General features: G+C 32.8%; 25 protein-coding genes and 2 long non-coding RNA genes across 43 annotated transcripts; 16 read left to right on the forward strand and 11 right to left on the reverse strand.

Moving 5' to 3' along the window:
* The first annotated feature begins 506 nt into the window (after positions 1 to 506).
* Positions 507 to 19894, forward strand: LOC130894389 (circadian clock-controlled protein daywake-like). Its single transcript, XM_057801208.1, has 5 exons — positions 507 to 657; positions 10014 to 10245; positions 10905 to 11038; positions 18170 to 18322; positions 19638 to 19894. The coding sequence occupies exons 1-5, from the start codon at positions 582 to 584 to the stop codon at positions 19787 to 19789; spliced, it is 747 nt and encodes a 248-aa protein (XP_057657191.1). The 5' UTR covers positions 507 to 581; the 3' UTR covers positions 19790 to 19894.
* Positions 19895 to 19983: 89 nt separating this feature from the next.
* On the forward strand, positions 19984 to 30088 carry LOC130894384 (synaptic vesicle glycoprotein 2B-like). 2 transcript variants are annotated; one of them, XM_057801200.1, is made up of 11 exons: positions 19984 to 20256; positions 22191 to 22394; positions 23164 to 23326; positions 23382 to 23557; positions 24570 to 24754; positions 24811 to 24995; positions 26604 to 26757; positions 26815 to 26929; positions 27375 to 27534; positions 28187 to 28314; positions 29257 to 30088. In XM_057801200.1, exons 1-11 carry the CDS (start codon positions 20199 to 20201, stop codon positions 29310 to 29312), a joined length of 1584 nt encoding a protein of 527 aa, XP_057657183.1. In that variant the 5' UTR covers positions 19984 to 20198; the 3' UTR covers positions 29313 to 30088. The 2 variants fall into 2 exon arrangements, with proteins under 2 accessions (XP_057657183.1, XP_057657182.1); XM_057801199.1 differs by having other exon boundaries at positions 20029 to 20256; positions 28267 to 28314.
* Positions 30089 to 30717: 629 nt separating this feature from the next.
* LOC130894383 (cilia- and flagella-associated protein 44) lies at positions 30718 to 69468 on the forward strand. 4 transcript variants are annotated; one of them, XM_057801195.1, is made up of 28 exons: positions 37622 to 37681; positions 39687 to 40601; positions 40784 to 41561; positions 41747 to 41909; positions 42472 to 42617; positions 46772 to 46935; positions 47196 to 47326; positions 49203 to 49517; positions 50330 to 50572; positions 50680 to 50787; positions 52003 to 52583; positions 53836 to 53949; positions 54026 to 54213; positions 54713 to 54897; positions 54987 to 55375; positions 55646 to 55832; positions 57381 to 57569; positions 58272 to 58532; positions 58597 to 58802; positions 59425 to 59846; positions 61923 to 62088; positions 62329 to 62467; positions 62544 to 62734; positions 67122 to 67398; positions 67594 to 67861; positions 68104 to 68293; positions 68740 to 68992; positions 69079 to 69468. In XM_057801195.1, the coding sequence occupies exons 2-28, from the start codon at positions 40328 to 40330 to the stop codon at positions 69424 to 69426; spliced, it is 6876 nt and encodes a 2291-aa protein (XP_057657178.1). In that variant the 5' UTR covers positions 37622 to 37681; positions 39687 to 40327; the 3' UTR covers positions 69427 to 69468. The 4 variants fall into 4 exon arrangements, with proteins under 4 accessions (XP_057657179.1, XP_057657181.1, XP_057657180.1 ...); XM_057801196.1 differs by lacking the exons at positions 37622 to 37681; positions 39687 to 40601 and adding an exon at positions 30718 to 30904; XM_057801198.1 differs by lacking the exons at positions 39687 to 40601; positions 40784 to 41561 and having other exon boundaries at positions 37270 to 37681; positions 41771 to 41909.
* On the reverse strand, positions 31791 to 34344 carry LOC130894386 (probable mitochondrial glutathione transporter SLC25A40). 2 transcript variants are annotated; one of them, XM_057801204.1, is made up of 7 exons: positions 34104 to 34344; positions 33854 to 34026; positions 33493 to 33793; positions 33234 to 33436; positions 32696 to 32777; positions 32090 to 32330; positions 31791 to 31998 (listed from the first exon to the last, which is right to left on the reverse strand). In XM_057801204.1, exons 1-7 carry the CDS (start codon positions 34228 to 34230, stop codon positions 31980 to 31982), a joined length of 1146 nt encoding a protein of 381 aa, XP_057657187.1. In that variant the 5' UTR covers positions 34231 to 34344; the 3' UTR covers positions 31791 to 31979. The 2 variants fall into 2 exon arrangements, with proteins under 2 accessions (XP_057657187.1, XP_057657188.1); XM_057801205.1 differs by having other exon boundaries at positions 32078 to 32330.
* Positions 36404 to 38826, reverse strand: LOC130894390 (glutathione S-transferase D7-like). Its single transcript, XM_057801210.1, has 6 exons — positions 38723 to 38826; positions 37822 to 37987; positions 37640 to 37698; positions 37043 to 37184; positions 36823 to 36984; positions 36404 to 36611 (listed from the first exon to the last, which is right to left on the reverse strand). The coding sequence occupies exons 2-6, from the start codon at positions 37969 to 37971 to the stop codon at positions 36459 to 36461; spliced, it is 666 nt and encodes a 221-aa protein (XP_057657193.1). The 5' UTR covers positions 37972 to 37987; positions 38723 to 38826; the 3' UTR covers positions 36404 to 36458.
* LOC130894388 (proteasome inhibitor PI31 subunit) lies at positions 56247 to 57342 on the forward strand. Its single transcript, XM_057801207.1, has one exon. It carries the CDS (start codon positions 56352 to 56354, stop codon positions 57216 to 57218), a length of 867 nt encoding a protein of 288 aa, XP_057657190.1. The 5' UTR covers positions 56247 to 56351; the 3' UTR covers positions 57219 to 57342.
* Positions 63598 to 66499, forward strand: LOC130894387 (connectin-like). Its single transcript, XM_057801206.1, has one exon. It carries the CDS (start codon positions 64254 to 64256, stop codon positions 65376 to 65378), a length of 1125 nt encoding a protein of 374 aa, XP_057657189.1. The 5' UTR covers positions 63598 to 64253; the 3' UTR covers positions 65379 to 66499.
* A 906-nt stretch (positions 69469 to 70374) lies between the features above and the next one.
* LOC130894047 (NEDD8 ultimate buster 1-like) lies at positions 70375 to 82851 on the reverse strand. 3 transcript variants are annotated; one of them, XR_009059278.1, is made up of 11 exons: positions 82199 to 82789; positions 76891 to 77073; positions 76578 to 76837; positions 76319 to 76520; positions 75160 to 75317; positions 74905 to 75101; positions 74683 to 74844; positions 73185 to 73323; positions 72896 to 73127; positions 71115 to 71240; positions 70375 to 70612 (listed from the first exon to the last, which is right to left on the reverse strand). XR_009059278.1 is itself a non-coding variant. In XM_057800584.1 (11 exons), the coding sequence occupies exons 2-11, from the start codon at positions 77014 to 77016 to the stop codon at positions 70437 to 70439; spliced, it is 1782 nt and encodes a 593-aa protein (XP_057656567.1). In that variant the 5' UTR covers positions 77017 to 77073; positions 82628 to 82851; the 3' UTR covers positions 70375 to 70436. The 3 variants fall into 3 exon arrangements, 2 of the variants coding, with proteins under 2 accessions (XP_057656567.1, XP_057656566.1); XM_057800584.1 differs by having other exon boundaries at positions 71115 to 71244; positions 82628 to 82851; XM_057800583.1 differs by having other exon boundaries at positions 71115 to 71244.
* LOC130894049 (something about silencing protein 10) lies at positions 77111 to 81395 on the forward strand. Of its 2 annotated transcripts, none has more exons than XM_057800585.1 (9): positions 77111 to 77391; positions 77445 to 77556; positions 78619 to 78915; positions 78999 to 79131; positions 79198 to 79315; positions 79373 to 79538; positions 80338 to 80587; positions 80702 to 80841; positions 81262 to 81395. In XM_057800585.1, exons 1-9 carry the CDS (start codon positions 77387 to 77389, stop codon positions 81352 to 81354), a joined length of 1314 nt encoding a protein of 437 aa, XP_057656568.1. In that variant the 5' UTR covers positions 77111 to 77386; the 3' UTR covers positions 81355 to 81395. The 2 variants fall into 2 exon arrangements, with proteins under 2 accessions (XP_057656568.1, XP_057656569.1); XM_057800586.1 differs by having other exon boundaries at positions 77119 to 77391; positions 80705 to 80841.
* An 849-nt stretch (positions 82852 to 83700) lies between the features above and the next one.
* On the forward strand, positions 83701 to 106743 carry LOC130894292 (uncharacterized). Of its 3 annotated transcripts, none has more exons than XM_057801013.1 (7): positions 83701 to 83950; positions 87038 to 87123; positions 100108 to 100365; positions 102227 to 102398; positions 103455 to 103972; positions 105424 to 105770; positions 106159 to 106743. In XM_057801013.1, exons 3-7 carry the CDS (start codon positions 100228 to 100230, stop codon positions 106355 to 106357), a joined length of 1374 nt encoding a protein of 457 aa, XP_057656996.1. In that variant the 5' UTR covers positions 83701 to 83950; positions 87038 to 87123; positions 100108 to 100227; the 3' UTR covers positions 106358 to 106743. The 3 variants fall into 3 exon arrangements, with proteins under 3 accessions (XP_057656996.1, XP_057656995.1, XP_057656994.1); XM_057801012.1 differs by lacking the exon at positions 83701 to 83950 and adding an exon at positions 85108 to 85209; XM_057801011.1 differs by lacking the exon at positions 83701 to 83950 and adding an exon at positions 85906 to 86282.
* An 8581-nt stretch (positions 106744 to 115324) lies between these two features.
* LOC130894505 (uncharacterized) lies at positions 115325 to 115789 on the forward strand. The gene has a single exon (XM_057801387.1). It carries the CDS (start codon positions 115325 to 115327, stop codon positions 115787 to 115789), a length of 465 nt encoding a protein of 154 aa, XP_057657370.1.
* Positions 115790 to 118325: 2536 nt separating this feature from the next.
* LOC130894293 (tigger transposable element-derived protein 4-like) lies at positions 118326 to 120420 on the forward strand. The gene has a single exon (XM_057801014.1). It carries the CDS (start codon positions 118411 to 118413, stop codon positions 119638 to 119640), a length of 1230 nt encoding a protein of 409 aa, XP_057656997.1. The 5' UTR covers positions 118326 to 118410; the 3' UTR covers positions 119641 to 120420.
* Positions 120179 to 121047, forward strand: LOC130894506 (jerky protein homolog-like). Its single transcript, XM_057801388.1, has 2 exons — positions 120179 to 120535; positions 120604 to 121047. The coding sequence occupies exons 1-2, from the start codon at positions 120179 to 120181 to the stop codon at positions 121045 to 121047; spliced, it is 801 nt and encodes a 266-aa protein (XP_057657371.1).
* Positions 121048 to 121576: 529 nt separating this feature from the next.
* On the reverse strand, positions 121577 to 137916 carry LOC130894289 (neurogenic protein mastermind-like). 7 transcript variants are annotated; one of them, XM_057801008.1, is made up of 12 exons: positions 137146 to 137916; positions 136393 to 136600; positions 130628 to 130916; positions 128593 to 128879; positions 128230 to 128538; positions 126116 to 126397; positions 125741 to 126062; positions 124410 to 124640; positions 124039 to 124350; positions 123765 to 123977; positions 122243 to 122490; positions 121577 to 122185 (listed from the first exon to the last, which is right to left on the reverse strand). In XM_057801008.1, exons 2-12 carry the CDS (start codon positions 136585 to 136587, stop codon positions 121901 to 121903), a joined length of 2973 nt encoding a protein of 990 aa, XP_057656991.1. In that variant the 5' UTR covers positions 136588 to 136600; positions 137146 to 137916; the 3' UTR covers positions 121577 to 121900. The 7 variants fall into 7 exon arrangements, with proteins under 7 accessions (XP_057656991.1, XP_057656988.1, XP_057656990.1 ...); XM_057801005.1 differs by having other exon boundaries at positions 124410 to 124667; positions 137146 to 137915; XM_057801007.1 differs by having other exon boundaries at positions 126116 to 126400; positions 137146 to 137914.
* Positions 137917 to 138180: 264 nt separating this feature from the next.
* On the forward strand, positions 138181 to 138639 carry LOC130894294 (DNA-binding transcriptional regulator BolA). The gene has a single exon (XM_057801015.1). It carries the CDS (start codon positions 138217 to 138219, stop codon positions 138562 to 138564), a length of 348 nt encoding a protein of 115 aa, XP_057656998.1. The 5' UTR covers positions 138181 to 138216; the 3' UTR covers positions 138565 to 138639.
* A 523-nt stretch (positions 138640 to 139162) lies between these two features.
* Positions 139163 to 143864, reverse strand: LOC130894291 (probable cytochrome P450 6a13). Its single transcript, XM_057801010.1, has 5 exons — positions 143307 to 143864; positions 141055 to 141468; positions 140730 to 141002; positions 140267 to 140518; positions 139163 to 139391 (listed from the first exon to the last, which is right to left on the reverse strand). The coding sequence occupies exons 1-5, from the start codon at positions 143722 to 143724 to the stop codon at positions 139231 to 139233; spliced, it is 1518 nt and encodes a 505-aa protein (XP_057656993.1). The 5' UTR covers positions 143725 to 143864; the 3' UTR covers positions 139163 to 139230.
* A 3446-nt stretch (positions 143865 to 147310) lies between these two features.
* LOC130894000 (dynein axonemal heavy chain 8) lies at positions 147311 to 220348 on the forward strand. The gene is made up of 68 exons (XM_057800479.1): positions 147311 to 147386; positions 147578 to 147761; positions 148428 to 148665; positions 148986 to 149137; positions 149220 to 149418; positions 149502 to 149662; positions 149727 to 149906; positions 151709 to 152032; positions 152738 to 152964; positions 154721 to 154912; positions 154970 to 155195; positions 155465 to 155705; positions 162242 to 162516; positions 162933 to 163062; positions 164664 to 164843; positions 166766 to 166919; positions 168073 to 168263; positions 168348 to 168484; positions 168693 to 168873; positions 168974 to 169136; positions 169402 to 169576; positions 170371 to 170789; positions 170949 to 171060; positions 172019 to 172347; positions 172881 to 173052; positions 174193 to 174346; positions 174408 to 174538; positions 175503 to 175733; positions 175786 to 175991; positions 177142 to 177362; positions 177454 to 177602; positions 178993 to 179129; positions 179246 to 179492; positions 181338 to 181450; positions 181516 to 181742; positions 182946 to 183043; positions 183264 to 183382; positions 184251 to 184666; positions 184726 to 185073; positions 186534 to 186652; positions 189046 to 189208; positions 190275 to 190448; positions 190502 to 190772; positions 190833 to 191062; positions 192122 to 192338; positions 195087 to 195405; positions 195471 to 195697; positions 195755 to 195977; positions 196911 to 197087; positions 198801 to 198968; positions 199745 to 199960; positions 201070 to 201207; positions 202573 to 202869; positions 202926 to 203110; positions 204701 to 204963; positions 206377 to 206646; positions 208187 to 208349; positions 208420 to 208705; positions 211561 to 211676; positions 211756 to 212033; positions 212087 to 212546; positions 215201 to 215440; positions 215505 to 215672; positions 217531 to 217672; positions 217735 to 217924; positions 217986 to 218107; positions 219629 to 219790; positions 220158 to 220348. The coding sequence occupies exons 2-68, from the start codon at positions 147618 to 147620 to the stop codon at positions 220281 to 220283; spliced, it is 13809 nt and encodes a 4602-aa protein (XP_057656462.1). The 5' UTR covers positions 147311 to 147386; positions 147578 to 147617; the 3' UTR covers positions 220284 to 220348.
* A 1464-nt stretch (positions 220349 to 221812) lies between these two features.
* On the reverse strand, positions 221813 to 226610 carry LOC130893891 (protein Aster-C-like). Its single transcript, XM_057800330.1, has 6 exons — positions 226512 to 226610; positions 224757 to 224944; positions 223840 to 224043; positions 222951 to 223050; positions 222108 to 222355; positions 221813 to 221937 (listed from the first exon to the last, which is right to left on the reverse strand). The coding sequence occupies exons 2-6, from the start codon at positions 224925 to 224927 to the stop codon at positions 221851 to 221853; spliced, it is 810 nt and encodes a 269-aa protein (XP_057656313.1). The 5' UTR covers positions 224928 to 224944; positions 226512 to 226610; the 3' UTR covers positions 221813 to 221850.
* Positions 226611 to 228222: 1612 nt separating this feature from the next.
* On the reverse strand, positions 228223 to 236528 carry LOC130894129 (uncharacterized). Its single transcript, XM_057800726.1, has 6 exons — positions 236230 to 236528; positions 235875 to 236165; positions 235555 to 235735; positions 234087 to 234312; positions 233524 to 234030; positions 228223 to 232107 (listed from the first exon to the last, which is right to left on the reverse strand). The coding sequence occupies exons 1-6, from the start codon at positions 236320 to 236322 to the stop codon at positions 232053 to 232055; spliced, it is 1353 nt and encodes a 450-aa protein (XP_057656709.1). The 5' UTR covers positions 236323 to 236528; the 3' UTR covers positions 228223 to 232052.
* Positions 236529 to 237029: 501 nt separating this feature from the next.
* Positions 237030 to 308134, reverse strand: LOC130894059 (pyrokinin-1 receptor-like). The gene is made up of 7 exons (XM_057800604.1): positions 308011 to 308134; positions 277637 to 277988; positions 275787 to 276000; positions 274621 to 274980; positions 241729 to 241940; positions 241342 to 241672; positions 237030 to 239741 (listed from the first exon to the last, which is right to left on the reverse strand). The coding sequence occupies exons 2-7, from the start codon at positions 277934 to 277936 to the stop codon at positions 239470 to 239472; spliced, it is 1689 nt and encodes a 562-aa protein (XP_057656587.1). The 5' UTR covers positions 277937 to 277988; positions 308011 to 308134; the 3' UTR covers positions 237030 to 239469.
* Positions 308135 to 336145: 28011 nt separating this feature from the next.
* LOC130894060 (uncharacterized) lies at positions 336146 to 349124 on the reverse strand. The gene is made up of 3 exons (XR_009059279.1): positions 348979 to 349124; positions 346768 to 346934; positions 336146 to 336446 (listed from the first exon to the last, which is right to left on the reverse strand). It is a non-coding gene; the product is annotated as an uncharacterized LOC130894060 (long non-coding RNA).
* Positions 349125 to 372096: 22972 nt separating this feature from the next.
* LOC130894061 (prefoldin subunit 5) lies at positions 372097 to 372961 on the reverse strand. The gene is made up of 4 exons (XM_057800606.1): positions 372758 to 372961; positions 372571 to 372705; positions 372414 to 372488; positions 372097 to 372364 (listed from the first exon to the last, which is right to left on the reverse strand). Exons 1-4 carry the CDS (start codon positions 372857 to 372859, stop codon positions 372203 to 372205), a joined length of 474 nt encoding a protein of 157 aa, XP_057656589.1. The 5' UTR covers positions 372860 to 372961; the 3' UTR covers positions 372097 to 372202.
* Positions 372962 to 373135: 174 nt separating this feature from the next.
* On the forward strand, positions 373136 to 373713 carry LOC130894062 (NADH dehydrogenase [ubiquinone] 1 beta subcomplex subunit 2, mitochondrial-like). The gene is made up of 3 exons (XM_057800607.1): positions 373136 to 373333; positions 373419 to 373542; positions 373599 to 373713. Exons 1-3 carry the CDS (start codon positions 373242 to 373244, stop codon positions 373662 to 373664), a joined length of 282 nt encoding a protein of 93 aa, XP_057656590.1. The 5' UTR covers positions 373136 to 373241; the 3' UTR covers positions 373665 to 373713.
* Positions 373714 to 375414: 1701 nt separating this feature from the next.
* LOC130894084 (3-oxoacyl-[acyl-carrier-protein] reductase FabG-like) lies at positions 375415 to 376604 on the reverse strand. Its single transcript, XM_057800660.1, has 3 exons — positions 376081 to 376604; positions 375712 to 376005; positions 375415 to 375661 (listed from the first exon to the last, which is right to left on the reverse strand). Exons 1-3 carry the CDS (start codon positions 376361 to 376363, stop codon positions 375474 to 375476), a joined length of 765 nt encoding a protein of 254 aa, XP_057656643.1. The 5' UTR covers positions 376364 to 376604; the 3' UTR covers positions 375415 to 375473.
* Positions 376605 to 377526: 922 nt separating this feature from the next.
* Positions 377527 to 379073, forward strand: LOC130894085 (GATA zinc finger domain-containing protein 1). Its single transcript, XM_057800661.1, has 3 exons — positions 377527 to 377988; positions 378040 to 378226; positions 378308 to 379073. The coding sequence occupies exons 1-3, from the start codon at positions 377650 to 377652 to the stop codon at positions 378469 to 378471; spliced, it is 690 nt and encodes a 229-aa protein (XP_057656644.1). The 5' UTR covers positions 377527 to 377649; the 3' UTR covers positions 378472 to 379073.
* A 3718-nt stretch (positions 379074 to 382791) lies between these two features.
* Positions 382792 to 384844, forward strand: LOC130894086 (uncharacterized). The gene is made up of 4 exons (XR_009059285.1): positions 382792 to 383038; positions 383202 to 383369; positions 383863 to 383988; positions 384115 to 384844. It is a non-coding gene; the product is annotated as an uncharacterized LOC130894086 (long non-coding RNA).
* Positions 384845 to 391896: 7052 nt separating this feature from the next.
* Positions 391897 to 417965, forward strand: LOC130894472 (cartilage oligomeric matrix protein). Its single transcript, XM_057801335.1, has 15 exons — positions 391897 to 392162; positions 403150 to 403320; positions 403380 to 403603; positions 403691 to 403964; positions 405257 to 405505; positions 406266 to 406436; positions 409957 to 410057; positions 410967 to 411182; positions 411251 to 411505; positions 411591 to 411695; positions 414779 to 415125; positions 415798 to 415973; positions 416045 to 416360; positions 416418 to 416839; positions 417773 to 417965. Exons 1-15 carry the CDS (start codon positions 392084 to 392086, stop codon positions 417874 to 417876), a joined length of 3210 nt encoding a protein of 1069 aa, XP_057657318.1. The 5' UTR covers positions 391897 to 392083; the 3' UTR covers positions 417877 to 417965.
* Positions 417966 to 418988: the final 1023 nt, after the last annotated feature.

Raw genomic sequence — 418988 nt, forward strand, 5'->3', positions numbered from 1 at the left:
TTGGGATGGGATCCACAAATTGCCAGAAAGATGGGACAAAGTCATAGCTTAAGATGGGTAATACTTTGAATAATACCATTGTACATGTTTTTCTTAAATAAACCATCAAATTTTGAAAAAAAAACGCTCTAATTAAGTTATAGAGCACAATAGGAAGATTAGTTTATTTTGGGATGTCTCCTCCGTAGAAGTCCGCTCCGGCTGCACCATTCTTCCTGGAGCCGTCTGAGCTCTTCGCGGGCTCAATGATGTGTACCTTCAAAGCCTTATTGTCAACAATTTGTTTTGTTACATTTTCTTTTTCCTTGACGATGAAATATAATTTGTTCTTTAATATGAAAATCATTCAAAAGGTAGACTATAAACTCGTAGATTTTCAAGTAATTTTCCTTCATTAGCATGAGAGTTCGTTATGATAATTTTCCTGGTTCGAAACCTGCATGAAATTTTTATTAGAATTAAATGAAACAATAGACTGACTCACGATGTTTTTTGCGTTCACATATCCCCGATACTCCATGTATAAAAAGAATATTATTTAATGTGATTCTTATTGGGTGTCGAGTGGTTTTACGTGCAAGATGTCGCGGAAGATTTTGGGTTTTTATGTTTTGTGTTTTTTCCATATTTATGTGACCTCTAAAAAAATCAGAACACGTAAGTTTCTCGAATTTTTATTTAATTTTCCATCATTATATGAAAATAATTGTTAAAATAAATAATTAACATTAACATTTCAACGAATTGATTTATCTTTTTTTGTGTTTTGTTTGGTAAGAAAACTTGTGTAGTCAAATGACAGTTTTCATCGTTTTCATATTTTCGAAGAATTTTTCTTTTTTGATAACTATCAGAATATTATTTTTACGAAATCAAAATTATTATAGTTCTAAAAATTTTTCCGAGAAATCTTGAAATGTTAGAGTATTGTTTCTATACGAGGACGGTCCCAGAAGTACCTGGCCCAACTAAAAAAATTTTTTAATCAAAAGGTAATTTTACGTTTTCGCTCTAGAAAATCGAAAAATCATCCGATTTCGATGAATTTTTTTTAAATCTTCGTTTTTATGGCGGATTTACGAAAATAATTATGGGAAATATCTCACCTGGAGTTTTCATATAGTTTTATGATTTTAAATGGGATCGCATTTAATCGTTCATAACTTTTTTACTAAGTATCACACGCAGGCCGTATTTTTTTGTTATTCTACACAAAAACATTTTGGAAAAAAAGGGTCTGAACCTCCGAAAAACGCCAATGAAATTCTACAGTTGACTTCAATATTTTTGAAATACCCGCGACCTCGCAAGGTCGAAATTCGCGGTCATTTCGTGCGCAGGTAAGTAGGATCAGAAATATCCGCCATTTTGCTCGTTTATTGAATTAGTGGTAAATGAAACATTGCAAGTTTAAAACATTTTTTGTGGTTTTTTGAGTTAAAATTAAAAGGAATACTTTCAAAAATGTAAGTAGTTATTAAATAATTCAATGTTTCGTCAATGATGATTAATTCTTTATTTTTAGACTCATATTATTCACAAATAACTAGCTATTATCCGCGGCTTCGCTCGCATCGAATCCATTAAATAAGTATCAGAAATCATTATAATAGAAAAGAACGAGCTATATTAGAACCTGAGATATAGATCTTTGAATGTAGAAAAATTGCCAAAAACCTACAAAAATCCATAACTCCACATTGAATGGCTGCGACTAGCTCCTCTTCAACTCAACCGATTTAAGTGTTCAAAAACTCAAAAGAAAGAAGGTGTTTCAGCGAGTGTTCTTAAACTAAAACGAACTCTGTAGCTACATTAGAACCTGAGATACAGATCTTTGAATGTAGAAAAATTGCCAAAAAACCTACAAAAATCCATAACTCCACATTGAATGGCTGCGACTAGCTCCTCTCCAACTCAACCGATTCAAATGTTCAAAAACTCAAAAGAAAGAAGGTGTTTCAGCGAGTGTTCTTAAACCAAAACGAACTCTGTAGCTATATTAGAACCTGAGATATGGGTGATTCCGTTCTAACTGTGATATTCAATGTCCTGTATTGTTTTTTTGTACTAGTCATTAATTAATAATCAATTAATAAAAATTTTGTGTTAATTGAATAATTCTTAAGATATTTAAACATTATTTTTATACAATATAACTTGCCACTTAAAGAAAACTTATACTACATCACTTGAATGTCAGTACCGTGTCATGTCCATTCCTAGAATTTACCGATAAATTATTAATTTTTTTTGTCGTAACAAATGATTTAAACTAATTACCTTATAAATTCTAATGTTTATGATCAAACTGAGGAAAATTGATGCACTTGTTGTTTAATATCTTAAGTTACCATGTCAGTACCGTGGATAAATGAGTCAGTACCGTGGAACTCAAAATCCGACATTTGTGTCTTGCTCGTGATACTTTGAAGTTGTAGTAAATTCCTCTTAGAGTTTTATTTTTACAGTAAAATAGATGAATAATATGCATAAAAAAGTTAGAAAAGTTAAATTTTAAAATCTTGAAATTTTGAATACAAAAAATCACAGTTAGAACGGAATCACCCATATAGATCTTTGAATGTAGAAAAATTGCCAAAAACCTACAAAAATCCATAACTCCACATTGAACGTCCGCGCCTAGCTCCTCTCCAACTCAACCGATTCAAGTGTTCAAAAACTCAAAAGAAAGAAGGTGTTTCAGCGAGTGTTCTTAAACCAAAACGAACTCTGTAGCTACATTAGAACCTGAGGTATAGATCTTTGAATGTAGAAAAATTGCCAAAAACCTACAACAATCTATAACTCCACATTGAACGTCCGCGCCTAGCTCCTCTCCAACTCAACCGATTTAAGTGTTCAAAAACTCAAAAGAAAGAAGGTGTTTCAGCGAGTGTTCTTAAACCAAAACGAACTCTGTAGCTACATTAGAACCTGAGGTATAGATCTTTGAATGTAGAAAAATTGCCAAAAACCTACAACAATCTATAACTCCACATTGAATGTCCGCGCCTAGCTCCTCTCCAACTCAACCGATTCAAGTGTTCAAAAACTCAAAAGAAAGAAGGTGTTTCAGCGAGTGTTCTTAAACTAAAACGAACTCTGTAGCTACATTAGAACCTGAGGTATAGATCTTTGAATGTAGAAAAATTGCCAAAAACCTACAACAATCTATAACTCCACATTGAATGTCCGCGCCTAGCTCCTCTCCAACTCAACCGATTCAAGTGTTCAAAAACTCAAAAGAAAGAAGATCTTTCAGCGAGTGTTCTTAAACAAAAACGAACTCTGTAGCTATATTAGAACCTGAGGTATAGATCTTTGAATGTAGAAAAATTGCCAAAAACCTACAACAATCTATAACTCCACATTGAACGTCCGCGCCTAGCTCCTCTCCAACTCAACCGATTCAAGTGTTCAAAAACTCAAAAGAAAGAAGGTGTTTCAGCGAGTGTTCTTAAACCAAAACGAACTCTGTAGCTACATTAGAACCTGAGGTATAGATCTTTGAATGTAGAAAAATTGCCAAAAACCTACAACAATCTATAACTCCACATTGAACGTCCGCGCCTAGCTCCTCTCCAACTCAACCGATTCAAGTGTTCAAAAACTCAAAAGAAAGAAGGTGTTTCAGCGAGTGTTCTTAAACCAAAACGAACTCTGTAGCTACATTAGAACCTGAGGTATAGATCTTTGAATGTAGAAAAATTGCCAAAAACCTACAACAATCTATAACTCCACATTGAACGTCCGCGCCTAGCTCCTCTCCAACTCAACCGATTCAAGTGTTCAAAAACTCAAAAGAAAGAAGGTGTTTCAGCGAGTGTTCTTAAACCAAAACGAACTCTGTAGCTACATTAGAACCTGAGGTATAGATCTTTGAATGTAGAAAAATTGCCAAAAACCTACAACAATCTATAACTCCACATTGAACGTCCGCGCCTAGCTCCTCTCCAACTCAACCGATTCAAGTGTTCAAAAACTCAAAAGAAAGAAGGTGTTTCAGCGAGTGTTCTTAAACCAAAACGAACTCTGTAGCTACATTAGAACCTGAGGTATAGATCTTTGAATGTAGAAAAATTGCCAAAAACCTACAACAATCTATAACTCCACATTGAACGTCCGCGCCTAGCTCCTCTCCAACTCAACCGATTCAAGTGTTCAAAAACTCAAAAGAAAGAAGGTGTTTCAGCGAGTGTTCTTAAACCAAAACGAACTCTGTAGCTACATTAGAACCTGAGGTATAGATCTTTGAATGTAGAAAAATTGCCAAAAACCTACAACAATCTATAACTCCACATTGAACGTCCGCGCCTAGCTCCTCTCCAACTCAACCGATTCAAGTGTTCAAAAACTCAAAAGAAAGAAGGTGTTTCAGCGAGTGTTCTTAAACCAAAACGAACTCTGTAGCTACATTAGAACCTGAGGTATAGATCTTTGAATGTAGAAAAATTGCCAAAAACCTACAACAATCTATAACTCCACATTGAATGTCCGCGCCTAGCTCCTCTCCAACTCAACCGATTTAAGTGTTCAAAAACTCAAAAGAAAGAAGGTGTTTCAGCGAGTGTTCTTAAACTAAAACGAACTCTGTAGCTACATTAGAACCTGAGGTATAGATCTTTGAATGTAGAAAAATTGCCAAAAACCTACAACAATCTATAACTCCACATTGAATGTCCGCGCCTAGCTCCTCTCCAACTCAACCGATTCAAGTGTTCAAAAACTCAAAAGAAAGAAGATCTTTCAGCGAGTGTTCTTAAACAAAAACGAACTCTGTAGCTATATTAGAACCTGAGGTATAGATCTTTGAATGTAGAAAAATTGCCAAAAACCTACAACAATCTATAACTCCACATTGAATGTCCGCGCCTAGCTCCTCTCCAACTCAACCGATTCAAGTGTTCAAAAACTCAAAAGAAAGAAGATCTTTCAGCGAGTGTTCTTAAACTAAAACGAACTCTGTAGCTATATTAGAACCTGAGGTATAGATCTTTGAATGTAGAAAAATTTCCAAAAAACCTACAAAAATCCATAACTCCACATTGAACGTCCGCGCCTAGCTCCTCTCCAACTCAACCGATTCAAGTGTTCAAAAACTCAAAAGAAAGAAGATCTTTCAGCGAGTGTTCTTAAACCAAAACGAACTCTGTAGCTACATTAGAACCTGAGGTATAGATCTTTGAATGTAGAAAAATTGCCAAAAACCTACAGAAATCCATAACTCCACATTGAATGTCCGCGCCTAGCTCCTCTCCAACTCAACCGATTTAAGTGTTCAAAAACTCAAAAGAAAGAAGGTGTTTCAGCGAGTGTTCTTAAACCAAAACGAACTCTGTAGCTACATTAGAACCTGAGGTATAGATCTTTGAATGTAGAAAAATTGCCAAAAACCTACAGAAATCCATAACTCCACATTGAACGTCCGCGCCTAGCTCCTCTCCAACTCAACCGATTCAAGTGTTCAAAAACTCAAAAGAAAGAAGATCTTTCAGCGAGTGTTCTTAAACTAAAACGAACTCTGTAGCTATATTAGAACCTGAGGTATAGATCTTTGAATGTAGAAAAATTGCCAAAAACCTACAACAATCTATAACTCCACATTGAATGTCCGCGCCTAGCTCCTCTCCAACTCAACCGATTCAAGTGTTCAAAAACTCAAAAGAAAGAAGATCTTTCAGCGAGTGTTCTTAAACTAAAACGAACTCTGTAGCTATATTAGAACCTGAGGTATAGATCTTTGAATGTAGAAAAATTTCCAAAAAACCTACAAAAATCCATAACTCCACATTGAACGTCCGCGCCTAGCTCCTCTCCAACTCAACCGATTTAAGTGTTCAAAAACTCAAAAGAAAGAAGGTGTTTCAGCGAGTGTTCTTAAACTAAAACGAACTCTGTAGCTACATTAGAACCTGAGATACAGATCTTTGAATGTAGAAAAATTGCCAAAAAACCTACAAAAATCCATAACTCCACATTGAATGGCTGCGACTAGCTCCTCTTCAACTCAACCGATTTAAGTGTTCAAAAACTCAAAAGAAAGAAGGTGTTTCAGCGAGTGTTCTTAAACTAAAACGAACTCTGTAGCTACATTAGAACCTGAGATACAGATCTTTGAATGTAGAAAAATTGCCAAAAAACCTACAAAAATCCATAACTCCACATTGAATGGCTGCGACTAGCTCCTCTCCAACTCAACCGATTCAAATGTTCAAAAACTCAAAAGAAAGAAGGTGTTTCAGCGAGTGTTCTTAAACCAAAACGAACTCTGTAGCTATATTAGAACCTGAGATATGGGTGATTCCGTTCTAACTGTGATATTCAATGTCCTGTATTGTTTTTTTGTACTAGTCATTAATTAATAATCAATTAATAAAAATTTTGTGTTAATTGAATAATTCTTAAGATATTTAAACATTATTTTTATACAATATAACTTGCCACTTAAAGAAAACTTATACTACATCACTTGAATGTCAGTACCGTGTCATGTCCATTCCTAGAATTTACCGATAAATTATTAATTTTTTTTGTCGTAACAAATGATTTAAACTAATTACCTTATAAATTCTAATGTTTATGATCAAACTGAGGAAAATTGATGCACTTGTTGTTTAATATCTAAAGTTACAATGTCAGTACCGTGGATAAATGAGTCAGTACCGTGGAACTCAAAATCCGACATTTGTGTCTTGCTCGTGATACTTTGAAGTTGTAGTAAATTCCTCTTAGAGTTTTATTTTTACAGTAAAATAGATGAATAATATGCATAAAAAAGTTAGAAAAGTTAAATTTTAAAATCTTGAAATTTTGAATACAAAAAATCACAGTTAGAACGGAATCACCCATATAGATCTTTGAATGTAGAAAAATTGCCAAAAACCTACAAAAATCCATAACTCCACATTGAATGGCTGCGACTAGCTCCTCTTCAACTCAACCGATTTAAGTGTTCAAAAACTCAAAAGAAAGAAGGTGTTTCAGCGAGTGTTCTTAAACCAAAACGAACTCTGTAGCTACATTAGAACCTGAGGTATAGATCTTTGAATGTAGAAAAATTGCCAAAAACCTACAACAATCTATAACTCCACATTGAATGGCTGCGACTAGCTCCTCTCCAACTCAACCGATTTAAGTGTTCAAAAACTCAAAAGAAAGAAGGTGTTTCAGCGAGTGTTCTTAAACTAAAACGAACTCTGTAGCTACATTAGAACCTGAGATACAGATCTTTGAATGTAGAAAAATTGCCAAAAAACCTACAAAAATCCATAACTCCACATTGAATGGCTGCGACTAGCTCCTCTCCAACTCAACCGATTCAAATGTTCAAAAACTCAAAAGAAAGAAGGTGTTTCAGCGAGTGTTCTTAAACCAAAACGAACTCTGTAGCTATATTAGAACCTGAGATATGGGTGATTCCGTTCTAACTGTGATATTCAATGTCCTGTATTGTTTTTTTGTACTAGTCATTAATTAATAATCAATTAATAAAAATTTTGTGTTAATTGAATAATTCTTAAGATATTTAAACATTATTTTTATACAATATAACTTGCCACTTAAAGAAAACTTATACTACATCACTTGAATGTCAGTACCGTGTCATGTCCATTCCTAGAATTTACCGATAAATTATTAATTTTTTTTGTCGTAACAAATGATTTAAACTAATTACCTTATAAATTCTAATGTTTATGATCAAACTGAGGAAAATTGATGCACTTGTTGTTTAATATCTTAAGTTACCATGTCAGTACCGTGGATAAATGAGTCAGTACCGTGGAACTCAAAATCCGACATTTGTGTCTTGCTCGTGATACTTTGAAGTTGTAGTAAATTCCTCTTAGAGTTTTATTTTTACAGTAAAATAGATGAATAATATGCATAAAAAAGTTAGAAAAGTTAAATTTTAAAATCTTGAAATTTTGAATACAAAAAATCATAGTTAGAACGGAATCACCCATATAGATCTTTGAATGTAGAAAAATTGCCAAAAACCTACAAAAATCCATAACTCCACATTGAATGTCCGCGCCTAGCTCCTCTCCAACTCAACCGATTTAAGTGTTCAAAAACTCAAAAGAAAGAAGGTGTTTCAGCGAGTGTTCTTAAACCAAAACGAACTCTGTAGCTACATTAGAACCTGAGGTATAGATCTTTGAATGTAGAAAAATTGCCAAAAACCTACAACAATCCATAACTCCACATTGAATGGCTGCGACTAGCTCCTCTCCAACTCAACCGATTCAAATGTTCAAAAACTCAAAAGAAAGAAGGTGTTTTAGCGAGTGTTCATAAACCTAAACGAAGTCTCTATCTTGAATAGAACCTGAGATATTGAGGATAGAACATGTGTATGTGAAAAACTCCCATAAGTAATATACAGGGGGAAATCGCATTTGAGTATAACGTGAGAATGGTGGAAATTAGATGAAATCCGATGGTTTATGGCTGATCTGTACATCAATACCTTTCATTGACAAAGAAAATTAAGCAAATCCGTTGGATAGAACGCCTGAACGGACTCGGAATGGAAATCATCAGTTTTTTGAATATATAAGACGAGGCTCAAGCAAAAATTTCTCTGGAGACGGCGAGTCCGGCGAAAAAATGTGGATCCATTCGATGCAATCATTGTAGATATAAAATTTTTATATCCTGAAAAGAATGATCGACTTCCAACGGAAGAGGATGAGGAAAGTGACTAAATTTTTGCGGAATAAAATCACTTTTCATTTATTTCTATTGTTTTTATTGCTGTTTCGCGATCGTATTTCGATTTTTCTTTTCGTGGCCTTTTTTGACTGAATTTTTAATTCACTTTTCCGCGCATGCGCACTATCCCAGGTATCTTTTCTTAGTTCATATTCGATTGTGACCATTCCTTATCATTTTTACCTTCCAATTCTTCTTGGCGTTTTTCGGAAGTTTATCCAAAAAAGGTAATTAAGCAGTTTAACCTCCTCACCTCCGAAATTTTAATAGTTTTAATACAGTTTTTCACGTCGCGGCTTCAGCAACTAAATGGCAACAAAAAAGCTACAAATTTTGTATGCATTTTTTTATTTTTGTTAATTTGACGCTACTACCTTGATAGAGATCGAAAACGTTCACTATCCATAGCTGTCAAACAAATACCAAACAACGTGGCGTCTTCAAACTTTGAAACTTTCTGTACTTTTCTAATGCAACCGTATTTTTCAAGCAAATACCGCCATCTCTAGGTCAGGTATTTCTGGAACCATCTTGTTCAATCAAATCCGGTCGAAGTACGAAGCACAGTAAATTACGATTACAATTTAATTTCATAGTGCAGGGTGATACCGTATGGAATCGAACGCAATTTGCCCTAATAATCGCTCAGAGAGAGTATTGAAGGTCTGAGCATAAACCTCTCAAAGCCCGCAAAGGAAAATCAAGTGTGTTCCAAAACCCCTCCGTGGTTGAACTAGCCCTCAACTTAGTTATTAAATATTTCGAGACATGTTCGATCTGGATACGGCTCAGTATTGTAAATACGCAACTCGTACTTACGCACTCGATTCTTAAATTGCGTTAAAGCTAGTACGGGAACGCACACAGGTTCTGAAATCACTGGAAACGAACTCTAATGTGCAACCTGGTGACACCAAGCTGATCGCCTGGTGGAAATCCATTCAGTCATCACAAAACAATGGGAAAATACGACGAAATTGGAAACATGGAGTGAGCCAACTGGTCCTAAAACGCCCTTTCATTAAAACAAAGATGAGTTAATGATCTCTAGGACTGGACACCTGAAGAACATCGGAGAAACTCCAGACAGCTCTAGTTTCTGCAAGGAAGCAACACTTGAGGTGGGTCGTACAGCTTCAAGACAGGTACATAATCAACTAAGAGGTGTTAACTTCCCCCTAACCCAAAGACAAATGGTATTAGCTTAGATTGTATCCCGATTGGTTAGATTGTTTAATATTTTACATAAATATATATATTTGAGTATGTAAATTGAGACTTCCTGTGTATTTCAGCTTCATACATCAAACCATGTTCGATCAGCGCTCCGGATTTCGAGGATTGTTGTTTATCACATGGAAAAGAAGCTTTACCTTATATTTTAAAGGGAGATAGAAGATTTGGTATACCAAACATGATACCTTTAACGATCCCACAAATCGATGTGGATGCCGGAAATAATTTGAAAATATTATTGAAGAATATCGAAGTATTCGGTTTAGATAAAACAATTTTAAACAAAGTTAAGTAAGTTTAACGTTATGATGTGGTGGTGTCACAATTCTATTAGATAATCTGAAAAAATATCTACTATAAAATGGCTGCCGTAGGGAAAACAATGGATTTGCTCGTATGTACCCGTGATTAGCTTTTCTTTGTTGATTTCGGTAGTGAGTCAGTCCTCAAATAAGCTGAATGCGTAATTGAGTTTGCTTATAATCCAACTGAGAGGTATAAGGACAAACTTGAAGCTTCCGGGTGGTGTTATCCCCTTTCCAATTGCCACCAGTTTCCAAATTGCCTGCTTTTCAGACACTGAAGTCGAAAAAACACAACAAAACCACAAATAACTGAGGACCTTACGTATTTAACCGTTGGGAGGCGTCCACGTGAAGCAATTTGTGGACAATTGAAGGATTTTTCACCTCGATAATGAGTCGTTTACACTCCAGTACGGTTGTGACTGATTTTTTGACCAAATACGAAACTAGAGTCATCATTAAACAAGATTTAACTCTTGGTGACTTTTTCCTCTTTTCTAAATCCAAAAACTCGTTTCGGGGATGCTTGTATTGGCTCGAAAGGAGACCGTTTTGAAGGTGGTTGTAAACATTTGTATTAAAATACGTAAAATTTTTTTTTGGTCACTCCGTTGCTCTTGAAACTGTCAAAATCTTTTATTGTAGGTTTGATACCGATGCAAAAAAATTAATGATCAATATATCGATACCGCAATTAAGTTTAAGAGGAAATTATGAAATCGACGGAAGGATATTGATTTTACCCATAAGGGGAAACGGAGATTTAGACATATTGGCTAGTAAGTGAAATACTAAATATTTTAAAATGAAATTTGATCCCTATAAAATATTTTTTTATCCATTTTAAAGCATTAATTTTAAGAAAAATAGTTAATTGAAGTTTGGTATGAATTTCAACTCGATTGGGAGGTATAAGGTCTCATAAAGTTTTTTTTTGAATGGGAGTGTATATTCTCATCAGAAAAATAGCTGCCAGGGAAATGTCTATAGCCTTTCTGTATAAAAATAGGTTTATCAAAGTTTTTCTTGAAAAAATTCATTTTTTATGAAATTTTCATGGGATAAAACTCATTTTTCAAATCTCAAATGATTATTTCACAAATCTTGGTTTTAATAATCGCATTTTCGTTAGGAAAACTCCTGCTAGAACAATTTCTATCGCCTATCTGTACGAAAGTACGTCCAGAATAGAATTATCAAAGTTTTTCTTTAAAAAACTTATTTTTTATGGAATTTCTAATGGAGAAAACTCATTTTTCAAATCTCAAATGATTATTTCACAAATCTTGTGTTTAATAATCGCATTTTCGTTAGGAAAACTCCTGCTAGATCAATTTCTATCGCCTATCTGTACGAAAGTACGTCCAGAATAAAATCATCAAAGTTTTTCTTCAGAAAACTTATTTTTTATGGAATTTCTAATGGAGAAAACTCATTTTTCGAATCTCAAATGATTATTTCACAAATCTCGTGTTTAATAATCGCATTTTCGTTAGGAAAACTCCTGCTAGATCAATTTCTATCGCCTATCTGTACGAAAGTACGTCCACAATAGAATTATCAAAGTTTTTCTTTAAAAAACTTATTTTTTATGGAATTTCTAATGGAGAAAACTCATTTTTCAAATCTCAAATGATTATTTCACAAATCTTGGTTTTAATAATCGCATTTTCGTTAGGAAAACTCCTGCTAGAACAATTTCTATCGCCTATCTGTACGAAAGTACGTCCAGAATAGAATTATCAAAGTTTTTCTTTAAAAAACTTATTTTTTATGGAATTTCTAATGGAGAAAACTCATTTTTCAAATCTCAAATGATTATTTCACAAATCTTGTGTTTAATAATCGCATTTTCGTTAGGAAAACTCCTGCTAGATCAATTTCTATCGCCTATCTGTACGAAAGTACGTCCAGAATAAAATCATCAAAGTTTTTCTTCAGAAAACTTATTTTTTATGGAATTTCTAATGGAGAAAACTCATTTTTCGAATCTCAAATGATTATTTCACAAATCTCGTGTTTAATAATCGCATTTTCGTTAGGAAAACTCCTGCTAGAACAATTTCTATCGCCTATCTGTACTAAAGTACGTCCACAATAGAATTATCAAAGTTTTTCTTTAAAAAACTTATTTTTTATGGAATTTTCAATGAAGAAAACTCATTTCTCGAATCTCAAATGATTATTTCACAAATCTTGGTTTTAATAATCGCATTTTCGTTAGGAAAACTCCTGCCAGAACAATTTCTATCGCCTATCTGTACGAAAGTACGTCCAGAATAAAATCATCAAAGTTTTTCTTCAGATAACTTATTTTTTATGGAATTTCTAATGGAGAAAACTCATTTTTCAAATCTCAAATGATTATTTCACAAATCTTGGTTTTAATAATCGCATTTTCGTTAGGAAAACTCCTGCTAGAACAATTTCTATCGCCTATCTGTACGAAAGTACGTCCAGAATAGAATTATCAAAGTTTTTCTTTAAAAAACTTATTTTTTATGGAATTTCTAATGGAGAAAACTCATTTTTCAAATCTCAAATGATTATTTCACAAATCTTGTGTTTAATAATCGCATTTTCGTTAGGAAAACTCCTGCTAGAACAATTTCTATCGCCTATCTGTACGAAAGTACGTCCAGAATAAAATCATCAAAGTTTTTCTTCAGATAACTTATTTTTTATGGAATTTCTAATGGAGAAAACTCATTTTTCGAATCTCAAATGATTATTTCACAAATCTCGTGTTTAATAATCGCATTTTCGTTAGGAAAACTCCTGCTAGAACAATTTCTATCGCCTATCTGTACTAAAGTACGTCCACAATAGAATTATCAAAGTTTTTCTTTAAAAAACTTATTTTTTATGGAATTTTCAATGGAGAAAACTCATTTCTCGAATCTCAAATGATTATTTCACAAATCTTGGTTTTAATAATCGCATTTTCGTTAGGAAAACTCCTGCCAGAACAATTTCTATCGCCTATCTGTACGAAAGTACGTCCAGAATAAAATCATCAAAGTTTTTCTTCAGATAACTTATTTTTTATGGAATTTCTAATGGAGAAAACTCATTTTTCAAATCTCAAATGATTATTTCACAAATCTTGGTTTTAATAATCGCATTTTCGTTAGGAAAACTCCTGCTAGAACAATTTCTATCGCCTATCTGTACTAAAGTACGTCCACAATAGAATTATCAAAGTTTTTCTTTAAAAAACTTATTTTTTATGGAATTTTCAATGGAGAAAACTCATTTCTCGAATCTCAAATGATTATTTCACAAATCTTGGTTTTAATAATCGCATTTTCGTTAGGAAAACTCCTGCCAGAACAATTTCTATCGCCTATCTGTACGAAAGTACGTCCAGAATAAAATCATCAAAGTTTTTCTTCAGATAACTTATTTTTTATGGAATTTCTAATGGAGAAAACTCATTTTTCAAATCTCAAATGATTATTTCACAAATCTTGGTTTTAATAATCGCATTTTCGTTAGGAAAACTCCTGCTAGAACAATTTCTATCGCCTATCTGTACGAAAGTACGTCCAGAATAAAATCATCAAAGTTTTTGTTCAAAAAACTTATTTTTTATGTAATTTTCAATGGAGAAAACTCATTTTTCGAATCTCAAATGATTTTTTCACAAATCTTGTGTTTAATAATCGCATTTTCGTTTGAAAAACTCCTGCTAGATCAATTTCTATCGCCTATCTGTACGAAAGTACGTCCAGAATAGAATTATCAAAGTTTTTCTTTAAAAAACTTATTTTTTATGGAATTTCTAATGGAGAAAACTCATTTTTCAAATCTCAAATGATTATTTCACAAATCTTGTGTTTAATAATCGCATTTTCGTTAGGAAAACTCCTGCTAGATCAATTTCTATCGCCTATCTGTACGAAAGTACGTCCAGAATAGAATTATCAAAGTTTTTCTTTAAAAAACTTATTTTTTATGGAATTTCTAATGGAGAAAACTCATTTTTCAAATCTCAAATGATTATTTCACAAATCTTGTGTTTAATAATCGCATTTTCGTTAGGAAAACTCCTGCTAGAACAATTTCTATCGCCTATCTGTACGAAAGTACGTCCAGAATAAAATCATCAAAGTTTTTGTTCAAAAAACTTATTTTTTATGTAATTTTCAATGGAGAAAACTCATTTTTCGAATCTCAAATGATTTTTTCACAAATCTTGTGTTTAATAATCGCATTTTCGTTTGAAAAACTCCTGCCAGAACAATTTCTATCGCCTATCTGTACGAAAGTACGTCCAGAATAAAATCATCAAAGTTTTTCTTCAGAAAACTTATTTTTTATGGAATTTCTAATGGAGAAAACTCATTTTTCGAATCTCAAATGATTTTTTCACAAATCTTGTGTTTAATAATCGCATTTTCGTTTGAAAAACTCCTGCCAGAACAATTTCTATCGCCTATCTGTACGAAAGTACGTCCAGAATAAAATCATCAAAGTTTTTCTTCAGAAAACTTATTTTTTATGGAATTTCTAATGGAGAAAACTCATTTTTCAAATCTCAAATGATTATTTCACAAATCTTGGTTTTAATAATCGCATTTTCGTTAGGAAAACTCCTGCTAGAACAATTTCTATCGCCTATCTGTACTAAAGTACGTCCACAATAGAATTATCAAAGTTTTTCTTTAAAAAACTTATTTTTTATGGAATTTTCAATGGAGAAAACTCATTTCTCGAATCTCAAATGATTATTTCACAAATCTTGGTTTTAATAATCGCATTTTCGTTAGGAAAACTCCTGCCAGAACAATTTCTATCGCCTATCTGTACGAAAGTACGTCCAGAATAAAATCATCAAAGTTTTTCTTCAGATAACTTATTTTTTATGGAATTTCTAATGGAGAAAACTCATTTTTCAAATCTCAAATGATTATTTCACAAATCTTGGTTTTAATAATCGCATTTTCGTTAGGAAAACTCCTGCTAGAACAATTTCTATCGCCTATCTGTACGAAAGTACGTCCAGAATAGAATTATCAAAGTTTTTCTTTAAAAAACTTATTTTTTATGGAATTTCTAATGGAGAAAACTCATTTTTCAAATCTCAAATGATTATTTCACAAATCTTGTGTTTAATAATCGCATTTTCGTTAGGAAAACTCCTGCTAGAACAATTTCTATCGCCTATCTGTACGAAAGTACGTCCAGAATAAAATCATCAAAGTTTTTGTTCAAAAAACTTATTTTTTATGTAATTTTCAATGGAGAAAACTCATTTTTCGAATCTCAAATGATTATTTCACAAATCTCGTGTTTAATAATCGCATTTTCGTTAGGAAAACTCCTGCTAGAACAATTTCTATCACCTATCTGTACGAAAGTACGTCCACAATAGAATCATCAAAGTTTTTCTTTAAAAAACTTATTTTTTATGTAATTTTCAATGGAGAAAACTCATTTTTCGAATCTCAAATGATTTTTTCACAAATCTTGGTTTTAATAATCGCATTTTCGTTAGGAAAACTCCTGCTAGAACAATTTCTATCGCCTATCTGTACGAAAGTACGTCCAGAATAGAATTATCAAAGTTTTTCTTTAAAAAACTTATTTTTTATGGAATTTCTAATGGAGAAAACTCATTTTTCAAATCTCAAATGATTATTTCACAAATCTTGTGTTTAATAATCGCATTTTCGTTTGAAAAACTCCTGCCAGAACAATTTCTATCGCCTATCTGTACGAAAGTACGTCCAGAATAAAATCATCAAAGTTTTTCTTCAGAAAACTTATTTTTTATGGAATTTCTAATGGAGAAAACTCATTTTTCGAATCTCAAATGATTATTTCACAAATCTTGGTTTTAATAATCGCATTTTCGTTTGAAAAACTCCTGCCAGAACAATTTCTATCGCCTATCTGTACGAAAGTACGTCCAGAATAAAATCATCAAAGTTTTTCTTCAGAAAACTTATTTTTTATGGAATTTCTAATGGAGAAAACTCATTTTTCAAATCTCAAATGATTATTTCACAAATCTTGGTTTTAATAATCGCATTTTCGTTAGGAAAACTCCTGCTAGAACAATTTCTATCGCCTATCTGTACTAAAGTACGTCCACAATAGAATTATCAAAGTTTTTCTTTAAAAAACTTATTTTTTATGGAATTTTCAATGGAGAAAACTCATTTCTCGAATCTCAAATGATTATTTCACAAATCTTGGTTTTAATAATCGCATTTTCGTTAGGAAAACTCCTGCCAGAACAATTTCTATCGCCTATCTGTACGAAAGTACGTCCAGAATAAAATCATCAAAGTTTTTCTTCAGAAAACTTATTTTTTATGGAATTTCTAATGGAGAAAACTCATTTTTCGAATCTCAAATGATTTTTTCACAAATCTTGTGTTTAATAATCGCATTTTCGTTTGAAAAACTCCTGCCAGAACAATTTCTATCGCCTATCTGTACGAAAGTACGTCCAGAATAAAATCATCAAAGTTTTTCTTCAGAAAACTTATTTTTTATGGAATTTCTAATGGAGAAAACTCATTTTTCAAATCTCAAATGATTATTTCACAAATCTTGGTTTTAATAATCGCATTTTCGTTAGGAAAACTCCTGCTAGAACAATTTCTATCGCCTATCTGTACTAAAGTACGTCCACAATAGAATTATCAAAGTTTTTCTTTAAAAAACTTATTTTTTATGGAATTTTCAATGGAGAAAACTCATTTCTCGAATCTCAAATGATTATTTCACAAATCTTGGTTTTAATAATCGCATTTTCGTTAGGAAAACTCCTGCCAGAACAATTTCTATCGCCTATCTGTACGAAAGTACGTCCAGAATAAAATCATCAAAGTTTTTCTTCAGATAACTTATTTTTTATGGAATTTCTAATGGAGAAAACTCATTTTTCAAATCTCAAATGATTATTTCACAAATCTTGGTTTTAATAATCGCATTTTCGTTAGGAAAACTCCTGCTAGAACAATTTCTATCGCCTATCTGTACGAAAGTACGTCCAGAATAGAATTATCAAAGTTTTTCTTTAAAAAACTTATTTTTTATGGAATTTTCAATGGAGAAAACTCATTTTTCGAATCTCAAATGATTATTTCACAAATCTCGTGTTTAATAATCGCATTTTCGTTAGGAAAACTCCTGCTAGAACAATTTCTATCACCTATCTGTACGAAAGTACGTCCACAATAGAATCATCAAAGTTTTTCTTTAAAAAACTTATTTTTTATGTAATTTTCAATGGAGAAAACTCATTTTTCGAATCTCAAATGATTTTTTCACAAATCTTGTGTTTAATAATCGCATTTTCGTTTGAAAAACTCCTGCCAGAACAATTTCTATCGCCTATCTGTACGAAAGTACGTCCAAAATAGAATCATCAAAGTTTTTCTTCAAAAAACTTATTTTTTATGGAATTTCTATTGGAGAAAACTCATTTTTCGAAGGTGAAATGGATATTTCACAGATTATAATGTTAAAAATGACATTTTCGTTAGTAAAACTTGTGCTCGATCAAATTTAGGCGGAACGTAACAGAAATTGAAACAAAACTTTACGAGGCCTATGGAGAGGGTGCTTAGTCATGATCTCAGGTGTTTAGGTAGTTTAAAGTATTTTGAAAAGGACGGCAACACTGGTAGCACGCGAATTTATATAAATAAAATATTCTTAAAAGAAAAGTCGAAACGTCAAATTTGATCTTTCTTTTAAAAATCATCAAAAAAAAAAAAACTAATTTTAAAACAGAAGAGTCCTAAACTCAAGAACATTTAGATGCTTAAAGATTTTTCTTTGTGTATTCATTTGTCTTAAACTGAAATAAATTAGTAGGATTTTTTCATACTGCGATGAAATCTCGTATTTTTTGTTGGACAGTGTAATTGTTGACTTCTAAATATTTGTAGTTGATGGAATATATCAGTATAACGCCGAATATATAATCAGCAAATATAAAGGCGACGATTATTTTGATTTAACTGAAAAGGACACTTTGGACTTCGATCTAAAAAATATGAAAATTAAACTCAATAATTTATTTGACGGTGATAAAAAATTGGGTAAGTTAGTTATTTTATGATAATATACGTTTCTACTTAATGGCTCACGCTGTATGTATACATAATAAAAATTCATCGAATATAATGGAAGATTTTCCATTCTGTACATATATTTGTATCGATATAATCGATTTATTTACTCGATCATTTTCTTTCACAAAATTAGGTCGATCGATTTTGTTATTACTGTCAAATCGAAATATACAACTTGGATTCGTGAAATTTTGACAGTTGAAAGTCCCTGTGATTTCATTCAAAAAGTAATAAACGATTTTTGATTCTATACATATATTTGTATCGATATAATCGATCAATTTCTTTTTCAAAAGTAGGTCGATCGATTTTGTTACTACTGTCAAATCGAAATATAAAACATTGATTCGTGAAATTTTGAGTCCTAAAGTGACATTTAATTTGACGTATGTAATCCGAGAAAACTTACGGACTAAATGGCAAAAATATATTTCAGTTTTTATAATTTATAAAATTCAAAATTTACAATTTTCAATACAGGGTTTCTCAAACTTTCGATAACAATTTTTTTTCATTGCTACAATCCCTATAAAGGGTGAAGCCCAAATTCAGAAAGCCCCCACTTCGAACTATCGAATCTGGCAACAATTTTATCAAAAACACCCTCGTCACCCTTTCCCTCCACTGAACCTGATAGGGTGGAAGTTATATAACGCAATTGCAGCTTCACCAGCCTACCGGATTTAGGATCATAATAAAGACGCGTTAATTTAGCGTTTTCGAATCCATTTATCGAAATACCGGATACGTTTCCTCTCTCTCTATGTGCTTAACAACATAAAAAAATATGAACAGTTACTTTCTTTTGATTTTCTTCCTACTTTACGACTTTCTTCTTTCGGAGAAAGCCCTAATCTTCTAAAAATAGGCCCCCTAAAATGAAAATCTTCCGTTTAATTCAGAAAGCCAAACAGGACATCAATCAATCCAATATTGGACATTTGGAACCTCGATAAGTGGATTATAAGACCTCGAAAACGCTAAACTAATATGTTTTATTATAATCCTAAACCAAGCAGTCAAAATTTGTTCGAAAGCGCAGCAATTATACTGCGGACATTAAAAGATCCGTCTTAATTTCTCAATACACTTAAATATTTTATTATTAATCAACATTTATTTATTCTGTATTATAGTCGTTTATAAATATCTTATTTTTATTGCTTTCGCTCAAGTAAAATTGCTTGGTACGCTAAATGAATGGACTATAATTGGGAGAGTATTGAATTCTTGGACATCCTGTATAATTGGGTGTTTAAATGATCGCCGTGTTTGATTATAGGTGATCAAATGAACAAATTCTTGAACGAAAATTGGAAGGAAGTTTTGAGCGAATTCGGACCGGCCATTAGTGGTACTGTACGATCTATAGGGCGTTCGATAGCTTCAGCAATATTTAAAAAAATCCCCTATCACGAATTAGTATTAGATTAAATTCATATTGTTGCTTCGTAGTATTTTAATAAATAGATAATCGAAATTAATCAGTATTTCGGGACAACCTGTATAATAAAATAAAAAAATATAACACGAAAACAATATTTTTTATTTATTTACCAAAACATTTCCCCTGTATAAAACCGACGTTGCGGGAAGTTCTTGGTAATTTTCCACTGGCCGATATTTTTGATTTGACATGCGCGGCGTTCACCGAGACCGAACCAGCTGCTGATATCGATTCCATTGAGAGCGAGATCAGTAACTGCACGGCGAGTTTGCAGAATTTTAATTTTTGCTAAACTTAGAGCAAATTATTTATTTCAAAAACCGCTAAAAGTGTTTTCGCTTCCACGCCATCCCTGCATAGAAGGGATGGATTTAGTTATCCATATTTTTTCGAATAATGCCCGGAAGAACCAAGGTCCACTCATTTTCGAAACTAGAGCCAGTTGTCATACGCGGTAAGTATTTAGAAAATAAAATTTTTAGCTCGACAGAATTCAACAGATTATTTGAAAATAAAAAAAAAATCATTTAATCGTAATAATTTTCAACTGTTTTCTATTAAAAATTGAAAAAAAAATAGTTTTAGTAGGAATTAATATCTATCTTTCAGTGAAATAATGTTTACTTGGCAACGTTGTAAATTATTCGACTTTAATGAACATGACTTTATTTGAAAGTTAATTTCAATAGATTTGCAGAAATTACGAAATTCATTAATGATTGGTTAATTTTAACCAAATTTTGAAACATAATCACTAAATTTTGAAATTCTTTTAAATAAATTCGTTGTTTATATAATAAATGTCATAAACTAACGGAAATCTATAAACCAGAAATGCACAATACTTTTGACATTTCAAGGTTACGTGGTTATGTTTTTGATAACTTTTGTGTTTTATCCTAAAATAGAGCTTCTAACTTATTTTTCACATTTGTATACAATATCGTTTTCTTCATAATAAACAAATAAAAATACTTTATGTTCAGTACATAAACAAAACAATTTTATTTAAAAACAATTATGTTTGAGAGATAATTACGCCATCTATGCTTTAAAGTGACAACTCTAATGGTTTACTACTTGATCATATCGTAGAAAACTGTAAAATATCGAATAATAGAGGTTGGAATTTAAACTTCTATAGATTAAAAATAACTACTATTTATTGCGGATAACCAAAAAATTCTATACCTGTCATTTTAATTTAATCAGATTCCTTAACTTTGACAGGCTGCTACAACAACCGAAATTTTTACTGATTGATCTTATCGTAGAAAATTAAGAATATTTCGATTGATAGAGGTGGGAATTTATACTTCTACAGTTTCAAAATAACAAGCATAACTTTGACAGATTGCTATGACAACTAAAAATTATTCGGTCGCGTGACCTAACCGCATTTCCCCGTCTAGACAGCTGTCACGTGCATTGATAGTTAGCTAAAGTAAAATGAATTAAATGTTACAGACCCGCATCGGGCGTTCACTATATAGTGACGTCACTCAAAGCTGATTGGTGTACTGTTTTTATGATTGAAAAAATGTTTGGACTAATTTTTTTTAACATAGAATGAAAAAAAGTTTGTTTTAATAACTTTTGAGACTTTAACTGAATAAAAATCATCATAAATTTATTTCGTACCTTTGTCAAATATCCTATTGTAATCATACAGAGGTCGGCATACATAAGTCATGCAACGCTCTCGTAAAATCGGCATAAGTCCGGCAACTCTCATAAGTCTGACAACACTGACGAAAAAGATGAAAACGAAGCATGTTCTTGCTTCAGACAGTCGTGTCTGTGCCATAATAATACGTGCTCGTCGAGTAGAATGAATAATCGATACAATTTCACGCTTCAAGAAAAAGTTACGTCGTAGGTATCTGCGTAAGAACGCGGATTACGAAACAATGTTTACCGAATTTCAACAGTATCGAAGACGTAACAGAAATTCTTTAAAACGGGCTCTGTTGCCGACGCGCCGCGTTCTGAACAATCGGTGTCCATAACAACTAACGAAAATATGGAAACAGTAGCGCTGGTGTTAGTTGAGATGACGAATCAATCTGCAGTGCGGCTACGTGCCAAATTTATCTGGAAGTGCACAAAGATTTACGTGGGCAACGTTATTGTAAATGCATTGATCAAAATGGGTATCAATTTGAACACTTACAGTAACCCTTTACGAATCCCTTCCGTAATTTATTTTAATAAATTCATTTTGAAGCTGCATCTTTTCTTCTTAATGCAAATTTTTTGTCTGACTTATCCCGATCTCTCCCCCATAAATCAAACTTCATCGTATTCATCATGTTTTTTATCAATTATTATAATTACAAAATTCACATTCAAAGTAGGCATTTTCTTGGGTTATCGATATTTAAACAGATGCAGAACCGGCAGATTTTGAAAGAGCCGTTTGTGCTTCTGGCTATGGAAAATTCAACATAATTTTATACTGCATCTCCACGGCGGCGGGATGGTCATCTGTTTTCGAAACAACTGCCATGTCATACGTCTTCCCAGCAGCAGAATGCGACCTCCAGCTCACACTTAATCACAAGGGACTATTGAACGCCGTTACATATGCAGGTAAGCGTCAAATTTTCCATATTTTCCTATATAATTTTATATAAATTCGGTTTAGTCCTTTCAATATCAATTGCAGGTTATGAAAACCCTTCCCGACAATTTTGTTTGATTATGCAGTTGCACTTAATTGTGATCTTACTTGGACGAGTAAAATGTAAGGGCGTTTGGTTTAAACAAGGTACCAGACGTGTACTGAGCTCTTTTTGTACTCTATTCGTCTATTAGAACTCCGGAAACTCTATTATCAGGCATTAATAATCTTGTCGCCATCGAACTATCCTTGATGATTCGGTTATTGCCATCCGTTTATTCAGTTTGTTGTGTTTAAAACCACATGATGACAAAACTTGATGCAATATTTCTCATTAAACTGTGCAATTTCATTGTCTTCATTCGCCCACGGTCTAATGAACGTCATATTTGTATTTATTAATTAAATAAATCTCACCAAGCCACGTCACTGCTTATTACAGATTATCTGTCAGCTTCGATTCGATGTTTTCATTGGTAAACAGTGGAGATAATGAGTCCACATGGACTGACGGTTTTTTAGATGTAACATTATTTTTTATTTCTTAATTTGGTATGGGCGCCGAGCGTATTTATGAAATATTGATTGTTCCTCGCATAAATGTCTTCTGCAATTGACATTGGAAGAGCTCTACACGTTTTCGGTGTTAATAAAACTAATTAATTACCAATTAAAATGATTTTGTTGGTAAAAAGTGTCTATCTAAACTTATGGTAGTTTTAGAGTAATTATTTCCAGGAATGATATCGAGTGCTTTTATTTGGGGCTTCTTGTGTGACACATTAGGAAGAAAAAAACTTCTAACCATCGGTTTATTGCTCGATGGTTTGTTTTTAATGATGGCAGCACTTTCCCAAAACTTCCAACTACTAATGATCGCTAAATTTCTAGGCGGATTTATGTAAGCTAAATATAAAATGGAAACAAATTTTTTTCTATATTATAGAATTTTGTAGTATCAACGGACCATTCGCAGCTTTGACGGCGTATCTATCGGAATTCCACTGTGCCAAACAACGAGCTAGAGTTCAGATGATTTTGGGAGCAATATTCAGCTTGGGAAATTTAATTTTACCTTTACTAGCGTTAATAATATTACCGTTCAATATTAAATTGAAATTGGGGAGTTTAGGTAGGATAATTTTAATACCATACCCCTTTGTACCATAGCAAAAGCGTATCTTACCTTCAAAATTCATTTTCTCGATTCACTGACATAAATATAATAATAAGTCGTGTGTCTAATTAAGAAAAACACATTTTTTGCCAAACAATGCCGTGCTTGTAGAAGGATTCATGCTTTGCCCCAAAATAGGCTTCAGTTCCATCAATTGCTTCTTCATTTGAGCTGAATTACTTACCGGCGAGCATTTTTTTGACATCATCGAATAGCCAGTATTCACTGTGTGCCAGATCTGGACTATACGCTGGATAAAGTAGCAGCTCGAAGTGTAATTTGTTCAATTTAACCATCGTTGCCATCGACTTGTGAATCGGTGCATTGTCTTGGTGAAACAGTGGATTTTTCTTCGACATATGAGGCCGTTTTTCCACTAACTCTATGTAGTATTCCCTTTTGGTTGGTTCTCCCTTTTGGAGAGAGAGTCGATGAACAATGTTTCATGTACATCCCAAAATACTGAAGCCATAAAATTCCCAGCTGACTCAGATGATAATCGTTTTGATTCCGGAGTGAGGTGACGGATCCATGTTTCATCCATTATCACATATCGATGCAAAAAATCTGATGCATCACGTGTAAACATGGCCAAACACTGCTCTGAATCAATTGTTTTGAAAATAACCAAAGTAGCTTCACCCAAATGGATGTCACTTCCTTCTTATCAATTAAAATGTCATGAAATTTGACACTTAGTCTTTTGAAAGTTGGTACTTCATAAACGTCGTATGTGACAATTGACAATGATAGTGTCATCTGTGTCTTTAATAGTCTCAATTTTGAGGTTAATCGTGACAATTCTCTCTTCTTATTTTGAATAAATGGTCTGTACCTAACTAGTGTCAAGTCATTTTCAATTTGTTTCATAATCTTTTAACGAAATATTTTCTTTTAGTTTGTTTATTTTATTATACGTAACATTTTTATGTTTCATATTATTACAATCCGATTTTCCAATTTTCAGAATTTCATTCTTGGAATATTTATCTAATGGTGAGTTCTCTGCCGGCTATTGCCAGTGGCGTGGCTTTTATTTTCTTGCCGGAGAGTCCGAAATTTTTGATGACAATAGGTGATAACAAAAAAGCGTTGCAAGTTTTCAAAAAAGTTTATCACGTCAATACAGGATATCCGGAAGAAACTTACCCAGTATGTGATAATAACTAAATGTTTTCGTAAATAAATGTTAATCTAAACACTTTTAGATTAAATATTTGGTTGACGAAGTGAATAATTTCGATATAAATCTTACCCCTAACGACGTTACAACAATAAAAACCAATAAACAAATGTTAAAAGAAGGATTCCATCAAATTAAACCGATATTTCTACCACCACATGTCACTAAAATCGTATTAGTATTTTTACTACAATTTATGATTATGATGGGGTGAGTTTATAAACTTTTCACAGTGCGATACATAACTGTTAGATGGCGCAATCTATCATTTACAATTCATCTGCAATCAAACTCTCCAACGAACTGTCAAAAGTTTCCCAATATGGCGCCTGGTATTAGAATGTATTTTAAGGTTATTAAAATTAATTCTTGATTTTTTTTGTGATTGAACTCAAGTTATTTAAACATCTCATCGACTTTATATGTAAAATTAATTGAAAAACGAGTTGGATGATGAATTACCGTAGTCATACATCAAGAGGTTACTGACCTAAATTTACATTTAATACGCGCCATATTGAATCACGTGATTTTGAGAACCCAATTAGCAGAGGTAAAGCGAAATGATATTTGACGTCATTATAAACATATTGATATTTCATTTTCAATGTTGACAACTATTAAACAATATTTTAGTCATAAATAATTAAAAAAAAAATAATATTAACAAAAATCAACGCCTGGAACGGATGTTACGTTACAGTTATCGTTCAAAGGAAGACGTAGTGTTACGCCCGCAACGGAAGAGTGTGACGTCTTCGCGAGAAATTGTTTCTACACTGATAAAAATGTTTGAACATCCAAAAATGAGTTAATTATATCATTACGTGCAGTTTGACCCGTTTAAAGGACTGAATATATTATTTTCAACGCCATTAAAAGCGAACAACGCTATTATATCTTGCAAATGATAGATTGTGCCATTTTGCACAATTTTTTTTTATTTAACTTACAGGGTATAATAGTAACAATGAGATTCAACTAACAAATTTTATTTCTAGGTTATGTGTATAACGCTGGTCTCATTCTTTTGTTTATATTTCGATTTTTAAAAATTTTCAAAAGATACATTGTTTAATACGAGGATGATCAGATTTTGATGATTTAATATTTTTTCTATGGTTCTCTACCTCTTTCCCAGAATTTTGAACTAAATAAAACAAATTACTTGATAGGTGGTACCATTTTTAACGAACATGTTAACACATAAAGTATAATTTGAATTAAAATATTATTACAATGAAAATATAAAATATATTCGTTAAATACTTAGTGATTTGATAAAAAAATTGATAAGTATTTTAAAACTTCGCTATTGGCAACGTTGTGCTCCATTATATTTCGTGACCGTAGTTGTTTAATATCTAGACGGACGCGACTATCTCGATAGAGATGGGAGGAATCGACAACTGGAACTGTTATTCACAATACTAACGTAACAAGTCGTGCCATTTTATACAATTTTTTTACTTACAGGGTTAATGTAAAATACAGTGTAATATCAACAATGAGAATCAATTAACAACTAATTTTTAGGGGTTTTTATTAATAGAAAGTTGACATAGAATGATATTAAAAACTTCTAAAAGTGTTAAAACAATTATAACAGTTTCCGTTTTTATCTATTTTTTGTGCTTTTGCACAATTTTAATTACCTGATATTGATATCTACTTTTTAAATTCTAAAACTTTCTGTTTAGTTTGTTGTTTTGACATTTTCGAACTTAAAATATTCAAAAAAACCAAAACTGGAGTGAATAAAATAATTAGAAATACAATTAACTGAACCTCTCGACTAAAAGAAACTAATTCTTTTAGTTTAAACACTTTGAGGTTATGGTTACCCCAAATTTACCAAGCCATGAACGATTATCAGTATTATAACAACAAAAGTGCCACATTATGCGAAACTTTGGAAATATTTCAACCAAAGACTGAAATTTTTAATACAACAGTATCGACATGTCAAATAGTGAGTAGAAAAACGTCCAATAAAAATTTCTTTCCTCTTCTTTTCTATTAATTTTAGAACTCTAATAATACCGAAGTGTACACGAATTCTATGATAGTGGCTACTACGAGTATAATTGGTTACATAACCGCAGGAACTTTGATTAATTCTCTAGGAAAGAAGACATTACTAGGTTAGTTTTATGTATATGCAATCTAGCAATGGCAGCCGTGGGGTAAACAATCAACTTCCTCTTATATACTCGAGTTAGATTCTCAATGTTTTTTTCAATAGTGAGATTTGTTTTGTATTATTTTGAAGAGTTTTAATCAGAACCCATTTTCCACAAATTTCCAATATACTTGTTTACCGCTTTCCTACTCTAAGCACAGGACTAACATAATTGAAAAGAAACCCACAAAACCACGTTTCCCTTAGAAAATTTCGCCTTCTTCAAGTAGAAACTTTCAAAGAGGCCCTTTCGGAATAAAACTGGATATAAAACCAAGCAAAAACTACTGACAAAAGCTTTTGTTTAACCCACAGCGACCATTTTGAGAATGGGCATCAGTTGATTTCAACAATTCGTTAGATTGCTAAATTATTAGATTAGATTTACGTAACCAATGTCGTTTTAGGTATTTTAGGGTTTATTTCCGGTTCTATGGCGATGATGTTATATTTTTCTGAAAACGTAGCTTCCACCATAGCATTTTCTGCGATGTTCGTAACTTTCGGTAGTATTGGAATAAATGTTATTTTGGCTGTTGTTGTAGATCTTACTCCTACGTCATTACGGTCAGTATACAATTTATTTATACTCTATTTTATAAATTTTCTACAATATTGTTCAAAACATATATTAAAAATATTTTTAATGAACATTTAAGACTTTAAACCACACGTGGCAACGTGGTTTCTTCACATTTTAATTATTATTGGAAGAATCCGTGAAGTACACTACACACTTTTATGGTGTTTCGTTTCTAATTTTAAAAATTTAAAGTATATAAAATAAATAATTTAAAAAAATACCATTAATTTTTGATGTATTTGTAATAATTATACTGGGCATAACATGAACAATAATATGTAACGAAAAAATTTTGAGGTTAAGTGTTATTAATACACCATATTTTAAATGATTGATTAATCACCTTAACCGTTAGTCTGTGTTTCGTAGATTACCTTGTTGCCTAATTTCCATTTCAAATATAATAAATACATTATCGAATTGATGAAAATACATAAACGTCAATGGTCATACGTCATATTGAAATTGACATAACAGTTTCCAAGTTGAATAAAATGGAATAAAATTTAATAAATATCAGGATCTCTAGCAATTATGGCGTAACTTTAATTATATTTTTACTACAATCTATTAAAAATAATATTAATAGACGTTATTAATATTTTGAAACAAAAAAATAGTGAATGACGCTTTTAGTGCCATGGCAGTTTCTCTAACGATGATGTTTGGCAGATTTGGTGCCGCCATTGGGAATTTGATTTTTCCTTACCTTTTAGAATCGGGATGTGCACCACCGTTTTTCTCCGTCGGATCTGTGATGATTGGTAAGTTTCTCATTATAAGAACGTCGAAAATTCAGGAATTATCTTGATTTATACACAATTTATTTCACCAACGTTAACACACATACTTCGCTGACAGACACATTTGACTGAGATCTATATCTTATACTGATCACAGACGAATACTTTAAACCCCAACGGTCATAATTTGACAATGGATTATGCTTAAAATGCATCGTTGTCTAATTGACTCCGATGAAAGCAATTTATTTGCCCAAAACGAAGCTTTGTGATCTATGTTGTTTATTAAAAAAAATAAAATTTTCAAAACTATTTTAAATATTTTATTACAATAAATTCACCGATTTATAAAAACTTTTTTTCTATTTCACTAAATGGTATTTACTTAGGATTAAATGGATACTACGACCTCAAAAAAGCTAAGCTAACATGTTTTTATTATGACCGACAACCGATCACACTTTGGATACGGTTTTTATTGTAATATAAAATAAAATTTTTGAGAAATAAAGTTTTTTTAACTCTCTCATGATTAATAACTTTCAATTTTATGCGCTATCCTATCCTAACTATTATTTAATATTCAAAGCATATATAATAAACATATTTATTATATTAATTAACTTTTAACTAAAAAAACTTGAATAAAAATATTAATATAATAAATATGTTTATTACATAAGCTTTGAATATTAAATAATAGTTAGGATAGGATAGCGCATAAGATTGAAATAAACCAACAACATTTGGCAACGTTGTGCTTTGTTATATTTCGTGGGTGTTTAATATCTAGACGGACGCAACTAACTCGTTAGAGATGGGAGGAATCGATAACTGGAACTATTATTCAGAATACTTAAACTTAACCTATATTTCCACTTTTATAAGCATTGCTTATGTATTATATTTACAGTACTATTTGAGCATAAAATATATTTTCAAAATACGTATTTTACGTTTCAGGCTGTGCTTTCTTGGCATACTTCCTTCCAAATACGGATATGAAAGCATTGCTATAAGAAATTTGTATTTAAATAAGATAAATTTGAATCAAAAATTCTATATGGTTATAATTTCAAACATAACTTATTGGTTAATTTGCAAATCTCTATAAAAAGATTTCTTATGTATTGGTTAAGCTTTCCGTTTTTTTATGATTTTCAATAAATTAATAAAATTTGAATCAAATTTATAAACTTTTAGGATCGTTTTTCATGTGAAAAAAAATGTACTTATACAATGTTCGTTTCAGAAAAACAAATATACTCCATCTTCTTTTTATACGTCATGTTTGAGTTACTGTTTTATTGGTAGCACACTACGATTACTACATATTGACATTTCAATCACTCGATTATAATCTAATTTGAAAATTGATTATTTTTTCATTTCGTTTTGAATACTGTTTCTAATTTATGTAATATTAAAATTAAAACCACCATTTCATAATTTTGAATTAACTTAATGGCGAAAAAAACTTTATGGAACATCGATAGAATTCGAATACTTAAGAATCGAATGATGGTTTCGAATTCAATAAAATGTCAATGTCAACAATCAATCAACTAACTTAAATTTGTATCAAAATGCACGTCTAAAAATAGATTTTTTCATTCAGAAACGGTCTTAAAAGAGATGATACATGTAAGTAAATTCTATATATCACTCATCGTAAAATAATATTAATTATATTTATTTTTTAATGTAAACAATATGTATTTTCATTACATTTATTTATTTACCTTACACGTAAATGTCTTTCTGTATAACGTGAAATAAAGGATCCTTATAATAATTTATTTTTATCACAATCCCCAAATATCACCTTTTTAACCAGTGGTGTAGTAATAAAATTACATAAAGATTTACCCATCGTGCTGTGTTAACTTCCAGTTCAAATTGTTCTAATATTATCAGTTCACAAAAGTGAATTGAAAATACGCCGTCTTAGCCACGAGTCTAACCTCAAATTTCTCAGTTATCTGTCATATATACTGAACTGAGTTATTTCCCTAAAACAAAAGTTGATGCCGAACCGGTAATGACGTAGGTAAATAACTAATTCATCTGATTTCAGTAGAATTAAATGGCACATAGAATTTAAAGGGCTACACTTAAATATATTCAAATTACTTGAGATTTCATGCAAAAGGAACGTTACTTATTGCAACCTAATTGATTTACTGTCACTCATTGTTTTAGCTCCCACCTCTATCTTATATAACTGCCACTGTTGCAAAACATATACATGAGAATATTCTGTGCTGTTATTCATTGTTGTAGTTCTTGTATACATAATTTATGACAAATTGGTATTGACGTTTAGATCTCTAGATGGCGATGATTTTGTCAGATCAAAAAACATAGTGAACTATTTAAATATTGGTAATCCATGTTATATAAAACCTATTCCTGCGCTTGCTTAGTATGTAGATGTTACCAAATTTAAACGGACGCCATTTTTTAGAAGCCATTATTTTTATTGTGGCGCGTGTTTTCGTGATTATTAATTTAAATAGAACATAATGTGTTTGTATAGAATAGTGAAGTGTGTTATTTGTGATTGTGAAAATAGGAATGATAAAAAAGTGCAAGGATTATCGTTTTACAGGTAAGAATAGATTAGTATTAGATTGGTTTCATTACAAACTAAAGGAAATGTTATTCATCAAATTTATGATACTTTTAGTATTTATTTCTGAAAACAATAAATTATACAAAAAAAATTTAATCGGTTTTATTCTAATTTAGTAGTAAAATTTCCAAAAATAGTCTGAATATACACTCTTAAAAAGTGTAAATACCATTGGCGTAGTTAATTAAAGTGATATTTCCGTTGGCAATATATTAAAAACTCTTTCTTACTCTTATGATATTATAAGTACAATGATTCAATTTAATATATTCTATATCATTTTCAAGTTTTTCTCAAATCTAAAATGTTCCCTTCCTTTACAAAGTATACCCATAACGTTAATAATATTACATCTTTCATTCGTTCTTGACTCCTAAATAATGGAAATTAAGCTAGTTTTAAACATTACAATTATTGGAAAAAGTTGAGAGTCTGTCTCAAATTTACCCTGTACTCCACCGCTGGTAGTAGATAATTGAAACCAGTTTATAACAGGATATGATATTTAGTACGCGTCCATTTCTCTTTCCAGTCTAAGGTTAATTTGAACTACTAATGTCAAATTTGTCATAAAATACTGTCAAATTCAAATTGTATTAATGGCGCGAAATTCAAATGCTCTTTTGCGATACCTTTGCATCATAACACTTAGTCTCTGAAGATGATAATTTAGTAGTCAAAACGCGCGTTAAACAGTATAAATGTGATGAATATGTAAACATTGTGGTCAGAAAGTAATATTGTATAAAATAGGTTCCCATTTCCATCAATATTTTTCAAATTGTAACATTGAATTTTTCTATTTCTATTTTTGTTAATTTTTTTTAAAGAATCTTTTAAAGATTGAAAAATAAAACAAACGTTAAGATGGATAATATATCATTTTATTTTTGACTTTTTTAGAATAAGATATGTATTATCTTAAAAACTATCTGTACGATTACAACAAATTCCAAAAAGTCGTTTAATGATTCATTAATAAAGAATCTAATATCACAGATTTTGTAAGAATTCTTTGCATTCTTTGGTACATGCTTCAGATATACCATTTTCACGATGAAACTGATTTTCTGTAAGATAAAATGAAATAAGACATATTACGAATGATAAATCCATCACAAACTCGAATTAAACATAAATTTTACTAACCTATAATTTTACCTTTCGTCACTAGAAACATAACTGGGTGTATGTGTAACATCTGACCCTTCATCATGTTGGTGACCTAATTTATTGAAAAAAACTTTTCCGTATTCGAATGTCGATATCATTATGGCACAAGCAGGTGCTACTTTTATAAGTCTCGGTGCTAATCCCGTGAAAAGTCCTTTGACGCCATGTTTGGCCTTTATCTGACGTATAACGTCGATGGTTGAACGATTCTTTTTTGTTTTATCACCAGCTAATAATAGAAAAAAAATTAAAATTGATTATTTGAAATTGAAATTTTCGGAATCGTTTGTACTGAACAGTTTAACTACAACAGCACCAATACCGTCGTCTTTCGAGCCGGTTTTGAACCATAATAGGTGAACATACATGTAATTGGAGATGTCAAATCTGTAGACCGTAACGGGTATTGTTTACTGAAAGCATTATATTGTTTATAAAAATGTTTTTAATTTTGTGAATATTTGATTAAATCCAAGCAAATATTGAAATGATGCATAAGGATGCAGCAGAACTTTTCAGACACCTATAACTACAGATGTTTCTTCAAGAAATACCTCCTCGGACAAACCAAATATATTTTAAAACTAAACTTACCGTTGTACAAATTTGTTTCACCAAATTCAATTTGTTGATGTGTTTTAACGACATCGAAAGGGGTAGTTACAGATGCTGCAACCTAAGAAATGATAATAGGTTTGGTAATTTAATTTAATGGTGATGTAATTTATGTAATTAGTTGTTGTACTTGAATGAATGATATGAAATCTAATAAATATTTATAGATAAAAATTATGAATACCATTGAAAATATTTAAAAGAAAATTGGTTTTTATAAAAAATGTTCAAGTATATATATATATATATATAGAACAATAATAATGAATAAACATAATTTAGAATAAATAGTTCCAATGAATTGCTCATGAGAAGTATAAAACAAAAATTTGACATATCAATAATCAATTAATAATACCAACATAGAGAAGCTATGAATATAAGTTGACCAATAATGTACCATAATTTTGTTTATTTTAATTTCCCACTCGAAAAACTTGTTCCTCATAATTTTTTTAATCAAAATATATGAAAAAAAAATTACTATAAAACTTGAAAGTGTATGTAGATTACTTACCGTACCGGCAAAAGCACCAGCACAAAAACTGACCCAAAATGAAGGTTTACTGTCCGTAACACCCATAATTGATTTAATTGTTTCGTAATTCATCCAATAAATAGCAGAAAATGGAACATCCCTATATAAAGTTGGAAATATTCCTCTCCACAAACCAATCAATCCATCTTGTTTCACTAGGGTTTTTAAAGCCTGATTCAATTCTAAAATCCAGTACCAACAAAATTATAACATCACCTACGAATATTCATAAACTTACCTAAATAGCTCAGTTTCTGAGACTGCATTTTAGTACGGAATAATTCCAATGGGCTAACTAGAGATACGGATATTATCCTAGCCGCACCTCCAGAAACTAAAGGTATCCATAATGGCGTTTGAATTTGATAGACGTTAACGTTTTTAATTTTTTCTCTATATTTATCTTTAAAATGATTCTTTAATTGTTCGTATACTACAAAATAAACTATAGTTGCCGGCAAAGCTAATACTAAAGTTGGACTGAGGCCACTCCATAACGATAAAATTCCTTCATTTCGACTAATTTTAATAAAAGCATCCTTAAATTTAAAAACAAAATCGAATATTTTCATATTTAATAAGATATAATAAAAACTCACAATTGTGCCGTTGAAATGACTAGGTCGCTGCAACCATCTACTATTGGGGTCATCAGGACTGCAGCTACAAAAGTGATCCATTAATCCGTTACAGTACAAAAAGCATTTCGTCTGGCCTGGTGATATTTTTTGTTGAGCTTGCAACCGGATTTTAACCACATCTAATGGTGTAACTGTAACAATAAAAAGTTATAAATCGTTATTTATTACCAAAAAATTATTTTATCGGTAAGGAACGATGTGTACTTACCAAATAATGATGTAATAATTGCTCCTGTACATGAGGCAGCGGCTTGCTGTAAAGGAGTTATTCTATGTGCACGATCATCGTAATCTATCGGCACTTCTAAATCTTGCGTAGAATCATTTGTAGACATTTCTTTATCATTTGCTAAAGACTGCTATTTCAAAAAAGTCAATTTTTATATAAAAAACATTTTCAAATTTAAGATACACATGCTGACCGACCCTCAAATGTCAAGTGTGTCAAGTATTAATTGAAAATGTTAACGTTCGAATGATAATCGATTATTTTATCGATAGTTTAATTCACTACTAAAAAAGTTTAGAAAATATGAAAGAAATAGACTATCAGATGATGGTAGGATGCTTTATTTTCAATTATAAATATACCAAATCATTATAATTCCAATTTGGAATATACTGTCGTTTTAATAACTTATGTGGATTAGGTAATTTTAATCTAACTATTTGTAGTGTCATTTTTTCTTCTTCGGGAAACGAATCGTTTATCTGAAAAGCTTGTAGCGAGAAATTTTCTGGACTAGTAGCGTTGATAACATCTGATTTAAAACGAATGGGAAACGTAGCTATGGTGTCTCTCTGATATTCGTGCTTTATCACTATCCCTATTCTATCTGTTTCATCAAAACTGTGTATAACGTAGTTAATCACGTCATGTAAGCTAACCTGAAAAATAAAACAACAATTTTTCATTAAAAAAATCGTTTCACGAGTATTGAAATAGTTCGTTGTATATTTTAATAGAGATGTGAGTCCATGGAACAGTTTATAGACTTACTTGTAACCAAGTTATAAACGGTACATAATCTTTACGGCGCTTGAATGCGAATATTATTCTTCTTTCTACTATATTTAATTGATCTACTTCCCTCTCGTTCTCACCGAATTTCATAAAATGTTCGTATTCTACTAGTAAAGTAGAAAAATGTCTGAAATATTAATAATTTCAATAAATTTAATCTTAAGTCATTGCAATGATGTTGATTTGGTTGCCTATCTTGTGGGACTACTTACAATGTAAAAAATTTTAAAAATTCTATACATTACCTAAATATTTCTTCTCTATTCACCATAGTACTAAATTCGTCGTTTTCGTATTCTATTCTAACGGCATCGATGACTCGTTGTAATAATTTATACAACTGTAGATCTTCGTTTGTTATATGCTCATTTTCGAAAACTATTTTACAATTTATCGCATAATCCGCCATTTTGATTTCGTCCGAAGATCTAAAAGAACCTTCGGCGAACATATGTAAAAGTGCGGACGTGCCAAAATTGTTCAGAAATTTAATAAAAAATCTCATTCTTAAACTTTAACAACAAAAAATTGAAATAATGTCATTTGAATACGAAAAAATTGATGGATATTTAATTACTATTAGATTTAAATTAGGAAAAGTTCCAAAAATTCTTTAAATTGATATTTAATGGCATCTTTAAACAGCTCGGTTTGTTCATTAGGAAAATTTCGTAGTTAAACAATTAACTGATAATTTTTGTATTTCTTATAACTCTTTCTTTCAATTTTACTTTATAGAAAAATAAAAAACTTCATGGCAATGCTAGTAGTACGTAAATAGTTAGAGATGAGAAATTCTATTTGCAATCTTATAAGTTTTAAAATAACAGTTCTTTAACGCAGATTTTAAATAAGTTATTTTCAAAATAACTCGAATGCAAGTAGAAATTCCCATCTCTACACACGTAATACAGTTTCTGTCTCTTAACCTGCATATTAATAAAATTATTTTCAAACTATCTCCGGTACAACTGGGAGCTCCCATCTCTTTACATATCCACGTAATAATACAGTTTCCTACGATTCTACCAGGCTTACCGTTGTAAAATCCAAACGCTCTTTCACCACAGATTTTATCTAAATTATTTTCAATCTATCTCAGGTGCAAGTAGAAATTCCCATCTCTATTCATCTCCAAGTAAATACCTATTACAGGTTCCTAGGGTTCTATCAGTGTTGCCACGAGTTGGAAAAACAAAGTAGACTCATAAAAAAGAGCGTCATATTAAATGAGAGGTGAATAATAAAAATAATTCAGAACTAATTTTCTTAAGCCAATATCTTGTATTATTTATTTGCCCCCAACCCTCGACTACGTTATTTACATTCGAATAGAATCTGATACATTAGACTTAAGATATGGCAACGTTTGATTAGTGAGCCAGCACTCATTTGTCTTCAAGTGAATTTCACATTGCCTTTCCATAGCTGTCATCTATTAAATCTTTGTCGAATCTTATGATTGGGAAAAATAAGACGAAAAATATTTGTGATAATATATTTCTAAACTAACATAATTGACGTGGCTTACGTCACATTCTAAGCGTTTACTTTAGTTTTAAACACATGTCCGAAAGCATCAGAACCTGCTTGCATAATTTCCTCGTAACCGAATTGAGAAAGAGCATTTTTTGTCCTTTCAAACCATTGCCATAAATTGGGGTAGTTTTGCAAATCGTAAATACCAGCAGCCTAAACAATTGTTAATAATAATTAATATAAATTGTTAGCGTTTTGAATAGAAAATAAACAGACATTTCTAGTGAGAAACCTAACCGCATTTTATAGATAGTGTATTACGAGAAATGTTTTTTAAGTGAATTACTCGTTCATAAAATTAATTTAGATATTTTTTTTGGTAGTTTTTTTTGTGTGGATATAATTTTGCAATACAAAAACATACCACAATGTTGCCTAAAATACTATGAATAGCGATATCGGCAACTGTCATATTTTCTCCTGCCAACCATTTAGATTCTTTTAAGAAATTATTTAAATAATCGAAAGCCTCCTTCAATTTTTCTTTATCCTGTTCATCTACTGTTCCACCCATCATAAGAGCGAACTATAAATAAAAAAAAATGTCTAGAGGTGGGATTTTTAAGTAATCAGAAAACACGTACGTGCGTTGCAGCGAATCTAGGTAACAGCGTAGACGACCCAAAATTCAACATTTGATTTACGATTGCTCCTTTTTTGTTATCCTTCGGAAACAACTTGTCATCTTTTCCGTACTGATCAACTAAATATTTCAAAATCGCGTTACTACAAAAAAATATTTATTTGTATTATTGTTGTATAGGCAACCACACATACATGTGTAATAGGAGTTGCATATACTATTTCATAAGGACTTTTCGCAAACTATGATCGTGATATGAATGCATCACGTTCAAAGTTGTACGGAAATTGACAGAGTTGATCGTGTCGTACGATATGGTTTTTTCTATCTGTCTATGGTTTCTTGAATATTACAAAAAATTAATAATAATGCATCGTAGAATTAAATAAATATGGAAGAATTCTTGTAGATCATGTTTTTAATTTGAATATATGTACGGAAATTATGATTTAAAGATCTCGTTCTGTGTTAGAATCTGCAATCAGTTGATAGGTGATCTTTTGAACCGGGGTTATAGTTTTCGAAAAGTGGTGTTGTTAATTATAAAGGAGTGAAAAAACACGATTGTAAATTAATTATGAAAAATTTTGAAATTTACCTTTCGCTCAAGACAAATCCGTCGTCATTAATAGTTGGGATGGTATGTAAGGGATTTACCTTAATCAAAACAAATATAATGAGTTTATTAATTATAAATTAATGCTATTTATTATCTTAATATGTTATTTCGATACCGAAAGAGAAGTAATTAAGAAAAAGTGAAGCTTTATATTTATTCACCTTTATAAATTCTGGCTTAAATTGCTCTCCGTTTAGTATATTTATAGTTTTTATATTGGTTCTAAGTCCCAAGGTTTTCATTAGTAATAAAACGCTCCTCGAAGGGGGACTCATAGTGAAGAAATAAATATCAATAGCATGATTTGACATTTTCCCATCGAATATCCTGAAAATTATATTTTCAATAAGTATAAAAGCTTATTTCGATGTAATATGCATAATTAATTAATTTCTAAATAACAAACATTATGTATTATAGGCTAATATATGCGGATTTGAAATTGCATTATTCTGACAATAAAATTAATAGTTATATTATTTCAAAAAAGTTCCTAAAAGTTAATTTCTCACACAACAAATCGTTTATTTCAGTTTTTTGTAGCAAATATCTGGAAAAATGTGAAAAACTCTTGCAAAGTTGTGTAGTTTGACAGTATGACTGTTTATTCATGTTTAATCCGATGAATTGACTGTATTTAACTGGGATTTTGTCTTTTCTTAACGTTTGATATTCGTTTTCAAATCAAACAAAACACAAACAAAAAACTATTGAACGGGAGTTTTAAGAAAAGTTTCCAAACCAAATTAAGAAACAACAACAGATAATCAAGATAAAGCAAAAGCTAAAATCACTTATGTTGTCAAACGTTTTGTATTTAATTATATAAGAAGGATTTTAAGGAATAAACGTTGTGTTATTTCTAAGAATAAAAATTTTCATTTCTAATCATTCAAATTTAAAGAGATTGTTTTCATCTATCTATTTAATAACTAGTTTCTTAAAAATACAATATTTTAGAAAAATTAAACGTGCTGTCGAATTATTATGAAAGCAATTTGTTTTTAGAGTTAGTGTTCGAATAATACTAATTTTGTTCTATTTACTATACCATTCAAATACCTGTTATTTAGGGGAATAACACCCTCATTCTCAATGCAATTCCCCAGCGTGGAAACTAATAAACTCTTCTGATACCCCACCGAACTAAGAAAGAGTTGAAGTTGAAAAAATCATATTATGAATGCATCGGTATCTATGGAGATGTGTTACCACAACATTAATAATTGAAAAAAAAAGGAATCGATTACGCCTGCAATAATCATTGCAATAACAATAAATACAAAGCGCATACATAATACATTAATTAATCAATAATTTGTGTTCTTGACGTATCGGATTACTCAATTTTTGTCTTATATTGATGTGACTGTGAAGAATCATTATTTTATTGTATTTGTATTTATATTGTACCGCTCCTAATGGGAACCAACGTCATAGTTAAGCGATTCCAAGTGTCCCTTAAACACTTGAAGCTCCATTAACTTATCAATTTTATTTTATATTGATGTCACTCTAAGGACAGTAAATATAATTTTGTGTACACTAGGATTTTGGTATTTAAAGGTATACAGATACGAGGGTTCTTAATAGTTTTGGAATACTTCGAGCACCACACATTCACAGACCAGCGAACCTGATGTTGGATTTTCTGTATCCAACGTCTCAAATTTTGATGCCTTTGGAAATTGAGTAGAAGAAAAAGGTTCCAATAAATTTGTAAAAGATATAAGACATTTCACCCACGATTGTTGCCCAATCGGTACTTTCACGAATTTTGTGGACATAATAATGGTAGAGTAAATTGCCATAATAATCCGAAACGAACCCCCGTTGGATACAGAAGATCCAACATCATGGTCGTTGGTCTGTAAATGTGTGGTGCCTGATTCTAGGCAGACAACTAATTGGGCCATTTTTTTCCACGAAACAGAACACTTTGACGCCCAAGCTGTTTCTGTTAATATTTCGCCGTGGGCCAAACATTTTTTTGAAGATATACCCTGATAGCACGTATTTATTTAAGCACCCGGATCTGCAGACCTAACTTGCTCTGATTTTGATTTGTGGCGCTGAATAAAAGATCCCGTTTACAACAATAGAGATACAAGAGATGGTATGATTGAAATATTTCAGGCAATATGACAGAAATTGAAACTGCTATCCTATATACCCGTCAACGACTGATTACATGTACCAGAATGGTCGCAGAAGTACCTGGCCTGACCTAGAGATCGCGCTAGTTGCTCGAACAACATATGTTTCAAGTTTGAAGACGCCATCTTGTTTGGTATTTGTTTGACAGCTATGGATAGTGAACGTTTTCAGTAAATTTGTAAATTGGTCATTGTTATGTTTTATTTGAAAGACCTTAGCCCATCTAGGTACTTCTGAGACCATATTCTTATCTAAATTGTTAATAGTTAGATATGTTACATGGTTTATACACGCTTGAGCTGAAACTGAATATCCATACCTACCTGAGATATGATAGACGGCCGTTTTTAGTTGCTCACCAGGTACATTATTTCCCTAAAATATCTGTTTCCATGAAAACATCTATATTGATCAAATAAGAATACCCAGAATGATGAATATTATGTCATTTATGATACTCAATTGTCAGATGTTAAGTTAATAACATCAAAAAGAAATATTAAAAAAAATATGACCGATTCCGATAAGGAAAAAGTAGTACCAGTAGAAGAAAAAGAAGAAGTCGTTACAAATTTGGAAGATACGCAAACAGCAAACGAAACTAATGAAGTTTCAAACGAACAAACGAGTAATAAAGACGAAGAAAAGCGCGAAAACGAAGATTCTGGAGACAAAAACGACGAAAACGAAGAAAAACCAGTACATATAGACGATGAAACAGTAACGGGTGGCGCAGAAGATCAGCAAAAAGAGGATCTTACAACGGAAGATAAGAAAGAGATAGGTACTTCATCTTCTAAAGTCTATTTTCATCATAGCTTTTAACAAATGACCGAATTTCATGCCTAATAACTTATTTATAGTCTTATGTGAATAATTTGAGTTAAAGTAGGTTGACGTTATTGTGAACGGCTCTATACCATCGATATCTTCTAATAACAAACCTCTTTTTTTTTGAAAAATTAGCAGAAGACCAAAGTCCAAGTGAACAAGAAGCTAAAACAGACGCAGAAGTCGAAAAAGAAAACATAGAACAAAGTCCAGTAGAACAAGAAATCGAGACAGACACAGAAGCGAACAAAGAAGACTTGGAGCAAAGTCCAGTAGAACAACAAGCCGAAGCAGACGCTGAAGTAAACAAAGAAAACATAGAGCAAAGTCCAGTAGAACAAGAAATCGAGACAGACGCAGAAGTAAACAAAGAAGACTTAGAGCAAAGTCCAGTAGAACAACAAGCCGAAGCGGACGCTGAAGTAAACAAAGAAGACTTAGAGCAAAGTCCAGTAGAACAAGAAGCGGAGATAGACAAAGAAAACATAGAGCAAAGTCGAGTAGAAACCGAAAAAGATGCAGAAGTAGACAGAGAAAGCATAACCGAGGAAGCAGAAGAAGAAATTCTAACGAAAGATGTAAGAAAGGATGTAGATGAAATTGAGGAATTAGAAGAGATCGAAGAAACCAAAGAAGATGAAACGATAACAGATAGTGCAAGTAAAGGAAACGTGGTTGAAGGAATTACAATAGAAACGAAAAGATTTAGCAGAGCTGCTAGAAAATCCATCTTAACCGAAATATCCGCAACGGATTCTATAGAAGAAGAGGAAGTTAGCGACGAAGAAAACGTCGAGGAGGAAGAAGAAATAGAAGAAGAAGAAGAGCCTGAATACTACAATCCTGATGATTTTCTTTCTGGCCCTACAATATGCGAAGGGGGTAGTTTACCTCTGAATATAATTCAATTCTAGTATCCTTTACAATTTGAATATATTTATCTATTATTAGGTGCGTTGGTTTTAGGATACGATTTGCTAACCAGACTAACTCGCTACGTGGCGGTTGCTTTTATTTGTTTCTTGTATCGCCACCTATCGGGGAAGTTTTATAGCTTAAATTTCATACGAAACGTTTCCTTAATATCATTTTACTCAGTCATTCATTCGGTTACAATTGCAGAAAGAGATTTAATCTTGAAGTTCTCGATGACGATACAGTTGTTTTTGCTTCGGGCAACTTCTTGCATTTTTTCAATCTACAATCACGAGAAATTTGGTTCAGAAGAAGTGCTTTGGGTCAAGGTATAGGTCATATCAAGGTGAGTCCGGACATTGATATATTAACATAAATTTTGGACCACCTGTATAGATGTTGACCTTTGAGGAGTGAGACAAAGAGGTTCGATGGGTTGATTGCGATTTGGATGAGGATATTATTCGCGTGGAGGAAGGGATTTGTTAGGTTTGGAGCTGATATAGGAAAGATTCCTCTCCAGTTGTGGTGGATTTGTAATAAAATGGAAAAGCGAAAGAAATAAGGAAAAGAAAAAGACAAAAAGGAAAGGCTTGACAAACAAACATCCTTTGCAAAATGCGTCTACACCATGCGGCTAGATTATAGAAAAATCGCATGAATCTTGCCACACCGATGTTCGACGTGGTGGGATTTTCTTGGGGGTTTTACCTATTCGCTATAGGAGAAGTGTCCAAGATAATGGACAATTTTCCATCGAAAAAATGTTCCGGAAACTAAGAGGTATTATATGAGCTCCTTAGAGGTTAATATATAGGTGGCGCTCTGGGTTTAGAAGTTACGTAAAAGCTGAACCAAATATTCAAGAGTGAAATGTGTATAGTTTGGATTTTTTGTTTTTTTTTTAGAAAAATCCCAATAAAGAATATCCCCATTTCGCCGTTGCCGAATGCGGTCAAAAGCCAATCATAATATTATATAATTGGCCGGAAATGACGATATTATGTGTATTGAAAGGAGGCGCTAAAAGATTATACTCCCATATGGATTACAGGTAAACAATTATCAAAATTTGATATTGGTAAATTGTTATAAAAAGCACCCAACAATTTTATAATGGTGACAAAAATTATTTCTTTTTGCTTCTTAGTTCACTTTGCTATCTTAATATGTATAGATGTGTTGATTGTTGCATTTCGATTTTGTATGTCCGAGACTGCGCGCTTAAATAATTCAATCATCAACTATATCTTTCTCATTCTAATGCTAAGGATACAAAGAGAAATCATGGCGAAAATAATCAGAATAATCAAATATTTTGATCGTTTAAATGCTTCGTTGTCAGTGTTTGACAAACGTACAGATGAAACGTGTCAAAAACCCGACGAGAATAGTGAAGAATTCTCAAAAATGATAATTAAAGTCAATTCATTAGAATTAATATTTATCATAATCATCAATCAATTGGCAATAATTTCTGTTAACCATCTCTTTACGAGAGTTCTACTTAAGTTTTGAGATATGGCAACGCTGATGTGATTATATCAAATTTGTGATGAATAATCGATTTTTTCGAAGTTTTCTGAGATAATTTTTGCTTATTTTTTTCACGACAAAAGATATTTCACTTTTCACCAATTGGTTTTGTAATTTGTGGCCATCGTGCAAATACGATTTCACTTCGAATCGAAAGGATTTTATGAAAGTTGCTATTTCAGTTTTGAGATATGGCAACGCTGATGTGATTATATCAAATTTGTGATGAATAATCGATTTTTTCGAAGTTTTCTGAGATAATTTTTGCTTATTTTTTTCACGACAAAAGATATTTCACTTTTCACCAATTGGTTTGTAATTTGTGGCCATCGTGCAAATACGATTTCACTTCGAATCGAAAGGATTTTATGAAAGTTGCTATTTCAGTTTTGAGATATGGCAACGCTGATGTGATTATATCAAATTTGTGATGAATAATCGATTTTTTCGAAGTTTTCTGAGATAATTTTTGCTTATTTTTTTCACGACAAAAGATATTTCACTTTTCACCAATTGGTTTGTAATTTGTGGCCATCGTGCAAATACGATTTCACTTCGAATCGAAAGGATTTTATGAAAGTTGCTATTTCAGTTTTGAGATATGGCAACGCTGATGTGATTATATCAAATTTGTGATGAATAATCGATTTTTTCGAAGTTTTCTGAGATAATTTTTGCTTATTTTTTTCACGACAAAAGATATTTCACTTTTCACCAATTGGTTTTGTAATTTGTGGCCATCGTGCAAATACGATTTCACTTCGAATCGAAAGGATTTTATGAAAGTTGCTATTTCAGTTTTGAGATATGGCAACGCTGATGTGATTATATCAAATTTGTGATGAATAATCGATTTTTTCGAAGTTTTCTGAGATAATTTTTGCTTATTTTTTTCACGACAAAAGATATTTCACTTTTCACCAATTGGTTTTGTTATTTGTGGCCATCGTGCCAAATATGATTTCACGGAAAGAAAGGACGAAAGTTGCTACTTAAGTTAGGTTAGGTTTTGAGATATGGCAACACTGATGTGAATGTCAAAGCTGACGTTGTCATCAGTTTGACATTTTTCACGGTGAACGTAAGTACTCAGAACGTGTTGTCACACTATTTGGGTTGTTTGCAGATATTCGAAACATTCTTTTTGGAATTAAATCATGAACATTTTCGTGTGATGATTTTCTATGACTTTCGGCGTGGATTGAACCTACAGCAGTGCGCTTATCAACTCGCTTGGACTTTTGGTGATGAAGCACTATTTCGAGCTGGTTTTCCAAAATCGGCTGTTGTACCAGAAAACATCGATTCTGTGCGTAAACTCATATTGCAAGATCGTCAGGTCACATCTCGTGAGATTGAGTTATTTTTACTTGGACATTGGCTCCACTACCATTCAATATTGAGTAGCAGAAAGATTTTTTCGCACATAATTTGACAGTCGCTCAAAAAAGCTTGGTGCAGAGAACTGGAGTTTTAAGGAAAGTCCAATATCCCCATCTGATCAAAATCTCTCGGCTGCTAATGGAGCTTTAAGGTTAGGGAACAGGATAAAATCGCTGCGGTACAGATCTAGAAAAAAAGGTGGGTTGTTAACCACTTCGAAGTGCAGTTCATGAGTTTTAGCCATGATAACCACTGACGTGTGAGGAGTGCATTGTCTTGAAGAAAAATAACTTTCTTCATCTTCAGTTTATCAAAAAAAATTATACGTAATAATCCCTTGTTATGGTTTTTGAAAAAGTCGATGGATACAATCCCATAGCTATCCCAAAAATTGTCACCATCAAACGATTTGCAGGTACCTCAATCGGAATGAATAAAGCGATATCCAATTATAAATATTTGTTTTTATTTGTCAATCTCAGAACTTGATTTGGTTTGATAGTTTGGTTCAAAAGTTGATGATTCGATTGAAAGAAAAAATTGATGGAAAAACGACAAAAATTTTTATATAGTTTCCGAAATAATCAACTTTACTTTCATTTACATATTGCAAAAAAATATTTTCAATATGTAACGTGTTCTACTTATTTTTCTTTGTATTATTCATAGTTTTACAATCGATATGACCTTCATTAATATGTTCACAATATCATAGCGAAATCGATTTTGAAAATTTTATTCTAAAACTCAAACGCTAATTATAAAATTTCAGTTAACTCACCACGTTTTTCTATTAAATTTTAATGTGATTCTAATGGTAATACAATTTCAATAAACAAGATGGTCGATGCCACAAGATGGCGGATGTTATATTAGTAAAATAGAGTACGTCATATCCAAATCCAATATGGAATCGTTCGCAAAATGGCGTTAAAGGCAAGGTAAATGACACCAAGTGTCATTTACCGACGAAAATAATGAATTCTTGGTGGAGATTTTAATCGTATGATAATGTACTCTAAAAATCATACAAATCACGTGTAATATTCTTCATTCTCGTTAAAATATTATCCTAGAGTCAAATCTATTACGTAGGCAGACATTCTTTCAACTGCGTTCAATAGTCCCCCTCGAAACTATCCATTCAAACCAAACAAATCCGACCGACCGCAAAAGAAATGGTGTTGGCAAAATTTGGTGTTTTCAGTTACAAACGACGGAAACAAGGAATTCTGGGTGTGTTTGGGTTATTAGTTGAGAATCCGAGCACAAGCTCCGGATAAACTGCCAGACATACAGGTATAAGTCAATGCAGTGTTTCTGGGATTGTTAGAGAGCTCAAACACCATGTCTTATCGTATTCAGTTACGTTAGTAGATCTAATCGCAAAGGAAGAAGATTTTTTTTCAATATCGTGGACCGTAAAAATCTATGAAGCTAAGTGTGTTTAGTGGGAACATAATTATTTATCGTCATTGTTAAATCTTTTATCCCTTAAATCGGTTCTAGACGAGGGCTATTTCGTAGGTGTTCATTCTCTGTGAATCCACATTCATGTTCGGTAGCCTTAGAAATCGAATCAGTATGGATTGGAACAGTGTCTTGAAGCAAGAAGCCCTCGGCTAATTTTTTGATGGAAATTCCTCAGTAAGTCAATTTGATAATGATGCCTTAAAGTCAATCATGATCCCAAAATAATGTAGCCATCACTTTTTTTGAGCTTTTCCTGACCTTTGTCACCATTTTTTGTTTCCGATGTCATTCCATGGAATCTGATTTGTATGTTGGACCATAGTTTCCTCATCCTTCACAACATTCTATTCGACGTTGGTTTTAAACTGCTTCGAGAATTGGAAGGAACCACCTAGCTCTAGTTTTTAATGTCCACGTAGGATCATTAGAGCACTGGAATAATCACCGTATCAGGACCTCCCGCACCAGGATCATCTTTGAATGATTCTCGTCTCCAACGCAAAAATTTAGACCAATTTTAAATTACCGGAAATGATGGTTTTTGATTTGTGTTGATGTTAATGATCGTTCGAGCTCAACTATATTAAAATGGATCGAAGTAACAAGTTGAAACTTGTTGAGACTGACGCGTGTCTGTAGGTTTTTGCGAACGCACTCTTAATTGGAATTTGGGCGTTCATTATTTGTCGGTGTGGTTTTCAAATGGATTTCTCTGAGTTTAAATTCTACGCCAACATCAAATTGCCGTGAAAAAATAAAAACGGTGTTATGCCATTTCTTCGATTATGGGGCGATTTATTGATTTGATTTTTCCAGCCCCGATGGAGAATTTCTTGTTTCACAAAGCGGGGAACCGGATTATATAATAACAGTATGGAATTGGCACGAACATAAAATTTTATTGAGGAATAAGTCTTATGTTAATGATGTTTATCAAATTAAATTCTCGCCCTATATACCAGGACAAATAACGACATGCGGTAAGTATTTAAAATAGAATATACCGGGTGGGCAACTTAGAAAGATCGTCGGTCATATCTCAGCTCAACTGATTATATTTCGGCTCCGGGAAATAAAAAAATTGTAATTAGCGTTGTGACTAAATCCGTTCCTGAGATATGGCTGACGGCCGTTATTAATTGAATTGAAACTTTGCCAAAAATTACAAAAAACAAATTTTTCAACTTAAATTGAAAATTACATGTGAAAAAATGACAATTGTGGCTATGAATTTTTACAGGTGTTGCTCATATAAAATTTTGGAAAATGGCTCGTACGTTTACTGGTTTGAAATTGCAAGGTGAAGTAGGTAGATTTGGTAAAACTGAATATTCCGATATAATAGGCATATTACCAATGCCAGACGAAAAGGTGAGTTATATATATTCTATAAATACACTTGGCAACGTGTTTGGGTCCAAAAATGCGTGTTCCGATCGTTGAAACCGCTCGAGCAATCGATAGTAATCGATTATTTTTCATTTTTAACTCGAGTTATAATCTCATTACGACGAATAACACTCTAATAATCGATTAGTTTTTACTTGTAATTCAATTCGAGTTATGATCTCATTACGACGAATACCACTCGAGCAATCGATAGTAATCGATTATTTTTCATTTTTAACTCGAGTTATGATCTCATTACAACGAACAACACTCAAATAATCGATAATAATCGATTATTTTCATTTTTAACTCTAGTTATAATCTCATTACAACGAATAACACTCGAATAATCGCTAATAATCGATTAGTTTTTACTTGTAACTCAATTCGAGTTATGATCTCATTACCACGAATATCACTCGAGCAATCGATAGTAATCGATTATTTTTCATTTTTAACTCGAGCTATGATCTCATTACAACGAATAACACTCGAATAATCGCAAATAATTGATTAGTTTTTACTTGTAACTCAATTCGAGTTATGATCTCATTACCACGAATATCACTCGAGCAATCGATAGTAATCGATTATTTTTCATTTTTAACTCGAGTTATAATCTCATTACAACGAATAACACTCGAATAATCGCTAATAATCGATTAGTTTTTACTTGTAACTCAATTCGAGTTATGATCTCATTACCACGAATATCACTCGAGCAATCGATAGTAATCGATTATTTTTCATTTTTAACTCGAGCTATGATCTCATTACAACGAATAACACTCGAATAATCGCAAATAATTGATTAGTTTTTACTTGTAACTCAATTCGAGTTATGATCTCATTACCACGAATATCACTCGAGCAATCGATAGTAATCGATTATTTTTCATTTTTAACTCGAGTTATAATCTCATTACAACGAATAACACTCGAATAATCGCTAATAATCGATTAGTTTTTACTTGTAACTCAATTCGAGTTATGATCTCATTACCACGAATATCACTCGAGCAATCGATAGTAATCGATTATTTTTCATTTTTAACTCGAGCTATGATCTCATTACAACGAATAACACTCGAATAATCGCTAATAATCGATTAGTTTTTACTTGTAACTCAATTCGAGTTATGATCTCATTACCACGAATATCACTCGAGCAATCGATAGTAATCGATTATTTTTCATTTTTAACTCGAGCTATGATCTCATTACAACGAACAACACTGAAATAATCGATAATAATCGATTATTTTTTACTTGTAATTCAATTCGAGTTATGATCTCATTACCACGAATAACACTCGAGCAATCGATAGTAATCGATTATTTTTCATTTTTAACTCGAGCTATGATCTCATTACAACGAATAACACTCGAATAATCGCTAATAATCGATTATTTTCATTTTTAACTCTAGTTATAATCTCATTACAACGAATAACACTCGAATAATCGCTAATAATCGATTAGTTTTTACTTGTAACTCAATTCGAGTTATGATCTCATTACCACGAATATAACTCGAGCAATCGATAGTAATCGATTATTTTTTATTTTTAACTCAAGTTATGATCTCATTACGACGAATAATCGATAATAATCGATTATTTTTTATTTGTTATTCGTCTCGAGCTATAAACTCAGTGCGACGAAAGCCACCAAGCAATCGATTATGTTTTGCTCGTAACTCAATTCGAGTTATGCTTACATCTTAACGAATACCATTGGAACAATCGATAATAATCGATTATTTTTCACTCGATCAATGTTTTCGTGATTTTTTATGAAAATTGGGCATAAATCGATTAGAAGTATACATGACGTATTGTTATTATAATATTTACAGGTTGTATCGGGTTGCGATTGGGGAAATATCCTCATTTGGGACGGAGGTTTGATATCTTTAGAAGTATACAGGACGTTGCGAAAACGTTGTCACAACGGTCCGATAGTGCAAATTTTTTACGAAGAAGGTGAATTGTGGACTGTTTCCCTAGACGGTCACGTCAGAATTTGGTGGTACGAGAAAATAGATCAAGCGGATCCGCCAGATAGCGATAGGGTTATCCTTTTGGATCCTTCTTACGATTTTTACACTGAAGGGATGTCTTTGTATCAAGTTATCAAGAGAAGAGAGGAAGGGAGTATGTTTATTGCACAGGTAATTTATTTATGTTGTAATTTTTTGTGTCTGTATCTCACATTTTCAATTTATTTAAATACTATACACTACACTTAACTAACTTATAAATATAATGATTCACTTAACACTAACACTTAACTAACTTAAATAATTTATTCAAATACTTCGATTACTCATTATTTCGGTATGTTCACTATGACGACTTATTATAAAATAAACTGCTCTTTACAAACTCCTTTATATATATATATATATATATATATATATATATATATATATATATATATATATATATATATATAAAGTTCTCGAGAATAAAGAAACAAAAAAATGAGTAAATAGATTTTTCTAGAAATGGGTTCAAAAGAAACAATGTAAATAAACCGCCTGCTGCATAAAAACAAACATCGAACGAATTCTGGGTATTTCCAGTCAAAGGCGCAGAATTTTAAAATTCCACTACACCAGACAGGATTGGCTCCGAGGGGGAGACGAGTTTGTAATAATATCGTATTGTTACCCTTACGTCTTATTATATAAATGGAGACTTACCCCAATCGGGAATACAGGATGGAAAACGAACAACATTTTCTGAACGCTATTTTGATTTATATCAACCTTGTCCTCGCGTCGGTTCAACTTGGTTCATATTGACGCTTTGAACGGCTGATTTTGTGTAACGCTGATAATATTTACGTGAATTTTACTTTGTTTCGATATTCACCCAAAACCCCAGTTTTCTCTATAAAAATATTAAAACTAATCTATTTGTCAGATGTATGTGAAACGTTGACGGATGATGATAGAAGTGTCAATTTTTCCATTTTCAGGACGGTAATGGTGGAATTTGGCAAATCGATTTGAATACCTTGATTGAACCGGAGCCTTCGACTCAGTTTTATAAATGCCATGCGGGTAAAGTGGTGGATATCGGTGCTTATAGCTACGGACCTTATTTGGCTAGTTTGGGAAAAGACGGAAGAATTTACGTGTACAATTATTTAGATAAAAAAATGGTGTTTCATTATGAATTTCCGGCAAAAGGTTCTCGAATGATTTGGCCAACAACCGATGTAAGTGTAATTTAGAATTTAAAACAAAAAAATGATGAAAGTTCTTAGCGCCTTCACCAATTTTTTTTAAAAATTTATTGAAACGTACTTAGAATAACTATTTTCAGCAAATTTCCTCGGGGGATGTAATTTTAGCTGGTTTTTGCGATGGGCAAATAAGGGTTTGCGTGTTGAATTTGAAGAACGAAAAAAACATTACACTTACAGTTACCCAGGTAAGATTTCAAATTGAATGAATCTGAGTGAAATGTAATTTATTATTTATATCATCGTAATAATTGTCAGTGCCACAGCTTGACCCCCGCCTTTATTTTAATATCTTTGAAACTGTTGGAAACTAAACAATTAATTGTTAACATACTAATTTATTTAAATACACTATGACATCGGATTATATACTGACTTTGGCTGCCAAACTTGCCAAATTCTATTTATACACAACGGATTCTTCAAGAATTCCGATTCTAAAATGTAAAATATACACAAATGCCTAAAAAAAGAGGTCACATTATGATGTAAACAACTTATAAAAACAATACGAAGATTTATATTGCAATTTGTATCCGGCGCGTTCACCAAACTTAAGATTCTATTAACCTTATCAAACAGGACCGGTTTCACGGGGTCTACGTCAGTAGACGAGTTCGTTAAGATATAAATTGGTTACTAATCGTAAGTAGAAGGCGATAGAACTATTTGGGGGGGAGGTGGTTAATTAACGGTAACCTAACCATAAAATCTCAAGTTTATCGTTTTCGAAGGAAAGTCGAAAATGTCATTGTCAGTTTATACATCAAATTTGACAGTTTTCAATTCATTCTTCGTCGTAGTTTTTTCTCCCAGACACAAAATTATTTTTAGCCGAAAAGTAAAGTCTATTTTGGCCAGTATATGATAATCATTTTTCTTACATTGCATTTGCCTTCATCTACAATTTTTCTCGGGAATCGACTGAAGAAAAATAAACAGACAAACCGACGTCAAATAGCGTGGAGTGGCGTTGCGTGGTTCTAATGAGTTTCGGCCGTCTAGATAAAGCTCTATCGTTTTTCAAGGCCGTCTTTCAACGTTAGAAAATGATTCTATATGAAAAACCACACGATTAGAAAACGATATCCTTCCTATTAAATTATCCGCAGATCTAATTTTTTTTTTTTCGAGATTTTGAGGTTGTCACTCTCAATTAATCCCTCAGAATAATTCGATTGCTTCCTACTTACCTTCACTTAATTCCCTTAACAATCAAATTTGATATTTAGTTCAAGATATTGATTAAATTAGTTAAAGGTTTGCGAAGAAATTGATTTTTTTCGAAATTTTAAAGCCCCTCACCTGTACGCTTTTGTCCTGTGTAGGTTCTTACGCGGATCACCCTGTACATAACTGCATACACCATCGAAATCCTGTACTAAATGCTTCACATATTTTAGGTTATAAAACCGCACAATAAAACGATTACTAGTCTAGTAATGAATTCCAAATCGAATGTGGTAGTTAGCGGAGGCGAAGACATGACTATATTCGTATTTTCCGTAAACACCATAAACGAAATGTCAAATTTTTTGGTACCCATCGGGTTCGTAGCGGCTCCCGATTCGGTAACTTATCTCGCGTGGAAACCTCAGACGGATTACGTGATATTAGTCGGTTGTTTACACGGTCAATTAATGGAAGTGGAAGTGCCTCACCAACCCCAAGATTATACCGAAGTTTCTTTCTTACTCAAAACGCAACCGAAATACAAAAATTTCCAATCGTACAAATCCCAGATAAGAAGAAATATTCATTTGAAGAAAGTGGCCAAGAAGAAAGCCAAGAAAGTCGAATTGAAGAGGGTAGAGATGCAAAGGATACTTAAGGAGAATCCGGGATTGGAAATTGACGAAGAAGTATTTTTAGCCGATTCCGAACCAGAAGAAGAACTCGAACCGTTGTATTTCCCCGAAGAAAGAAGTCGAATTTTATGGATGCGGTATACGCCGGAAAAAACTATCTGGTTATCGATGTCGGGGTGAGAAAAATTATTTTATATACAAAATTTATTAATTTCGGTATTTTTTTTTTATTCATAATTGCGTAAAAAATTAATCTTTTAATTTAGAACCGCACCGTATATACGAATCAATTATTTAATTGAGAAAACATATCGGAGTATAGTAATTTTTCGAATTATTTTCGTTATAAAAATAAAATAATGAAACATTGATAATTTTTTCAAAATTCAATTTTTTTTTTATAAAAACAATCTATTCCAACAAAAATAAAATAATTTTCATTGATATGTGTGTCAAACGATTATTAACCAACTTATTTATCACTGATTATCGATTTTTAAATAATTCACTACGATTTTATTAATTTCCTATCACTTTGGCGCCATCTACGAGTGTAATTCTAATTTAAAATCACATACTTCATCACATATCATCTATACTTAGATAGTTCACCGCAATATTGTTTGTTACGATCGATCTAGAAGTGTAAATTTAAATAAACAATCCTTTTAATGACAAATAATTCAATTTTTTTCAATAAAATCTTCATTCCAACAAAAATTGAATAATTTTCTTTTATTTGTGTGTCAAACAATTATTAGGGAACTTATTTATCATAGATTATCGATATTAAAATTCGGCACGATTTTATTAATTTCCATCACTTTGGCGCCATCTGTTACGCTCGATCTAGAAGTGTAAACGTCCATTACTAATTTCCCATAGTCATAAAATACTGTCAAATTTGAATTTCATTAATGGCGGGAAATTTTAATCTCATTTTATTACAGTAAAACTTGATTCGGTATTAATTATAATTAGTAACCTAGTAAAATTTTTAATTAAGTCTTTGAATCAAATAATGTAATTAAAAAAAAACATAATAGTCTTAAAACATTACGTTTATTAATTAATAACCAGAACTGGAAGTAACAATGCACACTACAACCATAGAATTATTTAGTATTATGTCATTTCTATTAATGCCCAACGACTCATCCACAACTTTAGAAACTTTCAACATTATTTTTTCACCTTAATTAATTTTAAATTAAATAAATCCCAATTTTTATTTTTACGTTATTTATTTACATAAAGTGAGGTAATGTCTTGTAATTGGTGACGTCATAACACAGTCTGGCAGATTCGATGGTAGAGTTTGTGTGAGCAGAGCCGTCTAGTGCTCTAAAGTGTAAACAAAAAAAATTAATTCGTCCTTGAGTTATCTAGGTGAATATTTTAAGTGCGTTTCATAAGAATTTTTTTCAGATATGATGCCGGTTACATTTACGAATACAAAATGGATCAATCGGACAATATACCATTTAGATACAAAATGGTGTACGAGGCCGATGACGTCGAAATCAGTTCCTACGTTTACGAGTAATTATTTTTCCTTTAATCGATTATTAAATCGATTCTATCGATTCAAACGAAAGTAATTTGTTGAATATTACAGCGAACAAAGGAAGTATCTCATTTTCGCTATGCAAGACGGAAGTATACGTATAAATAGAGTGAATCCGAGAAATTTTCGAGATCTCAAAGATTATTATACGTATTCGTTACACGATAACCAATACGGTTTCATACCGAGGATGTGTTTTAGTTGGGACGAAAAATTTTTCTTTACGTGCGGTCACGACGGTAAGAAATTTTTTTTTAATGGAATATTTTTATTTACCAAAAATATCATATAAACGAGTTAAGTAGGAATTTCTGAATACACTGTTTACACTACACCCAGAATTACACCGTCTGTCGCGCGTTTCGACGATCAAACTATCATCATCAGAGACTAATGACTTAACTAACTTGTTTTATACTAAATTTTCCCGCCAATAAAACTTCTCCCGTGCAAATTAATTCCAGCACCAAGGAGGTTTTCCCGCGCAAATATTTTCAAGGTTATAGACGTCATAGAGAATAGAACACCTAATACGGACAATAACATTTACATTGTTGTCAAATCTTCACTAAATTCATTTAAAATCGCAATTTTTCGTGTAACATCGTTGTCAGATGACTGTTTTCTTGGAACTAATTCCAGTAAAACTTAAGATCTGACAACAATGTAACTACTAACAAAAATGAAAATAAAAACGTGTTTCGACGACTGAAATCTCCAAAAAACTATCAATTGCAGGCAATGTTTTCGTAATGCAATTCAATCACGAACATTACATGCCTCCTTTGGTGCTTAAACCGTTGATGAGGATGGCCCCCATTATCCCTACAAAGGATCTAGATCCTTACGTAAAATTGAGTCTAGAAGATACGAAAATACACGCCGAAGACGAAAGGATTATGAAAGCTGCTAACGAACATAAAGTAAGATTTAATCTAGTAAACAAGACTATATTTTTTCCGATGTACTCGTTTTACATTCAACAATAAAAAAATAACAAATCGACTTTCAGGCGCACGTAAGAGAAACGCTTAAAGGACTGAAAGAACGTTACGCTAAAATATTAGCACGAAACCACAAGCTTTTACCGAGTCAACAAATCCCCAGGGAAAAATTGGAACTCGACGAACGTGTATTGAATTACATAGAAGACGATTTTCAGAGTAAACTAGATTTGATACATCGAAAATTTGCGTACGATGTCGAAAAATCTAAATTACAAATGAAAAAACTCTTGAAATATTTCACCGACCCGTGCGATATGCATCCGGTTAAAATTTATGGTATAAATTCCCCTTCGACTTATTTATTGACCGTTAGACAGAGAATTATGTCTTCGATGTTTCCTATAGTCATGAAGATGTGCGAAGATAAAATTGAAGAAGAGAAGAACAAAGGCAGGTCGTTACAAATTTTATTATATCACTCATTAATTCGTATCTCATCGATCGAATCGATTTTATCGATTTTACTAGCGATACATTCGATTATATCAATAGATTATTTTCCATTTTTATTCTAATATCTAATAAAATGAAAAATTTAATTTTAATCACTGCTTACATTCAGAAAAGGACAAAAACCGTACAATCAGGTAAAGTACTAAAAGAGAATTTCCTAAATGATAATTCAATAAAACGTTTGTACCTACTGTTTTTTTTTTAATATTAGAGTACCCGAAAGAACTCAACCTGTAGTAAAATTTCAAGCTCAAAAACAAACGAAATCCATGGCATTAGAATATTTTCTATTGAGTTTAACGCCATCTCAAATCGAACAAAAACTGGGGCCTAAACTTACTAGACTACTACATAAATACCGACAACGAAGACATAAATGGGATCAACGCGCCCAACAGGTTAGTATCGCAGTTCGTGATTTATATATATATATATATATATATATATATATATATATATATATATATATATATATATATCGTATCATCACATATAAAATATTCGAATATCTTGTCACTCAAATTATTCTATGTTATTTAATTCGATTCAAATCGATCAATCGAGATTGTGTCAAACCGTACATAACCATAACATCTCAAATTGGACATAAACTGGATTCTAATCTTACGAGATTACTACATAAATATCAACAACGAAGACACAAATAGGATTTACTTACCTCAATAGGTTAGTAGTATCGTTCGTGATTTAAATAATCTTATAATCACATATAAAATATTCGAATGTCTTGTCTATTCAAATTATTCTGTGTAACCTAGTTCGATTCGAATCGATTAATCGAAGTTGTGTCATATCTGTCAAATCGTACATAACCATAACCTTATAGTTTTGTTAATTAAGATGACGAGCAATTTCAATTTTAAAATTCGTCAATAAATATCAATATCTATTTCGAAATGGCCGAATCTGTTTTCGGTTGGGATTTACTTTACAACAGCGTCGAAAAAGATATAAAAAATAATCAAGATATTTTGATCTGTCTTACGCATTTGGTTTTGGTTTCGAATGGGTTTAGATGCATTGGTTTGGGAGAATCCAAGATTTTAGACGGCGATGAACCGAAATCTGAATCTCTTCCGAAAAATTGGAATGAAAATTATTCTATTAGATATGTTTATCAAGGGAAATTGTACATTTTGAAAGCTACTCATTTAGACGACGCAGTAATGATAAACCTGATAAGAATCGATGAACGTACTGTATCTTTCGTACAATTGAATACGAGAAGTGTCGCTTCCAGATCGGGACCTTTAAGCGAAATGATACCTAATCATAAAGATATAGTGGAACAAATTAGAACGCAGCTTATTAGTAAAGTGATTGTTTCTTCGAAAACAAAAGAAAACGCTAGTCAAACTGAAAATCCGGGTCGAAGTAGAAGTGACGCTAGACAACAAGATGATCATTTAAGACGTTTTCCACCGACGCAACCCATAGTTCCAGTGATACCTGTAATACCGAACATCAATCCTGGTAATTATGGACGTAGTGATCTAGATCCTCTGGGAGGTATAGGACCGTTAGGATATCCCGCGGCAGGTGGAGGTGGGATGTTGTTCAGACCACCAGGGCCGTCTTTTGGTGGTGGATTTGGCGGAGTAGTCCCAGGCGGGAATGTAGGGCTTCCACCCGGTGCTGTTCCACCTGGTGCTAGATTTGATCCATTTAGACCTCCAGATCCTGATCGTTTTCCACCAAGAAGACCTAATAGACCTGATAACGACGAATTCCCGCCTCCAGGTTATGATGATATGTTTATGTAGTCAGTGTTTTTGATAGTTTTTTTAATAACCTATGGAAAAAACGTTTTTTTTTTTATTATAATTTTTTAAAAATATGTAAAATGGATTCTGTATTTTATTTATTCAATAAAATAGTTTTTGAGTATGTTTTGTTTGTGTATTAGTTTTTTAATTTGATTGTAGTGGGAAGAATTTAATGCAAAAAAACCGGATCCGGCTAAAAATCATCCGGATGATGAAAAATTCTTACAAGAAGCAATGCAGAATATAGGAGACTATAAACTGAAAGAGGCTGATAATTATAAGCCGTCACCAGAAGAAAGAGAAACTACTATAAAGAAATATAAGCAAGTACTCGATACTAGATTGAAAGTAAGTATAAATTTTGAAGCAGCTCAATACAAAGTAAAAATGCTTAAAAGTCTAGATACATTATCCTAGAATTTAATTTTTTAATAAATAAAGATAAATTACTTCAACTAAAAAATATTTCTAAATTAGTTACTGTTTTTTCACCAAATTCAACATTTATATACATTTGTGATAAAAAAAAACGACTCGGGCAACTACCCTGCAATCGCAAGTCATTGGCAGAAATTTTTTCTTTTAAAGCTAATTGTATTTAGTAATTAGGGGTAACTGCCCCTTATAACAGTTTATTTTTCTGATCAATCACTTATCAGTTAGATTGATAAGTGAAAACTTCATCTTAATTCAGGACCACTTACCGCACTTTTCGTACGGTAATATTTACAGGATATAGAAATTGCCGCTATGGATAGACCAGCGCCTAGGCGGGATTTAAATCCTATTGAGTATTTATGGGATACACCAGTCACACAGATGGCGCTGCCATTGTCAAATCCATCTTTCCTTAATTTTGTGAGGGTATGAACACAGAAGGCGTCGGGTTAGTCTTTATTGGTTAGGTTAGGTATTGTTTTGTTTAGAACATTTTTGTGACAAAAATGACCAATCCAGGGAATTTCTATTGGTTTACGAGTAATTTATAATTATTTTGATTGTATTACCCAAGCTTTAAAAACATTAAAAATATGTTTAAAAAACTTTCAGCAATACAACATAAGACATAACTTTATAAAAAGAGTTTACGATTTACGAGACCTGAAATATAAAACATTAGAACAATTAAAAGTGTATAGGGAAGAATTGCTAGACATACATCTCGAACTACCACATAACCTCCACCATTTCGGTCCGGATATACCCGAAAAAAATCCCGACGAATTTCCCGAAGAGAAATTAACACCGAAAATTATTATCGAAGAAACTGAAGAATCGATTACTACTACTAATACAATCGATTACGTGCCCGTAAGTTTTATATCGATTAAACGCCAAATACACCGTAATTATTTGTTTTTTTTTATAATTTTAGCAACCTACAGTGAAAGCTAGAGAACGTTATATACTACCCAACAGAAATATTTATCCAAAAATGAATAATAACATTTTCGTACCGTCCCGTCCTTTATCCGATATCGAATATGTAATTACAGCTGATTTCAACGAATTACTTAATAATTATCCCGTCGACATTGACACTCCTTTCGAGTCCGAATTGAGAGCAAAAAGACTCACAAGGTATTTTCGCATAATACGTAGGTCGGCATAAGTCTGGCAACGCTGTCGAAACTTTAGCATAAGTCCGGCTACGCTCATAAGTCTCGCAACGTTATCGAACAAATCGGTATAAGTTTAGTTACGCTCTAAAGTTTGACAACGTTGCCGAAAAATCGGCATAAGTCCGGCGACGCTCGGAAGTCTGGCAACGATCTCGAAAAATCGGCATGAGTATCATGAAAACGAATTATGTTCGTGCTTCAGACAGTTGTAACTACGTCGGGATGAATAACCGATACAAGTTCACAATTCAAAAAAGAGTTTCACGTCGTATCTGAGTAGGAAACTATGTTTACCGAATTTCAACAACGATTTCCGAACTCACCGCTACCAAATCATTCAACAGTGTAGAAGACGTATCAGAAATTCTTAAAAACGGGCTCTGTTGCGACGCGCCGCGCTCCGAACAATCGGTATCTGTAACAACTAACGAAAATATGGAAACAGTAGCGCTGGAGTTAATTTCCTTTGAGAAATTCATTTCGACGTTGCATTTTTTTTGTTGTTGCAAATTTGTTGTCCGACTTATGTCGCCTTCTGTAGTAGAGGACGAGAACCAATTTATTTTATTTATTTATTGTAGAGTGCTTTTTAATCAATCACTTATAATTTCCAAAATGAATAAAGCAATCGCGGATTTCAATTACGAAATCGAAGAAGGTAAAAAAGCGCGTTTGCCGGTTCACCCTCAAGGTAATTTCGTCGATATCTTCATTCTAACGTTGAATCAAGAATTGAATATTTTAAAAAAATTCGAAGACGGTGAAGATTATCTTCAAAATAAGGTTAACAAATGTTTATTGCACGTTCATAACATGGAGGATGAAATCGATGAGGAAAAAAGTAAAAAAATCGATATAGAAAACGAAATCGAGTTGAATCATCAGGAAGAACAGAAAATACAAGAAAAATTTAAACACGTTACCGAGACTAGTAAATATTATGATTTTCTGAGGAAAGTTTTTCGTAAAAAATATAGACCGCCAAAGCAAACAACCGATTCTGGTAAGTCGATTTTTTTCCTGCGGAAACCGTTATTTTAGTTTAGTCCACCTCTATACTATATAACGTTAATTAATACATAAAAAAATATAAGTCATTTGTTAGCGCGGTATTCGTTTATTCAGCCATCTTGTTAATCTAACCTAACTTTTCTTCCTCTTTTCCCAAACTTCAACTGTCACATATCATTTTTTATGGTTACCCAGTGTAAATACTGCATTTGATACTATGAATAAACTTAATATTGAGATTAATTTTGAAACTTTTCTCTAATCTCCAATAGGACGACATTAATATTGACTCGAAACTAAAAATTAGTGGCTTGATTGAGACACATGGGAGTGGCCGCCATTTTCAACCTAAACTCGGCCGATTCAACATTGACGTACATTAATTTTCTAATAATAACGCTTATAAAATCGTAATTTATATTCTCAAAAACTTTTCAAGGGATCAATATTATGAATATAAATTACGATTTTTTAAGCGTTATTATAAGAAAAACAAATTTAAGTCAATGCTAAATGAGCCGAGCTCGACTTATAACATAGCGGCCACTCTCATGTCACCACACTGTCTGGATCAAGCCACCGTACTAAAAATATGATTACAACGCCATCTCTTTTTTGAATTCATAAGAATTATCGAATACTCTCAAGCGGTATAGAGATGGAGATTTCTATTTGTATCTTTGTGTCAATTAAAATAACTGTTAGTTCCAAACGGAGGTTCAAGTAGAAATTCCCACCTCTATACAACAAAAATATTTATTTAACATACCACATACCTAATAATACAGGTATTTTGCAGTTTTTTTGTAACTTTGTGAAACGGTCCGTCTGTTCAGCTATACACGCCCGCCCCCCATTTAAATAAATAAAATAAACCAAGAATTTTCAAAATACAAATAGAAAAAACATGCGAAATATATTCCCAAACCGTTTTTTACTTAAACTAAGACTGTCTTATCGTCTTCTTCTGGCCATTGGTCGTTTTTCCTAAATTTCAGCTAGGACAGCACAACCACACGCAACCACCACAATCCCAGCCCTCCTATATCAGGGCTAACTTCAAAAAACTTTATTTCTATAAAGATTTTCCCTTAAACAACCTAAAAATTATCCAACGAATCTCTTATAAGAGACCAAATTGTTTACATTTACATTTCTAGAGTTGATATTAAAATTGAACTGCTCTTAAAAAAAAATAATTTTATTTCATAAATTATTCCTATGAGATTTCTATACCAAGATAAAAAAGAAACATGACAACACCGTTTATGCTAGGTGTTGGCTGGGTACGCGATAACGAATTATTTACTTGCGGCCTTGCCTCTCTCAAACAGTACATAAACAATTATTTGGTTATTTTGGTATATTATATATGTGATTTTTCTTGAAAAAAACTTTCAATTATCAAACAATTATGATTCGTGGTTGTGTAGTTTGTGGAAAAGTTGTAAGTGTGGTTATGTTTTATGTCAGGTAAAAAATTTGTCTATCGCCAGTGGCGGGCTCTTTTCTACGTTACTATTATTGAAATATTTACATTTCTATTTAACTATTAATAACAGACTTTTGGATATTTTTGTTTACCAAAAAAATAATACGTATACTTATTGTTTATATTTTCTATTATTTCTAATCAAGCAATTATTCTTGTGATTTTATTAAATAAATCTCGTTAGTTTAATATTTTGAAATCACCGTTTTGAGATAAAATGGATATTAAAGGATAAAATTAACCAAGTTTTCAAATTTAGTCAATTAGCCTATTTACGTCATAATATTATTTCCGTAGCTGAATCAAAATATTTAAAAAAAAAACGAAATAATTTATAAAATAACTGCAAAATTTTTTATTTATGGTAAATTTTGTCAGTACAGCAAATGTGTTATATGAAGGTACGCATTTTGCAGCGTTGCCGGATAGCAACTCTAAGCTAACAAGGATAACGTTTTCCTTTTGGCACTTATTAGTTGTTCACTATGTTGGAACGAGTTTAAGATGCATTTTATCTCTCTTGTGTTATTAGATCTGTGTAATATACGAAGTATTTTTTTCGCTATTTTTATTTAGATAGCGATTCAGAATCGTCGTCGTCGAGTTCGGAAGAATCAGAAGATGACGACGGCGCCAGTATAGATTCGCGCGATTTTGGCTTCATTAAACAAGATTTGAACGTCTGCCCGAAAGGATGCGAGCAGGCCATATTCAATTTGACCGTAGAATTGAGAGGGAAGCGGTAAGTTTATGTTTTATTTTAAAATTATAATCAATATATTATATATACGAACATAACCTCATATTTTTATTCGATTTGTTGGTATATTTAGTTAAAAAGTGACTAATAGTGAGAGAGATCGATAGAAGGTGTGATAGATGAGAGGAAGAGAGATGTAGAAGGTGGTTGAGAAATGAACGGGAAAATCGGACGATGACGTGTGATAGAAACAGTATCGAATGATCGATTTTTGTTTTGTAGACACGTAATCGAACAAAATATCAAAGAATTACAAAGAGTTATTGAAACTATTAATAAAAATGTCGAATTGAGTAATAGGAAAATGAGAATTCTTCAAAATCAATATAAACAGAGCGTTGATGAATTAGAAGCTTATCAGGTTAGTGAATATCCCCTGTTATCTCGAATAGAAATAATCGATTTTCGATGTGTAGTATTCGGTTAATCGATTTTAGAGAGAGAAGCAAAGATTATTGAATCAAGTGAGGTGTACGGTCGTTTTGAATTTGGACCAAATTCATGATTATAATCCGGAAACTGACGAAATTTCGGATTATTTAGTATTTTCGAAATCTACGTTGACGGATCTATATAAAAGAGTTGGAGGCTTGGAAGCAGAAAATTTGGAACAAAAAGCGAAATATGAGTAAGTACAACATTAATTTTTCTAATTATAAAAATCGTGTAAAATAAATAATAATTATAAAAAATTTACTAAATAATACCAATGACAAAGATAGAAATACTCTTATAAAATTCTTTAACAATTCACAAAAATACAACAATTTTATTCGTTTGGCAACGCTGCGTATGTAAAGTAATAAAATGTCCAGGGGCGTACTGCTTTAATAATTTTGTTTGTCTTTAGACATTTCTAGCTTGAGATGACGTGTATTAATATTTTTTTATATAATTCAATATTTGAAAAAAGAATCAAACAAGAAAGTGAAAGGTAATCCAATCGTCAGAAAAAATTTATTCATTACGAAAATAATGGAATGAAAATTAAAAAAAATTAATTAATTTATCGCTTTCATCCACAATCATCATTGAAAATATTTTTCTTGTTCTTTCTTGGTGGTAAAACTGAGATAAAGTTCCAAAAATATTAACCCCCCAATTTATCTGAAATTTTACTCAAAGCCTTTCCTTAATTAGAGAAGAGAACCCCCGTAACAATTTTTAGTAAATATCTCCTAAAATATCCATTTCAGAGAAAAAAGTTTTTAACAAAAAGTGAAATTCATAAAAAGCTGTACAAAAAAGATTATATACATTTTTCATGTAAACCTATTTTTTTGGATGTTATGACCCAACATATCTCGACAAAAATCAAATCGATTAACCCAACGTACTCATCTGCAAATGTCCAAGTGAGAGCCCCCCATAACCGGCGCTATAACAGCTAAAAAACAGGTTTGCATAAAAATTGCATATAAATTTTTTTGTAGAGTTTTTTATGAGCTTAATTTTTTGTTTGAAACTTTTTTCTCTAAAATCAATATTTTCTGAGATATTTACAACTTACTTACAAATTTTAATTCGAATAATCAATTTTTTGTTAAATAAAACACTATCGAATCATATTTTCTAGTTATAATTCACTATTGAAGTGCAATTTTTGCTAAAATATTCAAAAATCTCTAATAAATAAACAAAACTAAATCGGCGATGTATTGTAGTGACAACTACGCGATGAAATTTGTCGTAATGGTGCGATCTGAATCATGTTTTCAACGTTGTCACGTAGTGGACAATAAATTTATCATTTAAAACACGTATATGAATAATATCAGTGGAAAAATATTTTTTTCTATTTATTTTTTAATTTCATCCTTTAATAATATCATATGTCTTTCAACTATTATTTTTTATATAAATCAATTCATTTTTTTTTTCAATTTTCCTTCGAGTATCATTCTACTTTATAAAACTGTTTACATAAATAAAACACATTTAGACAACAGCGCGCGGTGATGGGTAATTTATAGCTGCTCATCTTGTTATTGCTTTTGTATTTTGTACTTCAGTATGACTGTATTGCTTGATCCGCTATATTTAAACTTGACAGTCTACAGATCACTTTTGATGTTGAGCATAGAATCTCGTCACAGATTTATGAAGTTCAGCTTAAGTTCTGCAAGTGATTAGAAGGGAACGATAATATGTGGTTACAAATATTATTTTTCGTGCTACTTCACGGTAAAATTTCGTGCGATTGTATAAAAAAAATAAACAAAATATTTTGTAACGAAACGACGTTTGTATCCGGCGATATTTTTAATGGAACATTGGATAATATAAATTATATAGAAATAATTAACCGATCGAGAAAACCTTTAACAATAACCAAAGATTCATTTAAAAATGGTACAGACTTAAAAACTATTTTGATGAAAGAAAATAAGATACGTAAGTTATACGCTTATACATTCAGAGATCTACGAAACTTGGAATCACTTTATTTGTACCTTAACGATATAAGTGACATGTATCCTCCGACTTTTGTTAATTTGTCTTCATTAAAAACTATTTATTTGAACGAAAATAAGTTGAGTTTCATAAGAGAAGGAACGTTTGAGGATTTACCTAACCTATCTCAGCTGGATTTATCTCATAACCAATTAACCGAATTGGGTGATAAAGCTTTAAATAATTTACCAAATCTAACGAAACTAAAGTTGAATAATAATAAAATACGTGCTATATTCGTTCATAAGATACTCAGCCATCCCAAGAAATTGAAAATACTTTGGTTGCACAATAACACTTTAACAGTGTTGTCAAACTTCGCGCTAGAAAATTTGAGTAATTTAAAAATTCTCAATTTGGGATTCAATAATATTTCGACTATTGAAGAAGGCACTTTTAATCAAACGCCTCAATTGAATGTATTAGTTTTGACGCATAATAAATTGAAGGAAATAAGCGGGAACGAATTTCCGCGAAGAGGAATGGACTTTTTGGAAAGACTCTATATAGATCACAATTATTTGATGTATCTACAATCGAAGTTCTTCATTAGATTGAGTAGTTTGAAAAGTGTAACTCTGATGGGGAATCCTTGGTTTTGTCCTTGTTTGGAAGACATTTACAAGACTTTACGCGACAATGATATAAAAGAAAAATGCCAGCAGCGATACATGACCGGAGAAAGACCTATTTGTGTTAATGATAATGTCGAAAATAAAGTGTGTACTTTTCATTACGATCCTATATTGAGTAGAAAATATATAAATTATTTTATACACTTCCCTATAGTTATTCCTATAAGTGAATGTTTAATATAAAGTGAACATATGACGTAGTATTTTTTATATCCACGTGGAAAATCAAACTTTTTGAGTGAAAAAGAAGAAAATCTTCCACGAACGGTAAGGAAAATTAAAAATATAAACTTTGTGAGCCGGTAAAATTAATTAAATTACTAATATTAATAGACATTTTTTAATTGGATATTTTTCAAAATTCTATATAATGTGTATTATTATTTACCAATAAAAATAAAAAATTCTAATATTTACTTTCAATAATCTCGAAAGTTAAATTCAATTTGGCAACATGTTGTTATGTCATGTTCATGAACGGACGTAAGCGAGTTCTTACCCGAACTATGTCTACTCATTGTTGCCAGACTTTTTTAACAACTTTCCTTGAATTTCGGAATAATAAATCGTTTCGTTTAAAATAATAATGACGTATTCTCCATATTGAAGAAAATATTTTAATTCTGGCAACACTGTATTCGTTCAACGCGAATGGTAACTTTTCAAGGTTAATAGAGGATAGGTCGGCCGATATATAACAATGACAGACGAAAGAATGTAGCTGTTACGTCAATTATTGAAAACGACTCGAAGGATAAGTAATGTACTTAATTTTTTTGTTTTAGAAATATGTGACTAAGTTTTCATTACAGTAGTTTAATAACCATAGAAAAGCACTTATATGTATTTTTCTTCTTCGGTCTCTATCAAAATACGTACATTTTTAAATTTGAAATTACTTCCGACCGAAGTAGGTCGAAAAATCAAATTTCTACCTGTTATTCTAAACTGATTTTCATAGAAAAGAAAACCTAAATTGAAGGTAAATCATCACGAAAATTTTCAGAATATAATTTACAGCGTTGCCAAGCGTTATTATTTAAATTTTATTTATGTCTAATTTGAATTAGTAGGTATCTGATTTCTGTCGAATTTAAGATCACCAAAACAATAAAAAGTCACTAACAGAAGTATTTTTGTATAAAAATAAGGAATAATACGATGAAAGTCATTTATGATAATAAATATTTTAAATCCACATTACTTTCTATTTATCACTGATGTATATATAAATAATGACGAGGTCGTCAGAAACAAAAACATAGATAATCTTCAGGTTATCTTGTACTAAAGAAAGAGAAAAATATCATCATGATATATTTTCGATTGATTCTATTTAGATCAAATTATATCTTGGAATGTTAATGACTTTTAGACATCCCTCAATAGTAGTTACTTGAACTTCTATTTAAAATTGATTTTAATCCCTATTTTTATGTACAGTACTACAAAGAGACTCAAAAATAGTCAGAATCAATCTTATAATATCGATTAGGTCCGATTAACAATTTCGAAAAAGTAATTGATGTGACCAATTTTATTCAACAATTTGAATCGAGAAGTTTCTAGTACATTTGGTATCTAAAAAATATTTTAATTCAATTGAGACAACATATTTTTAAAAAAGGTCAAATTTACTTAAGTATTTTGAATGAAAATAGTTCTTAATACATGTATGTCTATAGATAGTGGGTCATAATATAATGTATGTACGTTGTTGTCAGATCTTCCCTATATTCTGTAAATATATATTTTTTGTTGGCTTGTGCTGAACATACGTAATATTTCGTTCTTATTCAAATATATACATTATTGTCAGATGTTTCTTCTATGCTGAAAATATAATTACTTGTTGTTTCCTTACGCTTACATAATATTTATATTGACTTAAAACCGATTAACTAAGTATAAACTTTTATTCTTTAGAACTTATTTGAAACATCTAACGAGAATGAAAAAAGATCTGAGATATATGAGGCTCAAGATCAAAAATCTCTTACAAACAATACAACAAATGATGTGTGAAAAATTCGGAAAAATAGTCGATATAAATGAATTAGAATTAGCCATAATAAGAAAAACTTTTAATAAATCTCACATAAATGAATTAGAAGAAGTCGTTTTGAAAAAACTCGTATTCGACGTTCGTTTAAAAAATACTAACATCAAAGAAATATACGCGGAGCAGCTTCGAGAAATGACGGTAAGATGATAGTTGACGTACCCGATCATATTTTTGTCTCTCGTATTATCTAGTAAACCGTGAATTCGATTTGGCAGTGACAGATGTCATTGTGACGCAATAACTTATTTTGAGGTTAAGTATCGATTCAAATAAATATTTATCGGTACGTTATATTTATATACGAATTTATTTGAACGAAATATAAATTTGTAGTTAAAAATTCGAAACCGTCAAGAAGATTTGATGAGAGAAATTAAGGAAAATACGAATCGGTTGGAATTGTTGCAAATAATGAATAAGGAAAAAAAAGATCTCGTGAAATTGATTGCGTCGCAGCCATTGCGTCGAATGAGACTTGAAAAAACGATGCAAACTTCATCGGAATACGACAAAGATATCAAAAAATTACAAGCGATTGTCGATAATCAAAACAGAACTATATTTGAACTTAAAGCTGATATTAAAATGTTAAAAACTAAAGGTGAGTGGCTTTAAGTACTATATTTTGCTTTTTTCTAAATATAATCACTAAGTAGGCTTGTACAGTTTGACGTTTCTAACCTAATTATTTGGTCAACGTTTGATGGTGTAGTAGGTAGAGTGTTGAACTATAGACCTGAAAGTCGGGAGTTCGATTCCCACGAAAAACATTTTTTAATTTATTTTTTTCTTCATTTTATTTGTTTGATTGACTGAAATTGAAGAATTTGACGATATTTTAAGGTATGCCTCCTAAAGAACAATATATAGAACCTCAAATCCTCGAAGATGTCGAAAAATCCGTGGAATCCATTAAGGAATGGCCAGAAATTGAAAAATATCTGGAAACCACTCAAGAAGATGAAGAAGGAGAAGAGGAAACAGAAGAAGAAGTCGAAGAAAAATTGTTAGAAGAAGAAGAACAGCCGGGTTTGTAAGTATTTAATGCAAAATTTGCTAAAAAAATTCAACATCGATGAAAAACTTGGTTTTTTTTGGAAACTATAAAAAATGAGAACATATACATAAAATTAACAGACATGCTATACTGTCTTGAATAAAAAAGAAGATTCTCGTTTGACATCTCACGTTAGTGTTCCATGGAGCATTAGTATAAATTCAGTTTTAATACCATAGATATACCATCAATTCCGAATATTTCCAGTGTATTATTACAAATTGACAAGCTATGCTATACTCTCCTTTGACATTTCAGGTTTATGTTCCATGGAGCATAGGTATAAATACATCCAATACTAATACCATAGAAATAAATCAATTACGAATAGTTCCAGTGCATCTCTTATTGAAAATTGTTCATTCTATTTAATATCGTAGTTGTCAGATTGTTGGATTCAATTATCATTGTTTTATTCTTAGCTTTTTGACTGAAAGTGAAGATATCGTTAATCATCTTCTAAACGAAATTTTGAGAACGATGAAAATGAGATCAAGGTCCGCTATAGACGCAGAATTAATTTCGAAAAATATTTTAAGTCATATACTAAATTGCACTTCTGTTCAGGATATAATAAAAGAAATTATTAACAGCATACCGTTCGAATTGTCTCCGAAACAAAGAAGTCTCGTCGAAACGTCCGCGGAAAAATTGTATTTGATTCAAGAACCTGACGTAAGATATCCAACATAACCTTAGATATCTAGCAATAGTACAAAATTTTCGATTAATCGAACGATTATTAATCGTTATTTTTGTAGATGAGTGAAGATAGCATAATAAAATACGCTAACGAACTGTTGGAAGATACTATAGATGAAGTACTTCAAAAGGAGAACGAACCCTACGACGTCGTAGGCGAACTTCTCGAAAGATTGATAGAATCGATACCGAAAGAATTCTTGTTTCACGAATCCTCCGTCGAATCGATTGTCGATAAAATCGGGGGGTACATAAGCGGTCATGAACTCGATAAAGAACGACTGACGAACAAAATCGAAAGTTTAACGAGCGTACACAAAAACGAAATACTCGCTATACTAGACGCGATTCTTAAAAAAGTTTTCGGTACTGGAATTGACTATATGTATGTCATTAAGAATAAGTAATTTGTTTTATTTATATAATATTAAATACTTTTTCAATTATTAGTCTCTTTTTCATTTCCCCTACCACTTTTAAGTACATGCGATTAATAATATGACCTCTAAATCAATTCTCCTTCAGCAATAGCAAAATTAAAAGTATAGAGGTTCTCTTTACAAACGCATTTTCAGGATCATAGAATAAACTATAAGTTATAGAATCACGTTTTATGTATTTATTGACTTTGGAAATAATACTGAATTTTGAAAAAACATTTTTCATTATTAATTTACAATGAAAGTTTAATTATAGATATAAGGAATTTTTACTGACAGATAGAGCTGCCAAATACGCAACAATTAAGCGATATCTGTGGTGAAAGTAGTGATTTGACAAATAAAGCTTTGCTCGCGCAATTTAGAATCTTTTCAGAGTTAGTTGGTGACCAATTAACGATCGCTATTTGATAATGAACTGTCAATTTAGCACGCTTTGTTGGCTGGTATGATTCCGAATAAGTTAAGGAACGTATACCGATATTGTTATTCATTGATAGACTATTTCAATAACGTGATTCGAAATTTCGGCCATATTGTCCGATTATCATCGATACTATCGATATATTACCGATCATTCTCGACGACTAGACCATAGATCAACTTAACTATCAACGTGTAAACAAATCGAAATTTTTTCATTTATCGTATTTTTACTTTCATTTCATTACCGTTATTGCCAAATTGGCTAAAGCTGCTGGGAACGTGTTGAATTTATCAAATAACTTCGTTATTTGAAGTTTTTTATGAAATCGATAATTTGGTTTTTTGGTAATTATTATCAAGGTACAGTATATTTTATTTTCTGTTGCCACCTTATATGCAGCATTATAAACCACGAAAGAAAATAATTGAGACTATCATATTTTTTAAAAAAATAACCTGATCGGAAAGGAAAAAAATGAAACAAGAACACAGACATAATTTTTTTAATTCGTACAAAAATACAATATGTTCACATTACGTCTTATATTCAATTATTGGTTTAAAAGAGATAAATATTGTCGTAGAAACATTTCTTCTTTAACAAGATTTATGTCGAGGTGATCGTCGTCTACAGTTTCCATATCTTCTTTCAATCTCTGTAATGCTTCGTTTTTCTCTTTATTCTCATTCATTCGTTTCTTTATATTCTCAAGACTCTCCACACCAACTGGTGAAAACATCAAATAATAGTGTAAAAATACAATCCAAAAACTACAAAAGTTTTTTTTCCTTATTTGACAATTATCTTGGAGATTTTTGCTACAATCACTTTTATTTTCATTGTCATGCATTTTTATATTTCAAATTTATCAAATTATATCAAAATTGTCAATAAATGTATATTTTTCAACCTTCCTGCTTCTTAGTTCTTTTTAAGTTTTTTTTTATGATTTATTTTGATTATGGGTCTTAAAATCAAGACAATATATTAAGATAAACATATATTTTCATATAAATATGTGTTTGTAGTAATAAGTTTCATATTTTAATTTGAAAAAAACATTTTCTATATTCATTAGAAAATTTAATTAATCAAATAACTTTAGAAATACTATAGAATATAAACTAGTGGGTTATATAAATATTACAATTGAATATTTCAACTAGATATAGGAAAAAAGTAAAATTAACAAAAAACTTTTGTTGAATAATGACATAGGTGTACTTACCTATGTCTGATAAATCCCCAAGAACGATACCGTCATTTTCAATAAGTTCTTCAGCAGCTTTCATGATATCTCCAGAATGTTTAGATAAAGCCAGTCGTGCCATTCTGGGATCAAAACCGGCTGATTCTAACTAGTGAAATACATAAAAAAAGTATCGGAAAACTATTGAAAATCGCTAGAAAAATGTGATTATACACCTACTGATAACTCCAAAGAAAGGTAATGAGAAAATTATGAATCCAATCCAAAAGTAGAGGAAAGGAAATTAGTGAATAAAAACTTATATAAAAATAAAAAATTACAAAAGAAAAATGAATTGGTGGAGATAATCAAAATTTAATGCTTTTTGGAAATAGGGGACGTACCAGGAAAATTAGAAAATGAAACATGAAAGAAGATTTCTAATGGAGGGAAGAAAATTAGTGGAAAAACTAGCTAGATATGAAAATAGAAAAATACATATAAGACATAGGTATTGCTGAAAATAATCAAAGTAACAGCGGATTTGATTGCGTGTTGGAAATAGGGGATGAGCAAGGAAGGTTACAAGGAGATAGGAAAAAATCTGCTAAAGAAATGGAGATAAAAATTGAGGAAGCATGAAGAGGCTTATTTAATTTAACTAATAGAAGTACCAGGTACCAAAAATAACTTCTAAGATAAAGAAAAGAAAAATTAATGACACAAAAGATATTAAAATAGAAAAGCTATGTGAATAATCACCTGCTGATAAAATAAAAGAAATAATTATAAAAACAAGGAATTTTTCTATATTCAGCACAAGAATTAACAGGTACCAAGAATTGTTTGCAAATTATCAGATTTGACACAAGAAGAAAGAAACTGGAAAAGATAATTAGTGAAATTTCTTGAGGAAACATGATATGAAAATAAAATAGTACATAGGTTTAATTTATATAATTATTAAGGGGTATATAGGATAAAAATTTAATACAGGAAATCATTAGAATGAAAACAAAATTGAAAGCATTTGGAAATTGGAAACATGTAAAGGAAAAAATATGTAAATATTCACCTGCTGGTGAAATCAGAGAAATCATGAAGAAACTCTTCTAAATTAGCACTAGAAGTAACAAGTACCAAAAATGGGCGGTAGATTATCGAGTACAGAAGATTTGATATACAAAGAAAGAACATAGAAAAAAATAGTAAAACTAATATGAGCATACGTTCATAATTTGTGACATTTTTATCCACAATTTTGATCCTATTATTATAGCAAAAATATGAGAAAAGAATATACCTGTTACCTATAGGGTGTAGGGTAGTAAAGAAAAGATTAAGTTTCAAATAATGATATAAAAAAATAATAACAATGCAGTAGCAGAATCCTACTACATTCAGGGGTTATCGATGTAGCTAATTAAGTATAATTTGTTCCAATTTCGTTCACAAGTTAGACAGTGTAGTGGTGGGAAACAAGTTGAACAATGTAATTATGTCTGCTTAGCGAAATAATTATCAAAAGTTTCAGTAAATCAATCCCCCAAAACCAGTTAACAATCCAATAGACTATAAAACTGGTATTCTTCTGCTTGAGTCATAAACTGTCGAAAGCTTTATTAATATCAAAGAATACTGCAGTAGTTCGGAGTTATAAAAGATAAAAAATAATTTTAAACAACATAAAAATTACTAGATTAAATCGGGGTGGAACTACTGCAGTATTCTTTGACATTAATAAAGCTTTCGACAGTTTATGACTCAAGCAGAAGGACAGCAATTGATAGCCTATTGGATTCTCAATTATTCAGATTTACCTCATGGGTTAATTCGTCGAGAAACGATAGCAATTGAGTACTTTTGGAACCGCTGGGACCGGGTAATGGATTTTCTTGAATGTATTGAACGCTATCAGTTATAATGTTGTTACAATTTTTAAGCGCGATCCGAGACGCTTCCATCGAATATCCCATGTTCACTAAAATTTTTACGAATTTAGGATCGACGTATTGTTTACCATCTACGCAGAAACCCAATTTTTTTCTTTCTCTATAATATAAAAAAAATATAAATATTATTTAAAAAAGGTAATCGATGAATAGTTACTTTTCTAAAATAGCTTCTGCTTTTGCTTTTTTCCTGGCTTCCTCTCTTTTTTCTCTATTTTCGTTGATATAATTAGCTGCCCGGTTAACATCACCTCTGGTAGCCCGTAAACCTAAAGTAGCTTCTGTGGTGGTGTAACCTAAAATGGAATTTTTATTTTGGTTACATAATAACAGAATAGGTGAAAATTATTTTATTTTTAAACCAATCCCAAAGAAAATAAACATTATAAGGAGATTTATATGAAATAAAGTATTCTGAAGAACCTCATAGTGTTTTTCATGGTCATTTTTAATGGAAACTAATTGTAATTATTTCCCAATATCACAGTTATATAGAAAGATGAAAAAGTTTAAATAAATCGTTTTTAAATTAATTATTTGGGAATATTAACAGTGCAAAGTGATATTTTTGTTAAACGTAGATGTTATAATAACTATAATATATCAAAAATTAATTTTAACCCAATTAATTAACTATTAAATTGAATAAATGTGTTATAGGAAATAGGGATCAAATTATGAACCTTAAAAATGCAAAAAAAAATTTAGAGGTTAGATTAAATATCAGGAGGGGATCAAAGAAATGATAGGAATTCACTATATACATAGTAAATATTACACACAGTTGATCCAATTTGACCTTATTTCAAAAATAGTTTTGAAAAAATATGAAATAGCTAACTAGGCATGAGAAAACCAGTTAGTTAACATTTTCCGAATAAATTTGGTGATTACAACCATGAGAAAAACAAAATTGGAAGGTTATTCACCAAAATCAACCAAAATTTTTGATAAAAACATAATTTAAAGCAGAAATAACAAAGTAGTAGTTAGAAGAATGGATCAAATGAACTACTAAGGTTATTATATACAATCACAGATGATATTAGAAGCAAATAGTTCACTTTAAACACATTTTACAAATATTTGAGAGAAAAATCTCAACATCTCAACTCAGAGAAAAGAAAACTAGTTAGTTTCCATCATCTAAACAGATTTGGAACTAGCAATATATATATATATATATATATATATATATATATATATATATATATATATATATATAATAACATGATACTTTTGAATGTGCAAGGCTTTTCACTAAAATCAACCAAAAATTTTTGTTAAAAACAGAATTTAGAGCAGAAATACCAAAATAGTAGTTAGAAGAATGGTTCAAATTGAACACAATTTAATGACAAAAATTCTAAAATATCAACCCAGAGATGAGAAAATCATCTTCCAATCAGTTTTCAACTTCAAGAACCTTACTAAGTTGAAATTTCTGGAACTGTTAATGGTATTCATACTGAACACACTGTTTATACTACCACTACACCAACACTCACAATTACACAATGTACCGTCACATGGTACCTTGAAAATTAAAAGGTTGTTCACTAAAATCATATTTTTCACCACTAAAATGCAAATTTTCTGTTAATAATAAAATTCAGAGCAACTATTCAACTTTATGTATAGATTAATCAACCTACCTAGTTCTATTAGAGTTACTAAACTCTGTTCGTCCACTTTCAATGATTCCAATTCTTGTTCAGCTTTACGTAAAAGATTCAGTGCTTCAAGTCTTTTATTTTGATGATAAAAAACTATAGCTTGAAGTAAATGAAGTCTCATAAATAAAGCTTCCTCGTTTCCTATAATATTTAGAATATTAAAAACTTTCAAGAAGTTCAATTGAAACGACTAATATTCACCTGGAGTTCCTTTTACAGCGACTAGTCTTTCTAAATTAGGACCGTAAGTTGAATGAAACTTTTGTTCGCATCTTTTCAGTCTTTCTTCGGCCTCTGGTAACTGAACAAAACTTTCCAGACATAAATAACACCAAGCTATATCCAAATCCAAAAGTGCGTAATTATCTACTGTTTTTAATAATTGGGAATTGCATTGGCTGTAAAATAATTTTATTTATCATATATTTTGATATGAGTAATTGGGTAAAAACTAACCTGAATTCTTGATCTGCTTCAAGGAAAAATACTAAGGCCCTTGAATAATCATCTCGTTTCAAAGCATATTTTCCCTTTTCGTGTAATGCCATAGCCACAACAAGAGCTTTTCTTTCTTCCGGAGGGATTTTTAATGAATTTCCAAATTGATCTTCCACCTAGAAGAAAATCTGATCCTTATAAACATATTCCCAATTTACAAATATATAATCGGTTGAGAGCTTTCTGATTTTCCAAAATTGACTATAATCTCCAAGATTATCCACCTTTGTATAATCAGTTGTATATTCCAGGAACAGTAACCCTCTCCATCAATTTGACTTATTTCTTGTGGTGAGCCAATCCACGTTTTAACCATTTTTCTTTTTTAAACTAAAGTTCATTGCCTTTTTTTAGATTCTTCCACTATTTTCTTCACTTTTTCTTGTAGTGGTATTACTCCACCATCCGTGGACTCTCCGTTGGTTTTTTTTTATTGCACTATGATTTTTCAGTATTAATATAATGTTCATGACACAACTTCTATGGCCCATATAATTTTCTTTCAAAAGTGATAATATTTTGCTTTTGTTAGAATCATAATTTCTTCTCCATAAGTTACTGTTGACCTTACAGTTACTCATAAATTTTCATTTTAATAAATCTGCTGATTTTCTTGCATAACATTAGAAGCTTGGATCCTTTGAATAATTTCCTCACCTTGTTCTTATGCTTGTTAACTGTTACTCCAAGTATTTAAAATTGTAAACCCCCTCAAATATATATTTTCCTATTGGTATTTTCTTCTATTTAGTGGCATTATGTTTTCTTTTCAACTGCATATACTTAGTTATTATCTTAGTTTACTTAATTAAGCTCTAGTCATCTTTTACTAGCTTCCTGCTTGATCTTTAAGAATGTTTGGGATTCTTACACTACTCATTATTATCACCAGATCATCTGTGTACGGCAATATTTGGATGTCTTTGTTAATAATTGTACCTATTAGCTGTCTGACTCCACTATTTATATCAAAATCTTGAATTTTTCCGTCCCTCTTCATTACATATGATTTACACTGTCATCATCATTTTGATGAGCTTATTAATGTTTTTCCAATTTATATAACCGTTAAAAAGTTTTTTTATCAATAAAAATTGCATTCCACTTCAAATTTTACCTGCATGTACTCGTTGTCTAAAGCCAATAACTTTGAATCAGTTTTAATGCTTTCCAATTCCTTAATTTGATTTTCTGTTTGAAGAAAGTGAGATGATGTTTCTGTTAAAATAATAGCAAGTATTTGAGAACCATTTTTAACGCCCTGGCTGCCAAGAGAATCGGGATCTTTTAATATTCTTCCTGAATTTATCAACTTTAATCTACAAATGATATATTTCTTCAAATGATAAATATATATGTATAAAACAGTTATTTACCCTTCTAAAGAAATATCCGCGTCGTTTTTAATTATTTCCTTTAATTCAATAGTTGTCATAGATAATAATAGTTCTTTTTGAATCACTCTTTTGGGTGAAGATTGTTGCAAAATTTTTATTTTTATGGTAGCCAAACCAGATTCCTGATACAAATTTTTTTGTTTTAAATTTTCCAGCGCCTTAGCTTGTAAAGTTTTAAGAATATCTTGACAAATATCAACTGGAATATTTAAATTTTGGCCGATGTCGTTTGAAAGGTTCTGTAATTTATAAATTTGCTATAATTAAATATCAAATTAAATATAATAAATACCTTAATATCATCGTCGGATATCTTCGTACCTTGACAATAAGGTGGTTGCCATAATTTAATTCCATCATTTCTAAGTTTTGCCCTAATCCGAATCAAATAATCTTCTTTAAGTAAGGAGTTACTCATCTTTTGTATTTGAATTTTTGTTTACTTTGTGTGAATACCATTGATAAATTAGTTTATCTAAGATAAACACAAAATACAAGTCATCTGTTAGTGACAGTGACTGAATATACAATAATTCTAGTGAAAAACCATTTTTCCAGTTAAATAAAATTAGTAAAATATGTACATGAGGAATGATTAATGATTGTTAAATTAATACAATCAGACTACAAACAACTGATCTGTAAATCATTGTTCATCCCATTTTTCTCACACCATTTCAATAAAAAAGAATATTTTGTGAGGTTACTTTAATTTTTGTAAACATTTGGTAACAAGAAAAACGTGTTCTCGATTGGTTTTTAAAATTTGAAAGGCTTATAATATAAAAATGGGGTGAGTATTTCTAATAGATAAATATCTAACATAATAATAATAATTTGCTTTAGATTCCAGGACGATGATGATTATAGCGTCTCAGATTCTGATGATGAATATACAGAAAATGAAAAAATATTACTAAATAAAGTGAGACATAAAGATATCGATTCAGAAAATGAAGTTAGTAATTTTTATTTAAAATTCACTGTAATAAATTGAGAAATAATTTTTTATATATTTCAAGTTGAAAAACTACATTCGTGAGGTAAAAAGTCATACGTTTGCGGTCTGAGGTCTCTAGCAAAACATCTGTAGCTTCCATTAATTTTCCGAACTTAGTACCTCAAAGCTATTAGTCTCAGCTTCATAATGAGTGATCTATGTTGTTTTTTTGGTAAAAAAAATCAATTAAAAAGGAAATTTAAACAATGAAAAAGGGTTATAATTAACAGCAAAGAAAATTTCATGGATCAAATAAGCTTATTTATTTGATCTGGTTCAATGCTGTCCCATTCTTCAGTAAGTAAGTTTTGAGGTACAATTTCATGGCTGGTGCAGGATTTCTAGCCGAAACTTTTGTTCATCCTAAATGCTCGATAGGATTTCAGTCTAGGTATTCTCTAGCCATATCAGTAATTTTGTCATCCTGTAAATACTGCTGTAAAAAAACAACGGTTTGTGGACGGCCATTGTACTGTATTAAGATGAAGTTTTCACCAATGAAATTGAAATGATCCCCTAAAATTTCTCTTATGTATCAGTTCGCTGTTAACCCCCACTCCATCGCCAGTTTCAATAGAATCCAACTTGGTTTTTGTTTCCATTGAAATGACCTCCCAAACCATCTAGGAACCTCCTCTAAAAGCCAGGTCTTCTGTAGACTTAAGCTTTATCACTTGTGTTCATTTGGAGGTAGAATTCTTACTTATCGTTGACATAATGTTCTGTTGACGTTTGATTGTTAATTGATAAGTGATGGATTAGGTAGATAATGTTTTATAAGGGTCAGTTACCACTAATTAGCACTATTGTAAACAAGCATAAAAAGGGTGGTTACTAATCATATTGTTAGACTGTAAGAACAATAAACATTACAATATTCTATATAATTTTAAAGCTAGTACCATAAGCTTTAAAGTTGCGATTGCAGGGATGTCCACTGAGTCCATTTTTTGCTCACGATTGTAGTAATTTTAATAATCAAATCCATTAACAAACATATCTTCATATTTCATTATTTAGCAAGAAGTTTTTGGTGTTACATCAGATCATTCAGATGATGATGATGATAGTGATAATAATGAATTAGCCTTGAGTGATGTTGAAGGCCAAGATGATGACGATTTACCAGATATTAGAGCTTGGGGCAAAGATAAACGGAAATACTACAAAACTGATTATGTTGATGATGATTATGGTGGTTTTCAAGGCAAAGATGCCCAATTGGCAGAGTTAGAAGAAGAAGAAGCAATAACATTACAAAAACAATTAGTCCAGCAGTTAGATGACGATGATTTCAATTTGGATATATTCAGGAAAGTATGTATATTATAAATATTTATAAAAAAAAATAATTATTTCGAGAAGATTCTAAATTAAAAAATTATCATTTTGATTTGAAGGAAATTGAAGAACGTGATAAACAACATGAAGAAATCATTAAGAGAGATATTTCAAAATTATCTAAAAGACAACAATTAGAAATAATGCAAAAGGAATCTCCAGAATTTTTCAATCTCGTTTCTGATTTTGAAAGTGAGTTTTTCAAAAAAATTACAGTTTGTAATAATTTCTATTATTTTTTTTTTATTGAATTTATAGACAAAATGACGGTAGCAAAAACTTTTTTACTTCCGTTATTAAAAAAAGTAGAAAATGGAGAAATACCATCTTGCAAAGCCACAGATTTTGTTCAAAAGATGTATGAATTAATATTGAAGTAAGTAAATGTGATTAAATATTAAACAAACTGTATAAAAATGAAATATTCTTTCAGCTATTGTACAAACATTTACATGTATCTATTATTAAAATCGTCCAAAGTGAACGTTCAAAACCATCCACTGATAAAACGACTTTATCAATACCGCCAATTTCTTTTGCAACTGGAACCTATTTATGAAGAAGTTATTCAACCACAGATTGAATTATTACTGAAAACTGTAAGTATTTCACATTATATCTCCTCTAATAACTGGCTATAATTTGTATTTTATATTTAATAGCTTTTTTTAGATTACAGCAAAATTATAAAAATTATCAATGTTTTTAATTGTAGAATTATTTAACGAAGGGCTGCAGCTTGAATTTCTACTGTGGCCCCTCTGTTTTTGATATCTCCTTTCAATTTCACAGTATGTGTATTGGTTTCATGGTTAATATTTGCTCCTAAAGGAATGAATTGGAATTTCATCGTTCTTCCTACAGAAACTACCCTTGTTACTTTCTACAGTGCTCTGTAAGGAAACCAGTATAGTAACCTGTTTTTGGTTTGATCTAAATACCTTTTGGATCAAACAGCATTTCGGAGCAACTTTTTAGAGTGATCTAGGACATGATAACACCATCAGAGCTCTTCTTTTCTTGGTTACCTCTTTTACAGAATGTAAATTCTTTCTTTTCTACTAGAACTAATTTCAACAGTTGCTTCTTAAGGTGGCTAGTAAGGTAGTGCTTCTGTTTGAATCTAGTGGTTTTAAGATCATTCTCTTGATTTGGATTGGGTTTTTACTACTAGTAGTTCTTGTATCATATTTGTCATCAAATATGGGTCTCTTCTCACTTTTACCTCTCCCAATATCATCAATGGTTTGCAATTGTCATTTGACAGGTATTTTTCATGTTCACATGCTTTCCAATTCTAGGTTTGCACTTAAGTTAGCACCATTTCACTATTATTCTTCAACTTAATATTTATGTACTTTATGACTTTGAATTTTGCATAAATGGATTGATCTGTAGGATAACCAAGAATCTGGTGATACTGAACTAAAGAAGAAAAAGAAAATGTTGAAACTTCTCCAAGAAATTAAGGATAAGTCTTTAGAAACAAGTGCCGTTAAAAGAAAACAATCTAAAACGAACGTTCCTGGAAACGTTAAGAAAGTTAAATTTGATGATACTAGTCTAGTTAAAGATGATATCAGTTCTTCAGAAGGAGAGGAAGATGAGGATATCGAAGAAAATAGTGAAACTGTAGAAAATGCGACAGGTGGGGAAATTTTTTATTTGATTATTTAGAGTTTTATATAAAGGCAAACAAACAGTCTTTAAATGTGCTATGAACAATTAATTTAAAAGATTAAACATGATTTGTTATGTTTAGAAGAACCTTCCAAAAGGGCTATTACTTATGAAATGGCCAAGAACAAAGGTCTTACACCTCACAGGAAGAAGGAGCAACGGAATCCCAGGGTTAAACACAAACTCAAGTATAGAAAAGCGATTATTCGCCGTAAAGGAGCTGTAAGTATTATTTTCACATTTAGTTATTTTTTTATTTCACAATTTTAAATGTTACGATGAAGGTTTTGATCCTTTTCTTTTCCTGTCTTCTCTATCTTCCTCAGTTTTCCACTTCTTCCTTTGTCTTTGATTCTTACTACAATTATTGTTATATATGATAAATCCATACAAATTCAGCTTTATTTTTCTCTTATTGCTTCTTGTTTACTTAACTTTTCTTATATCTTTATCTGGGTATTTGAGTCCCTTTTTGAGGGTTTCGGTCCCTTTTGTATCTATTTCTTTCACTGTCTTTCTCCATATTCTTCAGTTTCTCTAAAATTCAGTCTATCCATTGATTTTTTGATCATTGTTCACAATATAAATGACAGATCGTGAATATGAACAAGCTTTACATAAAAATACATTGTTGTTGTTTAGGTCCGTGAGCCTAGGAAGGAGCTATCTCGATATGGTGGTGAAATATCTGGTATCAAAGCTAGTGTTTCGAGGAGTATTAAGATCAAAACTTAATGTATTTTTATTGACATTAATAAATATATTATGTTAACCAATTATGTTGTTATTTATACCACTATAAAGTTTACTACACACACAAAACTAGCATGGGAATTGAGGAAATGTAAAATGAGGTTATGTTGGTGGTAATTTTTTAGAGAATTTTTCAGTAGATTACAAAAATTGAAAGAGTTTCAATTGTTTCACGCCAATTTTACTAAAATTCCACCTTATTAATTGTTTCCAGAAAATGAATTTTTCCAAGAGATTTATTTGTCAAAATAACAAAACTAGAATCTTTAATGGTATTTCCTATTAAGTTATATTGAAATACATCAAAAATTACATAAAAACCAGTAATTTCATATAAAGATAATTTGGGATCTACTTATGATATAACTGGAAGCCATACACGATTGAAAATATTTCAATTGAAACCAGCACATCCGAAAACTTCTGTATGCAAATTCTCAGAGAAATACTAACAGTAATTTCCCATGTAAATGTCTATTTATCATGCTGTACCGACCGTGTATATTTGTCACGCAAACTGTGAAAACAAAATGTAGATAATTAAAAATATTTCTACTAAAACGAACACCTACAAAAACACGTGTATACAAATTTTCAGGGAAATATTATCCGTAGTTTCCCATCTACATGTTTATCGCGTTATATCTACCTGTATATATATATTTGTTACAAAATTCGTCCAAATTAAACTTTCTCTGTGACGTCGTACACGATTGAAAATATTTTAACTAAAACGAGAACATCCGACAACTTCTGCACACAAATTTTCAGAAAAATTTTATCCATAGTTTCCCATATACATGTCTATTTATGGTGCTATACCTACCTGTATATTTGTTACACAAATCGTCAGAACAAAACGCTTTCTGTGACGTATCTTTGAATATATACAATCGATAATTGTTGTATTATTTAAGAAATATATAATCGTCTAATAAGAATTACTACTTATAATAAAATCGAACTTAATTGGAAAAAGCTACGGATGCAATGAAACTTGAAAGTATTAACTTTCTTCTTTTTTTTTCTAACCGTTCCTCGTACATGATAAACTATGAAGTAATATGGGAGTGAACAAATATCTATAGACAACTAAGCATACATTTGTGTATTGCGGCTAGAATAATATTGTGTTATCAACTTGTGGAACAAATAACAAATTCTTAACCAATTATAAAATTACCGTATGCAAATTTTTAGTAAAATATTACCGGTAGTTTCCTTTTTACATGTTATTCATTGCATTAAAACCTACCATGTATATTTGTTACCCAAACCTTTAAAATAAAACTTTTTCTGCGACTTTCAGAAAAACAAATACACCCGATAATTTTTATATCACCGTAATAATGCACAATCGTCTAGAAGAGTGACCACTTTTAATGAAATACCTCGAACTTTATCGAAAAAAAAACTAGATAAAACTTAACACTTCAAAATATAAACAAAAAATGTACATTCTTCTTTTTATTTCTAACCGTTCCTTGTACATGATAAGCTATGAATTAAAATGAAATTGAAGAAATAACCATAGACAACTAAGCATACATTTGTGTATGGCGGGTAGAATAAATATTATGTTACCACTAGTGTGGTGCCAAATGGTAATTTTTTAAAATACTTATAATAATATATAATTATATATATATTATTTGAATAGCTACACATACACACAACATGTCTGCAAATATTATCTTTTAGAGAAAATAGAATTAATATAGGTCATTCACATAACAAAAATAGTTTTGTTTCAAATGCTTTATTATTATCAGCAAAAAATATTTCATTTGCTACCGTATATATATGCAGTAGGAATATTGTTAAATCCGTTAGATTACAATTTCACTAGTGATATTATACTTGGCAATCGACTTTTTTCAAACAATTTAACGGCCTCGTCATTGTACGATCACAGGGACACATTATGACAGTGGGAGACATCGAGCGTTCTGATTGGTCAAAATTATGATTACAAATTGACATTTGAAACGGACCAATCGGAGAGAACCTCATAATCTAACAACTTGTTAAATTGTCAAAATATAATTACATTATAACTTCACAATAGGTTCTCTGTGATATTTTAATGATACTAAAAGACCATTAAATTGTAAGAAATGACGTATATTGACAATAATTCACTAGTGAAATAGTGATATCACGACTTATATAGAATAATTCACAAGCAAAAAAATTTTATTCGTTTCAATTGACTTGAATAATACTCTAAAAACACGTTTCCGATGTATCCCGAATATTGATGATTCTCGTTTTAACGTCTGGCAACGTTGGGTACATCAAATTACTTCGAAAACAAGAAATTCAATTAGTTTTATTATCTATATTTCGCGCGAGACATTTTTGCAAGTATAACTATTCTGTAGTTGAATTAAAGTGATTCTATTATCATTATAATCGTCGTGGGGAAAATTTATAATATACAGAATAAATTTTTAAATTTTTTTCACAAGTTGCTAAATATATTGCATCATAAAAATAAATATCAAAAAATTAATCAATTTATAGAAATTAATTAGTTAAATACTAATAACAAAAAGTGTAAAATCCACAGGAAAATGTAAGTTTTTTGTCGTTTTTATTTAAAGAGTTCGTCTCATATTCTCAAAAAGTAGGTGACCTACATTGTTTAAAGAGTTTCTACTGAAACATAATTATCATGTACGCCAATCAAGTGATAATTTTTTTACGTCACTTAATTTAAGATAATTTTAATATCAAGAAATCAACAATACAAACTCAAAACATTACATTTTAATTATATTAATATGGCTTTGCCGCAAATGGCACATATTTCCTATTTCAATTCATATATTATGACTTCTTCAATTTTCATGTATCTACACTAAATAATTTCATATTTAACAAATAATTTAATTGAATAGTTTAATTTATGAAGACAAATTTAGTAATTGCCTTTGGTATTTGAGATTTGTAAGTACAGGTCATTGTCCATCATTGAGATAAAATACAAATAATAGTTATACAAATACGATAGTAGCACCATCTATTGGCAATACGGCAAAACTAGTATAGAAAACCGTAATTGGAGAAATAATTTTCTAGCGAATGACATCTGTAAGTGTAATATATTTTAAATTGTTTTTATAAAACTCAAGAGTTGTCTAATATTTATATATTCATAAATAATTATAAAGCGAACAGTCCAAATTATTCAAAATTAGAGACAAGCCTAGTGTAAAAGAAGATTCCATCTTTGCAATGTTGCCTGATTTATAAGATGTTATTAGTCGCTTTGTTTTCAAATTGTATGCCTTTGTAGGCTGTAATTATTTGAATGTTTTCATATCATCGACGTTGACATACTTGAAATATAATGTTCTTTAGCAATATTAATCAATTTTGTTCTTTCACTTTGTATAGTTAAAAATCTTTGTATCAGTCTAGAAGACTCTCATCAAACAATATTTAGACAACTTAATTATAGATAATTAATATTTACTTAAAAATAAATATAATTGACTTATTTTCAAATAAAGAGTTAAAGTTAAACTAAATCTTTATAATCATCAGATTAATATTTTCAGGATTTGGCAACCTGTTTCAATTATGACAGGAAATATACAAAACATCCGGTCGCGAAATGGTTTTTTATTTTATTATATTATGTTATCTTATAAAGATAACTATTAATGTTTGTCCAAGATACGGTCCTGTAATAAATGTTTCATCATCATTTATTTCAAGTTCCAAAATATTTTTAATCAGAGTGTACTGCAAAAAACATGTTGAAATTAGAAATCTGTTCAAAATTAGCATTTTTTCACAAGCTTATAATTAACAGTTTGAATTTAATAGGTAGGTATTTCCATTCCGTTGACCTGTGTTTTAATCTAACCTTGAAATGATCATTTTTTAATGATCACGTATATCTACTAACGAGTACTATTACATAAAAACGTTTTTTGAACACTTGTGGGTAGTAAGTTATTAACACTTTTTGACTTCAATTTTGCCCTACTTTGAGCGATCAAAATTAATTTAAACTTTCCACATTTGTCAAAGACTGACGATAATGCAATAATTCAATCAAATTATCCTATTATCCCGAATAGATCCGCCAAGATTAATAAATTTCTAATCTAATCTAATGGCGAGACGAGTTCGTGGAAGGTGAAGGTGAAGAGAGAAAAGAATGGAAGAAAATTATTACCATGCTATGGGCCTAGATGGCCTATGTGTAGCACGATAAAATAGTGACAATAACTTTCTCATCAGTAATTTTATTCTATGTCAAAAATTATTTTTTACTTTTTAATTTAATTATTGCTAAAAGCGTGTCAGTTTTTTAAACTATAATTTATTTTTAATATAATTCCTACCAATATAACGCCACAATTTCTCAAAATATGTTAATAAACTATGTTAATTCGATTATAATTTTTGCGAAATCAACTTTCTTTTCCTCGCCACTGGAGCTACAACTTTTGTAATGGAATGTACTAGAAGAGCAGAATTCGGAGAATTATTCCCCCCAAAAGTGACTCACAGTCACGATACCATCTACTCGTGACATTAATTCGCGATTGGTTAACAATGACCTCAGCTTAAACGTCGGGCATATCTTCGCTGTGAGTAAAACAGTGACAGAATGAAATTTTCATCTTTGTCTTTAGGATCGAAGGTTCACGAAAGTCGTTCGACACATTATATCGTAATTCCTTCAGTTTTAGATTGTCATTCGTGCACCAAGGTTACTAGAGGGAAGCTTGGACATTCTAAACGTTCGTTTCACTGTGAATATTGTTTAAAATCTAGTTAAATTGTTGTTACTTGTGTTATTTTTCTGTTCCAACTTGTAATATTTGTTTAACAAGTTGTTTAATTTCTAAATACTTTATAAGGAGGAGCACCTATAACCGCTTTTTCGAGTAAGTAACCTAGACGATTTTAATGTTTTAATATCACGGATTTACGTTACAATTGAACTAAATACTGATTGCGAATGTAACATATGGAAATAATTTCAAGGATAAAGTAATTGAGTATTGCGTCATATGTACTAATATTATTTGGTTAATATTATGTCGAATAATGTTGATTATTTCATCTAAAAGTTTTTTTATACAATATTTTAGTTAATTATTAAGAAAATTTTAAGTATTGAATTGCGATAAGTAATTTTTTTTATAAAACATAATCAAGATATTATCATAACCTTGTATATTTGCTACGTAATCGAACATTCTCGATGTAGTACGAACATATTGGGGTAACAACAAATCTATAAATAACATTTTTAGATTTATATCACTAAATTTACTATTTACAATTTATAATTGAATAGGTTTTATTAACTTTTTTTGTATATTTAAAATTTTAAACACTAAATTTCGAAAAGTATTGTTGTCAAGTTTCCAATATGTTTAACATGAAACAGCAGAATTAATGGTGTAGCAGGGTTGTCAAATTTCCGGTATGAATTTATATTTGAAATCCAGTGGCGTATTAAAAATATTTTCTAAACGATAAAAAAATTTTCAATTAAAATTCATTGTATAGCTTTAATTATGAATTGTACATATTAGGAATATGAAATTAATAATGAAAACAGGACCGTATTTGCATTCAAATAAATTGTTTAATTAAAAAGCAAGTTTTGGTAACGTATACATTTTATAATCAGGTTGAGGGGTACACACACTCAACTCAATTCCTGCTAAGGATTCTTTAGAAGTCAACATTTTTAGAAGAGGACAAGGCGAATTTATTGTAAGTATTATACTATATGTGAATATTTCATTTAATTCATTGTTTTCTTTTTATGCTGTTTAGTTAATATGTCTTAATTTATTTTTTTTCCTCACCAGTGTTTTTGAAATAATCGGAAGTAACGGGATTAGTAGGTTATTAACATCGCAGCGTATTTTTATTCGCGTATTTGTTTCAATTTAAAAAATATGCTCGAATTAAATAGTTTTCATTTATGCGGAATAGAAAATATTCTGCGATGTATGGTAGTGCCATTGGTTTATTTGATAAGATGTCGTTCTTTTCAAACGAATCCAATGCCGAGTATGTTTCAGATTGTTAATCACATAACGATTCAAAAGTGTGAAAGGTAAGTTGAAATTTTTTCAGGAAAATTAGTGTCGTTCTGTGAAAATAACTCTCGAAATAATTTCGAATATTTTTGAACCGATATGTGGAGGTTAAGTTTTCGATTTAACGTTTTATTCAAGTAATTTGAAATTGCGTCAATTATTTTTTTTTTGGTCGTACGACTGCACTAGGTTAATAGGAATTGTACTTTGATCTAGAGAATTGGTATAATTTTTTCCTTAGTATATACAGTTGTTGCTAAGGAATATTAAGCCTGATAATATAATCTTAATTACCAGTTTTATCATTATTCAAGGTCAAAAACCGTTCGATAAGGGAGATTTTCGTCAAGCGATATTTTGATAATTAAATTTTAATGCTGAGGTACCGTTTGGGTAAAAATATTTTTCCCTATTTTTCATTACAAAATCGATTTTCAATTTTTGTTTAAAACAAAAATAATTTATTTTTTGTTCCGATTGGAAACTAAAACTTTTCGTCTCGTAGATAAATTTTAGTTCATATAAAGGGCGTCTCAGTAAGATTGCACTATTTTATTTTTAAATAGGGGTAATATTTTGAATTAAACATGCTTGTGATTATGTATCTGTTTTTTATGCAATTTTCATTATCGTTGACCTTGATGCACAAGACCCTATGCACAATTTTTAACTAATTCGCAGACAAACGCGACACCGCCGTACTTTACCCGCACTGCTGGCGTGCGTTTGTAACGTTTTAATAAAATTTTGGCCGAATTTTGAACGCGCTTCACGAGCGCGTTTAAATCGCTTTATTCACTCTTCAAAATTTGTACAAGCGATAGAAACGCGGTATAGTCGCGCGTATGAATCGCAATACTGCAATTTCAGCGTTTTCGTCAGGTTCTTAGATGTTGGTCAAATCGAGTGAGTTGATTCAAGAGTGTTTACACTGTTATGGATAAAAACTTCTCATATGGAATTTGTTTGCGCGTTGGAAGTTGTTAAATGACACAATTGATTCAAATAAACGCACTTATACAGCGATAATGACGCGCCCTGGTCGCGCGTATGTATTCCACTGCTATAGCGATATAGACGCGTACGTAGTCGTCATTTCAAGAACTCATTTTGCGTCTGTAAACGGAGTTTATTACATTCGCAAGCGAGAGCAACAACGAAGGCGTTTTGCGTGCGTTCAAATCGCTTTGTAAACGTGCTTGAATCGGTCTAAACGCACTAATGAGACGATAAAAACGCGCTTGAAGGAACGTTCCGTAGTCGTCAGTCCTAAAACTTCACAAACAAATGCGACATTTTGTTCGCGCATTGAAATCGGATTAAACGTGCTGAACGTTCGCTGTAGTTGCGCGTCTGTATTACAGAAAACTTTGCGATTTAAATCGCTTTGTTCGTACGTTGAATTCGCTTTATTCGCGAAAGGAAACAGCTTTGTTTGCACGTTAAAATATGTCGATACAGACGCGCATATAAATTCTCTGCGGTTTCGATTCAATTCAAAGACAAACTGTGAACACGTGCGCGGCTTAGTCCCTTTGTACGCGCGCTCAAATCCTCACAAACGATATAGACGCTTTGTAATCGCGTGTATGTCATCCGTATCTTCAATTGTAAAAATGTAGTTGCTCACGCTGAAATGGATTATAAAAATGACGAAGCGAACTATGCAAAGGGGGAAAAGTTTTGAGTAATCGTTTTAACTTGATTTGCGTCAAATTCAAAAGATTTATGAATTGCTTCTGGACTAACTTTGAACGCGCTTCACGCGCGCGGTTTAGTCGCTTTATTCGCGCATTCAAATAGTTAAAAACTCGCTAAGGTAAGACGCAAATTGAGGATTATACCAGGTGGCAGAAAAAATACGTACGGACAATGAAACATTGAAATAACGCTATTAGTTAATGTGACACGAGAGACACGACACGTACGTGAGCTGATGCGCGTATGGCGCAGTATTTAAATTAGTTTGAAGTTCTGAATTAGAAGGAGACGATTAATATCACTGGATATCCTTTTGGAAAATTGTAAAGTTTCTTGTGATCCCTTACTACCAACTTTTCATCTGCCAACTGTGTAACGTCTACAACGCTAAGCGTCTGTCGTATCACGCGAATCGCCTTGTCTTAATTTCGTATGTCCCAAAAAGTCGCAGCGTGTCACGTTATCCCACACGAGTCATACGCGTTTCGATTTGCGTCTTTCCTAATACACCAACGTTGGTCAAATTTTCTGATTTCTATTTGATACTATGTCATTTCAAGGACGTCGTTTGATTCTAGAAGCGGAGTCAATTCATAAGTGAAAATACGCGGTAACAGCGAAATTAAACGCGCGTTTTTATCGCTTATCGTGAACGTCCAATCAATACAAAGTTGCGTAAAAGAGCCTTAAGAAATGAAACGACCACAACTCACGATTTAGCGTGCAGTTGATACCTGAATATCGATTATTGAGTGAGTGCGGCAGGTGGTGTCGTCCTGAGGAAACCGCATACTCTTGGGGGTTCCTTTCTCGATTTTTTCGTTTTTCATTTAAGTGGTTTAATAACAAAAAAAATAGTTAAATTGAAGATTTGACAATGTATTGTCATATCGATCAAGAATATTCGAAATATACGAAAAAGTTGAGTATAACGCATTAATTTAAAAAGTGCCATGTGAGGAATAATTTGAAACCAACAAATCTATCTACTAATTCGTGAATATCGCGAGACATCGTCAACCATATTGTGAGCGTACCTTACAATGGTGACTATTTGGTTACTACCATTTTATAAAAATTTTTAGTGAGAAGATACGTGCATTACGATGCAGTCAAATAGAGACCGTTCCTCACAGTTTGACTACCGATGGAGGGGAATCACATGGAACTTTTGACATTTATGATTTCCTTGAAACAGTATTGACAAAAAAATGTCTTATTATTTCGCTATGGTAACATATGACACCTGTTGAATCTAATTTATTTCTCTATTAGAAAAAATCGAGTGTTTTATTACGAGAGTAGGAGAATAAGTCACCGAAACTATTTTATAATGTAGATCTGTAGAGCAACAGATGGCTCTGTAATAGCGTCCTTCATAGTGAGACGTTTTTAAAATGACAACTAAAGGTATCCCTTAGAACTTGACCAACGTCCACTCCTAGATGGCGGACTACTTTTGAACCGAACTGATCGCGCGAACGAAGCGACTCGGCACGTGTAACGTCGGTCCGCCCAATTAATACTAGTCTCGAAGAATTCCTCGTCCAACTCGGACAAACTCTTAACTCGACGTCGGTGTTGAGTTTTTGTCCTTCGAGGGCTTCTAAGACGCTGTGTGTTAAGTCCAGACTTCAGTATCTCTTACCTAATTCTGATATTATATCGAGCGGTATTAGGGCGCGCGTTATCCTGGAGAAGAATCGCACTTCGCGCTGTGATTCTTCTCCGTTTTCGAGCGGGTTTCACGCATAGAGTTAATATTAAAAATAGAGAGAGCGCCGTGTACTATTAAAATCTTGCCGGTCCCACCTCTCGAAACTTCCACGTCATGGCTATCTAATCAGAATATATATATAGAGAGAGAGAGATGGAGAGTGGTAAACCGACGCTCTTTTTCTTTTTATTAGCCGTTCGGGCCCACTTGAACAAGCTCCCATACCTCGCTCAATCTATCTTTAGCATTAGTGTGTGTTAGCGTAAGATGCAACATTTATGGCACGTTATGTAAGAGATTGAGACATTTGTCATATCTGTGAACAACCTTTTCAATTCCCCCTTTTTAAAGAATGCTGCCTCCTATGTAGCCTAAACGTTCAGTAACAAAACAGACCTTGAACATTCTGGAAATTCCGTAGACAAAGCATTAATGGTGAATCTGCGTTTTTCTTTAACCATTCTGTCAACTCGTTGAACCAGGTCATCTGAAACGACATATTTGCGTTCTTGGCCCCCTTCATCTTAAAACTTTCGACACCATTCACGCACAACACCATCACTCATGAAGTTTTCCCCACGCACACTACTCATTCTCCGATGCATTTTTGAAGCACTATTGCCTATTTACGTAGCTGTAGCACAACGCCGACTGACGCCTTATGTCAACAATAGAGAAGTGTGTAGGGCGAGAGCTTCGCAGTCGCCTACAGCGCATGTCCGCTTTCTTCTGCTCGCGTGGCGTCTGCACGGAGCGATCGGAGGTTGAAAAAAAACGGCCCTCGTGTAATGTTAACCATGGATCTGGTTGTTTTCGCTTTGGCTGGGGACCCTTCCTTCTCTTCATTCACTTTTTAGATATCCTGTTTTCGGGAATTTACTCATGTTTCGTCAGTAGACTAGCGTTAAGAAACCGCCTCGTAGCGCGCCGAGTTCAGCCGAAATTTATCGAACATTCATCCTACGGTCTTCCAAAATGAGTAGATTAACGCGGTCATCGATTATAGTATGAACGCTTTGGACTATTTAAATACAGTAGACCTACTCAGGCATTTACTACTGAATTCATCACGTAAACGTCGAAGAATGTTCCTGTTTTTAATGCCTTTCCACATCAAAAAATGAATGAAAATACGTTGCGCGACGGCGGTCGTAGCACGAGCGTTAAACGTGCCTACGTTATGCCACACATAATCAAGCTGCGATCTTGTAAAACAATTTACTGAGAGATTGATTTCTGGTTATTACAGAGCCATCTGTGGCTCTGGATTCACACTATACCTACAAAATTTCCATAGACGTATATGAAAAGTAAAATAGTTCGCCTGACTTATGCATCAACCCTCGTATTACGCTTCAAGTCGAAATTAATAGTGTTTGTATTTATTTTTTTGGTGTTTTCGATTGCTATTAGAATTCAACAGCTCGGGTTTTTTCTAAAATTAATTTTAGTCGGATTGAAATCGATATTTGAAATGAATATATTTTTTTTCATAGTTAAAACTTTCTTTAGAACTACTTTTATATATACATATATATATATATATATATATATATATATATATATATATAAATGTTACTAATGCGTATTTTTGTTTTCGATATGTTTTAGGTTAGAAGATTATGCCGCAGGTATATTTTCTAAAAATTTCCATTTTTATTACCATATTGAATTTCATTCTAATTTTTTTTTTCAAATTTTAATTATCCCGTTACTTCGTTTTACCCTATTTTTCGTAATTACGACAGAGTAATGAATATTCGCGTTGTAAAACCATTCGTGTTATAGCGGGTATTAATGTATTTTTTTCTATTTCTGTACCGGACATGTATTTTATCCCGTATCAGGACGAGTTTAGGGTAGTTTCTATTATCTTTTTGTAAAAAATTGAGTCCCAGGACAATCTTTATGTTAAACAGATCAAGGTGCGCCTCAATATCAAGGAATTCTCCCAGCAACTAGCTTGATTAGCCCTAAATTCTCTATATTTAGGCATCCAGAGAAGCTCTATATGTCTAGGCATCCAGAGGAACTCTGGGTGGCTCTCAGAATCTGCTGTTGTTATTTTTTGCTATGCCTGAAGATAATACCTGACTTGTTAGAAGACTTTTTTTAGAAGACCACCATTTTAATGTCGTTTCTGGACATCAAGAGAAGGTTCTAAGACTTTAACTTGGACAGTTTCTTTAGTAATTTGATTCATTGGACATCTGTTCAATTTGTTATTCATTTGGTATCTCGTTACGTTAAACAGCTCAAGGTGTTCCTCAATCTGAAGGAATTTTCGCAACAACTACCTTGATTAGCACTCGAGTCTCTATGTCCAGGCATCCAGAGGAGCTTTGGGTGGCTCTCATACTCTGCAGTTGTTGTTTTTTGTTATGCCTTTAAGTAATATTTGACTTGTTAGATCTTCTTAGAAGACCACCAGTTTAATGTCGTTTCTGGACATCAAGAGAAGGTTCTTAGACTTATAACCTGGACAGTTCATTCAGTAATTGGATTCCTCGGCGATTTGTTCATATTGTTATTCATTTGGTATCTCGTTACGTTAAACAGCTCAAGGTGTTCCTCAATCTGAAGGAATTCCCGCAACAACTACCTTGATTAGCACTCGAGTCTCTATGTCCAGGCATCCAGAGGAGCTTTGGGTGGCTCTCATACTCTGCAGTTGTTGTTTTTTGCTATGCCTTTAAGTAATATTTGACTTGTTAGATCTTCTTAGAAGACCACCAGTTTAATGTCGTTTCTGGACATCAAGAGAAGGTTCTTAGACTTATAACCTGGACAGTTCATTCAGTAATTGGATTCCTCGGCGATTTGTTCATATTGTTATTCATTTGGTATCTCGTTACGTTAAACAGCTCAAGGTGTTCCTCAATCTGAAGGAATTCCCGCAACAACTACCTTGATTAGCACTCGAGTCTCTATGTCCAGGCATCCAGAGGAGCTTTGGGTGGCTCTCATACTCTGCAGTTGTTGTTTTTTGTTATGCCTTTAAGTAATATTTGACTTGTTAGATCTTCTTAGAAGACCACCAGTTTAATGTCGTTTCTGGACATCAAGAGAAGGTTCTTAGACTTATAACCTGGACAGTTCATTCAGTAATTGGATTCCTCGACGATTTGTTCATATTGTTATTCATTTGGTATCTCGTTACGTTAAACAGCTCAAGGTGTTCCTCAATCTGAAGGAATTCCCGCAACAACTACCTTGATTAGCACTCGAGTCTCTATGTCCAGGCATCCAGAGGAGCTTTGGGTGGCTCTCATACTCTGCAGTTGTTGTTTTTTGCTATGCCTTTAAGTAATATTTGACTTGTTAGATCTTCTTAGAAGACCACCAGTTTAATGTCGTTTCTGGACATCAAGAGAAGGTTCTTAGACTTATAACCTGGACAGTTCATTCAGTAATTGGATTCCTCGGCGATTTGTTCATATTGTTATTCATTTGGTATCTCGTTACGTTAAACAGCTCAAGGTGTTCCTCAATCTGAAGGAATTCCCGCAACAACTACCTTGATTAGCACTCGAGTCTCTATGTCCAGGCATCCAGAGGAGCTTTGGGTGGCTCTCATACTCTGCAGTTGTTGTTTTTTGCTATGCCTTTAAGTAATATTTGACTTGTTAGATCTTCTTAGAAGACCACCAGTTTAATGTCGTTTCTGGACATCAAGAGAAGGTTCTTAGACTTATAACCTGGACAGTTCATTCAGTAATTGGATTCCTCGGCGATTTGTTCATATTGTTATTCATTTGGTATCTCGTTACGTTAAACAGCTCAAGGTGTTCCTCAATCTGAAGGAATTCCCGCAACAACTACCTTGATTAGCACTCGAGTCTCTATGTCCAGGCATCCAGAGGAGCTTTGGGTGGCTCTCATACTCTGCAGTTGTTGTTTTTTGCTATGCCTTTAAGTAATATTTGACTTGTTAGATCTTCTTAGAAGACCACCAGTTTAATGTCGTTTCTGGACATCAAGAGAAGGTTCTTAGACTTATAACCTGGACAGTTTCTTTAGTAATTTGATTCCTCGGCCATCTGTTCAATTTGTTATTCATTTGGTATCTCGTTATGTTAAACAGATCAAGGTGCTCCTCAATATCAAGGAATTCTCCCAGCAACTAGCTTGATTAGCCATAAATTCTCTATGTTTAGGCATCCAGAAAAGCTCTCTATGTCCAGGCATCCAGAGGAACACTGGGTGGCTCTCAGAATCTGCTATTGTTATTTTTTGCTATGCCTGAAGATAATACTTGACTTGTTAGAAGACTTTTTTTAGAAGACCACCAGTTTAATGTCGTTTCTGGACATCAAGAGAAGGTTCTAAGACTTTAACTTGGACAGTTTCTTTAGTAATTTGATTCATTGGACATCTGTTCAATTTGTTATTCATTTGGTATCTCGTTACGTTAAACAGCTCAAGGTGTTCCTCAATCTGAAGGAATTTTCGCAACAACTACCTTGATTAGCACTCGAGTCTCTATGTCCAGGCATCCAGAGGAGCTTTGGGTGGCTCTCATACTCTGCAGTTGTTGTTTTTTGCTATGCCTTTAAGTAATATTTGACTTGTTAGATTTTCTTAGAAGACCACCAGTTTAATGTCGTTTCTGGACATCAAGAGAAGGTTCTTAGACTTATAACCTGGACAGTTTCTTTAGTAATTTGATTCCTCGGCCATCTGTTCAATTTGTTATTCATTTGGTATCTCGTTATGTTAAACAGATCAAGGTGCTCCTCAATATCAAGGAATTCTCCCAGCAACTAGCTTGATTAGCCATAAATTCTCTATGTTTAGGCATCCAGAAAAGCTCTCTATGTCCAGGCATCCAGAGGAACACTGGGTGGCTCTCAGAATCTGCTGTTGTTATTTTTTGCTATGCCTGAAGATAATACTTGACTTGTTAGAAGACTTTTTTTAGAAGACCACCAGTTTAATGTCGTTTCTGGACATCAAGAGAAGGTTCTAAGACTTTAACTTGGACAGTTTCTTTAGTAATTTGATTCATTGGACATCTGTTCAATTTGTTATTCATTTGGTATCTCGTTACGTTAAACAGCTCAAGGTGTTCCTCAATCTGAAGGAATTTTCGCAACAACTACCTTGATTAGCACTCGAGTCTCTATGTCCAGGCATCCAGAGGAGCTTTGGGTAGCTCTCAGAATCTGCTGTTGTTATTTTTTGCTATGCCTGAAGATAATACTTGACTTGTTAGAAGACTTTTTTTAGAAGACCACCAGTTTAATGTCGTTTCTGGACATCAAGAGAAGGTTCTAAGACTTTAACTTGGACAGTTTCTTTAGTAATTTGATTCATTGGACATCTGTTCAATTTGTTATTCATTTGGTATCTCGTTACGTTAAACAGCTCAAGGTGTTCCTCAATCTGAAGGAATTTTCGCAACAACTACCTTGATTAGCACTCGAGTCTCTATGTCCAGGCATCCAGAGGAGCTTTGGGTGGCTCTCATACTCTGCAGTTGTTGTTTTTTGTTATGCCTTTAAGTAATATTTGACTTGTTAGATCTTCTTAGAAGACCACCAGTTTAATGTCGTTTCTGGACATCAAGAGAAGGTTCTTAGACTTTAACTTGGACAGTTTCTTTAGTAATTTGATTCCTCGGCCATCTGTTCAATTTGTTATTCATTTGGTATCTCGTTATGTTAAACAGATCAAGGTGCTCCTCAATATCAAGGAATTCTTCCAGCAACTAGCTTGATTAGCCATAAATTCTCTATGTTTAGGCATCCAGAGGAACACTGGGTGGCTCTCAGAATCTGCTGTTGTTATTTTTTGCTATGCCTGAAGATAATACTTGACTTGTTAGAAGACTTTTTTTAGAAGACCACCAGTTTAATGTCGTTTCTGGACATCAAGAGAAGGTTCTAAGACTTTAACTTGGACAGTTTCTTTAGTAATTTGATTCATTGGACATCTGTTCAATTTGTTATTCATTTGGTATCTCGTTACGTTAAACAGCTCAAGGTGTTCCTCAATCTGAAGGAATTTTCGCAACAACTACCTTGATTAGCACTCGAGTCTCTATGTCCAGGCATCCAGAGGAGCTTTGGGTAGCTCTCAGAATCTGCAGTTGTTGTTTTTTGCTATGCCTGAAGATAATACTTGACTTGTTAGAAGACTTTTTTTAGAAGACCACCAGTTTAATGTCGTTTCTGGACATCAAGAGAAGGTTCTTAGACTTATAACCTGGACAGTTTCTTTAGTAATTTGATTCATTGGACATCTGTTCAATTTGTTATTCATTTGGTATCTCGTTACGTTAAACAGCTCAAGGTGTTCCTCAATCTGAAGGAATTTTCGCAACAACTACCTTGATTAGCACTCGAGTCTCTATGTCCAGGCATCCAGAGGAGCTTTGGGTAGCTCTCAGAATCTGCAGTTGTTGTTTTTTGCTATGCCTTTAAGTAATATTTGACTCGTTAGATCTTCTTAGAAGACCACCAGTTTAATGTCGTTTCTGGACATCAAGAGAAGGTTCTTAGACTTTAACTTGGACAGTTTCTTCAGTAATTGGATTCCTTGGCCATCTGTTCAATTCGTTATTCATTTGGTAACTCGTTATGTTAAACAGATCAAGGTGCGCCTCATTATCAAGGAATTCTCCCAGCAACTAGCTTGATTAGCCCTAAATTATCTATATTTAGGCATCCAGAGAAGCTCTATATGTCTAGGCATCCAGAGGAACTCTGGGTGGCTCTCAGAATCTGCTGTTGTTATTTTTTGCTATGCCTGAAGATAATACCTGACTTGTTAGAAGACTTTTTTTAGAAGACCACCAGTTTAATGTCGTTTCTGGACATCAAGAGAAGGTTCTAAGACTTTAACTTGGACAGTTTCTTTAGTAATTTGATTCATTGGACATCTGTTCAATTTGTTATTCATTTGGTATCTCGTTACGTTAAACAGCTCAAGGTGTTCCTCAATCTGAAGGAATTTTCGCAACAACTACCTTGATTAGCACTCGAGTCTCTATGTCCAGGCATCCAGAGGAGCTTTGGGTGGCTCTCATACTCTGCAGTTGTTGTTTTTTGTTATGCCTTTAAGTAATATTTGACTTGTTAGATCTTCTTAGAAGACCACCAGTTTAATGTCGTTTCTGGACATCAAGAGAAGGTTCTTAGACTTATAACCTGGACAGTTCATTCAGTAATTGGATTCCTCGGTGATTTGTTCATATTGTTATTCATTTGGTATCTCGTTACGTTAAAAAGCTCAAGGTGCTCAAGGAGTTCCCGCCGCAACTAGCTTGATTAACTCTCGGGTCTGTATGCCCAGGCATCCACTCTACCACTTTTTCACTAGCTAACTATGTGGATTATAGTATTATCTACCCTATTGTCTCAAAAATCATTCCACCTTATCAGAAGAAAATGTGGAAACAGCCTAACTTCTCAACATCTTCTGGTATGCTGGTTGTTTTGGATATTCCATCTGAATATTCGCCTGTACACCAGATTTAGACTTATTTATTCCCTTCTTTATGATACTGCAAATTCCACGATTGTATACACAAGATTTTTGTTAATTGACGTTGTGGTCAACTCTCTTAAACGTATTTAATCACCTCGCGGAGATCGATACGATCTAATTTAATACCGAAATGTGTCCCTTAAAAATTCGGGTTTCTATTATAAGATTTGTCAGTTTCTAACGGTTGCCTATACATAATAGGTTATCATGTGATGGGATGATTGATGATTTTTTTTTATTTTTAAATGAAACAGTAGTTAAATAATGAATAAATTCATTCCGGTAATTCTTTTAACTTAATCATGAAAATTTATAAATTTCTTGCATTGTTTTGGAAAATTAGTACAAATACAGAGTGAAATTCGATTTATATATATCCTTAAAGGAAGTGTATTCACTTGTAAATTATTTGGGGTGCCACTTCGGCCAATCTGCACCTATACCTCGAAGATTTTGTACAAGTCACCGCATCTCGTTGTTCTTCCTCCAAAGTACGTAGAGTTCTCTCAAAAACGGTTATTTTTCTGTGGTTTTTATGTCTTCGCAAGGTATTAGTAGGTATTACACAAGCTCTTCGATGAAATGTACTGGTGGACAGATGTTCTGGGTGACTCGTAGAAGCTGCAGTTGTCGTTTTTGCCTTAATGTCACATCCGGACATCAAGAGAAGGTTCTCAGACTTATAACTTGCAGTTTCTTCAATAATCTGATTAATTGGCCATTTATTCAAATTGTTATTGATATGTTATCTTATGACGCCAAACTAGGGATCTGCTTCAAAATATGGAACCGTTGCTCTTATTTGGAAAGGCTGGCTGCTTCTTCATTGCCCGGTATACCCTGGTGGACTGGTAGCCACATACGAGTGATTTACCCAGTGGTTTGGAGAGATTACATTTTCCAGTTCCTTCCACTAGCTTTGAACCATCTTTATATTACCGATATGCATTTTGAGCTTGCTTGACCCATGATTACCGGTCATTGATTACCACTTCGACTGGGATGTCATGCCCATTATTCTATGAATTTGGTTAATTAGTTTGTCAATGTCTTCATCATTCTAGAATGACTTGTCAGATTCTCTGGCTCCGATTTTTCGGTCTGTATTATCCTTTAGGCGCCATTGAATGGTTTTTTTACTATATTTTGAAATCTGCCTCTTATAATTTCAAAAAATCTTCGATATACAGCGACGGATATGTTGTCAAATGTTCTCTTTTGAAAGAAACAATTACAGCTAGATCCGGACTACGGGGAGGTTATATGTCCTTTGCGCTTATGCACTAGCCGCCCCCGAATACTCATCTATTGTTTTTTGGTTTACTTTTCACTATCCACTTTGACATCAAATTGTTTACTAGCTCTGTACGGCTGTTAGAGACTCGATTTTATATACTATCAATACTTTCCACTTAATAACCTCGGTCTGTGGACTATGCTTATATATAATCAACCGCATTCTATATAATTCGATTTCTTGAAATCTCTAGATTGCCGTAACCCAACAAAAAGGCCTCTATAGCGTCGATTAACATTAGAACAGGACCTGCATCACGGTCTATGTCAGTAGGCGTGTTTGTAACAATATTCCGGTTATAAAAACTTTTTTTAAGGATTCTGCGAAATATCGAATTTGATTCTATACAATTTCATTTCAAATATTGTTATTTTTCAGACGAACCGGCGTTAATTTTTCTACACTAACATATACCGCATACTATTTATGTTTATTTATATTTTTAGTCCCTGTCAGCATGGCCGCTGCCAACAAAACTACCCACTTATGTGGATCCTACCGAGAAAGTGTTTCCCACAAATCGGCAAGAAATAAACATTTGTGGTACGATAACGACAGGCCCTATAATGGACAAAGAGGAATTTCTTGGAAACGAAATTGCGGATTTGGATTCGTACGTTTGTGTAAATCCGTACGACGTGAATCCGCTATTAGACAGTACAGATTTGCGCTCTCTAACGCTACGAACCGATATTCCGCTCAAGGTAAGATCGCCGCGAGAAACGGGACGCACCGAACAGATTTGTACCAGTACCTGCTCCATTTTATATTTATATATCTATATACATAATCTTATCATTTTAGATCTTCAGTGCACAAAAATCATTAGTATATTATCATAAACCGTTTTGTTTCAAGTGTTTCTTATTCTAAATTATTTTCAATTCACATTTTGGCTAGGCTTAACCAGATAATGAGAAGATTCAACTTAACACTTTGTATCATCCCTCTTGAAACTATGGAAAGCCTAATTGGAAGGGTAGTCATCTTATTTTCTCTACATCTTGCTCCTAAAGGCTCTTCAAAACTGGAGTAACCTTTAGACGTCGACGGCTTTAATGCAAGACTCTTCAACTAAGTCAAATTCCAAGATTTTCCTTCTGGAGTTGATGAGAAGATGTTCAATCTGAGGGTCGTATCCATATGAGTGGAGGCATGCCTCTTACCCTTCCTCCATAGCTTAATCTGTAATGGATTCCTAAAGCAAGTTCGTGTCCTGTCAGTGGTTAACTGGTTATTAGCTAGGTTAGCTTCTGAGTCCTCTAGTTCAGGGTTTCAGTTGCCAGCGCTGTGAGGTACAATAGTCAACCTGATTCTAAGGAAATGAAAAATGGATTATCTGGATAAGACTATAACTTTGTTAGTACGAAAAAGAAAATTCAAAGATCTATTTTCAAAATAGAAATACCATATTCTATTTTTTTAAGGATCAGGAGTCTTTCTGTGGCGTAGAAAGATTCTCCTCTTATAAAAGTTTTGGAAGAAGCAGCAAACAGGAAGTGATTGTGGCTTTCTGGATCTTAATACCACTATATCCAGAAAATATTTAGATCTCAGTAAAGCAAAAGCAAAAATTTCCTTACAAATATGCTCTGCTGCATCAGGAAATACCAAATAACATTGAATGTATGAATGTGGATTGTGTGGATAGAAGGATCTAACCTCAATTTATCTAGTTTTTGAATCCCTTTTCATTGCAATTTTGCCTAAAAAACTGGAGGATTCAAATTTCAACATTTTTGACGCCCGGTCTTGTACCAGCACAGATACAACACTCCAGAAACTTGGCTCGATACCAAACTTTATCAGAACTCTAGTGGATGGAGACGCTATTGTGGACGAAAACAAATTTCATGAGGAGGAGGAGGAGGATATTTCTGTTCACGTGGTCACAGTAGACCTAAAGAACATTTCTGTTCACATGATCTTGTTGGAACAAAGATACAATCATCTTTAAACCAGCATAGATACCAAATTTTATCAGAACTCTAGTGGATGGAGACGCTATTGTGGACGAAAACAAATTTGATGTGGATCATGGTAGACCTAAAGGAAATTTCTGTTCACCTGGTCTTGTTGGAACTAGTGATTGGGAAGCTGTTGTTGACAAAAAAAGATTTTATAAGGACCCCAATAGACCTAAAGGAAATTTCTGTTCCCCTAGTCTTGTGACAAAGACTTTTTGAGGCTAGTACAGATAAAGAACTACATTAGAACGTTGGGATTGGCACAACAAACTTTTTTAAGTTGAAGAGCAATCTGAATCCATAATTTATGTCAAAATGATTGACATATTGAAATTATTTTTCTTCTCTTAAAACCGTCTTGTATGACCCGTTGTTAGCTTCTTGGAAAATTATCTTTAAATTTAGGTCAAACATCATAGAAAATTTTTCGAAGATTTATTCCCCGTCTTGTAGCTTTTATTTTAATAATTAAGACGTTTAAAACAAAACAAATAAGTTTTAAATATATAAATTTTTGTGCTTTGACGAATAAAATGATTTAATATTTATTAAAAAATTGTCATTTTTTGTTTATAATTTTAAATTTTTGTTGGTATAGGTCGAATCCAGTGCCACTCCACCAAGCCAATCCGCAATAAACGGAGGCATGTTTTACGAGACCCAAAAGAGAATCAAATTGGAAATGGAGGAATTTGGAGATCTCTCCCCATTCGTTTCACAAAGACAAATAATCTCAAATTCCGTACATGAACTTCAAACACCGATTTTTGGTAAGTATTTTTTCTAGAATCTTTTATTACTTTTTTCCTTTATTATTTTTTCAGATCATTTGTGAATGTATCAAAACTACTTTTCCTTTTGTATTTTTCCTCCTTTCACTTGATTTTTTGTCTTCCCTTATCACCCAACCTCAAAATAAAGTCATAAGCTTGTATAAAGTCGATAAACAGTAAGTGAAGTCTAACATTTTGCCTGGTTTTGTGTTTCTCCCTCTTGTCCAATACCACCTTGATATTTCTTCCAACTTTGGCATAATTTTTTTGGTGAATAACTTAATCTGACATTCCTCTGTCTTGTCTTAAACATTGTAAATGTCTTGACCAAAATCCTATTGATATTCCTCCCTAAATTTTACATCATTTTTATGGTGATTATCTGGTCTGAAGTTCCTCCTTTTTGTCTAAAACCGTCTTGACATTTCCCCTGAATTTTCTACCATTTTTGTGGTGAATATATGGTCCGATGTTCCTCCGTCTTGAGTCAATCCCCCTTGATGCTCTCCCCAAATTTTGCACCATTTTTATAGACAATATTTGTACTGATGTTCCCTCTTCTTGTTCGAAACCCCCCTCAAAATTCTCCAACTTTTTGTAATACATTTCCATAAGCTTATTTTTAATAATTAACCTAAAGAAACACTAATTAGTCTCCATTATGCTCCACGTTTTTTTCAGTTGTTTTTTCTCCATATTTTTTTTTTATTAATTCACAGATCTTTTGTGGTACTTTCTCCCTTTTTTAGACTTCAGCCACCTCCTCTACATCTATTTCTATAAAAATTCAATCATCTGTAAGTCCTCTATTTCTTTAAGGTCCTCGTATTCTAATTCTTCATTTTCTAGCTCAGTTTCTATCATCACACCCTTCATCAACTCTTCTAAATGTTCTAATTATCCTTGCGGATCCAGTATCAATTGTTCCTATTCATTCCTATAGAAATCCTTGGAATTATATAATTTTTCGAATCCTTTTTTTTACCTCTTGGTAGAAATTTCTGTTTGTGTATGTTTTTTTTTCATTTTTTTTAAGACAATTTTTTTTTCCAGATAAGTCTGCTTTCGATTACAATTCAAGCATCTATCAGAAAAACGCCCAGGCAGATTTACACGTCAAGTTGAAATACGATGCACTCTACCTCGGCAATAATCGCCAAGGCGATATGTCACATAATTCGGAGATTACGCATCGAAATATTCCAACTTCAATTAATAATCAACAATATTATGATACAACTATATATTCACCTACATCAGAAAACGGTACATACATCGAAAGGAAATCGTCTAGTGCTACTTTGTTCGATTTCGATATGAACGATAGTGTTAGTGTTAATTCTAATGGACATTCTTCTTATCCGTCGCCTACGATGGACACTAATAATTTAATGACGGTTGAAACGCCCAACAAAATCGAAGAATCGACTTCAACGTCGAAACCTCGACTATTTTTGGATATTGGATTGAAACAACAATCTAATGTTTATGATATTAACACGCCCAGTATAATAGCCGAAGTAGTCAGTTTGGAATCGACCGGTTTCAATATCTTAGATCTTGTTAACGACGTAAGTTCGTTTTGTTTCCATATATTTCAACCAATATATATATATATATATATATATATATATATATATATATATATATATATATATATATATATATATATATATATAAGAACTTAACCTAATTTTTACACAGCTATAAATGTCATTACGTACAAGAAATTTAAGGTCTCGAACGTACCTCGTATTAATCAATTTGTTGATCCTTATATGTGGCAGAAAAAGATGAAGAACTTTTACACAACTATAAATTTCATCAAGAAATACAAGATCTTCTACTTTGCCGAACGCTCCTGATATTATCTGATCATCCAGGAATTCTTTTTCTACTCGTTGCCAATTTCAATCTAATTTTTACAAAGCTATAAATGTCATTATGTACAAGAAATTTAAGGTCTCGAATGTACCTCATATTAATCAATTAGTTTATTCTTATATGTGGCAGAAAAAGATGAAGAACTTAACCTAATTTTTACACAGCTATAAATGTCATTATGTACAAGAAATTAAAGGTCTTGAAGTTTCTCGGACGTACCTCGTATTAATCAATCTGTTGATCCTTATATGTGACAGAAAAATTGAATAACTTTTACACAGCTATGAATCAAGCTATGTCATCAAAAAATACAAATCTTCTACTTTGCCGAACGTACCTGTTATTATCTGATCAAAATCTGGAATTCTTTTTCAATCTGTTGCCAACTTTAAGTGTTAGAAAAAAATGAATAACTTAACCTAACTTTCACACAGTTATAAATGTCATGGTCCGTCTACAAGATATTTAGATCTTGAACTTTCTCGAATGTACCCGATATTATCTGATCAAAATCTGGAATTCTTTTTTATTCTATTGATCTTTATATGTAACAGGAAAAGATGAATAACTTGACCTCACTTTTACACAATTATAAATGTCAATGTTTACAGTAAATTTAAGGTCTTGTACTTTCCTGATCGTACCTGATATTTACCTGATCAATATGGAATTCTTTTTCGATACGTTGCCAACAAGTAACAGAAAAAAAAATAACCTAACTCAACTTTTACACAGATCAATTCGACAACTTCATGTGAGAAAAAAAGACTAACAACTCAAACACATTTTTACACAACTAGACGTTGCCGTGTCATGATTTGTAAAGGAGATGTAACAAGTTTTCTTTGGTCAAAATAATTGAACCAAAATCAAATACCCCCATAATTCACTAGAAAGAACCTTCCAAAAGAGTAAAATAAAGATGTTCAATGAGAAAGAATTTATTTCCAAGTATTACCAATTCTCACAATTACATTGACTGGTCCTGCCGGAGCCAGACACGAATCAGCGACCTATGGAAGGCTCGAGGACCAGATAAAGTAATTGTTTGAATCGTGGTGTAGTATATAAAGTAAAGCCTATTAACATCGATAGTAACTTTTGACCGACTGATATGAGTATTCTTTATCTATTACAGGATCAGCTCGATTTGGTAAACAATGACATCTTTACGACGACTACGACAACACCTTCCCCGACGCCTATGTTTATTACGAACCAATCTGAGTGTTTACCAACTTTAAATAGATCGACAGACAAACGACCGAAAAAACGACGGCAGCTAAGCGACGATGACGAAGATTACGTTCCACCTATGAAGAAAACTTCGAAGAATGTAGTTCGAAGACGTAAAACGTCGTATTGTACAGATGTCGATAGTGACGAGGAGGAAGAAGACAAACCGAAAAGGAAAGCGAGGGGAAGGCCGCCTAAAAGAGCTGAATCTGTTTCATCGGAAAGTTCCAAAGATACAGATATTTCAAAGTGAGTATTGGGCAGATATTTTAGGCGTTATTTTCTTCTTTTCCTTCAACATTTATTCCGATCCCTTTAGATCGACCTTCAGTCTTCCGTTCTTCTTATGTTTCTTTATTTTCTTCCGTATCGTATTAAGTATTAAATCTAGTAATGATAAGTTTGAAGAAGACCCTGTATGCACTAGAAAATGATGGTAGAGAGAAATTAAGAGATAAAGATGGATATAATGGAAAAATATAGGGAAAATATAAGAAGGACCGATAATTAAGTATTGAAGCCACTGAAAACAAACGATGACATTTGACATTACTATTCGTACACCTCATTCTATACTAGCTTCTCTAGTGGCTAACTTGCAGCATCCCTCATTATAAACGTTTTTATTTTGTTGCAGATACAGAGAATTGAGGGATAAAAATAATGAAGCTTCTAGAAAATCTCGACTAAAAAGAAAAATGAAAGAAACTGAATTGGAAACCGAAGCGAATGAACTTCACAACCGGAATATTAAATTGAAAGCACAAGTTGAAGAACTAGAAAAAATGGTTACTAACTTTAGGGATAATCTTTTTAAAATAATGATTAACAAGTAGTTGTAATAAGTATTTTAACATAACATATCTAATAGAAACTATATTTCTTTGCAAACTATGAAGATTTGTTATGTTTTTTTTAATCTAATATATAGTCATACAGTGTGTTCATAGATTTCAAATTTCTATAAGAAACTTATTTTGGTACACACTATATGATAATTTTTTACTAGTTCGTTTACTATATCGATTTGGGTATTTTTTTGGGTGGACCTGGCTATTTGTTTCATTTGGGTTCACCCTGAGATCTTATAGTAAGATCGACTTGTGTGTTGATATATATTTTTTTTATTATATTAATGAAGATGAACACTAACCGCACGAAACTGTTAAAATGTATGTACCTGCATATACTGTTATTAAAGATATATTTTGTAGAATCTTAAGAGTTGTTTTATTTTTTAGATTCGATAAAAATGAGGTCACCTCAAATATATTAATTAATGTAAAATCACCCCCTACAATAATTATGGATAGCTTTTGGTTTTATAATTAGTTACATATTTTTGGTAAGTTTCCATGGGGGTTATACCTGTCCTCTCATAATAAGACGAGAATATTTACATATGGAAAAAGTCAATTTTTGATTGAAATTTGTTTTTCTGTATTTTTTGTAGATTGTTTAAAATAATGAGATGATTTCTTTTAGTTTTCCTACACTATATGATTTGTACTGTTTTGTGAATTATATCATTAAGATAATATGTAAAATGTTTTTGTGAAAGACAGTCAGTTCAAGACTAAGAGTATTTAACGACATATCTAGTGACATCTATTGGCAATTTTTCTAAAATAGGAAAATTTGAACTTCGTATATTATGACAGTTTATATGTACCACTCACCTTTAACTGAGACTTGATTAAGTATTCAATACTCAGGTATATTTATCTAAACGGCGATCTAGCGACATCTATCGGTTATTTTCATGAATTTTCGTAAAAATAGAAAAATTAAGAACTTGGTTTCTGTAAAAGGCAGTCTAATGACTCGTGAAAGACAATTTCTAGAGACCAAATAGTTTGCTTTTGTACCACATATCTATTAAAGAGACTCCGTTAAGTATTAAGAACTCAAGTATTTATGTAAACGGCGTTTCTAGCGACATCTATCGGTATTTTCATGCATTTTCTTAAAAATAAGTAAATTAAGACCTTGGCTTCTGTAAGACAGTCTATAATGAGAAATGACAGGTTATTTTCTGTAAAAGACAGTCTCTAATGACACATGACAGGTGATTTTCTATTAAAGACAGTCTCTAATGACGAATGACAGGTTCTTTTCTGTAAAAGATAGTCTCTAAAGACAAAACAGTTTGTCATTGCAACAATTCGGGTTAAATAATTCAATTGATTTTTTTATACATTTATTATATATAATCACTTGTATCTTATGATAAATCTACAAAACGTGGAATATATTTTTTATTATAAACTTTGTATGTCTGTAAAAATTGGAGTTTAACAATTTTTATCTTCTAAGTACACAAAAAACAAAAAAAATAAATATTACTTGAAATAAAATAGAATATAATATAGATGGAAGAAACAACATATACTCGTTTAATATTTGAATACTGGAGCCAGTTATACAGTGGTTGTCGATAATTTTGATCAATTTGTAAAGATTTAGAGGTTATGTCGGTTGATGTAACATCTGCTTGTCTAATATGATTTACATATGATCCATCATGTAGAGAAGAATTAATTTCTCAATCTCACAACAATTTTTGTCTTTTATAAACAGCTCGATATGTGAAAACTGTTGAGTTGTGACAAAACGAACTGGCTTCGAAAAGGATTTTGACACTTTATATATGAAATAATACCAAATTAGTGATATACAAAATTAAAATTGATAAGAATTATGTTAGTAACATACCCCTTTACACACAAATGAAGATTGTGAATCTGTGATATGGAAATTTGGACATTTTGCAGGATTGGTTACAGTATAATGATGCGAAGTGGTAACCAAAAACGAGTTTCAAAGTATTGGAATCGCTTCAAAGACTATGAGTTGGAACCCAACATAAAGGAACTGGCTAAGAACATGGTAGAGGTAATTTCCAAGATACCGGTGTCCACATTGTAAATGGAGCTATCCTCTTATTATCAGTAACCAATGAGGACGGTGCCCTGTTATTTTAATAAGACATGAAAGTGCAGTAAATCCACGAGGAAGCTGGCCATATTCGAATATGTTAATCGAAGCTAAAGTTTGGCGAATAAATATTTTTTGTAACATATTCATTTTTTCCTCCTCTTCTCTAGAACTCTTTATACCCTTTCGATCGTCAGAGTATAAGGATTTTAGTTTTCATTCTTCTTTCGTCTACTTTTTCCTCTCTTTCCGATCCTCTGATACTTCAATAATCTGCTACATTGTTTTTCCTTATCTTCCCACTTTCTATGCTACTTGTTGTAAGCATGAGTCTTCCTTTTCTTCTTTTCTTATATCTTTTTGTTTCTGTTACTTCCCTTATTATGTTTTGTGGCGTTCCTCTCTTTAACTGTCCGTACTAGTTTAAAATATTTTGTTTCCTATTGGTTTTTATAGAAACAGTTTTTAAGAAGGTCTTTCTGTTTCGATTACGACAAAATAGAGAGTTCCAGGAAACCGAAGATTCCAGAAAGTAATGAGTATATAGAAAGTCTCTAGCAGCAGGGTGATCAGTAAATAATTTGATGTCATAGTGAGTACACCGGGATAATGAACCAAACGGTGTATTTAAATAAATTAGTGCTAGTCTACAAGAATTAACGTACAGAATTTATACTGCACACAATCCCATATATCGAAAACAAAATATAAATAAATTTGGTCCTTCGAAACAGTGAGAAGAGATTTTTTATTAAATTAGTAGAGTATTAATTTGAAAAATATTGATCAAAAGATATATGTACCCAAAATATTACTGATGGTAGTAAATAATTTAAATTTTAAGTTGCGGAAGGGAGAGATAGAATGTCTTATTGTACTAACCACTTAGGGGCACGAGTATTAGACATGTTTTGAAATAATCATCCAAAAATTCAGCTGTTACTTTAATGGCAGTGTTTTTATTAATTTTGGAATAAAATAGGCGAATTTTTGAATGTTATACATAACATTAACGAAATCATGAAAAGCATGCCTGTTTGATTCTACAGGGTAATTTTTATTGTCATAATCTATTATTTGTTATGATAAACGAAATTTAGTTTTTACTAAAATAGTTTCTACGAGCAAAAGTCGATGTTTCAAACCAGATGATACACGAAGACCTTCTAATTGCCACAGTATAAGCAAAAATACACCAGAGAAGCTAAACTTGTTACCAAAAGCTAGAATAACATATTAATTCCATACTCCAACTATTAAAGATTAAAGAGAAACTGACCAACAGACCTAAAATGAAGTATGGAGGAAATTTTTTCACTGGAGAAGTTTTCTCAGGACATTTTATAGGTTTTGTTTGTTCATTATAGCATCCAAGTCCATAGATATAATAACCCATAGAATTGTCAAATTGAGTAAAAAATAATTTGTAAATAAAAAAATATAGAACAGGTTAATAAAGAATTGTAAAATTGAGTCATAGAGACTCCTGGTAATGAAACGTTTCGATATCCAAGTTACCATCTTCAGAAATAAAATTCATAATTTTTTACACATCTTTTAAAAATAAAACAAATTTTCATTTATTTCGTGAATGTTATGTCTGTTTGTTCCAGTAAATTATATTAATATAAAAAAATACAATGACTTTACGATGATTTTTTTTAATTTAATGAATTTTTCTCATTTAAAATTTTATATAAATTTGAGTAGAAACAATTTTGCCCTCAAATCGATACAATTTTTTTTACTAATTAAAAATATCACTTTTAGTTTGAAAAAAATTTAAATGACTGCGAATAACCCTGTGAAAATCAGATAAATTAAAAAAATGAATAGGCAATGTAAAAAGATAAGAAACTTTTAAAAAATCATGATAACTATTAGAAAAATGATCGAAATGAGTAAAAAAATTAAATACATGTTACGTTATTGTTTTAAAGCCCTATAATTAATTTTAATCATCCAAAAAGTGATATTTGTAAGTGAAATTAAAATTCTAATAGATATATAACGATCTACTTTACATAATTGTGATATATATATATTGAAAAGTTTTAAATTTTCTAAAATCTACAACTTCATCAAAAATTTGTTTCTATAATATTCCCTAAGTTATATCCATATATTAGAATATGCACATGGTGTACCTATTGAACCCATTTCAACATTGCTCGTACTTAATAAATGTATATTTACAATTTTTTATTATTATTATTAACTACAAATTGATTCCCGAATTTTCAAAAAATTTGGACCACAATATCAATAAGATGAAACTGGATTGGAAAGAAATAGTGGGAACACAGAATAATTCATAGCTAGAACAAATTTACTTTTACTGAAGATTTAGATCTGAACTGTACCATTTATGATTATTTATAACTTTTATTATATATAGTATATAGAGCACAAAAAAGGTATTGAAATTTTTTCTAAAAAAAAAAAAGAGAAATTTGAGATATGATGTCATAAGTACAATTTTTTTGTTTTTAAATCTCAACTATATTGATTTTGATATAAGAACAATAATAAACAAGTTTTTTTGAATAATATCTATTCAAAATAAACGAATTAACACCAAAACAAAGTTCAAGTCATAACCTACATTTTTTTACCGATTAAAAAATTTTTTAAAATATATTACCAAAAAATGTAATGATATAAAATAATTGATGCAGTCCAAATTTCGAATATATCGATATAAAAAAATGAAAAAATTTACTAGATTGGTGAGTTAAGAATCAGTCTTGCTTATAATTTTTAATCCGGTATGGTAATGTAAAATTTACACAAGAAATTTCAACTAGTGATAAAGAAATAAAATAATAAAAATATGAAAAATATAAAATATTATGAATAAATGTTTAATATAATTTTAAAACAATAATTCTTAACTAAAATACACGTTTATGGATATAAAGGTTCAAACAAGGTGAAATTTTCTTGTATAAACAGAATTTTGATTTTCTTTTCGGAAACTACACATTTTTACCTAAAAAACCATTTAGCAATCTAGAAAATTCTTTATTTTGGTGCTTAACAACATAAATCTTTTGGTGTCTCGAGATTGTTATTCCTAGACTCTGGAGATTCATAATTTTCATAACCAATCAGCAAAATTCACAACAAACCAATCAAAAGTAGTAAATATTTCTCATGTTTACTTAAATTGATCCATACAGACCAGAATTTACAACCAATGAGTCCCAAAATGGTCCAGGTGAAACCTCAGAAGACATGATACAAATTTCCACCCTAAGATCTCTGATTTTTTCTCATTTATTGACTTGTTTTGGGAATATGGGAGAAGTTATTTTCTGGAAACCACTGTACCAAAGTATATTACTGTTCTAAAATAGACTTTGGTGAAGCACGAAAGCAAAATGTGTCAGCCTGAAGTTCAATGCAACTGTAGTATCAAATAGAAAGCTGTAGATGTCGAATCAGATGTGACGAGGAGGCACTGTAAACCTTGAAGATACCCCATGTCGTCTATTCTCGTAGAAACGAAGATCTGAGCTCCCCAAAGTGTAAAAAGTACTTTAGATGTCCAATACATCTCTGATAGGGGGCACAGTAGACCTTAATGAGACCTCAGGTCACCTAGTCTTGTAGAAACGAAGATCTAAGCTCCGTAAACACCACTCCTGAGAGCTATAAGACCTTGACGTTGGTGGAGTGGCCAAGTAACTTACTCTCTTCTCGGGTCGTTTCGACGGACGGCTCAAAAAATCCGTAATCCTACGTTGTTAGCCACCGTGGCTGAATGGCTACGCGAAGCCAGTCTTGAACGGTGCCTCTGAGATACCAGGCGACCTCCCAGAGTACCTAGCCTTAGCGAGGTAATGGCGCACTGCCTCGCCGGGCAGTTATTTCGGCCCCACTCGTGGGATTCTTATGGATACCTTACTTACAAAAAAACATCGAAGAAGGAGAAATCTTTCGTCGGAGACGGAGTCATCTCTGTCTCATGACAGAAAGAGGAAAGTTATTGATGATGAGAAATGCACGTCGTCTTCTGGTGAAGACGACAAAAAAATAATTGATGAGGATGGGAAAACCGTCGAAGATGACCTCGCCCGGAAGCTCTTCGAACAGGAGCTGATACTTAAGCATAAACAAATGGTTAACAAATCTTTCTCAACGGTCAAACAGTCGACCATGGTGGAGGAAGACATAGTTGAAGAGGAGTAGGAGTCAAGCGAAGAGTTTGACTTCAGAAAGTCCGACCTATTCTCGATCCTACTCGGGATCGAGAAAAAGGTCACCAACCTTTACTGGTGCCAAAGCACCAGGACCAGGGAAAAAAAATAAAAAAAAAATCCTGGAGGGAAGAAAACTCTAGAAATGATGAGACGGCCTCATAGGCCATAATACGAATGCTCAACGAGGTCGAAGAGATCAACGCGAGCTTAAACATAAATAATGTAGAAATCAAAAGGAGGATGGGGGAAATGAGAACCCTAACAAAAAAAATTAAGACTACGGATAAAAAAAAACACATCCGAGACTAATTTAAGCGGCATAAAATGCCAAGAGTACCGTAAAGAAGCTGAAAAGCTTAAAAAAGCGGAGATTACCAAAGCAATTAAGGCAGTGCTGGAAAATGGAGGTTCCTTCAAGGAATTCAAGATAAATTTTGGGAGGACCAAGTGTTCTCCAAAACTAAGATACTCCCTATGAAGCAACAGGAGGCGGAATCCGTGAAACACGGGGACTTCGAGGTTATCGAGAATTCAGTAACCTCTCTAAGAACAAAAAAAGCCTGGAGGCATTATGTCGCCAGACTTAAAGGGGAACCAATACGATCAGCGCCATGGTCGGTGAGAACCCGGGCGAGGACACAAATGTCCTCATTCTCTGTGGGGAGGTAGCTCCCACGAGAAAAATACTAGAGTTTACCACCAAAAGCGGTGGTAATTACAACATGGTGGTACACCCAAGACCGCCAGAGACAGGAGGTAAGAGGAGGGCGAATCTGACCTGGTCAGGGCAGGAGACAGCCCCTTCGCCGAAGTACTCAAAATAATAAAGCAGAAAGTTGACGTTGAGAGCCTCAACGTCAACATCAATAAAGTTAAAAAAAAACAAACGGCGGAGACATTGTCATCCGCCTCAAAGGCAAGGGTCAGGCACAGACCCTAAAAAATGCCATAAATGATAAAATGGAGGAAGTCACTGACCTCGACCCGGCGGTCACCTCAGAGGAGGTCAAAGCTGCGGTCGAAAAACAGACCGGCCCAGCAGACCTCGTAGAGATTAAACTGTTAAGAAAGACGAAATTCGGAGGGCAGAGAGGGCTCAGAGAGCTTGTAACAATTAAAATAGGATGGTCGGCGTGTAGGGTGAGGGAGCGAATAGTCCCTCTAAGATGTTACAGATGTCTGGAATACGGACATAGTCTGGGCTCCTGTAAGGGGGAGGACAGAAGTAAACAATGTCTTAATTGTGGTGGGCTCAACCATAGAGCCCATGAATGTAATGCCGTGTCGAAGTGCATGGCCTGTAAAGTAGAAGGACATAGGATGGACACCAAGAGGTGTCCAGAATACAGAAAACTAGTCCTCGAGAAAAAGGACTAAATAAATAAAGTCTAAATCAATTAAAATGGACAATAGGTCTCTCTACAACCTCTTTGTCCAGGACCTAGTCCTTATAAGAAGGAAATTGCTAGTTTTTAATGTGTCTGTAATTGTTGTTGTTTCTAGGTTCTGGCAATATACACTGGAGGCCTATTTTAGGAAGTTTTCGTTGGTTAATCCCTATACATTCAACACGATCACCAAGTGCACCATTATGACGGCCTCGTATATCTCACCGAATATAGGTGTTAGAGAATACCAAAAGGTCATAGATAAAACATTCGAAACGGCTACCAGAAACAACGGAAGACGACCATCCATAATGGCCGGAGATATAAACGCGAAATCCGTAATATGAGGATCTCCTATATCTGATACAAAAGGACAAATGGTAGAGGAGTGGTTGACCCAAAACGATAAACAATGATGACGACGAACTCGCATTAGAAGGAGAAACCTAAGAGTTTCACCAGCGATGAGCTCGAAATAGCCATTAAGGACATAAACAAACGGTAAGGCACCAGGACCAGACGGCCTGCCAAACGAAGCTCTAAAAATCGCGGTGAAAACTAAACCGTTGCAAATGCTGAACTACCTAAACGAATTACTGGAACAACAACGGTTTCCCGACTGCTGGAAAACAGCTAAAGTTATTCTACTTCCGAAAGAGGGTAAAGACCCAAACGAGGCAGGCAGCTACCGCCACATATGCCTGATCAACTCTTTCGGAAAATTACTAGAACGCATGATTACAAATAGATTGGCTGAGAAGATCGAGAATAAAAACCTCCTATCTCCACATCAGCATGGCTTCCGACCCAAAAGATCAACGGTGTCGGCAATAAAGGAAGTTGTATACAAAACTAGCCACAAATTAGGGTGTATTTGTGGCGGTAGACATAAAGAATGCTTTCAATATCGCTAAATGGCATAGAATAGTCATGGCATTCAAGGATAATGGAATCAGCCCATACTTAACAAGATACATAAAGAACAATCTGAGCAGCAGGAGAGTGACTTCCGGCATCATTTCACACAAGTGTACGATGGGTGTTCCGTAGGGCTCGGTCCTTGGACCAGTTCTGTGGAATATTATGTATAACGGTATCCTAGATTTGGACTACGGCTCAAAGGTTTCCACTATCGCATACTTCGAAGGCAACAAAGAAAATGAGGTCAGGAACAGAGCAGAGAATACTGTAGCTCTAGCGGTCCGTTGGATAACAGCAAAAAACAGAGATACTGGTGGTGAAGGGACCCCGGAAAACAAATGGCCCCTTCAAAATGGTAGTCGAAAGACAAAGAGTCGAGGCCAAGAAGAAAATAAAATATTTGGGAGTTATCATAACTAAAAACCTCAACCTTTTGGAACACATTAAATATACGGTCGAAAAAGCCAACAAAAAGGCAACGCAATTACGGAGGCTGATGCCGAATGTAGGAGGGCCTGGCTATTGCAAGCGCAGGGTTTTGTGCCTAGTAATACACAGTGTCCTCCTGTATGCGGCGCCAGCCTGGCGCGAAGCCATGAAGATACAATCGTACAAGGAGAGATTAATGGCTGCGCAAAGAAAAGGCTTATTGATGGTCGCCGCTGCCTATAGGACCGTATCGGCCGAGGCAGTCCAGGTTATAGCAGGATTCCCACCAATTGATCTCATGATAGCTGAGAGATGCTTTCTATATAAAATAGGAGGCAGGTTAGCCGGTAATAGACGAATGGCAAGAGAAAGAACATACAAAAAGTGACAGGAGAGGTAGGATAGTCTGGAGACAAAGGCCCAGTGGACAAAAACCTTGATAAGAGATATAAGAAGCTGGGTCATGTGCAAACATAGTACCACTTCTTATTACATCACACAGGTTCTAACGGGATATGGTTCGTTCGGCACATTTACGAAAAGAATCCGTAAGACCGAGGATGACACATGTAAAACATGTAGACAAAAGGACGACCCGGCCCATGTCCTCTACGAATGTGTGAGATGGAGTGAGGAGAGAACCAGACTAAAGGAACAACTAGGACGTCTGATAGGGGGCACAGTAGACTTTAATGTGACACCAGTTCATCTAGTCTTCTAGGATTGAAAATCTAAGTTTTTTCAAGAAGTATTCAGACTGGAGTCCAACAAAAATGTGGTATTGGAAGGAAAAAAGTACTTTAGATGGTCCAAAACCTCCATGATAGGGGCACAGTAGACCTCAATGAAGCACCAGTCCTCCTAGTCTTGTAGGAGCGGCAATTGAACCTCACTGAAAGTGGTAGAGGTATTGGGGTTCATTACAACTGTCGTATTGGAAGGCGAAATGTAAAATAAATGTCCAGAACCTCTCTGATAGGGTACAGTGGAACTAAATAATACTCTAGTTTACAAGGTCTCATACGAGTGAAGATCTAACCGTTACAATTGTGGTATTGGAATACAAAGTGTAATTTGAAACTCCAAAACATCTTTGATAGGGGATATAGTGCACCTTAACGAAACAATAATTCACCTAGTCTTCTATAAGTCAAGATTCAACCTCAATGAAGCCAATATAGGTAATCGAGTCCATCAGAACTTTGGCATTGGAAAGTGAGTTGTAGATATTGATAACAGCACTGATAGGATTAAAGATCTATCCTCCTTGAAGCCGATAAAGATACTGGAATTAATCAGAATGCTGATAATACAAAATAGACCTTAAGGTTGTGGTACAATGTAACCTCTAGTTATATATCCTCTTATACCGAATTATAATTGATGTTACAGGAAATAGGAACCACCAGAATATGTACTATAAAGCAGATTGCTTATTTTAAATGTTAATTTATCAGTTTTTTTGGATTTAGTAAGATATTTTGAAAAATTCTAACATGAATTTTGCCAATTGGTTATTGTAATATTGCGATAAAATATTTACTATATTTTTCATATATTAAAAAGGACATTAAAATAGTAATTTTGAGTAAGAGTTTGAATTTAAAAAATCAAAAAATAAACAAAAAGTACAAAAAACCACTTTTAAATATAAATTATGTACAAAAATATATATATATATATATCTTTATATAATATAAAAAACTTTCAACAATTCAATTTTTATTATTTTATAAAACGGACAAGCCACAAATGAAAATACATTTTAATTAAAAGAAAAAAAATTAAATTGAGATGCGTTCCATACCGTTTGAATGAATTTCGCGGCGAGGTAAACGAAAACCTTGAAAATACTGTTTGCATACAGGAGGAAATTTAATCTTTTTTTGCTAATTCTTTAAGGACTGTTCTCGTCATTTGCCAGGTTCAACCTTTAAGACAGGAAGGAATTGATTTGATTCCTATCAAAATCAAATCAAAAATTATTACAATTATGACCAATTGTTATACTGTTACACAATGATGACAAAATTTGTTTCATCGAGTTCGAAACCCATCCATTACAGTACCAGAAGATCGTCTTCTGTAGTAATAAGCAAAACTGCTCTTGGTCTTAATTTTTTCAACACCAAGACCAGTCTCTTTACTACAGAACAAGCTTATGGTACCCATATCTTCTAGATCTAGTTGTGCAAAACCAAAACCATCCCAGTTTTGGTCTTGTTTAGATTTGAAATGATCGAAACAGAAAGTATAAACAAAAGAGATATGAACGAAGAATAGGAAGTAGGAGAGAAAAATAAATAGCAAGGTATTAGTACCAGAAGATCGTTTTCTTAAGTGAAAAATAAAACTAGCCTTGGTCTTGATTTTTTTCAACACCAGAACCAGTCTAGTTACAGTAGAACTCCAATTATCCGAACTCCGACTATCCGAATCACTTTCAGAAAAAAATTTGTCCAAAAAAAGTCTAAGTGCGCTATTATTCTTCCCTCCGCGAAGTCAGTGAAGGCACAACACGTGGTATGAGTCCCCACTCCAGTTCCGGCGCACCTGTCATTGTTTGTTTTGATTGTACATAGTCAGTGTGCTATTGACCTTGCTCGAGGACGCTACTCTTTCTACTACAATATGTATGTACAGTATAAACTTTATATAACGACGTCGGTTATAGCGACGTACCGGCTATAATGACGTGATTCTTGGAAAAAGTTTGGTTCAGTATGCTTTCTTAAAGGAAATATATCGCTTATAGCGACAGTGGATATAACGACGACATCGGTTATAATAACGTAATTTTGGGAAATTTCCCGAAGTTAAATCGGCTATAGTGACCTACAGAATGTAAACAACGTAGGCATTTCGTTGAAAGGAAGAACGCAGTCACTACTCAGTTCATTCCACGAAATTTGGAAGACCGGGTGGGGTGTTTTCTGTTGTTATTTTGTTTACTTTTCCCATCAGTTGTTCTTGTGCTTCAAAGGGCGAGCTCAGTGTCAAGTGTTCAAGATGTCCAAAAGAAAATCGTTGACAATTGAAGAAAAAGCAAACATTATTTGGAGACTGCAAGAAGGTGAGTCTAATACGATGTTATCTAAAGAGTTCGGCGTTTCCCACTCAACGATATCCACTGTGTGGGCAAACAAAGAAAAAATAAGACGTTGTTTTGAAGAGAAATCTTTTTTGGTTAAGAAAGTTAGAAGGACTCAGCACACCGATCTAGACAAAGCATTACTTCAATGGTTTAAACAGCATAGGGAGAAAAACGTTCCTATTAACGGCCCGATTTTACTTACAAAAGCACGAGAATTTTCCGTAATGCCGAACAAAGATTTCCAACCCGACCCATCGTGGGTTCAGAGATTTCGTAATCGCCATAATATCGTCTTCGCAAAAATGTCAGGTGAATCGGCAGCTGTTCCTGCAGGGGTGAAGGATCGTTGGCTTGGTAACGTTTGGCCGAAAATTCGCGAAGGCTACGTGGATGAAGAAATCTTCAACTGCGACGAAACCGGGCTATTTTACAAACTCACTCCTGACAAAACTTTCAAGTTTTTGGGCGAAAAATGCTCTGGTGGAAAACACTCGAAAGACCGTGTCACCGTTCTAGTTGCGGCTAATTTGACAGGGAGTGTTAAAAAAAAGTTAGTGGTCATCGGAAAATCAAAAAACCCGCGGTGTTTCAAAAACGTTAAGAACCTACCAGTGCAATATGAACACAACACAAGGTCATGGATGACATCCCAGTTGTTTGAAAAACTTTTGCGCGAGTGGGATGGAGAGCTAAGAAGGGAAAACAAGAAAATTTTACTCTTAGTTGATAATTGCCCAGCACATCCTCATGTGGCATCTCTAAAATGCATAAAATTAGTTTTCCTGCCAGCAAACACTACATCTGTGCTTCAACCAATGGACCAAGGGGTCATAAAGGCACTAAAAGTTAATTTCAGGAAGCTATTGGTATTGAAAATGATCGACAATATTGAACATAACGTTAATTTGCTACAAGCAATAATAATGGTCTCAAAAGCTTGGGATAGAGTGGACGGTGACACAATAAGAAATTGTTTCCGTCATGGAGGATTTCTTAGCTCTGATAACTCAGAATCCAATTCAACGTCGAATACCGAAAATCTGGCGGATTGGGCAGAAAATATTAATTTACCTCCCGAAATGGGGGTAAATATCGATTTTAATCAATATGCTGCTGTCGATGAAAACCTCGTCAGAGCTAACTGACGTCGAGATAATAGCATCAGCTTCTCACTCAAATGAAAATCATTCCTCAGAAGAAGATGAAGCGGAAGATTCAACGTCATCAGCGGAATTTCTTCCTCCTTCGGCCAGCTCTGCAATGAAGGCGATGTCAACGGTGAGAAATTTTTTTTATTTTGAGGAAGAGCCAAAGCCACACGTCAAAGATGCTCTGATGGTCGTGGAAAGAGAAATCGAAAAAATTTACTACGAAAAACACAGCGTCAAGCAAAAACTTATCACAGATTTCTTTTAGATACATAGTTTCCTTTATTTTATTCATCTATGTATATTGTTTACTTAATATCATTACACTAAATATTATATATGTATGTATATTTAATTTTAATACATGTAATGCTAAGTTTACACTTGTATTTTATTCCCTTTTTTTTATTTTATTCTCTCTTCTAAAATTTATCAATGGGGTGGTTATAACGACCACCGGTTATAACGACCAGGTTTCTCTGACCCCTTGGCGGTCGTTATAAACAATTTCTACAGTACTGTATTGTTTTTTACCATGGCTTCGAAAAGAAAACGTGTTGTGCTATCGTTAACGGACAAACTGAAAATTATAGAGCAACTCGATAAAGGTGTAACGGGTAAGAAGTTGTCTGAGATTTATGGTGTTGGAGAAGCAACAATATGTGACATTAAAAACAGTAAGTCAACACTTTTAAACTTTGTTTGGGTGTTTGAAAATGAAGATGGAAGTTCCTCCAGGAAAACAATGAAGACAGCAACCAACAAAAATTTGGAAGATGCCGTGTTTAAATGGTTTTTGCAGCAACGTTCTATGGGAAATCCGATTTCAGGTCCAATCCTTTGTGAAAAAGCCAAAATCTTAGCAGAAAAGCTTGGTTATTCATCTTTTAAGGCTAGTAACGGCTGGCTAAGGAACTTTAAATTCAGCTATGGTGTACGCGAGATTTGGCTGGTGAGAAGCTTTCAGCAGACTCTGCAGCTGCTGAAAATTTTATTGAAAAATTTAAAACTGCAGCAGAATCCTATGATCCGGAGTTTGTTTATAATGCTGATGAAACTGGCCTTGTTTGGAAAGCATTACCAAAAACCACTTTGGCTTCTAAAAGGGAATCTAGTGCCCCTGGACATAAGGTCAGTAAAGAACGTGTTACAGTGCTTAACTGTGCCAACTCCACTGGAAATCATAAACTACCACTTCTTTTGATAGGAAAATCAAAAAATCCAAGAGCATTTAAAAACGTAAAAAAACTTCCACTCTTCTACAAAAGTCAACCCAAGGCCTGGATGACTGCAGCTTTGTTTACCGAATGGTATGATGAAGTGTTTATTCCTGAAGTGAAAAAGCACCAAAAATCGGTGAGAAAAGAAGAACGCAAAACAGCTTACATTGACGGAGATGTTTGAAAAACAATGATTTTTATTTCTAAACTTGTACATAAGTACATTTTATTTATATTTAAAACATGTGAAAATATCATGTTTCTTTCATTTAATTCAATAAAAAAATAGTGCAATATCAAAACGTAGTTTTCTCTCCAATGGCAATTTTTTTAAAAAAAACTCCGATTATCCGAATATTTGATTATCCGAATGGGTCCCGGTCCCCATTAATTCGGATAATTGGAGTTCTACTGTACTAGAGAAGAAGTTCCTGTTACCCATATCTTCTAGATCTAGTTGTGCAAGACCAAAACCATCTCAGTTTTGGTCTTGTTTATCTTCGAAATGATTGAAACAGAAGGTATGAATAAAAGAGATATCAGGGGGAGAGATAGGAAATAGGATGGAAGGTATAAATAGCAAGATATTAGTACCAGAATATCCTTTTCTTTAGGGAAAAACAAAACTGGTCTTTTTTTCAACATCAGATCAGTCTAGTTACTATAGTAGAGGCTTCTGGTACCCATATCTTGTAGAACTAACCGTGCAAGACCAAAACCATCCTAGTTTTTGTCTTGTTTTGTTTCCTGTCTATTAGGCAACAAACTGAGTAAATTTCCATTTGGGTCTGTCATCTTTGACTTTCCTTCCATTGGAGAACTCATTATTTTTGAATAGTGAAAGTGTGATTGGAAATCACTAGTTATGAAGGTTTTATCGTAATGAAGGAAATTTTTAAATTTTGACAGTATTTAAAATTATTTAAATTAAATTATGGTATATGACAATAAAAATTGCCAATTTAGATGTAATATGAATATGGTTTGTCACGTTTTATAAATAAATATAGAAAATGGTTCTAACCTAAAGTAAATATTTAAAAATCTAAATTAAAGCCTGGATCGCTGTCGAATGAACTCAACAGTTCCTGGTCGGTGAACGTCGTACCGTCCGACGTTGCCAAGTTATCCAAAAATTCAAAATTGAAATCTGCTTGTGGATTAAATGCCGAACTGATGGAATTTTGGGTTATATTCGATGACGGTACGACGTTGTTCATTTGATTGCCAAGTGACATGTTCGGCTGTTGTTGAGATTGTAAAGATTGATTAGATACTGAGATCGATTGGGATTGTTGCATGTGGATGTTCGACATTGACATCTAAACAAAAAATCAATTAATAAAACAATCAATAATATTGAAAAAAAAACTACTCACGTGTTGATTTTGTTGTTGCATCATGGACTGCTGCTGTTGCATGTGTAACATGGCTTGATTCATGTTGTTCATTTGGGCCATGGGGTTGTTATTTTGGCCTATAATTTGACCTTGACCCATTCCGGGAACAAGTCCTTGTTGATTTGACACAGGTCCTCCGCCGGTAACCATTGCTTGTTGATTTCTGAGCTGTTGTTGGTGTTGCAACGCCGACATTTGTTGCATGTTATTCGAATTCATGTTAAAACCTAAAACAAGTTAATCAAAATAAGATTAACAAACAAAATAAAGAAAGCTGTTTACTTGACAATATAGAGAATATAAACGATTTTGGCCAAAAGATTTCATAATAACCTCATCTTAACCACTTTTGAGGTTACATTACTGTGCAACCTTTTAATCTACTGTGTATCCCTACCAGAGCTTCTTACAGCTACAGCTCACCTAATATTTTAACAACTTCTGTCTTTTGACTGGATTGGAGAAGATTAGGTCTCCACTCTTACAAGGTTACATTCCGAAGCATTTTTTGTATCCTTCTCCTCCTCACAGAATCTATGATGCTTAATCTCATCAAGTGCTTTCTGAACACCACAGAGGAAGCCATTAAGGAGACGCAGCTGTGATCCAAATACTGTTTAAGTCCATATGTATCAGAATAGCTTTTCCTCTTTCTTCAGAAACTCTTGAAGCACTAGGTGATCCAGAAGTCTATCCTTCCAACAGATCCAGTATTGGTCAATTTCTGTGAGTACTAATCTTCTTTGATGAATTCCAAGGCGGTAGTATCCTATGAAGAAGCTACTAGGATTGTTTAATTCTGCCAATTACTGTATTGGAATAAGCTTTGTGAAGTAGTTCCGGTTCAGTCCGAGAAGGCAGTTCCTGAGAGCTTCTTCTTCACGTTTTTCCGTCTTCTGAGACAATATAGGACTTCTTACTCGTGAAGAAACTTGGCATATCACCTCCGGAAAATGTGCTAGCTTCTAGGAGGTTGTACCTATAAGTTTCTTGTTCAAAATGTTGGGGTATCCTAGAGGTAGATGATCCAGAAGTTTATTATTCCTCACAACAGATTCAGTATTCGTTAGTTTCTGCTGGAACTAATCTTTTTGTGTCTGGAGGTATCAGAGTACAAAAGGAACTTTTTGTGAAGATCCAGTCCAGGAGGTTACATGTCTTTCAGTTTTCTCCACTTCAAAAGACCTCCAGGTCTATAAAGGGCTATTTACTGGCGAGCTAATTGATTCTTGTGAGACTAAAAGCCACAACTGAAGACACATTAATAGTATTTCTAATTTTATCTCAAGTAGATAGATTTTATTTCAACCCTTGAGAAAAAAAATTCAATTTAACTGCAAGTATTATTGAAATAGTGAAAGGTTTTGAAGCAGTTCAATTTTTTCGATGATATACAACGAAGCAAACTGCAGTTTTTTGATACCATCGAGTTCTATATCCTGATCACTATGATCCTAAAAGATCTCGAAAAATAAAAATCTGGTTATTTAATTGAACTAACCTTGTTGGAATTGGGGTCTCATAGAAGTATAGCTGGAATTTTGCTGTTGGGACATCAGCAGATGCCTCCATTCCGTATTGTGCTGCATTGATTCCATTCCAGCTAATGGTCCCTGTTGCCTGGTATATATAGCTCCCCTTTGGGGTATCTGTTGGGGTGGAATTTGTTGCTGTTGCTGTTGCATCATGTACATATTTGAACGCATCATCGGTCCTAAAATTAAAATTAAAAAAAAAAATAAATAAACGATATAAAGTTTATATAAAAAAATTACCTGACGGAGGCATAGGTTGCATAGGCATTCTTCTCATATTCGGCGGCGGTGCGGGCGTAGCGTATCTAGATTGCATTCCTTGCATTATTCCGGCGGTGGTTTTGTAATCGGGCGGCGGCGGTCGCACCATGTGTTGTTGCATCGCCGCTTGCTGTTGTTGCGCCCTCAACATTTGTTGTTGGTGCAATAACTTTTGTTGTTCTAACGATTGGGAAGTCATTAAACGAGGACCCATTCCGGTACCGGGTTGATTGTTCACGTTGGGACCGGATGATCCGGACATTGAAGAAGGTCCCATCGAATTGGGTACACCTTAAAATAAGACTTCAATTAAACACGAATCCAACCGCGAGGGTTAACAGAAAATGTACCTTGATTTCCAGCCCTCCTCAAGCTTTGTTGAGTGAAATTGATGGTCTGTGTCTGCGACATGGAATAGGAATCCGTGTGGCTTCCCATTCCGCCTACAGAATGCATAGAAGGATGTTGCATGCCTCCCATTTGTCCAGGCATACCGCCAGAGCTGCTCATATTGGAACCCATTCCGCTCATACCAGTTCCTGGTCCGATATTGCTGTTGGGCATACCCATGTTACCTGGACCTGTCATATTATTACTCATATCATTTCCTAGAGGAAAAAATTATACTATATACTCTACAAGGTGAGATATTAAAAGTTGAATTTAACTTTCCTTCTTTTCTAATCTATAAATTCTCCATTAAATAGAATTTGATTAACCGGCTAAAGTGTGTACTAGATTTTGTTACGAAAAAAACTGTTCTCGAGTGGTTCAGGCCAAAAAGTCACCTTTAAGGTGCTTCCCCAGTTTGCTCCTCCTAAGAACAGTTCCAATTCATTTTCTATATCTTGAAACTCCCTCTAATGTATCAATTTAAGTATTTAGTTGGATTGTGTATCATTTAAATACCTGATTTCGTTCTAAAATCTTCCTTTTTAGTGATTTTGCTCAGTAGAATACCTCTATATTGGTCTTCCAGTTTTCTCCTTTCAATTAAGGCTTCTACATTCTACATTCTTTTCTACTTAAAAGGATCTCTAATCGATCAACTTGGTATTTAATTGGAATGGGTACATTTCATTCCAAAGTCATAATTTGGAGTGATTCAGTTCAGAGAAACATCTATAGAGTGGTTTTACAGTTTGCTATTCTCAATAAAGGCTCCTTAACATTTTCTTCTCCTTAAAAGCTTCTCTAATCGATCAACTTAAGTATTTAATTGGAATGGGTACCATTTAAGTACCACATTTCGTATCAAATACATAATTTGGACTGATTCAGCTCAGAAGAACACTCCCATAGTACTTCTCCAGTTTTCTCTTTTTAGAAAAGGTTCCAATCTATTTTCTTTACTTTAAAAGTGCTTCTAATCGATCAATTGAGTATTCAATTGGAATGTGTACTATATAAGTACCAGATTTCGTTCTGTGCGATTTAGTAGCAAAATTACTTACAATAAAAATTAAAGGGACATGTAAAATGGCAACTAGTAACTATTTACTAGTTAAAATCTTGAATTTTTAATTGCAAACAATTAAAAATCACTAGTAATTAAATCAGGAGTAGTAGCTAGCTGTTGGATTAAGGGAATATCATCAAATCAAGCTAAGTTGACAGCTTTTTCGAGAAGGATTTCAATGTTTAAATCAAAAAATCAAAATTTTTCAAATAACTTTCATACCGGTCATATTTCCTTGTTGAGTCATACCATTTGGTCCTTGCATATTTGGTCCCATTTGATTACCAGACATTTGCATATTATTTCCAGGCATTTGATTATTGTGACTCATTGGACTATGAGAATTGACACCGTTGGACATAGGTGAGTTCTGGTGTTGCGGCGTAGACATTGGACTTTGTTGATTGGCACTACTGGTATTCGGCTGGGACTGATTGGAATTATTTTGACTCGATTGCTGAGTAAAATGCATACCTTGTTGGGCGGCTATATTAACGGTGCCTTTAATATCACCAGAAAGATGTACGTGTTGACCGGCTGATACCTAAAATTTCAAAAAAATAAAAAAAAAATAAATAAATTATGATGATAACCTACCTGTATGGTATGACCGTGGCTTTGCTGACTAATATTCATTTGTTGGGCTTGATTAATTTGAACGTTTGTCGATCCGGGGTTGTTATTATTATTATTTCCCGGACCTGAGGGAGGTCTAGGTGGCGTACCGCCACCGAAAGCGCCGGTATTGGCATTGGTACCTGTGTTACCTCGAGGTAAATAACCGGGACTACCGTGATTACTAGCACTAGGGCTACTGTAAGGAGAATATTGTTGTTTATAGATGCCTGGATTTTTACGTTTCATGTCAAATTCGTTGCCCTGCTAAAATAAAAAATAATCAATAAAAACAAATTTGGATACCGCTGATGTTCATTTGTTATATTTGGATAAAAGTATAGAGGTATAAACGAAGGAGAAGCTAAATAACAGGATATTGTAGAAAATTAATGTGAAAGAGAAATAAATAGTGAAATTGTATAATGTAGTATTAGATTATTGTGCATCTCATTGTTCTGCCTCCAAAATAAATAAATTCCTTCCAAAGTAGGCTATTTTTCTTAGGTCTTTTTGTCTCATTTTCCTATTCCTTTGAGTTCCCTAAGCTTATTGATAAAATTGGCAGGACATTCATAATTTAGATGCAATGCTGTCTCTCTTTGGATTGCTCGTAGAATCCACAGTTATCCTTCTCCTTCATACCTATCATCTTAAGGTGGCATTTTACCAGGAAAGTCACCGATCACCAGTTTAATATCATTTTTGGATATCTCGACAAGTTCCTCAGCTGATTGTCTTAATCCTGGAATTTTTCTCTAGCAAGATTCCATTGGACACTTCAACTAACTGTTCAGGTATGCTCTGATGTAAAATATGGAATCTTTTTACCTTGTACAAGACCGCTTAACTTTCTAACGAGGTTTCCATTAAAACACTTCTGACCAGATACGTTAAGGTAGTAACTGCGAAAAATAGTGGTGCGTAGAGAGTTTGAGATTGATCCAATAATACACAATCTCTATCTATATATCATAGAAACGCGTTTGAACTTGCGCAAGATCTTTATTGACCCATTATTGGCAGTCACTTTGAATTAAATGTCTCTGTTTATCATGATATGTATTTGATACATTTATTTGTCACTGTTTTCTAGGTTTATCGATTCTAGTTAACTTGTCACATTCCCGTAGCAAATTATTTTAATATATTTAACATATCAGGGTAGATAGTATATGCCGAGTGTTTTGGTATCCTTTTTTGAATTATAAATTGTTTTTCGTTTAGTTTTTTTGTCTTCGGGTTAATCCATAACCCAGCAAACGCTTTTTTTTAATTTAGTCTCTTATTATTATTATAGATTTTATCACTTTTTGGAGTTTTTAATATTCAAGGTCGATTCTGCATTACCCCTAAGCAGATATAACCGGTCTCAGGCGGTTGCAACAATTGCAACCTAGAAAAATATATTTATCCCAATTAATTCGATATAATTAGAGTTTTCATATATTATTGGGAATCAATCATCAAAGTAGCAGTCAGATTTATTGTTTTTTTTTAGATCACTGTCTATCTATGTTCTGTTCTTATATTTTTTTCCTTTAGGAGTTTTAAAAAATCGATATTCTCAATGTCTGCATTATCTTCACCTTCGACTGCTTCGTCTTCTTCTGCTTTGCCAAAAAATCGCTATTGTTAATGACAGTATTATATTCACCTTCTTCAGTATTGTTAAAAAATTGTTATTATCAATGTCTGCATTATCTAAACCTTCAACTGCTTCATCTTCTTCTGTATTGTCAAAAAATCGCTATTCTCAATGTCAGCACTATCTTCAACTTCTTCGGCATTGTCATAAAATCGCTATTCTCAATGTCTGCATTATCTTCACCTTTAACTGCTTCGTCTTCTTCAGTTTTGTCAACGTCTTCAATAGCAAACAAGCTGGGGTAGCTAACGTCCACTGATCCATCTTTGTTTTGTTGATTTTATCATTATACTCATATCGAATACCAAATTTGTTGACCGTTTAATGACATAATTCCTACTTGGTCAGTTCAAGAAAGTCCTAGAATTTTTTTGACATAATCCTCGACGTTTAAACCTATTTTTATTAAAAATAAATCAATTTATAATATGAAACCGTATATATTTACTTGGAAAATCATTTCCTGTTTGATCATATCAGGTTGCGGGAACGTGGGACTATTTTTATGGATAGAATTTGGACTTCCGTAATCGCTCCCTTGGAATTGAAATTCCCCGTAAGGCGATCTGGCCGCGGTAAACGATAATCCCATTTGATTTTTATGTTGATGTTGTTCGGCCATTTGTTTTAGAGTTTGCGCCGCCGGACTCAACTCGGTTTTAACAAAGTCCATATTGGAGTAGGAGGGAATGCGGGGATTATTTTGTTGCAACAACGGACTCGACGTCGTCTTGGAATCCTGAGAAATCGGAATGTTCTAAAAATAAAATATTTTGTTAAGAAAAAAATAGTAAAAAAAATAATTAATTACCTTAATATCTTCGGTTTTAGTATCTAATTTGTTATCTTCGAAATCGAAGTGTTTCATTAATTCGTAATCGGGGTAATTCGAGATATCGGTGATAAGTTCGTTGAAGGTTGCCGATGAAATTATATCGTCGTTAGTATCATCGCCGATGAGATCGGGGAATCCCCCGAAACCCGCGCCGCCGTTAGCGGCAGCGTCTTTTTCCAAAGCCGCCGCGCATTGATCGAGATCGGCGAAATCGTTGTCAGGTTCTTGTTTCACACATTCGACTAATGTACCTACATCGAGGCCTGAAATATTTCAAAAATAATTCAAGCAATTGAACCTTTTATTTTCGTATTTTATCAAATTACCAAACTAGAAAGAATTTAATAATATAATTACCAACAAAACCCATTATCAAACGGTATTATCCCTTCCAGATCAATCAATATTTATCATTATGGATCAATCATACCATACTAGGAAAAGCAGACCCAATCCCATTGATACAAGAAGATGGATTGAACATTTTTGGACCAAAATGCAAGCTCCCCATACCATACTAGGAAAAGCAGACGATATCCCATTGGTGCAAGAAGCTAGATTGGACATTTTTTAACCAAAATGCAAGCTTCCCATGCCATACTAGGAAAAGCAGACTCTATTTTTCATGGACAAAAACATGTAATCGAGAGTTTTGTACAGAAATCTCTCCAGACAACATATTTACATTTTCCTTCCAAAAAGCAGCACCGATTCCATATTTTGGACCATAGCCCTACTGTAACTCAATTAAATGTCAAACAACATAAAACTGATTGGATGGCTAAAGGATTCTTACTGGGAGACAGTCCAGGTCTAAGACAATCTAATAGATTTATAACCAAAACAGTTAAAAAACTTCTTGAAATGCCCAGAAACGATATTGAGCTTGCGACAGGTCAATGTCTAGTAAAATACAACTTTAAGACGATAGGCATGATGAGAATAACAAGAAAGTCATAAAACAGCGTGAATTTACTGCCCATTTTGGCCAAAGACTTAGATAGATCGAAGAAGTAGTGCTTGGAAAATGGGACAAAAAAATCACCAGAAAAATTGCTTCCTTTGAAAGGAGTTTACGTATTTTGGAGGCAGAACGATGTGATACACATTATATATGAGGGAGGGAGCGGCCAAAATGACTTCTCAAACAATATACACCTTCTATGTTCTTCATCGGAGTCTTCTTTTTCGCCCAGGCTAGGATCTACTTTCCTTCATCATTTACAACGGATGTTTTCTCATTATATGACCTGTTATGGTGATCTTTACGATTTTATAAATCATTCATATCTTTATTACTTTTACTACTTCTTCTAGCATCCAGTTTTTGTAACATCGTTCCATTATGAACACATGTTCTTTTCCCAAATGAAATTTTCCGTTTTCATCCAATATTTATCAAAAAAATTCATTATTTTGTATACTCTAGGTGTACTTATGGGACAATCCTCGTAGTATATTAAATCTACTTATTATTTTAAAAGCGGCAACGCCTCAACTTATCATTTCTCCATACGTTAAAGCGAATAGCGGCAGTTCGAGTTTTGAACACGAATAACAGCATACTTAGTCAAATCATGTTTAAAATAAAATTAAATTTGACAACATAGCAAATTTATTTATCGACAGTTGGTGATGTAATACCTTTCGATTCGTCGTTCCTAACAACAATTCATTAAGCAGCACTGTATATATTTAATACATTGAGCGGATAAATGATAATTTAATTATTGATTATTTATATTTATTTCGAAAATATTTTCCCAAATTTGATGATTATATATATATATATATATATATAATGAACAAATTTAAAATTTTAATTCCCGCCAATATGTTAAATTATAACGAGCAGCCATGATATTTATTGGTAAAATAAACAGCGTTGCCATGTTTAATGAAGTAAATTTTAATTATGTGACTATTTTTTAGTTATAACGAAAATAAATAAGAATTAATGTTTAGTTAAAATTTTTCTAAGAAAAAAAATAATTTTTATATTATATCTTACCTATATTCGAGGTCGATGTTGATTTTTGAAGATCTGGATTTGATTTTGGAGAAGATACATCACTTTTTACGGAAGCGTTCGCATGTGTTTTTACAGTGACGTTCGTCGATATCTGTTGGGGTTGGGAATTGGCGGCAGATGTCGTAAATTCCAATTGTTGAACGATCTCAACGGAAAATTTGGTGAGACCTTCATTGGAACACTGAAGTTTCACTGGAGGTTCGAAATTTTCGCTTGGTCCGCCGCCGCCGGGATCTAATTCTTCGGAGGAACGTTTCAAAAACTTTTGCTGCTGAAACGTGAAAAATTATTTGGGGGACTGGATTTTTTTGTAGTATTTATTTTCTCGTTTAATCGGCGAAGAGCTACGGGATGATTAGTATTGTTGCGAACTCGTCCATGACATCGACCGTAAAGTCGGCCCTGTTCGGTTTTAATAGAAGTCTAAAGTGTGGGGAAGACGTATGTATAAGAAGTATGTATAAATCCCACCACTGTTAGTAATATTTTAAATAAATAAGAAAAATATTACAATACTAAAAATGTTCTCAATTTGAAATGCAAATACCAATAAAACGGGTCTTAAATGCCGCTAAAAAATATGGTGGGATGAAACCCATTCTAAGAAAATGTAATAAAAATGGAAGGAAAAATAATTTACGGAGGATCTGAGGTACCGGAGTGGAAGGGGGTGAATTTTTAAGGGTAAAAAACGATTTCAGGCGAAACTACGGTTCTTATGGAAACAAGTTGAATTGCAAAGTTGTAGGCAATAAAAAGATCTACAACTTTTATATCCACACTTTTTTCACATAACCTCAAAATTTATGGGAAAAATTTAAATAACCAATTTTTGAAATTTTATTTTAATCTCTTACAAAAATTTTTTTTCACGAAATTTCGTTGAAACTTATCTTTCATGTTCTAAACACAGTTGTATTTATTTCATTTGAAATATTTATTATTTTACCTAATATTCACTATATCGCCTTAATTTTCAATCAAAAATTCTCATAGCAAAATTTCAACTTTTTTTTGGAGAGTTTTGTTTTGTGTTCGCTGAAATTTTCACTTTCTAATGGTGTCAAAAATATTACCGTCACCATCGTATATTTTCTCAAAAAAGGCTAAAAAAAAAACGAAAAAATCTCGCTAACCGTCTTTATTTCAAAAATTCATAAATGTTGAGGTTATGTGGAAAAAATTGTAAATCTTAACTACAACTTTGCCATTCAACTTTTTTATATAGGCCTTGTATTTTTCCCGGAAATCGAGATAAACCGTTTTTTAACCTGAAAAACACACCCCTTACAATTTTCCTCTCATTTTTATTATATTCTCTTCCTTTTTCAAAACATTTCATCCTACTATTATTTTTTTTTTCAAAGATTATCGACCCTGGTCTAGATAAGCTTTCCTCTTTTTATAATTATTATTATATTTTCTCAATGTCAAATATTCCAAACAGACTAATCCTCTTAAAATGATATAGGCGCGTCTATGTAAATCGATATGTAACAATGAATAGCGGTAGGCGGCAATGCACTTAAACCGTTCGACGATATTGGCACAAATTCTACACTGTTGCCGTGATTACTGATATTCTATTTTGGTCTTTGATTAGAAAATGATTAGATTCGTTTCTAGAAAGTATTCGTATGCGGAAAGAAAAGCAATAAAATGTTTGTTAAGTATATATTGGATGATTTCACATAATAGACAATTTATTGTGGGTTCTAGATAACATTTTTAAGGAAAGAAAAAATCGTAGTTGACCTTGGAAAACTGAGACTTGTTTTTTAAGAATAATTTTATATGCAAATTCGAATCCGATTTGCTTAATAACGTCAAATTTTACATTAATATTAACGCAAAAACGTAAAAAACTCCAAATTACGATTTCTCAAAGTATCGTTTTTATATTTTAAGTTTTTATACATTTAGAAATTTTTTTTGGTGAAAATTTCAAATTAAAAATTTCAAAAGTACAAAACGAGCCAATTTCAAAGTATATAACCTCGAATTTATTCAAAAAAATCAAAATTTGTCGAATTAGTATTATTTGTACAACCAAGACAATCTATATTGAAAAATTATCAATGATTTTAATTCAATACTATAATGAGAATAGATAAAATAAAGTGTATAATATCAATTATAACTATATTTAATATCAAAATATTTAGATGAAAATAGATCAACTTTCGTAATAATTACAAGTAATACGATAAATAGAGTATACGGCAACGCTGTTGTGGCCAATGGCTCCGCATCGGCATGTCCGATGGCACTTGCACAGGCCAACAAGTGGGGTGGAGCGGGAAGAGAGTTGGGCAACCGGCAACTACGAACCGCCCGATGATGAGAAATATCTCCTAGAGAATGAAAAGTGTCTATGTACGACACCGATAAACTGCACCGTCCAAAAAAATTATAATCACTATTAAATTGAAAAACTAATTTTACAACAAAAATACACCTAAAATTGCCGTATGCCATTCTTTATTTTAAGAGCAAGTCCGGGTTTGGTATGTAGGATGGGTTGGGGATGAGGACCCCAAAAAGCATTGAAACGAGAAAATGGCATATAATTTGAAGAAAAAAAATTGCTTGAAATAACTCCTAGAATGAGCCTAACCTAACCTGACTCAAACTAACCCAAACAATTGTTTTTATTTTTGGATTCGAACCCAGAACCTCTCGAAAATTCGACATAAGTCTGGCAAAGTTATCGAAAAAAATTAAAACGAAGCATGTGATTCACACAGATGTCTGTATGTATCATGAAAACAAGTTCACGCTTTAAGAAATGAGTTTTTTTGATCCGTCGCGGATTACGAAACATTGTTTACCGAATTTCAAAAACCATTTCCGAACTCGCCACAGACATTCTTAAAAACGGGCTCTGTTGCCGACGCGCCGTGCTCCAAACAATCTGTATCTGTAACAACTTATATTGTTTGCTTCCACTCCACACAATTCGCGAAGAATTTTGCGAATGGTACCTACCTCGGATGCAGCATTATGCAGATTATGGGCACTAGTCGTAGTGTAGAATTTCGTTAGTTGAACTTCTACTCTATATACAACGAAAGATTAAACTACGTCGCGCAAGTCAAGTCTCTGGTAACGGCGCAATTTTGCTAAGATCTGATCGCTTGGCGGTCTCGAGACAGAATGAATTTCTCCACGATTCCAAACGCCTCGCCTTGGACATTAAGAAGGTTACTTGGAATTTTCTGGATTAGGTATGGACCGATTATCATTTTATTGAGGGAGTTTTTCGAAGAATTGTTTGCTTGTATCAAGTGCAAGGTCATATGGTGTGATCCGTAGTTCCAGCATTCCATTTTGTGATCTGATGAAGGAACCTTCAAGCTGAATGGTACGGCCATCGGCGTAACTGCGTTTACTGGAACGAACAGAATCCTCACGTCTTCATTAAAGAATAATTAAATCTGTCTGGGGTGTGTGCGTGGGCAGTGGTATTCATGCGGGAGGTCGCGCCTGGAAATACTCGGAGATTTACAGGAGATGCCTCTCCGTTGCAAAACGTTGCCGGAAATGCATAGATTAATGGAATAACTACTTAGGAATATTTGTTTAAAATGATAAAATTTAGATGTTTGTGCAATTGAACCGACACCGCCAAGTGTACTGTAAACTTGTTTGGTTTCAATTTAACCAGAACGTTCCGTCGAAATAAATTTTGCATCTTGCACTTTCCAAGTTTCTATTTGTTACAATACTTTTGTATATAAAGTAGCAGGTATAGCGGATATATGGTAATAATAGGAGACACGTTGACCATTTTCACATTGTTAACCTTTTAATTTTTTTATTTCACGTCTTACAAACAAGTTCCAAGGTCTACGTTTTAAAACACGATATTTATAAAAATGTTCGAAATGAATTCAAGTCTAAATTGATAATTATTCAATCAAAATTAGAATAATCACAATTATTTTTATAATAAAAAAAAATAAAATCGGTTGAAACGATTTTTTTTCATTGGTAGAAAATGAAAATATACTTATTAGGTTAGAAACGTTTAAAGAGGGCTTTTGTTGAATTTGAATGGCCCTGATATAGGATTTTATAACCTCAAAAACTTCCATATATTAACTTTATCACATATACAATGCTCCACTTTACTATCTTAAAGATAGATATATTCCTATTATCCCTGCTCTAAAAATTATATTCGATAGGAGTGACATTAGAATTTGATTAAACTTTTCAGTTGTGGACACAATTTCCTCTTCTTCTTTCTAAATCGATTCCAACACTTCCACAAGTAATCTTGAGCTTAGAGCTCCCCAGTGTCTCACATTTTCGAGCTATGAAGATTTTTTTTCGTTTTTCCTACACTCAATCTAATGAAGGCATTAAAATGTGTCTTCAGTTTCATAGTTTATAATAGAATAGTCACTTAGATTCGTCAAGCTTCTGTTAGGCCCGTAGTACCCTACTTGACATAACCAAAGGCAATGTCCTTTGTAAAACTGATTAGGCACTTTGCTTTAAACCTTTTGATATCATTAGGTAAGTTGTGAGCTTTGCCAAAGTGTCTGAACCGTGCCCATGTGAGTGTTGGGTAGTTTCTTCCTTCTATATATAGCAGCGGCACTCTGAGTCGTTTGTGATGCCAATAGTGTGAAGGTTAAGTCTGAGATGACCGTGTTAGATTAAAAGTCCAGTTAGCAGTCGAATTTCACGCAGATTTGAATAGAGCAGTTGTTTGAGACGAACGGTAGGTGTCTTTCTCATTACTGTTCTTAATATTTAGTACATTCTAAGTACTTCATCGGATGGATTCCCAGTATCCATACTTCAGTTCAATATAAAAGAGTTGTATATACATAGGTTTTAACTGATAAGTAACGTAAGTATAGTATTAACATTAATAGGCTTTTCATTCTAACAAATTCATTGTCTACATATAGACAAGTTTGCTGTTAATATATAAATTTGTCCAAATGTGTTCTTCATTTGCTAATTTTGGTAATTTTGCTTAAGTTTTTGGGTAGAAACTATGTTTGTATGTGATAATTTTGAGGCTGAAAGTAACATTAATAAGATCCTAGAGTAATTATTCTCCATTCCCAACTCAAACCGTAGCATTTCCTCTGAATTGGGCAGTACCTTTTCATTTTATTCCAGAGGTCCTTTGTATGGACCTCTTCTCTTCTGACCATACTGGTACTTTTGAAAGAAAAATTCAATGTTAACTATTGACTTCAAGTTTTTCTAGTATCCTTGTATATACATATTAGCAATATTAAATAAAGAATAGTGAGTTTTAAGATAATGGATTTTAGAAATACAATGTGTTAATATTAAAATTATGTTGATAAAATATTTCAAGGTTTTTAAACAATTTTATCTAAATGACAACAGCAATTTGTGTTACTACCAATTACTTTTTATATTGTTATCATTATCATTAAATTGCCCCCAAAAAAATGATGGTATGAGGCACAGAGACTGTTGTTATAATTAATTTACCATATTTTTATTACCCCCCATAAATCTGCTCCATAGCATTCTCCATCATCCAGTTGTCTTTCTGACCAGCCTTCCGTTCCTAGGGCTTCTCTTTTTTTATTTTTTAATAGGTAACTGTAATGGTTTATCCATTTTCACCTGAATCACCATGTCAGATATTTACATTACAAAAAAAGCTTTACAGACTATCAATTAAAAATATATCATAATATAAAAACAAACTGTTTCAGAATAACAATTAATATGGTTAAACTCACCACGTGTACACTACTTTGTATCGAGGAATCTTGATGCTTCTTTTCAGCTTTCGTCTTAGGTACTCTTTTTGCTTTGGCATCGAGGTAGCGTTGCTTCAGCTGCAGAGTATCCTGCAAATTTTGTTCGCAGAGGCCGCTAAAAGATTGGTCAAAACGCGGCATGCAGTCACTTTGTCTTCTTCGGTACCCCTCCATACGACGACGTAATCTTTCAAAACATGCATAAATTGTAAATAAAAACTTGGTGAGTGATAGTTCTGAGATGTTTTGGTAACATTAAACTCAGAAATATATTAAGAACACTTAAAAAACTTGAAGATATTTTGAAATTATTCAAAATCGTATCAAACTCAATGGACTGAATTTATGAAGCAATAGATGTCCTCAAACAGTGGTCTAAATAGCGACTATAAGAAAGCAACTTGAATAGGTAATATAAAGAAGAAAGTAAAGAGTTCAATGAAGCAAAAGTTTGGTTTCAATTAATACAAATCCAAGCAAGTAGAAATGTTTTATATAATAAAAGTCTAAACAATTGTTAATTTATCAGTAAAAACATATTAAAACTACTGATAAATAACTGTTTCACTAGTTGAGAATTGTACAGGTTTTCCTCTCTAATTTCAATATTATAGATATTCTTAGATAGAACTGTAACAAACCAAAGTTCATATATTTACAAAGTATTTAAGACAAATTACTGGTTTTAGTGGAGAAGAAACTATATTAAATAGTATATAAATATGTACTTACCTTTCTACTATGGCCTGTTTAGGTGTAACTTCACTATTATGAAGGCCAGACAGTCCTGGGGGCTGGGGGACGACGGGGGGGCCTGTAGGAATATTCCCACCGCCGTCTAAGCAACCCCCTGGACCAGGTATCCCTCGATCCAGCGTGTTGCTGCCAACCGGTCACTGCCCCATCACATCGCACAATCCACGAATATTCACAGCACTCCGTATAATAACATAACCTCAAACTTAAATATTTTCATATAAATTTAAAATAGGAAACGTATTAAATTTATTCGATCATTGAGCGTTATCTAAATGCATGATTATGGTCTGCATCTCTATACATTTTATTTATTTTGATAAAGAGCTGACACGTTATTTTGAGAAAAAAATTAGTAAACAAAAAGTTCACTGCACTATTTAACAGGTTGTTTCACGCATGCCAAAAATTAATTCGTGCTTCATCGACGTATAGTCCTGCTATCACTTCCTTTTATTAAACTAGAAACTGATAGTAGTTGAATACATTATTATTTTTTACAAAAACAGGTTGTAAACACTGTTAAATCGACGGTACACTTTTTCCTCAGAGGTGGAAGTTGGTAAATGGAACTTCGATCTGTAACACCCGATTCACTAACGTTCACTCGCTAACAATAGTTTCAGATTGCAACAAAATTTCTCAATAACTAATCACAATCACTTTACTGCTATTGCAAAAGAAGCACAGCTTTCGTCTCTAATAGCAGATTGCGGCCATCTTCTTAGCGTGCCAGGGTGACCACCTAATTAATGTCAAATGAAAACGATCTTAATATATAGGCAACCAGTTTTATATGGAAAGATCGATTTTATTTGAGTTTATTAGGTGATAGTAACTCAAACCCTTAATCACATTTACGGGGTAGATATTTTTGTTGTCTTTCTTTTATTTTGTAATCGTTCATTATGATTGCCCCGTTTTCGGCAAACCTTCTCATTTCAACATTTCACTAACCCCCGGGTGTTATGTGACCTGTTATTTTTGATGTTGGTACCGTTTTTAAGTTATGTCAAAAAATAATACCTTCAAGGTTATAAACAAATAATGTCGAAAGTGACCCCAAATATTATCACTATGACCAAAATTGCGACGAGAATCCAGCAAAAACTTCAAACTCATTTAGAAGCACAACATTTACAAGTGATAAATGAATCTTACATGCACAATGTTCCCAAAGGATCGGAGACTCACTTTAAAGTAGTAGTTGTTTCAAATAAATTTACAAATTTACCATTAATAAAAAGACATAGAGCGGTAACTGATGTGTTGAAAGAAGAATTAAACAATGGAGTTCACGCTCTTTCTGTGGAAGCTAGAACACCTGAAGAATGGGAGAAAAGCACAAAAAATGTACAACCTAGTCCGTCATGTTTAGGAGGATTTGGCAAATAGATTTATTAATTTCGTTTTTTTTGTATATATTTATGTAAATTTACAGCGATAGTAAAATAAAAGTATATTTATTTTTGGGTTTGTTTTATTTAAAACTGCCTTATACAAAATCAAAAGCAGCTGAAAAACAGGGTTTAAACCAAAACTGTATTCATATCTAAAATTTGAGTTGTGACTGCTCTTTTAACTAGATACAGTCATATATGTCAAGGTACCTTATTAGCTTTTCAATGGACATCAGCTTTTGATAGTTTTGAAAGAGCATGACGGGCCTATAGAAAGCCTATATGTACAATAAGTCTCAGGTCCACTAACCTAACCCCAAACATACATCAGTTTTATTATAATTTAAAATATACATGTTGTCTTAGAAATTTTATCATTCCGTTGAAATCCACTCGTTTTCCTTGGAATTTATTTATATTGTAAGTATCAAGCTTTTTATAGTATCTGTTTATTTTCTGTAATTTTAAATAAATACTTGACATATTATAAACACGATATTTGGGGTGGCGAATCGCGATCATTATCTCAAGACAACTTTATGTTGTTAAAGAAGGTGTAAACTATGACAAAAAGTAAATAAATTTATATCAAATTTTGCTTATTTTTTATTATTTTTAGAAAGTTTATTTGTTAAAACAAAATAAAGTAAATTTTATCGAATTACAAACTTTCCATGTTTAACCAAACACCACCTTTCACTGAAGTGATGAAAGAAGGATTTAACTGTACAGGTAATTGGGTTTTTTCATTAAGACTGACTTTATAATCCCTTAAAATTGTTATTATTCCACATTTAGCTTGAAGTTTGCCGAATCTCATTCCTAAAAAGACATTCCCTAATAATAAGTACTCTACATACATTAACTAGCAAAATTAAAAATAGATATTTTTGTAACAAGTGTGTAAAGTAACCTTTTTTCGACGAATGTGAATGTGATAATCACATGAGTCGAGAAAAGGCCTTTACACACAAATTGCTCACAATATTTTTTCTACTAATGAAAATTTTATACAATGTGTACAGTAATTTTTTTTCAAGATAAATAACAAAAGTTTTAGAAATATTTTATAATTTATCCGAGGTAAAGATTTTGGTTAAGTTTTTAATTTGACATAACATTGTAGCCAATAAATAAAATGTACAAATCCAAAGTGTAAACGAAATTATGGCTCTTGTATTAGTGGAAATTACATTATGAACGTTGGTAGTCGTGCGGTATTTTGGTTTTCATGTTGTAAGATTTGTTGTTGAATATTGTATGTGAATATTTGTATTTTTTTTTGTATTATTACAGTCAATATTACTGACTGTGTACGATATAATTAATTATTTTCATTTCTGTTTAAACGAATTTATCAAAAAATAAACCAAAAGTTGTAATTAAAGTTTCAAACTTAGCATCTTAAAATGAATACCATGGAAACGACAGGAAAAAAATTACAACGTGGCAATGATGTAAAACAGTTGATGTTCTATGTAAATAATTGAAGTTTTGAACAAAGTTAGGTTAGAAACATGAATAATTTTCTATAGCGGACCAACTGCACTGGTCTTATTGTTCCATAATATAATCCTAGCAATATTAATAAGTTATTCTCGGTTTAAATTGTTTTAATTGTTTGTTGTACTTTAATTTTGCTTATATACTAATAAAAATATATATATATGAAATTCTATTGTGCTATTTATGTTTACCTATACATAACCTAGGTCCTTCACCAAATGACAAAAACGCAAAATTCGATCTATCTGCAGAATTTTCAGGACTCCATCTATCCGGATCGAATTTTTCCGGGCTGGGATATATTTCCGGATCGTTTTGTAAAGCTTCCACAGTCAGTTTTACTATGGTACCTTTTTCGATTAGTACATTCGAATTTGGGATCTTGTACGTTTTCGTACATATTCTTGGTAAAAGTGGAATCGGAGGGTATTTTCTCAACGTTTCTGAAAAAAAATCGATTCGCCAAAATTCTATTAACGAATCTCAAATTCAGAAAGAAAAAAAATGCCCACAAGAACTTAGTAATGTTTCTATGATTTAAATTCGATTATATCTTTTCAGATTGTGCTATCAACAAATTATAATTATTCATCAAATAATAAACATTATAATAAAAATATTTTTAATACAATTTTAGATTATATACAATCTCACCCTGCAAAGCTTGTTCCAAATATTGCATTTCTTGTACACCCTCGTAGGTTATATCACCATCATATTTTTTTAAAACTTCAAGTATTTCTTTTCTAAGTTTTTCTTGAATATCCTGATTCATTGCTAACTCTAAAAGAGCGAACGACATTGTTGTGGAAGAAGTTTCAAATCCTGCTAAAAAGAAACTGAAAGAATGAGCTGTTACTTCATTTAAAGTGAGGAAAGAGGTTCCGTGGGTAGATGTTTTCATCGTTTCCTCATCAGTTATGGTTCCTGAAACAATTAAAACGATAAGAATATGCAAATAAAGGTGTGTAAAACTCACCTGTATTTTTCAGTTCGATCAACATCTGTAAAAAATCTTTCCTATACACGTTATTTTTCTCTCTGTATTCGATGGTACTTTTAACAAGATCGAAAAAGAATTTTTCGACATTCTCATCAGTTTGTTTGAAACTGATCGCCTTTAAGAACCATTTCGGTGAGTAATGATGCAGCATCCGCTTAAATTTTCCTGTAATGCCGAAAGCTTTGCTGCACTGCGTTCTGAATTCATTGTTCGGTTCTTTCATACAATTACACTCAATTCCGAAAGCTACTGATCCTATTATATCCGTAGTAAATCTAGCTAATAATTCTTTTATAAATACTGCTTCGTTTTTCTTCACTTCTTCTTTTAACAATTCCTGAAAGCCCTTAGAACAAGCGGCAAGAGTATGGAACATCATCTTCATCTTCCCTGTAAATTGGTAATTCCGCGAACAAAAATTTGGTTTTATTAAAATACGAGGTCTGGGTATTAAATAACGAGACTGGTTACGAAAACTGGTTTAATTATAAAGTGAGTGCCTTTAGGAGCTCTGCCGTTTCTTGCTTTACCGCTTCCCATCGACTCAAATCGGGTCCCTTTCAAAGCAGATCTTTTTCTAATCTTTCTAGGTTAGGAGCAGACCCGTCGATGGAAAAGATTTTCGTCAGGAGTCGGATTTTTGGCACCAACTTCGCACAAACTTTTGTCATGTGTAATTCATCGTGTTAAATATTTCTAACCGTTTCTTTATCGGCGTTTACAGCCTCGGCAATAATACGGATGCTCATTCGACATTCTGCACGCACAATTTGGTTGATTTTGGTCACTGTTTCCGGAGTTGAAACAGTCACAGGGCAACCTGGGCTCTGGTTATCTTCAGTGCTCTCTCGGCTCTCACTAAACCAAAACATGCACACAAAAACATGCGCACGAGATAGAGAATTGTCCCCAAATGCCTCTTGCAACAATTAATAGCACTCAGTCTCGTTATTTAATAGCTAGACCCCGTATAGATGTCAGGGACATACGAGGGCTGCTACTTAAGTAAGTAAGAGATATGGCAACTCTGATGTGAATATGTCAAATATGACGTTGTCATCATAAAGTTTGACATTTTTAATGGTGCACGTAGGTAGAACGTGAAAGTTGTTCAAAATCGGCTGTTGTGCCAGAAAACAACGATGCAGTGCGAAAACCGATATTGCAAGATTGTCATGTGACATACCGTGAGAATGAGGCATACTTGGGCACTAGTTCCACTAATTATACATTAAAAATTGCATGAATATTTGGATGCCAAAAAGATTGGATGTCATATAATTTGGCAATCGCTCAAAAAGCAGCTTGTGCCGATTGGTGCAAAGAAATGCTGAAAATTCTCAATCCCCGTGCTTCAAATGATTGTTTTCCAGAATCAGGGAAACCAATCACCGAAAATGATTCATTCTCCTTCACGACAATGCAAGTTTTCACACTTAAGTATAAATCAAAACGTTTTTGAACAGTCAAAATAATGATTTCTTCTTATTCCCGCAGATCAAAAAAAAATGGCAGGGTCAACGTTTTTTTACACCCGAAGAAGCGGTCGATGCGTATTGATCTTAATAGAGAATATTTTGAAAAAAAAAGTAAAGCCATATCCATTATAAATATTAATTGAAATATATTAAGTAGCAACCCTCGTATTATTGAATTAAATTTTAATCTAAAATCTGAAACAATAAAAAAAACAATAAATTGTGAAGAAGTTGTATAAATATCCAATAGAATGAAGGTCCTTGAACCTGATAATTTATATTTTCGGTGAAGGATAAATTATTAACAAAAAAATAAAAGCAAATACAATATTTAATCATCATCATTAACATTGGGCTAGATTTAAAGTAATTACATGAGATATATTATATCAAGAGAGATTCTAATCTCAAAATCAAATGAATTTTTAGAAATTCTCTACTTAATAATCACATTCATGTGTAATTCCGATTGTAAAACACGGTGAAGGCTAGGTGATGGTTTGGGGATGTTTTGGAGGAAGCGCGACTTGAGACCTGGTAAAAATTGACACATTCGCCCGACCTCAACCCGATTGAGTTGTTGTGGGACAAATTGGAATGGAAAGTCAAAAAGCAGTTTCCTATTCCCACTTCACATCTTAATATCCTAAAAAACGAATGGAACCAAATAGACGACGACTATTTGTCTAAATTGTTACCGAAAATGTAACTGGAGTAATAAAAGCAAAATAGACATATTATATAACGCACCTGTTGTAAATGTGGGAGTGAGTTTTGCTCTGTGATTCCTCCATTTCTCCCCTTCCAAAAGAAACAAGCTCCCCGTTAGTGGATCCACTTTTTCATTCACATATAAACCGTGGTCGCTGAAATGACTGAAATCTTTCAGCATGATATTTTTGATTAATTCTAAATCAACCGGCACCAGCACTGGAGACATCATCTCATATAACCCTCCATAGCTCAATCCTCTCTTTTTCAATTCGAGATAAAATTTTTTATAAAAATCGAAATATAATATTTTTCCTTCTTTAACATCCTTCAAACTGCCAGCTGGGAAGACGGGTTCGATCGTGAATACACCTTTATTTTGCCAATATGAGTACCTCCATTTTATGTATAAATACAAAATTATTGGCAAACTTACAACTAAATATATTAGAAACATTTCACAATTAATTAATTTTGGAAGTAACACTTTTTATTTATCTATACTATTATCCAAATATTACCTTGATACTGTTATCTATTTTATCTTTCTTAAAAAATACATAATTTAATGGGCTCTTCGCAAACAATGTCTAATTATATAAAAGATTATACTCAAGGATCAATCGGCCACTCTGTATAAATATTTAACCATACCGTTGAAGCGACATCTATATATTCGTTTCAGTACTAGTCGATTGAAGGTTAAGATAAGATATTCAAAAAAATATCGTCGATTTTCTATCGAAATTCTATATTTATTTGCGAGTATCAAATTCGAACGAGTACTCTTGATGTATATGTTACGTCCCAAGCCCGATCTTGTACGGAGTCGAGCTTCGTACAATGAATTTGTACGAGGTCCGATCTGTACAAGCCATTTTGTACGAAGCCGAGATTGGCGGACTTCAGACAGAGATGATTGTACGAAGTCGACTCTGTACAACGCTGGTTGTACGGAGTCGGAGCATCGATACTCACTCGGTAATGAGCGCGCTATTAAGATTTTAGTAAACACAAACGTAGTTATTGTGATTGAAAGTATGTTCTCCGGCTAGTTGGCTACCATCTATTGTTAGGTTAGGTTAGATTAGGTTAGGTTGCGTGTACTACTTCGGAATAACGAAGTCCGCCAATCTCGGCTTCGTACAAAATGGCTTGTACAGATCGGACTTCGTACAAATTCATTGTACAAGATCGGGCTTGGGACGTAACATATATACCACTAGTTTTGATAAAATTCAGATTACTATCATTTCTTTTTCTGCTAAAATCATTAATAATATGTAACTAATTTATAAATAAAATTGAAAAAACTAAATGTGTGTTCGTATATTTTAAGTTCGATAAATTGAAAATTAGTTTCTTTCATAATTTTTTAAAGACAGATGAAAATTTTACGTTTCGACTTTTCTTTAACTTCTTCTTCTTTTTCCTACTCCATTTTAGGCAGATTGTCTGTTCCTTTTCTTTAAGTCTTCATTAAAATATGATATTGACACTGACAATTTTCGTATATTAATTAAAATATCGATATTTTTTGTTCTGTATAAATCGATATTGTTTAAGACGTTTAAATATTTAACTGCTTTCTGACTTCCCTCTCCAATTTGTCCCACAACAACTCAATCGGGTTGAGGTCGGGCGAATGTGTCAATTTTTACCAGGTCTCAAGTCGCGCTTCCTCCAAAACATCCCCAAACCATCACCTAGCCTTCACCGTGTTTTACAATCGGAATTACACATGAATGTGATTATTAAGTAGAGAATTTCTAAAAATTCATTTGATTTTGAGATTAGAATCTCTCATGAGATAATATATCTCATCTAATTACTTTAAATCTAGCCCAATGTTAATGATGATGATTAAATATTGTATTTGCTTTTATTTTTTTGTTAATAATTTATCCTTAATCGAAAATATAAATTATCAGGTTCAAGGACCTTCATTCTATTGGATATTTATACAACTTCTTCACAATTTATTGTTTTTTTTATTGTTTCAGATTTTAGATTAAAATTTAATTCAATAATACGAGGGTTGCTACTTAATATATTTCAATTAATATTTATAGTGGATATGGCTTTACTTTTTTTTTCAAAATATTCTCTATTAAGATCAATACGCATCGACCGCTTCTTCGGGTGTAAAAAAACGTTGACCCTGCGATTTATTTTTGATCTGCGGGAATAAGAAGAAATCATTATTTTGACTGTTCAAAAACGTTTTGATTTATACTTAAGTGTGAAAACTTGCATTGTCGTGATGGAGAATGAATCATTTTCGGTGATTGGTTTCCCTGATTCTGGAAAACAATCATTTGAAGCACGGGGATTGAGAATTTTCAGCATTTCTTTGCACCAATCGGCACAAGCTGCTTTTTGAGCGATTGCCAAATTATATGACATCCAATCTTTTTGGCATCCAAATATTCATGCAATTTTTAATGTATAATTAGTGGAACTAGTGCCCAAGTATGCCTCATTCTCACGGTATGTCACATGACAATCTTGCAATATCGGTTTTCGCACTGCATCGTTGTTTTCTGGCACAACAGCCGATTTTGGACGATTTTCACGTTCTACCTACGTGCACCACCAAAAATGTCAAACTTTATGATGACAACTCGAGATTTGACATATTCACATCAGTGTTGCCATATCTCTTACTTACTTAAGTAGCCACCCTCGTATGTCCTTTACATCTATACGAGGTCTGGCTATTAAATAACGAGACTGCGCGCCTAGAGGGCGCCCTAGACGGGTGGGGTAAAATACGAGTAGTGCGTTTCCGTCACTATTATAGTATTTGTGCAGTAGCGTTTTGAAACGAACGTTTTTTTTTTTCACCATGTGAGACGAAAAACAGGAGCAACGTATCAATCTCAAATTTCTCGTTAAATTGGAAAAATCGATTTATTTTTTGATTTACCCATCCCTATTTACAAGTTAAGATATTGACACAAACCATCCATTTTCAAACAGACGACACATGCTTGAATGAATTTTACTTCCGACCCCTAGATGTATCTGTCAGCATAAAAAGTTTACAGTGGCTTTATGACGACCTCATGAGAGTGGTCGCCATGTTTAACTCAAACTACGACATAAAATAAACTAGTTTTGTTCTTTTTTTTTAGTTAAAAATACTATTGAGCCCATGAAAATTTTTCGAACGTTTTAATTGTGCATTCCAATAAGCGTTCACAACGTCTGAAATACTTTTTTGGGCGTCCCACAAAGCGACTACGTAAAAATCAGTTTCCACTAAAAAATTCAATGACTTACAAATTATAACATAACCTCTTTAAGCTTTCACTTTATTTTTTCTGTTTTTACGTTTTTTATTATTTACCCCAGCGCTCAAAACGTTTCATAATCCATTCCAGTTTAATTTACGATTATAACGCTCTGGACTGTGCGGAAGAGGAACGGGAAAGACCTTTTCTTAGAGCAAATAACAATGTCGTGATCCATCTCAATATAGGCGGGTAGGTAACCCCACAGGAAAACGTCCATAGGAACTTCGTGGAGGCCAACTATGTTTTCTAGAGACTAATTTGCCAGGAAAAATTTCAGTAGCTCGTGCCAGAGATCTATTGGACTTATGTAAAATTGCTCCGTCTTGCTGGAACCATATTATTTGGTTAAAAACATTAAAGTTTTGCAGTTTAGGCACGGATAAGTCGTTTAACATGTGTTCATAACGCTCTGAATCAAGTAAGTGCCAATATAGAGGTTTCTGAGGTTTGTATTTTGGATTGGTTGCACTCCAATAGCGGCCATTTTGTTTGTTGATGTGTTTATTAAGATGAAAATCAGCTTCATCCGAAAACAAGATGTTGTGAACGAGCTACAGTCGTTGAATTACCGTTTTTGTAAAAGTTACACACGTATAACGTACGATCCGCTCCCGATAAAATCTCCAAGAGCTGCTTTCACGCAATAAACTATCCAAAGTTGCACTTTCTTTTGAGACACCCTGTATAATAACCATCTAGTAACAAAGTAGGTATTTATCTTGACAGTGAAATTGAATTAATTAAAAAAACTGTCAAATAAATGATAATGAGTAATGTCATAATGTAATAAAGATTTTAACTTGTGATATATTTTTAAAAGGTAATTTTTTTAACTTACTATGAATAAAATCTAGTAAAACATTCAAGTATTCACGCTTATGAGATTGTACAACGTTTTTAAATTATCTTATATTAACTTTATTGCAAATGAAATTGCTCTTAATACTTTATAGTAAATAATCAGGCCTACGAAATGAATTTTTAAAGCTTAATTAAAATTATTATTTTTAGATACTTTCTCTTTTGAAAATAAATTTTTAAATATTTAATTATGGAAGGATTTCAAAGTCAAGAGTCTGACTTGCAAATGGTCATCGGTTTAGCAAGACATATGAATGATGGACGTGCTAAAAGGACAAAATCAAAATCTAGTGCGACATATTTGGCTATACAAGAAAGTTACAAAGAAAAACTGGTTGGTTATTATTAATTAGTACCCTCTTTGAAACCCTTTTCGTTATCACATTTAACAATTCTAAAATGTTGCTTTATGTTTTAATTAAATTGAAGAATGAATACAATATTTATAAAGTTCAATAATCGCGATTGACATAACCTATTTTAAGAATAAAAGAAAAGATGCGTTTAATAGGAAAAAAAGAATTTTGTATACTCTAATTTTTAAAACTTATTTTTCAAATAAATGTGGAATGTTTTATTGTTAATTTATGAAATAGAAATATTTTTTTTAATTAATGAAAGAAGTTTACTACACGCCATCTAACTTCTAATATCTCAAGCACACCTCAATCCTTTATAGTTAACTGCTAACTAATATGGTGAAATATATTTAATCTTTTGGTTTACAATTAAGAGATGGCATTGCAATTATATATACGTCAAATTTATTAACAATCTTACAATTCATTATTATTTTGTACATTACTTAAGACTTTTGCCTGAAAGATGACGTATTATAGTTAACTGCTTTTTAATGTAATACTTCAGATCTTTTATTGACCATTATATAGTTATAGTTAACTGCTGTACGATTAGTTACCTTCCCATTCACAATTAATAGATGGCGTTGTAGGTGGTCGTGTTTATTAAATATGCTTTAAGGGATACTTATTTTTTTTAGCAAAAATATAAAGATTCAAGAATGCTAAGATATCAAGAAATGCAACTACCTCACAGGCAGGTTTGCGACATGATCGCTATGTACCTCGGCCTGGAACCCAATGAAGTATTAGAATTTGTAATTGATCACGCTAGACAAGTAGACTTTTTAAATAGTTTTCTCACCAAAGGTGGCATTAAATGTATTCTATACTATTATCAAAAGGGCACAATATATGATATGAACAATTATTTTTTAAGTAAGTTATCAATAAATATAGACAGATACATGATACGTCGATATGAAACCGCCATTTTGTATCCATTTATTAATTTTGTAAACAAATTAGATAAGTGGTTTCTCATCTTCTTCTTTATATCGAAAATCATTCATTTTTGCTAGAAATAATAAAGCTAAATTAGCTTCAGTTAATTTTTTTTTTAATTTATAATGTTTAACACAGAAATGATAAAGAATATTTAACAGTGAGAAATAGACGAAATCTTTATCGATAAAATTCGATGTCGAATCGATTATATTGTGAACTTGAAACAAAACTAATATCTCGATACTTTTTAGAAAGTGGACGAGGAGCGCCACCTGCAGGTGTTAGCTCTATAGATTTCTATCGCTTGTTCGTAACAGATGGCGAATTTGTAGGCGCCAAAGGAAAAGTATTTGCCGTATATAAAATAAAAGATATCAATATTGATTTAAAAAATATATACGATGTGAGTAATCTAATAAATAGGATAAGCATAAGCAAATTGGACGTCATTTTTATTAATTTCATAGTTTTTTATTTATTTATAGGAAGTATTTTACGTTCAATTTGATACGAATTTTGGAGAGATTAGTTTTGCCGCATTGGCATATGACGTATTGGCGGAATTAATAAAACCGTTATTATTATTGTGGAAAGATTGGGGTGATTTACCTAAAACTGAAATAGGTCGAATGCAGAAACTTAATTTTAATGGTGATTTCGAGGCTTTCATCACGTACCTCGATAGTAAGTATTCTGATCCAGAGGAACAGGGAGAGTGAGAGCTGTTGAATATTCGATACAAATATCGAATTTATGAATAATTTTAGGGATAAAAGAAGATTTGAGTGGAATCGTAACTTTCAATTATGATCCCGAAGTGTTGGAATCGATCGATTGTGAAGAAAAACGGGAGAGGGCGTATTTCGATAAACAACTTACCGCCCAAACGGAACTTACGGTCAGAATTTGGTCGAAGTTGATAGAAAAAGTGAGATAACAAAACGGATCAATGTCGATTTTTGGAACGTGAAATTTTTAATTGAAATTTTTAGTGCCTCGTTCAGTTTAGACAATTAAGAAGAGAAAACGAATTTGTTGGTCCCGTTGTTGAAATCGAGTACTGGAGAAGGCAATTGACGCGATTTACTTCCGTGACGGAATTTTTGGAAACCGAAGAGTGTCAAACTTTTATAGAGTTTATTGAATTCATCAACAACGTACAAGTGCTGAAGGTGAGAAGATTCATACACAGAAATGTCATTTTTTTTCTTACCTTTGAGATATACAGAGCACTATTTCAACAGAATTGTCATTTTTAATAGGTTATATTTCCTCTAAACGCATCGACAAAATTCCGTATCTGTTCGGTTTATTTTTAGTTTTCGAGGTAGTAAAATCCATTTATCGATATCCTAGATGTCGAAAATGTGTACTTCGGGTTTTACCAATTATTGAATTGGTTTTTTGGCTGGATGTATGACTTACACGTTAAGGTTTTACTTTGAAGGAAGTTTAATTTTAGAAGATGGAGGCTTTAGATGCGTCGAAACATAGACAGCAAGAAAAAAAGTCAAATATAATTGTTGTTCACGTTTTCGTTCATTCGACTTTTATTTATAATCGAATTGTGAGCTGTCTCTTGATTTTTTTAAGCAGACCGACGATCGGAATCGTTTTTTGATTAGGTTCGGTTTACTTTAGCTTCGTTTGGGTCGAATGTACATCTATTTTAGCTTCGATAAGGTTCGTTTTATTTTTCCTTCGTTTAGGTGAAGTTTACTTTAGCTTAGATTAAATTAGTTTTACTTTAGCTACGTTTAGGTTAAGTTTACTTTAGCTTTGGTAAAATTATGTATACTTTAGCTTCGACTACGTGAGGTTTACTTTAGTTTCGTTTAGGTTAGTTTTACTTTAGCTTCATATAGATTATTTTTACTTTATCTTCGATTAGATTAAGTTTACTTTAGCTTCGATTAGGTTATGTTTATTTTGGCTCCGATTAGGTTAGTTTTACTTTAGCTTTATCCCTTTATCTTCGATTAGATTAGTTTTACTTTACCTTCGATTAAGTTAAGTTTACTTTAGCTCTGATTAGGTTAGTTTTACTTTAGCTTTATCCCTTTATCTTCGATTAGATTAGTTTTACTTTACCTTCGATTAGGTTATGTTTATTTTGGCTCTGATTAGGTTAGTTTTACTTTAGCTTTATCCCTTTATCTTCGATTAGATTAGTTTTACTTTACCTTCGATTAAGTTAAGTTTACTTTAGCTCTGATTAGGTTAGTTTTACTTTAGCTTTATCCCTTTATCTTCGATTAGATTAGTTTTACTTTACCTTCGATTAAGTTAAGTTTACTTTAGCTCTGATTAGGTTAGTTTTACTTTAGCTTTATCCCTTTATCTTCGATTAGATTAGTTTTACTTTACCTTCGATTAAGTTAAGTTTACTTTAGCTCTGATTAGGTTAGTTTTACTCTAGCATTCTCCCTTTATCTTCGATTAGATTAGTTTTACTTTACCTTCGATTAGGTTATGTTTATTTTGGCTCTGATTAGGTTAGTTTTACTTTAGCTTTATCCCTTTATCTTCGATTAGATTAGTTTTACTTTACCTTCGATTAAGTTAAGTTTACTTTAGCTCTGATTAGGTTAGTTTTACTTTAGCTTTATCCCTTTATCTTCGATTAGATTAGTTTTACTTTACCTTCGATTAAGTTAAGTTTACTTTAGCTCTGATTAGGTTAGTTTTACTCTAGCATTCTCCCTTTATCTTCGATTAGATTAGTTCAACTTTAGCTTCGTTTAGGTTGAGTTTACTTTATGTTTGATTAAATTATGTATATTTTAGCTTCGATTACGTTAGTTTTTACTTTAGCTTCGATTAGGTCAGTTTTACTGCAGCTTCGATTTGGTTATTTTTAATTTAGCTTCGATAAGATCAGCTATTTATCCATGAATTTTGATGCTTTATCATTAATTTCGTTTTCAATACGAATCTAGTGAGGTTGTACCCACGAACGTACTTGTTTTCGCAGATTTGGAGAAAACACGTAGCGGCTGTATACGAAACCCGAAACGAAGGTTCGGATAATGTAAAATACCTTTATTCGATGGAAAAATATTGGGAGCCTCTATATAGATTAGATCCGGATGATTTACAACAATACATACCGCCGCTTTTGAACGCCATCAGAATGGTATTTACTACATCAAAATTTTATAACAGCACCGGAAACGTCACCGCGATTCTAGTGAAAATATCCAATCAGTTGATCAAAAGGTGTCGGCTTTATTTGAATTGCAACGAAACGAAAACGGTGTGGAACCAACCGAAGGAAGTGGTTTTGAATAAAATTAAGGTAAGTGCGGTTCCGGGAGGTGGTGAGGGTCGATACGATATTCAACTAGGTCAAAAATAACTGTGGATACAGAATACAGGATATGTAGTTGCTGGACGGACCTTTGTGGTCGTTTATGATTCTCCAGTTGATAATAACATCCAGAAGGTATCATCAGTTTGAGGATGACATACTGCGGATCAAGAGTTACTGAAGTAGGCTTCGAGCGAGTGCAAAAGTTGATCAGCAGGAGTTTAAAAGAGAAGATTAAAATGATCTTCTACCTCAGTAGATATGTGACAATCATGAGTTGCGAAATTGGCTCTTGAGACAAAATGGTCGACTGTTTACAGTGTACAACAGCATTTCTTTGCCACAACTGTTCGAAAAATTCAGGGAAACATCATTCTCCACGAAGACAATGCGAGCAATCACGCATCAGTCCAAATAAAAACGTTTTTGATCAGTCAAAATATCGAATTGATGCGTCATCTGCCTTAAAGTCTTTGTTTGGCACCCAATCATTTCTTCTTATTGCCGCAGATCAAAAATGAATTGCGAGGTCAACGTTTTTCTACACCTGAAGAAACTGTTGATACGAGTTTTGGACGTACTTCAATCGGAATAGAACCCTCCGAACCCTTTTATCTATTCTGTCTGTTTTTACATGTTTATTGCTGTTTTTCTTCTGATTTAATTGTCAATTTATATTTTATGACGTTATAGATATGCTTGGATTTATATTTGCGATATTTCCAATGTTTCAAACACACCGAAAAAGTAATGGAAGAGAACAATGAAAAACCGTTCGAATGTTCGGAAATGTACATTTTCGGAAAATTCGAGTCTTTCAAAAAACGTATGGAACAAATTGTGTTCGTATTGAAAACAACTATCAAATATTCAATTTTGCAAAGTAGCACCATCGAAGGTATCAATGAATTTGCAAATAGGTGAGAACGACTAACCATTAATTAACAAAGGATTTTTTTCTCTAAGTATTTGATAATAATTGTAGCTCTTTTTGAATTTATTAACTAAAGTTTTAACGAGTCAAAAAAATCATATTTAACTTTGTGACCCTGTATTTCAGAAACCCGATGGGTTAAAAACTTGAGAATAGGTGAATTTGTAGAGTGGATTTTTCTCAATTGGATGATTTTGTTCATGATGCAATTTTGTGAAGGGCTCGAGAGATAAATCCAAATATATAACACCTTGACATATTTAGGAATCTTCTTTGAGTAAAAAAAGATACTTAACTTTGAATCCCTGTATCTCAGAAACCCGATGGGTTGAAAATTTGAGAATAGGTGAATTTGTAGAGTGGATTTTTCTCAATTGGATGATTTTGTTCATGATGCAATTTTGTGAAGGGCTCGAGAGATAAATCCAAATATATAACACCATGACATATTTAGGAATCTTCTTTGAGTAAAAAAAGATACTTAACTTTGAATCCCTGTATCTCAGAAACCCGATGGGTTAAAAACTTGAGAATAGGTGAATTTGTAGAGTGGATTTTTCTCAATTGGATGATTTTGTTCATGATGCAATTTTGTGAAGGACTCGAGAGATAAATCCAAATATATAACACCTTGACATATTTAGGAATCTTCTTTGAGTAAAAAAAGATACTTAACTTTGAATCCCTGTATCTCAGAAACCCGATGGGCTAAAAATTTGAGAATAGGTGAATTTGTAGAGTGGATTTTTCTCAATTGGATGATTTTGTTCATGATGCAATTTTGTGAAGGGTTCGAGAGATAAATCCAAATATATAACACCTTGACATATTTAGGAATCTTCTTTGAGTAAAAAAAGATACTTAACTTTGAATCCCTGTATCTCAGAAACCCGATGGGTTAAAAACTTGAGAATAGGTGAATTTGTAGAGTGGATTTTTCTCAATTGGATGATTTTGTTCATGATGCAATTTTGTGAAGGACTCGAGAGATAAATCCAAATATATAACACCTTGACATATTTAGGAATCTTCTTTGAGTAAAAAAAGATACTTAACTTTGAATCCCTGTATCTCAGAAACCCGATGGGTTAAAAATTTGAGAATAGGTGAATTTGTAGAGTGGATTTTTCTCAATCTAATGATTGTATTCTTGATGCACTTTTATCAAGTATTCGAGAGATAAATTCTAAGATATAACACCATGAAATATTTGGTAATTTTCATTGAATCAAAAAAATAATAATTTGATTCGAGCCCCTGTATTTTGAAAAGCGAGTTTAGCAAAAATTTCAAAATTTGATTAGTTGTAGAGTGAGCTTTTTTAAGTTCAAGAGATATAATCAAAGTTAGAGTACCAAGACGTAATCTGGTCAAAACATGATAGCCCAGCACTATATATTTAAAACAAATTAATTATTGAAACTGTGGATGCTTGTGAAGTAACTATTTCTCAATTTATGGTCTTATTTTATTTAGCTCTATTACAGACAGTACCAATAGAAGATGTACTTTGAAAATAAAAGTGCTTTCTCAATTAATCGTTTCTAAATATGAAGTTCTAGAGGTACAATCAGTTAGACTACCATGAGAAATTTGATTATTTTCAAATTTGATATCAATAAAATAATTACTTTAGGAGCTTTATTACTAAGGTTTCTAAAGATATGATCAAATTTATAGTACCGTGATTTGATAGTTTTCCTTTTGGATTATGAGTTTTTTTTTTTAATTTTCATTCGTAGATTCATAGATTTTCATCGGAAAATATCAACTCAAAAATACGATGCGCTCAATCATCGCCTACCGTATTTCGAAAACGATTATAAAGAATTCAGACAGAACGTTGTCGATACAGAATGGGACATGGAAGAATTCGTTGGAGCTTCTTTAGCTAAAATGACTGACGTCGATAATGTCCTCAGATTATTGAATAGGTACTGATCCTGAGCTTTTTTTTCACCGGGGGCAGATTTATATTTAAACATTCGTAGATTCGAGAAATTAAATTTGGAGTGTCTACATTTGGAGGAACGTTATTTGGAAGCGATGGTGATGTTTCATTCGGAATTGGAAGTACTTAGAGACAGATACAACGAGGAGAGACAGACGCCACAGCTACCGAGAAATATGCCGCCAGTTACTGGTAGGATCATGTGGATCAGGCAATTTTATAGCAGAATCGAAGAGCCTATGAATATATTTAGGACCAAAGAGAGAGTGAGTTACATTTGAGTTTATAAGACTAGTTTTTGTGAGTTTTTTCAATATGAAATTTTTATTTTATCATTCTTAAATGTGTTGGGATGATTATAAAGGCGAGCAATGATTGAAAATTGGAAAAAAAATGTTTTTTTCCTCACGTTATAGATATTATATTGTTTCCTCGTTCCTGTACGTATATTTTCGAAACGTTCGGTTCCTTTTGACACATTTTGGGGTGGTTTTTTTTCCAGAATTAAAAATATAGGAATAATTTGATATTTCAGGTAATGCGTCACAGGAAAGTCCAAAAATGCATCCAATTGTTCAACGCCATGTCGATGGTGTTCGTTCATTATGAAAATATTTACCATAAGGCGTGGTTTACTTTTGCCGGACAAGTTCGTAACTGTTTGTTGGTTCCTATTTTGACGAAACATCCCAAAACTAAAAGATATCAAGTCAATTTCGATAATTATATCATTGAAGTTATTAGAGAAACGGAATATACTTACAAACTTGGATTACGTAAGTTATTTTCGGTATAATTGGAAAATATTTATTGATTTATTTTAAGAAAACGGATAAAGGTTCTAAAGTTCAATCCTCAATGTGAAAAATCTATAAAAATAACAATAATGAATGAAATAACAACTTTATTGCATTTTTGCTGAATGAAATTTTGAAATCTCTCACTTTCTTAACTATTTTGGAAGCTTCTATCAATTTGGAAAAATATATCTGCAAAGAAGTTAAGAAATTTCGAAAAGTTTTTTGTTGATACCTTTATTTTTATAATATTTCTAGAGAATTTATTGTTGAAAAATGAGGATTTATGATTTTGTCGATTATATAAATATATATAGTGCCATAGTAACAGAAAGGAAGTTGAAAATTTTTCAAATTTGAAGAGTTTTGTCTTTTTATATTACCTGTATATTTTTTTACTAAAGTTATTGTTGAAATATGAAAATTTATCATTTTAGAAACTAATTTTATCAATTTTATTTATTTGGAAATATATGTAACATTACAGCAGCACAATGAAGGTGGTGAAATTTTCAAAATTGGTATTTTTTGGTTTTTACTACTCCTTTTATAGCATTTCGCGACATTTATAAATACTCTAGTCATTATAGGGGGTTGATCACGGAAAATCCACATACTCAGTATATTATCACGTAAAAACTTGTATTTTGGCATCCTAAAACTATTCTCAATATTCACATTTAATTGGATTGTCGCAATTTTTTAAGTCGAAGGTCACAAAAATCGAGTCTTTTTACATTATTTGCAAATAACTAGTTTTCTATTGGCTATACGCCATTTGTATCCATTATCAATATTGTAGACCATTAAATTTTCTACAACTTTTATATTGAACATTTTCTTATACCTTGAACTGTTTTCGAGATAGAGGGCGTATAGCGCGCTGTCAAAGAATTGTATGATGTCAACTGGTAGTTTTGATCAAAAACTCTTATATATACATATAGCAGCACACCAGCAAAAGGGAAGTTGATGAATTTTCAAAATTTCAAAATATTTTTGGTTTTTACTATGTCCTATATCGTTTCTGTAGTAAATGTATTGGATATTTTCCCACTTCATCGAACTATCCGACGAAATTTTATTTATGAATAAATAAATAGCAATAAAAAAGTTTTTGAAGTCTAAAGTTTTTGATTTTTTGGAAGACTTCATTCTATTTCTCCTAGATTTATTCATGAAATATCATAATTTATCACTTTCCGAATTATTTTTGAAGATTTTATTAATTTGGAAAGATATATAGCCTCCACCTCTCATGTGGTGGAAATTTTTCAAAATGGGGTGTTTTTTATTTATTTTTAAATTCCCATACCTCGATTGAATATGAGAATTTATTACTTTTCAACCATTTTCGGATTTGTATAAATAATTGAATATATATGGCAACAGAGCAGGGTAAAAAATTAAATTTCAAAATTGTCTTGATCTCTTCGAAATTTCTATATCATTTTTCACAAAATATTTTTGATGAAATATGAAAATTGGACACTTTTTATAAAACTTATTTATTAAAACTTTAAATTCACCATTGTGGTAACTATTTTGAAAAATATTATCTTTATTTAAGCATATTTTTAAAATGGAAAGTTTTTGCTTTTTTTCTAGTTAATATATCGCCTTTATTATTAAATTTAAAAATCACTTTTCCACCATTTTAAAAACATTTTTTAAAACCATGATTTTTTGAATTCTATTTCACCTAGATTTATTCATGAAATATTATAATTTATCACTTTCCGAATTATTTTTGAAGATTTTTTCAATTTGGAAAGATATATAGCCTCTCATGAGGTGGAAATTTAACAAAATGGGTTGTTTTTTATTTATTTTAAATTCCCATACCTCGATTGAATATGAGAATTTATTACTTTTCAACCATTTTCGGATTTGTAAAAATAATTAAATATATATGGCAACAGAGCAGGGTAAAAAATTAAATTTCAAAATTGTCTTCATCTCTTCGAAATTTCTATATCATTTTTTCACAAAATATTTTTGATGAAATATGAAAATTGGACTCTTTTTATAAAACTTATTTATGAAAACTTTAAATTCACCATTGTGGTAACTATTTTGAAAAATATTATCTTTATTTAAGCATATTTTTAAAATGGAAAGTTTTTGCTTTTTTTCTAGTTAATATATCGCCTTTATTATTAAATTTGAAAATCACTTTTCCACCATTTTAAAAACATTTTTTAAAACCATGATTTTTTGAATTCTATTTCACCTAGATTTATTCATGAAATATTATAATTTATCACTTTCCGAATTATTTTTGAAGATTTTTTCAATTTGGAAAGATATATAGCCTCTCATGAGGTGGAAATTTAACAAAATGGGTTGTTTTTTATTTATTTTAAATTCCCATACCTCGATTGAATATGAGAATTTATTACTTTTCAACCATTTTCGGATTTGTATAAATAATTGAATATATATGGCAACAGAGCAGGGTAAAAAATTAAATTTCAAAATTGTCTTGATCTCTTCGAAATTTCTATATCATTTTTCACAAAATATTTTTGATGAAATATGAAAATTGGACACTTTTTATAAAACTTATTTATTAAAACTTTAAATTCACCATTTTGGTAACTATTTTGAAAAATATTATCTTTATTTAAGCATATTTTTAAAATGGAAAGTTTTTGCTTTCTTTCTACTTAATATATCGCCTTTATTATTAAATTTGAAAATCACTTTTCCACCATTTTAAAAACATTTTTTAAAACCATGATTTTTTGAATTCTATTTCACCTAGATTTATTCATGAAATATTATAATTTATCACTTTCCGAATTATTTTTGAAGATTTTTTCAATTTGGAAAGATATATAGCCTCTCATGAGGTGGAAATTTAACAAAATGGGTTGTTTTTTATTTATTTTAAATTCCCATACCTCGATTGAATATGAGAATTTATTACTTTTCAACCATTTTCGGATTTGTATAAATAATTGAATATATATGGCAACAGAGCAGGGTAAAAAATTAAATTTCAAAATTGTCTTGATCTCTTCGAAATTTCTATATCATTTTTTCACAAAATATTTTTGATGAAATATGAAAATTGGACTCTTTTTATAAAACTTATTTATGAAAACTTTAAATTCACCATTTTGGTAACTATTTTGAAAAATATTATCTTTATTTAAGCATATTTTTAAAATGGAAAGTTTTTGCTTTCTTTCTACTTAATATATCGCCTTTATTATTAAATTTGAAAATCACTTTTCCACCATTTTAAAAACATTTTTTAAAACCATGATTTTTTGAATTCTATTTCACCTAGATTTATTCATGAAATATTATAATTTATCACTTTCCGAATTATTTTTGAAGATTTTTTCAATTTGGAAAGATATATAGCCTCTCATGAGGTGGAAATTTAACAAAATGGGTTGTTTTTTATTTATTTTAAATTCCCATACCTCGATTGAATATGAGAATTTATTACTTTTCAACCATTTTCGGATTTGTATAAATAATTGAATATATATGGCAACAGAGCAGGGTAAAAAATTAAATTTCAAAATTGTCTTGATCTCTTCGAAATTTCTATATCATTTTTCACAAAATATTTTTGATGAAATATGAAAATTGGACACTTTTTATAAAACTTATTTATTAAAACTTTAAATTCACCATTGTGGTAACTATTTTGAAAAATATTATCTTTATTTAAGCATATTTTTAAAATGGAAAGTTTTTGCTTTTTTTCTAGTTAATATATCGCCTTTATTATTAAATTTGAAAATCACTTTTCCACCATTTTAAAAACATTTTTTAAAACCATGATTTTTTGAATTCTATTTCACCTAGATTTATTCATGAAATATTATAATTTATCACTTTCCGAATTATTTTTGAAGATTTTTTCAATTTGGAAAGATATATAGCCTCTCATGAGGTGGAAATTTAACAAAATGGGTTGTTTTTTATTTATTTTAAATTCCCATACCTCGATTGAATATGAGAATTTATTACTTTTCAACCATTTTCGGATTTGTAAAAATAATTAAATATATATGGCAACAGAGCAGGGTAAAAAATTAAATTTCAAAATTGTCTTCATCTCTTCGAAATTTCTATATCGTTTTTCACAAAATATTTTTGATGAAATATGAAAATTGGACACTTTTTATAAAACTTATTTATTAAAACTTTAAATTCACCATTTTGGTAACTATTTTGAAAAATATTATCTTTATTTAAGCATATTTTTAAAATGGAAAGTTTTTGCTTTCTTTCTACTTAATATATCGCCTTTATTATTAAATTTGGAAATCACTTTTCCACCATTTTAAAAACATTTTTTAAAACCATGATTTTTTGAATTCTATTTCACCTAGATTTATTCATGAAATATTATAATTTATCACTTTCCGAATTATTTTTGAAGATTTTTTCAATTTGGAAAGATATATAGCCTCTCATGAGGTGGAAATTTAACAAAATGGGTTGTTTTTTATTTATTTTAAATTCCCATACCTCGATTGAATATGAGAATTTATTACTTTTCAACCATTTTCGGATTTGTATAAATAATTAAATATATATGGCAACAGAGCAGGGTAAAAAATTAAATTTCAAAATTGTCTTGATCTCTTCGAAATTTCTATATCATTTTTCACAAAATATTTTTGATGAAATATGAAAATTGGACACTTTTTATAAAACTTATTTATTAAAACTTTAAATTCACCATTGTGGTAACTATTTTGAAAAATATTATCTTTATTTAAGCATATTTTTAAAATGGAAAGTTTTTGCTTTTTTTCTAGTTAATATATCGCCTTTATTATTAAATTTGAAAATCACTTTTCCACCATTTTAAAAACATTTTTTAAAACCATGATTTTTTGAATTCTATTTCACCTAGATTTATTCATGAAATATTATAATTTATCACTTTCCGAATTATTTTTGAAGATTTTTTCAATTTGGAAAGATATATAGCCTCTCATGAGGTGGAAATTTAACAAAATGGGTTGTTTTTTATTTATTTTAAATTCCCATACCTCGATTGAATATGAGAATTTATTACTTTTCAACCATTTTCGGATTTGTAAAAATAATTAAATATATATGGCAACAGAGCAGGGTAAAAAATTAAATTTCAAAATTGTCTTCATCTCTTCGAAATTTCTATATCATTTTTCACAAAATATTTTTGATGAAATATGAAACTTTGGACACTTTTTCCTTTATTTTCGAAATGTGAAAAATAATTTGATACTTTTCCAAAAGGGACTTTTTTCATAATCTGTATCGTTTTTCCATAAAATTTTTGAGAAATATGACAATGTATTAATTATTAATGAACATATGGCAACACAGCTGTAAAAAATTAGTTGACAAATTTATAAAATGGGAGCATTTGACTTTTTTTAATTCCTTTATGGGTTTATCACAAAACTTATTTATTAAAACTTTAAATTCACCATTTTGGTAACTATTTTGAAAAATATTATCTTTATTTAAGCATATTTTTAAAATGGAAAGTTTTTGCTTTCTTTCTACTTAATATATCGCCTTTATTATTAAATTTGAAAATCACTTTTCCACCATTTTAAAAACATTTTTTAAAACCATGATTTTTTGAATTCTTGTAGCATCTCGCTATTCCATCGAATTTAATAATAATATATGGAGATTTATCAATGTATAATTTCGAAATATGTTTGTTTACTTTCCTTCAACGTTAATTTCCTGGAAGCACACTATACAGGATGTCCCACGACGAGTTAAATCTGTATACTGGCAAAATACGTTTGGGTTTTCGGATACGATCTTTTTAACTAAAGTGTTTTCAAAGATGGCCGACTTCCTATTCTACCGGAAGTCGACGGTAACTTTGTTATTATAAATAAAACACCCCGTATATTAATACATTTTTGAAATTTACGTAAAATTTTACTACACTTTTGTATCAAAACTTTTTTCGAAAAATGTATATTTTTTGAGTTGGTAATTTTTTTGTAAAAAAATTTGACCATTGCATTTGACCGTTAAAAATTATTTTTTTACGAGGATACTCCTAAATACATGAAAATGATTTCTGTTCGGTTGCTTTTAGCAAGGTCAGACGTATTTGAATTTATGTTGAAAAATTTTTCTTATTATACAGGGCATGTATAAAAAGTGATCAAAATTTAACTTCATAAATATCAAATTTCTTTATTTTTTTAAATAGAACCACCCGGTTTTTCTATTTTAATGCATTCAAGGGTAAGAAATAAGGCAAATTCACAACTCGTTTTGTTAAATTTATTGCTTTAATATGAAAATTCATCATTATATTAACCATTTCAGAGAAATTTAACATTCCAAAATGAGTAAATTTAACCAATCGTTAACCGTTTTATCGTATCGATAGATATCATAGATATCCGCCACTTTCTCAAATCATATTTCATTAAAATATATTTATTTTTTTTCAAAAATTTCTTTGTATTAGTAAAAATAAGTGTCTTCTATGATTTTATTGATTTTTTTCACATTTGAAGCGGTACCAGACGTAGGACAGGTATTGGTATTTTGCAAAGAAAAAATTCTCAATTCTTACGAAATCGTGAAAGCTCTCATCTTACGAAATGATGAAATCAGAATGAACATACCCCTTTTGTTTTTACCTATGATGCGGCCGCACCTTTTGAAAATGGAAGACGCTTTCATGCCGGGATTTTCGACAATTACTTGGACTTCTATGGGAATCCCAGAATTTTGCGACAAGGTTACAAGCATTTTGGACTACGTTGAAATATTCGTCAAAGAAGTAAAGGTAAGCAAAAAAAACTTCTACAGTCATGTTATTCCAAATGTGTTTAAACAACTAATAGACGAGATTTAAAGTACAAGCTTTAGCATATCAAATTTTACTAATGCATTAAACCAGACAACGTTTCGAGATTTAACGACATCTACTACCTATCCTATCTTTTAAATGTGTCAAAATTCAGTACATTTTGAGGAAATTTTGGTGGAGTGACCCATCATGAAATAACCTTTACATAAGATGAAAATTTCAGCGAAAATCATCTAGTTTTGGGAGCTGACAAGTTTTATTAGTGAATCTTTTGTCAAAATATCTTTTGTATCTACTGGTCTTTGAGAGTCGGCTTCTTTTTTTTCAACTCAGAGAAAACTACCTGGAAATCATTTCATAAGTTTACACAATGAACATTGTGATTATTTTAGGATATGAAAGAGGCCCGAATCGATGAAGTTCTTGAAACTATAACTAGAACAAATTTGGCGTATCTTCCACCCGATGCTATCAGTCCCGCTGATTATTTGCAAGAAAATATTAACCATAGGAAACAAATAAGTTAGTATGATTTTTATTCGAAACAAATTTATCATCACTGTTTTCCCTATTTTAAAATTGTATCAATAATTTAGATTAAACGACAACACAACAGTAAAAAATAGATTGACACACTTCAACATGTTAGTTTCTTCTTCTTCTCTATCGGCCTTTTGCTTAATGACATACAGCCAAGATCTGTGTTCACTTGTTACCAGTTTATTTGAAGAGTGTACGTCTGAAGACTTGCTTCATGTCATTCAAAAGTAGGACTACAAAGGAAACAAATATAGATTCTTCACGTCCTATACTGTATCCCGATGGGTTGCACCAAGAGAGTTGGACAAAAAAAGTGTCTACTTAATTGAGTCATTTCGTGTTAGGTATTCGATTAGAAGCTCCACTGACTTCAACACTAGAACCATAAGCAACGAATAAATATTATTGGTTGACTTAAGCAGTTCTTTGTGTACGAGGTCTGGCTATTAAATAACGAGTCTGCGCGCACAGAGGGCGCCCTAGATGAGTGGGGTAAAAAAAACAGCGTATCAATCTCAAATTTCTCGTTAAAATTGAAAAAAACTCCGACTGAGTGTTAGAAATTGTTGGAAGAGGCCTATGGGGATAATTCTCCATATTGTGAGCGTGTTTTTGAGTGGTGTAAGCGCTTTAGTGAGGGCCGAAAGAGCACTGAAGATGACCAGCGCCCAGGTCCCCCTGTGACTATTCCAACTCCGGAAACAGTGACCAAAATCAACTAAAATGTGCGTACAGATCATCGAATGAACATCCGGATAATTGCAGAGGAGGTAAACGTCGATAAAGAAACGGTTGGAAAACTTGGACTCCTGATCACAAGCTTTTGCGTCAACGGGTCTGCTCAGATTTTCTTGAAGGGTGAGAAAGTTTAGAAAAAGATCTGCTTTGAAACGGACTCGATTTGAGTCGATGGAAGCGGTAAAGCATTTAAATACTTTATACTACACTTTATACTATAATGGATCTGAACTTAGAAAACAATCTTTGGCAAACATCTAATAATCCTGATATATTTTTTGGTATTTGACACTTTATACTACACTAACTTATAATATGATTCACTCATCACAATCAGTCAACTAATTTGAATAATTTATTCAAATACAAAAACTGAAAAGCGATAAAAAAACTTTTTTTTATATATACCAAAAGAATTAACAAAAGTTTTGGAAATTGAAGAAACAAAACAAATAAATAAATAAATCTTCCTAGAAATTATTCAAGAGAAACAATGTAAATTAACCGCCTGATCTAATAAAAACTTCAAACGGATTCCGGGTATTTACTACGTACACCAAAGGCACCGCGCTTCCGCCGAAATTTAAAATTCCACAATTTAGACAGTATCGGCTCCAGGTCTCCTAATTGTCCACAGTCACAGTAAAGATTCTCCTTAGCATTTATTTTATTTATTTTATATATCTGACGGCGGCGTAATCGAGATTGTTCTCGAACACAATCAAAACAGTTTCGAAACATTCGATAACTGCATACTTATATATAGATAAAGTTACAGGGAAAAGAAGAATAATCTAACCGAGCGAACAACGTAACCTAACCTCGTTTTAATATTTTACTTTTAGTAAAAGAATTGCAATTGAAATCGTATTCCGTGGAACGTTGTGTGATCGAATTGATCAACAAGTTTTTGAGTGTTATCGACGAACCGAGATTCCAGAAAAATAAATATAATTGGTTGGACGCAGAAAAGGTTTTGAAAGCTAGCGGATCAGCAACTAATTTATTAATGAACGAGGATGCAGGTAAATTCCCGAATCTATAATATTATAGGGGGATCGGAAAGTAATGTTGGTTTGTTGAATTAACTCCAAAAACAAGTTTTTATTTTTAATCATTAATAGTTATCAATAACTGTTTGTCATCTAGTGGGAGAATTTTCAACATTCATGAAACATGTTCGATCAACAGCGACATCAAAGAAAGGAAATTTGGGCTCAAAAGCTCCAGGAAATGATTCGCATTAACTACCACAGAATTATTCCGGTTAGCAGCCAACAAAGTTGGAAAAAATTTTCCTCTTGGAAGCTTTCGAGTAGAGATTGGTTAACTGGATCAACTTGTTCACTATAAAGATAGGAATCGAGAGTTTGCCCATGTTTTTTTCTTGTAAAAAGCAAGTACAAGAGGGTAAACTCTATTACATTTTAGTAGCTCCAGTTTTGCCTGCCGCATGAAGATATATGTGGATATTCATCTTGATCTTCCTGATTTAACAGGCTTGCACTTCTCCAATGAAAGGTGTCCCTATAAATTGACGTTCTGGGCGCCTGAAAGCGAATTCGTCTATCTGTCGATTACGTCTTGTAGATACTATTTAAGGGAGAAATTGTGTTAATCAGCTTGGAAGAGTATTTGCCTTTCTTCTATGCTCCAAGCTGACCAATTTTCTGGTCAACTATAGGTGGAATTGCACTCTTCCGTATTGAGTCGAGCATCCTCATGGTATTCTTCGGAACCGAGCTCCAAAATGTGCGAACAATACTCTAAAGATGGACGAATCGTAGAGAATTAGAAAGCTGTTGCGAAATATATAGCTTTTTGGTCTTAAAGAAGGCACGAAGGTTTTGTGAGGCTGCCTTAGCTAATTCAGTCACCTGACTATACCAGGACATACTAATTTGCGGTGATGGTGATATTTCATTTCCAGACAGTACCAAATTCCAGGCTACAGTGTCATTCGTCTTTGTAAAAACAGCAGCCTGGGTTTGTGCTACATTAAATCGATCAGTTTACTTCCAGAATGTTTTCAAGATAGGTATTGATGGTGGTGATCTCAAGCGTTGACCTACAACCTGGTGTTACCATCGATAGTGACCTGGATGGATTTTTTATGAGAAAGCTACGAAGCCAGGCAATAAGTGAGGATGATAAACCGTACGATCCCAAACGTTGACATGCGAAACCCTGTCAAAAGCGTTCGATGTGCTCCGAATACCCCATATTTCAAAACTACTTAAGTAAAAAATCCTTTTTGGGATGCGAATCTCGCTTTGTAGTATTTTGTGGTGACTCATTTGAAAAGAGCCACTGCTTTTTGCGTATTGGATTGTCATATTTGACCCATTTGGTATCTCCAGTGATAAAGCGACCAAAAAATGATTCTGTATGGTATCTTTGAAGCAATACGTTGCATGTAATTCTTCTCGTCTGCAAATATTCTTGGATGGTGGAACAAGGTTAATTGAAGGTGTTTGGATATTTATTGATTATCTAAAATGTCGTTATATAATATTGTTGATTTCCCTGATGGATAGGAGTCACAGTTCGTATGAAAATTGTCCGTCGAAATGCGTAAAATTGTAGTGGCGCCACATTAGCATCAGTGTTAATTTCTTTTGGTTTATTTTCTCTACATTATTTTGTACAATGAAAGTCGATATTAAAATTTTGCACTGACATTTCTCGTATATAACTAGATACTTTTACTTCATATATTGACACGCGCAGAAACTTAATTACTTTCTGGTCCCCATTTATAATTTGTAGATTTATTCACATGAAGATATCAAAATATTTTGCACTGCGAACAGTCGGGGTAAAATCATGGGAGGTAGATGCAAACATGGGATTTAATGTCTCATATAAATAATTGATATAGAATCAATTTAGGAATGTATATGGCAGTAAAATGAATTTTTTCATATTAATTTATGTACTTTCGTAGCTTTTAAAGAAATTGACCGAACTTATACCAAAGAATTGAGCGCAATTCACGACGATTGCATGGAAATGTTCATGTTCTTTAATATGAGACTTGTCGATGCTTTTATAAAAGCTACTAAATGGTCTTTGGAACAAGTCAAATTGAGAGCTACGAGGTAAATAAAACATATCTACATATTTACGTTGTTTCAACTCGATAAGATGCTATAAAATACTATTATTTTGGCAGTAGAATAGTAATTGATTCATTTTTTTTTGTACCAGTACGTGCCACGTAATTTTTGAATACATCTGATGGTTTTTTCCCTATTTTGAACTCTCTAGATAAGCCTGTAGGCCTCTGTGTTTGAATGAACCACTTGGTCTAGTGATGCGTTAAACTAATTTCTTGTTGCAACATGTAATCTACGAGAATGATTGTTGATCTTGTCTAGTATGGAAAATTGGTAAATCAATCTTCCCTCATCTTCTTTTATCCATCCACGTGTTAAACCGAATTTGTGGTAAATCACATCTTGAATATTTACTCAAGGCAATGCATCCATCATGTCTGTAAGAACTTTTATTGCAAAACATGGCATCAACTTGATTGAACAAGCACTATATGCGCTCGATCTTGTTGAGGTGACTTTTTCACAAGGTCGAATCAATGCTGAAGGAGACGATTTTTAATTGTGGATGCGGTCAAAGCTGAAGCGACCAAGATCTCAGCCAACTGATAGTAGATACTTTCTGTAATGGAATAGTCGTATCCTTCTGTTGTAATTGACGACGAAGCGACAGATTTTATTATACGAAAGCTGCTACTTAGGTTTTGAGATATGGCAACGCTGATGTGAATACGTCAAATCTGAACGTACTCAGAGTGTGTGCTATTTGAGTTGTTTATAGATACTTGAAAAGCATCATCTCGAGCCGTTTCGCTGGTTTTCCAAATTAAATCGTGGTCGCAATTGGTTGTAGGATGAATTTCGTAAAGGTCGCGTGCCAAAAAGCATCGATGTCGTGCTGAATGTGCCAAATCCAATAAAAGTTGTTCGCGCAAGAAGCACACAAAAAGCCAATCATTTTCCACCCCGACAATGCGAACTCTCAAACATCAGTTTATACAAAAAAGTTTTTGAACAGTCAAAACACATCGAATTGATGGGTCGTCCACCGTACAGTCCTTGTTTAGCACTCAATGATTTCTTCAGGGTCAACGTTTTTCTACATTCGAAGTCCTCGTACTTTATTTCGAAGCGATGTAAACAAACTTCATACAAATTTTAATTTGAAGACTTGATATAATTTACGATGTTTTTACAGTTTAGGAGAGCTCAGACCTTTGATGTTTACAAGTATGATACTTCAAATACCGTTTAACATGATCAATCCTTCTCTAGATCAAATTCAGAACTTTTTTTCGCAAGTTTTAACCGTCGTCTTGGATACTCATAAATATATTCAGATGTGGGGTCAAGAATTCAAAAAGAAATCAGCTATGAAATCTGTCAGAGGTGCGTAATTTCATTTTTTATTATTTTTTTGACGGCATTTTATAGAAAATTTAAAAAATGTGTCGTTCTAATATTCATTTGAAGACAAAGAAGAAGTTGAATTACCGAAAAACAAGAATTACTATAAGTTAGTAAACGAGCACAAAGAAGTCGTTAGAGTTTATATGAGTTTACAGGGTGTTATGTTTTTATTGCAACCGGACGTTGAAAATATATTGCAGGTGAGTTTTGAATGAGTTCGATGAATAGATTATTTCTTGCAGTATCGAAATCGATTTTCAAAAACTAATGAAGCTATTTGAAGCTTCATTTAGCGATAGGGTCATAAATTATATTTTTTTTTTGGAAGGGTTTCGTAGAAGCTCTAGTTAAATGAAAAATATGTTCAAATGAGTAGACATATTTTTGATATACAGTTTTGTAATTTAGCAATATTTGGAGTACAATTATCTTTGGGCCGAAGACAGAGATGAACAAGTACAAATTTTCTGCGATAAAGGACCTTTGATTGTTGAAATTTCGGAAAAATTCAAGGAATACGACGCTAGAGCTGAATCTATCAGGCAGTTACCGGAAAAACATGATATTGGTGCCTTGCAAATTTTAATGGGTATAATTTTCAATTAATACTGCTTTGAATTTTACAATTCATTAACCATTTTCTTGTTTCGTACAACGAAATTTATATTTATTTAACCATTTATCAACAGATCAGTATAAAATGGCACTTTTGGTGGAATCTGACGCATGGAAACATATTATGGGTAAAAAATTATGCGACAATTATAGGGAAAAATTGAATAAAATGGTCGATTTCATAAAAGCGCAAGAAAAGATTCTGAATAAACCCATTACTGATTTGGACGATTGCAGGTAAAATTTTATAACCTTTGAGTACGAATTTTCTAAATTCTTTTCTTATTACCGAAACAGCGTGATAATATTTTCAAAAAACACTTATCAATAATTTCTCAAAATAGCTGATTACGCCTAAAATATATTTTTCTTGACAAATTTTCAATCTTACTAATTAATTTTGGCGCAGTCAATAGGATTGGTGTGCTAGAGATTAAAAAAAAAAAAACGTAATTTTCCTTAAGATATTTTCAAGTTTAATAATACCTATCGAACTTTTTAGAGTTGCTATGTTATGTCTGGAAGTGATAAGAGAGAATTTCATCGAAATGGACATGGATCTGGGTCTTATAGAAGACGCATTTGCTACATTCAACCGGTTCCACATTGACGTATCCAAAGATGATACCGAACGTGTCGAATCTTTAAGATTCAATTTTCAAAATATGGTTAATCATGTGCGTATACATTTGTTTTTATTAAATTAATTCGGTCTTACAGATTTTTCTAGGTTTTCCTGTAACCTGATAAACTCGTTTATCAGCGAATTGGCCGGCGATATCTTGATCGTCACCACGACTCAATAACACGTTAATATCGGCAACCATTTCGTTTTTTTTTTGTTTTGTATTATTTTATTTCCCCATTTCCCAAATTTTATTCCTGGATTGATGGCGTACACACACACACACACACAAACACGCTGCACCGATGTAAAATTAATACCAAAGAAAATCACCTTAGCTAAATAATTTCAACGATTTAGGTTAAAAATGGTGAACATTTGGAACATATAGTTTCAAGTTTTATTTAATTTGCTCTCTACAAGGTGAAAACAAAAGATTCGGCGAATAATTTTACTGAAAACAATGTAAATTTTGTATTAACCTCCTCCAAAGTACTGCCCTTGCTTAGTGACAAAATTATCTCAATGTAGAATCGACTGAATACATTACTGGCTGGGTGTTATCTCTGTTATTACGTCATTGGTGTCAAAACGTTTCCGTTATAACACAAAATCACGCGATGTTAAATCTGGTGGTTGAGAGAGATGTAGTTAGGTTAGGTTAGAGTTTGTAGCAAAGTGAGTTTCTGTAATGGATAAGAAAGACTTTGGTTCAATTTTTAGAACTCCTTTTCTCATTTCTCAGCAGATATTGTTTTTTCTTATCCACGGGTAACACAATTTGTACAAAGATGTTGTTTGCACCTCGTGAATGAATGTCATTTTTTAAAAATTAATACGTTTTAGTCAAAAGCCGTTCAAGAAGATATTTGCAACGTCCAAGGTCCTTTATTGGAAGAATTAACCGCGGGAGTCGCTAAATTCAAAGACGAAGTCGAACAATTTGATATCGACTTCGAAGAAAGAGGTCCGATGATACCGGGTCTGGCGGCTAGAGAGGCTAGCGATAGGGTCTTAGCTTTCCAAGATAGATTCGATGAATTATGGAGGAAATTTGAAATGTATAGCAGCGGCGAAAGGTTATTTGGACTAGAAGTAAACGATTATCCCATATTACACAAGAGAAAGAAGGAATTTAACTTGTTGAATAAATTGTACGGGCTATATTTGGCGGTTAATCATAGTATCGATGGTTATTTCGATATACCTTGGAGTGACGTCGATATTGAAGTCATATTTGCGGAGCTACAGGACTTTCAGAATAGGTACTGTGTATTGGTTATTATTATTGATAATTTTAAAAAAATTTCCGATTTTTGCCGTAACGTTCAATCACTTCTATAGACAACTAAACCAACGAAAACCCCCGAAGTACAATTCACGTAGATTTTTATATCAAACGCTTCCGTTTATTTCAATTACAGGTGCAGAAAATTGCCCAAGGGTATGAAAGATTGGCCCGCCTTTATCGAACTCAAAAATAAAATAGACGATTTCAACGAAACTTGTCCTTTATTGGAATTAATGGCTAACAAGGTAAGTAACTTCCAAGGCTTTCGCAAATTCACTAAAGCTCCCTAGTTGACTTAGTCTTTAGATGTAGGAATTCCAAATACTCTAGGCAACACTGTTTAAACCAAAATTCTGGATTCTATTCGAAATGTGCGGATACAAGTTTGTTCTTAGAGTGCATACCAGAAATTAGCATAACGGTTCTGAACGTACACGACACAAAGATCACACAGCCGGCGATGGTAACATGAAGACTCCAGGAAATCATGGATCTAATCGACGAGTAGCATACAACGTGGAAGATCAGCATCGACGTAGAGAAGAAATATCTGAGCCATCGATGCAAAATGGCTAAGAGTCATTCTAGATATTCTAGAATCCACTTCGACTTCTCAGGAGACAAGATGAAAACGATTTAAGTTGGAACTCATCATCAGGGTGATGCACATGAAGATACAGTGTCAAGAGCCATCGAAAGGAGACAAGCAGTAGACGCTGCTTAGTATATAGATCCCAAGTTGGACCAGAATAAGAATCAAGAGATTGTGGAAGAAATCGCCGGAAGAAGATTGGAAAAACTGAGTTTGGGTCAACAGATACTAGCAATGAAGACACCAAAATGAAAAGGAATGTGAACAACAAAGAAGGCAACCTCAACAGATGAGATGTGGGCGAGAGGAAGTACTTTTTTAAGCGACGTACTCTTCTGATTTGGTCAAACGTCTATAATGAGATTCTTCGTTGAAAAAGTCAAAGAGCTTCGTAAACTGATGTTTTCTACAACATCCTCTCTAGTTGAATTGTATTATCTGCACTTCTACATCAAAATATAAATACAGGAATCTTCGTGCATCCACCTTGTAAAAGGTCTTCCTTTAAAATTGGACTTTTACCATTCTATTTTATTTTCTGCTTTTTCATAAATCTATTTCACTCCGTTTTGATGCAGACGAAGTTGTGCGATTAATTTATTATATTCAAGGCAATGAAAGAAAGACATTGGAAACGTCTGACAAACTTGACTGGCTATCATTTCGATATAGATTCACCGTCGTTCACGTTGAAGAACGTTATGGAAGCACCCCTATTGAAATATAAAGACGACGTGGAAGATATCTGCATAAGTGCCGTCAAAGAAAAAGACATAGAAGCTAAATTGAAACAAGTTATAGCCGATTGGGCTATAGTGGAACTTTCTTTCGCGAACTTCAAGACCAGGGGAGAGTTGTTGCTGAAAGGTCAAGAAACCGGTGAGATTATCACGGTTCTTGAAGATAGTTTGATGATTATGAATTCGCTATTGAGCAACAGGTGAATATTTAATTTTTTTTTTATCATGTAAATCAAAAAGTTGTCTTTTAATACAAAGTTGAAGGTTTGATGCATTAATGTTCTACACGGAAAATTCTAACCTTAAATTATGAAGACTTGAACCAAATTTAATTGATGTATCGCATTTTTTAATATACAGGGTGTTTAAGTCATAGGAAAGGTTCAAACGGGTATCTTTCCTTTCTTATATTCTACGCCACTGGTTGAATAAATTTATAAATCCTTCATTTTTTCATAGTTTTCTGTGCAAAATGTTTACATTTATCAATAAATCTCCCTGTATACACTCTGATTTTAAATTATATGCGTTTCGAAGGGTGGTATTTAAAATATTATCAGTTTTTTCTTTTTTCTATAAATATGGAAAATGTATATATCTTTTTGTTTTCGTAATTCTCCGATATAAAGAACGAAATCATTACCTATACTTTCAGAAAAATCAAAGATCTGACAACAACGTAAATACCACCGTAATAAAAACGTGGAAATGATAATTTCTGCATTATTTCCAGATACAACGCACCTTTTAAAAAAGATATAGCGCTCTGGGTTCACAAATTGGTAGATACTTCGGAGATTTTGGAAAAATGGTTGATTGTACAAAACTTATGGGTGTACTTGGAGGCGGTGTTTGTGGGTGGTGATATAGCAAGGCAATTACCGGCAGAAGCTAAACGATTTAGCGTACGTATTTTTGAGTTTGTTGATTATTCTGCTATTATCAGTTTATAGAATTTAGAATGGAGCGGTATTTGTTTATGATTGGGTACATGGATCATTAGGAAGGTATCCCCCTACCACACGAACCAGCAGTACTTAAGTTAACAATTAGTAAGACGAGGAACCAGCTAAAATTCATCTAAGGTTCTTTTCCTAGCTCAAGGAAGCTGTTGATGACTTTATTGACGCTTCATAATGCTTTAAATTTTGAAAGAACTTGATGTGAACTATAAAAGTGTCCAATCAATCAATTGGAGAGCAATTGGATGTCAAAAACAGATCAGCACATTGGGTTCCAAGGTTTTTGAATGATTATCATCAATGCACACGTTTCCATTGCTTCTAACTCTTTTTGAAAAAGAAAGGAAAAGCTTCCAGCATAAAATTGTTATTTGTAACGAGACATTGTGATTTCCTAGCATCCCCAAGTATGGAGTGAAGAAAGAAAGGCGAATAAAATCCCGTGTCCAAGTCAAAACTCGATTGTACGTGGGGAAAGGGTTGGCCATAGTTTTTTGGGATTGGAAGCATATTTTTCCGGTAGATTTTTTGCACAGATACGAGACCAGCAACGTAAACTACTACTGCGATTATATGGATCAAATTAAGCGTGCAGAAGTGAAGATTGTTCCATCCGCTAGGTTTTGCTTCTCCACAATAGCGCCGAGCTTCACACAGAAGCTGCAACGCAGTAGAACTGGTTGAAATCAATTGAACCTTACAGCACAGATTTATTACCATCTGGTTTTGACGTAAAGAATCAATTGGAAATTAATTTTATTATAGTATAGCTTGAACGACCACTCAGTCAAATTATTTTGAAACATATGCCAAATCGAGCTTAGCGATTTTTGATCAAAGAAAGTTGCGTCAAAAAATTGTCGAAAAAAGACGCGGCAAAATCAAACCGAGCGCTTGCTTCATGACAATGAAGCAACACCCACCGTATGGCTCTGATCTGGCTCCGTGTGACTATTTGACATGTTTGGAAACTGAAAAAAAAACAAGATGAAATAGGAGCTAGTTTATGATGGCATGGATACTTTGAGTTTATTCCATTTTTTTCGGACACACCGTATAAACGAAATTTTGTATTTATTTTAGAACATCGATAAATCGTGGATGAAGATAATGGCGAGGGCTCACGAAACTCCCAACGCCGTTGAGTGTTGTACCGGCGACGAAACGATGGGTCAACTCCTACCGCATTTATTAGAACAATTAGAAACATGTCAAAAAAGTTTGACTGGATATTTGGGTGAATATAACGAAAAAATCTATTGGAAAAATGTGTTACTTATATATGAATATCGTTTCAGAATCGAAAAGATTATGTTTTCCCCGATTCTTTTTTATATCAGATCCAGTTTTGTTGGAAATATTGGGTCAGAGCTCGGATCCGTCTTCCATTCAACCGCATTTGCTCAGTCTTTTCGATGCAGTTTGTAAGGTAAATTTTTTCCAATTCTTTCCGTCTTTCATATCTCTATTTTTTCTGTCGTCTTCTTTCTTTTCCTGTCTTCCCGTTTCTCCGTCTATGTATTTCATTTTTTTTCGGCCTTTCGTTAAGTTTTTATTTGTCCTTTTTCTTGTCTTTAATGAAACATTTCTTTAGGTTCTTTCTGTACGATTTTTTCTCATTCTTTACGTCTCGTTTCTTTTTTTTCTGTCGTCTTCCCTCTCCTTATTTTGTCTTCCTGTTTCTCTGTCTATGTACTTCATTTCTTGTTTGCTTTTGGTTAAGTTTTTATTCCTCTTCTTTTCCTAGTCTTCATTTCTAATACGCCTATCTATATTTATTTATCTCTCTTTACGGCTTGAAATATTTCTTTAGGGTTCTTCAGTCCGACTTGTCATTTTTTTCCTGTCGTTTTCTCTCTTTTGATTCTGTCTTTCTGTGTATGTTTTTCATTTTTTTCTGCCTTTATTTAAGTTTTTATTTGTATTTCTATTTCTCGTTTCTTTCTCTGATACGCCTATTTACATCTATGTTTTTGTCTTCTTAAAACATTTCTTTGGGTGTTTACTTTTCGTCTTTTTTCATTCTTTCCGTCTTGTCTCTCTTTTTTATGTCTTCTTCACTTTCCTTCTTTTGTCTTTTTGTCTGTTTTTTTGACTATGTATTTCATGTTTTGTCTGCTTTTAGTTAAGTCTCTATTTCTTTTTTTCCTCGTCTACATATAATTATTTTTATGTCTTTACAGCTAGAAACATTTCTTTAGATTTCTTTCTGTACGATTTTCTCTAATTTTTTTCTTCTATCGACTTTTCCCTGTTGATTCTGCCTTTCTGTGTGTACTTTTCATTTTTTCTCTTATTTAAGTTTGTCATTCTTTTTTTTTGTTTTTTTTCTCTTCCTGCCTATCTACATCTACATTCCAACTTTTTCTGCTAACTACCAATCGAATTTTCAGGTTGATTTCGACGAAAAAAAATCCGACGTCATTGTAGCGATGAATTCGGATCTGGGTGAGAAAATAATGCTTGAAAAAAGTGTGGTATGTCAAGGAGGAGTGGAATTATGGTTGAACGCGTTGTTGAACGGCGTTAGGGAAACTGTTAAAAATGTATTAGCAGTACAATGTCAATGTTTCAACGATCCCGATTACGATTTTATCGCTGGTTTCGTAAATTTTTGCGGACAGGTAAGTTTCGATTACGACAAGATGGAAACCATTCGATCGTCAAGTTTTTTAGGCTGGTCTAGTTGGTGTACAAGTATTGTGGACCAGCGAATCGGAAGTGGCTATAAAGAAAGCCAAAGTAGATAGAATGGCGATGAAAATAACAAATCAAAGATTTCTCGATCTTTTGAATTCCCTTATAGATTTGACGTCCAAAGATTTAACGAAAATGCAGAGAATTCGTTTTGAAACTATGGTTACCATACACGTACATCAAAGGTGAGTTGGTATAAACCTAGAATGTTTTACAACAGGTGCTGGTTATAAGACACAAGCTTCAGATACTGAATAGCTTCTTCATGGGTCAACATTACACTAGGACCTCAAGATTTATTCTGTCCTCTCATCGAAATTGCTTTTTTTGAGGAAGATTCTGAAGATTTACAGTTCGGTCCCAGTTCCATCATCATCGTCGTCGTTATATGAATCCCAGTGAGCGTTTTTCGATGATTTAACAGTTAAAGCAAAATAAGGTCGCTTGCCTCATTAGTCGTTTCGTGGGTTTTGCCCAATTTTTTTAACGAAGGCAATCAAATTTTTTCTGTTTTTGGCTATTTATGTAGAATTTTTCCATATTAAGTTTATCTGTTATACTTCTTTTTCCATGGTTCTTCTCCATGTCCGTTTAAGTCTGCTTCGGTCTCTTTTGCCTGTTGTATTATCTGTAGCTTCTTTCCATGTTAAGTTCCTCTGCTATAGTTCTTTTACCATGGTTCTTTATGTCCGTTTAGGTCTGCTTCGGTCTCTTTTGCCTGTTCTATTTTCTGTTGGTTCTTTTTTAGTTATAGTTCCTTCTCAATAGTTTTTCTTTATGCCGCTTTCTCTTTCGCTTGTTGTCTTATAATTTACTTCTTGTTGTTGGTTTCCGTAGTGAAAAATCTATCCATCTCCATTTTCGCTTCTTAATCTTTACGTCTATTTTCTCTTTTTTGGTTATGTTGTGTTCATTATTTATCTTACAAAAGTCCTGTCCAAAGTATTTTCTGCGAATTACATAACTCAATTCACAATTTTGTAAATATAAAAACAATTTAATAAGCGAAAAAATAAATAATTAAATTTGATTTTAATAATCTGTCTAACGTACTCGGCGAATATCAAACTATAAAGAAACTACTATCAATGTACAAACTGCTTTAAATACTAAATCGTATCCTATACAATAATAACTCTAAATAATTATAAAATCAGTAGGTAAGAATATTTATGGTCGTTTACGGTCTCATTAATATAAGATAAAAATAAATAATTGAAAATGATGCGTTAACAGGGTTTGAGTGCGTAGTCATAGATAAGGGACACTTTGAATTACTCAACTATATCGTAAATGATTTCTTTTAAAAAAGGAATATGATTTTTATCATTTCAGGGATATTTTCGATAACATTTGCAAATTGAAAGTGAAAAATATATTGGATTTCGAGTGGCAAGCACAAACTCGATTCTATTATTACGATGAAACTGATGATATCGATGTTAAAATTACAGATGTAATTTTCCTATATCAAAATGAGTATCTTGGAATCACGGAACGATTAGCTATTACTCCTTTAACTGATAGGTGTTATATAACTTTGGCGCAAGCGATTTGTAAGTTATCCTATTGAAATATAATGTAATGCTCAAAAATAGACGGGGAGTTTTTCGAGGGGAATTGGTGAGTAAATGAAAATATTTACAGGGATCAATATGGGAGGCGCTCCAGCGGGTCCAGCGGGAACTGGAAAAACGGAAACTACCAAAGATATGGGAAGAACCTTAGGAAAATTTGTTGTTGTTTTTAACTGTTCGGATCAAATGGATTTCCGAGGACTTGGAAGAATTTTTAAGGTAGATTCACATTTAGGGTTCAAACATTTCTCTATATATCTATTTTCTCTTTTATATCTTTTTTCGATCTTCCTTCCGTTCATACCGTTTTATCCACGTTTCGTCTTTTCCAAATTTATTTATTAATGCTCTTTTGCAGCTTTTTGCTGCCATTATTTCTGATTATCTTTCTGTACTTACTTCTCCACGATTTTCTTTCATTCCGTGTTTGTTTTTTCTGCATTCTTATCAGTTTTGACTTCTAGTCTAGTTGGCCTTTTTTTCTCTACACCTCTTTCTTTCTTCGGCCTGTATGTATTTCTCTCTTTGTATGCCTTTTTTTTCTTTTTACTGTCTTTCTTAAAACGTTATTTCTCTCTTCAGTTTTTTCCTACCGTTTTTCTATGTTTATGTTTTCTCTCTTCTTTCTGTCCTTCTTTCTATTCTCTTTATTTCCCTTCTGTCCTTTTTTATAGACTTTATTTCTCCAAATTTTTCTCGATCCTTTTTCTCTTTTTTTCTATTGTTTTGTTTCTCTATCTTCCTGTCTGTCCTTATTACTTCCTAAAGAATGAATTTCATATTTCCGTTTATTCTCTTGGTTTTTCTTGATTTCAACTTCTTTCTTTTTGGTTTCTCCTTTGTCCTTTTTTCTGTCTTTTTATCTTCCTATCTCTCTGTAGATCTTTTTTCTACTTTGCTCTCTTTCATCAATTCATTCTTTTTTCTGTCTTTCTTTTTTAGGCTTTTTTAGGTTTTTTGTGTCCCTCTATCTTTATTTCAGTTTTACTCTCCTTCTTTATATCCACATTACTATTACTATCTATCCTTTTTTCACTTTTCCTTAAGTTTTTATTTTTCTAATTTTGTCTGTCTTTGCCCATCTGTTTAAGTGATATACTGTCGTCTTTTTTTATTTATCTTTTCAATTTTATGTTTTTCAAAGCTTTGTTATGTGTTTTTGTCCCACTATCTTCTCGTATTTTCGTCTTTCTGTCTATTTTTCTTTCTTTCTTTTTGCGTTCTGTCCTATTTGAACTATTTATATTCATATCTATCTTTTTACCATATTTCTAGTTTCCTTTCTTGTCTGTTCCCTTCATACTTTATGTTTTTCTTTTTTCTGTCTCTCTATTCATTTCTTTCTGTTATTCTATCTTCATCTTTTTTTCTGTCTACACTTTTTTCTATTTCGTCATTTTTGTATCTGTAACTGTTTCCCTTTGCTTTTCTGCATTCTCTCGGCATTTTTTATACCCCGTGTTACTGTAATCTTTATATATTAATATTATCTCTGATTGCTTGTTTATCTTTTTCACGCTGTGTCTTGCAATTATGTTTTTCAACTGTCTCGAATTAGGAGCAACCGAATCAAGTACAGGAAGGGAAAAGAGTAAAATTTTGTTTGTAGGGTCTCGCCCAATCCGGCACATGGGGATGTTTCGACGAGTTCAATAGAATTGAATTACCAGTACTGTCTGTAGCTGCTCAACAAATCTACATTGTATTAGAAGCACGAAAAGCGAGAAAACCGATATTCGTTTTCATGTAAGTTTGTACACTACAGTCCATCAAATTTTATTAATATAAAAACAAAATACTAACATTAAAAACGAAAGTTAATTCTTTTTGTTCGAACTCCAAAGTTTTTATTTGTTATCAAGGGATGGAGACAACGTCAGTATGAACATCGAATTCGGTATATTTTTGACAATGAATCCCGGTTACGCTGGTAGACAAGAACTTCCGGAAAATTTGAAAATAATGTTTAGAAGTGTTGCTATGATGGTACCCGATAGACAGATAATTATACGAGTCAAATTAGCCTCGTGCGGTTTCAAGGACAACGTTTATCTTTCGAAGAAATTTTATACGTTATATCAATTGTGCGAAGAGCAATTGTCCAAGCAAGTAAGGTTTATATAGTACATGGTTGTTCAATAAATTCTAGTCGTTCGATAAAAAAAAACGCGTTTTTTGAGTTTGAAACGGCTGGTTCTATGGAAATCTTTCTTCAAGCATGAATTTTTCAAGAAAACAAGTCAACTCATAAAATTAGGGTGGATAAATTTTTAAGCTGTGTAAGAAAGGAAGAAATGCCTTAAGAAGAAAAACAGATAGAAGAAATGAAAACATATAAAAACAGACAGATAAATAGGAATTCAAAAGAGTCACAAAGAAGGCAAAGAAGAAGAGAAAAGAAAGCCTTGAAAAGGTAAAAAGATATACCGAAAGAAACATGGGAAGAGAGACAGAAAAAGTACAAAAAACATACAAGAAGGTACAGAAGAATGGTAAGTGACATAGAAAGCCACAGAGAAAACAGGATAAACAAATAGAAGCAGGGAAAAAGAGAGAAATCATTAAAGACAGCGAGGAAGAAAGAAAGACAAACGGAAAGATAAAAATATATGAAGACAGAAGAGCAGAGAGACAGGAAGTAAAGAATAAAGGCTATAAAGGCTAAAGGTCAGATCAAAAAAGGCTTTAAGAACGAAAAAGAAAGAAAGATTGAGATGCAAGAAAGTATAAAAACAGAAAAAACAAGTTGAACCAGAAAACAGGCAGAAAAATAGGAAAAGGGAAAAACATAAAAGACAGAAAGTTAGAAAGAAGACAAAGAAAAAAAGCAAAGAAACATGTAAAAAGAAGCAGTTAAAAGTGTTGACGTTAAAAAGGCAGAAAAAGAGAAGCTTGATGAAAAAAGACAGATAAAACGACACAGAAAAACAGAATAAACAAATAAAGTCAGAAGAAAAGAAAAAAACTATAAAAGAATGCAAAATAGAAAACATACAGACAGAAAGATACAAATTGTGAAGACAGAAGAAAAGGCAGACAAAAAGTCAGAAAGAGAGACGAGAATGGAGAAGAAGGAAAGCTTGGAGAGAAAAAAACAGATAAAAAGACAGATAAAACAGGACAAACAAATAAAGTCAGAAGAAAAGAAAAAAACTATAAAAGAATGCAAAATAGAAAACATACAGACAGAAAGATACAAATTGTGAAGACAGAAGAGCAGAGGGACAGGAAGTTAAGAATAAAGGCTATAAAGAGGAAGAAAAAGTGAAGTTTAATAAAAAAAAGACAGATAAAAATAATAATAATACAGGACAAATGAATAAAGTAAGAAGAAAAGAGAGAAACTCTAAAAAAACTGCAAAATGGAAAAAAGACAGACAGAAAGATACAAATTGTGAAGACAGAAGAAAAGGCAGACAATAAGTCAGAAAGAGAGACGAGAATGGAGAAGAAGGAAAGCTTGGAGAAAAACAAAACAGATAAAAAGACAAAGATAAAACAGGACAAATAAGTAAAGTCAGATGAAAAGAGAGAAACTAAAGAAGATTGCAAAGTAGAAGAAAGACAGGCAGAAGAATAGAATTGAAGAAATTCGGAAAGAAAAGCGAGAAATAGGCATAAAAAGATAAGTTTGGACAAAAAAACAGATGAAAAAAGACAGATAATACAGGACAAAGAAATAAAGTCAGAAGAAAAGAGATAAACTATAAAAGATTGTAAAAAAGTGAAAAGACAGACAAAGATGGTAGTATATACAGACAGAAGAAAAGGGAGAAAGGAATTCATAGAAGAAGGCGGAAATAAGGTCATTAAGTTTCATACGTGCCCATAAAAACTTCTTTTCGAACGACGGAGCTTATTGAACACTCGGTATGCGTGCTTAAGATTGTAATTGGGAGAATCTGAATATTCGAGATAAGAGAAATTAATTTCTATAATTTTTTTCGTTGTTAGGTTCATTACGATTTTGGGCTTCGTAATATTTTATCCGTTTTAAGAACTTTGGGTGCACAAAAGCGCGCGAATCCCGCCGAAACTGAGGAAGTTGTAGTTATGAGAGTTTTAAGGTAAATCTACCGTTCCCAAATCTGTAATTATTCGTGTTAATAAATTTCGAATAATATTTATACAGAGATATGAATCTAAGTAAACTAATCGATGAAGACGAACCGTTATTTTTATCTTTAATCGAAGACATGTTTCCCGGTATAAAATTGACGACGAAATCGTGGAAAGACTTGCAGAAAGCGGTCACTCATATTTGCGACGAATTAGGTTTGGTCAACTATCCTTCGTGGAACTTGAAAGTGGTGCAATTGTACGAAACGTCGCTCGTACGGCACGGACTCATGGTATTAGGTAAGAGATTGATTATATCATAAGCATAAATATTTTATATATTTCTATTTTTTTTTTTCGTTAATTAGCATCAACTACTATCGTTTTTCTTCCTCTTTTTTTTATATCGTTTTTTTCTGTTTCTTTTGTATTCCTGTCTTTTATTTTGAATTTATTCCTCTTTTGTCTATCTTTCTTCCTTTTCTCAATTTCTCTGTTTCTTTTTTCTTCTTTCTTCTCCCAAGCCTTCCTTTAAGTTTTTCTTCCCCTCTTTTCTTTGTTCCTTCTCTTTCTCTCTCTATCGCAATTGTTTTGTTGCCCTTTCTATTCGTCTTTTTGTCTTTATATCTTCTTCAATCCTTTTCTGCCTCTCTTTTCAAGTCTTATCATATTTCTGTTTGTCTTTTTTCTTGTTTTTGTCTCTTTTTTTCTAACATTATTTCTTTTTTATGTCCTTTATCTATGTCTTTTCCTGTTTTATCTGAGTGCTTTATCTCCCTTTTTCCCCCAAGCTTCTCTTCTTCTGCTCTTTTCTCGCCTCTCTTTCCGACTTCCTGTCTCCCTTTTCTTCTGCATTCATAGATTCCTATCTTTGTGTCTGTCTTTTTCCCATTTTGCAGTCTTTTATAGTTTCTCTCTTTTCTTCTGACTTTATTTATTTGTCCTGTATTATCTGTATATTTTTATCTGTCTTTTTTTCTCCAAATTTCACTTCTTCCTTTGCTTTTTTTCTTTGTCTTCTTTCTAACTTTCTGTCTTTTGTGTTTTCCGTCTTCCTATTTTTCTGCCTGTTTTCTGGTTTAACTCGTTTTTTCTGTTTATATACCTTTTTGCATCTCAATCTTTCTTTCTTTTTCTTTCTTGAAGCATTTTTTTATTTAGTGATTCCCTCTTATTCTTCCCAACTTTCTTTTTTTCTGCCTCATTTCAAGTCTCTAGTTGCTCTCCATCTCTGTCTTTTTTTTTGTATTTTTTACTAACCAACTGTCATTCTCTGTACATCTGTCTTTATCTTTGCTGTATTCTCTTATTCCTTTCTTTTTTATGTCCTTTCTCTACGACGTTTTATCTGTCTAACTTTCCTTCTGTATTTCTTCCTTCCGGTCTACTTGTCGTTTTTTCTTTTAAATTCTTTTTTCTTTTGAATAACTGTTAGATCAAGTTATGAAAGATTCAGAGGACTTGATTAAGATGAATTATTCCATGGAAATATATTCGTTTCAGGTCCTACAGGTGCTGGAAAGACAAAATGTATGTTGACGTTGATGAAATCTTTGACAGAAATGGGACAGCCACACAGAGAATTACGTATGAATCCCAAAGTAAGTATGACTGCGTTAATGCTGTAATTTCTTGATATACTTGTATATATATATATATATATATATATATATATATATATATATATATATATATATATATATATGTTGTATAATATAGTATGGCCGGCGCCGTAAGATGGCGAGCGGCTGTCTACCCGTCACAAGTTAAAGCCTTATCGTCAATTCAAATATTATCACGGATAAATTTATTTCTTTTAAGGCTATAACAGCGCCACAAATGTTCGGAAGATTGGATGTCGCTACCAACGATTGGACCGATGGAATATTCTCAACTTTATGGAGGAGAACTTTGAAATTTAAGAAAACTGATTTCTGTTGGTGAGTATTTGGGAACAGCGTCATCTTCAAAGAAAACTGGCTCTCGCAAACCGATGATTAAAGACTAATACCCTCTATAAAAACTAATTTCCAAGTGGGATTCTCCACGACGTGAGTTATAGCTGGATATACCTAAAATGTAGCTGATTATATTTTTTCTTTGTGACTTTCCAACATATGAAGTTTATCTTTAGAAGGCGACCTTTTTTATATCAAATTGTGTATGTGACTGGAACTAATTGAGTTGGATAACTAAATTTTGGAACGTCTGGCGTTTTTGGGAAAGTAGAAAATAGTTTTTGGAGTACGTGTATTTGATAATGCTCAAAAAGGGGGTCAAAACGAATATATAATGAAGCAACTCTTCTTTATTAACCATGTTTTTGCTAATCATCTTCGTTTTTCTTCTTCAACTTTCCTCATTATAATTCTATTTGAGTACGTCGAGGATCAGATATTTTCCATGGTTTTTTATAAAGTTGACGAAATAAATGATTGTTGTTTTGCTAGGTTTACATTCAACCAAATTAGTTCTTGTTCCTCTTGTATAGTCTACAAAAAGTTAATTTTGTCAACATGAATAGCACAACGTTATCGATACCTTTCATTGGATGGTACTCTTTGGTAAGATTAAGCTCTATCTCTAAATCGATACGCATCTTAGCCTGCAGGAAATTCTGTTAATCTTCTTTGAAAGATACAGATAGTTGTGATCTGTAATTGTCTCCACTCTTAAGTGGACTGCACATTCTCGTCGTGAACCTTATCATGGACAGTCTCGCACTCGAGCTACATTCAATTCAATCGAGATATTGAGGTGATTGTAGAAGGTCAACCGGTCGTCGTCTTATGATATAATTATTTTCAGGCTAATTCTGGACGGTCCAGTCGACGCGGTTTGGATTGAAAATCTAAATTCCGTCTTGGACGATAACAAAACCTTGACTTTAGCTAACGGCGATCGCATAGTAATGGCGAACAATTGTAAATTAGTATTCGAACCGGATAACGTTGATAACGCCAGTCCTGCTACCGTTTCTCGCATGGGAATGGTCTTTATGAGTTCGTCTGTTCTTCCTTGGTCACCTATATTGGAAGCTTGGTTGAAAACCAGATCTACGCAAGAAGCCGATTCGATAAGGAATCACTTTAACAGATGCTACGACGATCTACACACTTATGTCCAAGCTAGATTGAAAGCTAAGATGTTCGTTAGGGAGGCGCTCTATATAAGACAGAGCTGCGATGTTCTGCAAGGAATTTTGGATATATCCGAGGAATCGAGTAAATTCTTTTATAATATCCAATTGTTATATAAAAATTGTTCGATTTTTAAATTACAGAAGTTTGGAATGACAAACAAATCGAACGCATGGTATTATTTTCGATAATGTGGTCGTTGGGTTCGTTGTTGGAATTGGAAGATAGACAAAAATTGGAAGAGTTCGCCGTTTCGCATCCGTCTAAAATGGATTGGCCTAAAGTGCAAGAAAACGAAACTATATTCGAGTTCGTCGTGAATCCGGACAATGGAAGGTGGGAGCATTGGAGTGTCAGAGTGGAACCGTTTATATATCCTCCGGATACTGTCTTGGAATTCACGAGCATTCTTGTACCTAACGTAGATAATGTGAGAACAGCGTTTCTTATACATACCATAGCGAAACAATCGAAGGCTGTATTGTTGATTGGTACGTAATCGATTTTTTTGGTTCATTATACTACAGGTGAAAGTTTTCATTCATTAAATTTTAAACGTTATCTCCAAAAACCAATGTTTATATTTAATCGTTGACGATAATTTCTTCGGTGTTTATGATTGTAGTGCTGTGATTTATACTTTTTGGTCCAAGACATTTTTTTTGAATACGAATTGTTTTCGTTCTCGCAAATTCAGACTTGGAACTTTTGAAATGGTTAAAACCATCGGTTGAAACTCGTAAATTAATCGCAAGTCTTCATAGTCTAGGCAAAATTAACCGTACCATTAACCACCGAATTGAAAATGTCTCGGTACTACAACGTGAAAAATTACGTATCCACCAGGAGCTTTGACGATAGAAAACGGCCTCGAAATACCTCAACAGCTGAAGATTAACGTATTATATTGATCAGTAAACGTGATCGGGGTCTCACGGGCTCAGATTTGGCAGCTCAGATTCCTAATGAGGACTTCTAAAGTGAAGAGGAGATTGAGAGAAGCTGACCTTTTTGGAGAATTACATAGCCTTACTTGGAGATCGTATTAGTTGCTTGAAAAATCTCACTGTAGCCCAACCAATACAAAAGCTGAATTAGATTTTATTCTTGGTGAGAATGCTCTTTCATTATCAACAGTAAAATATTGGGTAGCAGAGTTTAAACGAGTGGTACGACCAAATGAGGTCACGACTATTGAACTGTTTAAGAAATTCCACAAAGCGGTACTGGGTGATCGTGGACTGAGAGTGTGCAAGCTAGCAGACATAGTAGGCTTTTCAAAAAGTGCAGTACATCGCCTATTAACTGAAAATTAGGATATGAGACAGCTGTGTGAAAAGATGGGTGCCGCGTTTGATCACGATGGAACAAAATCATGAAGATGTTTCCATCGAGTGTTTCATAACCATGGATGAAATGTGGGTCCATTGCCTCACCCTCAAAACAAAAGAACAATCAAAACTATGGATTGAAAAGAGGGAACCGGCTCCAAAAAGGCAAAGTCCGTCCTATCTGCAGGTGCTTCTGGAACCATCTATGTATACTATTGTTTGGTTACATTTATAAGAGATCTAAGTTCTGCTGAGTCTATTTTTGTTCTTGTTCTCGTGGATCTGAAGCTGGCCCCGTTCTTGCTTTTTCTGCAAAACCAACACCAGGGCTGCAAGATCAAGAGCAGTCTCGCTCATTACTATTTTTATTCTTTCTCACAACTAGTTAGTTTGTACAGTTTTGTAGTCCGGTTTGAATTATGTGATCTGCCACCATATGGTAGAATCTAAGGTTATGTTTTTTTAACAAATTATTTCTAATCTTTTTTTGGTGATATCTATTTTTAAATCTACTCCTCAATTAGGAACGTATTGATTGCTTTCGATGGATAAGCATTATTTAGAGTCAAGAGACTTCATTTGAATAGTACTGTCATTTTTTTGCATGAATCTTCTTATAGGCGAACCAGGAACCGCGAAAACTGTAATGATAAAAGGATATTGTTCAACATTCGATCCAGAATTCAAGTTGAACAAATGCTTCAATTTTTCTTCTGCGACAACACCTAATATGGTTCAGGTAAGTATGCAACACCATAGAAAAACCTTTGGATTAGTATTATATTCTATATTTCTTCTAATCTTTTATCTCTTCTTTCTCGGTTCATAGTTAATCTGTCTGACATCATTCTCCTTTCCTGGTATTTATTTTATATTTTCTGTCTTTATCTTATCACTTTTATCATTTCATATACTTCGTCTTTCCAACTGATGTCCGTTTGTACGAACTTCTCTTACTAAGTATATACGGTGTTTCAATGAAAACAAGAATCCCTCTCAGAAAATTGACAAATTGATACTAAAAATTGTGACCACTTCAAGCCCCAATGGTAGGAATTACGACATATAATATTGGACGTCCAAGTTTTTTGGTTTCTTTGATGTTTAATGAAAAATTCAACACCTTTATACTGAAATCTATGCAATTGAAAAATGTGTTTAGTGCAATCTAGATCGCAAACAGAAGATCATTATCCTAACCAATAATCAATAAGCCATTAAAGCTCTAAGATCCTAACTAGAAAAATTAAGCGAGCTAGGCAAGAAAAATAAAGTCCTTCATGGGATCCGAACACTTCTGTGGTATCAGCTACAGAATACAATGGAAAAAGCATTTAAAGAGAAGGCAGATAGGATCAAAACCCATTATTGAGACCACCTACAGAGGCTGAGACAGGTAAAGATTCTTCTGGGCAACTATAACCAGAGTAGGTTTGCCGAATGTATCAATCTAAGAAAGAACAATCTACGAATACTTATAGGAATTCTATCGGGGCACTGTGCACTGTCGCCTCAACAAACACTTGAAGACGCTAGAGCTAGCAGATAATGCGACGTGCAGCGTTGGTTGCACAGATGACGAAATCCAGAGCACCACACCTGGAAGAGCAAATAAATGCGTTTGTGAAAGGAATGATCAAATTAGCCTGCTCGAGAAATATTGATAGTTATATAGGTTTGATTCCCTAATAGAGAAGTTTGAAGAAGATTGATGGCGACGTTGACGTGCAATGATGCAGTGAATGGTGTTCTACTCGACAGGTTCGGTGCCCAAATAGAATTTTAATCCTCACCAACTCTCAACTAACTTTCGAACAGTACATAATCCCCCCACATTATGCTACACTCGTGAAATTTTGACTCAGAATTTCCGAAGACTTTGTACAAGTTATAGAAAAGGTTCTAGTTACCGTATCCTTAGCCTGTGGATTTATTTTTGTGGAGTAATATAAAATCTAAAATATTCGTATTTCTTGCCTGCAGATGCTGCACACCGAACGTATTTGAAAATTTAAAAAAATCTTTGAAATAGGTTGTTGGAAGGAGGAATACTCTCGACGGACGTTACTATTTCGTTGAAACACTGTGTATATTCCAGGACGTAAAAATATCAAGAATGTTAGTTATTTCATTTAAATCGATAAATATTTTTTCCTAGCTTACTTTAAATTAGAGGAGGCCAAAAATCGAGATGATTTACAAACGTGAACAAATCAAAAGGCTATTAATTTTCATTGGTTAGGTTATGAATGACAATGAATTTTTATAGGTTAGATAAGGTTACGTTGTTGTGAATGATTTTTGATATTGATTGGTTAATTCATAAAAGACATTAAATTTTTATAGGCTAGCTCGTTATTAATGAAGATATGCATCGATCGCACTGAGGTGATTTAAATGTTTCTAAAAATAGACGCTTTTTGTAGTTTTTTCTCAGCTGTTGAGACTTGACGGTAGACAACGTCGCTAATGACACCTGTCAGGATATAATTTGTTATCGCTTTTATGGGAGGTTGTCCAATTGGTGAGTGACGTCTCCGACTGACCAATTTACTACTTGTCACAATTTAAACAAGGGATTTTATATACTACGCTAGGCAATTTATTGGTCGGTATTTAGTAAAAAAGATTCAATATTAAGGTTTTGACTGTACGCTTGACTGACTATCTCAATATTGTGTTGTTTAAAGATTCCAGAATATTTGGGAGTAACCGACTTGATATTTGCAGGGGATATCGGTTCAATGTTAAAGTCAGTGTCAGATGTATTATAGTTTAACACACAAAACTGAAATATATCTCAACACAACATCCATGTTGTTGTAAATCAGAGAATATTTTATTCCCGTTATTTACAAATTTACATAACAAAAGTAGGAATAAAAGGAATTAAATGGGACTGATTATATGATATTACAAAAACAAATTGTCACAAATATAATAAAAATAAATCAATTGCTTTGCACTAAATCAGACATAGAATGAAAGACACCTCAAATATATCATCTCAAGATAAAAATTATGAAAAATTCACAAGCAAGGAATTGATTTATTCTTATTAAATAGAATAAATTATCACTTAATGATAAACAAGGTATAAAAGAACTCATTTAATTAATTAATTATTATTAGAGAATTATCGAATCCTACGTCGACAAAAGAGTTGGTACAACATATGGACCGCCAGCTGGTAAAACTTTGACCGTTTTTATTGACGACATTAATATGCCTGTAATTAATGATTGGGGCGATCAAATAACGAACGAAATCGTTAGGCAGTGTATGGAAACAGGAGGTAAAATAATCAACATTATTATCTACGCTTACTAGTATAACGGAGTTAAACAAATTGTTTTTTTTCCCTATAACATTGTAACTTGAGGCTATTCCTCGAGGAGTGGTTTAGGTTCAGCAAAGTTCAAATATCTCAGGTGTTATTTTGGCTGGCGCAATTTGGTAGATACAGAGCTGGAAAAAAAGGAGGGGAAGCGACTGATGTCAGTATCCGTATTCGATACGAAGTTTTGATAATCAAGATGAGAGTAAACGGTTATTTTAGAACACTGAAGAAGCTTCTGCGTAACTACCTCAATAACACAAGATTCCTGGTCAAGCTCTACAAGACGGGATTCGAAATTGAATAGTTGGACGTAGAAGTACCATCAGACAAGCAACCTGACAATCTTCTACGCAGACGACACTTCCATAACTATAAAGAAACGCGAAGACTTCAGGAAGCGGTCGTGTACTGAAACGAAGATTGTTGTTGAACTTCAAAAAGAAAAATTACGGGAGAAAAAATCATCTTAAATTGACATTTGAGGACCGCTAGTCTACCTAATAGACAAGACGAGAAAAGCGATTATCAGGACTCATCGGAATACGTAACTGAAGACCAATGACCATCCTTATTACCATTATGATTTATGCATCTGCAGTGTGGGGATACGCTGCTGTAGGTCATAGAAATCACCCTGGAGATATACCGACCAAAGGAAGATGGGAAAAATCACGGAGGATACCACTAAAAGAATATATAAATATCTGAGGACTAATCCGATATCTATATGGAGGAGCTGACAGATTACACCAGGTATACAGTGAACTGTTAGATGCTTATGGCTAGTGTCATTATCGTAAAATTTCAATACCTGTAAATGGAAAAACGGCTTTTCCAGAGACGCTTCTTCAAATTGTGTTGTCACTGCCCGTCGATAGAGCGATTTTTATGGGATGTCAAAGATGAGGCTCATCATAACAGAATGAAGAGACATTTGTCCAGCCACTCGAAGATATTTCTGGGAAATAGTCTCGGGCCGTGGCCGCCATACACCAGTATGATGGATCTTTTTATTGTTTAGGTTTCTATAGTTTGGATAAACCCGGCGATTTCTCTGTGATAGCCGATGTGATGTTCCTGGCGGCAATGATTCATCCCGGAGGCGGAAGAAACGACATACCTCATAGACTCAAGAGGCAATTTTGCATTTTCAATTGTACTTTACCCAGCACATCAGCTATGGACGTCATTTTCAGTAAGTACATTTCGATAAATTGACCAATATTCGTTCAAAAATTCGTTTTCAAGGTCAAATAGCTTGCGGATATTTCTGTTTGGAACGATTCAATGAAGAAATATCCGAATTTATACCGAAACTTGTACCGCTCACAAGACACTTGTGGCAAAACACCAAGAAAAAGATGCTACCGACACCCGCTAAATTCCATTACGTATTTAATCTTCGAGACCTTTCGAGAATATGGCAGGGAATATTGACGGTGCAAGTTCTAGAATGTCCTGATAAAGCTAAAATGCTTAAATTGTGGAGACATGAATGCACGAGGGTTATATCCGATCGGTATGACGATAAATTCGCCTATATATTTCTTCTTTTCGCTTATATTTCTCGTTTTTGAAGTTTTACTGAAGATTCTGATCGCGAATGGTTCACGAAAGCGTTGAGAAAGCAAGCGGAAGAAGAACTCGGCGATGATCTTGAATTTTATCCGGAAGAAGAAACTTTTTGGGTAGATTTTCTCAGGGAACCACCCGAAGCGACTGGGGACGAACCGGAAGATTTTTGCTTCGACGCTCCTAAAATATACGAGGAGATACCGAGTTGGGAATTTCTCAAAGAAAAATTATTAAGTGAGTTGTTTTTCACCACAAGTTTATATTGCCACGACTTATTTTTCTCTCCTAATAGGTCTTCAACTAATTCCACAATTCTTCTCCAAAGGTTTCGATTCTGTACTTTGCACTCCAATTCGGCTCTACCTCTCTAATATCCTTAAAAACTGCACGCAACTATTATTTCTTTGGCCTTCTCTTTCTTCTTGTACATCCTTTCCCTTCTTCAACGGTTCTTTTTGCAAATTTTTTTCCCGGCATCCTTTTAGTATGCCCCAACCATTTTACTCCTTGGACTTTTCTGAATCTTCTTCAATTCTTTGCTAGTTCCTCTTCATAGTCCTTCATTTGTTTTTATTCCTCCAAAAATTTTCCGCAGCATTTTCCTTTACTATATAACCAGTTTTGTTTCTTCAGCCTAATTTTTCACTTCCGTATTCTATTCTAAATAAAACTCCTTCGATTTTACTTCTTTCGGCTATTATCTTATTTATTTCTGTCTGATCTTCATTTTTATTTGACAGTGTTGATCCCAGGTATACGATTTCACAAACTTTTTTTACCTTATATCTTGTTTTCTCTTAGTTTCTTCTTAATACATAATTTTTTGCAGCCTCTTCTAGTTTACAGAATGATCTTTCCATTCCGTTAAATCATCTGCATATGCAATTATTCGCTGTTTTGTTTGTTGTTTTGCCGACACCAGATTAAAAGCCATCGTCGATATTGGATCTTCTTGTTTTAATCCGATTTCAATCCTAAATTTGTTTGATACAATTCCATCAATCGTTAACTTCTATGTGAGATATCTTATGTCATGATCCAACTTTAGCCAAATCCTTGTACACCACATCAAAAAGTGATCTCAGGCATTTGTTGTTCATTCCAAATTTTCTCTATTATTCTGCATATATTCCTTTTTCTTTATCTTCCTCGCCGTACATGATAATCCCATTTCCTCCTGCACCCTTATGGTGTTTCAAATTTTCTATCTGTTCCAAGATTTCTCCATCATTTGGTTCCTCCACGAGATCCTCATTTTCTTTCGTTTATATTGTATACTGTTTGTTATTCTAGCTTTTATGGCTTCGTATAACGACGCTATTCGAGGCAGTCCAATGGATATGGTGTTTTTCCATGACGCCATGGTGCACTTGATGATCATTTCTAGAATAATCAGAACGCCACGCGGTAACGCTTTTCTTGTCGGTGTTGGTGGTTCGGGAAAACAGAGTTTGACACGTCTATCTACTTTTATGGCTAATTACGAAAGTTTCCAGATACAACTCACAAGGTAATGTATATAAAAAACGTGGAGTTTTCTTCAACTCTTTATTTTCTTTGATTAATTAACGTTGTGGGAGTCTGTCGGCGAAAAACTGTTCTAGGTGAGATTATGTTGGACAGCTCGGAATAGCCTCTGCGTAATAGTGTCGATAAAACAGAGTCTGGTCAGCGTCTTTCTTCTATGCTCTAATCTGTTTCTGATCAACTCTGGATCTCCTATAAGTCGAATTGTTCTCTTTTGTTTTGATTCGACCATCCTCAGGATATACTTGGGAGCCGAGTTCCAAATGTACGAGCAATGCTCTGAAGATGGATGAATCTTAAACTTGTAGGGGATTAGAAGCTATTGCGAAGCTTGGTCTTAAAGAGGACTCCAAGTTTGTGTGAAGCTGCCTTAGCTAATTCAGTCACCTGACTATGAAAGGACATATTGCTTCCAACCTTAACACCTAACAAGCGAATTTGCGGTGATGATGATCTTTCATGTCCAGTCAGGACCAAATATTCAGTTTCAGTGCCAGCGGTCTTTATAAAACACAGTCTGAGATTTTTCTACAGTAAACTCAATTAGATTGCTTCCATTTCACTCCAGAATGCTCTCAAGATCGGTATTCATGATGGGGATCTTAGGATCTTACATCTTAGGCGAGTTTATTGGGCGGCTTACTTGAACGACGACACCATGTGCTATAGATCGAGTTTGCAGTTTTGTCGAGTAGATCGTTGATGTACCGGAGAAAGAGAGTAGGTGACAGGATGTTATTCTGAGGAACAACAGCGATGACCTTGAGCCTTTCCGAGGTGTCCATAGACAACGATACGGATAAGGTCGCGTTGTACAGATCAGGGTTTATTGTCAGAAACTAGCAAAGTCATCATTTTGTTTGGGGTCTCTGCTTGGTTCATTGATAAATTGGGTCAGTTCTCGAATGAATCTTCAGCTTCCTAGCCTTCATCGTCAGTTGTGTTGAAAAAATTCCACCAGCTGACGTGGTGAACATTAAAGTCAACAGCGGTGACAATATCTGCGTTTGGATGGTTTGATTGTATGTGTTCTTTCAGTTTTGCTCTAAAGCACATAAAAACTGGAAACCGGAGACATCTGAAACCGGACAAACTTGAAACCCATTCACGTCGCCTAGATCCGATGCGGTGGTATCTCACCGGGCGATGCGACTGGGCTACATCTACCCCAGTAAAACTATATTTACAAATCAACAAGATATAGATTGCTTCACTTTATACAATCCAATTATCTGGAAAACTAAAATTTATCTTATCTAAACACAGTATCGATGTATATCATAAATTGGAAAGTCGCAATCCCCGTTATTTATAAATTTAACAAATATTAACAAATTTTTATGTTATTTACTCCATACCGTGTTTAAATTGTCCAAAAAAGTACATGGGAATAACTACGCAATATCTAGAAAATAGAATGAATGATCACAAATATCCTAAACATGCATCAACTAAATAAACAAAATAATATTTGTCCTAGGTGAAATTTGATTTAGATTTAACTTTCCATAACTAGGTGTGATCCCAATGCAGCGCTATCAGAAGCAAGATCAAGGCATCAATTGACTTGTCTCGAAAACTTCTTGAAATTGGTCATAAATTTCTCCATTGACTGTATTTTTAACGATTTCTGATATATTGGGACATAGAACGTTCCGAAGCAAGACTGATCCCTTGCTAGACATATTTACGTTGTCATTTCGAGAGTTATCCTATACAGGAAATCCCAGAGTTGACAAAGGGGCCAAGCCTGTGCCAGTCCTTGGAAGCCTGGCTTAGCCGTACCTGTATTGGCCCATGCATGGGACAGGCTACTTAACTCAGCTTTGGCCATACCAATGATTACCCAAGCTCGGACCAAGGCAGGGAAACACAGCCTTGGTCATTCATTGGCCACCCAAGCTTGTAAAAGCCTGGGTATCCCATTTATTGTCAACACAGGCTCGGGCCTAGGTTGGTTGACCCAGACTTTGCCATATCAATGATTATCCAAGTTTGGGTTCAAGTATTTTCGACCAGCACTCCGTCGGCAGCCATACTTTTTTTTAACGTGGCTCTGATCAATTCGATCTCTATTTAATTCAGTGTGTGTGTTTCTTATTATTATTTACTAATACTAAAAGTGGCCATGTCTGATGCGTATCTTCGAGTTCAAAGATGGCGTGCATTGAATAGAAAAAAAAACTAACTCAGTGTGAACGGGCGAAGCTTAAATTATTTAAGTGTGAACATCAGCTCTGTGAGTGAGGTTAACGATAGTGGTACAGACTTGGGCAATCTACAAGCGTTTAATAATCATAATTTGGATAATGATTCTATAAATTCTAGCGAGTGCGATTTTGACAGCAGTAGTAATAATAATTTAGAAAGTAATAGAATAGAATAAAAAATAAATAAAGAAATGAAATAAAGATAAAGAAGGAAAAGTTATGTAATGAATAAGTCTTGGTATTTAACCTTGGCCCAGTCCTGGCAGTTAAGCACGGCCCAGTCTTGGAGACCAAGCTTGGCCCATCGTTATCACTCTAGAGTTTTACCAATATTGGGCCAAGCCTGGCTTACAAGCTTCGCGCAGAGTCCTAGATAGTTGGGACAAGCCAGGGCCAACCTTGGGCACTTGGAACTTTCCTCTATGGGATTTCCCAGATATTGATTCCCAAATCTTCATTTCTTATTTATTCTTTTTCTGTATCAGTAAATTTCTTCTCATACTGTTATATTATCTCATCAGATCTTACAACGTGGGTAATTTAATGGACGATATGAGAATTTTGTACCGAGCCGCCGGTTTAGACGGCAAAGGAATGACTTTCATATTCACCGACAACGAAATTAAAGAAGAAACCTTCTTGGAGAGCGTCAATAATATCCTAAGTTCCGGCGAAATTGCCAATCTCTTCGCCAAAGATGAATTAGACGAGATACAATCTGAACTGATTCCTATTATGAAGAAAATTTTACCGAAAAAACCGCCTACCGTAGAGAATCTCTATGATTTCTTCATAACTAGAGCTAGAAGTAATTTGCATGTCACTTTATGTTTTTCACCAGTGAGTTTAACGTTGTTTCTTTCTTCTTACGAATATTTTTGTCGTTGTTTGTATTACTTTTAAAGGTCGGAGAAAAATTTAGGAGCCGCGCACTGAAATTCCCCGGATTAATATCAGGCTGCACCATAGATTGGTTCAGCAAATGGCCGGAAGATGCTCTGATAGAAGTATCGTCGCATTTTCTTCAAAAGTATAACGTCGTCTCAACTCCGGAAGTGAAACTAGAACTCATAGAAATAATGGCAGAAATTCACGACGGCGTCAGCAATTTTTGCGAAGATTATTACGACAGGTAGAAAATATCGAAAAAAAAAAAATTGTGTTTTTGACGCGTTTATTTCCAATTCAGGTTCCGACGAAGGACTTACGTGACCCCGAAAACGTTCATATCTTTCTTGGCGGCGTATAAAGTTTTATATAAGATAAAACTTGATGAAATCGGAGTGTTGGCCCAAAGGATGAAAACGGGATTGAAAAAATTGGTTGAAGCTGCCGCTAGCGTCGACGAATTGCGCAAAGAATTGGCGGTAAAAGAAATTGAAATGGAAGCTGCGACCGAAAAAGCCGAAGGGGTAAGTTTAGTGAAGCATTACATCAACACTCATAATTACATTATATGACGGGCGTTTCGTGAACCAAGTTATCATCTTCAGAGACGGCAATCCTTTATCAGTACGTGATTGTTGTTTAAGTAACTTTTAGCACAACTTCTTCAAGAAACTATTATTTATAAGGGTTGTATACCGTAGCTAGTGCGGCCCCACCTTCGGTATCGGCGTCGGTAGAGAGAGAGATACGCTAAAATCAATAAAGAGGATGGTACCGAGTCGAGAAGGGAAATCGTACCGCCAGGTCCACCGGATTGTTAGAAGAGAAATATTGGTAGCGTTTTAGTATTTGGAAGAGAAGATTAAGTTCTAGAAGAACCAGCAGTTCGTCCACCACGTATTCTACGGCTGGAGCAGAGTTTTTAGTTTTTATTAAAGAAAATTGTCGTCGATGTAATTCGACATCTGAACTTTGGAGTCAAACCGACATATAATCACGAAATGACGTTACAAAGTTTTGATAACTTCTTCCTTTGCAGCTTTAATTAGCTTCGATATTGCTCATTAAATTACAATAAATACAAAGTGATGGAACATAATTAATATTCAGACGTCGGCGAGGACTTCTCTTTGTCACTCGAGTTTTATTAGGAAGTAGTAGATTATTCAGCGTACAACCTCGATTTACCACCACTAGACATTCATTAGTTTCCATAACTTTGATGTTGGAAAACGCTTGGAAACGCAAACGTTGATGACGGGACTCGAAAATGTTCAAATGTTGATGGTGACTATTATGAAAAATGAATATTCAATATAAGTAGTTGAGTTTGTATGTGCAAGTGTTTGTATTTTTCTGAGCACTTCATCATTTTTCCAAAGTTGGAAAGGAAAACGTCATAATTGAAATAAACACGTAACTGCTCAATTATAACGTTTCCTTTATTTGTTTTTTAGGTATTGGAGGAAGTGATGGCAGCTTCAGAAATCGCCAATAAAATTAAAGAAGAAGCATTGGTAGTAAAAGATAGAGCAGAAAATCTAGTGGCTCTCATAAGCGTCGATCAAAAAGAAGCCGAAAGTAAATTGATGGCTGCTAAACCGGCACTCGACGCAGCCGAGGCTGCTTTACTAGTAAGCTCTATTCTCTATTCTCATAACGGGGTTTTATTATATTGTATACATCAATTTGAAACAGATCATCATAATATTGATTTGTCAGATTATATCATCAATTTAGTTTGGTTTTCTATGGCGTCGATTGATTAACTAATTTAGTTTTTGGCGTGTTAGAGTGTATCCACGGAACAGAGTGAGAATAATGTTTCCTTTGAATAAAAACCGAGATATTAGGCGAAAGAATTAGGAAAAATTGAGTGACGCAGTTAGAAACGAATGTTATAGCAACAATTAACAACACCAAGTCGATCAGCTCTATCACTTTCCGTACAATCTCTACGACTTTTGGCACTTTCCCAGATTCAATCTATGTTCCAAAGGATATCGAACTGATGCACTGAAATTATTACGAAAATTGATCTAGGAGTAACTTGACAACAACATCAAAAGAACCCATTTGGTGCAAATTAGAAGCAGTAGGTCAAATAATACAACAGAGAATGAAATTGACATAAGCAGTGGAGGAGACGTAGAAGACAAGGAATTTAACTATAGATCAAATAAGGCCGCGGACGAAGTACGGCGAAGCAAACATGTAAGACAAGAAATTTGAATTTACAAAGCAGCAATCAAACCTATAATGACCTGAACATCAGAAATAAAGAAATTTAAAAAACGAAAAAACTATCCGAGACTACAAATAAGAAAATTTTCCGGCGGCTTTAGAGAAAGATACATAAATCTTCAATTTTGTAGACTGTCGACCACGAAAGAGGTGGAATATCAATTTAGAAGATGAGGAGCAGCTCCCATAATCATTCTACGTAAACGCTAAAGCCTTTAACATGCGAGTATTCACCGCAAAAACTTGTCATCTCTAAAGAACCAATGAGGTATCAACGCAGACCAGAACGGAATAAATGAAGCAAAAGGACAAGCAAACAAAGTCAACCGAATATCAGGCGCACTCCTGGACATTATCTGGAATAATACCAGCATCAATAAGAGGGCAAAAGTTCAAATATACAAAGCCTGCGTTAGACCCATATTGACATATGATATAGAAACAAGAGCGGACAACAAAAGAGACACACTAAGAGGCAGAAATAGAAACACATACATAAGACACAAATGTAAAGTAGAAGACATAGTCTTAGTGGGGACGTAAACGTAGAAGAGCTTGGAACGAACACGTGGACAGGATGACCACAGAAAGATTAGCAAAGATTGCACGAGACGGTAAACCAAGTATACGACGACCTTTCGGAATACCTCCAAAAAAGATGGATGGATTCATGGATATCAACATCTCAAGGATGAAACGTTGGAAACTAAAGGTCCAAGGTCTATAATACGTTAAAGAAAAAGAAGGAAAGATGTGGCAGAAAGAACAAGATGGATCTATTATAGTGATGTGCTTTTCACTTAAATGGAAATTACACGAATAGGGAGATGTAGAAGTAGGCTTGATGTTTTTGAACCGAACCTTTATTTGAGGCAGTCAACTGTTTATTGCTATCGAACACAATCTGAATGACGTAGCTTATTCAAATGTAAGCAGAAGTCAATTGATCGATGCCATTTTATTGAATCGAAAGAGATGTTCATTAGTTATATAATTTTCTTTAATTTTTCATTTGCTACCTAGATCTTTTTATATGTTTTTCTTGAAGATCCGAAAAGACGTAAAATCAAAACGATTCATCACGAAAAATAATCCATTTTCAGACTATAAAAGCGGCAGATATAGCAACCGTACGAAAATTGGGTAAACCTCCTTATTTGATTTTACTTATTATGGACTGCGTTTTGATTTATTTCAAGAGAAAATTGGAACCCGTTAAACCGGATCCAGAAAAAACTTTTTTGCTTCCATCTTGGGCCGAATCTTTAAAAGTAAGTTGTTTATAGTTATTTCTTTCATTCTGACTTTTCTTTTAAGATAACCTGGAAGATCTCCCTATCAATCTAAGCGTCTTACTCAGTCAAAACTTCTTCATTTATTATAACTACAATTAGTATTGTCTGGACTAACACTAATATGTGAAATTCGACGCTTCGCTTTTACACTAAGCACTTAGATAACTAACTCAAAAGGCTTCGTCCTCTTCAGTCTTCTCTCCAAGTTCGTGTTGTCGAGGAGCTGGATTGCTTCGATGTTCACATGTTTCAAGAGCTGCTGTTCGTGACACCATGCGAATTTAGTGGATATCTGACTTGAAGAAGCGAATGATATAGATACAAAATTGATGCTAACAACTCGTTTTGGTCATAAAGGGATAGAATGATTTAGAGAGTTTTTATAGAACAACTCATCATCCACATAACAACTTTTCGATTGTGATCGACGAGGACGTCTCTGGGCCTTCCATTCAAAGATCCGAGATAGTTTCGTGAATTGTTGAGACATTACTGGAAACAAGAGTTTAAAGCAGCCGCGGGAGCAAGCGAAGGAATTACGAAGAATCGTTTCAATAGTGGATATTTGACGCTTAAAGATCATTCGCGCTCAACTCCTCCGCCTTGTGAATTTCTTAGGATAAGTGCTCCTATTGTCGTGGACCATTGGGGTGGACAAAGGATCATTTGAATTTTATGTTACGTTCTTAGCTTGTTTCTGATAAAATGATTCTTCATATTTTTTCAAAGTACCTCGTATAATCGTGTTTTAGGTGATGGCCGAATCAGCTTTCTTAAAAAAGTTACAAGACTATCCGAAAGATACCATAAATGCCGAAATAATAGATTTACTCATACCGTACTTCAATTATCCCATTTATACTTACGAAGCTGCTAAAACGGCTTGTGGTAATGTAGCAGGTCTAATTTCCTGGACTTTGGCTATGGCATCCTTTTTTGACGTAAACAGAGAGGTTTTACCTTTGAAGGTAAGTCTTATCTCTTGTTTCTAAACGAAACATTATTATTCTGATCTGAATAGGTTTGTTACACACTCACTCACACACAAACACACACACAAGCACATGGCGATTATCGAGCTGCAAATTGGAGAATACGCGGTCAAATCCTAACTGTCTATACGTTACTTGGAAATGACGAACGATGCCAGACTGATCTTCAAGCAGAGTTCGCAGGTATAAAGACTTTTGGAGTAAGGAATATCTTATCTCTACATATGCCGAACGTAGGAAGTCCAAGAGAGCTATGTTGTCACGAGTTGTCACATCGGTGATCACACATGACATTGCCGACGTATTGCAGAAGCAGGAATCACGACGGAAAGCAGCAACAATGCTCTCCATTGGTGAAAGAAAGAAGATCTAAAGAGAAATTAGCGGAGAAACCGCTGGCAAATGTTATAGGACGCTTAGACCAAGAGAAGCTGGATTCACCAACTTATATCTGGCTTAACCCGCCTCATGGACAGGTTAATCATTATCAACCCAAATAATCTCCGGACATGGATGCTTTAAGGAATACCTTTATAAGTGAAAACATAACGCCTGGAAATATATTGGAAGCTGTGCAGTTATCATAAATTGCATGGACAGCGACGAGGATGTTCGCTGTTGAAGTGTTGAAAGAATTCCGCGCTGAAGAGACAAAAATAAGAAGTATTAAAATTGGGATCGTGGAAGTAGTTGAAGGAAGAGCTAGATTCCCCCTTGCGAAGTAGTGCCTAACGGCGGTTCCGCGGGGGAAACCAGAACCAAAGATAGAAGAGGTTTTTAGTCGGTATGCTAGACATACCAGTCCTGACGATACATAAAAGTATTTTCCTACCTCCAATAAAAACACCTTCTGCCATTACTTTTCCTCTTCCTACTTTTGTGGGAAGTTACCTTTCGTTCATGTTAAGGGAGGCTACACAGCCTCGACTAATGTGCTTACTGTACAATGATACATTTTGATATACTCTTTTCAAATTTTGGAAGACATGGAAGCACCAGAAATTCCAATTTCTGTTGTTTCTTTTCCAAAATAATTAAAGCCATTCACATGTTTTTCTACAAGTGTTTTTTCTGTTAAAACATAGGCGAATCTAGCAATTCAACAGGCGAAACTTACTAGAGCTCAAGACGAACTTGAAAGCGCTATGGAGCTATTGCGGACAAAAGAAGAAGAAGTAAGACAATGTCAGGAACAATACGAAGAAGCAATGACTTTTAAACAGGTATCGTTATTTGATAGTTGACACTTTTAATAGATTTTTTATAAATATTTAGGCACTTCAGTTACCCAGAAGCTACCTCGAAGAAGACCCCAGTCAAGTAGCCCCCCTTTTGGAGGCAGAACAATTACATGCACAAAATATTTTACGGTAACTTGCCAAAGAGTCTAAAATCTTCCCAGAAGCTGATGTAAAAGGGAAACTAGAGGGGACTATCATAGTTACACTGATGAGGTCGCTAGAGAAGTTTGGAGTGAAAATACTGGATGAAACAGTTAAACAAAGATTTTAAAATGGGCTATAATATGATACAACTAGGAAACTATTACCAAAAGTGATGGAAAGAAAAGCAATAAACAGATGAAGACTTTTTTAATAGTTTGAACAAAGAAAAAAAAAATATTGTCGCCTAAACGGATATAAACTTCTCAAGAAGACATCTGCGGTTTCTGTGGGAGAAGAATACATTTAGGAGCTAGTTGAATGAAGGACACTACGTAATGCCTTGGATCGACATTTGGGAACAGGAAGATTTGATCTATAGCTGGTAGATGATCTAAAATTAAAGGATCAGAAAAAACTAGTGAAACAAAGATTGAAAAATTGATATGATGTAGTAGAGCGATGGAAATTACGACCAGAGGATAAGAAAATAATAAATTAACAACATGAAGTGATCCCTGAGACTGTCAACAAAGATTCATACAATATATTATTGTCTAAATGGACACTATCATCTCGATAATGTAATGGAAGAAGACGACTGGGCTCTGTGAGAAAATGATACATTCAAATACTGGACACTACTGAATCTTAGGATCTCGGACATTTAGGAACAGAAAGATTCGATTTGTAGCCTGCGGATGATCTAAAAAAGTATCGAGAATGAAAAAGGAAAGCGATCGTTAAATGTAGCGATCATCTTATTTGGTAACTATGATCAGAAGAGAAGAATAGAATGTATTAACTATAGGAAGTTTTCTGTAAGAGTTTCAACAAAGATTTAAACAAGATATTGTTTCCTAAATGGACAGGACATTATAGAATTTCTGGGCTCGACATTTCGGGAAGAGAAAGATTCAATTTGTAGCCAGCGAATGTCTTAAAATTAAAGAATCGATCAAATGTCAAACACACAGACAAGAGGAATTGAAAGAAGAAGAAGTTTTCAAAATAATTTGAAAAAAACACGTATTGACTACGACTCTATTAAGAGTAGTACCTGGTTATGATAGTAGGTGGTTATTAATCGTTGCGAACCATAAACCTTCTGTCCCATTTTGAGCTACCAAAGATTAATTAGAGCCTATGCGCCAAATGCATAACATGGACATGGCGTCTATCCGTGTAATAATAATTTGTTTTCAGAAAATCTTTGATGAAGCTATGAAGGTGAAAAATAAAATGGACGCCGCCACAGCGCTTATAGACGGATTGGCGGGCGAGAGAGTGAGATGGACTGATCAACTGGCTCAATTCAAAGCTGAAACCGAGCGACTTGTCGGCGATGTGATTCTCCTAACTGGTTTCTTGGGATACACCGGTCCCTTTAATCAAGAATTCAGACAGTTGATGCAACAATCGTGGATCGATTCATTGGTTAGACGTAAAATGCCGGTTACTTTGAGTCTCAATATTATCGATAGTTTAACCGATTCGGCTACGGTAAGTTACACGTTTGACAAATGAATTCGTAGTCGTTTAGAAAGGGGATGTTGTAGATCGGCGAATGGAATCTTCAAGGTTTGCCTAACGATGATTTGTCCGTCGAAAATGGCATTATCGTAACTTCGGCATCGAGGTATCCGCTTTTGATCGACCCACAGAGTCAAGGGAAATTTTGGATCAAAGAGAAAGAGAAGGATAACCATTTGATTGTTACCACTTTGGGTCACAAATACTTTAGGTACGACAGTATGAGTTAGATTGCACATTCTTATTGTTAGATAATTTTGACATATTTTGAAAACAAATATTGAGTTTGAGGATTTGATTTTTGATATAGGGGTTGTTTCTTGAGCCCAAAAGAAATTTTTCTCTTCTTCTTCAATGTATTGTAGGCTTTAGGCCTGTAGTTTCCAACTTTTCATCCTTGAGATGTTGATGTCCATCCATCTTTTTGGAGGTCTTCCTAGAGGTCGTCGTGTCCTTGGTTTACCGTCTCGCACGAGACGGAAATATTTCCATCGTTAATTATTATAAAACGAAATTTTTATTTCTATTTTGCAAAAAGTATTTGCTTGTACTAGAATTGAGCCATTTATATCCAATTTCAAAAGTTAATTTTAATAATTTGGGAGCTTCTTCGAGTGTCATTCAATTGGAGATGATTTGTCAAAATACATATCAAAAGATTAAGATTAGTACCGTTGAAATCGTACGGTTTGTGACCTTCACTTATCAACTGGTTCAGAAGCTTCAATTTGAGGTCAACGCCGATATTCCTCAGGGATGCATCTTGAATGAGTTTAATACAATAAAGATCCAAGTACATGTCCATAGTCATGTGGCCGAATTAGCTGAGGCTGCTTCACAAAAATTTGGAACCCTCTTCAAGACCGAGAGGCTATATATTCCACAACATCTTCTAATCATCTATAAGGCCCAGTTTCGTCTTTTGTCGCAGTCATGTCGTTGACCTGATTCTGTGTTACAGCAGCTGCTCTTCCGAGCTCTCCAACATCATCCACCTAGAGCAATATACGGCTCGCTTTTTACATAAGAAAGTACTAGCTAGAGGAAGCTCGAATGATTTTAATAAAGCACACGATTTTTTTCAAAAAATATACGTTTGTGCTCGGTGCTTCATCAATTTAATTGGAAGATTTGGTAACGAAGGTATTGCTACGAAGCTGTTGTAATCTGACAGACAATAAGAAAGAAGATAAAATTGAAAAATGTTTTGCTTTGAAATAACAGTTTAAAACTGATGTTCTGTTAAACGTTATGACCCAAAATCGATGCAACAGCTTCACGGTTAGAGTTTCCATTAAACCTTTTGTTTGAACGTTTTAAGAAGATTACATAAAAGTGCTTATTAAAAAAAAAAAAATCTTTAGTCGGGCAAACAAACGTAGAATTTCCTATCGTTACACCGAGAAATACAATTGCATTGTCTCTGAAGACGATAAAGCGCGTCATATAGCTTAATTTTGTAATTGTGTATGGTACCAGAAATTCCAAATCATCTAGAGAACTGTTCATTACGTCTTCTTCATTTCTGACTGCCGAACTGAAAATATTCTACGAGAAAGTACGGCGGATACGGTGTTGGTAATTTCTTCATACACCTCTAGCTAGCTAGCTAATTTGAAATTAATACTTACTCGAAACGGATCAAAGATATTCAATATTTGCCGATAGTGAAACTGAAAAATCTGGTTTAAAAAACGACAGGTTGTTGGAGATTTTGATAACTAAAAAATAAAGAATATCCCATGTACTGACATCTATTGATTGTGCCAAAATGTTTTTGTTTATCGATTAAATTGTTTAGAAATCAATTGGAAGACGCCGTTTCATTGGGATATCCGATGATAATAGAAGATATCGCCGAAGATCTGGATCCAGTATTAGACAATGTAATGGAGAAAAATCACATTAAAGTTGGTACGACGTTAAAAGTTAAATTGGGCGATAAAGAAGTCGATTATAATCATAATTTCAAATTGTACATTACAACTCGTTTGGCTAATCCCAGATATACACCAGAAATATTTGCCCGAGCTTCTATAATCGATTTTACTGTAACAATGAAAGGTAAGTTAGTTTTTGTTGATAGTAACTCTACGTCTTCTTATACTTTCGAATAGAAACCATACGCGTTTTTCTGCCATTAAATCTGTTGTTGTTGTTGTTGACCGTCTTCTTTTGCATCATTTGTTGTGATTTTCATCCACTTGTTTATATTTTGTACGCTGCTATTATTGTTCTTGATATTTTCATTTCTCTCTTCTATTATTTTTTTGTTTTGTTCATTTTATTTATATTGCACATGCCCCTGTACATGTCTCATCTCGTTTTATTTCAACATGGATTTGTATTCCATATCGCAACATATTCCAATCAACTATTCGTTCTTCTTCTAGTTGCTTTATTTGTTCTTGACATGAAATAATGCCAGAAAGTAAAATATTTAATCGAAAGTTTAAAAATAATATCTAAATATTTGTTTGAAAATCGCAAATATTTCAAATTTTCAACTACACAAGAAAACTATTCTCATTGGTTTTCAGTTGTGACGTTGAAAGCTTCATAAAAACATTGAGCAGTTGTCTGCTTGGATGATCAAGAGGTTATCGTTGCCAGAAACGTAGCGTGCTCTGTTATAATACAGTTTTTATTTATTACTTACGTATAAATATAAAATGTCTCAATATATAGAGATAAAGTGAATAAACCTCTTATGGGTTAAGTTCTTACAATATTACATAATAGCATAATAAACTTAATGACTATAAAATATTATATTGAGTTAAATTTGCATCTTACTTATATTAAAATGATCCTGACAAGAAAAATTAATTACATCTCACAGGATCGTCAAAACGACCAACACTTTCAAACTATTTTTATTGTGGTTAATTAGAATTTCTTGGTATCATAAAAAAACTTTATCAGGTGTTTTAGTCGTGGTATTTTCACATCCTGGCACAAAACTGTCGTATTCACTTTGTAACACTTGTTCAGTGTTCATTTTATACTTATGACGTCACGCAATATGTCGGCCTTACTGAAATGTTTAAATTACCTACAAAATTTTTGAATTTTCAATAATTTTTTCTCAATAAATATTGATGAAGGAATTAAAAATATATATATATAATAAAAGTTGTATAGAAACTATCCAAAACTATTTTTTTCTCAAACCATGCAAGTACACTATTCTTTTAATAGTTATACTAATCTCTACACATACAGTATGTGTCGTTTTTTTCTTTGACATCATATTTTACCAGGTTGTTCTTTCAACTGTCACGTTGAAAGGATTCAAATTATTTGAAAAACCCTCAACTTACATTCCAAACTTTTAATTTGTACTTGGAGAATGTTTTTCCTTCAAATTCCTTCAAAGCTAACATTTTTGACGTTTGGAAATATTCGTTGAACGTTCCAAATTTTAAAACTACTTTACGATTATTTCGAGTTGCTCGACTGATTCCTCGGTTTCAGGTTTGGAAGATCAATTATTAGGTCGGGTGATTTTGACGGAAAAGAAAGAATTGGAACAAGAACGAACGAATTTGATAAAAGACGTAACCGCAAACAAAAGAAAAATGTTGGAGCTCGAACAAAATCTGTTATATAAATTGACCACGACGCAAGGGTCTCTCTTAGACGACGAATCAGTGATAACGGTATTGAACGTTACTAAAACTACAGCTAACGAAGTGAAAGAAAAATTATCTATCGCCAAGGAAACTGAAATTAAAATAAATTTAGCTAGGTACTTTCTTTTTTTATAGATTTTACATTTGGTGATTCATTGATAACACACATACTTACTTCTCGAAGAAGTATGCATTACAGCAAATACTCATCAGGATCTCATCCTTTCAATTACTTATAGATTCCATGGAACAGTTCGGTCATCTTCTTCTCTTCAGGATAGCTCCATACGATTGAAAACCGTCCACTTTAAAGCGCGATCTTCAATATTTATCAATATACCCTCTAATAGATTGTCCTCCTTTTGTTTCTCCTTAGTTTCTTTATTTTTGTTAGCACTCCTTCATTAACCGATGAAATCCGTCAGCTGCCTGTCGTTCATAATTGCTTGTATTCCCTTCAGGTCCAACTTTCGGTAAATCTGCTATAAAAAGGAATGTTTTCGGCTTGCTTCATATCCTTTCGGACCGGTAGCTTCTTTCTTTCTTTTCATCCGTCAATTCCCTCGTCTGGATCTTAGGGTGAGACTCCACTTAATCGATTCCTGGTGGTGTCATTCTAAATATCTTGTATTTTCTTCTAATTCAACTTTTAGTAGCACAAAGTTTTGATGTACCAAGCAATGTTCAATGCTCGTTTCTTTTGAACTAGCAACATTAGATAGTGAATCCCGATCTTGTAGATGTATATAGTAACAAATTGGACTTGATAAGATGGAGCTCGTCATTCAGGGATACCTTCTAATCGTCGTCCTGTCAATTAGGTCTTTGAACGTTAGTTCATTATCCAAAAATGATTCTGCAGCTCTTGCGTTAGTATAGTTCCTTCTTGGATATCCTTCGTGTTTAACTCTTGGTAGATCTGCTGTATTGTTGTCCGCTTGCTTCAGGGTGATATTATTTTGGGCTTGGATAACTTTAGGTAGTTGTGTACAGTAAGAAAACGGCATTGTTGATATGAAGCTCGTCACTCGGAGAACTCTTCTAATAGTCGTCTAGTTCACTAGGTAGTCAACGTGATCTTTAAGCGTCAGCTAATGGTTCAAAAAGGAATCTGCAGCTTTTAGGATCCTGTAGTATAGTTCAACATTTCTCTAATTTTCTTCTGGTCTAACTCTCGTTAGATCTGCTGTACTGAGGAGTCTTTTCTGCTTGTTTCATAGTAATATTATTTTGGGATTGCAATTTCTTTAGATAACTTTTGGTAGTGAAGGTGCATTCCAGGAAAACTATTAATCCTAGATTTGCTTCCCTGGTCTTAGAACGTGAGTCCTTGGTCTTGGTTCTCTGCTTGAATTTTCTTGGCACTGATTCTAATCTTGTACACCAGTCAACAGTTCTGTTTATAATTGATTATGACTACGCATGAAACGTTGTCGGTGTGTTTGTATGACATTAACCATTAATACTTGATGCTGAATGACTTTTACTTATATTGCTTTGATTTTTCCACCCACTACATCCAGTTATCTACTCAAACAACACTGCTTGAGTATTATCTGCGCTGATGTTTATCTTCCACGTTGTACACCAGACGATTCGGCGTCTAGTTGTAAAGTTCAAGCATAGATAGTTAACAGTCGATTTGTTTTTACCTAGAGAAGAATTTAGACCAATTGCAGCCAGAGGAAGCGTTCTGTACTTTTTGGTAGTATCAATGTCTATGGTGAATTACATGTACCAAACCTCATTGGTGCAATTTTTGGAGCGATTTGACTTGTCTATGTACCGATCTGAAAAATCTCCAATAATATCCAGGTGAGTGTGAGCACTTTCAAACTATGTTTGCGTGAATGGGAAATTGAAATATTTTTCCAATTTTTTACAGACGAATCGTAAATATAATCGAGTATCTTACATTCGAAATATTCAAATATAAAAGTAGGGGCTTATACGAGGAGCACAAATATATGTTCGTATTATTGATGTGCTTGAGAATCGATCTCGATAGAGAAACTATAACCCACGACGAATTTCAAAATTTCATCAAAGGTGGCGCCGCTCTCGACCTGAACGCCTGTCCGCCGAAACCGGCTAAATGGATAACGGATATGACTTGGTTGAATTTGGTGGCGTTATCGAAACTGAGACATTTCCAATATATCGTTCAACAGGTAAAACTTCTAAGTTAAACAGTAAACGTGAAAATATGTGAAAATGTGGTATTTATATTCAATATTTGTATGAAGATGCCGTTAAGCTTAGTCGCTTGGTAGTAAAGCCACATTTAAAGAGAATTCGATCGATTTATCACGTCAAACTGTTTACCCAAATGAATTAGATCTTCTCCGGATTCGTTAATTGATATAAATGACTCCATCTCTTCAAGTTTAGTTTCATTAGGTTAGGTTAGGTTAGGTTAAGTTAAGTTAGGTTAGGTTAAGTTAGGTTAGGTTCATTAGTACAAAAAGTCACGATTTATGGTATACTGTATATTATGAGGTGCCAAAAGACGAGTTGAAGTTAGAGTTGGTAGCACTGCATTTTAAATACCACCAATATCCGATTGTAGTTGAATCATAGAGTGGAAGACAAAAATTTTCCTAAAAAGACTGTGATGAAACCCCGATCGTTTTAATCGCATTTTAATTTATTACTTTTTATTTTTTCTAAATATTACCATATTTACTTGAAAATCAATAATTTTGGAAAAGAAAAACATGAAAAAAGTAGTTGGAAGTGGATGGAAACTCATACCATCACCTGGATTTAAGCTCAAAATGTTGTCAAGCCTCCGAATAATTTAATGCAGCTCCGATTTTCCTGAAAATTTAGATTTAAGCTCATCTTAACCTCCATATCAAGATCTACATGGTCGCAATGTGCGCAATTTGTTTTTAAGGGGTGAAACTCACCTCTTCGAGGTGAAATCGAAAAATACCAACATTATAGTTTTTCCTACTTTTTTTCAATTCAAATATTATTCGTTTATACAGCATAAATATCTTAACATATTGTGAAATAGAAAATTTATATATTTATGAAGTATCAACCCTTAACAATCTTTAAAAACTACCCTTCTGATGATAATAATATAGGAAAAAATCTTTTAACGGTTCAATTTAACATTGCAATTTCATTTTCACTGTGAAAAATTCTTAGAATTTTAATAAAATTTAATTGGTTATAAATTTTTATTATTCAACCCCTAAAAACTACCCCTTTGCAGAGAATGAAATGCAAATAAATCTAATAACATCTTTTAGATTTTGCATTCTTTTTGGTTTCTAAAGTTTCTTGTCTCTACTTGTAAGTAATTTTTAATTATCTCTACCCTGTCAACCCTTAAGAACCACCCCTTTGATAAAAAATAAAAAAAAATTAATTTAATGACTGTTAATGTTTTGATTTTGAATTATTTCGGTATCCAAGTGTATTTGCCAAACACAAAGTGATTTTTCATTCTCTACACCCTGACACCTCTTAAGAACCACCCCTTTACCAAGATTATAAGTATATCATCTTTTGGTACTCTCAAATATACCTACTGGCAACTTAGCATCAACAGGGAAAATCCATGCGCCAAAATATGAAACTTTTTCATATCCTATAATTAACAAAAAAAATTTCAAATTTTTATTTTTCATGTAACTACATTAATTTTGAAGCTATCACATCCAACAAAAAACCATTTTAAAGGTAATTTTCAGGGCTACAAGCCTGTGTATGTTAGATGGGCTTGAGACCCTCCACATTTTATTAATAAAGGGTCGAAGTGCTGTGGATAAGCGATCCTCGCACTATAGTGACAGATTAATTTTATTATAACTACGTCAATTTTTATGCTACAAAAAAAAATTGAAAAGGAAAATAATTATCATAAAAAATGCTTTGATTTGACTTTTTATTTGTTTTCGTATCTCTTCTATACTAATAGAGACAAATGAGCAAACAAATTTGTTTTAAAAATCAAAAAAAAAGTATTATTTAATGCTCATTTTTTCCAAAATTATGCATTTCTAATCAACCAAACTATCAGGTATCGTGAATAACATCTAAATAGAGTATTTCGTAAAAGGAATAAGTTTAATTCTGATTTTAAATGAAATGGCATTAGTTTTAGTGCAATTTTTTTAGCTTCAACTATTTTACATCATATTTTACTGAAATTTCAGTCGAAACGACTTTTATCAGTATTTATTTGAAAGATCTTTTTAAGCTCTTGAAAAGGTATTCTATGACTTTTTGTTAAAAAATGTACCATTCTCCCATTATTTGAGGTTAAATACTCAATTACGTAAAACAAAAGCTACTCAAGTATCTATAACTTGATAACATGATTACAGAGTTATACGAATAAAACTATTAAAAAATGCGGTTTTTTTGAAAAAAATATTGTACTTTTCAATTGCTCAAACTCGAATTATATTGATCTGACGGACAAACTTTATATGACATTTTTACTTTAAATTTTCTGATCTATCGATTTCTGGGGTTATTTTGGGTGAGAAATTTTCCACCCGCTAAAAAGAGCACCATGTAGATCTCGCAGTGACCTGAACTGTCTTGGGAGAGGTCAGCGTTGATAATGCGTTTGTAGAAAAACGCTGGTCTCTCCTTGTCCCAGACCTCTTCCTCCCGGCAACTTCACGCAACATTGGTGCGACCCCAGCAACTTCCTCAAGCTGTTTAGATCAACATGTCCTCTCTTAAGAAGCCCAACTTTTTGGAGTGGAACCTGCGGACTTTTCTTTGACGCAAAGAATGCCCTTCTAACTTGTGCTTTCCCTTCTAGGCCTATTTGGGTATCAAAAAACTGTTTTCCCGTATCGATTTAGATACCCCCACTATATATTTCGCTTCCTGCCAATAACCCATCCTCTAGATCTGACGTTAAACATATATACAGGGTTGAAGGATAAAAGTAATTCGAGAATAAATGTAGGAGACAAACTGAACAAAACGATATGACTTTAAGTTGTTTCATTCTCACATCGGTCCAACATTTGACGATACCGAATTTTTGTAGGTAACTGCAAATGATAGACAGTGGAAATTGTGGTTTGACAAAGACGCTCCAGAAGAAAGTATAATACCAGACGGTTACAACAGTTTAGATACATTTAGAAAATTATTAATGATAAGGTAAAAAAAATCGATCATTTTTCGCCTCTAACATGTTTTCAATTTACGAAACAACCTTTGTAATAAAATGCGTGGTTAGGTCGTGGTGTCCAGATAGAACAATCACCCAAAGTAGAAAATATATAGCGAGTTCTCTTGGTCAAAGATTCGCCGAACCGGTTATATTGAACATGGAAATACTTTTCAACGAATCTAGACCGTTGACGCCGATCATATGCTTCCTAAGTATTGGATCTGATCCTACGCCGTACATTGAACAATTAGCTAAAAAATTGGAATTAAAATGCAAATCTATATCGATGGGTCAAGGACAAGAAATCCACGCGAGGAAGCTCATGGCCGCCGCACAAACCGAAGGTAAATAAGGTATAGTAGTGGTTCGAAAAGTGTATTAATTTGAATGCTAATAGGATTTTGGGCGTTACTTCAAAACTGCCACCTGTCACTGGACTACATGAACGAAGTTTTACTCCAATTTTTGGATTTGGAGAAAGGTATAGGATCCGTACACCCGGATTTCCGTTTGTGGATTACGACTGAAGTGAACGATCACTTCCCCATAAGTTTATTACAAATTTGCATCAAATTTACCAACGAACCTCCATCGGGAATAAGAGCCGGTTTACTCAGAACGTACACTTCGATGAATCAAGATTTGTTGGATTATTCAGACGCTTGGCAGTATATTCCTTTGGTGTACGCCATTTCTTTTTTACATACCGTCGTACAAGAAAGAAGAAAGTTCGGACCTTTAGGCTGGAATATACCGTACGAGTTCAATTCGGCCGACTGGTTATCTAGCGTACTATTCCTACAAAATCACTTGGACGATTTGGATCCGAAAAGGGGGATCAGTTGGCAGACTTTAAGGTAAGGATCCTTCTATATTTAGTTCAAACTGTCCTTTGTTTATGTTTAGTAACTTGTAAATTTCAACACATATACCACACCAAATCATCAGTAACCCTACATCAGTAAATTTTATTGATGATAACGTTCCCCATAAATTTCCACATTATTTTTTTTTCCATCCACGTAGAAACTCAAGTTATCTCGAGTGACAGTGACTATTTCAGAAAAAATTCAATTAGTTGTCTGACCGGCGCCTTAAGACAGATTCGCCTCTCCAAAAAAAGTCTTTTAAGGATTCTACATGAGCATTTAAATATGACAAAAGTTGTACAAATTTTCAGCGCAGTGCGAAGGCAGCGTCGAATAGAATGTTGTGATCGATTTTTAGATCTTTGCGGCGAGGTCCAAGAAAGGTTACGAGACTGTGATCCGACGTCCAATGGAGATTCCATGGAGTGGCATTGGAAAGGAGAACCCGTGCCACAAAAGTCACAAGTGACAAATCAGCTGAGTCGGCTCTTGCTTCATGAAAATACTTTTGTATCATTTTCCTCCAAGGCTATGTAAACGATTATGATTTCACATATGCGACACCCATCATTTAGCCCTGATCTTGCCCCGTGTATCATACTTTTATAGTAGCGTAGAAGCTTTAGTCAGACGTTCTGAAAAGTGTGTGGAAATTAGACTTTTCTTTCTATGCTAGACTAAATTGTTGCACGTATTGTGACATATCGACGCAAAATTTCGGGCTAATTACGATTGAATAGCTCCAAACACTGCTCAGAATCATTAATTCGTTGATTGAACCAATACTCATTCACGCTATGTCGAATAAACTGAGCGCATAAGCACTTAGATGTTTCGAGAAAAACCGAGGCTCATGCGCTCGTGCGCACGAATATTTGTCATTGTACTCACTTGAGCAATTTTACCGGCACAGCTTTCGTACTCATATCAGTTCGCAGCTTTAGCTGCTTCAATTTATAGTTGTTCTAAATTGTTCCATGCGCTTTTTTGATGTTTTCTTTGTCGAAGTTTGGGTTGATTCACAACAATTGAGTTGAGTCAATAATGAAATTAAATATAGAGTTAATTAATATTCACAATAAACATCACAAAGTTCGTGAGTTTCGTCAATGTTTGAAGCTGAACTACTATATTGAATGACGAAATGTAAAAATCTTTTTGAATATATAGAATACCAGCTACCTATTTATGTTTTAAAAGAAACTCTTGAAGAATATCTTCCGCATAACTAACCCTTGTTAATAAAAAGAGTGTTTTCACTAGGTTTTCACTATAATAAACATCACAAAGTTCGTGAGTTTCGTCAATGTTTGAAGCTGAACTACTATATTGAATGACGAAATGTAAAAATCTTTTTGAATATATAGAATACCAGCTACCTATTTATGTTTTAAAAGAAACTCATGAAGAATATCTTCCGCATAACTAACCCTTGTTAACAAAAAGAGTGTTTTCACTAGGTTTTCACTATAATAAACATCACAAAGCTCGTGAGTTTCATCAATGTTTGAAGCTGAACTACTATATTGAATGACGAAATGTAAAAATCTTTTTGAATATATAGAATACCAGCTACCTATTTATGTTTTAAAAGAAACTCTTGAAGAATATCTTCCGCATAACTAACCCTTGTTAATAAAAAGAGTGTTTTCACTAGGTTTTCACTATAATAAACATCACAAAGTTCGTGAGTTTCGTCAATGTTTGAAGCTGAACGAATATATTGAATGACGAAATGTAAAAATCTTTTTGAATATATAGAATACCAGCTACCTATTTATGTTTTAAAAGAAACTCATGAAGAATATCTTCCGCATAACTAACCCTTGTTAACAAAAAGAGTGTTTTCACTAGGTTTTCACTATAATAAACATCACAAAGCTCGTGAGTTTCATCAATGTTTGAAGCTGAACTACTATATTGAATGACGAAATGTAAAAATCTTTTTGAATATATAAAATACCAGCTACCTATTTATGTTTTAAAAGAAACTCATGAAGAATATCTTCCGCATAACTAACCCTTGTTAACAAAAAGAGTGTTTTCACTAGGTTTTCACTATAATAAACATCACAAAGTTCGTGAGTTTCGTCAATGTTTGAAGCTGAACTAATATATTGAATGACGAAATGTAAAAATCTTTTTGAATATATAGAATACCAGCTACCTATTTATGTTTTAAAAGAAACTCATGAAGAATATCTTCCGCATAACTAACCCTTGTTAACAAAAAGAGTGTTTTCATTAGGTTTTCACTATAATAAACATCACAAAGCTCGTGAGTTTCATCAATGATTGAAGCTGAACTACTATATTGAATGACGAAATGTAAAAATCTTTTTGAATATATAAAATACCAGCTACCTATTTATGTTTTAAAAGAAACTCATGAAGAATATCTTCCGCATAACTAACCCTTGTTAACAAAAAGAGTGTTTTCACTAGGTTTTCACTATAATAAACATCACAAAGCTCGTGAGTTTCATCAATGTTTGAAGCTGAACTACTATATTGAATGACGAAATGTAAAAATCTTTTTGAATATATAAAATACCAGCTACCTATTTATGTTTTAAAAGAAACTCATGAAGAATATCTTCCGCATAACTAACCCTTGTTAACAAAAAGAGTGTTTTCCCCAGGTACATGCTGGGCGAGGTCCATTATGGAGGTAGAGTGACCGATGATTTTGACAAAAAACTGCTAAATACGTTTTGCAAAGTTTGGTTTAGTGATAGCGTATTTAATGACGATTTTATGTTCTACAAAGGTTACAAAATCGTTAAATTTAAATCTGTTGCCGATTATGTAGCTCATATAGATGGATTCGCGCCTACGGATCCCCCTCAAGCTTACGGATTGCATTCTAACGCCGATATTACGTAAGAAAATTATTTTTGTTTAATTCAAATTCCAACCACTTAAATTACTTTCTGATTTTTTCAGGTATCAAACGAACACTACGATAGCTATGTTCGATTATATGTTGGCAATTCAACCGAAAGAATCTGGAGGTAGTGGTGGAGAATCACGAGAAGCCGTAGTGCAACGGCAAGCGAAAGATATGCTTAGTAAGCTACCTGATAACTACGATCCATTTGAAGTACGGGAAAGGTAGTACAATTTTATAATATGTATTTTTGTTTTGCATTGAAATTAAAAAAAAAAAATCGTCTACGTGGAATAGCAAGCAACTTAAGAAGATGCTAACAACTTGAGATAGCCCAAGAAAAATTCAAACAATGGACGACGATTGCAAAAGCCTATACAATGGGGGGACATATCAACTTTAAACCAACAATTTGAACAAGAAGAATTTTTGGTTTCACCAGCGTTCCTGTTCTTATGTAGAGATGAAGCAGTAACAACCAGAATTATCAAGAATATAATAAGATTAACCCAAGCCAAGCCAAAAGAATTTGTTTGGCGAAACGTCTGGCTTTTTTCGGCGGTTTGATAAGCCAAGAAACATTCAAACAATGAACGAAGACCGCGAAAGTCTCACACAATTAATTCGACGACTTTATGAGGAGGACACTAGACCAAACAACTTAGGAAGAAGAAAGCGCAATCTTTGGCTTTACTAGCTTTTTTGTGTCGATGTGGAGACGAGGAAGTTACCCGGAAGCTTCTCCAGGCCATAATAAGGTCAGCCTAGACCAGAAGAATTTACCATCGCGCGGAAAAAGCACTCTTATGGAAGAAGTTCCATACCATTTAGCAAGATTAATTTGTGTTTGTTTTAAATATGTGTATTTTCGTTTCGATGATTGTTTCAACTCTATTCATTGCAATTGGAGCTCGAGATCTTTCCTTATAGAACCATGTGCTTCATCTATTGAACTACCTATCTTTTTTTTGAACTGTACTTCATCATCCATTTCTTGCAGGTCTAGAAGGGAATATATTTCCTCGTAATGCAAAATATGCAATAGATATTGCTAAGAAAACAATATTTAGATTTAACTGCATCTCTTAAACTATAGGTGTCAAATATGTGTGAAATTCTTCATCATCTTGCCTTAATCCACAGTATCATCACTATTATTTTCCAAAACAGAGGCAATAATTTAGTCGTTACTAAGTTACTTATTGGTTTCAGTCATTATCGCTTTGGCTTGGCAACCCGCAGTTCTCCAATTTCACTGGTATGGATATCCACTTGTATAGTTTGTGGAAACATTGCTTCATTCATCTGCTATATAGTCACTATTCAGTATAACCTGCCAAAACTTGTGACTCTCGAGTTTTGATTCTACTTATGATTGAAGACCTTGTCAGTGCTAATTGCAAGATTTGCAGTCCCATTGGTCGCCCTAGCCTATATTCCAGAACTGGAGAATCCTTTGGGCGTCGCTAGCTTTTAAAGAAAGCTCTTCCATTGGGGTTTGTCCCACTTAGAAAGGATTTGGCTTGTCTACAGCCGCACGACTGGAGCCATGTCTCTTTTTTCACCTTCAGGTCTTGATATTTTGACAGACGAAAGAGTAGAGAAATGGAAGACTAGCCTGCTTCCAATGGCTCACCGTAATAGCCACATGGTTTTAGTTAGACTACTGCACCTCCTTTCCAGATAGAAGTTCCAGGAATTTGCAGTCCAAAATGACTCATAAAAATTACAATTTTAGTCCTTTTAGTATTGAATGGTTGTGAGGGTCTGTCGTTTTGAACCAGTTGATGATTACTTTCAGAGCTTTCCAACCATTAGCTAGGGTATATTCAGCGACTTTGATTGCTTTAAATATATTAGGGATAGTCTGAGCAATGAGATGCGGCTCGTGAATGGCGAGAAGTTACAGACCTGTTTCTCTAATCGCCCGTGGTCGAATTTACAAAAATGACGGACTAGAGATGGTGAACTGTATTTCTAATGATTCTGGAACTGAGTACCACTGGCAGGAAAATCTATACATTCACCTGAAATTCGATTTGGGGGAAAGATATCCATTTGATTTTATATTTTATATTCCAGATTGAGAATAATGGGTCATTTGAATCCTCTCAACATCTTTTTGAGACAAGAAATAGATAGAATGCAAAAAGTTATCTCAATAGTAAGAGCTACATTACGAGATTTACTTTTAGCTATCGAAGGTACAATAATTATGAGTGAGGTAAATAATTTTCACGATAAAATTGTTGTTGATGAAATTATTCCGGAAATTGAATATTTTAGGCGCTCGGAGACGCGCTCGATATGATTTACGACGCTAAAGTTCCTAACATTTGGTTACGACCATCGTGGATCGCCAGTACTTTGGGTTTCTGGTTTACGGAATTGATCGAAAGGGATAACCAATTTAGAACTTGGTGTTTCACAGGAAGACCTACCAGTTTTTGGATGGCGGGCTTCTTTAATCCACAAGGTAACTTTAATTGTTTAAAACAAAACTGGAAAGAAATCATATAAAACGAAATTAATTTTAGGTTTTTTGACGGCGATGAAACAGGAAGTCGCCAGAGCGCATAAAGGCTGGGCTTTAGACAACGTCAAACTATTTAACGAAGTTACGAAACTTATTCGTGAAGAAGTGACAGCTGGACCACCGGTAATTGACTTTTAAATGATTTAAAACACATTGTAGCTGCGATGCTATTAGGAACTATGGACATAACCCGAAAACTTCATTTGGAGATAAATCTGGTGATATGGAAGGCTACTAGATCGCACTACGAGTTGTTAATAGGCTTGTCACAAAGTGAGCAAGAAGCGAAAGCAAATTAGCTAATGTTTGTCTCGCGAAGTAATGCCTGAGGGTGGTTTCCGCGGAATAATACAGACTCACAGTGGACGTCAAGCAAGCTGCAGACTTCTGGCAGTGTATGATGGTACAGAGTTTTCCTCCACTTCGAAATAAGATCATTCTTACTACATTTCAGCAAAGTAGAGCGGCATTCCACTGGAATTCAAGTGAATAATTGCGTTTATATGATTTCATAATTTAAACTCACACTGGAAATGTCGCTTAATAATTTGACATGTTTCGTGAATTCTGTCTTGGCAATGCGGCAACGTTGTGAAGCGAAAACGAAGTATGCCGCATCAATTATTAAATTTCTTAGTTCGAAGTACAACAAACTTTATTTGATTTACGGGTGTACCAGTGTCTGTTAGGTAACGCATCGTTTTTGTGTGTGTAAAATCGCCGAAAAGTTTTCATAAATTACTAGAGCAATTCAAAGGAGAGTGCCTCTTCAAGACTCAAGAGTATAAATAGCGTTTTGATTTCCGAAAAGGCCGAAAAGTGGTGGCAAATCTGCCACACGCGCGGTGCCACAGAACGTTGTCTACAGATAAAAAAGACAAGACTATGTCAGACCGCTTATGATGGAAATTAGGTGGTAAAACACTCGAACCATCCTCCTTATAGTCCCGATTTGTAGCCATGCGACTATTTGGTAAGGTGTCAAGCCGAGAGATTTTTACGAAAAAACATCCGAAAGTTTTCGTCGAGATGGCAAAAGTGTGACAGAAAACTGTAAAAAATTTCACCCCAGTAACTTACTAATTTTTTTTATAGCAAAATTTCAGTTTATATATGAACCACCCTCGTAATAGGAAAATTTATCTATTGTTGTTACATCGTTAAAAATTTGTAAATATGTTCTCTTACATGCTCATTATTATTGAAAATAGATCAACTTGTTATACATGGACAGTTCGGTAAATACTACAACTACAAAGTTGTAGAGTTCTTTTGGAATTGTAGTTTTGTGTTTGACCACGTCATAGCAGTGTTTGACGCTATTCAAACTCAATCCGGAGGAGTTTCTGCAGAATATTGGGTCAGTCAATTTGATCCCTGCCGATATATTTTGGGTCATAACTGTCAAAATAATGGGTTTACGTGAAAAATCAATATTTTCAGTGATATGGATAAAAATCCTTTTAGGGATTATCGTCTTTAATCAAAAACAAGCTTTGGCACAAATTTCAACAAAATCGAGGGATTAATCGCTACATTAATGTTACAGGGGAACTGTCAAAAGTAGCCATGAGTTATTCATAATTATAGTAGTGGAGATATGAGAAAATTTGGATAATATTAACAGGATTTTCGATTTTTTAGGAAGGAGTTTATGTATATGGGTTGTTTTTGGACGGGGCCGGTTGGGATAGGAAACATTCCCGTCTTGCCGAATCGATAAATAAAGTTTTGTACACGATGATACCAGTAGTACATATATACGCTTTATACAACGTAGAAATTAAAACAACTACTCTCTACGTGGTAAGATACTTGAATTTCATGTGAAATGAAATAAAATATATTCTGTCAAGTAGGATAGATCCAAACACACATTTAGTAATTCTTAATATATTTACACTACTTAACTTAACTGCACTATTCACTAATTTATATTCGCGATTCTAGTTGTAGTTTGAAGCACCAGATTGAACTAAAATGACTCTCCATTCGTTTCATATTCATAACTTAAAGCCTATTTTTAGAAAAAAATCAACTTTGCACAACAAAAAGTGAGAAAAAAAACTAGCTTCAAATACCTCAGTTGCCATCAGTTAATTTTTTTAAATGGTTTCTGTCTTTAGTCGTTTGTATTTTACATAAAATAATAAACAAAAAAAAAATGTTGTAGTGTCCTGTTTATAAGAAATCGAGAAGAACTGGATTGAATTACATCACAATTTTATATTTGAACACGGCTAAACCTCCCGAACATTGGTGTCTAAGAGGAGCTGCATTGCTTTGCGACATTCAATAATTTTGAAAATGTATATTTAATTATCGATGTATTTTATTATAAAAATAAACTTTATAATTACACAATATCACTTTTTTTTCAAAAATTTACGCGTATAGTTTGCTTTATTATTCACATAACCTCAAAAAAAGTATGATAACCTATTACTTTGACGTTCTTCTGAAATTACCACGTGCCAATCTATGTTCTGCTCTACTGGCCTCTATACAATATTCTTATAAATTTTTTTATTTAGTCAGAACAATTCAAAATATACAAATTATCGAATTCCGTTTCGAACTCATTAATTTTCTGAGAATTCCTCCCGGATACACGTTAATCTATCTGCATGTCTTACTGCAATTACAAAAATGGTTCCAGAAGTACCTGACCTGACCTAGAGATGGCGGTAGCTGCTTGAAAAATACCACTACACAATCTATACAACAAATGTTTTAACTTTGAGGACGCCATATTTTCAGTGAATTTGCAAACATCGTTATTTTATTCAATAATTTTATTTGAAAGACATTAGCCCAACCAATATGAAAGTTGAACTAGATTCTACTTTGGGCGAGACCGCGCTTTTGTTATAAACAGTAAAATATTGGGTGGCAGAGTTTAAAGGAGGCTGTATGACCTGGGAAGACCAGCATCCCAGTGGTCGACCAAATGAGGTAACGACTCCAGAAATGCTGAAGAAAATCTATAAAGCGGTACTGGATAATCGTCGAGCTAGCAGGCATTCCAAAAAGCGCGGTACATCGCATATCAACTGAAAATTTGGACATGAGAAAGCTGTGAGCCAAAATGGGTGACGCGTTCGCTGACACTGGTTCAAAAATAGCCTCGCGAAGATGTTTCCATCGGTTTGGCGATTTTTCATAGAAATTCAACCGAAGTTTTGCGTCTTTTCATAACCATAGATAAAACGTGGGTCCATCACTTCACACCCGAACCAAAAAAACAAAACAATGGACTGAAAGGGAAGAATCGACTCCAAATAAGGCAAAGATGTTTCCATCTGCAGACAAGATGGCGTCGGTTTTTTGGTATGCGTGTGGGATAATTTTCGCATTTTCGAGGTCGTAGAATCGATTATTGGATTCATTAAGTTTCGATTCAGCTTTTTTAACTGAATTTATGAATGAGGCGGAAAGTTTATTGCCCTTGCACTTTTCGTTCTAAATTTTCAAGATTTGATTTTGTATATTGTTTATGCCAAACATATAATCCTAAAACTGTCATAATTTGTTGCCTTCAAGGGTCTAAAACACCTTCGGATTCAGTATAAGAGCGAAATATTCTAGGAAATCGTTGCTGCTAACTACAAAAGAATATTTTCACTTTTGCTAGCTTCTCATATTCAAAATAATGACCATAGAATTATTTTCCTATTTTTTTTTCTGAAAGTATTGGAATGGATATGAATTCAATTGACGAACCTTTCAGTGTTCTACCTAGATCAGCCTCCAAATGTAGATATATCCAGATTCGTCATTAAGCTATAGGTCCTAATAAGCTTTCAGTATTACTTCAAAAATTATAAATTTTCATTTAGACATATTCATTTATTAAAAAGAAAGGATTACACTTTTTGGTGCGTAAAATATTTGGTATAGACGTCTTGTTTCTTGTCTAATAAAGTATAAAATGTCTCCAAGGATTCCCGCACCTGAAAATAACTTTTGATTCAAAATATATTTTGATAAAGACTTGAAGAAAAGTGGAAACGTCAAAATTTATCTTTCTTTTAAAAATTATCAAAAAAAAAAAAAATAATTTTAAAACAGAAGAGACCTAAAATCAAGATTTAGATTTAGATACATTAAATTATATACTTACTGTAGAAACTAGAGATAACTTATCATCTAAGAAACCGCTTATGGAACCAAATGATTTCTGCTGCCCTGTTTTTACCACCTTCTCCATTACAACGCCTTTTGAATATTTACTATGTATCTTAAATATTCGTTGTAACAATATTCCGGATGATATAAAAAGGCAAACAATGAGGATTATTGCCGTATAATATATGAAGTGGTAGATTTTTGAATGTTTCCATTGAAAGTTGAGCGAATCTTGTAACGAAACTACAAAATATTCGTTATTAATAAAGGAGAGTAACTAAATGTGGGCTGGGGCTTTAATATGGGCTAGGAACAATTCATTCGCTTTAACATCCTCGGTTTGTGTTGTCTAACTATCTAACTACTATAACTTTGTGTTTTATTGCAGAAAATACGTTTTATTTTTTATTTATTTTATGATTCTGGGTCGATTTGTTGCTCGCTTAAGGAGGACAGTTATCTCTGTATTAGAAAGTACGCAGGTTTAAAGACGCTACGTTGTTTGGTGTTTGTTTGGCAGCCATCAATAGTGAACGTTGATTTGTAAGCATGGAAAAATTTGGTTATCGTTTAGTTTTATTTGAAATAAGTTAGCCCAACCGCGTTTGACTAAAAAGAAATTGTTTTATCAAGACAATGCACCAGCTTGAACTGGCTGCTTGAAATCGAAACCAACAATAAAACAATTATAAAACATTACCGCCGACTTAGAGATTTTTTATTTTCGGCTGCAGTGATCCTAGGACGCGATTTAGTTGAAGAATTTAGTTAGCTATTTCAAATTTAATATATATTCGTTTAAATAAAGTTAATGACTATATAAATTAATAATACTCACTTTCTTTTATATTTCTGGAAGAAGTATAATCATTAACTTCTTCTTTTTTCACTTCTTCTTCTTCTTCTTCTTCTTCAGATGTATAAACAGTTGAACCTGACTGGTTAACAAATGAAATTTGTTAATAAATTTATATATCTCGAATTAAATGAAATAATAATTCTCTTTACAATTTCGGTACTAAAATTTGATTCATAGAGTTAATATTGCAGCGTTGTTATGTTCTTTTTTTGTCCATCGCTTAAATTTTAAAAGCTTTGTGCATGACAGCTGTTGTTTTCATTACTTAACATAATTTTAATGCTCACGGTAGCGACAGATCTAATGAATAGTAAAAAAAAATATCTATTTCATAATTAATATTATTGTTTTTCATAAATTTAAAAAAAAAATAATAAGAAACCATCAAATAAAACTAGAACGATTTAACGAGAAGAATAACGATAAATAAATGTAAACAATGGCAAGTATTTTGATAAAGTTGATTTGACAACATCGCGATGCGTTATCAACTTTCTAGATGTAATTTCTCTACTTATTAAGTTTTAATCGTACTTACGCCTAGTTTTTTATTTGTTATCTTCATAAATACCTGAATACTATACATAGAAAAGTTAAATGCCGCAACTTACGTCTGAGTCTGACAAAACATGAACCTAACCTAAACAACATTATGAGGTATTACCAACTTCCTAGACTTAATGTCCCTGTCATTTATGTATAAAAATGGTTCATTGTTGTCGCTGAAGTGATATTATGTCAGGATTAATTTGTTAGGCTGGTCCTTCAAATCCAGGAATAAATTTAGGATTCAAATTGGTTTAGAAGTGTAGATATTGTTGAATAAGTTAACACAGTAAAATATATATAAAAAAGATTAATTACTTACACCTGAACACGAAAAATCGATATTAGAAACTTCACTTTTAACCTGCGTCCAAACTTTTGTCATATAATTAAATGTTTTATCTCTTGATATAAGACTTGAAAAAATATATTTTCCTTCCGGAGTGGTTATCCCTATAGCATTTGGAATTATCTTAGCCGTTTTTTCCTTTGTAATAGCTTCTATACCACATAACGGAATCAAGAGCTACAGACATAAATTTTTGGTAATTATCTAGATTAAGTTACACCACTCCGATTTCGTTAAAAATTAATATGTTATAGAGAAAAGTATGCCATAAAATTTGATCTATATATGTAGGGCGTGGAAATCATCCCTTCACATAGTTTTTCAACTTTGAAGTTCCAGAAAAAGAAAAATAATTTATACATCATAGTTTGGCTTCGCATGTCTTTATTACCTAATGATGACGTCATGTATCATGAAATTTGCAGACAATTTAATGTAGTTTGTTTACATACGACTATCGTTTGTAAATCTATCAATATTTGTATTTTTTATTCGTGTTTGACCACGAAAAAGATAAAATTCTATGAATTTTTGTGTATTGCTGTTTATTGATTGATAATGAATCAATATTCTCAGTTAAAATTAGCGGTTAGGTTAGGTTAGGTTGGGTTAGGTTAGATTAGATTAGACATGCGAAGCTAAACTATGATGTATAAATTATTTTTCTTTTTCTGGAACTTCAAAGTTGAAAAACTATGCGAAGGGATGATTTCCGCGCCCTACATATATAAATCAGATTTTTCGGCATAATTTTCTTTATAACATATTAAAATTTTAACGAAATCGGAGGGGTGTAACTTAATCTAGATAATTACCAATTTTTTTAAATTATAATAACCCCTCTTTTATTGATTCTAGACGCCACCAATTATGCATTTTGTTATTCTTACCTTGGTAACGTAACCAAATATATTAGAGTGGAATGCTAGATAATTTTCGGTAACACACAGTTGCCCGTGACGTAAAAAATCGCTCACTAAAGCACACGTGTACCTTTTTAATATTTGCTCATTTTCAATATTTGGGAAATGTCTTAAATATTGCGTTTTTCTTAATTCCATTTCGATACAAATCAAATCTGTAAAATATACGCAACTTTTAGAAATAGTTTTTTTAGATTTTTTTCGCTTATAATATATGAAATATAACTTGCACTATAGACGCAAATGTACTTAAAAAAACCGGTCTACAATATTAATTAAAGTTTCATGGACAAGTTTATCGCAAACAGTTCGTTTTAAATGGACGTATTATACAGGGTACATAAGAACTGATTCAAAACAGAGGTGTATAGGGAAGCCCAAAATATGATAATCCACCTGATAAATTATAGGACATAAAATTAGAGCTAAAAATTACATAAATTATAAATTTATTCGCAACTCTTTTACTTAAAAATACCAAATTTAGAACACTGGATGAGATTTTTACCTTAGACTAAGTTTCACAACAGAGAACAGGGCCTTCAGCTAGAGATGGAAAGTCTACTGAATTCAAGGTATTTTCGAATTATTTTACCTGGCTGAGATACTAAGTGTGATCGGCAATTCGTCTAGTTATTAATTATTAGAGAATCAAATTTCTTGTAATAAGTACTTGATTTGATAATATTATACCAGAAATCCAATCATTTGTAGATAAATAGATAAAATTTTTCCCATTATGTAGATCTGGCAATGCCGTAAATATCGCTCGTCAAACTAAAGAAATAAGGACCAATACATCTTTCCCTAACGATTCCTATCTAAACATGGGGCTTTTTCCAAGTCCAGTAGCTAGAATTGTATCGATTACTGTACCGAACAAAAGGTTGACTCGTCTAAAAATACTATTTCTTTTCTAAAATTTCGCGAATAAGTTGAACTATGTGTGGGTGTAGTTGTTCTTTCTTTAAAAAATTTACTACAAACGACTGACTAACATTTTGTTGTTAGCCAATTTCTGTTGTAGTTGCGTCTTCTAATTACAGCAGAATATTTAACTTTTCATCGTCGCTTAGTCCTGGTCTACCAGATTTTGGAACTTTAAATTAATCATGTACATTTTTATGACTTCTAAGTCGAATTTACACACTTTCTCTTTCAGATAAGATAATAATAAATGTACTTGATCTCTCAGATGAATTATGTCCAGGTTACGAATCATAATGCGTCTGTTAGAGGGTTGAGGAGATTAAGAAATGTAAGTATACAACCATTCTGGTGGGTTTTACTGTCTGGATTTAACAGGACGTTTCTCCCAGTCTTTCAAAAAACGTTAGGTCACCCCTAATTAACTCCCCAGACTTTCAACAATCTCGTACAGTGTTCATAATTTGATATTTTTAAGCTGCAAAGAAATGAATTTTTTTCGAAATTTTGTCCCCTTTAATTTTTCAGGTGTGCAACTTGATATGGAAGTAAATTGTCCCCAATCGTCATATTTTGGACTCCCCTGTGTTCATTCTTATGCGGGACCCCCTGTATATAAATTGTGGCTAAAATAAGTTTTTGAATTTAGAATTTAATCTAAATAGAAGACTTTCGTTCACAACATTGAAACATCCTGTAAGATTTAAAATTTGTTTTGCATTATACATATATCCAATTCATTCCAATTTGAGAAAACTTGAACTAAATTTGATAAATATTAATGAAAATACTTACTTCGAAAATCATCACTCCCGTTTTGTTTCTCTCTTATTTTTTTCAAGCATTATTGATAAATATATTGTACAAAAAAATTGAACAGCGTGTATCTTCTCAAGTATTGATAAATATACTTTGATAAGCTTTTATCTTTCTATAAATAGATATATTTACAACTGGTGTCTAAATAGAAATACCTATACAATTGTTTGATAATATGAACAAGGGAGGTGAAAATCTCTTGAAACTCTCAAAATCCAATTTAAAATATATTAATATCAATCCATAAATCTAAAGCAACTCAAATACAGAAACCATTTGTATAAATGAATAATGAGCTTTTATATCAAAGTAAGTAAATTATATTTTAAAACCATTGATATTTAATTAAACGAGTATTAACTTGATATTATGTCCCTGAGATATTTCCAACATTAAGTATATTCCCTTTTTAGACGACCCTTTATAATTGAGGTCATGTTTATTTTTTTCAATGCAGTAAAAGAACGTCGTTATCTTTTTTCAGAATGTTTATGGATTATTATCGACGTTATTGTTTTTCTTAAGGTACTACTTTCAACTATCTATAAGATATACGGAGATTAATGCGAAAATTTCTATTTGAAAACATATTTTAACCTAACGTTTCTAAGTTTAACCTTCGATTTCACTAGAGCTTTCTAAAAGCTTATTTTAACATGTACAAAATATTATATGTGTATAAAGTTTGATTGTTTAAATAAAAGTATGTTAAAGAATGAATATTATTTATTTCCAAGAAATTAAGAAAATTGAAAATATTGTTACTCTTCTTTTTTATTATTAGAAAGGTCTCGGCTGCAAAGTGTATTCGGCATAAACGGCTTTTGTGATGTCGATGACTTCTAAAATATAACTAAATACATCTACTATTAAGGCAACGCTAAGCCGACTAGTTAGGCAAAACATAATACTTTTGCATTGTATGTGCTGCGTATTGTTATTTTAAAAAAGTTGTAAACCTTATATAATTTAAATTTGTTTCATTTAGACTATTATAAATTAAACAAGGCATATCTAGTACAGTAATTAATCACTGATTTATGCACATAAGGAGAAATTATAAACAATTGCCTGATTTTAACAACAATAAATCTGACAACACCGATGTCGCGGTGCTACTAACTTTGGGTATATATTTTTCCCTTATGTACGAGTGATGATTTCAGTTATACTTTAGTTATCTAAATTTTATTGGCTGCAATTGTTACTATGTAAGTGTCAAAATTACAAATTGTGAGAAATTAACAAATACGTTGTTATGTATCCAGTTTTGGCAGGGCGGGAGTATGAGGAATACGAGTAAGTAAGGGTCTAAAAAGTGTACGTACTAGTACTACTTGAGTAGTTTCACAATAAACTTCCAGCATATTTGGGATATTCATTAATTTTCAACTAATAAATCACGTTTCCAAGTTGATTGCGAGTAGAAAGTTATTTCTCACTTTTGATGGATACATTTGAGAGTTGAACCCCATAGAAGAAAGTTTTTACAACCCTTCAAAGGCAGGAATGAGAGTCACTACACTTTTTTTTTAAATTCGGTTTCAATGGGAGTAAATTTAAATATTCCGACAGCGTTATTGCCGGATCGATAAAAATTTATTATTATTAACCAACAGATTATATAGTAATGTAAATATTATATATGGGGATTAATAGTTGAACAAATAAAAAAAACTCATTAATAAAAAACAAGTTTCAAAATATAGATTTTATTGAAAAGTACAAAAATGAACAGTATTGATACCAGTCAAAATCATTTCCCTAAATATCTCCAATAAAAAATAAAAAGTACACGCTTAATATACAAAAAAGCATTTTAAAAAATATATTCTTTCCTTTATCATACGAACTACCTTAATTATATAGGGCGAGACAAAGTTTTAACAAGAAAAACCAAAATTATAATTTATCACGTCTTCATACTCACGGATCTTCAGTCTTATATGGGTCCTAACCTTTCTAAACCAAACTTACAAATGCTGGAGTAAACACGGTGCTATATACCAAGCCTTTCCAGTTTGGTGTATTTTTCTCACTCACTAGCCTTTCATCTCCGTAAATCTTACAAAATACTTTCGGTCTTTTTCTAATTACTATTCCAGGGCTTTGTTGTTCTTCTCCTACCTCTCACATAAATAAATTGGATGATAATCGCTTTGGTCTCTCACAAACAACATACAAAGTATACAGAGAAAATAAAACAAATGTATTGAGAAGAAAAGTTGATAAGCATGGAGAAAAATGGCAAAAGATTATATTTCTTAAGAAATATAGCGTGGAATAAGAAAGAGCTCATAACTAAATACCTCTGGACCGAACGTTCTCAATCTTCTCATACAGTTCATAATCATGACACTTAGAGCTGACAAGCACAAATATATTTATTCATTCGAAATGTGGTGCTACGGGTGGATATTCAGAATTCCCTGGACTTGGATGAAAACTAATCAGTCCACAATGAAAGATTTGAGTATAAGAAGAACAAAGTGTTGCAATTTTTTTAACACGTCCCTAGAAGACAAGATGGCAATATAGACAGGATTATAGTGATTGTAAAAGTACAGGAGAAAAAGATGTAGAGGTCGATCACCTATGAGATGGTCTGATCTAGTCAAACAAGTCACAAACCAACGGTTAGAAGTTTTGAGATAAGAAAAATCGAAGGAGACGATAAAAAACAATTTTGGAGGAAATGGGAGACAAAGAAATTGATAATAGAGTATAGTAGTGAGAGGAGGAATCTAAAAAAAAATGAATAAATTATTCATATGGGAATTAAATTTGTCACGCTCTATACAAATGATTTTCTATTCCCAAAAAATCGTTAGAAACATATTTACAGCTACCAAATTTTTTTTTGAAAATATATTTCTCAGTTATCAGTATACGTTTACCTAGTCTACAATAAAGTTTTTAAAACGTCATATTTACAAACAATAACCGATATAGGATCACAGGGTACAATAAATCGTTTTGATCGGGACATAATTTATACATTTATCACAACATATAGGAAAATATTTTTTAATTCATACAATTGTATATCTACTGAGGTTCGTTTTATTCATTCTCTTATGGTAAATCAGTAACATTATGAACCAGCTAAGTTACCAGATTTAATCCAGCTACACTTTTCGAAAAGGAAAGTTGGACGGTTTTCGTTGAAATACATCTTATGGTATGGTAGAAGGAATTATTTTTTAATTATATTTGAATTTATATAATCTATGGTTGAAAATAGGGATGATTCAACTAACTGCTTTTTAAATGCTTCCAAATATAACTTGATAAATCTATATGAGGTTTATGGTAATTGAAAATTCACTATATCACCCCAAATATATTCTTAGTATTTTCAAAGCAATTGAAAACAAGGCTATACCTCGTAAGTCATGAAAAAATTGGGGTAACTACGTTTTAAAATACTGTCTCATTCAATTAAGGGATTTTTATGTATTTCGAAATAAACATTTAAAATAAAATGCAGTATTGCTAAAAATGTTTTGGTGACATTGGTTAGGTCTAGTATTATTAAATGCTTACAAATGAGCTATTATCAAAAACAAATGCAAAATTAAGTAAATTTCGCTTCCTCGTTTATTTGATACATCCCATCTACCCTTTAGAGACTTATATTTATTTTGAAATAAAATGGTCAATTTTGTTTATATTGCAGGTAGATTTCTTTTGCTAATAATACTTTTTTTATTTAAAACTACAAAATGGTTATAGAAATGATATCAAATTATTAAAAGTCACTTCAATCTATTTCGAAAACCAAAAAAATAGTCCAAAATTTCTTAAACTGGGCATTTTTTGTCCTAATACCATTAGGAGCTTACAAATGATGTTTGGATAAGTAAAAATAAAACTTTAACTTGAAAATTATTACAAATAAATGCAGAATCACACCTCATATCTATCTTCTAGTGTCTATTCGAAAACAGAAAAAATGGTATAAATTTCTTAAAATGCAGTATTGCTAGACAATTACGCTTCACCATTTAATTTTTACACCAGATCTACCTTCTAATAAATTCAATTCATTTGAAAAATAAAAAAATGGTCAAAACTTTTGAAAATGTAGTATTGTTGGTCTTTTTTTGATCTAATACTATCAGAAACTTACAAATGATGTTTAGATTGGCAAAAATGACACTTTAACTTAAAAATTATTACAAATAAATGCAGAATCAAACGAATCACACTTCAACATCTATTCTTTACACCTGATCTATCTTCTAGTGACTTTAATATATTTCGAAAAACAAAAAAAGTCAAAATTTTTCAAGATGCAGTATTGTCCAACAACTAAGCTTCATCATCATATTTCTATAGCAGTTTTAGCTTGTAGTAACTTTAATTTATTTAGAAAATCGAAAAAAAAATAGTCAAAATTTCTTAAAATGTAGTATTGCTGGACATTTTTCTGATCTAATACCATCAGAAACTTACAAATGTTTAGATTAGCAAAAATAAAACTTCAACTTGAAAATTTTTACAAATAAATGCAACTTTGATCAAACTACGCTTCATTATCTAATTTATAGATCTGATCTACCTCCTATTGAGATCCTACATCAAATATACAAAATTTCTGATAGACAGATATCTACAGAGTGTTAATTTTTTTGAAATGTATAGCATCGAAATTTTAAAATCTATACACTACATCGATATCACCTTCTATTTGTTTTCAGTTTTTTTTTCGTAAATATTTTCCTAAATGATTTCAAAAAACGTTCAAGATTTTCATGAAAATTTTAAATAGAAAAGCTGCCAATTATTTACTTCGGAGTAAGACAATTTCAAAACAATTTCGTAATATTTTTAATGTTATCGTAGGACACATTCCAATACTTGATTAGAATTAGTTCCCAATTAAAAAATTATAATATCTTATATATAATATATAACAAAATAATGTGAACCGAATTTAATTTTAAAAAAAATATCAATGAGGAATCTGTTGCCAAAGACATAAACTAAATTGTCTCTATTCGATAAATATTAATAAAACAGAAGTTAAAGTATTTCTAAAGACAATTAAAAAGTGATTTTAAGCATTTTTGGCACTTAAAGAAACGAAAATTCAAAATTAAAAAAGTTTTCAGTTAACAATCATCACAAGATTTAGTGCAAATGGAAAATTGTAAGAAGTTAATGACTTACCAGAGTGTTTATACTGTTTTTACAAAAGTATAGGTGAAATTAGTCAAAAAAAAGACAATAATAAAATTAAATACAATTGACAAAACATTTTTCGCAATAAATTGATATTTTCAACTTGTCTTTATACCAACATCAATTGAACGGATCTATGGGTAAGATCAACATTACTTACCGGATTAATATAAAAATTGTACTTTTTTTATATATAGATATAAACGGCTAAACCCTGTTTTCCAAATTAAAATAGAAAATTATAAAATTTGAGTTAGTACAAAAACTGTTTTTTCTTCTCACAAAAATCACAGGTAATAAATCTCTTTAAGAAGATTCTTCTTGTAGCTCTTATCGTCTATTCACAGCCTTTGTATTACCAAAACGTGTACAAGCCTTCTTCCACCTAAAACGAATCATCAGACCAAATTAATCACATTGTTTATTACCATCAATCACACAAAAATATTATCTTCAAAAGATCAACTGTTTCTGAAGAAGAAAACTTTATCATCGAAACGTGGATAAGACTATAATTTTTGTGATTTCATAACCAAACGTGAGTTTAGTTCAATGGGCAATGCAGATTCTTGCTATGGATCTATTAAGTATCCCTTCAGATGCTGTTTTCACTGATACCACTCTAACAACACTGTTTAGTCCTTGATGAAGCTCGATTACACGAACCATGGACCAATATAAAGGTACTGTATTACTTCCTTCAATATCATCAACGAATCTATATTAACAATGTTGATGACAGCATTTTTTCGAGACCAGCTACAATCTCACCTTCACATTGACCCATGACTCATATAACAAAGCTACAGGACTAGACGGTGTCCTTAGAGTGAAAATAGCGTCTGGAAGGATACTCAAGAACCCATAGCAAGAATCTGCAATATATAATAATTTTGGGAACATAAAATATACAAAACATAAATAAAAAATAAAAATTTTGAATAGACAATTGAATAAAAGAGCTATGTCAAAAACAAGTAAGAAAGACAAAACGATATAAGAATTTAGAATGAATAAGCTTTGAAAAAAGGGACAGAGCCCTACTGGGGCCTCATGATTTGTAACATCAACTATAAACTGAACAGATGGCTAAATACCCCAAATCTGAGACAATCTAAAAGATTCATAACCATATCATCTAAGAAGTCGGGGGAACTCTCAAAATGTACAGGAACGACAATAAAATGGTGATTGATCTCCTAATAGATTACTGCTCTGTTAGTAACCATCTTTAGAGGATGAATATCCTACCCATTTCCGTAAAAGGGTTAGATACCTTGAAGGAGTAGTGCACCTTGGAAAATGGAACAAAAACCACCAGAAGAATAGTCTCCTTAGGGAGGTGTCAATGTATTTTGGATGCAGGACTATGAGGTGCACTTATGAACAAATATATTTTTAGGTACAGGTGCAGAGTAGCTGGAGAACCAAAACAACTTCCAGAACAAATTAAATATACTGAAGAAAATGTTTTTTGGAGTGATTTCTATTTCTAGTCAAATTTTTCTGATCAAATACCAAATGATGCGTAATACTGGAAAGAAAGGAACAAAAAGCTTCATCTCAAAATTATTGGTATAAGATTTCCCTCTCGTTGACTTTTATGAATAAATGAAAAAATCAACTGTGATTTTCGAAATTGTATTTTGAAAGGGATGATTTCTATTTCTAATCACATTTTTTTGCATACAGAACTAATATGTTGAAAAAATTACAGAGAAAGCAAAAAAACAATAAATACTCTTTTTCAATCCTTTTGGTGGTAATAAAAACCATTTTCATTAAATTTTAAGTAACTTACCTGCACTGCGTACACCATAACTCCTTGAATTCGATTCCATAAGCTTTTCTACATTTCTTTTTTCCATCTCTTTTAGATTTTTTCATATTCAGATCATCATCTTCATCATCCATACTATCTCTATTCGTACTTGATATTTCACTGTTAAATCCAAGAACTTTTTTCCATTTACATTTGTCGCATAATTTCCGTTTCGCTTTTTTCTGAGCAGTCGATGCGTCTTTGCAAGTACATGTAGTTGAATTTTGTGCAAAATCGTTGAAAAATATGAAGGGATTAGGACTTGTTGTCTCCCTCTCTTCTTTTTTCAAATCATCCTGTCCTTCTTCACATTCGTAAAAATTTCTATCGCTCAAAGCTCCCGGGGATAGAGAAGACTCCTCAGTCTCAAACGAGTGTCTTAAAGACGCACTTTCCACTGATCTAACATTATTTTTATATTGGGTATCATCGTCGAGGTCGGTAAGCAAAGGGCTTTGAATATTGAAAAAAATGTTTCTTTGGTTACTAAAATATTTAGGATAAATATGAAATTAATATGATGATTTGAATATTGAACTTACTTGTCTATTTCGTTTTCATTGGAAAATTGTTCGTCAAGATCGAAATGTGGTTTTTCTTTGTAAAACAGATCAACATCTTCCTCTATAATTTTTTTTATTATTCTTTTTTTTGAATCTTCCATTATACCCGAGTTGATATCAGTTAAAAGTAATTCGTTTTCTAAATCGAAAAAATGATCTCCATCCAACAACTTCATATTATTAGCATCATTAGATACTTTTGCATCTGGAAATCGATCAGGATAAAAAAAATTTTATCCAGAAATTTCCATTTAACAGATACTATACATTGAACATTCAAATACACTGTATGCTTATTTGGCATCCAGAATTTTAACCAGCTGCTGCCAAATAATCAATAATGATCAATATCAAAAATTAATAATTATCAATGAAAAACTTTTGATTTACCTCATCCTTGGAAGGTCCATGATTCAAAATCGAAAATCAAAGTTATGGTTATTTTTTTTCTGATCAGAGTTTATTCCAAAGGGAATAACTGCAAATTTTACATCACAAGGGAGTATTAGGACATTTGAGATAAGATATGCAAAGAAACAGACTTGACAAATGGGCCAACAGCTCTCTTATTCATCACATTGTGATGCAATACCACAAATTGCTTTCAATTTAAAAAGTTTAGAGTACCAAAAATTTCCTATTTGTCCCCATCTGCCTGATTCACTAGATTTATCACCACATGAGTTCTGGCTTTTCCCAAATGCTTCTAGTCTTGGATTCAACATTGGAATAGTGCATTGCTAGCCAAGGGCAGAACTTTTAAATTTTCTAATATTTTTACTTTTTTTTTTTAATAAAATAATTCACCATATTTTTGAGCATACCCCATATTAGATATATAAATGTGTGATCATCTCACATGACATCAATTGTAACAGTTTTCAGAGATTTTTTATTCAAAAATACAATGTTCTCTGATAGTTACCAGATATACTGCATATAAAAATACCAATTTTTCATTATTTTCAATATTAAATTCATAAATTGAGGCTTAAATTCTACAACTTTGATTTTATTTCATGTGTTTTTGCTTTATTTTTTGGTAATTTCATTAAGGGGATGGACCAATTGAGTTAAAAGATGAAATTTATAAAAAGTATGGATATAATTATAAAAGTTTTTGAAGTGTAATTAGATAGGCAATATTAGACTATATAGGAGATAAACAAACCTACAAATAAACAACAAACTAATTGAAAACTGAATAATTGTCATTACAAATGATAAAAACATCTGTGGATTTTTTACTAGATAATATAATCCCCATAACTGTGTACAAAAGACAATTGGACTAACCTATGGTAAAAAAGGAGTGTATCACCATGGAAGAGAGTCATAATTTAGATCTAGGATGAATACATAATATAAGAACAAACACTTATTTTACCAAAATAAAAGAAATTGAAGAAAAACGTTTATAGAAATTAAAATTGTTAGTTTTACTCACTATTTATTGCTGCAACTAAATAATCCAAAGTAAGTTGTTCAGTATTGTTTATACCTTTTTCATTACAGTAAGTTGTTATCATGTTTTCTGTATTATTTACCATATTGATAATTTCGGAAAATATCCTAAATCTATCTAGGCATTTATAGCACAATAATGATGGTTCTCTTTCATGTATAATCTAAAATATCATAGAAACTTTAAAACAAACACCTATTTCACAAAATAACAGGGAAATAAGATTACAAATAAAAAACTTCAAATATAAAATCAAATATGTTTATAAAAATGTGAATATCAGATTAAACAGTAGAACTTACCACTTCTGGAATATATATTTTCAAGATATCAATAATCTCATAAGTTCCTATTAAATTTACACATAAATTATGTTCGATAAGTGTCAAACAGGTTTTACATAATTTAATAGTGTTATCATTTTTGGAAGTGATACAAAGTTTATTATCACGAATGTAAACAACTTTTGTATCAGAACCACCATATAGTGACACTATTTTTTGTGCCCGAACAGTAGTAGTCTTAAAATCAAATGCATCTTTCAATTTCTTTACACATCCATTACAAATAACGGAGTCACCTATTTGTTTGTACTACAAATAAAATACATTTATGTAATATAAAATGAGTTATTATTTATTAAATTCTGTATCTTACTTTTTTCCGCAATACAGCCCTTAGCATATCACATATAGCACCTTCTAACTTTTGGTAATTATTATCACCCAACAAACATAACCTACACAACATTTTTCCGGATAAGTTTTATAGTATAATTATTGTTAGTATTACTGTCGGTTTTTACTCTAATTAAATATTGAATCAAAACATTATAGAATATATTATTATTTTCTGAAAATTGTTTTTAATTTCTTCCAGATAATAAATTCGATAAACCGATATTTAAGACGCTTATAAATGTCAAATTTTTAGGAATTGGGGTTATATTATCTGACAGTTGGTTTGGCATCTCTTCTCTTCCAAAAGGTGTGAAATAGTTATAAGATTTAGTGTAGTATCAAAATATTTTTAAAAATATATTGTTAAAAAATAGCAACAAATTAAAAAAGCTAAAGTACTATTCTAGATTTTTTTTAAATTCATTATCGAAGAAGAATAAATTTTACATTAAGATTACTGGATGGAAATTAAATTGGAACTTTAGGTGAAGCCTATTGAAGCAGAAAGACGAAATTTCTTTTCGAAACATATTGAAGGTACAATTCATCACTAATATATGACTAAAAGAGAACTGATTATTTGATTAAGCAATCGTACTCGTAAAAATTTTTTAGTACTTCACTGTAATGGGGTCTACTGAGTGACAAGTAGCCATTTTCAACAGCTGTTTCACACTTCTTTTATTATCAGTTCAAACTGATTTATAATAAAAATGAACAAATGTGTAAAAAACTTTTATTATCTAAGGACAAAGGGAGGGTAAATAAAAACATATGAACCATCAACAATTTTTATTTAAAAAAATACAAAGTATTCAACAATATCAATAATCACAAAAAGAAAACCACAACAAATAATCGTTATTTGACATAATAATTTCAAAAAAAAATCAAATTGACTATCTTTGGAATTGTTAAGTCTTTAATATCATTCAGAACTTGTCCATCGTGATACCTTACAGAAGTTCTTGCGAGAAATATTAGTCTATTTCCGTTGAAAGGTTTTTGGTAACTTCTTTAAATTTAGGAATTTAAAAATTTTGATATCATTAACGTATATAAAAGTTTTGAAAAACACTTTGCCGTAATATATCGATGGACAGTTTAAAACACTACACCTAAGCATATTTAATAAAATTTGAAAACATCAACAATCAAGATTAATTAAGTATTGTGTTTTAGACAGCATTTTATGTATTCAATATAAAATAAGCAAGTGATGCAACGTTTTATTCTTAATCACACTGTTTATAATTAGGACTTCAAAAGATTCATCTCTCGTAAATAAATTGACATTTCACTTTGACTGAAGCTGTCTGTATGATTAAATATTTTTATTAATTGTTATTTTGTGATTATTTCTTTCATTATCAGTCGGCATTCCAGGTTTTAATTTACTTTAACAATATTGTCTACTTCTTTTAATATAGGTAAACGACGTTTTGTTGTGACGGGGCCTTCGGTTGATGTACAAGAGGCCCTTAAGTATATAGATCCGCCCCTGTATCTAATACACAGCATTGAGGCACAATGTACTATGTTGTCACACATCAAAAGAGGCACAACAAATTCATGAAATATCGGAGAAAATGTCAGTCTTCAAAAAACAGAACCACTGTGCTGGTACCTTATGATAATAGCAACAAAATTAAAAAGCTAAACCACTGTGCTCGTACCTTATGATAATATTGGTCAATAGAAAAGAGCAGTATTGAAAATGTAAATTTGTGAACGAGTTGCGCAAGAAAAAGAATGAGACTGAAAAAGCGATTTGGCAACGTTCTCTCCGGACTTTGCTTAACCTCTCCAATTTCAGAGTACGAGATTCAATTTCGTACAACTACATGTGGTATAATTCATGAGATGATGGAAAAAAATAAAATTATGATTCAACATCCTGTGTTTTTGTTACTACTCTCGACTACTTTCATGAACAGCGCTTATTATAATTCACTCTTCACTTATAGAAGAATACCAAAAGCTGAGAATTAATAATTCATGTACCTCCTCCTTATGCTAGAAAATTTCTAGTGAAAATTATCTTTCGAAAACATATTAATTATTAAGGAGTAAGTACACAAAAAGTTTCTTTAAGCAAACAACGGTGAGGTGTGGATAACGGATCACACTGTATATAGCTACGTTCAATTTATCGTTCTATGGAATGATAGTTGTCTCAAACTACACTTATTAATCAAATGTCTAAACTGCTCCTTATGCGTAGGCCACAATTCTTACAACAATTCAAACAGTGAAATCATTGAAAAATATGAGCCGAAAAACGGTAATTAAGTAACTGTAACTAATTTATAAACAACATCCAATCAGTTTTTTATTTTGGTATTGAATAATACTAACAAAATTTCAATTCTTTTATATGTAATTCAAACGGAATGCGTATGCTGGGTTGCCAGGATAGTAGTGTTACGATAAGCATAAAAAATTGAGAGAGCGGTGATGCCAACTTAATATTGTTTCTCTAAATATAAGGTACTTGAAAGAAGAAAATCAGTTTTATCTTCACTTAAATGAACTTAAAAAAATAACAATTTTTATCTTTTGTTGTGCACATATTATTTTGAATTTAGGAATAAAAATTACTTTTATTTATAGTTAAATCATTTGAGCCTATAATTCTTAACACGACTATTTCATCTTATTATTGTACAAGACAAATACAGGGTTAATAAAAAGTTTGGAGGTAGGTATTACATATTTTTGTGTAAATTATAGCAATTTAGGGGGATTTTAATTTAAACAATAAATTTTAATCACTTAGCATCTTTGGTAATGTAAACAAAAAGCAGAGGCGGACTAACTTAAACGTTTCACATGATATTAGACAAAAATGACATTTTAGTTTTTTATTATAAAGCATAAAGGATTTAATAAAAAATGTATTATTCTTTGATACTATTTTGTAATGTTACTAATAATTTAGACATTTCTGAACATTTAAGACTTAAAAATTGGTAAAGAGCACACCGACAAGCATTAAAAAGAAACGTGCTTTTTGTCGCTGCGACTTTATTATTATTTTTCTTTGTATTTATTTTTATTAGCATCCTTTACTATGCGGGCAACTGTAATCCTTCTCAGGGATGTACAATTCTGAAGATATGAATATTATTTTAATCAAGCTATACAAATTTATTTGTACGTTTTATCAAAAATAAAATGTACAATTATATCAATGATAAATACAAAGCCAGTTTTTTTACACCGACATTTTACGCTGTTTATTCCTATTTTTAATAAAAGCCGTTATTGTACTACTCGGACAATGATGTGTAGGCGTTAAATTTTCAGCTTCATTGGAACGACAGTTTTTGGGCGATTGTCTTGCATTAGGGCAGCTTGAAATCGATTTAACGGAATTTTCATCGTTTGTAACCGTATTTTCTGAAACGTTATTTTCTTTAGCAGTTGTTTTCGTGATGAATTTGCTCAAGATGGTAGGACTAGAGAAAGAGTTTTTGATATTCGTAACTAGCGAAGAGAAAAAATTTGTTAATATACAAAAATAAGTATAAGTAAATATTTATATACCAATTTTATTTTCTTTACATGGTTATACACATTCTCATCTGATCACATTGTTGCCAGATTTTCCTGTGTGTGTATTAATGTGATAGAACTTAAAATAAATATGGAAGTGAAGTTGTAAACGCTGAAAAGTTGATCTAGATAATTAAAAGTTTTTCTTTTTAATACTTCCTGTAATAATTAAATACAGGTTGTAACAATTTTAGGTTTGTGAACTTAACAGAAATTAAAATAATAGGTTATATTACTTTATGAACATAATTGAAAAAAAAAAACGTGATAATTGTTATTAAATTCACTTTAACTGAAGAAGTTAATATTCTAACTCTAGTAAAATAGATTTTAAACAGTCGTTTATCTATAAATTACTGAAAATATTACTGGCAGTTGCTATTGGAATAATTTGGAAAGTAAATATAAAATTCGAAAAGTTTTTGCACCCGTTAACGCATTGAAAGCTAGATAACTTTTTATTCATATTCATAGTGGTGGATCTAGGGGTGAGTAGGGCTAAATAAGTGGGCTCGTAATATTAATCTTGGGTAGTGAGCTCGATATGTTATTTTAGAAAATAGGTTTAAAGAAATTAGTTGTTATGGTTTTGTATTGTGTGCATTTCTGACAGTTTTTTTTTACTTTTTTCTAGAAAACAACTTTATAATCTTTGCATCGCGAGGTTCTTTTTGATCCTGAGCCTCAGGGAGGCGCGATGAAGAATAACATCTATAGTAAAACCGGTGGGGGTCATCCATCATGTGACTCATCTCTACGATATATCAAACACATATTTTCTACATGCTACCTTCTTCTATCAATAATAGAACGTTACAACATGAAATCGATTGTCTTTTTCACAAGACTAACTACAAGAAATATATACTGTATAGATTATATTATATTTTCAAGTAACTACCGCCATGTCTAGGTCAAGACAGGTATTTCTGGGAACATCGTCGTTATTTTGGATTTTGTAACTTATTCACCCAGTGTATCGACATTTTTATCAAAAGAATTTTGCTAAATACGTTGATGTTAAACATATAAGTGATAGCGCTGATTGAAATTTCCTAAAGTGGAATATTTTTACTCCGCTCTCTTTTCTTCTTGCAACGCGTCAATCGCTTGCTTACGTCACCAGCGCCGATTAAGTTTCGCACGTCAAGCTACAGCAGCATCCTTAATACTTTGTTTTGTTTCACCATTCTATCGCGTCGTGTCTTATTAGTCGTATTTTAGGTCAAGATGTCGAAACCTGGGTCTACAAAGATCCGTTATAAATGTTGTATTGTACCAAAATGTACTGCTTCTAATGAAGTCTTTCTAAGTAACTCCAAGGGAGAAAAATTACGGAGAAAACGATGTAAAGGGACATTAAAATGCATACTGTTTTATTTATTAATCGATTTAGTTGTGAATATTATTTCGAGGTCAGTAGATACTTTCATTTATTAAATACCACGATAGAGGGTAGCTTGGCGTATTATTTTGATAATAATATAGTACGTTAAGAAGTATTTAGAGTAATAGTGATAATAATGCATACCTTTTTCGTTATGTAATTGTTCTTGTTGTTCTCTTAATAAAATTTGAGAAAATTCCGATAGTCGTCTCTCCACCATCGATGATTCATTCGTGATTGTATTAAATAACTCGATGCTATGATTTTTCGGTATTTTATGATGTTTTTTATACGAAATAACCAATGGGCGTAGATTGTGGTCGCATAAACGCCCCGCCAACGAATCTTCAAGAAAACGTAGAGACCCACTACAAGAATCGCTATTCGAAAGAGGAGGAATAGATAACGTCGAATATCCTTTACATCCTGGTATTTTTTCGCTTTCGCTTTTTTGGAAAATTTGTTGATACGTTCTCTGTAATATAAAACTTTTTATTTCGACACACGTCGAAAAATTCCTAAAGCACTAACCTTGAAAGCCATTCGAAATTTGTTGGACATAATGTGGTAAAGTAACGGATTGATTGTTGTTGATAAGTAATAAAAAATACCACTGATGTACGTTAAAACTTGGAAAGTTGTTACTACGTCTTCCGAAGATCTTGCACCAGCTCCATAAATTGCTAACAAACGTTGGGCGTGGAATGGCGCCCAACATATGAAGAAAGCAGCAACCACAGCAACTGCGCAAATAAAAATTAGATTCATAATAACAGAAGTTAATGGGATAGTTTTTAGAATTTTGATAAAATAATTGATGTTATAAAATGGTTCTAATCGCTTCCGCACGTTCCAAACGAATAATCTCTCAGGCAGTATACAGATCACCGACAGTCATCTGTCACTATTGCAGTTATTCCAAGAGTAGCTGGTTTAAAACTAAGACGCAATTGGAGTAGGAAATCCAGCAACATTGTTGATTGTTATATCGATAAATTTATGGCCTCTTATGCCATTAGAACCCAGATGAAACATTGCTGTTGAAGCGGAATAATTTACGTGTTAATGTACAACGACACACGTAGCGCAGCCCATGAGATATTAGCCTCATAAAGTAAATTGAGTACGGTTGCAAAAATCTTCATGCACTTCTTTTCCTTATTCCTTATTTTCTTTAAATGCCTGAAATTCATCTCGCGCAAAGAAATTGGGAAAGTGAATTCCAGTTGTTTAATTTGAACCTCTAAAACTCAAAAAAAAACCTGTTTTGTAGATAGATTTAATCATTTAAATCACTTTGTGTCAATGAATGCGATTGTTTTAAAGTTAAAGTTTCATAGTTTGGGTTACTATCTTCAGATACCTTATCTTGTTTGACGTGAAGAAGCCTAGTTTCTGATCGATTTGGAGGCATTGGCACAGGTATTTTAGCAGTATGTAGGATAGATGTGTTTGGACTGAAGAAAAACTGTAGGGGCTGCTAGAACAATCAGAAAGGAAAGAAAGCTGCCGCGGATCACAAAAAAATATGTGAAGTTTATGATGCTGATTGCTTAACAGAACCTACGTGTCAAAATTGTTATCAAAAATTCCGTTCTGGAGATTTTTTTCCTCAAAGATGATGATGACCAAATTAAAGTAATAATTGAAGAAGATCGTCATCTAACTGTTCGAAAGGTTGCGAGGAGGCTACATGTATCGTATACAACAATTGAAAAACACTTAAAATGTTTTGAGCTAGTTAAGAAGCTTGATATTTGGGTACCTCACGTATTAAAAGAAACTCATTTAATACAAAGAATCAAAATTTACGATATGCACCTTGAACGAAATGAAACTGACCTTTTCTTAAAAAGAATCATCACTAGTGATGAAAAATGGGTCCTGTACAGTAACATAATTCGAAAACGATCATGGAGCTAACAAGATGAACTAGCACAAACCACATCGAAAGCTAAAGAACAACAAAAAAAGCTCGTGCTTTCAGTTTGGTGAGATTACAGAGATGTTGTGTTTTTTGAGCTGTTTCCAAAGAACCAAACGATCAATTCTGATGTACAAGGTCAACAATTAATGAAACTGGATAAAACAATCAAAGAAAAACGACCAGAATTGTCAAATCGGAAAGGTTTTGTGACCCACCGTGATAATGCAATGCCTCACACATCTTTGACAACTCGTGGGAAACTATTGCAGCTTGGATGGAGAGTGATGGTACAACCGCCATACAACCATGATCTAGCACCATCTGATTACCATTTATTTCGAACTTTGCAGAGCTCTTTGAATGATGAAACTTTCACAAATGAATATGTAGTTGTCACAAAAAGCTGGACTAAATTATTAGTTATTATTAATGATGGTGACAATAACAGTGTTTACCATCCGTTCCATTGAAGAAACGTTTTTGGTATACTGATGATTCTGCGCCATATAGATTACGTGTTCCATCAGTGTAGTTACTGCCACCGAACATACCAAGGTTATGTTCTGTGGTTACAGCTATACGAACGATTCTGTTTTGTGTTCCAAGGGACGTTTCTTTCGATACTTCTGTATGACAACAAGTATTATTACATGTGCACAGCAGGAAATTGCGCGAAAATATCGCTTTCAATAACCGTTCTTAGATCGAATTTTTTTTGACATTTACCAAGATTGGATAAAGTGATATATGTCTGTTCCTCGTATAGTAAAACGTTTTCCCTCCATTATGTTATATTTATGAATGAGAAATGAGCGTAAAAAGGTCCTGTATATCATGTGGAACAATTTTCAACTTAACCCGATATTAAATCAACTTAATGTTTGGTTTTCCCTTTATATTTATGTCTTGCGCTTTTCAAATATATAGGTGGGAGTATTCGATTTTCTCGCTACGTTATTTCTGAAAACCAATCACTTAGTTATCATGATTGGTATCAGTTATCACATGGTTCAGTTGATACGTTCTACGAAATTTATTGACTCGAGAACTAAAATTTTTCTTCATAATCTTAATAAAGATTGACTAGTTGAATTTTTGTGTCGAGGGATATTTATATACTAAATAAATTATTTGGAATAAGTAGAAAGGGGGAAAGCAGTATATTTTCAATCATTCTTTTGTTATCATTAAAATGAAACTAACTGCAAGCAGGAGCGGTTTCAACTTCTCAATTTGAGGTTATCACGAATTAGAATTAAAAAAAATAAAGAAAAAGTAAAACTATGATCAGAAGGTAAATTTTTCTGAATAACAACCAACACATATTCTAATTCATATAAAGAAATAAAACAAACATTTCTTAAATAGGCTTTTTCGACATTTTAATAAAATTTCAATCTTCCCTTTGAATATTTTGAAATATGTCTGTTATTACTTCAATAACAACATAAATATCTTTGTGAATATGGGCGAGTTCTATGAGGCGATATTTTTTTTAGACGACGCCATCTGAAAATTGTTCGTTCTGTATTTACATACCAAAAGTTGCGTTTTGAGTGCTCCATGTAGTGAAAGTGACAGTTCCATACTGCCAAACACTTTCGGGACGCTCTAGAGTAAACAACTTTAACTTCCTTAAATGTGACTCTAGCCACTTCAATATTGACAGTTGACAGTTTCACTTCGGTTATTTTGCATAACCTTAAATTTTAATATTTTAATAATTGTCCTGGAGGTACAATCAACATTACTTTTTGCAAATAATTAATAAACTAATATTGACATTGCAAATATCATTAAGTACATTATATTGTTCAATAAATAAAATGTTTATAATTTTCTATTATTTATTTTCTTTCCTCAATGTAATTGAAAAAGTTTTGGATCTAAAAAATGTTGTGTACGCCGCGGCTGAAATACTACTTTGCATTTTTAGTCCTTGGCATAGAAATAACTATTTCATGTTTTTCACTGACTTTTCTTTGCTTTGATAATTTTCTGCAACTTCACGTAGAATTTTTATGTCCACATCTGATTTTCGAGGCAACAACAGTTTTAAAATAAAAAAGAGTCATTATAACTGACGAAAATCGGTCTTTTATGCCAGATATTATATTTGAATTGCGATGTAACACACCATTCCAAAATATTACTCAGGAGTTTCTGCAGGTATATTAGCTCACTGCGATTCTATAATGATCCTGTTAAAACTTCCATATGCAAACATTGTATATGTTGACATTTTCACTGACTTGGAAAGTTGCTTCATTGTTAAAAATGGTACTTTGTACAAGTAAGTCATCCCTAATCATCTCTAGTACATTACCGCATAATTCGAGACGCTCTTCTTTGTCATTAGGGTTGAGAGCCTGCACGAGATCTTAACGGTAGTGCTTGTACAGCAAACACCATCTCAGAACTTTCCATACACTTGGTTAGGGTATTCCAAGTTCTCTACTTGCTCTATTGGTACTTGGGCTGCGAACAAAACTGTCTTCTATCTGTCTGACATCATCCTCTGACACATGCGGTCGGCCTGTGCTTTTCCCTTTACACACACTTCTAGTCTCTTTAAATTGATTAAACCAACGAGTGATGCTTTTTCTAGTTGGAATACCAAATTCTGTACGAAATGTCCGCTATACTATAACTTGCAAACTCAATAACACAGAACACTTTGTGAATCACAGTCGCCATCTCACTCACAACTGACAGTGACAGAAAATGGCGGCCTATTGCCGCGAGAACTCTAGCGGCCGCTTCTGGAATCATCACCGCCTGCCTACACTTGTAATTCATAAAAAAAAAACTTTGAAGCCTCCCCTTTTCATTGGTATGAAAATTATTCATGTAGGGTTTGTACTTTAATAATTTAGAATAACTCTGTAGGCTGTTATAATATCAAAATGGCTTTATAAACAAAAATTGTTCATTTTCTTAATATTAGTTGGACAAGTCTTTTTTTATGTCAGTTTCATTGAAATGTCTTGTAAGTTGGAAATTAGAAAAAGCGTTTATAATTTGGTTGAACATATTCAAAGGTATTTTTCAAAACCCTAATATTCCACGCATAAGCGTGTACGTCAACACAACGTTAAAGACGATTGAAGATTTTTGCTCCGGACTCTTCTCATATTTCTATTAATCTGCTGCAAGTATTCTTGGATGGCCTACCAATGTTGTTTGAGATATTTCTTGATTGTCTAGCAAACAAAGTATTTTAGTTATTATCGGCGAAGGAAATGTAAAGTCCATGTGGTTAACGCGTTCGAATACTATTTCTAGATCTCTAAAACATATATTTATCGATTGTTTATAATCGATTTTTGTTTTATCTATCGAATGATAAACACTGCATCAGGAGTTAGTCTGAAAGTTTAATAAAGCCATGTAATAATTCAATTTCTGATGATGCTTTTATTATCTTTAATATTCACGATAATCGTGAAAGAGATGTCAATTAACCTCAACACAAATTGCCATTATTTTGTTGGAATATGTAAAGGAGATGCTGGTATCTGCAAACTATTTATTATAATATTCTTGGCACGCTTTGTACATTCAAAATATTTCCTGGCAAAGCTTCTTATCATGAAAACCGTTAAAACGGTTACAGCTACCTTCAAGAACATGTTCGATAACGTTAATGTTAATTTCAATAGAAATCGAGTTTGAATTTGTAATTTACTATTAAGATAACCAGAACTGTGCCTTCAAAATTATACTGCTCAACGCTCATTATAGTTTTTCGAGACTGATATAATTTTTATACACATATACACTATAATTCAGAGATATTGGTCTTGCCAATCTAAAGCACTTTTATCTATATATATAAAAATTAATTGCTGTTCGTTAGTCAGAGCTAAAACTCCGGGTTTAAAGGTGAATGAATAAGAAAATGCTTGGAATTGAATAAAAACAATTTGCGTTTTGACATTGACGTTTTGTCAGAAATTAAATTTCTGAACGCAACCATAATATTTGACATTTGACAATCAACTAATATGTCGATCCATCCTCTATGTCGATCGATACCACATACAAAGACGTGGTGACGATTAGCGCTGCGTGGGCGAGAACTTTTTTTACTTCTGTGATCTTTTCTGATCATTTACGAGTTGAAACTACAAATGTGTTTGTTACACATTGGAAGTGATAAAGTCGAAGTGGACCCACAGATTTCTGTCACATCACAAATTCAAAAGAGGATCTTATTGAGCGCGTTTTTCCGGATATAGCGCAACAGTTCAATAACCATACATGGCTGGGTGAACGAGCAATATCGGCGGCGAAAAATAAAGATGTCGAGGATAGTACATTCAGAATTTTCCTCCTTCAAATCAGTCGACTCCGTTATAAACCAGGATGACGTAGTCAACTATCTCACGGAATTTTTAAATTGCCTGGATGACCAACTCACAAAGTAGGATCATGCTGCGTAACATTCAACCTCGACTGTGCCATGGAACAAGACTGGTGATGGATAACGTCATTGAGGCAACAATCATAAAAGGAAAATATAAAGGAGAGGATGATTCCAACGGATTTATCATTCTATTTAAAACTTTTACAATTTCCGGTACGTCTGGCCTTTACGATGATCATAAATAAATCGCAAGGCGCATGGACAATTATACGTCGCGCGTTCGCGCGTCGGAAACCGTCATCTTTGTTTATTTCCGCACGATAAAAGAAAACAAAAAATAAAAGTTTATCAGAAAGCTTTAAATTGATTATCAGACTGTATCATAACTGTGTGTGATAGTCAGTATTTCAGAAAATCGTTTTAATACAAAAAGAATTCCTTTTGTTTATTTAAGTTTATTTTATACAAAAGTTTAGATCTTTTATTTAACGATTGAGGCAGTACATTATTTTTATTTTCTTCTGTATTTATATTGCTTCTAGATATATAATTAAATGCATTGTTTTTGACTGGATTCAATCCTCCAAGAAACTGGTAAAAGTCCTTCACTATCTTCACGATCAACTATTGAAGGTGTGATGTATTGTTTATTATTTTCATCTCTGATATTTGTCCAAATGTGTAAACACGCAGATGCTCGAGCAATGAACATAGTATTTTTAACAGTTTTCTGAAAATTTTTCACTCAGAAATCTGATCAAAGAAGAGTCAATACTGCAGCAACGAATCCACTTGTTTTACTTTGTCTAAAAATTGGGGCATAGCATATCTTCTTTTCTTTTTCTACATAATTCATAACAATCAGGGACAATTGTTTGGACTAATAAACTTTTATGATCAGAAACATGGTAGCTAGATTCTTTGGATTTACGACTCTAGAGGTACGCAAAATTGCATATGAAATGGCGGTCGAGAACAATATTAAACATTTGTTTAATTCTAAGGAGAAGATGGACTGGGATTGGTTAAAGGGATTTACGAACCAGAGTTCACCTGTTCTGGCAGAGCACTGGCGTTTAATAGACTATAAATAGATATTTTGATCAGTTGGAAAGAGCTCTGGATCAAGTTAACTATAACCCTACAAAAATTTGGAACATGGATGAAGGTAGAGCGGAACGTGAGCAGCACTTAACAGCAATGAGTGCTTCTGTGTTTTATATTCCCGCGCAAAATCATGAAAAATGAATTAATGGACGATTCTCCTCCTAATTCAGTTTTTATAAAGCTTCAAACGCAGTTCATATATTTTTTTTGTTAATCTACACATAAAAACGAACATTTTGGTAGAAAAAAATTGGAAAAATGTTTGTTTATTCATTTTTTATCGCACTTTAAAGATTTCATATGATTTCCTGACTTTAAATGTTATCATAAACGCTCTAGAAAATCGAAAAGTCGTCCGATTTTGATGAATTTTTTTTTAAATGTTCGTTTTTGTGGTAAATATCTCACCTGGATATTTTATATAATTTTCAATTTAATCGAAGTTAACTTTCAATATTGTCCACTTGATTACAATGAGTGATTTTAAGAATGAATTTAATTATTATTTTCAATTGTAAAAACATGGTAAATCAATATTTTTGTATAATTTTATTCCCAATTTTTTTCTGTAGATTATGAAAATAAAACAACTTCATTTGATTATTTGGAAAAAAGTTATAAGTGAATGAGTGCATTTTCATGAACATTTAAAGCCTTGAAACTATTAAAGGTTTTTATTTTTTTTATTCCCATAATTTTTTCGTAAATTCGATGTAAAAACGAAAATTTAAAAAAAAATTGTGTGTGTCAGCTCCGACGCACGACTGGAGTTTAGTCCTTAGATTCGATAGTCTAACCAGACGCAAAAAGAGTTTATTTAACTGAAAAAAGATTGGTTAATTGTCAGAATATTTTGGGCTTCCTTCATTAATTTTTTTTTAATCTGTAAGCTCGCTGTCTCTCATCTGGAGTTTTTGGAGGTTTAGATTTTTTCCTAGTCAAAAAATATAAAAAAAAATTAGGAAATTTATAAATGCATAATTATAAAAATTTTAACCGACTTTAAGAAAATTGATAAAAAAGGTTTTTATAAACATTTTTTTTTAAATTATTATAATTAATTTTTTATTTAAAATATAATATTATCTTAATAATTAACAAAAATGGTTATAAAAAGATAATTATGTCACTAAATCTTTTACATACAATAATAAATAGTACATGAAAATTATTTAAATAAACTAAAAAATAACTTTTCGAAATTATATAAAAACATTATTATAATGAAAAAATATTGTCGATTTTTCTGATAATATTATCGAATTATTGACTACAGTTGTTAATATTTAAAAATTATTTATAAAATAAATCATAATAACGTTGAAGAATTTATAGACATCGACAAAAAAAATTAATTTTTGGTTAGGTTAGAAATTTTCTATTTTATGTGGATGCGCTCGATAATTCATATTGAGTTGATTATCTAATTTTATGTTTTGTTTTCAAATATATATTTATATGAACTACATCGATAATTATTAAAATATTTAATAAATACAAATTGCACATGCTCATACATATAATACATGAATTATAACGCAATTTGCAACCACGTGTTTGTTAGATGTTCCGGCAATATCATCTACACCTTTTTCTGCCATAGTTATTTGAAAATACTTTCAGTTCACTTTAGCGGAACACAATGAGAATAAAACTTCACAATGACAGCAATATAAGTATGTCGACACTGACAAATTAGAAAGTTGCGCATCATAGGGTGCGCACCAAAAACGTAACGAGGTCATTCATCGATAGATTTTATTCCTCACATTTTTCTCATACCGGGCCCCTTATATATGCAAATCGATTTTTAAGGAGTAAACTCCAAAAACTCATCGAAATCGGATGATTTTTCGATATTCTAGAGGGCCCGCGAAAGTATAAAATTACCAAAATTACCATTAAGAAGTTCAGTAAAATCAAAAGTAAAAAATTTCTGTCTTTTTAATTATTCCTTTTTTTCCCATTTTTGTTTAAAGTTCCAAAGAAGTATAAGTAAAATTTAGGTTTTTTTCTTAATGAATAAAAAAGTATTTGATTTCATGTAATTTTTTATTTTATATTCACATTAAATTTAGGTCTTGCGCCGCCACTGTCTCCCCTATGTAACATATAAAAATTGTTTTCATTAAACAACACGTATTCTTAAATTTATGTCAAATATTTACACAATACGAATGAGTTACATAATTTGTTGCATGCTACAACATAAAAATATTTCAGAAATACGAAATTTACCAAAAATTACGTAGATTAGGTATCTACTCGTTAAAACGCAATATAAACAAACAGGCCGTACACGCAAAGTTATTTTCTGAAATTCGCTGTTGTTGGTTCTTTTAAAAAGTAATTATATACTGTCTCGATAAAATAAAACAGATCTGTCCTTTTCTGTTTCAACGACGAATGTAAAGTTCAAATTTACTAATGCCATAAATGTTCGCAACGGACTGTTTTGCATCTTATATAGTACGGAAAATTTGCATGGGAAACGTATCTCGCTAAAGACCTCTTTCACTTAATTTTATCCGCGTTATATGAAATTTAAAATAATGGAAGTTTTTACACTAAGAGAAAAATTAGTGATTTATTTAACGATAACTTTCGGTTTGAATTTAAATAATTGGAGAGCTTAGTGATTGTTCTTTGAAAAAATACACGGTGTTCATTCAAATCACTTTCGGGTTACCAAGTTTTTACTCTATCCAATATGAAACAAATAATTACTCAAGATTAAAAATAGATTGTTTAAATTAATAGGAAACCCAAAATGTTATCAGAGATTAACCTCAAATATTAATGCAAGACATTTAATTCCAAGAGAAGATATTGAAACAAATCCTTGTCCAGAATTAAAAATAGATTTAAATTCATATATTTTGAACATATTACAACAATTTTCACTCCCAAATATTATCAGAGAGTAAACTCAACTATAAATGCAAGAAATTTAATTCCAAGAGGAGGTTATGAAACGAATCCTTTTTCAGGATTAAAAATAGATTTAAATTCATATATTTTGAACATATTACAACAATTTTCACTTCCAAATATTATCAGATACTGAACTCAACTATAAATGCAAGAAATTTAATTCCAAGAGGAGGTTATGAAACGAATCCTTTTTCAGGATTAAAAATAGATTTAAATTCATATATTTTGAACATATTACAACAATTTTCACTCCCAAATATTATCAGAGAGTAAACTCAACTATAAATGCAAGAAATTTAATTCCAAGAGGAGGTTATGAAACGAATCCTTTTTCAGGATTAAAAATAGATTTAAATTCATATATTTTGAACATATTACAACAATTTTCACTTCCAAATATTATCAGATACTGAACTCAACTATAAATGCAAGAAATTTAATTCCAAGAGGAGATATTGAAACAAATCCTTTTCCAGGATTAAAAATAGATTTAAATTCATATATTTTGAACATATTACAACAATTTTCACTTCCAAATATTATCAGATACTGAACTCAACTATAAATGCAAGAAATTTAATTCCAAGAGGAGATATTGAAACAAATCCTTTTCCAGGATTAAAAATAGATTTAAATTCATATATTTTGAACATATTACAACAATTTTCACTCCCAAATATTATCAGAGAGTAAACTCAACTATAAATGCAAGAAATTTAATTCCAAGAGGAGGTTATGAAACGAATCCTTTTTCAGGATTAAAAATAGATTTAAATTCATATATTTTGAACATATTACAACAATTTTCACTCCCAAATATTATCAGAGAGTAAACTCAACTATAAATGCAAGAAATTTAATTCCAAGAGGAGGTTATGAAACGAATCCTTTTTCAGGATTAAAAATAGATTTAAATTCATATATTTTGAACATATTACAACAATTTTCACTTCCAAATATTATCAGATACTGAACTCAACTATAAATGCAAGAAATTTAATTCCAAGAGGAGGTATTGAAACAAATCCTTTTCCAGGATTAAAAATAGATTTAAATTCATATATTTTGAACATATTACAACAATTTTCACTCCCAAATATTATCAGAGAGTAAACTCAACTATAAATGCAAGAAATTTAATTCCAAGAGGAGGTTATGAAACGAATCCTTTTCCAGGGTTAAAAATAGATTTAAATTCATATATTTTGAACATATTACAACAATTTTCACTCCCAAATATTATCAGAGAGTAAACTCAACTATAAATGCAAGAAATTTAATTCTAAGAGGAGGTATTGAAACAAATCCTTTTCCAGGATTAAAAATAGATTTAAATTCATATATTTTGAACATATTACAACAATTTTCACTCCCAAATATTATCAGAGAGTAAACTCAACTATAAATGCAAGAAATTTAATTCCAAGAGGAGGTTATGAAACGAATCCTTTTCCAGGATTAAAAATAGATTTAAATTCATATATTTTGAACATATTACAACAATTTTCACTCCCAAATATTATCAGATAGTAAACTCAACTAGAAATGCAAGAAATTTAATTCCAAGAGGAGGTATTGAAACAAATCCTTTTCCAGGATTAAAAATAGATTTAAATTCATATATTTTGAACATATTACAACAATTTTCACTTTCAAATATTATCAGATACTGAACTCAACTATAAATGCAAGAAATTTAATTCCAAGAGGAGGTATTGAAACAAATCCTTTTCCAGGATTAAAAATAGATTTAAATTCATATATTTTGAACATATTACAACAATTTTCACTCCCAAATATTATCAGAGAGTAAACTCAACTATAAATGCAAGAAATTTAATTCCAAGAGGAGGTATTGAAACAAATCCTTTTCCAGGATTAAAAATAGATTTAAATTCATATATTTTGAACATATTACAACAATTTTCACTCCCAAATATTATCAGAGAGTAAACTCAACTATAAATGCAAGAAATTTAATTCCAAGAGGAGGTATTGAAACAAATCCTTTTCCAGGATTAAAAATAGATTTAAATTCATATATTTTGAACATATTACAACAATTTTCACTCCCAAATATTATCAGAGAGTAAACTCAACTATAAATGCAAGAAATTTAATTCCAAGAGGAGGTATTGAAACAAATCCTTTTTCAGGATTAAAAATAGATTTAAATTCATATATTTTGAACATATTACAACAATTTTCACTCCCAAATATTATCAGAGAGTAAACTCAACTATAAATGCAAGAAATTTAATTCCAAGAGGAGGTATTGAAACAAATCCTTTTCCAGGATTAAAAATAGATTTAAATTCATATATTTTGAACATATTACAACAATTTTCACTCCCAAATATTATCAGAGAGTAAACTCAACTATAAATGCAAGAAATTTAATTCCAAGAGGAGGTATTGAAACAAATCCTTTTCCAGGATTAAAAATAGATTTAAATTCATATATTTTGAACATATTACAACAATTTTCACTCCCAAATATTATCAGAGAGCAAACTCAACTATAAATGCAAGAAATTTAATTCCAAGAGGAGGTATTGAAACAAATCCTTTTCCAGGATTAAAAATAGATTTAAATTCATATATTTTGAACATATTACAACAATTTTCACTCCCAAATATTATCACAGAGTAAACTCAACTATAAATGCAAGAAATTTAATTCCAAGAGGAGGTTATGAAACGAATCCTTTTCCAGGGTTAAAAATAGATTTAAATTCATATATTTTGAACATATTACAACAATTTTCACTCCCAAATATTATCAGAGAGTAAACTCAACTATAAATGCAAGAAATTTAATTCCAAGAGGAGGTTATGAAACGAATCCTTTTCCAGGGTTAAAAATAGATTTAAATTCATATATTTTGAACATATTACAACAATTTTCACTCCCAAATATTATCAGAGAGTAAACTCAACTATAAATGCAAGAAATTTAATTCCAAGAGGAGGTATTGAAACAAATCCTTTTTCAGGATTAAAAATAGATTTAAATTCATATATTTTGAACATATTACAACAATTTTCACTCCCAAATATTATCAGAGAGTAAACTCAACTATAAATGCAAGAAATTTAATTCCAAGAGGAGGTATTGAAACAAATCCTTTTCCAGGATTAAAAATAGATTTAAATTCATATATTTTGAACATATTACAACAATTTTCACTCCCAAATATTATCAGAGAGTAAACTCAACTATAAATGCAAGAAATTTAATTCCAAGAGGAGGTATTGAAACAAATCCTTTTCCAGGATTAAAAATAGATTTAAATTCATATATTTTGAACATATTACAACAATTTTCACTCCCAAATATTATCAGAGAGCAAACTCAACTATAAATGCAAGAAATTTAATTCCAAGAGGAGGTATTGAAACAAATCCTTTTCCAGGATTAAAAATAGATTTAAATTCATATATTTTGAACATATTACAACAATTTTCACTCCCAAATATTATCACAGAGTAAACTCAACTATAAATGCAAGAAATTTAATTCCAAGAGGAGGTTATGAAACGAATCCTTTTCCAGGGTTAAAAATAGATTTAAATTCATATATTTTGAACATATTACAACAATTTTCACTCCCAAATATTATCAGAGAGTAAACTCAACTATAAATGCAAGAAATTTAATTCCAAGAGGAGGTTATGAAACGAATCCTTTTCCAGGATTAAAAATAGATTTAAATTCATATATTTTGAACATATTACAACAATTTTCACTCCCAAATATTATCAGAGAGTAAACTCAACTATAAATGCAAGAAATTTAATTCCAAGAGGAGGTATTGAAACAAATCCTTTTTCAGGATTAAAAATAGATTTAAATTCATATATTTTGAACATATTACAACAATTTTCACTCCCAAATATTATCAGAGAGTAAACTCAACTATAAATGCAAGAAATTTAATTCCAAGAGGAGGTATTGAAACAAATCCTTTTCCAGGATTAAAAATAGATTTAAATTCATATATTTTGAACATATTACAACAATTTTCACTCCCAAATATTATCAGAGAGTAAACTCAACTATAAATGCAAGAAATTTAATTCCAAGAGGAGGTATTGAAACAAATCCTTTTCCAGGATTAAAAATAGATTTAAATTCATATATTTTGAACATATTACAACAATTTTCACTCCCAAATATTATCAGAGAGCAAACTCAACTATAAATGCAAGAAATTTAATTCCAAGAGGAGGTATTGAAACAAATCCTTTTCCAGGATTAAAAATAGATTTAAATTCATATATTTTGAACATATTACAACAATTTTCACTCCCAAATATTATCACAGAGTAAACTCAACTATAAATGCAAGAAATTTAATTCCAAGAGGAGGTTATGAAACGAATCCTTTTCCAGGGTTAAAAATAGATTTAAATTCATATATTTTGAACATATTACAACAATTTTCACTCCCAAATATTATCAGAGAGTAAACTCAACTATAAATGCAAGAAATTTAATTCCAAGAGGAGGTTATGAAACGAATCCTTTTCCAGGATTAAAAATAGATTTAAATTCATATATTTTGAACATATTACAACAATTTTCACTCCCAAATATTATCAGAGAGTAAACTCAACTATAAATGCAAGAAATTTAATTCCAAGAGGAGGTATTGAAACAAATCCTTTTCCAGGATTAAAAATAGATTTAAATTCATATATTTTGAACATATTACAACAATTTTCACTCCCAAATATTATCACAGAGTAAACTCAACTAGAAATGCAAGAAATTTAATTACAAGAGAAGATATTGAAACAAATCCTTTTCCAGGATTAAAAATAGATTTAAATTCATATATTTTGAACATATTACAACAATTTTCACTCCCAAATATTATCAGAGAGTAAACTCAACTATAAATGCAAGAAATTTAATTCCAAGAGGAGGTATTGAAACAAATCCTTTTCCAGGATTAAAAATAGATTTAAATTCATATATTTTGAACATATTACAACAATTTTCACTCCCAAATATTATCAGAGAGTAAACTCAACTATAAATGCAAGAAATTTAATTCCAAGAGGAGGTATTGAAACAAATCCTTTTCCAGGATTAAAAATAGATTTAAATTCATATATTTTGAACATATTACAACAATTTTCACTCCCAAATATTATCACAGAGTAAACTCAACTAGAAATGCAAGAAATTTAATTACAAGAGAAGATATTGAAACAAATCCTTTTCCAGGATTAAAAATAGATTTAAATTCATATATTTTGAACATATTACAACAATTTTCACTCCCAAATATTATCAGAGAGTAAACTCAACTATAAATGCAAGAAATTTAATTCCAAGTGGAGGTATTGAAACAAATCCTTTTCCAGGATTAAAAATAGATTTAAATTCATATATTTTGAACATATTACAACAATTTTCACTCCCAAATATTATCAGAGAGTAAACTCAACTATAAATGCAAGAAATTTAATTCCAAGAGGAGGTATTGAAACAAATCCTTTTCCAGGATTCTAATTTAACGTGCTATAGAAATATCAAAGTGAGTGATGCTTTATATACCATCTTGCTGAAAGTCTTGTTAGAGATATTAAAAAAGAAACTACGAAAAACATATACCTGAGATTGAGTCGGTATGAAAATATTAATGCTAAAGAATTGGTGTCCCATAACTTCATCGAAATATGTCATGATTCCCATGTTGTTCTCTCAGTACAACTTTATTAATTTAGAACTTAGAAAAATATCAGAACAAGATGGTTCTCATTAGATTTCCTTATTTACTTTGCTTTTTTGTTTGCTTGCGATCAGTGTCCTTTTTTATTGTATGGAAGCGACGAAAAACATTTTATAACATCCGGGGAAAAAACTATTTCGTCCTTCATAATTCTTCATTATACTACGATATATTTTCTCTATTTCTATAGAAAAACTAATTTACGAAAAGTTCTAGAGATTTTTTAATTATGTCGGAATTGATTCACATAATGTATTTCCGGGGTAGCGAAACTAAAATGACATGTCACAATATTTTAGTTTGGGGTCAACCAAAATCATCAATTTTCTGGTATATAAGGAAAGCGTTCCGCATGATTTTCCTCGGGAAAAGCGATTTTCTTGGTTATGATTATAAAGAGTCGGTCTTGGTTAAATGTAGTAGAATAGAGTAGAATAAAGTATTTAAGGGTCAAAGATATTGTTTAAATCTCTTTAATTTCTTAGAGCTTTTGATATGATTATGTTTCTAAATCTTTTTGATTTTAGGTCTCTTCTATTTCAAAATTAGTTTTTTTAAAATAATTTTCAAAAGATAGATAAAATTTGACGTTTCGACTTCTCTTTAAGTCTTTTAGTTTTATCAGAATTGACAAAATAGAACTATAAATTTCACTTAAATTATTTAGGTCTTTTTTATTATTGATTTTTATCGTATTGATGATCTCTTAGTCTATTTTCTAAATACTGAGATGTCTGCCCTAAATAATTTAAGTTAAATTTGTTGCTCTATTTTGTAAATTCTAATCAAACTACAAATAATTTAATTTACTATTGCTATATATATATATATATATATATATATATATATATATATATATATATATATATATATATATATATATATATATATATATGAGATGTGAGGACTAGGGAAAAATTAATTTCCCTTATTAGAACGAAGTTCTAGTTTCATTTTATTCTTTTTTTGATATTCATGATGAAGGTGATAAAGACAAAGAAAAGTTGAAACGTCAATTTTGAAACAGAAGAGACCTAAAATCAAGAAGATTTAGAAATATAAAGAAATTGTTTATTGGTATTTACTTTGTTATTTTTTCATAAACTGCAGAAATGTACGGCAACGTAAATTAAACTCTTTGTAAATTAACTTTATTTATTCAACCATGTAGTAATTTCGTAAAATAAATTAGTTGGCGAGGGTATTATCATTCAAGCTCCAACGAATTTCCAAACACAAAATTTCATGTTCAGAGCAAACTTTTTTATAATAAAACATCAAAAACATGTTTATTTTTTTTAATAACACATTTAAACAATAACCACAAAGATATATAATAAGACAAATAGCAATGACAGAAAATCAGAGAGGCCTAAGAGAAAACAAGAATAGGAAGGTGTGAGGAGACTTCATCCTTGTAAAAGAAACAAGACAGTCGCAATAAACATCGAAAAATCAAAGAGATAAAATCAGTCATTGGAAAGCGTACCTTAAAAAACTATTTGAAGACCAAAGAAACAACTTTGAAATAGAAATGGAAGGAGCAGAAGTCTAAGTAACAGTGTAGTATTTAGAAGATAGCAATCTATTAAAGATGAATGCTTAATTAACGCAATCCACAAAAGAATTTACAAATTATGCTAGAGCCCCATATTCCCTAACCAGATTTGTGTTGAAAATGCTTTAAGTACGTTAAAAGCATTATTTTTAGTATAGTCCTGATACAAAGATGCAGAGACGTAAATTACGATGTGTATGCATGTTTAATATACTATGAAAAGACATTCGATCGCATGGAACAAGGAAAAATGATGGAGATAATTGAAGAAATTAACACTAAGGACCTGAAAATCATTGAACAAGGTGAAAATAATGAGAAGAGTGCGTTAAGTTTGCATATTATGTCCATTCAGAGCGGATATTCAGCGAAACCTTATTAAATGGATACAGGCTAAACATTATGATTATATTTGCTGGCAATATAGAGGATTTACAAAGCCTGTGGAATAGTTCCAGCCGTGACAATTAACAATACCAATATTAAAAAGAGAAAACTCATAAAGGGTATGCGAAGCTCTTATTTAGGAATGCAAGTACAACTCTGAGTAAAATTTTTTTGCTGCGTCTGTTTCTTCATTTTCGTCAACTTCGTTGGTAGAATAATTTTCAATATTTGTACATTTAATTTTTTTCAGCGACACTGGAGTGTTAACCATGTTATCTACTTCCACATGCATTGCCACAATCGCAAATATCATAAATTCTTGATGCTCGATGTGCACAGCAATTGTGTCATTTTTATGGGGACTAAATGCTCTTATTTTAGCTCACATCCCCAATCAGCGAGATCTGTGGTCCATTGATTTTCGTAAAGCCACATTTGTATTTGTAAATAAACTCTTTTCAAGCTTATTGAATCGATATCAGTTTCTCGTAGGTTATCGCCTGTTGTCATATTGAGTTTTCGATGTAATTTTCATTTCTTTATCGATAAGTTTTGACACAAAGGTTCCTGAGGCTTTCCCGAATCGGATACACTTGCTGTTTGATCTGTCTCATTGCTAGGTTTCATCCTTTTTTGTGATAATCTAAATGACAAGCACAAAAAAGGTAATTTTATACTTTCGCGGTTCTCGTTTTTTGGCTCTAGAAGATCGAAAAATCATTCGATTTCGATGAATTTTTTTTTAAATCTTCGTTTTTACGACGGATTTACAAAAAAAATTATAGACACAAAAAAATGAAAATTTTTATTGGTTTCAGGGCTTTAAATGTTCATGAAAATGCACTCATTTACGTATAATTGTTGATAACTTTATTCCAAATAATCAAATGAAGTTGTTATATTTTTTTTCATAATCTACACAAAAAAACTAACAAATTGGGAGAAAATTATACAAAAATATTGATTTATCTTGTTTTTACAATTAAAATTAATAACAATTTCTCTTAAAATTGACCTTTTTTCATATATAATCGTTTGTACCTTTTCATTAAGTAATCATTAAATTCATATGAACAAAAATATTCTTAAAATCACTTATTGCAATCAAGTATACAATATTAGAAGTTAACCTCTAAGAATTGAAAATTTTCACTATTAAAAAAATAGGTATGTTACTAAGGTTGACTGAGACTGAGAATTTAAAGTCTTAAAACCATATAAAATCTTCAAGTGAGATATTTCCTATACTTTTTTACATAAATTCACCGTAAAAACGAAGATTCTAAAGAAAATTCATCAAAATCGGATGATTTTTCGATTTTCTAGAGCGTTTATGATAACATTTAAAGTCAGAAAATCATATGAAATCTTCAAGTGAGATAAAAAATGAATAAACAAACATTTTTCCAATTTTTTTCTACCAAAATGTTCGTTTTTATGTGTAGATTAACAAGAAAAATATATGAACTGCGTTTGATGCTTTGTAAAAAAGTTATGAACGATTATATGAGAAGAAGTGCGTTTATGATAACACTTGAAGTCAAAAAACTATGAAATCTTCAGGTGAGATTCATTCCCATATTTTTTTTCCATAAATCTTCCGTAAAAACGAAGATTCTAAAGAAAATTCATCAAAATCGGATGATTTTTCGATTTTCTAGAGCGTTTATGATAACATTTAAAGTCAGAAAATCATATGAAATCTTCAAGTGAGATAAAAAATGAATAAACAAACATTTTTCCAATTTTTTTCTACCAAAATGTTCGTTTTTATGTGTAGATTAACAAGAAAAATATATGAACTGCGTTTGATGCTTTGTAAAAAAGTTATGAACGATTATATGAGAAGAAGTGCGTTTATGATAACACTTGAAGTCAAAAAACTATGAAATCTTCAGGTGAGATTCATTCCCATATTTTTTTTCCATAAATCTTCCGTAAAAACGAAGATTCTAAAGAAAATTCATCAAAATCGGATGATTTTTCGATTTTCTAGAGCGTTTATGATAACATTTAAAGTCAGGAAATCATATGAAATCTTCAAGTGAGATAAAATATGAATAAACAAACATTTTTCCAATTTTTTTCTACCAAAATGTTCGTTTTTATGTGTAGATTAACAAGAAAAATATATGAACTGCGTTTGATGCTTTGTAAAAAAGTTATGAACGATTATATGAGAAGAAGTGCGTTTATGATAACACTTGAAGTCAAAAAACTATGAAATCTTCAGGTGAGATTCATTCCCATATTTTTTTTCCATAAATCTTCCGTAAAAACGAAGATTCTAAAGAAAATTCATCAAAATCGGATGATTTTTCGATTTTCTAGAGCGTTTATGATAACATTTAAAGTCAGAAAATCATATGAAATCTTCAAGTGAGATAAAAAATGAATAAACAAACATTTTTCCAATTTTTTTCTACCAAAATGTTCGTTTTTATGTGTAGATTAACAAGAAAAATATATGAACTGCGTTTGATGCTTTGTAAAAAAGTTATGAACGATTATATGAGAAGAAGTGCGTTTATGATAACACTTGAAGTCAAAAAACTATGAAATCTTCAGGTGAGATTCATTCCCATATTTTTTTTCCATAAATCTTCCGTAAAAACGAAGATTCTAAAGAAAATTCATCAAAATCGGATGATTTTTCGATTTTCTAGAGCGTTTATGATAACATTTAAAGTCAGGAAATCATATGAAATCTTCAAGTGAGATAAAATATGAATAAACAAACATTTTTCCAATTTTTTTCTACCAAAATGTTCGTTTTTATGTGTAGATTAACAAGAAAAATATATGAACTGCGTTTGATGCTTTGTAAAAAAGTTATGAACGATTATATGAGAAGAAGTGCGTTTATGATAACACTTGAAGTCAAAAAACTATGAAATCTTCAGGTGAGATTCATTCCCATATTTTTTTTCCATAAATCTTCCGTAAAAACGAAGATTCTAAAGAAAATTCATCGAAATCGGATGATTTTTCGATTTTCTAGAGCGTTTATGATAACATTTAAAGTCAGGAAATCATATGAAATCTTCAAGTGAGATAAAAAATGAATAAACAAATATTTTTCCAATTTTTTTCTACCAAAATGTTCGTTTTTATGTGTAGATTAACAAGAAAAATATATGAACTGCGATTGATGCTTTGTAAAAAAGTTATGAACGATTATATGAGAAGAAGTGCGTTAATGATAACACTTGAAGTCAAAAAACTATGAAATCTTCAGGTGAGATTCATTCCCATATTTTTTTTCCATAAATCTTCCGTAAAAACGAAGATTCTAAAAAAAATTCATCAGAATCGGATGATTTTTCGATTTTCTAGAGCGTTTATGATAACATTTAAAGTCAGGAAATCATATGAAATCTTCAAGTGAGATAAAAAATGAATAAACAAATATTTTTCCAATTTTTTTCTACCAAAATGTTCGTTTTTATGTGTAGATTAACAAGAAAAATATATGAACTGCGTTTGATGCTTTGTAAAAAAGTTATGAACGATTATATGAGAAGAAGTGCGTTTATGATAACACTTGAAGTCAAAAAACTATGAAATCTTCAGGTGAGATTCATTCCCATATTTTTTTTCCATAAATCTTCTGTAAAAACGAAGATTCTAAAGAAAATTCATCGAAATCGGATGATTTTTCGATTTTCTAGAGCCAAAAAACGAGGGAACCGCGAAAGTTTTCAAATAACAGCTTAAAACTGATCCAAACGATCGATCAATTCTCACGTAAAGTTATTAACACCAAAGAAATATTATTAGAAATACCAAACAAATTTACGGAATAATTTGTGTTACGAAATTTTAAACATTAAACTATTTATTAATTAATTGGAAGTTGCTGATTTACAAGTTATAAAATTCGATGTGGTATACTATGCATGAACTTTTAGTTTTAATTTAATTCAAAAAAATATCTCGAAAGTTGAAGATTTTACTTTGAAAAATTACAATCTATAATTTTACAAGCGAACGATCTTTCACGATTAAATTAACAAGATTCATCATCTTATTATTGTTGTTTATGTAAGTTATGAGCTTTAATTTTCAAAAAATTCTGGAATTTTCTTTCACGTAACTCGAACAATCGTTTCATTACTTTTAAGATCGATCCTCGAAAGTCATTACTGGAGATGAATCATGATGTTATGATTATTTACCATTTCAGTTCAAATGATCCAAGTCAGATTCCACAACATTAAAAAGAGAGATACTTTTATTTGGTTCAAATAGTATTAATTTTTTAAAAAGTATTTCCAGTTTTTCTAATCTAATTTTATAAATATTGTTCACCGCTTAATAACAATTATATGTACTTCAACTAATGCCGAATACTGCTTCTCGAGAAATTATCAGCAGCATGGGTTACAGTACGGTCCAAAAAAACTTAATTAACAACCGTAACAAATTATTTCAATGATTATGTTGTTTACGAGATATTTTTTGGTACAACTGGTATGTCCAGTTTAGTTATATGGACATTCCTTTGACCGTAGATCAATAACTACATATCCCATATGCCGCATGACTATTAACCGTAAACTTCCAATTGTATTACAGCTTTTCTACACGTATTTCAACATTGTTGGCAGAATTGTTGACATTCAAGCAACATTTGGATGAACTAGTCACTATAAATTCAACGTGAAAAGCCATTTACTGAAATGAAACCCTTTCGCTAACTTCCTACCACTCGCTTAAATTTTCCAATATAGCCGCTTTATACACTATATTAGGAACGATATTATCTCTATAGCCACCTTTGGTGGAATATACCGATTATGCAGTTTATTTCGTTTTTAGTTTTATCATTAATTATATTACGATATAACTAAAACGAGTACGAGGATGGTCCTAGAAGTACCTGCCCCAACAAAATATACGTTTCCATTTCCAAACGATGTTCAAGTCTGGGAACAGAAACTAATCCGAGGAAGATAAATCTGGCAAATAGGGTAGCAAATCTAACTTTCATTTATTTATTTTGGTCATTGTTATAACGGATGTGTGAACTGGTGCATTGTCTTGATGAAATAGAACGTTTTTGTTTGATTTCTTTGCTTAAACGTTGCAATAAGTTCGCATGATACTCGCCGTTGATAGCTTCTCCTTTTTGAAAATAATAAGTGGAAATTATCCCAAAAAACCGTCGTCATGACCTTGCCAGCACATGGAACGATCTTTGCCTTCTTTGGAGCCGGCACTTCCTTTTCAGTCCTTTGTTTTGGTTGTTCTTTTGTTTCGGATGTGAAGTGATAGACCCACGTGGTTAAGGAATGGCGCAAAAATTCGGCTTTATTTATGTGAAACATCACCAAACACTTAAAGGAAACATCTTCACGAGCAATCGCGGTAACCATCTTGCCCACAGCTTCCCCATGTCCAAATTTTCAGATGATATGCGATGTACCGCACTTTTTGAAACGCCTACTATGTCTGCTAGCTCACACACTTTCAATCGACGATCTTCCAGTATCTTTTTGTGGATTTTTTCCAACATTTCTGGAGTCGTCACCTCATTTGGTCTTCACAGGTCGTACGATCTCGTTTAATATTTTACTGTTTATTACGAAGGAGTAGTCTAACCCAAAGTAGAATTTAGTTCAGCTTTTATATTTGGTTGGGCTAAGGCTTTCCAAATAAAAGTATTATATTACAAAACGAAAACTAATTTTCTCTATGTTTACAAACTCACTGAAAACGTTCACTATTGATGGCTACCAAACAAATACTAAACAACGTAGCCTCTTCAAATTTGAAACAAATGTTGTATAAATGACATTCATCACAATAGCGTGTTAATCGCTTTCTACCGCGTTATGTACAATATTTATTCCACGATTTCCACAACACAATAGTTTTTTTTAAATTCATATATTTTCAAATTAACAATTTTGGTTTATACTTTTCACATGCTCACTGTAATACATTTTATTTGTGATGGTTACAATAATTTATTTATATTATTGTTCGAACAATTTGTAAAATGCGAGGGGGTGTTTGGTGATTTATAATTTCTTGAACAGACTGCAGATTTCCTTGTTTGTCCTATATACTTCTGATTCCACCGAAACTCTTGATGATGTCGACGACGGTTCACTTAGTGTTCGCAAAATCTTATTCGAAGCTTCCATTTAGTTCGCTAATGATTCATCTATATAACCTACAGCCATTGTAGTTTACTCCCGACTCGTATGTCTCTTGAGGTTTGTAATATTGCTATCTGCATCCACCAGAATTGTCGCGGAAGACCTTCGGAAACAGTGACCCGTATTTAACCACGAAATGCAGATAACTAGTAATTACTTTTGGTCCATTACTAACCTACTGGTTGTCTTCTACATTTTTCTCATTGATAATTAACATCGGCGTTCATCAACGTTTGAAACTTTTTAATTACAAACAATCTGCGAAGCCTCTCATAATTCCAGAGAATGTAGATAGAGATTTAGCCCTCTACGTAGCAGAATTTGCACTTAAGCTAGCGTCGTTGAGTCTCCTTTGAAGCTCCAATGGGCCATTAAGATTCCTATTAATATTCGTAAAAGTTCTCACTTAGATTGATACGTTTGCTTCAGTCCCTGTAGATTTTTACAGTAATCTATTCATGTCTTATCTAACTTCTTTTCTCGTATTGTTTTATAGATGATTCCACAGAAGGGTTCAAGTTCTACAAAGGATCTATCTGCTCCTACTTGAGCGAGTCTGTTTGGATTTCATTTCTCACAGTTCCAGTGTCTTCCGAAACCCATTGGAGGGTAACTTTATACTTTTTGCCTAGCTTATTTAAGTTATCCAAGCATTCCCAAGTCAACTTGGAACTCAGAAAACAATATAGCACTTATAATGTTACTCAGAGTTCTTGTTTTGTTGAAGATCTGATTCTGTGTAGCAGAACAGAGTAAGCATAACATCTTACCAATCTCATTCTGTGTGATATTTAGTAGCTGCTTATATTTTACAGCTTCTGTCTTCAATTGTTTCAATCTGACCTTTTATATAATTTTTAATTTCTTTAAACCAACTCAGGGTTTGATACATCGATTTGGTTGCTTCATATTAACTAGGTTTTATCTGACACCTTATCTAAATACTTTGAAGCTTCAATTAATTCACTTTCTGCTTCCAAAGCTGACAACTCTTCTTCAGGAATACATTTAAAAAATTGATAGAATGCTTCATCTACCACATTCTGCGCGGTGAAACTGTGACTACGTTGAAGAATAATTAGAAAGCACACATGGCCAAATCAGGCGATTAACGTGGATGTTCAATGATTATTTTCTCTGCAGTTAAACATTTTGTGGTGTACCAGTTTGTTAAAACTGTAGATATTGAATATTTATTGCTGCGCAACGAAAGAAAGCTGGATGGGTTCCGAAATTTATATGGTATTTTATGGTGAGAGCTTGAAATCTTTGTAACACTTTCCAAACTGACCTTGTTTTTATGATTGCTTTATTGGGAAATGTTGAATATTTTGCATTTGATTGAATAAAAGTTGTGTGTTTATTTATCTTTCCGTGTAAATGTAAATAACCAATTGATATACCCAATATCCAATACGTTCCATTCCAAAAGAACAGCATGTAATCCGTATAAAAAAACTTGATTAGAACATGAATATGAAAAGAAATATAAAAGCTGTTCGTAGTAGAATCACGTATTTGAGCACATCTTCTTTTTCCATTTTTCCATAAAAACAATCGTTATTTTTTCGTTCATAAATTTGAGTTCTGATAAAGCTCCTAAAAGTATACGAAAAAAAAAAGATCAAAAAAGGCTTTTATTATGGAAAATCGAATTGTTCCAAGTAGATTTGATTTTAAATATACAAGTGTAGTACGAGAGTTGTTGAAAACTATAAATATACGTAAATTTTGATGCCACAAATTGCTTGTTTGCCTATTTTGCCCGACCCTGTATAGCGTATTAATCTCAAGTCTAATTATCACAGAAAAATAGTAAGCCAAAACAATGATCAGTGCGTGATCAGCACGCGAACATCCCGGGCATCAGTAGCACCATAATATAACACAAATAAAAAGCCGCGTGGAAGGAGAGAGCGCCACAATGAGTGACCTACAGTGGATAAAGTTCTGAGAGTAGTTAACGAAGATAAGAAAGTGCCGGTTTGTGAAAGATCAATATAATTTATCAAAAGAAATGGGATTTCAATACAAAAAACGAATAAGTGTAAGCATTTTTATATTTTAATTTGAATTTCGCGCTCTAGAAAGAGAATTTTGAAAGGCTAGGTTGGTAACACTGATCGAGACTTGCGTCAAACAGATGTAAACACAATAAAAATAGAGATCATTTTGAAAAAGTTTTTTTTTGTATTTATTCTGGCCATGTCAGAAAGAAGTTTACAGAAGGAACCGTTTATTATTAGAAAAAGTAGAAATAATTGAGTGAAGGCGGGAATACTTTGGAAAAATTAAGAAATTTCGTGGAGAAAATAGAAAAATTCAATGCTGGACATACTAAGGATCGAGAAACCTCGATTTTTAAATGAAAATCCTTCACGTACTTGTTGTATATTTTTGTTATAATATTTATGCATAATTTTTTTCAATTTATATTATTAATCTGCTGCATAAAATCGCAAATTATATTTTAAGTGCGGAGTGCGGTCCTGTTACATGCTCGGCTTTGTCGTGTTCAACCCTGATTACGTGCATTATGCGTGAATATACTTTGGTTTACTATTTTCCTTCAATAAACAGACTTTAAAAAACCAATAAAAAATTACTGTGCAATAAATATCGATAAAATTGTAGCGAAGTTCGTATTGAACTAATCGAAACCTTATCCCAGTTAGAGAGAGAGAGAGAGAGATTCGTTGGGAAGAATTTGGGAGGAAGGTTTTTTTTTTGGTAATTTAGGTATGATTTGCTTCGGCCCTGATATAGGAATTTTTTCCTCTGCAGGGCGGGGTTTGTGGATATTTAGTTGGGAAGTGCTTGCTCGGCTGCTTCTAGCGGTGTAGTTATTTTTTTTTGAAGATTTTTTTTTATTTATTTTTTTGGGTTTATTTTATATATATTTTTTTGTTTATTTTTTGTTTTTTCTTAATCTAATTGGGGGGTGGGCGGGTACAGCTGCGGCTGTATTATTCCCTATCGTCGGACATTTGTCTGGAGAATCGGTTCTCCAGGTTGCAGGGAAACCGCAGAAAACCTGCAACTTCGACGATCGAATGACAGTGAGGGTGGGTGTTGGGGGTCGGAATTTATCTCACTGATATGGGGGAACTATCGAGGAAATTAAGGTAAGTTTCCGGGAGATCCTCGTATGCTGTTGCAAGCAGTCGGAGAGGCGGATAAGGGAGCTTTTTTTTGGGTTTTGAGCCTAGTGGCCGCATATTGTTGGTCCAGGGGATGAGGAGGGTCTCTTTAGCAGCGGAATTATTTGATTCGATGGTTCGAATCACATATCGGGCTTGGAGGTCATTTAGGCGGCTTGGAATGGGGGTTATGTCAGTATTGACATAAATGGTGTTGCTAGGGCTAAACCTACACTTGTATTGGCAGTACCTAAGAATGGACTGCTCGCAGGTCAGGAGTCTTTTGATCAGATATTCGGGCAAGGTGCTAAAGACGTTTGCTCTATATTCGATAATGGGGCGGATGTATGTTTTATACCTATGAAGTAGGGTCAGGGGGTGGGTTCGTCCGAAATTTCCACCAAGAGCTTTGATGAGCCTGACTCGTTTCCGTACTCTATCCCAGTTATAATTTATATATAATATAATTTGATTCGTGGAAATAGGGAAAAATAAAACTAAAGTAGTATTCATCTGTATAGATATATGTTTTTCAAAATTAAAGCATCTAACAATTCCAAGAAACCGATCCCATTGGTCCATATTGCCTTGAAAGCGATCATTTAAACTAGGAAGTTTACTTTGAGTCGATAATTTTAATTGGTGTCCTGTTTAGTATGGATATGTGAGTCCTCTACATATTGTCCTTCATTAATTTTGATTCCTCGGATAGATCCTTAGAACCAGCAGTAAACACTAAGTATAGAATAGGTCAAAGTACACAAAGGGGCACTCAAAATTTTCTTGGTAAAAGTTAACTTGTTTCTCGATCATAGAATATAAGGTATATTGTGCATGGAAACTGTTTCTTAAGTTTAAGAAGTGAATCTTGCCGCCAAGCCGCTGCTTCAGATGCTCGATTTATAGTGTCCACTACTCTAAGCACTTGCTCGATGGTACTAAGCCCGAATTAATGGTTTGGTAAAATGTTATTTGCTTCGATTATTGACTTGGCCAACTGGAAGGGGGAAGTATCCTAGACGCAGGGTTGCATTAAAGAAAATGGTTAGCAAGACTTCACCCTTCCTAGAAAGTTTTTTGGCTAGCTCTCCAGTGATAACGGCTGCTTCTTCATCATTGTTTTTACTTCTTTTACCGTGAAGAGGTTAGGTAGTGGAGACATCTGATATGGGGCTTCTGTTCCTTGCTTTATATGGAAAACTTCCTCAAAATGTTTTACGAATTCATCTGCTCTTTCCGGGCTCATGTTCTGTCTGCTTTTCGGATTGGGTGATTGGTTCTTTTAGTTATTTCATGTTTCTGGTGTATATTCTCGAAGTATTTGCTTCTTATATGACTGAAAAGTTTTTTTTTTAGATCACAGTAAGAAGTTTCATATCGTGTTTAGTCACGTTGGTATCCAGCTGGTTATAATTTTCTTTTTTCAGCAAATTTTTGTTGGATTATTATTGGGCAGCTTCGTTGACAGAAAAAAATAATTACAGACCAAAATGGTTTTGTTTTCTTCGGTAGTATAATAGGCCAGGCATTTACGAAATGACAAAAGTGACAAAATTAATAGTAGAAAAAAACAACACCATCGTGTTCTAGGGGTTAAATAAAAGTTATGTGCATAAAATTCAACATTTTGTGTCTATGCGTTATTTTTTTAAACAATAAAAACACCAAAAAATCGATACAAATTTTGTTTTTTGCGTTTTGCGGTGAACCTAAGCAAGTCTATTGTAGAGAATTGAAAAATCTTGAAAATAAGCTTTTATAAATTGAATTTCGATAATTTGTTGTGAAAATTTTTTAAATTGTTTATGGTTTTTTAATTTTAAATATAAAGGTTTCTTAATCACTGAAAACCGAAATCTCGATAAATTTAATCAATGCTCTAAAGATGGACCCCGTGGCCCTAAAAGTTTTTGCAAAATGACAATTGAACCATAGGAGGCCCTTTTTTTCAAAGGGCCATTCTTGCTCACTGGATGGTCCTATAATAATTTGGAAAGTCGCGTTGGAAAGAAGAAGAGTTGAACTAAAAATCCCTCATCTCAGTTTTTTGAAAAGTTAGACATTTTTTTTTAATTTCCTTTGCGTTCAAAAATGCTCCGACAGACCTCAAATCTGCGGAGCGCTGAAAAATATTAATTATCTCAGTAACTATTGGGTCGATTTCGATCTTTTTTTTAACTGGGCTAAATCGTTCAGCTAAAATTAGCTATAATTAATAATTTTCCCAGAATTTTCCCCTTATTTTTAACTAAATAAACAGTTATTCATACTGGCATAAAATATTTTGCATTCTAGGTGAAAATACTTATTTTTATGGGGAAATATTTCGTATTTGCTGCTTCACTTGAATTGTCATTTTGGAAAAACTATTGGGGCCACAGGGCCCATATTTAGATCATTAATTAAATACATCGAGATCTCGGTTTTCAGTGAATAGGAAACCTTTATATTCAAAATTAAGCAAATTATAAACAATTAAAAAAATTAAAAATATTCTCCTTTCGGTTAAATTATCTAAGCAACAAATTATGGAAATTTAATTTATAAAAACTTATTTTTAAGATTTTTCAATGCATAGACAAAACATGTTTAATTTTATACTTCATTTTATATTTTTATATTGTCGCCAAAAGCCTTTTTTTCCGTATGTGCCCTGGCCTATTAATACTACTTAGAATTATTAGGAATATTCAGTCCTCGTACACGTAGCTTTAATTTAAATGAATCTTATGTGTTAATAGATAATTTGGGTCATCAGTTATAAGAAACTATGATATAAATAATGAAATATATGGGTTGTCCTACATAAAACTACAGATTTCGTTCGTAAATCTATTTTTCATATTAAGTTAAACGCCTAGCAATATCAGAATCGTAAGTGGCATTAGTCAAACTGCTTTTATGGGAAATCAAATTGCCTTGTTCTCGAGAGTGAATTATACACACGACATTTATTCCGTAGGATCATCTGCAATCAACTGCCTAAGCGAAGAGGCATTTAGAACCATAAAAAACTTCGGTAGTACAGATAACATAACATAAACAATAAAATAAAAAGGGGCAATCAAATCCTGTCGTGTACAGAAGTTTCGAGATGAATTTTGTCGAAGCAAAAAATATTTTTCTAACCCGATTGGTATTTTTAATATCACGTGACTTAATTTATATGTCAAGTCAGTTTGATTAAACCTTTGTCTTTATACACATTATGCTAACTAATATTAATAATATTCTGTGTGAAATTGTAAAGCTGTGAGGTTTATGCTGAACCTTTCAGGTAGGTTGAGATTCGACAGCGAAATTAAATCCCAGAGAATACGCTAGATGAGTACTAATACAAGGGTGAGGCTCTACGAGTGTTAGATGAAAAGTTTTTGACCTAAAAAGAAACAATACATGTTTGTCTATAATCACCAAGCGATTTTTACGTTCTATTTTAATTTCGAGCTACAACTTTGAAAACAAACTTATCAGCTAAAAAAAGGAATATTTTGTAAACGTTTCTAGACCTATAATTGGGTCCGGGAATAAAATGGGGTCCAGGATTGCTAGCAGATTATTGTTGGAACTGCAAAAATTCATGAAAACCATTAATATTTATTCTATATTGAGCAATAATAGCTCTAAATGTATCTGATGTTTGTACTTTTTACGAAAATATTCATAGGCCCTTGCACAATCAAAATTTGATATGATTTCATGTAAAATAAATTTTGTAAACCAGTGTTGTCAAGGAAAGCATTATTGTATTCCAAAATTGGATCTTCTGAAATCGATTTCATACGAAAAATGTATTTATAAGTATCCTCTAAGTAAATCAGGAAAAATCTCAATTTAAATGTTTTTGAAATTAAATCTAGAGCATATCATATTTTGGGTAGGAGTGCAAGATTGTTTGTAAATGGGGTAGGGAGAGGAATTGGGCCTGATGTAGGAAAAATTTTCCTCTAGAGGACCGGATTTGGAGAAAACCTGCTACACCGATGATCAACGAGATCTCCAAAGGCCGTCGATAGTAATCGAAGGAAAGTATCATCTTGGTACGTGTAGTAGTGATTCCGTTGTAAAGAAGGGTATTTTTGGTAAGGTAATTCGATGACGCGAATCACGTATTGAGCTTGTAGTTCATTTAGATGTCTCGGAATAGAGATTATGTAAATGTCGATATGTAACTGGGTTGAATCGATACTTTTATTGGTAGTACCTGAGGATGGACACTTTTGAGGAAATGCCAATTCCTCGGTAAGACAGACTCACCTCCATACTTTGGACAAGGTATTGTTCAGATCCGTCCAGCTAAGAGTGTATTTTGTACCATGTAAATGACAACACTGCCTTTTTCTTTCGAATGTGTTATATTTGGTTTGTTGGTGATATTTATGAAGAATGACGGTAATTAGACAATATATGAATTTAAATACGATAAAAAAATGTTAATTATTATCCTTCGAGTTGAGGTAGTCGTTTTTTTTGAAATACTTTTTTTGTCTAGCTCGTTATATCGATTTTCAATTGGTACAAGTTTTATATTTGAACATTGTTATCAGAATGTGTATTTATATCATTTTGCAGCCGCCTATGTTTAATGTCCGCTTCAGACTTTTGCGAGGCGCCTTCTAGAGGTTCTCGATTCAATTGTTGTGAAGTTGAGGCGAAAGAAGTGCTAACCATCCTCACTCACGATTCATTCAGTTGCTCACTACGTCTACTACAAAATTGACATGATTTAAGTGACGTTTATATAGGAAACTGATGTAATTAAAGCTATTATCTTCTAGAGGATCTTTTCTATATTATTTTTTGAGCTCCACAACAATTTATATCTGAATTTATAGGTGTACCGACTATTTAATTCTAGCAAGGAGAGATCAAAGCTTGATTGAGCTTTAGATATCTTAAGAAAGACATATAGAGAAAATTGGGAGTGTTAAAAATTGAAAAATAGCTAGTTAGACATCAATATAGCGCTTATAAGTGCTTGCAAATACATCATTACTGGTGATTGCATTCATGTGCATGCGCTATAGTTCGAAAAGTTAACGTTTCCGTCCAAAATATAGATTTGTGGTTTCTCTTCCTTTGCCACTAGATTCTATAGTATACTAACCTACTAGGAGTGTTATTTCTATGGATTTTTTACGTGAATCGACCTGGAAATATCACGATTGGCCCTCGTATTCTCACTTTCCATAATGAACTAAATAGAACTCGTCAAGTGTGTAATAGTGTAAATTTTTGGTGTAATAAAAGAGAACGGAATATGTTTCCTAATCATCGAAACGAATTAAGCAATTACTTCTTCTCTTTTTCCTTCCGAATTAAATAATTTGTACCATTTTAATAAAGATAAAAGCTTTTCGGCATTCGGTACGGTTGAAAATATACAAATCCGAATTAATTAAAATTGCTCTAACCAAGTGATTAACTTTTCCGTCAAACGCAACATTGAAAAGGCAACCTTTACAAGATAAAATTCTATTATGTTATATATAAGCGTTTTCGTCAAGGTATAGTGGTAAAATTAAGCATAGAAATGTACTATTTCTAATATACTTCCGAGTTTTCGAATACTTATGTATTCATCATTGGGGATTGGATTAAATAAGGATTGCGGTGTCTTGAATTTTGTTATATATTCCAATTGACGTTTGATAGAAATATTAAGCGTATTGAATTAATATTAAATTTTGAAGTTGATGAATTCAATGTTTTTTAAAAGATATAAGACACCACAATTCACAACTAATCCAATCCTTGATGATGAATACATAAATATTTGAAAGCTTGGAAATGTATAAGAAATAGTACTGTTTGGTATCAAATTTTGCCACAATTTCTTCTTCAAATTTATATAAGTAATAACGATAAGTAGCTCAGTACCTCAAGGTTCATATCTTGTACTAACAGTGTGGAACGTTCTATACGATGTAGTGATGGATATCTTAATGTATAAAGTCAATCTAGGTCCTGGACATGGAAAAACAAAAATAAGGAATATTGATCTGATTCGATTCGACATTCTAAAAGCTCCAATCAATTCAGATTCAGTCATTAAACACCTGGATAATATAATAGAACTTTTTTACATACCCAACATTTTGATGACATGTTTAGTTGATTGGTAATTATTACCAAAGTTTCTCCTACCCTCATCTTCCACTTGGATGGCTTGTATACCGCCGGTGCCGTTTTTGTTGATAACTACGACTTGAGCTGTTTGAGTTACGTAGCCTACGACAGGCGAACGATAACGATAACAGTGATTCATTTTAACGCTATCACCTCTAGAAGCGTTTACGTTGGACATGCGGAGCTGCATCGCAATCAAAATGTACAAGACTGTTAATAGTGACATGGGACCGACGAAAAAGACGAAGAAGGAAATTTCGAACGCGTGCGGAATGATTTGTGTTTTTACAGTACACACGCAGAATTCTTCGGGCGGAAATCCTAGAAAGGAAAATTTTTTAATGAAATTAACTGGAATTATCTTAAAGAAAATTCGTTGATATGATTTATAAGTGGAATCATTACGTTTCAAGCTGATTTCTTCTCCAGAAATTTGCCTCGCTATTTTGTATATAGCACAATAAAAATCTTTAAAATAGATCTGAAAAGGACAAAGAAATTTGGTAACAAGTTTCATTCTGTTTACTTTCTCCGTTTTGGATGTGAAAGAAGGTCATTTCTACATTTCTACAATAGTTAAAAACCATCATTTCCCAAGGAGTGATCTAGGATAACCGTTGAATTCAAAAAGAATTCGTTTTCCTAAATGTCTAGATGAAAAATATATCGTACCACCGTCTGAATGTCTTCTTATTATAAAAAGAAATGTTTCAATGGAAAATTACGTTACAGAGAACAAAATATCTTGTAAATTGTTAAGTAGAGTACTTAAAAAGCAGAAAAGTCAGCAACAACAGCTCAGTGGTGACATCTGGCTTGAGAATGGAAAAAATTGACTCTAAATTGACCGCGCAACTTTAGGTGCCATTTTTTTGGAAAGTAATCGCAATCAACACTTAATTCGATGTCTCGAAACGATCGGAGCTGGATTAGAGGTTATGGTTTTTAATTTGTCACATTCCCACTACGAAAACATTCATAAACTAGTTGGCAACGACGTGTTTTTTGATTCTATATAAATTTTAATTTACTTCATTGTTGTTGTTGTTGTTGTTTTAGGAATGAGTTTGCTTGGACATTAATTAGTCTACAATTTTATTAATTAGTAATTCCATGAACGTACTTACCTTCTATTTTCTCACAAACTATTCCCATGGCTAGTACTTGTGGTACAGCCAGAAACATCGCAATGAACCATGTTAAGAAAATGTATTTAATTGCTCGTGTTAATTTCGAATGGGTGTGTGAAAGAAACGGATGGCATATAGCTACGTAACGTTCGACAGTAAAAGCTGTTATAGTTAAGACAGTTGCGTTAGCTGAAGTTTCCGATATAAACCCCTAAAACAAACATTAAATTTTCTATGAATCGTATGAAATGTCACGTCAAAAATCGTAAGTAACTCAGAGTTATCGTTAATTATTTTCGCGAAGTCACCTTTGGCTGTTGACAGATGACAGATGAATCGTATGAAATGTCACGTCAAAAATCGTAAGTAACTCAGAGTTATCGTTAATTATTTTCGCGAAGTCACCTTTGGCTGTTGACAGATGACAGATGAATCGTATGAAATGTCACGTCAAAAATCGTAAGTAACTCAGAGTTATCGTTAATTATTTTCGCGAAGTCACCTTTGGCTGTTGACAGATGAATCGTGTGAAATGTCACGCAAATGTGTTAATTCTCTGGACTTATTTTGTTATACATGCAGTAAGTATACATCTTTAAGCCAGGATAAATATTGGGTGCCACACATCTGCTGTAGATATACCTAGAATAGTAGATAATAGAAAATATTCAGCAATGCCTTTTGGTAAACCAGTGATACGGCGCAAATCTACCAATCACATAAGCTACAGTTATTTTTGATGGACCTATATCGAAATATTTGCTAGGAAATTGAGGCATACGGCAAAATACGCGGAGGTATCATAACAAAAACAATCTCTCATTCGGAAGAAGTTCCTGTGTCTTCTGCAGTTTATGGTGTAGAAAAAAGTTCTGAAAACGAAGAAATTTACAGCTCCTGTCAGTCCTCAAGAACAGCATTTGATTGAAAAATTTGAGTATAATGATCTCATTAGAGATTTGGAATTATCCAAAGAAAAAATTCAAGACTGGAACAGTGGAATCTGCTTAAGACGGGAGTTGAACTTAGATCAGGGGAATTATACCTCAAAGTCGAGTCTAAAGGATGTGCTGCTCCGTAATAAAAATAAATTTTCCATCTCCCCCTTACCAATATACAACATTATAAAACTAGTGTTAGAAAAGATGGCAAACATCAATGGTTCATCTGAGCAGATTTGAAAGTTGTTGCTTTAGTTTTGGGACCACAAACTGGGACAAAAAATGTGGAAAATGAACCTTTAGTTAACCCCGAAAACATAATAGGTGTTTTTGTTGGACCCGACATCGAAAAACTAATTAAAGATCCGGCGTTAATTGCTGAGTTACTAAAGTTACTGAAAATTTTTTGGGTAACTAGATATCTCCTCAATACTCTGACCTCATCCAACAAATTTCCTATGTATATGATAAACTGGGATGTAGGATATCCTTGATAATCCACTTTTTACATTAAAGCTTTTTCCGGAAAATATAGGAGAGCGCTTACATCAAGTTATCTCCACAATTGAAAAGCACTACCAGCCAGCAGTTCTTGCAAACTACTGTCAATTAGAGGCACTCCGGACTCCGAATATAAGAAAATGGTCGAAGAAATATATTTTTACGTGATAATGAAAAAACATTTGAGATTTTTCGAATTAATAAATTTATTTCTCAAAAAAATGTGACGTGACTTTTTTCACTTTTATGAATCACATAATCTTGCCATCTAGGAAAGGATTAATAATTTTTCTGTTGCCTAGTGTTATGGCTCTTATAGTGATTAATAGAAATATAAAAAACAAAAACCGAAATTAATAATCTACATCATCAACACAAACATATCCAATTTTTAGAAGTACTCACCTGCAGCATACAAAAATATTCGCCAAATATATAAGGATATTTCGACCAAATGAAGTATATCTCCTGAGGCAGACCAGATATTAGTAATACCAAATCGCTGATAGCTAAACTGAACAGATAATAATTGGTTGCAGTATGCATACATTTATTTCCATAAATAACGATACAGGTACTGATGTTTCCTAGTATACCGACTAAGAAAATGATGACGTAAATGATGGTGATGGGGATCACGGTAAATAAGGGATCTCGTTTAGGACCCCAATCATGGTTTTCGGTGAACAACGAAAGATTTTGCATGTTTTCGTTCAAGGAACGTTGAATGGTTCCGTTGTCGACACCATGCTAATATCTGAAACAAAGCGTCCATTTTTAATGGTACCTACTTTTATCTTTTACAAAAAGTGAAATAAAAAGAAACAAGTTCGAATAAATATTCTCCCTTAAGATTTATACATTTTTGCCAACCAATTCCTGAATCATTTTTCAACTCTAAAGCTGATATCGTGGATGTATGGTTTTGAAAGTCTTCAACAGCTTCTTTCACAGTGGGGCACAAAAAAGTCAAACATATTTTCCTCAAACATAAATATATATGTAAAATCGATTGTACTGCAATTTGAAATTGAAAAAATTCAAAATGCATCCCTACTATATATTAATTATGGTAGAAAAACACATCTAGTACTAAAAAAATCTTCTTCCCACGATTATGAAGGTATTAAGAAGATAATTACGTCTTTCGGTAAGAGTTTTTTGCAAATATTTTCAAAATGACACACACGAGCACATTTAGTCGATTGAGTTCGCTTCGAGTAATCCAATAGTCCGAAAAAGCTCTATGGTTGGTTTTACCACTCTGTTGAGAAGTAACAACGTCGAAACTAGTCAGTGGTTACACATATCTCCTCGAGGAGGAGATTTAATTCAATATTCGTCTAGGCATTAGACAGGGAAGTGGTTGTTTTTTTTCAAAATTATTTCAGGGGTCTATAGTAGATATCATTTATTGAGACGCTTAAATGCTAGAAGAAAATATGCGAGTTTATATAGAGCAACGATAATTTGCTGATTATTTTCTAAAGTTAGGCAACGGCAAACTGACCCTTACAAACATCAATCCTGTTGATTAAGTATTTGGTAACTGTTTAGCCAATGGAAATTATGAGGGCATGAAAGATAGAGCAATACTCGCGGCTCTCTGATATAGTTGCCAAACTTCACGGAGAGCACTGAAAGATCTACTTGAAGGAACATCAATTTACAACAGAAATTCTCAATAGATTTCTCAAATTTCAGATTTGCCATTACAGATTAGATATATTAGAGCTCCTGGTTTGTGTATCCATCAATTTCCCGTTATATCTGCATTTGCCACGACTGTCCACAAATCCCAAGGGCAAACTTTCGAATCTGTCGAAGTCAAGTCTGGTTTTTATGCATGGCATGTTATATGTGGCATTTTCTACGTTCTACGTTAAAAGTTAATCTTCTAAATGAAAATCCTCGACATACCCGCAATATAGTATGGAAGATTAAGACCTGATATAAAAATTGAAACTGTGATAACAAAAATATTAAACTAATTTCACTCGTGATTTTTTATCTAAATAACCAGTACATATTTTTTTTATTATTGTGTCGGAAAGATCAAAAAATATTTATATCTCATCAGTATGTAATTTGTATTTAAATATAAGTTGCATAATTTAGTTCCACATATTCAGTTTATGAATAATTGAAACTTTACGATGATTGATTAAAGCCACCGTTAAATATTATACAATTTCCAATATTTAATATTTAAATTAACAGCAATGAATTTAGATGTAGTTAATTAGTGAATTATTGATGTTATGTAAATTAGTTTTCATGTAATTACTTTCGTAACATTCTAATATGCCGCGAAAAAACAACATCTAATTTTTTTCATAAATCTGGAATATTTTCCTTACGTTTTTCGGTAGGTTTATTCATCATTTTTTTTTTCTGAAAGCAATAAATTCATTGTTGATTCAATATTTCGAAAATTTAGTAATGACTTTTATTAAAAACATTTTGTGCCCGTGAAAATTTATGGAAACTTTAGATTAAAGAGAAATTGTATAAGTAAATTTACAGCTGCTTTCCAAGTATTTTCATTAGAATCTAACTAAAATAAATTCAATTTATTACTGCGCTTTATCAAGTGGCAAAAGTAACTTCCTAGTTAAAGTTTGTGAAGCGGTTCAAAAAGAATTCGCTAAACACATCAAAGAGAAATTTCACGTCAATTATGATTTTGAGTAAGCATTAAAGCATTTAGATCAATGAAATAGCTTAATATAATATCACGTGTACTGCTGTAAGGCTTAGAAGTTGAAATATTTGAAGACTGAATAGAGAAAGTGAAAGTATTTGTTTCCATTATTTTAAGAGACCAAATAAGCGTCATTCAGAGGGGTTCACATGTATAAATGGTTGCCTACCCAATAGGTAGAATTGTAACTCAACTATTAAAACTCAACTCAACTAGACGACATATCTGGTGTTGGTATAAACAAGGGCAGTGTGGATACTACCTTATATATTCGACAAAAGCAAAATACTCCTTCTCTCTCCATTATCCTCCAAACAATGAAGTTGTTTCCATGCTTGTACAATATATTCGTCATGATGCAGTCTCATATTTATCAAGGGTTTTGTTTGGTTTACCAATCTAGCTGGAGATCTGCCTCTTGGACGTTTTCCTTCTACTTGTTTCTGATCTTCTAGCCATACGTCCCAGGTACTGCAGATACCTGGTTAGCAGCCTTGTACGTGGACCAATTTCTTGTAATACGGATAAGTTGGTACGGAAAATGAATGTTATACATAGATGAACCTTGCTAAATTAAGGTCACACATACAAAAGCAATCAATAAAGAGCACATTTAAGTATTAAGAAAGCTTCTTCTCAACTCCATATGATAACAAAAACTGCTTGTCGTTGTTTGCTACTCTATTTGGTGTTGCAAACGAATGTCTTCTTCGAAAGAAGATCAGAAAAATGAGTATCGAAGACATGGAAGATGTGAATTTAATCTTAATTACAACCTTTCAGTTACCAGAGTATGTCAAAGGTGAGGTATACTTCTTTTGTGTCTATCATACTGCAGATATCGCAGTAGATATACCAAAACTGTGAAACAAATATTCCAAACTGGAGAAATGATCACATGATATACAATAATTACAGTTGTTATCTTCTTTCCTACGGAAATACTACTATAATCTTTCTTCATCTTCTTTATAGTTCTTCTTGTTGTCTGCGAGGGAGTTTTTTTGGATTTTTGGACATGAAAAGAAGAAAGCTTTAAACTTACCGGAAAAAATATTCTAAATAACTTTGATTCTTTAGTAAAAATCTTTTCAAAGGAAGTTCCGTATTCTGTACTCAACATCACGTGAATTTTTTGGGCAAATAACCATTTTTCATGACATGAAATGTAGAAGAAGATTGTGAAAACGATGAACAGTTTAACGGACGACGAAAATGATCTTGTTCTTAAAGACCTTCAACTACCAATAGCAAACGAAGTTTTTATCCGGAGAGCTTTAAAGCATGAATGTGCAACAAAAAAAGACAACGAAACTTCTTATGATTTAAAAAAAGTCATTAAACGATTACTAATCTGTTATTTTGATGGATTGCTTGTATTTTTTATGTATCTATGTTTATTTCTTATCTTTCTTAGATTTTTCATATTTATTCACATTCTTTTTATTCGTGGGATGAACTAATAAACACTTACGTTATTAATTTATTCACACACTATACAATACACTTAACTTATAATAATTTACTTAAATAATTTCTTACATTACCTCTACTAATTGGTTCTTTTCACTACGGCTATCTATTTAAAACTAATTAACTGCTTTTACACAAATCATTTATATACCCAAATATAATTCTACAGAGTTCTAGAACAAAAAGATAGCAAAGGAATAAATAAATAGACTTTCCTAGAAATTATTTAGAAAAAATACTGTCAATAAACCGCCTAAAGCCATTTATTTTTGCTTTAGCCGCTAAACTAAATAATTTTTTGAGAAAAGTTGATACCATGTACTAAAAATTGTTTATTTTCGCGTTTTCTACTGCTCGCTATACAAAATAAGGAATATTTTCACCAGGATTAACAATTGTAGAACTAAATAAGTGTATATTTTCGAGCGTCAAGTTAAATTTGACTTTATAGTTAGCAAATCTCGTAAATTTCATTCCCTCGGTTTGGTAAACAAGATTTTACACATAAAATTAGTCTCCTCATAACCGGTGGTTACGTAAATAACTATGAAAACGTTAGTAAAACTGAAGCTTCGTGAAATTAATTTAATTTACTAACTACATAACGAAAGGGGAATCGAAATAAAGATCTGTAATAGGCGTTCAAGAAACCTTTTAAGTAGAAGTACAACAATAAGAATTAAGAAAACGTTTCTCTCATTTTATTGTTCATCTTTAGACATTTTATTAAGAATTGAACCAATTTGAATAAACAATCTGCAGTAAAATCACTTTGACAGCTGTTATCTCCTTCATACTCTGCAAAAGTTTGTAAATCTGCTAAAAGTAAACAAAGTATCAGCCTCCACAGTCTTTTATACTCAACATCCTAGAAAACTTCTGGATAAGTGTTTAGAATACAACTGTTAATATGCTGACAAGTCTTGTAGATCTGTTTTCCTGGATTTGAGGTATTCAACAAATTATTTATTAATGCAATTAGTGAACTGGAAACACCTGATATAATTTACAGACAGACAGAGACTGACCTAGCAAAAGGGATAGTAGAATCCACACTTGGTTAAGTCACCATCAAAGCAGATTGCTCTACTTTGAACCTCCTTATGTATAGGCTATGATGACATTTAGAACCGAAAGATCTATGAGTATTATATTCCTTTATTGCTGTAGTACTGTGGATGCTCCTCTACTTTCAGAAAGTTCCAGATGCTGAAGCTACCAAAAATCACACACTTTGAGAAAATGCGGTTAGAGTCTTCCTTCTTTACGTTGCAGAGTCTCCAGGATGCATTTTTTACTAAACTTAGTGAACCTGGTGTAATTTTCAGACAGATAGAGGCTGATCTATATGACCAGTTGCGAAGGCTACCAAAGATCTTAATTTTCTATTTCGTACGTTTCCAAGTATAATACTCTGGAGTTTTGTAGTCTCACACTTTGAGAAAATGCGGTTAGAGTCTTCCTTCTTCACGTTGCAGAGTCTCCAGTTGCATTTTTTACTAAACCTAGTGAGCCTGGTGTAATTTTCAGACAGATAGAGGCTGACCTAGATGACCAGCTGCGAAGGCTACCAAAGATCTTAATTTTCTATTTTGTACACTTCCAGGTATAATACTCTGGAGTTTTGTAGTTTCACATACTTCGAGAAAATGCGGTTAGAGTCTTCCTTCTTCACGTTGCAGAGTCTCCAGTTGCATTTTTTACTAAACCTAGTGAACCTGGTTTAATTTTCAGACAGATAGAAATTGACCTAGATGACCAGATGTGAAGACTACCAAAGATCTTAATTTTCTATTTCCTACGCTTCCAAGTATAATACTCTGGAGTTTTGTAGTCTCACACTTTGAGAAAATGCGGTTAGAGGTTTCCTTCTTCACGTTGCAGAGTCTCCAGTTGCATTTTTTACTAAACCTAGTGAACCTGGTTTAATTTTCAGACAGATAGAAATTGACCTAGATGACCAGATGTGAAGACTACCAAAGATCTTAATTTTCTATTTCGTACGCTTCCAAGTATAATACTCTGGAGTTTTGTAGTCTCACACTTTGAGAAAATGCGGTTAGAGGTTTCCTTCTTCACGTTGCAGAGTCTCCAGTTGCATTTTTTACTTAACCTAGTGAACCTGGTTTAATTTTCAGACAGATAGAAATTGACCTAGATGACCAGATGTGAAGACTACCAAAGATCTTAATTTTCTATTTCGTACGCTTCCAAGTATAATACTCTGGAGTTTTGTAGTCTCACACACTTCGAGAAAATGCGGTTAGAGGTTTCCTTCTCTACGTTGCACAGTCTCCAGGTTGCATTTTTTACTAAACCTAGTGAACCTGGTTTAATTTTCAGACAGATAGAAATTGACCTAGATGACCAGATGTGAAGACTACCAGAGATCTTAATTTTCTATTTCGTACGCTTCCAAGTATAATACTCTGAAGTTTTGTAGTCTCACACTTTGAGAAAATGCGGTTAGAGTCTTCCTTCTTCACGTTGCAGAGTCTCCTGTTGCATTTTTTACTAAACCTAGTGAGCCTGGTGTAATTTTCAGACAGATAGAAATTGACCTAGATGACCAGATGTGAAGACTACCAAAGATCTTAATTTTCTATTTCGTACGCTTCCAAGTATAATACTCTGGAGTTTTGTAGTCTCACACTTTGAGAAAATGCGGTTAGAGTCTTCCTTCTTCACGTTGCAGAGTCTCCAGTTGCATTTTTTACTAAACCTAGTGAACCTGGTTTAATTTTCAGACAGATAGAAATTGACCTAGATGACCAGATGTGAAGACTACCAGAGATCTTAATTTTCTATTTCGTACGCTTCCAAGTATAATACTCTGGAGTTTTGTAGTCTCACACTTTGAGAAAATGCGGTTAGAGTCTTCCTTCTTCACGTTGCAGAGTCTCCAGTTGCATTTTTTACTAAACCTAGTAAACCTGGTTTAATTTTCAGACAGATAGAAATTGACCTAGATGACCAGATGTGAAGACTACCAAAGATCTTAATTTTCTATTTCGTACGCTTCCAAGTATAATACTCTGGAGTTTTGTAGTCTCACACTTTGAGAAAATGCGGTTAGAGTCTTCCTTCTTCACGTTGCAGAGTCTCCAGTTGCATTTTTTACTAAACCTAGTAAACCTGGTTTAATTTTCAGACAGATAGAAATTGACCTAGATGACCAGATGTGAAGACTACCAAAGATCTTAATTTTCTATTTCGTACGCTTCCAAGTATAATACTCTGGAGTTTTGTAGTCTCACACACTTCGAGAAAATGCGGTTAGAGGTTTCCTTCTCTACGTTGCAAAGTCTCCAGGTTGCATTTTTTACTAAACCTAGTGAACCTGGTTTAATTTTCAGACAGATAGAAATTGACCTAGATGACCAGATGTGAAGACTACCAAAGATCTTAATTTTCTATTTCGTACGCTTCCAAGTATAATACTCTGGAGTTTTGTAGTTTCACATACTTCGAGAAAATGCGGTTAGAGTCTTCCTTCTTCACGTTGCAGAGTCTCCAGTTGCATTTTTTACTAAACCTAGTGAACCTGGTTTAATTTTCAGACAGATAGAAATTGACCTAGATGACCAGATGTGAAGACTACCAAAGATCTTAATTTTCTATTTCGTACGCTTCCAAGTATAATACTCTGGAGTTTTGTAGTCTCACACTTTGAGAAAATGCGGTTAGAGGTTTCCTTCCCTACGTTGCAAAGTCTCCAGGTTGCATTTTTTACTAAACCTAGTGAACCTGGTGTAATTTTCAGACAGATAGAAGCTGACCTAGATGACCAGCTGCGGAGGCTACCAAAGATCTTAATTTTCTATTTTGTACGCTTCCAGGTATAATACTCCGGAGTTTTGTAGTCTCACACACTTCGAGAAAATGCGGTTAGAGGTTTCCTTCTTCACGTTGCAGAGTCTCCAGTTGCATTTTTTACTAAACCTAGTAAACCTGGTTTAATTTTCAGACAGATAGAAGCTGACCTAGATGACCAGCTGCGGAGGCTACCAAAGATCTTAATTTTCTATTTCGTACGCTTCCAAGTATAATACTCTGGAGTTTTGTAGTCTCACACACTTCGAGAAAATGCGGTTAGAGGTTTCCTTCTTCACGTTGCAGAGTCTCCAGTTGCATTTTTTACTAAACCTAGTGAACCTGGTTTAATTTTCAGACAGATAGAAATTGACCTAGATGACCAGATGTGAAGACTACCAAAGATCTTAATTTTCTATTTCGTACGCTTCCAAGTATAATACTCTGGAGTTTTGTAGTCTCACACTTTGAGAAAATGCGGTTAGAGGTTCCCTTCTCTACGTTGCAAAGTCTCCAGGTTGCATTTTTTACTAAACCTAGTGAACCTGGTTTAATTTTCAGACAGATAGAAATTGACCTAGATGACCAGATGTGAAGACTACCAAAGATCTTAATTTTCTATTTCGTACGCTTCCAAGTATAATACTCTGGAGTTTTGTAGTCTCACACACTTCGAGAAAATGCGGTTAGAGGTTTCCTTCTTCACGTTGCAGAGTCTCCAGTTGCATTTTTTACTAAACCTAGTAAACCTGGTTCAATTTTCAGACAGATAGAAATTGACCTAGATGACCAGATGTGAAGACTACCAAAGATCTTAATTTTCTATTTCGTACGCTTCCAAGTATAATACTCTGGAGTTTTGTAGTCTCACACTTTGAGAAAATGCGGTTAGAGGTTTCCTTCTCTACGTTGCAGAGTCTCCAGGTTGCATTTTTTACTAAACCTAGTGAACCTGGTGTAATTTTCAGACAGATAGAAGCTGACCTAGATGACCAGCTGCGGAGGCTACCAAAGATCTTAATTTTCTATTTTGTACGCTTCCAGGTATAATCCTCCGGAGTTTTGTAGTTTCACACCCTTCGAGAAAATGCGGTTAGAGGTTTCCTTCTCTACGTTGCAGAGTCTCCAGGTTGCATTTTTTACTAAACCTAGTGAACCTGGTGTAATTTTCAGACATATAGAGGCTGATTTCTTAATATTTGTGGGATACTCAATAGATTTTTTTAATTAAAGGCTTCCAAAGGTTTTTTTGCCTGTAGATTATCCCAGTTTCTCTACTGACTTGAAACTGATTCCACATAAGTGGTCAGGCTGAATGGACGATTTCTTGAGATGCGATAAATCAGATAGCTACAAATTGAAATTAAAAACTAAATAAAAACAAACATTTTTTCAATAGATCTGACGTATTGTATCTATAATTCTATTTGAATAACGGAAAATAGAAAAATAACTAAATTCTGCAATCTTTCAAGCCTCACAGCTCGGAAAACTTTCCCGGGAAACAAATTAAGCTGAAAATAGATAAGCCGTGATTTATAGGACCCTTGATGTTGGCACAAAGCAAAAGCTCCTTATTGATATGATCATAAAATCTCGTGGGACCCTATATTTTCACTTTTCAGCTGTGTCCCTGAAACTGACAAGACAGTTTGTTATGTCTAATATTTCTTCTTCTCCTTTTTGCAATAAAATTGATACAATATGAAGTGTTTTTGGAAAAGAATAATGGTATATCAACGAATTTATTCTCGACAAGCTTTTAACATATTTTCACTGTTGTCTTCAATTTATATTTAGGAAATTGATGATTCTCACTATATGGCAATGAAAAAACATAAACCAAAAGTATCAGTGCAGTTATCGTAAATGAAAATGAAACATTTTATATTATTATTTATATTTAAATGGTGACTCATGAGTTCTGATGAGTAAGTTTGTTGTTAAAGGTAGATCTGTCAAATTGGCTTTCATTTATTTAGTATAATCTTCTTAATCACCATGGACGAATAAAGCTTCCAACAACATCCAGGAAATCTTGCACGAGCTTCGCCTATATTGATGCCATCATAATCTTTCTGAGAGGTATTACCCACACCAGGGCTTTATTATACTTCCGTGAGAGGGACTGTGCAGCACCCTAAGTTACGCCGCGCCGGTTGCAGCAGCTGGTCCGATCAATTTCGTGAGGTTTAATAAATATGTAAGATCCTCAGGTACTTTTGAGCTATCCCCAATTGAGCCTTTTATGAGGAAATTCAATTTTTTCCTCACCAAACAATACCGATTTTCCAGCTAGCCACTGATCAGGTTCTAGGACTTTTATGTCTGACAAAAGTGAGTCATATTCTACTTTATTGACTGAAATACCATTCGCTCTGGTTGATCCTTTTCTAGATGTGATGGAATGCATTCTGATATTCAGATTTATTACAACGTTTATAAGTTGGCTATTGTTGATAACTTTCATTTTTTTAGAACGTAAACTTCAAGAGACTTGAAGAATCGACTCATTTTTTGAGTATATTTTTCTTCTCAGTTGGATCGCATAAGCCCGCTAGGTCTTTATCAGATCGACAGCTAAATTCTAGGTGACAAGGAATCTCTGACCCCAATCTCTGTGATGGCTGGAATTTACTTTGGACAGATATCTTCCAATGGTCATGTTCATTCTCTCCATCATTTCATCCGATTGTGGATGTTATGCGGTCGTCCCAACTTGTCACCACTTTCCTGGAACAGATGGCTCTCGAAGTTTCTTCTTTGATCGCTGTGGATTTCCGAGAGCACAACATATCGGCTGATGAAAAAATGCAGCAGAACTAGGATATATTTACCACCACTGTCGTCGTCGTCGGAAATGGTCCAGCGATATCTGAAGCAATCCTTTCGAAAGGACCAACATTATACTGTTTCATGGGTGCCTTTCTCTTGCGATGTGGCCCATTACTCGTAGCATAAGTTGTACATTTTTTACACCAGTCACATCATCGGAGCTGTTCATAAACTTTCACAAACACGCTAAAGGATTTTCTTCATTTCCAGATGACCTTTCGATGACAACTTCAGTACATTGGCTACTCTCCTTTTCGAAATGACTTGATAATATTCGTTGTGTAAAATTTACTAAAAAAGTTCAAATGGATCATTCCTATATTTTCAATAAACGCAATTTCCAACTCTTCAAGAGCTCCCAGAACTTGCTTTGTATATTGAGCAGTTACCATATCTGGCCAAAGCAAGTCAGGATGTTTGTTATTTATGAACTGCATTTATCTAGATCTAATACAGTCTTTTCCATATATTTTGGCAGTTACAGAATTTCCATATGGACAAATTTATGCTTAACAACGACAACCATACCCACACTTTCGAGTTTAACTTTTTGTATGTTTTGAAATAATCTTCTGAATTTACTTCCTCGTCTTTCTGGCCATAATAAGCCGTGAAATGTAAAGTATGACTCGTCGTTGATAATGATCTTTAGCGCGGAAGAAAATTCGTTGTCATTGAAACTTGTAAGTTTTGATTTTTGATCCATTTGTTGCTTTGGGTGACAATTTTCTTTATTTTTGAACTACGTTCCTTTAGAATGTTTCTTGCATTTTTCTTATCGATTTTGAATTTTCTGCCTAATTGTCGCATACCAGTTTTTCGCGAGCCACTTTATAACCAAAATTTCTCTCGTCTATTTTGGAAATTTTTTCGCTTTTCTGCCCGATCCTAAGACGAGATGCGGTTATTGTAATCGGTTGAATTTAAAAAAAAACTCTTGTTTAGGTCTCGATACTTTTTATGAACGCCCATCGCCCATAATCTTATCAATATTAAAGCATAGGGCTGTTAAAAATTGCTCTTTCACCCTCTGAACTCTTTTTGAGACACGGTGGTCCAGTTCACTACCATCTTTTTGTTGATCTGTTCAGCGGTCTTCGCTTGTTTGATTTCTGGTTTTTTGTTCATGTAGTCTATGGCATGATGCATACTCAATATAAAAATGTGATAGAAAGCCCTCCATGCTTTTATAATTTTCTCATTAAGCCTACAATTATTTATTACTTTTCAGTTGGATTATTGCTAAAAGCGTGTTTTTTAGATTTTTTTGGAGTTTACTCCTTAAGAATCGATTTGTATATATAAGCGGCCCGGTATGAGAAAAATGTAAGGAGTAAAATCTATCGATGTATAACCTCGTTACGTTTTTGGTGCGCACCCTATGATGCACAACTTTCTAATTTGTTAGTGTCGACATACTTATATTGCTGTCATTGTGAAGTTTTATTATCATTGTGTTCCGCTAAAGTGAACTGAAAGTATTTTCAAATAACTATGGCAGAAAGAGGTGTAGATGATATTGCCGGAACATCTAACAAACACGTGGTTGCAAGGTGCGTTATAATTCATGTATTATATGTATGAGCATGTGCAATTTGTATTTATTAAATATTTTAATAATTATCGATGTAGTTCATATAAATATATATTTGAAAACAACACATAAAATTAGATAATCAACCCAATATGGATTATCGAGCGAATCCACATAAAATAGAAAATTTCTAACCCAACCAAAAATTAATTTTTTTGTCGACGTCTATAAATTCTTCCACGTTATTATGATTTATTTTATAAATAATTTTCAAATTTTAACAACTGTAGTCAATAATTCGATAATATTATCAGAAAAATCGACAATATTTTTTCATTATAATGTTTTTATATAATTTTCTTTCGAAAAGTTATTTTTTAGCTTATTTAAATAATTTTCATGTACTATTTATTATTGTATATAAAAGATTTAGTGACACAATTATCTTTTTATAACCATTTTTGTTAATTATTAAGATAATATTATATTTTAAATAAAAAATTAATTATAATAATTTTAAAAAAATGTTTATAAAAACCTTTTTTAATCAATTTTCTTAAAGTCGGTTAAAATTTTTATAATTATGCTTTTATAAATTTCCTAATTTTTTTTTATATTTTTTGACTAGGAAAAAATCTAAACCTCCAAAAACTCCAGCCGAGAGACAGCGAGCTTACAGATTAAAAAAAAAATTAATGAAGGAAGCCCAAAATATTCTGGCAATCAACCAATCTTTTTTAAGTTAAATAAACTCTTTTTGCGTCTGGTTAGACTATCGAACTCGGAGCTGACACACACACAATTTTTTATTTTTCAATTTTAATTTATTTTTGTAACCTATGCCGTAATTGACTGGACTATTATAACACGATTAGGAATATATGCAAAATTGGAGCTAAATTGAAATTAACTTTAAACTAAATTTTCTTGGTGTTAATTTTTCAGTTTATGCAGCAAATTAAGGATAATTATAAATTATTAGTAAACGAATAGACATTCCCTTTATGGTCCTTTTTGTCATACAAATATGGAAAGCTCTTGACAGTGTTTATCAGTGTTCCATCGTTTAAATGACATGCTAACTTTTAGACGTTGATTTTTCATATTTTCTTGAAATCAGATTTTAAAAGACGCGGTTAATATTTCCACAACCACAGAACAAGGATGTTGTTAACAAAATAATATCAACAATATTGACTAAGGGCTCTTTCACTCCAAACGAATCCGAATCAATCAGAATCACTCCGAATCAAGTTGAATCTGATTGACCAAGATTCTTTTCCCGCCTTCAGACCGGACGAATCTGGTTCAATCAGGTTTGATTCGAGGTCGCACTTGATTCAACCTGTTAGATTCCCCGTCCGATCAGTCTTGAATCAACAACCATACGAGATGGACGCGGAGTTTTTAATTTTAAAAGTTGAAGAAAATAGTGCGATTTATGACGCCAGTGATAAAAATCACAGCAACAGAAATCTCATATCTTATGTGTGGAGGAAAATTGGCGAAGAATTAAACATTCCAGGTAAGAATTATTCAGGTTGATTCAGCTGGTGTGAAAGAGTGGAGATGACGAATCAAATTCAACTTAATTCGGAGTGATCGAGATTGATTCGGATTCGTTTGGTGTGAAAGGGGCCTAACCAAACGTATTCTGAGCTTATAACCTCACAAAACTAAGAAATCAAAAGTTGGCGAACTCTTAGTTTAATTTTTAAGTTAGTGTTCTGTATGAACTACAAATACCATTTCAGTGTCTTTTAATTAGTAATTTAATTCGTTAATTTAATGTTAATTCTTAATTTTGGTTACGTAAACCAAGCTTTAAGATAATGAGAAATGAGAAAATAACGTTTCAGCCATTTTCCAAAACATCTTCAATCGTTAGTGTATTTTACTTTCAATAAAGATCAAAACGGAGATGAAATAAATGAAAACAAGCACTATAATTGTTAGGCTTGGTATTAACACCTTTTAAATTTGAAATTTGATACTGATAGGTTTAAAATTTATCTCATTTAGAGGGAATTAAATTTATTTTCAAAGAAAAAAATATCCATTTTTAATTAGCCTTATTTTATCTACTAAACAAAAACTATATGTGCTTAAAATGTTTCTCGATAAAGTGGAAAGTCAACATTTTGATTTTTAGGAAAGTTATTTGTACAAACAATCTACTGAAAATAACCTTAAGCACATTTAAAATTGATATTTGCTATAAACGATTTCTAGAAGAATCACATTTAAAAATGCTGTTTATTCACGAAGGTTTTTTTTTTCAACCAAATGTTATTACCAAAAGTAAGGTACAATAGAACTTATTTCTTTACAAAATCTCAATGACGATTAGGGAACTTTTCATACCTGTGAACAAGCTGTGCTATGATTTTTTTCGTAAAATGAATCCGTCGATAATTGAAAATGAACTCTGACGGTTTTCTTTAGCTCCTCTTTGTTTATTCACGAATCAACTTTTCTACAGAATAATATCAAGCAAATTTACAGACCAACAACAGTTATTTTCTTAATACGAGGGTTTCAACCATTCAAAAACGTTTTTGTTTCTTCGAAGACTGAAGGTGAACTAAAACCTAATGACTTCATTATTGGATACATTTTTTAACAATTTTACATTATTAATATCAATGTCCTGATTATGACTAGCAGCGTCATCAACAAATATTTGATTTTCAAATCCGTCCATATTTTAAATGAACTTTGTGCTCTTTAAACCTGACATTAACGGATCTCTTAGTCTGCCCGATATACTTGCCGTCATTTCATTCATATATATATATATATATATATATATATATATATATATATATATATATATATATATTTCATATATACCAACGCGGTGCCCAGTTATTCCGAAAAAACAGGATAGTATTTATTTGACAACTTTTGTTGCATTTGGCTCATCTTGACATACAGTCGATTGTTGCTTAGGTTCGGTTCTATATGACTATTCGAAGCACCATTATTGAATTTTTTCATCATTTCTTTGCACCAATCGACACGAGATTTTTTTAAAGATTGTAAAAGATTACAAACAGTAAAATGTTCATGCGACATGTGGGGTGGAATTGAAGCCCAAATATGCTTCAATCTTCTTACGCATAGCATGGATGTTGGACGACTATTAAAAAATTCATCGTGTAGCGAAATGGACGTAAAACCAGCGAAATACGGTGACTCAAGATGGTGCTTCATCACCAAAAGTCGAAGCGTGTTGATCGGCACACTGCTGTTGGTCGTCAAAAATCATGAAAATCATCGTATTTCCATTTTTCGATCAACTTGAATATTTCAAGTATCCGTAAACAACTCAAATAGCACTCGTATGATAACTCGGTCTGAGTACGTCCACCGTTAAAAACGTCAAACTTCATGAGGGCAATGTCACATTTGACATATTCACATCAATGCTGCCATATCTCAAAACTTAAGTAGCAACTCTTGTACTAACTGTGTCTCTTTTGGAAAGCTGTCACATGATTAAATGAAATTTAATGAGGTGTATCTAATTAAAAGAAGATTTTTTTTTCTAAATTGTTTCCAGTTTTTCAATATAGGCAATTTAGAGAAAATACTTTGTTAGGAAAATGAATAGCACTCATATGACAACTTGTTCTGAGTACGTCCACCATTAAAAACGTCAAACTTCATGATGGCAATGTCACATTTGACATATTCACATCAATGCTGCCATATCTCAAAACTCAAGTAGCAACTCTTGTACTAACTGTGTCTCTTTTGGAAATCTGTCACATGATTAAATGAAATTTAATGGGGTGTATCTAATTAAAAGAAGATTTTTTTTCTAAATTGTTTCCAATTTTTCATTATAGGCAATTTAGAGAAAATACTTTGTTAGGAAAATGAATAGCACTTATATGACAACTTGTTCTGGGTACGTCCACCATTAAAAACGTCAAACTTCATGATGGCAATGTCACATTTGACATATCTCAAAACCTAAGTAGCAACTCTTGTACTAACTGTGTCTCTTTTGGAAATCTGTCACATGATTAAATGAAATTTAATGGGGTGTATCTAATTAAAAGAAGATTTTTTTTCTAAATTGTTTCCAGTTTTTCAATATAGGCAATTTAGAGAAAATACTTTGTTAGGAAAATGAATAGCACTCATATGATAACTTGTTCTGAGTACGTCCACCATTAAAAACGTCAAACTTCATTAGGGCAATGTCACATTTGACATATTCACATCAATGCTGCCATATCTCAAAACTTAAGTAGCAACTCTTGTACTAACTGTGTCTCTTTTGGAAAGCTGTCACATGATTAAATGAAATTTAATGGAGTGTATCTAATTAGAAGAAGATTTTTTTTTCTAAATTGTTTCCAGTTTTTCAATATAGGCAATTTAGAGAAAATACTTTGTTAGGAAAATGAATAGCACTCATATGACAACTTGTTCTGAGTACGTCCACCATTAAAAATGTCAAACTTCATTAGGGCAATGTCACATTTGACATATTCACATCAATGCTGCCATATCTCAAAACTTAAGTAGCAACTCTTGTACTAACTGTGTCTTTTGGAAATCTATCACATAATGAAGTAAAATTTAAATCACATTTGAGGTGCTTCTAATTCAAAAAAAAAGATTTTCTTCCTATATTGTTGTTGTTATAGAAATAATTATTTTTTTTTTCATGTGTACAACCCAAATATCAATTCCTTTTATTCTAAAAAATTCATTCAGGGTTGTACATGTTGTGAATTAAACATGAAAATGTATTTTCAAAATATCTAGAATCAATATGAAACTGGATAAAAAGCAAAAACGTTTCTAATAATCACAACCTCGGAATCCCAAATAACAAAACTTTCCAGTTCAACCTCCATTACTCCAACAATATATTGGAAAATTTTTTTTTTTATTAATACCATAATCATTTTTTAATAGTTTTTTTTTTATAAACAAAAGAGGGTATTTGAAGTAGGTCAAAGTTACTTTTCCCTAATGATATAACAGAGAGACTTTGCTGTATACACTCTGCTCCATATCAGTAGCCATTGCTCTATCGGAAAATGTAAAGCTTACACAATTTATTATCAATTACGGTTCCGTTCCGTATCGTCTTATTCAGTAAACATCAAACGTCTCGGGCAATAATTGCCTCCCTATTGTAGCAGAGATTTTTTCCGAATACATCGCTATGATTGGTGCTTGATTAAAAAAAAAAACGAATCTATCTTGAAAGAGGAACTACGTGGGTAATAATGTAAATTGAGAGAGTTCAATACGCTTTACATCTAATTGATTACGAAACGGAAATATTATTAAAGAACGACAGATGTACGAAGGGGAGATGATACTTTTTTGTAATAAAAATTGATAAATGATTCCGAAGCGTCGTATAAAAACATAAACCTCCGCCTATTATAATCCAAGAACTCCATATTTTAACCAGTTTCAACTGTATATAATAGTATTTTACAAGGGTGGCCACTAATCTTCGCGAGCCTCAAACTTCAAAATACCTTTCAAGGTGAGCCTAATATGACGTATTTTTCCACTTACAACGGTTCAAATGCCTTTAATTCACTATATCCGTCATAAATTACCTCATCAAATACATTTTACATAAATAATCTGCTGGGAAGATTATCGAAGATGTCTTCAGAGATTCGACATAAGATGAACTAATCAAAGTTTATAAGTGATGAACAGTATGTATAAACAAATATAAATCTAACACCTCTTGTGGGGCATCAAGATAAGGATAGTTGAGGACATCCCTTTTTGCACCAAAAACTTGGTTCTAGCGGTTGGGAAGATTTTCAAGAAACGTTAAACATCTTACTAAACAATGCAAAGATACACCATCAGTAAAGCTCGTTTATATCCATTTGGTCTAATGTTGTATGCACTTAAACGATTTTAAATCAATATCCTCAATCGCTACATCGCTCCATACGAATCTTCTATTAATCGAAATAGTGCGGGAAATCTTTTTCAGTCAGTACACGTGCCCGAAGCTAATTAATATCCATTTGGTATACGAATGACTTAATCTACTGTTGTATGCACTTGAACGAATTCAAATGAATATCCTCAATCGCTACATCGCTCCATACGAATCTTCTATTAATCGAAATAGTGCGGGAAATCTTTTTCAGTCAGTACACGTGCCCGAAGCTAATTAATATCCATTTGGTATACGAATGACTTAATCTACTGTTGTATGCAGTTGAACGATTTTAAATGAATATCCTCAATCGCTACATCGCTCCATACGAATCTTCTATTAATCGAAATAGTGCGGGAAATCTTTTTCAGTCAGTACACGTGCCCGAAGCTAATTAATATCCATTTGGTCTACGAATGACTTAAACTACTGTTGTATGCACTTGAACGATTTTAAATGAATATCCTCAATCGCTACATCGCTCCATACGAATCTTCTATTAATCGAAATAGTGCGGGAAATCTTTTTCAGTCAGTACACGTGCCCGAAGTTAATTAATATCCATTTGGTCTACGAATGACTTAAACTACTGTTGTATGCACTTGAACGATTTTAAATGAATATCCTCAATCGCTACATCGCTCCATACGAATCTTCTATTAATCGAAATAGTGCGGGAAATCTTTTTCAGTCAGTACACGTGCCCGAAGCTAATTAATATCCATTTGGTCTACGAATGACTTAATCTACTGTTGTATGCACTTGAACGAATTCAAATGAATATCCTCAATCGCTACATCGCTGCATACGAATCTTCTATTAATCGAAATAGTGCGGGAAATCTTTTTCAGTCAGTACACGTGCCCGAAGCTAATTAATATCCATTTGGTATACGAATGACTTAATCTACTGTTGTATGCACTTGAACGAATTCAAATGAATATCCTCAATCGCTACATCGCTCCATACGAATCTTCCATTAATCGAAATAGTGCGGGAAATCTTTTTCAGTCAGTACACGTGCCCGAAGTTAATTAATATCCATTTGGTCTACGAATGACTTAAACTAATGTTGTATGCACTTGAACAATTTTAAATGAATATCCTCAATCGCTACATCGCTCCATACGAATCTTCTATTAATCGAAATAGTGCGGGAAATCTTTTTCAGTCAGTACACGTGCCCGAAGCTAATTAATATCCATTTGGTCTACGAATGACTTAAACTACTGTTGTATGCACTTGAACGATTTTAAATAAATATCCTCAATCGCTACATCGCTCCATACGAATCTTCTATTAATCGAAATAGTGCGGGAAATCTTTTTCAGTCAGTACACGTGCCCGAAGCTAATTAATATCCATTTGGTATACGAATGACTTAATCTACTGTTGTATGCACTTGAACGAATTCAAATGAATATCCTCAATCGCTACATCGCTCCATACGAATCTTCCATTAATCGAAATAGTGCGGGAAATCTTTTTCAGTCAGTACACGTGCCCGAAGTTAATTAATATCCATTTGGTCTACGAATGACTTAAACTACTGTTGTATGCACTTGAACAATTTTAAATGAATATCCTCAATCGCTACATCGCTCCATACGAATCTTCTATTAATCGAAATAGTGCGGGAAATCTTTTTCAGTCAGTACACGTGCCCGAAGCTAATTAATATCCATTTGGTATACGAATGACTTAATCTACTGTTGTATGCAGTTGAACGATTTTAAATGAATATCCTCAATCGCTACATCGCTGCATACGAATCTTCCATTAATCGAAATAGTGCGGGAAATCTTTTTCAGTCAGTACACGTGCCCGAAGTTAATTAATATCCATTTGGTCTACGAATGACTTAAACTAATGTTGTATGCACTTGAACAATTTTAAATGAATATCCTCAATCGCTACATCGCTCCATACGAATCTTCTATTAATCGAAATAGTGCGGGAAATCTTTTTCAGTCAGTACACGTGCCCGAAGCTAATTAATATCCATTTGGTCTACGAATGACTTAAACTACTGTTGTATGCACTTGAACGATTTTAAATGAATATCCTCAATCGCTACATCGCTCCATACGAATCTTCTATTAATCGAAATAGTGCGGGAAATCTTTTTCAGTCAGTACACGTGCCCGAAGCTAATTAATATCCATTTGGTATACGAATGACTTAATCTACTGTTGTATGCACTTGAACGAATTCAAATGAATATCCTCAATCGCTACATCGCTCCATACGAATCTTCCATTAATCGAAATAGTGCGGGAAATCTTTTTCAGTCAGTACACGTGCCCGAAGTTAATTAATATCCATTTGGTCTACGAATGACTTAAACTACTGTTGTATGCACTTGAACAATTTTAAATGAATATCCTCAATCGCTACATCGCTCCATACGAATCTTCTATTAATCGAAATAGTGCGGGAAATCTTTTTCAGTCAGTACACGTGCCCGAAGCTAATTAATATCCATTTGGTCTACGAATGACTTAAACTACTGTTGTATGCACTTGAACGATTTTAAATGAATATCCTCAATCGCTACATCGCTCCATACGAATCTTCTATTAATCGAAATAGTGCGGGAAATCTTTTTCAGTCAGTACACGTGCCCGAAGCTAATTAATATCCATTTGGTATACGAATGACTTAATCTACTGTTGTATGCAGTTGAACGATTTTAAATGAATATCCTCAATCGCTACATCGCTGCATACGAATCTTCCATTAATCGAAATAGTGCGGGAAATCTTTTTCAGTCAGTACACGTGCCCGAAGCTAATTAATATCCATTTGGTCTACGAATGACTTAAACTACTGTTGTATGCACTTGAACAATTTTAAATGAATATCCTCAATCGCTACATCGCTCCATACGAATCTTCTATTAATCGAAATAGTGCGGGAAATCTTTTTCAGTCAGTACACGTGCCCGAAGCTAATTAATATCCATTTGGTATACGAATGACTTAAACTAATGTTGTATGCACTTGAACGATTTTAAATGAATATCCTCAATCGCTACATCGCTGCATACGAATCTTCCATTAATCGAAATAGTGCGGGAAATCTTTTTCAGTCAGTACACGTGCCCGAAGTTAATTAATATCCATTTGGTCTACGAATGACTTAAACTACTGTTCTATGCACTTGAACAATTTTAAATGAATATCCTCAATCGCTACATCGCTCCATACGAATCTTCTATTAATCGAAATAGTGCGGGAAATCTTTTTCAGTCAGTACACGTGCCCGAAGCTAATTAATATCCATTTGGTATACGAATGACTTAAACTAATGTTGTATGCACTTGAACGATTTTAAATGAATATCCTCAATCGCTACATCGCTCCATACGAATCTTCTATTAATCGAAATAGTGCGGGAAATCTTTTTCAGTCAGTACACGTGCCCGAAGCTAATTAATATCCATTTGGTATACGAATGACTTAATCTACTGTTGTATGCAGTTGAACGATTTTAAATGAATATCCTCAATCGCTACATCGCTGCATACGAATCTTCCATTAATCGAAATAGTGCGGGAAATCTTTTTCAGTCAGTACACGTGCCCGAAGTTAATTAATATCCATTTGGTCTACGAATGACTTAAACTACTGTTGTATGCACTTGAACAATTTTAAATGAATATCCTCAATCGCTACATCGCTCCATACGAATCTTCTATTAATCGAAATAGTGCGGGAAATCTTTTTCAGTCAGTACACGTGCCCGAAGCTAATTAATATCCATTTGGTATACGAATGACTTAAACTAATGTTGTATGCACTTGAACGATTTTAAATGAATATCCTCAATCGCTACATCGCTCCATACGAATCTTCTATTAATCGAAATAGTGCGGGAAATCTTTTTCAGTCAGTACACGTGCCCGAAGCTAATTAATATCCATTTGGTATACGAATGACTTAATCTACTGTTGTATGCAGTTGAACGATTTTAAATGAATATCCTCAATCGCTACATCGCTCCATACGAATCTTCTATTAATCGAAATAGTGCGGGAAATCTTTTTCAGTCAGTACACGTGCCCGAAGCTAATTAATATCCATTTGGTATACGAATGACTTAATCTACTGTTGTATGCAGTTGAACGATTTTAAATGAATATCCTCAATCGCTACATCGCTCCATACGAATCTTCTATTAATCGAAATAGTGCGGGAAATCTTTTTCAGTCAGTACACGTGCCCGAAGCTGATTAATATCCATTTGGTATACGAATGACTTAATCTACTGTTGTATGCACTTGAACGAATTCAAATGAATATCCTCAATCGCTACATCGCTCCATACGAATCTTCCATTAATCGAAATAGTGCGGGAAATCTTTTTCAGTCAGTACACGTGCCCGAAGTTAATTAATATCCATTTGGTCTACGAATGACTTAAACTACTGTTGTATGCACTTGAACAATTTTAAATGAATATCCTCAATCGCTACATCGCTCCATACGAATCTTCTATTAATCGAAATAGTGCGGGAAATCTTTTTCAGTCAGTACACGTGCCCGAAGCTAATTAATATCCATTTGGTATACGAATGACTTAATCTACTGTTGTATGCAGTTGAACGATTTTAAATGAATATCCTCAATCGCTACATCGCTGCATACGAATCTTCCATTAATCGAAATAGTGCGGGAAATCTTTTTCAGTCAGTACACGTACCCGAAGTTAATTAATATCCATTTGGTCTACGAATGACTTAAACTACTGTTGTATGCACTTGAACAATTTTAAATGAATATCCTCAATCGCTACATCGCTCCATACGAATCTTCTATTAATCGAAATAGTGCGGGAAATCTTTTTCAGTCAGTACACGTGCCCGAAGCTAATTAATATCCATTTGGTCTACGAATGACTTAAACTACTGTTGTATGCACTTGAACGATTTTAAATGAATATCCTCAATCGCTACATCGCTCCATACGAATCTTCTATTAATCGAAATAGTGCGGGAAATCTTTTTCAGTCAGTACACGTGCCCGAAGCTAATTAATATCCATTTGGTATACGAATGACTTAATCTACTGTTGTATGCACTTGAACGAATTCAAATGAATATCCTCAATCGCTACATCGCTCCATACGAATCTTCCATTAATCGAAATAGTGCGGGAAATCTTTTTCAGTCAGTACACGTGCCCGAAGTTAATTAATATCCATTTGGTCTACGAATGACTTAAACTACTGTTGTATGCACTTGAACGATTTTAAATGAATATCCTCAATCGCTACATCGCTCCATACGAATCTTCTATTAATCGAAATAGTGCGGGAAATCTTTTTCAGTCAGTACACGTGCCCGAAGCTAATTAATATCCATTTGGTATACGAATGACTTAATCTACTGTTGTATGCACTTGAACGAATTCAAATGAATATCCTCAATCGCTACATCGCTCCATACGAATCTTCTATTAATCGAAATAGTGCGGGAAATCTTTTTCAGTCAGTACACGTGCCCGAAGCTAATTAATATCCATTTGGTATACGAATGACTTAATCTACTGTTGTATGCACTTGAACGAATTCAAATGAATATCCTCAATCGCTACATCGCTCCATACGAATCTTCCATTAATCGAAATAGTGCGGGAAATCTTTTTCAGTCAGTACACGTGCCCGAAGTTAATTAATATCCATTTGGTATACGAATGACTTAATCTACTGTTGTATGCAGTTGAACGATTTTAAATGAATATCCTCAATCGCTACATCGCTCCATACGAATCTTCTATTAATCGAAATAGTGCGGGAAATCTTTTTCAGTCAGTACACGTGCCCGAAGCTAATTAATATCCATTTGGTATACGAATGACTTAATCTACTGTTGTATGCAGTTGAACGATTTTAAATGAATATCCTCAATCGCTACATCGCTGCATACGAATCTTCCATTAATCGAAATAGTGCGGGAAATCTTTTTCAGTCAGTACACGTGCCCGAAGTTAATTAATATCCATTTGGTCTACGAATGACTTAAACTACTGTTGTATGCACTTGAACAATTTTAAATGAATATCCTCAATCGCTACATCGCTCCATACGAATCTTCTATTAATCGAAATAGTGCGGGAAATCTTTTTCAGTCAGTACACGTGCCCGAAGCTAATTAATATCCATTTGGTCTACGAATGACTTAAACTACTGTTGTATGCACTTGAACGATTTTAAATGAATATCCTCAATCGCTACATCGCTCCATACGAATCTTCTATTAATCGAAATAGTGCGGGAAATCTTTTTCAGTCAGTACACGTGCCCGAAGTTAATTAATATCCATTTGGTCTACGAATGACTTAAACTACTGTTGTATGCACTTGAACAATTTTAAATGAATATCCTCAATCGCTACATCGCTCCATACGAATCTTCTATTAATCGAAATAGTGCGGGAAATCTTTTTCAGTCAGTACACGTGCCCGAAGCTAATTAATATCCATTTGGTCTACGAATGACTTAAACTACTGTTGTATGCACTTGAACGATTTTAAATGAATATCCTCAATCGCTACATCGCTCCATACGAATCTTCTATTAATCGAAATAGTGCGGGAAATCTTTTTCAGTCAGTACACGTGCCCGAAGCTAATTAATATCCATTTGGTATACGAATGACTTAATCTACTGTTGTATGCACTTGAACGAATTCAAATGAATATCCTCAATCGCTACATCGCTCCATACGAATCTTCCATTAATCGAAATAGTGCGGGAAATCTTTTTCAGTCAGTACACGTGCCCGAAGTTTATTAATATCCATTTGGTCTACGAATGACTTAAACTACTGTTGTATGCACTTGAACGATTTTAAATGAATATCCTCAATCGCTACATCGCTCCATACGAATCTTCTATTAATCGAAATAGTGCGGGAAATCTTTTTCAGTCAGTACACGTGCCCGAAGTTTATTAATATCCATTTGGTATACGAATGACTTAATCTACTGTTGTATGCACTTGAACGAATTCAAATGAATATCCTCAATCGCTACATCGCTCCATACGAATCTTCCATTAATCGAAATAGTGCGGGAAATCTTTTTCAGTCAGTACACGTGCCCGAAGTTTATTAATATCCATTTGGTATACGAATGACTTAATCTACTGTTGTATGCACTTGAACGAATTCAAATGAATATCCTCAATCGCTACATCGCTCCATACGAATCTTCCATTATTCGAAATAGTGCGGGAAATCTTTTTCAGTCAGTACACGTGCCCGAAGTTTATTAATATCCATTTGGTCTACGAATGACTTAAACTACTGTTGTATGCACTTGAACGATTTTAAATGAATATCCTCAATCGCTACATCGCTCCATACGAATCTTCTATTAATCGAAATAGTGCGGGAAATCTTTTTCAGTCAGTACACGTGCCCGAAGCTAATTAATATCCATTTGGTATACGAATGACTTAATCTACTGTTGTATGCAGTTGAACGATTTTAAATGAATATCCTCAATCGCTACATCGCTCCATACGAATCTTCCATTAATCGAAATAGTGCGGGAAATCTTTTTCAGTCAGTACACGTGCCCGAAGTTAATTAATATCCATTTGGTCTACGAATGACCTAATCTACTGTTGTATGCACTTGAACGATTTTAAATGAATATCCTCTATCGCTACATAGTACAGGAAATTCAATTCGTCACACGTTATTTCCTTTTTTAATATAATTGCTGCACACATTCCTATAGATTCAGCAATCGCGTGGAAACCCAGGATCCCAGGTCCATGTGATTGGTGTAACACCATGGAGCTAACCAATTTGAAGGGATAATCTCAATTCCACACATTCACACTTTGGAATTTATCTGTAGGTTAGATAAGAGTTCAGAAGTACAAGTATTTGGAAGATTTTCTTCGATGTTGTATGGCACTCCTTGGTATCTTTCTTCATAAAATGTATGTTCGATATCGAGGATGACAACAGCAGAGAAGTATTATTTGTTTTACAGGGATTAGTTTACTTACCTAAAAATAACGCAATCCACATATTTTTGCATTGAAAAATGTGTTTGAAGAATGTACAAGAGAAATGAATAGATCCAAAAAAAAACTGCTGAAGAAATATAAAAATATTATAAGAAGAGAGTATAGAGCTGAAAAACAGAACAGAAAAATGAAGAAGCAAATTAAGCTGGAAAGATGAATATATTATTACGTTTTTATTAATTTCATCTATAGAATTCTATGTTTGATACTTTTTAGTCTCGATTTTACCCTACTTGGAACGACCAGATTCAATTTGTACTAGACATTTGCCTTTTGATATACCAAACCAAAAAATCATGTAAATGATTCTTATTTTTATTTGATTCAAAAAAAAGGTGTCACACCAAGCCCAAACATACTGTCCAGTACCGAAACTTGTCATCGGCCAACAGACGAAACCTACATACTGCCGAACTGCCAGTGCCCAAAGTCTCTAAATCAAACAGAAAGTCGGGATTCTGTTTCTAAACTGGAATTTGTTCTTAGTCAAAATGATAAGGTATTTCAAGAGAATGACCCAAGTTATGAACCGCTTTCATTGATACAAAGTGATTTAAACGATTTAGTAGGTAATTTGAAATTGTCTAAAAAACTTTTGGGGTCTAGATTAATTAATTATCTCCTGGTACGAAAATTTCTTATTTCCGGTATCTTGACGATAAAATGCAACCTTACTTTTTTAAAGTATATTCTTGTAGGGGTGAATTTATTGAATTTTGAATATGATCCAAGTCACTGATCTACCAGAAGCCAAGCATTCACGAATATTATTTTTTTCTAAGTGACTTTTTATAAAAATTTATGTCATGATGTCATAAAGAAACCGGATGTGTCATTTTTTTCCATTGACATATTGTTTGGTGGCTGTAGTATATTCAAAATTCAGTTTTTCGAGGATGCCATCTGAAAGTTGTTCGTTCTGTAAACCGAAAGTTGCGTTTTGAGTGTTCCATGTAATAAAAGTGACAGTTCCATACTGCAAAACACATTCGGGACGCTCTAGAGTAGACAACTTCAACTTCTTTAAATGTGAAATAATTAATAAATTAAGATTGACATTGCAAATATCATTAAGCACATTATATTGTTCAATAAATAAAATGTTTATAATTCTCTATTATTTATTTTCTTTCCTCAATGTAATTGAAAAAGTTTTGGATTTTATGCGCCGTTTAAAAAATGTTGTGTGCGCCGCGGCTGAAATACTACATTGCATTTGTAGTCCTTGGCATACAAATAACTATTTCATGTTTTTCTATCTCTATCCACTTCAATGTTGACAGTTGACAGCTTCACTTTGATGATTTTACATAACCTTAAATTTATAATTTTCTGAAGTTTTGTCCTAGCATTGAGACGCCATGCCAGTCGTTGTAACAGAGATTAGATCTTTAACAATGATAATCCGTAAAGTTTAAAGTACATATATTTGTCGAAGTTGTTTCAAACTACATAAATGCAGCCTCTTCTTTCCCAGATCATCATATTAAATACTATCAATTATGTGATAAAGTTTATTTGAATAAGAAGCGGAATAATATTGGATTGAATATTTTGAATCGATCTTTGTTTGAATTATACTAGAATAACAAAACTTCAATTCAAAATCTCTCTATTCTATTGAATTTAGTCTGAATTTCATCTCCATACTTGATTTTCTCAATAGTGGAATAATATTTATCCTGGCATACATAATCAAAACAATATATAATTTTTGAAAAACGTAGAACTAAAATTTTTTAATAGCAAAACTAAATAAAGTGTTAAAATCGTCAGAAACACGTGAAAAATTTTTTATTATTGATATCACGAAATAGTACATTTCAGTAATAGTCTGGAAATAAGGATTTTTCCATGCACGCGAATTATAACACGGAAAATCATGCAAGCACGAAAAAATCCTTCTCTGGACGAGTCATGAACTATACTTTTTATAATACTTATGTAAAAACGGTACAAAAAAAAGTAAGAATGAAATTAGGAATATTCTAATTTCATCATAATAGTACCAAACTTAGGTAGCCGATATTTATTATCGGAAATATTTTAACGACAACCAAATAGCAGCAAGGCGACACTTCGTCAGAAGTCTTTAAGACTTCTTATATATCGCCTAGGCACTCGACAAGGTTTGGTATAATTAGACTGGCTATACGTCCTGTTTTGAACGGGACAGTCCCATTATTTTGGGGTTGTCCCGTTGGCTTAAGAAATCATTCATTTAAGCTTTATAAAATAAGTAAAATCTATTACTTAGTACTTACTATTTCTTATTACACATTTAGATTCACTTTTAGAATATTAGCAGTTCCCAGAAGTACTTTTGAAATAAATAAAAAGAAAATACGAGGTCGCTTGACGGATGGAGATAAAAAAACAGCGTATTAATCTCAAATTTCTCGTTAAAAATCCGAGTTGTTGAAAGAGGCTTATGGGGACAATACTCTATCTCGTGCGAATGTTTTTGAGCACATATTTTGGTACAGTAAAGGTCGAGAAAGCACTGAAGATGACCAGCGCCCAGGTCTCCTTGTGACTGTTTCAAGTCCGGAAACAGTAACCAAAATCAACTAAATCGTGCTTGAAGATCGTCGAATGAGCATCCGAATGATTGCCGAGGGTGTAAACGTCGATAAAGAAACGGTTAGAAAAATTTTACATGACACATGACAAAAGTCTGTGACACATGATAAAAGTCTGACTCCCGACCAAAAGCTTTTGCGTCAACAGGTCTGCTCAGATTTCCTTGAAAGGTTAGAAAAATATATGCCTTGAAACGGACCCGATTTGAGTATGAAAAAGTGTATGGAATCAAGTTACTCTTAGATATTTAATGTTATATTTACAGAAAAACGGAACATTTTGAACTTTTTATGCATTATCAAAATTATGAGAATAAGGATAAGAGAATGTCGATTGTCACTTTATGTCAATTCTTATATATTTTGGTGTATTGGCGTCTACTTTTGTCAGATATATTCGATTTACATTATGTTAATCTGTGATTCTAGGCTTCAAAATGAGTATCCACATTTTTGTGGAAGAGAAACTATTAAGAAGTCTGTTAATATCGAAATATTAATCAACCGAGAACGAAGAGTGTTCATGATCGCGCTTTTGAAAAGTTAGTTTATTTGAAACCAAGAAGTAGTTCATGTGTGTTACATATACATGAAAATATTGATAATAACACTAACGACAAATCTTTCGTTGGATTTGCTTGTTTTTATGGCGAGTGATGGAATATATCCATTGAAACATCAAGTGCTTAGGTGGTCTGCCTTGAAACGGACCCGATTTGAGTCGATGGAAGCGGTAAAACAAAAAACGGCAGAGCTCCAAAAGGTACTCACCATAAAATACTTCCAGCTCTGCTTCGATCAATGGAAAAAACGTATGGAAAAGTGTGTGGCGAGTGATGGGGAGTATTTTAAAGTGAAGCATTAATTGAACTGTCACTGGTATACATGTTGATAAAACAGATTATTTAAATAAAGTGAATTTGTTTTATTTTAGGAAAAAAAATTGTAAGAGGACGTTTTCAAGTTTTGTAAAAATACCCTGTATTGTATTTTGTTTCTATAATTTCACTTTTTGATGTTTTAAAGGCTTTGAAATTGTAATGCAAAATAAATCTCGGAATTTCCGGTACATTTGAGTTATTTCTTGTACCCTACATCTCGTTTTTGAACGAATTAAAAGAAAAAATTAAGAGAAACTCCTTCAATATCTCACTCCCAATCCTAAAATCCTACCTACGAGACAAAATCCAAGATCACCTCACAACTCTGCATTCAATAATGTCACGGGCTCCACTGGGGAAAGCACCAGGCCCGATTTTCTATCTTAGGAACAGAGATGATATTACAATAACGCAACATGTAGATGAGATTATTATTGCTCTCTAAATATTACAGACAATCTTGGTCGCTATTACCTCGTGACTAAGAACTTGGAGGATCGAAGGGAATGGAAATGAATACGTTCCCCAACGAAAAGGGAAAGTTTGATGGTAGATTTAACAAAAGCCAGTAATAAATGAACATTATCAACAACAACTTCGTAGCAATAGACAGAAGTTTGTAAGCAAGTTTTTCCATAACGATGAATTCCAAATAAAAGAGGTGTTGTATCATCTTCGAACCAAAACGGTCGAAATTTATGAACTCGCATTTTATTTGTAAGAAATTAATGCATTTAGCTTCTGTACTTTTGCCCACGTGGTAAAATTTATTTCAGATCAAATTTTTTCATCTTTTTTTTTATAAAATATACTGCTTTAGACGTTGACGTAAATTGCTTTCGGAACGTAAATATCCTCGCATTATTTACATTGTTATTAGCAGGTAAAAATCAAATTTATTCCCCAAGCTTTTCTTTGGTTGAATTAATATTAATATATTCTATGTAAAAAACTTTTTTCCACTTACAGCTCAAATTCACACAAGAGAATCACGAATATTTTCGAAAACACGTCAATCAAAATGTTGAAACGAACAACTTTTCCGCTCGATTTATGCCCCAACCGAATCTCCCAAAGCGCCCATATATACTGGTGAATTTTCCCTTGTAGGAAATACGTAGCGCACACTCCCCCTTACCACGCAGCAAAACTTACATAATATTTGTTGTAAATATAATAAAACAAAAACTTAACCGATTCTTCTTGGTGAAATATTTATTTTGCATCCTGAATATAGGAAACACGGAAATTTAGAATGAATTTTGAATAGATGAAAAGTTCCTCGACAGCTTGCTACAATAAAATATTGAAAAAAAAGACGATTGAAGATATAACCAATGAATTTTCATTTTTATTTTCTTTGTTTTCTTTTCTTCTCCATCAAAATAAAATAGTTATTATAATTGTTAAATTTTATATTTTTGATTTCACCAAAGCTAGAATAATGTGCTGGGCAAGCTTCATGTTGAAAGCACATGGTTATACCTTTAAAGTGGCAAACCATTTCTTGAAAAGAATAAATATCTTTCTCCATTAACTGTCTTATTAAAAAATGGCTTAACGACCCTAATGTTGGATCTCCTACCATGAAACATACCCTCATCTGTCCACAAGATTCGTGAATTTCAGGATCGTCGTGTATCATATTTAATAACCTATTGCAATAATCCAGCCTCGAACATTCAAACTCTGATGTGGATCATATGATATGAGTACAATAGGGCAATCCAAAGCCATGACCTGCACCTGTTTATTTTTAAAAGACATCATTTATTGTTTCGGCAAAACGTGTTATAATTTTTTGTGTTGATATTCCTGGTAATCCAGATTTAGAGATTGGTTACTGCTTAGTTATTTAAACTTTTATAATATTTAGTCTTCTTCTCTTAATTTCTTAGGGTTTGGTTAGAAAAATGACTTACTAACTTAGTAAAAGCATCAGATATGTTTCCTGATAATAAATCTGTCTGCACTTCTTGAGTACATCCACATAGAAACTCTTCTGGAACATTTTCTGTACATATTCATGGAGTTTCAATATCTTTTAGAAAAATCTAGAGAAATTTTAGAAAATAATATCAAATTAGATTCTGTCCAATTAGAGTGGAGACTACGGACTGAAGTAATCTTCATCAAGGATCTTTTGTATATTTAACCTCTTTCGTATCTTGTTTGTTTTGCAGAGATAAAGGTTTCATCTGGCTTACGTTTGGACTGGGGAGCCAATTTGATGTATCCTTCAGATCCTTCGGTTGCTCAAAAAAGTATCATTGTTGATTCCAAATTAGTGTGCTGATAATTTCTTACACAGTACATCTGGACTGCTGTATATAGCTAACATATATTTTAGAGAATACTTTTCCTAAGCTGGTATGGAGCACTTAAAAGTCTATTAATAATACGCACGTAACAGAAACAGGGAGGTTTATGGTTACTGAAAAAGTCTAGAAGCTCTTAACAAAATTACGGGCACGGATTTACGGAATTTTGGGACTTGAAGAAATTTTTGAAACTGGAAAACCATCAGATATTCGAAAAAAACAAAAAATTTGGGGTATAAAATTCTCTACAAAAAAGTATTGTAAGTATTTGTTCCTAACCTTAAAATTTTCACCTCAAAATGGGCTTATACACTCAAAAATGTTAAAAAAATGTTAAAATCGGTTCAGTCAATCCGGAGAAATTTATGTTTAAAGGAAAATGATTAAAATTTACACATTTCCTAGGATATCTCGTAATACGAAAAAGATATCTACATGCGGTTTCCGCTATTCTGTTGCTAATTTGGTCTACTTTTATATTCATTAATTAAAACTGCATGTTTCCATTCAACATTTGTTAAGGATAGCTAGATTTAAAAAAATAAATAAATAGCTCCCTCTAGCGTATACGTTACTCATTAGGTTGTTTCGAAATTATAACTCTAACATTGGTAGAAAGGAGCTCTCTTCAAAAAGACTAAGTTTGCATAGATAGGTTAAGTAGAACTGGACTTACAAGCGTTTTTTCATAATAAAGTTCTCGCTTATTTGAAGAGATAGACCAAAACTTGTAAAATCAAATATATGCTGAATTTCTTAAAGAATACGATAATTACGCCCTCTAGCTGTGGACCTACAACTCTGTAAATAATTTTCAGGTTTTTCTCGAGGTCACTTTTGTTATAAATTTTTTTTTCCGAAGCTGTACTATAAACTGTTCCCGAGTTATGACCGAGAGCCATTCTTATTGGGACACCCGGTACAGCACGTAATTCTGTACAGATTGTTCTGTAAGCATTTTTCCTAACCTCAAAAGTTTCCCCGTAAAATGGGTTCGCGTACTCGAAAACATTTTGAATTGTGGATAACTCGAAAACTACGAGGATTTCGACACAAACTGCCGAGACAAAAAATATGAAGTACAAAAGAGGTTCCAATTTTTTCCTAACCTCAAAATTTCCATTATAAAATGGGTTTGAACGCTCAAAAATATTTTGAATAGCGAATAACTCGAAAACTACGTAGAATTCGAAGAAAGGAGCCGGTGCCAAAACTGCAGCATTTTCGTTCTCTTAAACCAAATATCTGAATACAATGACACGACTTGCAATCGATTCTGTGTAACGTGCTTTCACAAATACATCTGAAAATTTTCGAATCAATTTACTCTTAGATATTTAATGATATATTTACGGAAAAACGGAACATTTTGAACTTTTTATGCATTATCAAAATTATAAGAATAAGGATAAGAGAATGTCGATTGTCACTTTATGTCAATTCTTATATATTTTGGTGTATTGGCATCTACTTTTGTCAGATATATTCGATTTACATATTGTGAAGCTGAGATTCTAGGCTTCAAAATGAGTATCCACATTTTTGTGAGAGAGAAACTACTATTAAGAAGTTTGTTAATATCGAAATAATAATCAACCGAGAACGAAGAGTGTTCATGATCGCGCTTTCAAAAAGTTAATTTATTTGAAACCAAGAAATAGTTTATGTGTGTTATATATACATAAAAATATTGATAATAACACTAACGACAAATCTCTCGTTGGATTTGCTTGTTTATATGGCGAGTGATGAAATATATCCATTGAAACATCAAGTGCTTAGGTGGTCAATATACCTCTTTATCTCGCAAGATTTTCGCAAATTTCCTAAGACAAAAATTATGCTAACTTACCCGAGTAGAAACTAGAGATCTTAACCATCATGATGCATTTTGATTTTTTGAAAACGAAGTAGTTTTCCAATACTTAAAGCAGTTTGCATTGGCTTGAATTCGCATTGGCGGGAATTCGCAAGCAGATGCTCCGGCTTTCGGGGCGTTGTAGGAGATTTACTCAAAAAGTCTAGCTCCAACGAAAAATGACTCTAGACCTTTTTTGTAGAAAATTTTATGCTCTACATTTTTTGATTGGTCAGTTTTTTTCGAATTCCTCTTAGTTTTCGAATTATTAGCGTTTTAGAATTTTTTTTCAGTTGCTAGGCTTATTCAGTAACCGAAAACCTCTAAGAATCTAAAAAATCAGAATTTCGGATTTAATCCTATTTTACCTGTAATAGATGACTTTTTATAGCATGTAGCTATCGTTTTCTATGTTTCTTGGGCAGCTGGTTAAGATGTTGTATACACTAAATCACCGTGCAAAATGTAGACATAGAAAAGAAACGGGCAAATTAAGCAGAAGTAAAATATGTGTGTCATCCATTAGCCATATTTGTTTTCAAGTGTCCAAATAGGCCTATCTAAAATAGTATAGAATAAGTAGTAACGGCACTTAAAAGTCCTTCGTGGTTAGTAAACGAATGAAGCCTTCAAATGTTTAACCCTCGTGGTGTTTTAAAGAATATTTGGAAAAATTTTGCTCTCCCCATTACATAATTTGATCAGACTATAAAAAATTGATCACTGCTGCGGTTCTCTACGAAAACTTCATGATTTATTTTAAAAAGTCTATAACGAATCCACAAGAGATTTGGTTGAAATAAAATTAAAAAAAAAACAGTGTCAGTTGATGGAAAAATGTTGTTCTAGAAACTGTTATTACAACTAAAAGCAACAGAAATTCGACGATATTATCTGACTAATAGTATAGTATTGAATTTTAATCGTTAAATGTTTTTCAAATACTTCAAGCTCCGCTTTTGAGGCTTTCGAAGAAAGTAGCGAATAATTGAGATCTCTTTACAGAAAGCGAATGAGTTTTCCACGAAATTAGGTAATTTATAATGTTTGATAAAAGTGTAGCAATATCTTGAAAGGATCTGAACGTTTTTTTTGCGCCTAAATTGATCTTTTTTCCGTATCTAAATTACATACGTTTCTAACTTCGTCTTCATTGTGAATCCATTCGAAAAACCACCAAAAATTGTCGAACGTAGTTAGATGTAAATCTGTAAATTTATCGAAGGTCATTTATAAAAAAAATAAAGAATATAATAATGATACGAGGGCCGTTTTTAAACATTCAGGCGTCAGTCGGCGTTGTGCTACAGCTACGTAAATATGTCCGCCATTATTGAAGCTCCCGCCAAGTGTAAATTGCGAAGTATGAATCGTTTTCTACAGGCTACAGTTTGCAGAAATCCATCGGAGATTGAGTCGTGTGTATGGGGAAAGCTTCATGAGTGATGGTGTTGTGCGTGAATGGTGTTTAAAGTTTAACGATAGCTGTAATGATGTGCACGATGAAGGGTGCCAAGGACGTAAGTTAGTCGTTTCAGATGACCTGGTTCAACAAGTTGACAGAATGGTTGAAGAAAACCGCGGATTCACTATTACTGCTTTGTCTACGGAATTTCCAAAAGTTTCAAGGTCTGTTTTGTTACTGAACGGTTAATCTACATTGGAGGCAACTTTCTTTGAAGAGGGCTTGTCCACAAAATTCTCAATCTCTTCGGTGAAGTAACCTTAAGTGTACCAATCTTTTGGTAATGAAATTATTGTTTGATATGAACTTTATTTATAGCCTTATAGGGAAAAAACGGCCCCCTATATAACCAGGTTTGAAAGCTACATCGGTTTGGAATAGAGTTGTAAAAGGTTTTTAATCTGGTTAAATTTAAAAAACAAGAATACCTACTAGTGTAAGCATTTTTATATTTTAATTCGAATTTCGCGCTCTAGAAAGGGAATTATAAGAGGTTAGGTTTTTTTTGAATATATTCTGGGTATCCAAGAAAGAAGTTTATACTAGTTACATTAGAATTTTTTGAAAGTATTCCACATAAGGTGATTTTGGATAGTATACTGATTTAAAAATCGACCTAAACTGGTTCGGATGCTAAAGTAGCTGAGTTCTAAAATGCCCCATAGTTAACGATCTTTTATAGATACTGAAAAGGAGAGTCCAAACAAAAAAAAACAGTCAAACTGCACCCTCAAAGATAAGAACGAGCCACCGACCAAACATAAAAACGACGATTTCATCTAGTGGATAAACAAGATCAAATAACTGAGGTGATAATTGACCAAGGAGTTACATTCAATATGATAAGAAGTAAGACAAGACTCTGCGGATTGGTAGGATTGAAAGTATTGATTATAGTTAACGATATGTTAAGTAAGACTAATAAAAAAAAAGACATAGAACTTTAGTTAACATACAAAAGAACTACTATTTCCTGTCAAGGTAATGCCATACATCACAAGCAAGTGCCACATCGTGGACAACAGAAATCTCATTATTTTATTGCTTTTTCGATTTTTCTTATGGCTCGTCATTCATTTGTAAACAGCATTTTATTGAATCTTTCTTCAATTTTTCAGTTTATCTTCTAAGAATTTCAGTTTTGTTGTTAGTGTTCTCGATAGTATTAATTTGAAAACATATCAGCTATTCTGTTTTTTTCTTTGGATGGATATGTAAAAAAACTGATCATTTCACAACATATTCTTCATTTATTTCCATAAACTTTTCAGACTAAAGTCAATTAAAATGATACCCTCGTAAAGCTTTTTATGACTTTCGTTTTTGACACGGGCTATCCTTTCCGATTCCACTCCATGAAATATCTTTTGGATGTCGCATCATAGTAAAAGAAAATGGATACATCACCTTTTATAATTATACATCACCGTCATATTTGAGCACGTTGAGCTCCGGTGCGGTCCATAGGCCCGCAAATGCACTTTCCCCACGGCCCAGAACTATATTTAAATATGTTTTACAGTTTGGTTAGGACTTTGACCTTCTCCCTTCACTAGGTAATAGTACTCTTAATCAACGACAGTTTCTTTGCTATACTGATTTGAGAATCAGTAATTGCTGTATTCGTGTTGTAACTTGCTAATTGACCAGACAGATCTATAGAAGATTTGCCTTTGTTATGTCAGTGCATATTGTCCCATCAGCATACTTTGTAAAAAGCATCATTAATCATCCATTTTAGTATTGTTATTCCTTTATCGTTTTATTTTCTTGTTTAATTTCTTCAGCTTCTTTTGAACAATGTCTATTTTTTCGCAATGTCCCCAATAAATGTGTTTGGTTTCCTTGCAGCTTTTCGGCTAACTCCAAACTTGTATAACACACAAAAAATATCATATTTTGCACTTTTTATTCGATATAAATCATTTTACTATTTTTCCTTGGATCCGCATTAGGGTGTTTCAAATTTCCAAAAGTTTGAATTTCAAATGACTTTGCTCTTGCCCTGCGTGCAAGTGATGCAAACGTTAACTGTCTCGAGTTTCAGGACGATCGGACAACATTTAGAGGTTGCACACTTTGAACATGAACCTGGTTTGCGTATTTCTAATTTTGAGTTATATCGGAAACACTAAGTTCTAATGGACTTTGTTTTCTTGTGTTTCAGGTAATTAATATATAAAATGGCAACTAAAAGAGGAATTTGGCTGTTAGAAAAAGTGCCTAAAACTGAACGAAACACTTTCTGAAGCAGCTAAATTCACCAGTACTAAACTTCAAGTAGTTTGGAAGAAAGCAAATATACCTGTTAAAACTGAAGAAAACATTCGTATTAGCATACAGAAACTGTACAAAAAATATTAAAATCTCGGCAAAGAAAAATCAAAAAACACGGATAAGGTGATCTGGTCGAATTATTTGACATTTCCCGCCAAAATGTAATGGATATGACTGAAGTATCACAAGAAGATGAAGACTTTCTCATGTCTCAAAGAGAAGATCGTTTGAGTTCATCAATGAGTGGTGTTGATAAGGTTTTTTCCGCTAAAACTAAAACGAAAACTTAAAAAGAAGATAAACAAGAGTTATACAAAAGCAAAAACTTCCAATCTATAGCTGAGATTAATGAGACAATAGCAGTTGAAATCTCATCTGCGTCATCATCCGAAGATGAAAAAGACAGTGAGTTTTTGGCTCCGGTAACAAAAAAACAACGAGCGATTCCTAAATTAAAACCTCTAGATCAAACACTCACGTCTACTTGGGATCGGGAACAGCTTTCAGTTCGGCAAGCAAGTACTTCATTCATAGCAACAGCAAAGAGTCTTGGTCATGACATTTCTAATATTTCTGTGTCCTCATCTACTGTGTATCGAGCTCGGACAATTAACAGAACCAAAATGGCAGAGAAAATTGAAGAGTCACTTTTTGAAAATCCTCCACCTTATTACATTGGGATAGTAAACTGCTACCCTCAGTAGCCCACGGAAGTGTCAAGACTCTGGAAGATGGATTAGCAGTTCTAGTGACTGGAAAAAACTTTGAGCATTTGCTTGGTGTACCGGTTGCTCCAAACGGAACGGGGGAGCAGTTAGCTGAAACAGTCATCCATGAAGTAGACTGATTTGGACTACGTGACAAGATCATTGGTATATCTTTCGATACAACCGCATCAAATAAAAGGTTAATCCAAGGGGCATGTACAAGAATTGAAAAAGAGTTAAATCACACACTGTTATGGTTAGCTTGACGTCACCACACTCATGAATTTATATTAAAAGGAGTGTTTGAGAAGTGTTATCGCACGCCTTCAAGTGGTCCAGACGTGCAGATTTTCAAGAAGTTCCAAAGTCAATGGAATTCACTTGATAAGATGTCATACACAACAAAATTGGATGAGAAGAGTTACTTAGAAGGCCTTCTAGAAGAACAAAGACAGAAGATGATAAGTTACATAGAAAAGGTCCTAAAAACGGGCCGTCATCCTAGAGAAGACTACAAGGAATTGTTAGAGTTATCACTTCTCTACTTAGGGGGTTAGTGTAAGAAAGAGCTCAGTTTTAGAATCCCAGGAGCTTCGCACCAAGCAAGGTGGATGGTAAAAGCAATGTATGCCTTAAAATTGCCCAACAGTTGAATTTTCCTCAACGAGAATTGAACGGAATGACAAGAGTCAAGTGCCTTATATATGTGCGCTTTTGGCATGAGGCGATTGTAAGTAGGTATGCTCCAAAGAATGATTTGGATATGATTCAGCTTCTCACAGCTTATCCTAATGAAGGCGTCCAAAAAAGTGCACTCACTGACGCTAAGAGGCATCTGCGGTATTTATCCGAAACTAACGAGGGACTTTTGTGGCTTTTGTGGATGAACGTATTCCTAAGACTGTAAAGGAAAAAATGTTCTTGAATTTAGACCAAAAACCTGCAAAAAAAGAAACAAAAAGATTAGAAAGCAAAACCTTTGATTTTGAAGGGAAGGACATCAGTGACTTTGTTACTAAAAAAGCAAAACTTTTCTTTGAAATGTTTGGAATTACCGATATCACAGAATCCTGTATGGAACCTCTACGAAGTCATGTTGATGCCCTTAAGGTTGTTAATGATACTGCAGAGAGAGGTATTGCATTAATAAAACAGTTCAATGAATCAGCAAGAGACGAACAACAAAAACAATTCTTATTGAGGATCGTCGAAAATCACAGAAAAGCCGTCACTAAACGAACTAAAAAGGCTATTGCATCGTACATAGTTGAATAATTGATACAATATGTGATTTTTTCACTAAAAGACTATCTTATTGTTTATATCAATCATTATCTTAAGCTTTTGAATTATAATTTCACACAGATAACTTATACATCGCCTAGACTCAGGGCAAAAGCAAAGTCAGCAAGAATTTTACATTTTATTTTTTACCATTAAAAATGAATCACCCTAATCCGCACCCCATGTGGAGTGTAAAAACACAAAAAAAATTTGGACCCTAGGGAAAGTTTATTAGTTTTAGTTGGGGCTCAAGGTGATAAATGATCAGGTACGCTCCTTAGAAGACTTGGTTTGGTCTGTGCTGTCTTTTGTTTTTAGACAGGACTTTCCGCACGTGGATCATCTTCTAGTTCTCGACCTACCTAAACAGCTTGACCAATTTTTAATTGTTGAAAATGATGGACACGTCTGTTTTTAATTTGTGTTGGTGTTAATCAATTTTATAACTCAAGCTGAGACTTTTCTCAAAACGGAATTAAATTAAGGCCGAATTAATTGTGAATGTTTCTAAATTGTCTTAGAATTTAGACAGGTAAAAATTCGACTACTTTATCAAAATATTTTGATAAAGCCTGAAAGTAGTGGAAAATATAAAGAAAACTAATTTTAAATCAAAAAGAGACCTGAGATCAAGATTATTTAGAAACTTATCAAAAGGTCTGAGAAATAAGAAATTGAAGAAATTAATTTTGAATATATTTTAATCACTCGAGAAAGAAGTTTTCAGATTTTTTAATGGTCTGAAATAAGTGCGTTAAGATCGATTTTTCAGTTCACGTTTTTCTTCCGAATTTTTATTTCTATTTAAAGGTCCCGAAACAAGGAGATCACGTGGAGCAGCTTCTACAGACAATAAAGCTTTTTAATTGACCATCTCTCAGTAATTTATCAAAGAAAATTATTATGAGCTTATATAACAAGTTAAGTATGTACCGTTTTAGAGTGAATTACACACATAAAAATTTTCAATTAAGAGATTGTTTTGTTTTCTAAAAGTTCAATCAAACGCCAACGTCTTATTTGATCAGGTATGTTTGTACTATCTACTCTTTATCTTTCAATCCCTCGAGTAAAAAAATACACCTAACGCCGACTCTTCAAGATCAATATCACCACTAATTTCAACCCCTCATTTAGCTCCACGAACATTTTAACTTGATAAAGAAAAATCTAAAACCAAGAACAATACGTCAAAATAAGGGTTATCATTGATTGAAAAACGCATTAGAATAAATTTACAGCAGTATAAATAAGATGCTATTACATTTACTGTACTTTAAGATCATTTTTTTTAGTACAGATCAAAAATTTGTATCAAACAAGATTCAAAATGGGATCTAAAAAATTAACTTTCCCACAACAATATTATAGACTTTATTTCTATTTATAATCATTCGAAATATAAATAAAGTGAAAGCTAGTACACGTTTCCTTAATAAGTCTGAAGAGCACGTGTGTATTCTGATAAAAAATCCGGCTGGTTATTACAAATAGACACCTCATTATTTACGAGGGTTGCTACTGTTTATAAATGGCAATACTGATGTAATTATGTCAAATCTGTCATTGTCATCAAGTTTTACGGTGAACGTACTCAAAACGTGTTGTCAAACGAGTGCTTTTTATTTAAGTTGTTTATAGTTACATGAAACATTCATCTTGGGCAAGCATTTTCGTGCGATGCTGGAAAAATTCATCCTCGGTGCTTCAGAAACCGTCAATAAGATCGTGACAGGCAATTCCAACAAAAGTTGTTCGCGCGCGAAACATCACGAAGAAAATAGTCGCTTATTTGTTCGGGATAACTATCACCGTTCCATTAGAGCAACGTAGAATAATCAAATCTAAATAGTACACCACCATTTGTTTGCCAGAAGGGAAACTAAAAGCAGAAGATGATTCATTATCTCCACCATGACAATGCAATAATCAAAACATCGAATTAATGGACCATCCGCCGTCCAGTTCTTGTTTAGAACCCAATGATTTCTTCTTATTTTGGATGTGCATAGTCAGAATGGAAAAAAGCCTTCAATAATTGGATCAAACTCATGCTAAAGCTCATTGAATAAAATATTGTTTTTGGTCTCGATTGTGGACAGTGTCGGGTTGTAGTTATTGCACTGAAACGTACTTTCATAAATATATTATTCAATTAAATTATTGTCATCATTCGTTGACAAGTATATTTGAATTATATTCACAAAGTTTAGTTCCTTGACAAAATGTGTACAGATACAGAAAAAATATTTATTATACTAAAATCTAAAAACTGTCTAAAACTAATTTTCTACAAAGCTCTCGAAATTTTGTGTGCACGTGTCTTCTTCATAGAAGGTTCCTGCCAGTGTTTTCAACCATGTTCTTTCAGCTCGTCATCTTCCACCAAGTCTACTTTATTTTTACAGCATATGGATGTTCTTGGATTACTATACATATGAACTTTGAAATATTTTGAAATTTTTGAAATAACTATCCAGAGAATTATTTTCACACAAGCGATAATTTGATTTAGAATAGAATTTTTCAAAATTCTTCCCATTTAGAACACACATCAGGATAGCGTTCGGGAAAAAATGTTTATTCATCTTGATAATTGACATTGACAGTAATGACATTTTTATTACAGTAGCGCTACGATTGGTAAGTGACAGAACTAAATTTATGTTGCCGAAATTTACATGAAATTGAGCTTCTCATTGAGTATGTTTTGTGGCTCTGCAGCTGATAAAAATAGAAACGTAGCTTATATTGTTGATATACCTAACATATTCTAGCTGAAATATGTCTGTTTTAAAAAAAACTGATGAATAATATTTTCATTTTGTAATATTATCCAATCACGAAAACATAGCAAGTCTAAAGCTGAGTATGAAAATATATAAAAATAAGCTGATAGTCTAGAAAACGTAATCTTGTTGCTCAGCTTCATACTGAGGTCCCTCATCAATTTTCATCTGATCTTTTATCTCTCGTCACGCACGTCAAGTTGTTATTTCTCTTGGGTCTGTTGTGTTTTGAACTTTGTAGTTAATTTCCTCGATTCTTTTTTCGAAACTCAAAATAAAATAAAACACTTTGCAGACTACACTCTGTATTTATTAAATAATTAAAAGTTTTCTCGTTTCCTGGTCTATATAAAAACAAATAAAAGATTTAAGAATTTATATTAACGGTAAATTTCGTCGCCGGCTGCGAAATAACCAGCCTGACCAAAGTTTGCTTTTATTCTAGTGGAAGTGATACTTATTGGGAAATATTATACCAATTATGGTTCGGAAATTAACGATCTATAAATAAAAATTTAACTAGTGCGAATATACAAGGTTATTCATGATACAAGTTCTTCTTAATCATGGAAATAATCTAACTATTGAAGAAAATATTCTCATATTTTTTATAAATAGAAAACATTTTTTAGTCTTATCAATTTATTCATCGTTGAAAAGCCTACAGTGTTGTCTGCTTTACAACATAATCTACATTTTTTTCGATACTCTTGTGAAGACGATGCTGCAGTTTTGGAGGAAGCGTGTGACATCTGCTCGGACTTCGTCGCTTTTGAAACGTTTATCACTTAAGTTTTCCATTAGCTTATCTAAAAATCTACCCAAATTCTTTCAAAAGCTACTGTGTTTGACCCAGCGACTTTGGGGGAGCTTTGTCGTGAAGGGGCACTACACCCTCGGCCAGGGGTCTTCTACGGCGATTCCTGGAGTGTTCACTCGAGTTTCAGATTATCTGTCTGAGTTTATTGTCATTCCAAGTCACACGAAATTGATGAGGAGTAACCTCTTCACATGCGTCAGACTTAAAGAGCTTTAACCTTGCGATAATTCTCCATTTCGGTTAAAGTTCCTCCAATTGTGGCATGGAAAGCTTCAGGAATGTGTTCAACAAGTACACGGATAGTAAACAGCACACTGTTGATCTCACACTCCACGAAAAACGAATATACAAATTTCCGAGTTGAAAAAGTCTCCTAATAGCAATATGGGAAGTAAATAATATAATTTCTATCTTGCAAAAGGTTAAGAAGACGAGGTTATACCCTGACTTCTAGAGGGTATCCATGAATTTAAATTGTAGGTTTCCTCAGATGATGATGAAGCTAGAAATGTTTCTAGTACCAGAGTTGTCGATTAATCTCCACCAGCGGTAACTTTTTTGCATGCAGAAAACAATAGCTTATTAGGAACCCCAATTTCCAAACGTCGTAGAAGACGTTCTCCACAACGACAATGCGACCTCTCACAAATCAGTTCAAACAAGAACGTTTTAGAAACAGTCAAAACATTGAATTGATGGATTACCTTTGTTTTATACCCAATGATTTCTTATTATTCCCGCAGACCAAAAATAATTGCGTGATCAACGTTTTTTTAGACCTGAGAGAGCGGTTGATGCATTCATATCACATGGAGAGTTGGAGGTGGAGGTACTTCAATCGGAATGGACAAAATGCTTCGAAGATTGGTTCAAACGCATGCGAAAATGTATCGATCTTAATGAAGAATATTTTGGAAAAGAATAAAACCATATCCAATTATAAAATTAACTTTTATTAAGTAATCCTCGTGGAACTGTGATCAGAACTTTCTACATGCCATTGCTTAGTTGTCTTTTTTTGATTTAGGCATTTCGTTCAAACTGTACCGAAGCGTGGATGTTTCCCTAAAATTTATCCTGAAAGTGGGACATTTTGGGGGGCTCATCACACCCGTGACCTCCCTTTAAACCGTACTTGCTAATCACTCATTTTATTAGTTTCAAATCACAATTTATATCTGTTAAAAAGCATGTTTTGTGAAGCATACTTCAAACAAATATGGTAAAAAAATGTTTTTTATCTAATATTCAAATAATATTTTTAAGAGTGTACAAATACGACTTGTAATTACTTCCTAGAACACTTTTTCCAATATTTACTCGAGATTCTCAACTTCGTTCGGATGTATTGCCTCGTTAAGAAGTTACAAACAAGTTCTACACTATTAACTAGATTAGATGTAATGCTACAATTTACTAGAGTTCACTTTGTAAATAATAATTTGTCAATCAAGTAGTTGATATATTTCTTTTTAGACAGTCAACTGGATTATTTTATTGAATTATTTGTGAAATATGATGTTTTATAGCATAAACAACAATTTGTAAACATTTGCATTTTATACTGAAACCTAATTTTATTTAAAACTTATTCTTTTGGATTTCTTTTCAGTATAATTTCTTGAGGAACATCCTTGGACTTTTGTCTCGAATTTGGAATTCCATATTTCTTTCGGGCCTAACGTGTGCAAAATTTTCCTTATAATGTGCCGTTTCATGAATGAATTTGTCATAAATACAAATTTACAGACTCGTTTCAAGGATATAGCTTCAATTTATTCTGGTTCGAGAATTCACAAACACATTTAAAAATACTTTTTTCCAAACGGTATAATCTACATCTCTCGATATGAAAATGTATCTACCACGAAATCCGTATAATATAAAAAACATTGAAAACGTATAAATGAGAAAGAAATATCCATGAAAATACAGATTTTAATGGAAAATGCCTTTTTTCAAATAATAAAACACGTAAAGTCTTCATTATAATATAATTGTAGGCAGGAACGATTTATATTGTCGGTCGTCCGCGTGCAAAGATCTAATATTTCATTTTTTACTATTAACGTCTAAGAACAAAGATAAAAATGTAGATGAAATTAGATAATAATAGTGAAGAAATACTGAAAAATATTTATTTTATAATTAAAAATAGGAAATAATAGTATTTACTCACTAAATTTAATTTTATATAATAAAAAAATTGATGATTGCCATTCCGAGTCCGTTCGGGCGTTCTACAAAACCCATTTGCTTAATTTTTTTTTCAATGAAAGGTATGGATGTACAGATCAGCCATCAACCATCGGATTTCATCTAATTTTCACCATTCTCAAGTTATACTCAAATGTGCTTTTCCCCTGTACATTACTTATGGGAGTTTTTCACATACAGACGTTCTATCCTCAATATCTCAGGTTCTATTAAAGATAAAGACTTCGTTTTGGTTTAAAAACACTCGCTGAAACATTTTCTTTCTTTTGAGTTTTTGAACACTTAAATCGGTTGAGTTGGAGAGGAGCTAGGCGCGGACATTCACTGTGGAGTTATGGATTTTTGTAGGTTTTTGGCAATTTTTCTAAATTCTATATCTCGGGTTCTAATATAGCTACAGACTTCGTTTTGGTTTAAAACACTCGCTGAAACACTTTCTTTCTTTTGAGTTTTTGAACACTTGAATCGGTTGAGTTGAAGAGGAGCTAGGCGCGGACATTCAATGTGGAGTTATGGATTTTTGTAGGTTTTTGGCAATTTTTTTACATTCAAAGATCTATATCTCAGGTTCTAATATAGCTACAGACTTCGTTTTGGTTTAAGAACACTCGCTGAAACACTTTCTTTCTTTTGAGTTTTTGAACACTTAAATCGGTTGAGTTGGAGAGGAGCTAGGCGCGGACATTCAATGTGGAGTTATGGATTTTTGTAGGTTTTTGGCAATTTTTTTACATTCAAAGATCTATATCTCAGGTTCTAATATAGCTACAGACTTCGTTTTGGTTTAAGAACACTCGCTGAAACACTTTCTTTCTTTTGAGTTTTTGAACACTTAAATCGGTTGAGTTGGAGAGGAGCTAGGCGCGGACATTCAATGTGGAGTTATGGATTTTTGTAGGTTTTTGGCAATTTTTCTACATTCAAAGATCTATATCTCAGGTTCTAATATAGCTACAGACTTCGTTTTGGTTTAAAACACTTGCTGAAACACTTTCTTTCCTTTGAGTTTTTGAACACTTAAATCGGTTGAGTTGAAGAGGAGCTAGGCGCGGACATTCAATGTGGAGTTATGGATTTTTGTAGGTTTTTGGCAATTTTTTTACATTCAAAGATCTATATCTCAGGTTCTAATATAGCTACAGACTTCGTTTTGGTTTAAGAACACTCGCTGAAACACTTTCTTTCTTTTGAGTTTTTGAACACTTAAATCGGTTGAGTTGGAGAGGAGCTAGGCGCGGACATTCAATGTGGAGTTATGGATTTTTGTAGGTTTTTGGCAATTTTTCTACATTCAAAGATCTATATCTCAGGTTCTAATATAGCTACAGACTTCGTTTTGGTTTAAAACACTTGCTGAAACACTTTCTTTCCTTTGAGTTTTTGAACACTTAAATCGGTTGAGTTGGAGAGGAGCTAGGCGCGGACATTCACTGTGGAGTTATGGATTTTTGTAGGTTTTTGGCAATTTTTCTAAATTCTATATCTCGGGTTCTAATATAGCTACAGACTTCGTTTTGGTTTAAAACACTTGCTGAAACACTTTCTTTCCTTTGAGTTTTTGAACACTTAAATCGGTTGAGTTGGAGAGGAGCTAGGCGCGGACATTCAATGTGGAGTTATGGATTTTTGTAGGTTTTTGGCAATTTTTCTAAATTCTATATCTCGGGTTCTAATATAGCTACAGACTTCGTTTTGGTTTAAAACACTCGCTGAAACACTTTCTTTCTTTTGAGTTTTTGAACACTTGAATCGGTTGAGTTGAAGAGGAGCTAGGCGCGGACATTCAATGTGGAGTTATGGATTTTTGTAGGTTTTTGGCAATTTTTTTACATTCAAAGATCTATATCTCAGGTTCTAATATAGCTACAGACTTCGTTTTGGTTTAAGAACACTCGCTGAAACACTTTCTTTCTTTTGAGTTTTTGAACACTTAAATCGGTTGAGTTGGAGAGGAGCTAGGCGCGGACATTCAATGTGGAGTTATGGATTTTTGTAGGTTTTTGGCAATTTTTCTACATTCAAAGATCTATATCTCAGGTTCTAATATAGCTACAGACTTCGTTTTAGTTTAAAACACTTGCTGAAACACTTTCTTTCCTTTGAGTTTTTGAACACTTAAATCGGTTGAGTTGGAGAGGAGCTAGGCGCGGACATTCACTGTGGAGTTATGGATTTTTGTAGGTTTTTGGCAATTTTTCTAAATTCTATATCTCGGGTTCTAATATAGCTACAGACTTCGTTTTGGTTTAAAACACTTGCTGAAACACTTTCTTTCCTTTGAGTTTTTGAACACTTAAATCGGTTGAGTTGGAGAGGAGCTAGGCGCGGACATTCAATGTGGAGTTATGGATTTTTGTAGGTTTTTGGCAATTTTTCTAAATTCTATATCTCGGGTTCTAATATAGCTACAGACTTCGTTTTGGTTTAAAACACTCGCTGAAACACTTTCTTTCTTTTGAGTTTTTGAACACTTGAATCGGTTGAGTTGAAGAGGAGCTAGGCGCGGACATTCAATGTGGAGTTATGGATTTTTGTAGGTTTTTGGCAATTTTTTTACATTCAAAGATCTATATCTCAGGTTCTAATATAGCTACAGACTTCGTTTTGGTTTAAGAACACTCGCTGAAACACTTTCTTTCTTTTGAGTTTTTGAACACTTAAATCGGTTGAGTTGGAGAGGAGCTAGGCGCGGACATTCAATGTGGAGTTATGGATTTTTGTAGGTTTTTGGCAATTTTTCTACATTCAAAGATCTATATCTCAGGTTCTAATATAGCTACAGACTTCGTTTTGGTTTAAAACACTTGCTGAAACACTTTCTTTCCTTTGAGTTTTTGAACACTTAAATCGGTTGAGTTGGAGAGGAGCTAGGCGCGGACATTCAATGTGGAGTTATGGATTTTTGTAGGTTTTTGGCAATTTTTCTAAATTCTATATCTCGGGTTCTAATATAGCTACAGACTTCGTTTTGGTTTAAAACACTTGCTGAAACACTTTCTTTCCTTTGAGTTTTTGAACACTTAAATCGGTTGAGTTGGAGAGGAGCTAGGCGCGGACATTCAATGTGGAGTTATGGATTTTTGTAGGTTTTTGGCAATTTTTCTACATTCAAAGATCTATATCTCAGGTTCTAATATAGCTACAGACTTCGTTTTGGTTTAAGAACACTCGCTGAAACACTTTCTTTCTTTTGAGTTTTTGAACACTTAAATCGGTTGAGTTGAAGAGGAGCTAGGCGCGGACATTCAATGTGGAGTTATGGATTTTTGTAGGTTTTTGGCAATTTTTCTAAATTCTATATCTCGGGTTCTAATATAGCTACAGACTTCGTTTTGGTTTAAAACACTTGCTGAAACACTTTCTTTCCTTTGAGTTTTTGAACACTTAAATCGGTTGAGTTGGAGAGGAGCTAGGCGCGGACATTCAATGTGGAGTTATGGATTTTTGTAGGTTTTTGGCAATTTTTCTAAATTCTATATCTCGGGTTCTAATATAGCTACAGACTTCGTTTTGGTTTAAAACACTTGCTGAAACACTTTCTTTCCTTTGAGTTTTTGAACACTTAAATCGGTTGAGTTGGAGAGGAGCTAGGCGCGGACATTCAATGTGGAGTTATGGATTTTTGTAGGTTTTTGGCAATTTTTCTACATTCAAAGATCTATATCTCAGGTTCTAATATAGCTACAGACTTCGTTTTGGTTTAAAACACTTGCTGAAACACTTTCTTTCCTTTGAGTTTTTGAACACTTAAATCGGTTGAGTTGGAGAGGAGCTAGGCGCGGACATTCAATGTGGAGTTATGGATTTTTGTAGGTTCTTGGCAATTTTTCTAAATTCTATATCTCGGGTTCTAATATAGCTACAGACTTCGTTTTGGTTTAAAACACTTGCTGAAACACTTTCTTTCCTTTGAGTTTTTGAACACTTAAATCGGTTGAGTTGGAGAGGAGCTAGGCGCGGACATTCAATGTGGAGTTATGGATTTTTGTAGGTTTTTGGCAATTTTTCTACATTCAAAGATCTATATCTCAGGTTCTAATATAGCTACAGACTTCGTTTTGGTTTAAGAACACTCGCTGAAACACTTTCTTTCTTTTGAGTTTTTGAACACTTAAATCGGTTGAGTTGAAGAGGAGCTAGGCGCGGACATTCAATGTGGAGTTATGGATTTTTGTAGGTTTTTGGCAATTTTTCTACATTCAAAGATCTATATCTCAGGTTCTAATATAGCTACAGACTTCGTTTTGGTTTAAGAACACTCGCTGAAACACTTTCTTTCTTTTGAGTTTTTGAACACTTAAATCGGTTGAGTTGGAGAGGAGCTAGGCGCGGACATTCAATGTGGAGTTATGGATTTTTGTAGGTTTTTGGCAATTTTTCTAAATTCAAAGATCTATATCTCAGGTTTTAATATAGCTACAGAGATCGTTTTGGTTTAAGAACACTCGCTGAAACACTTTCTTTCCTTTGAGTTTTTGAACACTTAAATCGGTTGAGTTGAAGAGGAGCTAGGCGCGGACATTCAATGTGGAGTTATGGATTTTTGTAGGTTTTTGGCAATTTTTTTACATTCAAAGATCTATATCTCAGGTTCTAATATAGCTACAGACTTCGTTTTGGTTTAAGAACACTCGCTGAAACACTTTCTTTCTTTTGAGTTTTTGAACACTTAAATCGGTTGAGTTGAAGAGGAGCTAGGCGCGGACATTCAATGTGGAGTTATGGATTTTTGTAGGTTTTTGGCAATTTTTTTACATTCAAAGATCTATATCTCAGGTTCTAATATAGCTACAGACTTCGTTTTGGTTTAAGAACACTCGCTGAAACACTTTCTTTCTTTTGAGTTTTTGAACACTTAAATCGGTTGAGTTGAAGAGGAGCTAGGCGCGGACATTCAATGTGGAGTTATGGATTTTTGTAGGTTTTTGGCAATTTTTTTACATTCAAAGATCTATATCTCAGGTTCTAATATAGCTACAGACTTCGTTTTGGTTTAAGAACACTCGCTGAAACACTTTCTTTCTTTTGAGTTTTTGAACACTTAAATCGGTTGAGTTGAAGAGGAGCTAGGCGCGGACATTCAATGTGGAGTTATGGATTTTTGTAGGTTTTTGGCAATTTTTTTACATTCAAAGATCTATATCTCAGGTTCTAATATAGCTACAGACTTCGTTTTGGTTTAAGAACACTCGCTGAAACACTTTCTTTCTTTTGAGTTTTTGAACACTTAAATCGGTTGAGTTGAAGAGGAGCTAGGCGCGGACATTCAATGTGGAGTTATGGATTTTTGTAGGTTTTTGGCAATTTTTCTACATTCAAAGATCTATATCTCAGGTTCTAATATAGCTACAGACTTCGTTTTGGTTTAAGAACACTCGCTGAAACACTTTCTCTTTCTTTTGAGTTTTTGAACACTTAAATCGGTTGAGTTGAAGAGGAGCTAGGCGCGGACATTCAATGTGGAGTTATGGATTTTTGTAGGTTTTTGGCAATTTTTTTACATTCAAAGATCTAGGTTCTAATATAGCTACAGAGTTCGTTCTTTTCTATTATAATGATTTCTGATACTTATTTAATAGATTCGATGCGAGCGAAGCCGCGGGTAAAAGCTAGTTTAATAATAACTTAAACATGAAAGTTAACACTGTATAATTTAAGAATTATACAGAGCTGTTCTTAATATGATAAGCGAATATAATTTCAGTAAAATTAAATGCAAAGATGAACTTGTTCCTTCAAAGTTTTTCTTTGTAATTTAAAAATTAGAGTAAAAGTTTTTTTGAAAATAAAGCTGAAAATATTTGTCAGGATAAGTTGTTAAGACTATTTTTTGTTTTTGTTGCCATAATATAAAAGCAATAAAGTAAAAACAGGAAAATCATGCTGGGAAATAACTTTTTAACTTCATATTTATGACATTTTCTTAGAAAATTTTAACTTACCAAGTTTTTTCTGTAAAAATTTTTTGTCAACGTACCATTGTTTTGCAGAACATAAGATGGCTGAAATTAATGTAGTAATTTTTGAGTAATTTGAGTAATTTTCTTATGCATTTGAGGAAATTTACTAAGATGAAGTGTATTTTTAAAATATTTAAGTATAAATCTTAGTTGAATAGTAATTATACGAAACTGTTAATTATTTTTAAACATCAATCTGAAAATTCACAAAATTCTTAGTATTTTAATTTACTATGTTTTATTTTAAAATTACGATAAAATTTTGTGTCACTATAGAAACACTGAATAGATGGCGCTTGCTATGCCGTTTGCATTTATGTTTCATTGAAGTAAATCATAACAAAATCATTCTGCCTAAAACATTATCTTATGCGAGACAGAAGAGAAGTACAATTCGCATATGAATCCGGTATTATAAAAAAAACATTGTACTGAATATTCAAAGTGAAAGTATGATGTTAATATCATCTCTGACAGGTATTTCTAATTAAGATATACATATAATCTTGTTAAGAATGTTTTGATGTAACTTTATCTTTCTAATGGTTACTATTGGCAACAACGCTAATGACCAGGTGATTCCTTTGTTAGTTATTATCGTCAAAGTCAAAGGAAATTAATAGGCGCGCTTATAGGAATATCGTTAACGCCACAACAACCGCGTGAATCATTTAGACTAAAGAAAATAATCCTTTGGCATATAAAGATAAAATGTTGGAAGTATTGAATACGAGGGGTGTTTAAGAGCTTTCCAACTTAACAAAGACAAAGGAACACGATATTTTCTTCATCGTTTCTATTTTTCAAACCTATACACTCAGTTCAGTCGTGCTCTAACCTTTTTAACCCTTTAAGCGCATGTGGAAATATATTTTTTCAAACTTATAGCGCTGAAGTCTTCAGCAATTTGTCGTGGAGGAAATTTAGTGAAGGATTCGTGGTAACTTTAATCACCATTTAGCTCATAGTGTTTGCCGTTTGGATAATTTCCTAATATTCTATCAGCTACCTTGCTAGCTTTTAACTGAACAAAGTAAAGAGAAATCTGTATCTAGTTTCTTTTGAAGTGGTGTGTGATAATTTTCAAGTTTGACTGTTGATGAAGTTCATCTGAAATTTGATTGAAAAATAATATCGATATATCCAAAAACTATTGAAACTCCTCATCGGCATCTCTGAATTTTAATAATTTCGGAAATTATTTTTTATTAGAACTACGAGGATATATTGGAAAATTCTTAGCCTACTATAGAACTAAACAAAATTTCAATGTTAAAATATTTTATTACTCAACATATTTTCCTCTTAATTGGATATATTTATTACAGCGAACTTGCAAAAAAAATGTTTCTTCTTGCTCTGCAAAACCAGACCTCCACAGGTTCTATTACCTTCTCGTTGGAAGGAAATTTACGACCTTTTCAACTTATTTTCAGTTGAAGAAAAAGATGATAGTCGGACGGAGTCAAATCAGGTGAATAAGGGGGGTGTTCTAGTAATTCAAACCCAAAATCACGAATTTTTTGTATGTCAATATGAGATTTGTGTACAGGGGCGTTGTCCTGCAAAAACAAAACGCCTTTAGATAGCTTTCCCTTAAATTTTTTCCCGAAGAGTGGTCAATAATGTCGAATAGTAATCAGCGGTTATTGCTCTACCCTTATCCAAAAAATCAATCATAATTACTCCATGCCAATCTCAAAAAACTCAAGCAAGAACTTTTCCAGCAGATTTTTGAACACGAAACTTCTGAGGTCTTGGGGAACCAGAGTGTAGCCATTCCATCGATTGTTGCTTTGTTTCTGGATCGTAGAAATGTATCCAAGTCTCATTCATAGCAACAATTTGGTTTAAGAAGTCTACATCGTTTTCAAATCGAGCACAGATCAAACGCGATGCTTGTACCTTTCCACGCTTTTGGTCAACATTCAAACATTTGGATATCTAGTTTACAGCAATTTTTCTCATGTCGGAATTGACTTGAACTATATGATAAACGCGTTCGTATGAAATATTCAGTGCTTCGAATATCCGTTTTAGCCCAATTCGACGATCTGATAAAATCATGTCATGAACTGCATCGATATTTTCAGGGACTGACACAGAAACTGGCCTTCCCGATCGGTCATCATCTTCAATGGAAAATTTACCTCTTTTGAAGCTTGCCGTCCAATTTTTCACGGTCGCATACGAAGGACATTGATCACCAAGGGTATTAAGCATATCTTCGTAAATCTGCTTACCTCTTAACTCTTTTAAAACAGCACCAACTTGATGATGGCTCGATACTCCAATTTCACAATTTCGGTGGACATCTTTTCTCTTTTAATTTATTGCTTAACTCCAGTTTACTTTTTTGACGTCAAACTTTACACTTACACTTCTAATAAGTTATTGTTCGTTGCTATGGTAACGCAATATTTAGTTTATCCATGGAACTGGTCTAGGCTAACTAGATATCTAACTAATACATCCTCATACATGATAAGCACTGTATATTGATATTTCAACTGAGTAGACTATTCACATAAACATTTTTTTTTTTTTTTAATTCCACAGAAACGACAGAAAACTTATGAAACAGTGTTTTGGCATTGTTGAGTCGTTAATTTTTAAATTTGTTCCACAAGCAAACAAAGGAACAGAATAATGTGTAGATTAGTTTTAGTAGTATTATTAATTACTCAGTAAAAAACAGTTTTTATGTTTTCTAGTCTTATAAAATTTTAAATCATGGTGAAATCGCCACAATTTTAAACTCATCCTCAGTTTTACGTGACGCATGGGTTCCGATCAAATTCGTGCTAAGCGAAATACAAAGCCAATGAAATAACAAGCAAAATTCATTACAAATTACTTTTATTGCCTAAAAACTTGTGGATTTTTTCTTGTGCTCAAATAATAATTTTCTTTTCGTAGCAGTTAACACCGTTTTCTATGGATTGCTGCAGATATAAAACACGGTTGATATCTCTGTCCAAACTTTCCAACATCTCTAGACCAGAATATATTATTGAAAGAGCCTCGTGGATTACACTTGATGATACTTTCTTTCTTCTGGCGGTTCTTCTTCGTTTATTTGGAGTGCCATTAATTCTTCATCGCTCAAAGGCGCGCTATCGGTTGCTACGGATTCTTCGAGCTCTTCGACCGCAATACTTCAAAGCTCAGACCTTTCCATCATAACGGCGATATCCTCAATCACCTGTCTTATAGTATCTTGAACTCGCAATTGTCTGCTCGGTGAATCTACCACATCAGGCCAGAGGTTTTTTCAAACTCCGTTCATACAGCTCAGCTTCACTTCATTCCAAACTGCAACAATTTTTTGTGCAGCATTCATAATCTTCCAACAATCACGAATAGATTGTTAAAAGTAAACCTTGAAATTTTTTGTAGACCCCTGGTATGAAGGCTGTAGAATTGAGGTGGTATTGGGTGGCAAAAACATCATCTCTACTTCAAAACCTCGCGGTGACATCAATATTGGTGGATAACTAGGTGCCTTGTTAAGAACTAATAAAACTTTTGAAGGCAGTCCATTACGATTGCAGTTCTCTTTGACATCTGGACAAACGCTGTTTGTATACCAGTCGGAAAAACCTCTATTGTTACCCAGGCTTTTCGATTGGATCGCCAAATAACTGGTGAGCTATCTGTATCAGCGTATACCGCGAGGTGTTTCCGACTGATATACCATCCAAAGTTTCAATTTGAAGTTTCTAGTCGCATTTCCACTAGAAAGAAGATCTAATCGATTTTTGGCTGCTTTATAACCACTTGCCTGCTTTTCTTCTTTGGAAATAAAAGTTCAGGATGACATCTTTTTCCAATAAAGACCGATTTCATCTACATTGAAGACAAGGGGAAAATTTTTTTTCGCAGTATATAATTGTATAGCTGGGTAGGCAATTGGAACGCAGCTGCTGTATCTGTGCTTGCTGTTTCGCCAGCTACACAAATGTTAAGCAAATTTAATGGACTCATTTTCCAATCCAGCCTTTGCTTGCAACGAAAGATGGAGCATCACCTTGCTGGTTGAGGTTGCCATATAAAGAAATCGCTTTAGCACATGTGATAACTTACGTAATCAGTCGCTTGAAGTGAATAACTGTGATATACATTAAATTTTAGATCAAGATTTCTCTTCAAATTGTCTCCAAAGTTTTCTCGCACAATTTTTTCTCGAGCTCTAGTGACCATTAAACCACGTAACAGAAATAATAATAATCTTCTGCACATATATAATTAGCAACAGTTTGTATTGTTCAAATATCTTCATTCCCAATATGGAGTAAGCAAATTTTTGTCACTGAACGTTCAAAATTCCATTGAAAGTATTTACATTCACAACCCTAATGTTTTCGTAGTTACAGGGGTGTATTATTCCCATTGGCCAGCTGAGACGTGAATATTGTTGCTTTAAATCACTACCTCCTTTTATTATGGATAGATGAACTTCAATTCTGTTCTAGCTTGTAAAGTCTGGTTTCCAACGGTTCCAAAAATGTTAGATTATCTGTTGAAGTCGTTGATAATGAGACAATCTTCCTGTTCGTATTTGAATCATGTCTTGTTGAGGTTTGCTGTTCAGAACGTCTCCATTTAAATGTTTGAATGTAAGGTACGCGTTGCCAACGATTCTTTTCATATATTTGACAAGCTTGACAGCTGCCTCCATCTACCTTAGGCTCTTTGACATTTCGAATCAACAAATTTTTTTTAGTTCATTATCAGTTCCCAAAAAGTAACTACAGATATTGAGTAAGATTGTGTTACAAATTCCACGCCTATAAACTCACATACAGGTATGCAAATGGACAAACTAAAATATGCAAATCATTTACTTAAAATACGCACAAAAATGTTAAAAATATGTAAAATACGCGCTTATTTGGGTTTCCCTAATTATAATAATATCCGCACGCCTATGGATCGTCGATTTCCTTTTCCCTCAGACCCGAAACGATCGATGTTGATGAGTCGCATTCTGAACTTTGTTGTCAAGAGATCTGGATTAACTATTTCAATTTGATGTAATTTTCTTTCATATTATCACATGCATATTTTGAATAGCAATCGTAATTGCAATCTCAATTGAAAATAAATTATTTCCAGTGCATTTTCCACACATAAAAATAGCTAATAACTCTACAGAGCGCAGCTAAAATACACTGGTAGACAAAAAAATCTTCTAGTTTTAACATAAAGCGTACGAGGATGGTTCTAGAAGTACTTGGTCTAACCTAGGGATGGCGGTAGTTGTTTGAAAAAATCACTGTATTAGAGAGTTGCAAGTTTGAAGATGCCACGTTGTTTAGTATTTGTTTGGTAGCCATCAATAGTGAATGTCTTCAATGAATTTGTTTACATGGAAAAATTGGTCAAGAACAATCAAAAAAATGGACGGAAAAGGGAGAACCGGTTCCAAAGAAGGCAAAGACCTTTCCATCTTTAGGTAAGGTCAGAGCGTCGGTTTTTTTGGATGCGTGTGAGATCATTTCTATTGATTATCTTGAAAAAGGAAAAGCTATCGACGGCGAGTATTATGCGAACTTATTGCAACGTTTGAGAAAAGAAATCAAACAAAAACGTTCTATTTCATCAAGACAATGCACCAGCTCACCAAATTACCCTACTAAGATGCTCAGAAATCTATTAGTTAGTACATTAAATATTAGGAAAACAAAATTTTTTATCTCTATCTCATTTTATATTATTATTATGGGTTAAATCTTCCCTATCAAAAACCAAAAGTAATTACCCATCATACCTATATCCTATCATCTTTGGTACTGAATTTCCAGTGTTCTGATGTCTTGAAGACACCTTCCATCTTGTTCGCCATTGACAGCTCCCAAATTCACACTTACGAACGAGTTCCAGATTCTCATGTTGGGTGAGCTTTTCGATAAAATTAGTCCAGCAACTTTTTATTTGTTAGTATAATCAACTAGGCGTTACTTAACTAAGGAAAAACTTGTACTTTTTACCTAAATCCTTCACAAAATCTTTCATAGTACAACTTTGAAAGGAAGCGGAGGCAAAAGGTCATTTTTTAGTCGAATTTTTCGAAGAAAAATTAGACTATTACGGTAGGCATGAAGAAAATGGGAGGCACATCATTTTTCCCATGTTTTGAGACCTCCTGAACACGATTATGATGATTTTTCGAATGTCTGTAGTTTATAAATATATATATATATATATATATATATATATATATATATATATATATATATATATATATATATATATATATATATATATATCTGTTTAAGCTACAATTCTTATTTTCGTCTCTCGAGCAATTGCTATGGGTCCGATTTGGTTCAAAATTAGCATACATGGCATTTTTGGCGGCGGATTGATGTTATTAGAGTTTGGTTGAAAACAAATGAATATTTCGAGGGGTCGCAGTGCAAAAAAAGTGGTTTTTGACCTTTGCTCACCTCTGCAGGTGAAGCGAAAAGCGACTGAAAAATGAAATTTCACATGTAGGTTCAATTAGTTGCGAGATGATTTCCTGTCTAAGGTCGAAACTTTCCATCTCCACCCCTCTTCATTTTATGGTCATTTTTGTTATATTTATTTATTTTTTGTCCGAAAAAGTTTAACTAGAGGGTTCGAACTTCACATGCAAGTAGGGGTGATGTTGAAGATTTGTCTTTCTCAAGTTCAAAGTTTTCTTCTTCGGTTCTTCTAGCACAAAACGCCCGAAATCATTTTGATCGTTGTAATTGTTGAACTGGACCGCCTCCTATTTAATGAATAATACGAGTATGATCGTTGCTAGGGTGATTTTTTTTACTTCCCATTTTCGAAATTTCTTGTCATTATGATGAATTTTTTCTTTGTTGTCAATTGGAATTGAACAAGAGGGTTCGAGACCACCGGGTCTATTGAAATTATGAATTTTCATTCGAGAGAGAGAGAGTTAACTTGTGAAATGAAAAGTTATTGAGGAATAGCAAATTTTCCATATAAAGAAATAATATTGAGAATTGATATCATTTCCAAGAAATTCATTTTATGGAAAGATTTGTTTGTGTATTAGTTAAATTCTTCATCCGACGAAATATTCGATTTTCGTGATGGAGCTCTGCTGCTCACGGCTTTTTTTTGTATTTACATTTTGATATCAAAGTTGAAATTCTGATATTTTCGACCAAATTTGCTTCACTGCAAAAGAAACAAAGCAAACTGATGTTTGGTAAACCCTCCCGAAAATACCTCTCAAATGTTCTAGGTTAGGATCTGCGATCAGGTGATTGATGATCTACCTCATCCTAGTTGATAGTTCCCGAAAAACTTAAAAATTTTTAATTTATTAATACCTGTTTTTTTTAAATATCCAATTGTAAATAAAATCTATGTATCTGATTGAGAAAAAGTACTACAAAGTATAATTCATATCACATTTATTGATCAAAATATCGAGTCTACTATAACATAAAATAAATTACAGCTGCCAGTCTTCAGAACAAATAAAATTAGAATACAGATGAAAAACATTGAGTTTTAGGTTAATACACAATAATACATTTTATATTTTTTCATATCTAAATCAGTATTCTCTACCACGTGTCTTATTATCATCACAAATATAATAATAGCGAAGCAAAAATTCAGTCCCATTGTTACCACGTTATCTTTAAAAATTCTTGCGGTTTTTTGACAGCAGATCAATTTTCCATCCATTGTTCTGAAACAAAAAGTTTCACTTTAATAATGATCAAAAAGAATTTAGTAAACACCATGTTTTAACCGAAGCTTTTCCCTGTTTTAAGGTTATGTTTCTTATAAGTTATAAAAACTCAACGAATCAAAATTTACTTTACTTCAAACGACGTTTAAAATCAGTAAACACCATGTTTCAACCGAAACTTTTCCCTGTTTTAAAGTTATGTTTCTTATAAGTTATAAAAACTCAACGAATCAAAATTTACTTTACTTCAAACGACGTTCAAAATCAGTAAACACCATGTTTTAACCGAAACTTTTCCCTGTTTTAAGGTTATGTTTCTTATAAGTTATAAAAACTCAACGAATCAAAATTTACTTTACTTCAAACGACGTTTAAAATCAGTAAACACCATGTTATAACCGAAACTTTTCCCTGTTTTAAGGTTATGTTTCTTATAAGTTATAAAAACTCAACGAATCAAAATTTACTTTACTTCAAACGACGTTTAAAATCAGTAAACACCATGTTTTAACCGAAACTTTTCCCTCTTTTAAAGTTATGTTTCTTATAAGTTATAAAAACTCAACGAATCAAAATTTACTTTACTTCAAACGACGTTCAAAATCAGTAAACACCATGTTTTAACCGAAACTTTTCCTTGTTTTAAGGTTATGTTTCTTATAAGTTATAAAAACTCAACGAATCAAAATTTACTTTACTTCAAACGACGTTTAAAATCAGTAAACACCATGTTATAACCGAAACTTTTCCCTGTTTTAAGGTTATGTTTCTTATAAGTTATAAAAACTCAACGAATCAAAATTTACTTTACTTCAAACGACGTTTAAAATCAGTAAACACCATGTTATAACCGAAACTTTTCCCTGTTTTAAGGTTATGTTTCTTATAAGTTATAAAAACTCAACGAATCAAAATTTACTTTACTTCAAACGACGTTTAAAATCAGTAAACACCATGTTATAACCGAAACTTTTCCCTGTTTTAAGGTTATGTTTCTTATAAGTTATAAAAACTCAACGAATCAAAATTTACTTTACTTCAAACGACGTTTAAAATCAGTAAACACCATGTTTTAACCGAAACTTTTCCCTCTTTTAAAGTTATGTTTCTTATAAGTTATAAAAACTCAACGAATCAAAATTTACTTTACTTCAAACGACGTTTAAAATCAGTAAACACCATGTTATAACCGAAACTTTTCCCTGTTTTAAGGTTATGTTTCTTATAAGTTATAAAAACTCAACGAATCAAAATTTACTTCACTTCAAACGACGTTTAAAATCAGTAAACACCATGTTTTAACCGAAACTTTTCCCTGTTTTAAAGTTATGTTTCTTATAAGTTATAAAAACTCAACGAATCAAAATTTACTTCACTTCAAACGACGTTTAAAATCAGTAAACACCATGTTATAACCGAAACTTTTCCCTGTTTTAAGGTTATGTTTCTTATAAGTTATAAAAACTCAACGAATCAAAATTTACTTTACTTCAAACGACGTTTAAAATCACCTTTTTCAACGTTATGAAGATGTAAGAAGAAGACTTCTCGTATATTATCAAGTTTCAAGTATTTATAGATGATATTCTGACAGTTACGATGACAATACTAACCTATATCTCAAAAAAAGAAACTAGAAAATAATAATAGTATAAAGTTTTTTTTTTATTTTTAGTTGGTGACTATGGCTGATCAAAACGATCTTGCACGACTAAGCACGATTGTATTCTATTTCTAGAAGAATCTAGAAGCATTTACAATGATCTAATAATTCGAACTATTTTAATTATTATAGTAAAATTGGAAGTGGCTATTTGAATCTATATTTATTATTATTTCCTAAAAAAGAAGCAGAAAGTAATGGTTCTAACTTCGTTTACAATGCAAAAAGAATATGAATGCATAGATTAGAATCGATTTGAATTCTGGATTTCGAGGAAGCGACTCGATAAACCCCACTGATTAACGTTTCTCATGATGTTAGGTTAGGTTCATAGTCATATTAATTTGATTTAATTGTTTCAACTTCGGGAATATAAATTCTTAAACAATCTTTATTCATAACTTTCATAAAGATGATTTTCTATTCAGTTATTAAAGCTCTAGCCTTGATAATCCTTAAATTATTTATATATTAATTAGTTTCTCTTGATTATTCTTCATTATCGTTGTGCTGTACTCAAGTGAGATTTTATCGAATGTCATACCTAGAATTATTGCATAAAAAGCTGCATCATTCTGCAATTATTTGTCCCTGATTCTTTGATAAAAATGGTTTCATTGAATGAGAGTAGATGAGATAGATTTAGAAGACATTTAGTTTCAACAAGATAATGCAACGGCAAACACTCCAAGAGCAATGATAGCTGTTTGGAGGAAACACTTCTCAGAACGTTTCATCTCAATTAACTCGATCGCCCGATTTGTCCCCTTGAGTTTATTTTTCTATGGGATTTTTTGAAATCCCGTGCTTATGTGAATCGTCCAAAGGCCCTTTAATATTTGAAGAACAGCATCCAGGAAGAAATCAACAACATAACCGCCTGATATTCTCAAAAGAATCATTACAAATTGTGTCTTGATTTTGGGACGTCACCTTTGTTGTTTTTACTTTCAAAACTATATAAAACTAAACTTTAGATGTGTACCTACATCGCGAAAACAGAATTAAAACTTTCTGATTCATACGAGGATTATTCTAGAAGTACCTGGGCTCACCTAAAGATTGCGTTAGTTGTTTGAAAGGCTCCAAAGAAGACAAAGACCGTTCCATCTGCAGGCAAAGTCATGGCCTTTGATTTTTTTGGATACGCGTGAGATAATTTTCATTGGCTTTCAACGACGAGTAGGTACTATGAAGCAAAAACGGCAGCATTTGGCTAATAAGAAAATGTTTCATCAATACGATTGACCAGTTCACACATCCGTTATTGAAATGGTCAAAATTAATTAATTAAAATTTGAATTTCTACCTCATGCACCCTATTCGCCAGATTTAGCCCCCTAGGATTATTTTCTGTTCCCAGAAAATGACACGGTGGTCAAAGATTTTCCAACAATGAAAAGGTGATGACGGTAGTTAATAGCTATTTTGAGAAGCTTAACTATTCTTATTATAAAAATGGATAACGTTGATATATAAATATATTTTTTTCCAAAATTCTTGCGTTTTCTTTGTTGGGCAAGGTACTAGAATAGGAAGTGCCTAGGATCGGCTAATAAACTCAAAATATTTTGAGTAACGATATTAATAAACAAATTCTCACATTTTCTAATAATTTTTTCAAATTAAACAGTTTTTTAGTACGATTTTTGTTTCTATTTTTGAAAATTCATTTATCTCGGTAAATATATCAAAGTGATAATCTAAAATAGCAAAATGAAAATATAGAAATCATTGACTGAGTATCTGTATTGTATTTTTTTATGGCTCAGTTCCTTTTTCCTGTGATAAATCAAACAGTAATTTTCCTTATTCAGTACATCAACCCCACCCAGTATGCCAAGCTGTAAAATATTTTTACTGAATAAAATTTTTTCCCTCATTATTATGAATTAAATTGAATAGAATACAAAAAAAGAAATTTTTCAAGAAAGCTTCTTCAATATTTAAAACAAAATAGAGTTTTTCTTATTTTTATTGTTTCATAGAAATCGTTATATTAGTAACGTTTTTTTTTTATGTACACACTGTATCTATCAGTAGTTTGTTTGGGGTAATATCTTGCATAATTGAAATGAGTATTACTTTAAATGTCGTAATGCAATAAATAATGCCATTAATTTTATTTTTCATGATTATGTATGGTACACAAACTACTTTATGTATATAATTAAGATAAAAAATATAATTGTTAATGTAAATGTTATTAAACCTTCAAACACTTTTTACTATGTAAATGCCACGTTATAAATAAATATAGTGAATTAAAAAAAGTATAGAATGAATATATAAACATTTGAAATATCTACACACGATGTGACTTAACAGAAAACTTGAATAAAAAAAATTAAGTACACAAAACTTTTTTTCAAGAAGACGCTTACTTTGAATTAAAAGAAACTAATGCAGGGGTACCACAAGGAAGTATACTGGGACCTGTCCAATACCTTTTGCTGTTGACACTGCATGTCACTGAGTTCCTAATGATTAACCATGATAATTAGTAAATAAAAAAACAACTTCTCTGCAAAAATAATAAAATATTAATAATATTTTTTTCCGTTGAAATCGACCTATTCGTAAGAATAAAAAGTAGCAAACTGAAAAGTTATTTTTTTGCAATTTGAGGTTATACAAAAATAAATTTTGAAAAACTTTTTCTCACTTACTTTCAACCCTTATACCCGAAAGGGTTGAGTTGATTTGATTATCAACAAAACTTGGTTTATACTCATTCAAACCCCTGAATAAGCTTCACTGGTAGAATTTCAATTTAAAATTTTTTTTTATTACTGATTCTAGTAAATCATAAAGTTTTATTTTATCATATATTTCAAGCACTCTGTATTTAAATATCATTGTATCTGAGATTACTTGGTAAATGCTCTACAAAAAACTTTTCTTTATTAAACTGATTCCAGTAATAATTTAAAAAGCTTCATTACTTTTTTTGGCAACAAAATTTGGGGTTTGAATAAATGTTTTTAACATATTAATCTTTTTTAATCACCACTACATATAAAAAAGTTTTAATGAGGAGTTTATTAATAAATCAATCTGCTTTAACAATATTTTATATTTATTTTCACTTCTCTGCATGGAATTGTACAAATTGTAAATTGGTAAAATTCTATTGGTAAATTTAAAAATATAGGACCATAAAAAACATATGTGTTTGAATTATTTTGAAAAAAAACCTGCAACTACTATAAATTCATTGATAATTGATCTTGAAAATGGGGTAGTGGAAATCGCAAACATTATTACTTCGAAATACAGGGCGTTTCAATAATAGGACTCAATAAAAATATCCGAATTAAATATTTGAAAAATACAGATATGTTTAACAATGTCAATATTTGTTTGAATAAACTATAATTATAATATAACCATGTAAGTCAAATTTTACTATTGGAAGAAAAAGAAAGAACATCGATTTACCACTCTCTATTTCAGTCTACTCGCCAATAAAATCAAACTTATTATTCTCCTTCTTTTCCGTTCATATCACTGCACTGGAAACTTCATTTTGATCCAATTAAAATAGATTAGAGTGAAATATAAAATGGTATACCGATGATTTTTCTGTCTCTATTTAGCCAATTCGGGGTCAGCTCATCAACATCAAGTTGTGAGTGAGATTATTGAGTGTTTCAAACAAGTTTACAAAGAAAATTCTCTGAAGGAACCAACTGTGAACAAATGGTTTCAAAACTTCCGAGAAGAAGTTAAATAAAAACGCCCGTCGACATCGAGTTCTAATGAAAATGTTGTGGGTTGCGGGCTTGTGTTTTTGAGACTGTAGTCAGAATGATAGCTGACGAACTGTCAATCTACTTAACTCATCTTAATTCTGATACAAACAATTGAATTAAAAAAATTATGTACGAAAATCGTACCGTAGCTCTTGACTCAAGAACAGAAAGGTTGTGTGCTGTGAGTATTAGCTGGATTAGCTGGAAGCAGAAGAAAGAGGGGACTTTTTTAACCGAGTCATCACTGAAGATAAATCCTGGTTTTACAAATTCAATGTGGAGCACAAAAGACAGTGAACGGAAATGTTTACGTTAAAGTTTTATTACGTTTCAGAGGTCGAGACGAATGGATTCTTCGCCCGCCTTATTCGCCATATTTAGCCCCTTGTGACTTCTTCTTTTTCCCGAAATGTAAATTTGTTTTTTGGAGATGTGAAAGTCATCAAGACAGAAACGACACGGAACTCAACAGCTTCGCAACTAAAGACTTTCAACAATTTTATCAACAGTGAAAACGGCGTCGACAGAAGTGCATCTTCCTTAGGAAAACATATTGTAATACCTGAATAATTGTAAAAATAAAGTTGTTATTCAGCTTTTAGACGTATTTTCCAGATAAACCTCAATATTAGTCAAAAGTATCAGCAGAAACTGGAATTCTCATAATAAACATTTTAATATAAAAAAGAGGGCGATTAAGGAAAATAAAATTGAAAGCAACAAGGTAGATAGTGGTGGAATACCAATAAAAAGAAGATTTCTGAAAATTATCTGTGCGCTTGATGAACATTACCGTGCTCTTTCACGAGTTTCAAGAAAAGGAACCAAGAGAAACCTTGGTTATGTAACCATTTGCTATACCAGACTTAACGATCATCATGAACGTAATTGTTTTTTTTTTACTCGAACAAAGAGCATTAAAACAAAGTCTAAACACACTATCCAATATCCAAACTAGTCTTTGATCAACAGATCAATCCTACCTGAGCCAAAACCTTCAAATCGATTAGAAAATTGGGATTCTAAAACGGAACTTGTTCTAAGTCAGTACGATGAGGTATCTGAAGAAAGTGGTGCAAGTTATGAACCATCAATATCAAAATTGACATAATTTACATGATGACTTTGATTTAAACGATTTAGTAGGTGATTTGAATATGTTTGAAAAAACATGCTGAGCTTCGGGGTCTAGATTTAACGAATGGGTTTAACTTGCATAAATAAAAAGATCTTATAAATGAACTTCAAATATCATATGAAGCTTTAGGGTATAATATGTCTTCAAGAATACATATCCTAGACATCTGGACTTCCTTTGGTGCTAAGAGTGACGAACAATACGAGGTTCCATCAGGACATGTAATGGAGAAGCGCTATCGAGGGAAATTGAGTCCAGGAATTCTAGCAAATTATTATTTTTCTGAAGTCAGGTATTCACGAAAACTATGAGTATTTTCATTCCCATGTTATTGTTTGATGGTCCTAGTACATTCAAAATTTAATATAGGTTTTCCTGTGACAAAAAAGATAACCAGTGTGGTTGTCGTATTTTTAATTTTCAATTGAGCTTTTTTGAAACATCGTTCAGTATTTATTTTATACCAATATTATTCTTATGTTATTGAGGGTAGAAGGTCAATAATAGATTTCTCATAAACATCTATAAATTTCTTAGTGTTTTATGACTAGCTATATCCTATAGGTTCCGGAAGCATTATGACAGGAGGATGTTTTCGTTTTATGTTAATCTTTTTTTTTTTATTCCGAAAAAATACTCGTCCTTTTTTCGTTTACTGATTCATTTCCGCGCAGTTAAATACGACGTTACGAGGAAAAAATAACTAGAAAAACTCAATTTTTGATGATGATTCGTTACTTTGAAAGTCATGTAAACATAACAACGTTTCGAGCAAAAAACAAATTTTGATGCGTAGGATGATGGTGAATTCGTACTATTATTTGGAACAAATATAAAACAAAATAAAAGCTCAAATAACCGACATCTAAATTGATCTTTTAATTCTACCAGAACGTTTTTGACTTGTAAGTTCATAGTACAGATAAAAACTATTTCGAGATAAATATGTTGAATTCGTAAATCACCAAAGTTTATCAGTATACGCCATCTATGATTCGTGTAACGAAATCTGTAGTTAAAACCGGCGTTTGACGTTTAAACTAAAGTTTATGAGTACACGCCATCTATGAATCGTCAAACGAAATCTGTAGTTAAAACCGGCGTTTGACGTTTAAACTAAAGTATATGAGTACACGCCATCTACGAATCGTAAAACGAAATCTGTAGCTTAAACCGACGTTTGACGTTTAAACTAAAGTTTTTCATTACACGCCATCTATGAATCGTGAAACTAAATCTGTAGCTTAAGCCGACGTTTGACGCTTAAACTAAAGTTTATGAGTACACGCCATCTACGAATCGTAAAACGAAATCTGTAGCTTAAACCGACGTTTGACGTTTATACTAAAGTTTGTCAGTACACGCCATCTATAAATCGAGAAACTAAATCTGTAGCTTAAACCGACGTTTGACGTCTAAACTAAAGTTTTTCAGTACACGCCATCTATGAATCGTGAAACTAAATCTGTAGTTAAAACCGGCGTTTGACGTTTAAACTAAAGTTTTTCAGTTTACACCATCTATGAATCGTGAAACGAAATCTGTAATTAAAACCGGCGTTTGACGTTTAAACTAATGTTTTTCAGTTTACGCCATCTATGAATCGTAAAACGAAATCTGTAGATAAACCGACGTTTGACGTCTAAACTAAAGTTTTTCAGTACACGCCATCTATGAATCGTGAAACTAAATCTGTAGTTAAAACCGGCGTTTGACGTTTAAACTAAAGTTTTTCAGTTTACACCATCTATGAATCGTGAAACGAAATCTGTAATTAAAACCGGCGTTTGACGTTTAAACTAATGTTTTTCAGTTTACGCCATCTATGAATCGTAAAACGAAATCTGTAGATAAACCGGCGTTTGACGTTTAAACTAAAGTTTTTCGGTTCACGCCATCTATGAATCGTCAAACGAAATCTGTAGATAAACCGGCGTTTGACGTTTAAACTAAAGTTTTTCAGTTTACGCCATCTATGAATCGTGAAACTAAATCTGTAGCTTAAACCGACGTTTGACGATTAAACCAAAGTTAAGTACACGCCATCTATGAATCGAAAAACGAAATCTGTAACTTAAACCGACGTATGACGTTTAAACTAAAGTTTTTTAGTACACGCCATCTATGAATTGTAAAACGAAATCTGTAGCTTTAGCCGACGTTTGACGTTTAAACTAAAGTTTATGAGTACACGCCATCTACGAATCGTAAAACGAAATTTGTAGCTTAAACCGACGTTTGACGTTTAAACTAAAGTTTTTCAGTTCACGCCATCTATGAATCGTAAAACGAAATCTGTAGATAAACCGGCGTTTGACGTTTAAACTCTACTTCAAATTGATTTTTGCAATCCCGGAGCTGCAGTGCATCTTTTATGAATAGTGAAATTATTGTTGTGAATGAATAATATGTTTGAATCTATGAACATTACAGAAAACGAATCACTTGAAAATTGCAAGGCCTTGCACAAAACTAAATGCATTTAAGCTTTGAATACAAAATAAAATATATAAAATTACAACTTACCTCAGAAGCATTATTGTTAATTTAACGTTATTCTATAAATAAATTTATGTGGAAATGTAATTGTACAATGTTTTTCCGGTACTAAGTAAAATTCAGTTTCAATGTTAATAACCTTGGGTCACTCAAAGGAAGTCGTGCGGCTACTAACAGTATAAACGGAATAGAACGCGTGTGTAAATATTAATATGAAATTGCATACTTTCACCGATTCCATAATCTATTACTCAACTTATGATAAATAAGAAAGTATGATGTTCATTATATTGTGCTACTTAAATATTTATTGTTTACTAAATTTGAACAAAACAATACTAATACACTATTATTTATTGGTATTAATTACAATATCTACATTTTTATCAGAAATAATGAATATTTCAAATGGATCATCAAAATATATATTTTGTGCTTTTAAAAATCTGTAGTTACAGTAAAAAGTTTAACGAAACTAGTGCAGAAAAATATTTATCCCAATCATGGTGTAGAAAACTCAATATAACTGAAACCAAATCTTTATATTCACTTCAATACAACAAGCCAAGCGATTTTTGAAACTTTGCAATCCATTTTGCAACATTCCTGACTGCTCAGCTCTGTGGTAAGTGACCTCATAGAAAATAGTCGAAACGAATCATGTCGGGTGATCGTGGGGGCCATTCGATAAAACCACGCCTTCCAATCCATCATCTAGGAATCTGTTGAGAATTGATCAATTGACAGCTGACCCGAACCCAACCTAACCTTGACCCTATCCAACTTCACACAATACTTTTGTTTTATATAGAGTCAAAGTTGGTAATTATGTATTCTAATGTATTCTGATTTTATTAAAAATTAGTAGGCGATAAGCACCTTTTGACAGTTTCATGTAATAGTGACACAAGCGAAAAGAAAGGCGAAAGAAAAACGTGCTCCGAAATTGTTATTCCGTTATTATTGTTATTTGAACGTACTTTTGAAATCCTGTTCAATAAATCGAACATTGATCAAGATTGGACTCAATTTATTTGCAACTACAAACCCAAAACCCACTGTAAATTAACAACAGAATAACATTATTGCCTCACCACATACGCTTAGTGAGGTGGGGCACCATCTTGATGTAATAGCAAAGTTCATCATTTTTCCGGAAAAGGAAAGGTCTGACAACAATGTAGATACCACCATAATACCAGTATTTTAAATTTATAAAAATCGTTCAAGCCGTTTCCGAGATAATTGAGGCGTAAAACTTACTCTGTATAAAGCATTCGATTTCAAGCGCCAGCAGCTGCAAGGTTTTGAATTATGGTGTCACGAAGATTGCGTACAATTGGAATTTAGCATGGGTACAGCCCACCAAGTTCGTATTTGACGAGGGTGAGACCCATTACGTTGCGGAGTTTGAAAGACCAAACTGTTAACTAGAAATATTTGAATCAATCAATAAATCAGTTACATAAAAATTACTAACTATGTAAAGTAGTGTTTTCACTAACAACTAGTACTTTCAGCAGTTACAACATTTGAATAATATATAACCCACATATGTTTTTAATTAGGTTTTCTTCGCCCGTCACATTTTACTGCCTGTGCTGTACGCAATCTTAGCTAAATTCTAGCTGTAACAAATCTTTACTGTACGAAATTTTCGTTTTTTAATTATATCTATAATTGCACGGTATTTGACCGTTCTTTTGAGTTTTGCAAAGCCCTTTTTAGAGGAGGCCAAGTCCCTAAAGTGGCTCGTGATTTTAACGTGCTACCAAACATTTAATATGATGCAAAAAAAATTTTCTTGTAATTTCTAGAAGCCATTTTAACAACCAAACAAAATTTTTAATCCAACAACATAATATATAAATAGTCATACCAAAAGAAAGCTTTAATATTCGAATTATAGCCCTTCGTATTCTATGGATCTACCCCAATGATTGGCAAGGTCTTACAGACCTTGGTAGAACCATTATTCGAACTGTTATCTCATGATGCAAGCTCCGGAATAAATATTGGATACAAAAGGAGTTCATTACCAAGTTCTTTGATCTTTTTCCACCTAAATTTCGTAGTATGCTGTTAAGCAATAACTTGTTGTAAGAGAATCCGCTTTCGAGTAACTGAACCTAGATATTTCCCATATAAGATATTATATATTCCCATCAATTGTCCACTATATACCTCGGCATTGATAGCTCGACCATCTGGAATTATTTCGAAGACACACAATAAGAATTGAAGCTTGATAACTATGTAGTGTACCTTTAGAAACATATCGACGACTTATAAATGATTATGAGTCATTGAAAAGCATTTTTTTTTATATTTTACAACCTTCAAATTAGTTTATACGTCATAGATTCTTGAATAGTCGTTAACCCGTTCGAACGAAATTGTTTTTCTACTTTCTTTATTACGATTTTTCATTATCATTCTCGACTGATTCATTTCTTCCGTTAAATCCTTCACATCGCTCGTGAATAATCTTCAAAGTTACAAATTCTCAACTAGATTATTGCGTTTTTAAAGATACTAGAGAATATTACAAAGATCCTACTCAATCCTACTCTATTCGCAAAGTACGTAAATATCGTTAATTGATTATACGAAAGTTGCCTTTAAGTTACTTCAATCCAACAATAGGTGGCGTTAATTACTATTTACGAATATTAATGTTTGTTATTTTTTCTTCAAAACCAGTGGCAATTGAAAAATGTTGTTGAAGTTTGTTCTAAAATGGAAATCACAATCGCTTCGGGCAACTTTTAGTGATGAAGCACCATCAGAAAAGACCGTTTACAATTGGTTTGCAGTTAAATGTCGAGAAGATCAAGTTGTCATCCCAAAACACATCGATGCAGCGCCCAACATGATTAGAGAAGATCGAAACGTAACTTACAGGCATTTCTTAGGATATAGCAGACTGCAATTCAATCGATTTTGGATGTGAGAAAAATTATAGATGGATTCCGCATAAAACGAATCAAACAATTAAATATTTCAATGGGTAAAACATCGAGTTAATGTCTCGTTGCCCGTATTTACCCAATTTATCGCCTAATGACTTTTTCTTTGTACGCCACTGTCAAACAAAAGATACACGATCATCGAGTTCCATCACGTCAGGAAGCAGATTTTCAAAACCATTTTTCAACGATTTTAGTTTCAGAGTTGGAAAAATGTCTTTAGGATTGGTTTGAGCGTATGCAAAAATTTATATTTCGAATATTTCGAAAAGCAATTTGTTTCGAACTTGTTATTTTCATGATTTATTACTTCACGTGCTTTCCAAACGATCTTTAAGTAAGTCCACCGCTTTTGTAATAGCTTGCTCATAATCAAATCATCACCCTGTATTAAAAAATAATTGAAAAATCCAAATGATTATAGCATGAGAAATAAAATTATCAATAAAATAATAATACCAAGTACGATCCTTATATTATTTCAAGAATTGCCTAATTGCCTTACCGATTTGTATTGCCACCATAAAAACCGAAAAAGGAACAGTTTCGAACTGAAACGAAACACTTCAGCTTTTCAGGAGGTAAACTACTGTAACTCGACCGCGGTTTTATCGCTATCTCTACATCTCTATCTAGATCTAAATGTGTAACAACGATCGGCGTCGGATATTGAGGTTAGTATACATTTTATTAAAGGATACACAGTGACGTTCCTTTTTTTTATTTACAATTTATAACCTAGCGAAGTTTGGTTTCCAAAAATAATTCTACATAATGTTCTCCGTGCTCTATTTTGATGAATGAGATAGTGATAGAATGATGAATAATTCGTACTCCATAGGCGTATCATTCCTTTCAGCAGACAGTCAAAATATTTTAGTTAGTTAAATAAATTAATTCACAACTTTGTAAAAACTATTTATTAACAGTGGTTTCCATAGCTGAGAAAAATTTGATGAGTTAATGGAACTTCAAGTACCTAAGGGACATGTGGAATCGCTTAAGTAAGACATTGAGGAGTGGTGAGATAATTAGTTGAAGGTGAAAAAGCAAATAATAGAAAAGACAGACAAACATAGTTTTTATCGACTTCAGGAGTGCTTTCGATTCAATAAAAAGAGAGAAAATAACAGAAGAACTAGAAAAACAAGGAATTCTAGAGAAAAAATTGAGAAAAATAGTAGAAATAATACTAAATAAGAGTGAGATTACAAGACATAACATCAGAAAAGACACACACAAATAAAGGCATCAAAGGCGTTGTGAGGAACGTAGGATTAGAGAATAAGAACAGACGTAACACAACAGATGATGTAACTATCATTAATAAAGGAGATCAATAAATTATAATAGGAAGTAAGGGAAATAAATGCAGAAAAAACAAAATGTATAAAAATTAAACAATTAAAATATGACACAGTATCGACGTTTGACTATTTAGGAATAACGTTGTGACAAGCAGCCAGAAACAGGATAAGGGAAAAGATACAAGAAGAATATCAAGCCTATGGAAGGAACAAAAAAATAATAAAAAACATAACCAAACAAAACAAAATAAAAATGTCCTTAATAAGACTAATAATCAATTATGCGATGGAAACAACATTAATCAACAAAAGGGATGAATAAGAACTTAAAAGAACCGAGAGAAAAATAATGAGAACTATAACAGGTCCGAACACAACACATGGGGGAGAGAAAAAAAACGAAGAATTAGAGAAAGAACCGAAGGTACAAAAACTTAACTGGGTTGAGCATATAATGAGGAGAAAACCAACTGAAATTATCAAAAGAATAACGCAATGGACCCCATTGTGGCCAAGGAGAAGAGGCAGGCCGAGAAAGACTTAAAGAATCGAAATAAAGGAGAACATAAGAACACTCAATATAGAGAACTGGTGGGCAAAATTCCGGAACCGAAGGGAATTGAAATTAATAACAAAAGCAGCCAAGAAAAACTGTAAACTATAATGAAAACAAATATAGAAAACGTGGGATAATCCACGTCAAAAAAGGATTTTAAAGCGCTATAAGCGATAGGATTGAAAGGCTTGATGATGATGATGATGATGATGAGTGTAAGTAAAGGTAGTTACGTCAAATCCAAATCAGAAAAGATGTTACCTTCAGTCCCTGAAGACGATAACTTTGTTATTGAAACGCAGGTCAGACAGTGTAATTGTGAAGATTGTGAGGAATATTTATGTCAAGTTTTCTTGGAACCCAATTATCAATTTGTTTTGATATTCCATTCGAAATTTGAAGTACGTTATCATTATACCGAATCTAATATTGTGACTTATAATGACATGATCATGTTTTGACATATTTTCAAAAATTTTCTACAGTTATAGTGACATTTTCCATTGATACTCAATGACGTTCGGCGCTAGCCATCACTAGTTGGATTAAAACACTTGATATGGATGTTTTCACAATTTTTTTCACTATATAGTGTTACAAAATTTTGTATACTGAACACACTGTTTACATTACCACTACACCAACTTTCACAATTACACAGTTTGACGTCGTTTCGATCACCAAGTAAACAGTGTGTTCACTATGAATATCAACAACGGTTACAGAAATTCCAAATTGATACAAAATGAATGTCTTGCATAAGAACATTTAATTCAATATCAAACTGAAAAAGCCCAGTAAATAAGCGTATAATAGAATTTCCTCGTACCTCCCGAACTTCTTATAGCTCATAAAACAGTGACAAAGTTCATAAAAAATCCATCTTATCTTATATCCTTAACATTGTTACGATTTGAATAGAAATTTATAGTCAAGAAAAAAGCTATTCACTTGTTATATCATAATTCGAAAGATTGAAGGTTTATTTATCAAAAGTGCAACGATCACGTAGAGAATTTCGAGACGCTCAGAAGTGAAAGTTTGAAAGATAATTTCATCTATTTAATAAGATATTTCAGCCTTAACAAAGAAACTAATGACTAATATAGAAGATACTTAATGACTTTTATATTTACGCACATAGTGAATAATAATTTAGGGTAATTATACACTTTCATGGTCACCTGGTTTTTTGGCTCTAGAAAATCGAAAAATGGATGGATTTTAATGATCTTGGTCTCAAAATGTTCCATTTTACGGCGGATTTATAAAAAAAATACGAAAATTAAAGAAAATAAATATTTTTTGCAGTTTCATGACTTTAAATGGAAAAAAAATGAGGAAAAAAAAAGGAAAAGGAATTGGTTGGTACCTTGAAGTTCTATTTTTGGATTTTAGCACGAAATAACTGGGCGTTACTGGAGTGGGCGCTTAGAAATTATGTAGAAAAGTAGATTAAGGTTCAGGTTTTCTTTAAATTAAAGATGCTGAATTTATAGATGAAAGATAGGAACTCCAAGAAGCTCAAGAAAAAATGCTGCTCAGATCGAGATAATTGAAAAGGTAGTGGCATTGAGACTTGTTACCTTTAAATGAGTGATAAGATTGATAATTAATATAATTGACAAGAAAAGCAACTGATAAACTTGCACCAATAAGATAAATCTCTATTCTAGCCTATTCCTATCCCTATTTCTAGCAAATTTCCAAAACAACTTTATTGCCAGCGAATATCTTAGAGATCGTTGATCGTTCCGACAGTACATTCCCAGGAAACAAGTTAAGTACGTTCTAAAGATATTCGCGCTGGTTGACGCAGACTCGTTCAGCCAGTCCAAATCACCAACTGAAACATTACAACGGACAATTCGTTTACAAGTATCCCACTGATTGAAACTTTGCAAAAGGAAAAGAAATTGGTTGGTACCTTGAAGAAAATTTCTATTTTTGGATTTTAGCACGAAATAACTTTAGAGTCATATTGTGTTAATTGCATAAGTATGCACCACGACGATGCAATTGATCCAGAAACGGTAGAAAGGGTAAAACCGGAAATGATAATCTCCTACAATTAAACTAAAATAGGTGTAGACTTAGTAGATCAAATGTTTTGAAGTTATCATGTTGCAAGGAGCTCCAGACGATGGCCTATGGTAATTTTCTACGATTTGTTGAACATCTCTGATAAATGCCTTATGTGTTTACAATTCAAATGAAAAAATAAGACGAGAATTTATCCAATCTTTTGCTAATACGCCCACAAATACAATTTAGATAAACATTGAAAGAACTGGCTGTAGAATATAGGAAACGTGCAACTATCCTTTGAGGTCTTGAAGAAGCTCAATAACCTAACCTAACCTAACCTAACCTTACCTAACCTAACCTACCTACTTCTCTACAAAATGAAATCCAATCACAAGCAGGGGTTGCTGTTATCTTCCATTATTTTTTCTTGATGAGATGGTCGACAATAAATAAAATAAGCGATGATTCTACATACAGTTTGTATATCTATTCGAATTTTATTAAACCAAGTTCCATTTAATGCCCTTATTGCCCAATTGCACTTAGTTTGAATTAGGTTACAACGATTAATTTTAATATTACAATCACTAAAAAATCATTTGATTCTTTGGTAATTATACACTTTCACGGTCACCTGGTTTTTTGGCTCTAGAAAATCGAAAAATGGATGGATTTTAATGATCTTGGTCTCAAAATGTTCAGTTTTACGGCGAATTTATAAAAAAAATTAGTAGAAATAGCTGGAATGAAAATTTCTCATAGTTTTACTGTTTTAAATTGTTGAAAAATAGGGTTTTGCAAAATAATCCTTTACAAAAAATTATCTCATTATCAGATGAAGTTCTTAAATTTTTTTTGGATTCTACATAAATTAATAAACAATTTAAAAAAAAAATCCAAAAAGAATGATTTTTTCAGTTTTTATAGCTTAAAATGAAAACGATGAAAAACAATCAATTTTCGTGAATAGTTTCGTACTATATTCTTCAATGTTAATAGTTTTTGGACCATTAAAAATCGAAAAATAGATAAATTTTATAATTTTGGTCTCAAAATGTTCCATTTTACGACGAATTTATGAAAAACACGGGCGTAGTGGCTGAATTTGCGGTTTTTAATAGTTGTAAACCTTAAATAGTAGAAAAACTTTTTTTTCAAAATATTCATTTTTTTATGTAAATTGCGAAAAAAAATATACGAACTTGATTCCACGTTGTCAGAAACAGTTACGAAGGATTATATGTAGAAAGTTATTTTTTTTTGCGATTAAAGTCATGAAACTGTAAAAAATATTTATTTTTTTCAATTTTCGTATTTTTTTTTTATAAATCCGCCATAAAACGGAACATTTTGAGACCAAGATCATTAAAATCCATCCATTTTTCGATTTTCTAGAGCCAAAAAACCAGGTGACCGTGAAAGTGTATAATTACTTAATTTAGATATAATTAATAATTATTTACCACGTCGTAGAATAAACTTTCATGCAAATCTATGCAGGTTCATGGACCATACCTCATTTCCTTGCTACCCTGGACTATATGTAGCACCCAATGGTAATAATTATTTTTACATGAAGTTGATCACGTAAAATGGAATTTATTGTTGCGGAGCCAACACCAAGTATCAATTGATAAATTGCATTCATCTGGGATATTCTCAAATAAAACATCTCACTTTCATCAATGTTACCAGCAATTACTTAAGAGCAAAGTCTACCAACACCCAGCTATATCCGTTCTTAATACCAGGTGCTCGTGAATGAGCCTTGTAACCGTTCAAGACTGTCCTAGACATAACTGAAAGTACAGTTTAGTTCATAGGGTCAGCATAGCACCGAAGAATATATATTTTGAAAATGTTTCAGATTTTTCCGTATTATTTCTATCCCATCTTCCTGCTGGGTCCTTAACAGGCTCGAAGTGGTTCGTGCGCGGACTATTTTTGTTGGATGTGGCTTGTTTAGTTTCGAATTCATATGCATAAATCCATGATTCGTTGCTTGTTACGATCTTAAGACTACATGACATGATGCAAGACAACGCTCAAGAAATTGCATGCAATTGACATTATGCAAGCTTCTTTGCCATCGCGACATAATTGCCACCAATCAAAATCCCATAGTAAACAATTTCCTAACCTCATATTTTATTTAATATTATGTGATCGGAGTAAAATGAAGAAAACAAAGCTAGGAAAAGTAAACAAAAAGAGCACTCAGACGATGGTGAGACAGGCCCTGGAATTAAATGAGAAAAACAAAAATTATTTGATAGAAACATTCCAAAAGAAAATAAAACATAAGATAACAAACCGATATTGGATTACATTACACGATGTCTTACATCATGTCAAGCAGCCTTTACAGACGTCTTTTGAAGTATCGCACTTGAATTTGTTCAGCATATCTTTGCACCAATCGACACGAGATTTTTTTGAGCTATTGACCAATTATGCTGTATCCAACGCAATCAGATCTTTTTGACAGTCGAATGTTCAATCTCACGGTATGTCACATGACGATCTTGCAATATCAGTTTACACACAGCATCGATGTTTTCTGGCACAACAGTCGATTTTGGACGAATTTCACGGAATTCATCCTGTAGCGAAGTACGACCACGTTCAAATTCGGACAACCAGCCAAGCACTGTAGCTCGATATGGAGCTTCATCACCAAAAGTTGAAGGGAGTCGATCGGCACAATATTGGCGGTTTAATCCATGTCGAAAGTCATAGAAAATCATCGCACGAAAATGTTCGAGACTTAATTCCATTTTTTGACCAAAATAAACGTTTCAAGTCAACAACTCAAATAACAATCAGAATTGATGCGTAAAAAAGACGTTGTCTGCAACAACACTAAACTTCATATATCTTGTCATAAATTGTATTAGTTTGGGTGAGATATTTTGATACATCCACCGTATATCCCTGGTGTCGCTTCGTCGGATTACCATTCCTTCCAGTCGCTACAAAATACTCTAAAGCTGAGGATTGAAAAAATCACTGAAATTCAGGATGAGCAAATTGCTCTGTCATCCAACATAAAGTAGTTGTAATTAAATTCTTTCCATTCGACTTATAAATGTTCATTGTTGAATTGTGTAATTTAATTTTATTTGAAGCTAAGCTACAAAAAAATATTGAATTTAAAAGAAAAGTGTATAAAGTATTGTGGTTTTTAATTTTGGGCGAATCAAGCTTTTACATTTTCTTTAACCACTTATCTATTTGCTTTTTGTCGTTCAAAGCGTCGATTTTTGGAAACTACTGTTGATCAGAAGCTGTATGGCATATGCAATTCCTCTGTTTCTTGCACATTTCCATCTTGAAATGAAGCTTAATGGCATAACATCTAAGAGATATGGCTATTAAGTAACTACAGAAAAAGCACGCATGCTCCAAAGGCTAGCGACTGTCAGCTGTTTAGCTTAAAATCCATTCTTTCTACGCGATGTCTACCGTGTCTGTAGACAAACCAGTATAACCGTTTTTTCGTAGTAAAAATATTTTGGTTCATATTTGGTCTAAGGTCCACCCATATCCATCCAAAAACGTCTAATAATTCATAAGATATTTGTAAAAATCTGCATCTATTCAGTATTTCCCACCTTGTATTCGTTTGTCTGGTTATCTCTGATACAAATTGAATATTATGATAACAAAAGCTTCGTAAGCCTTCAAACCATATTGTGAATAAATGTAACCAATACAAACTGTTATTCTTTTAATGATTGGTAAACATATATACAATACATGTTATTTGAAAAATCATTATTCATGAACAAACGTAGTGAATGGAAAATTTTACGGGATAGATTATGGATTTATTACACGTGTTATGAATACATAGATATGTTCTCGTGATACAATTGATCCCGAGATGAAATTTGTATCATTAATTTTATGTAATTCTATCAAGTTGCGAATACAATCACACTTGATTACATAATGTAGAAACCGAGAAAAAAAAATAAATTAGATACCATTTAAATATATAGCAATAAAGTGCATGGAACTTCTTGTAAGATCAAAATAATTGTATCTGATAATTCATGTCTCCGTTTTTTTACTTAATGCAGTATATTACAACTATCAATACGCATAATTAACCTACAAAATATGTTATCCATTCTTGGTTTCGATAGAATACGTTGGGAAAAGAAATAATAAACAGTTTTGTGGTCTTGAGCGACGTCCTCTTAATGTTACTGATACTGCTACTTAAGTTTTCAGATATGGCAACACTGATATACATATGTCAAATCTGACGTTGTCAATTTTAACAGTGTCATCTGTCAGAGATCTTTGAGTTGTTTATAGTTAGCTGAAACATTCATCTTGATAATAAAATGGAATTGAATCATGAACTTTTTCGTACAATGATTTTTTATTCTTTTCGACGTGGATAGAACAGCAGTGTGTCGATGAACCAGAGATACCAAATGGTTAGAAGCTAAAATCGTGAGAAACCGCGAAATTCCAAAGAAAATCTCCTGAAGTGGAAAGAAAGTAGATAATACAAACATGAGCATAGCCCAAGTGAAAAAAAACTCAAAATAAAATCGAAATACCTGATAAAGAAATTGTATATGAATATTGTAGGAAAGAGACCCATATAGGACTTTACGTTGGACCTAGTATAGGCGCAGACATGGGCCGAGTGTGTACAACTCTAGCCCTAGCTTGGAAGCCATGATTGACCCAAGTTCGCAAGCCTGGACTAGGCCTGGTTGCTTGTGAAAATAGATTTTCAATATATGGTCAAGGTCGCGTTACCCAGAGTTCAGCCAGGCTTGGATGAATATGGGATGGCCGAGGTAAGGTTACATAGAGTTCTGCCAGGCCTGGCTGACTATAGAATGGCCCGGGCTAAGTTACCTAGACTTCAACCAGGCTTAGGCCATAATTGGTTTGCCAATACCGGGTTTTCTAGAGCTGGCCCAAGCTAAGCCTCGTCGTTAAAGTCTAGGGGCTCCTACATCTCATAAAATAAATTTATTCAGTCCGAATCTGAATCAAACTTCGAAATACATGAAATAAATGACCTTGAGATTTGTTGAGAGGAACCCTTCAAACGTTGTGGTTTTAAGGCGATTTCTCAACTAAGCTGTGAAAACATTCTTTCGGTATTAGCACTGGACTACGTTAAAGTTCAACTTCAAAATATTATGATGTTATTTGTATTATTCCTATGGTTGAATCTAGGAACGGCATTTCCTACGTGATCCGTAGTATTCGTTTTCTGTTAGACAATGTAACGATAGTTCGCTTCATCTCTCGTAGTTCACCGATCATCCTCGACCCATGAATAGGCCCTATGGACTCTTGGATACTGAATTTGCCTGGCATTCCTGCAATAAATTCACTGGTTTTCCGAATTAAATCGTGGTCGCACTTCACGACAGGATGAATTTCGTGAAGATCGTTCTAAATCGGCAGTTGTGCCAGAAAACATCGATGCTGTGCGTCATGTGACATACCGAGAGATTGAGACATACTTGGGCATTAGTTCCACTCGCTTACATTAAATATAGCATGAAAATTTGCTCGTATTGGATACCGCATAACTTGACAATCGCTTAAAAAAAGCTCGTTTTGATTGGTGCAAATAAATGCTGAGCAGATTCAATTGCGGTACTTCAAAAGACGTCTATGAGATTGTGGCAGGCAACGAACTCGATGCTAAGCAACAATGTAAAAATTTATGGAGCTGCTTGGCATAATGAACTGTTTTCATTACCTATTCCCAATTTGCCTAATGAGACTTTATCAATTTCTCGCATGGCATGGCCGGGAGTAACTTTTGGAGTCAGTAGCGAGAAAACCAAATCTGCTAGGACGGATCAGAGTTGGCTTACGCAACTCAAATATATTCAAGAACAGAAGGAAAATTACATGAGCCCAGGAAGTTATGAATACTACGTCCACGAGTGTTTTCAGAATAAGAGAAACTTGGAAGAATGTGACAAGAATATGAAAATGGCTTAGGTGCCAGATGAAGTATTGGCTCTCTTTGTTGATGACAAATTGACAACAAGAGTTAGTAGCAAAAAATAAGAATAGAAGCTAAGTTAAAAAACACAGATATATAATCCAGCTATAACACAATTCGTATGGCAAAAGAGAAATGATAGCTGAATGAAAATCTAATTGTTTTTGAAGATATACCAGAAGTTAGATTCAAATCCCTTCCCGATCATACTACTAAAAAAATTATGGATGCTTTCGACGTTACTCCCCTTGATATGTCTCCCTATTTAGTATGGGGTTGCGGTGGAAGTAACAGACATAGCGTGTACCAACCCTGCTGTCCGCCTTGGGCACACAAACAATAAACTTTTGACATGAATTGACTGAATTTTTGTATACTTTTTAAAATCCCTCAAATGAGAATGAATAGAGTATACTACAATCTATCCCCAACTGCATTCATTTTCGTACATTTTGGGACATTTTTTTCCCATTCGTTAGTCTATAGTACCTCTGTAACATAAATGAACTAGAGACTCTTCCTCGCGAAGTGGTATTAGGCTTCATTTGAAGGTTAAACTGATATTCAGCACCAAAAAAATAAAGACCAATAATTATATTTCGGGAGTTTCAGTTTTTATTCAAAATGAATTCGTGTCAAATCAAGAATTAACCTTTGAAAAGAATCATACTGTATAATAATAGTTTATCATCCCTTTTATATATTAAAATAACAAAAACATCGTTATTAATGTGTGTTGATTTAAGAACATCACAGAATTGATTTTCTATTTTATATGTTTAGGTAATTCAACAGTTCTTATTAAACGTTGTTGAGTTATAGATCGATTCAAAATGTCGAGAATCTATCCTATTAAGTTTTTGAATAATAAAAACTTCAACAACGCTGATGTTCAATTCATACGTAAGCTTCATTAATATCTATTACTCTATTAACTCAACTAGATAAATATTTATAGCTCAACAACCAATCGTTTATCTTTTACTTGTTCACCTTCTAAGACTCATCGTAATTTCCTCCTAAGCTGTTTACATTCGCGTCTTTGTCTCTTGTTTATTCCATAATATCGATTCAAACCCTTCTCACCTTTTGGACCAGTAGATGACCTCTTTTCATCTTCGGCTACTGACAACAACTAACTCCCGAACTAACTTCTCTTTCTCAATGGTTCCAGTATTACCATAAGGTAACATCTGGTGTATGAACAAAACAGGGAACTCAAGGTGTGAGCTGCTACAGAATCAAATAGGAAGTCATCTTCCCTGATAAGTGGAATTGGGAAGAGGAATCTTCTAATTTCCTAAACCTAAAGGACCAGTTTGGTACATAGATGGGTACAAGACACAATTGGGAGCAGAAAGATTTTTTTGTAACATTTCTGAAGCTCAGTAACCTAACCGCAATGCTTTTAGTAGAGATTCATGCAATAACAAATTCTCGATTCAATCGAGACGTGGTACAAAACTATATCAAGAAGCTGTATATATTCTGGTGTCCAAGGAAATTGAAGTACGCTATCCGGTTTCCCTAATTCTCAAAATTTAATGGAGTTTTCCGAATTGGTGACTGGAGCCCATCGGCATGCCAGACACCGAAACGTTCTTCGGAGGTTCATGACGAACATTCTCTTCCAACTCGAAAGAAAGCCTGATTATTGAGTCGATTACTGAGCATTGGTGCTCTAGTATACGTCAAAGCACCTCTAGACCATAAACAACACGCAAAATGCTCGATATCCAATATGCAACGACGATAAGGAAGCGCAAATATAAGCAGCCAAAGAGTCGGATGTTCAGTAGTTTTACATAGCAACATATTCTAATTTGTTTCAGATTTGTTGTATAAAATCGGGAACGTTCTAGGCCTCACACCAATAGTAACTAAAAGAAAAACTAAGTCAATCGTATTTAAATATATTTATACAGCTATACTGATGACAACGTTGCAAGTGCTGCTCATATATACTTTCTACAGAAAGGCCAAAAGATATGACAATTTTTCACTACATAGGATCATCATCAATGGTAACGTATGTTTTCGTTATTAGAATTTGCTACTCGCGTAAGTTTTTCAACAGTTTTAAGTTATGAACATGAAAAACAGATTATCCAAATAAAATAAAGCGATTTTCTCTTCACTTACAATCCTGAAGCCAGCGTCAGTCATCTGTTGAAATCTGTATTATCTAAAAATAGTTGTGTATCTTGGTAACCGTCAGTTTTTAAGAACCAAGTCAATTGCATTAGAAGAAACAAAAATTCGAGTAACCTGGTGCACCGAGTAGTAACTCTGGAGCCAGAGCTACTACACAGATAGAATCTTCACCAAGACAACGAACTAACCCATTTGTCGTTAAAGGGACTAGACGTTTTTGACCAGTAGACATACTGGAACCTCGATACCACCCAGATATAGCTCTGGCGGACTTCTTCTGGCTAAATATAAATTTTCTTGCAAGGTTAGTAGCAATGGATAAATCATGGATCCATCACTTGACCAAAATACAGAGTAGACACATCGAGTTTTTCCATTGACAAAGAAACTCAAGGTGTATCTTGGTAACCGTCAGTTTTTAAGAACCAAGTCAATTGCATCAGAAGAAACAAAAATTCGAGTAACCTGGTGCACCGAGTAGTAACTCTGGAGCCAGAACTACTACACAGATAGAATCTTCACCAAGACAACGAACTAACCCATTTGTCGTTAAAGGGACTAGACGTTTTTGACCAGTAGACATACTGGAACCTCGATACCACCCAGATATAGCTCTGGCGGACTTCTTCTGGCTAAATATAAATTTTCTTGCAAGGTTAGTAGCAATGGATAAGTCATGGATCCATCACTTGTCCAAAATACAGAGTAGAAACATCGAGTTTCTCTATTGCCAAAGAAACTGAAGGTGTATCTTGGTAACCGTCAGTTTTTAAGAACCAAGTCAATTGCATTACAAGAAACAAAAATTCGAGTTAGCTAGTGCACGGAGCACATAAATCCGTTCGACTGCCTGCTAGAATTTCGCGTTTGCAGCCAGAGCTACTACACAGATAGATTCTTCACCACGATAACGAACTAACGCATTTGTCGTTGAAGAAATCAGAAGTTTTTGACCAGAAGATACACTGGAACCTCGATACTACCCAGATCTAGCTCTGGCGGACTTCTGGCTATATATATGAATTTTCTTACAAGGTTAGTAGCAATGGATCCATCACTTGACCAAAATACAGAGTAGAGCTGCTGCGACGAAAGATTCTTCACCACAAAAACGCGCCATCTCATTTATCGTTAAAGAGTCCAACGTTTTTTGACCAGTAGAAACACTGCAACGCTGCCGATTTCTCCGTACAACCAATATCAACCTCCGGTGGACTTCTGTCTATTCTTTTCTATCCTGGTAGAACAATGGGTGAATACGATCTCCTGAGGTTTGGAGTTTTCAAGATAAAAATAATTTACTGGTATTAAACTTTAGTGCAGTGGGTAAATCGTTGATAACTGCTCTGTCTACAAGAATTATTAAACATCTAGAATCTATGAAACAACTAAATAAATATCATGGAAGAATTGGCAGACGAGAAAGTTCTTGTAAATCATGTTTTAAATTTGAAATTTCCACCGCAAATTGAATGAGACGTTCGGAAACTTCGTAATCTTAATCTGGTTCTGGGTTAGGATCCGCAATCAGCTGATAGGTGATCTGCCTGAACTCGGGATATAGTGTCCTAAGAGCACTAAAATCGTAAATGCTAGACAATCGATGGGGAAAATGTGTTAACTATAATAGAAACTACATCGAAAAATCACATGAATTTCTGTGTTAATTTGTTATTATAAACCAGTCAACGTTGAAGTGAATCATTCTTTAGTCTTCTTCTTATGTTCAATTTAATATAAATGTTTTGTTTGTATTTTCAGGAGCTTTATCCGTTTCAGAGGTTTGCTTCGTTTTTAGAAGTATACTCGGAAGCGTCAAACTTCACCCGGATCATTGGAAAAACTTCTTCAATTCATTAAGAAAAATAGACGAAATCATTCCTTCTGACATATATCCAATAAAACCTAACAGATTTCTAATATTATCGATAAAAGTTACCTTTTACCACGTGATATTTTTACTAACCATAACTTACGAAGTATACACCACAAAATCGTCCGTTGTTTGCTTCGTTGCTTACAGAACGATACTTTATCTGGAATTCTTCGAACTTATCTTTATAAATAACATATGCGTCATATTGAAAACCAGATACGTCGCGTTAACTAAAATTGTTGAAGATATATTGGATGTTAATACACGAAGAAGCGAAGAAACGCGCAAAATAGCTCTAAAAAAAGTTTTTTCCGCTTACCAATATTTATACAGAGTATCCGAAGAGTTCGAAACAATATTCGGCTGGCAGATATTTTTGATATTATTATACACAGTCATTGCCCTTCTTAATCACGCGAACAGAATATTAATTTTAATAAAAGAAACGAACCAAGTGGAAAATCTACAATATAAATATATAACACATGGATTCATTCATCCCGTTATATCTATAGTGAGTATTATACAGTGTGGGAATAAAATGTAATTTTCTTCGAGACGTTTTATATCGATTTCACTCCATTTTGTTTTTCTATCTCAATAATTATATTATTTAGATCCTACTAGGTAATTAGAAGTCATTAGGACAATATACGCAGTTAATATCTTCAGTGTGTAAACAGTGTCTTAATCATTATATAGGACAGACATCTCAATATTTACAAAATAGATTAAAAAGTCATCAAAAAAACAAAATATCAAAATAACATATCCAATTGAGTCAATCAATCTCTTTTATGCTAAGTACGACATGCAGAAGTCGGTATAAGTCAAAAGAAAAAAATGCAGCCTCATAATGAATTTGTTAAACGTAATTACAAAAGAGATTCGAAAAGCGGTTACTGTAAGTTCTAATTGATGCCTTTGCGCGAAAAATTTAGTATTGTAATTGTCTGTCTATATTTGAAATAAAGAGGGGCGCACCTACCACTATATTGCGATATTAGAGAGATATTTGACTCCAGAGAATCAAGAATAGCGAATACGAGAACTTGGTTCTCGCAAAACGGAGCGACCTAACACACATCAAATGACTCTATGGCGGCTGTGTGACAGATGTTTCCTGCAAGACTAATTTCCAAAAGAGGTAATAATATCCCTTGACCTCTACGTAGCCCTGACTTGACGCCTCTTGATTTTTTCTATGGGGACACATCACACATAAAATCTACATGAACAATCCGAGGGAAATCAGTCAGCTAAAAGAAAATATCCGCCAGGAGTTTTCACAAATTTGCGTTCGCGTTAAGAGGAGTGCCGTCTTCAATAGGGCCGTCATTTAGACCAGGTATGGGCAACCTTTAATATGCTGAGGGCCAAACTTTAGCGTGCAAAACGTTCGCGGACCGCGTTCAAAAGTACTTAGTGCATTTTAAAGTAGTGATAATATTTTTTTGCGATAGATATTAGACATGAAATAATACGACAATGTTATTATTGTATTTATTAAAATAACAAAATGAAATTTTAAAAAATGGTACAACATTATAATTAAATAGTTACATTTGCAATTGTTACAAACTACAAAAGTTAAATACACTGAAATCAATGAGACACTTGAGCTTGAATTTGGGAAACTAATCCATCGATATTTGGATGAATTCCACTGATACAAAGACGTAAAGAATTTTCCAAATTATCGTCAGTCAGTCTTGTACGATGTGTTGATTTATTAACTTTCATCAATGAAAAGAACTGTTCGCATTTATAAGTACTGCCAAACGCAGAAATCAATCTTCTTGCGAATTTTCTAAGCTGCGGAAAATTGTCTTCTTCTAGGTATTTTTTGTAGAAATCGCACAACTCTACGTCTTCAAATTTGGATTTTAGGAGTGAGTTTTCTTGAATCTCGATTAACTCCATTTGTAAGTGTATTGGAGCATTTTGTACATTACATTTTGTAGGAGTAGCAAATAAATTGAAACATTCTTCCATGTTTTTGAAGTCGCTAAATCTGTTCGAAAATTGTTCCGACAGTAACTTGAGTTCTTCAGCATATTGAGCATAAGCAATATTTTCATACGCAGAGAGCGTGTTGAAATGGTAACTGTTACCAGACTGCATCTGTGACTCCCACAAGCGTAGTTTGATCTGAAACGCTTTCAAATGGCTGTACAAATAATTCACTAACTGTCCTTGTTTTTGAAGTTTCAAATTTAAATCATTCAAATAGCCTGTAAGATCGACCAGAAATGCTAAATCACATATCCATTTTGGGTCACTTAATTCAGATAGTGGCTTATCTTCTATTTTCATAAAGTCTGCTATCTCATTTCTAAGCTCGTAAAACCGTTTCAACATTTTTCCTTTGCTCATCCATCTGACTTCACAATAATATGTTACGTCGTTATATTCAGCTGATATTTCATCCAAAAACGTCTTGAACTGACGATGGTTAAGGCCTCGGGATCGAATAAAAGTGATGGTTTTTACTACCACATTCATAACATTGTGGAGTCGAATGGACTTAGAACACAAGTTCTGTTGGTGGATAATGCAATGAAGGACTATCAAATCATCTTTTTGCACATTTAATTCTGTTGCTTTTTCATTCAAAATTCCGATGAAACCTTTTCGTAAGCCGACCATAGAAGGTGCATGCACCATCAGTGCATACTCCAATTAATTTTGACCATGGCAGGCCAAAACTTGTGAATACCTTTTGAACTTCATTAAAAATATCCTCTCCTGTAGTGGTTGCTTTTAGCGGCTGTAAAGCTAGCAATTCCTCAGTAACAGTGAACTCCTTATCAATACCTCGAATAAATTTAGCCAGTTGAGCTGTGTCATACAAATCGGTGCTCTCGTCTAATGCTATGGAAAATGATTAAAAACCAGCCATACGGTCAGTCAATGTTGTTTTTATTTCATTAGCCATCATTTCTATACGTCAAACAACAGTTCGTCTTGACAATTTTTTCAAATTCATTTTTCTTTTCAAGACACAAAACACCGCAAACTTCTAACATACACTCCTTGATAAATTCTCCTTCGGCAAATGGTTTTAATGCCTTTGCCAACCAATTTTAAGCTAACTATAAAACTAGCTTTCACAACATTATCAAGTTGTGTTCTTTGTTTATGAAACATTTGTTGCCGTTTTTCAATATTTGCTCTAAGCTTCTGGATTTTGACTGTTCTTAATTGTCCTGTCAGTGAGTGCTGTGTAGCATGCTTAGTTGAGTAATACCTCTTTATATTGAATTCTTTCATTACTGAAATGGATTCATTACAAAGCAAACAAATAGGCTTACCATTGTGCAAGATAAAAAAGAATTCTTCAGTCCATTTTTCTTGAAACTGGCGACCCTCTGTATCTATCTACTTTTCGTTTCTTTCCACCAGACATCATTTTTTTTTTAATTTTCGTTCAATAAACTTAATAACAAACTATAGTTAGTAACCACTCAAGATGCACACAAATTCACAAAGCAAGTTGATGGCTCTAGCCGTTCGCTAGGATATCGCTTGTCTGAGTTATCACCTCGGTAGCTCAAATAGAACTGAACTAACTTTCGTCCATCTACCCGCTTATATAGAAAAAATGAAGGAATAATCTGGAATAAACTAGTTTAGAATAATCGAAAAGCAATAAATAAAATCTTTTGATGTGTAGCCCGTGAGGCGGCAAACTTCAAAGAATTTGATCGAGCAAGCCGAGTGGCGGTGATTATCAAAGAGTGAGGCGGCAAGCATCGAAGGTTTTGATGTTTGCCGCCTCACCGTCACTCCCGTGAGTAAACTAAGGAAACACAAGGAAACTTGTGTAGGCTATGGGATTCATTAATCTATTGATTACTCCGCATTTTTATAGTCTATTCATATCATATCCGGTGCCGGATAAGATAAAAAGCACAAACAAGTGTTTTCTTTTAAAGATATGTACTAGTACTAAGTATAAGTACTTAGTTTAGTGTAATATTTTTTTAATTGGGTTTTTCCAAAATGTCTCGCGGGCCGGATCATATCTTACACGGGGCCGGATCCGGCCCGCGGGCCGGTGGTTGCCCATATGTGATTTAGACCATATCTTTTATTTCAACAATACTTTATGTATTTATTTTTCTAAACTATACTTAATAACTGCACGTTCTATTGCATCACCAGTAGCCTCGTATATCTGTTTTAAAATTTCTGCGTTCATCCATCAATTGAGATAGGCAACCCTATCGACCACAACATTTCTAAAAAAATATCAAACCAAATTTTTTCCAAACGTTCGTTTGTATCAATTATATACAACATAAAAGATTAGTTAGGTGTATAGATGTAGTAAAACCTAAACAAAATATTCCTCATCTAGTTGGCGCTTGCTGTACTACTACTGGATTACTTTGTTTTGTTCCCGAATGACAATGGAAGTGATCCGGATTACTTTCCGAACTTTGAGATCATGATCGGGTTAACCTTCAAGAAGAAGTATCCTATCATTTGTCAAATATATTTTGTACATATTCTATCCTATTCAAAAACTCATATCTCAAACTCATTCTTTATCAACTATTGGAGACAACCACATAATGATTTGCCACCATTTTACTTCTAACCTCTTCGTTTAAAGATGTTTGTTTTTAGGTGACAACGCTGGTTTTAGTCATGTCATGCGATATGGTAGAAAAAAGCTCTGCTAGTGTTATAATCACGTGCCATAGGCAATTGATGCACTTAGAGAAATCCCCACTGCGACACGACCTTCAATTAATAACGAAATACATGGAAAAACTTAAACCTTCGTTCACGGCTGCTGGATTTTTCGAAATAAATCAAATGATACTAGCGAGCGTATTCACATCTGTAACAACTTACTTGATCATCATGATTCAATTCCAATAGATACGAATTTAATAATTGATATCACTTTTCCTCAATGTCCATAATACTCTAGAAATCTGGCAACATACAATTTTTATAGTGTACCAAAGACTTATAAGTAATAAAATTTGAGAATACTGCAAAATAAATTCAAACTAAAATGCATTGATAATTTCAATTTCAAATACACTGAAACAACCATGTTGCCAATCTTATTATACTGACAAGTCCGAGAACAACAAAAAAGAAGAAGAGGAAGACCAAAAAAAACAAAGAACGACGTGATAAGAGAAGTTTTGACGAAGAAAAAGTTGACGTGTACGAAAATTGTATACAATTAATTTATCAAATTTGGTAAATGTAAATTTTTGTTTCTCTATACCCTACAGGTTGTAAAATAAAATGATTTTTACCAGATGGGTTTTTCAAACCAGGTGGGAGGACATCTAAAAATATTTGCCTTGAAGAATTTATGGATTCATCAACCCAAATAGCAACTCAGATCATTGGATCTAGGAATCTGCCTTTGAGTACTTCTACAGTGAAAAGGAAATTGGAAGAAGTTGGCAGTGAAGACGTCAAAATAAAATTAAGAGGCTGCAGCGGTGATGAATCAAAATTTGAGGTTTTTGCGTCTAAGAGAAGGGCGTTTGTTAGTGAGTCAAAAAAAGAACGGATGTTAAATCCATGCGTAGTCCCGACTGTAAAACACGTCGGAGGCTTGGTGATGGTTTTTGGAGGGCGACTGGATACCTGGTAAACATTGAAGGAATTTTGAACAAAGAAGACTATAAAAAATATTAAAGAAAAATGTAGTACCTACGTTCTGGCCAGCTCTTGATCGACAAAAAATGTGTCCTACTTCCACTTCTTATCTTTGGAATATCCTAAGAAACGAATGGAACCAAATAAACGACGATTATTTGTCCAAATTATTACTGAGAATGTCAAAAATTTATAATTTCATTATTGCTTATCTGAATATGTTACTATAATGATAATCGATCGTTTTTTTTTATTTGTTGTGTGTCATGCAAACTATAGGGCGGACAAAAACTTTTGACTAGTAGTGTATATAAAATAAGTACAATATTCAACCTTTTGTGTTTATATGACAACGTTGCTTTAATCGTAATTGTTAAGATCAGTGAAAGAGAACAGTAGATTACAGTTACCATCAGTGTAATTTCCAGTAGCGTATCGTTATGGTAAACAAGAAAAAGTTAATACGAACTTTTAAATAAAATGAAAATATATAATAATATATTTAATTAATATTCTACATAACAAAGAAAAGCAATTGAATCCTATTTGGTTATTAAAAATATTCCCATAGTTTCGGTTTATATTACTGTCAAATACTTGATTGAAAGTATAGTTCTGTGGTGATAAATTATTTGAATGACTAGAATGTAATTTCTTCTTTCTTATACAAGGTCTGGCTATTAAAAACGAAACCTCTATCCACATTATCTCGAAGTGTTACACTAAGGAGCTCCAGAGCACTAAACGCTTGAAATAGAAGAAGATATAAAAATATAATTTTGCTTCAAAATTCAATTGGTGCTCAAATTCGTATAAATCGATAGATTTTTTTCTCTACTCGATTTACATTTTGTTTGCGTAGAAAAGGAAACGAACAAAGTAATATAACTTGCATCAACGAAATACAATCTTATGTATCCATCTCATACATATAAATTACATTTTTAGTGTCAATACATAATGAAACAATATAAGTAATCAAACTTTATAATTTCGGTTTGATGGTGGGATAAAATTGTTTTAAACCATTTCCAAATATAGGTTCGTATCGGTTTTACAGGTTATTTCAATATAATAATACAGTCTAGATTGATAAATTTGTATAAATAATTATAAAAATAATATTATAATCAGTTTACATACCTTCAAAATATCTGAGGTTGACGTTAAGTTAGATAAGTTAAATAAGAAAAAGAATTACATGTACCAAATTTGAGTTAAGTTTCACTTTTAAACTCCAAATGTAAATGATGTGATGAATGAAGTTTGTTGCCACGAGTGAATAATAACTCTTTATACGCGAGTAATAAGTCGTGTGACTGACATATAGGTAGCGCCTATGTCAAATCCATATGACGTTTAGGAAGTACCAACTTCCAAAAGACTATGTGTAAAATTTCATGACATTCCGATTAGTCATAAAAAAGTGACAGCCAATTGTTATTGGTTTGCTGAATTTAAACGTAGGCCTACAGACTCCGATGATAGTGAACGTTCTGGTCGCGACAGAAAACGAGGTGGCATGCGAAAAAATCAAAAATTCCCACAAGAAAACAAATAAATTTATAAAGCTCCAGATACCGATTATGTATTTGATGATGAAAGTGACGATAATTGTAATAACGCAGTTTGAAGTTATTATGAATTAGGAGATTCGTTGCTAATACATATTTCGCAAACGAAAACCAACGTCTAGTGTAGTTTTTGTATCAAACTACATCAGTTATTTCTGCAAATCTGCTGCATTACGCTCTCACAGCACTTCTCGTCGCCTATTTTTGTAAAGAACGTGCACTATCCAGCCAGTTGGAATAAACACGTTTGGTAAAATGCCGGTCGACATTGCTTCGTATTTAAAATCATCCGAAGCTCTTTACTGGTCACTGCTTTCGAAGATAGCGTCTTTACTTGTGAATTCAGGAGTGGATATGACGAAGGTCAAACGACATGCAGGATGGAGGTCATCAGCGTTCGATGACAAAATTTTTTCCAATCTATGTGATGAGTTTCCTGTTGCATCAGCAGTTGTACATCTTCAAATAGCGATAAACAACTCTGAACTGGTATCATGTTCAACAAGTAGCAATAACACATGTCAAGATGCTTTCAAAAATTCGTTATCTTTGCAAGAAATCTGCATAAGCAACTGTTCTAGTTTTTAATCATGTCAGCTTAAATTATAAACGTCATTCTCAAGATCGGTTTTATAAAAAGTATATTTTTTCTTATGTTATCTGTGCTATTTGCCTTTTTGTCACAATTTGACTTGTTAACATTTTGAATTAAATAAAATAAAAAGAACAGAACCTAATAATTTTCAATTTAATCTTAATAATACAATTTTCTTGGACTTTGCGATGCAATTCCACTGAAAATATAATTACTTTAAATCATCACTCGGTTGATAATGTCGTTAACAAAGCCAGTTCATATATGCTGGTGGGTTTTTTGATCTTCAAATAAACCTGCTTCGCAATATCGCAGGCAATCCGGCCAAATTGAAATGAAACTCACGTAGTTGCACTTGCTCCACATACTTATTAAAGATCAATGCAACGCTAGCACTGAAATGATAATGTAATATACCAAAATCACATTTAATTAAGTCAGTAATGAAACAAATCAAACACTTAATCTGTATATTCAAATATTTTTAAAACACAAACATGTAAAACTAAAAAAAAAATGCTAGTGCTGTAAGATATATTTAAATAAACCGCCAAAATCTAAAATCACAAGTCATTATTGTCAATGACTACAGAATAAACTTACAAGCTACATTACACTACAATACACTATAGAGCGCGTATCATAGATAACATATATTATACAATAAAAAGTGTTTATCTCCTTATTACAATTTTTGTAACTACCCAAAAAAACAGTTTGGCATTTGTGTTGCTTTTCTAGGTTATTCTTACTCCCTAGAATATTTAATTATTGCGTAATTATATAGGCGAAGGCTAGGAAAGAAGAAGAACCTAGCCTTACTAAAACAAAATACAAACCGGATGACTTCTAGCTTTATCTATATCCAGTAGAGTAGCTACCGCCCTCTAACTACAAAGGGGCCCATGTAAAGAAAAGTTCTTAAAATAGTACCCACAATATCACAAAAACTCGGTCACTTCTTCTCTTGATACAGAAAAGTTTTCGATACGGAAGCAAAGATATTTTTTTCATGAATTAGGGGTTGGACGAGGTATAATTTTAAAGTGATATTACGCATAAACCCCTTTATTTTACAACAAACCAAACAAAGAAAGAAAAAACATGGTAAAATTCCGATATTCGGGAATTCCATTACTTTAAAAAAATATTACTCATAAAATTCAAAGTTTTCCGGATGTAGTAACAACATGCTTTCTATTTCTGACGCTTCCGGTTATAACTGTAAAAGTTAAAAGAAGTTCTTTTAAATTGAAACCTCTGTTGGTCAAGAAAGGCTTCTAGATTTGTCCCTATCATCTCTTAGATGAGCTAGTGCGTGAAAACCGTGAGTCTGCCTCGTTAACAATTTGACCATTTGATCAATTGTCAACCCCGGATTTGCAATATGAGCTCTCTGTCTCGGGGCTATATAGCTTACCTCACGACAAGGGGATATTTTAGAGCTAATATCTTACTAACGTTCACGAAATAATAGTCTCAAATTATTGATAATAAATAAATAGATCTTCCTAGAAATTATTCAAAAGAAACAATGTAAATAAACCGCTTGCTATAAAAACAGATGTAAAAAAACTAAACATCAAACTAATTCCACGATTTATAAAAAGTCGAAGAGCCTTCGCCAAATTTTAGAATTTCAATTTATCTAGGCAGGACCAGCTCTAGAGTGTAGACACATTCGTGAAAATATAGTCCTAGGGCAAGCTACACCCCCTTGTCTGTATCCTACATTGTAAAGTCGTAGAATTGTTTTATACAGTTACATTTATTTTTAATTTGTTACTTATTGCACATTTTATATGTTTGAATAGAAAAATAATCAAAACACTAAGTGGATAAAACTATATTGCAATGATTTTCAGCATTCAAACATCACAATAAATAAAATAAGCACAAACATTTTCAAAATTTTATGTTAATACAATTATTATAATGTTAATATCGAAACTGAAAAGAAATAATAAATATGTATAATCAAATGCACATTTTTATTTTCAAGACTCAACTCTGTTGCTGTTGTTGCTGGGCAACTTTCATTTCAGCAATTTCTACTACAGCATCTCTGATCTTGCTTTTTTCCAAACCTAACCACTGAATTTTTTCCATCTGCTCTGTAACAAATTTCACTTTCCTTTGGAAATAATCTTTAGCACCTTCAACATCCTGTAACAATTTTGTGTAAATTTTTAGAAAAATAAATCAATACCCTTACCTTTTCTACATAATACCTTGTTCCTATATCAATAATAACATTATTAGTATCATGAAGTTTACCGGGTACATACATCTAAGAATACTAAATTAAGAAAAATATTTTTATTAAAAAAAATATTGGTAACTAAACGTATAAATTTTACATAAAAGGATACAGATCCAGTTAATGGAACTAAAATTTCTTGTCCCTCAGATTGTGGTGTAATTTTCTCCAAAGCTTCCCCGGAATTTTGATATTTCCCTTGTGCCATTTTTAATGATGCCAAAGATTCTTGAAACAAATTCAATTCCTGAAAATTAAATTGATATATAAAACCATACTTAACATAATTATATTCTTACTTGATCCAATTGTTGTTTCAGTTGATACAATTGTTGTATATTTAATGTTGTAAGATCGATCTGTTGCATTCCTTTTTGTTCTGTTGCCGATATTTGGGCCATATTTATGTTTATAAATTAGTAACAAATCTGTTAGAATTATATTTGAAAGAATAGAAATTTAGTATAACCTAAAATTCAACAAAGCGCAATATTCTTCTTCTCTTCATCATAGATAGAACTACTCATAAGTATTACTACTAGTCAAATACAAAAAAATGAAAAATTGAAAAAGCTCCATAATTCAAACTATTTTTAAAAAGAATTAAGTAGATAATTTATTAAAATCAAACCATGTAAATACTGAATATATATAAATTAAAAGTTAGTGGTTGAAAACGAAAGTCGAAGGTTTTTGTATCTATGATTGTCATTTGGGGATAAAAGAAGAAGTAATTGTCGATATTATATTTCTACAAATCATAATTAATAAAAATATTTGAAAATGTTAATTTCTCGTGGTCTAACGACTATAAGAACTCTTAAAAATTTGAGAACAAATCCAGTTAATCAAATAGTACGTCATGGAGGTCATAGGTATTTTACACACTATACTTACTATTCATATACATTTAAGAACGTTATGTAATTTTGTTTTACTACTACATTAAAATATTTTTAGTGTAAACTACCGATCGGGTGCTCCACCAGCTTCTAAAAATTTAATTTATGCAGCAGAAGGTGTTCAAGGTTTTATGTGGTGGTGGATATTGTGGCATTTATGGACTGAACCTGATCATATTTTGGTAAGTATAGTATAAATTTAAAATCAGTAATCATAATTAGGGAATATCGATTTTAGGGCGAATTCCCTTATCCGGATCCCACCAAGTGGACTAATGAAGAATTAGGAATTCCTAGCGAATGAAAAATATTTTATTATAGTTTGATTTAGTAAAAATATAATTTTATTACCATTCGTTGATTTTTATGGGTTACTTACCTTTGCTATACAAAAAGTATTTTGGGAATCATACCAACTAATATTGATAAACTCCTCCTGGACATAAAATTTTATTTTTACACTTCATATGGTGTGTGGATCCAAAGAAATGTAAAGAAAAATTTATTTGAAATAAAAAGTACGAAAAAATGTTTTGTGTGCGATCCAAGAAAAGTTTTTCGCTAAATGCTTCCACAGGGTCCAGAGCATGATGTGTTAATGATTTATACAAAGTATGATGATAATGACAGTCAGCATTGGGTGGTTGCACAGCCTCAAGTTGTCGACTATAACAAAGGTAAACCCTCTATAGATCCATCTCATCAAATGGCAAGTTACAACACTTCTATGAGAAGGACGTTGAAGTAGTAAATTGCTATTGAGCTATTATTTGGTATAGCAGTGATGAATGTCCAGATTCTTTATAAAAGAATAACAAAAATTTTCAATTTAAAAACAAAATTTACCAAAGACAGGTACAGGTATTGTGGAAGTAGCAAAAATTAAAAATTATACTCAAATATTACTTGAATTATGTTGAAAAAAATATATATAAAGGTTTTTTTATTTTACAATGGATTTGAAGATGAAAAAAAATCAAATTGGCCAAGTGTAAGATAATTTTTCAAGGACCCAGAACGGTCCAACAAAACTGGAAAACACCCTTAAATATGGTCTCTGGGGCGGTGTGGAAGGTTTAAAATAAAATACGTTGTGCGGTCCATAATTGTCGAGAAAGTTCATTTACGGGCCTATGGACCGCACCGGGGCTCAACGTGTTAAACATGTGAGTAAACAGATCAAATTGTTGGTTTAAGTGAAAAAAAAAAATCGGTAAATATGAATTCTAAGTACATTATACTTTTCTAATGTTTCAAACAAAGTTATTACTTTTTATTTTATGTAGCATTTGAAAGTGTCCATTATGATACAGAATTTTTAGAAATTTGAGAATCAGATGTTTCTTTCATACTATGATTAAAGGCTGTTAAAACCTTGTATCCACCTGATGATGTTTGGTTTCTTCATGTATATGTTGATATACATTCAAATCACCTGCACATCGAGAATTTACTAAATTTGAACCGGAGTTATATATTGTTGATACAGATATTAAACAATAACAGTGTTCAAGTAAGTAATGCCTAATATAACCTTCATAAGTTTTGAACAAAATTGTCGGACAGTAACATAACGATTAATTAACAGTATTGAAACATAATAGGTTAACAGGTAAAATAAATATATTTTTATTATGTTTAGAATTATCAAAATATGACAAAACAACTAAAATCCAGTACAAATTTAAACTTTTGCCAGCTTGATACCTTTTTATGTCAACTTTTACGTTGACATTTGTAATAAAAGTAGGTGTATAATAGTGTTAGTGGAATCATTATTTGTGTATCAGGGGAAATTAGATTCTAAGCGTTGGTAACCATGTGGAATTGATGTTGTAAGGTGTACAAAATAAAACAGAACACATTCTTTAGAACCACGCTAGTGCACGTTATTAATCACAGAACTCATAAAACAAACAAAAAAGGTAATTCGAATATATTAACTAAATGTTGTAATACAAGGAAAAACAAGGTTAGAAGAAGAAGAATGTAGAAGAGCAGCCTAAAGGGATGGTACAGCTGCAAATCAAAGATAAAAATATGAAAAAGAAAACACCAAATAACCAACTTTATTACATAATTTTACAAGAATTACTACAATGTTAGGCATGTTCTATCTAGGGCACATAGCGTGTCTACCACCATCAACAGGAACAGTAGCTCCAGTGATAAAACTAGAATCCTCGCTAGCCAAAAAAATTATTGTTCTAGCAACTTCCTCAGGCTTACCGGGTCTACCTAAAGCATGAGTTTCTTGAGTTTTTTTCAAGAAAGCCTCATACTGTTCTTGATTCATTCCTCCTGCAAAATCAAATGAGACATGCCAATTAAAAATTGGAAGATTCACTTACCTCGTTTATGAAGATTAGTTACAGTAACACCTGGATTTACACAATTCACCCGAACTTGCTTTGGCGCTAGTTCTAAAGCAACACATCTAGTAAACTGATCCACTGCAGCTTTAGACATACAGTACGCTAATACTCCTGGAAATGCTCTTAGACCATTAACACTACTGACGTTAACGATACTGCCTTTTGATTTAATAAGGTGTGGTACAGCAAGCATAGAAAGGTGATACATTGATCTTACGTTGGTGTTCATCAATCTATCATACTGATCGAGAGTGGTGGTTTCAATGGTACCTACAAGTTTTTCTTTTGATGATTTCCTTATCATAATTTGGTTTACGAATATATTTATTTATTACAAACATTCACCTGTTTCAAGAATACCAGCGTTGTTGATTAGAACATCTAGTTTTCCAAAATGTTCAATAGTTTTATCTACGATTGCTTTTGTATCTTTTTCATTGGTTAATTCCCCAGTTAGTAATAACGGAATAGATTTTGTAGAACAATCGGAAGCAACTTGTTTCAAGTTATCCATGTTCCTACCGGCTAGTGCAAGTGTCGCACCTAGACCAGCAAATTGCTTAGCGGTAGCGGCGCCGATTCCTGAACTAGCACCTGTTATTAAAATTACTTTTCCTGCGAATGCCATTTTGAACCGATAGTAGTAATAATTTGATATATGATCAAATGTTATTAACAAATATTGGTTATATTGGCGAGTTCAATAAGTTTATCTTGTCACACTTGTTGATTAACTGTTCGTTTGTGATTTCACAAAAAAATATAAAAGCTGGCTTTGAAAAGTATTTGATTTCAGATTAATTAAAAAATCTGTGAATTTGTTTTTGTTTATTCGTAGTGTACTAAAGTGATAAAGGTTATCAGATTACGAAATGCCTAAATCTCCGTTAACGGGTTTCTAATAAGATATGGTTAGAATCAAATATTGTTTATTAAGTAATGTAAAATTGAACATATGCAGGAATAGTTATGGACAAGAAAAAAATTTGAATCAATTTTATAACATTTTCATTTGCGCATATCAATATATAACGTGAGCAAAAAAACCGACACCCTTATAATCGCAAGTCACCGGCATAAAAAGTGAACTCGAAATTGTATTTTTCTTAGTAAAAGTAGTAAGACCACCCTTTTTATGCTAATTAGGGGTAACTGACCCTTATAAAAGCTTATCTACCTGATCCATCACTTATCAGTTAACCATCAAACGTCAACATGTTTAAATTTCCGTTAAAAACAAACAAGAACTCTACCTGAAAATGGACACAACAGTGATAAAGCTACTCAAACGGTCACACAAGGCCAGAGTTTACCATCGTTATCAAGAAACTGGTTACATCCATTGAAGATGCGATTCCGGAAGACAAAGGTGAACACCCGAGAAATATGGCCGATTAATTGTCATTGCTAAGAAATCGTGCCGTCACTGTTATTTAAGTTGAACAGGAGCTCAGAGAAACCCGAATAGTGGCTGTGAGTGGCTAGATAATCAGAAGGTGACTTAAAGCAGCTAACATTGAGCCAAAAAAAGCCAGTTACTGGCCCCAAATTAACCCCAGCCCACTGAGCAGTCCGTCTACGATTTGCAAGAGAACACGTTAATTGGACTGACGAACAACATAGAAGAAAATCCAATAGCGAGCTATATATATTCAATTTAGCATTTTAAACCAAATAAACGTATTTTTGTATCTACAATCCATAAATTAGAGATTGGAAATCTTTGATAAGTCGTTCTATACATTTAGAATTTTCACGGTAGCGGCAATGTTGATACTGATATGTATTATGGGCTGTCTATAATCAACCTCAAAGTATACTAACCTATGAAAGTGAACATAATTTTCAAAATTTCTTATTTTGTGGTTATATTCTAGTGTATTTTAAAATATTGTGCTAAATGAACGTTTTAATATGCCTTCCAAAGGGCCATTGGTTTGTTTAAAATGTGAAACAAATGAATCACCTCTCTGGAAGAACGCCGAAAATCTAGGAGCTATTTGTTTAGATTGTATTAACGAAGCAAAAGACAATTTAAAAACTGAATTAGAAAACGATGACGAACCGGACACGAAAATAAGTAAACGGAAATTGAGAGCTACAAGATCTTATAGGACGAGATTAAATCCTTTCGCTGTTCCAAAAATATCTGCGCCCAAAACAAGAGGTCGAAGAGCATTGTTAAAAAAAACACCTGTTAAAGCACCAACGGCAGTAGCAACGACCGTTACAAGTGAATGGGTCTTTTATAAAGTGAGTGTTTATATTTTTAAGTTATTGTTGCAAAATTTCAACTGTTTGTAGGGTCATTACATTCAAGTTGGAGATATTGTTTCTCTTAAAGATTCAGAAGGCGATAAATATTATGCTCAAATAAAAGCTTTGATGACTGATCAGTATTGTAATAAAAGTGCCGTTATAACGTGGTTACTTCCAACTCAAGAAAGTCCTCCACCAAATGAAACATTTGATGCTGCTACTTATATCATAGGTAATTGAAACATTATTGAAATAATTGTATTATTCAAGAAACATCGTCTGTAAAGCCGTAAAATCTCTATTTTCTCAATAGGCCCTGAAGAAGATATATCAAGAAAATTAGAGTCTATGGAATTTGTTATGCATGCTCCCTCGGATTATTATAAATCAAGAAACACTCCGTATCCTTCTCCGTATGCAACAGCTGAACCTGGGTATATTTGGGCTTCAATTGACTCTTTAAAATCAATTGGATGAGTTTTATGGTGGCTTATATCATTTTTGTGATTCTTTATACTATTAATTTTTCTTACAAGGGGTATCAAATATGAAAATATTTTTATTGTATATTAATTTTATTAATAATTGGTATGAAGCTTTAATGTTTATTTATTTCCACTAAAACTGACTTGAAAAATTAATAATAATTCAATTTTAAATATTTTAATTTGTTTTAAAATAAATAGAAATATAATAATTTACTATTTATTAATTAGGCGAAAATAAAATTTAAATCATTGAAAAATATATTTTCAAGCTTAAGATATCATGCAAAAACAATTAAAATACTTTATGTTTATTTAATATTGTTTATATACAGCAGCCATGTTTTAAAACTCTTCAAATATTTATGAAGAAAACATGCTTTATTAAATTAATGGGTATGTATTATGAAAAACAATTAATATTCAAATTTCACCAAACAAATAAAATCATTTATAACTATAATGGGTAGAATATCAAAATATCACTAACAAAACAACTAAAATGCAGTACAAATTTAAACTTTTATCACATTCGAGAATTATGGCACTCATTTTCAAGAACCCAATAGAAAAAAAGGTTACGACACTATAAAATTTCGCTTATCATAACATTCACATTATGTATAAATAAAAAGAACATGTTAGTTAGTCAGTCAGTTAGTTGTCATATAATTAAACGTAAATTTTATTGTAGGGAATTTTCTACTCTAAGTGTAAAGTAGGAAATAAAGTTTTTAAAAGTGATTTTCCACCTTCGGTGATTTATTTGGCGCAGTCAGTAGGATATTTCGGGCCGAACATATCGTATGTGCGATTTTGTTTCAACAATTTACCGAAATAAATCAAACACTTAGCTACATTGTTGAATTATTGTGGAGAATATTTGTGCAGTGAATTACCATATCTTTGGTCTCCCCCGTCCACTGAGGACCTGTTCGAGCTGCTACCAACTATTCAATGAGATCTGGGACCCATATTGCAGTTGTGAGTTCTCATAGCGAATTAGCATGTTTAAAATCATCCTTTATGTTCTGTAAGTACAATTTATGAATTCTGAAGTAAATCGAGCATGCAATAATTTATTATTAGAAACCACTACTGATAGTTAGTAGGTTCCATCAAATCGAGATGGAAGAAAAGGATATTGAAAAAATAGCATTCAACACTGGAAATGGCCATTGGGAGTTTTTACGCATAACTTTTTTGGATTGAAAAATGCGCCAGCAACATTCCAACGTGTTGCCTATAATATACTAAGAGGTATACAAAACGAGATGTGCCTTGTATACCTAGACGACATTATTGTGTATTCAGCCTCCTTACAAGAACATTTATAAATCTTAAAGACGGTTTTCCAGAGACTCCGAGAAGCAAACTTTAAAGTTCAACTGGATAAATCGGAGTTTCTAAGGAAAGAAGTCGCTTATTTAGGCCACTTGGTTACACCAGACGGAGTTAAGCCGAACCCTGAAAATATTCAAGCAATACTTGACTATACAATTCCTAAAACACCCAAGCAACTCAAAGGATTCTTAGGATTGCTTGGATACTACAGACTAACCAAACCTTTCACGAAATGTTTAAAAAATGGTGCAAAAATTGAACTTAACAACGGAATACTTGACGTGTTTTGAGACTTGTAAAACTCTATTGACTAACGAACCAATATTACAATATCCAGACTTCAATAAAACCTTTAATCTTACTACCGACGCTTCTAATGTAGCACTAGGTGCTATCTTATCACAAGGTCCTATCGGACAATATCCTTAAATACCCCTTCACCAACTACCAATAAACTAATGAACGACACCACGATCGACAATACCCTACAAGACAATGACGATTTTTCATAAGTAAGTTTGAAACATTTTTGATAGATGGCGGCGGGTACGCTGTTTGCAATAATACTTGAGTCAACACCAGTTGAGGTTCTTATTTTTCAAACAAACATCAATAATATCATGATGTAATAGAGACAAGGTGTGTTCTCTCCGTAGACCAATTTTCGACCTGTTCTGCGCACTTCCAAAACCCCGCCATATTGCCATGCAATCATAATATTGTTGTTCTGAAAATAATAACCTAGACAAGCAAACAATAAATGAATGGAATTGCGTCATCATAGCATCCAGCATTTAAATTCGCGCAGTCTTGTGATTGGCTGAATTTCCAATATGGCGGCGTTTTGGAAGTTTTTTTCATTGGTCGTGCGCAAGAACACACCTTATCTCTATTACACCATGAATAATATATCGACATAATGGGGAGAGATTTATACAATTGAAATTGAAATATTAATTGTAAATCATAATATCCTCAAACTTAAAGAATTTCATCTTGTTGGCAAGGAATAGTTTGTAATACAAACGATCGTTTGACCTAAATACGTTTTTATTTGTTATAAAAATCTTACTCATACACCGTTTACTATCAATTGTTCGAATTGGCGTGTAATTTGGACCTCCTGTACAGATAATAGCAATGAAAAAATTTCTGTGACGGATTTTTAAATCGGTAATTAAAAAACAGTTGTTTAAAGTATTATTTGTTCTCGACACCCGTTTTTAAAGTTAATTCGTTCCTATAGCAATAACGATTATCAAGTAATGTTTTATTCATATTAATTTCACAAACAGATAATAAGGCCAAGTTATAAATCTTTAACACATATGGTTTTCGAAAGGTTTAGAATCAGTTGTTTTATAGTTTTTTAGTAATGTATATGAAATTTTCTTGAAATATAATTGTATTGAACAAAAAATTGATTTTATATTATTATGTGACCTTGAAAATCCCATTAAGCCAGTGGCGTTACAAGGACATGTGCCCATTGCAAACAACCGAACAAACAGAAAATTCATTTGTAGGTAATTTATTATACAGGGTTGTTGAAAATTTAAAAACAGCGTTTTCATAATTTATATGGATTTATTTTAAAATCACTTTTATAATTAAATTATAATATGTATATAAGATACATATGGGCTTGACCACTACTAGGAGTGCCAGTTTGTAGTATTTGCATACTATTTACGTTATGAAATATTCATTACAATATATGATATGGTATTAACATAATTTTTTCTTTACGTATCGTAATATTATACTTGAGGAATTACTTTACTAATATTACACAAAATCACATTTTTCTTTTTAAATTTTTATGTACACAATTATATAGGGTGTTGTCAGCATTGAATTATGAGTGAAAAATGTTTAACTACCTTCTGTAAACACGGACAGCAAGCAAAAGGAAAGAAGTCATCTTAAACATCCAAGTATGAGTCGTTCTATTTTGGTTGTTGTATTCTTTAGAGCGCACGTGTTCGTTTTTAGAAATTTCATATCAATTTTACAGTGATTTTGTTTATTAGAACCTATTGGGTCGTACGTACCTCTCATAGCCAATTCCTGATAACCACATAATTTATATTCTATATACTTCTTTATTAACAGCATTTAAAGCGTTTAAAAAATGGTAGAAAGGATTTTGAACGTCATTTTATAAATTTAGGTGAGACTTTGGTCTACTACCACGAACCTGATTGAAAGAAAGAGGTTATGTGTGCTCCAAAGCTAGCTAAGGTTAAGGAATCGGGCAAAAAGTGTTTTCATCCATTTTTGGTAATACAAAAGTAATTTTGCTTGTGGATTACCCCTCACACTGGTAAAAAAATAAAAGCATATTATTATTTTAATATGTTGAATCAACTGAATGTGAAGATTGTTCCAAAAAAGACGTGGTTTGAAAAAAAATTTCAACAAATTTGATTCTCTCTGATTTCTAGATGTATGCATATAAAACAAATTATCAAAAGAAAGGTTATAGCAAGCGTCTCTTTCAAATTGTTACTTTCTGAGATGGAATTCTCAAAGTGGATCATTCGAATAATTATAAAATAATTCAGTGGAAGTAAATTGAACTATAATATATCTTTCAAGTCATAAAATCTCCTTTTTTTATCAGATGACAAAGATTATCGCATAACTCATGTGGTTTTCTTCGATTCTTTGTTTCTAACCCTTATTTTTAATAGAATCTTGTACATTTTTATTATTTAACAGATCTACTGCTTGTATTGGTTTCTTAAAGAGTTTATGTGGAAAGGTGTGGTGGAAAAAACCAGTTTTCGCCATTCCAAAGAAGCTTTTATTAATAACTATAGAGGGTAGAGGTAAGGAGAACCAGGGTCAGTGCACTGGAATAGGAGAAGCTCAGGGCGATTTTCAACGCCATCTATGTTGCCGGTTTATATCTAAAAGCTTAGTTTTTGGTGTTTTATTTTTGAATGTTTGTCAATCTGGATTCTGAATCTAAGTTGCAATCATGCATCGAGAAACAACCAAGTTTATTGAATGAACAATGTCTATCTTGCATAGGTGTATAAAATCTTTGCAAAGGTGTTTGATATTGTTTGTTTATTAGCGATTTGCATTTTTGTGCATTTGAAAGTTATCATTTGGTGCGAATTGTGCTGTCGTGTTTACTTAGTCAATATGAGTAAACAAGTAAAGGCCTGTTGTGTACTAGGATGCACGAATAAGCAAGCGATAAGGTGAGAGTAATATTTACTATTTATCAACACAAAAATATTTAAATTGAAATCTAAACGAGAATAACTCTTTTCTTCCTAACTTCATTAATTTGTATTTAGGAAATCATTTTGTTCAATGGTTAAATATGTTGAATGATTTTATCCTTATTTTACTTTTTTATAGACATTCATTCCTACGAATGAAGACGTTTGCAGAATTTGGTTGCAAAGAATAAATAACCCCAAGTTATACAGCAGATATAGTATTATCATCACATAGAATATGTGTTATTCATTTTGAACCCCAATGGCAGGTTAAAAAAACTTTCACTGCCAACTCTACATTTACCTGGTAAGTACTTATATTTACTGTGACAATAAACCTCTTATGAATCCCAGTGAAAAGTTATGCAGAGGAAAAGAATTGCCATTTCTGCTTATAGGTTACGAAAAAGGTGAAATTGATATTTCTTGGGTACATTTCAAACTCCAAAAACGCTGTTATGAATTGTAGTATATTATTTCCACAAAAATCTGCCTGTTAATTCTTCTAGTCATGCTAAATTGTTTGAATCATTGTACATTTTGGGTATATGCGTGACTCAACCATTTATGGCAGTTATAATCAGGAAGTTATTTGAAAACAAAGAGAAATGAATTGTGTTAAACATCTGGGGAACAGGGTTCATGTTTTATTTCATATTAATAACCAAAAGGATTATTCAATAATAATTTAGGTGAAAGATAAATGTCATTGAATATTTTCTATAATGTAGTTGCCCAATTGTTTATTTCTATTTACTGATTTCCTTTTTCTAATGAGATTAATTTGAGACATTTTTTAGAATCAATTGCCAGGACTAGTTCCTCTAACAGCATCTTTACTGGTAACAGTCCAATAGAGGGAACAAAAAAACCTGTTGAGGTGTAAACAAGGAAGAGATTATTTCAAGCCCTTGTTGAAGAACCTTGTAAGTATGAATTCAAAATGGCAAGATTTTTATAAATGATTGTGATAGTTGTAGACACAACTATTGACACTGTCCACATAATAAATTTGAATTGAACCTGAAGTCATGAATTTAAATAATTTGTAGGTAGCTCCTTGAGTATCTTGTATGAACCATCAATATCGACTAATATGGAAACAAATAAACTTGAAGGGCACTCGACTGCGATAGGTGAGTATAGTCATATCCTTTCAGATCAAAATCAACCGAGGAAACTTAATAAAAGACATAGCCCCTATCCCGGGAACATTATTATTTTGCGATGCAAAGTCAGTCAGTGGAAGTCAGCTGTTTGATGTGCGCCTTCAGCAAAATTCTGTGATATTTTTAAAAGTTTTTCTGATAAAATTTTCGAAAGATTGCCCCAGTTAATCAATTCGCTAGGCATAAAAAAACAAATATTTCGTTTGGAGGATTCAACAGACATTTTGTCAATATTTTATTCAGATCACAAGGATTATGTAAATATGTTTGTAAATATTAGTTTTCACATATGCATTTTCCATTACATAGGTATTATTAATAAAATTTTTAAAGGCAAATATCAACAATATAAAGACTATGATGTTGTGATGAATATGGCATATGTTAAATATAGGGAAAGCTGCAAGAAAGAACGGTAATCATTAATTAACCACGGTTATAAAATCAGTTTTTTATATACCATTATATGTACCATGTACAAACAGAAACATTTTTTAAACACGCCAACATCTCACTGTTGACAGGCCTAAACCTGCTGAAGTGTGAAGGAAAATTTTTTGTTTGTGGATATAGTTATAAAATGTCAAAAACAAAATAAAAATTATAATAATCATCCTGTGTTTGAATATTCCATTTACCTATATCTTATATAAACCATTTAATTGTGAAAATTTAGATTGTCATACCTGGTTGTCACATAAATTGTAAATGAAACCAAAATATTTTACAAAATACTTCATTTAAACAGCATTTTAATTTCAGGTATTTATATTTTCTTGTAAACAACAATATTTGAATTTGAAATGTTAGCAAAATGAAAGTATTTTGTATAATACTTTTGTTTCATTCTCAATTTGATGCGACAACTAGCTTCGAGCATTTAAAATTACTTGAGTTATTTTTAAATTTCCCGCGAAATTAGCATGGATATGAACCTTAGATCAAATATTTGATTATAGAAATCTTTTTTCTTGGTATGAAGCCAATTCGAGAGATGTCGCTAGGATCGAACTTTGTCATCAAATTTTTATACAGAGTGACAGATCCATCTCTGTGCTACAGAAAGTGTCCATCAAAATTCTTTACGTTAGGGAGGCGTTACTATCGCGTGAGTGTAAATTTTAACAAAAGTGCGAAATTCAAGAATAAGGACAGAGAAAGAAAAAAGTGATAATTGACACTTCTTTCTAGAAATTCACAATAATTAATTAACATTCAGCGTTATCTCAAAGTAGCTTTTCTAGGTTATATTTACAAAATTATTTTGTACTACGTGAATAGTTTAGACTTTGTATACCAATATTTAATTAGCAACTCTATTTAAAATTTTTTAACACAGTATAATTCACTCTATTTTAGAGAGGTCATTCAAATAAGACGGACGGAAGACTGAGCTGAACGATCATATGATATCTTGTCTGACAGGAGCGCCATTCTGGTCAAATTTTGAATTATAATTTACCGTCTACAAGTGGTCAGTGTTTAAGCTAAGCCCCCATATGAGATGGTCCTCCTTACCTCAACCCTCCCATACCTCTATTAATAACCTTTTTTATGCTTAACTTCAAAAACTGTCTTACTGCCATCTATGGAGCAATCCATCTACTTCTCAGCTGTGGCGACAAGAAGATTCCGTACTAACCACAACAATCTAACTCATAGTTACATTTCCGTATTCGTTAAGCACATTCAACTGACTTCAAACAATAGTCCACCATATAGCAGCAATTTGTGTTGAAGCTCAATCTTAAAAAACATTTATCTACCCTAGAGAGATCAAGAAAGTGTTGATACTTCCTGAAATATGGCCGAAGGTACTTTCAAAATGCTTTTGGGCATTCTAAAATAGTGTAGATTTAACGCGGTTTATTTTTTGCCAACGTTATTTAATTGAATAAAAAAAAATTAGGTTCTCATATAAAAATAATCTGTGACATGATATTCGATTCAATTTATCTTTTATGTATGGCATATTTATTATTTTATCATACACAATAACAATTTTTTCTTCCCATAACCTTCTGCGCGGACAAAATCCTACCCGAATCTGTTCCACATAACCAATTACAGCAGCGAAAGGCACCATATGGTTGTCACATTGTTTTACGTAATTCACTGCAATGGATTCGAATTTGGTCTAAAGAATTTAATGAGAAAAATAAATGTATGTTTGTTTACTTCTCAGCGAACAAATTGTAACGTTTCGTGAAGCAATATTTCTAAGTATAGTAGTGTGAAAGAATGCAGACCAGTCTATGAAAAATAAAAAAAAATGACATGACGACATTTTTCAAATACGTAGTAAAAATTAACACTCGGTTCATTTAAAAAATATGTCACATTATAAAAAGATTATAGATGTTACTACTCATTGTTTTTTTTATACATTATATACAGGGTAATTCGTTCTACTTTATTTTTGTTCATATATTATTTACGTTTAAGTACGGGTATTTTAGTTTCATAAAAATATTATATTTGTCCCTATAAAAATACAGGTTAGGTCAAAAACTACCGTGTAATAGTACTTTTAGATGTAACATACAAAGGTCTGGCAAAAATATTTATTTACAAATAAACTGTATTAGCATTTTTTTGATAATTTCACAGATTTCTGTATTTTAATTTAATCAAACACGAGACATGTGCTCTTCGAATACAAATTGGTGGCATTTGCAGCAATCTCATCTGTAAGATTTATTTCGATTTCTCGGACATATGCTGCAACGTCCCACTTAATTTTCCCCTGAAAATTTTCCATAAGTTGTTGAGTTTCTTCAAGACCTCAAAAGACAGCTGCCCGTTTTCATAACTTCGACACATTTGATCTACTAAGTCTACGCCTATTTTAGTTTTATTGTAGAAGATTAGGTAATTATCTAGATTAGGTTACGCCCCTCCGATTTCGTTAAAATTTTAGTATGTTATATTTAGTATATATATATATATATATATATATATATATATATATATATATATATAGGGCGCGGAAATCATCAATCATCCCTTCAGGTACTTTTTTGCGTTTAAAGAATCGGTAATTGTACACTTTCACGGTCATCTGGTTTTTTGGCTCTAGAAAATCGAAAAATGGATGGATTTTAATGATCTTGGTCTCAAAATGTTCCATTTTACGGCGGATTTATAAAAAAAATTAGTAGAAATAGCTGGAATGAAAATTCCTCATAGTTTTACTGTTTTAAATCGTAAAAAAAGGGTTTAATCCTTTACAAAAAATTATGGTAATTATACACTTCCGCGGTCACCTGGTTTTTTGGTTAGGTTAGGTTAGGTTGGCTCTAGAAAATCGAAAAATGGATGGATTTTAATGATCTTGGTCTCAAAATGTTCCGTTTTACGGCGGATTTATAAAAAAAATACGAAAATTAAAAAAAATAAATATTTTTCACAGTTTCATGACTTTAAATGCAAAAAAATGACTTTCTACATATAATCCTTCGTAACTGTGTCTGACGTCGTGGAATCAAGTTCAGCCACTACGCCCGTGTTTTTCATAAATTCGTCGTAAAATGGAACATTTTGAGACCAAAATTATAAAATTTATCTATTTTTCGATTTTTAATGGTCCAAAAACTATTAACATTGAAGAATATAGTACGAAACTATTCACGAAAATTGATTGTTTTTCATCGATTTCATTTTAAGCTATAAAAACTGAAAAAATCATTATTTTTGGATTTTTTTTAATTGTTTATTAATTTATGTAGAATACAAAAAAAAAATATAAGAACTTTATCTGATAATGAGATAATTTTTTGTAAAGGATTATTTTGCAAAACCCTTTTTTTTAACCATTTAAAACAGTAAAACTATGAGAAATTTTCATTCCAGCTATTTCTACTAATTTTTTTTATAAATTCGCCGTAAAACGGAACATTTTGAGACCAAGATCATTAAAATCCATCCATTTTTCGATTTTCTAGAGCCAAAAAACCAGGTGACCGTGAAAGTGTATAATTACCAAAGAATCAAATGATTTTTTAGTGATTGTAATATTTAAATTAATCGTTGTAACCTAACCGTAAACTAACCGTGTGGTGCAATTGGGCAATAAGGGCATTAAATGGAACTTGGTTTAATAAAATTCGAATAGATATACAAACTGTATGTAGAATCATCGCTTATTTTATTTATTGTCGACCATCTCATCAAGAAAAAATAATGGAAGATAACAGCAACCCCTGCTTGTGATTGGATTTCATTTTGTAGAGAAGTAGGTAGGTTAGGTTAGGTAAGGTTAGGTTAGGTTAGGTTAGGTTATTGAGCTTCTTCAAGACCTCAAAGGATAGTTGCACGTTTCCTATATTCTACAGCCAGTTCTTTCAATGTTTATCTAAATTGTATTTGTGGGCGTATTAGCAAAAGATTGGATAAATTCTCGTCTTATTTTTTCATTTGAATTGTAAACACATAAGGCATTTATCAGAGATGTTCAACAAATCGTAGAAAATTACCATAGGCCATCGTCTGGAGCTCCTTGCAACATGATAACTTCAAAACATTTGATCTACTAAGTCTACACCTATTTTAGTTTAATTGTAGGAGATTATCATTTCCGGTTTTACCCTTTCTACCGTTTCTGGATCAATTGCATCGTCGTGGTGCATACTTATGCAATTAACACAATATGACTCTAAAGTTATTTCGTGCTAAAATCCAAAAATAGAAATTTTCTTCAAGGTACCAACCAATTTCTTTTCCTTTTGCAAAGTTTCAATCAGTGGGATACTTGTAAACGAATTGTCCGTTGTAATGTTTCAGTTGGTGATTTGGACTGGCTGAACGAGTCAGCGTCAACCAGCGCGAATATCTTTAGAACGTACTTAACTTGTTTGCTGGGAATGTACTGTCGGAACGATCAACGATCTCTAAGATATTCGCTGGCAATAAAGTTGTTTTGGAAATTTGCTAGAAACAGCTCAAGGATTTATCTTATTGGTGCGAGTTTATCAGTTGCTTTTCTTGTCAATTATATTAACTATCAATCTTATCACTCATTTAAAGGTAACAAGTCTCAATGCCACTACCTTTTCAATTATCCCGATCTGAGCAGCATTTTTTCTTGAGCTTCTTGGAGTTCCTATCTTTCATCTATAAATTTAGCATCTTTAATTTAAAGAAAGCCTGTACCTTAATCTACTTTTCTACATAATTTCTAAACGCCCACTCCGTTCTTCATCATGCACATAATGATTTGTCCGTATACTTCACAGATCTCACGATGAATATCTATCGGTTTTTACGCCTTTAGCACTAAGAAATCGTATAACAGCCCGTACTTCACAATCGGTGGGACTCACGATTTTCGGAAACATCTTAAACACTCAGTAAACAACGTACACAATGAAGAATCAGACTGTAATGGCGTCAGTGCGTAGACAAGAGATAGTAGGAAACCAGCGCGCATGTGCGGAACGCCGACCTTGGGATGCGGCGGCGGAATCGCAAAACGGTACTTAATTAAAAAATATGCCTCGTATTCAGAACAGGTACTGAGAAGGAAGTGACTGCGCGCGTCATCTCTTAGGAAAGGCGTTAATTAAAAACTCACTGGTCTACGATCGTAGACGGCGCGCCTAACGAATGGTTAAAAACAGCTTGAAGAAAATGTAGGAGAGTACGAAGGAGGTTTTAAAGCAGGGATATGCTTAGAAACAAACATATATATGTAATATGGTAATCAAGAAGATTATTAAAGAAGTCGAAGAAAGGGAAATAGTAAATGAATAGCAAAAGACAGTAAAGCATCAGGAACAGTGACATTTGGAGCTCGGCTTCCAAGCATACTCGAGGATACTCGACTCAATACAGTAGAGAGCAATTCCACTTATAGGGATCCAGAGACAGCTTAGAGCATTGTATAAAGGTCGCTAGCTTGACTCTGTTTTACCGATACTACCACGACAATTGCTAATCCGAGCTGTCCAGCTTAATCCCACTTAGAGCAGTATTTGCATGAGTTCGTCTGCAGATGCACAGAATCAAATCAATTTATCGTTTGGAGAAGCGCAAGCCTGTGGAATAAGCAGCTACCAAGGCACGTATTTCTCGAACACTATTATATACAGAAGTTCAATATCAATATTCACACGACAAGCACTACTCAAACTACTCGAGTATGTACTAAATGGACCCAGCAACTAACACCGTGATGTGAAACCTGGACAATGAACAAGAAGAAGAAACAGAAAACAAATATTACATCATAGCTTTGTTATGAGTAGTTTTTCTTCTTTATCTTCTCACTAGATTTGCTGAGACATCTATACCAAAACCTCTTGTGACTAACAGATACTGAAGAAAGAGTGATATTATTCAAAATTTATTTTTCTTATTTTATAAAATCTTAACTGGCGTATTTTAATGTATGATATCGACCGACTAACCTAGATTAATTTAACTGGGAAGGAAGGGCTCGACGACTGAAGTTGTCATTTACAATGAATGACTTCTCACTTTGATAATGACGGATGTTGCTGCTGAAATCCAGTAGATATGCAGGTGATACATTAGCCTCGGTTATCAGAGGTTGAAGCGTGACTTGGGCGAGTTTGATAACCACCATCATCTTCAATTACGGTCAGCACGTATACTGGTCACTAGTTACAACACAAAAGTTACATACTTCTTGGGTATCAGAATAGCAATTCGCTGGTTGATGAAACGTCGACCCGTTTTGATAATTCCTCTAGAAGGCTTCGGCTTCTTAGTTGAATAGATTCTCCACTTCACGACTTGATATACCTTTCCAGAGTTCGGGTTATTTTTATCAGGATAACTAGGAACTTTCTTCCTTTCTTACAATAAGTCAGAAATTCTTGTAAACATAGCGACATTGTCCGAGTTCATGTCTGAACGATAGCAATTTATCGGGCTGATTTCGTTAATAAATTTTGGATTTTTAAGGGTTATCCTGATATTGCACACAACTAAATTGAGCAAGAAGGAAAAACTCGACGCCTGAAATTGAATCTGTTAGAATATCTGTTATTTCAAAGATTTAATCTTCAATATATCTTAAGAAAAAGGAAAAACGATCCTTAAACTAGAACAATTATCCTGAATGTATTACTTTAACCACCATCAGATTTCGGAAAAAAGAAAAAAGTCGCAGGGCTGTGGTAACATATCTCTTATTGGTCTTGGATCATTTGGTGATATCCTCTGTTGATTCTGGTGCTTTTTTCAGCGTCGGATTGGAAAAATCATTTTTCGGAGGTTTTATATTGCAAAATCTTTAAGTTACGTACATATTGCGAGCTGTCAGTGCACACCATGACCGGTCTACCTTCTAGGGCTTCGTTTTTTACGTCTTCGCGACTTCTTTGAATATTTTCCAAATAATCTAAAGTTTTAGTCACCAAATAGCTAAATTTCCCACCTGATTTGAAACTAGAGATTTCGATTCTAATATGTAGGGTATTAAAAATGTGGAATGGAAATTATAACAATTGAATTCCATAAATTTTTTCCAATACTGTATCTGCTATCTGTTTTTATTAGTTTCCATAGTTTCCAATCCCCTTGTATACTGATTTTTCTTAATGTGGAACTTGTCGTTGACCAACTAGATTATGACCCACAGAGCGCCTCATAGACTTTCCAAGAAGGTTACACAAATGGTTCCTATATCAAATGACATATAAGGAAAAGGTCCACTCATAATATGTAGCCCACAAGCATCTCGTTCATGTCCCAATAGAGATCTCACGAGATCGAACCGAGCCGTGAATGTTGATGTCCAGTAACAGTTGACTTGTACCAGTCCGATCCGATTGGCAAGATAATTCTCGGTGGTCAACGGCGAGTTTAGTGCGAGGAAGTGTTGAAGATGGGGTGTGGGGCCGTTACTACGATTTTTATTATTACTTGTTTTATTTATTTAACTGATTCTGTTTTATTGGATGCAGGTAAGATTTTTTTTTCGTGTGAAATTTTCGATAATTAATAACATTGATCTAAAAAAACCAAATTTCCTGTTAGAATTTTTTATAGACTTAATTTAAGGTATTTTATAAAAAGTGAAGTTTTGATATATTTCGGTCTTTATAAAAATATGAATATTTAAAATAAAAATAATTTGTTACCACAACAAATAATTTTTCTTTAGTTTGTTACATTTCTAGAATATGTAACAGACATCAATTAAATTATTCGTAATTGCTTTAAATTTTTCAAATTGAAACTATCAATTTTACTCAAATCTTTTTATCATTATCATGTGTGGTAACCATTTCTAAAATATTTTTCTTCAATTCTATAACTGACTTTATGCTCTTTTCGATATTTCATGACTTGTTAATGCAGTTTTATTTTTTTATCCTATTTATGATCTTTTAATCTATTTTCTAAATTCAGATATGTCTGTCCTATATAAGTAGCGTCACAATCATTACAAGGTAATTGATAAGTAATATTATTTCTTGTGTTTTTGGGCTTTTAGATTGTAGTTTAGTGAAATATTAGGTCCTTTATTACTCATATTAATATATTTATTGAAATGATTCAATAGTTGTTGAGAAAGTCCTTTTACTTATGAGAATATGTTTTGATGTTTAGTTTCTGTTCGGTCAGAATCAATTTATCTTTTTTTTATATATATTATTATATATTTTCAGGATAATAATTCTATTTTCATGCAGTTTTTCCTTTTTTGAAATTAATTTCTTATTAAAAATGACTCTATTTATCAAGAAAAAAAAATGTTCTGCAATTTGTTGTTTTCAACACATGAAAATTTATTATAAAATTGTTATTATTATCGTATGGGAGTGGGAAATCTGCCATAGAGATCACCAAAATTATTAAAAAATTGAAATTAAATAATTAAATTTAAGGTGATTCTATACCTTAGCATTCTTCTCGTTTTTTGGTTCTAGAAAATAAAAAAATCAACGTTTTTGAGTGTTTCATTTGTAAATCTTTGTTTGGCGGTAGATTTTTGGAAAAATAATCTAACTTTAAGATTAATGTGGTTTTATGATTTTATAAATATTATCATAAACGTATTTCTTTCAATAATTTATAAATTTTTTGGAAAGCGTCAATCGAAATTCATATATTTTCAAGTTCATCTAGACATAAAATAAACATTTTGAAAAAAAAATCATTTGGTATGTTTATTTATTGATTTTTAGCGATTTGATTGAATGTTATACCATTTTTATAAGACCTTTTCATCGGCGCAAAAGTTCTGTTTATCGAGAATCTTCTTGATGTCCTATAACAGGAAAAAGTCGTTTATTTTCCCGGGGCAAAGTCCTAATTATATTTATCGATACCCTCAAGGGTATTTTTTGCCAAAAAGCAAAGCTTTATTAACATTCGAAATTCATACCGATTTAATATCTATGCGACAGCCTATGAACTTTTCAGTACACCTAATATTTCCTAATCACTCAAAAAAATGAAAATTCACAAAAAAAAATTAAACACAATTGATTTTTATTGATGTTAATTATTTTAAAATTAAATATTTTCAATAATATATGTGAGAAAATCCAATTTGGTGTTTTAACCCATAAAAACATGAAAAAACAAAATTTTTATAAAATTATTCCTTTGTTTTTAGTGTAGATTGAGAAAAAAAATAACAAAACTTCATTCGATTACTCGTGAAAAAATAATAAACAATTAAACGTGGATTAGTAGATTAACATTTAAAGCACTGAAATTAATATAAATAATAAACGTAGCTCCATAAGCTTTGCGGTCATTTTTGCTTGATTTTTGGCATAATATTCGCCGTTGGTAGTCAATAAAAATTAACCCAAGCGCATTCCAAAAAACCGTCTCGCAAACAGCGTTCTAATGTCCAAATTTTCACTTGGTATGGGATGTACAGCACCAACAGGTCCTTCTGGGACAATTCTCGTATTTACATTTTAAATTTCAATAAAGCTACATCTTTCATTTAAAAAGATACTAGCTTTTACTCGCGGCTTCGTTCGCATCGAATCCATTAAATAAATATCAGAAATCATTATAATAGAAAAGAACGAGCTATATTAGAACCTCAGATATAGATCTTTGAATGTAGAAAAATTTCCAAAAAACCTACAAAAATCCATAACTCCACATTGAATGTCCGCGCCTAGCTCCTCTCCAACTCAACCGATTTGAGTGTTCAAAAACTCAAAAGAAAGAAAGTGTTTCAGCGAGTGTTCTTAAACCAAAACGAACTCTGTAGCTATATTAGAACCTGGTATATAGATCTTTGAATGTAGAAAAATTGCCAAAAAACCTACAAAAATCCATAACTCCACATTGAATGTCCGCGCCTAGCTCCTCTCCAACTCAACCGATTTGAGTGTTCAAAAACTCAAAACAAAGAAGGTATTTCAATGAGTCTGTAGCTATATTAGAACCCGAGATATAGATCTTTGAATGTAGAAAAATTGCCAAAAAACCTACAAAAATCCATAACTCCACATTGAATGTCCGCGCCTAGCTCGTCTTCAACTCAACCGATTTGAGTGTTCAAAAACTCAAAAGAAAGAAAGTGTTTCAGCGAGTGTTCTTAAACCAAAACGAAGTCTGTAGCTATATTAGAACCCGAGATATAGATCTTTGAATGTAGAAAAATTTCCAAAAAACCTACAAAAATCCATAACTCCACATTGAATGTCCGCGCCTAGCTCCTCTTCAACTCAACCGATTTGAGTGTTCAAAAACTCAAAAGAAAGAAAGTGTTTCAGCGAGTGTTCTTAAACCAAAACGAAGTCTGTAGCTATATTAGAACCCGAGATATAGATCTTTGAATGTAGAAAAATTTCCAAAAAACCTACAAAAATCCATAACTCCACAGGTATTTCAGCGAGTGTTCTTAAACCAAAACGAAGTCTGCAGCTATATTAGAACCTGGTATATAGATCTTTGAATGTAGAAAAATTTCCAAAAAACCTACAAAAATCCATAACTCCACATTGAATGTCCGCGCCTAGCTCCTCTTCAACTCAACCGATTTGAGTGTTCAAAAACTCAAAAGAAAGAAAGTGTTTCAGCGAGTGTTCTTAAACTAAAACGAAGTCTGTAGCTATATTAGAACCCGAGATATAGATCTTTGAATGTAGAAAAATTGCCAAAAAACCTACAAAAATCCATAACTCCACATTGAATGTCCGCGCCTAGCTCCTCTTCAACTCAACCGATTTGAGTGTTCAAAAACTCAAAAGAAAGAAAGTGTTTCAGCGAGTGTTCTTAAACCAAAACGAAGTCTGCAGCTATATTAGAACCTGGTATATAGATCTTTGAATGTAGAAAAATTTCCAAAAAACCTACAAAAATCCATAACTCCACATTGAATGTCCGCGCCTAGCTCCTCTTCAACTCAACCGATTTGAGTGTTCAAAAACTCAAAAGAAAGAAAGTGTTTCAGCGAGTGTTCTTAAACTAAAACGAAGTCTGTAGCTATATTAGAACCCGAGATATAGATCTTTGAATGTAGAAAAATTGCCAAAAAACCTACAAAAATCCATAACTCCACATTGAATGTCCGCGCCTAGCTCCTCTTCAACTCAACCGATTTGAGTGTTCAAAAACTCAAAAGAAAGAAAGTGTTTCAGCGAGTGTTCTTAAACTAAAACGAAGTCTGTAGCTATATTAGAACCCGAGATATAGATCTTTGAATGTAGAAAAATTGCCAAAAAACCTACAAAAATCCATAACTCCACATTGAATGTCCGCGCCTAGCTCCTCTTCAACTCAACCGATTTGAGTGTTCAAAAACTCAAAAGAAAGAAAGTGTTTCAGTGAGTGTTCTTAAACCAAAACGAAGTCTGTAGCTATATTAGAACCCGAGATATAGATCTTTGAATGTAGAAAAATTTCCAAAAAACCTACAAAAATCCATAACTCCACATTGAATGTCCGCGCCTAGCTCCTCTTCAACTCAACCGATTTGAGTGTTCAAAAACTCAAAAGAAAGAAAGTGTTTCAGCGAGTGTTCTTAAACCAAAACGAAGTCTGTAGCTATATTAGAACCCGAGATATAGATCTTTGAATGTAGAAAAATTTCCAAAAAACCTACAAAAATCCATAACTCCACATTGAATGTCCGCGCCTAGCTCCTCTCCAACTCAACCGATTTGAGTGTTCAAAAACTCAAAACAAAGAAGGTATTTCAATGAGTGTTCTTAAACCAAAACGAACTCTGTAGCTATATTAGAACCTGGTATATAGATCTTTGAATGTAGAAAAATTTCCAAAAACCTACAAAAATCCATAACTCCACATTGAATGTCCGCGCCTAGCTCCTCTTCAACTCAACCGATTTGAGTGTTCAAAAACTCAAAAGAAAGAAAGTGTTTCAGCGAGTGTTCTTAAACCAAAACGAAGTCTGTAGCTATATTAGAACCCGAGATATAGATCTTTGAATGTAGAAAAATTTCCAAAAAACCTACAAAAATCCATAACTCCACATTGAATGTCCGCGCCTAGCTCCTCTTCAACTCAACCGATTTGAGTGTTCAAAAACTCAAAAGAAAGAAAGTGTTTCAGCGAGTGTTCTTAAACCAAAACGAAGTCTGTAGCTATATTAGAACCCGAGATATAGATCTTTGAATGTAGAAAAATTTCCAAAAAACCTACAAAAATCCATAACTCCACATTGAATGTCCGCGCCTAGCTCCTCTCCAACTCAACCGATTTGAGTGTTCAAAAACTCAAAAGAAAAAAGATATTTCAGCGAGTGTTCTTAAACCAAAACGAAGTCTGCAGCTATATTAGAACCTGGTATATAGATCTTTGAATGTAGAAAAATTTCCAAAAAACCTACAAAAATCCATAACTCCACATTGAATGTCCGCGCCTAGCTCCTCTTCAACTCAACCGATTTAAGCGTTCAAAAACTCAAAAGAAAGAAAGTGTTTCAGCGAGTGTTCTTAAACTAAAACGAAGTCTCTATCTTAAATAGAACCTGAGATATTGAGGATAGAACGTTTGTATGTGAAAAACTCCCATAAGTAATGTACAGGGAGAAATCGCATTTGAGTATAACTTGCGAATGGTGAAAATTAGATGAAATCCGATGGTTGATGGCTGATCTGTGCATCAATACCTTTCATTTAAAAAAAAAATTAAGCAAATCGGTTGGGTAGAACGCCTGAACGGACTCGGAATGGAAATCATCAATTTTTTTAATATATAAAATTTAATAATATTTAATAACTTTGACCGCTTATTTGAAATTCAGAAAAAAAAACCTTAAATCAATTCTTTTATAATTACGCGAGTTAAAAGTGACTTATACTGACAAATCAGCTTTTGAGGACCCATTTTCTTGGACTAGTATCACTTTTCGACGTTTATTTTTAACTTTAAAATTATAGGAATTGCACTCGGTTGTAAAGTGATATCATAGCTCAAACCATTAAATAAATTGGATCATAGTCCTGTTCACAACAAGTTTACAACAAAAAAAAACCGTCAATATTAAATAAATATTTGAAAAGTCCTCAAATTTTACACGAGAATCTCGGTAAAAATCTAGCAGATAAAAATGGAAAATATTAAGTGAATAAGTGAATTTTATTGGAACATATTTTTCAACGCTGTATAATACGGAGTAGCCTGTTAGTTTTCTTTAATATTGCCACGTGTATCTACTATTATTATTCTAGAATCCTAGAACAAAACAACTACAAGAGAAAACATGCTACATTGCGAATGGTTATTGCTTGACTTTATTTTGGATCCTCGGTATAATTTACCAGCTTTTTACGCTATCATGTGGAGTAAAGATTTGAAGACAAGTCTATAAAAATTTCAAAATATACGTATTGCAATGCAGGAACTCCTGTCCTAACATAGAGGTAAAGGTAATAAATAGAAAAAAACTTTATTTTCACACATTTTCCAAACGTCTGACCCAAGTGCCTTTGCAACTGTCGCTGTTAAATATTTCACAGTTGGCGTTCAGCTTTACAACGGGGATCAGATCAAGACTATATGGTGGATGTTCAATATCTGTGTACAGTAGCTTTGGAAATCGAAGCATTGTGGACTGAAGCAATATCTTTAAGCGCAAGCGCACATCTCGGCTGATTTTACCGCGCGCTTTTTTGTTAATTTTTTGACGTAACTGCCTCAATAAGTCAGAGTAATATGGAATGTTCACGGTTGTATTTGATTCCTTGAAGTCAATCATAAGGATACCGTCGCAGTTCCAAAATATAGTAGTCATAATTTTTTTTGTACTTTTCGTTACCTTTGCTTTTGATTGGATTACACATTCTTGATTCTCGTTGCAAAGCGATGCTGCTTTTGCACTACGCTGTGAATTCGAAGCGACCATCTTGCACTAATTTTTGTCATATGTAAATGCTCATTTAGAATTCTTAGAAGACTTGTTTTGAAAATTCCGGTCTGGTGGTCAATATCTTTTGTTTTTGGGCACCGGTTCTTCCAATAACTGCAGTCTTCTGGAGTAGTTACCGTCACGTGGGTCGCCTTCTAGTTTTTCATTGTTGAAAAAAATGGACACAAGTCCACAAGTAAACAGCTTCTATTCTGTTTTTAAAATTGTGTCAGTGGTAATCCTTCTTTAGTCAATAGCAGCGCAATTGTCTAATTTGAGACATTGTTCAAAACAATTTGACTGCGCCGTCGTTCGAACTGTACTAAAATAAAATTGATCCAAGCAGCAAGTTGAAACTTTGTGTTAAGCTTGTTGAGATTTGTCACATGCATAAAAATTTTCGCTAACACTTAAAAATAGTGAAAAAAGAAGGAACAACTGGTAAGAAGGCAAAATATACAACCTTTGTTCCCAGTATACTATAGTTGTGGATTAGGACTCTCAGTTTTCAGTCTTGAGACGAGATGGCGAGGTATTTCCTCAGTATGCAACCCAAGGCATCAAGGATTGTTCCAGGCTTCGCTAATCCGGCTGAATAATCAGCTAGACGCCTTTTATGTTTAAATGACTGAGCTGAAAATGGAAATATTGTTGAAACAGTTAGATAAAAATAATTATTACTACCAAAGTATCAGAAAATAATAGTATTATGAACCTGGGACCTCGTGGACCTTTCTTGTTTTTAATAATGTTTGAAAATAATTATTCTACAGCTTGTTTAGGTATATCTAAACAGGCTAAATCTAAATTGCTTTTCTACCCAGTAAACTCCCTACAAAGCATTGAACGAATTTTTCCACACATTGCAGCCTTATAAGTTGAACAGCGAAGTTTCCTTGCAAGCTATTCGTCATCTGTAGCTGGATGCTTTGCAGAGATTCCCAAACTTTTTTAAAATATTAAAAACTCATCTTTGAATTCGTAAGCACGCTTCTCCAATTTCCACTTAGGAACGCGAAGCACAACCTTTACCTACTTACTCAACGTTAAGAATTAGTTAAAGGCTCAATATTTTACAATGCAAAAAATGAACAATCACTTGCCAATTGAAATCAACTTGATATAATCTTTTCCCGCATTTCGCAATTATTTTAGGGCATTTTTACTGGAAAGTGCCTCTAGTCTGTAAACGTTTTTTATTCTAATAATAATATTTAATTCCGTGCATGTTGCATATTGGTTGAATTTTGCTATGGACCTCTTTGAATAATTGGAATGGTAATTATATACTTTCACGGTCACCTGGTTTTTTGGCTCTAGAAAATCGAAAAATGGATGGATTTTAATGATCTTGGTCTCAAAATGCCAACCTAACCTAACCTAACTTAACCTAACCTAACCAAAAAACCAGGTGACCGCGAAAGTGTATAATTACCTATTCGGTAATAGGTTAGGTTAGGTTAGGTTGGCTCTAGAAAATCGAAAAATGGATGGATTTTAATGATCTTGGTCTCAAAATGTTCCATTTTACGGCGGATTATATAGAATATAGAATATAGTACGAAACTATTCACGAAAATTGATTGTTTTTCATCAGTTTATCAACAAAATCATCATCTTCAATAACAGAGTAGGGGTCACTGGGGGTAGTAAGTCACTGTCATCATAGATTTAAATTAAGAAGTTAAGAAATACAATAAAACTCACACATAAACAAAAATATATGAGACTGGTATCCAGAAGACCCCAAGGGAGGTTGTTTACTTTCTTTACAGGACGTAACAGACCGGCTAATGGTGGCAATAGTGTAAACACATTACAGGAATACCAACTGAATTCATATACGAACGAAATGTCCCTAAAAACTGTTTTATCTAAGAAAAACTTTGGAAAAGACTGTTGGGTCTTGGTTAATAACTGAGGTATTAGTGAAATGTTATCTATTATACCATAATACGAGGGTGTAGTCTGTAGTCTGTAACTTAATAATTATTCGTTCGACTTTTTTGCGAGGCAAGACGAGATTTTTAAGTAGGCAATACTAGTTTCAACGTCCGGCCTAAACACCGAGGTGCAACTTTACGAAAATAGCAGTTTATTTCTGTCAATCTTATAATAAATAAGAACAACTGTAAATTGAGTTTTTATTACACACATCCGGATATGTGAGAACTAAAATTACCTATGCGTTGATTCATTTATTAAGTATATAAAATTGTGAAGCAATTAAAAATAATAGCTATCAACACTACAAAGTTGACTCACCGAAAAACAAAACAGTCTAGTTCAAAGAAAAAAAAAATGAATCAATGCCAAAGACTAGAATAGATACGCTTTTCTCCACCAAAGAGTTTTAAGTTGATATTTAGGTCATGATATATTTTTAAAAACGATTGATTATGCAATTTTCCTCTACAACTCGATGACAAAATTCATATACATATCATGAAGTAATGGATATTTAATATAAGGTTTTTTATACGCAATCAAACAGACATTTGGTGTTTGTTTTCTAATATACAACTTAAATGTGCTTAGTGGTAATTTGCTGGCATTTGGAAGTGTCAGAAACGGCCATTCTTCACTTCCTAATAAAGTACCTACTAACTATTATTTATCGAATAACTAAAAATTCGATTTCTTCACCTTCTGATAAATTAAACCTCCGAATAAATCGAGTTATTTTCCAAATAAGTTATTCGGTAGTCACAACTGTCAATTAAAGAGTTTAGTAGAAACTTAACCTAAAATATTATACATCAAAAGTGATTTGTTGATGAGGAAATACAGCAAATTCCAAAAGAACGAGTTTATTATTTATTATTTATTGACCTGTGACCGTTTTCTTTTTCCTTTCTTATTAATTATTTTCAATATACACTATAATTTTCAAACCGACACATATTTCTCCAACTAGCGACTACTTCAACATAACCTTAACAAAACATGCGCAAATTTAACTAAGCATAGATAGTTGTCACAAACACAGATTATAGAAACGTTTTTTTGCTTATTTCTTTCCTTATTCAATACATTGACGATTGCTATATAGACATCTTTCATAGTGTTACCAACCTATTTGTTGAGTACATAATAAATCGACAAATACTTATTAGTTAGTTCGGATTTAAGCAAACTGAAGAAACTGTGAACATTTATTCGACAATTAAAAGTTCTTACTAAAGTTATGCGGCTAATAACTATTTCGCACTTTATTAGAACGTGAAGAACCCGGACCTTAGTATACTTGGCACCTCTTTAAACTAAGTTGGAATTTCAGGAACCGTTTCGATAACCAAGTTATCGTCTTCAGAGACTGAAGTTGAACAGTTCACCTGAAGGTATATCAATTGCAGATTATAAAAATCCTCATTTTGAAAATTTATTATTTTAATAAATACTTCGTATTCTTTAAAAATGTAATCATTATAAATTGGACGTCATTATACGACGTTATTCAGATAGATGCACTTAATTGTAGTTCTACCTTGCTACAAATGAATGTTAAATTATAAAACGTGAATAGACGAGTAAAATGTAACTGTCCGTAAGGGTGTTTGGTTTAAATGGGATACCAGACGTGAATTGAGCCGATTTTGTACCTCATTCATCCGTTTTTTCTTCAGACAAACGAAATTTTAAAGTAAAAATCATAAAAGAAAAATAAATTCTTTGCCAATAAAACAAAAAACATTTCAATTCCAAAGTATCTTTAAAGATAATCCTGGTAGTTAGAAGAGTCACCGTTTGATTGAATTATGTCGGATTGCAAAGAGATACCACATACTAATCTTCTTCTTTGATAACATATTCAACACAGTTTCACTAAAATTCTTGGCGGTCTGCTGTTAGAACTTTCTTTAAGAGTTCTACAACCTCTTTACTCATTACTCGAGACTGATAGTGTGCTATGGATGTTATCTACCGAAGATTCTTCTGCAGTTTGATTCAAAAATTGATAAGAGGTATCTAGATTAAAGTATTGGTAACCCCAAAATTACCAAAACTGTCGACAGAGTCATAAACATCTTGATTCATAGAACGTACGGATCTATTTGTCTAATAAAGTATATAGCTGATTGTCGTCAAGGGAAAGAGAGTCTAGATCAGACGTTTCCACTGTTTTTCGTCATAGTTTTAGTACATCCCCTGATGATGCGTTTCTGTTTTGTTCTCAAAAGGCTTCAAAAGATATGAAGATCAGATCTAACGATAGACATTTACTTATAGGCTTATCGAATCTACAATGTATCCTTAGAGATTCACCTGGATCACTTTAGAAATTATTGAATTAGAGCTTACAAGATTACACATAATCCTTCTCTATAGACGTTAGACAACTATGGTAGAGTATGGTGTTTTAATTAATCGATTGGAATATTTAGACCGAGTTTAGAACCAAAGTTTACTGGGTTCAAATGAGCGATTCAGTTATTGAAGATAGGATGAGTTGAAGCACGTGGTTTTCTGTGATGTAACACGTGCAAAAATGCTGCGAAGCACCTTCAGATATCTAAACAATATTTTGTGTAATTGAATTTGAGAAATTTTGAACTAAGTAAAAATATATTTTCTAACGAAATTCTCATTTTTGTTTACAGGAAAAACCAAAGAACTAGAAGGTGTGATAAACGATGACCAATTCATAGTATCCTTAAGGCATATAAAACCGAGAAAGAGATCCAGGGGTTTGCTGGAAACTCTATTCGCAGTTGACTTTCCGAATAGTAACAACAAATTTGCTCTTCTTTTAGATAGGAAAGTTAAAAAAGGTAGTAAAATGAATCATTACGCAAAATTAATAATCATAACATAATTAAATCGGTTTTAGTGATTGTTGAAACTTTAGAAGATGGCCGAAAGAGATCACAACATTTTACGGTTGATCCTCTAGACGAAGATACAATTATCAAATCTCTTATATTAGAAATAAATCAAATACAACCTGGGGCACACGCCACTTTATATTTAGATTGCGATTCTTACGGTATGGTAGCTTTACCTAAAACGTTGAAGGAGATGCACCAAACACACAATCATCCCAAATTAGAAGTTGTAAGTGGGAAAACTAATATTTTATATTCAAATATTGTATCTCATGCTATTTTCTAAAAATTTATTTCATTGGACGTTTTGTTTCAGTATCACGAAAGAAAATATCAAATAGAAATCGATGGCCATCATCGGGACTTACGCATGGTTTTAAATAGAAATGAATGTCCAGTTTCCATACAAAGCAATCTGAGCAAAAATTACGAAAATTATCTCAACGATAACGATCTTAGTGATGATCCCAACGTTCAGGCACAGGAACCAGATTATGATCAATATAGAAGAGGAGGAGAGGATCCATACAGGAGGAGATCCGAGGATCCTCAAAGGGGAGATATTCCGTTGATATCTCAGCTCGAAGATTGTAAGTTTGTAATTTTTTTCTTCAACTGTTTATCCAATTTTGGATAACATAATTATTGTTTAGTTGTCGTTTTCAATTACTTCATGTTGGGTAACATATAGAATGAAATGTGAGCAAGTTTTAGTATTGAAATTAATGCAAAATGCTTCAAGGTATGAAAAATTTTTTGATGACAATTAATGACAATAAAATTTTCACTTCTGCTCTCATAACAACAGTCAACAATATGTGCAGATCATCCCAAATCTCAAAGTAATTGTGCCCGATTTTCCACTGTTTCTTAGCCTTGCTTAACAAGTCCCAAATATGTTCAATTTCTTCTTAATAACAACAATAACTTGTTCATTATTTTGATGTTATGGCGTCCCTACATAGAGTTATGACGACGCGCAAGCTGAGAAATGTTGGCATAGACATATCCTAAGCTTCTTGGCGACTTGAAGACTGATTGTTTCAATTCTTGAGCATTTAAAATATACTACTTGATATAGGAAAAATTGACAATTGTTTGGTGATATTCAGCCGCAATTTGAACAAGAACCGAGCATGCAGCGTTAAAAACCTTACAGGTGCAGGTAAACGTGCACCAAAGTTTTTATTAGCAGTCGTTTTGGATTTCTAGCAGCACTGCACCTATACCTACAAAGATATTTTCTGCATGACTTTGCATCTCAATATTCTACCTTCAAATATATAGAATCCTCGCAGAGGTACCTAAGACTTTTGTGGAAATGAGCAGGACATTTGCAGAGCAGATGATGCTACTTTTGTTTGCAGAATCTACAGTCGCCTTTCTCTGCCTATAGTTTTAAGGTGATATATGACCTGTCATCAGTTTAATGTTGTTACGGAACAGCTCTAAAAGTTCCACAAGCTTTTTAGTTGGTGTGGAGTATTTCTCCATCTAATCTTTTTGCCATACGTTCAGCTCGTCTTTGATATGACACCTCATACCTAAGGCTCTGGTCTCTGTCCGCTTCCTCATTGCCTGGTACATCCTGATAGCCTGGTAGCCATATTGGTTAGCGCTGTTTTCACTATAGGGTAAAAAGGAGGAAAGTTCAGCAGCGCCTCTAAGAGAGAAACATATTGATAAATGGAGTAATATAATGATCATGGTAGAGAAGAGAAGAAGAAGGAGTAACATTTTTTGGTTCTGTACCAAACTGTAGAACTATCTTTATATATCGAAATATCGAAAAACGCTACTAACTAATCTACAGCACCTATAACACCTGTTTACTACAAAATCGAATAATTCATATGAATTAACGAATTTTTTTTTGTTACAGCTGGAATTTTGGATCGTCTGAACCTACTCATCGAACGCGTTAATTTTGAAGTGAAAAGGTGCGAAGCTACAACTCAAGCAATTGATAATCTACGTCGTTTAATCGAACAATGCGAATTGTGCAAACCTCAACCTATAAAAGTACCAACTTGCGAAACACATCCGCCGAATTGTTTCCAAGGGGTTAGATGTTATAATACCGAGCAAGGACCTAGGTGTGGACCGTGTCCAAGAGGTTATGTAGGTGACGGTGAGTAAACCACTTGTTTTCTAAATAAACGTTCTTTTAAAGCTAAAAAGACGAATTGAGGTTAACAATTTCCCTAGTTGGGACTCCAGGTATATCTGATCGTTAGCAAATACTTGATGGTGCATTGTTGACTTCTCTAATGCAAAGTTATGAATGAAATTTAAGAGAATTGAAAATACATTCTTTTGTGCGATTTGATCTAATTTCTAATCTAATCCTTCAAAGACCTCTCTAAATTTGGTAGAGTTACTTGTTTCCTTTGAAACACTTTGATGAAGAAGATAGTATGTAGCATTGTTTGTATTCTGGACACATCGTCTATATCTTAATTGGTCATCGTTTTATGATACCTATACTTTTATTCGAAAGGCTTTAGTCCAACAAATCTAAAAGTTGAACTAGATTCTAATCTGGATGAGACTAATCCTTCGTTATCAACAGTAAAATATTGGATAAACGAGTTTGAACGAAGCCGTACGATCTGCGAAGACCAGTATCGCAGTTGTCGACCAAATGAGGTTACGACTCTAGAAATGTTGAATTTCTGAGACCATAATCGTATATTGTATCTTTTCTATTAACATTATTATGTTATCACTGCTTCCAAGCTCCCAAAATGCCCGCATTTGACTCCGAATCTTTGTATCTGCACAAGACTTTTCTTTTTGAAGATTTCTAAAAGTGTTGGTTATGTTAGGTTAGTTTCTATGATACGCGACATTTTATTTTCGAATTTAAGGTAAATATATTTTATTTTCAGGATATACCTGCACTCCAGGACGTACTTGCGCGGATAATCCTTGCGCTCCTAACGTACAATGTACGGATACAATTCGAGGAGCTCAATGTGGACGTTGTCCGCCGGGTTTCGAAGGGGACGGCTTCACGTGTACGAGAATCAACCCTTGCCAGTATAATCCATGTGCTCCAGGTAAAAAATAGTTTGAAATTTTTCGCTTTTTTATGTACCTCGTATTAAATTTAATCAAAAATTTGGCGAATGTAAAAAACATGAATCTAATTTGATAATAAATTGTGGCTTTTTAATTCAAAATTTAGTTTTATTTAAACGGCAAGTCGTGAATTGATATTTATTTGCATGATTTTTAATCGTTATTTTCATTTATTCTCTTCTAAAATAATCTGCTAGTTTGACCAATGTACATTTTAGAAAAATGTACTTCCATATAATTTGAAATATCACAATTCACAATTCAAACACATATACATGGAACTACAGTTTATTCATGTCAGAATTGACAGATTTCTAGATATTTGCGATTATGAATACACTTTATTACGTTTGAGGTTATGTACAGAAGATTTGTTTTTACTACAAGAGGCGCTGGTGTTGAGTAAAGCTCACAAAATGTCAGATGGTACGATGAGAAAAAAATTTGTGTGAATCCCCCGTCGCATATAGTGAATGTACTTGCATCCGCTTTATAACATTATATAATTACTAAACTTACCTACATTTTTTTATTATACAATGTGTGGGTAAAAAATCGTCCCTTCAAAAATTGCCTCCGAAAAGTCCAAGGGTATCATAATTAATACCACAAACCAATGCCCTTTCACCCATGGTACATTCGCACACTTCAGGGGTAGTTTAGCGGTTTCGTACCCTTCGAGACTATTATTCAGCTTGCTTTAAACTATAATTGTGCCAAGTTGAAAAAAATTGCTCGAAACCGAATTTCCACGAAGATTGAACTAGTTTTTGTTTATTGACAACCACACAGAGAAAGACTGTCCATACTATTAGTCTTCCCACGGTTAAACTGTCATTTTGATGGTTATTTATAAAGGATGTGTGAATTTCAGCCTTGCAGAGGAGTAATTCCTATATCAGAGCCCACTCCAACAAACCCTCCTCCTTATCCTACCAAATTTAACCAACGAATCTCTCTGTCTCTCTATCTAGGATGTGTAAAGTTGTACATAACTGCCAATTGTCAAATTTCTATTCCACATTCAAACAAAATGATAATAAGCAAGTTAACAAAATCAAGGACTTCCTGTATATATTTATATTTTTACGTCACGTGTTTTTGAGACGTTGATTAACATTTTCTTTTATTTTGGAATAGGTTGTGCTCCTGTATGGAACAGACCTCGTCAATGAAGGAACTTAGGGAGGATATCCTTGAAATCTTTGGATGCAGATAACAGAAATAATTTTTTAAAAAAATTAACTAACAGCACCTTGCACGTTTAAGTACAACTAAATGTATAGATTTTAAGCTAATTTGCTTGAACTAACACCACATTTTAATACACGTTTGAGATAATTTGTACGTTGAAAATACGTAGATTTATTGACAGTACTCAGCAATAATGTTACTAGATTTAGAGCTAGATACTATTAAAGGTATGTTGAAGTATAGCTTTCAAGAACGTTGTCAGGAACTAGCTCTCACTCTATAACCTTGTAATTATACAGTTACTGCAACAAATAATGTCCAGTGGTGAAAATATACATTGTGGGTTGCATTTGTGTAGGTATGTTACACAATATAGGAAAATAATATGCATAATTGTAATGTCAAGGTAAATGCAAATCCACTATCAATACGAAAAGGCGTTCCTTTCGTTTTAGGAAAGGATGTTTTGTTTACAAATTAATTATTAATAATCAAGGTTAAAAGATTGTACACAGTGTGTCTATGAATAATTTTCACTATACATATTTCGATATTTTTATAAATTATTGTATTATCGCTAGTTGAATTAAAATACTTGAAAGTAATTTACATAAATTAAATATATAATAAACTCTTAAAAACAAAATTAAAATTATCTGAATATTTCGCGCCCACTCTTCTTTTTCGTTCATCTGTCTCATTCATTATCCATCATATGATCAATCTGGAGAGTATGTGGTCTTGTTTATGAGAGAGACCAGCCAATCCAATCGTTTCCAATTTATACGTATAAAATTGCATTTTTCCAAAGTAATAGTTAGCCCTATATCCTACCTGCATGTTCTTCAGTTGATATATCTCAATTCTACAGGTGTTTGAAGCGCAATTTGAGCCCAAACAACATTTATTTGGTGTTTGCGGGGTGAAGGGAAACGTAACTATGCTTGACACACAATTCTCAAAAACATCGGCCATATTGTCGTAATTGACATTTTTGTATGGAGATTTGATTGCTTTGTTATTTATGAATATCATTGGCTAAAAAAATTAATATGAAACAACTTTATTAATAATAATTTTAATGTAAATAACGCAATATTTGTTCTCTACGACAATATGGCGGCTAGTTGTGTTTTCATCCTGAAATGACCTATACTTGAACTTTTGGTTCACATTTCTCAATCTAGATGGGATTGTTAGTCATCTATATAACATATCTGAATAAATATTGAATCGTTTTGCTCTTCTATTCCGTTTTGTCTTATAGAAATTAATTACTTCTTGAGTTAATTAAGATTAATTTTCTATATTTCAAAGTTTTTAAAATCATAGATATATTTTCTTTACACATTGTTTTGAATAGATGAATAAAATTAACTTAGGGCACTTTGTATAAAAAGTTTAGAGTTTCAAAAATTCTATCTAAACTGTATCATACTTCATTTGTGAATTATTAACATATCGATGTGGTCAAACTATCGGACTACGGCAACTTAGTCACTGCGGTAGTTCAAAACGTTTCATTTTCTGTCATTTTGTTTGACAAACGAACATTATAAGAGAAAATAAACCGAACTGGAAAATGTATTTTCATTTTTTATCACCATGACTAGATTTGTCTATAATTCACGAACGAGGTATTAATATGTTTCATAAGCAGTGGTTTCTTCTGGAATATAATTTATTAATAAAATATTTAAGCTATTGAAAACATCTGAATTTCTTTTGAATATTTTTGAATTACAGTTTAAATATAAAATATTTTGTAATAAGAAATCTGTAACTGTTTTATCTCTATGTGGGCAAATAAAACAAATAAGGCAACTTATAAATTTAAAATTCATTTATTTACAATAATTTCAAAATTTGTTAATTATTCTCTTATTACCCTAAGTTTGTTCTTAGTGGACAAAAATTGATGAATTTATTCTGTACGAATTCCAGAAGATTTCACTGATCGTATACTAAAAAATTGATAATTTTGATATTTATTTTAATTAGTGATATTATACAGGGTCGGTTTTAGTTTATAATTGCAATTAACTGATTTTATATGTGTCAATATTATTCAATAAAAATATTTTTTAAAGATGACATAGATTTTTTTTACAATTCGTAAGAATAATATCAAATGTTTTAAGAAAATTACTTCTCAAATTCACACCCAAATTTCTCGAATATGTTTATATTTATCATTCTATTGAAGAACTTAAAATTTTGATGATGATCAAAATACACTCAATGGAGAATTTTGAATGCTGAAAAAAAAATAATAAAAACAAGTTACATTTTCTTTGTTTCTAGGATCTATTTGTGTGCCTGTTGAAGAGAGTCCTTACTACCAATGCCAAGGTTGTCCTCCTGGCTTTACAGGGAACGGTACTAAGTGTCAAGATATAGATGAAGTAAGCGCTTTTGGAAAACGTAATAAATCAAAATCTTTCTTTTTATTTTTCGTTCATCTTTTTTGTATTTGTTCTAGTTCCTATTTGTTTTTTGTTATTTTACAGCTCATATTTGTCAAAATTTATTTTTTGCTCAATACACTCGTGAGCGAAAAAAACGACTCAAGTCGCACGCTCGTGGTCAACATTTCCTAGCAAAAAATCTGTAGCTTCCATTTTTTTTCTCAGTTGTGTTATTTGTCTGGTAAAGAAAAAATATCAAACGAAAACGAAATGACAAAGATTTATAATTAACGGTAAAAAAAATATTAGCTTAAATTCGACAAAATAATAATTTATTTGAAATTAACAGAACAATATTTAGTGCTCCCTGGCCCTAATAACAACTTCCAATCGTTTTTTCATGGATTGAATAAGTTTGATCTAGTGCGATGCTCTACCATTCTTCAATGAGCGCCATTTGAGGTCATATTTCGTGGCGGGTGCACGACTTCTAGCCCAAACTTTTCTCTTAAGTTGATCACATAAATGTTCGAAGGATAAAATTTTCGCCGATGAAATTAGTACATGGAACGACGTAATTCTTTAAAATTTCTTGTATGGATCTGTTCGACCTGCTCCACCACTAGATTTAATAAGAACCAACTCGATATTTGCTTATATTGAAATGCCCGTCCAAACGCGAATCTTTATACAAGTTTTCTTCTGCTTTATGGTTCAAAGTTGGCTGCCTTTAGTCTTCTTCTGATTATTCACCCACTCATATCGATTCCACGTGGTTCTCTGAGCTCTTGTTGATCTTTAGCACCAATGAGAGCCCGATTAGGTCATCTCTCTCTCGGAAAATTCGACTTTGTTCTATTTTGTTATTAACCTCTAATATTAATGATTTATTTTAATAATTATAAGTGCGACTTAGTTCAACCGTGCGATCCACGTGTCAGTTGTCATAATTTGCGCCCAGGATACAGATGCGACCCGTGCCCTCCTGGTTTCCGGACGGAATCTGATAGTCAAGGTATAGGAATCGAAGAAGCGCAAAGAAGAAGACAAGTATGCATCGATATAGATGAATGTTTAGAAGGAAGAGTATGCGTACCACATTCTGAATGTATCAATACAGAGGTAAGTAACATATTTTTGACAATTTGTGTTTTTTTTATACGGTGTGCTCAATAATCTGTTTTCTGTAGGGTTCTTACCACTGCGGTCCTTGCGAATACGGATTTATTGGTAATCAAACCATTGGTTGCGTTCAAGGAGAAGGTTATTGTCCTAGTGGAGATAGATGTGATATTAACGCCGCCTGTCACAGCTTGGGTTGGAATTCATACGCTTGTATATGTAATACAGGTTTCGCTGGAAACGGTGTATATTGTGCCAAAGATACGGATCTTGATAGATGGCCCGATATAGAACTACCATGTAATGATAAATTCTGTCAAATGGTAAGTGATTGAATAATCAATTGATCATTTGTAGATAGTTTTTTTTCCTTTATAAATAATTTCAATTGTAATTGTTTTCATGAAGGATAATTGCAAGTATACACCCAATTCTGGACAAGAAGACACTGATGGTGATAGAATTGGCGATGCTTGTGACGATGATCCTGATAATGACGGTGTTAAAAATCAGGTAAATCTAAATTTTGAGTATTCAAAATTTCTTTAACTATTAGTCTGTGAGTTACTTGCTGAATTCTCCACGTCTGTGATTTCTTTCCTGACATGTTTCGATTTCCTAGTACAATTCTTTTCTATAAGAGTTTTTACCCTTGACTCGTGGGGAATTTATTCAATCAAAATAAACACTGCAGAAAATTAATTACGTAACAGATTAAAAGCAAAAATCATTCGTGTCTGGTGGTAGACTTACTATTAACTGGTCTCTCGTCTCCCCTTCTTTGAATATAAAGCGGGCAGATCCGGCATTATCCCTAAATGATTGGTTCGTTATAATTCTTAATTTCTTCTCTACTCTTAATCTTCAGTCATCTTCTCCTAGTCAGAATTCACTATTCAAAGAGATAAAACATTACCATGGCATCCTTCATCTTGGAAAACAATACTTTGTAACTGTTATTCATTTTTTTGTGATACTGCAATGTTAGCTTCCTCGTATTTTCTCTGTTTTCTTAGTAGTTATATTATTTATAATGTGTCTCTTTTTCCACGTTTTTCCTGATTTAGTCCACGTTAGTTCCGATATCGATCTTCACCTTTTTAACTGTCATTCTTCTCTTTTTTTTTAATGGAAATTTCTTGGTTTGTTCTATTAAACATAAGTTTTACTTTACTTTTTGAATCCTATTATCTCCAATTCATCAATTCTAATAAATTTTATTGTTTCTTCACCCTTTCAAAGTTACAAGAAACTTCACCTCTTTAAGAGTCGAAATACAATAATTTTCCACTTCTTTCCTCCTTTCCTTTTTCACTCCACGTTATTTCCAGTCTAGATCTTCACCCTTTTAACCCTCTCTTTTGTTAAGTAAAATTTCTTCGTTTTTTCTATTAAACAATCGTCATTAGATCTATTTCCATTTTCCTTATTTCTCTTATTCTTTTTTTGAATCTTATAAACTCTCATTCATCAGTTCTGGTAAATTTCATTCTTTCTTCACCCTTTTTAAGTTACTAAACTTCACCTTCTGAAGAGTCAGATACAATTTTTCTTCATTTTTTTTGCTGATTTAATCCACGTTTGCTCTAACTCCCTAACTTCCCCTTTCAACTGTCATTCTTCTCTTTTGTTAAGTAAAATTTCTTCGTTTTTTCTATTAAACAATCGTCATTAGATCTATTGCCATTTTCCTTATTTCTCTTATTCTTTTTTTGAATCTTATAAACTCTCATTCATCAGTTCTGGTAAATTTCATTCTTTCTTCACCCTTTTTAAGTTACTAGACTTCACCTTTTGAAGAGTCAGATACAATTTTTCTTCAAATTTTTTTGCTGATTTAATCCACGTTTGCTCAAACTCCCTAACTTCCCCTTTCAACTGTCATTCTTCTCTTTTGTTAAGTAAAATTTCTTCGTTTTTTCTATTAAACGATCGTCATTAGATCTATTGCCATTTTCCTTATTTCTCTTATTCTTTTTTTGAATCTTATAAACTCTCATTCATCAGTTCTGGTAAATTTCATTCTTTCTTCACCCTTTTTAAGTTACTAGACTTCACCTTTTGAAGAGTCAGATACAATTTTTCTTCAATTTTTTTGCTGATTTAATCCACGTTTGCTCTAACTCCCTAACTTCCCCTTTCAACTGTCATTCTTCTCTTTTGTTAAGTAAAATTTCTTCGTTTTTTCTATTAAACAATCGTCATTAGATCTATTTCCATTTTCCTTATTTTTCTTATTCACTTTTTGAATCTTATAAACTCTCATTCATCAGTTCTGGTAAATTTCATTCTTTCTTCACCCTTTTTAAGTTACTAGACTTCACCTTTTGAAGAGTCAGATACAATTTTTCTTCAATTTTTCTCTGATTTAATCCACGTTAGCTCTAACTCCCTAACTTCCCCTTTCAACTGTCATTCTTCTCTTTTGTTAAGTAAAATTTCTTCGTTTTCTCTATTAAACAATCGTCATTAGATCTATTTCCATTTTCCTTATTTCTCTTATTCACTTTTTGAATCTTATAAACTCTCATTCATCAGTTCTGGTAAATTTCATTCTTTCTTCACCCTTTTTAAGTTACTAGACTTCACCTTTTGAAGAGTCAGATACAATTTTTCTTCAATTTTTTTGCTGATTTAATCCACGTTTGCTCTAACTCCCTAACTTCCCCTTTCAACTGTCATTCTTCTCTTTTGTTAAGTAAAATTTCTTCGTTTTTTCTATTAAACAATCGTCATTAGATCTATTTCCATTTTCCTTATTTTTCTTATTCACTTTTTGAATCTTATAAACTCTCATTCATCAGTTCTGGTAAATTTCATTCTTTCTTCACCCTTTTTAAGTTACTAAACTTCACCTTCTGAAGAGTCGGATACAATTTTTCTTCAAGTTTTCTCTGATTTAATCCACGTTAGCTCTAACTCCCTAACTTCCCCTTTCAACTGTCATTCTTCTCTTTTGTTAAGTAAAATTTCTTCGTTTTCTCTATTAAACAATCGTCATTAGATCTATTTCCATTTTCCTTATTTCTCTTATTCACTTTTTGAATCTTATAAACTCTCTTTCATCAGTTCTGGTAAATTTCATTCTTTCTTTACCCTTTTTAAGTTACTAGACTTCACCTTTTGAAGAGTCAGATACAATTTTTCTTCAATTTTTTTTCTGATTTAATCCACGTTAGCTCTAACTCCCTAACTTCCCCTTTCAACTGTCATTCTTCTCTTTTGATAAGTAAAATTTCTTCGTTTCTTCTTTTAGCTGTCGTCATCATTTTTCTTATAATTTTTTCTTATCAATATTACTCCTAATTCATTTTTTGAATTCTATACATTCTTATTCATCAGTTGTTTTCGTGAATTTAATTCACTTTTGAATTTGATTCTTCTTTTTTTGGATAGTAAAAGTTATGTACTTTTTCTCTCAAATAGATGTTTCTTAAAATTCGTTTAAATGTCCGTCAATAATCTAAAAAAATTTTTCCTTTTCCATCCATTTGTAATTAATTTGATCTTTTTTCAATTTCTGATTATTTTTTAATAATCTTTCACTATTTATATACAGTGTATTCCACAATTAATTAACTTATATATTATATTAGGATAACTGTCCATTGATAGCAAATCCGGATCAAAAAGACACCGATTACGACGGTGGAGATAGCATAGGAGACGTTTGTGACAATTGTCCTTACGTAAAAAATCCAGATCAAAGCGATATTGACGGCGATGGCAAAGGTGATGCTTGCGATGAAGATATAGATAACGATAGAATCATTAACGAGAGAGACAACTGCGTTAGAATACCGAATTACGATCAAGCCGATAGAGATGGAGACGGAGTAGGTGATGTTTGTGATAACTGTCCTTCCGCCTACAATCCGGGACAGGAAGACATAGATGAGAATAACGTTGGAGATGTTTGTGATTCACCCATAGATACTGATAAGTAAGTGAAATGATTAATTTAAACTATTCGATTACTTGTTTACACTTGAAAGCAAAAAAATTTTCTCAAATGACACATGACACATGAACACATAGAATAAGCTATGGATTGACCAGCGTATAGCCCGGAATTGAATCCTATCGAGCATTTAAGAAAGGGATAGCATCGAATAAGATCCAGTGAAGAAACTTTCTTTAATATTAATTATAAACCTCTTTCATTGTCAATGATTCCTTTTGATCGTTAGCAAGCGACTTTAGTCGTTTTTTTTCTCACGAGTGTATAAATGCTTCGTAAACTTTAGTCTAGTTATAGTATCTCATTTGCTTTCAACTTTTGCTTCCTTTCATCTTCAACGGCACTAATTAGCACCAAAAGTCTTTCTTTTACCTTTCCTTGTTATAATTTTAACTTTACTGCTTTTTAATTTGTGTTGTTCATATTTTTTATTGTTTTGTATATATGTTGATTTGTGGATTTTGTTTTCCCTTCATCAGTTTCTTTTTCTATCTAATTTCAAGTCTGATTATTCTTCTTTACTCTCACTGACACTGTGTGATTTCTAAATTCTTCTTTCGTGATGTTAGTGCCATTATTATCGCTACATATTGAATCAATTTTTGTGTTTGACATCAATAGATAACGACAGCTGATTAAACTATTTAATTATAGAGATGGAATACCAGATAATCACGATAATTGCAAACATATAGCAAATCCTAATCAGTTAGATACAGATAGAGATGGAAAGGGAGACGCTTGTGATAATGATATTGATGAAGATGGAGTACCAAATAACATGGATAACTGTGTTTACGTTTACAATCCGGATCAATTAGATTCTAATAGTGAGTGTATAAACCACTAAAACCAAAAAATATATATATAAATCTTTAAACTAGTATTTATTTTATTCTAGAAAACGGACGTGGAGATAAGTGCGATAACGACACGGACGCTGACCACGTACCTGACATAACGGACGTGTGTCCTACGAATTCATTGATTTACCAGACAGATTTCAGTAAATACCAAACGGTCGTATTGGATCCTGAAGGTGAAACTCAAACTGATCCGATCTGGGAAATATACAATCAAGGAGCTGAAATCGTACAAACGATCAACAGTGATCCAGGATTAGCTGTGGGACACGATACTTTCACAGGAGTAGATTTCGAAGGAACTTTCTTTGTAGATTCTGATGAAGACGACGATTACGTCGGATTTATCTTCAGGTAATATTGATCGAATTATTATTATTATTAAAAAAAAATGTATTTTTGTTTTTGTAGTTACCAAAGTAATAGGAAATTCTACGCGGTTATGTGGAAGAAACATCCTCAATTATATTGGGAAGCCGAGCCGTTTAGAGCGTTCGCCGAACCTGGTATTCAGATAAAAGTAATTGATTCCGAAACAGGCCCGGGAGAAGTACTTAGAAATTCGTTATGGCACACAGGAGACACTCCCAATCAAGTAAGACTCCTTTGGAAGGACCCGAGGAACGAAGGATGGAAAGAAAAGACTTCATATAGATGGTTTTTGATACACAGACCAGTTATTGGACTTATTAGATTGAAAATATTCGATGGGGAAAATATGGTTGTAGACTCTGGTAATTTGTTCGATACAACTCATAAAGGAGGAAGGTTAGGAGTTCTTTGTTTCTCGCAGCAAATGATTATTTGGTCCGATTTGGCGTACAGATGTAATGGTGAGTAATGTACAATTACTTCGTTTTTTAGACTTTTTACACATTATATTTAACCAATTGAACCACTATATCAAATCGAATATAAATTTTCACTTGGTTATGTGGAAATATAGCAAATTCCAACCTCATCTTATCTCATTATTGCATATTTTGAAACTATATTTGATCAAACCAAATTGTAGAATTTTTCGTTTCTTCAGTTTATAATGATTACATAAAATTAGGTTATTTGCTGTAACCAGTCTGAAATTGCTTTCATCACAGAACATATTGTTTGTTTCAAGGCGTATTTTCACGAGTCTATTTAAATTAAACAATTCGAATCGTTCGATTTGCGTTTCTCGATCGTTAGTTTTCATAAGCTGAACGGCCAATCCGGAATTCGATTCGGATATTCAATTTTCTATCGGTTCGGTAATCGATCTTTGGAATTGCGCCTTCATTGTGACTGATCGCTTAAGCTCTGTTTTAAGGCGTATTTTCACGAGTCTATTTAAATTAAACAATTCGAATCGTTCGATTTGCGTTGAGAACAAAAAGGTTTCTCGATCGTTAGTTTTTATAAGCTGAACGGCCAATCCGGAATTTGATTCGGATATTCAATTTTCTATCGATCTTTGGAATTGCGCCTTCATAGTGACTGATCGATTAAGCCCTGAATCTGATGTATTATAATAACATCTGGTGAAATTATATTAGGTTAGGTTATTTGCTGTAACCAGTCTGAAGTTGCTTATTTAATTTGCTCCATGGGTTTTATCACTATAAGTCTTGTTGTTCAAAAATTTTCTTTCTAAGTAACCTTTGAAGTACAAATCAATTTGTTTGCTCCTATCGCTAATAGTGCGATAAATATTCAGAAACAAACTTTTCCCATTTTTTCACAAAATTATCTCATATATTTCAATATTGGATTTCTTCCTTATTTTCCAGATAATGTTAAAGAAGAAGTATGGAGAGAACTATCACCAAGACAACAAAATAAGGTTAAAATTGACAACGTTGGTGCATACAGCATTAAAGCTCCAGAATTGTAATTTCATATTAAATTTTTTTTTAACCATTCAAATTTTTAAAATAAATTAACAAATTTTTTGTTGAATCGAATATCAATTGACACTTCAAATTTTTCGTTTTATTTAATTTTATTTAATTAACGAATTATAAAATGATTCCCGACTAGCTGAATAGTCAGAAACTCCTGTGGTTTGATTCCACTGCCAGATAAAGACTGCATGAAGGCTTCAGTTTACGCGTCAATGAAATATAGCAGCTGAAAATGGTATCGGGTTGTCCCTCTCGACTCGCGGCCAGCTGCAGATTCGATAGTCCCTTCGCGTAGCCCAACAGCGGGTGCAATGTTATTGCCACAAACTCGTTGTTCGATGGACGTAGCACCGGGGTACTAACAAGCTTCTTCAAGTTATAAACCTTGTGAGGAGGAGGGCTGGAGGTCGAGGCAACCCTAGGATCCGGGGACATTACACCCTGAAGCGTCCCGACAGTTTTGAAATTTCTTCTTTTTTGTTCCTCTATGCCATGTGTCAACGTTTGAAAAAGCAGGGATCAATGTTTTGACATCAGTAGAAATCGATACTTTGGGGGTAGTGAGTTCAATGAACCGTGTTTGCTCAGTAGTCTCGGGGTAAAGAGGAGGATTTGTCATGGTACCTGTTCTTGAAGGTCCTTTGATATGAGTATTTCACCAGGTTTCCCGCAGGTATTACTCCTGACAGTAAAAAGGGAGACCATTACGTTGAACAGCTCTCTGCTAATAAATATTTTGTGTGGAAAGATAAAAAAGATAAAATGATTTGTAATTTGCATCCTTTCAGAGATGAAACTGGGGTTATAAAGGTGGAAACCAAGATTGCTGAAAGGGTTGATTTGAAGTCATTCTCGACACTAATTCTACTTCTCTACTATCATCTTGATTAGGGATCGGATACCGTTCATCCTTCGGCACTATTACCTCCACTTTGGATTAACCCAATAAAAATGAACCGTCCTTTACACTGACACCCTCGTATTGCCCACGTAGGCGCACCCGAGGCGTACGACCGGGTTTCCTCACAACCGTCAATGTCCAACGGCTCCTTGAATGGGAAAAATGAAGTTGAACACGTAACTAACTGAGAGCTGACCTCGA

The sequence above is a fragment of the Diorhabda carinulata genome, chromosome 5 (genome assembly GCF_026250575.1).
Source record: "Diorhabda carinulata isolate Delta chromosome 5, icDioCari1.1, whole genome shotgun sequence".
In the NCBI taxonomy this organism is placed as follows: domain Eukaryota; kingdom Metazoa; phylum Arthropoda; class Insecta; order Coleoptera; family Chrysomelidae; genus Diorhabda; species Diorhabda carinulata.

Bases quoted from the DNA above. Each gene is read 5' to 3' on its own strand.
- LOC130894389 (XM_057801208.1), top strand. From the start codon at position 582: ATGTCGCGGAAGATTTTGGGTTTTTATGTTTTGTGTTTTTTCCATATT. The intron at 10,246-10,904 runs GTAAGTTTAACG...CTTTTATTGTAG, and splicing joins ACAATTTTAAACAAAGTTAA to GTTTGATACCGATGCAAAAA. The intron at 11,039-18,169 runs GTAAGTGAAATA...AAATATTTGTAG, and splicing joins AGATTTAGACATATTGGCTA to TTGATGGAATATATCAGTAT.
- LOC130894384 (XM_057801199.1), top strand. From the start codon at position 20,199: ATGCCCGGAAGAACCAAGGTCCACTCATTTTCGAAACTAGAGCCAGTT. The intron at 24,755-24,810 runs GTATGTGATAAT...AAACACTTTTAG, and splicing joins ATCCGGAAGAAACTTACCCA to ATTAAATATTTGGTTGACGA. The intron at 26,758-26,814 runs GTGAGTAGAAAA...TATTAATTTTAG, and splicing joins CAGTATCGACATGTCAAATA to AACTCTAATAATACCGAAGT.
- LOC130894386 (XM_057801204.1), bottom strand. From the start codon at position 34,230: ATGTCTACAAATGATTCTACGCAAGATTTAGAAGTGCCGATAGATTAC. The intron at 34,027-34,103 runs GTAAGTACACAT...TTATTGTTACAG, and splicing joins AATTATTACATCATTATTTG to TTACACCATTAGATGTGGTT. The intron at 32,778-33,233 runs GTAAGTAATCTA...ATCATTTCTTAG, and splicing joins CTGGTGCTTTTGCCGGTACG to GTTGCAGCATCTGTAACTAC.
- LOC130894390 (XM_057801210.1), bottom strand. From the start codon at position 37,971: ATGTCAAATCATGCTATTGATATTTATTTCTTCACTATGAGTCCCCCT. The intron at 37,699-37,821 runs GTGAATAAATAT...GTTTTGATTAAG, and splicing joins TTAAGCCAGAATTTATAAAG to GTAAATCCCTTACATACCAT. The intron at 36,985-37,042 runs GTACGTGTTTTC...TTTTATTTATAG, and splicing joins CTAGATTCGCTGCAACGCAC to TTCGCTCTTATGATGGGTGG.
- LOC130894383 (XM_057801195.1), top strand. From the start codon at position 40,328: ATGACCGATTCCGATAAGGAAAAAGTAGTACCAGTAGAAGAAAAAGAA. The intron at 46,936-47,195 runs GTAAGTATTTAA...GAATTTTTACAG, and splicing joins AGGACAAATAACGACATGCG to GTGTTGCTCATATAAAATTT. The intron at 68,993-69,078 runs GTAAGATATCCA...TTATTTTTGTAG, and splicing joins ATTTGATTCAAGAACCTGAC to ATGAGTGAAGATAGCATAAT.
- LOC130894388 (XM_057801207.1), top strand. From the start codon at position 56,352: ATGGCCGAATCTGTTTTCGGTTGGGATTTACTTTACAACAGCGTCGAA.
- LOC130894387 (XM_057801206.1), top strand. From the start codon at position 64,254: ATGTGGTTACAAATATTATTTTTCGTGCTACTTCACGGTAAAATTTCG.
- LOC130894047 (XM_057800584.1), bottom strand. From the start codon at position 77,016: ATGAGTAACTCCTTACTTAAAGAAGATTATTTGATTCGGATTAGGGCA. The intron at 74,845-74,904 runs GTGAATATTAGT...TAAATATTATAG, and splicing joins CGCTGTAAAAGGAACTCCAG to GAAACGAGGAAGCTTTATTT. The intron at 70,613-71,114 runs GTAAGTACACCT...TGTTTTCACCAG, and splicing joins TGGGGATTTATCAGACATAG to TTGGTGTGGAGAGTCTTGAG.
- LOC130894049 (XM_057800585.1), top strand. The intron at 78,916-78,998 runs GTATGTATATTA...TTTGATTTGAAG, and splicing joins ATTTGGATATATTCAGGAAA to GAAATTGAAGAACGTGATAA. The intron at 80,842-81,261 runs GTAAGTATTATT...GTTGTTGTTTAG, and splicing joins TTATTCGCCGTAAAGGAGCT to GTCCGTGAGCCTAGGAAGGA.
- LOC130894292 (XM_057801013.1), top strand. From the start codon at position 100,228: ATGGACAAAGAGGAATTTCTTGGAAACGAAATTGCGGATTTGGATTCG. The intron at 100,366-102,226 runs GTAAGATCGCCG...TTGTTGGTATAG, and splicing joins GAACCGATATTCCGCTCAAG to GTCGAATCCAGTGCCACTCC. The intron at 103,973-105,423 runs GTAAGTTCGTTT...TATCTATTACAG, and splicing joins TCTTAGATCTTGTTAACGAC to GATCAGCTCGATTTGGTAAA.
- LOC130894505 (XM_057801387.1), top strand. From the start codon at position 115,325: ATGGTAGTCGAAAGACAAAGAGTCGAGGCCAAGAAGAAAATAAAATAT.
- LOC130894293 (XM_057801014.1), top strand. From the start codon at position 118,411: ATGTCCAAAAGAAAATCGTTGACAATTGAAGAAAAAGCAAACATTATT.
- LOC130894506 (XM_057801388.1), top strand. From the start codon at position 120,179: ATGGCTTCGAAAAGAAAACGTGTTGTGCTATCGTTAACGGACAAACTG. The intron at 120,536-120,603 runs GCTAGTAACGGC...GCTGGTGAGAAG, and splicing joins TTGGTTATTCATCTTTTAAG to CTTTCAGCAGACTCTGCAGC.
- LOC130894289 (XM_057801002.1), bottom strand. From the start codon at position 136,587: ATGGAGGGGTACCGAAGAAGACAAAGTGACTGCATGCCGCGTTTTGAC. The intron at 130,920-136,392 runs GTGAGTTTAACC...TTCACGTTTCAG, and splicing joins TACAAAGTAGTGTACACGTG to CAGCAAAAGTTTTTGAAACG. The intron at 126,063-126,115 runs GTAGGTTATCAT...TTGAAATTTTAG, and splicing joins GCCACGGTCATACCATACAG to GTATCAGCCGGTCAACACGT.
- LOC130894294 (XM_057801015.1), top strand. From the start codon at position 138,217: ATGTCGAAAGTGACCCCAAATATTATCACTATGACCAAAATTGCGACG.
- LOC130894291 (XM_057801010.1), bottom strand. From the start codon at position 143,724: ATGTTTCTAATATATTTAGTTGTAAGTTTGCCAATAATTTTGTATTTA. The intron at 141,003-141,054 runs GTGAGTTTTACA...TAATTGTTTCAG, and splicing joins GATCGAACTGAAAAATACAG to GAACCATAACTGATGAGGAA. The intron at 139,392-140,266 runs GTAAACATAAAT...ATGTCTTTTTAG, and splicing joins AGGACCTAGGTTATGTATAG to GAATGAGATTCGGCAAACTT.
- LOC130894000 (XM_057800479.1), top strand. From the start codon at position 147,618: ATGGAAGGATTTCAAAGTCAAGAGTCTGACTTGCAAATGGTCATCGGT. The intron at 179,130-179,245 runs GTAAGTTTGTAC...TTTGTTATCAAG, and splicing joins AAACCGATATTCGTTTTCAT to GGATGGAGACAACGTCAGTA. The intron at 206,647-208,186 runs CTAGGTACTTTC...ATTTGTTTTTAC, and splicing joins TGAAATTAAAATAAATTTAG to CTAGAGAAGAATTTAGACCA.
- LOC130893891 (XM_057800330.1), bottom strand. From the start codon at position 224,927: ATGGAATTAAGAAAAACGCAATATTTAAGACATTTCCCAAATATTGAA. The intron at 224,044-224,756 runs GTAAGAATAACA...TTATGTCTGTAG, and splicing joins TATTTGGTTACGTTACCAAG to CTCTTGATTCCGTTATGTGG. The intron at 222,356-222,950 runs GTGAGTATTATT...AATATTTTGTAG, and splicing joins TTCCAGAAATATAAAAGAAA to TTTCGTTACAAGATTCGCTC.
- LOC130894129 (XM_057800726.1), bottom strand. From the start codon at position 236,322: ATGTTGTGTAGGTTATGTTTGTTGGGTGATAATAATTACCAAAAGTTA. The intron at 236,166-236,229 runs GTAAGATACAGA...TTTTATTTGTAG, and splicing joins GGGCTGTATTGCGGAAAAAA to TACAAACAAATAGGTGACTC. The intron at 235,736-235,874 runs GTAAGTTCTACT...ATGATATTTTAG, and splicing joins AAATATATATTCCAGAAGTG to ATTATACATGAAAGAGAACC.
- LOC130894059 (XM_057800604.1), bottom strand. From the start codon at position 277,936: ATGCAAAATCTTTCGTTGTTCACCGAAAACCATGATTGGGGTCCTAAA. The intron at 276,001-277,636 runs GTGAGTACTTCT...TGTTTGTTTTAG, and splicing joins AATATTTTTGTATGCTGCAG to GGGTTTATATCGGAAACTTC. The intron at 241,941-274,620 runs GTATGTAAAAAA...TTATTTGCGCAG, and splicing joins ACATGTCATCAAAATGTTGG to TTGCTGTGGTTGCTGCTTTC.
- LOC130894061 (XM_057800606.1), bottom strand. From the start codon at position 372,859: ATGGCCCAAATATCGGCAACAGAACAAAAAGGAATGCAACAGATCGAT. The intron at 372,489-372,570 runs GTATCCTTTTAT...TAGTATTCTTAG, and splicing joins TAGTTCCATTAACTGGATCT to ATGTATGTACCCGGTAAACT. The intron at 372,365-372,413 runs GTAAGGGTATTG...AAATTGTTACAG, and splicing joins CAAGGTATTATGTAGAAAAG to GATGTTGAAGGTGCTAAAGA.
- LOC130894062 (XM_057800607.1), top strand. From the start codon at position 373,242: ATGTTAATTTCTCGTGGTCTAACGACTATAAGAACTCTTAAAAATTTG. The intron at 373,334-373,418 runs GTATTTTACACA...AAATATTTTTAG, and splicing joins GTACGTCATGGAGGTCATAG to TGTAAACTACCGATCGGGTG. The intron at 373,543-373,598 runs GTAAGTATAGTA...TATCGATTTTAG, and splicing joins CTGAACCTGATCATATTTTG to GGCGAATTCCCTTATCCGGA.
- LOC130894084 (XM_057800660.1), bottom strand. From the start codon at position 376,363: ATGGCATTCGCAGGAAAAGTAATTTTAATAACAGGTGCTAGTTCAGGA. The intron at 376,006-376,080 runs GTGAATGTTTGT...AAAAACTTGTAG, and splicing joins CGCTGGTATTCTTGAAACAG to GTACCATTGAAACCACCACT. The intron at 375,662-375,711 runs GTAAGTGAATCT...TTGATTTTGCAG, and splicing joins AACTAATCTTCATAAACGAG to GAGGAATGAATCAAGAACAG.
- LOC130894085 (XM_057800661.1), top strand. From the start codon at position 377,650: ATGCCTTCCAAAGGGCCATTGGTTTGTTTAAAATGTGAAACAAATGAA. The intron at 377,989-378,039 runs GTGAGTGTTTAT...AACTGTTTGTAG, and splicing joins GTGAATGGGTCTTTTATAAA to GGTCATTACATTCAAGTTGG. The intron at 378,227-378,307 runs GTAATTGAAACA...TTTTCTCAATAG, and splicing joins TGCTGCTACTTATATCATAG to GCCCTGAAGAAGATATATCA.
- LOC130894472 (XM_057801335.1), top strand. From the start codon at position 392,084: ATGGGGTGTGGGGCCGTTACTACGATTTTTATTATTACTTGTTTTATT. The intron at 405,506-406,265 runs GTGAGTAAACCA...TTTTATTTTCAG, and splicing joins AAGAGGTTATGTAGGTGACG to GATATACCTGCACTCCAGGA. The intron at 416,840-417,772 runs GTGAGTAATGTA...CTTATTTTCCAG, and splicing joins TTTGGCGTACAGATGTAATG to ATAATGTTAAAGAAGAAGTA.